This window comes from Canis lupus, chromosome 7 (assembly GCF_011100685.1).
Source record: "Canis lupus familiaris isolate Mischka breed German Shepherd chromosome 7, alternate assembly UU_Cfam_GSD_1.0, whole genome shotgun sequence".
In the NCBI taxonomy this organism is placed as follows: Eukaryota; Metazoa; Chordata; class Mammalia; order Carnivora; family Canidae; genus Canis; species Canis lupus.
The window spans coordinates 57082253-57626546 of record NC_049228.1 but is presented as its reverse complement, the minus strand read 5'-3'; the positions used below and the strand labels follow the sequence as shown (position 1 = coordinate 57626546).

At 39.0% G+C, this 544294-nt stretch overlaps 4 protein-coding genes, 1 long non-coding RNA gene, 2 other non-coding genes and 2 pseudogenes across 17 annotated transcripts; 6 read left to right on the top strand and 3 right to left on the bottom strand.

The window, feature by feature from the left end:
- The first annotated feature begins 45029 nt into the window (after nt 1-45029).
- Nucleotides 45030-81781, top strand: RNF125 (ring finger protein 125). 2 transcript variants are annotated; one of them, XM_038543591.1, is made up of 6 exons: nt 45042-45313; nt 61700-61853; nt 64279-64373; nt 66534-66624; nt 74459-74566; nt 77737-81781. In XM_038543591.1, exons 1-6 carry the CDS (start codon nt 45150-45152, stop codon nt 77821-77823), a joined length of 699 nt encoding a protein of 232 aa, XP_038399519.1. In that variant the 5' UTR covers nt 45042-45149; the 3' UTR covers nt 77824-81781. The 2 variants fall into 2 exon arrangements, with proteins under 2 accessions (XP_038399520.1, XP_038399519.1); XM_038543592.1 differs by lacking the exon at nt 74459-74566 and having other exon boundaries at nt 45030-45313.
- Nucleotides 81782-89140: 7359 nt separating this feature from the next.
- LOC119872781 lies at nt 89141-89247 on the bottom strand. The gene has a single exon (XR_005362797.1). It is a non-coding gene; the product is annotated as a U6 spliceosomal RNA (small nuclear RNA).
- A 7150-nt stretch (nt 89248-96397) lies between these two features.
- Nucleotides 96398-131469, top strand: RNF138 (ring finger protein 138). 5 transcript variants are annotated; one of them, XM_038543587.1, is made up of 8 exons: nt 96398-96555; nt 96983-97184; nt 112659-112824; nt 114005-114120; nt 124689-124745; nt 125548-125656; nt 127164-127271; nt 129107-131469. In XM_038543587.1, the coding sequence occupies exons 2-8, from the start codon at nt 97075-97077 to the stop codon at nt 129173-129175; spliced, it is 735 nt and encodes a 244-aa protein (XP_038399515.1). In that variant the 5' UTR covers nt 96398-96555; nt 96983-97074; the 3' UTR covers nt 129176-131469. The 5 variants fall into 5 exon arrangements, with proteins under 5 accessions (XP_038399515.1, XP_038399514.1, XP_038399517.1 ...); XM_038543586.1 differs by lacking the exon at nt 96398-96555 and adding an exon at nt 117368-117430; XM_038543589.1 differs by lacking the exons at nt 96398-96555; nt 96983-97184 and adding exons at nt 97770-97914; nt 117368-117430.
- A 12817-nt stretch (nt 131470-144286) lies between these two features.
- LOC111096782 lies at nt 144287-149142 on the top strand (annotated as a pseudogene).
- Nucleotides 149143-174388: 25246 nt separating this feature from the next.
- Nucleotides 174389-197499, top strand: MEP1B (meprin A subunit beta). Of its 2 annotated transcripts, XM_038541787.1 has the most exons (15): nt 174390-174518; nt 176487-176505; nt 177340-177390; nt 177480-177523; nt 178572-178650; nt 182277-182394; nt 183144-183322; nt 185190-185408; nt 186038-186190; nt 187525-187740; nt 189726-190169; nt 191670-191849; nt 193053-193179; nt 193817-194021; nt 196093-197499. In XM_038541787.1, exons 1-15 carry the CDS (start codon nt 174456-174458, stop codon nt 196105-196107), a joined length of 2112 nt encoding a protein of 703 aa, XP_038397715.1. In that variant the 5' UTR covers nt 174390-174455; the 3' UTR covers nt 196108-197499. The 2 variants fall into 2 exon arrangements, with proteins under 2 accessions (XP_038397716.1, XP_038397715.1); XM_038541788.1 differs by lacking the exon at nt 193817-194021 and having other exon boundaries at nt 174389-174518; nt 196093-196265.
- Nucleotides 197500-229216: 31717 nt separating this feature from the next.
- Nucleotides 229217-430757, bottom strand: GAREM1 (GRB2 associated regulator of MAPK1 subtype 1). 5 transcript variants are annotated; one of them, XM_038543581.1, is made up of 6 exons: nt 430574-430757; nt 357114-357254; nt 272295-272425; nt 250375-251547; nt 235987-236153; nt 229217-234509 (listed from the first exon to the last, which is right to left on the bottom strand). In XM_038543581.1, exons 1-6 carry the CDS (start codon nt 430692-430694, stop codon nt 233612-233614), a joined length of 2631 nt encoding a protein of 876 aa, XP_038399509.1. In that variant the 5' UTR covers nt 430695-430757; the 3' UTR covers nt 229217-233611. The 5 variants fall into 5 exon arrangements, with proteins under 5 accessions (XP_038399509.1, XP_038399510.1, XP_038399511.1 ...); XM_038543582.1 differs by having other exon boundaries at nt 229217-234506; nt 430574-430756; XM_038543583.1 differs by lacking the exon at nt 430574-430757 and adding an exon at nt 355914-356053 and having other exon boundaries at nt 357114-357251.
- Nucleotides 369776-370122, top strand: LOC100684889 (annotated as a pseudogene).
- A 768-nt stretch (nt 430758-431525) lies between the features above and the next one.
- LOC119872696 lies at nt 431526-432442 on the top strand. The gene is made up of 2 exons (XR_005361707.1): nt 431526-431737; nt 432142-432442. It is a non-coding gene; the product is annotated as an uncharacterized LOC119872696 (long non-coding RNA).
- Nucleotides 432443-463429: 30987 nt separating this feature from the next.
- LOC119872745 lies at nt 463430-463551 on the bottom strand. Its single transcript, XR_005362775.1, has one exon. It is a non-coding gene; the product is annotated as a U6atac minor spliceosomal RNA (small nuclear RNA).
- Nucleotides 463552-544294: the final 80743 nt, after the last annotated feature.

Genomic DNA, 544294 nt, shown 5'->3' with positions numbered 1-544294 from the left:
GCCTTAAAAAGAATAAAGTTCTGCAATATGCAACAACATAGATGGATCTTGAGGACATTTTGCAAATGAAATAACCTAACCACAGAAAAACACATATTGCATGATCTCTCTTAGATGATGTATCTAAAAACTCATGGAAGCAAAGAGTGAAGTGATGGTTGACAGGGGCTGAAGGAAGGAGGAAATGGGGAGTTACTAATAAATGGGCATAAAATTTCAGCTAAGCAGGATGAATATGCCCTAGAGATCTGCTGGACATATGGTCATTAATAATATATTGCACACTTAAACATTTGTTAAGAGGACAGATCTCAGGTTAAATATTCTTGAAATAAGATTTAATTTAATTTAAAAATCAAATAAAAATGAAATTGTTTGCCTAATAATACAACCTCAGAATATACAAAGCTAATATTTGAAGGGTTCCAGAAAAAACAAAATTTTTAAATAATTGATAAAACAAGCATAAAAGGATCAATAAGCTTATTTAATATTTGAATAAGGCAATTAACAAAATTGACCTCATTGTTACATAAAATATAGTACAATAAAATATAGTCCAACAACTGTAGAACACACATTCTTTTCAAATACACATGGAAAAATTATTCGGATAAATCATATACTAGGTCATAAATCAAGAAATCAAAGATTACAATAATAAAAAGTATGTTCTCTGACTATGAAGAAATTAAGCTAAAAATAAATAATAGAAAGCTAACTAGTGAATCCACGAATGCATGGAAATTTCATGCTTCCAAATAACTCTTGGCCAAAATCAGAATGAAGTTAGAAAAATTCTGAACGAAATGCTAATGAAAATACATCATTTCCAAGTTATGGAACTCAGCTGACGTAGCACTTAAAAGAAACTTTAAGACTTAAATATTTATGAATAAAAAGAAATGCTGGCAATCAACTATTTATGCATCCACCTGAAGAAGCTAAAAGAAAATTAGCAGTGGCGCCTGGGTGGCTCAGTGGTTGAGTGTCTGTCTTTGGCTCAGGGTGTGATCCTGGGAACAAGTCCCGCATCAGGCCCCTACCGGCCCCTGCCCTGCCCTCTCAGGGAGCCTGCTTCTCCTTCTTCCTATGTCTCTGCCTCTCTCTGTGTGTCTTTCATGAATATATAAATAAAATATATATTTTTTAAATTAGCGAATTAAATCTAAAGGAAATCATAAGGTAGATCAGAAATCAAAAATATAAAACAAATTGGGATAATTTAGGCAGCCCTGGTGGCTCAGCGGTTTAGCGCGGCCTTCAGCCCAAGGAGTGATCCTAGAGACTCAAGATCGAGTCCCGCAGTCCCGCGTCAGGCTCCCTGCGTAGAGCCTGCTTTTCCCTCTGCCTGTGTTTTCTGCGCCCCCCCCCCCCCCCACACACACATACATGAATGAATAAATAAAATCTTTTAAAAAAAGAAAACAAATTGGAATCATTCAACAAGACAAAATGTTTATCTTTAAAGTTTTTCTTAAACCCTGTGCAAAATTTAACAAGAAAAAAGGTAGAAGGTGCAAATATAGGCATGAAAAAGCAGACAAAAAAATGCAAAAGATAATAAGAGAACTAGTTATGTCAATACATTTGATTATTTAGATGAAAGTAACAAATCCCTTACAAAATAGAAACTAAAAGGAACAGAATATGTGTATAATATTATACTATTAAAGAAATTGCTGCTGTAATGGAAAAAAATTCTCAGAGCCATTAGTAAATGTAGTCATTAGTAAATTCTATCAAACATGTTTTTAAAAAATGTATCTTAAACTCTTCCAGATAAGTGAGAAAGAGAGAGCACTTCCCAACTCATTTTATCTAACCATCATAATACTGGTATCAAAACTAACAGTCAATTACAAAAAAAAAAAAAAAGACAAGGAAATTCTACTTTATTCATAAACAAGTGCAAAACTTACAAATAAAATATTAATAAATTAAATTCATATAATGACAAAGTTGGGTTTATTCCAAGGAACATATTATTTAACATTTGTAAGACTAATCATTGTAGTCTACTATAATAACAAAACAAAGGAGAGAAATCATTCAATAATTTCAATTGATCCCAAAAAACATTTGATAAAATATAATATCCCTTCATATGAAAATATCTGTTGATACTAAAAACTCTCAGCCACTAAGAAAAAAGGATACACTCCATATGATAAGAGGTATCTACAAAACTCCTACAGGAACTATATTTGATAATGAAATATTCAAAGCCTTCCTGGGAAAAACAAAGTGATGTCCACTGTCACCACCTTTATTCAACATTGTACTTGATGTAAATGCAATTAAGCAAGAAAAAACAAGTAAAATCCACAAAGAAAGGAAAAAAAGAGATAAAACTGTCATTATTCATAGATGATGTAATTGTACACTTGAAAATCAGAAAGAACTTTGCATCAACCAGTAGACGTAAGTGATTTTAGCGAGATCACTGTATATAAGGCCAGTATATATAAAAAGAACTTGTATTTCTATATACTAGAAAAAAACTATATAATACAATGCACAAAATTTGAAAATTTGTTAAAACAATGTAACTTAAAATTGCATCAAAAGACATCAAATACTTAAGGAAAAAAATTTAATGAAAGATATCCAAGCCTATACTCAGAAAATAACAAAACATCACAGAGAAAAATTAAAGAAGACCCAAATAAATCAAGGTTGTGCAATCTTCATGGATTTGAGAACACCATTTTTTTTGAGAACTCCATATTTTAAAGATGACAATTCTTTGCACATTAAAGAAGTTTTTTGCAGAAATAGAAAATTTAGTGAAACTGATTCTAAAATTTATATCAAAGGGGTGCCTGAGTGGTTCAGTCAGTTAAGCGCCTGACTTCAGCTCAGGTCATGATCTCAGGGTCCTGGAATTAAGCCCTTGTAATTAGGTTCCCCACTCAGCAGGGAGTCTACTTGTCCCTCTCTCTCTGCTGCTCCGCTGCTCATTCTCTCTCTCTCTCTCTCTCTCTCTCGCTCTCTCGCTCTCTCTCTCTCCCTGCCTCTCTCAAATAAATAAAAAAAATAAAAGCAAAAAAATTTCTGTCATCCTATTTAAAAATAATAATAAATAATAAAGTTTATATCAAAATCTAAGGGACTAAGAAAAATTCAGTATTGAAGAAAAAGGACACTTTCAGATATGAAAAACTTATCAGATATGAAAACTTATTAATAAAAACTGTAATATTGATTCAAATGTAGACAAATGGATCAGTGGATCAGAATACAAATTTCAAAAGCAGACATCAAAAATCTGTGCCAGATGTTCATACCTAAATGTCCAAGAGAAAAAAAAATTTAAATATAACATAGGAGAATATGCCCAAGACTAGGATATGCAGATTTCCTAAACATAACACAAGACATATAATGAAAGAGATGGCTAAACTGACTTAAATTTTCTATTCAACAAATATGCTATTAAAAGAGTGAAAATACAAGTCACAGAATAGGAGATGATATTCGCACTTTTTGTGACCAAAAAACCCTTGCATCCGGAGATTATTTGGCACTTCTACAAATCAGTAAGAAACACAGACAATACAAATTTTAAATAGGCAAATGATTTGCACTGGTACTTCACAAAAGAGGACATCCAAATGCCTCATAAGCAAATAAAAGGGTGTCCACATCATTTGTCGGACACCATAATGGCTAAAGTTATGCCATTGCCAGTTCATGGGTGTTCACAACAATGTGGAGTAACTAGAACTCTGATATTCTGCTATGGAGGTTTAAGTTGATTCAGCCCCATTGGCTTTCGTTGCTCTTTACATTTAGAATTCTGGAAACTAAATAAATCTACTACTGGCCCACTTATCTGGACCAGAACCCTCTTAGAAACACCTATCTCATTTACCTAATAAAGCCAAACATATTTTTACAGACCCAGCAATTCCATTCAAATACATATTTAATACATAGGCATATGTGCTCCAAAAGATTTGTGCAAGAAAGTTCATAGGAGTTTATTGATAATAGCTCTAAACTGGAAAAACTGAAAATGACTTTTGACAGTAGAATGGATAAATTAGGGTATATTCACATGATAGAATACTATACAAAAGGAATGAACTAATACTACATGTACAGAGATATACTAGATGATTCCATGTTTATGAAATAAAAAAAAATAGGCAAAATTAACTACAATGACATGCCAGAAAAGTGATACACATTGGTGAAGAAATATTGACTAGAGAGGGGCACGAGGCTTCTGGGTGTTGGTAATGTTCTTGATCTTGATGTAGGGCCTGGTTGCATAGATGTATTCATTTATAAGAGTTCAGTGATCTGTAAACTTAAAATTATATGTTTTCCTTGATATTTTATAATTTTAATTTTTTAAACTTACCCTCCAAAACATACATCAAGGTGACGGTTTTTTTCCAAGGTTTTCCCTACAAGCTTTATAGTTTTTAGCTTTTATGTTTAGATGTATGATCCATTTAAAATTAATTTTGTAAATGATTTGAGACTGAGTTAACATTAATTTTTTTCATAGGGATATCAACTTATTAGAGCATCATTTGTTTAAAGTATTTCCCTTTCCTATTGTATTCCTTTGGCACCTTTGTAGAAAATCAATTCACCATATATCTGACATTCTAATTGTTTTTTTGTTTTGTTTTTGTCTTTTTTTTTTTTTTTTGACATTCTAATTCTGGATTCTTTATTCTACTCCATTGATCTATGTCTATCCTTATACCAGTACCCGTGCCATCTTGATTACTGTAACTTTACAGTAAGTCTTGAAATCAGTTGCTTAAGTCTTCCAATTTTGTCCTTTTTGTTTTAAAATTACTTAGTTTCATAGCCCCTGTCCATAAATGTTCCTCGAATGAACATTTAAAAAATTTTACTTTGGCAGTTCTGAGTCACATTTTAGAATCAACTCATCAATTTCTGCAAAAAAAATAACTCCACTAGAATGATGATTGGGATCATGTTGCATCTATAAGTCAATTTGGGGGAACTAAGAACTTAGCAATATTGAGTGTTCTAATCCATGAACATAGTGTATTTCATCATTTATTTAGATCTTTAATTTCTCTCAGCAATGTTCTGTATTTTCCAGTGAGGAAGTCTTGCACATCTTTTGTTAAATTTATTCCTAGGTGATTAAAGTTTTGTAGTAATATTGTGAATTAAATCTTTTCAATTTCCAGTTTTTTGGTACTAACATATAAAAATATAACTGACTTCTGTATATTGACCTTTTACCTTATAACCTTGCTAAACTTATTTCTAGCAGGCGTTCTTTAGCACTTTCTAAGTAAACAATCATATCATTGGCAAACAAAAGTAGCATTATTCATCCCTTATTTTCATACTTTATATTTATTTTTCTTTCTGTATTGCAATGACTAAGACTTCCATCGCAAGGTTGAATAGAAGGGGGTAGCACCTGGGTGGCTCAGTGGTTAAGCATCTACCTTTGGCTCAGGTTGTGATCCCAGAGTACTGGGATGGATTCCCACATCAGGCTCCCTGTAGAGAGCCTGCTTCTCCTTCTGCCTGTGTCTCTGCCTCCTCTGTGTGTTTCTCATGAATAAATAAATAAAATCTTTTAAAAAACAAAACAAGGTTGAAGAGAAGTAATGAAAAGGAGTATCCTTTATTTGGTCCTGAACTTCAGAAGGAAAATATTCAATATTTCACCATTAATTATGTTCGTGATTCAGATGTTAATTGAATCATGAATGAACATGAACTCAGTCTAACACTTTTTCTGCATCTATTGAAATGATGTTATTTTTATTCTCTATTCAGTTAATATGGTGAATTATACTGATTTTCAAATGTTACACCAATTTTGTGTTCCAGGGTAAAACTCTACTCGATCATGATGTATTATCCTTTTCATATGTAATTGCCTTTTCTTGACTAATTTTTAAGAATTTTTGAGCATGTGTTCATGAAGGATGTTAGTCTTTAATTTTATTTATTTTTTATATTTGGTTTGTGGTTATTCTGGCTACATAAAACAAATTGGCAATTTTTCTTTCCTCCTCTATTTCTAAAAGAGTTTGTATAAGATTGGTGTTATTTTTTTCTTGAATGTTTGAATATTCATCATTGAAACTGGGGCTTTCTTCACGGAAATAATTTTTTAAATATTTTATTTATTTATTCATGAGAGACACAGAGAGAGAGGCAGAGACATGGGGAGAGGGAGAAGCAGGCTCCCCACAGGAGCCTAACATGGGGCTTTATCCCAGAACTCCAAGATCATGACCTGAACCAAACACACACACTCAACCACTGAGCCACCCCTTATGGAGAGCTTTTTGATGAAAAAGTCAATTTCTTTTTTAAAAAAAAGAATTTATTTATTTATTCATGAGAGACACAGATAGAGGCAGAGACACAGGCAGAAGGAGAAGCAGGATCCATGCAGGAGCCCGATGCAGGACTCAGTCCGGAGAACTGGGATCACACCCTGAGCCGAAGGGCAGACACTCAACCACTGAGCTACCCAGGCGTCCTGAAAAAGTCAATTTCTTTAATAGATATAGTAGTTCCCCCTTATCAGTGGTCTTGCTCTCCATAGTTTCAGTTACCTGCAGTCCATTGCAGTCTGGAAGCAGATGATCCTCCCTCGGTCATTAATGTTAAGTCACAATGCTTACATCATTCATCTCACTCCATCTCATCACATAGGCATTTTATCATCTTACATCGTCATAAGAAGGGTGAATACAATATGATATTTTTAGAAGGAGAAACCACATTCACATAACTTTTATTAGTATTCATATAATTCTATTTTATTAGCTATTATTGTTAATATCTTACTATGACTAATTTGTGAATTAAACTTTATCAAAGGTGTGTATAAATAGGAAAAAACATAGGATATATAGAGTTTGGTACTATCTTCAGTTTCAGGCATCCACTGAGTGTTTTGGAACATATCCCCTACCAATAAGAGGGAGGCTATTCAAATAGTATTTCATCTTTGTCAATTTTGGTAAGTTATATTTTCCTGGAACTTTTCCATTTTTATAATGTATCAAATTTATTGGTAAAATGTTTTAATAATATCTTTTTATTGTTACTTTAGAGTCTGTGGACTCTATGGTAATAATTTCTGTATCATTCTTATTATTGGTGGTATATGTTATTTCTTTTTTCTCTTGGTTACTTTTTTATTTTTATTTTTGATTACTTTTTTAAAGCTTGACTAATTATGCTAATATTTTTAGCATTACTAGTGAATAATGTAAAACCAGCTGTCACATTTATTAACTTTCTCTATTGTGTGAGGTCTCCTATTTACATTGATTTCTGCTCTTTACTGTCTTTCCTGCCTTCTACACGTTTAGGGTTTGCTTTGGTCTTCTGTTTTTAAGTTTATTAAGATGGAATCTTAGATCATTGATCTTAGACCTTTCTTCTATTTACTTTTTTTAAGTAAACTCTAAACCCAACGTGGGCCTTGAACTTACCAACTGGAGATCAAGAGTCATATGCTCTACCGACTGAGCCAACGAGGTACCCAGACCTTTCTTCTTTTAATCTAGGAATTTAAAGCTATTGAGGCGCCTGAGTGGCTCAGTTGTTAGGGCATCTGACTCTTGATTTCAAATGGAGTCATGATCTCAAGATTGTGAGATTAAGCCACATATCCAGCCTGGAATCAGGGCTCCATACTCAGTGGTGAGTCTGCTAGAGATTCTCTCTTTTCCCCTCTGCATCTTCCCTGTTTGTGTGCTCACACTCTCTCTCTTTCTCAAAAAGTAAATAAACCTTATAAAAAATAAAGAACTTAAAGCTGTAAATGTTTTGATGAGCACTGCTTTAGTTGTATCCTCCCCAGAATGAATTTCTTATATTTTCATTGTTATTCAGTTTGAAATATTTTCCAATTTCTCCTGTCATCTCTTATTTGATCTATGGATTACTTAGAAGTTTGCTGCTTAACTTCTAAATATTTGAGGTTTTCCAAATATTATGGATTGAATGTTTGTGCCCTCCCAAAATTTATACATTGAAGCCTTGACCCCCAGTATAGCTTTCTTTTAAGATGGGACTCTAAGGAAGTAATTAAGGTTAAATAAGGTTTAAAAAAAAAGTTAAATTAGGTCATAAGGGTGGGGCACTGATCCAATAGGATTAGTGTGTCCTTTTAAGAAGAGACATGAGAAAGCCCTCTCACCTGTCTCTCTCTCTCCTCATGCACCCATGTAAGAACATAGCAAGAAGTTGGCTATGCACAAGCCAAGAATAGAGGACTCAACAGAAACCAAATTTGCTGGCACCTTAATCTTTAAGCCACCTACTCTGTGGTAGTTTGTTGTAGCAGCCTGAGCAACCTAATACACCAAGATTTCTTGTTTGTGATTTCTAATTTAATACTGTTGTAAAAAAAAAAAAAATACTGTTGTAGTCAGCATATCCTAGGGGATTGTTGTTTTTTTCATTAGATATTTTTCAATGAGTCAATATTCATGACTAAACATGAATTTGAAAAGAAGTTTGAAAATTTCAAAGGTTCAATGGAAGAGAAGAACTCTACAGTTGTTAGGTGGAAAGTTCTGCCAATATCAGTTAATGTAGTTGATAGTTTAGTTCACATAAACCATGGTGACAAATATTTTAAGAGATTTCTCATATTCTTAGATAGTGGCGACTTATAATTGATTTTGCTCTAGCTTTTTTGTTTCTATGTGTTATAGCTCAGCTACTTTTATCTTGATAGGTAATTCTAGGGTTTACATTTTGGACTAAATCCAAGTCATGCATCTTGGAAAATTGGTTGCTCATGTCTAAGACCTATTCTCCTCTGAGACAGATATTTAGAAATCAATGTGCTAGCCTTGCTTTCTGCTGATGGGCAATAGTGACGCTGCACTATCAAGTTTTTGCTGATAGCAGCTTAAAGCAAACATCTTAATTATAGCCATACATTTTAAACATAAAATTTAAATAGAAATTATTCATAATAGTGAAATGACAGGATCTAGGGTCCTTATTTTGGGGTAAAACACTTTCATAGCACTTCCTATTATCTATTTTAAGGGTCAACACTGATTGTCCCTGAGTAGAAAATTGAGGCAGTTGTTTGGAAAATTCAGTTCTTTCTTCATCCAACTTTCTTGCTGATCCTCCAGTTTCCAAAATGAAGCAAACAAAACAAAACAAAACAGAAAAACAACCAAATTAGTCACAGTTATTTGGACAGTTCAGACCAAAGGGGTCATTTGGTTTGAATTATACGGTTTGCTTTCCCCAGTTAATCCTTCCTCCTTGCCTATGTATAGATAATTGTCTTAAGGTTGCTAACATGGAAAAATAAATAAGTGTATTTTCCAGAAGGTAAGATGACTCAACTCACTCATTTAAACTCACCTTGAAATAACTCATCTTGCATTTAATGCTATGTACAGGGGCACCTGGGTGGCTCAGTTGGTTAAGTCCAACTCTTGATTTTAGCTTAGGTCATGATCTCAGGGTCGTGAGATTGAGCCTCGCATCAGGCATGGAGTCTGCTTAAGATTTTCTCTCTCCCTTTGCCCTTCTACCCCATGCTTGCATTATCAATCTCTCTCTCAAAAAAAAAATTATAGTAATTTTAAAAATAATAAATAAAAGCTGTGTATGTAAAAACACCAAAGGGTACAAGTGCTAATGATATCTGTGATCCAAAGTTGGCTCTGGGGACGCCTGGGTGGCTCAGTGGTTGAGCATCTGCCTTTGGCTCAGGGCGTGATCCCAGTCCAGAGATCAAGTCCCACATCAGCTCCCCGCAGGGAGTCTGCTTCTCCCTCTGCCTGCGTCTCTGCCTCTCTCTGAGTGTCTCTCATGAATAAATAAATAAAACTTAAAAAAAAATAAAGTTGGCTCTGAATATTTATTTATTTTTGCTTTCATGTTTAAGTAATGCTCTAAAGGTTACAAGAAGAATGAATCCCTGATATAGCCTTTGTCTTTCACATTTTAGCCAAGTCCCTTAATCTACATATACCTAAATTCTCTCATTTTTTATTTTATTTTACTTTTTAAAAAGATTTTATTTATTTATTCATGAGTGACACAGAGAGAGAGGGAGAGACAAAGGCAGAGGGAGAAGCAGGCTCCATGCAGGAAGCCCTATGTGGGACTCGATCCCAGGACTCCAGGATCATGCCCTGGGCCAAAGGCAGATGCTCAACCACTGAGCCACCCAGGTGTCCCATAAATTCTCTCATTTTTTAAAATGGAATTCTTGCATTTTAAATATCTAAGCAATATTATGTTTACTTGCGTTCACTTATTTGAAATTCTGAAACAGTAAGATGCATAATTTCTTCAAATGTCTAAGATCCTCTTTTTAACAATATTTTATTTTTTAGAGCTACCCTATGACCCAGCAATTGCACTACTGGGCATTTATCCAAAGGATACAAACATAGTGATTTAAAGGGGCACATGTACCCCAATGTTTGTAGCAGCAATGTCCACAACAGTCAAAATATGGAAAGAGGCCAGATGCCTATCAACAGATGAATGGGTAAAGAAGATGTGATATATACATATATAATGGAATATTACTCAGCCATCAGAAAGAATGGAATCTTGCCATTTGCAATGATGGGGATGGAACTACAGGGTATTATGCTAAGCGAAATAAGTCAGAGAAAGACAAATACCATATGATTTCACTCACAGGTGGAATTTAAGAAACAAAACATGGGTGCCTGGGTGGCTCAGCAGTTGAGCGCCGCCTTCAGCCCAGGGCATGATCCTGGAGACCTGGGATCGAGTCCCATGTTGGGCTCCTGAATGGAGCCTGCTTCTCCCTCTGCCTGTGTCTCTGCCTCTCTCTCTCTCTCTCTCTCTCTCTCTGTGTCTCTCTCATGAATAAATAATAAAATCTTTAAAAAAAAAAAGAAAAGAAACAAAACAGATTAACATAGGGGAAGGGAAGGAAAAATAAGATGAAAACAGGGAAGCAAACTATAAGAGACTCTTTACAGTAAACAGACTGAGGGTTACTGGAGGAGCGATGGGTGGGGAACAGGGTAACTGGGTGATGGGCATTAAGCAGGGCACTTGATGTAAAGAACACTGGATGTTATATACAACTGACAAATTACTAAATTCTACCTCTGAAATAAATAATACACTATTAATTAAATTAAATTTATATTTTTTTTAAAGTTTTTTTTTTTTTTTTTTAATAATCTCTATATCCAACATGGGGCTCAAACTTACAACCCTGAGAATGAGTCATATGCTCTACTGAGTGAGCCTGTAGGGCATTCCCAAAGGTCCCAAGGTATAAAATTCTTACCCAATACATCAAAATATGTAAGATTAAGAAAACTTACACTTCACAACTGAGGAAACCAAGTCACAGAGAAACTGACTCATCCAAAGAATCCAACGTAGTAAATGGCAGAGTTAGAATCTAAACTCTGACAGACTCTGACTCCACACTCTTATCTATTATGTGCTATATCCCTTCTGCTGCCCTGACTCCTTATAATGTCATAACTTGTATTTTAAGTTTCTCCTCAGTAAATACTCAATAATTGGATCTGAATATCACTCACTTTTGAGTGAGAGAGTCCAAGTGGGGGGGAAGGACCATGGCAGAGGGAGAGAGAGAATCTCAAGCAGGCTCCACACTCAGCACAGACCCCCACGCAGGGTTGATCTCACCACCCTGAGATCATGACTTGATCTGAAATCAAGAGTCAGATGCTTAACCATCTGAGCCCCTCAGATGCCTCTAGAATTCTTAATAATATATTTGAAAAATAATAGAGTTGGCACATTTTCTAAGTAAAGCTATAAGGTATGAAGAATAATACTCAGCATTTCTCCTTTAGTCTGAGGAATCCCTGGCACAAACCTTAAAACCATATGAACAAAAGGTATATTAGAATAAATGAGAAAAAACTTGTAAAACTTGGACCAGCTGTTATGCTTTTAAAGCAACTGAGTTAATGTCCTGGCCCAATTTCCCTTCAGACAATGTTTTGCACAACAAAACTAGCTCTAGTCTTCCAAAATACCCAATGGACCAGAATATGAAGTTGGGGACATAATTTTTGTACTAGTTACTACAAAAAATAAAATGCAGAGGACATTACTGATACCCACTAAATTCACTGGCCTTACTAAGACATTTGATACCCTGCATTAATCAGGTTTGGGATTCCAAAATTTTTTTAAATTTTTAAAGTTTCTACTGTGTTATGTCTGGTCCCATTAAATGACAAAGAACTTTGAAAAAATAGTATTTTAAATACTATTTAAAATACTACACTATTCAAAATAGTATTTCAAAGGTAATATTCAGACATACAGTAGTGTTTTTAACCATCAGAATCTCCAGGCTTATTTTATTTTATTTTTTTTAATTTTACTTTATTTTATTTTATTCATGAGAGACACACAGAGAGAGGCAGAGACATAGGCAGAGAGAGAAGAATCTCCAGGCTTCTACATTCTTCAATACCAATGGCTTGAAATCTGGGAGTATACAATTCTCCTTTCATCTATCTAAGTGCCTTCTGCAAAGGAAAGGACTCTTACTCTTTTCAGTCTCCTTGCATTGATCTGTGCTTAATCTCTGTACTCTGCTGAATACTGAAACCCCTGCTTGCAAACAAACGCCCTGCCAGTTCTTCCTGTCTCCTTCTGCAGAGCTCCACCCCTCCCATCTTGGCCTCCCCCGTCTCTCCCCTCAGGTCACATGCACTGATTGGCTTTGTCCTGTCACCCACTCCCCCACCCCTCACTCAGGGCACACATCCATGAGTGACACTTTGTAGAGCCACTGTGCCCACGCACAGGATGTGATACACATGGAATGCGATTTTCATCCTACTTCTGAAAGTCAGAGAGCACTTTCCAGGGTGATTCTCCGAAAATTGGTAACAGGTTTTCCTCCAGAAAATTGCAGGGCGAGTTGAACTCAATCTATTTTAAGAAAATTCCCTTAAAAGTTTTGATTCTTAAAAAGCCAAAAGACTACATTTCTGGCTCTCCAAGTTATACATATCTTGAAATTATGTCCCTGAGGTCACAATATGAGATATTTTATACCATTTCTGCTTGGAAATACACATCAGAAATATGAATGAGATCATGCGCAACATTGCAGTCAGTTTAGAGCTGTGAGTAACACGGTTCCAAAAGAAGACCTAGGTTCTCTATCAACTGGTACCAGGTAAAGCTTTTCAAATGTGTTGTAGAATTGTGCAATGTGTCCTAATTCCTTCATCAGATTCTGGATTTCACATGCACTGATCAAAGGGCAAGAAGGGACATAAAATCTAATAGTTGAAATGGAATTAAAAGCTACAATATTCCAGCTAGGTGATAGTTTAGCCTCTGCTTGGTTGCCTCTAATGATCGAGTACCAAAGCGAAGATCTAATCCACATCTTAGCTTGAGCTGAAATATGCCTCCTCATGACTTCTACCCCTTGTTTTCTAGAGCAATATACCAAAAATACTATCTCCTTTTACATATGCAAAGAGAGCTAGCTACTATGTGCCCTTATAATCTGCTCTTCTCTAAACTAAAAATGTACATCTCTTTAACAGTTCCATTTAGGAAAAGTTTCTTTTCGATTTTCCCCTCACGTCTCTGAAAATACTCTCATTTGTCTGGGTTGCTCTAAAAATGCACTGTTAGAATTGACTAGTGCTCCAGATGTGGTCTGGTCAGTACAAAGTACAACGCAATTATCATCTTCCATCATTTGGAGGGTTTACTTTATTTTTTACATATTTATTTTTAAAGTTTATTTTTCTTTAGTAATCTCTACCATCAACATGGGTTTCAAACTCACAACCCAGAGAACAAGAGTCATGTGCTCCTCTGACTGAGTCAGCCTCACATCCCTGGAGAGTATACTTTTTATTTATTTTTATTTATTTTTTTTTATATTTTTAATTTTTTTAGAGTATACTTTTTAAATGTCATTTAACAAGTAGGAATTTTTCTAAAATTAAAATTTTACAATGACTGTCATGTATGTGCAAGCACTCCAAAAGCATTTCTGAATGTTGTTAAAAGAATAGAGAGTATATTTTGCTTATTTTGTTTTTTTTTGTTTGTGTGTGTATGTGTGTGCACACACATATGTGTTTTAAAGAAAACCTGCAGAATATATGGTTAAAGTTTATGGGACACTTAATTTTGTGTCCACTTTCTCAGTATATTTGATATTCACTTTTAACATGGTATTACACCCTTTTTAAGGAATGGCTGCATTAGCATCGGTAACCACTTTCACTTAATTTTGAGTCAGTCTATCACTGCTCAGAAGTGATTCTTGCCTGCGCAGAATTCCACTGGGCAGGACTTATTCAGAGCATGAATATAATAAAAACTGAGACCAGCTGTTGTATGGTGGCAGCACTTATAGATATTATGGGCCTTCTCCAAGAGAGCAAGGGGGATATTATTGGGGAAGCTTTCCAAATAGAAAACTAGCATGATCCATTTTCTGATGTAAATATGAGTCACAGATTTATTTATTTATTTTTGAGCAGAGCAGATGTTTCAGTAAAATGGAAAGTTTTCTGTAGTAATAATAGTGCAAATATATCCTCAGGTGCAAGAAATATCCTTCTCAAAATTCACTTGGGCCAAGATTGGACAGAGTTCAGAATCACCATTTTATCCAAGCAGGTGATTGCTGGGAAGGAGATGTAAAAATTATTTGTTCACAATCATATCTCTAGCAGCCGATATGATGCTTGGCAAAGAGCAGACTCAAAAAAATTGGAAACTAAAGCAAGAAAGTAGGATGGGGGGAAAGGTTGGAGAGAAGTTTCAGGATTACTGTGAAGATTAAGAACACCAGATGAAGACCCAAATACTGATGCAAAATGGGACCTCCAAAATCAGTGTCTAGCCTCCTTATTTTGGATATCATAACTGCAGACATAGAGGAGTTAAATCACTCATCCAAGGTTACAGGGTTACAGTGTCTCAATCTAGTTAGTTACTACATCATTCCTAGATGCTAGGACTTGGCTCTTAAGCTAGTGCTCCTTATGTAATACCAGCAAAGCTGCAGAAGAAATTATTAAGGGAAGGTCCTGGGTTCTTGCATTCTGGCCCCAGACTAGTTACTTACCATGTCTGGATTCGAGGAATCTTGAGGAGAGGTCTTAGCTCCCTTTGTAATATTCAGGGCTAGACAGAAGTAGATCAAATTCAGGGACAGGACTTAGCACTCTTAAAGAAGATAACCTCCCCGCAGAAACTAGAGGCCACGACAACACAGATGAAACTGTGCTTCTCCCCCAACCAGTACTGGAGGATGTGAATTCTACCTCTGGAATACAGAGAAAAATTTCTGCAACCAATCTTTGGGAGATGTTTACAAGCTTCACTGCAAGACTTCATATACTAATGTGAGTTTTGAATCTCCAAAAAGCAAATTGGTTCTCAGACTTTTCAAATGTATTTGGCCACAAATCTCTTTTTCTTAAAATTTAATGGACTTATTGTCCGAAGGAGTACACTTGGGGAAATGGTTTTCAATTTTTTTTCCTGTGACTTCAATGAGGGATATATTTCATGTCAGAACCCAGTACACATACACTTGTGAATGCAAAACTGAAACAAATGTTTTAGAAAACAATATTTACCTCTTCTATGATTGTACGGTGCCTATTTTCTATTCTACTTTTCTTGCATTCTGATGTATCCTGGATTTTCATGAGCTTGAAAATAAATGGGTGTCACAACCTACCTGTGGGTCACAACTTGCAGTCAAAAACTCCTGCCCTAACAGGTACTGGTGTGTGATTTAGTCATTTCTCCTCCCCTGTATCCTTTTCAGCTTCCTCTTACCTGTAAGCTGTGAAGTACTGAATCTAACCAAGATCCACCTAGGATCCAAAGGATTGATCCAAATGGGGTTAGATAATCCTCAGCCATTTCATCATGGCTATAAGGAAGCATACCTTGAAGGAAGCATAATTCAGAAAGCCTGGAAACAGAATGATCATAGTATCCAAGAGACCTCAATATCATCTTTTGACATATGAAGTGAAAAAAGAGGATCTTTACAATGAATAAAAGAAGACATAGAATTTTGTATATAGTATGCTCGCATCTATACAGAAAGGGCTTTATACATACATCTATATGCCTGAAGTGCATAGAGTACGTTGAAGAACACCCCATAAAGTGGCCACAGTGGTATGTCATTGGTGGGTGTTAATGTGTGTGTATGGGGGGCCTCTTTTTTCACCGTGTGTTCTTTTGTATTGTTTTAATTTTTTTTACCATAAACATGTATTACTTTTTCAAAACTAATAATATACTACTAGTTGGATAAATAAGTATATTTTATGAGAGATGAGAAAATCTGAAAGACCAAGAAACTTCCAGTGTTGCTTTTGTACGGCACTGCTAGCAATGGCATCTATGGGAAATAAAACGATAGCTCTAGGTTCAGATCTTAAAGGCATATGTATGTGCTGTAGTGATGGACTTTATTAACAAAAACCATCTGTGCCTAGGGTATGTGTTCTCTATTCTACTTCTTCCAAAAACATATGGCATTAAAAATATATATATAGGAAGAGGGCTTTAAATATATTTCTTCAGGACAATGCAAGTTTTCTGTTTTGCCTACAACAGAGTAGAAGCACCAGTGACAGAGAAAAACCAAGAAGCTGAAGAAGAGGACTACCCTGAGAGAGCAGGCCTCCAAGAGGAGAGGGGGCTACCCATGTTTTGGGAAATGCAAGAGGGGTAACAGCAGTGGGTTTTCAAACTTTAATATCCATGCGAATAATCAGGGGAAGTCTTTAAAAAACTTTTTTTAAAAGATTTTATTTATTTATTATTAGAGAGCGAGAAAGCAGGAGCAGACAGTAGAGGGAGAAGAAGCAGACTCCCCACTGAACGGGGCTCAATCCCAGGACCTCAGGATCATGACCTGAGCTGAAGGCACATACTTAATTGACTGAGCCACCCAGGCACCCCTAAAATTTTTAAATTGCTAAAAAAAAACCTGCATGCAGAGATTGATATAGTGAGTCTTAGGAGTCTTGGAATCAATTCCCGTTTCTGAAGACTCTGAAATAAGGCTCAAGAAAAGGGAAGCATGACAATCCCTTTGAGAAACCCCCCCACACACACACACACACACACAACCAAGACAAAACAAAAACAAAAAAACAAAAAGATCATTTCTGCTATATATATTACTGACACATGGACTGCTTATAAAAGAAAAAGGTCTATTCTTCTCCTGAAGATTGTTAACCTGGGAAAGTAGATTTTCTTAATTGAGTTAATACATGTAAAGAACAATGCCTGGCACAGAATATGAGTAAGTAAAAGGTATTATTATGATTTTTTTTTTTTAGGAAAAATAAAACAACAGTTGTTATGTAGATGAATCAACTCTATAAATGATGCACGGATGGACTACAAGATCTCATATTATGAGGAGCATATTTTCATAACTTAGATTTCTAGACCTAAGAATGCTAATTTTCCAGACAATGAACCAAGCTATACGGTGTCTGAATAGCTTCTGAGGGCACCTGGGTGGCTCTGTTGGTTAAGCAGCTGCCTTGGGCTCTGATCATGATCCCAGAATCCTGGGATGGAGCCCCACAACAGGCTCCCTGCTCAGGGGAAGTCTACTTCTCCCTCTCCTTTTGTCCCTCTCCACCGCTCCTACCCTTTCTTGTGCTTGCTCTCTCTCTCTTTCTCTATCTCTCGTAAACAAACAAACAAACAAACTTCTGATACTAATTCCATGTTGGGGCAGGGAGTGGTTCCCTACACCAACAAGCAAGTCTTGGGATACCAGCGGGATGTCAACTTGGTTCTGACCTATCTACAAGGAGATTGCATCAGACCCCACAGGTTAAAGGTTTAGTCCAACATAGACATTACCGATGAACCCAATGGCCAGTGATGATTGATTCGACCTCCAGCTTTTCTCCCCTTCTCCAAGGTTGGGAGTGGCAACCGGCTAGCTTCCTTAGGGACTTTTCCAAGTCACTTCATTAACATAACAAAAGACACTTTAATTGCCCTCATCACTTAGAAAATCTCAAGCATTTCAGGAGCTCTGTGCAAGCAAGGGAGATAAAGACCAAATATATATTTCTTATTATAAATCACAGTATTAGAGTGACCAGTTTTTTTTAAATTAATGATACAGTCCTATTTAAAACAGTTGTAAAGAAAATGTGCAATTAGTTTAAAACTTGCATCTAAATTGTCATCAATGGAGGTGCCTGGGTTAAGTGTTAAGCATCTGCCTTTGGTTAAGCATCTGCCTTGGGCTTAGGCTATGATCCCAGGGTCCTGGGATCCAGGGCCTCGCATCAGGCTTCTGCTCGGTGGGAAATACGCTTGTGCCTCTCCCTCTGCTTGTGTGCTCTCTCTCTCCCTGTCAAATAAATAAATAAAATCTTAAAAACAAAATAAAAACAAATTGTCACCAATGGCACATTACAAGCAACAACATTATTAAAAGTACATCTTCACAAACAGGCAAATGTACCTCTATGATTCTTTTCCTTAATCTCAACAGATTGTTTTCAATTTTATTTTGTTTTCATTTGCAAAGTTGATGAATACCCAGGCACTGATCCCAGTTTGGGTTTAAACTTTGTCCTAAATGCTTGAATAATGTCCCAGATTCTGTCTCTTTTTTAAAACAACAGCCTTTCTGCCCAGAGTCACTCCTCCAACAGATGTGAATTTCTAAGTTGACAAAACCTGGAATAGAGCCACCAGTAGCTTCTGAATTGACAAATTGAGCTGGAGACTCAATCAGCGATTCTAGTTTCCTTGAGAGTTTCCAAACCTGCGTAGATAATATTGACTTTTATCAAATTCTTTCCACTCCCAAGAGAAGAGGTTCATTCAGTAAATATGCCATACTCATATTTTAGAGGATGGGGAAAAAGTCGGCCTTCAAAAATGTTCAGAACGGTTCAAACTGGCCCAGCATCCTTTAGGAGTCCTTCCTTCCCTTGAGCCCTGCTCACAGATGACTTCAAAAAATATATAGGCATCTTCACCTTTATAGCACCCCTTTCAACAGGTTGTCTAGTTTAAACTTTGTTTAAAGCTAGTGAAAAGGAATTTACTACCTCACAGAACCTCTCTGTTTTTAGGAAACTTAGTAATTAGAAGAACTTCGCTAGCATTCCTTTTAAATGTGCCCAAGGGTGCTTACCCAGGTCCATATGTCTTTTGAAGAAAACTGGAGTAAGCACATCTCCTTTCAGGTTGCAGCTTTTCAGCTTTATGGAGACAGCTGTGATATTCCTTTCCACCATCTTTGTCTTTTCGCTGGTTCCTGTAGGTGAGAAGGAATTATGCATTGGCATTTACTATAAATGTGAATCTAGTTGTACTTACTCTATACAGAGACTCAACAACCAAAAAAATCTCTAGAAGACACAGAGAATTAGAATGCATTTGCCATCTAATGGGAATTTTACCTTAAAGGAGGCATGTATACGGCACCTGGGTGGCTCAGTCAGTAAAGCATCAGCCTTCGGCTCCGTTCATGATCCCAGGGTCCTGGGATGGGCCCCCAATGGGCCTCCCTGCCCAGTGGGGAGCCTGCTTCTCCCTATCTTTCTGCTGCTCTCCCTGCTTATACTTGTGCTCTCTCTCTCTCTCTCTCTGTCAAATAAATAAAATCCTAAAAAAAAAAAAAAGAAGCTTATATAATCTGTCCATTTTCAGCAGGTACCCTTGGGTGGATCATTTTTAGTGGGATTCTTTTGTTTTCTAATAATATGTGTATATAGGTGAGCATGTGCCCGTAATTTTTTTTATGTGCCTGTAATTTTTTAATGAAATAAAAACAACATGTGGTGTGGCACCTGGAGATGGCTATTGGTTGAGCACCCAACTCTTGGTTTCCATTCTTTTGATCTCAGGGTTGTGAGATGGAGCCCCATGTCAGGCTCCACACTAAGTGTGGAATCTGCTTAAGATTCTTTCTGCCCTTTCCTCACGTTCCCTCTTTCTAAAATAAATAAATCATTAAAAAAAAAAAAAAAACATGTAGGGGCTGAAGTTTTGGCTGAATGAGGGCAGATAATAAGTTTTATGGGATATGTAATTCTCACAAATGGTCCACCAGGTTTTGAGTTTCTTGAAGGCGAGGACTATGTCTTATTCCTCTTGGGATATGCTACTATATACCTATTATAATACCATGCACAAAGTTATCTTCAATAAATGCTTATTGAATTGACTTTATTTGAATTTCTAGCAGTGGAGAGATCACCAAAGAGTAATACAGACCAGGAAAAAGGGGACTGAACTTACTTCAAGGAAGATCTTTTAACTGGACTCTTCTGATCTTATCCTCCTATTTAGCAGAAATACCCTCAAGGAGATGAAACTAAACTGATAAGCCCTTTGGCAAGCATGTCTAGGGACCACCCCCACCCCCACCTTAAAAACTCTACCTTTTGAAGTATCAGTATTCTGATAACCCAAAAGCAATGACCTCCTGTGTATCATAATTGACATTCTTCCCCTTCAAGTTAATGTGTGTTTTTAATATGGCTTTTTAGGGAAAGTGCTTTTAACTCAGGGAGGAATTACAGTGACAGGCAAAGATCTCTTGGGAAGTTTTGGGGTCAAGTGGTACCTAGAAGTAGAAGTCAGAAAAACCCAAGTTCTTAACTTGGCAGAGAGATGAGGAGACCCCCAGGAGAAGAGTTGGGGTAGGTGGGAATTTGCTTAGGAATCCCAGCCAAGGCAACACTGGTTTGCTGGACCTCCCAAAAGCATTCTGACCCAATGACCTACTTCGTGCAAGGGTGGGAGTGCTGTAGATAACAGCATACGTGGAAATGGTAGAGTTCTCTAAGTGCAAAGCACCTGCGTCTATGTGCTTTTATTTGAGGACTGTTTGTACTTTGACTTGATAATTAGTTAACAGCTGCACTTGCCCTATCACATGGAAACATGGCTATTTTCTCAGACTAAAACAGGTACTAATCTTGGGTTGTGGCCAAACCCACTTCTCTGGGAAGGGGGTGGGAGATTCTGACTTCTGATAACTCTTGTTATCAAACAAGAGTCCAGCCGGAAGGACAAAGGACAGCATCCTCAGGTAAGGCAATCAATGTCTGGGATATCTGTCTTTCGATGGTGACCTCTACTCACCATCCAGCCTGGATTTCAGTGACAGACTCTTGGTCCTCAAGGAAAGAACAAACAAACAAACATAAAACAAAGTTCCAGTACCAGAAGAAGGATGGATAGTTAGCCTAGAATAGTACTGTGTGATGCCTGTTGTTTTAAGTATAAATAGCATCCTCAATAGGTTCCTACTTAGGACAATAAATCATGTCATTCTTGGCTTGGAATGCTTGGGAGGATACCAAGAAAACAACTTTTGCAACAAGAACCAAGGCAGAAGCTATCTTTAAAAATTGGGATAAAGGGGGCCTGAGGGAACCCTGGGTGGCGCAGCGGTTTAGCACCTGCCTTTGGCCCAGGGCGCGATCCTGGAGACCAGGGATCAAATCCCACGTCAGGCTCCCGGTGCATGGAGCCTGCTTCTCCCTCTGCCTATGTCTCTGCCTCTCTCTCTCTCTCTCTCTCTCTCTCTCTGTGACTATCATAAATAAATAAAAATTAAAAAAAAAGGGGGGGGGGCCTGAAATGGGAACTGTGGCCCAGGATCACCTGTGGCGCTTGAGATTACTGGGAATCTCAGAGTCAGTACTAATCACATCACATCAGAAGACCAATAGGGTCTTATTTACACAGAAGGAGCTTCTCTGCCCTCTCTGAACACAACATGCCTGCAATCCTTCAAAATGCATAGTCTTCCCATGTTGTGTTTATCTGTCAGCCTCATAGCTGAGAATGACTGGTATTTACTTAGCATATTAAAGTAATGCTAACTATGCCTAAAGAAGAGAAAGTTTTGCCTTGAGTATTTTTTCCACATCTATGGGCAAGACACTGTATGAACTTCATAATATGGATATCTCAAGTTGCTTATAATCTAATTGGAAAGTTAAGAAGTTATGAGTTTTAAATAGGAGTCTAAGACAGGAACAGAAGAGTTATCACAACACAGTGCCTGATTAATAGTCAAACCAGTTGTGCTAACTGTGGTTTTTATGACAGTTCAGAAAGAGAGCAACCACTTCAGGCTGAGATGAAAGAAAACTTATGAAGGAAGTAGGACTTCCCATTTATTAAGTACTTGTCAGGCATTTTCACATATGGAATCTAATATCTCAGAACAACCTTATGAAATGGGTGTTAGTACCCATAATCTATAGAGGAGGAAACCTAGGATTAGAAGGTTTAAGCAACTTGTCATGAGTCACTTGGCCAGGAAACTGAAGAGAGGGCTGGAACCCATGTGTCTGTAAAGGAAAAAAACAAAATAAAACATATTCCTTCTATGTCTCCCCTACTCTCAATTTTCAATGACAGTGTAACCTCACTTATGACACCAGATGCATGGGTTTTCCATATACTAAGCAATTCTGGGACATCAGCTGGTGTCCCACAATTTTACTGAATTCTGACAGTATCGACCTGGGAAGTGTCAGATCCCAAAGGTTAGGGGCTGTCAAATAACAAAAAACAATTTAGTCGCAATTTGAAGTCCAGTGCCTCCCAAACAGTGGACACTCTTCCCAAGGGCTGTTTGGGAAAGAGTGATTTTTATAAGATGTTAGAACAGGCAACATGGAAAGAGGGCATGATTGGCTAGGAGGTTGGGGATTTCCTTATAAGGCTAACAGGCCAATCAGAATAAGGAAAAAGTATTTGGCTTAAGTTGCTTGGCTGAGGTTGCATATCTGACCTTATCTAGAACAAGGCAATAATTAGTTTCTTGGCAATTGGGGATTGCCTAGGTGGATTTATCTATAATCACCATTCTAGAAGAGCAATCATCAGGGACATGAAAACTATCTAAGTTTTAGTTTGCTGGTGTGGCACCCTAGGCAGAAGCAGCTCCATCTTGGGCCTAGAGATTTATTTCAACAGGTCTCAGTTCCACAAGACTGGCCCTGACTCCCACTTCACTTGCCAATCACAAGTCCAGGTTGCTTCTATCTGACCAACTATAAATCAGAGTTTCCCACAACCCCTCCTTGGGCTTGATTCATTTGCCAGAGCAGCTCCGAGAACTCAGGAAAACAATGTGTGTATTAAATTACTAGTTTATTTCAAAAAGATAGAACTCACAAAGAGCCGGATGGTGGAGATGCATAAGGCAAGGTATGTGGGAAGGGATGCAGAGCTTCCCTGCCCTCTCTGAACACACCACTGTCTCCAATCTTCCACATGTTTACCAACCTGAAAGCTCTCCAAACCCTGTCCTTTTGGGTGGAGACTTCATGACATAGGCATGATTGATTAAATGGTTGGCCACTGGCAACTGATTCAACATACAGCCCCTCTCCCCTTCCTGGAGATTGGAGGGTGAGATTAAAAGTTCCATCCCATAACCATGATTGGTTCCCTTGGCAACCATCCTTAGAGTAACATGTCTGTGTTTATGTCACCTCAGTAACATAAACTCGTGTGTGGTTGAAAGGGTCTTGTTATGAATAACAAGATACTCCTTTCAGTTTTATGGCTCTGGACCTATTTCAGGAACCAAGAGTGAAAGACCAAGTGCTATGACAAAAGATGCTCCCAGTGCTCGTGTCATTTAGGAAATGCAAAGACTTTTGGAAGGTCTGTGAATTGGAAGCAAGGATGAAGACCAAATCTATATCTCCCATTATAAATCACAGCATCATGGCTATCTTACTTCAACATTTCTATTTTTGTCCATCAAGAGAGTCACAAAATCCAATCAGAGGCCTCCAGTCAGGTTGAACAGTGTGAACAAGTGCTAGGAGACCTAATAGTGTAAGGTGTGTTTGGAGTTACAAGCAGCTAGATTTGACATGCGTGGAGATTTCAGGAAAGTAGAAGGGTGGCATCCCAACAAAGAAGTTAAGTAAGGAGCACTTAAAAGGCCTTTAGAAAGTAAGGAATTTTTAAAAGGTTTTTTTTTCTTAAAGATTTTATTTATTTATTCATGAGAGACACACAGAGAGAGGGAGAGACACAGGCAGAGGGAGAAGTAGGCTTCATGGAGGGAGCCTGATGCAGGACTTGATCCCGGGACTCCGGGATCAAGCTCTGAGCCGAAGGCAGATACTCAACTGCTGAGCCACACAAGAGTCCCAGAATTTATAAAAGTTTTCAAGTAGCAGTCAAAGAACACTGAAGAACCTTCACATTTGAGCCTGCCCCTCCATGCCTGCAGCTGATGGTGGGGCATGGAGCTCAGGGTCTTGGGTTGTCCACGCAGGTTGCAAGTCCAGGGAAAGGTATCTGCTATTGAAAGAGGAAACAGTCCAAAATTAGAAGGAACAGATAAACTGCAAACTAGAAGAGCAAAGAAGAGACACTAGTGTCATAGAGTTTAAAGAACAAGGGCTTTAGAGTTTAAAATCTTGACTCTCCCACTCATTATATAGATGACCTTGGCTGTTCACTTAACATCTCAGACTCAGTTTCCTATTTGTTAAATGTACCTACTTTACCATATGCTTTGTGGTTGACTTCCCCCAAATTCTTTTTACCTCAGCTGATCTATCTGAGACAATCATAAGAATCCCATTCTCCTTGCTAATGATAAGCCAGGGATGATGGTGAAGGAGATATGAAAGACTGTGGACTGAAATTTTGTGGGAACAAAATTCATATGTTGAAGCCCTGCCCTACAATATTTCAAACAGCATCTAGGTAGCCCCCACTACCACCAGCACTCATTCCATGTAACCAGGGAATTTAGCTTCAGAACACAGCAGACATATAAAATTGCACAGAATTGCAGAGGAATGGAAACAGAACCCTGAACAAACCTTACCTGAAGCCAGTAGTACTTTTGCACTTTTTAAAATATGAACCAATACAATTTCTTATTGTTTCAGCAGGTTTATTTTGAGGGTAAAATCACACACCAAAAGTAAAGACCTTACTCCAGCATATGGTACATATAAATAATAGCTATTATTATTTTAGGCAGGCAACTGGTTTGTAAGTCCCCCAGTATAGTGGTCATGCCTGGGAGATCTATCTGGATATAGAGAAATTGCTACAGAAGGGTTATGGTGCACAGAACCACTATGGAAAAGGAAAGAACACTGGAATAAGAGACAGTTAACTGACCTGGGATTTGCCTCTGGCAAAGCATATTTAGATTCTGGTTGACAGTGAGGAAATCAGCAAAAGGAACAAAATAGAACTAACATAAATGGTGAGACCCGCAGTCTCTTTCCTAATTTTCATTTTTCAGCTAGTTTTCCTATTACCCTGGCAAATCAAACAGCCAGCTCTGCTTTAGAAATTTCCTGAAGCCTTTCTTTGCCGTCACTGGATTTCCCTTTATTAGTTTCTATAAACTCTGCTCTGCTGTTTAAATGTTTATACAACTTACACAGGTAAAAATGGTATAAGTAAAGGAGTTCATTTAATTCTTCTTCATTTGTACTTTCCTTTAGATTCAAATGGCTTAATTACAGATTTAAAGCAAAAACAATAAAACATCTGAAAATTATTTCAAAACCACATTGTTTACTCAATGGTAAGCAGTTTCTACCCAAAACCAAAGTAGCCAGGAAGATAGTTGCTCTAGGCCACTGGACAGCTCTTCCTTGAATTGTTGTAGCTGGTAATTAAGCTGGTATACATGATACGATTGTTAGTGTTTTCTATTTTTATCAGTTGCTCTTCTAAGTTCTGAAAATTGTTCAGTCCTTGAACTACTTATGAAACCATTTCCTTGTTTTTAAGAAGCATGTAAAACAGATTAAATTAGCTATTATAATCCTAAAACAAAAATTAAGGAAATGTACAGGTTTGACTGCAAGGATATTCATTGCAGCATTATTTATAATAGCAAAAAAGGAAGTAACCACATATCCAGTAATAGGGGATTAGTTAAATCAATTATGGTATATGCATAAAATACCATTAAAATATGCAGTAAAACTATACAAAATATCATGTGTCCATGAATAACAAGATGAGCAAATGAAAATATTCTATATAATGATATGCATTAATATAGAATCCGTGATGTAAACAACAGAGACAAGGTTTTTAATAAAAAACGTAAGTAAAGGGCACCAGAGTGACTAGTCAGTTATGCATCTGACTCTTGATTTCGACTTAGGTCATAATCTCAGGGTCATGAGACTGAGCTCAGCATCGGGCCTAGCACTGAGCATGGAGCCTGCTTGGGATTGTCTCTCTCTCTCTCTCTCCCTCTGCCCCCTACCCACATACTAGCACATGCTCTCTCTTGCTCTCTCAAATTAATTAATTAATTAATTAATTAATTAATTAATGCATGTGTAGATAAGGATACCAGACAAACAACTCTGTGTTAGAGAATTGGAGTAGCCCTGCAAGGGTATGAAGCAGCAGCCAGCAAAGGCTGGTGCAATCTGATGAACAAGGTACTGTGAAGCAATGATAGTGCCCAGTGGGGACAGATCTGCTGCAAGCATATGTGGAAACATCATGATAACCTCCAGAAGTACTGATGATCCTAGAGGAAGGGGTGGAAGAGCACTGATTGCACGGCTGAGAATCAGTGAAATTGTTAATATATTTCCATGTGCTTATAAACAGATAAGACTTTGGAAAACTTGACACCTTTTTACTTTTCCCATAAGGAATAGTTTTCACTACACAACACAGCTGACATATTTATATACCTTAAAAAGCAAACTATTTTCAATCACTTTCAAATAATTTAGAAGTCTTCATTTGCTTATAGAGTATATTGATGTTAATATTATGATTCCATTTCTCAAAAACTTACTGTATTCCTGCATTTTGTGCTAAGTATATAGATAGATGAGAGAAGAAAAAGTTGCATTTCAAGCAGAGCCCATTTTAAAAATATTATAGGGGCACCTGGGTGGTTCAGATGGTTAAGTAACTACCTCCGGCTCAGGTCTTGATCTCAGGGTCCTGGGATCAAGCTCTGCATCGAACCCCACATTGGGCTCCCTACTCAGCAGGAGCCTGCTTCTTCCTCTCCCACTCCTCCTGCTTTGTGCTCTCTCTCCCTCTCTCAAATAAATTTTCAAGATTCTAATCTTTAAAAAAATAAAAATATCAGTAAATATGGAGTACCTGTAAGTGCCTAGATACAAGGAATTTCCACTTGCTATTTAACAAACTTTCATCATGTTCTTACCATGTTTAAGACCTGCTAGATTTTAGGTCTGTAAGGTTGAATGAGATTGGGTCCCTAACTGAGAGACAGACAAGGCACTTGATAATTGTGTTTTAGCTAACCCTTGACATTAATGATTTCAAAATCAGAATTTCTGAAATGAACAATGAGCTGTCATATAATAGTCATATAAGTAAGGCCAAAGAATTAATTTGCTAATTATTCCTCTCTGCTGTTGACATAATCCCTGTTGAGCCTTACTTCAACCTTACTCAAGAATAGATCATTTCCCTTAAACAATCTTTTTAGGCTAAAAGTATAACTGTGGATTCTTGAGTGTAACTGGAGGAGATTAGCTTGCAAATTTTTCAAAATTCATTAGTGCTGTATATATTTTGCCTCTTCAACCAGTTGATCCAGTTAAATTGCTAAGGGGCAATAAGTTGGCAACTCTCCAAATTCAGTTACTTCAGCTTCCCATTGGATGGCAGTCACATGCTTGAGAAACTGACGACCTACATAAGGGTATGCCCAACCTCATAAACTCTTCCCCTTCCTCAATTATTAATTCAAGATCGAGGCCTAAGTTATTTAGACCATTCTTACTCTAAGTCTGGATGTGACTTAATTTAAACCAATAAGGGAAGTTTGTTGTAGGACTTTTGGGGAAGTGTTTTTTAATATCTTATGACCATTCAATCTCCAAGTAATTCTGTGACTTGGAAAGCCTACCATCAGGAAATAAGTGGCTTAATAGATGTAGCCCTTAGGTAAGGATATCTATGCTGATGTTCACCCCAGATATGGCCAAGGAGGACATTGGATAGAAGAGATCCTCCCAGAGGACAGAACTAGGGCTGGAAGAAGCAATAGAAAGGGCAATGCTCTTGGGGGCACAGCCACAGGCTGCCAGTGTGGTTCACCAACGATGTCACCCCCCCCCCCCACACACACACACACACACGGCAGGGAGCTTTTGCTCTTCCTGCCCAACAGGATAGGATATATGTTTAGAACTGTGTGTTGCTGCCCAGGCTTTGATTTTACAACTTTTCTTTCTTTCTTTCTTTCTTTCTTTCTTTCTTTCTTTCTTTCTTTCTTTCTTTCTCTCTTTCTTTCTTTCTTTCTTTCTTTCTTTCTTTTTTTTTACAACTTTTCTTTTTAAAGCTTTTATTTATTTATTCATGAGAGACACAAAAGCAGAGACAGGTAGAGGGAGAAGTGGGCTCCCTGCGGGAAGCCCAATGCTGGACTCAATCCCACTTTTTATTTTTTATTTTTAAAGATTTTATTATTATTCATGAAAGACACATTGAGAGAGGCAGAGACATAGGCAGAGGGAGAAGCAGGCTCCCTGCGATGTGGGACTCAATCCTCAGAACTCCAGGATCACGCCCTGAGCTGAAAGCAGACGCTCAACCGCTGAGCCACCCAGGCGTCGCTCACATCCACTTTTTAATCAGTTATCTTGTTCCTTGTATACTGGAGTGTGGGGATGATTTATCATTCAGATGTAGCCCCCCGGGGAGCTATAGCTGGAATTGATAAAGATGACAGCACAATGCCCAGATTGCTGAAGCTGGTGCTGATACCATAACTGAATGTCTTTGAGTTGACTCCTCTCTTAAGTGGGTTGCATAGAAAAGATGCATGCAGTGGGTGCTGCAGTGCCACTCAGATCTCCCCCTCTGCGACCCAAGCGCTCATTCCAGGTGTGATGTCTGCTATGGATTCACAGCCAGGTCTCACTCTAGAAATTGTCCTGCCTCCATATTACATCTGTCCTCAAGGGAAGCCTGCAACCAACATTACTTATGCCCCAGGGGTGGGCAGGGTGGGTGGTAGGGAGGTGGAGTGAGGGACAGTATAAAGGCTTCAAAGAAGGACAATTCCCCGCCCCCCTCTCCCTTTGGACTCTGTTACCACTGCATCACAATTCAACTTCTCCCTCTGCCCAATCCCGTTCTCACTTGCTTTGGTTGATCCCAAAGTACTGCCTGATAACTTTACTGTACCTAAATTCCTGTCTCAGAGTCCAGTTCCTGGGAATTCAACCTCAGATAATAAATGATAATGACAATAATGTTAGGAAATACTTAGGGCTTACTTGTACCAGTCACTCTTCAAAAAGATTCACATATATTAGCTCACTTAATTCTCACAACCCATCGTTAACCCTGTCTTATGGATGAAGAGAATGGGGCACAGAGAGGTTAAGCAGGCTGTCAAAGGTCATACAGCTGGTAAGTGTCCAAGCCGGGATCCAAGGCAAGGCATTCTGTTTTGAGTGTTCTGTTTTGCCTCTCAACCACTCGGGTAGTACTTATTACATGCCAACCATTTCCTACCCAGTACCACTGCTGAGAAATTCAGGGCCAAGAAAAAATATCAAGTTGCTACAAGAAGCAGATCACGCCCGATAAAGCTTGGCAGCAGGCTCAGCTTGCACATGGCTAAAAGGATTACCCACTCTGGGAGCTCCCTGGCTCCTCCTTGGCCTCCCTGGCTGTCTCAGAAGAGGCGGTCATCAGCTATATCAAGGTCACTCAGTGCAGACCGAAGACTCCAAGGCTTTCTTTAAGCAAAGAATGTGACAGGGGCAGCTGCTGCTGAAGACAGGAAGAAGACTCAAAGGGAAGCCAGAAATCTGAAAACTCTCGGGCAGTCTGGCTCTATAGCCAGTGCTGTTCACATCCATCGCTTCTTAGCAGGGAAGAGGAAGGCGCCTGCTTAAGGATGCTAGTGAGCCCAAGGGACCTTGAACAGACAATGGGGAAGAAACTATCATCTGTCCCACCCCTGCCCTACAGTAGCAGACATAGTCTTCATAGTCTCCTTCCTGCATCCAACATTCCAGATGTTGGTTCAGGAACTCCGTCTTCACCTGAGCACATGCCTCTGCCCTGGCCATAGGCATCAGTAGCATGACCTGAGGACCCTGAAAAAGCACGGGAGACAGTAGGAAAGCCTCCTTGAAGTCATAGGTGGCAGTTATCTTGCTATTTGCCTAAGAAGAAGATGGGCATGATGGGAGCCAGGCAAAAAGGAAAGGGTGCTGCTGCCTCTGGATTAACTCACCCCAGCAGCCCACACTTGCTCTGGGCTTGTAGCTACAGGAGCCGGCATGTCTCCTTCCCGGTTCAGGTTCAGTGGGTGTGAGTCAGATTGTCCTTGCTCACAGCAGATCACAGGGGCATCTGCACACTGCACACCCACCCGCTCCCCTCCAGACCTATTGACGTGTTCATGAGACAGACAGCTGGGGAGATGCTTGGAGCATTTATATATATATATAATATATATAAAATATTAGTTCAGACACTTGTGGCAAGCGACAAGAGCCAACCGTAGCTCCCTTAAGCAGAAGAGAGACCTTTTGGGAAAGTCGACACAGTTCACAGAACCCAGGGACAGAGAGTCACAGCTGGGCCTCAGGAATAAAATAAAGCTGGGGAGAGTCCAAGGGGCCTCAATCTCCATTTCTCTCCCATGCTTCTGCCTTTTTCTCACCACCCTGAGGCTTTCCTCTCTGTCCTGCAGCCACAATGAGGAACAGGAGTGCACATGGCTCCTGAGTCTCACATGTTCTAGCTGAAGCAGAGAGAAGTGCATTCATTTCCTCTCCTCCCTCTGTTTCTCCCTCCATCTCGAGCTTTTGAAATCTCTCTGCCCAAATTTCAAAATTCCTCGAGGGACAAGCTTCTGAGCCCAGCTTGGGTCAGGTGGCCACCCTTGAACTAATAAACAGTGGCTGGTGGCTGGAGGGAGGTGTGTTGGGTACAAGGTCACCTCTTAGGAAAGTAGTTACTCTTGCTGAACTGAAAGGAGAGGGTGGGTGGGGCAATAATAAATGGAAAAGAATTTTGCAGCGATATTCACAGGAACCACAAAGGAAGGGAATATGAGAAAATGAAAACAGCTTTACCAGGGCTATGGGATGATTTACAAAATTATTCTTCTCAATTTTGCATTTTAGGACAGAATGTATAGTGTAGCAGTTAGAAACCGGTGCCCTACAAGCACATGTCTGCACTCCACCTCCACCACTTACAGGCTGCTTGACCTCGTACCAGTTACTTAACTTAAAATGGAGAAAATAATACCTGTCCAAGGGCGAAGGATGAATGAGTTACAATAACAAGAGAATAAACAATCCAATTTTAAAAATGGGTAGAAGATTTAAATAGACATTTTTCCAGAGGAGATATCCAGATGGCGAACAGACACATGAAAAATGCTCAACATCAGTCATTGGAGGACTGCAAATGAAAACCACAATGAGATATCATCTCAGACCTGTCAGAATAGCTATTATCAAAGAGACAAGAAGTAACAAGTGTTGGTGAGGATGTAGAGGAAAAGGAACCTTTGTGCCCTGCTAGTGGGAATGCAAACTGATGCAGCCACAATGGAACAGGATGGAAGTTCCTGAAAAAATTAAAAATAGAACTACTATAAGATCTAGCAATTCCACTTCTGGGTATGTATCCAAAGAAAATTAAAACACCTATTTGAAAAGATACATGCACCTCTATGTTCATTGGTATTATTCACAGTGGCCAAGATATGGAAACAACCTCAGTGTCTGTCCATGGATAGATGAATGGATAAAGAAGGTGTCATTGGGGCACCTGGGTGGCTCAGTCAGTTAAGTGTCTGGCTCTTCAGCCCAGTCTTGATCTCAGGGTTGGGAGTTCAAGCCCTGCATTGGGCTCCACACTCGGGGTGGAGCCTACTTAAAAAAAATGTCTCACACACACACTGGTATAACTAGTTACCCATTGGGAAAAAAAAAAGAAATCTTGCCATCTGCAACAACATAAATGGACTTAGATGGTAATTTGCTAAGTGAAATAAGTCAGAGAAGACAACAACTGCATGATTTCATTTATGTGTGGCAATCTAAAATAAACAAAACAAATGAACAAACAAAACCCATAGATACAGAGAATAGATCGGTTGTTGTGGGAGAGGGGGCATGAAATGGGTGAAGGAGATCAAGAGGTATAAACTTCCAGTCATAAAATAAATAAGTCATGTATAGCATGGGGACTATAGTCAACGATAAAGTATTGCAAATTTGAAAGTTGCTAAGAGGGGCATCTGGCTGGCTCAGTCAGTAAAACATGTGACTTGTGATCTCAGGGTTGTGAATTCAACCCCATGTGGGCATTGACAGAAAAGAAGAAAGAAAGAAGAAAGAAAGAAAGAAAGAAGAAAGAAAGAAAGAAAGGAAGGAAGGAAGGAAGGAAGGAAGGAAGGAGGAAGGAAGGAAGAAAGAAAGAAAGAAAGAAAGAAAGAAAGAAAGAAAGAAAGAAAGAAAGAAAGAAAGAAAGAAAGAAAAAGGAAAGGAAGGAAGGAAAGGAGGGAGGGAGGGAGGAAAATGCTAAGAAAACAAATCCTAAAAGTTCTGTCTCAAGAAAAAAATTTTTTGAGACTGTGTATGGTGACAGAAAATGTCTATTGTGGTGATTATTCCAGAATGTATACAAATGTCAGATCATTATATCATACATCTGAAACTAATAAGTTGTTGTATGTCAATTATACTTCAATAAAAAAAAAGTAATGCACTTCGCATTTTACTGGCACAGAATAAGTGCCTCAGAAGTAGTACCTAAGGTTATTTATAAATTTTATTTAAGTGGTTAAAATACTATTCCAAAAACTAAGAAGTGAAAGGGGGAAATTTTCTGTGCTTTTTCTGAACCAAGTCATAAATCATGGGCACTGTGAGAAACGGTCTTTGCTAGGCCTGTAGGGGTGAGATCAAGTAGGATGCTTTTCTTTACTGTGGAAGTCGTGGTTCACAAGACTTGAGGCTCACAGTGCTGCATTGCTGTATTGATTAACTGTGAAGGAATTTTTTTCACAGAGGACTTGACAGTAGCAAAACCATTAGCAGCGTCTCCTTGAAAGCCATCTGGTATTGATTTTTCCACTGTCTCCTGAAAGAGGATTCTCCAGAGCCTTAAAGTAAAGAAAATAATGATTTTTTCCCCTTACCTCTGCAATTGCTGACCTACAGTTATCTGATTTTTCTGGATTCACTTTGATAACACAGAGAACAGCTAGGTACAGGGTACTGCTCTGCGGTATAAAAGGGGATTATTACTGAGTTATTAAGCCTTATATGGGCCAGGGGCATGGTGGTTCATTATAAATGTTTTGTTTAGTTTTTATTCCAACAATTTTGTGTTTAGGGTAGAGTTAATCTTGGATTAATGTTAATTTTATGTTACTCTAACAGAAACATCATTCCATTTAAAGTCCTCTTGTCCTTTGCACTACTGCTTCTCTACAGATCACTATTAATAACTTCAGGTTTTGGCCAACCTTTTGGATATTCATTCTCATTCGGCAGTGGAGCTCCAGATAATTCTCTAAAATAAATCTAATAAAGCAATATTGTCATTAAGTCTTCTGACTTTGTTAGTTTATGTATTATGGTTAGCAATTGTACATAAAGGTTAAATATAAGGCAAACTTAGAGCTGCTTATTTTTCTGTAAGTGGAATGTCTGTGATTAGACTCATATGTAAATTATATAACTTAATAACTTCAAATTTGACAGACCGTAATGATGTGTTTCTGATCATGAAATTGTTCACCATACACATGTTGACATTTTAATAGCAGCCAGTTTCATATGTTGAATGGTAGGCAGCCAGTTTTATGATGGAATCAATAGAAAAAGAAAATAGGCCAATATAATTCATTAGAGCTATATACATATATTAAAAAATAATCATGGCAAATTCTTAACATGCTGTATCCAATTGCCCAGTGCCATGAAGAAGGATTTATGGATTTAAGTTAATTCTCTTTGTATGACCTTTTCTATAATCTTGGATATTGTGCTTTTAATAAACTCTTATTACCAGTGATGACATGTTGTTTTGGTATATTGTACGGAGATTGGAGAAATTCTACTCTTTTAGTAATCCCAGTTAAAGTCGTAAAATTAATAAACTTAATCCAATGTCCATTAATTCACAACATCTGTTCCTTCAACAGCTTTTGCTCATTGTAAAGAGACAGAGTGTCTCCATCCAGCCATCACCCCACCTGACCCAGGGAGCACCAGCTCTGAGAAAGGTTTATGCACCTCTGGAGGGTTCCCTCACTGCATGTCACCATCCCGTCTGGTCCATGGGTTTGCACCTACTTTCACCTGTGGCCCCATATTCCCACGTGGACAATGTCTCTCCACCCTGCCCCACTTTTCCAACTGTTTAAACAAAAGACCAAATATAAACAGGGAGCGGGGCTGGGGGGGGGGGAAGGAACACAAACAACACACATAATGAATTTGCTTTAACACTTTCTTATAGGCAATTTGTGGTTGACGTCAACATCTGAGGACACCGTAATTCTTTCGCATGGTACAACTGATGTGGGTTTTCTTTTTTAAGTTTTTATTTATTTATTCATGAGAGACACAGAGAGAGAGGCAGAGACCTAGGCAGAAGGAGAAGCAGGCTCCCTCCTGGGAGCCTGATATGGGACTCAATCCCAGGACCCTGGAATCATGACCTGAGTCAAAGGCAGAGGCTCAACCACTGAGTCACCCAGGCGCCCGTGGATTTTGATATAATGTCAAAAAATGATGCCCATAACTCTTACCACTATGCTATTTTTAAAGAGAAGTTGATCTTTTAGTTTAAGTCACAGAAGAATAGCTCTTACCACTAAGCTTCCCAGAAATCTCTGCATAAAGTCTATACACTAATAGTCCACTCCAGATCATTGGAGTTAAACCTCTACTATAATTTCTGTATGTTTATTTTTCAAATGACCTATGTTTCCAATTTTGAGGGCATTGGCTAGAACTAAACGGTATGTTAGGCCTCTTTATATGCTTGAGTTTTCTATTTGTAAAATCAGTATCATAAGATTTGCAGCTGCTTTATTCCAGGGATATCTTCAATATTATAAGATACTTTAAGTTACCTATATTGTGCCTTAAAAAAATCAAGTCTGCCAATTTTCACCATATCCTATGTTATTTTCTGGGATTTGGGAATTCAGAATGTTAAACTTTTAACACATTTTAAAAAACAAGCAGCATAAACAGAACAGACTCAGTCCTACCTATATATCTGATCGTAGGATGGAAAAACTTGGTACCATGTTTGTATAGTGGTCAGAAGCAAAGACTTTTAGGAGGCTGAAACAACATGGTTTCAAACTCTGTTTCTCCTGTGTAAAGAGTGTTTGGCTTTGGGCAAGTTTCTCTCTGAGCTTAAATTTTGAAAAGAGGATAAGAAAAAAATGTCATAAACATTAAACTATATGCACACATATGTATAAATACGCATGTATTTATACATATATATATATGTGGTTCAATTGTTACAATATCAACACACATGTACTCGACATACACATATTCTAGCATTAAACATTGTGCACGACCCATAGTAATCAATCAAAATAGTATCTGTTATTCTTTTATTTATTATCTGTAAGCTTAAAGAAATCTTCCATGATAGAATCATATCCTACATACACTCCTATATACTGATAAAATATATTTTCACCACCTCCCTAAGTGAAAAAACATCTTTTATCTATATTATTTGCTTATAGTGGTAGCATGGGAAGCAATCACGTTTTTTGGAATAACACTGAAGCATAAACTTTCTCCTGTGATAAAAGATGGCTAGTTGTATAGGTAATAGAAGGATGTCCAATGGCAAACTATTTATATAATTATTGGTGTTGTGCAAAATCACAAAAAAGATCTTATATTTGTATGCGATTAATCACAAACTATTTTGTTATATTGCTTCTAATTTTGTTTTATTTTTATTTTTTAAAAGATTTTACTTCTATATTTTTTTGAGAGAGAGAAAAAGCGCAAGTGTGAGAGGCAGGGGGAGAAGCAGACTCCTTGCCGAGCCTGACATAGGGCTCCATCCTGGGACCCCGGGATCATGACTTGAGTCAAAGGCAGGCTTAACTGACTGTGCCACCCAGGCATCCCTCTAATTTTGTTTTAAACTGCTAGTTAGGGACACCTGGGTGGCTCAATCAGTTAAGCGTCTGCCTTCAGCTTGGGTCATGATCCCAGGATCCTGGCATGGACCCCCGCATAGGGCTCCATGCGGGGGGAGTCAGTGGGGAGTCTGCTTCTCCCTTTCTCTCTGCTGCTCTCCCTGCTTGTGCTCTCACCTGCTTTCTCCGTCAAATAAATAAAATCTTAAAAAAAAAAAACAAAAAAACCCTGCTATTTGAATAGGGGCACCTGGCTGGCTCAGTCCATAGAGCAGATGACTCTTGATCTCCAGATCATGAGTTCAAGCCCCACAATGGGTGTAGAGATTACTTTTTAAATTTTTAATAAAAATATAAACTATCGTTTAAATCATTTACTGTTATTTTTCTTTTCACCCTTTGTGATCTCATCTCCCTAAATAGCTTACATCTTTCCAAGTACTTAGTGATGTAATTTTTCTTTCAAATGTGTCCATTTGAAATGCTGAAGGATGCAATTTGAATGCTTTCACCTCGTTGGGAATGTTTACTTATCTGCAAGATGAGAGGACTAGGTCAGATGCCTACTGTGACCCTTTCCTGTTGTAAGCATGCCATGACTTTGCCGTCATTGCAGTAAATCACTCTAAATGCGGATTTGGTTCAATCATCACACAGTCATGCTGCCCACTAAAGGTCACAGAAGTATTCCCTGAGTCATTCCTGGAGTAATCCAGATGCTTGGAGGATATGCTGCGGTGGGACTGTTCATGACTCCAGGAAACTGCAATGCGAAGAATGAAATGGGGGTAGCAGACCCCCAAATGCTATCTGGGAAACCTGCAATGACTAGGAGTGAGACCAGCTAGAGAAAAACTGAGGACAATATTCAGATTTGCAAAACCAATTATACTGAAACCAAGGCAGAAGATCCAGGCACTTGACTGGTTCCTCTGATTGAACTCCTGGGTCTTATATTCAATAGGGTTTCATTTATGATGATGTCCCTCTCCCCTTAAGAAGAGACTAGTGCCTCATTTTATTATCAAACAGCAGATGGTGGACATGTGCTAAGTAAGCACTATTAGAGATCACTTCTTGGATATTTATATTTCTGTAGAACACTATGAATCTTTGTTACTCTCCATAGGTTAATGAATAGGAAGTTTTTAATGGTCTTGGTAAATTCAGAAGCATATGTGTTTCCGTGCCAGGGTATTAACCAGGGTAATAATGTCTCCAGTATTGAGGAGGCATGGTCATGATGGTGAACAGATGACATTAGGAATGAATGTGAGTAACTCTCTCCTCCTACCTGATATCTCTGCTCTTGTCAGAGTAACCCGAAGCATCTGCTGCTTGCCCATTGTGTAAAATCACATTTCTCAAAGAATGGCTCATTGACTCCGGAATCAGAATCAACTGAGAGACTGTTAAAAATGCAGCTCCTAAAAAAAAAAAAAAAAAAAAAAAAAAGGCAGCTCCTGGGCTGGATCAGTCCGTAGAGCATATGATTCTTGATCTCAGGGTTGTGAATATGAGTCCCACATGGGGCATGGAGCCTACTTTTGAAAAAAAAAATGCAGGTTCTGTAGCTTATCCCAGCCCACTGAATTAAAATATTGGAATGGGGTCATTTTAACAAGGTACTCTGGTGATTCTGATGCTAGATTAAGTTAGAGAACTCGACATAAACAGAGTGACTTGTCAGAATTGCAGACACTGCCACATCATTCTTCTAGCTAGCCCCTAATTGGCACCATCACATCACAAAGCAAGCTGAAAAAGCTTAACCTGCATACAGCTTTCATAAAAAATTGTAACCTGTATACAACTTTCGCCTCTGCTCAGGACTCTGGTTCTTTTTCTCCCCATCGCCTGCTATGTGCTTAAAACTCCAGCAACAAGGAAATGTTTGTAGGCTCTCCAAACAGAGCATACTGCTTCTTTCCTTCTTGTCTGTGTTCACTAAGTCCCCTCTTTCTAGAATGCTCTGCCTTTCTCTCCTTCATTCCCTAATCTGTAATGTTCTTTGTTTCCCCTCTTCCTTTGTTATATCTCCCCTGGGATAAGTCAGCACCATTGCTCTTTCTCTGTCTACACATGTGTTTTATCAAATTATAAATAAATGTGATGCCACTTTTCTGTCCATCTTATCTACTAGACTACGGAAGTCCTTGAGGACACAGGACAAATATGTCCTCAAGAAAAAATTATAAATTTTGAATAAGTTAATCAAGAAAAAAGGAGGTATTGGTAAGATGCTGCATAGCTTGAAGAAAAAGGACATGTGTCAACTACATTTAGGAAGGACAGACACCAGGGAAGCTGCAGATGACAGCAACAGGGACTCTCACCCGTGCCAGGGGGTGCCCATGAGGGGTAAAAAGCAGGCCCTGTGATGGGCAGCCCCATCAGGGTCATGTGGCAGGATGAAAGGAAAATTTCTCCAAAGAAAGAGTGTGTGGTGCTGTCACAGAAGAAGAGGAGAGGCTTGGCAGACAAAAAAGAACAGCTGTCCACCTCACTGAGTCTTGCGCCTGATTATGCCCCCAGTGTCTCGGGCAGAGCTTGCCACATAGCAGGCTCTCACTGAATCTGGAGAATAAATGACATCAGAGAGAGAACTAATACTACCTGCCAGGCAATGAGCAAAGGGTTTAGGTGTTATTGCAGTCAAACTCTCACCAATCTACAAGTAAACATTACCTGTGTTTTTCAACTGAAGAAACTAAAACCAAAGCAGTAACATGCCAAGGTCACTCAGTGATCCTAGAAAAAGTTAGGATCCTGAAAATATACTGTACTGCCTTCCTTCAGTGAGAAATATATCATGGTTTTTCTCCATGAGAAATACACCTTATATTAATTTTTGTTTTGTTTAATAACATCCCTTTCTTCATCAGCATCCTTTTTTTAGTGACAGTGTCTTAGAGATACCTCCATGTTATCCACAATAGAGGAAGGCCAGTACTGCACGAAGTTCAAAGACATTAAGAATCCAATTTCCTGGGTTGGACTTCCAGCTAAAATCAGGATTTTAGTTATGTATGTCCTAGGGATATTATGAGGATTAAATTAGTTAACACATATAAAGCCCTTAGACTAATATCTAATATACAGTTAAGTGCTAAAAATTTTTTACTTGTTCTTTTTGACTATTACATTGCCTTCCACAGCATGTATGTACTACAATATATTTAATCGATTATTCCTCTGTGAAAGGAAATTTTGTTGGTTGCAAATTTATGATGTTTATAGACATTGCTACAAAGAACATTCTTGATTATGCCTCCTTGTGCACTTTGTCCACTCAATGGTTTGAGGAGTAGAATTGTTGAGTTAAAGGACATAGGTACATAAAAATTACAAATTTGTATCCATTGCAAATGGCTATACACAGTACAAATGTCAAAATGCGCTAAAGATTGTATAATAAAAGTCTTTCCTCCCACTCCATGTGATATCAGAGATGTTGATCATAAGGTTTTGAAATTTCCTTTACACTAATCTATACTTCTAATGCTTTCTAGTACCTAGAATCTGGATTGTGAATTTATTTCTGGCTGATACCATCATCACCATCATCATTATTGTCACCTTCATAAGTTAAGAGTCTTATATATAATATCAGATGCTTAATTTTTACCTAGCTTCCCTTATTCCATTATCCTGTTTTATTTTATTTAATTTTGTCTTATTCTTTTCCATGATTCTTAGTACTTCCTATCTCTACACAAGCTCCTTAGTGAAAAGCACATAGGTTTTATTTACTTACTCTTTTGAAAAGATTTACTTATTTATTTTAGAGAGAGAGAGCATGAACATGCACATGCATGCGCACACTGTTGCAAGCAAGGGAGCAGAATGAGACAGAGTAGACTTCCTGCTGGGTGGGGAGCCCCGTCCCACCACCCTGAGCCACAACCTGAGCCAAAAGCAGGAGTGAGATTCTTAACTGACTGACCGACCCAGGCATTCCAAATACATGGATTTTACAATAAAAGAAGATCTAGAATTAAAATATTGTGCTACTTACTTGCTATGTGACCTTTGCTAAGTTCAATTTCCTGAGCCTTTAAAATGGGAACAATAACATATACCTTGCGAGATTAGTATTGAGTTACATATATAAATATATGTGCCACCTCCTACACATCAGGTACTTTACATCTATTATCTCTAACTCTTGAAGTAGTCACCAGCAAGATAAAGTGGAAGGCAAACGCAGCAGGTGATGAGAAAATCAAGGAAATAATATGAAATGGATGTGGTGTAGATAATCACCAAAGACCTGAACTTTGAGTTGGAGGAAGTTGAGAGTGGAGGGTATTGACAGGAAGTGTTCAAGCAAAGCAGAAAAGCCTGTGCAAAGGCCCTGAGTTCGGAGAGAACTTAGTTACTCAAGGAATTGAAAGAAGTAGAGAAATATAGGATCATGGAGAATAAAGGAGAGAGTGATAGCAGGTGAGGAAAAAATGGTTATTTTGGAAGGCCCTGTTGTCAGCCTAGCCAATCGCCTTGTCCTCATCTTTCTTGGTAAAAGAACCCCCAGGTGTCTTGTTCAGATAGCACTTCATCTTTTGCTAGTGATTGGTTTAAGGATGGTCATGGGACCCAATATGGACCAATGAGATATAAGGGGAAATCTGCAAAAAAAGGTCTCCATGTCAGGGCTCATTCCATTAAGCATCTGCCTTCTACTCAGGTCCTGATCCCAGGGTCCTGAGATGGATTCCTGCCATCGTGCTCCCTGCTCAGTGGGGAACCAGCTTCTCCCTCTCCCTCTGCCTGCTGCTCTACCTGCTTGTGCTCTATCTCTCTCTGTCAAATAAATAAATAAAATATTTTTTAAGAAGGGAAGATCTCTAGGAAACATTTGCCTCCCATAAAAAGATAGAAGGAGAAGCCCCATCTTTCCTTTCTGGTCTTGGAGATTGTTTTATATAGATGTGATTGTTGCAGCTGTTCTTGCCACAAAGGAAGACAGTGCTGACACATGGGATGGCAAGAGGCTGGACACTTGAGGATATCACTGAACTACTGAATCAACTCTGGACGTGCTCACTTCTGGACTAATTCGCGTGCTCGCTTCGGCAGCACATATACTAAAATTGGACTAATTCGCTTATTAGATAATAAATATACTTTTTTTTAATTTTGTTTATTTATTTGACAGAGAGCAAGCCAGAGAGCGGGGGAGCAGCAGAGCAAACAGGAGAAGCAGGGACCCCAAAGTGGGATTCAATCCCAAGACCTCAGGATCATGACTTTTTTTTTTTTTTTCCAATGGCACTTTATTTTTCCTGTTCTGCAGCTTCCTTGGCCCTTTTTTCCCCGGATGCCAGAGAGCCAGACATTGGCACGGGTCATGTGGAGGCTAGTGAACACGCCTTGAAGTTCTTCTCCTCTGTGATGACTCTGGCCGTCTCTTTCTTATAGATATTCCGTATGGGCATGACTGGTCCTGTCAGCTGTGTCGCCAGTTGAGCTGAACCAACTGAGCCACCCAGGTGCCCCGATAATAAATATCCTTATGATTAAGGCAGATTTAATTGAACTTCCCTATGACCGAAGGCATCCTAACTGATTATATGTATTGAAAGAGAAGGATCACACAAGACATTGTAGATCATATCAAAGATCTGGAATTTAATTCTAAGGGTTATGGGGATCCATTAAAAGCTTTAAGCATGGGGTGAATTTTGCTTTTCAAAAGATTTACAGTGTTGATAATAGATTGGACAATAGCAAGAGTGGAAGCAAGTATAGCAGATAGAAACTATTACAAGTCACAGAAAGAATGTAATGGTTTAAAATATGTGGTGACCATTGGAATAGAGAAAAATGAATCTATCCAAGAATTACTGAAAATACACTGGAGGCAGAATTGTGATTATGATTGTTTTCAATTCAATGTGAATAAGGAAGGGGAAGAAATCAAGATGGCTTCCAGGCATCTGGATTGAGCTACCAGCTAGACTGTAGCGCCATTTACTAAGAGTAGGATAAACACCTGGAGGAAGTAGAACAGGTGGGAGATTACTATAACATTCAACTATAATGTTGAAATGAAGGTGCCTGAAGCAACCAGGTGGTTATGTCAAGTAAGCAGTTGGGCATTTGAGTGGCCCAGAGTAGAGATAAAGACTTAGAAGTCTTTGGAATCAAGATGGTAACAGAATCTATATAAGTTTTCAGATTTTTAGGGAGGGAACAAGGGATGAGAAAATGTCCTAAGACAGAATCCTAGGACCTCCAGAACTTAGCTTCTCCATAACGAAGAAGAGGCCAGTGAAGGAGACAGAGAAGAATTGCCAGAAAGAAAGAGGGAATGCCAAAGAATTTTTACAAGGAGGGAGTGCTCAATACCAACAAATGCAGTTGAGAGGTCAAGGAAGAAAAAGACTTAAAAAGATTCTATCGGATTTAGCCACATGAAGGTCACTGATAAACAGGGGTGATGAAGCAACTTTTAGTCAGATGGAAGTGGATTGGTCAATTCAGAACCCAGGTTGGACTGGATAAAGAGAGCATAATTAAGAAACGGAGACATAGATGGCAGAGAAGCAGGTCAAGAAATCTGGCCTTTAAGAGGACATGGGCAGGAGCTGAGTTTGTTTTTTGTTTTCTTTTTTTAAGGATTTTATTTATTTATTTTATAGAGCAAGAGACCGCATGTGAACATGTGCACATGTGAGTGTGGGGGGAGGGGCAGAGGGAAGAGAATCTTAAGCAGGCTCCATGCCCAGCATGAAGCCCAATGCAGGGCTTGGACTCATGAGCCTGAGATCATGACCTGAGCCAACACCAAGAGTTGGACGCTTGACCGACTGAGCCACCTAGGCTCCCACCATCCCTATCTTTAAAAGAAAAACAGGGGCACCGCCGTCCCCCACTCACACATGCACTTTCCTTCTCTCTCAAATAAGTAAATAAAATCTTTAAAGATAGAGATGGCTATCTTTCCTTCACCTCTATATCCAATTCATTTGCAAAAGCCCCTTTGGGTCTTTCTCTTAAATGTATCCCAAATCTGTCCATCTCACCTTCGACCCAGATAACTCCTTGGTTTGAGCCGTCATCCTCACTTGGGCTCAGTCCTCTCCAAGTGGTTTCTCTGCTTCCATTCCTCTTTTGTTCTTGTCTTTTTGAAAACAGTGAACAGTCATAATACATGAAATCATGGTTTTGAAGTAAAATCCAAACTGGCCTATGAGATCAAATAGAATCAGGCCCTTCTCCTATTTAAGGCACCCTGTGCTACCCTGCTGGTTCCCCTTGTTCTGTCTCCAAAGAGAGTCTCTTTCTGTTCTTTGTTCCTTGCACACTCACTGGTCCCAGTGCTTAGCAAGCTTTTTCCTGCATCTTTGAATGGCTGACTCCCTTTCATTATTTATGACTGCTCAGATGTTGCCTCATCCCAAAAGTCTTCTCGGACCCTCTTACCCTCCCCACTCCTATGGTCAGTCCCTGTCTTGCCTTTTCCATGGTTCTTATCATCTGAAATGATCTTGCTCATTTACTCGTTGATTACTTACATCTTCTTATTAAAAGCAAAGTCGGGGGGAAACTGGGTTAAGTTTATGGGATTACTATGTATTACATGTATTGTTGTGTGATGGGTTGTGTGGATCATATATTACTAGGTGTTATTTATAAATAAATGATAAGCATGTTGGGGCAGCCCTGGTTGCTCAGCGGTTTTGCGCCGCCTTCAGCCCAGGGCCTGATCCTGGAGAGACCGGGGATCGAGTCCCACGTCGGGCTCCCTGCCTGGAGCCTGCTTCTCCCTCTGCCTGTGTCTCTGCCTCTCTCTCTCTGTGTGTGTCTTATGAATAAATGAATGAAATCTTAAAAAAAAAGATATTAAGAAAATGATAAGCATGTGAATCTGTAATTATCTCAACCAAAGTCAACATTTTTGGTTTTGTTTTTTTAAAATAAGTTCTGTGGGAACGGGGATTTTGTCTCCTGGTCAGAATTGTGTTCCCATCACCAGAACAAAGTCTGCTATGCAGTGGGCACTAAAGAAGTCTTATTAAATGTGTGGCTTTTTTAAAAATAATATTTTATTTATTATTTGAGAGAGAGAGAGAGAGAGAGAGAGAGAGTGCACAAGCAGAGGGGAAAGGGCAGAGGAGGCAGAGAGAGAAGCAGCAGGGAGTCCGCGGTGGGGCTTGATCCGAGGACCCGGAGATCATGGCCAAGCAGAAGGCAGATGCTTAACCGACTGGGCCTCCCAGGCGCCCAGGTATGGCTCATTAAATGATGTATTTGGTCATGGCTAAAAGAGGGAGGGGCAGGGAGTAGGGGCAACAGCGGGACACCCTGCGCCCAGGAAACTGAGGCAGTAGAATTTATAGCACTAGAACCCTTATCGTCGTGAGTTGGGATCCGAACCCGGGTCTCAGAACCTTTTGCACGCCGCGTGCTAGCCCTCCCCCCGTGGGGCGCCGACTGCGGCCCGAGCGCAGGGGGGCGCGGTCTCGGGAGCCGCTCGGTGCCAGCCCGCGGCCGGGGCGCGCTGGGGTCGCAGCCGCGCAGGGCGGACGCGAGCATCACCTCCCGCGGGGCCCCTGCGTCGCGGCCGGCGGGGCCGGCTCCACCCTCTCCGGAGCTCGCCAGAACGCGGTACGGACGCGCGCGACAGCCCGCCGGCCGCCCCGCCGCTCCGGGCCCTGCGGGGGAGGTTTCAGGTTTCAGCCCTCGCAGGAGCCGGGCCGTGGCAGCGCGCACCGTGCGGCCGCCCCCGCCTCCTTGTGTCGGCCGCGGCCGCGCGCTCGTCGGCCCTGGACGGAGGTGGGGCGCCGGGCCGCGGCCGCCGCCGGGCTGCTGTCGCCGGGCGCGCGGGGAGGCGGCGGTCGCCGCTGGGCCGGGACTTCCTTCCTCTGCCGCAGGACAGCAAAACAACCCGGCCGCGGGCGCGGAGCTGCCGGCCGCTGTCTGGGCGAGAGGCGCCGCGATGGGCTCCGTGCTGAGCAGCGACAGCGCCAAAGCCGCCCCCGCCTCGGCCGCCCCCCGGGCCCTGGAGCGCAGCGGGGACCCCGAGCTGCCCGTCACGTCCTTCGACTGCTCCGTGTGCCTCGAGGTGCTGCACCAGCCCGTCCGGACCCGCTGCGGCCACGTGTGAGTGCGGGGGGAGCTCGGCTTGCGCGCCCGCTTCTGGGGAGGGCGAGGCCGGGGGAGCCCGCGCGTGGGAACGGAGCTCCTGCGGGGGACACACCCGGACCCGGCGAGCCCGGGCCGCGGGGAAGGCGACCTGTCGGAAGGTGACACAGGCATGCAGGAGGCGAAAACAGAAACAGGCGGGCGCCGCGGCGCCTCCCCGCCAGGCCCCGAGGCGCTGCTTGCCCCAAGCCCAGGTGCGGAGCCCCAGACCGGGTGCCCAGGCGCAGGAGCCGCCGGGGGCCGGGGCCGTCAGCTGGGGAGGGTGCCCTTGGCTGGACGGCCGGCACCCGCTTGGACACAGGGCAGTGGGCTTCTGCAGAGCAATCACCCCGCCGAGCTCAATCAATCGGGAGGTGCTGCCCCCTCCCCACCCCCCGCCGCCCCGCAGGTCGGTTTTGTTTTGCTGGCCCTGCACGTGTTCCAGGACGCCCACTGGGGCAGCCTCTTGAGCAAACAAAGATCCGTGCAAACTGTCCTTCCACCTCCACCTCCCCCTCCCCATCCTAATGCACACACTCAGGCCCTTCAAAGATCAGCTCAACAGGCGGAGTGACCTCGTAGCCCTTAGACTTTAAGTGCCTGTCGGGGTGGGGCCGGGACCTGAGAACCTTAGCGCCAGGCCCTTGAGTGTAGCCCTTTAAAATCTAACCACAGAGTGACAGGAGTTTGCAGACTCCCTGCCTCACGCGGCGCTTCCCTAAAATCGATGGAAAGCAGAGATAAAAATTAGTCGTTTCTAAAAAGAGTTTGAAAACAAAATCCCTATATAAAATTGGCCCGTCCTTAATGTGTGCTGGGGCCACTAGTGATGGGAGTTGGACCTGTGGTTTCGTGTTCTGTTTCCGCAGAAGCTTGCTTTCCGTGGCTGCCTGGGTGTGTGAGTGAGTGTGTGCCTGTTGGGGGTGGGTGGGGTGCGGGGAGTTGCACAGAGTGAGAACGGAAGCCCACTTAATGTCTTCTTTGGCTGACTAGAGTTTGATGAAGCGCCAGGGCAATACCGCAATGGCTAGTAAGTGCTTCTGGCTTAGCAAGGGGGGAAAAACCCATATTATAAATGCAAGTGCACAAAATGTTTTCAAAAAGACTTAGATGGTTCTTGACACCTATAGACTAGTGACTGAGAAGCACCATGAAAACCTCGGTGGTGAGCCAAGAAGGAAAAATGCAGCCCACATAGTGTTTAAATAAAGAGTGCCCTGGGCATTATTTTGTGGCTGTGTTTTCAAGGCCTGTTGTTTCAGCGTTGTACTTTAAACTCAAGCCTAATTGGCCTCCAGACTGATTACTGATGTTGTTTCCCAGCTGTCCAGATGTAGCTCATGATATGAAATCCCAAGGCCAAGATGGAAGCCGAGATAGCATCGTGTAACAGTATAATATATTGATTAGTTGGGACAGTAATCATCCCCGGGTAGCTATGGGTAAATTTAGGCTGTGCATTAAAACTTTAAAGTTGCACCAGGAATGCGCAGCGGGCATCGAGTCTTGAAAGTTCCTTCTGTAGAACTGAATTGGATGACTTTGATATTGGAGGTTGTTATCTGATTGAGGATTGTTTTCCCTGGTTTGGATTTTTTAAAAATATTTTACTTATTTATTCACGAGAGACACAGAGAGAGGCAGAGACACAGGCAGAGGGAGAAGCAGGCTCCATGCAAGGAGCCCAGTGTGGGACTCGAAGTGGAACTGGATCCCAGACTCCAGGATCACGCCCGGGCCCAAGGGAGGCGCTAAATCACTGAGCCACCCAGGGATCCCACCTGGTTTGGATTTTGAATGCCATAACTTACTGTTTGTAGTGTTTTTGCTTCTGCTAAAGGATAATGTAAATGTGTAAAAAGTTAAATCTTTTGTTTAATCTTTTTCTTTGTTAGAGTTTGAATAGGAAACCAGCAACTGGAAAAAATAGTCATGAAGTAGCACAAGGGCTGGATGAATTGCCTTCCCTCACTTTACTGTTCTTTGTTTTGACAAATCTATGTCCATTGTTCTGGCTGTGGGCAGAATTTCCATATTCCTCCTTTTGGCAAATTTACTTGGGCCCCTTCCACTTTATAAATGTTAACTAGAGTTCCTTCTCCACTGGGAATGGTGAGTGCTGTTAACACCATTTGTGTACTTCCTAAATAAATTTACTCTCCTCCATTGACCCTAAATTGGAAAATGGAGAAATGCAAATGAAATCTCTGTATGTTATCTCCTATTGAAGCTAATTTCCAAACTTGTTGAACTCGTTGGTTTATGCTGATTTCTGCTCATAAACCTATTTCGAGTCAATCAAGTACTTAATAATGACAAAAATACATTGAATGAGTATGTATATAGCACTCTATAAATTGTAGAAACAGTGGGACTGAGAGAGAGCAGTATTTGAAATTCAGCCCTGCCACTGACTGGTTGTGTGACCACCATGGGGCTATCTCTTTGACTGCTTCTTCATTTGTACAATAGGGTGAATAATGGAATTTTTATGAGTATTTTAAAAATGTAAAAGTGGCCCATCATAAAGCCTCAACACTTAATTTCTATCTCCCTTAAAGACATTCCACAAAGCAAAAACCCAGGAATGGGTATTATTTCTTATCTGTATTTCTTTTGGAATAAAACTGGGCCACAAAAGATAGATCTATGACATTTCTAAGATGTCGCAGATTATCTTCCTTTTAGCTGAGTTCTTTTTCCTTTGGTGGCCTTTAATTTAAGATATTCTATTTTAATGTGCTGTCATTTCAAATCGACATTGCTCATACGTCTGTATCAGTTGTTAAAACAGCTTTTGGGGGAAAGGCTTCCCACCTCTGCCTTATCTTCTGTTATGGGGGTGAGGAGTAGATAAGTTGAAGCTGTGTGAATGAAACTGAAAGGGAATCAGAATCTGATTTATATTTAAAATAAGTATTTTTAAAGAAATTTGTTGACCAGTTGCGTATGACAGATAAAGGGGGGAGAAAGGGTGGAAGGCAACTCCCTAACAGGTGACAGAGATAAAGGGGGGCAGAGTTCAGCTCCAGAGGTAATGTAGTGAACTTGTAATGGGGCTTGTCAAGTATACAGTAGTCTGATAGGGAGATATCCAAAGGGAAATATCCCAAAGGTACTGGGAGAACGGGTTTGGGGAAAGGTCAGAGCCAGAGCTAAGGGAGTTATCTAAAAGAATCAAGAAGTGGAGAATAGATCTAACAGAACTAGGAGGTACAGACTGGAGCATGCTAGAAGGCACAAAGAGCTACATCTTCATCGAACTGAGTTGGGTTAAATAGTTCCAAATCACAGAATTTGCCTAATTTTGAAAATGGAACTGTTGAGGATAATTCTGAAGTGCTTTCAGGTAAGTGAATTAAAACTTTCCATTTGTGGTCAAGTATGAATGGTACAGCCTGCATCAAATTAGTGGTTCTCTGAGAGTTTCCTGATGAGTTTTAAACTGACCCAGAAATATACATCAGTGCTTTCACTTTTTTTTTAACATTTAATATATTTTATTATATTTACATTTTAAAAATTATTTAAATATTTAAATATATTTTAAATTTTTTATTAAGGTGTAATTGACATATGTTAGTTTCAGGTGTTCAACATAATGATTCAATCTTTATATAAATTGGAAAACAAACACCATGAAGAGTCTAGTTAACATCTGTCAGCGTACATAGTTACACAGCTTTTTCTTACAACTTTTTAAGATCTATTGTTTTGGGGCACCTGGGTGGCTCAGTTGGTTAAGCATCTGCCTTTGGTTCAGGTCATGGTCCTGGGATCCTGGGATCAAGGCCTGCATCTGGCTCCTTGCTCAACAGTGCCTACTTCTCCCTCTCCCTCTGCCTGCCACTCCCCCTGCTTGTGCTCTCTTTTTATCAAAAAGAAATAAAATCTTGGAAAAACAAAAAGATCTATTGTCTTAGCAACTTTTAAATATATACTACAGTACTATACATATAGTGTTAACTGTAGCCACCATGTTGTACATTAGAGCCTTGTGATTTATTTATTTTTAACTGAAAGTTCATACCTTTTGACCCCCTTTCAGCCATTTTGCTGCCCATTTCATTCCTACAGGAGTTGTGCAATCCCAAAGAATTCTTCTTTAACATAAGATTAAAGCTATTTGCCTTATTGATTATTACAGATATTTATTATCTCCTTGTATATTATCTACTAGTGAGGGTTCTTCTGAGAAACAACCAATAGTGTGTGTGTGTGTGTGTGTGTGTAAAAAGACTGATTTTAAGGAATTTCTTCACATCATTGAGGATAATCGCTTCCTTAAAGTCAACTGATTATAGATGTTAACTACTTCTGCAAAATACCTGCACAGCAACACCTAGGTAAGTGTTTGATTAGATAACTGAGTACTATAGCCTATCCAAGTTGACACATAAAACTAACCATCACACCTATCAACTGAGTTTTTAAGGGTTATTAAAATCTGGTATCAAAAACAAAAATTAGATCATTGTCAGGCTTTACTATAGACCGTTCAGCATTCTACTAAAAAATCTGGCTGTCAGGCAACCATGTACACACCTACATGCTGCTCAAGCAGACAGTAGGAATCCACACAGTTTTCTTTAAAATAAAATCATTGTTCATTTTCTTCATCATTTTTATTTTGGTTTATTATGAGTTGTTTGGTTAGATCTGCTTTTGCATGGAATGCTTTCATTTATTGATCAAGCAAATATCCCCTGTCCTGTGCTGAGCACATAGACACAGATATCTATCCTCCTGGAGCTTGCATTCTCATCTGGCAGGTGCACAATAAACAAAATACCGGCATTAAATATGTCACTTGTTTATATAGTGATGGGTGTTAAAGAGAAAAAAAAAATAAGCCAGGAAATAGGATAGGAAGTATGTGGGGGAGTTGCAATTTTAAGATATTTAGAGCAATGCTTCTCAAATTACCTGCTGTAAAGAAGCAGTGAGGTTTTGTTTTGTTGTGCTTTTAGCCCATCACTGATCAATAATCTGATAAAATTAAAAAATGAATTATTGAAAAAAATTGAATTTAAAAATACCAAAGATCTATAAAATACAAGCCTTCATTTTAAAAAGTAATAATTACATTCAACAGACATAAAATTATTCTGGCAGATATCTATACAAGACTGAGAGATGACCACTGGTTTTATTAATATGGAGGCTATTGGTGACCTCCAGAAGAGCAGTGTCAGTGGAATGCTGGGCACCAAAGCCTACCTGGAGTGGGTTCCTGAGTGATCACAGGAGTCAGAGACAGAGAGGCCCTGTCATGGAGTGGGGAGGCAAAGCAAAGGAGAGAAATTGGGACAATAGCTGGAAGGAGAAGTGGGATCAAGAGAGTTTTCTTTTAAAAAAATATTTTTGTGATGCCTGGGTGGCTCAGTGGTTGAGCATCTGCCTTCAGCTCATGTCTTGATCCCTGGGGTCCTGGGATCGAGTCTCGCATGGGGCTCTCCACGGAGAGCCTGCTTCTCCCTCTGCCTGTGTCTCTCTGCCTCTCTCTGCATGTCTCTCATGAATAAATAAATAACATCTTAAAAAAATAAAATAGAATAAAAAATTTTTTAAATATTTTTTTCTTTTAAGAGAGGAAAAGTGGAATATTCTGTATGGTTATGGAAATGAACCTGTAGTGAGGGGGGAACTGATACACAGGAGGAAAGAGAATTTTAAGAGCAATGGCCTTGAGTAGGAGAGGAGCTGGGATTTACAGTGAGTCTTGGGGCCCAGGGGAGGCGTGGCCATGGCAGGAGACTGAATGGTTCATCCATTTCATAGGATATTGGGCGTTAGATGGGCACAGATGATGGGAGTCGAAGTGGAATATTGTGGAAGTTCCCATCTGATTACCAGTTATCATTGACATATTTTTTGACCTGTGATTTGACTTTAAGACAAACTTTGAAATTTAAATATGAACATACAGGCCCCTGATGCTAAAAGAAATGTATTTAGAATGCTTCCTCCTTCCAGTGTGCTTGGGTAAGCATCACTTAAAATAGGATGGTTAGAGCCTTTGGTACCATCAAGATCCAAAAACTCTGGAGAGTCTTTGCTCTAGTAAAGAAATGCTACACTGCCACCCCTTAAGGATCTGGTGCTTAGTTGGTGTTCAATATGAGTTGAGTTAATGGATGATTCTAAAATACAATGCAGTTTGAATACTTCGGTGAATGCCCCTCAAGTGGGGACAACTACCCTGTAGTGCCAGCCAACGGCTGCTATGTAGTCAAGTAACAGGAGTCTCATGATAGTTTCTGAACTCCATTATTTTTATGGGGTTACTCATCTGTCCCTGTATTACTGAGAATTTCGGAAAGATGTAATTAAGCTGGCCTGAAATTTGCCTCCTCTGGTGTTTGGACTGCTCTGTGTTTACTTAGTAACATTAGTATTGTCACAAGCAAATTAAATATTAGTGATCTATTAAATTATGTATTCTCTAACAAACAGAACCTAAATAATGTAGCAGACTGAGTTTTATGCCCAGATTTTCCTTAGGATTTGGCTACTGGCCTGTGGACTAGCAGCACTGCAGGATCTTGGGCCCCATCTCATAGCCACTGAATCAGGATCTGCATTTTAATAGGATGTTGAGGTGATTTATATTCACTTTAAAGTGTGAAGCACAGCTTTACTAAAACCTATTTAACTGACAATAAAATACAGCAAGTTGAGGACAGTTTTGTAGGTTTTAGAAAGACACCCTGCTAAGATTTTAAGTTAAAGGAAATAACATTTTCTTTGGGGGTTAAATTTTGAATCAACAAATAACCCGGTATAGAGGTATTCAGAATCAGATTTTGGAGGCTGAATGATTCCCAGGATGAACTTGGAGTGGGACCTAATTGAATACAGAAATAACATCAAAGGAAATCTCAGGGGTAGTGAGTGGCTGGAGGGCTTTGCTCTAAGAATAGCTGTACTCCGGCCTGTCTGGCTCATCTGTGTAGGTGAGGAGGGAGTAGGGTGTGTGTGTGTGTGTGTGTGTGTGCGTGTGTTTATTACATTGAAATATTTTAGCCTGAGACTCTTATCATGATTTTGAATAACAATAACAACTCCCTTTTTTCCATTTCCATTTTCAAGCTCACCAAGCCAGCTCAAGATTTTCATTCAGCTTCGTTTCACATCCCCACAGTGAGGCAGCCTAGTGTTGAGAACAAATAGAATGTTAGATCGGCCTCATGTTGCCAATGGGTCTTACAGAGTCCTATTTGGGGACCATGTGTGAATACTTATTTTGCCTGTCTAGCCTTGGACCCCATGGAGTCCCTAATGCATCCCTTCCCTCCTTAAATCTATGATGCTTAGTGTTCAGTTTTACCTCTTTAAGATTGGGTACCTAATTTTACCCAGTGTCCTCAGCAAGCCTTTCCTCATTTTTCTACAAATGCTTTGCTGATCTCTTCATTACAAGGGTTTAATTGATAATCACTTAATTTAGGGAAACAGAAAGGGGTTAATAAAATTATCAATGGGAGCAAGGTATTTAAGTTTCCATCTGGTTTCAAGGCTCTTAGAGCCATCCAGTTCCTAATCGATGTCTTTAGGAGCTGCAGACTGCAAGTGATATCAATGAATGGGGAGGGTGAGTACTCACTCCACAGGGTAGGGGTGCCAGCCCATGTGACCATATGGGAATTGAGTCCAGAGTTGGAGGAGACCAGTTTTTCAAGAGAAGCCAGAAATTTGGGTTTAGTTGTAAAATATGATTTAAAAAAAGAAAAATTAGGGGGAGGGGCAGAGGGAGAAGGAGAGAGAGAATCTTAAGCAGGCTCCAAGGGCCAGCACAGAGCCTGACTGAACCACCGGGCACCTCCTATAAAATTGGATGTTAAAGCAAGGGCAACTCGCTCCGAATTTTTGAAAACATTGAACTGGTCTAAAAAAAATGTAATTGACTTCTATACTTAGCTTCTGCCTTTCATCTAATTTCTCATTCTGATTGTATCTTTATTGATTCATCATTCTTAACCACCTTATGAAGTGGGGATGGGGCAGACAAATAAGAATCCTTTATCTCAGGGTTTGTGTTTACATATTTATTTTTTTTTTAATTTATTTATTTGAGAGAGAGACACAAAGAGACATCGAGAGAGAGCACAAATGGAGGAAAGGGCAGAGAGAGAGAAGCAGGCTCCCCAGTGAGCAGAGAGCCTAATGCAGGGCTTGATCCCAGGGCCCCAGGATCACCACCTAAGCTGAAGGCAGCTGCTCAACTGACTGAGCCACTCAGGTGCCCTGGTTTGTGTTCATTTCTATCCCTTGGGTTCTTTCAGAAGGATCTAACACTCTGCCTTATTAATGGGAATGTTGGGCCTGGCCCAGAAAATTCTTTGTTCGGTTCCTCGTAACTAATTTTGTTATTTCAGTTTACTGAGTAACTACTACTCAGTAGTTACTGGGGTGGTGTAGGCAGGAGGCCTGCAAGATTCGGAATGTTTTATGTATTTCTGTGATCTTCTTCATGCAATGTTGTTGTTTCTGGCCTGTTGTCACTGGGGCATTTTTGTTTTGTTGTGTTGTTTTTCAGCTTTGTTGAGGTGGTACAGTGCAATTCACACAGAGTGTACAAGTTGATGAATTTTGGTGATTATAGAACTACCTCCACGAACGAGATCTAGAACAACTAATTCCATTACCCTAAAAAGGTCCGTTCCCTCCCCCAAGCCCCTGGCTCCAACAACCCCATCTGCTTTCTGTCACTAAGTTTTGGAATCATACAGAAAGTAGTCTTTTGTGTTTGACCTCTCTCACTTAGTATAACAGGGCGTATATTTGTTGTCATTTGGTATGTTGTAAGTCCCTTTGCCTCACTTCCAAAATAAATCCTAACACTGCCTCCTGTTACTTTGCTTGTCTGAGCCATCATTCTCTCTTGAACTGACTCTTGCAGTGGCTTAAACCTGAGCTTCTCGCTGCCGTGGCTCTTGTACCTCTGTAATCTATCCTTCACACATGAACCAGAGTGATCTATGTAATATAAATCAAATTGTGTTACCCTCCTGCTTAAAACCCTCCAGCACCTTCCCACCACCCTGAGTTACGGCTTGATGATCTGTCTCCTGACCTCTCTACTCCCCCGTCTCACATCTCCAGTTACTCTCCCTGGGATGCCCTGCCTTTCAAGCAGGTTGGCTTTCTATACCTCAGCAAGATGCTCCCTATCTTTTGTCCCCTTTGTTTTCAGTTTGGAAAACCATTCCCAGATCTTCCTTAGAGTGGTGACTTCAAATATCTCAGGGACCACCCATTTAAATACTCCCTCTGCCCCACTCACTCTGTTTTTATCGTCAACTGTTTGTTTCCTCTCAAAGCATTTATCATCTGACCAGCCTATTTGTTTACCTGCTTATTGCTCCCCCCCCTCCCTTTTCCAGAACTCTGAGAGCAGGGACTTTAGACACTGCCACAATTTCATCCCTGGCATGTCAAACACTAGCTGGCAATAATTAGCTATTGCTAAAAATTTCACCAGTGCATGAATGCTTATATGGATGGGTCTAGGGAGGTTTGTGCAGATTTACGCATTCTCTAATAAAGTCTTCTCTGTAACCAACTATTCTTGCTAATAGCTTCACATAATCAGTTTTAGAAGGTTTGTATTTTCTCTATTCAGCCCTTTATTATATCCCAAATTGTTCTGTGTTCTTTAAGTTTCTTTAAATAATCATAAATGCAATGTAATCTTTTCCTCATACTGAATTTGGGTGCCCTTAAAAATACATTTTTAAAAATATTTTTCTCGGAGGGAGACAGAACATAAAGACTCCTAACTCTGGGAAACGAACTAGGGGTGGTGGAAGGGGAGGAGGGAGGGGGGTGGGGGTGAATGGGTGATGGGCACTGAGGGGGGCACTTGACGGGATGAGCACTGGGTGTTATTCTATTCTGTATGTTGGCAAATTGAACACCAATAAAAAATAAATTTATTAATAAAAAATAAAATAAAATATTTAAAAAATATTTTTCTCAGGACGCCTGGGTGGCTCAACGTTTGGGCGCCTGCCTTCGGCTCAGGTCATGATCCCGGAATCTGGGATCGAGTCTCGCATCGGGCTCCCTGCATAGAGCCTGCTACTCTCTCTGCCTGTGTCTCTGTCTCAGTCAGTGTCTCTCATGAATAAATAAATAAATCTTTAAAAAATAAATAAAATAAAAATGTTTTTCTCTTCATGTTCCATTAAAAATATCAGGTCTCTTCATCCTCCAAACACTTCCTTTCCTAATTTTATGGTTAAAATTTTTCTCAGGAATAAAGAAAACTTAAGTCATAGTAAGGTGGTTAATTTTCTCTAACATTTTTTTCCCATCGTATTTTTTTTTTAAAGATTTTTGTTTATTTGACAGAGAGAGACAGAGAGAAGATGTGCAGGCACAAGCAGGAGGAGAGGCAGCAGGAGAGGGAGAAGCCCTCAGATCATGACCTGAGCCAAGGCAGACCCTTAACCGACTGAGCCACCCAGGTGCCCCTCCCGCACATACTATTTTGAAAAATTTCAACCATAGAGCTAAGTTGAAAGAAATGTATAGTGAATACCTGTATATCCACTACCTAGATTTTACAATGATTAATTTTACTATATTGCTTTTTATCTCTCATTTTATCATATACCTATCCATCATCCATCTGTCTTCTTTTTGGATGCATTTCAGAGTAGGTTACAATGATCAGCACACTCTGTTCCTTCTTATATCAAGAGGCATAGTATTAACCAGACTTTAGTATTTATGTTTTTTTTAAAGGTAAATTACACATGTAGTGAAATGAGTACATTCTAGGCATAACCCCTATTGAGATACAGAATACTTTCAGTTAGTTTCCTGGTGTCCTTTGCCAGCCAATGCTTGTCCATGTACCCCTACAGGAAACCATTATTGTGATTTTTTTTTCTCTACCATAGATCAGGTTTGCCTGTTCCAGGACTTCATATAAGCAAAATTATACAGGATGTGCTCTATTATGTCTGGCTTCTTTATTTTTTTTTTTTTAAGATTTTTATTTATTTATTCATGATAGTCACAGAGAGAGAGAGAGAGAGGCAGAGACACAGGCAGAGGGAGAAGCAGGCTCCATGCACCGGGGGCCCGATGTGGGATTCGATCCCGGGTCTCCAGGATCGCGCCCTGGGCCAAAGGCAGGCGCCAAACCGCTGCGCCACCCAGGGATCCCTGTCTGGCTTCTTTAACTCAGTATGTCATTGAGGTTCATCAATGTTGATGTGTATGTTAGTAATTTGTTATTTTTTATTGCTGTGTGGTATTCCATTGTAGGAATATGCCACAGTTGGTTTATTCATTGTCTTGGTTTTTTTTTTTTTTTAAGAGTATATTTATTAATTCATGAGACATGAGACAGAGACAGAGACACAGGCAGAAGGAGAAGCAGACTCCCTGCGGGAGCCTGATGAGAGACTCGGTCCCAGGAACCCCAGGATCATGACCTGAGCCAAAGGCATACACTCAACCACTGAGCCACACGGGTGCTACTATTCATTTTCTTGTTGAAGGACATCTGGGTAACTTCCAATTTGGGGCTGCTATGAATACATTTCTTATTAATATTCTTGTACCAATAGGTATAAATTTTCATTTCTCTTTAATAAATACATGGGCTTGTTATTGCAGGACCAAAGGTACCTATATATTTTGTTTTATAAAAATGACCAGGCCATTTATTTCAAACAGTTATAGGTGATTAACTTTTTTAAAGAATCATTTATTGTGTAGATACTATCATAAGATTCAAACTTGAAATTTGACAATGAAAATACTCACCTCTTCTTCTTAGTTCCCATTTCTCCAAAAGATAGGTAAGTGTTCTTTTTTTTTATCCTTTTAGATGTTTTTATACATCTACAAGGCTATGAATAGCCCATATTATATACATAGCCTACACTTTGGTTTCCTTTTTTTTTGGTTTTAAATTCAAGTTAGTTAACATATAGTATATTATTAATTTTGGGGTAGAATTTAGTGATTCATCAGTTGCGTATAACACCCGGTGCTCATCATATCACAAGCCCTCCTTAACACCTATCACCCAATTACCCCATCTCCCCACCCACCAAACCCTCCAGCAACCCTCAGTTTATTTCCTATAGTTAAGAGTCTCTTATGGTTTGTCTCCTTCTCTGTCTTATCCTATTTTTTTCTTCTTTTCTCCTATGTTCATCAATTTTGTTTCTTAAATTACACATATAGTGAAATCATATGGTATTTGTCTTTCTCTGACTGAATGATTTTGCTAGTTCCTCTAGCTCCATCCACGTCATTGCAAATGGCAAGATTTCATTCTTTTGATGGCTGAGTAATATTCCATTGTGTATATATGTGGTATACACACACACCCATATATATATATACATATATATGTGTATGTGTGTATGTTTATATATATAGGTATATGTATACACACACATGCATACACACCACATCTTCCACATCTTTATCCATTCATCTGTCGATGGACGTCTGGGCTCTTTCCATAGTTTGGCTATTGTGGACATTGCTTCTATAAACATTGGGGTGCAGGTGCCCCTTCCAATCACTGTTTTTGTATCCTTTGGACAAATACCTAGTAGTTCAATTATTGGCTCATAGGGTAACTCAGTTTTTAACTTTTTGAGAAACCTCCATACAGTTTTCCAGAGTAGCTGAGCCAGTTTGCATTCTCACCAACTACACTTTGCTTTCTAAGAGGTTTTATTTTTGAGTTATCTTGTTTTTGTGCCTTGTTATATAGCTTACATACACACACATACAATTACATAATTACTTAAATCTGGATTCTAATTACACAACTCGTTTAATGCTTGATCACTTACATACTTTTTATGCTAATATACTAGAGTAAAGATGTTAAATTCTCCGGTTCACAATACTTGAATTTGATAACTGTACCTATAAGGGGAGACTTTTAACTTCAGATTTTTTTTGAACTAAGCGGTTCTGCAATCTTATTTCTGCACCCCCAAAAACAAGACTTGAGGTGTGATGGCATCCATTCCTCTCCTTATTGGTAACACTTTAAAAAGTCATGGTTTTTATGAATTGATAACCAGCACGTTCGGTCTGTCCCAAAACACCTTGGTCTTGTGTTTTCTCCATTTAATAATCACTTTTGTTAAAAGGGGTACTGCTAGTTGACTGACCTATGGGATTTGCAACTAATAATCTCATAGAATGCAATAGTGTCTATCTAATCTCATTTGAGAGTTTTACGCCACATGTAACACCACTGTGTAGTCATAAAGGCTTAGAGCCTTGATTTTTAAAAATTCCTTAAGTATACTACTTTTCATGACTACTAGATATTTCTGTAGTTGTAGTGATCAGTTTTTTTTTTTCCCAGTAGTGATCAGTTTTAGTTACAAAAATATGTGCAAAAGCACTTACACAATGACAGTAGAAACGTACTCTAACAAGCCCGCTGGTTTATACGGGTACCTCCACAGTCTAACAGTTTTGCTGCTTCTGCTTGTCACTGGGAGGAATCGAGGTGACTTAAAAAGAACTACAGACCTTTCTCGACTCACAGTGGGGTTCTGTCCCGATAAACCCATCCTAAGTTAAAGTAAGTTGAAAATGCATTTAATCACCTAACCTGCCAAACATCATAGCTTAGCCTAATCTACCCTAAATATGCTTAGAACACTTACATTAGCCCACAACTGGGCAAAATCATCTAACACAAGCCTATTTCATAATAAAAGTGTTGAATATTTTGTGTAATTCATTGAATAGTGTACTGAAAGTGCAAAACAGTGCTTGTCTGGGTGTAGAATGGTTGTAAGTGTATCAGTTGTTTATCTGCATGGCGGACTGGGAGCTGCTCAGCATTGCAAGAAGAATATTTGCTGAATACCAGGAGTAGACCAAAATTCAAAATTTGAAGTACAGTTTCTACTGAATGAGTATCGCTTTTGTGTCACTGTAAAGTCAAAAAATCCTAGTGGAACCAGTTAATTTGGGGACCTTCCACACATACTTTCAAGCCCCTTTCAAAACTGAAGTTCAAAGTACTCCCGTCTTCAGGCTGTATAAACTTGGCAAGTAGTTACACCTCTGTGGTTTTTTTGTTTTGTTTTGTTTAGAGATTTTTATGTATTTATTTGACAGAGAGAGAGTGAAAGAGCTCAAGCAGGGGGAAGCAGAAGAGGAAGAGGGAGAAGCAGGTTCCTTGTTGAGCAGAGAACCCGATTTGGGGCTGGGTCCAGGACTCTGGGATCAAGCCCTGAGCCAAAGGCAGCCACTTCACTGACTGAGCCACCCATGTGGCCCTGTTGTTACACCTCTCAGAATCTCTGTTTGCCACCAGTCAAGTGATGAGAAAGCAAAGCAGCATTGTAGGATTACTCTGAGAGCTAAATGAGATTGTGTCTATGGGTGCCCACTGCAGGGCTTGACACCAATATTAGTCTTCTGTTTGTATGGGTATAAAACTCAAGTAAGTTGTGAGGATCCTGACGTGGGGCTCAATCACAAGACCCGAGATCACGACCTGAGCCGAAACCAAGAATCAGATGCCTAACCAACTGTGCCACCCAGGCACCCCTCATAGGGGTTTGTTAAAATCAAATGAATTAGGGTATGTTTTAATACTTGTTAAAAATAAAAAACAAAAAACCACAGCATACCAAGTTTGAAATCATATCAAATAAAAAGTTACTAAGACAACGGTAAAAATAAAAACACCTAGAAAAAAAATGGTAGGAATACAGGTAGATCTGGGATTCTAAATAAAGAGCAGCACATCCCATCATGTTGTTGCTGAATCAGTCCTTATGTCAGTCTGTTTTGCACTCATCATCCAGAGAGAGGGTTTACTTGGTCTGGCCCACTGCGGGACTCTTGTCTTCAGCAATTGAATGTGGGCACCTTGGTGAGGGCCCAGCAGATTGTATCTCACGTAAGACATATGGTTCCTGCAGAGCAAAATCAGGGTGCTGTTGCAAGAAAAAGAGGAAATGGATGCTGAACAAGCATAGACATCAAGCAGATGCCTCAAGAACAATGCAAATGGGGATGCCTGGGTGACTCAGCGGTTGAGCACCTGCCCCTGGCTCAGGGTGTGATCTGCGGTCTCAGGACCAAGTCCCACATCAGGCTCCCTGCCTGGAGACTGCTTCTCCCTCTGCCTACATCTCTGCTTTTCTCTCTGTGTGTCTTTCATGAATAAATAAATAAATAATCTTAAAAAAAAAGAACAATGCAAATGTCAGCATCCTCTGTGTGTGTATAAGAATTTTATAACAGATGCAGAAGAGAGTTCTTTTAGGCATCAGTCATGGCTAATACAATTGGGGGTTCAGTCTGGGAAATTTCAGTGAACTATATACCTATGATATGTGAACCTTTCAATATATATATAGTATATCTAAATTTTAAAAAAGCTTAACTTTGCCATAATATTAATACTCCCAGATAGATGGTATATGGCAAGTACTTTAGCGGTGCTTCTCAGGTCACGCTAATGTATGTAATTTATCTAAAGGTCATTTTAACTTTGGTGTGCACGTGGCCTTCAACAGCTCCTATAAATAGGGCAAGATTTTCTGTGAGTTCTGCTGATTATGTTAAGATTTTATTACGATTATCTTTAAGTAAGCCAGGGAATAAATGTCTTGACTTGGAGAACATTTCCTAGTAGTGGTAACTTTAATTAGATCATTTTCTGTACCTGGGAATAACATTAAAATCATTTTATAAGCCTGATAATGCACATGGTATTTCTCCTCCTTGACTTCTTGCTGTGTTCTTTTCTAACATACAAAAGCCCACAGAGCCAAGACCTCTTCCTGCCCTCTCCCACCCCAACCCCAATTTGGAGTAAAATAGGATTAAAGAAAAGAAAGAACACATTGGCTACCCTTTGGGTTATAGTTTTAATTCCGTTTATAGGAATGCTGTTTTCACCGCTTTGTGCTCTTCTGTCCAAATGCAAGCAGCAAATGTGGTGAGAATGTGCGACCCCCAGGCGGTCTGCCAGGAAGGTAAGGGACTCTGTGCCAAGGTATAGGCTGCAAGCACACCTTTAGCTTGGCAATACAGCTCCTGGTATGTAAGGGGTCGTGAAAACACACTTTACACAAATGAACACATAGTGGTGGCTCCCTTACACTTTTTTTTTTTTTAAAGATTTTATTTATTTATTTATTCATGAGAGACACAGAGAGAGAGAGAGGCAGAGACACAGGCAGAGGCAAAAGCAGGCTCCCCGCAGGGACCTGCTCGATCCCAGGTCTCCAGGATCATGCCCTGGCCTGAAGGCGGCGCTAAACCGCTGAGCCACCCGGGCTGCTGTCCCTTACACCTTTTAAGGGAAATGATGGATGATGTGTGCTTTGTTTCTTTCAGATTCTGTCGTTCCTGTATCGCTACCAGTCTGAAGAACAATAGGTGGACCTGTCCTTATTGCCGGGCGTATCTTCCCTCAGAAGGAGTTCCAGCCACTGATGTAGCCAAGAGAATGAAGTCAGAGTACCAGAACTGCACTGAGTGTGACACACTGGTACGTGACAAGAGCGTAAAGTATCAGATGTACCTCCCAGGTTTCTGACATGCATAGGTGTAGGTGAAGGTGCTGATAGGAGGAGCAGATTTGGAGAAAAATCCACGAAGTCTTAAATATGTCATGTTTGAACTGCCAAGGGGAAGATACTATCATAGGGAATTTTGAGATCAAAAGAGAAATCATATGCTAAGGGCCTGAATTTTTTTAGAGCACCTTTCTTGATTGTTCATCGACATTGTCGCCTGTTCTACTTTCTGAGTACCTTGTGCTTTCTCTCTGTACTATTTACCACCATTTAGAATTATGCTTTTGTGATTTTTTAAAATTTATGTCAGTTATCCCGACCAGACTTAAGCTCTGTGAGGGTAAGGACCATGTCTGTTTTATTGGTGACTGTGTGTGTACCCAGCACTTTGAAAAGTGACTGGCACATAGTTAGTGCTTCATATATTGTTTTGAATATTTATCTGAGACTCAATAACTTATTCATGGCTGTCTGACTATAGAACTTATATATGGTCTTTGGAGTCAGACTTCCTGGGATCAAATGTGAATTCTCTCACTCATTAATTGTGATTTGGGGACATTATTATTTAAGTTTTCATCTTTTTGTAAAATGAGGAAAAAGATAGCATTCATGTCATGGAATGATGCATAGTTGCAAAGGAAAATGATAAAATATATATGGCTTTCAGCACTGTCTGGAACATAGTACAATGCTCAAAATCATTAGCTTTTTCCATTCATAATAATAATTACTTATTTTTACTTTGATTTTTTTTGTCGTCACACGACAATCAACATGCGCAGAAGTATCTTCCTTCTTCCTTTGTATTCTTAAACAACAAAGATAAGCATTTTTGATACAAATGAGAAATCTTTTAAGAAAAGTAATAAAGAGATGTGAGAGATTTGATGGTCAGAATTGGAATGTGGGGATCCCTGGGTGGCGCAGCGGTTTAGCGCCTGCCTTTGGCCCAGGGCGCGATCCTGGAGACTCAGGATTGAATCCCACGTCGGGCTCCCGGTGCATGGAGCCTGCTTCTCCCTCTGCCTGTGTCTCTGCCTCTCTCTCTCTCTCTCTCTCTCTCTCTCTGTGACTATCATAAATAAATAAAAAATTTAAAAAAAAAACAAAAAAAACAAAATTGGAATGTGAAAACTTGGAAAATAGTGTGTTTTTAAGACCTCTACCTCAACGAGTCCCAGGTGGATATTTGTGAAACAAGGATTTGTTCTCACTTTTCCACTCGCTTTTATTTTTGTCTTTTGTGAAGCAATTTGTCTTTAGTGAAGCAATTATAACAGTTTCCTTGACAGGGTAGATTTCATGCTTGAGGTTTAACTTCCGGCGCTTGAGCAAAATGAAGCAAGATGGGTCGACCACCTTACCACAGCTCTACAAAGCTTCCTTTAGCACAAGATCTTATCAGAGTTTCTAATGAAACATTTAGTAGAAGATGTGTTTTTTAGCCACAGATCCCTCATGGTTAGGATCTCTGAATGTATATCTGGAGGAACAAGGGCTCTTTATTCTGTCTTGGTAAAAATGGACTTGTAAGAGCTGTCTTTTATGTTTGCTCTTAATGGGGCCATTAACTATACTGTGTATTGTGAATTCATGTAATACTGCTGGATATATTATAAAACCATGGTATTTATATCTTTCTCTGAGGCACAGGATTTCCTTTTACTTACTATGGGCATCTTTAAAATTAAAATCCATCTATTGGTTCTTTTTATCTCTCTTTGTTTTCTTTTCCCTCTGTCTCTTCTCATTTTTTTTCTTCCCTCCATCTTGCTTGCTGTCTTTCCCCTCTCTCCTTTTTCTTTCTCACTTCTTATTATCATCAGGTTAGGTAATGGTATCCAAAAAAGGAAATTTGAGTTGTTATGTCTTTCCACTTTAAAAAACATATGCTTTCTAGGGATGCCTGGGTGGCTCAGTTGGTTAAGCATCTGACTCTTGATTTTGGCTCAGGTCATGGTCTCAGGGTCCTGGGATCAAGCCCTGCATCAGACTCTGTGCTTAGTGTGGAGTCTGCTTAAGGATTCTCTCTCCCTCTCCCTTCACCCCTCCCCCTCACTTCTACAAATACACATGTGTGCACAGGTGCTCGCTCTCTCTCTCAAATAAATAAATAAATATTTTAAAAATAAGAATAAAAAAACACGTGCCTTCTAGGAGAACCAAACTCAAGAACTCAACATTTGGATCTTCTGAGTATTAGAGGTATTTTTAAAGTGTTATTCTTGGTAATGCCTTAACTTTGTTGTACTCTTGTCATGAATGCATCCTTTGAATCCACTGACCCACACCATGAACTTATTTGCAATAATGAAAGTAATAAAGCTGGATCACAGAAGACTTTACTGAGCCTCTTTTCAACAGGGATTTTATTTTGAATTTGCTTTTATATAGGTTTGCCTCAGCGAAATGAGGGCACACATAAGATCTTGTCAGAAGTATATAGATAAATACGGACCGCTGCAGGAACTTGGGGAGACGGCAACCAGGTTTGTTTCAACACAATGTAGTTGAATGTTAAATTTGATATGCCTATAAAGAAGTTCATAGGCTGGAAAGGTTAACCTTCTTATGGTGAAAATATGTATGGAGTTGTGTTTAGGCTCTGAACCCTAACACCTACTATTGGTAATCATTTGTTAATGGCAATAATTATGAAAGAGTGAATTATGAAAGAGTTTTGCTTTCTTTACTCGAAAAACTTTGCATGAAGGGAGCCAACCGAGTACTGGAGAGATTGGGAGAACTTCCTCAGACGATTGTGTATTCAGGAAGATCCAAAAATAGAATGTGGAACTGCTGAGGTTCTGCAAGGCTCTGTTTTCTAACTAATGGGTTCAAGTAGATCCTGGTTCAGAGCCTATTCGTTTTCACTCTTCCACTGCCACTGCTCAGTGCCCCAGCTCATTTCCTCTCAGTTTTGCTGGTTTGGCTTTAGAAGGTAGGAAGTGGCATCTCAGTATATAGTCTAACAAGGAAGAACAGGCCTAGGGCAGGCATCCTGAACTGAGACCTTTTTGGTGGGTAATCTTTTATGGGGCCAGAGGAAGGATGGAGGGGGTTAGTAGGCTCAATGACAAATATTGATCATTATTTGTTTTTCCTTTAAAGAGAAAGAAAAGATATAAATCTGGGCCATTACTACCCTGATGGCGAGAGTAATTACAAAGGTTGGAGTCTCTCTCTACCAACAAAATGAGGAAATGATTTATGTTTCCCTGTCTAGGCTGATAACTTGGAAGCCATTAAGTCTACTTACAAGTTCAGTTACCAATAGTGGTATTCAGTAAGAGTGTGATTTTTTTTTCTTTTTCCTGAGGAAAATGTTACTCTTATTTTAAGAAAATATACTCAAAGCTTAGATCTCCTAACCCGAAAGTCTAAATGATTACCCCCCTTCTTTTTGTTTTACTAGATATTGCTTTGCAAATGTATCCAGTATTGTAGGATTAGTCCTAAACCATGATGTTACAAATTTGAAATGAGCATTTTGGCTCAAAGCAGAGTATGAATTCTGTTAGATTGGCTGCAAGGACCAAAAGGAAGGAAGATAAGTGGATTAAGAAAATGCATGGATTTGATTGCAAGGTTTTTAGGCTTTATGAAAATTTAAAAATACATGCAAGCTAACTTAAATCCTAATTTCTTCTGCTGGTTAGAATTAAATAATAAAGAATTAAAATAACAAAATGAGGAGGGTTGTTGATTAATCAATCTTACGGGATACATTAATATTTGCATTTAAGATAGAAATCTTTGCTTTATAAAAGAACTTACTACTACATAATTCAAATTATAAAAATTCTTATACAAGGTGCTTTTGCAGAGTACAAGTGTTAGGGAACAGGAAGTTGTATCTATGATAGAAAGTGAGCAAAAAATTCCAAGCCTCCATATTGTCCCTGTGAGTTGAAGGCAGCAATGTCCACTAGAACACATAGGTAATTTTATATTTTCTGGTAGCCACATTTAAAAAAGTAAAAAGAAACAGTGAAATTAATTTTTAGTGTATTTTATTTAACTGAAGATAGCTTAAATATTATCATTTTAACATGTAATCAATATAAACATTATTGAGATATTTTACTTTTTTTTTTTAATATAAAGTCTTTGAAACTCAGTATTCATTTTGTACTTCCAGCATAACTCAATTTCAATAGCCAGGTTTAAAGTGCCAGTAGACATATATGACTAATAGTTCCTGTAGTGGACAGCATACATGTAAGGGACAAATATTCCTTATATACACCTGTAGTCACATATGCTGGTAGAGCTGGAGAACAAATAACACCCAGTTATGTTACCTGAATTAGGAACGGGAGGAAGAAAAAGAAACAAAAAGTAACCCAGGGACATCTGGGTGATGTGATCCCAGTTTTTCAGTTAATGGGCGCTCTGACAGCACTTCTCTCCCAAAGAGAAGAAAGGGCTTCATGTTCACTATAACTGTTTCTCTACTGTGCCCTTGTGAGGATACTTACTTTTTTTATGAGGAAAAAAACGTAGATATCTGACCATTATCAGGATGGAAAAATAATGTTAAATCAGGAAGAATAAGGGCTGGAAACTAGATCCACCTACATTCTATTTTTTATCTCTAGTTAAATGCCAACAATTTTAGTAATTTCTGTATTGTATGCAATTTCCAGGTGTGTATGTCCGTTTTGTCAGAGGGAATTGGATGAAGACAGTTTGCTGGATCACTGTATCACTCATCACAGATCAGAAAGGAGATCTGTGGTAAGGAATTTCGTTACTATATTTCTGCAATGTCTGAATTCAATATACACTAGAAATCCATTTAATAGGCTTCTATTTATAGATATATTATAAAAGATAGTTTATGTCAAGGTTGTGCTAATCCTGTGACTTAATATGTGAAAGTGTTAATTTGAAAGTGGTAAGAATTACTAATGCACAGTCATTCTCTCATTTATGAAATTTGACATATCTCACAGATAATTATGGGCATAATCAACTGAGAAGATAAAAAATACACACCTAAGATCCAACTTTAGTATACTGTGGTCATGTCCTAAGTAAAAAACATTTTTTAATAATGCAGAGAGGGTCATCATGGAAGTTATTCGTCTTATCCAGTCTTTTGTTTCATAGTCTTGACTATTTATCCATATGCTTGCACATTAAATATATATATTGCTCATCATTTCCCGGGTTCATTGTGATGCTTCCTTTTTTTTTTTCTTTTCAGCCTGGCATTTTTGTCCTGTGGCTTTGATAATTTTCATTTTTATATAGTTGTGAGGGAAAGCAGGGCAGTACTGGGTACGTCCTCATTTACTTAGCCATTTTACTATTTTTGTACACTTGTTAACCAATTTTAAGATTTTAATTCATACGGTACATTTGAACTTTTCCCTTTATTGGATTTTTTCCTAAGAGGAAATTCCTTAGGTTTATCTTTCTGGGACCAAGAAAGTACAAACTTTTTAATAGCTCTTGAAATAGACTTCTAAATGCATTCCAAAAAGGTTGAGTCAATTTATATTTGTGTTAGCAATTTAGAGGTAAACCACTTTCACCTTAACCTGGTTAATATTGGGTACATTTAGTTTAAAATTAAAATAAAAGGCTTTGCTGAAATAAAATGATACCTTGAAGATTATTTTGAATTTTGTTTTAGTTTAATTTTATAAATATATATGTGTATATCTGTATATATGTATGTGCATGTGTGTATCTACATACACAGGCATATAAGTGTATGTGTGTCATTTATATAGATATGAGTTTTGCTTTGTGGTTTTTTTTTTTAGTTTTAAGGGGCTTATTTTTCTGTGAAATCCTCTTGAAAAGTGATGAGATTAAACCATAGTTATATTAGAAAGAGATAATTTACAAACAAGGATAGTTCTCACAACAATCCTAGAAGATAGGTGTGCTTACCTCCATTTTACAAATGATAAGTTGAGGCTCAGGGGGGTTAACTATGTCCTGAAGGTCACATAGCTGATAAGTAGCTGAGCCACAATCTGAACATGATAGTCTAGTTCCAGAACATAGTGAACCCCTACTTGCTCTACTAGCAAGTTCACAAGAAAAGCCACACAGTACAGTCAAAGATATTTGTTATTGATCCTAATAGTTTAGAGGTTTTAGCTCTTGGAATGGCTTGGTATGTGTTGGGAGAGCAGGGGAGATTATCCTGGGCTTTTACTGCTCAAGTTGCTCTGTGGAAGGAACCCGACTATGGAGCTGTTTTATGATAGGTCCCCGGGAGCTAGAGGATGTTAGAAGAAAGTGTTAGGATGGCATAATAATAGCAACCATATACTGATTTCTAAGTGCTTCTTTGTCTTCTAGCAACCCTAAGGTGGCATTATCCACGCAACCTGAGCCCTAACCACTACAATCCAGGTGCTGCTCTGGCTGCTGCTCTGGCTGGAGGAACACCAGGTGCTTTGGACCATGGTCTTGCTCTATTACAGCAGCAATCTGGGGCAGGTCTATCCATTGGTACTGTGTGCGTGCTCCAGCAGAAATCTAGCCCCTGTGCTGCTCAGTTTGGCCATCAGATTGAAGGTGGCTCGTGGAAGCTAGGTCTTCCTTGATTCAGAGGTGATAGAAGTCATTGAGGAAAGTTGGGCAGAAATAAACCAGGAATGGTGGAATCAGATCGCCCGTAGAATTTTATAGTTAAAAGCCTAGGCTTTGGAGGAGATAGACTTTGGTGCCAATCTCAGCAAATTCCACTAATGTCTTTGCCTCTGTTTCATCATTTGTAAAATGGGGGTGATAATGATGCCCTTTTCACAGGGTAGCAGTAAAGGAGTCAGGTGATAATGGTGGGCTACTACCACTTGCGCAACTACATGAAACCAAGGCTAGTGGCGATTTCGAAGAAGCCATGTACTCTCACAGTTGGGGAACCCAAGCTGGAAGAGTGGGGGAAGTGTTAGTAAATTTCAAAAGACCAGGATGCTATTGTGACCTTGAGGCAGGAGCACATTGTTCACGAAATCTGTGGTTCTGTAATATACGAGGGCTGTCTAGAAGTGGTCACTAGAACAGAAGATGTTTAGGGTTCCTGTTAATGTTTTGTGCTTGAGTAGAAACTCAAGCTACATGTCACTCTGAAGGATCTAGAGCCCCTAGAATTCACGATATACACTTTGGTTATGAAAAGGCTGGAAGTAGATACTGTGGCATAACTGGGGTTTGCATTCACATGCCTGGGGATCCCTAATGGGGGGACATAGGTGAAAACACCCTGGGAGAAGTCCTAAGTCCAAGACTGGTTCTGGATTGGTGTGGAAGTCAGCAAGGAATTAGATCTTTGATGGGCTGGGTTGTTGAGTTTGCTTACAGATAAGATCATTGACATCATCTGACTTAATCTGATGTAAGAAGTTTCATGGCAGTTAGAGATTTGAGCAAATGATTCTGCCTTTGAGATAAAATTAGATAATTCAGACATCAAATCAGGAGCAACTAATCTTTTCTCTCTGAGTTGCTCAACACTTGGGTAGTAGGTTAAGGACATCAAGGAATTTTGACTTACGTGCAGTTTTAAGAACCAACAGCTCCCTTTTGTCACATAGTAATTATAATTCTACCATGTTTTGTTTTTTTTAAGATTTATTTATTTATTTGAAAAAAGAGATGGGGGGGAGAGAGAGAGAGAGAGAGAGAGAGAGAGAGTGTGTGTGTGTGTGTGTGTAAGCAGGAGGGAGGGGCAGACGGAGAGACAGAGAAGCAGACGTCGTCCCTGAGCTCAGAGCCAACACCAGCTCTACCCCAGGATCTCAGGGTCATGACCTGAGCTGAAACCAGGCATCTGAGGCTTAACCAACTAAGCCACCTAGGCATGCCTGCCATGCTTTATTTTTTGAAAATTTGAAAAATCTATGGAATATCAAACTGAGAGGAGGCCGATTATGTAAGCAGCATGCTTCAGATTGAATTGTGAGACCACTTTTGAGGAAAATTTGGTATTTTGTCCTGTGAAGGATAGATGTTTCAGCAGGAGCCATACTTTCTGGCTCTTCTCTCTGCCCAAAGTGCCCTTTCTTTCAGTGGTTGGCTCATAAAAGTATCCTTTAGAACTCTGCTTGCATCTCACTTCCTCAGGGAAGCCCTCCCTGACATCCAAATTACTTTCGGCTCCTGCTTCTCTCCTCTTCTTTCTTTCTTTCTTTCTTTCTTATTTATTACAATTTGTAATTGTGTTTTTGTTTCACATCTGTCTTTCCCTGTAAGTTATCAGGTTCACGAAGTCATGGAACTTGACTTCTTTGTTGCCTGCCCACCTGTTGGCAGAGAGCCTTGCGCATAGGAGGATATAGTGATTATGAAAAATAAGATGTTAAAGGAAAACATAATTCCATTCACCCAATTTCAAAGGTGCCAGTAGTCTCTTATTTTCTGCCTTGCTCCTGAGATTTATTTCTTAAGGGAAGAGATAAGATTTTTATTGGTTTGGAATATAAACTATGGTGACTAAAGCCTGAGCCACATGCCCCAACAGTGGTTTATATCTGTGGGTATTTAGAATATCTGTGACTCGACGGGGCAGTGGGAGTATGTGTGCATAAATGTTTTGGAAGAAAGAAAAATTTCTATTAAATTTGCTTATAGACTTGCTAAATTAGATGTGCAATCTGGTACCTTAATCTTGGTTACATATTTGCCTGCAATTATTTTCAGTGTACGTCTCTTTTCTCTTTTTTTGGATTCAGGAATTTTAAATTTCTTCCCCAAATGGCACTTTGCATCAGATAGTTGCTGTGGAAGTTAATCTAAACCACAGATAGAGCTGGGTGTCCCTTGTAATAGATGCTCTGAAGGATTAAAGTCGGTGGTAGCTTCTGATATGGTGGCTGTTTTTCACCCGCAGAGTTCACCATCAGATAAAGTCAATACTGAGATGAGGCCAGCATCTTTTGAATGTATACTGTGCATTGATTGATTCCTAATATGAGTATCATGGCCTCGGAGCATTGAGTTGAGGCGCATAATAAAGGATAAGCTGATGTTAGCAAATTGACAACGTTTGGGAGAGTTTAGGTGAACACCTAGGTACTTGGTGATGATTAGTCAGTCTCTTACCACTTCTTTCTCCTTCCTGTGCTTACCATCTCTTCCCTCAGGTTAGATTCCTCAATTTAAGACACAAATCTTGAGAATAGTATAGATGTTCACCTGTTCTTTTTCATTGTCCTTCTGGAAGAAATCTCTTGAGTTACACAACTAAATTTTATGTATGGCAGAAGACCAAAGTCTCCACTAGCTCCTATTAACATCAGACTAAAAACCAAAACTACTTTGCTTAAAGTTCCAGGTTTTTTGTATCTTTCTCCTTCACTAGATGTTGAAGGTCCTTAATGTTAGGCCAGCGCCTAGCATCTCTGTACCTCTGACTCTTGACACGGGGCATACAGAAACCACAATAGGTGCTCAAATATCTATTGAGCAAAACTGGTTCTAACTTAGCCTTCCAAACTCATCTTCTACTGCTTCCCCCAACATGCCTTACTTTCACCTTTCCAAAGCTTTTCCCATTCCCTAAGCAGGCCTGTCCTTTAAGGGTCTCTTGACTTTTCCCAAATTGATTTCTCTGCCTGTGATGCTCCTCACTCTGGCATCGCTGGCTCATTCTTCCAGACAAATTTCAGTTACCAGCAGCTTGGCTAAAGCCTTTCCTGATTACCGGGGCAAAATTAATGATTCCTTTTTTAGGTCTCGAACTGTCTTTCTGAGTATAACACTTGAATATATAATAATGTCATATCTTGGGTATAGCACTTGCTGTGCAGTATTGAGAAGTATCTGCTCATGAGACAACAATAGCAACCATTTAGTATTTGTGCCAGGGACCAAGCTAATATAATGACTGAGCTTCCTAATGTTAAGTGACATCTTTTAAATATACAAACAGCTCTGCAAAGCGGAAATAATTCTCATTTTGCAGGATAAGATTAATTACTTCCAAGGTTAAGTCCATGAGAGGCAGAGATGAAGTTGGAAACTATTTTCCAGGTACTGGGAATGCTGGAGTGAATAGGATACATGGAGTTTCTTCCCTCACAAAACTCCAACTCTTCAAGAACAAGGATCAAATAGTAGGAAATATATGGTGTTTCTTAAATGCCTTGTATGTACCTGGCACATTGAGCACATTATCTCTAAACACCATACCTACTCTACAAGTTAGGTGGTGGTATTTGCACTTCACAGAAGAGGGATATTCATGTGCTGAAGGTCAGTCACACAGCTAATAAGAGCTGGTGCTGGGATTTGAGGGCTCTCTGACTTCACAGGCCACACAACACAACGGTATCTTTTTTTTTTTTAAGATTTTATTTATTTATTTATTTATTTATTTATTTATTTATTTATTTATTTAATTTATTTATTTATTCATGAGAGACACAGAGAGAGAGAGGCAGAGGCAGAGACATAGGCAGAGGGAGAAGCAGGCTCCATGCAGGGAGCCTGATGTGGGACTTGATCCCAGATCTCCAGGATCATACCCCGGGGTGAAAGCGGTGCTAAACCACTGAGCCACCCGGGCTGCCCCACAACGGTATCTTTACTGGTTTCCGTATTCCAGGTGCCTAGTTCATAGTAGAGGCACAATAAAGAGTACTGAGTGAGCAAATTTCCATAATTTGTTTCCCTTCTTTCACATCACAAAAAAACTAATGTTGCTTTTTTGTTAAAATTTCTTGGTCTCAGCTGTGTTCTCATTACTACATAGGGGTCTCAGGGTAGATTAAGTGCTATCTTGGGATAGCCAGTGTTGCCAAATAACCAAAATAGCTACAGCATTAGAAAATCATGAATGACCATAAAGCAGTAATAACTTAAATGATGTCATTTTATTACAAAATATATTGATGGATTAGAGCAAAATTCAGAAGTAGCACTATGTATAGATATTGAACATACTGAAACTGAGAACCCCATAAAACAATAAGAATTACATTAAGACCTCATTTAAATTTAAAAGAAGATGTTATCAATCAAACAGATAAATTAAGCACTGTTATAATATGAAAAAAATGTTGAATGGTTTATCAGGAGGCCTCATCTCAGTTCTGATACTTATAATGGTATAAATTTAAGGTAATTTTGTTTTTCTTTCTGAAATTGAGTTCATGAAAGAAATAGGACAGTAATTAATTCATGAGGTTCTTGTGAGGATCAAATAAGAATACCACCTAATTTAATGCCTAATATGTACCTGGCATTCAGTACCATATTTTAAAAAATGAGAATGGTGAAGAAATAGAACTTAAAAAAAAAAAACCCCTAGGTTAAAATGTAATAAAGCAGTAATAAAATAGTATATGGTAAAGAAAGAGGGCGCATGGGTGGCTCAGTCCATTAAGCTTCTGACTTTGGTTCAGGTCTTGATCTCAGGGTCCTGGGATAGAACCCTACCTCCTGCTTCAGGATTCTCTCTCTCCCTTTGCCCCTTCCCTGCTCACTTGCAAGCATACTCTCTCTCTCTTTCTAAAATAAATAAATCTTATCTTCTCCCTCTGCCTCTGTCTCTGCCTCTCTCTTTGTGTCTCTCATGAATAAATAAATAAAATCTTAAAAAAAACAACCTGGATGAATCTCAGGGCCATTATGCTCAGTGAAAAAAGCCAATCTCAAAAGATCAAATATTGTATAGTTCTATTTATATAACATTTTCAAAATGTTGAAATTTTAGAGGTGGAGAACAGATCAGTGGATACCAGGGTTTAGGGAGAGAAGACAAAGAGGTAGCATAAAGGGGTTCTTTTATAGCAACACAGCAGTTCTGTACCTTGATTGTGTTTGTGGTTACATAAATCTATCATGTGGGGGGACCTGAGTGGCTCAGTAGGTTAAGCATCCAACTTGTGATTTCAGCTTAGGTCATGATCTCAGGGTTGTGAGATGGAGCTCTGCATCAGGCTCTTCCCTCAGCGTGGAGTCTGCTTAAGAGTCTTTCTCTCCCTCTGCCCTCTGCTCATACATGCTCTCTTTCTAAAATAATAAATAAAATCTTTAAATCTATACACGTAATAAAATTTCACAGAACTAGGTACATATACCCCAAAAACTGAGTTCATGGAAAAACTGGTGAAATCCAAGTAAGGTTTGTAGTCTAGTTAATTGCCAGTTTCCTGATTTTGATAATGTACTGCAGTTTATAAGATATTACTATTGGGGAAGTTGGATGATAGAATTGTAGGACCTCTTGCATTATCTTTGTAATTTCTCATGAGTTTAAGAATACTTGAAAATGAAAAAGGGTATTTTTTAAAGCCATTAAGTATTTCAAGAGGGAGGCAACTAATTAGTATATTATAATACACCTACTAACTGCAATAATAGATTGATAAATATGAAATAAATAGCTATACTGTTAAGTACAGGAAATGCATATGAAGAAAGAAATGCAATTTTATTTGGTTAGTATTGTTAATATTTATGCAGTTTTAAAACATTATGCTGAAGAATGGCCAATAGATTCATAAAGTTAAAATTCACTTTGTTGAATGGTTAGTTAATTTTTAAATTGTGAGACTGGTTATTTTAAATTCTTTCTTGAACTCTTGATTTTCTTTACTTCCAGTTCTGTCCACTTTGCCGTTTACTACCTAATGAGAATCCAGGCAGCTTTAGTGGCAGTTTAATAAGACATTTGCAAGTCAACCACACTTTGTTTTATGATGATTTCATAGTAAGTATATTTTTTTACTTTTACATTATGTTTCTGTGTGGTGTGTGTTAAGCTTATCTTTTTAAATCCAAACAAATAAAATTATAGCAGAAAAAAATGTGTACAACCCTGAAGTTAAGTATTAGCATTATGTAGAAAATTATAAAATACAGTGTTCATAAACTATATCTGCCTTAGACAAAATTATTTTCTTTTTCATCTAGATAATTAGTCATTGTATAAGGTACTATATTTCACTTTCAAATTATTTTAATTTCTACTCTAGTCCCCCCTGTAGATATCGTCTTAATTTTTATGAAGTTGAAAATTTATGTAGCTGAGATGAGATGAGAATCACATCAGTAAGGAAATGGCTCAGAATTTGTTCTGCATCTGGTTGCTAATAACAGATATGGCATCATCAGTGTAGTAAGACAAACAGGCCTCATTTTTTATTAAATTCCATTAAACACAAAACTCATGTTTATGAACTTTTGTAAACCGAAAAAAATTTATTATGAAAAGTTATAAACATATACAAAAGCAGACAAAATAGTACCATGAATCCCCATATATCAGTAACTACCCATCAATAACTACCCACTAATGGCCAATGTAAAAAATTAAGAATTTTTTCTTTCCATTTTATTGAGAAATAATTGAAATGTAGCACTATGTAGGTTTAAGGTATACAGTCTAGTGACTTGACTTACATAGTGTGACATGATCACCACAATAATTTTAGTTAACATCCATCATCTCAAATAAATACCAAAATTTTTTTTTCCTTGTGATGAGAACTTTTAGGATTTATTCTCGTATCACCTTTTTAAAAAAAATGTATTTATTTATTCATGAGAGACACAGAGAGAGAGAGAGAGAGAGGCAGAGACACAGGCAGAGGGAGAAGCAGGCTCCATGCTGGGAGCCCAACATGGGACTCGATCCCGGGTCTCCAGGATCAGGCCCTGGGCTGAAGGTGGCGCTAAACCACTGAGCCACCCGGGCTGCCGCCCCCCTTTTTTAAAATTTTAATTACTCATCAGCTTTAAAAAATTTTTATTTATTCATGAGAGACACAGAGAGAGAGGCAGAGACATAGGCAGAGGGAGAAGCAGGCTCCCTGCAGGGACCTCGATGTGGGACTCAACCCCAGGACCCCAGGATCACGACCTGAACCAAAGGCAGACGCTCAACCACTGAGCCACCCAGCTGCTCCCTCTTATCAGCTTTCAAAATACCGTACATTAGTGTTAACTATAGTCTTCATGTTGTATATTACATTCCCAGTATTTATTTATAAGTGGAAGTGTGTATCTTCTGACCCTCCCTTCCTCCAAATCCCCCTTCCCCATCCTGAGAATTTTTTTTAGAAGAAACGTTAGATGTAGTATGAATAGTTCTAACTTATGACTGTATTTCCCATGATCAGGAATGAGAATAACAAGCAAAAAGTTAATGTCGCCTTTGTTCTACTTTGCTCTGTGTTGCCATGTGAGGGTAATGTGTTATCTTCTGAGTCCGTCTCAGCAAAGGGGTGTTGCCTGTTATGGAAGGAAAATCCCTCAAACCCATGTTGTGAAATAGTGTATTTTATTATTACTACATGAAATGTTAAGGGCTAAATTTTACTTTGCATATAATTTTCACATGATTTTGATCGCTGTCTTTTCATGCAATTTCAAGATAAAATGTAGTAATTGTTGAAGATCATCCCTGCTTTCTGATCTGCCCACTGTGGTTATCCAGATGCAACACAAGGAGCTTGGGTTCTGACCTGGGTTTGAGTAACAGCTCTGTCTCTGTCACAGTTCTGTGACCACGGGCAAGGGGCAAGGTATTTCACCACTGAGCCTGTCTGTTCATTTGTTAAGTGAGGAGAGTAAAAACACTTCTTCTCGAAAGCTCTTGTGAGGATTAAAGGTGATAGTGCATGTAAAGTGATTTGCCCAGTTTGGGCAAGGCTGTTCGGCCAGCTGGATATGGGGAAGAGGGTAAACGGAAGTGCTAGGACCACTTGAAGAATTGAACTGAAACAGAGGCTCCAGTGCTCAAATTATGTCTTTCCTGGCCCTCTGAAGCACCCAGGGCCTTTGACAGAGGCTAGTTCTGGTCTACATGTTCTCATTTCTTACAACACATAGGGCTTCCTCTTTACCTTAGCTCCATGAGATGTTCTAAAACCAAATTGATTTCGTGTCTCCTCTGGCTATTCACATTCAGCCCATCCTTCTCAAGATTCTCCAAAGTATGATCCAGGGCTGGTCAGGAGGAAGCTATTTTGATGAGAGCACTTTCAACCCACTCAAAACAGTATTTTTGGATGTGGAAGTGAGGTGGAAGCAGTATTATTTGTTTTGATTTTTTGGTTTCCCAAGCTACCAGCTACTATACTACGCACTTTAAGTGTATTATCTCATGTTATTCCTTACAGCAACTTTGGTGAAGTAAATATTGTGTTACTATCCTCGCTGAGCTGTGAAACATCTGAAGCTCAAAGATTAATAAATTGCCTAGGAAAAAGCCAGGATTCAGTCCAGATCTTGTGTTCCTCTAGACTATATGGCTTTTCTTTGGATGTTGTTGATTTGCCTTTATGCTCTTATGTTTTAGAATGGATTTCCAATAGATTTTTCTTTTTCTTTTTTTTTTTTTTTTTGATTTATTGCAGAAGAAGAGATGGATTGCAGAGAATAGGGCTCTTAATAGTTTTTGTTTTATTTACAGCATGTGCTGACCTAATGTTTTGAAAGCCATTTTGACCATAGGGAGGCAAGGAAAAAGAAGAGTTTTGCACTCAACATATTTTTCAGAAATAGAGATTTAGTATTACTACTGGGATTGGTGAATTCTAGGAGAATGTCTTAACTTTACTCCATATTACATGTTTATTTGGAACATGGCACCCTGACCATGATTTATAATGTTGACTAAAAATTACTAATTTAAATTCCAAATCAAGACTGTGACAATAACTAGTTAATTACCAGGTAGTAAAATGAAGTAGAAAATGCACTAGCCCCAAACAAAAGTCCTGGGGTTTATGACAGTTTTTGTGGAAACTTGGACAGGTCACTAAATTCAGGGCTCTATTTTCCTGCAAAATGAGGCATTGCCTTGACTCTTATCCTCCAGGTGCTGAAAACTATCATCTCTGATTGTATGTTTCTAATTGTTTTTCTTTGTTGTAGGATTTTAATATAATTGAGGAAGCTCTTATCCGAAGGGTCTTAGACCGGTCACTTCTGGAATATGTGAATCACTCAAACACCACATAATTTTATTAAAAGGAAAGGGAAGGAGACCGTACAGTTGCACCATGTGTTCAGATGCTGCTTGAACAATTGGAGGGAAATCGTCAATGTTCAGTGGGCAAAAATGTACAACACAGTTATATGTTTGTCCATGTTTATCATTATATTGCATTTTAAGACTGCTTTCATTTTGATGGCTTAAATCTGTTTTACATTCTTGAGTTTTTTAGACACTTAACAACAAAAAATAGCCTCTATCAGCCATTAATATGTGGAAGAGAACATAAGGCAGGATATGTGGGTGAAGGATCTTTTTTTGCAAATTGGATGATACTGTGTGTAATGCTATATATTAGTAACTACTGTCATGATTGGGCAAGATAACTAATCTTTGTTCTATATAAAAAGATGGAGAGTGAAACAAAGTACAGATATTCGGTTCTAGTGCTTATCTAATCTCTAATAAAATAATATGAGTAGCCTTGTATTGGAGTAGGAGAGGAAAATTTTGCAGGTCAACAAAGTCCACTTAACCAAATTATAAAACATAATACTGTAACAAAATAAATTTTGTGTTAGGAATGTATACTTAATTCTTTGACTTTTTGTAACTATGCACAATAAGAATTTAATATTATATTTTTCAAATATTTGTAGCTTATCATTTAGAAATATTTCTATAATATAGGCAATTTCTTAAGAACCTTCAGCTGATATTTATAGTAGAAGTGTTCACATCTATAATTTTTAGTGGAAAACCCTAAGGGCTTTGATTTTTTTTTTTTTACTTTTATTCTTTAGAAAAAACGTAAAATATAAATACTTTAAACCAAACAAAATGTAGCTTTTTACATCATTCTAAGGAAACACTGTTTTAGAATTCTGCCAGCCATTCTGTCTTGTGTGTCCAGTTGCAGTTATCAACCATCTTCTCAAACTCCACAGAAGTAACCACTACAGTGATAGCCATTGTCACTTCCTTGCATTTCTTTATTATTACCCAAGTGTGTATCTCTACACACTATATTTCAATCTTATCCATTTAAAATTGTTTTATTGGCTATATCTTTTACATCTTTTTAATCCATAAGTTCTCCTTTTCTTTTCCTTGGAGTTTCCTGAAGAACTTGATCTTATGACCTATAGAGTTTCCCACAATCTGTATTTTGCTGATTGCATACTCATGGTACAACTCAGCATGTTCCTCTTTCCTCTGGATATTGACACATGGATCCAGATGTTTGAATACACTCAGGTTCAATCCTGTTTGGCAAGACTATAGGTCATGGTGTGTTCTTTCATCAGAGGGTACACTGTGTCTGGTTCTCTCTTTTTGTGATGTCAGCTGAAATTGATACTTATTGTCTGGATCCATTGATTTATTGTGAGTTGGAGGATATTCTATCATTTCTCTTTCATTTACTAGCTGGAACATTTTTATAAAGAAATGTTTCCTCACATCTACTACTTGGTTAACCAGTGGTTAAGTTTGTATAGGAAAAAAAAGTTTGTATAGGAAAGGGAAAGTAATTATTTGTATTTTCCCTTCATTTACTGATTTTCAAGATAATAAACTTGATTCCTGTTACCTGCCAGAGATCACTTCTTTTTTCAGTGTTACGAACTCATGGACTCAAACGTATTTGATAGGCTTCAACCAATTCAAATATTACCTTATTGGAGTTCAAATTGTCCCATCTTTGGCCATTGGGAGCCTCATCAAGTTTTCTCTGAATCATTTTGACACTACATGAGCTGTCTTTATTAGCTTCCTTGCTATCTTGGAAGACAAGATATTCCAGGCTCAACTTAGAAGCTTCATGCCCCAGACCTAGAATGAGCCATTTCTCTAGGAAGCCTGGTTACTTTCAGTGAGAAATGGTATTTCAAAACCATAATTAAGGTTCAAAGAATGCTCATTGCTATTGGATTGGCCATTGATTCTAGGAGAAAGCTAGGAAATCCCTATTTTTTCTAAGATAAAACACTTTGTGAGTTTATTGTGAAACTTCCAAATTAAATTGAGTACTAGCTTTTACTTAATCCTTTCTACTACTTAATCCTTTCTACTACTACTACTATTTCCTTTTTCTATACTGAAAATCCTGGTTTTCAAGGACATGGGGGCATGATAGAGTTAGAATATCCCACAGTTATTCATTTCCTTTATTTACCTTACACATGCAGCAGCCTCAGAATAACAATGCTAATACAACCACCACCAGTATGATAACTGAAACAATTAAAACCTTTTCAGTTGCTCTTCCCATTTTCTATTTTTAAAAGTCATACTTTGGCAGCATTTGCAGAACATATTGGTGTAACATATTATACTCTCTCCCTTCTATTCTCCATTTAGTCTTATTTCTTCAAATAACTGTATTCAGTGCTTGCCACTAGTAGTTATCTGATGGTCCTATTTTTCATATCTGGCTCTTCAATGACGAATCCAGGATGTAGAATGACGTCTCTGTATTGTAAAGCAAGCAAAGGAAGCTATGAAGAGTAGTGATAACAATTGAGGATAAACTATTTGGCTGTAGGTAGCTTTCTAATTGTCATCATTTATAAACTTTGTTCCTTACACATAAACATAGTCATAATCATGGTGCCCCCAATTTTTTTTTATAATAAATTGTCCATTCCTTCTTTAAAGGCTTGCTTACTATTCTGCTATCTACTGTGAGGTAATTAGAAAAATGTAAAAACCAGCCAAAATCTAGAGGGCCTATTCCCTCCCTTTTAGATATAGGCTTCAAGCTTGCTTTTCATGGCTGCAGACAAGTAAGAACAGATTTTTAGTTTCACAAGCTCTTGTCCTGCAATTTGGATAGATCATCCGATAAAGCAAAACCCGCTGGACAACAAATGTAAAAAGAGAGGAATTTTTCAGAGATAATCAGGCTGAAAATCTAGTCCCTAAAAAATAAAACAATATATTTCTGAGCATTAGTACCGACGGTCCAAAAAATCAATCTTCTGTCCAGAAAATAAATCTTTGTTAGTTCAGAGCAACATAAAAAGCATCTTTAAATCTGTAAAACTTGAACCTGAAAAAACTTCAAAATCTTAAAACCTAGATTTTAAGAAAGGCTTTAAAAAGTCATCTACCACCATTAACTTCAGTGCAGCAATTATACAGCCTGTTCCTGGGTTCCTCTTAGGATAATTTTGCCACCTACAGGACAAATGAGGTGCTGGCCACCTGAATTAGTTGGCTTTCTGAATTATTTTGAGTTCTTAAATGCTGAAGTGCAAATATTCGTTGTTTCACTGTGCCTTTAACCTTTTATAAAAAGGAATTTATAATTAATTGTTTTAAAAAATGAAAATAATTAATCAAACCATCATACTGTACACCTTAAACCTTATATACTGATCTATGTCAATTATTTCTTAATAAAATGGGGGGAGGGGGAGAAGGATGAAAACCAATATTTGAAGCTGTTGACTACTAACAAAAAAGTTTCATTCACTTTCTTTATAGCGCCTCCAGAGGCATTTTTTCCAAGGCCTTATAAGGAAAAAAAACTGATCGACACGTTATTCTTTAAACAACTAACATCTTCTAACCCAGCAAAAAGCTATGGAGATTTTCCTTCATATACTTTTTCACCCAAGTTTCTAAAACGTAGGTTGAAAAATTGGATTATGAATCTGTGATGAACAGAGCTTCAGATCAGAACTCCTAAGAGATCCTGTCTCCAGTGATGTTGCTTCATTTCTTTTACTGGTGCTAGGTATCTTTCATTTTGAAGTGAGCTTACTCCAGTTATTGCAAGTTTATGATATTATCATTTGTATCTTTAAACACTGAAGTTGTTTTAAAAAGTCACTAAGAGATTTGTTCTTTTATTATTCAATTGCAACAACAAATCTGTATGATGATTAGAATTTTAAATGTACAATTCTTTTCCTTCTGTAAATATGTATTATTGTTAGAAATAAAGAATGGCAGGACCATTGCTTTCATTAAAATGTCTACTGTCTACTGTGTCTGTTCTTAAATATGAATCTTGATAATTTTTTACAAATTTGATTAGCTTTTTAAATTGTTATCATTTGGCAATATCTATCACAAACATATACCTTCATTTTAGGCCAGTAGTTCTCAATTTTGCCTCCCAGAGGACATTGGCAATGTCTAGATACATTTTTGGTTGTCATAACTGGGGTGTGCTATTGGCAGGGATGTGGGTAGAGGCCATGGATGCTGTTCAACATCTATAATGCATAGGATAACTCTCCACAGCAAAGAATTACCCTGCCCAAATGTCAATAATGCTAAGGTTTAGAAACCCAGATTTAGGCCAGGGTAGTGCTAAGCATCATCGAGTTAGTACTTGTTCTGTTTCCAAGGGGCTTCATTGAAATTTAAAAGATAAGATGTAAATGGACTCTATAAATCCAACTCCTGGTTAAGTGCATATGAAATTTTGGGTGGCAATAGCTATCATATGTACCCCAGATCAGAATGTGTTCAAACATATGAAAGCTTTTTGGATTTTTCACAAGAAGAGGTACAGGCCAGAACTCCGGTGTTATGGACATGACCTCTGATGACTGTTTACTGAAAGTAAAAGAGGCAACCCAGAATGGGTTAAGAAGACTTACCTCTATCCCCTAGATTATCTTTAGTGAAGATAAGACAAAATATTGCAGAAGGACATGCATGTTTGAAATCCTTGAGGCTAAGAAATATTTATTTATTTTTAAAGATTTTATTTATTAATGAGAGACACAGAGAGAGAGGGAGAGGCAGAGACATGGGCAGAGGGAGAAGCAGGCTCCATGTAGGGAGCCCGATGTGGGACTTGATCCCGGGACTCCAGGATCACGCCCCAGGCCAAAGGCAGGCACTAAACCCCTGAGCCACCCAGGGATCCCCTAAGAAATATTTAAATTTCTACCTTATAACTAGAAAACCATCTGGTATTTTAATCATGGAGGTTTCAGAGAAGGCTACACATGGGTCTTGATTAAGGCTAATCATTGCTGCAAAGCAGCCATATGAGAGCCCAGTGAAGGTGAACCACGGGGAGAGATTGGTCAAGATAGATTAGGTCATGCTGCGATTACAAACAACCCCAAACCCCAGTGCTCACGCAAAGTCAACTGTGGATCCTGGCTATTCTCCCCCCTGTTCTCCAGCCTCAGAATCCCAGATTGTTTTGGTCTCGGGGCATTTGTATATTACCATGTGCTTCCCCAGTCACGCCATACCACAGTGGGCTGGAGATTTGGTTACACAGGGCATTTCCATTCACATTTCATTTGCCAAGGCAAGTCATGGCCATATGTAATTTCAAGGCATAGAGGGAAATGCAACCTTCTGGGTAGAAGAGAATTGGATGGTGGAATAAAATAGTAATGCCAACCATGGAAGTAGAAAGCCAGGAAGGGCTGGCAGAGACCAGGAGGTCCACAGGAAAAAGGGATTAAAAACACGTGTGGAGGGACACCTGGCTGTTTCAGTTGGTAAAGCATGATCTTGGGGGTCATGAGTTCAAGCCAGGAGAGGCAAAACGTCAAAAAGAGACTAGCTTATTAGAGACAGGAACTCATATTCATTTTGCCATTGTAATATTTTGCTTAATTTTACTCAAAGTTTGGGATCATTTTACCAAATGAAAGATCTTTGAGTTTCTCAAACATAAAACAATAATTTTGTCTTTTGAGTAGTCACTTTTTCCCTTTCATTAAAAAAAAAAAAAAAAAGCCAAGTGTGTTCTCAGTCCCTTACACATGTATTTTCTCCATAACTTACTGTGTACTTTCATCAGAACCACTTGGGTTACTTGTTACTGTGTTTTTCTGGGCCCTCCCCAGATGGACAGAATTAGAATATCTGAATTCTAATGAATATGTCAGCAAGTTGTCAAAATGTAATCAGATCCATCCATTTCTCACCATCTCTGTGATTACAGTTTTAATCAAACCCATCCTCGTTTGCTTGGATTTCTGCAGTAGACAGGCCTCCCTGTCTCTACTTGACATTAGGTCCATATAGCAGTCAGAGGGATCTTCAAAAGCATAAATCTGAATATGCCTCTTTCCTTCCTCACTACTAAAATGCTCCTAAGGCTTCCTCTTGTTACCAGAATAAAATCCAAATGCCTTCCCATTCTCTTCAAAAGACTTTCATGATCTGGCCCCTGCCTATCTCTCCAATTTCATCTCATCCCACTCTTGCCTTTGATCCATACATTTCAGCCACACTGGTCTGTAGTTTTACTAAACACACCAAGGTTGTAATGGTCCCTGTGCTTTGGTACTTTTTATTTTTTCTGTTTGAAAGCTCTTCCCCCAGAGTTTGGCATGTCTGTCCTCTTAAGTCATTCAACACTCAGTTCCATGTCATAATCTTTCCTCATAATTCTAGCCAAAGACTCTTCCCCATTTTGCCATTAGCCTATTGTAGTTTCTTCTTAACTGTTACTAGAATTTGCAATTAGCCTGCATATTTATTTTCATTTTTATTGAGTGTCTCTCCTCTCTAGAATGTAAATTCTTTGAGTGTGGGTAGACACCACTAAGTTAACCAACATCTTAATGTCCATTTTAAAACAACATCTAAAACAATGGCACATGGTAGCTACTTAGTAAATATTTCTGCTCTCTTATCAACCATTATAGTTATTGATGATATAAAGATATGTAAAAACATGTTTTGATTATATAAAGATCATAAGAATGATAAAAAAAGTATTAAAACTAGTAATCTGCTGAAAGTCTTTATGTAACAAAGCAGTATAATTAGTAAAAATATCTCAATAGGTGAGTGACTCAGCTCAGGCTGTTATAACAAAATACTATGGACTGGGTTACTTACACAACAGACATTTATTTCTCACAGCTCTGGAGGCTGGGAGGTCCAAGATCAAGCTGTCAGTGGATTTAGTTCTTGGTGAGGCCCCTATTCCTGTGCTGTAGACGGCCAGCTCTGTATAGCAGAGACAGAGCAAGCTCTGTTCTTTCCTTTTTTATTTATTTATTTATTTATTTATTTATTTATTTATTTATTTATTTATTTATTTTTGTTTTAAAAGATTTTTTTTTTTTTTATTCATTCATGAAAGACACAGGGAGAGAGAGAGAGAGAGAGGCAGGCAGAGACACAGGCAGAGGGAGAAGCAGGCTCCATGCTGGGAGCCCAATGTGGGACTCGATCTTGGGACCCCAGGATCAAGCCCTGGGCCAAAGGCAGATGCTAAATCACTGAGCAATGCTGGGATCCCCTCCTTTTTTATTTTTTTAAAGATTTTATTTATTTATTTGACAGAGAGCACACAACCTGGCGGGGACGGTGGCTGAAGGGAGAAGGAGAAGCAGACTCTCTGCTGAGCAGGGAGCCGGATGCATATATCCACCCCAGGACCCTGAGATCATGACTTGAGCCAAAGGCATGAATGAGCCAACTAGGTGCCCCTCCTTTCTTTTTTTCTTGTTTTATGAGTAGTAATCCCATCATGGGGAGATCCACTCTTATACATTCATCTAAACCTCTTTACTTCTCAAAGTAATAACTCCAAATAGTATCACATTGGGAGTTAGGACTTTGACCTGAATTCTGGGAGATAACATTCAACCATAACGATAAATATGCAATGAAGGTAAATATATAGTTAAAAATGAAGAAATATTGGAAAGCACATATATAAAAAACATGCAAATGTTACCAGTTATCTGAGATATTAACTTGAACACCATAATGATACCATTTTTTTCTGTCTTGACACAATATCTGGCATTGTGTGATCTCTCGATAAATTTTTGAATAAGTATCGGCAAAATTTCTCAACTGATAGTTTTTCACACAAGAAAGATGTAGAACTGGCACACTGTGGTGATGATAGTGGTATAATTTATACATTCCAAATCAGTTTGGTAATGGTATCTTACCTCTTGACCTAATAATTGTACTTCTGGAAATATTTCCTGGCACTCTAATCCAGAATGGAACCTCTATGCAGGATTGTAATTATTGCACTGCCATCCATACTAACAGAAAAAGAGGTCACTATTTTTTATTTTTGCTTTTTCAAAGGCCTCCTTTTTTGTTGTTTGTTTTTGTTTTTGTTTTTTTAAGTAATCTCTATGCCTGACATGGGGCTCAAACTCACAACCCAGAGATCAAGAGTCACATGATCTATTGACTGAGCCAGCCAGGTGCCCCAAGTCCAGTAATTTTTAAAACGTAGCCTTTTGATTGACACTGTCATTCAATATGTTAATACATCATTCAGTTTACTGTCAGGTCAGCCTGGGAAGAAGATTATATATAAATTATCACACTTAAACTCTGTCATCTATGGTTAGTTTTAGTTTAACTCCCAGAGAGCAATCCTATTCACTATTTTCAAGCTTTTTGGTTTTTTTTTATTTTCAAGCTCTTAAGAAATATTTTATCATTGACCTTTTACCCCCAATACATTATATTGTTTCCTGCCTCTGTGATTTTGTATACTTTTTCCTTAGCCTAAAATAAATTCCATGATTTCTCTGAAAAGACTTTTTTGAGCGATCCAAGTAGAGTCAATGACACTATCCTTTATATCATTACTATCCCTCCACCACACCTTCGTTGCTACAGCTATTCTATTTCTTTGTTTATATGCCTAATGCTCAGGAGACTGGAATTTCCTTAAGGGCAGAGAATGATACTGACTTTATCTTCACAAAGCCCCACTATAAACTCAATACAAGTGTCTTAGTCTGCTAGAGCTGTCATAATAGAATACCTTATACTGGGTGGCTTAACAGAAATTTATTCATAGTTTTGGAGGCTGGAAAGTCCAACATCACGTTCCACCAGCGTTTGGTTTCTAGTGAGAGCTCTGCTCCTGGCTTGCTGATAGCCACCTTCTTGCTGTGTCCTTACATGAGCTAGAACACTCTTATGAGGCACTAATCCCATCCTGAGGAATTTGATATACTACATATTTTTTAATATACCTCTAAGTGTATTTCACATTGTCCCTTTGATACATTCTTAATAATGTATGCAAGAAGGTCAAAATATTTTTTTAAGAATTTACTTATTTATTCGAGAGAGAGAGAGAGAGTATGAGAAAGGGAGCGGAGGCAGAGGGAGAGGGAGAAGCAGACACCCTGTGAGTGGGGAGCCCGATGTGAGGCTCAAATCCAGGACCCTGAGATCATGACCCAATTCGAAGGCAGCTGCTCAACTGACTGAGCCACCCAAGTGCCTTAAGAAGGTCAAAATTTTTTTTAGATTTATTTATTTATTTATTCATTCATTCATTCATTCATTCATGATAGACATAGAGAAAGAGAGAGGCAGAGACACAGGCAGAGGGAGAAGCAGGATCCATGCTGGGAGCCCGACGCGGGACTTGATCCCAGGACTCCAGGATCCCACCCTGGGCCAAAGGCAGGTGCCAAACCGCTGAGCCACCCAGGGATCCCCAGAAGGTCAAAATCTTATAAGTAAACTCACACTGTCCTTTGATAGTATTTCAAAAGTATGTTCTCCAAATATTCAGTTTTGAGGCATGTTGGTTTGAAAACTATCTTAGAGAAATAATAATTTTGTTATAAAAAATTTTAATCATCTAGTAAAACTATTAGAAACAAAATGGAATGGTGGTTGTCAGGTGCAAGAGAAAGGGGGTGTTATTGGTCAGTGGATATAGAGCTTCAGTTTTAAAAGATGAAAAAGTTCTGGAGACCCATTGCATAACAAGGTGCTTATGGTTAACACTAGTAAGCTATGCACTTAAAATCGTCAAAATGGTAAATTTTATGTTATATAATTTTTTACCACAACAAACAAACAAACAAACAAAATTAGTATGTGGCTAAACCAAATACCATGGTGTATATATAATTCTACACCACCCAGTTTGGAAAATTATAATTGTCAGTGAAATTTAGGAAAGAAGTATCATCTCACTGGTAAAATTCTTGAGATTTCAAAAATAAAGTATTTAAATATAGAGACCAAACAACTCTCCTCCCTGTTGCTATTTTTTCCACCCACAGGTCTCTCTCCAGACTTGGGATAAAGTTTAAGGCACACAGCTTTGTTTGATTCTTTTTTCCCCTATTTGCAGTGGTTGTACATTCTCTTAGATATTTATTGTTTTGAGTCAGCAATCTGGGTTTGTATCACTTATAGGTTTTTTGATGGAACGCTTAAGACAAGAAGGCAGTTTTTGTTTTTGTTGTTGGTTATGCTGTTAATGTTGTTTTTTAAACTGAGAATCCTAAACTCAAATAATTTCATACTTGGAGACCACTATGAGGGAAGTATGCCTGAGGCTAAAGTGAATTCAAGAAAAGCAGAGCCAAGAGGAAGTGAAAAACTCAATCCTAATGATATCTTTTGAGTCTCTGGTTTCAAACACGCCTCACCTCAGCTTTACCACTGGAATTATGTGAACTAGAAAATTTTATTTATTGCTTAAGACATTTTAATATTTGGATTTCTATCACTTGGAATGCAAAGAAACTTGATTAATATGGATTAATATGGATTCAATATTTCTGCACCCTTAAAATGCATTTCCCCCATCACCTAGTTCAAGTTGGGTTCTGTAATGTGACCACCATAGAGTTCCAAGTGATAATAGACATCAATACCAGAAGTGGGATCATTGTTTCAGATCATCAGAGAAAATGCAGAACTAGCTGAGCTGTGGCTCAGTGGGAGTTGAGGCAGTAGATTCCTGCAGGTAGAGTTAGAAATTTAAGATTGTTTAAGTTATAAAGCAATGGCCAATGCTATATCCTTAAGTTTCTTGGGCTTAAGGCATGTGGTTGTGAAGGGTAAAGCTTTAGAAAACTTAGTAGCAAAATGTCAATGGGTCAGTCTGCCAGTTATCAGTCTATTAATTCTTAAGTTCCAAATGTATTCTTTTTGCTTGTTGTGTGAAAATAGATCTGGGCCCTTAAGTACTTTTCCTTTGCCAGCTGGCACTATACTAGATTTTTCCAACAGACGGCACTAGAGAGAAATTGCAGGAGGAAAGGGGTATTGTTTCCCATTTCTGATGTGCTTGCTTCGCCATAGCGCACAGGGTCAACCCCAGCTTCTGCAGTGCGCAGTGGCCAGCAGCACCCAGCAGATAGCAGCTTGCTCCAAAGTCCCCCTGGTTGGTTTTATAACAAAATGCCTCCATGAGACACATCTCTGTAAACAGCTTTCCCTTGCATCCTAGAGGATGTATTTCCAGCAAGTTCCCCCAGCATGATACCATAGAGACTTCTCTGCCATCCAGTGAACCACGGCTGGGTCCTCTCCAGCAAGGTCAGGATCTCCATCCTACTGGTGGAAGGGCCCTTCTCTGGGTACTCAAGTCTCTTTTAATTTTTTTTTTTTAATATGGAATGCTTCGTGAATTTGCGGGTCATCCTTGTTCAGGGGCCACGCCAATCTTCTCTGTATGGTTCTAATTTTAGTACATGTGCTGCTAAAGTAAGCATTGAAGCCTATATTCTTTAGCCTCCTCTTTACTTATTATACCAATCCCTTATTAGAGTTTTAAAAACTTTATATTAAACTTGCTCTGGATGGGGCATCTGGGTGGCTGAGCTGGTTAAGCATCTGCCTTCAGCTCAGGTCATGATCTTAGGGTCCTGAGATCAAGCCCCACATGGAATGTGGCTCTCCACTCAGCAGAGAGAGTCTGCTGATCCCTCTCCCTCCGCCCCTTCCCTTTCTTGTGTGCTTGTGCTTTCTCTCTCTCTGTCAAATTAATAAATAAAATCTTTTTTTTTAACTTTCTCTAGTCAAATTACTATGTGATTTTTTTTCTCCTGATTATACTCAGACTGATAAATCAGATTATGCTGATTTTTCCTGAGTAACTTCAATAAGGTACAACAAAAAATTTGCATGCACCCATCAAGATTTTCCTGCATATGGAATGCCTGGGTAGCTCAGCGGTTGAATGTCTGCCTGCTTTTGGCTCAGGGCCTGATCCCTGATTCCCGGGATCGAGTCCCACATCAGGCTCTTTGCATGGAGCCTGCTTCTCCTCCCTCTGCCTGTCTCTGCCTCTCTTTCTGTTTCTCTCATGAATAAATAAATCTTAAAAAAAAAAAAAGTGGTTGCTTTTATCTTTAAGCAACCCCGTAAAAAAAATTAAAAAATAAAAAATAAAAGATTTTCCTGAATGTGAGCAGGAAAAAAAGAGGAGTTGGGAACTAATAATGCTGAGGTCCAAATCAAGATAGACCAAAGTGCAGAGAAGTCAAGTTCTCAGACTTGCTTCACTTTCTCTGTGTAACATTGAAGTACTGACTGAGAAAATGGGAGATCCTGTCAACTACAACAGGGAGGAATTAATGGAGGATGTGGGATACCTGATACCCTGAGCCACACCACTGGGCCTCACACTCACTCTCCTGACAAACAGGATGACACTGCCATTGCAAACTACACTGGCCTGGAATTCAGTTTGTGGGTAGGGTGCTATTCTAGAAGAGAAAGAAGAGTTCTCAGCCAGCTCAGACAGTTTCTTCACCCATACTGTCCTGAAACAAAGTTTGTCAAACAGAGAGCACTAGGTATGTGTGGTCCTCAAAGTTGCGGCTAATGAACAGAAAATTTATCAGTATAGCCCAGCCTTGGCTCTTCAACTCAAGAACCATGCTGACCTGATAAAGTTTTTGTTGTTTGATTTTAGGATGTTGCCATAAAGTGAAACTCATAGGTGACTATGGTGTTATTCGAATTGTAGCACCAGCAAAAACCAAACTATGTAACAGGCCTGTGATGCATGGAAATCAATGGGACAGAAGAACCCAATTCCTTAGATGGCTTCAGGCCATTTTTATACCCCCATACAGTTAACAAGTGAATTGCAAATGAAATATACCCTTCCTTCCCAAATGGGTTGTCTACTCTAATGTCCTTATATGTATTCCCTTGGCAATAGGAATGATTTCAGCAGGCAATATCAGAGAGCCACATTAGTCGACAATAGAATTCTCACCACTGCCAAGTCAACCAAATGATGCTCATGAGACTCAGTGATTCATTCACTACTTTGCTTCATTACCTCTGTCCAGCAGCAAATGATACATATTGCATGATTTCTTCCCCTCTCTCTGTGTTGTTCTAAATGGAAGTTTTCATTGTAGTTGTATTTGCTCTGCATTGTGGTACATAAGAGGTGGTTGATAGGGATTACATATATGATTTAGTCTAGGCTGTAGGATTACGAGATACTACAACTGGATCAGATTAAGACTCAACTAAAGGAATAAATAAATAATTTAGAGACACTGGACTGGAAAAATAGTGGTTTCATGACATTGCCTCTAGAAGCATAGCTGGAAGGTTCTTTGGATTGTGTTCTTCTGAATAAGTAGTTATGTGTATGTTTTGAGGGGGAATGGCTGGAATAATTGAACTTTCTGTATAGAAAGAAGGGTGTATATTTCTGCTGGATAGTTCTTCTATTTCTTTAAAAATTAGGCTTTGTTTGCTTTTTAAAACTGGTGTCAGGCTTCTGCCTCCACTGTTATGCTGGAACTAATCTTACTGTAGTTGCCTTTATTCAAGGTATGTGCCCAGAGGATGTCGATAAATATGTGAAGTGAAAGGGTGGAGGGGAAAGGAAAAAAAGGGCGGGGGGTGGGGGGAAGGGTGGGAGGAGAAAGAGAGGAGAGATGTTTTAGCTTTAAATTTATATATTTCTCTCAAAGATGAAAAAAAAAAACGCAGCATCAAAGCAAAGTTAAAATGTGAGTTAATTGGTTGGACTGTATTGTTATTTCTGGTCTAATCTGTGGCCCTGCTTCTTAGGACAACATAGTGTAGTCCATGAAATGATATCACCTGCATTCAAAATGTCTGTTTCATTTTTGGTTTGGTCTATCTACTGATTGGCTTTCTCTGCTTGGGCAAAGGAACAGGGTGCTTATTCCTCAGATCATGTTAATATAACTTCGAAGTTAAGGCACTAATAGAGACTGACTAGAATATGGGGATCTCAGTTCTACCTTCTGGGGAGAGAGTGTAACTGGCACATAGTGGTGCTATATCTCCTCTATTTTAATCAGTTGTAGCACGGAAGCTGGATTCTATGGGATAACTAGGGCCACTTGGGCTTCAAATAGGAATATTAGTAAAAATGACAGCTGTCCAATAGATTATAAAATACTGATGATAGGAAATTAAATGTCATTAAATAGCATGAGAAATGCATATTCATAATGACATTTATGAAAGAGCTGCAATGTAACCGTCCCAAACCGGGATGGACTATAAAAGGGTAAATTCCCTTATTTTCCATACTTAATACTAATAACCTCACTTTTGAGTTTTCATTTGTGTTAATTTGCAGAGTTATGAGGAGAGGATTTAAACTCACAATGACAAGTAACTTGGTTCCTTCTCTTTGGGGAAGAGGAACCACTTTTGCAGGATTCCATCCTCCTTTGCCTTCCTATCTCCTCCTAAAGTGTTGATTCTGTTAGGAAAATCCATCAAGGTCCAATCAGGACAGAGAACGTTCAATAAGTAGTTCAAAAGAGGATGTTTAATATGGAAAACAATTGCAAATATGTCAGAAACGCAGAAAGACATTATGGGAGAGTGAAGCAAACCCCCAAAGACGCTGAGAAAAGTCAGGGACTGCCCAGCAGGCTCTGGGACCCTAGAGGGAAAGGTGGTCTTCCAGAAGTTGAAAACATGGAAAAAAATGAAGCCACAGCCAGAAGCAGAGAGAGGGAGAAGCGCTTGGCTGCTTCTTTCTAGTCTCCCATCAGTGGCTGCCATTGACTGAATATAGACAGATGTCAGTGGGCAAGGGAAAATAGGAAACGGTCTGTAAGGGTCAGCTCCAGCAATACAAACCAGAACAGGTGACAGGTAGGGAAACAGAACTGATAATCAACCAGCAAATGTCTGGCTCAGATACTGCGAGCTACAAGTAACAAAAGAGCCAACTGAGAATGGTTTAAACTAGAAGGGCTTAACAGGAGGTCAGACAGTTTCAAAGTTAATTAGATTTTTAGAATGGCTTAACTACATTAAGGACCTGCATTCCCTTCCATCTTTCAGCTCGCCATGGTCAGCATATTGGCTTATTCTTTTCATGGTTTCATGATGGTTGCAGAGTCCCAGGGGGCACAGATGGACAAGAAAACATTCAGATATAGCATGGAAGTATTTATTCCTATTTGTTTTTTAAATCAGCAAAGAGAGGCACTTGCCCCTCAATGGAACTTCCCTCACACATCTGTGGTCATAACTGAATCACATGCCCAGGCTTAAACTGCTGGCAAGAAGAAATGACCCATTCAGATTGGTTCATCTCAATTCTGGTATTTCCCCTTGAGCTGGGAATGTCCTCTTAAAGGACACATCCAGGAAAAAAAGAGAAGATACCTAAACAAAAATCATGATTTTTTAGAGTGGCGGATGGAAACAGGATTTATAAATGTTTGTTGATGGGAACATAATGCCCTGTATGGCTTCCCTTTCACATTTTTATTCACTTGACCTCCTTCCTACTCAGCCTGAGGGATCCATCTGCCTGTATGTGTATAGGGGTGAGGTAGGGAAAAGAAGAAATTAGGATTAATTTATCAGGAATGTAAAGAATGTTGCTTTTTTTTTTTTTTTTTTAAAGAACATTTCCAAAACAGGCATAAACAATGAAATTATATGCCTTCAGCTAACAGGTTGTTTATGTCCATGGTCAGGACTAACGTGAAAAAATATTTAACAACTGGAACCAAATGGGCACTGGCCATTCAGGACAGACTATTGCCCAATCATAGTGGGCAAGGTGAAAAGCACTAGCAGAGATGTACTGGTGCAAACCAGCTGAATGTCAACACTGCACATGGTACCAATTTAAAGAGATACCAAAAGGTAGACAGTGAAATATGAGCCTCCCTCTCATTCCATTCCCCAGTTTCCCAGTTCACTTCTTCAGAGTCAAGCAACTACTTTTACTGGCAAAACAGACTTTTGAGGCTCTGTAGTAAGACAAAGCCAGGCTCTGTGAAGAAAGAAGTTAATTTTCTAGATTCACCAATCTCCTCTTTTAGTGTGTTAATTACCTGGCCAAGTGGACTTGGCTGAAAAGTTTTGAATGTGGTGGTGGGAGGCGTGGGCAGTTGGGAGTAGGAGGCAAGGTGAAAAGGTCCATTCTTTCCAGTCCAAGGGATTGTGGTTGGAAAAGAAAGGCAGAATAGAGGAAAGGTGATTAGATAGGATGAGGAAAGTGGTGAGGGCTAGGGAGCTGAGAGCACATTGCCTTCTGGGTTGTACAGAACGAAGCTGGGGGGGTCAGCACTTCATGCAAATTCAGTGATGCAGAATGTTTAGAAGGAATGACTCTCCATCCCAGAGTGAGAGAGGAGAGGGCTCCAAGGGATGCCATGGAAGGTAGCTGTGTTGAGACCAGAGCAAGAAGGGCCTTCCATGTTGAGGATCAAGGCACTGGAAGATGATTGTGGCAGAGACTGAGAGGGTTCTATAGTGCTAGTGAGGCTGACTCAACACAGGGCCTTGACTCAGCTGAGACAGGCAGGAGTAGTCTTTACCAGCAGGTATGAGCAGCAGAATGTCCAGCACTCATTGCATTTCAGAAAGGAGCCAAAATTAGCCTCCCTGCAGCATAGTCCAGCAAGAATTCAAAGGAGACCTTGTAGGTACCAAGACTGACATTCTCAAGTTCATGTCAGCTACCCCTGGTCTTCCCTCTTTTCCTTCCAGATGTTATTTTGAGAGGAGCAGAATGAGAGAGATGGAATATTAAAAGCTTAATGCTTTAGCCTAAATGTAAAGGAACTGATTAAATTATTGCAACAGACTAAGTTTATCAAGTTGGTGTAATATTTAGGGTTTTCCCCCTATTGCCCAAAGGATGAGGATATTTTGAGTAAATCTGTGACATTGCCATAAAAATATCAACTAATTTTTCACATGAAATGCTGCCAAGACAGCAGATTGTCTTCTGGCCATTATGGTTTATTTGTCTTAGTTAACACTCAGAGAGTAACCACATTTTTTATGGATTTCCACATAGTAACAACTATATGCTTACATTTACCCCACAAATGACTTCTTAGCATATATGATGAAGTAATGCAAACATGTTTCCATTACAGCATCAGTAAAGCTGCCAGAGGAAAATGAAGCAAATAAAATTAAAGTCACAAAATTAATGTTCTGGTTAAAGATTCCCAGTGAGTAAAGGGAAATACTTTATTCAACAGAAAATACACTTTACTTCTTAAAGCGGTCAAAAAGAGTGGGATATGATTGGAAATATATTAGCAAAAAGGTGAAGTTTGAAATCCAAGAACCATTTTATAAATAAATTTGAAAAGTACCTGTACTATGCTATTTGGTGTCCCTCTTGTCAAGTGCTCTTTCTCGTCCCAGGAAATCTGAAGCTAAAATTAGCTTTCCTGCTCTGCTTCCACTATTCTTCCTAGGGAAGAAAGGGCACAAAAATACAAAATGTATTTTGGTAAAGGGAATTAACCTGTTCATTGAACAAACAATTCAGTATTTTTCTAGGAATTGTTATTTTAAGATGTACATTAAGACCCATCTCCTCAATCAGATTTTTCTCTAAACCTATACGAATCCAATCATTCCACTTCCTATCCTCATTAGAGCCTCTGTTTATGAAAAATGATACTTTGGCAGATATCCTTTTTTTTTTTTTTTTTGGCCTTTTGTTAGACACCCAAGAGTGTAAACTAGTTGAGAACAAAGTTCATGACACCAGTGTAACATCTAACAGTTTCAAGGGCAATGTAGACAATGAATGACAGGCCTGCATTGACTATTCAATGGCTCCTGCGTAGGATTCACTGAGACTGTGGTGGAGAGCTTTAAGCAAGCACGGTAATGAAATCTTTTTTTTTTTTTTTTTTTTCCTTTCTGAAGCTAATTGAGGATGCTTTATGAGGTTCCCGATTTTCCTTAGCTCCTTTCATGTGGTTGTGACCCCATCTTCTGATTCATCAATTGTGTGGCTATATCTGGGAACTAAGGGCTCATTAAAAAAAAAAAAAAAAGCAAAACATTTAAATAGTGAATAACGTTGATGAAATGCTTAGATCCATGCTTCTACCTCACTTTTCTTCAAAGCTAGCAAAAAAAAGTATTGATGGCGGAAGACTGCCATCTGCGACTGTAGCGACTGTAACTCGTCAGACTCGTGTCGAGGGCGAAAGTTCAAACCCTCTCCAGGGAGCTTATTTTTAATTCTCCCTCCCCAAAGGATCAAAACCCCGCAAAGGCGTATTACTTGCTTCCTAACACGCCTTGACATACATGCTGTCAAAGGCAAATGGCAAGGACCATGCCTTTAACGTTAGACAGTATTTTATGAGGAAAACAAATTCCTGAAAAACCCAGTATCCTCGACAGCCGCGGTGAGACGGGGGGGGGGGGGGGGGGGGGGGGTCGCCGCTGGAGGGAGGCTGCGGGGCGGGGCTTCGGGAGGACGCCCGGCTGCTGAGGTCACAACCTGCGGCGCGAGCCACGCGCCGGTTGCTATGGAGGCCGCCCTCCCCGCCCCGCCCCGCCCCGCCCTCGCCCCACTCCTCGGTGCCCCCGCCCCTCCCCGACCCCGGGCGGTGCGGGCGGCGCAATGCCCCGGAGAGCGGCTGCAGGGGGCGGTGGGATCCCGGCGCACCAGGAGCCTCGGGCCCGGCCCCCTTCGGGCCGCTGAACCCGAGGAGGCGCAGCGCCGCTTCACCCCCGCGCGCCGGGAGAGCCGCTCCCTCAGCGGCGCGCTCGGGGGCTCCTAGGTGAGCCGCTAGGCCCGCGGAGGGGCGGGGAGGGGAGGGGCGGGGCGGGGCAGGCAGCCGCCGACCTGGGAGGGCAGCCGCCGGCGGCGGGGTTGCGGCGCGGGCGGGGGCGAGGGGGCGGCCCGGCGCCGGAGGCCGTCGGCCGGTGGCGGCGGCCAGGGCCCGGGTCGCCTTCCTTCCCGGGCGGAGGGGCGCGGCGTCCCGCGTGCGCGCGAGCCCGCGTGGAAGCGAAAGCGAAGGCGCCGCTCCCGGCCGGCCTCCCGCCAGGCCCCGCCCCCGGGGGAGGAGCAGCCCCGGGGCCGGCCCCCGCCCGGCGCGTGCGGCCCCCGCGTCCCGGCGTTCGGCCCCGCCCCCCCGCCCCGCCCCCCCTTCCTGGCGCGAGCCGCTTCCTGACGCGATTCCCCTCCCCCCCGCCGGGTTCGCGCAGGGAGTCGGGCCCCGGGCCGCCACCGCCAGCTTGGCCGCTGTCGCCGCCGCTGCTGCCGCCGCCGCCATCGCCTCGATCCCCCATCCCCCGCCATGGCCGAGGAGCTCTCCGCGGCCACGTCCTACACCGAAGATGATTTCTACTGCCCTGTCTGTCAGGAGGTGCTCAAAACGCCCGTGAGGACCGCGGCCTGTCAGCACGTGTGAGTAGACGCGTCCTCCCCCGCGCGGAGCCGGGTGGGCGCTGAGGCCGGGCGTCCAGCTCCGGACCCTCGGCCGCGGCCTGGCGGGAGCAGGGCCCACCGCGACTTGCCCCGGCGCCCCTGGGCGCGGCCCGCCCTCCTCCCGAGCTCGCGGCCGGCTTCCTGCGCCCTCACCCCCCCCACCCCCCGGCCCTCGGGTATCCATCCCTTGCTTGCGCGCCCCCGGGGCTGTGGCCGGGCTCCTCCCGGTCGTGGCTTCAGCCCCCGGAGGCCCCCCTCTCCTCCGGGCCCGGGAGGAATGGCAGGGAACGTGGAGCCTTTTTGTTTCCTAGCAACCTGAGTGAAGGCTGGGGTGTCGAGTGTCAAAACCGGCCGAAGGTGCCGGCACGGGCCCGCTCCCCCCACCACCCTCTGTCTGTGACCTGCCCTGCTTTCAACTTTTCTTTCAGAACCTGGGGCCCTTCTTTCCAGATCCTTCGGGAAGTCTTCTCTAACTTACCTTTTCAGCCCTGCTTCCCAGGCCACCCTGGAAAATGTTCCCTTTCCTTTAAAATTCGGTACATGTTGGAATGATCTAGAATGGGGTGTCTTCTCTCCTGTGTGAGAACTGACAGGATTTCCGGGTATTGAAGTGATAGTTTCCCTTTGTTTTACCCTTCTGCTTATTACTTGGTTGCTACCAAGGTAGAGATAGAAAAGGAAGATTGCTGTTCCATGGAATGAACCGAAGGCAAGGCAGTGACTCCAGGGGTGGGACACAAAGGGATTGGGTGAGATGGCACAGTGCTCTGATTTGGCATATTTCTAGGAAGAACTTCGATAATTTTACAGACGGCTTGAGTGTCAGTCAGGGTTGGAAGGAGCCCTTCTTGTAAAGATACATAGCACATCTGACAAACCTGGCTGCTGATCAGAGTCCTTGGGGAACTTTTTAAGTAAACATACCAATACCCAGGCTCCATTCCAGATTTACAGAAGAATTTCTGGCAGGTGAAGCCTGGAAATCTTTATTTGAAAAAATACACTCAAATTTGAAAGTTCTGTGTGCTTGCAAGTAGCTGAAAAGAGTGGCACAAGTTTATATTTCTTTCTCCACCTTTTTTTTTTTCTTTTTGAGTGTATTCTATAATTTTGTAAAGAATGGATTGAATTTTGGGGTTCTTAATCAGATGTTTTATTATTGTTTGATACCCATTTTTCTGACTCTGATCCCCACCTTCTTCCTATTCTGCAGTCATGTAAGCCAGGAGTATGTAACTTTTCATTATAGGAGTTGTGCCAGTTATGTTTTGCTGTTATGGGAGATGAATGACAGTCCAAAATTGCTTTGTGATTTGGTTCAAGAAATGCAGATTGCTAAGGGAAATATTTTGAGATGTTCACAGCACAATGTATAACTTTTTGGCCTTTAACTTGTCCCTATTCGTTATTATAACTTGATGCCTTTCCTGTGCTTGTGCTGGCAGTGAGTGGACAAAGGGGAAGGTAGGAAGTCAGATTGAGAGGAAGTAGGTGTTTCTGGACAGAATCGTTTCAGTTACCCTTTGGGTCATTGACCTCATAGAACTCATTGTAATCTTCAGCTCTCCTCAAAGTTCCATGCAGTTTGCTCTAGTTCATTTCCCATGTGGGACATTTTAAATCAGACTAATTTGGCCTGACATCAACGGTATGGAAAACAGAGTGGAGATGATTTTTGAGGACCTTTTTCTAATCATCTCATTGGACTTGGATATGACAAGACTAGATGTGGAAATGAAATGTAGAGTAGATATTGTTGATAGGAAGAATGGACACTTAACTGCTTTATCACTGTCCTCCTCAACCCATTTTTCTTTCCACCTCCACAAACACACAGTTGCTCTGAGGTTCAATGAATTAAAAGAAGGCAGAGGGAGGGAAAAGTTTTATTTGGAAAGGATGGTAATGGTGGAACAGGGTCTTGACTGACTGGAAAGAGTTTGTGGGGAAATAGAAGAATTGTTAATCTCGTTTACCATGTCATTTGCTCCTCCTTTTTCACAAAGGACAAACCTGTGCCTTTAAAAATACTTCCATTTAGCTACAGAATCAGTTTTTGACTCATAGGTAGTAGGAAATGAGGTGGTAAGGGCTTTGGGTCACTATGAATATGTTAGAAAATAAAAAAAAATTTCATCTCCATTTCAATGACTGCAAAGGATTTGCCCACTGACTATTCAAATGAAAGGAACAAGTTCATTATCATTAGAATAACTTCATCATAATATAAATTTCTATATAATTCTTATTTATTTTTTCAAACAGTAATTGTTGAATGTCTTCTGTATGTCAGGTAGAAAGAATACAAGGTGCTCTTTCCTTGGGGAAAAGTTAAGACTGTGTTAATAGTCTAATGGAGAAGACCTAAGTATGGATGTGATTGATATGGAAGTGATTTAGGAGGAAAATTTTATGTGAGCATTAAGAGCAGCATCTAAATCAGCCTATGACTAAAGGAGAGATTTCCTGGATGAAGTAATACTTTAGATCAGAATTGGTTATTCAGGGTTTGTTGGGGAATACCCTGATTAGATTTACGGCTTATGTAGAGGCAAGGAGGGGTTAAGAGGATGACAGTTTCCAGGCCGAAGCCAAAGGATGAATATAGTAGAGATAGAGTTTAGAGATGTTGGCAGGAACTTTCTGTGTAAGCCAATTTGAACTTTTTCCTGAAAGCCATGGAGACCTACTCAATAATTTTTGGCAGAGGAGAAGCATGATCACATTTCAATTTTAGAAAGTTTACTTTAGTAACAGGATTCAACTTCTTGGTGTAGTGGTGAGACTAGTGAAGAGGTCATTCATTGCTGTGTCAGAGAGAGAAATGGTTAGAACCTGAATCAAGGTAATGATAGTGGGAATGGAGAGAAGAGATTCCTGACATTTTAAGGAGATGCATGTAAGATTTGATGATGCCCAGTAGTTAAAGAGTATCTATGTGGATCTGGAATACTAAAGCTGTGAGTTTGAGTGTAGCGGCTGAGGGAGGTCTGTAAGTTGGAAGATAGCAGAGGGGCTAGATAAGACAAAGTGCTGGAGAATATATACTTAAATCTGAAATGAAGAAAAGTGCAGCCCGAGAAGGAATGGACAGGATAGGAAGAAATCCAGGATAGAGTGTGACAGGGGAAACTGAGAAGAATTTTAAGGAAACAGTAGTTAGCAGTGTTAGGTAGCTAGCTGCCTTGCAGTGGTCAGATGTAGTATTTTAAAAAGCAAGTAAGTATGAATTAAGAATATTAAAGTTGACAAGGTATTCAAAGTAGGGTTTCAGAAGAATGCACAGACTGGCATAGTTTTAAGGTATTTCTTTTGGTGTTTTCAGTTGTAATCTTCAAAGGCTCTTTGAACCAAACCTCCTCTTCCCTGTTTTGAGTGGTTAGGGGAATAACTTTTGTACATGGTTAAAAGAAAACTCCATCACAATGAAAATTACATGTAGCAAGATACCTTGCCAAACTCTTAAAGACGGAATCTTTTAAAAAAAAAAACAAACAAACAATTCATTTACTTGAGAGAGTAAGAGAGAGAGAGAGAGAGAGCATGAGGGGAGGAGGGGCGGGGAAGCATGTTCCCAGCTGAACAGGGAGCCCAAGACCCTGGGATCATGACTTGAGCCAAAGGCGGATGCTTAACCAGCTAAGCCACTTGAGTACCACTTAAAGATGGAATCTAATTTGTTTGTTTTGGGGCATCTCTGTAAGGAGTCATCTTTAACAATGAGCTAATCTAAATCAGTTTTCATTTCTTATTAGGCACATACTAATATGATTCTCTCTCGACCTGCTTTAGGTTCTCTAGTTCCTGAATTTTCAATTTATATTTCTTATTTTATTATATTTATTTTTAAAGATTTTACTTATTTATTTGAGCACACATGCACACAAAAGTGGGGAGGGGGAAGGGGAGGGAGAAGCCGACTCTCCACTGAGCAGGGAGGCTGACACAGGTCTCTACTCCAGGACCCTGAGATCACAACCTGAGCTGATGGCAGACGCTTAACCAACTGAGCCACCCAGGCGCCTCACATTTCTTATCATTTTAACAACTTTATGGGTACCTTATCCTTTGAGCAGTCATGCTCTAAATATATACTTTTAAAATTTCTACTTTCCTATAGACTTGTTACAATCCTTAAAGCCAGACAAATAGGTTCTTGCTGATTTAATAAATGCTTTTCTAGACCATTTTTTTTCTTAAGGATGTTAAGACTACCAAATTCTCTTGACAAATATTAAATGACACGATTAGAAAGCAATTATGCTATTTACTTATATAACAGAAGGTCGACTTAGTTTTAAGTCCTGAAGACTATTTAAAATCTCTGATTTTTTTTTTTAAGTTTGTTGTTTTGGAGTATGATTTTGACTATAGACTAGAAGATAAAGAGTGCTAGATTTTAAAGTAAGATGTGTGTATATGGGATCCCTGGGTGGCGCAGCGGTTTGGCGCCTGCCTTTGGCCCAGGGCGCGATCCTGGAGACCCGGGATCGAATCCCACATCGGGCTCCCGGTGCATGGAGCCTGCTTCTCCCTCTGCCTATGTCTCTGCCTCTCTCTCTTTCTCTCTCTGTGACTATCATAAATAATAAATAAAAATTAAAAAAAATAAATGTTAGCTAAAAAAAAAAAAAAGATGTGTGTATATATGTATGTGAAGGCATGTGTGTATGAACATAAAAAATACACACACATGAAATATTACTTGGCCATAATAAAGGATGAGATCTTTCATTTGTGACAACAGGGATGAACAACATGGAGGGTATTATGTTAAGTGAAATAAGTCAGGCAAAGAAAGACAAATACCATATGATTTCAGTTACATGTAGAATCTAAAAAACAAATGAACAAATAGACCCATAAATAAGAGAACAAACTCATGGTTGCCATTGGGGGATGACATGTATAAGTGAAGGGGAGATTAAGAGGTACAAACTTTCAGTTATAAAATGAGACATGGGAATGAAAAGTACAGCATAGGGAATAGAGTCAGTAGTACTGTAATAATATTGTGTGGGGACAGATGGTGACTATACTTATTGTGGTAGGCATTGAATAATATATCCAATCACTATGTTGTACACCTGAAACTAATATAACATTTTATGTCAACTATGCTTCAGAAGTATAAGAAACTAAAAAACCCATTCTCAGAAATACTGCAAACTTACTTGACAATTGCAACTTTTTTCTTTCCAAAATTAAAATAGTTTTATTTTTCTATTTATAAAAGTGATATAATGTAGAGTGCAAAAAGATGTAAGGAATGAAATGAAACTCACATAGTACCTGATTGTAGTTGTAAGCAGTATGAAGTATTCTTTCCAAAGACTGGCTGGCTGACTGATGGGTTTAACTGATTTATATATCTTTACCTTTCTGTCATCTATCTATTAATATTTGATCAGTTAGGTGGAGTGATATTACATGTGCTGTTTTATAACCTTTTTCTTTTCTTTTCTTTTCTTTTCTTTTCTTTTCTTTTCTTTTCTTTTCTCTTCTCTTCTCTTCTCTTCTCTTCTCTTCTCTTCTCTTTTTTATTTTTTTTTTAATTTATTTATGATAGTCTCACAGAGAGAGAGAGAGAGAGGCAGAGACACAGGCAGAGGGAGAAGCAGGCTCCATGCACCGGGAGCCCGATGTGGGATTCGATCCCGGGTCTCCAGGATCGCGCCCTGGGCCAAAGGCAGGCGCCAAACTGCTGCGCCACCCAGGGATCCCTCTTTTCTCTTCTCCTCTCTTCTCTTCTCTTCTCTTCTTTCTCTTCTCTTCTCTTCTCTTCTCTTCTCTTCTCTTCTCTTCTCTTCTCTTCTCTTCTCTTCTTTTCTTTTCTTTCTTTTCTTCTTTAGAGAGAGAGCATGTGCATGAGAGAGTCGGGGTGGGGGGTAGGTGCACAGAGGGAGAGAAAGAACCCTAAGCAGGCTCCCTGCTTAGTGCAAGTTCACTGGGTGCAGTCTCACAATCTTGATATCATGACCTGAGTGGAAATCAAGAATTGAACACTTAACTGACTGAGCCACCTATGCGCCTGTGACCTTTTTCTTTTGGTAGTTTGTTTTGGACATTTATCTTTATAATTTTAACTATTAAAAAAATGCTAGATTTTTAATTAATTAATACTAAAATCAGGAGCATGATGAGTGGGACAGTTTTCCTCTCCCAGTGTCTATTGATCAGACTTTTGGTAGGAGAATGGGTAAGAACAGAAATGCATCTGGCATGTGCTAGTTTAAAATTGTGGGAAACTTAAAAATAACCTTTTAAAGTGCTTTTGGGTAATGAACTGTCCTTAAAGATGTAAGCTCCTTTGACACATCAAAACAGTTTTAGTAATTTTGATCTGCATATTTTCCTTACCCCCCTACTTTGTTTTGAAATAGGTTCTGTTTAGCAAATTCAAATAGTTCAGCCAAAGGGAGATGAGGAATAAGCCAGTTTTATATCTGAGGAAACTTGGTGTTTGGTGGTATAGAGGAAGGAACAGTAGAATTGGAGATAAAAGACCTTAATAATTTTCTTTGCACTTTTCACAGTTTATAATCTTAATGTTTTTGGATTCAGATGATTTGACTAATATCCTTCTCACTATAAGCTCTATAAAGGCAGCAACCTAAGTCTCCTTTTACCTACTGGAGTCTACTATACACATTCAGTATTGAATAAAGGACTGAATGGGTTTGTGTTGGCGGCCATAGCTTATTGGGTATATAACTTTCTCAAGTCATTTAACTTCTTTTCACCCTGTTTCTTGTCTATAAAATGGGTAGAAACACATTCTTCTACCAGGGTGGGTGTAAGGACCAAATTAAGTAATGTTTGTGAATAATAATAATATTATTTGTTTCACAGTTTTCAAAAGCTATACAAGTATTAAATTATTGTTAGTTTGATAACTGTAGCATCTAACACAAAAAGCTAGATTATTATCAAAATGGAAAGGAATCTATTTCAAGTTTCTTGGTCCAGATATTTAATACCAAAGGAATTGTTGTGAATGGAGAATATTGTAATTTACAATTTTAAAGTTACAAAAGGTAATATGTCTGTTTCCCACGATCACTGTTAACCTTACATATCTTTCCAGAGATGTGTATATAAAAAAGGTTATAAATATTATTTTTTTTTGTTTTTCACAAAAGGAACAGCATTCTATATACATTATTTTGTACCATACTATTTTCATGTTACTTTGGAGATCATTCTGTATCAGTACATATATACATGTTTTGGTTGTAGTTTTCTCCATTTATTCAACCAACACTGAGTAGCCATTATGTGCTAGTAGTATTGTAGATACTAGGGCTAGAATATTCAACAAACCAGATAAAAATCCCTGACTTCATGGAACATATTTAGTGTTCTAATATTCCATTGTTTGATGTATCATCAAACAAATCATCATCCATTGTTTGATGATTTATTTATACAGTTTCATATTGATGAACATTTAGGTTATGTCTAGTCTTTTGCAGTTACAAGTAATGCTGCAATGATTAAACTTGTATGAATGCCATTTCACGTGTGAGAGTTTTTCCTGTAAGGTAAATTCTCAAGTGAAATTGCTGGGTCAAAGGGTGAATACAAGGGAATTTGTCAGCTCTGTCACACAAGGACAATTGCAGCTCTAGGGGAGTGTTTACACATGGAAGATGCTTATGGTTTTAACATGAAAACTAGATTCTTTCTTTGAGTTAAACAATTTAACAGTTTGGAGATTAAGGTAAATTAACATTCATTGCTTTAACAAATATGAATGAATGCCTCCTAAGTGCTCAGCTCTGTGTTACAGTGCCGGGCATAGGGTAGTGAGCAGGTAAATGTGATACCTGCCCTTGAAGCTGGCATTGGTAAGATATTTTAATTCAAATAAACACTCAGATAAACTTGTAGTTACTAACTCACAGGTTCTGAGATAGAGAGCATAAGAAGGAAACCAGATCTAGGGTGGTTGATGGGTAGGTGGGTAGGTAATCAAAGATCCTTTCAGAGATCTAAATGGTGTGTAGATGTTAATCTGTGGAGGGCTGTTTGTGTATAGAATATTCTGGGGAGAGGGAACATTCTAGGCAAAGACCCTGAGGTAGAGGGAACATGCAGGGCCTTGTATTTTAATGAAGAAGCATCTTTTAGCCTTCAGCCTCTTACAGGTTTCTTAACTTTTCATTTTTTAAGTCTTCATTTCCTTGACTAAAATAAAGGACCATTTAAAATATTTACAGTATTATTTTTAAAGGATTCAAGATAATGAATATGAGATGTCCGGAACTTTGCCTACCACATTTTAAATACTCAACAAATAGTTACTACTATTTGTATAAATGTTCTGATCCTTGACACAAAATTTGGGTAGCTTACAAAATAGTACTATAAAAGTATATCTGTATTCCAACATCTTTGCCAACCATGGTTTTGTTTTTGTTTTTGTTTTTGTTTTTTTTTAGCATTTTTTTCCTAGTTTAATAAAGTTCAAAATGGGGGCTCTAGGATGGCTCAGTTGGTTAAGTATCTGCTTTGGCTCAGGTTGTGATTTCAGGGTCCTGGGATTGAGCCCCAGGCCCCAGGTTTTCAGGCTCCCTGCTCAGCAGGGAGTCTGCTTCTCCCTCTCCCTCTGCTCCTTCTTCCCACTTGTGCACATGCTTTCTCTCTCCCCCAAATAAAGAAATAAAATCTTAAGAAAAAATAAAGTTCAAAATGCCTTCTAGAAAATGATCTTCCTTTCCTTTCCTTTCCTTTCCTTTCCTTTCCTTTCCTTTCCTTTCCTTTCCTTTCCTTTCCTTTCCTTTCCTTTCCTTTCCTTTCCTTCTCTCTCTCTCTCTCTCTCTCTCTCTCTTTCTTTCTTTCTTTCTTTCTTTCTTTTATTTATTTGATAGAGCACAAGCAGGGGGAGCAACAGGCAGAAGGAGAGAGAGAAGCAGGCTCCCCACCGAGCAGGGAGCCCCATGCAGGGCTCAACCCCAGGACTCTGGGATCATGACCTGAGCTGAAGGCAGATGCTTAACCGACTGAGCCACTCAGGTGCCCTAGAAGTCACTTTAAAATGTTTTTTTAGTTAGGTTGTGTGTGTTTTTCCATATTAAATTTTTATATTTTTACTGCTCACAGAGTGCTATAGGTATATTGTGATCATTTCTATGGCTATATTTTAATGATTACTATAATTTATTACTTAAGCTTACATTTTTTTCTATTTAATGCTTTCCTTTTGTGTATTATTACATCTTCCACAGTCAGATTTGAGATATTTGATTCTCTTTATCTAAAGTTATGATGATACTCAATTTTATTTGTTGAGTCTCTTGAAAACTTTTTCAAGTTTTTGGACACATTGGAAATCTACTGAAATATATAATGTGTGCCTTTGAATCTTAATTTGCCATTCTTATTCATTTGATCTCACTATTTCTTCGAGGGCATTCTTTTTCCATTGTTTTAAAAACCTTTTTAGTATATTTGAATTCTTTTTTAAAATTTTATTTATGTATTTTTTAAGTTTTTATTTAAATTATTTAAATTAGGTAACAAACAGTATAATATTAGTTTCGGGTGTACAGTAAGTGATTCAACACTTCCATACAGTATCCGGCACTCACCACAACCAGTGCACTCCTTAATTCCCATCACCTATTTAACCCATCCCCCCACCAACTTCCCCTCTATTAATTGTCAGTTCTCTATAGTTAAGAGTCTGTTTCTTGGTTTGCCCCCACCTTTTTCCCTATGCTCATTTGTTTCTTAAGTTCCTCATGTGACTGAAGTCATATGGTACTTGTCTTTAGTGTATTTGAATTCTTAGAATAATTTGATTCTTTGGAGATCCTTCCCTTTCAATAATCTTCCTGTTTTTAATATTACTTATTAAATGTTTTTTGGGGATATAGTGTATACACAAAAACCTGCCACAAGTACCTACATGCATATAATGCGGTAAGTCCCATCAGGATAGGGATTTTGTCATTTCTGTTGTCTATTGTAAACCTAGTGTCTGTTGTGTAGTAAATTTATATAGATTTTTATCAAGTTAGTATGTATTATAGTATGTGGACATAATTTTTAGAAGTCTGGTAAACTAGATTTATTATTTTTGCTTTTTTTTATATAGCTTTTAAGTTAAATTTATTTGAGATCATTGTAGATTCACATTTAGTTGTAAGAAATAATACAGAAATCCTATGTACTGTGACCCAGTTTCTCCCAATGGTAACATCTTCTAAATAAAACTAGGATATCTGGGCAGCCCTGGTGGCTTAGCGGTCTAGGGCTGCCTTCAGCCCAGGGCCTGATCTGGAGACCTGGGATCGAGTCCCACCTTGGGCTCTCTGCATGGGAGAGATACTGGCTATTCTAGATGTCCTTTGGTGGGTAAATGGTTAATCAGAAGGTGACATCCTACCATGCATGGATTGTACTCAGCAATAAAGGAACAACTGATACATATAGCAACCTGAATCTCCAGAGAATTATGCTGAGTGGAAAGAGAAATCCCCAAAGGTTACATAGTGTTTGATTCTACTTACATGGCATTGTACAGCACCTAACATTCTTTTTTTGATGATGACTCTATTGAGATATAATTCACATACCATATACTTCACCCATTTGAAGTGTACAATTAAATTGTTTTTACTCTATTTACAGAGTTCAATATATAAGAATCTTGAAGTGACAAAATTATAGAAATAGAGAACTCAAGAATGTTAGTGCTTTCCAAAGGTTAAAGAGGGGCAGATGGAGAGAAAAGCGGGCATGGCTATAAAAGGGCTTTATGAAGGATCTTTGTGGTGATGGAAATATTCTCTTAACGTTATTCCATTGGTGTAGATATCCTAGTTTTTTAAACTAGATTTTATTTATTAATGAGAGAGAGAGAGAGAGAGAGAGAGGCAGAGACACAGGCAGAGGGAGAAGCAGGCTCCATGCAGGGAGCCTGACGTGGGACTCGATTTTGGGTCTCCAGGATCACACCCTGGGCTGAAGGCAGGCGCTAAACCGCTGAGCCACCCAGGGATCCCCAAGACTTCTTTATGTATTCTGGATACTGGACCTTTGTTAGATATGTGATTTACAAATGTTTCCTTCCAGTCTGTAGTTTGTCTTTTTATCTTTTTAATAGCAGATGTTTTTTAATTTTTATGAAATCCATTTTAATTTTTTCTATTTGGAATGTGCTTTTAACACTAAATCTAACTGTGTAGCTCTGTATTGTGAATATTTTCTTTTTGTAGTTTAATGTTTTACATTTAACTCTGTATTGGTTCTGAGGGCTATTGTAACAAATTATCTTGATGGATTATAATAACAAATTTATTTTCTCATAGTTCTGGAGGGTAGAAATCTGAAACTAATTTATTGGGCCCAAATCAAGGTGTTGGCAGAGGCCTGAAGTCCTGGGGGCACACCATTCCCAATCTCTGCCTTCATCTGAACATGGCTTTCTCCTGTGTGTCTGTGTCATATCTCCTTTTGCCTGTCTTACAAAGACACTTGTGATGGCACTTCTAGATAATCCTAGCTAGTTTCTCCACCCCCAAATCCTTAGCTTTAGTCTAGGCTATTGCAATATAACGTAATATTCACTTGTTCTGGGCATTAGAAAGTGAATATATCTTTGTATGGCAATTTCCCAGTTTACTACAGTCTGTGACCTGTTTCAAGTTAATTTTTGTAAAGTTGGTAGACTTAGATTGAGGTACATTTTTGTGCCTATGGACATCTAACTGCTCTAGCATCATTTATTGAAGTCTAACTCTCCTCCATTAAGTCACTTTTTGCATCTTTGTTAGTCATTTTTGCCTTTAAAATGATTTAAAAATTTAAGTAAATTCTTTGCCACACATAGGATTTGAACTCACAACCTGAGATCTAAAGTCACGTGCTCTACTGACTGATCAGCAGGCCCCCCTATCATTTTTGCTTTTTAAGATATATTTTTGCCATTCTTTAAGATGTTTCAATATCTATTAATAAAGCCCTGTTTTGTCTTTATTACTTTATTATGTGTATTTCCATTAGAAATCTTTGTTTCTTCATTTATGTCTACATTTTGAATAAAACCCTAAATTAATTTTAAACCTGATTACCTTTTTTTTTTAGTTTTTTATGTGAATATTTTTCATTGTTTTTGATTCTGTTAATGATCTTTAATAATGCAATTACTATTGGAGAGTTTGTATTGTACAGTTGCTACGTATTGTAATATTGGGGGTTAATTGAAGATTTTCTAACAAAAACAGTTTTGTCTTCTAAAGTGATTTTTATTTCTTGCTTTTCTGTATCTTATGCCTTTAAATCTTGTTTTCAAAACCATTGCCAATATTTTGGCTAGTGGTAAATAGAAATTAATGTATTTATTTTACTTTTTTAGTAAAAATTCATTCAACATTTAAGCATGTTTTGTACTTTATAAAAGAATCATATAGTCGTACTCTTTTACATCTGGCTTTCTTCAGCTCAATATAATATCCATATTCTCATTACAATATCTTATAGTTTTCATTTTATGAATATGCTACAATTTATTCATTTTTCTGTAATGAACATTTATATAATTTTCAGTTGGCTATTACTGGTAGTGTGGCTGTGAACTTTCTAGAAATTTCTTCTAATTGTATATACTGTTCTGTTGTGTATAAACTTTGGGATGGAATTACTGGGTTATAGTGGATACTGTCAGTTTTCTAAATGATTGTATTAATTTTCCAAATGATTGTATTAGTTTGCATTCTCCTAGATCAAATGGGAGTTTAAGTTGGCTCACATCCCCCTCAACACTTTGTATTTTCTACCTTTTTCATTTTAGTCATTCTGGTTGGTATGTGGTGTTACCACATTTTTACTATTTTAGTTATTTAATCAGTGAGTGAGTTTTGAAATTTTGCTTTATTTTAGCCGCTTCCTTTAACTACAGCATTTGTTTATCTTGGTTTTTCAAGATCTTTTAATAGTCTATGTTTATGTTTTATTTATAAGTAATTGTTAAATTAGCCAGCATATTGACTAATTTACCTTCTAATAGTTACTGTTCTACTTCATTTCTTTCACTCAAGCATCATCATTTTTATGCATGATTATCTCTTTGTAATGAATTTCGCTGGTATGAACTTTGTGGACAGTTTTCAAGTCCTTATTTAAAGAGGAAAGTTTAACTTAATTATCTGGTGACAGTTTTACTTTCATCTTTTTATTATTTCTCTTTGACAGCTTATTAAACTTGGCTTCTCTAATATTACTTAGTCTTCTTTTTCTCTGAGTCTTCTCTCTGAACTCTCCTATAAATGTTTATATTTCTCTAGATTTTTTAGTGCTCTTTGCACTTTATCAGCCCTCCATATTTTTCTCCATAACTCCAAGATCCGTATTTCTAGTTGTTAACTGAATATCATGCATTGAGGTTTTTGTAGGTACTTTGAACTTGCATCTATCTTTCCTCTGTCAAACCAGCTCTTCCACTATTTCTTAATTTGGTTAATACAATTGCCTTTTACTTACTCTTCTAGGTTAGAAATGCTTATCTTTCTCATCCTCCCACAAGTAATTGTCAAACAATTCTGTTGATTTTATTTGTTAACATAGGAAGCTCCCTATATACACAATCAGAAACTGAGAAATGTGTCTCTGAAGTAGAGATCCTCTGTTTCTCCTATCCCTGCCTTAATGTAGACCTTTCCATGGTCTAGACCATTGCTCCGGTTAGTCTTCCTTTTTTTTTCTGACTCATCCTCCCTTCTTTTTTTCCCCTCTTTGATTACAGAATGCAAACAGTGACTGAAACAAAGAATTTAAGTTAAAAATTTATTATTCAAAATCTACAAGATATATAGACAATTAAATTTCAGTTTTTAACAGTTGAACTTACAAATGATGATTTTTGTAGCTTTCTAGTTTTCATACTTTCCAAAATTATTAAAGCTCAGAATGGCACTAAGACTTTTAGGATGCCCTCTTTAATAAAGACTTTGATAAGTACTGACAAATTGTTACCCAGAAATATAGATTACTCCTTTCTTTTATATCTCTTCTAACACTGGTTATTATTTTTAAAGCCAGTTTTTAGTTTGACAGCTGAAAGATGGTATCTCAGTCATGTTTACTTTGCATTTTTTTGACTCTAGGTTATGATGAATTTTTTTCTTATGATAAATATTTTTAATATTTTAATTTGTGGCCTTAGTACTCATATCAAATTCTATGTTAGTGATATTAGTTACTATGAGGACTTTATAACTGTCAAAAATACTGTGATAAGCATTTTACTGTATTACCTCTTCTAATCCTCTGAACAGTTGTTTCAACTGTAAGTATTTTATGGGTGAGGAAACTGCAGAGGAAAAAGTGACTTGTTCAATGCTACATAGTTAGGAAACTCATTTTCTATGATCACTTATTACCTGTTTGTTCTCAACTTTTATTAGAGGAGAAAGATTGAATATTTGCATGTATAGGTGATTGGATTAAATTTATATGTACTTCTGGACTCCAGATGCAGATGGCTGTCATTTATCTATTTTTTTTAAAGATTTTATTTATTTATTCATGATAGATATAGAGAGAGAGCAAAGAGAGAGAGAGACAGAGACACAGGCAGAGGGAGAAGGAGACTCCACGCTGGGAGCCCGACGTGGGACTCCATCCCAGTACTCCAGGATCGCGCCCTGGGCCAAAGGCACCAGACCGCTGAGCCACCCAGGGATCCCCTATTTATTTATTTATTTATTTTTAAAGCTAAATGATCAAGTTTGTTATTTGTGTTAGGAGAGAAGAAATAAAGATTTTTAGTGAGTTTGGTTCTAATTAGAACATTTAGAGATGTTTAGAGCTGGAAGGGTCTTTAAATATTTCTCAAATTGTGTTCCATTGCACATTGTTGTGGGAAATTTTCATATTTCCTGGCAATATAAGTTTGAGTAATACTTAACATTTTTCCTAGCAGAGAAACTTGAATGTTATCCTAGAATTTCCCAAATCAATTTATGCACCATTTGGTGGTAGACCTATTAATATCTTGTGGAATATCTTGAAGTTTATCAGTTTGAGACAAAAGCTGATGTGGTCTATTCTTTCATTTTATAAGGGGAGGGAATGGAGATCTAGTATCACTGAATGTGTTGCATAAGGTAACAGTTACTAAATGATACAGGAGAAGCCAATCAGTCATTGCTTTGTACCATCCTTCCTCTGATAATGTTATGTAGTGTTAATACTTATTTTTCATATATTATGTTAAAAAGTTTAAAGCATAATTGAGTGCAATATCTTTTATATTCCCATTTAGTTTAATTATTAGTCTTAGACTCTGAGAAATATGTGTACAATTTTTAAAATTCTATGAGTACATTTGAATAGCCTAACTCATTTAACATGAATACATATCCATAACCACATGATTGTGTTTAATCATAGAAATGAAAAGAGTCTTTTTTTTCTGTAGTTGACATGTCATAATGTTTGGTTTAGTTTCTGTAGAAAATGTTTCCTGACTGCAATGAGAGAAAGCGGAATACATTGTCCTCTCTGTCGTGGAAATGTGACTAGAAGAGAGAGAGCATGTCCTGAACGGGCCTTAGACCTTGAAAATATCATGAGGAAGTTTTCTGGTAGCTGCAGATGCTGTGCAAAACAGGTAGAGTAAATTTGACATAGCTCTTCTTTGAAAATGAAGGTTCTGTTCTGCTTCGAAAGTCAAATTCCTGTTGGAATTTTCTTGGTAGGTGCTGGTTTGATGAGAAAGAAATTAACTTAAATTGGGTAGAAAGGCCAAACAAACTGATGGTAGATCTTAATAGATTATAAACTTGTTGAGAACAGAGACTGAAAGATATAACTTGTGAATTTGTCATAATTTTTAACAGGGCATTTTTCTCAAAGTAATTGTTCACAGATTACCTATTAATTGAGCAAACTGGCATTTAACTCATTTAAACCTTATTCTGGTACAAATTGTGATGGTAGCAGCATCATTATTGTAATTTTGTATATAGAAATGGGCCAAATGGATTTATGTAGTCAAGGAACTCTTTAGCTGCCTGCTTTACCTTGTATTCATGTGTTTAAGAAATCACAAAATATTTTGCAGAAGGCTAATTTTTAAGGAACGGGTAAGAAAACCAGGTGTTGGCAAATAACTGGCATTAACTCTCTAGTCTGGATTTTATTCTATCAGTTGAAGAGGGAGTGAAATAGTGAGGGGTGATTAGGCTTTGAGTATATCCATATGTTTATGGATTTATTGCAGCCACTTTTTCAAACAGCTAATAAAGTCAGTGAGCAAAACCAGTTGTTATTTCATGCATTCACACAAGTCAGATCTGCTTTTCCATCTCTTTGAAGGAAGTGTTAACTGACAGGGCAATGAAGTGAAACTGGAAAATACACTTGAGAGATTCAGGCCCTGCTCCTCAGTGAGAAACTGAAAAATGTTCCAGATGTTAACCTGGGAACCTAATTTTTTTTAAAGCACTTTCTAACTCTACCTGGACGCAATAAAGAATAAAGAAATGCCCAATAACATAAGGCAATCTATTACTGCTTATTTAAAGTCTATTATCGGTAGTGTAGTTTCAAATGTAAATTTATTTGTTAATATTTTTTGCAGTGAGTTTATATCTGTATCTAAAGGACAAATACTTAATACTTATTTTCAGCTTCCACTTAAGAATTAAATCATTTACATGAAAAAACTCTTGTTTAAATGGAATATTTAGTTACGTTTATCTTGTTTTTCTCCTGTTGACAATATCTCAAATCTTATGAATTCTATTTGAAATTAAAAATCACATTATATTTTGATCAATAATTTACAGATTAAATTCTATCGCATGAGACATCATTACAAATCTTGTAAGAAGTATCAAGATGAATATGGTGTTTCCTCTATCATTCCAAACTTTCAGATCTCTCAAGATTCAGTAGGGAACAGGTAAGCAATATTTATTCTTAAAAAGAGAATTTTTATAGTTGAAATGGAATTGTTTGGGGAATTATATAATAAGGTGTTTTTTATTTTGAGTATGTGTGTGTGTTTAAAGTAAATTGCCAAGTAACAGATCTGTAAGATTTGTCTTCAAGTTTGTTTAACTCCTGTAAGATTGCATCTGGGAGAGTATCTTCATGATATACTTTTCTTTTTTTCTTCTTCATGATATACTTAAGCTTATGTTATTTGAAAATAATTCTAAAAAAAAAACAATCTACATTTTGAATAAAAAACAAACGTGAGAATTGAAGGCTGTTTTCTTTTGCAACTGAAATTAACTTGAAAACTAAAGAAAATTCCTTTCAACTAAAATCTTTATTTGCTATCTGAGAAAGAGTTGTTTGAAATTTTAATTCTCATGAAAAAAATGTCATATAAAAATGAGACTTAGTATATTGAATTCTTAGTTCTATTTTAGTTCCCCCTTTTTTTAAGCTAGATTTTGGTTTGATATATCTTATTGTCTCTGATGTTTGTATATTAAACATTTTTATGGAATGTATACTTTACACAGAGTAATGACCAAAATACACATGTATGATTTTTTTAAGTAGTGATAAAATGAATATCCAGTTACCCACTATAAACCAGATTGAGAAATAGGACATTCTTCAGGGTATTAGAATCTCCTTGTGAGCCCATGTCCTTTTGAACCACATACTCCCAGAGGTAACCACTCTTCTCTTTTAGGTTATCCATTCCCTTGCTTTTCTTTGTAATATTACCACCTATGCAGGTATCCTAGATGATAAAGTGCTTAGATTTTAAACAATAGCAAGCACACACATAGTTGTGTAAGGAAAGGCAGTATTGGCAGTATTATAGAAAGGCTTTCAGGAGAGAGTGTGTTAAGCAGAGTCTTTTAAGATTTTGTTTCAGTGGCATTTCATGTGCTGCTAATTTTCAGTAATGAACCACTTTTAAGCACTCATACTATAGGTTCATACTCTATTCCTCATTTGAAACTGTTCTAGTCTTGAGTAATTTTCTGATTGCCTAGTCTGCAAAATTCTTTTAGATTCTCATTTTACTTGGCTTAGTGTCATTGGATGAAATGGGTCACTCCTATTTTGTAATTAAAAAAAAAAATCTCCTCAGATTTCTTCATCCCTGTGCTTTATTATTGTGCTTCTACTGTACTGAAATTACTCAGCAATTTGTTATTGGCCTCGTAGATTATTCTTAAGTGTTAGGTGGTGTTTGTCTTGTTTAACATTGTACCTCTGGTTCTTAGCAAAGTTCCTAGTGTATGTATGATTTGTGCAATCACTGCTTGTTAAAGGACTGGAGTTTCTTCTCAGGAGTCTTGCTGCCTTCTCTCTTAATTCTCAGATCCAGTTTGATTTCTGATAGCAGTATTTCTCATCTATGCTTTTCTTCTAATACTGTTGTCACTTCTCTAGTTCGAGCCTTCATCATCTCTCACTTGAACTATTACAATAGTCTTTTGGTGGTCCTCCTCTAACCCGTCCTGTTCACTGTTGCCAAAGTGATATTTCACAAGTGCTATTCTGATCTCTTTCATCCTGTCCTTATTCCTTTCTCCTTGTACATTGTCAGTGAATTAACATGGCCCCATACCAGTGTTTCTTATCCTGGACTCCATGGGCCAGTAAAGACTCTGTGAACTACCTGAACTGCCAAATTTTTCTGGGGAAAGAATGCTGAGATTCTTAAGAGATTCCATGATCTAAAATCCAGCAACTGTTTTATCCAACAAAATTCTCTATTCTAAGGTGCTTTCTGATCTGGCACTTTCCCATGCCTTTTTTAGTCTTTCTTTTTCTTGGCTAACCATCATTGCATCATATGCCTTAACCATATTGAATTATTTGTACTATTTCCTTGAGAAGCAGTATAAGTTAGTGATTTTTAAAAAATGAACTCTTGGAGTCAGACTGCCTGGGTCCCAGGCTCTGTCACTTACTAATTGTATGATTTTGACAAGAAACAGCACCTCAGTTTATTATTTTTTTAATCTGTTTTAAAAAGGAGGATAGTAGTGATACTATTAGTACCTCATTGGGTTGGGAGACAATAAATAGGTTAATAAAGATAAAGCATATTGAAGAGTCCCTTGCTTGGAAATGTTAGTTTTTAATTATCACCTTCATCATTCCCTCACCTCCATACTTTTACCGGTAGTAGTACCTTTTCCCACCACCCAACCCATACTTAGCCAGTCAGTGGACTTTTTTTTCTCTTGAAGATTTAGACCAAGTATTACTCAGTAAAATCTTTCCTGACCTCTAGAATTTCTTCCTTTTGGTAGAACTGTTCTTTATTCTCCAACTAGACCCTCTATCACTTTATTATATTTCTTTGTTTACTGTCTGTCTTTTTAAAATCTAGAAATCTAGAAAGGGCTTCTTGGTCTTAATTTTAAGTCCTATACAAAATTCTAATTGTAATGGAAAAATTGGGTTTATTTATGAATAATTAGTAAGGAAATTGGTGAAGGAAGGAAAATAAGGGTTTTTTTTGTCTGTTTTTGCTTTTGTTTTTGTTTTTTTAATGGTAGGAAATAGAAGATGTGAAGCCAGAATATATAGTAAAGGTCTTGGGAGGAAAGAGATAGTATGCTCAAATTAAGTAGTTTGAGGAGAATGTAGCCTTTAAAGGGACTATTTTCAAAGAGTAGAGTGTTGGATATACTATGTGAGCAGCTAGAAATCACAAGTAGTGAGTGATGTACTGGGTCTGCTGAAAGCAGGGGAGGGGAAGAAGTAGATACTTTCTTGGAAGAAAGTAAGCTGTATAAAGAGAGCAGTTGGGAGGTATGCAGCCAGCTAAGGCACTTTTGCTGGGAAAGAGTCTGGGAAATAAATATCCTAACTCTCCTCTTGTTTTACCCTTCCAATTGCCAGCTGGGCTGAACCCAACTGGGAAGCAGAGAGGGGAGCCTGTTGATGCAGGTTAGTCTGTCAGTACACAAAGCATGGTGAAAAATGGAGGAGAGAAGATCGGGGGAGGCAAAAGATACCAAATATATAAGGATTTCAGTTAGTAACCAAATATATTGTAATATCTTATAAACTATGTTTCACAGCTTCCAAGTAGCTAGTACAAAGAATAAAATATCCATTAAGTTATTAACAGTCTGTGATATTGTAAACAAAATAGTTTCTAATGAGAAACATAGGTATTTCTGATACTAAAAGAAATGATACTGAAATGATTTTGCCCATAGCATCCTGAAAAGGAGAAACCATACAGTTAAACGTCATCTTTCCTGTGGTAAATACAAAACAAGGTACATAGGGCTGTAATTTAAAGGCCTCCTTCACTGTAGCATATGATAAAAACTTTTCTTCTAGAGACTTTTCTCTGATATTTCTGGCTTAATCTAGGTGTGGTGGTAGGATGGAGAGAATCTGTATATTCATGTAGTTTTCCTTGAAGATTATTGCCAGAAGCTAAGCTTTTGATAAACAGCTCAATTTGGAAAATTTAAGGTCTTACTCTTTGTCAAGTAACTAGAGAACAGATACATTTTATATTGCTGATTAAGAACAGAGCCATATAATTAATAGCTGAGCAGGATTTAGTGGCATTTTATGAATATTCATTGCTTTAATAAAGACCTCTCTGTGGCAAAGTCAAAAGACTACCTAAGAGTAGAGCATGTGTTTTCTCAGAATATGGTTTATAGTATTCCCTCATATGTACAAATGGATGATTTAAACTCTGAACTCCATGGCTGTAGAAATTCTTAAAGTGGTATTTGCATGTACCTATCTCAGCAGTAAAAAATATTTCAAAATAAATCCATTAGATCATTTGATTAATTCAATGTAGATTTATCATACTTTTAAATACTGGGCACACTCTACATGTTCTAGAATATACAGGGATGAGTAAAACAGATGCAGTCCCCTTTTCTGTATATATAAACAGTTTAACTACCAGTTGAGCAGTCCAAGATAAACTAGCCCACTAGTTTCAGTCAAATCATTCAAGGTAGAACTGTTTACTATAAAGTAATAAATGTTAGAGGATATTTAACAAAATTATTGCATTAGTAAGGGGTAGCTTGTCGTAATTATATAGCAGGGCTAGTTGTTTAAGGCCATTTCTAGTTCATAACAATAAAATTCTGGTTTTAATCTATAAGACTATGCTTCCTGATTTCTTTAGCCTCTATAGAAGTGAGGAAGAGGAGGAGAGGGAGGGAAGATGCATATAATCATTAAGATACCAGACATATTTTATTTATCTTCCAGACCAAATTGTTTGGTCTGTTTGTAGGCTTTTCCTACTAATTTTAACCCTTTGTAAACATTAATAAGTAGGTATCAGTAGGTTTACATATTTAGTCCAAATATAGCTCTTCACAAAGACTAAGAGAATGAAAGTTGCAAGCAGTCTTATGTTGTTCCTAACAAATTTCTCTCCAAGATGTTGAACATTTTAAGTGGCTAAAAAACCTTTTTTTTTTTTTTTTTTGAGCAAGTGCAGGAGAGAGCACGCAGGTACAGGGCATGGGCGTGGGGGGTACAGAGTGAGAGAGGGAGAGAGAGAATCTTAAGCAGGCGCCATATCCACATCCAGTGAGGAGCCCATGTGGGGCTTGATCTCATGACCCTGAGATCATGACCTGAGCTGAAATCAAGAGTCAGATGCTTAACCGTTGAGCCACCTAGATGCCCTGCTAAATAACTGTTAAGGAATCTGGTACAAGTATTAGATAAAATTTTTCTTATTTATAAGCATTCATTATATATTGTGGATGCTAATCCTTTATTCCACGTATTTGTGTGTGTGTGTGTGGTGTGCTTGTGTCTGTATATATATATATATATATATATATATATATATATATATATATAATTCAGAATTAAATGTGTTTTTTTGGCCATTTTGTAAAACACATAAACATAGACTTTGAAAAAAAACAGACTTTGAGATTTTTCTTCATATTTTTACATATTTTTAAAAAACTAGAAATACTTTAGTAGTTTGAAAGCTTTGCTTTAAGAACTATTGCGATTTGGGATCCCTGGGTGGCGCAGCGGTTTGGCGCCTGTCTTTGGCCCAGGGCGCGATCCTGGAGACCCGGGATCGAACCCCACGTCGGGCTCCCGGTGCATGGAGCCTGCTTCTCCCTCTGCCTGTGTCTCTGCCTCTCTCTCTCTCTCTCTCTCTCTCTCTCTCTGTGACTATCATGAATAAATAAAAATTAAAAAAAAAATTAAAAAAAAAAAAGAACTATTGCGATTTATAGTGTTTAATTTGGCATAGTCCTACATAATTTTAATTCTTTTTTCTTTCTTTTTTTAAAGATTTTATTTATTCATAAGAGACAGAGAGAGGCAGAAACATAGAGTGAGAAGCAGGCTCCCCTGCAAGGAGCCTGATGTGGGACTTGATCCCAGGACCCCAGGATCACAACCTAAGCCAAAGGCAGATAGATGCTTAACTACTGAGCCACCCAGGCCCCCCTCTTCCTTTTTTTTTTTTTTTTTTAAGTTTTATTTATTTAAGTAATCTTTACGCACAACCTGGGGCTGAAACTCACAACCCAGAGATCAAGAATTGCACTCTTCGAACTGAGCCAGCCAAAGGCCTCTTTTCTTTTCTTTTCTTTTCTTTTTTTCTTTTTTTTCTTTTTTTTTTTTTTAATTTTGGGAAGGATACTTAACATGAGCTGGCTAGCTAACTTATTTAATAGATTTTTAAGTGTGTCATATACTATTCTTACTTATAGTATAGGCACAGTGTTGTACAGCAAATCTCTAGAACCTACCTTGCATAAGTGATATTTTATACATGTTGGTTAGTAACTCCCCATTTCACCCTCTCCTAGGCTCTGGCAGCTACCATTCTATTCTTTGCTTCTCTGAGTTTGACTATTTTGCATACTTCATATAAGTGAAATCATGCAGTATTTGTGCTGTGACTGGCTTATTTAACTTAGAACATTCTCAAGGTTCATTCATGTTGTCATTTGCAGGATTCATTCATTTGTAGGATTTCCTTTTAAGGCTGAATGGTAAATATATACCACATTTTCTTTATCCATTCATATCTTTGTATATTTATGCATTCACAAGATTGTTTCTGCCTCTTGGCTTTTATGAATAGCACCACAGTGAACATGGGAATGCTAATATTTCTTCACAATCCTGATTTCAGTTGTTTTGGATAAATACCCACAGGTAACATTGCTGGATCATATGATAGTTTTGGTTTTTTTTGGGGGGGGGAGGGGAATCCTCCCTACTGTTTTCCACAGTGGCTGCACCATTTTTGCATTTCCACCACAGTGTACAAAGGTTTTAATTTCTCTATACCCTCACTCACACTTGTTTTATGTTCTTTTGATAGTAGCTATCATAACAGGTATGAGGTGAATATAACTCGTTGTGGTTTTGATTTGCATTTCTCAATTGTTTAATGACCTTGAGCATCTTTCCATATATCTCTTGGCCATTTGTATATCATTTGAGAATTATTTATTCAAGCTTTTAGCCTATTTTATAATTGGGTTGGTAGTTTCTTTGCTGTTAAGTTGTAGGAGTTCCTTAGATATTTTGGAGATTAACCCTTTATTGGAGACATAGTTTACAAATATTTTCTTCCATTCCATAGGTCATCTTTTCACTCTATTGATTGTTTCCTTAGCTATGCAGAAGCTTTTTAATTAAGGTAGTCCTAACTTGTCTATTCTGGCTTTTGTTTCCTGATGACAAATGTCTTTGCTCAGTTTTTGTCTAGTTTTGTTGTGGTGTCTTTTGATGTACAAAAGTGTGTGTGTGTGTGTGTGTGTAATTATTTATGATTTTTGCTTTTTGTGTCATGCTTGAGAAATTTTTTCCTCTATCAAGGTTATAAGATCTTTTCTTCTTTAACGTTTTAAATCTTTGCTTTTCACATTTATTTTGGATGTGTAATGTGTGGTAGGAAAAATTTTACCCATATCATTAGTCATTTGTCCCAGTACTATTTGTTGGGTCAGTTTTTTCTCACTGATTTACAATGCCATTTCAGTCCTATACATCTCTTTATTCTGTTCTGTTGGTTCACTTGTTTATTTCTCTGATATCAGGCTATCTTAATTACCATGGCTTTAACAATAAATCTTAATGTCAGGTAAAGAAAGTTTCCTTTCTTGGTTTACTTATAAACTTGTCTCTGCTGTTCTTGGCCCTTTGATAATTTCATATGAATTTTAGGATCAGACTTTTGAGTCTCCTGAAAATCTCTGAAGAGATTTTGATCAGAAGCATTATAGAGGCTGAATATTGAAATCATGTATTTGGAGGGAATTGACATCCTATGATACTGATTATTCCCTCCTAGAAATACAGCCTATCTCTACCTTTTTTTCCTAAAGACTTCATTTATTCATTTGAGAGAGAGAGAGCACAAGTAGGGAGGGGAAGAGGGAGTGGGGAGAGCCCACCATGGGGCTCCATTTCAGGACCCTGGGATCATGACCTGAGCCAAAGGCAGAGACTTAACTGACTGAGCCACCAAGGTGACCCATCTCTTTTTTAAAAGAGTATTTTTTAAAAATGTACTAAAAGAATTCCATTTAGAGCATGTATGTTTTGTTATATCTTTTCCTAGTAAAACTTTATAGTTTTTGTTGCTATACAAATAGATCTTTTTTCCTGTTTCGTAATCTAAGTGGTTATTACTAGTGAGTAGGAATAGTACAGATTTTTACATTAAGGTTGTATTTAGCAACTGTTGACTTACTAGTTCTGATAGCACCAAATAATTTACCTGTAGATTCTTTTAGATTTATTATATGGAAAATTATTTTGTTTTTTTTAATATGATTTTATCTCTTAGTGCTTCATGTCAATTTATTGCCTAACTAGGATCTCTATTCAATATTATATAGCAAGCACCTTTTTCTTGTTTTTAATTTTAAGTGAGAATGCATCTAAAATTTTACTATTAAGTATTATGTTTACTGTAATTTTCTAACATAGGTATTCTTTATCTGTGTAATGATGCTATCACTCTGAATTTAAGATTTCCCCATTAAATGAGTCTGTTCCAATCAGAATATTTTATGAAATTAAAAAATTATGTATATTAGGCACCATTCCCAGGTATTCTGATAGAGTCTAGGCATTTGTATTTTTAAAAGCATTGTGATCAGGGTTTTTGGTTTTGTTTCCATTACGGAGGTTGAATTTTATTGAATGCTTTTTCTGCATCAAATGAAATTATCTTTTTAAAATTTTACTTGATAATAGGGTTCCAGTTGTTGAACTCATTCATGCTTTTTTGGAATAAATGAGTAGGCTACCAGTAGCCCAGATGTGGTAAAGGATGATTAGAATGGGCCGGAATGATGAATTATCATCAGTTCTATTGAATTATCATTAGTTCTATTGGAAAATAGAGGACTGTAATGAGAGAGGGAAGGGAGAAAGCATTTGAAAAGGGCATTAAATTTGATATTAAAATGTTTTTTTTTAAATTTTATTTATTCATGAGAGACACAGAGAGAGAGAGAGAGGCAGAAACACAGGCAGAGGGAGAAGCAGGCTCCATGCAGGGAGCCCTGACGTGGGACTCGATCCCAGGTCTCCAGAATCAGGCCCTGGGCTGAAGGTGGCACTAAACCACTGGGCCACCTGGCCTGCCCTTAAAATGTTTTAAATCACTTTTGTGATTGTATACCCCATCAGTGAAAAAAAATCAAGTATGCATATGTTTATTTAAAAACTGTATGTGGGGCACCAAGGTGTCTCAGTTGGTTAAGTGTCTGACTCTTGGTTTTGGCTTAGGTCATGGTCTCAGCGTTGTGAGATTGAGCCCTGCGTCAGGTTCTGCACTCAGCACGGAGTCTGCTTCTCTCCCTCTGTCTCTCCCTCTGCTCCCTCTCTTTCTCTAAAATAAATAAATCTTTAAAATATGAAATATTAAAAACTGTTCATGTATTTTACAGTACTGGTACTTTACCTACATTATACATGTAAAATTTAAGTGAGATAAAGATGAAATCATTACTTTAAAAATTTTACTTTACCTAATGTTATAAGAAATTTTTGTTAAAGTCGCAGAAATACTTTTACTAAAACCAGTATTGTTGACTATACTTTCTAGATTTTTTTTTTTTTTTTAAGATTTACTTATTTTAGAGAGCGCTTGCACAGGTGTATGAGTTGGGGAGCTAGAGGGAGAGGGAAAGGTCTCCATAGTTTGAGTTTATTTTAAAAAGGTGTTTATTCTTCACATTGTTAAAATGCCACCTTTACCTGAAGAGGCAGATTAGTATCTGCTGGAAAGATACAGAAAATAGTGGTTTACTAGTCTCCTCTTTGGAAGTGAAAACTAGGAGGCTTGCTTGCTGGCTCAGCATAGGATAGATGCATGTGGGGAGATAGCATGGTTATCTTCATAGAAGGGACTGTCATTGGGAGAGTGCCTACATCAAATACAGCCTTGTTGCATGTAGTTTTATTATGAAAAATCAAAAAAAGAAAGTTCAAAAAGAAAAGGATATGTTAGGCAGCTGATATAGTACTGCTTGTTTTTTTTATAAAAGAAAAATGAATAAGCAGTTTTCTAGGTTTAAAAACTCTTTTAACTCTGCCATTGAGATATAAGAACAGATATCTATATGATAGTTTTTTGCCCACTGCCTAATTTCTGTTAATGTGTCTGCTGTTGAAAGATCTTATTTCTATAAAATTGACCACTTTGATGAAATTCTGTAAGGCATAAGTGACAGTCTCCATCTGGGATATATGCACCCTTCCCTCTGAATTTCTCTGAGACTGCATATAACATATGGCTCTGGCATAGGGTCCCATTGAGGATGTCATATTGTTCTGTATAATAAATGTTGGAAAGCCTATTTCCTTTTTGAGAAATATGAACATAATGAACATTTAAATGTTTTCTTAGACCTACTCTACTTTGGAGGCCGCAGCTTTAAACCATATTCTGTGACAAGTCAAAAAGTTCACAAATTCTTGCTTCTGTCCCACCCTTCAAAAACCTAGTAGGCTAGGTAGAAGAGTCTCTTTGAAAGTCTGAAGAACCTGGGGAAATACCATGCTAGGGATTTAAGATAATTCTGCAAAATTCTATATTCTCTACCTATTTGTAACTACATCAATTAATTTTAAAGGATGTGAATAAGGATTTAATAAGCAATTTTCTAACCAGAATTTATTTAAAAACTAATTAAGGCCACAATTATTTCATAGTTTAGAACTATTTGAAGTTGCCTTTTTCTTTTTTTTAGAGAGAGGGCATGTATGTGCAGGGGAGGAGCAGAGGGAGAGGGAGAGAGAGTACCTCAAGCAGGGTCCACACCCAGCATGGAGCCTACATGTTTCTGTATCTCACAAACCTGAGATGATGACCTGAGCCGAAATCAAGAGTCGGACACTTAACTGACTGAGCCACCCAGGCATCCTGAAGTTCAGGCTTTTAAAACAAATTCAGACTAGTAATTTTCATTAGTGATTCAACTTAATGAGTCTGTAATGTACTTTATTACTTGAGGTATTAACTTTTCCCCCCTCTATGCTTCTTAGTAATAGGAGTGAAACATCTACATCTGATAACACAGAAACTTATCAAGAGAATACAAGGTAAGCTTTTGAAAATTCTGCTACTTTAGTAAATATCTGTTACTTTATAATAGATTTTTTTAAATAAAAGTTTTTTATTCAATGAAATCATCAGACATAATGCTAGGTTAGCAGTTTAGAAATAAATGCCACAGATGCTTTTACAGATCACGTTAAATTAGAATAGTCTAGCTCTCCTTTTTCACTGTGGTCTGGTTTCTTCCATGAATAATTTAGGTAGAGTTGTCGTTTGCTGAAATTCTGAGGTATTAAACTTCAGTGATGCATGATCCTCAAAATGTTTTGAAATGTTGATCATTCTGATGATTGATGCTTTTGTTTTTCACTTTTCCTATGAATTTTGTACGTTAGATTCCTAGACACTGGGATAGACTAAAGATCTGACTTTGATGGGAGTCTTTTTAAAAGTTTTGAGTTCTTAGATATGGGTTTTCCAAACTGGGACACCACAGGATATTTACAACTTTCAAGGGAGTTACAGTGACATCTGTTGGCCTTATCTGAATGACTAAACTTAACTTTTTTAGGACGTAACAGCTAGGTTTGTTTTTGTTTAGGCCAAAAGCACCTCACCACAAAAAAAATGTACTGAGATATTTTAAGGGTACTGTAAACTGAGATTGTTTGGAAACATCTGTTGTAGATCATTTACTGAAAATAGTTTTTTCAAAATGAGGGAATCTTTGAATAATCTAATAAGTATAACTTAAAAAAAAGACAATAATTGTCCAAAGAATGGGAAAGCATCATTTTTATGTTTTGATTTCAAAGTAAGTACATTTCATTTAAAATTATTTTATAGTTCTGGGCATCCTACCTTTAAGTGTCCCTTGTGTCAAGAATCAAATTTTACCAGACAACGTTTACTGGATCACTGTAACAGTAATCACCTATTTCAAATAGTTCCTGTGGTAAGTACCCATATTTAAGACAGTCTTCTGCTTAAATATGTTGTTGCATTTATTTCACTTCATGTGTACAAGGGAAAGTAGTTGATTTAAATTTCAATGGGGCATTATCATTAAGGTAGGTTTTTGTCAACAAAAACATTAATGCCTGTGAAGCAGAATGAGATATTTAAAATTCCAGTAACTCACTTATAAAAAGGGAGATGCTTACTGTACGGGTAATATAGGAGAACAGCCTGGAGGAAAGTAAAATCGTGAAAGGTGAACTGGAGATTTTCATTTGAGGAGTGGCAGAACCAGACTCTGTTGGAGCTTCTTGATTTCTTAGTCTATAGGATGCAGGCAACTGGATCTGGTCTGATGGCTCTGCTGCAGGTAAATACACTTACAAATACACTTACAGAATCTAGTATATGAATGCATAAAGCACGGAAGGAAAAGAAACATACTTTTTGATGCATACATATCTTTTTGATGCCATTTTGAGGCTGTGTAAGAAAGGGGTGAGATCTTTTTGATGAATGAGGGAGACAGAGTGGAGTGCAGGATTCCAGCATTGTGTTAATGGTCCTACAAGTCCTCTTTTGGAACATGAGTCACACAGGTAAGTGATTTCAACTGTGAATGGAACAGGAGAAACTGAGCTGGAAGAGAGATTTCTTTTTAGCTGTACATTTTGATATATAAGTATTTTCTTCAGACATGAGTAGTAGGAAAATTTTATAAATAAAAAGGATTATAGGTATTTCTAAGTGGTTTTATTTGCTTATACTAGAAAAAGTTTTGAAAGAATATGCTTCAGTATCTATTGAGGCTGCCTTAAACTCTTACATAGCACTAAGGGAAACACACCACCTACTTTGCTCATTAGGGGAGGGTCAGTTACTGTTCAGTAAACAAATACAATTGCCAAAGATGTCTCCAGGAAAAAAATCTCACGTTTAAGATATTTCATTTGTTTTATATTACATTGGCAAATTTTTGTTTCTGCATTATTTTCAGCACAGCATGAACTTTGGCTAGAAAGTTGTAAAAGTTCCCAAAAGTTTCTTCTAATTTCATTTGAACGTACCATCCATTTACTTTTTAGTGTGTCCTTCGTTGGAAACCTTAAGGATATAATTTAAAGTTTACTTCACTTTCATTACTTATAAATAAAATTAAGCTAATAATTATAGTTTTGTAGCTCAGATGAGATTACATACTGGTTAATGATAGCAGCTATGATTGGTATTATTAAGCTTGGGTGTGATGTTTCTGTTCAAACAGTTGTGTAGTTGGCAATTTAAGTAACAATATATAAGATCTGTATTTTTATTGTGTTGTGTTAATATAATTTATCTGAGGTAATTTGATTAGGAAATGATTTTATCCTGAAATTTGGATCTCAGAAATGGTTTTCATGTAAATATTTTCAGTAACATAAGCCTGTGTTGTTTTAATACTTTAAATAATTAGTATGTTTGATTATTTTTCATTATTTTTTACTTAAACATTCTGTTTCTCATAGACATGTCCTATTTGTGTGTCTCTTCCTTGGGGAGATCCTAGCCAGATTACTAGAAATTTCGTTAGTCATCTAAATCAAAGACATCAGTTTGATTATGGAGAATTTGTGGTAAGTGAAATTCTTTAAGCTTAAGAAAGTACCCTATAAATATTCAAGTTAAATTAACTTTTTCGATCTAGACTTGAGTTTTGAGACAAGTTGCTCTATCATACTGGATGGTTATAGAGCAAGTTCTGTTGTTTTTACAATAATATAGGTGTTTTTATAATAATAATTTGGCTTGTGAGAAGTGGTGAAAATTGAATTTACTGTTCACCTCCTATACTAGAGGGATAATTAACATAAGAAGAGCAAACCCCTAGATTGACAAAATGATGATTTATATGAAAACTGTCTAGATTTAAGGGATAGTTGTACCAAGTGCTTATAGAAGTAAAATTGGTACAACAGATGAAGGAGAGTGTATTTCTCATGTAGTAGAAGTTGCTTATTATAACAGAGTTCTCATATCTACATGTGAGACACATTCTTTTTAAAAATGAGGAAACTTAATTATTAAATAAAGCCAAGTTGAGTAGAGTCTGGTCTTAGATGATGGCTTTAACACAGGGCATGAGGGAAGTTATATAATATAAAAACAAATCCCTAAATTAAAACATGGGTTACTTTATACCTCCCAAATGTGTCATGATTTTTTAAAAAAAATTAGATGACTTTTTTTTTTTTTGAAATTACATTTTATTCAACTTGAATGAATTAAAACCATACCAATTCAGTATTAATCCTGACAAAGAATGGCTGACACTTGTTTTCCAGTTTAAGTAAGCACGGGCAATGTGCAATTCTGACAGTGGCATGGACAGAATTTACATTTTTCTCTTTTCTAATTTTCCATTGTTAAAATTATATCAGGCTTGATAAATGCTTTTCTATTTTGTGGAATTTACATGTTTATTAGTCATACTGTTTTAAAATAACAAACGTAAAATTCAAGTGTACTTTTATAATTTTAGCATTTTTATGAAATACTTGTAGATTCTTAAATTCTCACTTTAAGAAAGTTTACTGTGGAGAACTATGATTTGGAAAAACAAAAATATATTTTATGAACCACTTTTGACCTAATTGTCCAGTTATATTATGCCACAAAAGAGTTTGTAATTTTAATTATTTGAGATTGTCAAGTGGAAGCCTATTTTAAAGCAAACCCATAGGACATAACTGATAGCAAGTAGAATTAAGTGAAGAATGGGAGTATAACTAAGATTGATAAGCTATAGTTTTTAGCTTCATGTTATGAATAAGCTGCTATTCAGTTCTCTTCATTCAACAAATGCTTATTTTCTTTAAAATGAATTTGTTGGGATCCCTGGGTGGCCCAGTGGCTTAGCGCCGCCTTCAGCCCAGGGCATGATCCTGGAGACCCAGGATCGAGTCCTGCATCGGGCTCCCTGCGTTGAGCCTGCTTCTCCAGAGGGAAGCTTCTCCCTGTGTCTCTGCCTCTCTCTCTCTCTCTCTTTCTCTCTCTGTGTGTGTGTGTGTGTCTCTCATGAATAAATAAATAAAATCTTTAAAAAAAATAAAATGAATTTGTTTTTAGACACTTGACACTCTTTTCTAGCGATGACAGAATTTATTATCATTTATAATTGTAGGTTACCTTTACCTATACTTTTAATTAATAACCTCATCATAAGGTACTGTAACTCTCAAATTTCATTCTCTGCTGATCCCATTTGAGAATAATTAATAAAAATTATTCTTGATTAATTACAACTGAACTTAATTACTAAAGTTCAAGTATTTAAGTCATATTTTAAAGGATAGTGTATATATTGTAACGTAAATATAAACCATTTCAAGTGTGTGTAATGTATTGGGCAAAGTATTGAGTAGTTGAGTATGTTTTTTTCATATTGACATGTTGACGTTGTTGTTTTTAGAATCTTCAGCTAGATGAGGAAACCCAGTATCAAACTGCTGTTGAAGAATCTTTTCAAGTAAACATCTGAAGGCTATAGACATCTCTGCATCTTTGTACCTGCAAGTGCCATCTTTAAGGGGAAAACTACATGAAGTCACCGTTTCAGTAACTTGATGTGTATATTAATAAAAGTAATTCAGTCTATTGGTTTAGGTTTTTAATTAAAAAATAAAGATGGGCTGTCTAAAAGCTTCATCTTATTGATAAGTTAAAAATTGAAAGTTAGGACATATCTTTAAAAATACCGAAAGGATTATATTTCATTAATGTAATGAAAAAAAGGGATTCCCTGTTGTACTTAGCTTTTTTATATTACACATTCTTGAATTTTTCCTTATGTTGCTTTTGAAATTTGGTGCAGTTCTTCCCATTGATGTTCTTGTACACAGGTAACACACAGTAGATGTGATTGATACAAACCTACCAAATCTGAGCCAGTTATCAGAGTTGCAGAATGGAGACTTGAAGTGCTAAATGAAACAATCCAAAGGAAATTTTTTAATACAGATTCTAGCTGAAGAATTCAACTATAAGAAAATTGTATTTATATAATGTTTAGTATTTTTGAAGACTAGTGAGATTTCTTTAATAATTATAACTTTAAAAAAATGAAAGTTCATTGTAAAGACACTCCCTTTTTGCTTTAGAAGGAAATACTAAGAAAAAAATTTATTTCTTAAGTGGACTGTTGGTAATTTCAAATTCTGTTTGGCTAATTTGTAAGCCTAAAGTATATTAAGCTGAATTACAGCTCTTTGGCCTCAGAATTTTCAATAGCCAGTATTTCTCTTTAGCTAAGATGAAACTTTTATTAGAAACTTTCAGTTGGTGATATCATAGTCTACATGTATATTTAAATGAGAGGTTTGGCTTCATCTCAGTTTAGAAATTCATCCAAAGCTAAAGATGTATATGTATATATGCATACACTTTTGTATGTGTATATACACACACATGTATGCATGCAATTTGTCAGGTTATATATACAGAATTTCTATTAAAATTTTAAAAATGGACAAGCAATATGGAATTGAAGTATTTATCTGATTTGATTAAAATTTTATATATCACCAAATTTTTAGAAAGTAATAATAAAATGCTAAGTGGTCTAGTTGGCTACTATTACACCTTAAAAGTTGAATTTACACACACACATAATTACCTTGTTTATATGGTGCTCATTTGTTACTCTCAAAGGTAATGCATGACTATGAAGTAATGAGAATGGGTGCTATCAGCCACTCTTTTTCACTACTCCTTAGTCAAAACTGGGTTTGTTCTTAGTATTTATTAATGAAAATCACAAAATAACTTGTACTAGAAGGCTTAAATCACAGAAAAGAGGAAGAGTATATTAGCTGACATTCCATACTAATATTCATTGTTTACGCTTTCTTTAAAATAACTAAAAGAACATAAAAGAAAATCTCAAAAGTAGTTTGCTGCTAATATATACATATATTGTACGAAAGGGTATATTTTGGTTTTGTTAAAGCCCTTGTTGACTTTTCTACAGTGAACATTTTTTTTAACTTGATTTAATAAAAATGTTAATTTTGGAAGTGGAGTTTTGTAAAAATGTTTTTCAGTCAAACAGTAATAACTATGGGTAGAAATAACAATCACCAAAAAAGCCATACATCTTGATGAACATATGCCTTTGTTCTGTCATTCGAAAGAGTGATGTTTACTATGTGCTTGAACATTTTCTCTGCAGTTACATGAGTGTAATTGTAAGAATAGCTGTTTAATGAACTCTTTTTTAAAAGATTTTTGACCATAGGTTTTTCCAGTTTAAAGCAATAACTTTACTACTTTCTTTCAAAGTTAATACTTCGAGTATATCAAGTTTTAAACCATTCTGAGATTTGAGAGTTTCTTTAAAGCAAAATTGTAGTAGAGATCATCTTGATGAAATTGTGTTTTGAAGTTTGTGGATTAGTTAAATATCAATAATAGTCTTGTGTGTCTTTCCTATAAACGTTTTCATAAGGAAAATATTGACTATTTGCTATTATCTGGGAATTCCTCAGTATGGAAATGTTTGTTTAAAATCTCACCTTTTGTCAGTGGATTAGGAATAGGGACAGGCTTTACAGATTTACAGTTTAAATTCATGAAAAGTGAATTTATTCTTATTTTTAATATGCTTATAGCTGAGTCAGAATAAAGGAGGGAAACTATTGATTTCTGATAACCTAAATTTCACAATACCACTTATAGGAAAGCTATTTCCCTCAGCAAATTACAGTTTATGTTGTTAAACAGAGTCTTATTTGAGATGTATTGCTTTATTTTTCAATTAAAAGTGGTTTTCTCCTACTTGTGTGTCTAATTAAAATTTTGTCTAGAGGCAAACATGATAACATTTAATTCTCATAACTCACCCTGGAAGACATGTAGGAGATAACCCGTTATTTTGCACTTCAAAAAGTAGATAGGGGAAAGCTACCACATGCTGATGCTATATGTTGGATTTAACTTTATAAACCTATTTTATCTTTATTTTAAGTGTTAATCAACTCATAAGGCTATTTTGTCAAGTGTTTATGCAACAAGATTTTCAAGTCCTATTAGCAACGAGGCAGAAAAGTAGTTAAGTGGTTAATAAACACTTTTATATGGAGAAGTTACCCTTAAGTAAGATATCAGAGTTGTAAGAACATATTGCTAAATACAATGTCATATACCTTTTGGGCTACTTAATAAGTACTAATTATGACCTTCATTGAATCCTAACTTTTATAGAAATCCATTAAGGCTGCTACTCAAAAGAATAAACCTTTTGAGGAGGTGATGACATTTTAGCCTTTGTGACCCAGAAAACATGTAAATACATGTAGAATAAAATTCATGATAGAAATATGAATAAAGTAATCATTCCATGATTCGACTTACTGTCAATATAATTTTCTGATTATGCAATACAATTTTGAAAAAAAATTCTGGAATAGAAAGGAGTTACATTAAGAAATTAAAAGAATATAGGAGCCTCAAGAAAATGAGTATTACCACTTCCATTCCCCCCAAATATGACAGCAATTGTCCAAATCTGGGATTGAGGTGACAGTCACCACACACACATACACACATCCCAAAATAAGAAAGATAATGTGTGTATTCCATTATGTACTTAACTGACAAACTTGCATTAAACTAGACCACAGTTTATTGTGTTTATTTATTTATTTTTAGTTTACTGTATTTAATAGAAGTTCTTGAGAGTGTAATGGTGAAGGATATACCATTACAGAATTCAAAATGAGCAGGGCACGAAACTGAATGTGGAGGAGACTAGTCATCTGAATTACAGCCATTCTATATATATAGAGAGAAGGAACACATAAAATGTGAATGAAGAAATTTCATACTTGTCAATGTGGCAAAATAATGCATGATCATGTGCACAAAGTGAATGATAGCCCTTAGATCAAGACAAAACATTACTAGAATCCCATAAATACCCTTATTTTGGCTTGCAGTCAAACTCGTCACCACCACTAATTTTTAATACCACAGGTAGTTTTGCCTACTTTTATACTTGATAGAAAAGGAAGCACACAATAAAAATTCTATCTGGCTGTTTTTGCTCAACATTATTATTTTTTAAGATTTTATCTATTCATGAGAGACACAGAGAAAGAGGCAGAGACACAGGCAGAGGGAGAAGCAGGCTCCATGCAGGGAACTCGATGTGGGACTCGAGCCCGAGACTCCAGGATCACACCCTGGGCCGAAGGCAGGCGTTAAACCACTGAGGCACTTCAGGGATCCCCCTGCTCAACATTATTTTAAGGTATTTATATGCAGGTTTTAATTTATATGTAGGTTTAATTTAATTAATATATAGGTTTTTTTTTTAATATATAGGTTTTAATATGTGACTTGTCTTTTGTGCAGAACAGAAAAGCTAAAATAAAAAGCCTTTATGAATGTTAGATCTATTCCAAGTGACTGATGTATGTTGTTGGCACTCACAGGTACCAGATATAGGTGAAAACTAAGAACTGGCTGGCCTTCCCTCCTCAGTAACTGGGAAAGATGGATGAAGAGAGTAGCCCCTGACCTTTCTCCTCAGCTGCATGGAGGAGGTTCTTTCCAGGACATTTTGCAGGCAGCAGATTTTACTAAAAGTAAGGACTCTATTTCCTGGAAATTGAGTCTAATGTCACCAGTAGAAACTTAAAGAGGAGTTACACTGAATACAAAAGAAGGGAAACCGAAAATGTTTAAAACAACCAAGCCTAGTTTCTTGGGTTAGAATGGTTTTGATGATTCTGTGGGTTGATACTTAACATAGTTTTAGACAAATTACTCAGCCTCTCACCTCTATGAGTTGTGAAGATTGAGTAAGCTAATATACAAAGTGCTTGTTACCTTTACTCTTCCCATGTGTTCAGTCCATATATACCAGTTGTTTATATCTGGCAAGTCTCTCGATAAGTCCTGCCAGGAAAGCCTGGGGTAATGTATTTTTCCTTTCAGAATATAGATCCTAATGGGTTATTAGTTTTTATTATCCTAAACTTTTGCACGAAAATCTGATACATTTTTTTTTTGTCTCCAAGAAGTACAAATGCTCCAGATAAGGAGGAATTCTAAATAAAATAATATATCTTTTAGAATAATCCTTATAAAGAATAATCAGTTGATACTCATACTAAGTAATCAAATGTAGGCCCAGGATTTATTGATGAGAAATTTATTTAGCCTGTTCTCTCCCTGGCCCGGTTTTATTGAGATTTAATTGATATACAGCACTGTAGAAGTTTAAAGTGTATAACATAATGGCTGATTGGCCAATTGTGAAATGATTACCACAGTAAGTTTAGTTAACACCTATCTATACATACAAAAAAAAAAAAAGAGGGTTTTTTTCCTTGTAATGAAAACTCTTGTGATTTACTCTTTCAAAGACCATACAGCAATGTTAACTATAGTCCTCATGTTGTGCATTATGACCGACTTTATTTTAAACATGCCTAGTTCTTAGCCAATAACTAACATGAAGAAACTTGCTGTCTAGGAAAAAACTTACTTTGCAATATTAACAAATCACTTGAATAGTTTATATATCATCACTTGAATAGCTTATATAGATAGGTTTATCTAGGTTATTCAGTAGTCTTAAAGGGTTTATTTTTTAAAAGATTTTATTTATTCATGAGAGACACAGAAAGAGAGGCAGAGACACAGGCAGAGGGAGGAGAAGCAGGCTCCATGCAAGGAGCCTGATGTGGGACTCGATCCTGGGACTCCAGGATCACACGCTGAGCCAAAGGCAAACCACTCAACCACTGAGCCACCCATGTGTCCCTCTTAAAGGGTTTACATAGTTTTTCTGAACTTTTTGAAATATTCCTGAGTGTTGAGAATATTGCTTTATGTTAACTTTGTTTTTCCATTTCTAGATAGAATTGATGCATTGCATCTTAAAAGCATTTTATTTCATGGTTAAAAAGTCATTTTAGGCTCATTAGACCAACAATTCTTAACCGTCTTGGTCTCAAGACACCATGACACTCAAATGATTGATGTAAAAAAAATTCTGCTGTAGCATATGATCTAAGTGTAAAAAAAAGGTAATTTTCTAAACATTTACATAGTTGGGGTGTATTATTATTATTATTTTTTAGTTGGGGTGTATTAACAAAAAGTTCCTAGAAAATGCTCTTTTAGAATTGACACACTCCCAACCGATGGTTGTCTGTTCCTCCACTTAGGATTTAATCAAGCAAGATGTTTCCTAACATAAATTTATTCCTTAAAAACAAAAAAGAACCAAGAAAATGTCCTAACAAACATCTTATTATGGCAACATCCTTAACATTGTATGCAGTTTCTTTTTAAAACTTTGCAGTTCAAGTAGAAGTTTTTTAATTACCAATCCAAGCATGCTTCCATACTCTACCTATGTGTTGTGGGAAACTTCATTTTTGTGTACTAGCTGATGCTTTTTGTAATTTGGGTACTTTAAGAAGGTATTTTAGGGATTCCACAGAAAAACAAGTATTTTATACCAGATTAGGCAGATGTTAATTACCAAGAAAAAAACATTTTTTTTTTTTTTGTTTTTGGCTTTTTTTGCATTCTGCCTTTTGAAATTTAAGCTATGTCTTTAGTTGGTAAGCTGCAGAACTCCGGCAGTTTATGGGGAAGACTGAGTTGAACAGAGGTGATGGCCTAGCAAACAAAAATAGTAATCAAGTCTGTGAAGTTAGTGCTGTATTGCTGAGAGGAGCACTTGCTGAGCTACTGAGATTTTCCAGAATATTTTCAGGCTGTAGCCTGATGACATCCCATCTAAGCAATCTCCACAAAACAACTTCATAATTCTATATTTTATCCATTTTAAAGATTTTATTTATTTATTCATGAGAAACAGAGAGGCAGAGGCATAGGCAGAGGGAGAAGCAGGCTTCCTGTGGGGAGGCCGATGCAGGACTCAATCTTGGGACCCTGGGATCATGACCTGAGCTGAAGGCAGACGCTCAACCACTGAGCCATGCAGATGCACCATCATCATTCTATATTTTAGTCTGATTAACAGTATTACCACCTCTGATTTTGTGTTTGTTTTTAATTGAGATAAGATTGACTTAAGTTTCTGGTGTGCAGCAGATCACCACAATAAGTCTGGTTAACATCCATCACACAGAGCTGCAAATTTTTTTCTTTTGATGAGAACTTTTAAGGTTTACTGTCTTAGCAACTTTCAAATACACAATACAGTGTCATTAACAATAGTCACCATGCTGTACATTATATCCCCATGTCTTAACTCATTTTATAACTGGAAGTTTGTACTGTTTGATCACCTTCACCCATTTTTCCCATCTGCCTCCTCTCCTGGCAACCACCACTCTGTTCTCAATTTATGAGTGTGTGGTTTTTGTTTTGTAGATTCCACAAAGAAATGAGATCATGCATAATTTGTCTTTCTCTGACCTATTTCACTTAGCTTAATGCCCTCAAATTCTATCATATTACAAATGGCAAAATTTCCTTATTTGTGGCTGAATGTGTATGTGTGTGTGTGTAGACAGGTTTTTCTGTGTCTTGGCTATTATAAATGCAATAAACATGAGAGTGCAAATATATCTTTGCGAGCTTGATTTTGTTTCCTTTGGATATATACTCAGGTGGAATTGCTGGATCATATGACAGTTCTATTTTTAATTTTTTGAGAAAACTCCATGATGTTTTTCATAGTGGCTTTACCAACCTGCATTCCCACCAACAGTGCACAAGGGTTCCCTTTTCTCCACATCCTTGCCAACACTTTCTTGTCTTTGATTTTTTTTAATTGAAATATAGTTGGCATACAATATTAGTTTCAGGTATACAACATAAGGATTTGATAATTATATACATTATGAAATGCTCACTGTAAGTTTAGTTACCATCAGTCACCATACACTTGTTATTTGTCTTTTTGATCATAGCCATCCTAACAGATAAGAGGTGACATCTCATTGTGGCTGTGGTTTGCATCTTCCTGGTGATTGGAGATGTTGAGCATCTTTTCATGTACCATTGGCCATTTTTATGTCTTCTTTGAAAAAAACATCCATTCAGATCTGCCAATTCTTTAACTGGATTTTTTTTTTTTGCTATTGAGCTGTCAGAGTTCTTCATATATTTTGGATATTAAACTCTTATCAGATAAATGGTTTGCAAATACTTTTTCCTAGTAGGTTAGCTTTTCATTTTATTGATCATTTGATTTGCTGTATGAAAGCTTTTTGTTTCTTGCAATCCCACTTATTTTTGCCTTTGCTTTGGTGTCAAGTCAAAAAATTATCACCAAAGAGCTTTCCATTTATTATTTTTTCTAGGATTTTTATGGTTTCAGGTCTTATGTTCAAGTGCTTTAAGTTTTGAGTTAATGTTTGTGTATGGTGTAGGATAGTGGTGTCCAGTTCCCCCAACACCTATTGAAAAGGCTGTCCTTTCCCCACTGTATATTCTTGGCTCCTTTGTTGTAAATTAATTGACCATATGTCTGGGTTTATTTCTGGTTCTATTCTGTTTCATTGTTCAATGTGTCTATTTTTATGCCAATACTATATTATTTTGATTATTGTTGCTTTGTAATATAGTTTGAAATTGGAGTGTGATGACTCCAGCTTTGTTCTTTCTCAAGATCGTTTTGGCTGTTCAGGGTCTTTTGTGATTCCATATGGACTTTAGCATTATTTCTGTTTTTGTGAAAGAATACCGTTGGAATTTTAATAAGGATTGTATTGAATCTGTAGGTGCTTCTTCTTTTGAATGCATAAAGTAAGAAACTCTTGCAATATCAGGAATATATTTACTCCATTTCAGACTAGACTTTTTCATTTTCTTCAGTCATTCCTCATGGCCTGGTTTTAGTATCACTTACCTTTTTGATCTTCATTAGCTGGTCCCAGTTCAGTTTTTAATGGTCTGAATTGTTGGCTCCTTGACTGCAATACAGTGCTTTACTTTTTTTTTTTTTTTTTTTCTGATTGATGTAGAATGCTTTGGTACTATTACGTGCATTAAAATTTTTTTTAAGATTTTTTTTTTTTTTAATTTGAGAGAAAGAGCATGAGTGGTCGGGGGAGGGAGAGGCAGATTCCCCACTGAGCAGGGAGCCCAACGCAGGCTCTATTCCTTGATCCTGAGATCGTGACCTGAGCCAAAGGCAGACACTTAACTGACTGAGCCACCCAGGGGCACCCCCATTTTGTGCATTGTATTAGAAACCATATTTTCATCAAAATTGTTCAAGAATATATGGGCATTAATAGCAATTTATATCAGTTACAGCCTCTAAAATGTTTTTCATAATTTAGGACCTTCCATTTGTGACTAGTGAATTTTCTTTTTTAGTTTTGGCTCATTGTTGCTACATACATATTTTTTAAATTTTTATTTATTTATTCATGAGAGACACAAAAAGAGAGAGGCAGAGACACAGGCAGAATGAGAAGCAGGCTCCATGCAGGGAGCCCGATGTGGGACTCGATCCCAGGTCTCCAGGATCACACCCCGGGCTGAAGGAGGTGCTAAACCACTGAGCCACCGGGGCTGCCCTACATACATATTTTGATTTTTAATTTTGGCATTCAACACATTAGCTATCACTCCAAGATTCATTTGCACATTGGGTAAATGAGGCCTTGACCTTGTTGCACATGACCAAACCAGCCCAGGAGCAAATCATTAAAGCCTGCTTTAGTCAGGTTTCATCTATTAATATTTGAGTATAGTTATCAAGCCCCACTTATGAATATGCTTAAATATTCTAGTCTCCAGCTCTTTAATAATGTTCACAAGACTAACAATTCTTCATCTAGTCGTCCATTAAATGTGTTAAAATATAAAATATATTTAGTTCAGTTTGACTTAGTGAATATACAGTGGGTTATTTAATTACTATTTTCTTTTCTAATTGCTTACAAGCCAACTACTCTAGAATTTTGCCAAGCAACATAATTCTCACTGGTAATTTCTCTTTGGAAAATTAGCTCTTTCAGGAATGCTTAAAGGAGACTATATGTAGGCCATTGTATGGTCTTCAGTAGTGATGGGTGTATTATTTCAATAGAGCTGGAAATCTACGTTTCTTCAATTTGTTATTTAGGTCTTGAATATTAGGGAGGACATTATGATTCTGAAGAATTATTTCTTGCACAAAGTTTGGGAGCAGTTTGATCCAGATAGTCTGTCTTTCTTTCTTTCTTTCTTTCTTTCTTTCTTTCTTTCTTTTTCTTTTTTTCTGATAGAGTTTCTTAGGTACTGAGTGGTGCTTATTAAAGGCCTACAATATCATGAGTATAACACTTTTCCATGCAAACACGTCTAAATAGAAGAGAAGGTTCTATGTGCAGGCATATTCCCTTCATATTCCTGATAAATGACCCTACTGCTTATTATGTGATGTGGCCAAATATGATGTTAAGGAGGCAAGTTGATTTGAAGTTTGTGAAAGCTATAATACAGCAAAGGTTATATTTACTTTATAGCACTTTGAGTTGGGTTTATGACATCAGGTCATTTAATACAGGGGTAGAAATGTACACATGAAATCAATGAAGTCTGTGTCTTTGTTAACCTGGGATTTACTGGGGGCACCTGGTTGGCTCAGTCAGTGGAGCATGCTGCTCTTGATCTTGGGCTTGTGAGTTCGAACCCCATGTTGGGCATAGAGATTACTATGAAAAATAAAATAAGGCTAGGGATTATGAGTTTACTTGTCTTTTGTCTTGCCTTTATCATTGCTCAAGGATTATTTGTGATAGTTCTATGATATCACAAGTTTAAAAGCAATTAACATCATAACCACTATAGATTGGTATTCAACCCACCTTGAGAATATGACAGGACTGCCTGCCCTGGGCTGTATGTCTTAGGTTATCTGTGGACCCAGGTCCAAAAATCAAAATCTTGAGATGAAGCCAGAGGTCTATTCATGCATGTCCAGATGAAAAGCACTGAGTCAAGAAGGAAGAGGTAAACTACAATGAACTGGTTGGGGAAAGGAGATGCTTCTAGTCACAGAAGCAGACCCAGAGCAAGGAAAGAAGGAATGAAGCATGAGTATGCTGTGGTGTGGGTTAGATTCAGGTGAACCTTAGCAGAAGGAGATCCTCTGAACAGAGGCACTCCTTCCACTCTTTACATGCTCTCTGGAGATTGGATGTGAAGCTTTCATGTGGGAGGCTCTCAGCAAACAGCTATCATTGTCACCATTATCGTGAGATTGTCACTCTTACAGTGAGACACAGTTTATCTGGAACTAGAGATATGAACTCACACGAGGTAGCTATTTACTTGTATTCAGGTATCTCCAGCTTCGATTCTCTGTTAACTATGTTTATGGTATATATTATTTTCCTTAGTAGAAAAGATGGGAGGCAGGGTTTGTATTCTGAGAACCTTAATATTGAAAAGTCCCTTATTTCCTGGATGGCAGTCTCAGGGCTAGTTAGTACTGGTTTTATTTTACTGTGCTGAAATACTGCTTTCTCTTGGCATAGGTAGCACTCTACTCTCCTTGGTTCTCCTTAGATCCCTCTCTTGCTCCCTCTCTGCTGGCTCACCTTAAATGCTAGAATTCTGGGGCATCTGTTGGCTCAGTTGGTTGAGCATCTGCTTTCTGCTCAAGTCGTGATCCCACGGTCCTGGGATCAAGCCCCGCATGGGGCTCCTTGCTCAGTGGGGAGTCTGCTTCTCCCTCTGCCTCCTTGCTCTCTCTCAAATAAATAAATCTTTAAAAAAAAGTTAAGAGTTCTTCAAGGCTCAGTCCTATCCCTCTTTTTCTCACTGCACACTTAATCCCTCTTCAAGCATCTCATTTTTGCACATCAGTGATCATATTTGTACAGGTTTCAGGTACCATCTATGTTAACCAATCTCAAATTTTCTTCCACACCCGTCCTCTGAGCACTAGATAGGTACATCCGATATCTGCTCAGTATCTCTGGTTTTTTTTTGCAAGTACCTCAAGCTCATGCTAGCTATCTTCTCATGCCCAGGCCTCTGTATTCCAGAACTCAGAATCATGGTACCTCCCAGCACTTACTTAAGTCAAAAAAACCTGAGAGTCATCCTTGGAACTTGTATTTTCCCTTACCTCACATATCAAATTCAAATCCTGTTTAGTTTATCTCCTATCTCTTAAATATCTCTGCTTTTCTTCCTATTGACTAACATTCCATCACTCAGAGAGATCATTCCTACTCGTAGATTGCTACCAGTCTTCCTGAATCTACTTTGCTCCCTTTAGTAGATATCATCCTCAATTTTCTCATTTTCTAGATGAAATCATCCAATGTTCTCATGAGAAAAAGAAACAAAACAGAAGTTCATAGGGCAGCTACAAACCTCCCTGGTTTGCTTCTTGTTACACCTTCACAGTCACATCTATCACTGCTCTCCCGACTAGAGACCAGAGCAGGTTGGCCAGGTTCCCATCCCCCCAGCGTGGTCAAATGCATTCCTCCCACAGACTCTTCACACGTGCTGTTTCCTCAGCGGAGGATACCTCCACCCGTATGCCCTTCCTCATCTAGCTAGCTGTATATGATCTATTCATCTGAAAACACTTCTTACCTCATGTGATGGCCATATACTGGCCATAGGCTTCCAGAGCACTTGCTTCCCACCTCCACTACGGGTGTTTACTGAGCTCCCCAAATAAACCACTTACACTTGAATCCTTGTCTTAGTGTCTACTTCTTGTGGAACCCAAACCAAGCTATGCCATAAATCTGAGTATGGTACCTGGACTAGAGCAGCATCAACATTACTCAGAAATTGGTTTCTGGAACAAAAGTTTTTTTTTGTTGTTTTTTGTTGTTTTTTTTTAAAGTAGGCTCTATGCCCAGTGTGGAGCCCAACGTGGCACTTGAATGGATTACCTTGAGATCAAGACCTGAGCTGAGATCGAGAGTCAGATGCTTAATTGACTAAACCACCCAGGAACTACCAAAATGCAAAGTCTTAATCCAGACCTCTCATACAGTAACTTTGAAGTTGGGAGTCAGCAATCTGTGTTTTCACAAGGCCTCACAGGGCGCCTGGGTGGCTCAATCAGTGAAGCATCTGCCTTCAGCTCAGGTCATGATCTCGGGCTCCCTGCTCAGGGGAAAGTCTGCTTCTCTCTCTTCCCTCTGCCCCTCTCGCTGCCCCCCTCCCTGGCTTGTGCTCTCTCTCTCAACTAAATAAAATTTTCAAAAGAAAACCAAAAACAAGGTCTTGAGATGATTCCTATGCATCCCAAAATGTGAGAAGCATTGGAATAAGTCATACCTGCTTCCTCAAACAGAAAACCTAGCTCTTTTCCCCCTTGTTCCAAATATATCTCTAAAAAGTTAAAAAATAAAATCTAAGAATTTTTTTTCAATCTTCAAAATTTTATAAGAATCTTAGCTATTGGGATGCCTGAGTGGCTCAGTGGTTGAGCGTCTGCCTTTGGCTCAGGGAGTGATCCTGGATTCCGGGTTCGAGTCCCACATCAGGCTCCTTGCATGCAGCCTGCTTCTTCCTCTGCCTGTGTCTCTGCCTCTCTGCCTCTCATGACTAAATAAATAAAATCTTAAAAAAAAAATCTTAGCTATTTGGGGACTAAGCTTCTTAAAACAATTTAAGAGTTTTAGACCATCACAGCTACTTATTCTTGTATATACTTATTCCTGTATATACCCATTTACCAGACTGATCCCATTAAAAAAATTGATGTTAATCAGACATGCTGTTACTTTGATTTCCTTAACTATTTCTCCCTTTACTTCCTCACTGACATCAATTTATCATAACATTATTAGAATACTTTTTCTAATACTTTTTTCTTTTTAAAAAAGTCTTTTTTAATGAATGTCTCTGGGGATCAAGGTACCTTTGTCTAAACCATTGAAATCTGAGGTTTTTTTCCCTCCACTGATTCATGAGTCTTCCTCCAGAAAATTTTCCCTTAAAGAATTTTTTTTACAATCTACTAAAATATTCCATTTTTTAATATTTTATTTATTTAGGATAGTCACAGAGAGAGAGAGAGAGAGAGAGAGAGAGAGAGAGGCAGAGACACAGGCAGAGGGAGAAGCAGGCTCCATGCACCGGGAGCCTGACGTGGGATTCGATCCCGGGTCTCCAGGATCACGCCCTGGGCCAAAGGCAGGCGCCAAACCGCTGCACCACCCAGGGATCCCCTACTAAAATATTCCATTCAGAATTATTTTCGGTTGTACTTTGATAATCTGCTTTATTTTAGGTGATATTTAGTCCCAACAATATTATAGATTTTCACTGTCTTCCAGTATTGAATCTTTAACTGAATCTCTGTTCCTGTCTTGTGCTTCTGTAATGAAGCCAGGCGCTTGCCAGTTTAGCTTCTTTGGTCCAACTATTACTGGAGTTTTGAACACAGGAAGATTAACTTCATCAACTTTTTTCCATTCTAAAAGTGGAGGCAGTCAGTGGTCTTGTTCATACGAACACATATCCAGAAAGAGAAATATTTGATGACCTTAGCACTTGAGTGTTATTTTTGAAAACTATCAGTTGTGTACTGTTTTGTTCTTTGATCTTTACTAATTTCTGCACACTATAGAACAAATCCTCTAGCATGAAAATCAGTGTAGTTTTCCACTAGTTTCCATTACACAATCTATAATCTGGTTTTAGTTAACTATTTGAAATTCTTCTCAAACACTCTTCACTTACTCTCATTTCATTTTTTTCTTTATAGTATCTCTGCTTTGAATGCTTTTCCCATACCTCATCTTGCTGAAATTTGATTTATTCACTCTCAAAGCTACAGCTCGACAATATAAATGGCTAGCTTAGATATGTTTTAGTACTTAAGATACATCAGTAAACAAAACAAAGATCTCTGTCTTCCTGAAGCTTATATTCTCCTTGATCTTCAGGCAGAATTTAGAACTTTGATAGCAATTTGTTTATACCCCTAACAGAACATTACAATTAATTTGTTTTAAGTCTTTTTCCTAACTAGACCAGTTTTCAACAGTGCCTGCTCCATAGGATCACTTGGGAAACTTTGGAAAAGCACTCATATTCAGGTTCCATCTCTAGGGATTTTGACTTTTTTTTTGGTTTGGGGGAAGGCCCACATGATTCTAGTGTACAGCCAAGGGTTAAGAATCACTGCACCAGGGGCACCTGGGTGGGGCAGTCAGCTAAGCACCTGGCTCTTGGTTTTGGCTCAGGCCCTGATCTCAGGTAGTAAGACTGAGCCCAGCCCCAGGCTCTGAGTGAGGTGGCTTAAAACTCTTTGCTCCCCTCCACCCCCTGCTCAACTCTTGCATGTGTATATGTGCTCTCTCTCTCTCTATCTTTCAAATAAATAAATAAATCTTAAAAACAAAACAGACCAGACTATGAAATTTTTGAGGGTGTGATTATGGCGCTCATTTGGTACTACCCAACACCTAGCACTGAGTGAGCAATCAGTACGTGTTTGTTGAACTGTTTTGGCAGTAAGGAAAAATGGTTTGGGTTCTCCTTTTACTGCCGGACTAAGATGTTGAGATGGATGGGCACTTTAAGAAATTGGATTAATTTAAATAATTATTAAGATGCATAATCAATAAAAATTAACAGACAATAACCAGCTTTTCCCATAAGTGGCCTGAGGTGATCTCCGAAAATGGTTTGCTTTTCATTTGCCCCAGAAAATCCTATGAAATCTTGCAAACAAGAGGTTCAAATTTTCATGTGAGCTGTAAGAACCCACGTTAAGCTGCTCAGGCCATCAAGAATATGCATATCTGAAAAGCCACCAAGTATCTGACAGCTGTCACTTTGCAGAAACAATGTGTGCCATGGTTTGCTACTGTGGTAGAGCTCGTAGGTGTGCCCAGGGCCAAACATTGGGGCTGGACACAGGGCTGGTGGCCCAAAAAGAGTGCAGAATTTTGACAGTACATGGTTAAAAATGCAGAGAGTAATGCTGAACCGAAGGGTTTAGATGTAGATTCTCTGGTTATTGAGCACATCCAGGTAAACAAAGCCCCCCAAATGCAGTATTGAATTTACAGGGCTTGTAGATTAACCCCTACGTGAGCTCTCCCTGCCACATTGACATGATCCTTACTGAATGAAAAAGGGCAGATTGTTCCTAAACCAGAGGAGGAGGTTGCACAGAAGAAAAAGATATCCAGAAGAAACGGAAGAAACAAAAATTTACGACCTGGAAGTAAATTTTGCATAAAATAAATGCAAATAAATTTTTTTTAAAAACCAGATAATATCCAGAAAAACAATAGAAAGCATTTCATAGAGAAACTTGAGAAAGACCCTGAGGGTTTAAAAAAGGAAAGATAAGGAATAAATTATGTATTAGGAGACACTAAGGAGGAGAATCATGAAAGAAAAATAGTTTGAAAATACCATCCCTCTGTTTACTTTTTTACTTTTTGATTTTTTTAAGATTATATATTTATTCATGAGAGACACAGAGTAAGAGGCAGAGTGATAGGCAGAGGGAGAAGTAGGCTCCCCGCAGGGAGTCCAATGTGGGACTCGATCCTAGGACCCCGGGATCACCCCCGGGGCTGAAGGCAGACACTCAACCACTGAGCTAGCCAGGCATCCCCAGACTCTTTTTTTTTTTTTTTAAATTTTTTTTATTGGAGTTCAATTTGCCAACATATAGCATATCACCCAGTGCTCATCCCATCAAGTGCCCCCCTCAAGTGCCCGTCACTGAGTCACCCCAGCTCCCCACCCACCTCCCCTTCCACTACCCCTTGTTTGTTTCCCAGAGTTAGGAGTCTCTCATACGCTGTCACCCTCTCTGATATTTCCCACTCATTTTCTCTCCTTTCCTCTTTATTCCCTTTCACTATTTTTTATATTCCCCAAATGAATGAGACCATACACTGTTTGACCTTTTCCGATTGACTTACTTCACTCAGCATAATACCCTCCAGTTCCATCCACGTCGAAGCAAATGGTGGGTATTTGTCGTTTCTAATGGCTGAGTAATATTCCATTGTATACGTAAACTACATCTTCTTTATCCATTCATCTTTCGATGGGCACCGAGGCTCCTTCCACAGTTTGGCTATTGTGGACATTGCTGCTATGAACATTGGGGTGCAGGTGTCCCGGCGTTTCATTGCATCTGTATCTTTGGGGTAAATCCCCAACAGTGCAATTGCTGGGTCGTAGGGCAGGTCTATTTTTAACACTTTGAGGAACCTCCACACAGTTTTCCAGAGTGGCTGCACCAGTTCACATTCCCACCAACAGTGTAAGAGGGTTCCCTTTTCTCCGCATCCTCTCCAACATTTGTGGTTTCCTGCCTTGTTAATTTTCCCCATTCTCACTGGTGTGAGGTGGTATCTCATTGTGGTTTTGATTTGTATTTCCCTGATGGCAAGTGATGCAGAGCATTTTCTCATGTGCGTGTTGGCCATGTCTATGTCTTCCTCTGTGAGATTTCTCTTCATGTCTTTTGCCCATTTCATGATTGGATTGTTTCTTTGCTGCTGAGTTTAATAAGTTCTTTATAGGTCTTGGAAACTAGCCCTTTATCTGATATGTCATTTGCAAATATCTTCTCCCATTCTGTAGGTTGTCTTTTAGTTTTGTTGACTGTTTCTTTTGCTGTGCAGAAGCTTTTTATCTTAAGTCCCAATAATTCATTTTTGTGTTTGTTTCCCTTGCCTTCATGGATGTTTCTTGCGAGAAGTTTCAGTGGCCAAGTTCTAAAAAGGTGTTGCCTGTGTTCTCCTCTAGGATTTTGATGGAATCTTGTCTCACATAGATCCTTTACCTCTTTTAGGTTTATTCCTAGGTATCTTATGCTTTTCGGTGCAATTGTAAATGGGATTGACTCCTTAATTTCTCTTTCTTCAGTCTCATTGTTAGGGTGTAGAAATACCACTGATTTCTGGGTATTGATTTTGTATCCTGCCACACTGCCAAATTGCTGTATGAGTTCTAGCAATCTTGGCATCCCTCTGTTTATTAAATACTCTATAATTTTAATGTACTTTGGGGCCCCTTGTTTTGCTTGAGTTTCACTATGATGGTGTACAGGGCAAATATCATTCCCATTTTACAGATGGGGACTCCGAGTCGTGGTAGATGAGGTTAGGTGATGGTCCAGGGTTATATTCCAGCTTGATAGTAGGTAGAGCTAGGACAAGAACCTAGTCCCTGGTTTTAATCCAATGCTCTTTCCACACACTGGCTACCCACCAAGGATGAATCGTCCTTGAGTTTGATTGTCTAGCAGAAGACATTCATGAATCCACATTCCCTTTCTTCTACATGTCTGGGTCTCCCCTCCAAGGAGATCTTCTTCTGGACCTAGGTCTCTGGAGTTATTTATAGTCACTAAGGCCCCAAATGATATATTTTTACATGCTTTCCCTATAATTATTTCCCAGAACCGAGACTCAGGACTTTAAAACTTGTTCTACTTACTTGTTTAGTGACTGATTTTTATTTCATGAGTGATTAGTGTATGCCAGGAACTGTGCTGCACGCTAGCAGACAATATGGAACAGAAAGACACAGTCCCTGCCCTTATGACATTTTATAGCAGTGGGTGAGACACAAACATTAAATATTTGTACACACAAGTCCCCAACTGCAACTGTGATAAGTTCTACAGAGAAGAAGCACATGATGCTATGAGGGCTCAGACTCACAGGATTTTATTATGTCTGAGAGGTCCTAGAAAAGATCCCTACTGAAAACCAGTTCTGAAGAAGTAGGTGTGAACTAGATAAAAACAGGGTCGAGAACTAAACTAGTTCTTCCAGTCTCTTCCAGCATTACAAACTCCTTTCAAACTTCAAAAAGTTTCTCAGACCTCCCCACATGATGAGTGGCTGATTTTTATGGTTGACAAAATATTCAGTGTGATTAATGCAGCCAGGACACTAAATGAATTTATGATTCAAACATTTACATAAGTTTGAACCACATTTCTTATTTTTGTGGAATATTAACTACTGACCATATAGACAACACTTGCTACAACCTGTGGCCTCCTTATCTTCTCCAAGGCTTTCAGGATTGGTACCCGTGGGTTGTCCTTCCCTGAGCAAATCTGTGGGCATCTGCTACTGGAAAAAAAGAGAGCAAGACCTTTTTCTTCTCTCTTTTACCCTCCACTACCACATACCAGAAGTGTATTTTCCAGTGGCTTCTTGCAGACACCGATCTCAGCCAGTTTCCAATCCAGTTTTAGGGGATGGATGGTTTTTGCTTTAGACTCAATAATTTTGAAATGGGGAAATTATATTAAGGAAAGAGAAAATACACATTGGGTAACACAGTGGTTGGTCAAATTGTACATGTATCAGGAATCCACCATGGGTCAGTGTAAGATTTTGTTAGAAAAAAAAGGTGTCAGAAGGGAAAGAGTTCTCCTAAGAATATTTAAACCAGCCTGTTAAAAAGGCAAGATTCTGGAGTGCTACTTGGGCTGCCAGAACTCTGGAAATGAAGTCCCAGAGTGGTGCTGTGTGAGCTCCTTCAGCAAAACACCAGCTTTTCCTTCTCTTGGCCTGGACCCCTCCCAACCTTGGCCCCTTGACCTCCTGGCTTTTCCCTCAGTCTAGGTTCTTCTGTGAAGACATCACTGACCCCTTTGGAGAGATTCCAGTGCTCTTCCCCAGCCCCAGCTCTCAGTGTAGGGGGATCCCCAGAGCAAGCAGATTGCCTCCAGCGATTGTCCCGCAGACCCTCATGTCTCTTCTCAAGGCTGCGGCTCCCAGGAGCTCAGTAAACGCCCACGAAGGAAATTTGCCATTGCTTGTGGGATACCGCTATTTTAAAATAAAGATTACATGGCAATTGGGGACAGGAGTAAACTATAATTATGCGTAGACTGCAAAGTGATGCTCAACCCTGCCATGATTTTAAGCTCTTGGGCCAGTTGTTATCCTGAAGGATATAGTGTTAATCCATTTTCATGATTCTGTGGTAGGAAAACTGGCAGCTCCAGAGGAAGGAAGCACGTATTTTGACTTTTTTTTTTTTTTTTTTAAATCTGTCATGTAGGTAATGCATTGCTCTTACATGCCAGTGGAGTTCGCTGTAGTGATGAAAATGCAGAAGGTTGAGGAGGCCTGGCATCAAATTACGAGTGCTGGTGAGGGCCGGCTGACGCAGGTACATGGAACAGCCACAAGGTGGCAGCTTAGAACTAGGACATTCTGGATCAAATGTCCGCAGCCCGAGTACCTTGCAACACTCTCCAGAGTGGAGAAGGGACGACAGGTACAGTGGGACAATTTAAAAGGAGAATAAATAAATAAATAAATAAATAAATAAATAAATAAATAAATAAATAAATAAATAAATAAATGGAGAAAGAGATGGTAGTGCTTGCTGCATACATTTTCATACTTTTGTTTCCCCTAGAATAAAAGTCCAGCACACATGTCCACACCCAGACCCCAGAAAGTCTCATCGAATGCACCCCGAACCTGCCTCACTCTCAAGAAGCCCCACCGTGAGTCTGAGATGTTCCATGCCTGACCTGGCTGTCCTCAGGTGGCCCTCACTTCCTCTGTACCACTTACTGCATGCTTTCATAGACTCTTTAAGGACTTCCTGAGGGTAATTGTGCTTTTATTTGATTTTCACCTAACATGCTTACTTTGAACTTCATCCTCGTACAATATGTTCCTCTACCCTGCTTATGAAAATATACTTTTATAAATGTGTGTATAGATCATACATAAACACACTGTATGTGTTATAAAAATATATGACATACGCTGATACATCAGGGAACCAGTGCTTTCCATCATTCCTTGCATGCAGTAGGTACTCAATGTATGTTTACTGAAGGGAAACAGAGATAAAGTGTCCAGAAAAGGAAGGTGCAGACTTGGCAGCAGAGCAAAAATTCAACACGGTGTAGAGGTCGTAAAGAGTCAGTGTAGAGGGTCATAGAGGGTCATAGTGTCGAGGGTCATAGCGTAGAGGGTCATACACTATTCAACATAGTGTAGAGGGATAAGAAAACAAGTGAAAAAGAGAATGCCCACTTCTCTGCCTCTTCTCCGAGCAAACCTACCACTTCCAGGAGTCCTTGAGACCCACGATATCTTCCTCAGTTTTGATCCAAGCTGACACCATGTTCACATGTTCCTTCTAGTGATTTGAACACCAGTTTTTCTAAGATGAGAATGAAACTTTAGTAAAAATAAGACTTTAGTAAAAAAAAAAACAAACCTGATTACTAGAGGGCAAAGTTTTGAGGGCACATGCAGTCTGAACTATTCCCAGTACTGTGCTCAGAGTAAGTACTGGATAAAGCCCGATTACAAACCCAACCTGCCCAAAAAGAAGTTCAAAAGGTAAGCACCGAAACACATGAATATAGGGAATGACTGGAGTCATTAAAAGGAAATGCTATTTCTACTAAACCATTTGTGTATTACTTAAAACATAACTCTTGTTAAGTATCTACCAAATCGAAATTACATTTTAGTAAAATCATCTTTCCCCAGACACACACACTAGGCTCAAAACAATGCCTATAGGTAGGGCAAAGGTCACTATTTCATTCTGCCTTCGAGGAACTTGTAATGGTGGGAAAAAGTGACATGTCTATACAAACATATTGAATAATGAAGGCAAAATAAATGCTGTAGAAGCCCAGAGGAGGGAGAGATCCCTTTTCTGACGTTGAAGCATTCATGGAGGAGACTGCCACTGTCCTCGACTTTGGTACATGAATCACATCTAGATAATTCTAGGATGGAGGGGGGTGGGGGAAGGGGCATTCTTGGAGCAGAGGACCAAGAAACAGGCTCAGGAAGGTGTGCTCGGAAGATGGTAAAAAAAGCAGGGTGGACAGAACAGAAGTTCATGGAGGGTGTGGCAGGAGATAAGGCTGAGATACCTTCAGGGCGCCAGAGCTGAGGACTCCCCAGGAGCCAAGCCAGCAGTCTGTTCTTTACCAGCCACACTACAGGTCTCTGATGAGGCTAGTGACTTGGTGGAGGCTGAATTGCTGACAGATTGATTATGCCATGTATGTTGGTTTGGGTATGATGAGAGATGTAGATGATGTTTTATTTATTTATTTATTTATTTATTTATTTATTTATTTACTTCTTTATTTAATTATTGTTTCAGAGAGAGAGAGAGAGAGAGAGTGGCTGTGGGGAGCGGCAGAGGAAGAGGGGGAGAGAATCTCAAGCAGATTCTACCTTGAGTGCAGAGCCTGACAGGAGGCTCCATCCCAGGACCCTGAGATCATGACCTGAGCCACAACCAAGAGTGTGACACTTAATCGACTGGGCCACCCAGTTGCCCCTTATTTTGTTTTTTTAGAAGTTATCCAAACAATCTGTAGCTACTATGTGTATATAAATGTTCAAATGCATTACAGCCAGTAGATTTATCGCACAATTATAACTGGATCACAAAATAAATACAAGAAGCACATGCTATTTTAAACGCAGTAATTTTTAAAATAGATTTACAGATTTACATTCTTTATTAGAGAGGTTGAGCTTGCATACTAGTGGGAGTGGGGGGCAAGGGAGAAGCAGACACCTTGCTGAGCAGAGAGCCCCACACAGGGCTTTATCTCAGGACCCCAGGATCATGGCCTGAGCCAAAGGCAGATGCTCAACCGACTGAGCCACCCAGGTGCCCTAAACACAGTATTTTAAGTTCTGATGTTACTGGGGAGTGGATGATGAATGAAGAGGAACAATGGCCATGGCTTTATTTGGAAGTCATGATCCAAACCCAACCTAGAGGTTGGGTTTTTATTCAGAGCAGGATCTCAGTTTTGAAAGGGGTTTTCTGTGGCCAACATAACGGTAGTTTGCTATACCCCGTGGGGTGTCAAAGGGCCAGCTAACCTGAATCCAAAATTCTTATTCAAGACCTCCAGCCAACCTTCTGTAAAGGTTGCAGCACAAACCTTCTGTAAAGACAAATGGTATCCACATTTTCACTTGTGTAATGGGAAAATACACCTGCTGTAGTTTGGCAGTTCATCAAAAGATTAAATATAGAGTTGCCATATGAACCCAGCAATTCCACACCTATGCCCAAAAGAAATGAAAATATAGGCCACATTAAAAACTTGTGCAAGAATGCCCATAGCAGCATTATTCATAGTAAACAAAAACTGGAAACAATCCACATGTTTATCAAGTGATGAATGGATAAATAAAATGTGGCATATTCATACAGTGAAATGTTATTTGGTGATAAAAATTGAAACATTGATACGTCATATAATATGGATGGATTTTGAAAATGTTATGTTAATTGAAAGAAGCCAGACACAAAAGATCACATATTGTAACATTCCATTTATATGGAATGTCTGAAATAAGCAAAGCTACAGAGACAGAAAGATGACTAGCATTGCCAAGGCTTGAGTAGGTTGTGTGGAAATGGAGAGGTACACCTAAAAGGTATAGGGTTTATTCTTGGGTAAAATGTTGTAAAATTGATTGTGGAGCTTGTTACACAACTATGAATATGTTAAAAGCCACTGAATTCTACACATCAAAAAGGTGAATGGGGCAGCCCCTGGTGGCGCAGCGGTTTAGCACCACCTGCAGCCCAGGGCGTGATCCTGGAGACCCTGGATCGAGTCCTACGTCGGGCTCTCTGCATGGAGCCTGCTTCTCCCTCTGCCTGTGTCTCTGCCTCTCTGTGTGTGTGTGTGTGTCTCTATGAATACATAAATAAAATCTTTTTTTTAAAAAAAAGGTGAATTGTGTGGCATGTGAATTATACCTCAATTAGACTGTGATCAAAAGAGCCAACGGACACATGAAAAGATACTCAACATCACTCATCATCAAGGAAATGAAAATCAAAACTACAATGAGGTATCATCTCACACCTGTCAGAAGGGCTAAAATCAAAAACACAAGAAACAATAGCTGTTGGGGATGTGGAGAAAAAGGAGCCCTTGTGCAGTGTTGGTGGGAATGCAAACTGGTGCAGCAACTGTGGAGGACAGTTGGAGGTTCCTTAGAAAAATTAAAAATAGAATTACTATATGATCCTCTAATTCCGCTGCTGGGTGTTTACTTAATAAAGAAACATTAATTTGAAAAGATATATGCACCCCTAGGTTTATTTACAATAGCCAAGAAGCAGAAGTAACTCAAGGGCCCGTCAATAGATGAGTAGATAAAGAAGATACAATGGAATACTAGTCAGCCATAAAAAAGAATGAGTTCTTGCCATTTGCAACAACATGGGTGGATCTAGAGGGTATCATGCCAAGTGAAATCAGTCAGAGAAAGAAAACACTGAACGAACTCACTCATATGTGGAATTTAAGAAACTAAACAAACAGAGACAAACCAAGAAACAGATTTTTAACTCTAGACAACACACTGATGGTTACCAAAGGGGAGGTGGGTGGGAGTGGGTGAAATAGATGAAGGGGGTTAAGAATACACTTATTGTGATGATCACTGAGTAATGTATAGAATTGTCGAATCTATTATATACATTAAATGAATATAGCACTTATGTTAATTATACTGGAATTAAAAAAAAAAAAGAATGACCTAATGGGGTGCCTGGGTGGCTTAGTCCGTGAAGCATCCAACTCTTGGTTTCGGCTAAGGTCAGGATCTCAGGGTTGTGAGATTGAGTTCCACATTGGGTTCTGCTCTCAGCTCAGAGTTGGCTTGAGATTCTTTCATCTTCCCTCTCTGCTCCCCTCCTCTTCCCCCTACTTATGCACTCTCTTTATCTCAAATAGTCTTTAAAAAATGACCAAAAGAAAAATACCTGCTGCTGTGTCCATAGTACTAGAAAGGATTTCAAGATATTATCTTATGTAGTTTGATCAATTAGATGTAGTTCATCTAATATAATGTCAACCAATTTATTGAGCACGTGTAATGTGCCAGGTGTTTGGATTTGATATTGTGAAAGCCCTGAGGAATGGCACTTGGCTTAAGCTGGATCAGAGATAGCTCCTTGGAGGAAATGATGCCAAAGCTGAGAGTTGAAAGGTAATCAGACATCAGGATGGAGGTACTCAACAGTTTAGGGGGTGTAGTTTTGGGGAGTGTTGTGCAGGGAAGCCATTAATGCTTAGTCTAATTGGTATATAAAGTACCAGGTTGGAAGGAGCAGGAGATGTAGCTAAAGAAGTAAATGTAGCGTGAGAGGCATTGAGCACCATTAAGTATAAACTGGACCACCGAAATGTTTACTCCAGGAAGTGGCACAGTATTTGTGTTTTGGACAGATCACTCTGCATATGTGGAAGAGAGAGTCATCAGGGGGCCACATTGACAGAAATGATCAGTTAGGAGGTCAAAGTCTAGAAAAAAAATGCCTGAGAGGGTGAAAGGTTACAGTAGGAAGGATGATGATAGAGGAGAGAAGGGAGGAGAGAAATGCTTTCCAAAATGTTAAAGAGGGAGTATGAGAACCAGCATTCTGGTTGATGTGCCCAAGTGCAAGGAGCCTGTGACAAGCTTGCAGAAGATGGAGCTGCCCAGAGACCAAAGTGAGTTGAGTTCTAGACCTGTTGATTTTGAGAGATGTGCCAGCAGGAGTTGGATCTTGAATCTGCAGCTTATGGATAGGAAGGCCAGTGAAACCGTGGGAACAGTTTAGACCACCCAGACTGACCGGTAATATTTAATACCTGTTACATTCATTACCCGCTTTCTGGGAGTTTGTATGTTATTAACGTATTTAATTCTCCCAACAATCCATTCAATTGATATTTTTACCCCATTTATTAGAAATGAGAGATTAGGAATAATAATGAGGACTTCTATAACTTCCCCCAGAATCTGCCTACCTGCATCATGTACTTGGTCTGCTGGCCTCAAGTATCTGGTCCACCGTGGACAAAAATCACTCTTCTCCAGAGTGCGATCCCTCCACTTAAGTACTAGAGCTCATCCTTTACTCACTGTGGATAGTTTCAACAATTATCCCCTCTCTCCATCCATCACAAAAACTTCCCTCTCTACTGGACCATTCTTGCCAGCCTACAAGCATACAATGATTTCTCCTAGTTCAAAGAAAGACCAAAACTCTCTCTTGACCTCTATTCTGTTTTCTTGCTCACGTTCCATTCTTATTCTTCCTTTTACACCTCAGAAGAGTTGCCTCTATGCCTTGTCTCTAAGTTCTCTATTTCATCTTATTTGAACTCACTCCATATAGCTTAATTGCTTCCAGTCTGCCAAAAGTGTTCTTAGCAAGTGGCCAGGGAACCTCCATTTGGCTAAACCCAAGGATCGGCTCTCAGTTCTCATCTTCCGTGATCTATCTGCAGCATCTGACTCAACTGACCACTCCCCCTCTCTTCTTGCTACTTGCTTTGGAGGCTATGACATTCTCTTGGATTGTCTCTTACCTCTCTGGTCACTTTCTTAGCATCTTTTGTTTATTCCTCACCTCTCTGAGCATTTAGCGAGTAGGGTCTCAGCAAGCTGTCCTTGCAGCTCTTTTCTCCTCTACTTTACATCTTTGTGGTCTCATCCAGTCTCATGGTGTTCAGCACTCTCTATACGTTGCTAATCCCAGATTTATGCCTTTAGCCTACACCCGTTCCCTACATTCTATGTTCATAGATCCAACTGTCATCTTCATTTTGATGTCTAAAGGAAAATGCAAACTCAACTTGTCCCAACTGAACTCTTGATCTTCCCCTTCCTTTCTAAGTGTTGTTGTCTTTCAGTTTTCGCAATTTTAGTTAATAGCACCTCGAATGTTCTGGTTGCTTAACCCAAGACTCATCCTTGATTTTTCCTTTTCTCCCATATCCCACACCCACTCCAAATCTCTTGACTCTATCTTCAAATGATGTCCAGATCCCACCTCTTCCTTCCATCCCCACTGGTACTTCCCTGGTCTAAGCCATCATCTGCTTCTCTGTTGATTTTTTCAGTAACCTTTTAATAATCCACATTTGCTGACCTTTCAGGCTACTCTCAATATAGCAGCCAGAATGATCCTGCTGAGACTGATTTGATCTTCTTATTCCCTTGCTCAAAATCATCCATGAATGCTTGAACGATACAGAGTAGAACCCGAGGTCTTGGCAAAATCTTCAAGCCCTCCCCTCACCTCACACACACACACACACACACACACACACACACACAAATTCGCTATCCTCTTTGCCTGGAACTCTCTTCCTATAACAATTCCCAAAGCTTGCTCCACTTATTTCAGATTAAGAAAGTAAATATCCCCTTCTTAGTAAATCTTTCCACAAAAATTCTATTGAAAATTACCCCCAACAGTATTTATTCTCTTTTGCTAACCATGGTGAATTTGTATCATCAATGGGGCTGGGCTGGAACTGTTACCTAGGGTGTCTTCCCTACAGAGTTCTCAGGCTTCATGGGCCACAAAAACAGTGTGCATGACATTTAGAAGGCAGAAGATAAGGAATGACCACACTGATTTTGCACGTAGAGGCACAGTACAGTGTGCAAAGTGCTGGTGTCGCTCACCTGCTGGCTTACCTGGTTGGAACATCGCTGTGGCTGGAGCCACAACTCCTACAGCTCTCCCTGTAGCCTTCTCTAGTGTCTCAGACTCCAGGGTCAAGGATGTGTTTAGTTCCATGATGAAGGGTGCGGCTTCTCCTGTAGCACTTCCCCACATCACTGAAAACAGAGGCTTGGAAATGAAGCGACATCAATGAAAATTCTCATCCACCCTCCTGGTTTCATCTGGCTTCCCTTACTTCACACTCCTCTTCCCTTGCTGGCTGCCTGCCCTGCTGACCTCAGGCACCAGCACCAGACATGAGAGCCACAAAAGTTCCCACAACTGCACAAAGTCAAATTCCTATAATAAATCCATGTGTGCATGTGTGCGCGTGCATGCGTGTGTGTGTTTTTATGCTGGGAAATGTTGAACAACTAGCTTTCCAGGAGAAAAAGCCCCAATTAGTAGCATTTGCCAATTTCCTTTGTATAAATATTCCCACTCTGGCCATTTTGAGCTCCTGGTGTGATACCGCTAAATGAGGACTGGGGAGGAGATGCTAGTAATTGGCTTTCTCAGGCCAGTGCTAAGCAACTCCTGCACACCAGTGGGAGTTTGTCCTAGTGGCTTTGCTTCTCCACTGCACCTTATCTCATAGACCTATTTAAATTTTTTCCATAGGTCTCAGCACCATCTACCCTGCTACATATTTTAGTTATTTGTCTCCTACCTTGGAATGTAAACTCCATCAGGGCCGGGATTTTTGTTGTTTTTGTTCTCTGCTGTATCTCTGGCTCTCAGAACAGGTGCTGCCCTCTGTATTTACTTACTGTATATATTGATTGGAGAGAGGAGGGAATGAATGAAGGAATGTAGTGTGGGAGGATGGCCAGTGCAGCGACAGAACCGGATGTGTAGCAGAAGAAAAACTTGAGTAGGAACTTTGTCAAGGTGTCACCTGGTTTGAGTCAGTTCAACAGGTATTTGCAGATGCCTGCCATCTGCCGGATATTTTGCTATTGGGGCACATAAGAAGAAAAAGGCATGGTTGCTACTCTGGTGGAATCTTGAGGGGCTGGAAAAGAAGGAGAGAAATCATTATCAGGGGACCTGGAGACATGGAGGTTTTAAAAATAAGGAAGTATTCAATAGTGCCAAAGGCAGAACAGTGGCCAGGAAGAAAGGGATGGAAAAGGATCCTCTGAATGGGGCAAGTAGGAAAGTGATTTAAGGGCTTTTCTCTGAGAAGCACCCCCAGTCCCTCCTTCCTCTGGAGGTCACACTCCCAAGCTCTCTAGCCATGCTTCGAAGCAGCCACGTGATGGAATTGACGTTGCCAGCCAGCCTACCCTTCTGGCAGCGGACTCTGAAGACAGGACTGTTCTTCAAAACCTGTACCCCCCCAAAAAAAACCCCCAAAAACCTGTACCCCTGGTGCCCAGGTCAGTGTTTGGCACTTGTAAGTGCACAGTGCACAGTAGATGAAAAACCAAATTTCAAGGAGAAGTTTAAAAATTTAGACATCTCAGCTACTTATCTTGGGCTTTTCTTAGAGTTATTTTCTCTTAGCATTTTCTGTGGAAACTTAACAGAAATTGGACCATTGCGATACTAATTTTGTCCTTTGGTGCTCTAAAATGTAGGCCTGTTTGGGGGATCAGAAGTAAATAGTAAGTGGTATTTTATAATGAGACAAGACACACGTAGGATTAATAGAAAATGGATTTGCAGCCCGAATTTTTTGTCAGGAAATACTACTGACTTTTCTTTATTATGTTCCCAAAAGGTATTATTTCATAGGGTCTCGAATTTTGAAACTTTGACTTCCAATATCCATTGGTCACTAAATTCTGTCCTGTTGGTTTCAGAAAAATGTCATCTGGCCAGAGATTCCTCCCTTGACCATCTTGTATGAATAGTGCCCCGGGGCCTCTCTAGATACCTTCTTCCTTTCAGTTACATGCTTCTTGAGGACACGTACCACTTCCTCACATGGTGTCCTATAGCAACACCTGAGACAATTGCCTTATCTCCCATGAGAACATAAGTGCCATGAGGGCAGGACTTCATCTGTTTTTTATTTTTTTAAAGATTTTATTTATTTATTCATGATAGACATAGAGAGAGAGGCAGAGACACAGGCAGAGGGAGAAGCAGGCTCCCTGCGGGGAGCCCGATGTGGGACTCGATCCCCAGACTCCATCATGACTTAAGCCAAAGGCAGACGCTCAACCACTGAGCCACCCAGCTGCCCCAGGACTTCATCTGTTTAGCTCATTGCTTGATGCCCAGCCCTGAGAATAACACTGGCATAAAATAGAGACAGGAAATCTATGGACTAGATGGTAATGAGCCTTCTGGAGCAGTAAGTAGATCTCATTTTCATGGGCTTTTATTTATTTTTTTAAGAAAGAATTTCTAGAAACTGATAAAGTTGAGAACATGAGAGCTGATGCTGGGACTGTGTGGTACACGCCACAGGAGCCTCATCCTTTTCTACAGAGATGGGCAGATGGCTCTCCCATGGCTCCCCTGACCCTTCCCTTCCAGCTCTTTCCCATTTGCCCCTCTTCCCACTGTTACTCCAGCCTTGCTGCCGACATGCCAGAGTCTTCTCTCTCCTTAAGACCTTGGTTACGACCTGCTGCTCCCTTAAGTCACTCCTTACCTTTCTCCTTTTTCTCACATTCCAAATTCTCAAATGTGAGAATTGTGCTGACAACTTCCATGTCTTTTCCATCTATTCCTCTCTTAAACGTTGATCATCTGGCTCCCATTCCTAAATATTTCTGGAAACTTCTCCTTGTGCAACTATATCCAAAACAGTTTTTCTTAACCTTTTTGAATCTCTCCTCCAAATAGAGAGCAATCCATCTAAAATGAAAACCTGATCATAACAATTTCTTGCTTAAATCTGGCTAGGCCTTCCATCCACCTGAAGACCAAGTTCAAGCCTGTTTTTCATGGAACCTTCACCCTGCCATGGCTGTTTCCCACCGCTCTGCTCTGCTCAGCTCACCACTCTCTGTTGGGCATTAAGCTTTCCATCTGGATCCCCTGTTTTATCCTTGCTTGCACTATAATTCCTGCTCTGGCTGCCTTCTGTCTAAAATACCAGAGCTCTTTCCCCTATCCCCAACTAGCTAAATCCAGCTGATGCTTTAATAATTTAAAAACAATTTTTTTCAGTCTGTGGAGCATGTGACTCTTGATCACGGGGTTGTGGGTTCAAGCCCCATGTTGGGTGTAGACATTACTTAAAAATACAATCTTTTTTTTAAAATTTTATTTATTTATTTGAGAGAGAGTGTGAGCGAGGGAGCACAAGCAGGAGGAAGGGCAGAGGTAGAGGGAGAAGCAGACTCCCTGCTGAGCAGGGACCTCATGTGGGGCTCAGTCCCAAGATGCTGGATCATGACCTGAGCTGAAGGCAGATGCTTAACCAACTGAGCCACCCAGGTGCCCCTAAAAATACAATCTTAAAAAAATAATAAATTTTTTGAGCAACGGTGTATCAAGTTGTCTCAGTATTGATAACCATCATTTGTCCACTCATTTTAAATGTCACATCCAACATATACTTCTTTTTTTTTTTAAGATTTTATTTATTTATTCATGAGAGACACACAGAGAGAGGCAGAGACACAGGCAGAGGGAGAAGCAGACTCCCTGCAGGGAGCCCGATGGGAATTCAATCCCAGGACCCTGGGATTATGACCTGAGCCAAAGGCAGATGCTTAACCACTGAGCCACAAAGGCATCCCTGTCCAGTATATTCTTAAACTTGAATCTGGTTTAGGGGTTTAGATTGTTTTATTAATCTATTCTTGTTTTTAGTATTATAAATTTCAAGTGGTTTTAAATATCTAACATCAAGAAAAGCAAGCCTCTCCACTTTCTTCCTGCATAATCCCTGACACTGATCCCCTTCTCCCAATTCATTTTCAAAATTTTCTTGATGGAGCAGCTGGGTGGCTCAGGTCATGATCTCAGGTTCCTGGGATCAAGCCCCTTGTGGACATCCTGCTCAGCAGAAAGTCATCTTCTCCCTCTCCCTCTGCCCCTCCTTCCTGCTCACGCTATCTCTCTCTCACTTTTTCTCTCAAATAATAAAATCTTCTTTAAAAAAAGTATTTTTTCTTGGCTATTTTCAGATACTTATCTTCCCGGGTGAGCTTAAGGATCACTTTTTTCAGTTTCTCCCTCTTCAAAGAAATGGGACTTAGATTGAAATTGTACTGTAATTATCAATCATTTTAGAAAGTATTATTTTGTTGTTAATGTAAAGTCGGGAAGAGGAAAAAGCAAAGGAGCTAGCAAATGTTCAGCTATAATTCTCATAGTTCCCAGCTGTCACTAATTTCTTCTATACTTTGGTTTCTGATAGGGTGCAATCGTTGATAAAATGGTTTCTTGTCCAGAAAAATGATCTAAGACTTGGGAATTGGCTAAAGAAATTACAGAGTCATCTTTTGGTGGAGCACTGGGCAGTCAGGAGAACAACTGATTTTGTAGGGGTGCACACCTTTGATTGTCTCCTATTGACTAAGACAAGATTGAAATAGCAGAAAACTGTTAGTCATGCAAATGATTCTTGGCAAGAGATATGCAAATATTTTTGTTCAGTAGAGTTACAAGTGACTTCTGCCCGGTAGAAAGAGAACCCCAATATTCTACATCTTTTTCCCATGTAATGTTAGTCAGTTTCCCAACTACTAGCATATCTATTTCAGCATTCCTGATTGCCTCTATAAATGACCATTCCTTAACTTCTTCTTGAAACTGGTTCTTACACCCTCTACTGGTTGTAATTAATTGTATAAAATCTCATACATGTGTGCATTTGTATTTTCATGACAGTCATAATTTTACCTTTTTGAAAATTATGCTTTAGCAGTTTTGTACCTTAACAGACTATGTGGGAAATGTAATTAAAGCAGAATTCTTTTTTAAAAAAATTCAATTATCCGACATATAGTAAGTACATCATCAGTTTCAGATGTAGTGCTCAATGATTCGTCAATTGGGTATAACACCCAGTGCTCATCACATCATGTGCCCTCCCCAATGCCCATCACCCAGTTACTCCATCCCCCCCAGCCACCTTCCCTTCAGCAACCCTCAGCTTGTTTCCCAGAGTTAAGAGTCTCTTATGGTTTGTCTCTCTCTTTGGTTTCTTCCTATTCAGTTTTCCCTCCCTTCCCCTATGATCCTCTGCACTATTTTTAATATTCTACATATGAGTGAAACCATATGATAATTGTCTTTCTTCCAACTGACTTACTTCACTTTGTGTAATACCTTCCAGTTCCATCCACGTCAGTCTAAGTGGTAGATATTCATCCTTTCTGATGGCTGAGTAATATTCCATTGTGTTTATATACACTGCATCTTCTTTATCCATTCATCTATCGAAGGACATCTCAGCTCTTTCCACAGTTTGAAAGCAGAATTCTTTTGCCTACAATCTTCAGAGGAATTAATCTATATATGTTGTATATGACTATAAAGCAATTCAACTCTACAGAAGCCAGCAATCTCCATTATCTTAAACCCAGGAAAGATCATAAGCCCAATCCCTTATTTTAAAATAAAAACAATACTGTTAAAGACAGATTTTCAAGCAACTTAGTCATGAGCAGATATCAAAGTTTTATGGTATTCTCGAAGGCAAAGGCAGTGGTGTTTAGAACGCTGACAAGGATTTATTCTCGGTAGGGGCATTTCATAGAAAAAGAGAACATTTTTATGTTCACGATAAGATCAGATACATCAATAAAAAAAAGTTTGGTAAAGGTACCTGACATTCCAACGGGTGGGTGAAGAACTCCAGATTCCCCAGACAAACCTTAGTCCCACTAACCTTCATCAGCAAATGGCCTGTGCATTTTATCAGGAGAGCTAACTTCTTCCTGGGAGGAAGTTGTTCCCAAGTCCAGCTTCGAGACAATTTTTGGTTTACACTAATCTTACAATTAAGCGTAAGAAAGTACATTAAAATTCTGATTTTTCCTTGACTTCTTTAGTGCTTTCAAATAAATACAGCAAATTTTCAATACTTTCCGAATGTTTTTCTTCTTTTTTATGGCCTCAAGCAAATAGTCCAGCTGACTACAAAATCCACAGTTAAACACAAAAGGCCCTTTCTAGCTCCCAGCTTTCGATTCCTTTCTTCAGAGTTGAATCTTACTGGCATCTTCTTGTTTATTTCTTACAGATGTGCTGGGCACGGACAAGCAGACCTGTCTAAAACCTCTATTATCTTTCTCCTTCTCATCTCTAGAGATGGGCCTTCCAGCCCTGCCACCTACACAGCTGAATGCGCAATGACATCCTGATGGAGGAAGAAAAGCTGGAACAATCTCTCCTACTCGTGACTTATCTCCACACAGGGTGGCAGAGGACTTGTCCTCTTTTCAGGAAACCAGACAGAGCATTTCTGATGGAAAGAGGAAAAGTCAAGAGACAGGACCCAGGAAGGACTCCTGGATGGCTCAGTGGTTGAGCGCCTGCCTTCGGCTCAGAGTGTGATCCCGGGGTCCTGGGATCGAGTCCTGCCTCAGGCTCGTTCCTCCCTCTGCCTGTGTCTCTGCCTCTCTCTCTGTGTCTCTCATGAATAAATAAAGAAAATCTTTGAGAGAGAGAGAGAGAGAGAGAGAGAGATGACCCAGGGGAATTCCGAGGCACTCCCTGTTAGAGGGCCAGAGAGCTGGGCAGAGGAAGCCCCAGCCTAGATTCCAGTGAACCTGAGACGGCTGTCTGCAAAACTCTGAAGGACTTCAGGAGTGCTGGGACCCATTTGCAGGAGGCCCTGCATTTGATTCCCAGGCCATCTCCACCAGAACAAATACAAATGGCTGGAACTCTCTGACCTTTCCGAGAAGGTGAAGTGCCAGGGCAGGGGAGTGAGGCTGACAGTGAGGGGTGAGGAAGGGTGGTGGAAGGACTGGGAAACCTTGCGAGTGTGTGTGTCTGAGGGATGAGGACGGTAGGCCTCTTCCAGAGGCCCGAACTCTGAGGCTCTGCTCCCCTTGAGGGCCAAGAGGAACAACTTTACAGTTTCAAGCCAGCATGGTTATGAGACATTTGAAAGCCTGGGCCTATTCTCTGAAGCCCCACCACACATCCTTTCAAACATACTAACATGTATTAAATGTACTGACATTTCACATTACCCAAGTACAGTTTTTTTTTCCCTATAAAATATTGGGTGTATTTATATAATTCTACTTTAGAAAATATTTGGCTGTAACTTTAATTTTTGATTGTGTTTCTACATAATCGTGTTTACTCGAGATTTCATACAAAGTAAGAAAATCTAATCTGTAAATTTTTTCAAATGCAAAAATATTTATGAATATTAAATGCAACGACAGATGAATTCGACATATGAGATTTGGTACATTTAATTAGGCATTTATTAATTTCACATCTGTAGTTTTATTTTTAGTTTAGAGCAAAAAATGTTCCCCCCAGGTCTGTCTTGAGCGTTTTTGTAGACAGCATTGTTCAAGCTCATTGGCCCTAGGCCCCGTTTCTATGGTGTCTAATGGATAAAACAGCTTGCTTACGGTCCTCGGGCTTGATGCTTTGAGTTGCTTCCTGGAAATGTCATGAAAAAAACTGCCTATCCCTTCATGAGAATTCAGCGGGATGTCCATCCAGAGAAGATCATGTACAAGGGAAAGAGGCACTCTCACCTTAGCACTTTTTTTCATTTTTATTGTTTCTAATTTTAATCCCAACATAATTAACATACAGTGTTATATTCTTTTAGGCTTACAATATATTATAATATAATATATAGTGATTCAAAATCCCATACGTCACCTGTGCTCATTGCAACAAGTGCCCTCCTTCATCCCCATCACCTGTTTCACCCCCCGCCCCTTCATCCCCTCTGGTGACCAGCCGTTTGTCTCTAAAGTTGACAGTCTGTTTCTTGGTTTGTCTTTCTCTCCTTTTTTTTTTTTCTTTAACCTCTTTTGTTCGTTTGTTTTTGTTTCTTAAATTCCACATATGAGTGAGATCATATGGTATTTGTCTTTCTCTCACTGATTTATTTAGCTTAGCATGGTGCTCTCTAGCTCCTGTCACATTGTCACCCCGACCTTTTTGGGCCATGGCCCCCTTTGTTAGTCTGGAGAAGCTCAGGGATCCCTTCTCAGAATAATGTTTTAATGCATAAAATAAAATACATAAGATAACAAAAATGCAATGATACTGAAATTTAGTTACCAAAGAGAACGTTCGTGATATCATAATACATGTGTTTATTCATGTAGTAAATGACAAGACCTCCCTGTGGGCCGAACGGCTACCATCATTCAAAGCAGCAATGAGTATACACAATATTTCGAGATAGCAACACTTGTCATGACCCGATATGAAAGTATTTATTATTGTTATTAGTGACAGTCATGGGTACTGATACTACTACTTGGGTTTGTGGCTTATTTTGCAATGGAGGAAAATGTTACATTTTAATGAAAGATTAATGAAATTGAGATGTAATTGTTTTATGTAATTATTTTTTGCATCAAATTCACAGATATCCTGAATTCTACCCATAACTGTGGACCTCAGATTAGGATCAATGGAGGGTGAAGGGTGCTCCACTTCATGAATTATGTGGAAGGATTACAGACACCTAATGACTCTCAAGCCTGGCAGATTCTGGGGCTGAGTCTCTAAGCTTCTCTTAGCCCCCAGAACCACTGCCCACAACTTTCCTGATGTCTCAGACAAAAAAAATAAGTGCCTTTGAATATTTGAGATGCGATTTCCCATCTCTAGTTCAAGGCCAGAGCTAGGACTCTGACTCATACTCTCTATTCTTTGGGTACATGATCCCCAGACAGCTTTCCTTAGGTGTCCTACCTTAGAAGTTTTTAATTTCTTCCTAAAATTTATTTCATCTTTAGGTCTAAAGTTCACATTTCACACCAAACTACCACTAACCCACTTTCCCATTCATCCATTCATCCATCCATCCAAACATTTAACTATACATTTTTTAACCATACATGCTGTAAAGATATGAATGTATACCTTATCTCCCTCATATCAGGAAAAATCTACATTAGTGCAAAGGATTATCTATAATAGAGCCATCCTCTAGGATTATTAAAGCAAATCAAGTCACTTCACTATGCAGGACTAGTTTTAGAGCCAATTTGTGAAATATGGTTGTTTTTGGCTCCCGGTCCTCAGACCAGAAATGTCTAATGCTTGGCTATAAAATCCCCCAGCCCACATGTAAGATGACACTCATTTCCAAGATTGCTCATTATCTCTCTTTTTTCTCTCTCTTCTCTCAGATGAAGATGGAACAGCAGCCCGTACTTCCTGTTTGCTTTGTCAGAAAGCAGCCATTACTTAATCTGCTGTCTGTGAGGCTTTGTTCTTTCATGTTCTAGGCTGAGGCTTAACCCTTCAGAACTCTCATCTGGAGAGCCAACTCCATGGAAACACTGACAAGTGGCTTCAATTATGACACTTGAATTATGACTCTTGAAGCAACGTTTTTCTTTCCCATTTACTCTTACCCGAACTGCAATGAATCACATATCACCTACTCCATACACGCTTTGCCCTTCTGGCCTCACAGAGCAAAGTCAATAGTTTGAGGGACCAGAACATGGCAGCACCTGTCAAAGCACAAGTCCCTGGTCATAGAACAGCTGAGCACTATTTATCTACATCCAAAGGTGTGAGGGTGTGAGGAGTCAGCTGCTTCTGTGTCTCACCACCATGGTGGTGAAAATCCAGTGCTCACAACATTATTGCTATGACTGTCTTCCCCATCCAAGGGCATGGTCTGTAGTTCAGAAGGATGGGGCTCTCTCTCTCCCTGTTAGTTTATTAGGTACCTTGGTGACCAGTAAACCTGCCAAAAACCAGCTGTCTGCCATCTTCTCCCCATGACTGGCCCTAGAGTCCATCTTCCCTTTTCAATTGGCTTCCTATATCCACATATAGACCATGAGCAAGTACTTCCCTGCTTGACCTTGGTACTTGGCAAGTACTTTTCTTTATAACACTGAGCAAGTTGAGTCCCTATCCCAGATTTAAATGCCAAGTTGATTTAAAGGCCCCTGTAAACTATTCTATAACAGGGACTATGTGACTTGTTTCTTTATCTTCACCTAGCACAGTGCCTGGTTGTGGCTCTCTATAAATATCTTGAAATGAATCTGTTAATAAAGGTATACTTTAGTTTTCTCTAATAATTTCCTTTGTTTATGTATTCCCATCTCTGGTCCATATTATAGTTTGCCCTATATTCTAGGCACTAACTTTTTATATATAATTTTTAATGCACTTATTGGAACTATTTTTTTAATTAAAAGCTCTGTTATGCATAAGAAAGTTGAGACCCAGAGACTTTAACTTTCCCATGTTCAGGTAGCTATTAAATTGTTGAACCATTTTTAAAGTTTGTTTGTTTATTTGTAATCTCTACACCTAACCTGGGTCTGAAGCTCATGACCCCAAGATCAAGAGTTGCAAGCTCTTCTGACTGAGCCAGCCAGGTGTCCCTAAATTGGTGAACTTCATATCTAAGGGCTCAGACTCCAGTCTTTCTTTTCTGAGTCTTGTTTTACCTTCCCCTCAATGTAGGGCAATAGTTCTCCAAGTATGGTCCACAGACTCTTGAAATGCCCCTGAGACTCTTGTAGAGATCCACAGGTTAAAATTATTTTCATAATAATACTGACATTTTGGGCCTTTTTTTTTTTTTTCTTTTTTACTGCGTTGACAATTGTACCTTGATGCAAAAGCAGTGGCAAGAGTAGCCATTGTGTACTTCAGTGCCATGCTTTGGCAGGAAAAACAACCACTGGCTCACTTTAAAATGTCCTCTTGGGGGACTCCTGGGTAGCTCAGCAATTGAGCATTTGCCTTTGGTTCAGGACGTGATCCCCAGGTTTGGGGATCGAATCCCACATCAGATTCCCTGCGGGGAGCCTGTTTCTCCCTCTGCCTGTGTCTCTGCCTCTCTCTGTGTGTTTCTCATGAATAAATAAATAAAATCTTTTTAAAAATGTACTGATGAAGGTATAAAAATTAATTTTATTAAATCTAGGCCCTGGAGTACACATCTTTTTAATATTCTGTGTGACAAAATGGGAAGTACACACAAAGCACTTCTGCTGCATTCCAAAATATGATCTTTGTCTTGAGGAAAGCATTTGTGTCATTGCTTGAGACATGAGCTGTGCCTGCTGCTTTTTTCATAGAATATCGTTCACTTGAAGAACAGCTGATAGACAAGCTATGATTATGAAGTATTTCACACGAATTTTCTTGAAAATGAATGGAGTAAGCTTAAACTATCAAGGAAATCAACTAAGTATTTATTGTCAATGATAAAAATTGAGCTTTCAAGAGAAAGAATTTTTGGAAAACCTGTGTCTACCACTGCAACTCTGGTAGTTTCCCAAACATTTACAAACTTTTCTGATGAGATTGGTGGTGACATTAACCAGAAGATTTATCTGATAAGAGATATGAAATGCATTAACATTTGGAAGATCTAGATTTTCTTTTTTTTTTTTTTAAAGATTTTATCTATTTATTCATGAGAGACACACAGAGAGAGAAGCAGAGACACAGGCAGAGGGAGAAGCAGGCTCCATGCAGGAAGCCCAATGTGGGACTCGATCCTGGGACTCCTGGATCATGCCCTGAGCCAAAGGCAGATGCTCAACCACAGAGCCACCCAGGTGTCCCAAGATCTAGATTTTCTAAAAGACAAGCACTGTTACAATTCATATATAGGTAAAGGAACCATCATAAGGCAAGACTAGACCAATGGATTTTAATATAATAGAGTATGAAAGGTTCATCAATGTGATTTTTTAAAAAGATTTTATTTATTTAGAGAGCACAGGCCAGTGGAGGGGCAGAGGGAGAAAGAACCTCAAGCAGACTCTTTGATGAGCACAGAACCTGACATGGGGCTCCATCTCATGACCCTGAAATCATGACCTGAGCTGAAGTCAAGAGTTGGACCCCAACTGATGCTCCCATTGATGCAATTTAAGAAACAACAGCTTGTAGAATTTGGGTGTAGAATTTAAGAACAGCCACAGTTATCTAAAAAGGCTATTAAAATACTCCTTTTCAACTACTTTTCTGTTTGAGGCTGAATTTTCTTCATATGCTTTCATCGTGACAACATATTGCAATGGGTTGAAAGAAGCAGAACTGAGAATCCAGCTGTCTTCTAGTAAGCCAGGCATTAAGAGATTTGTCCAAAATGTAAAGCAGTGACACTTCCTACTATTTTTTTGAATATGTACTTACTTTCATTAAAATATATTATGTTTACATATAATAGGGTTAAAATTGTTATTTTAAGGAATCAAGAAATATTTCAAAATTTTTTGCATGTTAATTTCTAATAAGGTCAATATTGATGGATAAAATAAAATCTCTTTGTGGATCCTCAATCATTTTTCATAATAAAAAGGGATTTCAAGGGAAACAATTTGAGGATTCTGTGGAGGAATGCACACATGACAGGAAGGGACAGGAGCTAAAACACATACAGCAGAACACATGGAGGTCTTCCCCAGTCACAGGAGACTACGATTAAATCAATCATACATTTGATCTTTTCTTTCTTAATAATTTTTGTGGTTAAATTGGCCTAGGCTGAATGTTACTGCAGGTTAAAAGCCTGGAGCTCAAAAAACAGAAGGAAGAAAGAAGACCATCTTTCAAATTGTTTTGCCCTGTCCAGCAACTCTCCTACCACATGCAGCAAATGCTTCCTGCCACTGACCACACCCCCTCCCCTTCAATGTAGGGACGGGTGAGTTCATTCCCCCAGGACCCCAGCGTGTGCTCTGAGGGTGACCCAGTTTACCCTTTGCTTTTTCTGTTGCGCTGCAGGTAGCGTCATTTATACATTCTTCAGAAAATATCTATTGTTTTAGCACATGTCTGGGTGGCTTTTCTCAGCTGGCATACACAGTAAAATAAAACAAAAAGCCATTTCAGTGGAAACAAGTTAGATGGTGTGTAGTTTTAGGCACAAGTTACAACTGGCTAGTTTTTAAAGCAGATTGATTGAATTTTGGTGATTGTATATAAGAGGCCTATAACGATATCACCTTAGCTGACCCAAAATATCCACTGCTATGCTCAATTTACATGTTTTTGAGGAAAAGCACTGGGATTAACATAGTTGAACTAGCTGCTTTTTTTCATCGACACCATGTTTTACTTAAAGAACAATTGACAGGCAAACTATAGTTTTTAGGTATTTAGTAGACATTTTCTTGAAAATAAATGGAGCATAGGGTGCCTGGGTGGCTCAGTTGGTTAAGTGTCTGCCTTCGGCTCAGGTTGTGATCTCGGGGTCCTGGGATGGAGGCCCTCATTGGGCTCCCTACTCAGCAGGGAGTCTGCTTCTGCCTCTCCCCGTCCCCCTGCTCAAGCTCTTTCTCTCTCAAATAAAAAAATAAAAATATTTTAAAAAATATTTTTTTAAAAAGAAAATAAATGGAGCCAGTCTGCACTGAATGCATTCATACGGATGGATTTTTTAAACCATGCTTGTTTTGGTCACACATAATCCCACCCTCTGGAAGTATTCCTTTGTCATTTTTTTTTTAAGATTTTCTTTATTTATTCATGAGAGACACAGGGAGTAGAGAGAGAAAGAGAGGTAGAGACACAGTCAGAGGGAGAAGCAGGCTCCATGCAGGGAGCCCGACGTGGAACTCGATCCAGGGTCTCCAGGATCACGGCCCGGGCTGAAGGCAGGCGCTAAACCGCTGAGCCACCCAGGGATCCCCTCCTTTGTCACTTTGTATACAGTGTGATTTGGCCCAACTAAATCATGAAGCAGTGATATGTACATAGGCAACTCATAAAAATGCATCACAACAAAGCCTTGCATCACTTCCTGGGAGAAATACAGGTGTCCTCCCTACCTGAATGTAGAGCATTCCCATGAAATCTCTGATAAACCAAACTGATGTAAAGAAGTGATTACCGTTCACTTAGATGGAAAAGGTTTTGAGTAGTCCTAGACCCCAAAAATGACCTCTCTTGGGCTTTTCTGATACCTTAGGCTTATCTTGCTAATGGATACACAAAATAAACAAAACAAAGCACAGATGCTCACAGACAACAAGTCAAAGCTTTGGCTACTGGATGCTAAGAAGCTGAGTGCAGTTCCGCTGGAAGGTGCTTGGCGGCTGCTCTCGCTCTCCTGGTGCACGCTGCCTCTAAAAGGTTCACTGCAAGGCAAACGCTAAGTGCTACTGGCACTTTTCACCTCTTTTCATAAAAGCAAAGATCTTGGGATTTCTTTTAGTTAGTAAAAACAGGTACTAATGTAGGTCTTTTGAGTAAATGAAATGGTATAAAGTGAACTTTCAAAAAGTGAGGGATGCCTGTATTCTTGTTGGGCAAAAATATGCAGGATGAAAACATGTGATTTCATTGGCCTCTCTGCCAGTGAAAAAAATTTTTTTGTGCCTAGTAGTTATGAGGTAGGCTAAACAAGCAATTCATAGGTGGACACTGATTTTCAATAGTCTGGTCTGTTTCTTTCCATGAACGTTTACCAAGAGCCTATTGAGTGTGAGTAGCAGAGTTGCACATTTCAGTGAGACTGCTTCTAGTTAGTCACTTAGAGGAGAGGCAGATTTGTAAGTAAAGAACCACAATCCTGGGCAATGAATGCCATGTATAAGTACAACCGAAGCACAGAAAAAGTGATGAATCCCTTTTTCATTTGCAGTATTTGCAGTCCTGAGCTATGGACAGAAAACTGGACTTGAGTTCAGATGGTTAAAATTCTTGAACAGTCCAGTGAAGTAGATATACAGGTGTGAGTTTAGGAGCAATCTCACATGTCACTGTTTGCATTGTGGAGCCAATGGATGCCCATTTTAGACCTGTGCTAGCTTGGGGCGAATTTTTAATGGCCTCAAGCCAGCTGAGCTAGAGTAGGGTTGCCAAACTTTTTGGGCCACCTGGTGATCCTTTTGTAGTGGTGAGAGGAAGCTGTTAGCTCACCATCCTGCTGCAATTTCTGCCCTCTCCACCCCCACCACTATTTCTTGGTGGACTAGCTCCCAGCATAAGAGCTCCCTGTATTAAGCCAGTCCAGAGTAAATGAGTAGAGCAGGTAATTCTTGATCAAGCCCCATGATGGTATACAAATTACTTAAAACAGACAAAACCCCCTATCCAGTCTAGAGATTTAAAGTAGAATCATGCTGTGTAGGGATAGAATTGTTCCTCACTGCCTCAGTGAACTGACTTTGTGAAGTTGAAGGGTAACTCTTGGTCCTTTGATATTTTCCTAGTATTACAGATGTGACTGTATTGTTATTCATGCTCACCAGGAACTACAATATAGCATCTTTGTCTTCAGCCACGGGTGTGGTTGACAGATGAACCAATTGGATTAAATGGCAATAATAGCCACCTTTAGTATAACCAATAGCTATCCAATAAACAAGTGATCCAGAAGAGTCTGGCAAATAAAAGAAGGGAAGCAAAAAGGGTAACTGTTGGCTCATTTTATGTGTCAACTTGGCTAGGCCACAGTATCCAGATATTTGGTCAAATACCAGTCTAAATGTCACTGTGAAGATATTTTCTAGATGATACTAACATTTATCTCAGTAGACTTTGAGAAAGCAGATTTCCTATCTTTATGTGGGTGGGCCTCATCTAATCATTTGAAGGCCTTAAGAGACAAAAGACCAAGGTTTCTAGAAGAAGAGATAATTCTGCCAGCAGACTGCCTTTGGACTCAAGCTACAACATCACCTTTTCTCTAGGTCTCCAGACCGCCAGCCTGCCCTGCAGATTTTGGACTTGCCAGCCTCCAAAATAATGTGAGCCAATTTCTTAAATAAATTTCTCTATCTATATGCAGATCCTATTGGTTCTGCTTCTCTGGAGAGCCCTAACTAATACAATAACATACACAATTTTGAAAAATGGGGTAAGAGTTGATGGTTGGGGAGGGGCTTATAAGAATATGATTTATTCTGCTCAATATCAGGGAATTAGATGTCTTATGAGCTTTTCTGCCCTTTAATTGTCTGGGCTGCCAATGAATTTGTGTTCTCCTGGCTGCCCGGGGACTGATTTGGTCATCATACTTCCCATTCTCTTCCTTTTTCCTAGATCCATTTCATTTAAATTCAAATATATGCTCCTCCATAATATGTTATAGATGTATTGATAAGATTTCATAAAAAGCTACCCTTGGAGAATGCATGAAATAACTTACAAAAACTTTGTTGTTTTTGGAAGAAGAACTGGGTAGAAGAAATGGGCATTTTAAGAGGAGAAATAGGAAGTCTTTTGGATCTTGTGTTACAATCTCTGTACTATTTCCTGTTAGAATGCTTTTTTTACATTCAGGATATGCTCCCCTCAAGTTTAGAATGTTCTCATACTCCGTGAGGATTTTGAGGAGTCACATTCCTGAGAGAAATATACTTTCCTGATGGTTCCAGGAGCTCTCAGAGCAATCTGTAAGCCTAAAATCTCATGCACTGTTTGTGATACTCCCTGGGAAAAATGAAGACCAGAAGAGGACCAACAACCAGAGGCAGACACAGTTTCCTGGGATACAGTGAGCAGAGCTAGAGGTATGTTAGATCAATTAAGTGTAGCTTCTGCATTAAAGAGGTTTATTGACAATCCCAGAAAGAATGAAATGTAAAAGATATCCATTAATTGTAGTCAAAACACATTTCCAGAGTTGGATTTCAGCCATAACCCCATGACTGTCCGTGAAATTCCTAGTGAGGCCATCCATATGCTGTATTAGGTAGAGTTCAAGACAGACCACAGCAGTCCTAGGAATGATTGCCTCCTATCTCCCTCCTTTCAATTTCCTAACTTCAAATGTGAGCTGTCTGTTCCAACACATAGCTTGTAATCCGGTATCTCAGTTACACATAGTTCACAAAAGCAGATGTACATTATACATATCTTTATTTTTCTGTAATGTAATTATTATTTTGGGTCCTCATCCACGTAAGTGGGAGAAATTTAATTGCTGTCAATTGAGGATTCCCATCTTTTACCCTTAGGCTTGTGCCCAAGCTTAATAGCCTAAGGCCCCATCTGATCCCGATGACTTCTGTGCTCACAGACATCCTCTGAAATATCCATCCCTCTGTCCAGTCCTTGGTTGTCCTTCTATGCAGCCCGCTATGGAGACGTTCTTATTCCTCTCCCTATGGCCCTTTAAGTCTGGTGGCTTTCTCTGATATTTCCATGCCCCTCTTGTCTCAAAGGAGTTATTCTCTTCCTCTGAAGACATGCTTTCTTTTGTAGAGAGTGTTCTTGTCTCCTTGTAGCACTAGATGGGATACAGGCCTATTTGATTTTGGATCCCACAACCTGTCTGCAGGATCCCAGAGAGCAACTGATTGCTCAGTTGATTCCAACTGATTGGAATTGATTCTACCTACCATTTTTAACTTTTCCCTTGAACACTTAATCATACCCTCAAAGGGTGGGAATGACTTGCTTGAATTCACAAAGAGCATCCTCCCGTGTGTCTCTACCACATGTCTTTCCATGTCCTTTCTATGAGAGCAAAGTGGGGCAAAGACCAATCCTGAGTGGGGAAAACTGGTGTCTCAAAAACATAACGACTGCATCACACTTAAGTTGAGAGTGGAATCACAGGAACACAGAAAGTTGTCTTTAAAGAGAAGTTATCCTGAGAAAAGAAGGACAAAGAGAAAGAATTGAGAGTTGGGTCAAGAGCATGAGTTTATCAAAAAACCAATGACCATTCCTAGACTTTTTACCCTCCATCTTGAGTTTGCTTGATGAGAATTTTCAAGAATGAGATATGTTGCTATTTTGCTATTTTACATCTAATTATCAAATATGTCAGATTTCTAGTATATAAGGGGATTTTGTAACTCCATGAATTTTTTATTAACTGAAGGAATGATAAAAAGCCATGGACATAATGAATATATGAAAGCAGCACAGGGTTAGATGGGCAGGAGGAGCTTCACAGATGTTACTGTTTGGAAGACTGAGATTAAAAATTAATTTGAAATTTTCTTTTAGTCTAGTGTCCATTAATAATCCTGGGGGCAAGGATGTATATATTATAACAGGTTTCAGCTAGGCACTTGGATACTGAACGTTGACATGAAAAAAAAAAAAAAGCCAACCAATTACTCTGCAGAGCCGTGTTCAGGATATTGGACTTTAACTCTTTGATTGTAGGTATTACTACTGTAGCGAGCTGACCTGCACAATGGATCATTGAGATCAAAGGCTAGAAGTTATGATGTTTGCCCTTAAAAAGTAAATGCTACTCTGACTTTCATAGTTTGCAACTTTCAACTGGAAGTGATAACATGGATTCATGGTATCTGCCTTGGTTTCTGTTCTCTGCTGTTCTCCACATGGTTCCTGGCTTGGTAAGGAAAACAATGTTCAGAAAATGATTGGAAAGATTGGGGGCTGATTGCCTATCTGTTCATTTCTTGTTTTTTTAGGAATTTGAAAATGTTAATGAAATAAGGTTTCTTTTGGGCCAGCAGGGGCAGGCAGGGGAATACGGAGTGAGAAGAAGCCCGCTCAGGGAAAGAGTCAGGGACATTGACATAAAGTTATATATTTTTTTCAGTTTCATTTTTGTGTAATGAGTTTTCTTTTGGTAACATGGAAAATGTGAAATTTGACAGCCATTCCATTTTTACTGCTGAGTAAAATGCATATTGCTGTTATGGTGACATAAGACATGAATGGAGTGAATGATGAATGTCATAGGCGAAGCAAACACAGTTTGGTAGCGTGGGATTTCTCATCCGCTTCTTTGTCAGTTTGGACCAATCTTGCTACAGTGACAGGTAGTTTGTACCATAGGGCAACTCAGAGTTTTAAGTGAAGTTTCAAATACCCAGGGGAAAAACTTTAGTTGCCATTTTATTTTATTTTAGTTGCCATTTTAAAGTAAGTTATTATATTGAGTTGATATTCTGTAAGTGGTAGCTACAGCACTGAGAACAAGGGATACCATTTAAGACACATCAAAATTGGGCAGCCTGGGGGGCTCAGTGGTTTAGTGCCACCTTTAGCTCAGGGTGTGATTCTGGGGACCCAGGATCAAGTCACACATTGGGTTCCCTGCATGGTGCCTGCTTCTTCCTCTGCCTGTGTCTCTGCCCCTCTCTCTCTGTGTCTCTCATGAATAAATAAATAAAATTTTAAAAAGACACATTAAAATTGCATTTATGCACAAATACTTTTCCAGTAGGAAATGCATTAGCATTTCTCTGTGAACGTGCCTTATGTATGGCTAATGTGTGAGACAAATAAGGCACTTCTTAATATCAAAAAGAAGGGTAAATTCTCCAACCAGTTCATTCCTACCACTTGCCAAACAATCCATATGGTTCTGGATTTAGATATGTAAACCATATTAACCTATTTTACAGATAATCTGAGTTCAGAAAGGTGAACTGATTTCCTGTGAGTTGATGGAACCAAGGATATAACCCAGACCTACTGCCTGTCAGTCCCATGAGCTTTCTCACTTGGACTTCACTAAGACATTTCTCAGGCTTACTCATGTTTCTCTCTGTTGGGCATATATTCTGGGTTTTTCATTTGGTCCCTTGTAGAGACCCTTAGAACTCAGAAGTTTGTTGTTTTCTTTTCTTTTTTTTTAAGATTGTATTTATTTATTCATGAGAGACACAGAGAGAGGGGCAGAGACACAGGCAGAGGAGAAGCAGGATCCCTGTGGGGAGCTCAATGCAGGACTCGATCCCAGGACCCAGGGATAATGCTCTGAGTCCAAGGCAGATGCTCAACCACTGAGCCACCCAAGGCATCCCAGATATTTGTTGTTTTCCTTAAATTCTTTAATTGCAAAGTATATCTATTGATTTTTTTCTTAAACATTTGGTATCATTGTTGAAAGCAGAGTCTTGAGAAAAATGTGAAAGTAAAATATGATTAATGAGGTCTTCGATAAAACTTCTTTAGAAGGGGTTGTGATAAATCACAATAATATTTCAACTATGGGGATAAATTATTAGGTTTTCCAAACATCGCTCCATGAATCCTTTAGAGAATTATGCTTAAAGTGAATGCTTATCTGAGGGCTGATTGAAAAGAAGACAATTGGTTTCTTGTTTCTTTCACCTTCACATTCATATCACGGCCAATTTCATTTTTTTTTTTTTTATATATGAAGTAAAAGACCCTTTGGTCAAAAGTTATTTTAGACTCCAAATTAGCTCTCTTGGATGTAAGCCAGAAAGTAATCCATAATATTAATTTTAAAAAACCTCATAAATTGCTAGATATAAATTGTAATGAAGAAGATCATTTATGTCACGGACATCATAATAATGCCGTTTTTTCTGTTTGTTTCTCAGCCAGCTCGAGAAAACTTTGGTGAGTCTATTTTGAGTTTTTGTTCTAAGTTATAGTAGGAGAAAGTTATGTGGATAATAAAACAACAAAACAGAAGCACTTAGGACACCTTTAATGTAATCACAATGCATAATTGCATATGCATAATTCTATAACTGCTTTGAGTTTTAATCAAGCACTGCCTTTTTTTGACTTATTGAGAAATGTTTCATTGTTTCTGTCCCAGGATTACAAATACCCAGCAAAAAATAAATGGTAATAGAGGAAAGTCTAAACAGTAACAGACACAAGACAACCCATCAATGCTTTCTATTATCACTTTTGCTATTTTGTATCAACTCAGATAGACCTGATATCCCTCCTATTATGTTGTACACTTAGAGATTTGGCCATATTTTCTACTCCTTTGCAACTTAAAAGAGTAATTCAAATTTAAATTAGGAGTTTTGCTTGAGAGTTCCAAGGTATTATGTTACTAGTAAGAGATATATTGGACAGATTGGACTGGGCTGACCAAATTTAAACATTTGCTTCCCATTTAATTTAATCATCTAGTCTAGTCTTTAAAATTAAGTTTAATATTATGCACAACAACCAATTTCTTATTCCTGAAGTCATTTGACATTCAAGAGACATGGATAGGACAAGAGCATATAAGTAGAGGCCCCTTAGCTCCAAGACTGGCTCATGAGAGGTTTTCGATCAATCAATCAATCAACCAATGAATATTGAATCAGAAACTGGTGGTCACTTACCAGAAACAAAAGAACCTTACTTACTTTTAATTTGGTAATTGATGAAGATTGTTTTCTTTCATAAACATAATGTTTAATGTGTTTTTCTTTGTTCCTTTAGTTAAAGATGTAGATGGTGGAATTGATCAAGATATATTTGATATTAATGAAGGTTTGTGGATTTTTTTTTTTTACATTTTTTTTATTAAGTGGAGAGTTTGAATCCAGTTTGCTAATATGGATTTTTATCTTCCCTCTTAGATTTGGGACTGGATCTTTTTGAAGGAGACATCAGACTTGATGGAGTGAGTTGAAACAAAACAAAGAAGAATCTTCTGTTAATTAGTGCAAATCAAAATAGAGAGTATCTGATTGGACAGCATGAGCTTTGTTAAGCCCAACTGTTTGTAGGGGAGAAGAGTCATGGTGACAGATTTATTCAATAAATACATTATGCTCTGGGGGACTCCCATAATAGTGTTTCATCGTCCATTCCTCAGATTTTTGTGTGGTTAAAGCCACCATCATTCACCATGTATGCTATGGTCTTATTGACCTGATTGATTTTCATTGTTGGAACAATAAGATGTTTTCATTTTTAAATAGAACCTCATGGATTTAATCTAGTTGAAGCAAAATTCAACTGAATTTGTAAACATCATCAATGAATCAGACTTTTTGCCATAAAAGATAGATTTTGTGACTTCTAGCCTGACAGCTAAAAATAGTGTTGCCAAGTAAAGACACACATAGCAAAATGGTCTTCTAAACAGGTAATGATACCATTTTGCTTCCTGGCTTGAAAACCTTCAACAGGACGGCTCAGTTGGTTGAATGTCTTCTTTCTGCTCAGGTCATGATTTTGGGGTCCTGGAATTGAGCCCTGTGTCAGGCTCCCTGTTCAGCGGGGAGTCTGCTTTTCCTTCTCCCTCTGTTCCCTGTATCTTGCTCTCTTTCTATCAAATAAATAGATGAAATCTTAAAAAAAAAAAAAAAAGGAAGAAAGAAACTCTTCAACAGCTTTCTAGTGCCTGTAGCATAATATGCAAATTTATCCACAGCTTTCAAGACCTTATGTCATCTAACTCCTGCCTATCTGTCCTCCTCTCTTATAATTTTTCTCCTGATTCATTAGGCTACTGGCCTCAAAACAGATTTAGAACATACCAAGGCAAGTGTTATTCCCATCTCAGAATCAGAGCAACCTTCCTCCACTACTATTAAATATATCCTGCTTAAATTTATTCATTTGCTTACATTTTAAATTTCATTTATTTCTAGATTAACTATTCATTGTTTTGTAAGTTTTTGCCTGATTCATTTAATTGACCCTTCATATTTATTTTTTGACAGGCACAAGATAGAAATTCTATCATTGGAGAAGAATACAGATGGCCTCATACCATTCCGTATGTCCTAGAAGATAGCTTGGGTTAGTATATACCTCGGAGTATCTATAACTGATGTATGTTCCTGACGGAATATAATCACAATATTTTCAAGGGTAGGCTCATAAGGTCCTTAAGGGTTTGTTTGTTGCTTTATGGGGCCATGAACATTTACTTATAAACAAAATGAACAATGAAGAGGACCAAAATGATTTTTTTCTGAAATATTTGCTGAATTCTGACCAAGAACTAGATTAATGCAGCCAGCATTTATGGAGAGCCTATTCTGTATTGGATGCTGGCTACATAAAGTCAGGGAACTAACCTTTATTTAAAAGCAGTGGTTTCCCATATCAAATTTTACATATGAGTTAAAAACATGAGACAAAGCTTTAGGAACTGGCATTGTTTTATCAACATTTTATTTTGCCAAGTCAGGAACTTATCTAACGACAAGAACCCACTATCTTTATCATCATCTTTTCATAATATAAAGAATGTTTCAATACTAAAAAGTCAGATGAATCCAATACAAAACAAAGGACAGCTTTTCTATAGAAGATATTTATGTGTAACTGGAAACTGTAAACATTTTATTTGAGAGTTCTCATTTTATTTACCAGTTACCAGAATTACTTTGGGAATTGTTGTTTGGAAAACTTTTCTTAAAGTTCATACATTTCAGTGGAGATTCAGATATACCAAAGGATAATTATAATAGAATGGAGTAAACATTTTGCTTAATGATATATTCAAAAGCTAAGGGAGCACATTGGAGGGGCATTGAACTCAACCTAGAAATAAAGGCATATGCATCAAGAAGTCCATGGCACTGTGCAGCAGGGCTGCCATGAAAGTTATGCAAGTTGTACACAATATATAGGTACCTGGGAGTTGGGGGGAGGGAAGTGGGACTGGAATCAAGTTTGAATTTTGTTCACCAAGAGGCATTTTGTTACTTTGCATGAAGTGCTATTTACCTATATGCCACATCAACACTTGTAGTATCTGCCCAGATAAGGTGCTTCTTTGTAATTCACAGAAAGGCCTCAAATGGGCCAGTACAGCCTCTGATGGCAAGGGAAGGGTATGCTCTAGGAAGGGTGCTCTTGGAAGATGCAAAGGCATGGGTAAAGGAGAAAACCCTTAACTGTGATTCAGACTGGAAGTGGAGAGTTAATGAGGTTGAACAGGTAGGCAGGATCTAGATTGGGAAGACTTGGGTGTTTCCCATGTTAAAGAACTTGGTGTTCTTTAATGGTGATGTGGAACTTGCAGCAGTTTTAATGTGGATGTGAGATTGTGATCATGCTATTTGCAGTGTAGAAGATGTATCATTAGTGGGGCAAAAAGAAAGTAAGGAATTCCATTGGGAGCCTACAGAAGAAGTTAAGGAAAAGACTGAGAGTTTCTGAGCCAGGACTCTCTCAGTGAGGATAGATGAGAATGGACAATTCTGAGGGAGACTTAGGAGACAGTTGTTAGATTTGGCGATAGACTACAAGAGGTCAAGTTGTTAGATTTGGCAATAGACCTCCAAAAAGTCTAGGTAAAGAGATGCTGGTGCCCAGAATTCAGTCTCAGGCAACTGGGTGGATGGTAGTGCCTATAACAAGAATAGGGAATGTCTTCAAGAGGGTGGGATAGAAAAGTGTGGTGCAAATCAGCATTTGGCATGCAGAGTTTGAAATGTATTAGGCCCAATGTGGTGGAGAGATCATATAAAGTGTTGGTGTATGGTCTAGTCATTCAAGATAGAGAGATATTTGGGTGTTATTAGGCTGTGGGAGATAGTTGAAGCTACAGGTAGAGATAAGCACCTCACACAATGCCCTGCATATAACGGGTACTCCTTAGATAGTTGGGTCTTACTGAGTGGCCCAAGAAGATTGTATTGAGGGAAAAGATCACCAAGATTAGAATTCAGCTTGGGAGAACAATTTTTTGGAATTGATATAGATGGAAGATCTGATAGAAGTTATTGAGGAGGGAGACCTGACCAGAAACAGTTAAAAAACCAAGAGTACACAGAAAAAGCCAAGAAAAAATTAAAAAATAAAAATGAAAAAATTAATTGATAAACATATATGAATCAAACATGTTAGGTAAAAAATTCAACCCAAATCTTACCATCCAGACTGTGTACATTTTTACATGAGCTTAACTATAGTATTTTAAATTTTTTTAAGTTGTTTTGTTTTATTTTTTTATTTTATTTATTTATTTTAAAGTAAGCTCTACACCCAATGTGGTGCTGAACTCATGACCCTGAGATTAAGAGCCACACGCTCTACCAACTGAGACATTCAGGCAACCCTGTTTAAATTTTTTGACCGCCTTTTTCATTTAATATTACAGCTTATTATTTTGTGTTAGTTTTACAATGTAATTAAACTTCAAATCTTTATAGGTCATTTTTTTTATTCCTCTGATTTTGATTCTTTTTTACTTAGAAAATAATCCCTCTGTTTAATATTGTAGCATTGAACTTCCTCTCTATGCTCAAAGTGAGAAGAGTATTTCCTCACATTTTTGATATTTAGATCATCTTCAAATAACTCCAAAGAAATCACTAAGCAAGGCCACTCCTACAGGTCGCAAAAGGAAATACCTATGAAGGGTTAGTACATAGCTATAAAGAGTTCATTGGGAGTGATTTCTGGCTTTCCAGAAATATGTTAACCATTTTAAATTACCAACATACTAAATTCTGCTTTAGTCTTTTCACTTACACTTCAAGTGTTATCTGCAGTTTGATGCAGCTCCCCTGAAAGGGGTAACACTTCAGCTGCTTTCCTTTTCCTGGATGTCTTTGTTGCTTTCATGCCTCTGCCTTATTTGAGTTCTGCATCTATCCAGCCTGTTAGCATCACTCTTAATTCTGAAGCAGTGGTTCTTAACTCTAATTTAGGCCCTGAACTAGGCTCAAGAAGCTCATGAACAGTATCCCCAGGAAATGCACTTTGCAGATACAGGTATAGGCAGATATAGATATAGATATAGATAGATTATATAGATGATATAAATACAGATATAGATACTTCACATACAATTTCACCATATTCATGACTCTCCCGTCTCGAGGTCCTCAAATTAAAAGCTCTGCTGTGGGGCTTTTAATCCATACTATAGTTTCTCAGATGAAGCATGTGACAGTGAGTGTTCATTTTGGCTGCCTGAGATCTGAGGTATATGTTCTTTGAGTTAAAGAAATGTCTTTTCTGTTGTTCTATAATGTACTCTGTAAAGGTCCTGGAGAAATAAAAATGGGGCAGAATCAGGGATTTTTTAAAAAGATTTTATTTATTTATTCATTAGAGACACAGAAAGAGAGGCAGAGACATAGACGGAGGCAGAAGCAAGCTCCTTGCAGGGAGCCTGATGTGGGACTTGATTCCCCCGACCCTGGGATCACGCCCTGAGCAGAAGGCAGATGCTCAACGGCTGAGCCACCCAGGTGTCCCAGAATCAGGGATCTGAAGAATAACAAAATACTTACATATGATACTGAATTTGTACTGAATACTAAATTTGGTAAAACTAAAACACTACATATTCATGAAGGGATTGATTCATGATAAATAATATATTGCATAGCCTGTTCCCATGGTGAATCATTCAATGGTGACAATTTTAATAAGTGTATTTTTTGTTGGTTTTCTTCCTTCAGAAATGAATGCCAGGGGAGTTATCCTTAATGCATTTGAACGCTATCGCCTAAAAACATGCATTGACTTCAAGCCTTGGACTGGAGAAGCTAACTATATATCAGTGTTCAAGGGCAGTGGGTAAGGTGGAGAGTTTGTCTTCTAGGGTTTCAAAAGAGAACCTTGTGGCTGTGGCCTATCATAGCAATTGCCCTAGGCCTTGACCTTGAGGTGGGTGGGGTCTTCCTTAGCTGTTTGTTGGAGAGTAAAAGACAAACTGTGTTTAGTTCCTCTAGCCATAAAGATCATATTTTCAGACATGCAACCAGACCACCCATATTAAAACAAGGTGGGTGGGATTCATGCCATCCATCCCATGCCTTAGTGAACTTCAGCCATTTGTAGCTTACATACCCCTTATTTCCCTGTTTCAGTAAAACATGTGTGTGCATGCGTGTGTGTTTGTGTATATGCATGTGTATTTCAAGTGACTACACTTACTACCTGAGTTAAACTGGCAGTGTTATTTACCTGGAGCTCAGCAATTCTGCATGGTTGCTCAACCTATAAAACCGTATTATTGGTCATCAACATATCAAGGACAATGTGGAAAAACTTAGAAATTTCCAGAAAAAAATCACAAGTAGGTTGATTGAGGGATGACTTGCTCCTGTGTGATATTTGATGCCAGGGCCAGATCTCCAAAAGTCGTCTGGTCTGTGAGGTTTTTCATCCCTCGCCAGGGTTGTGAGAGAAATGCAGTGTCCTGATATGAGTGAAGGATCTAAGTGGGTAACCGAGTGGGGCGGGCACTGGGCATTTTTGCCCTAAGACCTCAGCCTGCATCATGAGAACCCCTCAATCCCTGTCTCTCTAAACTCTCCTGTAAGCTGCTGGTCTTCAGTGGGAAACAGGCACATGGGGAAGCAAGAACTTTCCATCGGGACCAACTGTGACAGAATAGCAACGGTTCAACACGAGTTCCTCCACGCACTGGGATTCTGGCATGAGCAGTCTCGTTCTGATCGGGATGACTATGTCAGGATAATGTGGGACAGAATTCAGTCAGGTATATTTCTTTTGTTCTGCTTTGGTTAAAAATGGAATTTCTGGGCAGCCCGGGTGGCTCAGCCATTTAGCGCCGCCTTCAGCCCAGGGCCTGATCCTGGAGACCCAGGATCGAGTCCCACGTCCGGCTCCCTGCATGGAGCCTGCTTCTCCCTCTGCCTGTGTCTCTGCCTCTCTCTCTCTCTCTCTCTCTCTCTCTCTCTCCTTCTTGTAAATAAATAAAATCTTAAAAAAAAACAACAACTGAATTTCTAAGCACATGCCCCCTTCTGATGACTGTTCATAATGGAAAAGCTGATGTCTTGATGTTTTACCTCACTCAGCCCTGACTCAATATGGGTTGAGATGCCTGAAGGTTGTGGGGCACTCGTGTCCTAGAGCCCTGGTATGTTGGAGCCGGTTGGGATCTAAGAAAGTAATATTTCCCAAAGTACTTTTTATAGGATGTTGTCCCATGATATGTTCCCAGAGAGATCTGTAGTCCAATTAGTTTGGGAAATCCTAGGTTCCAGTAAATTCAACTTGAGTTATTGACACTGCTTTACTGTTCAGTCTTTTTAAAAAATATTTTATTTAAATTCAATTTGCCAACATATAGTATAACACCCAGTTCTCATCCCATCAAGTGCCCTCCTTAGTGCCCATCACCTAGTTACTCCATTCACCCACCCACTGTCCAGAGTCTTTATTAGATTAACATACATTTACAGATTTTATTTCCTAAAGTGACTTGATCATGGTCTTTTTTGGGGGACAGGAGGTATTTGTGTTTGTTACTCCATGGGAAACACTGTGGTAGTTGAACAGCTCAAACTTTTTGGAACTTTGTGTTCCAAGCCAGAAAAGCCTTAACATAGTACGACTAAGGCTCATGTTGCCCGCAGAGACACTTAGTTTCCCATCGGGCCTGCCTACAAAGGGTATAGTGGAGGGAGTGGCACTGCTGTCATATGAGGCATTATGGGGTCTGTTCTGTAGTTAGACCCCTGATATCACAACTTTTACAATCACAGCTCAGTGATATTGATTGTCTGGTGATCCCAACTCGGGTAAGGCCCAGCAGTGGACTAAGAGATTTCTAGGGCAAGAGAAGTGTTTAGTTTTCATTTATCATCTCACTCTTTAAGGTTCCCCAGGTCTTATCTGAGTAGAAACCCTCTCCCTGGATTTGATAACGCATCTGTAAGCTTTGGAAATCTGATCCACCTTACTGTTTCCACAAAGTCATCCCACTTTGGGTTGCAATCAGTTGCTCATTAATATGATGCCGAGCAACTAGATATCTTCTCTAAATCTATTTACATAGGGGTGCCTGGGTTGCTCAGTCAGTTAGGCGTCTGCCTTTGGCTCAGGTCATGATTCTGGAGTCCTGGGATTGAGCCCCGTATCGGGCTCCCTGCTCAGTGAGGAGTCTGCTTCTCCGTATACTCTTCCCTCTGCTCATGTTCTCTCTCTCTTTCACTCACTCTCTCTCTCAAATAAGTAAATAAAGTCTTAAAAAAATAAACGTACTTGCATATTGTATTGCATACATATTCCAGTAACCATGAAATCCCTGACTATGTCAGTTCCTTCTGGCGATTTCTGTCTGTGATATCAATCCCAGGTCACCTTCCCATCACATCTCTCAAAGTCCTCCTCCCTCCATCTTCATCTGCTTTGGGTGCTCTCACTTTCCCATTAACACCTGCTAATAACCCTGGCTGTCTTCATAACATCTTTTAGAATCTACCTTTCTATTACCAGTTCTTGGAGCCTCACACTGTGTGCTAATGTCCAGCCTTGGGTGGTAATGGAAACTTAGAATAAGGTAAGCTAAATTTTGTCAACATCAAGTAATTAAAAATCTTTTCACATTTATCGTGTAGGCAGAGAACACAATTTTAACACTTACGATGACCAAGTATCAGACTCCTTGAATGTTCCCTATGATTATACTTCAGTGATGCACTACAGTAAGACTGCCTTCCAAAATGGAACGGAACCAACGATCGTAACAAGAATCTCAGACTTCATGGATGTGATCGGCCAACGAATGGATTTCAGTGACTATGATCTCTTAAAGCTGAATCGACTGTATAACTGCAGTATGTGACAGGTTCTTTGATATGCCTTCTGTGTCTCTGCCATGTAGGAAAAAATTATTCACTGTGCCATTTTGCTGTGCATTGCTGGCTTTTCTGAAACTATGGTTTGATAAATGTTTGATAACTGTTTGATAATTATGGTTTTATAGTTGAAGTTTGATATTTAAAAAAAAAAAATCTCACAAGTGCACCCAAATCTCAATCCACAACTTGGAAGCAGTATTTTTCTTCTCAGAAGTTTTGATCTTCATATTAAAAATAAATTGGGCCCTATAGTGACATGCCCCATGTAGATTTTTAAGTGAGGAGCCATCATACAAATGGGATCAAATAATCTGTGTTGCAGTTGAATAATCTGGATAACTAGAGGAGTGTAGACTTCAGTTCCTATAAATTAGATGATTAAAGAAAGGCATCTTGGGGGCAGACAGCTTGTTCAAATACAGAGTTAATTAATCTTTTGGTTTTGCAGATATCAAGAGGTCTTCAAGCCACTATGCCCCAGAATCAGCAGGGTGTCCCTTTTAAAGCCATCCTGGCATTCCTAGTACTTCTGTGACAAATCAGTTTTTATTACTTAGATTATCATATTGTAGGAGTGTCAATAATTTTTTTTTTTGCTTTTATAGCCACTTCCCTGAGCTTTATGGACTCATGCAATTTTGAACTGGAAAATGTGTGTGGTATGATTCAAAGTTCAGGTGATAATACTGATTGGCAGTGGGTTTCCCGGGTTCCCAGGGGCCCAGAGAGCGATCACTCCAACATGGGCCAGTGCAAAGGTAACAAGAGTGAGATGCTTCGATTTTATACTTGGTGACTCCAGCATTTTCCTTTGCTATGAAAGATGGGATTTTATCTCTAATTTTTATCAGAATTATTGATGGTAACCCATGTGGTAGCTACTGAGGAAACAGTTCTGTGCCTTCGAAGGACATGGTTCATTTCTCTGCTTTTACTCTCTGACTTTTCTCATCTTTCTATGAGTCAGAGCTGGGCTCTGGGAAGCCTCTTCCTGCGTGTGCCCACAGCAGGAAGGTACTGAATCTCCTGGAAGGATTCTTATCCACAGGGTAGTGGGGTTGTTTTCTGAGAGCTTACAAGATACAAGAGATTTTCTAGGGAACACCACAAGGCTGTGAATTCATCAGATTCGGAATTTCAGCTGGTTGTGATTACACGCTCCTGTTATAAAAATCCTGAAAATAAAGGGACAAAGTACAATTTATTTAATTTTATTCACATGACTATCCTTTTCCATCATCATTTTGTGTTAAATTAAGTAGTCATTTATTTGGCTACAAGTACTCCATTTTTATTTATTTGCTCATTCCTGGCATCAAAGATGTAAAACTAGACTTCAGAACTCAGGGTCACTGCATGCCAGCTCAGCTGGTGTAGGCAGTGTTTGAGGTCCCTAACAGCAAAGAGTGCTTTTCCTTTTCTTTTTTCTTTCCTGGAGCCTGGGGGTTTGGGGGAAGATAGGTGTTAAGGGTACAGACTTGCAACGAGTAGTAAATAAGTCCCGGAGATCTGATGCACAGTGTAGTGAACACAGACAGCGATAATTGTATTCTAACCGCTAAACTCACTGAGAGATGAGAATTTAATCATTCCTACCACAAAAAAGAAGTGATAACTATGTGACATGCTAGAGGTTGCTAATTATTGCTACAGGGCGATCGTATTACAATACATAAATGTAATCAAAGTGATATGTTGCACACCTTAGATTTACACAATGCTATAGATCAAATATGTGTCAATAAAATGCCATTTTCTTTACAAAGGCAGATTTGGGTAGTGGATAGTGGTCCTCCATAGGCCAGAAGGAAGGAGGAATGAAAGGAGGGAGGGAGAACATGAGAGACAGACAGAGAGAGACACAGAGAGAGACTAGACCAAAAAGGTGATACTTTTTCTGATTTTGAAAGCTAGAGTAAGGAAAAGTGACTGAGAGTCTCTTTTATAAACAGCCTGTTCCTGGAACTGGACTCAACCGTCCAACCCAGTGCTGTCTATACAGTGTGTACTAAGTGGAACTCTTGTGCCCACAAGACATGCGTTCCTAGGGCTGGTGTCTGTTTTGTCAATTTTGCTTTTGTTTTCTTGACAGGTTCTGGCTTCTTCATGCATTTTGACAGTAGCTCTGTAAGTGTGGGGGCCACGGCCATGCTGGAAAGTAGAACGTTATACCCTAAAAGAGGATTTCAGTGCTTGCAGTTTTATTTATATAACAGTGGAAGTGAAAATGACCAACTGAACATCTACACCAGGGAGTACACTGCAGACCACGTGAATGGTACTTTGACACTCGTGGAAGAAATAAAAGGTACAATATCAACATTCTCATTGCCTCGGTTCAGAGTGAGGCAACCTTAACTCTTTTAAGTCTCTGGCACTGAGGAGATCAGTTCTTGGCAAGGGATAAAAATACCAGCGAGGAGTGGTGGTGCAGGTGGGTTGAGCATCTGGCTCTGGGTTTTTGGTTCAGGTCATGGTTTCATGGGTGGGGGGATGGAGCCTACACTGGGCTCCACGCTCCACGAGGAGTCTGCCTGCCGGAGAGTCTCTCTCTGCCCCTCCCCTCCCTCTCTCCCTCTCCCTCAAATAAATCAATCTTTAAAAAATACAAGGAAAACTAGTTTAGGCAAAATGGGAAGTTACTGGTTCAATGTGAAGAGATTGTGGAATGGACGAAGGAGGACCTGGCGTCAGGCAGGACGGGGCCTGTCCCTGAACATGGCTGGGGACCTCCCGCGTTGGCTCAGATGGGCTTTGTCCACAAAACTGGACCTTTGGATATTTCACTTCCCAGCTGACATTTCTGACAAATGTGCCATCTGACTGGAAAAGGGAGTCTTCCTCTAATTTTTAGCTTAAAAAAAAAAAAGTCCCAGTGAAGAATTCTAATTGTTAGGATTTGGATTAAGTGCAACTTCGAGAGCAATTCTGAGTGGAGAGAGGGCAACAGTCCATCCCTCTCATGTGTCGGAGAGGTGGGGCATGTTGATCGACTATAAAAGAAGGTGGTTAAGACACTTCCCTCGGGAAGGGAGGGGCTGTGGGCCGACTATGTTACTGTCTGCTCCATGTATTGACCCCTTGGTTTGAATGAATTGAGTAAAATCGATCTACATTATGCTATATGTCATACCATTTTCTTCCCATAAACAATAGTACAAAAGGTATATAAGAGACTTGCTTAGGGGTCCAGAATTTAAACGGATAGTAGTGACAATAATGAAGTGGAAGTTCTCATGAAAGATTTTTGTTCAATCCAGAGTTTATCCATGTATAATAGTATTTTTTCCATGATTTGGATATTTCTAACTTATTTTCACATAATTGTGTTTCACATTAAGTGCCAGTGTATTGAAGTTTTAAGTCGTTGTTTTAACTACTCGTTTGACATGAATTCCTAAGCTGCTCTCTACCTGGGGGATTCTGATATTTTTAAAATGCATTGCTTCTTATTTGAGTATGTGATATAAGAAAATAAGACAGGATAACAGAGCCTGCACTGCTAGCTAGGAACAGGGCATGTTGGTGAAAGAGGGAGTATGGGATGGGGAGAAAGATGATGGTATCAAATATTAGATAAATATGTATAATGTTGAGTCACTAGTAAATGATCTAAGGAGTAAGTTGTAAATGTGGGCTTTCTGGGGTTTGGTGGATTCCTGTTTAATACTATCAAAACTTTGATTGAAAATTTTGCATGTGAAGAGAGTATTTTTTTTTAAAGATTTTATTTATTTATTCATGAGAGACACACACAGAGAGGTGGAGACACAGGCAGAGGGAGAAGCAGGCTTCCTGCATAGAGCCCAATGCAGGACCCCATCCCAGAATTCCAGGATCACACCTTGAACCAAAGGCAGATGCTCAACTGCTGAGCCATCCAGGCGTCCCAGTGAAGGAAGTATTTCAATCAAACTATAAATGAGGCTTTGGCTGAGTATCACAGGAATCTGATATTTAACTAACATAGAATGGGAGGTAACTCATATACAGGGCATGCAGTACTCATAAGTTAGATGTTGTCATTTGGTCACCCTTCACTGGGAAAGGATGACCTATCTGAGGAACAAGTAAATAAGCATCCAAATATTCCAGATAGCATTTTGACACCACAGAGATTCCTTGAAGGTAATGGGTCTGGGCTGGAGAAATGAGAAAGTTACTCTGCGGACCTGTAGGAATCAATAGCTCTAGGATTATCATTTGTCCTATGAAGGTTAAAAACTCTAATGTTGATTTGCACTTGATTCCTGGTCCTTTGTTTGAGTTGAAATAATAATGTCTCTTTTGCAGATATACCCATTGGGAGCTGGCAACTTTACCATGTAACATTGAAAGTGACCAACAAATTTAGAGTGGTGTTTGGAGGAGTCAGAGGCGCTGGTGCATCATTGGGTGGCCTGTCTATTGATGACATCAATCTCTCAGAGACACAGTGCCCTCATCATATCTGGCATATAAAGAATTTTACACAGTATATTGGCAGCTCAAGTGGAACTTTATATAGCCCACCATTTTATTCTTCTAAAGGTTATGCCTTTCAGATTCACTTGAATCTAAGCCATTCGACTAATGCAGGAATATATTTCCACTTGATCTCTGGAGCCAATGATGATCAATTACAATGGCCATGTCCTTGGCAACAAGCCACGATGACACTCTTGGATCAAAATCCTGACATTCGACAGCGTATGTCCAACCAGCGGAGTGTAACTACAGACCCATTTATGACCACTGGTTCGTGACTCATTTTCTTTATTGCTAATACATGATCATTGCTCTAGGGGGAGAAGGATGATTTGGGAATGAGAGACTGCATGGGCAGGTACCTTTAGGGAATATTGAACCCCAAATTTTAGGAATAGAAGATATGGAGGGGAAGGGCTTCAGCAATTGTGGACAGAGTCCCCCAGGCAGGACACTGTCAGGAATGTGAGTTAGGACTGTCTCTGAAAAATAGAGGAGATACTGTTTATTCCTGGCAATTGACCATATCTGAATTCCCAGTTGTTCAAGGAGTATTGGTTTTAGAGTCTGGCATGCCTGGGTTCAAATCCAAGATTTGCTTCTCATTAGCTATGTTGAGCAAATAGTCTTTTGGGACCCCAGTGTCCCCAGCCATAAAACTGAGGCAGTAATAATAACCAGCTCCTTGCCACCAGGGCTGTAAAACACACTTCAGCTCTTGTAGAAGGGGATGGTTCCTGATGAGAAGGAAGACATTGAGCAGGTGCTCTGGAGTGTTGGGAAGGCTCTGAGAAGGAATTAATACTTTTTATTAAAGAGTTCTGGAGAACTCACCAATGGTGACATCACTCCTCATATTCCCAGTCTCAAAAAAGGAACACCCCCCCCCGCCACCAAAACTATCACGTTTCTAATTTTAATAATCCTTTGCCCTCTAGTAACCTAATAAAAATGAAATTATGGCAAGGTGAATATCATTGCCAAATTTGAATTCTACATATGAAAAAAATGGACCTTGACACAGGAAAATAAAAATTACTAATCTGATAGAAAAAAGAAATATTCACAAACAGGATTGTAGGGATTTGATGTACAGAATTTTTTCACTTTTTCCCCTGAAACATATTTCCGTGAATGACATTGAAAATGGCCCAAAGTTGAGTGGGTCATCACCTTTTCCCAGAAGCAGTGCTTCTCGCTGTCTTCTATTCCTGAAGGACTTTGCTCTGGCAGGTGAACAATTCAGCTAATGAGATGAACTGCTCTATGTTTTTAAAAAAACTCTGTTAGGGCACCCAGCTGGCTCAGTCATTAGAGCATGTGACTCTTGATCTCAGAATCGTGAGTTTGATCCCCATGTTGTAGAGATTACTTTAAAAATAAAAGAAAGTCTCAGAAACGTATTGATTTAACTTAGTTAAAAGGACTATATATGACTCAAGGCAACTAAAAAATGATTTTAAGGAGCAGGGGAGTTTCTATACTGACTAGACTAGTCCCTGTTGGTGTGATACCCCACCTAAGCAACTTTTGATATCTCTCCACACAAAGCCCAGAATGTAGTCTTCCTTGCCAGGCAATCTCATTTTCTTTAGGACAGTATAAATGAACAAGCTTCAGTGACTTGCCAGAGAATACATCACAGGTCAATAGCATCATTTAATTATTTTGAGCTCTATCCTAATTGTGTTTCACATTGCCTGTTCTTTCCTACCACCAAAAGCTATGATGATGCTAAACACAATCCATTAATATAAATTGCTTTTTCAGATAATGGAAACTATTTTTGGGACAGACCTTCCAAAGTGGGAGAAGTGGCTTTTTTCCCTAATGGTACTCAGTTTAGAAGAGGTAGAGGCTATGGAACCAGTGCCTTTATAACCCACACGAGGCTGAAAAGCAGAGACTTTATAAAAGGAGGTGATGTATATATCCTACTGACAGTGGAAGGTATGTCAGTAAAAATAGTTTTATACCAGATATTTTTGTTGTTGTGGCCATTGATTATTTACTGTGTTCTTCTGGGTTCTGTTTTTAGGTATAGGAGCAAATAGGCACGAGGTTTTTTTTGTTTTTTTTTTTTCTTTTTGGTATGAATCATTAACAATATGGAAATAACTTAAATAAAAACAGTGACCATTCTAGGATGCATAACTAAATTACCACCACATGGAGCCATGGAAAATTTAGGCCAGAATCTTCTTCAGAAACAAGTGGAAGTATAGTTATCATACCCGAGGATTCTACTTAGGATTCCAGAAATAGAAATATCACACAAGCACATGAAATTAAACTGGACAGGGACTGTATTTATTGTGTTTTTCAAATATATATACATATGAGCACACAAGCACGCATAGATATATTTTTATGTATCATATATAAGCACACACACATATGTTTTGTCAGTAGTAGCATTAATCTCTTGCCTTTTAAAATTTCTTACCCATGGCAGCTAATAAATACATTTTCCAAGAATACTGGTACTTTCTATGTTTTACGTGGCATAATTTTAACTCATTTACTATGAAAGACCCACTTACATCTCAGTAAATCAGAATCTTGTTTGTGATGAAAGGGGTGCAATTAAAACCTGTGACATTTTTATGTCAGTGTCAATTAGAGTAAATCTAGATAATATTTCTTGGAAAAAATTATTCGAGAATAACTTTGTCGAGGGAAAAATCATTTTCTGTAGCAGAGAAAAAGTCATATATTCATCAATTCAGTTCAACTCTGTTTAGAAGAGAAGCAACAGAAAACACTGCAGAGAATAGAGCCCTGGTTGTTATGGGGACCTGGTAGCTTGTGTCAAATATCCACTGACTTGCTCCCTCCCCGGCAAGAGACCTGTGACCTTGGGCAAACCTATCAGCTTCCTTGCATTTCTGTGCCTTGGTATCCAAGTGTCCATCCCTTCAGGGTGGTTATAAGGGTTTGGGCCCCTTGTAGCTCAGGCAACGCAGGCCCAGGCAAGCCTGTGGCTCAGTTGACAGCCCCACAAGCTGGTCTTGTTTCCATTTGCATCTAGATTTTGACTTATTAATTATTTTACTGCCTGTGAAACTTAAGCATCTATATTAAAATTTAAAGATCAAATGCTTATTAACATCAAACTGATTTCCATCCATGTTCTCCCTCTGTCCTCCTTAGACATATCCCACCTTAATTCCACACAAGTTCAGCCAACCCCAACCTCTAACACCATTGACCTTTGCACTAACTTCAAATGTGAAAATGACGGCATCTGCATTGTCCAAAATGGCAAACCCGAGTGCAGGTAAGGGGTCACTTGGACGAGATCTCCCCATTCTCTTGTTAGAATTTTTACCATTTCTGCAATGTAGGATAAAACACTGATACCTTCTATGATTGAAATTAGTTGGTTCTCATCTCAAAGCCATTCTTGGGATACTTATTTTTTGCTCGCCATTTGGGGCTTTGGACAGCCACAGGAACAATAAATATATTTATGAAGAAATAGTACATTATATTGTAATTGCCTGAAAAAATCGTCATCAGTTATACGCCTTATTAAGTCCTCACATGAGTCTGGTTGTGATGATGTGTCACTGTCCCCATTTTCTAGATGGAGCTAGTTCTTAGAAGTTCTGAGATGAGCTTAGCCAAAGGGGTTCAGGGGGGAGGTAGAGGGGCTGAGACGTGAGAACTGTATGTTCTCTGTTACCTATACTATCTTCTTTATCCATCTTGGACCACAGTGGAAAGCACCAGATGAGCGGTGATTCCATTTCTTTTCCACGGGGACTTGCCTGGCCTCCTGGAGCTAGTCTAACTGCTCTCCTCTGGTTGAATTCCATATGTCAATGACCCAAATGTTGAACCACACCTTTGGTGGTGAAGATTTTCAGACTGAAATTTCAACTTGTAACCCTGGGTCACATTCTGATGTGCAGGTGTCTGTCAGGAGAAGACTGGTGGTACATGGGAGAGAGGTGTGAGAGGAGGGGCTCCACCCAGGACACCATTGTCATTGCCGCATCTTCTACTGCGGCTGTGTTTGCCGTGATGCTGATAGTCACCCTCGTCAGTGTCTATTGTGTCAGAAAGAGATATCGTAGTAGAACAAGTTCAAATACAGCAGATATGACTCTGGAAAATGTAAGTTGAGTCTGATATTTGGTTATTCAAAAGCTATGGATATGGATTAAATCATATGAAGAAGAATTAGGACTTTCTTCTGTACTTAAAAAAGACTCTCTATTTTCTCTGCTGGATAGCAGCTTTAAACCATGAGTTCCTGTTGCCTTCACCATAGGTCAGCAGTTCGTAAATTGGAGTCCACAAAGGCTTTGGGGAGGGAGTTTATATCCTCCTGGAATTGTATGGTTGTACATTTTTTTCTGGGGTGAGGGTCTGTGACCCTTCTGAAAGGCAAAGCTGATTTTGCCTTGAAGTCCTAACTTTCCTAGAAGAGGGGACCGGTGAGCTATGTTTTTGCTCTCAAGGTCCTGTGGGGGTGTTTGAGCTCAGGCTTGTAGGAAGGGGGTGCCGGGCTGTTGGAGGCTTTTCCATTAAAAAAGGTTCCAATCCATTCTGGCTTCATGTGCAGTAACTAACTCTAAGGGAAGATGTTCAAGTAGAGGGTTTAAAGTCTTGCCTCAGAAGGCCCCTAAAATGGCAATAGATTCTAGAGAGTCTTAGATTGGCTTCCTGGAAGAAAGGGCTCCTGGGAGCACAGAGAACAGAGTAAGGGAAGTTGAACAGGGCAGAGGGTGAGGGTACATGGCACACAGGGCTGCTCTGCGGAGCTGGGATGGTGACCTGAATTTAGGCCAGGGGGCCAGACCAATGTACTCCCCACATCAATAGCCATTGGATTAGGGTTGCCCCCTGGGAGGGAGTGGACAGTTGGGCAAGGCAGCACCTTCGAGGCAGGGGCATGTCCTGCACAAAAGCCTTCATTCTGAGGGGCAGGAGAAAACAGGGCACCCCAGCACCCACTACGTATGCAGTAGTGGAGCACACGGGCTCACATTCTCACACACAAAAGAGCCCAAGGAAAATGACATAAAATCTGAACATTGTTTAAAAGTAAAGTTATAAAATTCTTCTAGTTCTATTTCATTCAAAATAGAGTATCTGAAAATTACTAACAAAACTGAAGAAAAAAACGTGCACAATGAGGATATCTCTAAAACAAGAAATACTGCAATTAGCTAAATCAAGAGCATATTTTCTCTTAAGAGAAATGGTTAAGACATACTATATTTTACAATTAAGATTGTTTGAAGTGGACAAATTGGTATTGAGACACGAAATATGTTTATGAAGTTAGTCAAAAGGTGGACAATGCTAATGAACAAAACACTGGTATCACATTTCCTCAACAACACAAAGTGTATACAGCTCATGATAAAGCAATGGCTCAGTTACTTCACAAGCTTATCGGAAAAGTACTTAAAATGTATACAGGTGTTTTGTTGTTTGTTTAAAAAAAAACAACACAGGTATTTCCAGCTTATTTTATGACTCAAAACAAAAGGGACAGATCAGCCAATGACCTAGTAGGGCACCCTGATGGAAGCTGTACCTGCAGGCATGGGACTCTGGGCCAGTAGAGATGCACTTGAGGGTTGGAGTCATGATTAGGGAAGAGAGGACACATTAGCTGGTAAACAGGACTGCCAGATTATTCTTCCGGAAACTGAAAATATAAGCGCTATTAAGAAAAGGGCTGACTTATGAGGCAAATATTGGGAGGAGTTAAAAAAAAAGAAGAGAGGGAAAGAAGGAAGTTAAATCAAGAAAAGGGGAGAATTTTCAGAGTATCTGAGACATAGTAGGGCCATTAAGTACACACACACACACACCCCTAACCACCATATTCCCAATAACAAGAAAACTTATATTTTCCTCAGTCTAGACATTTCTACAGTTAATTCACTGATCACAGAACCTGTAGATCTAGTTTAGGTCTTAAATCAGAATGCCCTTCTTTCTGAGGCTGCAATGTGTGCTTGTCTTAATGTTTTAGCATCTGAATTACGCTAGCCAGACAGGCCAGTGCATCTTCCTGGGGACCTGGCTGGGGCAGCCCACCAGCTGGGAGGGATGCCAGGAGCCTGTTGATGACACTTCATTTAAAAATTAGACTGCTTCATTGTGATTCATTTAAATGATAGTTTTTAAATTTAGAAATTAAATCATCAATTGTTCTTTCCCCTTTTAGGAGCACGCATTTTGAAGATGAACTCAACAATATGGCAAGCAGATGAAATTAAAAAGGATTCTTCATCATGGATTTCACCTAAAATATATTACAACGTCCTTGTTCTTCTATAAATGGATCTTCTCTGCAAATAGCTGGATATACTATAAATCATTATTTTGGTAAAAGTCTAATGGTGAAATGTTTGTGCTTTTGTTTTTTGGGAGGGGAAGCAATTCAGGCTCCTTGAGAAGTATAATTGTCCTATAAAAAGGAGCACAACAACTAGAGAGGGCTTAGGGGGGCCAAGTGCAGTGGCCTCACAAGTGATTGCCTAGGAACCCACCGGAAATACCCAGTGGACTGATCTACACGCAAGCTCACCATTTCCATGTTGTCCTGTCCCATTCGAGGGACAGGCAGCAGGACAGCTCCCTTTCCCTCCGGGAACGTGTGCCCCTCCTGCCAAAGCTGGCCACTTCCTTGTTTTCTTACATAGACTCTTCAGAACGTGAGCTTGACTTAGAATTTGTTTCAACATGCAACTGTGATCAACAAGAAAACTTTTATCTTCTAGAACAGTGGTTCTCCAAGTTCTGGGTCACAGGAGTCTTTACATTCTTTATGTAATTTATTAATCATTCTTTATGTATTCATCAATCATTAGTACATAATAAGCCCAATGTTTACAAGCATAAATCATACTCGTATGAAAAAAATAACTCTGTTTTTCAAAACAAGAAAATTTAGCAAAAGGAAGGGTAGTGTTTTACACTTTTTTTGCAAATCTCCAGTGCCTGGCTTAATAGAAAAACAGCTGAATTCTCACATATGTACCTACATTCAGTCTGTTGCAATATGTTATTTTCATTGAAGGATATAAAGCAATTCTAGCCTCACACAGGTATGTAGTTGGAAAACAGAGGTGTATTTAAATAGCTTTGCAGGTAATTGTGGATATTCTTTTTGAATACTTTGCTAAAAGTTGACACATGGTAATTTTTTAAAGGTTAGTTGTAACCGAAACATGAGACAGTATGAGTGGACTTCTGTACTTGGCCTAGTGTTATCCACCAGTCTGTCTTGTATTTCGGATGGATCTTTCATCTATGTGTAATTTTGTAAGATTGTATATTAATCATTTAGAAAACACCCTACTGGTTCACTGAGTTATGCAGCGTTTACAGTTTGTGGCACATTTCATTATACAGTAACAAACATGACATTAGTTAATATCACTACTGATATAATAAAAAAAAGTCTTTCAGTCCTGGGAAGTTGACGCTCATGGTGGCAAAAGCAAATTTTCCAAAATTCGGATTTTTGCTTGAAAGTTTAAATCTTATCATTGGCAATAACTACTCTCCTTCTTGTAGTGACAAGCTCAGTTCAGTCAATTTTTTTAATTCAAATTTTGTTTTAAGGGACACCTGGGTGGCTCAGAGGCTGAGTCTACCTTTGGCTCAGGGCATGATCCTGGAGTCCCAGGATCGAGTCCCACATCGGGCTTCCTGCATGGAGCCTGCTTCTCTCTCTGCCTGTGTCTCTGCCTCTCTCTCTCTCTTTCAGTGTGTGTGTGTGTGTGTGTGTGTGTGTGTGTGTGTTCGTCATGAATAAATAAATAAAATCTTTAAAAAAAAACCCCAAATTTTGTTTTAAGATAATTATAGACTCACATGCGTTGTTTAAAAAAAAAAAAAAAGCTAAAAACAATAGGGAGAGATCCCTGTATCCTTCTCTGTTTCCTTCAATGGGCACCTCGTGCAGTGCTGTAGTACAGTGTCACAGCCAGGTTATTGACATGTTACAGCCAAAATACAGAACATTTCATTACCACAAAAATGCCTCAAGTTGTCTTCAGATAGCCGCTCCATTTGTCAATCGTTCCCCCCTGCTGTTTAACTTTTGGTGACCAGTAACCTGTTCTCTATTTCTATAATTTTGTCATTTAAAAAATGTTATATTAACAGAACTACACAGTATAGAACCTTTGGGCATTGCTTTTTTTTTTTTTTTAACTCAGCATAATTCTCCGTAGATTCATCCAATTGTGTGTACACCAGTTTGTTCCTTTTTATTGCCAAGTAGTGTTCATGGTATGGATTTACCACAGTGTAACTATACACTTGCTGAAGAACATTTGGGTTGTTTCCAGTTTGGGGCTATAAACATTCATGTACAGGTTTTATAAAGATATAAGTCTTCATTTCCCTGGGATATATGCTCAGGATAGCAATTTCTGGCTCATATGGTAATTGCATGTTCAGTTTTTTTAAGACACTGCCAAGCTGATTTGCAGAGGGGCTGTACTATTTTATATTCCCACCGGCAGCATATGAGCCCTCCAGTTTCTCTGCATCTTCACCAGCTTTTGGTGTTGTCATTATCTTTTTTTTCTTTTTAAGTAGATTATTCTTTTAGAGTACTTTTATTTAGATTCACAGCAAAATTGAGCAGAAAGTATGGAGTTCCCATACACCTCTTTTCCACTATCAGCATCACCAGAATGGTAAATCCATTGTGGTCAATGAAACTACATTGGTCAAAGTATGGATCAAAGTCCGTACTTTACATTAGGATTCACTGGTGGTGGTGTATGTTCTATGGGTTTGCACAAATGGATAATGACATGTATTCACCGACTATAATGTCCTACAGAACAATTTCACCACCTGAAAAATCCCTCTGTGCACTGCGTTATTCATCCCTCCCTCCACTTAACTCCTGGCAACCATTAATCTTTTTTACTGCCTCCAGAGTTTTGGCTTTTTGAGAATGTCATTGAGTTGAAATCTTACAGCATGCAGCCTTTTCAGATTGGTTTCTTTCACTTGTCACTATTTTATTTTAGTCATTCTGATTAAGTGTGTAGTGATCTCTCTCTCGTTGTGGTTTTAATTTGTAGTACCCTAATGACTAATGACATTGAATGTCTATGTATATCTATCTATCCATTTATCTATAGTCTTTGTGAGTGTATCTCTTTGGATAGCTTTTATAGTGCTTCCTCTGGGTATTAAGATTTTCATATATAATAATCTATATAGAAGTATATAAAAATATATGGTTATAATTATATATTAAGTATAACATGCATATGTTATAGGTAATAAATATTTACATATAAATATGTATATACAACTATAGAGAAATTTAATACATAAATTCTATTACATATTATTATATATCAATTATGTATAAGTATATATAATATATAACTTATATTTTTAAAATTTATATTGACATACAAAAAAGATGTATACTCAATGGTTAAGATTTCATAAAGTTAACAATGTTTACCGCGGTGGGCACCTGGGTGGTTCAGTTGGTTAAATGTCTGCCTTTGGCTCAGGTCACGATCCCAGGGTCCTGGGACTGAGCCCCACATCAGGCTCTCTACTGAGCGGGGAGTCTGCTTCTCCCTCTTCCTCTGTGCTCTTTCCCTGTCTCTCAAGTAAATAAAATCTCTAAAAAAAAAATAACGTTTACTGCTTCATTAGGGACATTCTTAAGTAAAACTGGCTTTAAAATTATGTATTTATTTATCACAAGTGTACAACAGTGAAAATTACAATGACTTCCAATGACAGTTTGGTACCTCTGTCTTTATTTGTGCTAAGACACCAGCAGTTTTATCCGTCATTACTTTTTTCTCCCAATTCTTTTTATTGTGGGAAAAATTTGTAAACTACAAAATTCTCAAGATGCCTGGTTGGCTCAGTCCCTAGAACATTCGACTCTTAATCTCAGGGTTGTCAGTTCAAGCCCCATGTCAGGAGGAGGTAATCTAGCAAGTGAAATGTTGGAGTTCTGTAAGCCGCTCTAGCAAATTAAACTTCAGGAGGGGGTCATTGGAACATCTGATCTCTAGCCAGGTAGACAGTGTCAGAATTGAGTTGAATTGTAGGACACCCACTAGTATCAGATAATTGCTGGGTGGCAGTGGGGACACCCTCCCCCCCCACTATATAGCCAAACTTGGGAGCAAAATCATTAGTTTGGAAACCTGAGGTTAAAAATCTGACTCGAAATTTGACCAAGACCACAGAGAGGTTCCTCAGAGGGAGGAATTTGCTTTATCAATGAATGTATTCGACTTGCCAATCCAAGTTCGAGGCCTCAGACCTAATGCCTTTGTCATCTCTGCTTCTAATTGCTCTTGACCTCTTTAAGACTTAAGGCCTGGGTTCCAGGTTCTGAAGGTTAGTAAGCCCTTTGTCCCAGAGCTGATGACCATAGCAGTTTCTAAAATAATATCTTGAGATCTCCTCCCTTCAGCCACACCATGTACACAGCACAAACACGTCTCCCAGAGGATTAGGAGAAGCATCCATGGGCAGGAGCAGGAGAAAGACAGAGAAGTACAATATTTCCTTTCTAATTTTTTTTTTTTAAAGTAAACTCTACACCCAGCCTGATGCTTGAACTCACAACCCTGAGATCAAGAGTCTTGCATTCTACTGACTGAGCCAGCCAGGCATCCCTCCTTTTTAGTTTTTAAGTGATGAGATTCTTTACGTTTGTTCTAGTAACTACGTTAGGATGTCTAAACTGCAAGGAGAAGCTTTAAAAAAGGAATCTTGTGCATCTTTCATGTAACTACCTCAGGTGTGTACAGTTTAGTGTTGAGTTAGCTATGTGGGGTTTTGAAATTTTTCTTTTTAAGTATTTTCAAATATTATGTGATCTTTTGGGGTTTATTTGCAAATGATCACAATTGAAAGATTTGATTTTTTGTCATCATCCCCAATTGCATAAAAAACACAACGAAAGTCATCCCCAAGTCCTCAAGAACTTACCGTTCCTGAGCAATGTCCCCTCTCTGGGCAATGACTCAGTCACCATAAACCTTAATGACAATGACCTGGTACACCCCAAAGCGGCTAGGATTATGAAACACGTCCTTTTTAGAATGAGCCTTGGAAAGCTATCTCGTGGAACAAACAAGGGGAATGGCAGAATGGCACTGATAGCACATTAATTAGCTGGACTGTCAGCAATGTCCACCGAACACTTCTTATCTGTCAACCTTATCATAGACACGCCCTCCTCATGAGGGAGTTCTTGGCTTCTGCAGTCTGGCTGTAGTTCATTAATGAATTTTCAATCTCTCTGAAAGCTTCAGAACCAGCATTTGGATACTATAAAAAATGAAGTTAATATAAGCAAAGGGCCGAATACGTTTCTCTCCTTGGAAGCTCCGACAGTTCCAGGAAACTTATCTATTTTCTACTCTTAATCTTCTCTCCAATTTCTGTCTTCTTTGGCTGCCATTGCCTCTGTGTCTGTCTTTCTGCGGATTATAGCTTCTTGGACCATTTATAATGACAAGAAGAGAAGGAACAGGGTAAAGGAAAGCAAAAGAATTATGGCTCTGAGTGACAGTGATGGGGGAACAGGGCTAGCTGAGGACAGAGCACAGCTGAGATCCCACAAACAACCACCATCCCCACCCCCCACCAGCGTGGGATGTGTGTATGACATTCTTCAGGAAGTTTCCAATTGTCTTAATGTTAACGCCTTGCTAGAGAGAAAATCTTTCACTTGACAATGGCAAGGCTTCCAGTATCTTGTAGGTCCTCTTTAGTATGAAAATTCTTTTGAAAGCTCCCTTTTCCTTACCTTCTTCAAGTCCCAGATACATAATCAGCAATCAGCCTCCTCTCACAAGCCTGGGGCAGCAGTTCTTCCTGCCCACTGGTCCTGTCCCTGGGCTTTAGTAAAACCATCATTTTGCACCAAAGACGTCCAAAGAATTCCTTCTTGGTTGTTGGCTCCAGACCTCACCTATATTCCAAAACTTCATCAACCGAATGGGAGTATTTTCTGAAGATAAAGCTACGAGAGCCCACTGACTCACAGCCATGTGATATGCCAACCTTCAAGTGGCCTACAGAAAGGCCTCCTTATTGAAGAGAACCCGATTACACAGGCCACTTTCTCGAGGTGTCACCACAGGACTTGGATCTCCCAGTAGTAAAATGTTTGCTCAAGCGGAGATTTGACCATCCAGTTCTTTCTTTTCTTTAAAAGATTTTATTTATTTGAGAGAGAGAGAGCATGAGCAGTGGGGAGGGGTGGAAAAAGGAGACTCCCCACTGAGCAGGAAAAGCACAACTCAGGATCCCATCCCAGGACCCTAGGATCATGACTTGAGCTGAAGGCAGATGCTTAACCGACTGAGCCTCCCAGGCACCCTGACCGTCATGTTCTGACCCAAGAGCCCATCCATTTAGCCAGTGCTATCTTGGCAGAGCCTATGAGAAGTGAGAAAGTGTAGTTATCGTTAAAGATAATACGATCCATGCTGGTTAGTCATGAACATCCCAGTGAGACGTGAGAAAGAGAAACTCCAGAAAGAGCTAAGTTGAAACTTGACGTTTGGTTGTATTATTTAGGACTCCTTAGGTTATATGTGAAAAAGTTACAAATTTGCCTAAACAGATGGGGACTTGATTGGCTTGACATTCTGGCCTTGGGAAGGCTGGAGCTCAAGCTGGCCCCAGAAATGGCAGGAATCAGAAACATGCATTGGGAGGGTGACTTCTTCTTTCCAGCCACATACTATTCTGCTGCACAATTAACTCTGGCCATGAGAATCCTCACTATGACCATTCCCTCCCCCCACTGCATTCATTCATAGGCTGCATTATTCATGAAGACTTCAGGTAGAGAAAGTAGTTAATGGCCCCTCCAAATTTGGTGATTCTAGAGGTAAGTTCCAAATAATTATTCTTTAGAGATCTTTTTCTAATTTATTGAAAGGAATTAAATTCTCTGATTAGCATTTGCATTTCTGATAGTTAATCTCATATTGTTCTTTCCATTTGATCTTAAAAAGGGTAGAAATGATAAAAATCTTAAATTTAAGAGTAGAGATAGACTTAATTTATTTTTTTATTTTTTTTAGGTAAACGCTACACCCAGTGTGGGGCTTGAGCTCTCAACTCCAAGATCAAGAGTTACATGTTCTAATGACTGAGCCAGCCAGGCACCCCAGAGATTGTCTTATTAAAAAGAAAACAAGGGACTCCTGGCTGGTTCAGTCAGAAGAGCACATGATCTTGGGGTTGCCAGTTTAAGCCCCACACTGGGTGTAGAGGCTACTAAAAAAAACTTAAAAAAACAAACCCATAAAATGTGCCTTTAAAAAAAAAAGAGAGAGAGAAGTTCCTGACTGGCTCAGTCAGTGGAGCATGTGATTCTTGACATCTGGGTTGTGAGTTCAAGCCCCGTGTTGAGTGTAGAGATTACTTAAAAATAAAATCTTAAAAAAAAAACTTTTTTAAAAGAAAGAAAACAAGCCTCAGTTACCATTCAAAAATTCTGATGAGAGATTTTTTTAAAGATTTTATTTATTTATTTATTTATTTATTTATTTATTTATGAGAACGAGAGAGAGAGCGAGAGAGAGCGTGAGCATAAGCTATGGGGAGGGGCAGAGGGAAAGAGAGAAGCAGACTCCTCACCAAGCAGGGATCCTATGTGGGGCTCAACCCTGTGATCATGACCTGAGCTGAAGGCAGACAACCAGCTGAGCCACCCAGGCACCTGGGACTTCTGATGATGGTTGAGAAGGAAAAGCAAACTATAAAGGAAATAAAGAAATAAGCATTTTAGTTTTGTAGGTTTTATGAGTCTATTGTTGGAAAATTCAAAGGAGTCTATAAAAAATCTTGGAGGTAATGAGTTTGTATCATAAAATAAGTATGTAAGATTATTTGTACATGTGAATGCCATAATGCTAAAATATATAATGATAATGAAATGACAAGTTGGGTTTTGTACCCAATTCCAACGTGTGTGTGTGTGTGTGTGTGTGTGTGTGTGTACAGGGACGGGGGACTGCACACACAAATAAGCAATTCTTAAGACATGAACTGGTGTCCTAGAATTCAACTTGGTTTAAACTACCCAGCAATAACATCCTTAGGTGCTTTCCAAAAGTCACCTCAGTAACATAAACCCAGTTGTGGTGTAAAGGGACTTCTTATAACTAAGACATCTATTTCACCATGATGGCTCTAAAGCAATTCCAAGAACTGAGGACAAAGACCAAATATTATGACAAAAATCACTCCTGTTCCTCTTATTAACTCAGGAAATTCCAGGGGTTTTGGGTGCTCTGAGTCATGAACCGTAGACAAAGACCAAATATAATAAGAAATATATTTTGGTCATTCAGACGATTTCTTATGAATCATAATATCACTGATTCCTTTTTTTATTTGTGCAAATATTGAATTACTGAAATTAACTCAAGACACACAAGATGTATAAAATCCTAAGACTATAACATGAAAAATAAAAGGACAAGAATAAATGGACAGATATATAATATTCCCACTTGAGAATTTTAAATAAGAAGACAATTCCTAACTGAATGTAATACATAGGTTTATGCATCATTGATGCATTATCAATGGAAGTTAGAATAGAAAATAGAATTTGACAATTTGATAGTCACCTAGAGGACTAAAGAACTCAATATGAATTTATAAATATGTATATATTTACATAAAATTGTTCTGTCATATTTGAAACATTTTAGAAAGTAATAAAAACCAAAACATTATAATACTGGGTTAAAAGAAGATAAATTGCCCTGGGGATTCTATTCTATTGTTCTTATATTATAAAATTAATGTATGGTGAAACAGAAGCAATATGACAACTGGGGGGAGAGGCAGGGTGGGGGGGTGGCGCGGGAGGTTGGTAATTCTGCTTCAGTTTTCCTCTCTGCCTCCCTGTCTCCAGACCTGAGCTCCTGCCATTCACTTGGCTAAGTGGGTTCAGGACCTGCCAGGTCTCTCTCTTCTCTTTTACATCATTGTGTTGCCATCTCTGGTATCTGGCCAGAAAGTGGCATTATCTCAGGTTTTGGGGATGGCTTTATTTGGGAGATCCAAGCTGCATGCTCTAGCTCAGTTTCATCACATTGAGACACTGAGAGTTTTGGACACTAACTCAGTTCTATCAAAGCAGTACTTCCTTACCTGCAAATTTCTTGGAGCAGGTTCCCAAGTTCCTAAGTTCTTTTTTTTTTTTTTTAAGATTTTATTTATTTATTCATGAGAAACACAGAGAGGAGAGTGAGAGAGGCAGAGACACAGGCAGAGGGAGAAGCAGGCTCCATGCAGGGAGCTCGACATGGGACTCGATCCGGGGTCTCCAGGATCACACCCTGGGCTGAAGGCGGTGCTAAACCGCTGAGCCACCTGGGCTGCCCCCAAGTTCTTAAGTTTTTGTCCCAAGTTCCTTGGGAGCCTGTGGTAGGAGGGAAGGTTTGGATGGGTATGGCTGATAAAGATGGATTGAGAATTTCTGATTCTCTGACTATAATACAATATAAACTCACTGCAAATTCTTCCCAAATCATTGCTAAATAAAGATTATTGTCATAACTAGATATCAAGATAGCAAAAAATTAATTTAGATTTATTCTTATTCTATATTGTGGTAACTGGATATCAAGACAGGGAAAAATTAATTTAGACTTATACATATTCTATACACTTCAATGAACTTGAAACCATTCAGAGGCCTAAATATTAAAAAAAAATATGAAAAACTAGAAGAAAACAGAATAGTGTATGAAACATGTCCCATGCTGTAGGCTGTGTAGTAAAAATGAGGTCAAATTATGAGTAACCTCAACATAATAAAGGCCATATATGACAAACCCACAGCTAACATCATACTAAATGATGAATATTGAAAGTTTTTCCTATAAGATCAGGAACAAGACAAGGGTGCCCACTCTTACCACTCCTATTCAACATAATACTTACTGGAAGTCCTAGCCTAAGCAATCATGCAAAAGAAAGAACTAAAAGGTATTCACATCAGAAAGGAAGAAGTAAAATTGTCTCTGTTTGGAGATGGTATGATCCTATTTATAGAAAATCCTAAGGACTCCACAAAAAAAAAAAACCTGTTAGAACTAATAAATGAATTTGGGAAAGTTGCAGGATACAAAATTAACATACAGAAATCAGGTGGGTTTCTATACATTAACAACAAAACATCTGGAAAAAAAAAACCAACAAAGAAAGTAATCCTATTTGTAATAGCATCAAAAACAATAAAGTACTTGGGAGTAAATTTAACCAGACTGGTAAAAGATTTGTATACTGGAAACAATAAGACTTGGATTAAAAAAATGGAAGAAGACACAGATAAATGGAAAGATATTTAGTGTTCAGGGATCAGAAGAATTAAAATTGTTCAAATGTGCATAGTATCCAAAGCCATCCATAGATCCATAATCCCTGTCAAAAGTCCAGTCACATATTTTAGAGAAATAGAAATTCATATAGAATCACAAAAGACTACAAATTGCCAAAGCAAGCATGGGAAAGAAGAACAAAATTGGAAGTATCACACTTCCTCTTTCCAATTACATGATAAAGCTATAGTAATCGAAACAGCAGACATAGACAAATGGGAGAGAGAGCCCAGAGAAACATAGACAGTCAGCTAATATTCGACATGGTGGTAGTCAAAAATACTCAATGGAGAAAGAACAGTCTCATCAATAAATGGTGCTGGGAAAACTGGATAATCACATGCAAAATCATGAAATGAAACTCCTGTTTTTATACCACTCACAAATGTTAACTCAAAATGGATTAAAGACTTAAATGTAAAACCTGAAGCTGTAAAACTCCTAGTAGAAAAAACATGGGGAAAAGGGTTCTTTACAGTGGTTGCAACAAGTTTTTGGATCTGAAACCAAAAACACAGTCAACAAACGCAAAAATAAATGAGTGGCATCATATCAAACTAAAAAGCTTTTGCACAGTAAAAGAAACCCTTGGTGAAAAACAAAGGTAATCTAGGAAATGGGAGAAAATATTTGCAAACTGTCAGGTAAGGGGCTAATATCCAAAATATATAGGGAACTCACTCAACCCAATAGCAAAAAAAATTAGATTAAATAATGGGCAGAGGACCTGAATAGACATTTTTCTAAAGAAGATATGCAAATGACCAACAGGTACACAAAAATGATGTTCAACGTCACCCATCATCGGGGAAATGCTAATCAAAGCCAAATGAAATACCGCCTCACACCTGTTAGAGTAGCTATTATCAGGAAGACAAGGGATAAGGTTTGGTGAGGATGTGGAGAAAAAGGAATGTGCGGTGTTGGTGGGAACAAAAGTCGGTGCAGTCGCTATAAAAAACAGTATGGAGGTTCCTCAAAGATTAAAATAAGAACTACCATGTGATCTAACAATCCCACTTCTGGATGTATATCCGAAGGCGATGAAATCAGGCTCTCAAAAATATATCAGCACTCCCATGTTTATGGCAGCATTATTCATAATAGCCAACACCTGAAAACAACCAAAATATGGAAGACATGGCAGAGATAAACAATGGATTATTCAGTAACGAGAAGGAAAGCAATCCTGCCATTTTCAACATCATGGATAGACCTTGTGGGCGTAAAGCTAAGTGAAATAGAGAAAGACAAACACTATATGATCTTATTTATATATGGAATCTAAAAATGTCAAGCTTGGGGCATTGGCTGGCTCAGTCGGTAGAGCATGTGAATCTTAATCTCAGGGTTGTGAGTTCGAGCCCCACGTTGGGTGTAGAGATTACTGAAAAATAATGTCTTTCAAATAAAAATAAAAAGGCCAAACTCATAGAAACAAAGAGTTGAATGGTGGTTATCAGAGCCTGGGGGTTTGGGGGGCAAAAGGGGAGATATTGGTCAAAGGATACAAACCTCTAGTTACAAGATGAATAAGTTTTGGGGATATAATGTACCATATAGTGACTATAGTTAACAATACCATATTCTAATACTTCAAGGTTGCTAAGAGAGTAGATCTTAAATGTTCCCATCACATACACACAAATCATATTTATGTGAAGTGATGGAGGTGTTAACTAACTTTATTGTGGTAAACATTTTGCAGTATTTTACATGCATCAAATCAAAATCAATTTTTTTTTGAATGCACCATTTTTATTTTCCCTAAAAATTTAGGTAAAGGGAAGTTTGCAGGAAGAAACCATCAATGTGATTGAGAATGAGAAGGCCCAAATTTACTCAATTTTATGTCAATTAAATCTCAATAAAGCTAAAAAATTTTTTTTTTTGTAATGCAAAACCTATTTATTTCCATGTACGACAATGAAGATTGGGATACTATTAAAAGTAAAGCAGTCTTCTGTCAAATAGAGATCCAGATTTTTAAGTAGCTGCTTTTGGGAACTACTACGATGGAAGACTTGCTGTGTTGCCTTCAGATGTTAAGCCTGTCTGCCTGATGCTTCACCAAACTGTTCCGAGATGCCTTCCTTCGAAGTCATCTGCTTTTTTTTTTTTTTTTTAGTGATTTACTTATTTTTATTGAAAACACAAATATTAAAGAAAAACATTTAAATAAATTAAAAGTCATTCCACATCCCCCTACACTAACACAATGGATTTCAGCTTTGCATATTACCTTCCACATGCAAGAAGATTTTACAAAATCACAATCATAGTGCACATACTCCTTTATATTGTGCTTATTTTACTTACCATATCACAGACACGTCCATGATTTTACAATCTTCCAAATAATTATTTTAATGGCAGGATAGCACTTCACTATTTTATTAGTCCACTTTCTTCTTTGACGTGTAGACTATTTCCAATTTTTTTGCTATTACAAATAATGCAGACATAAACATCCTCATGCATTTAGCTTTGTTTTGTTTTTATATTATTCTCTAGGTTAGAAATCTAGTAGGATTTGTGGGGCAAAGATATGGTCATTTGGGGGGTTCCTTCTGTGTAGTACCATTTTGCATTTCCAAAGGGCTGTGTCTATTTAAAATGCCATATGAAATGAATGCATTAAACAGTTTCTTTCTAAAAAAAAAAAAAATCAAAAGGATTAGGTAGTTTTCAACTTCCATATTTAAAGTTAAAAATAATTACTATTTCTTAAAAAATGAAGAGTGTGGCTAGCTGGTCTAACAGATCACTAAAAGTTCAGCTAGCTTAAATAATGCTTCCCAACTTAAGTTTTGGCACACACACAAAGTAATACTGCAGGCACACTGGGGAAAGTGGACAAAGGTGTTTCTGCCCAGAAGCACCAGTCGCTCAGGCTACCTCTGGCTCCCCCAGGGGTGATGGAGACCCACATGTAGGCACATCGATGACCCAAAGCAGTCCGCAGAGAGCCAGCCTGGGGACTCGGGGGGTTCACGGGACACAGGGAAACACTTGATCTTAAGTGCAATTATCTTTAATAAAAGGCACATTGCAAGCAAGCTTCTGCTGGTCCTTCTGGAGGTGCCCAAGGGCCATGGGACGCTGCCACCCCACCCTCCCCGGGCCCCTGGACGCCGGGGTGGGGCACGCAAGTGGTGGGTGAGCTCTGACTGCAGCATGTCCCCAAGCCACCTTCCAGCGCGCCTCACCCTTCTCCCCGGGACTGGAGAACGTCCCATGGGCGTGGGGTCCGAGGTGTGCCCCCACGCCCCATCCCAGTCAGCACGGGGCTAACACTCGGCCTGATTCCCGCTTCCCTGCCGAACACGCCCCATCGTGTGGATGTGCTGGTTTGTTCAGTGGGCCTTAGGGCTGGTTTCGATTTCCCGCTAGTTTGAATAAAGCTGCGTTGAGCAATCATGGAAAAAAAAAAAAAAGGGTTATGAGGCTGGAGGATGTGCTTGCAGGAGCCTGAGGAGGGGGTGGGGGAGCAGGCAGGGGCTTTGTCAGTTCTGTGGGATTAGAGCCCAGGCTGAACGGAGTCCCCCTCTGTGCCCAGCTGTCTCCCACCCTGCTATGTTGAGTCTGCGAGCCTGGGGTATGCTAACTTGGGGTGATACAACCTGGAAGAAGAATCTTCTTCTTTAGGTTGACCTTCTTTAAGGTCGTATACCTTAAATTTACACAGTGTGATAGGTCGATCATATCTCAATAAAACTGGAAAAAGGTAAAAGGAAAAAGGTAATAAATTGTGTTTTCAGTCTTTTGGATCCATTTGCTTCTGTAAGTCCTCCCACCACTTCTAAGGCCTCTTTGGTAGCTTTTGAGAATTTCCAGAGGTTTCCTCACACAAGCTCAGCTATATATGGCATCCTTCATGTGCCCTTTCCTGCTCCAGCTCCCAGCAGCACTTTTTTCTGCTCTTATGGGTTGGATTATGTCCCCCAACATTCATTTGTTGATGTCCTAACATCCGGTCCCCCAGGACGTGACCATATTTGGAAACAGAGTGCTTGTAGATGTGATTCTTTCAGCTGAGGTCATCCTGGCATAAGGTGGGCCCCTAATCCAATATGACTGGTGTCTTTGTAAAAGAGGACATTTGGACACAGAAGTGCACATGGGGAGAATATCACGTGAAGACAAAAGCACAGATCAGGGTGCTGCTTGTACACGCCAAGGAACCACCTTCGGGAGAGGCCTGGAACAGATTCTTTCTCATGACCCTCAGAAGGAAACAACCCTGCTGGAACCTCACTCCTGGAAGTCTAGCCTCTAGACCTGTGAGATGATATATTGCTGCTATTTTAACAGTTCAGTTTGAAGAACTTTATTAGATCAGTTCTAGGAAAGTGATACACTTGACAGGTGCTTTCTGGAATATAAGCCCTATCAAGGTAGACACCCAAAAATGTGCCCTGTTTGTCATTGTGCTCCCAGGGTTTAGCCCAGAATCCGACCACTGTGCACATTCTTCATTGAGTGAAAGCCTAAATCCCCACTAGAGCTGCCAGCACCCACAGGCCCTGGCAGGGTGGGGTGGGGTGGCCGTGTCCTGGCCTGTCCTGTGCGGGGGGGTGGGGGACATGGCTGCTGGGAGGGTGTCCTTCCCTGGAGGCTTGCTGCCGCTCTATACTGTAACTTCCCCATGTTCTCTGAACCCACACTAGCCTGCTGGGCAGCACAACCAGCGCTGCGCAGAGATCTTATTAGGGATCATTCTCTGGGTTTGTCCTCTGCATTTCAGTTTTCCTAAGGTTTTGCAATGAATCCATGAGAGTGTCCCAAAGAAAAAAATATTGGACTTACGATGTGCAGAACTCAAAATACCACCTCGCTTCCAAGAAACCTGGTATTGCTTCTTTTTTAACCAATCGTGGAGGCTGATTGCTTCTCCCTTCTGGTGCTCTCTCAGAGGTGCCTCGGTGGCCGTGAGTGACAGTCCCTTGGTTGGCCCATCCCACCTGCCATCTCGACTTGCTCTATTATATCTGATTCTACCCATGAGGACTGTCTCAGTGAAGCTGTGGTCTCAACTCACATTCCAGCTCCTGGGGGTGTCCATGTGTGATGGTACGACACCGTAACTTATGTTTTTATGTTCACCAAGAACCTGTTTTCAATGTCTACTACTGGATGCACCTGCGCAATCCATTTCACCCATCCACCCATTCATTCAACAAACAGTTTCAAATAGAAAAGCGTTGGTTCTTAAAATGGCAAGCTTCGTCACCTAGATAGCTCATTTCCAGCTGGCAGTAAACATATAGTACTTTCGGACCTCAGTGTACTAGAAATAGGCTATGTTAACTGATTGACTAATTTCATCCGCCTGTGTCTGAATTTAGAGCCTTACAAACTGCCTATGTAACGCAGCATGCGACGTGACGCAGTGCTTGCTGCGATTTATGGACAGCATCCAGTATTCTTACCCATGGAGCTCTTGTCTGTATCATTTTACCAGCATCTCCTGTCTGTCTTTTTTTTGACAGCAAATTAAAAGAGGTCTTAGAAATCTGAAAGAAAAGGTGTACATCTGTAGAAATACGGGTTATTACTATCTTTTGAGAAACTCAACCTAAAAATTCGATTTTTCTCCATCTGTTCAAATCCGATTGTCCATCTGCTCTGCATTTCTTGCTTCCCTGTGGCTCACTTTGCACCTTTTCCAGGGCTCATTCACACTTGTCATTCAGTCATCTGTCCCTCCAAATCAGCAGCAGCCACAGTCTAATTTAACAGCGAGATGACAGGCTGCTCCTCTGGCTTTAATGTAGGCTAATTTGAACAATCTGCAGTCCTCTGTTTATTTTATTTTAATTTTCAGCCTTCTGCGGATGTTATCTCCTAGCACAGCAGAGGACGTTTTTGTTTCTAAGCTCAGTGCAACAGATGCTCTGTTGATTTTCCCATAGAGAAGGCAACCAGGAAAGCTAGAAGCATGACAGTTCTGGGGGGCTGGGCGAGCCTGCACCAGTAGAGCGTCCTTCTGTGACAGTGGGGCTGCTTTCTCTGACCTTGTTTCGATTTTGATACTGAAAGCACGAGTGAAGAGAGGCACGATCTTTTAAAATGTGGGATGTTTGCCTAAAAATGTTGTGGAACACATGGCAGGATGCTGGGTTTTAGATCCTTGAGGCTCCCATTCAGCTTTACATTCCTAGCCTTCCCCTCGTATCCCTCCCCTCATCCCACTGCAAGTTCGTGGGACTACCCAGTAAATATTTGTGGAATTGAATCGAATAGATTAGCACAATCAAAGACATGGTAAAAGGCAACAACACATTTCAAAGAATTATTTTTTAGAAAGAAGCTTTAAAGTAGAGACAATAACCTCATTTGGATCATTGTTATTAGCTTTTTAGGCCTCAATAATATTTAGGGTACATTTTTCCCTTGCCAATCACATATAATTGTGTCGTTTTGCATCTTCTCAGATTGACAGTCCTCCTGTCTTAAAATGTTAGGAAATGAGAAAAACACATCCTAGATTTTAATTTTTCATAACATTTGAGCAAAAATCCATAAACTTACAGCAAAAAGACAACACTCATCTAGAACCCAGAATGTGCTTTATTTTCTTACGTTGTATTATTTATTGTTTAAAAATCATATTTGTAGAATTTGTGCAGACTTAGCTCGAGTTTCATAGATGTCATGGGCTTTGGTTCTGCCTATGACCCTTGTCTGAGGCAACAGAGCCTGCTGAGAGGGGATTGGTGAGGACGTAATGAGCATTCTGTAAAATTTATTGCCTTATGGAACAATACTGGCTATTGATTAAGGGCTAATATGGGTGCAGGAAAAGTGGGTAGAATGCGAAGTTTCGAGAAAGCAAAAGGGGCCTGGCCTCAAGGCTGACTTGAGATAATTCTGTGAATTTACCACTCATCCATTCAAAAACATTTTTGAGCACACTATTCTCCACTGGGGATACAACAAGCAATAACACAAAGTTCAGGCTTTCTCTGAGCTTACAGGCAATGCATACAACGAGAAAAAAATTTTTGACAAATGTTAGGCAAAATTTATGGAAAAGAGAGTGACCCACTGGGTGGTTACACTATTTAGGATAGCTGGTTAAATCTCTTGAGGGTGACAATTAAGTGGAAATCTGAATATGTCACAGCACCAAGTGTGGGAGCTAGTAAGGAATCCTCGGAAGCAAGTATTCTTCAGGAATACTTTGAAATGAGTCCTTGAAATGACTATCAAGGAAAGTGTTGAAAGCTAAAGTCATGCTCTCAAAAGCTTCACCAGCATTTGCTCCTGTGTGATATCTTTCTTTTCTGAATCTCCTTTCTGGTACTTTCTGCAGATACCTTCTCAACATTCTACGCAGATGTCCGTCAGAGAGCCTAGAGCACATTGATGCACTGATTTCTTTACATGTCTGTCCTCTTATTTTTCCCTGTAAGCCTCTTGAGGACCAGAGTTGTGACCAGAGACGACGTCTTGTGTCGTCCACTTTTCATCTGTGGCTGGCAATCCCTGGCAAGGAGTAAGCATTTAACAATTGCATATTCAATCACTATATTTGTCTCATCTCCACACCTAGACAGAAACGTAGACTCTGAATCACATGCATTTTTTTATATATGAAGTTTTATTTATTTAAGTAATCTCTATACCCAACAGGGGGCTCAAATTCACCACCCGGAGGTCAAGAGTTGCATGCTGTACTGAGCCAGCCAGGCGCCCTCACATGTTTTTTTTTTTTTTTTTCTCACATATGTGTTTGCATCCCCAGGTGTCCAGCTGCCGGAGACATGTCATAAGAGGTGGGTCAAAATTTGGCAATTGGGGTCCTTAAATGCAAGCACTCAAAAGCCTTGCTTACACCCCACTTGGCTTTTGAGTGTTTGCTCAAAGGGTAAAGTGGAAAGAGGGGGAACAATATAAGCAAGTGGGAGATTTAGACAATAGTCCACTTTTTTAGGGTGTTTGTTGGATTTCTGACTAGATCTACATTGGGCTAGACAAAAGGGGGAAGGGTTAGGAGATAAATGGGGAGTTGGGGGAAGGGGACTGATATATTGGACACAGGATATTTGTTAAAAAGGTCAAATGATACTCTCAAGGCTAAAAAATGTTTCTAATAAAAGGCAAGCACATTTTTATACAAGAAAATGATGACACCGTAATTGTGCTAGTTTGGCTTTTTGTTTTCTTGCTAATATTACATCACCGAGTCACACAAGCGTGGTGAGGAGGGGACAATAAAAATAAGTTATCAATGCACTATTAACTCAGCGTGCTCTTACCTATTAATAAGACATTGATGTCTCCTCTTATGCGTGTCCCATCGAGAAGCACTTTCTCATTACCTCCAAGCGGCATACACAAAATGGCTTTTCTAATATACTCATGCCTGTGGATGCTTGGTGCTAAAGACTTGTTTAAATGGTCAAAGATATCCTATTTAAGAAACAGGAAACACTTACATTGCACATTATCAACATTAGAATAGGATCTCATTATCCATTAGCTGGTATTTGTGCGATTTATAACTCACTTTAGATTGAGTTTTGCAGAATTTCATGATCTTTGCCACATCATCAGCTGAAAACGTAGGTGCTATGTCTTTGCTCATCAGTTTGATATTATTAGCTGGGATTATGGCCTTGTGTTTTCTAGGCTGCAGAGATCTTTTAAGAGATGCTGCTAATTAACTATTAAATAAACGCTTGGATGAAGTTATCTTCATAACAGATAAGCTACTTGGAAATTGCTTTCAATAAAATGGAATGAGTTAAATTTTTTTCTTTCTATTTTTGTTAACCTTTGCTTGTCTTCTCTAAATCTCAGACAAAACACTATACTGTGTATTTTTTTTTTTTAAAGACTTGTGTTCTTAAAACTTTTGAAAGAAGGAACTAGTAAAGAGATCTTCCCTGAAATGGCCTATGGGAAATCAAGATGCTTCCAATGACTACTGGTGCTCTTGCTGCTTTGAGACAAATCTGGCACAATGCACCTGGGTTTTCACATAAGGGAAGAAGGAAACCTAATAGAGGCAAATGTTTCAAACCATAAAAAGTAAATCACATTATAATTTAGAGAGAATTATATATTCATTAAGTTGCAGATTTATTTTATTTATTTTATTTTATTTTATTTTACCATTTTCAATGAGAAAAGGTAAAGAGAAGTAAAAATCTAGGGAATTTGGGTGCCTGGCTGGCTCAGCATGCGACGCGATCTCCGGGTCATGAGTTCCAGCCTCACGTTGCATGTAGAGATTACTAAAACAAAACAAAACAAAAAACCCCAAAAACTTTTTAAAAATTGGGCAACTTGTACTTTTTTAGAGCTATGTCAGATTACTTCATTGGACTGAAAACTACATTCAGGCTTCAACTTTAAAAACAAATAAAGATTAATAGGTAAACACAGGTATCTTGAGACATTTAATATTTTTGACAAACATTGATCTTCCTTAAAAATGAATTTGTTGGCAAAAGCAAAATGGAAATGGTTAATTTGCTTCCATTCACTGATCCAACAACAAATAGTTATTGCATCTGACCAGGGAGGGGTAGTGGGCAGGCTGAGAGGCAGGCAGGTGGGCCAGTTTTGGGGGGGCCAGGACTAAGATAAATAAGACATGGGAGCCTACAATCCAGTGGCAAAACAGGAAGGGTTTAGACCTCAATTCACTTTCTTTTTTTTTTTTTAATAAATTTATTTTTTATTGGTGTTCAATTCACCAACATACAGAATAACCCAGTGCTCAACCCGTCAAGTGCCCCCCTCAGTGCCCGTCACCCATTCACCCCTACCCCCCGCCCTCCTCCCCTTCCACCACCCCTAGTTCGTTTCCCAGAGTTAGGAGTCTTTACGTTCTGTCTCCCTTTCTGATATTTCCCACACATTTCTTCTCCCTTCCCTTATATTCCCTTTCACTATTATTTATATTCCCCAAATGAATGAGAACATATAATGTTTGTCCTTCTCTGATTGACTTTCTTCACTCAGCATAATACCCTTCAGCTCCATCCACGTTGAAGCAAATGGTGGGTATTTGTCGTTTCTAATAGCTGAGTAATATTCCATTGTATACATAAACCACATCTTCTTTATCCATTCATCTTTCGATGGACACCGAGGCTCCTTCCACAGTTTGGCTATTGTGGCCATTGCTGCTATAAACATCGGGGTGCAGGTGTCCCGGCGTTTCATTGCATCTGTATCTTTGGGGTAAATCCCCAGCAGTGCAATTGCTGGGTCGTAGGGCAGGTCTATTTTTAACTCTTTGAGGAACCTCCACACAGTTTTCCAGAGTGGCTGCACCAGTGCACATTCCCACACAGTGTAAGAGGGTTCCCTTTTCTCCGCATCCTCTCCAACATTTGTGGTTTCCTGCCTTGTTAATTTTCCCCATTCTCACTGGTGTGAGGTGGTATCTCATTGTGGTTTTGATTTGTATTTCCCTGATGGCAAGTGATGCAGAGCATTTTCTCATGTGCATGTTGGCCATGTCTATGTCTTCCTCTGTGAGATTTCTCTTCATGTCTTTTGCCCATTTCATGATTGGATTGTTTGTTTCTTTGGTGTTGAGTTTAATAAGTTCTTTATAGGGATCCCTGGGTGGCACAGCGGTTTGGCGCCTGCCTTTGGCCCAGGGTGCGATCCTGGAGACCCCGGATCGAATCCCACATCGGGCTCCCAGTACATGGAGCCTGCTTCTCCCTCTGCCTGTGTCTCTGCCTCTCTCTCTCTCTGTGACTATCATAAAAAAAAAAAAAAGTTCTTTATAGATCTTGGAAACTAGCCCTTTATCTGATAGTCATTGCCAAATATCTTCTCCCATTCTGTAGGTTGTCTTTTAGTTTTGTTGACTGTATCCTTTGCTGTGCAAAAGCTTCTTATCTTGGTGAAGTCCCAATAGTTCATTTTTGCTTTTGTTTCTTTTGCCTTCGTGGATGTATCTTGCAAGAAGTTACTGCGGCCGAGTTCAAGAAGGGTGTTGCCTGTGTTCTCCTCTAGGATTTTGATGGACTCTTGTCTCACATTTAGATCTTTCATCCATTTTGAGTTTATCTTTGTGTATGGTGCAAGAGAGTGGTCTAGTTTCATTCTTCTGCATGTGGATGTCCAATTTTCCCAGCACCATTTATTGAAGAGACTGTCTTTCTTCCAATGGATAGTCTTTCCTCCTTTATCGAATATTAGTTGACCATAAAGTTGAGGGTCCACTTCTGGGTTCTCTATTCTGTTCCATTGATCTATGTGTCTGTTTTTGTGCCAGTACCACACTGTCTTGATGACCACAGCTTTGTAGTACAACCTGAAATCTGGCATTGTGATGCCCCCAGATATGGTTTTCTTTTTTAAAATTCACCTGGCTATTCGGGGTCTTTTCTGATTCCACACAAATCTTAAAATAATTTGTTCTAACTCTCTGAAGAAAGTCCATGGTATTTTGATAGGGATTGCATTAAACGTGTAAATTGCCCTGGGTAACATTGACATTTTCACTATATTAATTCTGCCAATCCATGAGCATGGAATATTTTTCCATCTCTTTGTGTCTTCCTCAATTTCTTTCAGAAGTGTTCTATAGGTTTTAGGGTATAGATCCTTAACCTCTTTGGTTAGGTTTATTCCTAGGTATCTTATGCTTTTGGGTGCAATTGTAAATGGGATTGACTCCTTAGTTTCTCTTTCTTCAGTCTCATTGTTAGTGTATAGAAATGCCACTGATTTCTGGCCATTGATTTTGTATCCTGCCACGCTACCGAATTGCTATATGAGTTCTAGCAATCTTGGGGTGGAGGCTTTTGGGTTTTCTATGTAGAGTATCATGTCATCGGCGAAGAGGGAGAGTTTGACTTCTTCTTTGCCAATTTGAATGCCTTTAATGTCTTTTTGTTGTCTGATTGCTGAGGCTAGGACTTCCAGTACTGTGTTGAATAGCAGTGGTGAGAGTGGACATCCCTGTCTTGTTCCTGATCTTAGGGGAAAGGCTCCCAGTGCTTCCCCATTGAGAATTATATTTGCTGTGGTCTTTTTGTAGATGGCTTTGAAGATGTTGAGGAATGTTCCCTCTCTCCCTATGCTCTGAAAAGTTTTGATCAGGAATGGATGCTGTATTTTGTCAAATGCTTTCTCTGCATCTAATGAGAGGATCATATGGTTCTTGGTTTTTCTCTTGCTGATATGATGAATCACATTGATTGTTTTACGAGTGTTGAACCAGCCTTGTGTCCCGGGGATAAATCCTACTTGGTCATGGTCTCAATTCACTTTCTAGAGAATGGCCCTATGGTACTAATGTGAGGATATGTGTGCTAATTCAAATGGTATTGAGGACAGGGCTGTGGGAAGGCATCAGGGGGCAGAGACCAGGAGAAAGAAACTGCTAGAACAGTGGAGAAGAAGAATTTGCTGAATTTAAAACCACCAATCAACTCATGTATTCACCCATCCACTCACCCATGAAATAACCAACAGATATTACCAAACACCCACTACCAACAAATCGCTGTGGTGGTTGCTGTAGGGAGGAGTAAAGACATAGAAGACCCAGTCCCTGACTCAGAAGAAGTCTAAATGCCACCTCTTTCCTTCCAGTGAAAAGGTCAATCCCTGTTGGGTCATTATCTTGCCAATTTTACACAACAAATAATGACAAAGAATCACCTTTCCTTTTCTGCTAATATATAAGCCTTGCTGCTTTTTTGGTTTTTCCTTTGGGCTTAACTTTTCTCATTTCAAGAAATGAAAGTCAGGCTCTTGCTTCCTAAAGGCAATTTTATTTCTTCAATACTGTTGCCAAGACCTCTGTTTAGGCTTTTTGAATTCAGATAAAGTTAGACGTTAATTATCCTATTCAGAGGGGCAGGGCAGACTGATTCATAAACTATCCTTTGTGGAAGATACAACTTACTTTTCTCCTCTGTAATGCCTTATTGCATTCCATTCATGGGGACCTGGTGATAGGGGTTGTTGGAATAAATACATTTTAAGCTGGAAGTGGAAGAACAGGACAAAAATAAATGAAAAACTGCAGATTTGCCTGGAGCTAAGTCTAAAGAAATCAGCTTCTTTATTATTTTTGTTTCTTGTTTAGACTTGCAGGTAAGTCTTTTTATATCATTATATGATTCTTGTCAACATCCAGAGATTTCAAAAGAAATTTCTCTTTTTTACAACCTCTCAACCCCTAGATCAAGAGGTCGAATGCTACCTCTTGATCTACCGACTGTGCCCAGTTGTCTTAGTGTTAAAAAGAGTTTGTTTTAGGGCAGCCCTGGTGGCCCAGTGGTTTAGTGCTGCCTTCAGCCCAGGGTGTGATCCTAGAGACCCGGGATCAAGTCCCATATCGAGCTCCCTACATGGAGCCTGCTTCTCCCTCTGCCTATGTCTCTGTTTTTCTCTCTCTCTGTGTCTCTGATGAATAAATGAATAAAAATTAAACCTTTAAAAAAATTTGTTTTAAGTTCATCTTCATATCCATTTATGATAACAGAATGAGTCTAATTTATTTTTTTTACTATGTTTGATATAAACTTGACATATCCTTGACAGGAGTCAGGGAAGGGTGTGAACAGTAATGAGAGAACTCTTCTAATGTTTTAGCATTTACACATATGTTTATGTATGTCACTAAGAAGGGCAAACGTACTTACACTAGCAGGCAGCTGCTTCTTCTAAAATAGGAAAAAGCTAAAAATACAAATCGTATGTATATGATTTTTATCCTGTTTGCCTGAGATCAGCTACATAGCTTTCCGAGCTCTGTACAAAATGAAATGAGAAGCCCCTTGTTCAAACATTAATTTCAAGACATCAATGGAAGAGCATTAGTCCGAGTGAGGGGCATTTCGAAGCATGAGGCCCTGTGCGATTGCACAGGTTGCATGCTCAGGAAACTGGCATTGGACTTACGACCTTATGGGATGGAAATCCCATGTATTAAGAAATATGCTGTCAACAGCTTAATTATAAGTGAATCACATAGCCAAGAAGAATTAAACTAGATGCTCTCAAGGTACTGGCCTAGACCATCATTTCCAAAGCATGGTCTGGAGAATTTTAGAGAAATGTGTTAAATATAGTCAACAAGTTGTTATTGGAAATTTCCCAGAGCCTTTAATATGCCAATATGCATTATGCATTTCTAGGAATTGAAATATAATGTGCAGCATTGTTCAAAAAAAATTTTGTTGGGTTTGGGACAATTGCAAATATTGGAAAATAGGAAGGTGATCCCAGAGAGTTAATGGTCTAACTTGTTCTAGAGCTGAGCTCTGTTTTCAACTTCTGACTCATGTATCAAAAATCTCTCCAGCAGGATGGCCTGCATTCCTACAGCCAGCACTGGGGCAATGAATATGCATTGCACAAGGGCCTATACAGATGCCACAGGTTGTTTATCCAACATCTGAGCTCTTCGCCCTTGCTCAGAGAGCCTTAATTAGTTCAGGGTTAGAAATACTCATCTATGTGACTCTTGCAGTTAGCATGGTCCCATGACCTGGTTTTAGCCAAGTGGAAATCTATAGAGTAGAGCTTCTGGGAAATGTTTCCTGATTAAAAAGAGACAGAGTCAGCTGGCATGTGTGTTTTACTCTTCACACTTCTGAGCTTTCTTTCTTCTTAGAAGTCAGGAAAAATGCTTGTTGGGACAGGATCCAAGTTATAATCTCGAGGATGACAACTACAAGTGAGGGCAGTGGAGCAGGGGCAGGAAGGATCCTAATTCCTAGATGACCTCCTTGGGCAGCTGCACAAGAACTAAGCTGCCTTCTTTGGGCTTCTTGTTACTGGAGAAAAATAACCCTCTACTCAACTAAGCTGATATAGTTGGGTTTTAGCTCTACGCAGCCAAACACAACAGGGTGACTGTCTGAAGTGCACACACCTGAAGCTGACACAGCATCTCCTTCCCATCCTACTCCTCAGTTTCTTTCTTATCCACTTGCCCAAGTGGGTAACATGAATGCCATCTACAATCCACATCTCCTTCACTCCCCATAAGCTGTGATTTCTGTCCCACTGCTACTGCTGAAGGAGCTCTGGGCACAACTTCTGTTCCAAGCTCTGGACAGCAAGTGCAGTCTCTAATGCCCCTGGGGAACCCTCTCAGGTTCACTGTGGATGAGGAGGCCCATGTGACTGGTGGACAGACAGAGGGGCATCCCTGCCCAGCTTGTCTACAGAGGGACACTGCACTCCTGTTTCGTCATTCCAAGCAGAAGAAGGCCCAGTAAAGATTCTAGCTTGAGCATGGCCGTTAGTCATAAAACTAATATTCTATTTATTTATTCTATGACTCAGACACTGAGTCAAGACACACTGATGATCTTCCTTATTTGCTCCCAGAGCACCTTCCATACATCTCCTCCATAAGAGCGTGGGCATCAGGTCAGAAAGACATGGGTTTAAGCCCAGGACTTGCTATGTAGTGGATGTCTTGGATGAGTTACCCTTTTAGACTCTGTTTCCTCATCTATAAAAATGAGAATGATAGTAGTAGCTGCCTCTTGTTGCTTCTGTGTAAATTAAATGAGTTAATGCATGTGATTTCCTAATTTCCAATGAATGGAACACATTAAGTACTCAATTAAAGATTTTATAACTGTGCTAACTGTAAACTATCAGCTTGTAGACAGAGAATGTGTCTTATTCACTAGAGCAGCTTTCACACTCAGCTCTGTACTGAAAATTTAAAATATGTTAGTCAAAGCACTTGCTAAGTGAAAGGATGGCCAGAAGAAAAATATATGTTTTTCCTATCACCTTCTTTCTCATTGCTAAAGGAGTTTAGTTCTATTTCAAAACAGAATTAAGTCTTTGAACTAAGTGGTATCGCATACATCAACTCATTTAATTTCCATAACTGCTCTAAGACATAGCTGTCCCCATCCCCATTTTGTAGGTAAGAAAATGAGGCCAATAAGTCACATTGATAATAAGGAGCAAAGCTCTGATCCAAATTCATGATTGGTTGACTCCCAAGGTGTAAAAATTATCCTCACTAGAGGGGCGCCTGGGTGTTTTAGTTGTTTAAATGTCTGACTCTTGATCTCAGCTCAGGTCATGATCTCAGGGTCATGAGTTCAAGCCCTGCATTGGGCTCCACACTAGGCATGGAGCCTTCTTTAAAAAAATAAATAAAAATAAATAGAAAAATAAACCCTCCTTCAGGATACAGGATGGAAGCATGTGTGAGAGTATAATCATGCCTCTATGGGTGGTATTTCAAAGCTTTTGCAGGGCCTTTGCATAGCTAAGGGTGCAGTTATGAAGAGGTCTTTGTGGGTCATTATTGGGTCTATTTCCTTATGGATTTAGACTGTGAGTCTTTGAGAGCTCCTTTGTCTATAGCATGTGTGGGTGTATGTGTTTGTGTATATACCTCCTGGACACCTGGGATTATAAGAAAGCACATCTGTAATTCATGCTGATGAAGTAGCCTGTACACTGAACATTTATGATGCTGCCGGGGACAGGAAAGGACAGAGGAGGACAGGAAACACCTATTATATGCATGTCTCAAGTGACAGCTATCTGCAACCAGAGGTGGTGACCAGGAGCTCCAGGTGGTGTTGAGTGGCAGGAAGTGATTCTGTGGCCTTGGCAGGGAAGAGTGTAGTGGCCAGGGCTGAGAATCAGAGAATGACTGAGTGTTGGTCAACCTAGGAGCAAATGAGACACGTCTTCCCCTAAACACTCTGGGCATGTCTCTCAGGGGCATGCCAAAGGGTCAGGAGCTGGCTGATAAGCATAGTTTTTATTACTAAACGGAATTTCAAACCTGACTTTAGCATTCATACATCAAGTATTTAAAAGCTAAATTTTTATTGCTTGGGAATTATGGTAGGCGCTTCCCCCAAATTGCTTCAGTTAATGAACCCATACGATGCCACGCCAGTCGTCCTTCGTTCTTCCATTTGCCTGTGAGCTCCATCCAATCTCCCCAGTGTTGTTTGTCTGGTGGAGCTCTTTGGCTGTGATAAGAACATGTTTTTGAAGTCAGGTTATGGAGTGTTTTAAAGCATCCTAATGAGAGGGCACAAAAAGAATTCAGGGAAATGTGAAATTTGTGTTAAGTCTGGGTAAAGATCTAAGAAGGTCCAGGGAAAGAGATGTGAGAAGAAATTCGGAATGTAGGAAGACAGAATAGGTGGGGTCCTTTATTTCAGTGAACCTGCAGTGGTCAGTGAGAAGAGCAGCTGAGCTAGGTGAGGAGATAAACAAGTCTGCTAGTGGGATAATCCGCAGCTTGGAACATGGCTTCTGGAATTGAGCATGGGTATCAAATCCTCATCCCCAGCAACCACTGCCCACTTGTCCTGGTTACTCCTCCCGTACCAGAATCAAGCCCTGACAGTCAGGAAGAGACAAAAACCTATGGATGAAAGGTGAATGCTCTAAAAATGGCCAATGCTGGCAACATGGTAAGACAAATAATATAAAGAAACAACACATCTCTCAAAGATGACAGCAAGAGTTAAATAATGGCATTTTTTTTCATCAAGCATTAATTCTGGTGAGATATACCTAATAGCTAACTGAATAAGGAGAACATGTACTTCATTTTCCCATTCTATATTTCAAACTGTTCTTCTTTAGTTAGTTACCTATGTAAGATAAATGAGTTATCGCAACTGTCCAATAAAAACCTATCAATGATTAACTAATTCATGGATCCCAGTACTTTATGTTACGCTAATAGTGGTATCTCTACAGGTTGTCTTTTTCTTTTTTCCAGCACAAATGATTTCCACATCTTTCTATCATCCAAGATAATTAATATAGAGAAATCTCACTTCTTCAAAATGTGCCCCAGATAACTAGCGTACAGTAGCACTGAAGCCTTGGTAACAAGTCAAGTGCTGTTCTTATCATGGGAAAACTCGGAAGGAAATGAACAGTCTTGGGCCTAAGAAAGAATGTAATAGAAAACTGCCCAGTTCACAATTAAATATGGAGGAATAGGTAAAGCTTTATGCACGTGTGTATGTATGAATGATATAATTTACCTATCATAAAATCTAGTGGACAAGTTGCAAAATAAGACAGAAATGGAAGAATCCAGGGTACAATGTAGAAACAGAAACTTCTACTCTGGAGATATCTACGTATATGAGTAAATCATGACTGTTTGAGGGTCTTTGAAGTCCCTCAAAGTCCCCTTTGAAGTCCCCGTGTGTGTGTGTGTGTGTGTGTGTGTATATATTTATACATTTATTTTACTTTTTTTTTTTAAGATTTTTATTTATTTATTCATGAGAGAGAGAGACAGAGACAGAAACACAGGCAGAGAGAGAAGCAGGCTCCATGCAGGGAGCCCGGTGCAGGACTCAATCCTGGGTCTCTAGGATCACGCCCCGAGCAGAAGGCAGATGCTCAACTGCTGAGCCACCCAGACATCCCTATACATTTATTTTTATCCGTTTATCTATCAATGGACACTTGGGCTGCTTCCATAACTTGGCTATTGTGAGTAATGCTGCAATAAGCATAGGGGTGCATGTGCCTTTTTGAATTGGTGTTTTTGTTTTCTTTGGATACAAAACTAAAATATTGGGAATTTACTAAATTTGTAAATTCATCTCCTTAAAAGTTGAATTGAGAGATTTCCTTTACCTTGTCAAAACTGCGCTACTGAAAGTAGTAAAATGCACAGAGAATGAAGTATAAACGTATTTATGCAAGAGCTGAAGTTTGATGTGTTCTTTATTAAAGTTGATCATTTCTTTGTTCTTCCTTCCAGAACCAAATATGTAGGTTCATGGTTTGATTAAGGTGAAGGAGGATAGTAGGAGATTTACTTTTCCAATCTTATCTTAGAAGTCAGCTTTGATAGACTTTTGTTTTGGGTTGAGGATTTTGTTGCTCAAGACCAACCACAGAATTAAAAAAAAAAAAAAAATGAAGTACAGCTTTTTTTACTCATGAGCAACCATTTACTTTCAAAATTCCAGAGACTCAGAACCAAGAAGGGGCAAAGTATCTGACAGGTCAGTTTTGCACTTTGAAAATTCCTCTTCCCCAGTGGATGTATGTCTAGGAGCCACGGGTGGGCCACCCCAAAATGTGCCATTTTAGCATACTGATTATTCTAAATATTTAAAAAACAGATGGTGCAAGAAGGACACTCAGATCCTCCTCCGTCCCCTGAAAGCAAGAAATATGTCTTCCATGTGAAAAGTTATCTTCTCTGTGCCAGGAGATCAAGAGACACCTTTATCACCAGAGATGGGAAATTTAGAGACAGTTGTTTAAATAGCCTTTGTTACTCTTTACTAATTTACTGTCCTGGTCCAAATTCTGTTCAGAATTCCCTAATAATTGAAGCTCCCAAGGTTAATTGATTCCTTACAGATCTATTGTCTCTTTGTCTAAAAAGTATAAAAAACTGCCAGTCTTGGTCATTTCTTTAGGTCTCAATTTTATTATTGTCCTCTATGTGCACATAATAAAAGTTTGGTTCTTTCCTTTGTTAATCTGTTAAATTTAATTCTTAGTACAGCTGAACGATTTTGAAGGGTGGAGGAAGAATTTTTCCTTCCCTACATATGGCTTGGAAAAAACTACAGTGCTCCACTTTCAAATTCCTTATCTTTTTGGAGCTACTTCTTTCTGTTTCCATGATTTCAGGATTCCAATGTGTTTGGCTATGGAAAGTGGAAAACTGAATGAGGGGAAGATGGAGAGGAGCCAGACTGAAGTTTTACTCTGTAGGAATCCTTGCCTCCCAGTTGTACTCCATCTGAGTTGAATGGAGTAAACCTTATGTAGTCCCTGGCTGGTTGGAAAAGCCCGACACCCTGCGGCCATGTTTAGTACTACAGTTGCTTCTCCACCTTGGTGTCCCAGTTTGTAAATCCTTCCTAGGGGCTGGGCTGCCTGGATACAGTGGGATGAAAGGTGTATGTACTATGTGTAAGTTGCTGTTTTCTGGGCGTTTTTGTGTTTTTTTTTTGTGTTTGTTTACATTTTTTCATTTTATACCTGTCTCACTATCTCTATGGAGTCATCCCTTTTGATCAAGAAGCAGACTTGTTCAGAGCCTCCATTTTATAAGCAGGAGTGGTTTCTGTTGATTTCCAGGTAGCACTGACTGGGTAGCATCAGTTCAAGATCTCAGGAGACAGAGAAGTTGGAGGACCAGGATAGGAAATTCTATGCACTAAAAAATTAATTTTTAAAAAAGTAATCTTTATGCCCAACGTGGAGCTCAAACTCATGACCCTGAGTTCAAGAGTTGTATGCTCTACCAACTGAGCAGGTCAGGTGCCCCCTAAGAAAAAATTAAATGTTATTTTAAAAAGACAAAAGTTGAGAGGTGCCTGGGTAGCTCAGTTGGTTGGGCACCTGCCTTTGGCTTGGGTCATGATCTCGGGCTCTTGGGATTGAGCCCCACATGGGGCTCCAGTTCCACATTGGGCTCCCTGCTCTGCAGGGAGTCTGCTCTTCTCCCTTTCCCTCTGTCTGCTCTTTTCCATGTTCTCTTTCACTCACTCTCTCAAATAAGTAAAACCCTTAAAATTTTTTTTTTTTTAAGTCGGGCAAATTGGGAGACAATGTTGGAATGAATACAGAATGGGGAAACAAGACTTCATTTCTAGTTCTGATTTTGTCACAAAGCATATGTGGTCTTGAGGAAATCATTTACCCTCCATGTGCTTCATTCCTACTAAGTTAAGAGGTTGGGAGCATCTGGCTGGCTCAGTCAGTAAAGCCTGTAACTCTTGATCTTGAGGTCATGAGTTTCAGCCCCATATTGGGTGTAGAGATTACTTAGTAAATAAAGAGGATGGACCAGAATACTTTCAACGTTCCCCTTGGCTCTAAACTGTGATCTGCCTATGGATGGTATTTTCTATGCCCTGCACAGCTGTGCTTCTGAGCACACAGAAATTGCTTGTTTTCTTCCTTCCTCCCTTTTTTCCCCTCCCTCCCTTCCTTTTTTTTAGATTCTATCTTTAAGTAATTTCTACACCCAATGTGGGACTTGAACCTATAACACCGAGATCAAGAGTCAAACACTCCACTGACTGAGCCAGCCAGGCACCTGACTCTTTTTTTTTTTTTTTAATATATATTTTTTAATTTTTATTTATTTATGATAGTCACAGAGAGAGAAGGAGAAGCAGAGACACAGGCAGAGGGAGAAGCAGGCTCCATGCACCGGGAGCCGGACGTGGGAATCGATCCTGGGTCTCCAGGATCGCGCCCTAGGCCAAAGGCAGGCGCCAAACCGCTGCGCCACCCAGGGATCCCTATTTTCATCCATTACTGACTGAGTCCTAAGGTCAACTGTAGCTTAGGTCTAGGTCACTGTACCATATCTCCTACTCAATTGCCTGTGTCTTTTAGAACCAATATTTGACTCAATCTATGGGCGCACATCGATCTTTTTTAGTTCATTTTATATTCATTAAAAGATTGAAGTCATTGGCTTGATTAAACTGTTAGAAAAAAACTAATTCATTGGCAAATGATGCAAACTCTATCTGGGACCTCTAAACAACTTCGTATCTTGCTCTCCTTTAAAAAGTCTACTCAGAAGTCTTATGATCAATACAGTTTCATTTGTGTCATTTTTTTTCTTTCTTTTTTTTTTTTTTTATTACTTTATTGTTATCTTGATCATGGTGGCACAAAGCCTGGCTGCCAGCAGGAATGTGATGGTATTCATGGTGTCACTCAATAGAACCCCAAGTAGCATCTACTTTTGAAGACACAACAATGGAGACAAGCCCTGATAGAAGAGCTTACAGCTTACAAAGGGGCAGAGACAAGCACAGGAAGCTATGTCAGCACAGATTGAAACCTAATGGGCTTTGGGGGATGGTACTGGTAGGAAGTAAATGAGTCAGCTAAGCAAGGATGAGCTGGAGGGGGCTTCTTAAGGGAACATTCATTTCGATGTAATGAGAATTTATCCAGGACCTAATCATTCTTTCCTAGGATTTGGTTTTTTCTAACCTCAGGATATTTGACTCTAACACAACTTAATTCTAAACTCCAATTTACTTTGCTATGTGCAGTTTGCAGAGAGTCATATGTCCTAGTGTGTATCTGATGTAAGTACTCCTAGGACATTGAGATAGATCTTTGTGTTTTAGCCAACCCCATCCTATAGGGTCTTCCAGTGCATGTCCCTGAAATCCAGGAAAATGGCCACCTTGGATATAGTCACAAGTTTTGTCTCTGTGAAATAGGATAGAGGCTTGAAGGCTTAAATATAAGATGATTTGAGAAGGTTTTTGTCTGGGAAACGAAGTCAGGAAGACTTTGCGGGGGCTGTGAAGCTGGAGAAGACCTGTCAGGCCCAGGATGTGGGTTCCTTTTGTCCTCTTAGCCCCTCGACCCTTCCCAAAGCCTCTCAATAAAATGATTTGAAGGTCATGCTATTTTGAGTAAAACAGAAGCTCTCTGAAGCAACCTCCACTTGCCATTCACCAGCTTCTCTGTATAACTCACTGGTGGATGTCACAGCAAGCTGAATACTCAGGACTTTCTCTAGTACCCCTAGCCATTTCTCTCACTGCTCATGCTGGTTGTAATTATATAAATTCAGCCGAGTATAAGCTAAAAAGATAGGAATGCATATTATTTTTTTTCCCCACACAAACATGGCTTTTTTTTTTTTTTTTAAAGCTCACCAGTTCATCTGTATTTGTCTTTTGTTTTAACTCCTGTCCACACAGGTACTGCATTTTCTTTTCTTTTTCTTTTTTTTTTTTTTTTTGCATTTTCTTTAAATGCCATCAGGTGACCTGGTTTCCAGCTTCTCCTCTGTACAACAGCCATTGCCTTCAATCTCTTAGTACTGAATGGGCTTGTGGCATTAAGAATCCCTTCAGATGTGTTCTCATCTCCTTCATGAAGATGGGGAAGAGAGTGCTAGAAAATTATGTACTAGGTCGACTCACTGAGGAACTGCAAGAGGAGTAACTTTTAAATTTTCTTTATTTATAGACATTTCGGAACCATTTAAATCAACAATGAATTTTTTTAGACATAACATACCATGTTTATCTTGAGGTACACATTGGGCCCATTAGGTAATGCTCTGGAAAGTAATGCAACTGTTAACTGGCAGTTAACAAACACCCCCAGTTTTCTAAGCAAAGAAACTATAAAGATGGTTACAAAATTCTTTGAAAAGAATATATCATTTCCATTTAAATCAAGGAAAACTCCCCCGATTTTTAATTGAGTTCGATTTTTAGGCTGAGCTTAAACAATATTTTAAACGGAACTTAATATGAAAATGGGAGACGAGGTTGATAGCTAAGAAATTATCTGAGCCCTACTACATGAGATTGTAAACAAAAGAAATTTGTAATCTGATAAGCTCATTACAAAATTCATAGCCTAAAAATTAGACAGAGCAGCAAAATTACAGGAAGGTATTTGTACACAGTTTTAAGTAAAATCACGTTTACCCCTTGTTTCTGGTTTTCACAATGAGATAAATTTTTTAAAACACCAAGTTTTAAAGACTAAACTGCAATGTGACTTGACAAGAAGTGGCCATGAGAATTCCACAATATTACAACCCCACAGCACAAAAATCCTACTTTCCATCATTTGCACTCTGGGCATTTTACTTTTCTTGCCCTAGCAGCCCATTGCCTTTATATTACTAGGAAAAGAGTGGTAATTGACAGAACAGTCATAGCTTCTGTAAGTCCCGTGTGTCCAACAGCAGATTTAACTTTTCTGGGGGACTGATGTTGAAATTTCCTTTGAATGGTTCACGAGGTGCTTTGGAGAACTATTTTGTTTTCCAGTTTGTCATTCAAAATGTTGATTTTATACCCTCTAGGCATGGTGAGTAGTGACTTGTTACACAAAGTGTTTGGAAAATGAAGGACCCTCTATCCATCCACACCCACCCCCTGAACTTCCCAAGGAGCTGTATGGATGATGTGCAGGTGGTTCTGGAATGTGAGCAGAGGGTGTTTATGCATGTGTCTGAAAACATTTGGAATGGATTGTCATAACAGTTTCCCGTAAGATTGTTTTATTTCTACAAGAGACAAGAATAAACACAGCAATTTAGTTGAATGGGCAGCTTGCTGCAACTTCATAAACTTGAATGGTATATGTGGGTTGAAAGAGTATAAATGTAAATTTCACAGTTCATAAAGTTGAGCAGCTCAACTTCAAGGAGAACGTGCTGGCACTTACAAGATTCCGAGAAAGAATCAGTCTGGGAGTGTGTGAGCTCTCCCTTCCAGCGTGAGTCAGGTCCGTATTTTACACTTTAGCTGCTTGATTTGGCTTATTGCTGATTTTCTTTTCCGATGGGGCCATGAATTTAAACCCCAAGAAGGGTCCTGTTTAGACAGACACTTTCCCCCAAGCCCATGGTCACTGCAGGGCACCTGCCAGAAGACGTGCTCGGTCTTGGCCTGGTTGGCTAGAACAGGTTCTGCTTCTGGGGATCTCTACAGGTCGTTTCCCACCGCGACACTGCAGCTCTGGGAAGAAGGCCGGTTCCTCCCTACCCCTCACACCGTGTTTCTTGCCATGATTCCCTCTGGCGACGCCTGCTTTGTCTAGTGAGGGTGCCAAGGTCCTCTACAGACAAGTGTTCAGCTCAGCAACGGCAACTACACTTATCGGTGCTGTTAGAGATGCCAGAAGATAGTTATCACAGTTAAAAACATTCCCAATCAGTAAAAGAGAACACTTAGCTAGTGGGAGTCCGAGATCCTTTCTGCCTCCAACATATTCCAAGTTTTAACGGTCACGTGGTGTTTATTTTTTTTTTTACTCCTTTTAATAGAGGCTGCCATTTCCTCCATCTGTATTCTTTAAAGACCCAACACACTTAACTCTCCATACATCCAACTGCCCAGAAGATTTCATGTCTCTCTTACTCACACATATGCAGTCTCAGCAACTGTGATTTTAAATATAAACATTATGAGCTCCAAGAGGATTTTTTTCCCCCAGCATTGTTGAGTCATACCAGCATAGTGCCTGGCAATGAAAGATGCTCAACAAATTTGAATACATGACCCAAAGGCCATATATAGTGCCTGTCCCCAGGAAGTCTCTACATTGCCACCAATACAAACTGGATATAAACACGCCAGGACAAAAATCAGAAACTATTTGTGTCAAGATTTTGCAAAAGAAAAAACAAAAAGAAAAGAGAAACATACAAGGAATCAGCTGTTTATGTGGGGCAACCTTCATAGTAAACCCAAACCCACTCCATCCCTCCTGCCTGAATTTGAGACTTGTGACCAAGGGTCAGGTGCCTAAAAGCAGACTCAGCAAGGATTTGCTAAAGGAAAACGTACAGCTTCTCAACTGCCTCCTGTCTGTTTTTATTTTAAAAGAAAGTGCTGAGAGGTTAATGTTGCTATGGAAGTGGTTGCTCACACAGAAAGATGTTTTCTAAACATGAAAGTCACTGAGGGGGGGTGTCTCATGTCATGTGAGTGCAGTACTGGAAAGTTCTACATAGATTTTTCAGTTATTTCTGAAGGGGTGCTCCAGTTTGACAAATTTGATAGGATATTGTCCTTATGGGATACATTTTACCTAGAATATTTACATTTTGGGAGATGTGTGAAGGGAAAAAAAATGCCTTATTTTTTTAAAAGGAAGATTTAAGATGGAAAATGAGAAGAGGTGTCAATTCACCTCAATTCTAAACCATGAGATGGATTAAGAACATCTATAACGCCAAGAAATAAAGTCATATTGCATATCGCATGCTGCATTATCGTGGGTCTTGTCTTTGTAGTTATTTATTCAGGTCAGCGGGAAGAGTGGATAATAAGATAGAAGCCAATCCTGCAAGTCATCTTGGCACCTGGTTGGCTGACCTATCACAGATGTCTGCACATCCAGAATCAGACCGGGCGGAGGTAGGGCTATGCTGACGACTTGCTCAGAACTTTTCTAGAACTATGCTAGAACTTTTCTAGGATTTACATTCGTTCAAAAAGTCAAAAATAATGATGAGGCCATTATATTTTGGAATATTTAATCACATTTGGCAAAAATGCTCAGAATAACATCCTGGAATTCTTGGAATATAAGTACGGTAATTATGTATTTTCTTTGGAAGAGAGGAAAGAAGAGGTTATGAACTAACCAAGTGTATTTACTGATACTTTTAAAAATTACTCAAAAGATGAAGCTCGTAAGCCTGATTTCTGAGCTCTCTTGAAGCACAAGCATGTGGAGAATACCTAAGCCCTTCAGACCTGTCACTGTTAGACACCGGGAAAATAAGACCCTTAAATTGGAGATGAATTCTCCTTTGACAAGAAACAATCATTTTCCCCAGACATCGGCATGAGAGTATTATATGCAAACCACCGCCCATGGCTTACAATCAAATTTAATTCTTCAATATAGACTCTACTGATTTCTTCCAAGCTTTCAGTGATGAGGCCAAGTAAAGACCGAGTTTTGAGGGAAAGGGTTGAGAATCTTTGGAATCATTCTGTTCACTCCTCCTAAGAGAGTCAACTTAGTTAACGGCCCCAAACCTCAATGGATCTTTCAAAGTGAACAGATGTTATCTAAAATATCAGACTAATAATTATGTTTAAAACCTATGTTTGTATTGTGTATATATATACACACATATATGTAGATGTTCTGGGCTTTTTTTTTTTTTCTTTCCACTGCTCAATAAAATTAGCAGCAGTTACAGACAAATTATTGTGGTCATGATTTGTATTATTTTGTATACCCTCTATCAACCTATGACTCATGGAAAATGCCTTTTGATGAAAAGATCCCCACCAAGCACATAACAAACAGTAAAGTGTCATTTCATATCACTAACATTTTCAGGCACAAGAATAAAACAATTAGCACTGAGCAATCCAAACGACAGAGCACAGAATAGTTAATTGTCTAAAGTTGATTCCCCCAAAGGAGAGAACTGTTGTTCAAAAAGTTTTTTTGTTTTTTTGTTTTGTTTTGTTGTTGTTGTTTTGTTTTGTTTTGTTTTTTTTTTGATTCTTAGGGTTTTCAGCTTTGGCTATTTTGTAATAAATATCATACCTTCTCACATAAACCTACTTGGGTAAGAATTATTTCTCTGAACATGCCTTTTGTCTTTTAGCAGCTGTTGAGTGTTGAGTGATGTACAAGGCACACCTCTAAGTGTTCTGTACAGCATTTTTATTGATGTACAAAATAGCCTGTTCACCATTCAAAAACGTTATCTGCATAGTAAGAGTTTCTCTTATCCCTATTTACAGAGAAGGTTTTTAGTGCAAAAAACATGGAATTGTGTCCCAGCCCACCCTTCCTAGCACACCAATCTGTCAGTTTTGTTCACTGCTAGCTGGGGTTATTTGGCTATATCTTGGGCCTCCAGCCATTAATGAATTGCATGATTTTCTTCACCTGCAGTTTGCTCAATTTGAAATCCTCGGAGAGGATTTCTTCGGTCAGCTGAACGAGCAAATTCCCATCAATCTTTTCAGTAACGAAGAACGATATGACATCTTCAGACAAACCAATAAACCGTAACGACTTGGACACTTCTTCTATGGAGAGTCCCGACAGGTCAGCGGGCGGCTGCCATGGGGAGCCATCGCCACAGGACCTGGGGGCCAGCTGGAGGTGGAGCGGAGATGAGAAAGGGTAGGGGACGGAGAAGATGTCCTGCATGCCCTTTTTAACAAAGTACTGGTCCTCAGAGAGGTCTGGTGACCCAGACTTGGGGTCTTCCTCAGCACCATCAATTTTCAGAGGCAAAGGAGAAGTGTCCGAGGCGGCTTTCTCTTCCACTGGTTTTGGAGCCCTGGGGGGTAAGGCAGGGCACGAAATACTCTGCTTCGTTGTGTCAGCTGCCAGAGTTTTCTCATCTGTGCTCTCCACAGAGTAGCTGGCTGACTTGGGACAGGCGGAGACGCTGCCACCGAATTCCAAAGTGGCGGAGCCGGGGGGACTGGCCGAGAGCTCGTGGCCGTCCAAATCAAAGGGGACTGGACAGTTTCTCTTTGGTGTGCCTGGCGTCTTCTGTCTGGGGTAACTGTAACTCCTGCTTGGACCTAGCAGGAAGTCGCTCCTGGTCTGGCTCTCTGACGCTCCCGAATAATGGTTGGGCCACGAGAGCCTGGACGAGAGAGTTTCAGCCGAAGGACTTCCCATCGGGGACTTCAGGTCCACAGCATCCGTTTTCCCTCGGTTACAGGGATAGCAGGACACAGGAGCACTTTCAGAAGGACTAGTGTCACTTTTAGGAACGCTGCTTAAAAGCAAACACAGAGAGGGAGGTGAGTAAAAAGTGAAAGCCAACTATCAAGCCTTTCTTTATTCCACAGATGTCACTTCTGAGTAGAAAAAGATGGTTAGGAAGAAAAAGGCAGTATTTCTTATCGTGAATTCCATAAAATACCTGTTAACTCCACTGGTTTTTTTTAAAAAAAATCTTTAAGTTACTAAAATACATTGGTAATGACAGATATGAATTATAACGATTTAAAATATTCTAGGAGAGGTGGCAAATATATCATTTTTTTTTTTTTTTTAATGGATAAGAAAATCACTGTCAGTGGGTGCCTGGATCTTTACGATGAGAAAAATTCTTAAGCCATGTCTAGGGTCCTTACTCCCCAGGTAGTGTGAATGATAAGTAGCGTCTGCAGTGGGAAAGGGTGGCTCAAGAGCTGCCAAGGGGTGGTGCCTCATGCCTGTCATCCTTATGCTATGTGACAAGACCACAGTACCATCACCTATGACTCGTTCCATCCAAAAGTCTGAGGTGCTAAGAAATGCTTCAGACAGGATGCTTGCCTTGGTTTCTATACAACTGAGTAAAACTAACATGAGGATTTAAATGTCCAGAGAACACAAGATATGCGTAAAAGAGAGCTATTTTAAATGGTGAAGACCATAGGCGGAGCAGTGCATTCAGCCGGAGGCTGGGGGGTGGGGGGGAAGGGGACTATGTTAAGAGTGACGGTGAAGCCAGAGTGTGCTCAGAGGTGGGAGACCAGGCTGATGAGGGATCAGGCAGCGGTGCCAGGAGAAACAGCTGGCACAGCTGAGGCAGTCTCTTTGGAGAAGAGAAGACTCACATCTTAGCTGACTTCAAATTTTTCACAGGCTGACAAAGAGAAGCAGGGAGGATCTATTTTTTGTTTCTCTAGATGTAAGAAACAGTGGAAAGTTACATGGAGACAGATACACCAAAAAACAAAAAACAACCAAAAAAAAAAATCAGTGGCATTTGCCAATGATAGAATGAGCTGCACTGTGAAAGATGGAGCTCACAGCACTGGAAGGATCCAGACAGAAGCGAACGGCTACCAGACTGCCGTGGTCAAGAAGCGATTCCCTACGGGGTGGAGCAGAGCCGACAGGACCTTTCCAACCCTAGGCCCTGGCTGAAGGTGGTATCTCTCTGCTGAGGTCGGGGTGGAAAGAACTAGATGCGGGTGGCCCTCCGTGGCTCGCTCCTACGAGAGTCCAGTGGGCCTTTCTCGCTGGTCCGGGAGCCTCTCCCACAGGCTGCGGTTGCTGGTCTTCCTAGGGTCCTGGCTCTTCCCCCCGAACTTGAAACCAACAGGGGCCCCGTCCTGCATTTCCGGGGACGTTCTTTTGCTTCTAGGGCACATCTCCTCTCCCGCCTCCTGCCTAGGCGACGGCTACCCTGAACCCGTTGGCAAGGGGTGAGCTGGCGGCCGAGGTGACCGGGCCGAGGGGGCCCTGGCGTTAAGACTTACATGTCGTGCAGCCCTGAAGAATAGTAGGACAAGGTGGGGCTGGGAGAGCGAGTCTGCGGCCGCGCTGGCTTGGCTGTGCGAGGAGGGACCGAGGGGCTTGTGGACAAAGGCTTTGCGCTTCGGGGTGGAACAGGAGGGGCGTTCAGGAGCCGGCACTCTTCCCTGACCTGGCGCGGAAAAGAACACTCTGGGTTAGCAACACACTGACAATGCCGCCGGGAGGGGGGATCTGCAGGGTCGGGGGGCTCCCCCTAAACAGCCACCACAGGGGCGGAGGGAGAAGACGGCAGCGAACCAGGAGGACAGACAGACAGATGCTGCCGGACAGCAGGCTCGACTACTCGCCAGGACAGACAGATTTTCAGGGAGACCGCTTGGCAGATGCCCGCTGCCGCCAATCGACCGCCAGTAACATGAGCTACAGCAAGTTAGAGGGCTAGCGAGGTGCGAGCTGCCTAGGACGGGAAGGATTAAGAGAATAAGGGCGTAAGGCACTCGCAGTCTAAACAGAGGATCCAGAGGATCTGACTCTTCTGCTGGATTGTTTATTCCCTGTTCAAACTGAACTCGGTTTGATTCAAACCTTAGGGACTGGAGGCTCTCCTCCAGGGTTGAAGCACCTTCTGGAGTTACACGCAGGGATTCTCACTCAGAAGTGTGTATCCTGTCGACGTGCAAGTCTGACTCAGTAGAACTAGGGTGGGGAGGGGGGAGCAGAACCTGCATTTCTAACAAGCTCGCAGGTGCCACCGATGTTGCTGGACTACAGGCCACACTCTGTGGAGCGAGGCTGCAGGCCCCAAACGCAGTACTTTTCATGAGAGCAGAGTCTAACTTCCTTCAGCTTCACCTTGGAGAGGATCAGGGGACCTGTGATGTCCATGGCTTGCATGAGTCTGTGGGCTGGTACCCATCCCGTTTGTCCTCCATTCACAGAGGCATTCAAGAATAGGATTCTTTTTAATGAAGTGGACATTTCAAAATGTACTTCTCCACGTCAGGCAGCAGGGGGCAGTTTATACCTGGTTCTGCTAGTCTACCCTAAACCACACAGGTAAAAATAGCCAATTTGGATGTCATCAAAAAGGTCCTTGCCTGCTTTTAGGCCATGTTCCCAACACTTTTCTCACCTTTGCCTTCAACTTCCTTCTGACCCAGCAGCTCTGGGGTAATGAAGACAATGAAACAGCCAGCTTCCATTAGCTTTGGTATTGGGTTTGCTTAAGAGCCAATAAAATAGGTTCACGTGACATTGCATCCTCTACCACCTACATGGCACACTGGGCCTCTAACTGGCTTCTCAGATCCAAGTCATTTGCCAGAAAAAACCAGATGTTAGGAAAAGTCACATGACCATGCAAACCTCAACTCTAAGTGAGATGATGGAAGCAATTTAAAAAGTCTCATCTGTTGCATTTCTTCTTAGCACCGAGGATCATTGCTCCCACCCAGAGGATCCACAGACCCACAGACCGGTTACTGGGATCCACAGGCAATAGTGTTTCATTTGGAAAAGCTCTTAAGGCTAAACCAAAGTATTCTGAGCAGCAGATTTTCTTCTCTAATAGCTGTAAGCTTTCTCCTTTTGAGCTTTTAAAAAGGAAGTAGTAGATGACTACAGCAAGAAAATCTGGGGGATGCCTGGGTGGCTCAGTGGTTCAGAGTCTGCCTTCAGCCCAGGGCATGATCCTGGGGTCCTGGGATAGAGTCCCACATCGGGCTCCCTGGAGGGAGCCTGCTTCTCCCTCTGCCTCTGCCTGTCTCTCTCTGTGTCTCTCATGGATAAATAAATAAAATTAAAAAATAAATTAAAAAAAAAAAGAAAAATCTGGGAGGACATGGGTTTGGATAAGGAAGAGAGAGAGAGGAGGATCATTCAGCTGGGCCACAGGGACTCCTGCACCACTGCGGGGGGGGGGGGGTCTTCTTTTCTTAAGGAGCTGATAACCAGTTAGGACCCTGAAAAGCTCTGGCCTGGTCACCCCCACTGGCTGGCTTTCTGGAGTATATACTGGTTACAAAATAAGTAACCAAAATAGTGAGTCAGCTTCCCTTTTGTTAGTGATCTGTACAGTAGCCAACTATGTTTCTTTTCTTCCTGAGGGAATATCTATAGAATCTAGGATGGATGGGGGCCACTTTATTATGCACGGGCCTGATTCTGTTTATGGTAACAGGAACCATGGAAAACATAAGGCAAGAAGCCTGTTGTATAACTTTTTAATTTTTAAAATGAACAGTCCCTTTTCACTACTGGGTTATAGAAGAGGACAGGGAAAACATGGTTAATGCTGAATTTGATTTAGAAATCCCTAAGTTCTGGAAGTAGTCATTAACTGTGACGTTTCATTAGGGCTCACTTACCTAGATGTCAATTATGATATGTGGAGACGTCAATGACAATACACATCCTAATTTAAAAGAACTGACATTAGGCCTTAGAACGCAGAAAAGCAGCCACCTGTACTTGAATTTGACCTATGGGAAGTAGCTTCTTGTTCTTATAACTAACCCCAGGCACTCAAGATCAGTTAGAGCTGGTTCTGGCACCTACTTCCATAACTGGGCAGTCCTAAACAGCTCTCCAACAGGTTTTCCACATGAGAGGAGTGCAGAGGAAGTGGCAAAAAGAAGTATTGTAGGGTACAGGGCCCCAGGAGGTGAGCTGAGGCTAACTAGAGCATTTATAGCTAAACTCCAAACTGTGTCTGAGATACATACATAAAGTGTTTGGGGTGGCCACACGACTCATGAAAGGAGTAAGTGTGCAAATGCGTGAGCATGAGCTTGTGTTATATGTGTGTGTGTGTGCGTGTGTGTGTGTGGTTCTTGTTCCTAGGAGATGGGGTGTACTCAGTGAAGAGATGCTAACAGAAGGCCTGAGGAAGGTTCTTTTTCATTGTGATGAGAGGGCTGTTCGGGTGTCATTGTGAGTTCAGTGGGAAAGAACGAGGCTGATTTGAAATCCATTTTGGAGGAAAGGTAGTTGAAAACAAAAACCAAAAAATGACTTTTAAAGTACCTGGTCCACGAGAAGAATTCAGGTGTAATTTTGTGGAGGTATAAAAGGAATGGCTTGTGCTCCCCCAAGCAGGTGTGTTAGGGCTGCTTGGAGCCGAGCACAGCAGACTACCTGTTCTCAATATGTTACTTTCAACTTGTTACGTCCTTTACTTTCTTTCTTTTAAAAAATATTTTATTTTTAAAAAAGTAATCACTACACCCAACGTGGGGCTTGAACTCACAACCCTGAGATCATGAGGTGCATGCTCTATTGACTGAGCCAGCCGGGCGCCCCTCAGCTCGTTGCTGCAGATTCTCCAAAGAACTCACATGCAGTTTATGGGAAAAACTATATGCTTTGGTGAAATATATACACTTTGGGATCTAGAAGTGACAGGGAGAGTTTATTGTGCCATCTTACTTTCTACCTCCTACACCCTTATAATAGTAATTGTTCGACTTTTCTTTGCTTTTTGATTGGATTCAACATGGGACATGTATATCCAAGAGGAGTGTAGTTATATTTGAAATGAATTTTATCTGACAATATAAGGCAATTTCCAAGACTTGATGGCCAGTCACTCTATTTCCAGTCTCCCTTATATTCCATTTCACTTGTAAGCACTACATTTTCAACAGATTCCTTCTAAAAGTCTCAGCATGTGGCTTTCATCATGTTACTTCCCATCTCCAGTGGCGCCCTCTGATTGCTGGATAAAGTCCAGCCTCTCCTGCTTCCCGCTGAAGCCTTCTACAGTCTTTGCAGCTATTTCTAGTAGCCGCAAGAAATTATCCCATCTTAGTCCATCTTTCCAGTTATTTCTCCCACCACTCCTGTCTGTGAACACACAGGCCCATCCCAAGAGGCAGATTCCGTGTCACCCAAACCCACCTGTCCTTGTCTGCTCCTCCCTGCTCTGGTTCTTACTGTCTCTTCCTAAATGCCACTTCCTAAGCCCCAGTCCCAAACATTACATGCTGGCCCTGGGACCACTGCACGTGGCCACCAGTGCATGTCACTGCTCTGAACTCAGCTTCACACGGTTTATATTTACTTACTTTCCATGAATAGTCAATTAGCCTGAAGGGGAAAATGGTAGGGACTGCCATCATTGTTATTGGTGCCCTGTGGATGCCAGAATTTGGGGATTTATCATCTTTGGTGCAAGTATGTCCCACAGAATGCTAGGTAGAGGTTAGGAGATATCACAGAAAAATACAACAGAAAGGCACTTTTATTTTAAAATACATAAGAATGCCTTTTATATGTTTATGTGGAAATTGTTATGGATAAGCCATTTGGGCTGCATATTAATTTTTTTGTGTCCTCATATTAGTGTCAATCTAGAGAAAAATGCACCAGCAGACGTGGCACATATAACCACCATCAACTCTACCACCACCACCCTGACATAGCTGGAGTGTGAAAATGACAAGGACGGTATTTCTAAGTTGGGAAATGTCAACCCCCCCCCCCCCCACATAATTACTATTCTGAATGAGGATATTATAGAGTACACCATGGCTGGCAGACTAGAGTCCTTCTCTTCCTCTTCAATGCAGCTCAGGGAGGGTGAGGTACCTGCATTATCAGCAGTAAACCTTCAGTGTTGGACTGGTCCTAAGTGAGGGGCTGGTGTTGTTTTGGGGCAGGTGTTACTGTGGGTCGCAGATTAGGCATGACTTCTGTGACTGGCTGATAATTTCTGGTTATGAGTAGTTTGGGTGTTTGTGGAGAAGCTCCTGGTCAATAAACAGGATGTGGACTCAGGTGGTAGCTGGGAGAGCTGACTCTGCTGTTCCCAGAGCCTTGCTTCATGAATTCTCTGGTCTAAAGACCATTCTTTCTGAGGTGCCTGGGTGGGCTTAGTCGGTTGAGCGTCCAACTCTTGATTTCAGTTCGGGTCGAGATCTCAGGGTCAGGGATCGGGTCCTGAGGTGGGCTCTGCCCTTAACGGGGAACCTGCTTGAGATTCTCTCTCTCTCCCTCTGCCCATCCCCCTCCACCGCCCCCCCCCCCCCCACTTGCATGCTTTATTTAAAAGCAAGCAAGCAAGCAAGCTTTTCTTTCCAGCAGTTACACCTCCAGTACAATTCTCTCATCTTTGCTCCTTCACAGCAGGGCCCTTTAATAAAAGCTTCAATAATTAAATTCTTATCAAATGTAAGATACCACTACTCAAGACTAAGACAACTCTCCTTAGTGTTCATGCAGCAGATTGCTATCCCAGGGCTAAATATAAAGCTAATTGATGGAAAGGTGGAAATGGTGAGTTCTGCTCTTTCTAGAACACTTTCTAGTCACTTTTCTTTAGTCTACAAGGTATATTCAAGGGATTGCCATCTAACACACTGACTTAATTTAATAATCAGGGTTCAAGGTAAGCTGTGAAAGGTGTCTGGGGGCTAAGAGCTGAGATTGGAGCCACTGTCTACTTCCACTGACTGAAGAACATGGCCATCCTTTTTTGTTTCCTACACACTACATTGACTCCATTTTACTAATGATTGTTCAAATATATATTGAGCACCTATCACACGCTCATTGAGCTAGTGTTGAGTATACAAAAGTGAGTAGCTCATGGAATTAGTTGGGAAGAAGGGAGACAAAAAATATAATCAAGATATAAACTGGCCCTGTAATAATGGAAGTAAGAGCAAAGGTTAGTAGAACCATTAATTTATTCAAGGTGACAGGAGAAGAACAAAGTCATAGGAAATCTTACTGAGAAAATCTTCAGGAAAAAGGGATTACGAGTGTGCAAAAGGTACAGAGGCATGAAAAACCCCCCATCAAAGTGATGCTTGGGTCTGGGGATTTCAACCACGAGGCAAGTACTGGTGCCATTACCAGACAGAAACTTAGAAGGAAGAGCAGAGTTTGGGAGAAACCAAGTTCAGTTTTGAAAATACTGAGTTTGCGTCTGATGTTCTATCGACAGAATCTGCATGATGGTGGCACTGGGACCTCAGATGAGAAGTGAAGAAGGCGGAACCCCTAAGGAATAGGCAGGAGAGGAGACAAAGAAGGAGAAAACAAGTGACTATATCTTACCACTCAGCAGAACCCTGCACGAATGGTGTCAAAGAAGTGCAGGGAGTAGAGGACAGCAGGAGAATGGCAGTGTAGGGATGGTAGGATGTCAGGAAGCCAGGAAAGGTCTGGGAAGATAGGTGAGAGTTAGCAGGTCATTGGGAATCTCAACAAAAGAAATCAGAATGAAAAAAAAATCTTGGAAGACAGATTCTAGTGAGTCAAAGGTAGAACAAAGAGGTGAGGGTGGGGTTAGGAGGGTGGACCACTCTTTTCACAGATACTGACTAGAAGGGAAGGGAAGGGGCAGTTAATAGAAAGGGAGAGTGGATTGAAGAAGGCATGTTTTTTTTTCCTCCTAAGCTTGGAAGAAATTTTAAAAATGTGCCCAGATATGTACATGCATATTCGCAACCTGATGGCCGGGTGCTTACTGACTCCCAGGACCTGCGCATTCCTTTCATTTAAGAAGATGGAGAAGAGAACAGACGTTTTTCTATTGCTTTCTGCCTTGGCCACTCCATCACTGGCCACTGTGAAGCTAGAAAAGAAATTAGTGGTCAGTTATTGTCTAACAGCTAGCACAAAGATGGAGCACACACCCAACACAATGAATGACTTTGGAAAGCTTCGTGTTTCTAAGTGAAGGTGGTCAACAAAGTCAAAACCCAACCGCAATCTTTGGTCAAAATCCAACACATCATAGAATGGATTGTTTTATTTATTTTCAGAATACTGCCCACAAGGTATAACTTGCTTTCCTGACTCCAGGAACAGCACTTAAGTCTCCTTTCCCCTCTCACTCCCTTCAGCTCTAACTCTGTTTGGCTGGGGTGGGACTGAGCACAGTGTAAAGGACCAATAATCCGTGAAAAATGGACAAGAAGGTCTTCTCCCTAAATAGCCACATGTTAAAAAGTAATGCGTGAGAATTTGTTCAGAGTACAAAGTTCATTATTGCATGGCTGGAAAACAAGGTTACACATACTTGTTTAGAGGACAAAATTCAAATGCTACATACAACTGGAGCATTTTATATACATTATCTATGATCAAATTTCTTTCTCCTGTGACATTAACTTTCTCTGACACTTCTTAGGGATTCAAAGAATACAAGAAACCAAGGGCACACCAAGTGTTTATGAAACAGCGCAGGGTAGGAATGGGAGGGAGGGTTGGCATGATATTTCTTGGAAAGTTTTCATTTCTTGGAACTCTCTACTTGTCTTCTATGGAAGAAATAACACTTTTTATATTCTTTCACTAACTGGACCAAAGGGACTGCTTAAGAAAAGTAAATGGAACACTTTACTGTGACACTTTTTGTGTAGCCGTGTTTTTTGGGAGGAAAAAAAATCAATTTTATCACAGTGTACTCAGTTTTTAAATAGATGGCAATGGATCTGGAGACACCTGCTGACAAAGCATACACTTCCCTAGTCTTTGGCTTAAAATGTATCATCACATGCCTGTGGGTAAAAATCTTCTGTCTCAAAGATCAGCTGCTTGGAATTGTGGGCAGTCACCAAAGAGATTTTGGTATACTTAGGCGGGGTAAGAATCATTTTCTTTCATTGTCGACAATGATTCAGAAAATATATAGCTACTGTTAGTGGGTTTATCTACAATTGGACTCACCTGTACTGTGAGTTTTCTTCTCTAAAAAGCCAACTTCAGGATAATGTCAAGCAATTGAAAGAAAGGAGTTTTGTAACCACGCTTCCTTGAACTTTGCAACTTTGCCTTCACTGCATGCCCTCTGCCCTGTATTTTACATTGCTTCCCACACTCCCTCTCCCAGATAACAAAATCATTACAGCCTTAAGAAATCTTATTTATAAAGAGGCTTTTATACAAAGAGTTCATAACCCTGTCACATACCCATCAGGATATTTTCAGCCAAACAGAAATTAAAGTTTATAATGACAAAATAGCAATAAATGAAACTCTATGTGATTAATTACACAAGGGCAGATGTGATTTACAGTCAAAATCCTGATTCTTAGATGAATACTTTTTTTTTGTTGTTGTTTTTTCCAGTTTTATATACTGACGATAGGACCTAAAGACAGACCTGGGTTTGAAATGACCTCCAATCTCTAAGCCTCGGGCGAGGGAGGCAAAGCAGAGGCCACTCACTGGGAGGCTAGAAGGGCAAGTGGTTCTGAAAAGAATACTTGTTTAAATTCTAGGGTGCTTCTATGGGCTCAGAAGAAGGAATATACTATCGGGGCAGAGAATAAAGCCCTTCTCTGAGCAAGGAGTATAATACATGATAGATATATTTAAATAGTATATAACCTTCACATTAATGTGATTTTGTGCAAATGGTACCCAAGAGTGCAGATCTGAAACAACAGCTATCCACAGAATATTATCATTATTAACATTCTAATCACTGAGACTCTCAAATGACACTGGAGAAAAAACATTTCTTGTTTAGAAAAAACATTTCTCGGTTTCATTTAAAAACAAATAACCTACATGAAACCGAGGCAATTAGTTTCAAAATTACCAAAACACAATAATAATTTAGTTATTTCAATTAACAAATGGGAACATAGGTATGGCTTGCTTTCAGAGTACTCCTCAAAAGTCGTAATTAAAATTAATTAAATGTCAAATGCCTTAGGAGACCTCATTAATTAGTGGAATCCTGAGTGAATCTTTTTGTAGAGCAATTACTTTGAAAAAATAAAGTCACTTCCTGAGTAACCTTTTTAGTACCTAAACCTGAATATTAATATGTCAGATTTATTTAAGAAAATCTGTCCTTTAATTCCTTTTCTAATGTTAACATTTGATACAGGGCAAAAGCCCAAAGACAAAATAAAATTAAAATTCCGAGTCCAAGCGGTTCTCACAGCCACTTCTCTTAGTTTTTTACAAACAAACATCTTTATGTAGCTTTTTCCTAACTTTGGTAGTCATGTGAGGTCCCGAATTCTGTAGGGTGGACCCCTCCAGGTGGTGACACCTGGTCACACCATGACCTAGCCTAGCCATGCTGAGGAACAGAATTTGCCGAGGTAACTTCTCAGCCTTAGTATTTCTATACAGGCTTGTCTGGGAATTCCAGTTTCTTGACATGGGTCTGAAGCCTTAGAGCCAGATGTGCTTTTCCACGGGTACTCTATCGTTCCTCAAAATCCCCAATTTAAGGATTATACATTATTGGGGTCCAGGACACTGAACATTTCTGCACCTCTTCGATGAGTAAAAATCCAGCTAGCTATTACAGAACTCTTAGCTTATCAAATGGATATTTTAAAAGTCACATGAAAAGAATACTTTGTTATTTTTAAATCCAATAGAGTTTTTGTAATATCTCACAGACCACCAAAATTAAACCATCACACGTGCTTTTGGAAGATGGGGACAAATGGCCCCTGCCTGGGTGCTGGGCTGTGGAGGGAGATGTGCCTGTTTCCATTGGTCTCCTCGACTCTTTGAAGAGGCCTTATACCCTCATTAAGAAAAGGACTGAGGGAAAAGCCTCCCAAAAATCTTTTTCCATCTGACCCTAAATTGGAGTCTGTCCCATATTAAGTTATGGCTACTATTTATTGAACTTTTACCAAGTGCCAGGGAAGAGTGCCAAGTACTTTGTACAGTACAACAACGCAATGAAGAAGCTCCCACAGGAATTGACTCAGGGACGTGAAGTATTTTGCCAAAGGTATGAAGCTACTATGCAGTAGAGTGAGGAGGATTCATATCCATGGCTCCTTTTCTTTCTTTCTTTTTGGTAAAGCAGGCTCCACGCCCAGCATGGCACCCAACTTGGGCTTGAACTCATGTCCTTGAAGTCAAGACCTGAGGTGAGTTCAAGAGTTGGATGCTTACCCAACTGAACCACCCAGGGGTCCCTCATATCCACGGCTCTTAACGTGATGTTATATGCCTCTAATTACCTATCACACAGGGAGGCAGATCACTTCTCTCCCTGCTACAAGTTAAGTTCCACCGAGAAGGGGAATTGAAGACTCCTGGGATACTTGGCATTTCCTCCCATTGTCTCGCCAATTGTTCAGCCTGAGACAGATTCAGATACTCCAACTCACTTCTGTATAGCTCAGTCCATTTTTTTTTCAAGCATCTAGTGGACTAGGTCCATTCAAATGTGGCATTAAATTCACCCTGCAAGTGTTATTTTTCCCAAACACCAACCAACACAGAATGTTCCACTACAGGAGCTTTATTTATGATGGACTTTCAGCCTTATATAATGAATATGCTACCAATCCATCTTATAGCAAATCTCTGCACCTAGTTTCTTGGGGGCTATGGGGCATCTCTATCACCATGGTTAACAAATCCTTCATCAATATGGCAGTAATACTTGGTTTAAACCAGTGGCTCACAATCTAGTTCCTTTTATGATTTTCTTTTCATCAACCTCAGGAATTGCTGTAATGTCAACAATGAAGCATGAGTGAATATACTTTTTTTTTCTGTTCCTGAAGATAAAGGAGAATATTAATCCCTGGGTTCTGGAGTCCCCAGGTTGGCTACTGATGCACAAATGGTTTTAGAAGAGTCGTGATCCTGCAGTTTTGATAATGACTTGTAATTCACTGTTTATACCAGGCCAGTCTGGGACTCCAAACACTCTACTATAGAATTTTATGAAATATAAAGTCTTCCATTATCGCTCTCCAAAATGGCATCTTCTAGAGGGGTTGGGGGATGGGGTGGGAAAGACAGCTCTTTAAGACTGTCACCTGTTGAGTGTATCTGGGAATTATTTTTGATGGATCAACCACTACCCAGAAAATTAAGATTATGGATAGAGGTCCATAATGTTACAAAGCAGAGGATATGTTTAGAGTAAACATATGAACCAAAAGGATAATCAGCTTGAGAAGGACTGTCTGGTCAATATGATTTGAGAGCACCTCGCACAATTTTAAAAAGTGAAAATATCACCATTCAGTGAGCTGGGCATGCTCCCCCAGTTCAGGGTCACCTGCAACAATTCTGAGGGACACAAGTGGCTGCCTCCCTCTTCTGCTTGGAACTATGCCTGCTTTCTCTTGGGAGATTCCTATTGGGAAGGGAATAGCTTCTCCTATTGTGGTGAAATAAGTGGCAGAGTGTTTTTTTAAACAAAACTTTAAGAAACAATCTTTACAAAAATGCACAAAGACTGGAGCAGAATTCTGAAGAGCCACCTGAAATACAAAGGATAACAGGGTTACACGGATTACTCCTCCACTGAGGATTTTCTATTTGGCCTTATCACTTAGTTTTCCACTTTAAGACACGGAGAGGAAGTGCTGAACAGCACAACCCAGATGACGCCAGACCTGTGGACAACACAGAAACACAGTAAGTGTTACCGCTGAAGAGGCAAGACTGACTCTCATGGTTATAGAAAGAAACAAAGACCACCAAAATTTGCTGGAGATGGAGCACAAGTATGTGTTAGAACTTAGGACACTGAAGTAGGAAGTGAAGGAGGAAGAGAAGAATTAGAAGAAATGGGACAGGTGGACATGCAATGGCACCACTGTACCCCTGGAGGTTAACACGACTGGGTCATGGATGGCCCATTACCAGCTCTGCTTCCTTACTATGAATGACATGCTTGCTTTGACTCAATTTCATTCCTCCAGCACCTTCTATCCCTGAAGACCTGATGGGAGCTATCACCTTCCCAGAGGAGGTCTCCCTTGAAAGCTTATCATCATCTTTAATTACCAGGCGGGGTAGTTTGTCAGATACATGGCATGTCTTTCTCCCAGGACTCACTCCAGTATAACTTTCCAAAGAAGTTTTATTTAATTCTGTGGGAGCGCTTGAATTTATGCCCCATTAAAGTTCCCTTTTGAAAATTACAAGCTGAAGCCACATCTAACAATTATGACGTTCTCTGGATCCCACATACTTCCTAAAAATGGAAAACTCATTTCATAGTCACAGAGCCAAATAAAAAATATGACTTCATTTGAAATGCCTAATTTTTTAAAGTAAATTAAGTGATTTCAGGTGGTTTAAATTTTTTTTTTTTAAAGATTATGGCATTCTATAAACACTGGACATGCTCTGAAAAGACTCTCTTATAAGACATTACATCTGAGACTGGAAACCAAAATCTTTTCTTCTCCTGTGAGGTTTGCTTCTGCACTCAAATTTAACTCTCAGATTTTTTTTTTTAGAACCAAGGTCAAGAATAGAGCCTCTTAATATTTATGTTCTTACTCATCTTTTATTACGCCACAGAAAAAACAAGTGGCGTTAGCTTCCTATTTCTAGACTTAGTTACATAATGACTTTGGGTATGACTATCATGGATGAGTCAATCAATCATCTAACAAACATGAGTTCCCACTATGTGCCAAATAGGATCAAAGTTCTACAGAAACAGGTCATGTGGTCACAGTTCTATTGAAGATCAGGGTTCCAAGCTTCCAGTCACATCAAATACATAGCTGAGTTGAGACACCCTGAACACTGCTTACTTTTGAAGAGAAGTGTCCCCTACTTTTTATCTGTTTTTTGCAGAGTAGGGGTGGGGGAAATACCCTCTGACATGAATAAAAATACCAACCCTGAAATTTTCCACAGTTCCTACTGGGTACTGGGATCTCTGGGCTTATGCTTTGAGGTCTGTGGAAGATCCTCCAAGGAGCAAGGTAAAATCTAGGACTGCAGTCTTTGGGGGCGGTTCTTGTGTTCTAGAGCAAACACGCAGTGGGGGTGGGGAGGAGTGGGGGTGGGTTGGGGAGGAGTGGGGGTGGGTTGTCCCCTCTCAGAAAATTCTGCAGCAACGAGGGCCCTGTATGGACAGCTAAGCGTGATGGCTGCCAGAAAGTGCTGCCTGACATTCAGAGCTATCCATGACCTGGCTCTGGCCTTTACAGCCATCACTGCTCTTCAGACATTCTAGTCATCTGATTCTACTGACTCAACAGAACTTCCTGTTTTCCCTTACCTGTCATAGCTTCTTTCCACACCTTTGCTCATGCTATTGTGTCTGGAATGCCCTTCTTCTTCATCTCCATGAAGACTTCTCTCATACATCACCCAACTAGAAGTTTCTTTCTCTTCTGAATTCCCACACATATTGTGCCTCTCTTCTATTGTTCATCACATTTTAACTTATATGACAGTAATCTCATTTCAGCTGTTAACTTCCCTATAAAGCTGAAAGATACCAGAGTCCAGAGTGCAGGTATTATTGATGGTCATGTTTCTTGCATCCTACCCAGTTTCCCATGGTTTTGAAACTGGATTCTCCACAGCTGCAGGGTTCCACAGAGAACAGGGGCACATGGAGACATCCTTCCCCTAAATGTGAGTGAGACTGGTTCTGAATTCTATTTATTGTGATTTGTGTCCTTTTTTTTTTTTTTTAAAGATTCTGCTAGAGATAGAAAGAAAAACAAAAACAAAACCACCACAGCAGTAGACTGCCAAATAAATGAAAAGAACTATACCCAGTGTCTCTAACACTTTTTCAATTCAGATACAATGAAATGCAATGATTAAAAACAAGGAGCAAAGGTTCAGAGTCCCTGTCAATCAAAGAACATGGTCAAAACAAAGGGCCCTTTCTCCTGTCCTATACTGACCTTTTTACATTAAGATTTGAAGCCCCTGGAGCTTGGATTGAGTTATGTTTAAGGTGTTAAACAGAACCACTGTGGCTCGGATTCTGCTCTGGTGTGTGTCCAGGTACACAGGCACACCTACTATGCTTTGATCCCAACATAACTTCAGGGAAGTAGGAAAGGGTTAAGAAAGATGCTGATGTTTCTTGATGCCTCCCTCTCCCCACCGCAACCCCCAAATAAATCTATTCTTCCTTCAGTCTGCACTCCCCCTCCCCCTGCCATAGCTGCACTAATATCCGCTCTGTTGCTCAGGATAAAAGTCTAGGAGTCTTCCTTGATTTCCCTCTTTCCTTCCCTACCCACACCCAATTTATCAGTAAGTACTGTTGGGTCGTTCTGAAGCAGCTCATTTCTCCCTGCCAACCACTGCCACAAATTGCTGCGGTTCAGGGCATCATCATTTTATGCCTCCCTTACTGCGGTGTCTCTTCTCTGGTCCCCCACTGTCTGCCCTCTTCTCCCTATTGTACACTGTTCTCTAGGCAGCAGCAAAAGGCAGGTTTTAACCTCTCGTATTAAAAACTCTCAAGGTCTAAAAACTCGAACTCCTAACTGATAAAAAAAAAAATCTAGCCAGCATTTCTATTTCACTCCAAAGTAAGCAAATCTGCTCATCCTGATAATTTGCCACTGGGGAGTCTACCTTTCATTAGGAAAGAAGATAAATTAGTAGACGACCCAGCAGAGAGATGGAAGGATCGAGAACATCACTCGAGAACAAAAATGACTTACGGCTTCGGATTTGGGAGGCACTGGAGGTGGAGGTAGGGCGATCTCTGAAGACTTCACTGCTGCTCCCAGAGTTCCGGGGACAGGAAGAGGAGAGGTTGCACATTTGGACCGGACCGAACCTCTAGACGGATCGCATCTGCTCTTCTCGCTCAGGGAACGAGTGAGAGGCTGATGGCTGGGCCTGCCGTCCTCCAGCCAGAGCTCTTCATAAGGAAGTTCTGACTTCCCCGGGATGCCTGCTGATTCCTCACTGGCTTCCGGGAAAAGGTAGTCGCTCCCACTATCACCCAGGTCCTGATAGGGCAGGATGTCGTGGGGAAAGGGGGCCCACTCTCCCCCCAGGTCCCTGCAGCCATGGAGGTTCACTTCACTGTTGCCATGGAGATTGTTGCCATACACACAGACGGAGAGCCGGTGGAAGGACTGGGTGAGCTCATCTCGGGCATAGCTAAGAGAATTGGGCACGTGGTTGTGGCCAGAGCACCGGCCCTTCTTGGGGCTCTTGCAGTCCTCATTCCAGTCAGTCTTCACGTCTCGGACAGCCCGGGAATACTCATCGATGTCGAACTGCTCTTGGCAGATACCCAGCCAGTGATGGACCAGCGTTTCGGGCCACATTTCCCCCTTTACCAAGTGTTCCGGGAGGCTGAACTTGGGGACAGTCAAGTGCAAAGGGAAGTGCATGGGGAGGATCTTGTTGTTCCGCAGCACACAGCAAACCACCACTGTCTTGGTCTGGATGTTGACAAACTTGTAGCGATGCCCCTCGCGGATAAAGTGGAGGTCGTATGGGTTCCTGGGTGGAGGGCTGGGCACAGTCACGTTCACAGGGAGCCTGGTTTTCTCCACGATGTTGCGGATGGTGTGTTCGCCCTCCTGCATCTGAAGTTCCAGGGGACTCCTGGTGCTAAATCGGCCCTTGCACTGGAATGGCAGGCTAATGCTTTCATTGGTCCGGTGATTCATGCAAATGAGGCATGGCATTTTGCCTTTTCCCAGCTTGCTGATGGAATTGAGTTTCCCGATCTTTTTGAAGATTGTGTTGAGGCGTGACTTTTCCTTGAAAGTCTTTGCATACAGGATTTCTGCTTGCCCCATCAGAGTGAGCTCATCCCCAGTACAGAGGGTGATGTTATACACTTCGGTGTCCTCGTTGCATTCACCTGAAGCAACCTGCAATAGGATAAATCAAGTTTTAGGTTAGTTTCCCTTAGTCCATTCCCACAGAAAAGTAGACAACTTGCCATTAAGATACACAAGCACAAATACAAAGGAAAATACTGTTCTCATACTAAATTTAGCCACTCCATTTTTTTAAAAATTCTATTTACATGGCTAACAGTAACAAGGAGATATTCGTTTAGACTTTTAAAAACACACTTTTTCCTGATGAAATAAGCAGTCTGCTCATTAGTAGAAATTTGAGAAATATGGAGAAAAGACACAAAAAGAAAATAACACCCACGGGCCTGATTCAGAAATAGCAATGGTTAATGGTTTGATAAACATCCTTCCAGTTTCTTTGTCTATGTAGAGTAGCCTATTACATGGATGATTATTTTGGGACATTAATATTATCATTCTATCTCTCCCAGTTATAAAAAAAAATGTTTCCATGAACACCACTATAGAAAATTCCTTATTTTTTTTACTATTAAAGTTTTATGAAATTTCCTAAAATTAGAATTGGGACAGAGGATGTAAAAATGTTTTATTTCTCCCCATTCTTTAATTTTATTATACAAATTATTCATGTGCATTGGCAGAAATATCAGAAAATACAGATGTGAAAATGAACAAATTCTATAGTCTTATCACTATCAATAACACTTTTATATAAATATAAAGAGAAAAAAATGAGATGTGTCATCTATCTCAGAAATATATAAATATAGACACACAATTTTGTGGCTTTATTTCTCACTTTATTCATTTTCTTGTGTTTCTACATTGTCAGTTGCAATACTGACCTCATGTATTTGATTATCTGGGCATATGCCTTAATTTATCTGACTAGTTCCTTATTATTAGACAGATGAGTTTTCCCAATATTTAGCAGTTATAAATAGTACTGTTACGAATTTTTTTTTTTTAAAGTTCAACTATTTCCTTAGGATAAAGGTCCAGAAGTAGAATTGCATGGACAAGGCTATATATATTTATTTGAAAGGTCTAATATGTATTTCCTATTGTATTTCATCAATGTTATGCTTATTTACACTTCTACTTTATGAAATTATCTGTCTCTCCATACCCATTTTAGTAAGTTTAATATTTACCAGTATTAAAGGCAAAGTTCACATCCTGCACTTATTTATTCACATGTATTTTGATTTATAACTTTTTTTAAAAAAAGATTTTATTTATTCATGAGAGACAAGGAGAGAGAGAGGCTGAGACACAGGCAGAGGCAGAAGCAGACTCCCTGCAGGGAGCCCAACATGGGACTCGATCCCAAGACCCAGGATGATGACCTGAGCCGAAGGCAGATGCTCAACTGCTGAGCCACCCAGGCATCCCTGATTTACAACTTCTTTAAGTGCTCAAGTTTTTTTTCCCTATGTAGCAAACATTTTCGAAATTTTCCTTTGTAATTTCATTCTTGGGCGGTATGCTTCTACTAGTTGAGATGATATAAATCAGTGGTTCTGAGTTAGGGGTGATTTTGCCCCCACTCCCCAGCCCCTGGGAACACTTGACAATGTAGGAGACATTTACTTATTGTCATGGTTGGTAGAGGCCAGGTATGTTGCTAAACATGTAATAATCAACAGAATAGCCCCTCACAGCAAAGAATTATTTAGTCCAGATGTCAGTAGTGCTGAGGTTGAGAAAAATTTAGGTAAATAACCAATATTCTCTTCTAATATTTTGATGGCTTCATTTATTAACTATTTAACTGACTTAATTAAAATTTCTTTGATGGACTACTAAAGGTAGAGATCTAATTTTAGTTGTTTTTTTTTTTCTTTTTTAAGATTTTATTTATTTATGCATGAGTGACCTACAGACAGGCAGAGACATAGGCAGAGGGAGAAGCAGGCTCCCCGTGGGAAGCCCAATGTGGGACTTGCTCCCAGGACCCGGGATCACGACCTGAGCCAAAGGTAGACTCTCTCAACCACCAGGTTCCCCAGTTGTTTGGTTATTTTTTTAAAGATTTATTTACTTATTTGAGGGGAGGAGAGGCAGAGAAAACAGAGACTCTTAAGCAGAATCTTCTGAGCGCAAAGTGCAATGTGGACCTTGATCTCACAACACTGAGATCACCACCTGAGATGGAGCCAAAAGTAGGATGCTACGCTTATACCACCTATGCACCCCAACTTTCATTTCTGAAACAGTTAACTGACTGTCCAGTATACTTCTTAAATAACTGTATCTTTTCATCACCAATTTGAAGTGCTACTTTGATCATGTACTAAATTTATAAAACACATACACTCATTTGTATACTTACATTTGTATCTACTTTGACGTCATTTATCCAAATGACCTTTCTATTTTCTCATAACTATGCTATTTCAGTTTCTACATCTTTATCTTCCATTTTCAGATCTGATAACAAAAACCCTCATTTGTGGTTATACTGACTCAAAAAGTCTTTGGATGGCAAGAAACAAGTAAAGTCAAAAGTCAAGTAATAGTCCAAAAATATTTCCACAACAGTGAACCTCCTTAATACACATACATACTCAACTTAAAAAAAAAATGACCAAAAATCCCGCAGAAAAACAGATGAAGTCATGAAAAGACCAATTCATAAATAAAGGTGCACAAGACTTCAAATCTATGAAAGGATGTTCAACTTCTTTTATAATTAGAGAAAAGTAAATGAAAATTACACCAAGATACCACTTTTCATCTACAACACTGATAAGTATTTAAAAGCCTCACTCAGTTGGTGGGGCTATGGGGAAACATACATTCTTTTTCATAGCTTACCAGCAAAATGCAATGCAAAATGATACAAGCCCTACGGTGGGGAATTTGGCAATACCTAACCAAACTATGCATGAGTTTATCTCTCATCCATTAAGCAATCCTACTTCTAGGAAATTACCCAAAGACATTCCTCCAACAGTGTGAAAATATAAATGCATAAGGTTATTCACTGTAGCATTATTTGTATTTGCAAAGTCTTAGAATCAAATCTAACTCTTGCAAAGTCTTAAAATCTAAATGCTGAAACATGAGAGACTGAATAAACTATGACAGAAACACAAAATGTATTATGCAAAAAAAAGAACAAGAATGATGCATTCAATGAATTAACAGGAAAAGGACTTCCAGGATATATTAAGAAAAAAAAAAAAGGCAAAGTGCACGATAGCTTATACAGTATACTACCTATTAATTTAAAATATTTTATTTATTTATTCATGAGAGACACAGAGAGAGAGGCACAGACATAGGCAGAGGGAGAAGCAGGCTCCCTGTGGGGGGCCTGATGTGGAACTCGATCCCAGTACCCCTGGGATCACGCCCTGAGCCAAGGGCAGATGCTCAACCACTGAGCCACCCAGACATCCCTACCTTTTTATTTAAGAAGGGAAAATCTGGGCAGCCCCGGTGGTTCAGCGGTTTAGTGCTGCCTTCAGCCCAGGGCCTGATCCTGGAGACCTGGGATTGAGTCCCACCCACATCAGGCTCCCTAAATGGAGCCTGCTTCTCCCTCTGCCTGTGTCTGTGCCTCTCTCTGTGTGTCTCTCATGAATAAATAAATAAATAAAATCTTTAAAAAAAGAAAGAAGGGGGGATCCCTGGATGGCGCAGCAGTTTGGCGCCTGCCTTTGGCCCAGGGCGCGATCCTGGAGATCTGGGATCGAATCCCACGTTGGGCTCCCGGTGCATGGAGCCTGCTTCTCCCTCTGCCTGTGTCTCTGCCTCTCTCTCTCTCTCTCTCTCTCTCTGTGTGTGTGACTATCATAAATAAATAAAAATTAAAAAAAAAAAAAAAGAAAGAAAGAAGGGAAAATCTGTATGTATTTTATAAAAAGAAAAAAAAGGACTAGAAGAAAAACAAACCAGAAAACAATGAAATTGGTACTTAAGGCAGGGAGGAACCTAGTGGGAGGGAGGAATCAGTACCATTTTGAGTGTACCTAGCTTCAGAGTTTTGATGTTTAGGAGGTAAGCTAATGTTCTAACATACTCAAAAAATAAAATTAAGTCAACAAAAAGTTACAAGAAACTGAAGGCTAAATGCAAATGTAAACAGATGAATCCAAGCTTACTTCAAATGAATAAACTAATCACACAGGGGACAGAGACAGAGAAATCATCCAAGTAACTCTAAAATGCTTTGACTAAAAAAAATAAAAAAAATAAAAATAAAATAAAATAAAATAAAATAAAATGCTTTGACTACAAATTGCTAGAAGGGAAAAAAAAACAACAAATACTACTATGTCCTTTTGGTTCTTTTGAAAAAATATTTTATTCATTTATTTGAGAGAGAGTGAGAGCATGAGTAGGGGCAAAGGGAGAAACAGACTTCCTAGTGAGCAGGGAGCCCAATGTGGGGCTCGATCCCAGGACTCTAGGATCATGACCTGAGCTGAAGGCAGACACTTAACCACCTGAGCCATCCAGGTACCCCAAATACTGTGCTCTTTTTGATAGATTCATTTTGCATATGAGAGTGGTACAGGGATTCTGAAACAACTTTTACGCATATTGTAGAAATAAACCAATGAGTAAATGTATTCTTTTGAGAATCAGAATTTTCACTGTGGAGGGAAGACAGAAACATGGAATTAGGAAAGCTAAGAGAAAACTCCATTGGGCTGACTGAAATTGGAGATACTGGCATTAACTCATAATTTTAGGAAACTATACATGCACACATCTATTTCTTAGCTTTGTTCTTTCTAAGGGGTTAGAAGCAAAGACTCCCACTATTACTGAATATATCTAGAGCCCCAAACCATCTTCTATGAAAAGGCTCCTTGGAGAAATGCCTGATTCCAGGACTAGGGCAGGAAAGGTACAAGATGAGTTTGGAACATTTTGTTGTGCCAGAAAATAAAGAAGTGCTCTTAAGATGACAGGAACATGTCAAAAGGACACTGGAGCCGGCCTGAACTGGCCTCCACTGGCCAAATCTAGGACAATCTGAGCACCACAATACATAAAGACTGCAATGAATCTGCTGAACAAAGTAGGAATGTCTAAGTCCATACTGTTAACAAAAATATGAAAAAATATGAATGAGTGAAAACAATGGGGGAACAGCTGACAAATGTAGACAAGCGGTGGGATTCAAGATTGGTACATTCAAGAAACATCAATGAATGCTAAATTTATAGGACTAGTGTGACTCAAGAGTAGGTTATGTTGCATGGTCTTAAAAGTGTCTTCTCTCAGAATACTTATTGATTGCAAAGGGAGGAAAAAGTGACTACACAGTGGAGAAAGTCGACAATACCTTGACCAGGTGATCAGATTTATTATAACCAGACAGATATCCCCATGTGCGTACCTCTGTGTGATTCCCTGGGAAGGTCAGGACCTCAGTTACAGAACATTCCACCTAAAAATGCATGACTAGAACTTAATTGCCTACTCATGAAGAAATATCAAACAAACTCAAATTGAGAAACACTGTTTAAAATACCAGTACATATTCTTTTTTTTTTTTTCCTGGTACATATTCTTTAAAAACATCCACGTGATGAAAGACAAGAAAGGCTGAAGAACTGCTCCAGATTAAAGTGAGTTAAAAACAAAATGCAACATAAATGCAATATGCAATCCTGGAAGGGAAAAAAAATGTTATAAAGTACACTTTGATGGACTGTAAAGGAGTATCACATCATTGCTAACTTTCCTGAATGTACTATTTTTACATAAGAAAATATCCTTATTCTTAGGAAATATACACTGACGTATTAAGGGGTAAAGGGTACAATGTATGTAATTCACTCTGAAACGATTCGGAAAAATGTAAGTTGTCTGTCTGCATGTGTATGGGGGGGTGGAGGACGATAGAACAAATGTGGCAAAATGTTAAACGTTAGTGAATTTGGTATAGTATTTAGAGAGATCTATTATTTTTGCAACAATTTTTTAAGACTGAAAGTCTTTCAAAATAAAAGATCAAAACATGACAAAAGGAAAATTTTAGATATTTTTGCCTATTTTTCCAGAGGAACTTCACAATCATTTTGTCTATGGTTTGCATTAATAATTTTATTGAAAGTGCATTTACCTGCTGTTTTGGCAAGGAGTGACATCATCAAAATATTTCTAAATAGGCACATGGTGATTCTCATCATTTCTTGAGATCTTTTATTTCCTGTATTAGTAATTAAGTTTGCCTTCATTATCAATCCCTGAACATTGCTGCTCATTCACAGGTGTTGCATATGGTTTGTTGCTATTACCTATGACCAGTAACCTACCTCACTGTAAGAGTTTTTTCCAGTTGATTATCTTGGGACTCTTAAGTGATTAAATCTTATGTAACCAATGCAAAATTCATCTTCATCTTTTTGTTTTCATCCCTTCCCTCTGACAACACTGTGGTGGTGAGAATGTTATTCCATATCTTAATGTGAATTATGATCAGTGTTTTAATATCAAATATGAGAAATTCATTGGTCTGAGATGGATTTTTAAATCATATTAGTAATGTGTCTTACCAATTCTAGTTTTCTAAAGGTTAATATGAAGAAATTTTTTAAATTTTTTATTTTTTAAAAAGATTCCATTTATTTATTTTAAAGAGAGAGAGTGCGAGCAGGGGAAGGAGCAGAGGGAGGAGAGAGAGGGAGAGATAATCTCAAGCAGAATCAGTGCTGAGTGCAGAGCCTGACACAGGCTTGATCCCACGACCCTGAGATCAGGACCAGAGCCGAAACCAAGAGTCAGACATGTAACCAACTGAGCCACCCAGTCATCCTAAAAAAATGTTTTTAATCAGATGCCATTTCTCCATCCAATAAAATAGTCATATATTTATTAACTTTGATGTCCTGGTTTTATATTATAATAGTAGATTCCCAAATATTAAAACAACCCTACATGCCTGAAATAATCTCTATATGATCATTGTGTGCTTAAAATTATATTGCATGATTCCCTTTGATACTATTTTATCTATGACTTATGTATCTTAGTCATAGGTGAAATTAGTCTATAGTTCTATTATGTTATCTTTACCAGGTTTTATTTATTTTATTTTATTTTATTTTATTTTATTTTATTTTATTTTATTTTATTTTATTTTTATTTTTATTTTTATTTTTATTTTTTTTACCAGGTTTTAGTACCAGGCTTATATTAAGGCTGAGATCAATTTTTTTTAAGATTTTATTTATTCATTTGAGAGTGAGAGAGAGAGACCAAGCATGAGTAGGGAAAAGAGGGAGAGGAAGAAGAAGATTCCTTGCTAAGCAGGGAGCCCAATATGGGGCTCCATCCCAGAACCCTGGGATGACCTAAGCTGAAGGCAGATGCCTACCAGACTGAGCCACCAGGTGCCCCAATTTTTTCTTTTATGTTAAGGAAAAAGTATCTGGATAAAGTGGCCATGTTCATGTTATTTACTGAGCAGTGATCATCAGTATGTGTTTAGAAGATGTGGCAGTGAGAATCATTGTAAATAATTTCTCATGCACTATTCTCGGTCATTTCTATATAATTTTAAACTCTGGAACAAGCAATTTGTCAATCCACATTAGTGCTCTAAAAACAAACAAACAAACAAATAACTCTGCTGTTTCCATAGTGGAGTGCACTTCTCCGTAGCAGGCATTATCAGTACATAAATGGCAGCACAGTATTATTTTAATGGCACTTCAGGCTCCTATGGTTTAAAGTCCATTTTAGGTGACTCAGATTAAGTGTTATTAATATTATTTTTAACGAGACCTCAACTTAACTGTATTTACCTTCAGACTCAGTATTCACTGGGGCTTCTATATTAGAGTTAAGTTTAGGAATCTATATAAATAATTTAATAATAAATAAAGACAATTTAATTTTTTATTTGGAATAATTCCAGACTTGCAGAAAAGTTGCAAAGCTATATACCTTTATCTAACTTCTATTAACATTCCACACAACCATGGCACATTATCATAGCTAAGAAATGAACAATAATACAAAACTATTAGCCACAACGTATTATTTGGATTTCATTATTTTTTTCCCACTAATGTCCCTTTTCTGTTCCAGGATCAAACTAGGATACCACACTACATGCAGTCCTTGATTTTGTGAGATTCTGGGTTTTTTTCTTGTTTTTATGACCTTGACAGTTTTAAAGATTTTTTTTTTAAGATTTTTTTTAACCTAATAAATCATTTATAAATTACAGTCATTGGAACATATGAGGGCTGACTTTCTTTTCCTACAGGACCTGTAACTTCAAGGTTTCAGTTACTTTATTCCTGCTATTCTTGTTGACTTTGGTCACCAAGAGTCCTTAAAAAGACTCATTTGCATTGGAGGACAATCATTATATGGTTTCATTCATATGTAAAATATAAGAAATAGTGAAAGGGATAATAAGGGAAAGGAGGGAAACTGAGTGGGATAAAATTAGAGAGGAAGACAAACCATGAGACTCCTAACTCAGAAACAAAGAAAAGGTTGAGGAAGGGGAGGTGGGTGGGGGGATGGGTGTCTGGGTGATGGGCACTAAGGAGGACACTTAATGGGCACTGGGTATTATACTATAGGTTGGCAAATTGAATTTAAATAGAAAAGTTTTAAAAAGACTCACTTGCTATTACTTCTAATTTTAGTTTAACCCTAAGGATAAGCTTCTATTTTTAGCTAGCATCTAGCTATGTTCACAACAATACAAATCAGAGGTCAGTAAGCTATTATGTATAGTCCAAATCAGACCTACCATCTGACATTGTAAATAAAGATTTATTAGGACACTCCTGTGTCCACTCATTTATGCATAACTTATTTCACTTGAAAATGATAATGTTGAGAGTAGCTGCAACAGTAACTGTATGGAGCACAAACTAACATATTTATTCTTTGGTCCCTTTATAGAAAAGTTTGCTGAACCCAGGTATAGATGAATGAAAAGAACGATAGCCTTTGGAAGCGAATTGGGCCAATACGATTCAGTTAATTACAAGTGAAGTTTGAATCTGCTTTCACAATTGGGTGACCTAAGGAAAAGCATTTTGCTTTCTTGAGCCTCATTGTCCTCATCCATAAAATGAAAACACCACTTTGTATTTCACAAGCTTAGTCAATATATGTAAACCAACTTCCCACAGTGGTAAGCTCTCAATAAATGGAGGCCATTCTTGTTATTATTACTTTTATAAACAATAAAAACATTTTAATTCTTTTTAATTTTTTTAATTTTAATTTTTTTAAAGATTTTATTTATTTATTCACGAGAGACAGAGAGAGATAGAGGCAGAGACACAGGCAGAGGGAAAAGGAGGCTTCATGCAGGGAGCCTGACGTGGGACTTGATCCCAGGTCTCCAGGATCACACCCTGGGCTGAAGGTGGTGCTAAACCACTGAGCCACCAGGGCTGCCCTAAATTCTTTTTTTAAAAAATCAGCTCTACACTCCCCAACATGGAGCTTGAGCCCATGACCCTGAGATCAAGAGTTGCATGCTATACTGAGTCAGACAAGTGCCCCCAAAACATTTAAATTCTTTAAGTAGGCGCCATGCCCAATGTGGAGCCCAACATGGGGCTTCAACTCACGACCCTGAAATTTAGACCTGAGCTGAGATCAAGAGTTGGACACTTAACTGACTGAGGCACACTGGTACCCCAATATTTAAATTCTTAATAATTGTTTCATATTACCTTTCACATCTCTGTATGTATGTTGGTTTCTATTTCTATCCACTACTGTTTTTAAGCCCAAACCACTACCTTAAGCATTATCCTTTCTTCTGTACTGAAGAATTGCTCAAGTTTTTATTCACTGTGTTATCCCAGAATAAAACTTAATGTCAGAATAGGGCTTGAAATAACCTTACAGTTATGTCCCAAAGGAAGTGAACATATTGAAATGATTCAAAAAAATATACTGTTTTAAGATAGACTAGTCTCCAAAACGCTCAGATGCTCTGCTGTACTTCCTTTCTGGTGAAACTCTGCAAACAACTTGGCAGTTCATCCATTTGGATCAGGATGGAGACAGAGATGTTGAGAGAAAAGGTTCTCATGAGACTTGAGAAACACACACACACACTCACTCATACAACAAACTACTTCCAATTAACATACAGGGAGCCAACCCTACTTCTCAAATATGAAGGAATAACAAGGCATATGTTTTTTACTAGCTCTTTTAAATCAATACTTAATATACTTTTCCTAATTTACTTTTATAAACATACACCTTATAGAATGAAGAGATCATACGGTCTAGTGAGTCCCACACACCAGATGAGCTGAAAGAGAATATCTATGCTGCTCGGGAGACACTAATCAGACACTATGTGCACAGATGAAACAGATCAAAATTATCCTTACTAAATGTTACTCTCTGGGCACATTCAATAGTTTTGTCTATGTTATTGTGTATGTGTGTACTTCTAAAGGAAGTTACTCCTACTCCTATACATAAAAATGCATAACATATGTGAGTACAATCTGTAATTCCATGTTCCCAAACCTGATGTCATCATTAAGGCTGGCAATTAGTTCTGCATAAATTATGAGACTAATGTCCCGACCGATCTTGTGGTCACTGTCAGTGACAGAGGAAGAATCTCATAAATAAATGCTCTTCCTTTGGCAGTTGAGCCAAACAGTCTCCTCTGGTTTCCACAGATGTGATTTATTTGCATAATTTCTTTCCTTTTTTTATTTTTTTAATAGCAAAAGAAACAATGCGTTCTGCCTAAGTGCTTCGGTATGCGTGCCTGGTTAACATTTCCAGTTTCAAGGTTTCCTGAGAGGAAGTAATTCAAAGTGTGTTATCTAAACAACTCTAATAGGTCTAATCCAGGAAACTATCAGGATTTGACTGTTCATAATACCATTCAGAATTAATACCCCATGGTCAAGCAACATTTTAAAACACATATAAAATTTTATACACACGCACACCCACAGATGGCTTTGACAATAGATAATCTGTTTCCTAAGAACACTTGTTCTAAAGATCAAACATGTAATAGAGGTTAAAATTCCAACTCTTGAAAAAAAAATCAGGATTGTTTTGACAGCTAGATTAAATAACTAATATTTGATTAATATTAATCATTTCCTCCAAAGCTTTAATTTCTGCAACTCTCTCCTTTGGGAAAATGGCAGAAAAGGAGAAAAAAAAGGGGCATGAAGAGTTAAGAAAAATGTCAATCCCGAGTATCTCCCTCTCTCTTTTTAAGCAGGAAATAGGGCAAAGATGACAAATACAATGACAGTGATTTAATTTGTGATGGTACAGCAGAGGGCTTGCAAACTGATAGTTTTTCAGACAAGGTCTCAAAACCTTAGATGACGAAAAAAAAAAAAAAAGACAACCCCCCCCCCCCCCAAACACCGTCAAAAACAAAAACCCACTGGCTATCTTCAAACACTAAAATAATTAGCCTCACAATTGTATACAATTTATCATTCTCAATGAATCCTGAAAATAAAGGACATCTGACTCATGGTAAAGAAAACATGCAATTTTAAACAACTGGAAAATAAAAATAAAAATTGACTACCTCCAAATCCATTCAATCTTCATTTAAAAAATTTGTTCTTACATCTGACAAAATTCAGGTTGCACAGTAATCGATAATTTCTGATCTCTCTGGAATATAGCCAAGAACAAGGCAGTGAGTTAAAGGTCTCTGAGCAGGCAAAAAGATGGGATGTTGATATTAGGGCTTATAGAAAAGCCTTTTAGGGCCATAAGTCTGCACACTCACTCCCCTATAATCAAAATTCCATCCAACCTGGTTATCAGCCCACAGCATAATAGAAGTGGAAATTAAAACTGGAAAACAGGGGTGGTTAATTAAGGCAGGTATTCTAACCAATATAAGAGGCAACAAACAACTGGAATGGAACCATAAAACACCCAGTTCTCAGGGTGTATGGTCTCTCCATATAAAGACAAAAGTCCTACACATCTCAGGAGATGGAGAGAAGTTTCACTTTTGTTTAAATGCTTTTCTTTAAGACAGCAGTAAAGTATTATACATTTTAGGAAACTGAGATGAAATTATAGTTCTTTGGACAGAACTTTTGATAAAATTCACAGCTCTCCCAAAAGCTGGCTAACTAGAATTACTTGTGCTCTAAATGTGCCAGCAAGGAGGTAGAAAATGCCAGAGCAAATGATCCCTATTCATTTTGAAACCTCATAAGAAAAACTCACCTCTCTGATTATTATAATCTTACAACACGCAGAGGAGATGCTTTTTCAGAACTGTCATGACAAACACTAGGAATGGTATTTTAAATTAGGAATGGTGGTTATGCCTGAACTACACTCTTAAAACCACACACACATGCACAGACACACAGACACTTCCCCAAAGAACTCTAATGTTTCAGCACCACTATTTTCTATTACTTTACAGGATGACCATAGGATGGCCGACAGATGCAGAACAAAGTCTAGGGGGCACATTGTTTTCGCCTAAAAGATAAAATGATCAGAAAGATGTCAGAGAATAAAATAATTATGACAAGAGGAGAACCACAAGCAGCCCCAAACCTATTAATGTATTTTCTTTTCTTTTTTCTTTTCTTTTCCTTTTTTAAAAAATATTTTATTTATTTATTCATTCATGAGAAACAGAGAGAGAGAGAGAGAGAGGCAGAGACACAGGCACAGAGAGAAGCAGGGTCCATGCAGGGAGCCTGACGTGGGACTCGATCCCAGGTCTCCAGGATCACGCCCTGGGCTGAAGGCAGATGCTCAACCGCTGAGTCACCCAGGTGTCCCTATTAATGTATTTTCAAGGCCCTGTCGGTAGTTGTTAAAAGGAGTAAAGAAAATAACATATGTTTAATTTGTTAACTACTTTATGCATGGAAATAAGATGCAGTCTAACTAGTCGGTAGAAGGGGAAGAGCTTTATTTCTTCTTTTTCTGATGGTAACTTTAAAAGAGGTAACTAATAGGTTAAGATAAAAGGCACATGAATTGCCTCAAATCTGTGACTTGTGGTGGTGGTGGTGGGGAACCAGCTGATTCTCAATAACTTGGAAGCTTTGGGAAAAAAAAATTCCAAAGTTCAGTATTAAGTTGCACAGACCACTCACCTTAAAATTTAGAACTCTTGCTTATTTATTCAATGGTGCATTATTACCATTTTGGTGCATCTTTACCACCTCTTCATGCAACAATGCAAGAGCCCAACTGTATGTAGCCTGGTTTCTCTGATAATACTAGTTAATACTTAAAAAATTCTGGGTTATTATTTTACAGAGGTATTTTTGTTGTTTTCAAAAGGGCTTGTTTTGATACATGCTACACTGATATTTATAGTAAGTTAACTTGTAGGATTTTCTTTTTTAAATACTTGGCAGCAGGAAAAATCTAAAAATCTGTAAGTTAACATTCATAAAAGCTTCCAAGTCCTGTGTATAAGAATATAGCTGCTTCCAAAGTACAAAAGACAGAAGGATTTGATTGGGTAATAATTACTGAACACATTTATTTAGATTTTTAAATAAGAAAATGAATTAACTGTGCAAGCTATTGTGTCAATGTTAAAGGATATTCTGATCACAATCGTGAGTCTTATCTCACCCACAAATAGCATTCAGGGGAGCACAAAGATGACCTGACTGAATCAGGAGACCTGGCTTTGCTGCTAAGTAGTTTCGTGGCTTCGTGTGAATCAATGAAGTCAGCTAACATCTGTTTCTTAGTTTTCTATTTGTCAAAAGAAGAAGTAGGGCTCAGCAGTGTGTAAGGGCCTTTCCAGATCTAAATATGATGATTATAAAAAATCTTGTCTGTAAACTTCCTTAGCCGTGCTGGATTATTTATAATATTTTATTTTATTCTTGGTCATGTTTTGCAGTATTGAGAAGCTCAGCATCATTTGAGTTCTCTGAATCTTACAGGATTTTTTTTCCCTGTTAAAAAAAAAGACAACACTGCAATCCTTCTCCCATTAGGACAGCTCTGCCGCTAGACACTGCCACCCCTGCCAAAAACAGGTGCCAAACCCAGTAATCACGAGCTGATATGCAGGTGACAGGAATGTGGGCTCAGCTCTTGCCCCAGACCACATGGTTAAGAGGTTGGTGTAGGCAGAAGCAGTGACTATGTTCCAGGTCCGCCTGAAATCTCACTATTCCCCAGTGAGGCATTTCCCCCAGTTGAGACAATGCAAACTTGTTATTTTGCCTCTGGGGAAAATCTATGCTGGAACAGCTGAAACCTTGGACCTCACTAGCTGGAATGAAAATAGCAACATTATAGCATCCAGATTAGGGTATTTGGACTCTCTCTGACTTGAGAGCACTAATTTTAATGCAGAAAGCTTTTGAGTGAGAGCCGTGAAGTCAGAATACGTCTTATGCACTTTGAGAGACTGGCAAGTTACCCAATGCCAAATTGAAGGCCATCTTTTCTTCCCTCTGCTCACATCTCGGTAAAGACAGAAGTGAAATTAAGACGTAATTTGTTAGTCATTATTTTGATGGCAGAAAGTATATGTGTGGGAAAATTTCTCATTATTGGGCTTTAGTTCAAAAGGCTGGCAGACATCTGAAATAATTCACTGGGTACCAGTATAATAAGTTTCCAAAAAAGTATTTGAGGTTAAGGGGTATTTTGAAACAACAACAACAGTTACTATGTACTGAGTTTTTAATATTAAGTCCAGGGTACAAAGTACTAAATAAAGAGTAAGTGAAATAATCTGTGGTGGGAACTTTTTTTTTTTTTTTTTTTAAAAGCAAAACTTAGTATGATTTTATGTTCTGAATCAGGGGTTGGCATACTTTTTCTTATAGGGCCAGACAGTAATGATATTAGGCTTGTGTGCCATATGGTCTCTGCTGCAACTACTCAATTCTGTTGTGTTGTGGAAGCAGCCACAGACTCTGCACACATATGTGCATGGGACAGCTGTATCCCAATAAAACTTTATTTGCAAAATAGGCACCTAACCTAAGGCTATAGTTTGCCAACTCCTATACTAGCAACTTGCAAATCACTTTAGTGCATTACTTCATTTAACTCTCATTAAAAGTGTCTGAGGAGGGTAGAATCACCCCTGTTTTGTAGGTGATGACACCTTAGACTCAACGGGTCAAGTGACCTTTCTGTGGTCATAGTCCAATGCCTGGACCTGGGGTCTGAACTCAGCTCCAGATGCAGAGCCTGAGCTACACTACACAGTCCAATCTGCTCTCTAGTTCACGGCAGCTTATTTAAAAAATGGTGCATGCCTAAAAATTGTTTGTGCGGCTATTTTTCTTATTAAAATGTAGAGGAATGGGGTAGCCAGCTGAAATAGGACATCTTCTGACTCTGGAAGTAAACATAATGATAGAGATGGTTGATGAAAAACTAAAAGAAATAATTAAGAAAGAAAGAAAATGCCTATTACAGTTAAAAACAAATATGCAGGGGATCCTGGGTGGCTCAGTTGTGGGTGTCCCACTTTTGATTTTAGCACAGGTCATGATCTCAGGATTGTCAGGTCAAGCCCCAAGTTGGTCTCCATACTCAGCAGGGAGTCTGCCTGAGATTCTCTCTCTTTCTCCCTCTGTGCCTCCCCCATGCTCATGTGCTCTCTCTCTCTAAAATAAATAAACAAGTCTTAAAAAAAAAAAAAAAACAACAAATATGCAGTAAAGCAAGTAAATAAAAACAGAACTCTCACCATGGGAACCAAAAACTGGATGATAAACGAGACTATGAAAGAGGCAAGTGACTGTGTTTTAAAAATATTGAATCCCATTTGCTTAGGAGGAATTGGAACCAATGTACACAAATGATGAGCAAGAGGCTACCTGTCCACATATTCTTTCATCTCCTTGACCATCTCATCTACCATTTTCTGTTTCTACCACCTTAGTTACCCACTCAAATGGACATACTTAGATTTACTTTTGTCTGTTTTTAGAAGTTTATTTATTTAAATAATCTTCACATCTAACATGGGGCCGAAATTCACAACCCCAAGATCAAGAGTCACACACTTGTGAACCAGCCAGGCAGCCTGGACATATTTAGGCAAAGCAAGAAAGAGGCTACTCACTGGGAGCCCGATGAGAGACTCAATCCCAGGACCCTGGGATCACAACCTGAGCCAAAGGCAGACATTCAACCACTGAGCCCCCCAGGTGCCCTGCACTGTAGAGTTTGTAGCAGCAACCTTGTCCTCTGCCCACTGAAGCCAGTAGCACTCACCATTCCCCAAGCTGTAGCAATCAAAATTTTATCTTGACATTGTCAAATGTCCTTGGGAGGAAAATAAAAAATCACTCCTGATTGAGAACCACTGATGTAGATGAACTCAGCCAGTTCTATGCCTTCAAATGCCATCTAGGAGCTGATGAGCTCCAAACATATACCCCAAGTCCATTCCCTGCCCCAAGCTCCAAACTTATACACCCAATTGCTCCTTGATCTCCTTATTTGGAGGTAGTATTTGTACTTGTATATTTATTGTCTGCCACTTCAATTGATGATAATCTCCAGGGTTTGCATATTCACTATTCATTTCCAGTGCCTAGACATACAGAAGGTGCTTAAAATATATTTGCTGGTTAAAGAATTAAACATTTAACATATATTAATTCACTTCATGCATTAAATCAATGATGGGGCAATCAGGCAGATTATTTCAAACACATCAAGGCATCTTTTAGAGACATATTTAACTTCAAGATAAAAGGAATGATTTGTTTTTAATTTAAAAAAAAAATAATCTCTATGCCCAACTGGGGCTTGAACTCTTGACCCCAAGATCAAGAGTCACACACTCCACCAACTGAGCCAGCCAAGTGCCCCAAGAATGGCTTATTTTTAAATAAATTTATGAACAGTACTAATCCTATTTATCAAAATTTTAGTTAAAATTCTGCAACAGTCTTAAAATTCACAACATTATAGAGTTCCCAATCTTTCAACATCTCTGTTCTACTCCATATTGTTACTATGCTTCATTTCTATTTGTTATTATTATAAGCTTATATAACTACATATATATACCTATCTCTTTCTTTCAAATAATAATTGTGCCTTTTGACTCCCAAGATGCCAGTTAGCTGCCAATTCTTAACTGCAAGTCATTTCTTTAGTTGTTTATCCTCTCGGTCTAATTTATGCCCTAATTTGAAGTGGAGAGTAAAAGGTGAAATTTTGCAAGGAAGTCTGAATTCTGCTATCACTTAAAAAATTGCTTTCTGGATAATATCTATACTTACATAATATTTAACACTACCTATTTAATACTATTTATAATAGCTGTACTTATGAATATGTTTTTATGTTTTTTTAAGTAAGCTTTATGTCCAACATGGGTCTTGAACTGTCATATGCTTTATCAACTGAGCTGGCCACGTACCCCTGTTGTACTACTTTTTATTATTTTTCTCCCTTTCCAGGCAAAGCAGTAACCAAAATAGCACTTAGCTCTCCCATTAAGCACTGCACACATGCACATGCATATTATGATCAATTCTTTTTTTTTTAAGAGTCTATTTATTTATTCATGAGAGACACAAAAAAAACAGGCAGAGACACAGGCAGAGGGAGAGGCAGGCTCCCTGTGGGGAGCCTGATGCGGGACTCGATCCCAGGACCCTGAGATCACAACCCAAGTCAAAGGCAGATGCTTAACCATTGAGCCACCCAGGCACCCCCATTATGATCAATTCTGAAAGACCATGACTGCCAATGTTGTTTTTTTGTGGGGGAGGGGAGGTCCAGGTAGTACTCAAACATCTTTCCATAAATCTTCTTGGTTTATTTGTTTTCTTGGGTGTTTATTCACTAAGCACACAGACTTCTGTGTATTTCTTTGTACAAATATCCTGAGGTTCATTGATCAATTCTTTGAATATAATTGAACGATGTCTTAATGATTAATGCTGGATGGATGTGATAGCATATTAAAACTTTATAAGTAATAGACTAGAGGTATTAAATATTTATGTATGCATAGCATAGGAAGTCAATCCAAGTCCAGTCAGCTTTATGGATGCTGTAAACTTGTATTCCATACACTTACCCATTTGTCTGTGCCTTTGAACCTTTCTTTGGCTTTTTTCTTTTTTTTAGAAAAACTGTGGTAATATATATATAAAATATATTACTTTAACCATTTTTAAGTATATAGGTCAGTAGTGCTAATTAAATACATTCACATTGCTATGATGATTCTTTTAAAAAATATTTATTTATTCGAGAGAGAGAGAGAGAGAGACAGGTAGAAGGAGAAGCAGACTCCCTGTGGAGAGCCTGATACAGGACTCAATCCCAGGACCCTGGGATCATGACCTGAGCTGAAGGCAGACACTCAACCACTTAGCCACCCAGGTTCCCACGTGTGCTGAATTTTTAAATGGCATCTCTATTGTGTATGTTTGAATAAATAGTCAATCATAGTATTTTGTAAAAAAAACAAACTGTATTGATTTCAGTATTCTTTCAATCATTGTTGATTTCATACAAATTCACACACACAAAACAGCTGTTTGAGGTATTTAAAAAAATCTTTTACAAATACAATATGCCACAAAAGACAATATTAAATTTTAATACTTGATAAAATCTTTAAAAAATCATAAAAAATTTTTATGCTTCATTTATTAGCAAATGCAAAGTTTTCTCTCAGGAGAGTTTAAAAGTATTAACTTCAGGGATCCCTGGGTGGCGCAGTGGTTTGGCGCCTGCCTTTGGCCCAGGGCGCGATCCTGGAGACCCGGGATCGAATCCCACATCGGGCTCCTGGTGCATGGAGCCTGCTTCTCCCTCTGTCTGTGTCTCTGCCTCTCTCTCTCTCTGTGACTATCATAAATAAATAAAAAAATTAAAAAAAAAATAAAAGTATTAACTTCAGCTCAGTTCACAATCTCAAGGTCCTGGGATTGAGGCCCACCACGGGCTCCCTGCTCCATGGGGTGTTTGCTTTCTCTCTCTCCCTCTGCCCCTCCCCACCACTTATGCTCTCTCTTGCTCTCTCTCTCTCTCAAATAAATAAAATCTTTTTTTTTAAAGATTAACTTTCCTTTCTAAACAATTTTTTTCCATTTAGCTAATTTTACATAGAAGTTTTAAGGAAAGATTTAAATCCTATCAAGACAAGAATCAAATAGGATTTGATTAACTTCTGACCAATGAATCTTGGTATGTTTATTTTAGTTTTTAAAGATTTTATTTATTTGTCCATGAGAGACACAAAGAGAGGCAGAGACACAGGCAGAGGGAGAGAGGTAGGCTCCTCACAGGAAGCGTGATGTGGAACTTGATCCTAGGACACCAGTCGGGATCATGCCCTGAGCTGAAGGCAACCGCTCAACCACTGAGCCACCCAGGCGTCCCAAATCTTGGTATGTTTAAAAATGAACATGTTTTCACAAATTTTCAAGATAAGTTCAAGTTGTCTTGAGGACTCTTAGACTAAGCTATTGAAGGGCTTAGAAGTTCTAAATATTTTTGAATACAAGCATAATTTAGATAGTAAAGAATGTAACAGGGCACAAAATTTACCCATTTTACCAATAAAAGCAAAGAAAGTGGACTATAGCAGCTGTATTCTAGAACTGGAAGGATGACTTGGCTTCGCCGATCAAATGGGCAGAACTGTTGCTCCAATAAAGAGGCTGTCTTAGGCATTTCCCCCTTTCCTGAGGAGTGTGGGTGGAGTGACTCATCCACAAAGACACTGTTGCATTCTTGGACCAAGATACCCAGCAGTCTGTTTTTCACATAGAGTGGATTTCTAACAAGCAGGCATCTTGCCCCCAAAATATTGAAATGTTTACAGAATATGACTTAGTTGGACTTCCTGCCGAAATGAGGTTAATGCTTTCAATGTGAACACTTTCTAGAATGTTGTAGCATAATTGTGCATGTTGCTGAAGAAAACACAGCAGATTCATAGGCAAAAAGCTTGAGCCTCGGTGACACTACTTCTCTGGTAAATCCCTCTTCCATAGCAAGTCTAGCCAAAGGAGCTCACTCACTCTGGAGCTGGGATACAACTGACCCATTAAGAATGTAAAACAAAAACAGCACAATAAACATTACTGAGCTTTCCTCTGAGGAACAAAGATCGATAAATACCTATGGGCAACATTCTACCCATCAATTTTCCCTGCATGTACTGATAGAGATAGTCTGCAAAGGATGAAATCCGTCTGAGTTGATGTCAGGGCATACTCTGGAAGTTTCTATTTTTCTTTAAATGTGCGGTATTTGGGACACCTGGATGGCTCAGGTGGTTGAGCATCTGCCTTTGGCCTAGGGCGTGAATCTGGAGACCCGGGATCGAGTCCCACATCGGGCTCCCTGCATGGAGCCTGCTTCTCCCTCTGCCTGTGTCTCTGCCTGTGTCTCTGCCTCTCTCTCTCTTTCTCTGTCTCTGTCTTTCATGAATGAATAAATAAAATCTTTAAAAATAAATAAATAAATGTGCAGTATTAGTGGTGTCCAGTGCCTTCTGCTTGTTCTCACAAGTGGAGCATTCAGCCTCACAGAAGAGGGGCCAAACAACTGTTACATATTAGAGAATAAACTGCAAATTAAAAAAGAAAATCTTTAGATCTGCCTTGACAGTTGTTCTAGCACAAGATAATGTTAACATGGTAACCTGTTGGAGAGTCAGGTCAACTACAGCACATGTAGTTCTCAAAAAGACCAGTTTTGGTCTCTTGACACTAACCCATTAGGGGGATGGAACTCTCCTATGAGGCACAAAGGGAAACTTGCTGTATACATAATGACCTGAGAGTTATATGATTTCAGTGAGGATAAATATTTGGTTCTTCTAGAACTACCTTCACGTTGAACGTTATTTCCTCCATGACGTATACGCGTTCCGGAAATGCTTTAGCCACCTCCTCCACACTGTTGAAATATTGCACTGGTTCCTTTATATCTCGGTCTTGTTCCAGCAGCTTGAATTGCCCTAAAACACATGATAAACAGAAGAGATATGAGATGTTTATGCTGGACAGCTGTCATCGTGGCGACAGCATCCCCTTTCCTCACTCCCACTCTTACTTGTTGAAGGCTTCTGATCATTATCATTGGATGAAAAAGTTACCAGGGCACAAGGTTTTCTTCAACTAGAATATATATCGAAAAATCAGTTTAAAAACGAAAAACAAACATATATTTTTTCTTTTTCATCTTTTGTTCACATCAAGAGTTTATTGCCAGCTAACCAAAATCAAACTGAATGGATGAGTATTTGTAATTTGTTCTCAGAGTGGAAACTTACTCTGTGACAAATGATTGCTTATTTTGTTCTTCAAAGTAATCACCTTGTTGTTTAGTTATTATAAACGCCCACATGTGTGATATTCTAAAATGAAGGCTGAGCGACCTGGAGGAGCTAATTTTTTAAAAAATTAGTATCTAAAAGTTTTGCAGGTAGGATCAAATAAGAGTGGACCTTTGGCTCTCACAGAATTGATATTCTTGCTTTCAACAATATGTGGGCAATGCTGAGGGCTTGTGAGCTGCTATAATTTGTGGTGTTGTTGCCGCGCAACTGTGAAGCCTGAGCAGAGCTAGACTGGGCCAGGGGATGAGCCTCCTCCCAATGAGTGAGCCTGGAGATGAGCCAGTTGGCATCTGGAGCAACATGTGGCTTCGTTCTTTCTTTTTTATTGCTCTGTATGAAGTTCATGAAAGAATATACCATCATGGTAGCCATAATTTGGGAGATCTGAATGTACTCCTAAAAATTCCAAGGATCTATTATTGTTAATATATTCTCAATATTTATGACACTTCTGCTCCATTCCAAAGGAGTTATTTTCAGTTTAGAATAAAAGACCCTATGTAATCAAGCCAAAGATGTAGTGTTTCTTGGTGGGCTTTTTTTGAACATTGTTTACAATATAACACTGGAGAAGGACTTAAAAGCTACAATGAGGTAGACCTCTCAGCATGTGTCTCTGGGGCATCAGGCAGAAATAGGGAAACTTTCATTCATATTCTCAGGATATTTATTTATTTATTTATTTATTATTTATTTATTTATTTATTTATTTATTTATTTATTTTTAGCATCTATTAGGGGGAGACATTACCCTAGATGCTGGTGAGAAGTCAATAAATAGGCCAGATAAAAACCTCTACCTTCCTGAATCTTACATTGTAGCGGGAGACAATGATAAATACAATAAATGGCTAGGTATATAATAGGTCAGGAGAAGAGAAATATTATTAATAGAGCTAGTGAAGGGATAGAGAATGTAGGGTAGTAGGGCCAGAGTAGTATGGCCGAGAAGGTGACCTTTCATGTCACTGGGAGGTGTGTTCTCAGAATTCTAATCACAGGCAATAATAGTCCAGGCAAAAACCTGCAGGTGGACACAGGTGGCTGCCCACTTGGCATGCTACCAGTGTGGCTGGAGTAGGGTGAGTGAAAGGTTAAGAGGGAAGAGAAAGTCTGAGAAATAACCCACGGTCAGATTTTGTATAGCTTTGAAGACTTGTAGCTCTTTATCTGAGTGGGATGGAGAGCTGCCAGGAGGTATGTGTGAAGAGGTGACCTAACCAATGTTATAGAAGGACCACCCTGGCTGCTCTTTCGAGAACACACTGTGACAGTGCAAGGTACAGAGGCAGACAACAGTTACGAGGCTCCTATAGCAGTCCAGGTGTGAGATGGCAAGGGTTTGGAAAAGGTGAGAAAGTGTTATGAATTTGGACCAAGCAGCTGAAGGAAGCAGATTTGGACAGATGAGGGTAAGATCAGGGGTTCAGTCTGAGATATCTACTAGGCATACAGAGATATCCCAAAAGCTCTTAGATGAACATGTGTGTGGAGCTGAGAGAGATGTCTGGCTAAGAGAGTAAGTCTAGGAGTCATCAGCACACAGATGATCTTTAAAGCCATGGCACTTTAATGATGATGAGCATGGGCTTAAGTGTAGACAAAGAAGAAGGCTAAGGTTTGAGTCCCAAGAGACTAAGAAAGAATGGCTGGGGGAGTAAGATGCAAGTCCAGAAGGGGTGCATTCAAGAAGCCAGTGATTCAAGATTCAAGCACTTCAAGGAGCAAGAGTAATGTCACATGCTGCTTACAGGACTCTGAAATGAGCTGGCAACTGTCAGGTTTAGCAACTTGTATATTTAACTGAGGACTTCAACAGAAGCAATGGAACAGTTGGGGTTGAGCCTGACAGAGCTGGATTTAAGAGAGACTGAGAAGGGAGAAGTGGGAATAACAGGAATGGACAGCAGGTGACGTCTGGGGAGTTTTGCTCTGAACGGGTAGAGACACAAAGTGGTAACTGAAGAGAGCACGATCAAGGGAGTGTTTTTGTCTTCCTTAATACGATGGCTACTGATGGGAGTGACCAACGGGGGATGTTTGTGGGCAGCAGAGGGGACACAGAAGTGGAGGGGCTGGCCCTCAGTGGGAGCTCACCTGTGAGAGCTCAGTGGAAGCTGGTGGAAGCTCTCCTTTATTGCTTCAATATTTCCAGCAAAAGTTGGAAGGAAAGCATCACTTATAAGATTGAGAGACAAGGTGTAGGAGGGCTAAGGGAAGAGGAGAAGACTAGAAAAATCCACTGGGAGTAGATGACACACCATGACTGCTGGACAGTGGCCAGTTTCCACTTGAGGATCATGGTCATGAATTAAGAGTGAAACCCAATGTGTAACAGACAGGGGCTGGCACAGAGTGGGCGAGATTTGGATCCTACCAGGACTGTAAAACTGCCAAGTGAGTATGAGGCCTGAAGGAGGGGCAGAGGAGGCAGGATGTATGCAAGAAAGCAAATATAATGACTGTCCGTGGAACCTGAGTTGGACCCAACATCTTGGTAGGGAGGAATAAGGGTGAAAAGTAGTGGAATCAATGGATAGTGGGTTCTGGTGGAGTTGAATTTCTGGAGCGAGTGACCTCAAGAGTCAGGCAGAAGAGAGGTCAGAGTGGCAGGCATGCAATTTGAGATAATGGAAATACATGGTGGCTGGTGATGATGCCATCTAGGAGGCAACCATGGGGGTAAAGGTTGAAGTAACGAGTAGCTAGAGAAACTAAGAGGCCAGGGGTATTAGAAGCATCATATGTGTATGCACTGAAATCCCCAAGAATGAAGAGAGAAGGAATGCTAGAGGGGAAGGCAATGAAGCAGGAGTGAAAATTATGGAGAAATGAGGAGGGATCCTAAGTGCAGTAGATGCGGTAACAGGTGAGAGTCTGAGGATGAGAGATTAAAGCTGAGAGTTTCTAGGGAGGGGAGAGATGGAAGGGTCAAGGGAGCAGTGAGGAACACAGAGAACACTTACATCCCTTCTACTTCGGAGGAACAAATGGAGCTGCCACCTGAGAGGGCTTCAGGGAAGTGGTGTTTTCAGGGCATACCCAGCTTAGGATTTAACAAGGTAAATGTAATTTCAGAGAAGAGTCTAAGGACATAGGGATTTTGCTGGTGGTGGACCTTGAAGGGAGAGTTTTCAGCAGTTAAGGGATGGGCGACGAGGACAATGTAGAGGATGCACCTAGATATGATGGAACAGGTCATACACCTTTTAGAAATATGGAGGAGTATGAGCGAAACATTTAAAAATACAGCCAATATGTCAGATTATACCTTTCACAAAAAATAACACAATTATTAAAAATTTAAGAAATTAAAGCAATATCAGTACTACTTACTTAAACAGATTCTGCCTCCATAACAAATTAAACTTCTCATTTGTCTCTAATCTACTTGGTCCTTGTACAAATTCTTCATAATTATGGAGTATCTCCAGTTTCATCTCCCTGTATTTTCCGACATTCCCCCACGCGACTACACTTAGAATGTTTGCATCGCATTTCATAATGGATTTAACTATTTTTCTATTCTTGCAAAATGAGGCTGAGTTAGGCTAAGGCTAACTTAGGGCAAACTCTGCTGCTGACAGGTTTCAGAATACAGACAAATGACTAATCCACCTGAGCTTTGTTTCCTCACCTGTAAAATGGAGACAGTTCAAAAGGCTGCAGAGGCTGCAGTGAGGAGTGACTGAGAGGATTTTCAATACTTAGCACAACTAACCATTTAGCAACCCTCGGCTCCCTTTCTGGAAGTTTTCAAGAGGCACAGAGATTTTTCTTTTCTCCTTTCTGGCTTGCTCTTGTGGGATACATTTTCTAGCGCAGGATGACTAAAGCAAAGGACATCACACAATCCTTTGTGTTTAACATGCCTGACTATCCTGCTTTCCAAAATATCTAAACCAATTTATATTTCTATCGGTAGTCAATTTATATTTTTTCTATGTGCAGAATGGAAGAAGGTCCTAGTTGGACTACAATCTTGCCAGCAGTGAGTATTCTTTTTTTTCCTTAGAGATTTATTTATTTATTTTAGAGATAATAAGAGAGAGGGAGCATGAAAACACGAGCAAGCGTGGGGAGGGGCCGGGGGAGAGGGAGAGAGAAACTTTAGCAGTCTCCTCTCTGAGCTTGGAGCCAGACATGGGGCTTGATCTCATGACCCTGATATTTATACTTTCGAGTTTCATTAGCACCAAATTCAACATGTCTGAACTCAGGGAAACATAATACCTTGCATGCAATAGGCATTTAATAAATGTTCATTGAACAAAAGACAGAAAATTACTTTAGTCCCAAGACTAAAGCAACATATTAGTAACTACAGGTTTTCAAAGTTATAAATAAAAGGTGAACTACACGACTATATGCAAGGTTTGTCTGTTTCTGAACATTAGCGGAATGTTTTCACTCATCAGGGAAAGAAAGCTATGTTGTGTTGCTGGTCTACTTAAAAAATATTTTCGGAAAAGTGCACAGACCCTCAGGTAATACTTTTTAGGAACCAATTCAACCAAAGAATAGATTAGATAAACAGTTGAGGTTATCTTCCAGGATGAAACAGACAATGTTTGAGCATTAGAATGTAATATACAGGAGCACAAAAGTCATTTTCAGTGAGAACTCAAATTTATAGGTCCATTTGGTTAGAATGCCCAGAACCATCTGACAAAGATACCAATTTCTGCCAACATTTCCAGTTTCTGTAATAATCTGTTAGAAGAATAGGAAAATAAATTGTAGATTTGTAATCTGAATACAATTCAAACTATCATTAAACCAGGTAAATAGTTTATGAAAACCTACAAATGATACCATCTTTCCATGAGTTCATAATACTTTAGTTTAAATTTGTGATCAGTATTTTAGAAAACTTTTCCTAATGTGATAGGAGGATCTGCATGTATGCCAAACAGTCATTAAGTGGTCCGCAGATGTTCAATCTCTGAGCTAAGATATGACCTGAAAGCACACATGCCTATACTAAATTCCATTCCATCCCTTCAGAAATGCATTCAGAGGCCAAGGGTATGCCACTGCACCCTCACTCTTCTGAATCAAATGAGATATCAGCCTTTAGAATTAGTGCTGCCTAACGGAAATATAGTATGAGTGACACATGCAACCATGTATTTTCTAGTAGCCATATAAAAAAAGTAAAAAGGAGGTGACATTAATTTTAATTTTAATGTTTTATTTAAACCAATACATCTAAATAAGAGAACTGCTAATGAGATATTTGTCTTCTTTATTTGTATTATTATTATTATTATTATTATTATTATTATTTTTATCCCTTGTATTAGGTCTTTAAAATCCTGTATCTGTTTTACACCGGGGCACATCTCCATTCACACTAGCCACACTGTAAGCATTCAACAGGCACACGTGGCTAGTAGTAGCTGTGTCAGTGTAGGTCCAGAACATCTCTGCATTCCCTTAAAATTGTGGACATTGTTCAAGTCCTATATTGGGTGACAGGGTCTTCTCAAGGGAAAAAAAAAAGTGTCTCCTGACAAAATAGAATGTTTCCTCTCATGAAATAAGAGCTTTCGAATTCCTATCCTTTGTTGTCCTTGCCCTGTTTATCATGATTGCTGATAATCTGGTTCATATAATAGAGCCTGAGATTACTGATAGAACTACCTCTGTCCCTTTTAATATTATTTTTCTGCTCTCCCAAATTAGGGGCTTGACCTTTAAGCAATTCTTCTGTTCTTTTTCTATGGTCTCTGTGATCTTATACTAGCAGTTGCCTCAGATATATTCTGGCTTATGAACCAAATGAATAATCATCTTTGGTATGGTGGTTGTGTCAATATTTAGTTGAATAATTTTTTCTTAAAGATTTTATTTCAGAGGGAGAGCGCGAGTGAGCATGAGCAAGGGGAGAGGCAGAGAGCAAAAATCTCAAGTAGCCTCTCACTGAGGACAGAGCCCCACTTGGGGCTCGATCTCACCACCCTGAGATCATGACCCAAGTGGAAAGCAAGAGGTGGATGCTCAACCAATTGAGCCCAAGGTGCCTCTAGCAAACATGACCTCTAGCAAAAATGACCACCAGCAAACATGAGTGGCTACATTCTTTCACTGTATTTTACAAGACCAATTTTCTACGAATTTTTACTAAGCTCCTCTTCTTTTACAAAAGAATATGATGCTCGCAGATGAGTCAACTTTAAGTACTCTGGGAAAGATGCTGAGCTCTTGCGTTACCATATTCTCTGAGACTCTGCTATGGCCTGTCAGAGTCAAAGCCTGGAGACAATCTAAAGAGTGAAGAGCCAGCTCCCTGCCAAAATGTGAAATCGATTTACATAGCACATATTCCCACAACCCCCACACGAAGGAACTAATTTTTTAACAGACCATTTCATGAATAACAGAGTCTTTGTGCCACCAAATAAAAACATTTGGAGATCATCGAAACATCTGTTCTGAGATGTTACTGTCAAACTCTGGTCCCGGAGAGGGAGGAAACTGCATTGTTTTTCAACAGCTTTGATGATTTCATAAAATGTCTCCATTTTGAGAATTGTTCTATCTGCAGAACCCAGAAACTCGCAGGAACTAACTCAACACCAATGGCACGCACATCTTAACTAAATTTACGATAGTATTTAAGAGCAAGGATTGGTATTAACTGTACTGCTTTCATGGTATAGTTTCTAAAACTACATTGCATAATTAGTATATGTTGACAAGAAGTAACCGTTATCCAGAAAACATCCATTTTGGTGGGTGTGTCTTTCAAGATAATCAGTGATTGACCTCAGAATGGATGAAGTATTAAGCATATAGTTAAGAAGGCTCTGAGTCCTGGAGGCATTTAAGTTTCTGGTACCCATAGGATGCTATCGAGGCTATGACACATTCTTCTTTACTTGGAGGGAAAAGGTCATTTGTCAGAAATGAAAATGGACGCTAATTAAGAAGAGACAGCAATAATGCTGAGATGCATAGAAACAACAGGTAGAGTTAGAGGTGGTCAAATTCAGGTCCATCATGTTTGTTACTGGCTGAGAAGTTATGGTCAAGGATGAGTGGAAAATAAGTTCCATGCCACTGGTGAAGATGGGGGTCCCTGTGATTCATGCTTCCCGGGTCCTCATCATTGCTGCTAATGAGCACGGCCTGTGGTAAATCTTCCATAGCTCAGGTTTTACTGTTCACCACCCCTTCAGCACAGTGGTCAACTTTATGTGTGTAAATAAAAAGAAATGGAATGAGAGCTGAGGCCTCTCTAGTATCCATCTGTGGGCTCATAACTCATGAGAACAACAACATGCTACTGGCATTTCCTTCATTCTGGGAGCAGAAAAACACTGTACAAATTGATGCAAAGTGATAAAACAGAAAAGAAAGCAAAAGCAACAAAAATGGCATCAGAACACCAAAGCAACCTTAGAATAACTAAAATGAGCAGAAATGGCTATGAAAAAGGAAATGTGGAATGTTGAAATGCCATGACCATGTGTATGTTATTCAGTGTGGCACCCCCAGCACAGCACCACACATGGCATACAGTAGGTGCTTATTAAATAGTGAATGAATGAATACATATATTCCCCTCTTATCTCTTTCAGAAACAGGCCACCAACATTAAGTTAAAAGCTTTAAGGTTAGTTGTGCAAATGGAATACCATCTAAATGATTCAAATAACTGGATTTTAAAACCAATGGGCCATTTCCAAATATTAAGAAATGAACAATTATCAAGTCGTAGAAATAATAAACTAGTTGCCATTTTTCAGGCAGCAAATAAACCTGGGCAGGAATCTGCACTTATACTCAAGCTTTAACTGTCCACCTACTCTTCTATTTTTATCTTTACGTATGCATGCTGGCTAGAGTTTCTATAGGACTGAAATGTAAAAGAAGGATTGCCACATCTTGTTATTTTCAACTGCATCAACCAATATAATGCCCTTTAACCACTTTATGTAAAAGTTCACTTCCACCAACAATGCATAAAAACTCATTTACCTAAACTTTTCACCAAAACTGTTAGTGTTAGGGACGCCTGGGTGGCTCAGCAGTTGAGTGGCTGCCTTAGGTTCAGGGCCTATCCCTGGGTCTGGTCTGGGATCCATTTCTGCATCAGGCTCCCTATAGGGAGCCTGCTTCTCCCTCTACCTATGTCTCTGCCTCTCTCTGTGTCTCTCATGAATAAATAAATAAATCTTAAAAAACTGTTAGTGTTAGTGAATGACTTAGCTTCCCTTTTCCTGAGTAGGTGGAGAGTTTTAAGATTACTTAAATGCAATTGCCAAAAAATTCACATAGTACCAGAGGGTAGAGGATGAAAGGGAGTCTCCTTCCCAATATTATTCTCAGATCTCTGCAGAGGCAGGGCTGTCATGCTTTTGTACATCCATCCAGAGATAGTATCTGATACAATCCCTCTATACACATGGTACTACACTCTTTCAAAACAAATGGAAGCATTCTGCAGAGTTATTTCATTATTCCATAAAAATCTGTCTCATTCTAAGAGCTGGACCCCATGCAAATAACATAGCTAATTTAACCAGTCCCCTATTGTTGGATATTCAGATTTATTTCAATCTTTTGCACCCAGGGATGCTAAAGTTAATATCCTTGTACCAAAGGCATTGCATGCTTAATTCAAGTATACTGGTGGGAAAATGCCTAATGTGGAATCGTTGGGCCAAAGGGTAAGTGCATTTTTATTTTTACAGATACTGCGGAAAAACCTTCATAGAGATTATGCTCACTTATATTCCCACCAACAATGTGGTTCTCATACCTTTCCTAAGACTTTATTGCCAACTTTTTTTATCATTGCCAACTTGATAGATGAAAAATAGTTATCTTAGTGGAATTTTAATTGCATTTTTCTATCATAAACATGGATCTCATTTTTAATTAATTTATATTTCACATTCTGTGAATTTTCTATTATCAATTTTAGAAATTTCCCTTAATATTGCACATAATTAAAAAAATAACACAAACTTGAAATCCTACAACACAGCATTTCCTATTTTGAGATCCAATTCCTACATCGTTTCTACTTAGTTCCTAAAATTATGATGGTTCAGGGAGGTGGGAGTAGAAATGGAACTGGGGCAAAAGGAAGGTAAAAAACAAACATCAACCCAAAGCCTCAAAATATATAACCACAGAGAATAGGAATTAAAGCCAAAGAACAGAAAGAAATATTAACTGAAATGTGGTGAGTCTCACCATAAATTATCTGTGGCCATTTGTATTTTATTTCTCCATCTAATTATACAACACAAAATAGACCAGTAGTTTCAATTCTGAAACTCCATTCTTGAATTTAACTAGACCTGGATCAAAATGGCATCATTGTATTTCACAGCATGCAAGTGGTTCCCTATATTTTTGAAGATGGAAAAGTTGCATTTTTCATTGTATCTGATTGGCCAGTTGCCTCTTCAGAATTATCAGAAATTTTCTGGGGCACAATTATCATAAACACGATGGAACCTGTAGATTTGAACATGACTGCTGACAAGTTAATGTGGAAATCTTGGGGTCATCTTCATCTTTCTTTTCCTCTACTCATTTTCCCCTAAGTCTTGCCCTTTGGACCTCTGCAATCACTCTGCCCTCAGCACTCCTGGCTACTCTTCTAGCTTCAATTCTCATCACTTCATACTGGTATTATAGCTTCAGGTGTTAAGCCCATTCTCATTTTTGTCCTTCCAGTATCATTTTGCTCATCTTAAAACAAAACCTGAATGGGTTTCATCTCACTCAAGTGTTCACTGCTCCCTTGTAGAGTAAGTAAACGTATAATAAGCCTTCAATTTCTCGCCCTAATCAGGCTCCCCTGCCTTAGTTTTCAAGTCTCTCCATAAACACTCCACTCTGCTTCTGCAAGCATTTCCCCCACCACCTGTGCGACCAATACTCATTTTCTCCCTCGCTGCCCTTGCTTTTTTTCTCAGTCTGTGCAAAACTATGGATCCTTTGAGTGCCACTGGAAGTTCTGTGCATGACCATCTTCCTTCCTTATTCAAATTCTCCTACTCTCTCAGCTCTCCCAAGGGAACCTCTCTATCATCCTGGCTCCAAGGACCGCCTAAAGGCTGACAACACACTAACCTTCCCTCCAGCCAGACCTCACCTGAATTCCACATCACTGCTACCCCATACCTGCTGTGTATCTTCAACAGCTCTCCCACAAAGATCTCAAAATTGACACACACAAGACTGAACTCATCTTTGTATTTCTTGAGCCAAGCACCCATCCAAATGAGAACTCTGGGTGGTCATCCTCGACTCCTCTTTTTTCCTAATCTCTTACATCTAACTGCTATTAATCCAACTCCTCCCCCCTTCCTTTTTTTTTTTTTTTAAAGATTTTATTTATTTATTCATGAGAGACACACACACAGAGAGACAGAGACAGAGACAGAGACACAAGGCAGAGGGAGAAGCAGGCTCCATGCAGGGAGCCCGATGTAGGACTCGATCCCAGGTCTCCAGGATCACACCCTGGGATGAAGGTAGTGCTAAACCATTGAGCCACCTGGGCTGCCCTCCTTCCTCTTTCCTGTTATCAATCAATTCCTTTCTATTTCCACCATGACTGTAAGTTCCCAAATGCATTATCTCTCACTTTGGCCAATTTTCTAGTGGATTGCTTTGCCCCCTGACTCCCATTCTAGGAAACTATTCCTTACACTACTGCTTAAAATTAAAATCTAATCATATTTTAAGCGAGGATGATTTGCAAAGTATTTATTTACAATGCGACTCTTGCTAAGGGTGTGTGTGGGGGGGGGGCTGCAGGAGAGGCACAGTGATAACGTGGAAATCGTATCAGAGAAATACCACCCTGGGTGTGCAGGGACAAGGAGAGGTACTAGTTACTGGAAGGAGAAAGTGATGTAAATAAGGTTGCCTTGAAAAGGGGAGATGCAGCTGTTCCTTGGTGATCCTTTAAGGGAGGAAGCCAGAAAATTAAAGACCTTGACCTCACTCTCTTCCTGTCCATCTCCTGCTGGGGCTATCTGTCCACTGGCTGAACTTATCTGGAAATCAAAGAGCAGGAGGGGCTGGTGATTCAGCCCTACAGGTCAGCTCTGGAATGGAGGCCGTAGAGAATGGATTGGGATGTGTGCCCCTCCATCCTCTCACTCTCCATCTACTTTAACTTCTTAATGAATACAGAGGCCCTCCAAGATCTGGCCCTCACTTTCTTCTCATCATCTAGATCCATCCATTGTGAACCATGACTCTTCTCATACTGAATTCAGTATATGGACTGCCTCTCCTCTATTCCCTGGCTCAGCCACTCTATTTATCCAAAATCAATTCGCTCATCACCTACTCTATAAAAAATCTTATCTCAAGTATATAATTGACCATAGTCTTTAGTGATCTCATACCTGTCAATAGGTTTTTATCCAAGCATGTACAATAGTTTGTTGTCCTTATTTGCTCACATGTCTGTTTGTACAGTAAATGACAACAGAAATTATGTCTTCCACTTCTCTGACAGAGACACTTGAAACACTTAATAAATACTTGCTCTGAAGAGGTGTTTAGAAGCAGGAGAAATATATGTTTTTTAGAGTCTCAAAATCAAGTACTAGCATGACCAGAAAAGTCCTGTAAATTGGTAATACTGATAAAAAGGTGGAGATGGTAATCTGATAGCTCTAGCACCTGCTGATTTCCAGAGGCAGGAAATCTGGATTTTTATGGAAACATGTCCAATTTTTAATGGTTTTTAATGGTTGGCTCAAATAAAAATCTCATCTAACGCAGAGACTACTCCACATTTTTGAGAGAAGGGCATGGCTGTGTTTTGAGCAAGGGCTTATAACATCACTGATCTGGTGATACCATAAGTAAGTGGGTGAATATTGGTCAGGAAAGGTTCAAGAAAGTTAGGTGGAAAGTCTAGGCTTTTAGAATGCTTCATTTCTTTCTTAACCGGAAACATTGACCTTCACAGTGGGAGGCCTCTGTTTACAGCCTTTCACATGAGGGTTTTGAGCAAACTCATGGAAGACCTATACTATTGTAGCCTTCTGTCAGGACTATCTTGAGTCCCTACTCCTATCCTGACAAACACATTCACTCTGAAAATGTAATAAAGGATGGTAGTTCCTACCTGCTCCTGAATGCCAGGGTATGGTAAGTGTCAGGATTGGTGACAATTAGAAGAGATAGTCACAAACTAAATGACCAGCTTTTTCATTTTTTTTTTAAAGATTTTATTTATTTATGTGTTTGTTTAGGGCGTAAAGGGGGGATGGGCAGAGGGAGAGAGGGAATCTCCAGCAGACTTCCTGCTGAGTGGGAAGCCCGAGGTAGGCCTACTGTGGGGCTCAATCCCAGGACCCTGATATCATGACCTGAGCTAAAACGAAGAGCCAGATACTCAACAGACTGAGCCCCTCAGGTAACCTTTAAATGATCAGCTTCTTAAGAAAGAGACTCAACACAGGATGTAGAAAGACAAAATATTAAAGAAAGAAGAGGTCTGATCCTGTGGACCTGAGCCATCTCAGGATGCCTCTTCCCAGTCAGTCTATCTCTCTCGTTCTTTCAAACACACACACACACACACACACACACACACACACACACACACACACACGTTATCTCACTCAACAATCCATGAGGGAGTGGGGCTTACTGGAGACTTGACCTATGAGGAAACGGAAACTGGCAGAGACTATGGACTATGCCTTTGGTCATAGCAAGTCAATAGCAAACCCAGGATGGTAACTCACCCAAAGCCCAACTTTATTTTGCAGTTTCCCCAAACTACCAATACCTCTCTCTTCAGGATGAGGTCAACAGGGTATGGAGCTGGCTCTGCCTCGTGTGTTACTGAAACAATATCCTAAAGATAGCAGGAAGAAGGATTGCCTACTATTTATATACACAATGAATTTTTTGATTGTTTGGAGGGCTATTCAGATTGTTTTGTTTAATCGCTAAAATGACACTGTCAATTGGTTAAATGATAAAATAGGTCTTCGCTTAAGTGTAACTTAAAGTTATGGAAGGTATACAGTGTCACTGATAATTCACCCCATTTTGTGGAATGAGAACCCAGCCACTCCTTTTAATCTCTAGCATTGTACTCATCAATAGTATGAAGCAGTTGCTTCTATTAAGGATCAAAAATCTATGTTTTAAAAAAATTAAGCTTCTAATAAGTAAAAAGTAACTTTATTTGAGGTAGGTTCCTTTTGGAAGAAACATAAAATTATCTACATTAAAAATTAAGAATAGCAAAATAGAGCTTTATTTTTTTTTAAAAAAAGCCCCAACATGGGGCTTGAAATCATGACCCCAAGATCAAGAGTTGCATGCTCCTCTGACTGAGCCAGCCAGCTGCCCAGGCTTTAATTTTTACTTGTAGAATTTGAAATCCTATAGTATAAAAAATGAGGAAGAATAGGTCAATAGAAAAGGGGAAGCAGGAAATAGAAAAGAAAAAGGGAGATAGGGAAACAGATTTTTAAAAATAGATTTTATTTATTTATTCATGAGAGAGACACACACAGAGAGAGGCAGAGACAAAGGCAGAGGGAGAAGCAGGCTCCATGCAGGGAGCCTGACGTGGGACTCGATCCCGGGTCTCCAGGATCATGCCCTGGGCTGAAGGCAGCGCTAAACCACTGAGCCACCGGGCTGCCCAGGGAAACAGATTTTTTTTTTTATAAATTTTTATTTGGGATCCCTGGGTGGTGCAGCGGTTTGGCGCCTGCCTTTGGCCCAGGGCGTGATCCTGGAGACCCGGGATCGAATCCCATGTTGGGCTCCCGGTGCATGGAGCCTGCTTCTCCCTCTGCCTGTGTCTCTGCCTCTCTCTCTCTCTCTCTGTGACTATCATAAATAAATAAAAATAAAAAAAATAAAAGCTCATTTCTTTAAAAAAAAAAAATTTTTATTTATTTATGATAGTCATAGAGAGAGAGAGAGAGAGAGAGAGAGAGAGGGGAGAGAGAGGCAGAGACACAGGCAGAGGGAGAAGCAGGCTCCATGCACCGGGAGCCCGACGTGGGATCCGATCCCGGGTCTCCAGGATCGCGCCCTGGGCCAAAGGCAGGCGCCAAACCGCTGCGCCACCCAGGGATCCCGGGAAACAGATTTTTAAAAGAAAATGGGACACACAGAAAATGACACAAGAAAAAAAAAAAAAAAACAGTTTACACAGATAAACACAATCTCAACCCAGACAAGGCAAAGAAAAAGCACACCAATGCAAATGGGCAGAGTATGGCTGCACACAACACAGGCAGACTTTAAAGTTATGTTGTCAGTTTACACCTACAGGCAAATAGGAAGCACACTGTATAGAATGAAAGCTGAGGTCTAGAAGTTTTTGATGCTATACTTCTTATGATATTTGCTTCTTTCCCATGCCTTATGGAAGTATTTAAAAAGGAAAAAAGAGAGCCAAACTACATGTCCAAAGTGTGTGTGGAGGGGGAACACTCAAGGATTTTAACATTCCACCATTATTTCTCTATTGAAACATGACCCCATTCTTGGCTTCTTATTTGCTCCCTTCCACAGCCTCACAGTAAACTCCCACACACCAGTGGGACCACAGAGGAGAACAGTAATACAAGCAGCTGCTCAAGCTGTGGTTTCCATTAGGAAAAAAAAAGTGCCTTGATTATAAGGGATTTAGTTTTTAACCTTTTGGCCAGAACTGAAGTGATTAAAACTCCATGTACAGAAACACGAATGGTTTCTTAAAAGAATGATGTGGAGCATACTCAGCATTATCAAAGCAGAGTGGGGAGGGCAGTCCGAATTTGGACACCCACCTTGGCTTAGTGCATGGACTTGGATATGGGAAGGCTAGCAAGGACACGAAATCAAAACATATCATATAGGTCCTAAATTTCATTGTTATAAAGGTCAGGGATACATTTTCACCAAATTCTTTAGCTACAAAAAGCAAAATAATCAAGCCATAAAGCAACATGGAAGCATCTTAAAGACACATTACATAAGGGAAAGAAGCCAATCTGTAAAGATTATGTGTTGTACGATTCCAACTACAGGACATCCTGAAAAAGGCAAAACTATGGAGACAGTAAAAAGACCAAACTATGGAGACAGTAAAAAGACCAACGGCTTCCAGGGGTCAGTGGAGAGGGAAGGATGGAAAGGTAGAGCAGAGAGGACTAGTAGGGCAGTGAAAATATCACTCTGTATGATATTATAGTTGTGGCAACACGTCGAACACATGGAATGTACAATACCAAGAGTAAACCTATAGACTTGGGCTAATTAGGATGTGTCAATGTACATTCATCATTTGTAACCACTTTGGTGGGGGCATGGTATGGGGTTAATCTCTGTACGTTCTTCCCAATTTTGCTGTGGACCTAAATCTCTCTAAAAAATTCAATATTAAAAAAAAAAAAAAAAAGACAAGGCAACTTCTGAATGGCTTGCTTTTGATTCCAGAAAAGAGCTAAGGTATGACAACTCACAAACCTAGGCATGTTCTGTTTTCAAGGCTCAGCACATGGGTTGTGACTTCTGATCTGACATGTAACTCACTGGCTGTCCTTTTGCCTCCATATCTTCCTTTGCACAGGAGTGACGTGTGAGAACTTCTAGAATTGAAATCCTGGCTTTCCTCCCTACTGTGCAACTTTGGTTAAATCATAATCTTTTACACCTCCATTTGTCGCCTGGTTCTACAAGGGCAATTAAACCAGTATCAGTTATTGGGATAAAACACATATAAAGGGCTTAACACAATAAGTGGCACATGATAAGGGCTCAATGAACATCAGATGTGACAAAGATTTACTTGTCATGAACAGAAAGGAGTGTAATCCTGCTATTACTTTGAATTCCTTTCTGTTTAGGAGAAGAGTGTTAGCTCCTGGAAAAACTCCTCCAGAGATGAGCCATTATAAAATATTCTAAGGGGTAGCTGGGTGGCTCAGTCAGTTAAGCAGTCGACTCTTGATCTCAAATCAGGTCTTGATCTTAGGATCATGAGTTTGAGACCCTCACTGAGCTCTGTGCTGGGCATGGAACCTGTTTAAGAAAAAAAAAAAAGAGTATTCTAAACTGGATACTGTTAAAGAAGTGGCACAACTGGCCATCAGAGAGAAAGAAACATAGAGGACTGGGATTTGAGGTGGTGTACTGCTACCTGGTAAGAGACTCCTAAGCGGAGAAAGACAGAGAGACAGAGATAATAAATGCTACCTTTTCTGTGGCCAGCTGCCTCTGGAACCCTCTGCTTAACAAAGAACAACTCCAATGGAAATGTCTGTGCTCAAGATATAATTACTCTTATATATTTGTGACCACCACCATGACTGTGGATGGAGTCCTATGCTTACCAGGAATCAGTCAAAACAAAGCAAAGAACAGAAACTCCAGCAAAATGAAAAGGCCCTATGAAACAGAGAAGCCCTTGTCCAATCTTTTTCTTTTACTTAAAAAATGAAGAAGCAATAGTCATGCTGGTGCTCTGAGACTGGGGGCTCCGCTTTTTGTTGAAGTGTTTAATGAATGAGCATGCTTTCCAACAGTAATACATACCTTTGTCTTATGTTTCCAGAACAAGTGAATGGTTTTTCCTCCACCCCCTCGTGTCAGTATCACTCTCTCTTCTGTTTTCACTAGACTTTGCTGACAAAATGCCACGGTCCTGCTCCGCTCCCTTCTTCTAATACTTCCTTTTCATCCAAATGCCTCCACTTTTAATCCCCACAGATCTAGCTTACTGAGCATTCTCTAGTGCCTTTCAGGTTTTGTCCAGATTCCATGCCATACAGGCTGTGGTGCAAGTATAGGACTGTGCTCAGTAAAATAGTTCATCCCACAAGGGCAGTTATGTAAACAGGCTGCTTCTGGCAGGAATGTCCTATGGGATAAACAAGGCTGGAGAGAAGAAATACTCCAAGAGCAGTTACTTTGTTAGGGCACTGAAACATATTTCAAATGAAGAAATCTTGTTTTTAATATAAGACCTGGCTGTTAATAAACCTAAATTACTGGGGAAAATTAAAACACACACACACACGCGCACACACACACACACACACACACACCCCAAAAAACCCAGTAAGGACTGAGCCAAGCAACCATGATTTTTGGAAATTGTATTACAGAGATTGACTTTCATTTTCTGGTTTTAGAATTTTATTTTTTCAAAAATAGAAAGTAAAAACATTTAAACTGCCAGGTAAATTAGAAGGCTACTTTAAGAATTTATAACACTTAAGAGCCTATATTTAAAAAAAAGAAGGAAAAAAATAAAAAATAAAAAGAAGAAATGCCTGGGTGGCCCAGTGGTTGCGCATCTGCCTTCAGCTCAGGGCATGATTCTGGGGTCCTGGGATTGAGTTCCACAATAGGCTCCCTGCAAGGAGCCTACTTCTCCTTCTGCCTATGTCTCTGCCTCTCTCTCTCTGTGTCTCTCATGAATGAATGAATGAATAAATAAATAAATAAATAAATAAATAAAATTTTTTTAAAAAAAGAACCTATATATATGCTGAATGGAAATGATGGTTGATAATCTACCAATTAAACAAGATGTGTAATCATCAGAAAATTAGTAGTTTGTATCCATGTTGATGTGTTGATACAGAGGCATATAACTGTCTTAATACTTGATCCACAGGAACAGTGATGAAAATGCCGTATTAGCTTTGCAAACAGGAGCACATGCAAACAATTTATCATATCAAAGTGACAAGAGCTCATAACACAGAAAACAGGTATCACTAAAACAAACAGGTCTTGTAATACTGAAACTGGACACCAGATAACACGCGTGGCAAGGAAAGAATGACTAGAAAGTTTATGGGTTTTGTTTACAAATTTACTATAAAACATACAGTGTGACAGATATTACATGTCTGAACTGGAGTGGTTGGTATGAAATGCACACCGTGCTAGTCAAATATTTTTGCGGAAGTATAAATGCATGTTCATTCAGCACAATATTACTTAGGCTTCATTTACATTAGTGGTAGGCAATGTAAGTAGTGGACAAGAGCCCAGCCCAGGAGCAAGCAGGTCTGGATTGGAATCTCAGCCTTGTCCCATAGGAGATCTGTGACTTTCGGGAAAGACGTATCTCTGGGCTTCAGTTTCCTCACCTATAAAACTGGGATGATAATACCTACCTCATGGGATTATTGCAAAGACCCTTTGAGACCAAGCATTTATAATACTTGCAAAGAGCAGCATGCACTTGATGAAAAGTAAGATGGTTAATGCCATTTCATAGTATCAAGATTCAATAACAGAACTAAAAATAAGAGCTGAATTAATTTTTCCTCTTTGTCTTAACTATTAGTCAAAATAATCTAATAATTCCAAGCATATTTATTTACTTACTACTCTGTTCAAGGCAGTGTTGTGTGCAAAGTGCTACAGACATTTCTGAGAGATTCCTGGGCAGAAAAATACTTAGAAATCTATGGCTTTTTTTCTTTTCGTTTACATGCAAGTATGAATTTTCTAATGCCTATCCAATTTTTAAGATGTGAATGATGTAGGGTGGCAGGTTTTATTTTGCATGCCCTGCAACTAATTCATAAATCCAAAATAATGGGACAGTTCATACACTCAGTAACTGAAAGATAGAGTGAAATGGGACCTTAATTTATGCTGGCTGCTATGGCTGACATTCTGTAGGTGAAACAGACAATGTCAACAAATAAAGGTTTTATTCTGTAATCATGCTGTATTTCCACCTCGAGTCCAGCTGAAACTTTCCGAGGCTGGGATAGAGTGTATTGACATTGTTTTCATGAATGTTATTCTTACTAGTCATAGAGTGGAAGCTTATTCCTCCAGCCCTTCTGAGTCATTTCAACTTATACAAACATTTGTGTGCAATGAATGAAGTTGGAGAGGGTTAGAGAAATGGAAAAAATCTTTATATTATATGACAAAGACTGGAAAAGACTATGTAGCCTTTGGTGTCAGGAAAACTGGATTGCTATACAGAGAAAAACTAAAAATGAATCCCTATCTGACACTATCTCTGGGTAAGGAAGGATATTAACAATTACATTAAAATTAAGGATTTCTGTTCAGTGAAGGATATTATGGGAAAAGTTGACAGGTGGTAGAACAGATGATGCCTGCAAAGCTTAAAACTGAAAAGAGAGGATATCTAAACTATTCAATGAAATCCTGCAGATCTCTCTCTCTCTCTCTCTCTCTCAATCTCTCTCTCTCTCTCTCTCTCTCACACACACACACACACACACACACACCAGTGTAAGCATGGACCAATATGAGCAGGCAATTTACTAAGGAGGTAGTCTAAAGACTAGGAAGCATATGAAGAGAGCTGTATAGTCAAGTAAATGCAAATCAAGAGCTATTACTTCACACCTATTAGACTGCAAATTGTAAGTTCCTGACGGGTGTCACGAATCTTGCTGGACTGTGGTGGGAGTGAGGTTGGGCAGCCACTCTGGCACCATTTAGTCAAATTAACTCTACTTATTTCCAAGACCCAGCAGCAGCTCCATTCCTGTGTCTGTATCCCAAAGAAATGCTCACCCAAGGCCATAAGGGGAATGTATAAGGATGCTCAGTGCAGCATGATTTTGGTTGTCCACCCTTAGAAAATCACACAAATATGCAGCAGTTAAGAATGGATTTTTTTAAAACACAGACCATCTCTAAAATACAGTGCTGTATGAGAAAAAAATATGAGATCTAAAACACAGTACAATTTATGTAAGTTTAAAATATTTGCACACAAACCCTTGGACTTTTCTAAGAACACACCCAAAGTGAAAAGGTACAATAAAACACATTTAAATGGTTGCATATAGGAAGGTGGGAGGGTAATGTACTACCAAGATGAAAGAGAATAAAATCAAATCTTCCCCCCCCACCACATTTATTTCTAAAGAGAAAATTCTTATCACTAATATTTTTAACATTTACTTAATATATCAGGAAGGGAAGAAAAACGAGTGAAGGAACATAAGAGGTAGGCAGGAAGAAGGGAAAGATTTGAATTTTCTTATAGGCCAAGCATTGAGTTTGACCAACAAATTAAAATATTCTTTCTTGAGACAACAGCTGCCTTCCGGCTCTGTCTTCAAAACTTCCATACAAGCCACCACACAGATACTCTCTGACATGACTATATCCTTACTTTTGCAGAGAATGGAAAATACCTCTCAACCCAACCAAAGTCACAAAAAGTCTGTTCTTTTATCATTTCTACAAGATTGATGTCATATAGGAAACTTTGGTCCTCCCCTCTCATTTCTATTCCATTCATTTTGTGAGTAGCAAAAATCTAATGATCTCAAGTACATTTCTTCCTCACATTTGGAGTTATAACCTTTCCTGTATTATACTGCTTTCCACATCAATAGGAGCTTCTCAACTGCCTTCAGAGGTTGTGAAGAATTTAACATTGCTTTACATATACCATGGATTCCTAATCAAAATGAGATGATTAGTCTTATGGAGGTAGGTGAAAATTGATTGGAACAGCTTTTAGGGATGCATCCAAATGCATTTAAACTGTCACATATAACAGTGTAAAAATACAATTGTGGGTAAAACCATGGATTTCTAATTTTATTATAGAAGCAACACATGAATATACAAAATAGAGCAACACATCATTAAATTCTCAAGGAGTCACATAAATGACTGCCCCCTTAAACAGGTGTGCATCAAAATCACCTGGAAGGCTCGTTAAAACACAGACTGCCAGGCCCCACCCCATTCTCTGATCCAGTAGACCTGCAGTGGGGAGGAAGACTCAGTTTCTAACAAGTTTCCAGGTGATGCTGCTATGGCTGGTGCCCACTCTGAGGACTCCATAACAACTCATGCTAGAACTGGAGTTAACTATGACAATAGATCACAATGGCATTGTTGAGACAGAAGAGAAACTGGGACATTAGGGATACCCTGAAAGTGGGCTGCACTTTGGACAACTAGAGAATATGGAGGTGGTGAGAGTACCAGAAAGCAGGTAGAGGCAGGGGAGGAGATGACAAGCAGGAGGGACAGCCTGATGGGCCTGGGGACAGACAGGAAGGCAGGTGGGTGAACTCAATCCACTGAAATGTTGTGAGCAGGACTGACACAAACTGTTGCCCTGGAGAGCCCTCCTACCCACTGGGTATGCACCTCGTCCTGCTACTACCTCAGGTATGAAGGTGAGAGACAGGACAGCTAAGAGCCCTTACCAGTGGCCCATAATGCTTTTGTAGCACTTACCACAATTCTAATTAAATAATTATATAAAGTGTATTTCTCCCAGTCATATATGAGAGATGGGGTGATATTTCTGGGATATTACCCTGCACAGCTCTGCACTGTAAATACATGATGAATGAATGAGGACCCATGAAGGGCCTAAGACCCAAGATGGCTCCTTCTATGGCTCTCCTTTAGAACTCAGTGCCAAAACCTATGCCAAGCCTTGTATCTCTTCACCCTACTTCAGGCAGAGCCAAAGGTATATGGTGCAGGGGAAGGCCCACCAGAACCAAGTCTTACCATTCCAAAAAAAAGAGAATAAAAGAGGAAGGGAAGGTACTTGAGTCCTCAGTCACAAAATCCCCATGGGAGCTGTCCCCTACTGTGTAACCTAGATTGATAATCCTTTCCTCCTGAAGTCTGAAGTCAGTCCTGTGATGTCTGGAGAGGAGATGGGGAAAGAGTGATGATGCCTGTTCCCATCTCTGGATAGAATATAGTTCTTCCTATTGGCCACCTGACAGGAAGCTGTGAGGATTAAATGGAATGAGCCTCATAGAGTTGAGTGCAGTGCTCAGCACTCAGTGTGTCACACATGGAAACTAGCAATTCTAAGTTCTTGATGCTGTTTCCTTATACGTGCACCCCGGAGGGCTGCTTGGGCCCTTCTCTGAGAATCCTGGAATCAAAGAGTATGAGTCACCAACCTGATGGTCTAGGACATGGACTGAAATGACAATGATGAAAACAGACACAACAGAAGTAGGATCCAGTTTAGGGGTAAACATTTTTTTTCTTTGAAGAATCTGAGGCTAGGATGACAATAAGAAAGTAGAAGAGCATTCAGCAGGCAGCTGAACTTTGCAATGGGAGTAAGTCATGAAGTCAAACCTCTAAGGCCAGCCCCTGCAGTGCTCAGTACCAGTGGAGGCTGTGAGAGTTGGGTTTTCTGCAGAGATGAGGAGAGAGAAGACAGGCACTGACTGAGTCTAATGGTCTTATGCAGTAGCCTCCATGATGGAAAAAGTATTTTCTCCATACTATCAAAGAAACTTGATCATCCACTTCCAGGCATTATTCTTTAGCAAGGACTCACAAGATGACTTGAAGAAAATGATTCTGGGTGATACAAATATTACCAAAAATATACTGTAACTTACATAAACAGTAATATAAATGATAATGTAATAACTTCCATATAAGTAATATAAAGAAATAGGAGATTTTAGAGGAGGTGAAGATAGTTTGTGGCATGAGAAATCTCAGGATTGTAGTTTTTGTTGTTGTTTTTATGAAAGAAGTTTGATCCTGATATTAAAAACAAGATATTAACAAGTGAAGACATTGGAGATGATTTCATTAGTAAAAATGGCTACAGTCAGTACAGAGGAATCATATAACTGAATATATTTTTTAATTTTAAATTTAATTTTAGAGAGTGTGTGACCAAAGGCACAGGGAGTAAATCTCAAGCTGACTCCCCACTAAGTGTAGATTCAGACATGGAGCTGAATCTCACTACCCTGAAATTATGACCTGAGCTGAAACCAAGAGTCAGCTGCTTAACCAACTGAGCCACCCAGGTGCCCCAACTGAATATTTTTTAAGACATTTCCTCCTGCTCAAGATGTGATGGTGATATAACACTTTTTTTCCCCTTAAACACATAAAATGTAGAAAATATGGAAAAAATAAAAATACAAATTTAAAAATGAGGTAAACATGTCCTTTCCTCAGAAATAAAACATAAATTTGAAGTGGTTATAAAGGCTATAGCTGTGAACCTCACAGGATCTGGTTCACAGAGGAAGGCAAAAGCAACCAAAATCCTTCATTTGTGACAAATGAAATGGAAATGTCCTACATAAGACAGAGCAGTTGGTGTAGAATTTTATTTGCTTAATATGAAGGCTAAATTATCTTTTTATTTAATCTTTTAATTTAGTTTTGATTTTAATTTTAGTTAAAATTATAGTTATAATTATAACTATAATTATAGTTAAAATTATATGTAGTTAACATATAGTGTTAGTGTTGAGTACATAATGTAGTGACTTCACAGTTCCATATATTACTCAGTATTCATCAAGACAAATGTACTCTTAAACTCCTTCACCTATTTCACTCATGCTCCACTGACTTCCCCTCGGGTAATGATCAGTTTGTCCTCTAGTTAAGAGTCTGGTTTACATATTGTCTTTCTCTCTTTCTTTCCTTTGTTTATTTGTTTCTTAAAATCTTCATATGAGTAAAAGCATATGGTATTTGTCTTTCTCTGATTGGCTTATTTTGCTTAGAATAATCTTTAGATCCATCGATGTCATTGCAAGTGACAAGATTTCACTATTTATGGTTGAGTATACACACACACACACACACACACACACACACCCCAAATCTTCTTCAATGATTCATCTATCAGTGGACACTTGGGCTGTTTCTATAGTTTGGCTATTGTAAATAATACTGCAATAAAAATAAGGGTACATATATCCCTTCAAATTAGTGTTATTGTACATTTCCTGAATCATAGGCTAGTTCTACTTTTAACTTTTTGAGGAACCTCCATAACTGTCTTCCACAGTGGCTGCACTAGTTTGCTTTCCCACCAGTAGTGCATGAGGGTGCCTTTTTCTTCACATCCTTTCCAACAGTTGTTTGAGTTTTCTATTTTAGCCATTCAGGCAGGTGTGAAGTGATATCTCATTGTGGTTTTGATTTGCATTTCCCTGGTGATAAGTGATGTTGAGCATCTTTTCATGTATCTGTTAGCCATCTGGATGTCTTCTTTAGAGAAATGTTTGTTCATGTCTTCTCATTTTTAAGTAGATTATTTTTGGGAGGGTGTTGAGTTGTATAAGTTATTTAGATATTTTGGTTACTCTTTATCAGATGGGCCATTTGCAAATATATTCTCTCATTTAGTAGGTTATCTTTTACTTTTGTTGCTTCCTTTGCTGTACAGAAGCTTTTCATTTTGATGTAGTACCAGTGGTTTATTTTTGCTTTTGTTTCCCTTACCTCAGTAGACATATGTAGAAGAATGTTGCTATGGCCAGTGTCAGAGACATTACTGCATTTGCTCTTATCAAGTATTTTTATGGCTTCAGGTCTCACATTTATGTTTTCGACCCATTTTGTATCAACAGACTAGAAATGAACCAAGGCCGACAGAGAAGGAATTGAGAAGATGGAGGGAAATAGACCACGAGGAAGAGTGGCAAGGAGAGTTTCGAGGACTAGGGTCTGCTGTTGCAGTCAAGAAGCAGAAATGGGAAAGGCCATGGGTCTGACAACTGTAAGTCACTGTGGCTTCAAGAGCCAGGTTTTAAGGGGCAAGTACCGACTGAGATGACCAAGGCCCACAGAATGGCTGTGATCCATTCTCTAAGTCAGAACTTCAAGATTCTTGTGTAACTTACATTACTTCTCAGGCTAGGTATACAAACACCAATAAAGTGGAAATCTAGCCTACCCTTTTTCATTCAAAGAGCCCCCAATACTCACGTCTATGTGATTTCCTGTGAAGAGGCAGCTGGATCATGGCATTAAAGCTCATCCTCTGCATCATTAACTGCTCCAAATACTCTTCCTGGCTGATAAGGACACTTAACCTGGTGTTGATTTTTTTTTTTTTTTTAATTTTAGAAATTACCTCTAGGTGCTCATCATTGGTGTAAATAATGTGGGGGCAGGTACGTGGGGAGCAGCGGTGACTAGTTTGGAAAAAAGACTCAGCTCTCTACGCAGGCTAGTGTGTGATGTGCAGAGAGAAGAGTGAAGTCTATTTCCATTCCACATGAGCATGAAGCCATAAGCACATAGGCCAGCCCCTGCAGTGCTCAGGAGCATGATTCAGGACAGGCTTCATCTAGGATGCTCAGGGCCATATTGTGCACTGAGCAGTTAAGAATGAGGTGAAATTACAGATAGAAAGAAGCAGGTGTCTTTCCAGAGGAAGAGAGAGCAAAAACCTACATAAACTGTAATCAAGCCAAATACTTCAATTCCCAATCTAATTTAGCCACTTTCCCAACAGAAAAATCTATAAGAGAAGAGAGAGCTTTATAGAAGGCTTAGTCAATCAGACCCCAAGGGGTGCAAATTTCCGAGGCAGTTCTGATGAGTGATGAGAAAGCCCAGTGGTATATTTAGACTCCACTGGGAATAGCTTTGAGACAGATGACACCCTGAGATGTCAAAATTGTTATTTTTGTGGAAATAAAATCTGCTGCCAGGTTTTTATTTGCCAAAACTTCTCACCTTAAAGGGCAAATAAATAGAAAATTGCAGATACACTAAAACAGTCCCATTTTGGCGGAAGAATGAAAAAGTGAAAGCAAGGATGGCTTTGATATTTTTCCAATTAACATATGCAGAGGGAAGCTCTGACTTCATGAGGCAGAAGACAGTATCCCTCTAAGTGAGGTTCCACTTGAGAAGATGGAGACAAAGGAGGTAGGAAAATAGCGAATATGGTAAAAATGGAGTTGTTTCAAAGGGCACAGGCTGTTTGGACATTGTGTAACCTATTACCGGTATTTTGGCTGGTGTTTTGGTCTCTCATCAATGTTAATTTTGACAAAAACTCAGGATATCCCAGTCACGCCTTCTTCCCTTAGAACATCTCTCTTGGGCTACCCAGGGGATTATCATGTCCATTACTCTCACTTCTCTGTTCTTTCTCAGTGAAAACCCTGTGATATTTCTCTCCTCTTGGTACAAGTGGGAAACAGGTTTGGGTAGGAAATGTGTGGGAACCAACAGGAGAATGACAGAAATGCTGGAAACACTTGCATCAGGAAGGGGTGGCCAACAGCACCCTATCTTTGCCACTAATTCCCACTCTGACAGGGGAGCTTTTAGGGACACCTTCTTCGCCCACTCCTTCCTCCCTCCTCAAATATAGCCACCTCCCCCCACTGCCAATTTTCAAATTGGCACAATGATTAATGACCCAGGCAAGAACTTAATTTCCTGTCCAGTAGTACAAGGCTGATTTCCAATAAAAGAACTCACTCAAGACAACTATTTCCTCTCCACAGCTTCTAATCTTTTATTCAATTGTGGGCATTCTTCCCTCTCAGTGTGAAAGCAGAATCAATTTTTGAACTTCCATTTGCTGAATATTCCAAAGAATCACAGAATGCTAAAGCTGGAAGGGACCTTAAAGGCGATGTAATTCGACCTCCTCTTTTCTCGCAATTCAAGCAGGACTTAAGATGAAGGCTTTAACTCACATCTTCTGTGTGCACATGGTCAAGCTGCAAGCAGAGAGGGAATTACTATCATTAAAGCACACAGCTTGGGTCCTCATTGGTCTCATTATGGAGTTACCTTTAATGAAACAGTCTATTTTAAATTGGGAACTAATCACCATGGGAGAATATTTCTGCAATTACGGGCTCAGGCAAAACACAAACAAAACAAGTGTCAGTGAAACCCTTCAGATACAGCAACACAATTACCATGTTCAATTACCTCAGGACTCCTTAAATACCCATTGCAGATGTAATGAGTTGTCCTGATTTGAACTACATGTATCCATCTCTTGTCTTTATTTCTCAGAAATGCTTGATAGATAACTCCATCGCTTTCTGTGAAATTAATTCTGAAAAACAGAGGTTCCTAAACTAGATGCTAATGACTGCATAATATAGTACCTTCTTTAGATGCATGATTTCCCATAGACAATTCTAGTTACAATTCAGGAAATGCTCTCTGGTTTGCTGCCTAAATTATCTGAAATTCACAAGTGAGGGGGTATGCAAATGGCAAGGAATGGGCTGGGCTGATGGTGGCGTGAGGAATGGCAGAGGGACCACGGTAGTGACAGAGCGTGTTATAAGCAGTACGCATTAATGCTGGAGAGCCAGTAATGGACAGGAAGCTAAGAGATCTACTTATTAGCTGTGTATACTTCTCTAAGTATAGTATTCTTTTTGAGGCCCAGTTTCCTTATCTGTAAGCAAACTATAATTGAAGCCTGCTGGAATATTATAAAGATCATATTAAATAGTCTGACTGAAAGCACTAATCACAGCACCTAGCAAATACTGATACTCTAAAAATACGTGTTGAATTTAAATATCTTAACCTCCTCATGTTATATTTTCTTCTTGGCTGAAACATCCTGATTGCCATAAAAAATGCATGCACAGAGATTTATTGCATTTCATTACTACAGTTAGCATATAGTAACCACAGGATTCCAACAGGTCAAATCTGCATTGGCTCTGATCTATTTCCCACTCAAATGCTCTGATGAACTAAAAATCAAATATGGGTCATACATGGTCACAGAACTTAATGACATCAATCTGAACCATGTAATGAGGCAAAGCCTGAAGACTAGAAAAAGCATGGGTTTCAACCAGATGAGCTCCACTTACCAGCAGTAAGATCGTGGATAGGTTATTTAGCTTCCCTGAAACTTGCCTTCCTCATCTATAAAGTGAGAACCCTACCAGTGATTTCATAAGTAGTTATGAGGATTAAATCATACTACAGCAGATGTATGCAACACAGCCAGCTGGAATCAGTTCCTGGACTCAACACAGGTGACTAAAATTGGCAAATGCTAAAAGTATACAGTCCAGGGGGTCTTCATGTGAATGCCATTCCTCTGTTTCCACTTATTTTATAAAACTGTGATGACACCAGCTGTTCTCCCTACTGCACAAATTTGTCATGACAACCCAATGAGACAATCTAGATTCAAAGCAAAAATTATTATATTTTGGTATTGCCTTTGGGCAATCAATCCCTGGAAACCATTTTTAATGGCCTGTTTTTTAAGCTCCAAAAACTTCAAAAAGGTGTCAAAATTGGGACTGACAAAGCCCTAAGCAAGGATCAAGTGGAGTATTGGCTACCAACTTAAACTTCATCCATACAAACCAAAGCAGATGATGTGCACAAGGCAAGTTTCTGAACATTTATATAATATGAATGCAACTATGACCAATTAATCCACGTTTTGTACTACAACTCAGTACTTGGTACACAAGCTTGAAAGTGGGAACTCAGGAAAATTTTGTAATCTTGTGTGCTGCTACTCAGCTTATCCACTTACGGGTGAGATGGTTGCCTGAGGCTCATTGCTTCCCATCTACATTAGTCATAGGAAAGAAGGAAGACTTCGCTTTCATAACCTTTGAGATCCAGATGATCTAAGGCAGAAAGCTACAGTTTCAAAACTAAAGTCTCAACCACATTTAATATGATAATGAGTGAGGATATGACCCTTTAAAATGGCCAAGAGCTAGAGAGCCAGAAGATATTTCCAAGGGTTATAGAATGTCTTAGCAGGATGTTATTTTCTATTGAAAAATCAATCTGTGCTCCAAGCTTTCCCAGCCTAAAATTAGTGGGTGGCTCAATCATCACCCAGAGAACTCAGCCAGTCTGCCACTCTTAAGTTGGACAGCACTTCTACCCTAGCTGGCTCTCTCAAAGGCAGTATTTTGAACTTCCTTGGTTGAATGCAAAACACATTAGCTAACTAACCAAACAAACTGGAAGGAGGTAGAACACAAGACCCATATCTGGCAGACTCGAGGACTGTGAAACATGCTCCAATGCTATGGGGCAGTGGGAAGGGGGACCCAGAGAGTGAAATAGATGGTTTCTTATAGTTTCAATCCTTGTGCGTCCACTAATATAGTCACCAAAAATGCAGAATTAGAAAGGAATGAACTGCATACCTAAATTCTTCTAACTTGAAATACCCACAACCTCAATGGGACCAAATAAGGCCTATCATGTGGCAAAAAATTTTCCCCTCCTATCCTGAATTCTGGTAGGAGTTCTGTAATTATCCATTCTCATATTCATTCATGTTCTCTGTGCTCGCCTTTTCTTCTCCCTTAGAAATAAGGGGTGTTTTTTGGGGGGTAGGGGGGACAGGGGGGAGGAAAGACTCAATTTAAAGTGAAAGGACCTAGGTTCAATTCAGCCATTAAATGGCCACCAATTTGCATGGAATCTAATGTTACCAGTCTCAGTTTTCTTATCTGTAAAACAGAAAAACACATGAACTGCTGATTTCAGGGTGTGAGTGTGTGTGTGTTCTGCTTTTGAAAGGCAATGCAAACTGCAAAAGAGAACACGGAAACTATGATGCTGAAATACCACTAAAGCAACAGCAAAGCTCCTGAACTAGGAAAAGTAACAAGGGCGTCTGGTTCTTTAAGGCAAAATTTTGGATGTTTTGGGTTATTTCACATTTAAGCTCTAGATGATCATGCTAAAGTTTGAACCTCCCACAGAGGCTGTCTTTTATAGACCTGTAGTACTCCAGAGCTTTCCTGCAGCAGGCTAATGGCACAGGCAAGGACAGCTTAATAGGTGTGCTGATTAACTTTGTGTCAATTTGGTTCAAACATGGTACCCAGTTATTTGGTCAAAGACTATTCTAGGTATTTCTGTATAAGTATTTTTTAACACGTACATCAGCAGACTGGAAGTAAAGCAGATTGCTCCCCAAAATGCGGCAGGCCTCATCTAATCAGTTGAAGGCCTTAAGAAAATGACTGAGATTCCTTGAGGAGGAGATTCTCCTAACAGACCTGGTTTCAAAATGCCACTCTTCTCTGTATCTTCAGTCCACTGGCCGACGTTGAAGGACTTGCCAGCCCCCACAAATGTATGAGCCAGTTCTTTGAAATCAATCTATCTCCTCTCCCTTTCTACACACACACACACACACACACCCTACTACTATTTTTCTGGAGAAGGCTAATATATCAAGTTTCACCCTTCTTAGTTTTCTTTAACACTAAACCACAAAAATTTATTTCATACTGTCCTTTGCTTCTACTCCAGTTGTTGATGTGAATGCTAGCCCTGTGGCCCATGATGACCGGCTGACGCATATCTACTATAATTCCTGTTCATCTATTACATGAAAGCATCGTCCGGGGACTGCATGGAGATCTCTGGGTGTAGATACGGACTCACTCTATAGAATGCCTTCCCAGCAGGCCTTTAAGAAAAGCTTCTGAAATGAAAAAGTGCTTGAGGAGCTAGCTTTGGGGACAAATAAAACTTAAGAAGTATCTACAGCCCATTAGTATTTTCTATGCCAACACATTTTAGGCCAAACAGGCAGAAGAACTGGAGACCCTGGAGACAGAAGTTTCTTCACAGAAGATGCTGGGCTTGGGCTGAGCCTGAGGGGAGGGCTGCTGCCTAACCTCCCCCTCGCCCCCCATACCTTCAGCCTCCATCTTTTACAGACCTGTATCTCCTAAATCCTCTCCAGCCCAATCTGCCTGAGCCTCTACTGGAAAACTCCTTGAGGATGCCTCGCAGAAAAGTGAAGATCTACACATCTCGTTTCCTAGTACTTCTCTATATCTGACCTTTCCCCTCTGCTTCTGCACATCCCAAACGAAAGTCAAAATCCATAAAGTGACACAAAACCAGGAATGCAGATTGTCACCTCATCATCCCCATATGGCCCAACATCTATTCCATCACATAGCGGTATTGGTCGTTCCACAGGAATAGTTCTCGAAGCTTCTCCCTCTGGTCCATCCTGCTGCCTAAGTTCTGGCTCTCAATAATTTTCCTCTCTGCTGACTCTGAACTCCACCCACCCATCCATCCATCACACTGGTGTTGACTGAGCACTCTAACATGCAGGCTAATGCTGTGGTCACGGCCCTGGCGAAAATCCTTCACCAGCTCCTCAAAGATAGCTGCACACAATTCAAAATCCTTGGTGGAAATCACACTATCCTTCAAAATATGAGAGGTCCCTCCTCCAGCATAACTTCTGCCAAGTCTTTGTAGAGCCCAGAGTCTCTCCACACCTCCCTGCACGTAGTTCTGTGGGATACTCTTTTCCTTCTTGGTTTGGCAAAATGTTGTATTGGGCACTGGGGGTAGAATGGTGAGTCACACACACTGTGTTGGCCCTTCAGAGGTTGCAGTCAAGTGAGAGGGGTGGACAGGGTGTCGGTTATTAAACAAACAATGACCCAAGCACATATGTCATCACCATTGGGATAAATGCTGTAAGGAAAACGTGCTCTGAGGTCAGGGGCAGCTGGCCTTATTTCAGGGGCCCCAAAAAAGGGCACAGAAGTAGTAGAAGAAGAAAAGCAGTACAAGATGAAGTTACGGAACACCTGGGCCTTGCAGGCAGCAATGAGAATTTCCCCTAAATATTCTTGGACCTCTTTGTTTCCCTTTTCTCTAACACTTTCTTATACATTTTTAAATGTTAGGGCACCTGGGTGGCTCAGTCAGTTGAACATCTGAGTCTTGGCTTTGGCTCAGGTCATGATCTCAGGGTTGTGAGACTGAGCCCTGCACTGGGCTCCATATTCAGCATGGAGTCTACTTGAGGTTCTCACTCTCCCTTCCCCTCTGGCTCTCCCCACTCTCAAATTAAATCTAGAAACAGATTGTTTCCCTCTCCCTCTGCCCCTTCCTGACTACTCACACTCCCCTTTCTCTCTCTCTCTCTCTCTCAAAAAAAAAAAAAAAAAAAAAAAAAAAAATTAAGTGCACTGTAAAGGCAATGCATATTTATTTGAACAACTCAATAATAGGAAAATAAGTAATAGCAGCAAATACATAATACTTACTAGCTTTTGGGCACTTTCCAAGTGCCTTCCTGCTCTTATTATCATCAGCAACAAGGTACAAAGAGGTTAAGTTTAAGTAACCTGCCCAAGGTCATACAGTTAGCAAGTGAGTGCTAAGCAAGGACTCAAGCTATACAGACCTAGGGTCTGGCTCTTGGCCACAACGTTAAGGCCACCACTTGGCCCGTCTGTAACCCTACTCCCTGAAAGGACTGATGTAAAGTGTTTTTCGTTTTTAGCATATGCTTGTGTACATTTTTTGGTGCTCAAATACATAAGACCAAATAGATTAAACAGAATCAACATACATTTTTTTTCCTTACAAAAAGGAAATTTTGATAATTTGTCAAGACCAAAGCCACTTGAGTTTGTTTTTTATATCATGGCTGGAAGACTCTCAGATTTGCGTTTTAAAGATTCTCACACTTGACTCCCAAACAGAGAATGGGTGGGGTGGGGTGGGGCAGGGAGAGGTGGAGGTGATGTCTTGGCAGCTTAATGCAGTCCTCTGGGCATACTGTTGCATATTACAGGATTCCCTTTATCCATTCATCCTTTGTCCATTCATCAGTGGACACTGAGGTTGTTTCCACATCTTGCTTGTTGTGAAGAGCACCGAGTGCTAGTATCTCTCCTCACTTCAATTCTTTTGAATTGTTGGAGCAAGTGGTAATGCTATTTTTAATGTTTTGAGGAATCTCCACACTGTTTTCCATCGTGGCTGCACCACTCTGTATTCCTACCAACAGTGTACAAGGGTTCCAATTTCTCCTTGCACCTCAAAAATACATACTGCACTTTTAAGAGGTCATGGGGCTCTGTGTCTGCAACTTGTTCTCAAATGGTTTCAGAAATGATCAGTTAGAGAATCTGTTAATCCATAATAACACTTGTTTGTCTACTCAAATCCTTTGCTCAATTTTTTAACAACTGGTAATCAACTTATTAAAAAGGTTGATGTAAGTATCTGCAGTGGTGACTTCAACCTCAACTCCCAGCTTGAAACTGATGGAAGTAATCTGCTTACCAGTCTCCGAAGGACTGTGCAAATCAATGAGTCTGCTTGTGGATCCTCACCTGAAAAAGATCCCAAGTCTTAGAACCTTCAACAAGAAGTTTTTCTTGTAGTTGTTCTCAGAGTCTCAGTAGGCATCTGAACTGGCCCTTTCACTTTCAGATTCTTGTCCTTTGCACCTCTGATCAAGTCAGCAAATACCTTTTCCAAGTGAGATTAACTCAAATTCGGTGCCACCTCTGGTTCCATAGGTGTCTTCCTGATGTCCTTAAAAGTCATGGCTGCAGTGCAGCTTCCTGCTCAACTTATTCTCCAGTGAGAGTGAAGAGCGGTGAGCCAGGAGCAGGAGCAGGAGTGGGGCACCCAAGCCACTATAGTGGCTTCCTCAAAGAGCTTTAATTGATTTAAAAAAATTTTTTTCTATTGAATTGTAGGGGTTCCTTATATACTTTGGAAAGGAACCTTTTATTTGAGAAATGGTTTGCAAATATTTTCTCCTATTCTGTAGATTGCCATTTCATTTTGTTGGCTTCCTCTGCCATGCAGAAGCTTATAATTTGATAGAGTCCCACTTACATATTTCTGCACCTCTAGTCTATGCTTTTGGTGTCATGTCCATGAAATCACGGCTAAGATCAACGTCCAGAAGCAATGCCTCTATGTTTCTTTCAAGAGTTTTACAGTTCCAGGTCTTATGTTTAAATTAAGTCTTCAATCCATTTTGAATGTTTTGTGTATGGTGTAATATAAGGCTATAATTTCATTCTTTTGCTGGTATATCTAGCTTTCCCAGCACTATTTGTTGAAGAGACCATTCTTTCCCCATTGTGATTCTTGGCACCCCTGCATGGCTTTATTTCTGGGCTCTCTATTCTGTTCCACTGGTCTATATGTCTGCCCTTATGCCAATACCAAACTATTTTAATTATTGTGGTTATTTAATAAACTTTGAAATCAGGAAGTGTGATACACCTCCAGCTTTGTTCTTCCTTCTCAAGACTGATTTGGCTATTCACTGTCCTTTGTGGTTCCATATGAATTTTAAATTTTTTCACAAGAGTACTTTTAAACCATGCTTAGTTAAAAGAAAACAAAACCTGCACTTCATATAATCAATCTCATAGGTTCCAGATTATTATATATTTTAGTATAACGTATTACCATTTGCCTAACATGCATTTACATTATCTTCATAGGAAACAGTAGTTGCCAACTTTAGCACTGTCTAGATCCATTTCAACTTAGAAAGACATCCGGTGTTATTAGCAAGCCACCTACCCCCTAGTAGCCTGCTGAGGGCAGCAGTCCAGGATAATCACAGGTACCTCCCACTCCCAGCTCTTCCACTCAAAGCCTGCATACAGAGAGCTGCTGCCTAGTTCCCTCCCATCCCAAGCACTGGGCCAGGGGGGTTCTCCAAATCCTTCCTGGGCACACAGGCAGTCTTTGGATCATCTCCTGCTCTGTTTCTGGCAAGGTCAGGTCTCTAGGGGCCGGTGTGCATCCTGTTCTGGTCTTCTCACATCCTACCCTGGAGGAAGTCTTGGAAATGCCTTCTGGTAACTGGTATTAATATCACCTCTGTATTATATTCACACGACTGTGCTGCCTCCCCCGTCCCACCTCCAGACCCCATCTGTCAGGCTTTGTTTCTTTTGGATTTGATCTCTTTTTGGATCCAGATATCTAACTAGACTTAGACTGGAAAGGCTACATTCTTGTTAAAACCTGGGCTTGGGGATGCCTGGGTGGCTCAGCGGTTGAGCACCTACCCCTGGCTCAGGTGTGATCCTTGGTCTCGGGATTGAGTCCCACATCAGGCTCCCTGCCTGGAGCCTGCTTCTCCCTCTGCCTTTCTCTCTCTGGGTCTTTCATGAATAAATTAAAAAATCTTAAAAAAAAAAAAAACCTGGGCTTGCACTGCTGGCTTCTTTCCAGAAATTATCAATAATTATGTCTAATCATGCTAAATGGCAAAGAAAAAAAAATAGTAACCACTTACCATGCTGAATAAACAGCAATTTACTATATCTAGAAATGCCTAATTACTTGAATAATTTTTGGGAAATTAAATTGAGTAAAAAATTAAGCTTGAAGATTTCCAATACAAAATCATTTTGAAAATAAAACACTACCAGGGGTGCCTAGGTGCTTGAGTTGGTTAAGCATCCAACTCTTGCTTTCAGCTCAGATCATGATCTTTTGTGTTGTGAGCTCAAGCCCCACATTGGGCTCCGCACTCAGAGAAAAGTCTGCTTGAAGATTCTTTCCCTCTGTCCCTACCCCACTTGTGTGTGTGCTCTTTCTCAAATAAATAAATCTTTAAAAATAAAACACTACCAAATGATAAAATACATGCATATACTTAAGCATAAACTTGTAGTAATACAGTGACAGGTGAGAGAGCTAGTAAATAATCTATAACGAAATAAGTCTATAAGCAAACCAACAAGTAAAATGTATAAGCAAATCAAATATATACACAGAGTACAACTAACTCTTCATTATCCAGGGACAAATAAATTACAGAGTCATGGCATTTGTGAAAAGGTTAAAATGACAAGTCAGTAAAATGTCTATGTACTAGAAGACCACTGTTGGGAATCCAGTATTAATGCCAAAGCATGGAGAGTCTTTTCCACCAGCCATATTTTATCTAATTAAATTGTTAAAATCTGAACCCACATTAAAATCTGGCAAGTTTTTAAACTGATAATTAGAAATATCATTTAATGACAAATCAGTAAAACAAAAAAATCATGATATAAAAAAGATAAAGGATAAATAATTTCATTTTAATCTATGCCTAGTTCTAAGAGACTGAAAAACAGGGAAACCTTTAAGAAGTATCTCATTACAACCTGGATAAGGTAATGCTTATTTGATTAAACCGGCAATGAGTAGAGGAAATAGTTTATGGTTAAATTTGATCGAAAAAACCAAAGGCTTATTTAGTTCTCAAGATGAAAAGTAGCTGATGAATTTCTGGCTGGGATTTACTCGCCAAGCTGATGAAAATGACACTGGGGGCAATGTGACCTGGGTCTCAGATTCAGGTGATCATGGCACTGCTGACTTAGGTAGTCAGAAGAAGGGTCCATCCAGCCAAAAGCAGATCATGTGGTCTAGCGGTTCACCTTCTTAAGAGTCTAAACATTGAATGTACTTCCCACTAAGATTATATTAGGTCAACATTATACTGCACTCGAGGCTGGTTTTATTTTAATTCTGACTTGGGTTAAAGTCTGGGAGTCCCCACATGAATTGTCATGTTTATCAAAGATTGACAGTATCAACATCAACATATTGCTTAATTATAAACATAACTGAAAAAGAAGCAAAGTCAAGCAAGTATACAATTTTGAATGTAACATGAGATATAAACATTTGGGGGTCCTTTCACACAAAATAGAATGACTGGCCTTAACTGGCTTAGATCTATCAAGACAAATTCGCAATACCATTCTTTTATGAGAATTGCTTTAAGTATTCTGCAACACTTCATCAATATAAAGCAAATTCTCTTATAAAGTGATGGATATTATTAGAGGTAACTTGCTATATAAAGAATGTGTCCAAGCCCTGGTTGACAGTTCTTTTGTTTCAGACCACAGATAGCAATAAAATTCCAATAAAATAAAAGGATTTGGGGGTCTCCTTTGGTGGCAGGAAAACACATGGTTTATTATTTTGCTTTTTTTGTTGTTGTTGCATTAATGTTCTGGGAATCAGAAAAATGATCAACTTACTACTCCTGATTATGTTTCAGACACTGAAAAGTGAAGGGACATGGCATCACATTTGATTTTGGAGAACTTCATAGCATCTGATTCAAGAACTTTTAAGAAGGTTCCCAAAACACAAACTTAACATCAGAAGAATATTTATAAAGCAGAGTTGAGCTGCAGGGTGGAAAAAGCCTCATGGAAGGCAGCAGATCTGAAAACTTCCCACAACAGGGGAAGGAGGTTGTTACCAGTGTTAAAGAGAAGGGAGGAGACAACACAGTGTGGGCAGCGTCTCGGTTCAATTGGATCTCAGTCTCCGTTTTGTTTAAGCTACACTGCTGTTTGGAAACCAGGTTTGGAGAAGTCTGAATATAAACTCACCTTGATAGAGCCAGGTCTGAAGCCTTTAATTATGCATACATACGGAAACATGCATACATTGTGTCCCCAGCTGCTAGCAATGTACATACAATAATAAAAAAAGAAGTGATTTTTAGAGGATTAGGATAAAAAGAACAGGATAGTTGAGAGAATGTTAAGATTAACGTTTAGTAACAAGAACATTGTAACAAACACACATGGTTGCAACTCTGGTCTCCCAAAAGCACTGCTCTGCAACTGAGGGAAGCCTCCTCTCCTTGCTGAACAAGGAGGATCTCCATCCCCCACCTGGCAGCTTGTGAACAAGAACAAAAAGGAGCTCAAACTGGAAGAAAGGAAACGAGAACTATTAAATAGTACCAAATTCAGAAAAACAATCTTTTCGAAAGTGAACTGAGGGAACTATATCAACTGGATAATAGAGAATGAGTTTGTGTCAACTGGGGAAGACTTCTTGAGGAAGAAAAGATTCTTTCTTCTTTTAGGAAGTGGCATGAGATGCACAAAATAAACAACCTGAACTTAAAATCACAGACAAACCAAATCGAGTCAATTAAAAAAAATTTCATTTACCTTATGGAACATGTAAAATTGGGGAAAAGAAGTATAACAGGTTTATTTTTATTTATTTATTTTAAGATTTTATTTATTGATTCATGAGAGACAGACATGACAGAGAGTCAGAGACATAGGCAGAGGGAGAAGCAGGCTCCCTGCAGGGAGCCTGATACAGGACTTGATCCCAGGACACCAGGATCATGACCTGAGCCAAAGCGAGATGCTCAACCACTGAGATGCCCGTATAATAGGTTTATAAGACAGTTTTTGTCTACAGACAACAGTAGTATCAAGCAAACAACAAACTGTGCACCTTAGTAGGGACTTATTTCACCCAACCTTTCATGCCATTAACTATCTCATTTGCTTAAAGACCTCTATGGTATTACATTATATAAATATACCTTAAGCACTCACTAATTTTGAGCTGTCACTGTCTTGAGTTAATGTCAGGGAAGGTAAGATCTGGAAGTCTGACATGGCTGAGCTTCAGGTCCCTTTCCAGCTCTGCAAATTCACTCTTGAAATTCCAAAGACCATGATTCTAAGACAGGAAGGAATGAAATGTTGGTCATGGCCTCCTTGCTAATTTGAAAACTACTTTTGGAATCTGCAATTATTTCTTAAAATAGAGATTTAAAAATCTCTGAATTCAAAGTAGATTTTAATTTATCTAGTTTAAACCTGTTTTAAAACTTTTATAAAAAGCCACAAGGGGAATGCTGTACAAATTATCAAAAGGATATATTATGTCGCTCAATAAGAACAAAGGGCAGAGAGCCAGGCTTGTAACTATGATTAACACTTGTCCTAGTTTTGGCTAGTAAATATGTCTCAAGAAGTTCCATTATTTTGAATGAATCAAAATTTGGTGATTGAAAGAAAACTATGTATACCTCACATTACGGTAACAGAAATAGAGTAGTTAATATCCAACATCAGCCTAGAAAGTCAACCAAAACTCAATTTAAACATTAATATTAAAGGACATCTCCTTTTCCTACCTTTTAAACATGTAATTTAGCAACTCAAATGAGAGGATATGATATCAATAACAACTGGTATTTTGCTTTTCAGGTTAATTATGTCATAATGTACATTAACTGTAAGAAAGCCACATAAATATCATCTGTTTGGTATTTACAAAGAATCATGTCTGAAGACAAATAATTTTCACAGAATTATCATATTTATCCCAATTGTGCTACCATGTAGTTACACTGTCCAGAATTATTCAGTTATCCAGACCTTACCTGTAAAATTTTAGCCAAACTATATGTTCTTCAAAGATCATTTCAGAACTAAAATTCTACACACTGCTTTGGATTACATAGTAACTAGATCAAATGTGGTAGATATAAAATAAAACAGGTTTTATTTTAAACCTTGGCTCTCTGAAATTCCATAAACTTGAATTTACACACATTTTAAAAGTTGGAGGGACTGAACTCTTCATGGTCCTCATAATTTGTCTATAAATGGAAAGTCCATTAAGTTTACTAGGACTGGTATGTACAAAGTCAAACTACTCCCCCTTCAACTGTAGCCATTTCTCTAAATAGTCTTCAAAAGCTGTGAGGGTTTTCTAATGCTTATTGGCTTACAGGCCGAAATTATATATTAAACAATTAGACATAAGTACCTGTAGCACAATGGTTTTTAATCAGCTAACCAATAACCAAGAAGTATTGCAAGATACCTGAAAATTGTGTTCACTGAGTAACTTCTACATATAAGCATCTCTTTCCAAAAATAGGTAGAAGCCACTGTTATTGGTAAAAATTTAAAAGTCAATAAGTAATATTAAAAAATATAAATATTGATATAAAATATATGCTGAATGAAGGAGTACTTAATTCATAAAATTTTAATTTATTAGATTAGCAAGTCTTACGGGTTTTACTACCTGATAAACTTTTGGTCATTCTCTATTTCCTTAAACTACAAATACAAAATGTACCGTGTGGGTCTATACACTGTCATGCTGTTAAAAATGGATCCTTGACTTTGTAAAGGTAGCAAAAAGTACTGAAAACAATGCAAGCTTTTTAAATCCAACCCTAAAACTTCAATGAGCTCAAAAAGGACATTTGCTCGAGTCCAGGGAATGTGAACACAGCATGAGAAATGTGAACATTCTTGGTAAGCTGACATCATCATGACAACCTTGGCAGGGCTCCAAGTGTCTGAAGCAGAACCGACCAAGTCTTGTTTATGAAGTGGGAGAAAGAAACTTGGACTTTCTGATTTACACCTTGGCAACAAGGAGAGATAGTTAAAAGAAAGGGAACACTTTTTACGGACAGTATCTGGCAACATTCAGTGAAGAAATGAAAAGTGGAGAAAACTATCTGAAGTTAAAAACCGCTCCCCCCCCCCCCTTTTTCGGAATGAGTCATTCTGAGTCTCTCTCCTCCCTAAATATATATACACATGGAGACATAAAAAAGTCTATTTATGAAAGTAATATAACCACTTTACAGTTTGGAAAGTAAGAAATAAAATAACCCATAACAGTTCAGCCTCAATAGAACTACTATTATACTATACTGATGAAGATTTTTAGCTAATATTAGAACATTCTTGCCCCAAGTCCTTTAAAAATAGAGCCAGGGTCTTTAAAGATCTTTAAAAAATGGACCCAAAGACATTAAAATGAGGTTTAAGGAAGGATAAACATTTCTACTCAAACTTGTGGATGTCCCTATTTCTGACTATAGATGTGGTCTAGCTGATACTGCTTCAAACTAAACACAAAACCCCTTTGCTCTAGGAAATTTAAAAACAGTATTTAAATGCAGTTTTAAAAATAGCCCTACATGCTAACTCTCGTAGGTTATAGATCACATTTTAAAGTTCTTATTTGGACATTTGTCCTTCATTATTTAGCAAACTATAAACTGAAAAGCTTTCATTTCTATTTTATGCAATAAAAAGATAACAGGAGTTATAAAAACATCAAAATTCATACTGTAGAAACAAACCAAGCAATGGCCTACTGGTTTCAAAATACACATGAAATCCAACTGCTCAAGGTTTTATATTTCTGTTCCACATTAAGTTTTATGGCACATCAGGAATGTAAAGCATAATGTTTTAATAAAATTACAATTTATTAGATAAGTTCCTACTTTTTGATAAATGTACTCTGTTTTTGAATGGTATGCCTATTTTTCACAGCAAAGAGAACAAACATTAGCAAAATAGTTTGTGAGGAAATTGACACAAACATTTACCTAGAGATCTGTATCTTAAATTAACTTCTTTGTCTTTGGGCTAAACGTCTGCTACTTCGGTCTTTTCAACTTTTAATTTTTATGATGCACTGTTGTATCTCCTTACCTCATTAAAAAACGTTGAAAATAATCAATGATGCTATTTTAATGTAACTAGGAAGTAATTTTCATTCAACTGCGTTAAACCAGTAAGAAGCAACCAAGCACCATTTGAGTGCCTTAGTCACATATCCTTTTTAATCACAATTATATATTCACTTTCTAAGCTCTCCAATGGTTTTTAAAGGCTATCTTTAGGTTTATTACTCATTAAATCTGACTCAAATTTATCAGTAGAAAAAACTTAAGTTTAACTATTAATGCAAGCAGGAGAACAACAATTACAGTTCTTGGCCTTAATTTAACTCAGATATAAATAATAATAAAGGTTCAGATATTTTCCATGAAAAGCTTTACAGTGTGGATTAAAGGCCCCATATGACACAAGTTTCATATAATTCAACCAAGTTTATGAGTCACAATTCATTTAGTGAAATTTAACCAAGAAAAGTGTGGATATCATTAGTTCAAGGATGACTTTAAACATTCAACGTCCTAGAAACTTGGAAAACAAATATTCTAATTAATACTTGAACTCCAAAATTTAAGTATTTCTGAAGCAATGCTTTCCTCTTATCAGGCCTCTTATTTAAACAGAAAATATCACTAACACAAAACCCCCAAAATTTGCTCGGCATGGTTCAACAGACACACAGTTTAAATCTGACCAGCTACCCCCTGTTAAAACTCTCAGTACATTCTTTGAAAAGATGGATTAAAATATTAGTTTCCAAGCCATAAAGAAATGCCTGTGAAAAGGAATCTTTTCCTCAGTGGAGGTACACAGCTGTTGATATGTCGATTTATGGAATTATCTGAAGTACATGTTTTTTGGTGCAAATGCATTATGTCTAAAATGCCCAAAGTTAAATGGAGAAATAACATAAATGAAGATGGTTCGAAAGTGCTTCTAGAGCTAAGTATTCTCAATGTAAAAACAAAACCAACAACACCCTCTTCCCTCTCAACCCCCACCCCAAACAAAGCCCTTTCAAGCAGCTGCAGGATACATCTTATCAGAAACCAGGCAGGCACCAATTTCCAAACTTAGGGTGTTGCAAAAGTTCACTTATTAGGCAGTTCTTCAAAACTTTATCATTTTCCCAGGCAAACAAGATTACCACTGGGGATTAAGTCGCCAGATCAGCACACAAAACCTGATTTAAGCGATGATAATGCTAAGGCAGGGCCCAGAGTTCTACAGGACACTGGGAAAATGCATCCCAGGCCAATCCCATGTGGGGTGGAAGAAACCAATCTTCTTGTGCTGCCACACTGGCTTGTCAATGGGAATCCTGTCCTCCTTGCTACCAGTCACTGTTGGAGGATTCTGGGATGTAGGCTCCGTAAGGCAGCGCTGGAGAGCAGCCTCTAAGAGTGCCAAAGTTTCAGGAAATGAGGGGCAGAACTGGAAGTCTGGGATGACAAGTTAAATGAGAACATGAAGGGATGTGGATTGGCATAAGGAGGTGAGGATGGAAAATGGAACAGAAAAAGGAGTAGGACTGGGTCTCAGGGTAGGTTAGTGAGGACAGATGTGAGTCAAAGTTTACCCCCTTCCTTCTTTCTGTGGATCTACTTCCTCTTTCCCCAGGATCAGATTTAAAAGACCAGACTTATTGAATATCTGTGATTATGAGAGAAGGCAAGAATCTCCATGGAAGAAGGGTTTGGAAGGATGAGGTAAGAGAGAAATCCAGGCTGATCTGGGGTCTCTAGAAGACAAAAACTCCCCAGCTGTGACCGTGGGATAGAGGAGTTCCCAACGACCTCCCTTCTGGAGCTGCTACTAATATAAACTGGTATAAACTGAGAACACAAAGGGAATTAGAATATAAATAACAAAACAAAGCAGTTCAATGAATTTTTTATTAATAACAGACCAACTCATACTAAATCTTTCAACCATACATTTCCACACGCCAACTAGATCATCTGTTGTTTTTGATAGAGTATGGAGTTCTTAGAAGAGGCAGATGTTAATATGGAAATAAAAGTTACATTCATTTTCTATTTAGGATGAGAACCTATATGTACAACTTTCTTCGCTGAGTTTGATTCCACTTACGCTGAATTAATATTTTTAAATATCGTCACATAAAGAAATTGACAAAATAGTTCTAACCAGATGCTGATAAAAGAAGAGTCTGTTTTTTCAACATGACTTTTGAGGGCCTACCATGTGCCAGGTATTTTCTCAGGGTAAGGGATACAGCAGTGCTGGATCAGAGAAGTTCTGAGTGCTACTTTTCTTTCTTAGCATAATACTGCGACAAAGGAAGTATCTCAACTTGTAACTGGTCTTTGTGAGCCACTATTGATCTACATAATAGCTATTTCATTCATGTATGGCCAACGTTTTTAACCTTGGCCCAACTATAAGGGTTGAAAGAATCTGTCACACTTTGTTAAGTTCTCAAGTCACTGGTGTAGTTTATTGAATTTCTTGCTTTGTTTACATCAGGATCTTCTTTAACTCTACACTTGAACTTTTGAGTTACATTAGATAAAAGTATATTAGAAAGAACACAAGGTTTACCAACAGATATCTGATTACTGTACACTGCAATCACACCTTTGCCAGGTGGAATCTGAAGGGCTTTCTGATAGTGAATCAATTAATTCTATGCTGTTCTGAGTGTGTGAAAATACTGGCCAGTGGAACCTGGACCTTTAGGATTTAGAACTGTTAGAGGGTTGGGGAGGGCTTAACAGAGGGGTGAAAGGGAAGAGGCTAAAACGGGAGAGCTAAAAGTCTCCAAAAAAGTCAAGAAAACAAAGTTCTATCCTTAGAAAGATTATACAATTTTTATTTTTTTATTTTTAAAGGTTTTATTTATTTACTCATGAGAGACACACAGAGAGAGAGGCAGAGAGAAAGGCAGAGGGAGAAGCAAGCTCCCTGCAAGGAGCCTGGTGCGAACTCAATCCCAGAACTCTGGGATCATGACCTGAGTCAAAGGGAGACATTCAACCACTGAGCGACCCAAGTATCCCCAATTTTTATTTTTTAAATTATTTTTATTTTAGATTTTATTTATTTGTTGGTTGGTTGGTTGGTTTGAGGGGGAGGGTGCAGGGGGAGGGTGCAGGGGGAGGGAGAGAGAGAGAGAATCCTAAGCAGGCTCCACGCCCCTCATGGAGCCCAATGCGAGGCTCCATCTCACAACTCTGAGATCATGACCTGAGCTGAAATCAGAAGTTGGATGCTTAACCAATGGAGCCATCCAGGCACCCCTATATAATTTTTATTAATAAACTGATGAGTGGGATCTCTGGGTGGCGCAGCAGTTTGGCGCCTGCCTTTGGCCCAGGGCGCGATCCTGGAGACCCGGGATCAAATCCCACGTCGGGCTCCCGGTGCATGGAGCCTGCTTCTCCCTTGCCTGTGTCTCTGCCTCTCTCTCTCTCTCTCTCTCTGTGTGACTATCATAAATAAATAAAAATTAAAAAAAAATAAATAAATAAACTGATGAGTTAGAAATGAATGATTACAAATAAAAGATGTCCTATATAGGTCTATGTTAAGAAACTGGTAAATATTGGTGAAGCCAAAGAAACCACAGATAACATATGTGAGGTATAAACCATCTTATAATCTAAACTGGCAAATTCATTAGCATTATAAGGTTGCAATAAAATGAAAGAATCCTATAAAGAACTTATTAAACTCAACACCAAAGAAACAAACAATCCAATCATGAAATGGGCAAAAGACATGAAGAGAAATCTCACAGAGGAAGACAGACATGGCCAACAAGCACATGAGAAAATGCTCTGCATCACTTGCCATCAGGAAAATACAAATCAAAACCACAATGAGATACCACCTCACACCAGTGAGAATGGGGAAAATTAACAAGGCAGGAAACCACAAATGTTGGAGAGGATGCGGAGAAAAGGGAACCCTCTTACACTGTTGGTGGGAATGTGAACTGGTGCAGCCACTCTGGAAAACTGTGTGGAGGTTCCTCAAACAGTTAAAAATAGATCTGCCCTACGACCCAGCAATTGCACTGTTGGGGATTTACCCCAAAGATACAGATGCAATGAAACGCCGGGACACCTGCACCCCAAGGTTTATAGCAGCAATGTCCATAATAGCCAAACTGTGGAAGGAGCCTCGGTGTCCATCGAAAGATGAATGGATAAAGAAGATGTGGTTTATGTATACAATGGAATATTACTCAGGCATTAGAAACAACAAATACCCACCATTTGCTTTGACGTGGATGGAACTGGAGGGTATTATGCTGAGTGAAGTAAGTCAATCGGAAAAGGACAAACATTATATGTTTTCATTCATTTGGGGAATATAAATAATAGTGAAAGGGAATATAAGGGAAGGGAGAAGAAATGTGTGGGAAATATCAGAAAGGGAGACAGAACATAAAGACTCCTAACTCTGGGAAACGAACTAGGGGTGGTGAAAGGGGAGGAGGGCAGGGGTGGGGGTGGATGGGTGACGGGCACTGAGGGGGGCACTTGACAGGATGAGCACTGGGTGTTATTGTGTATGTTGGTAAAGTGAACACCAATAAAAAATAAATTTATTAAAAAAAAGATATTTCACCTATTTAAAAAAAAAAAGAATCCTTTAGTGCCAGAGGTCATTCCTTTTTCCCCTCCACATTTATATTTTGTGTTCTCTATATTGAAATTCCTATTAGTGATGAAAATACTATTTAACAATGTAAGCAAAACAAAATTAGCAAAAGATTATCTGAGTTTCACAGATTTTGTGAAATATGAATAGCATAGCATGAAAAAAATCTTTAAAATACATAGATTTCCCATGTTTAAAACGGGTGTATTATATATAATACATTCTGTTTCAGTGCCTAAAAGAGTGCCTGGCACATTAGGTCAATAAATATTTATTACATGATAATGAACAAAGGCAAGATCACTATGGCTAGAAAAATTGCGATTTTCATCAGGGAGAGTTCAAAATTAACTCAAATTGCCATCAGCACTACCTTCACTGTGAAAATTTGTTTCTTTTCTACCTACAATGAAAATTTAAGACTTTAATGACACATTGTAGCTAAGAGAAAAACAAGCTGTATTTCTCTCCAAACCTCCACAAAATCAGGATGGCATTCTAATCATACCAGAATGCGCTCTGAAGAGACCTCAGAGATAGCAGAGTTAAATTCTCTCAATTCATTGCTCAAACTTGGCCTAGAGAGATTAAATGATTTGCCTGAAATCTCACAGCACAGTAGTAATTAGAATTCTATTCCTTAGGACCTCCCTCCAGTGTTTTTGTTCTTTACTGTATTTAAATAAGTGTTTTGTGAGAAACCAAAAGTCATAGGCAAGATAAAAGGGAGTAATAAGAATCAACTGTATTTGCCTGATGATAAATTTAACACAGAGATCACTATCTGAACAGACTCTGTTCAAGAAAACTCCACAAACAAAATTGCTTTTATAGGCCTTTAAAAGAATGAAAATTTGGAATCAGAGATGGAAGAAAAAAATTTTAAGAAAAGATAGTCTCAGGATCTTTATCTATGTTGAATGGCTCAGGTCTAATTATGGTATTCTAAGTGTTTTCCAAAACAATTGATCAGTTATATGATTTTACAGATCTATATCTAATTCCTTTAAAAAAAAAATCTCGAAACAAGAAGCCTATGATGAAAGAAAAAATAGTGAAATATAAAACTGTATCTTTGGATAAATAAATAAATAAATAAAGATTTCTTACTTTGCCTCTTTGGAATAGATATATTTTAGATACGGCTGTTTTATCTGGATTTCTGTTTTTAATCACTATTTATAAACCTTACTTTAAGAAATCAAGAACAGAGAGAAAGTTGTTAAAATGACGGGGCTTTCCTTTCATGTTTCGAAGCTTTCCACCCAACATTTTAGTCACTAGCAATAGTTTGATGGAATAAATCCAACCAACATACAAACATATTAGAAATTTCTTATTTCATGTTTATCTTTTTAAATAATGACAGCTAAAAAAAAAAATCACTGATTTCATCCTGCTATTTATAAAGATGAGGGAACTAAGGACTTCTTTCTTAGTATCCTGTCACCCTTAAGTGCAATTTAAATTCACAGAAAGAAAAAGAGGGTGTTAACAGGTAAAAACCATTCTATAAAAGAAATGGAGAGTTTTGAAGCAAACAAAAGCATTTAAAAGGTTATAAGCCTACCGAACGGAGTACAACTTAGGTCCATACAATAGTTGAAAAAAAAAAAGAACATTCTGTACAGTGAAGCAAAATTCCATACACATTTATTATTAGAGAAGGCTTTTTTTTTTTTTCCAAAATGAATATATCTAGAAGTATTCTTTGTTGCTAGGAGCAACATTCTTACAACCACATTCTATTGCCTGAATCAGGTCATGATTACCTTTAAACAGACCCTGCCATTCTAGAGAAGCACTTTTTCTTTCATTCAGGATTTCTAAGGAAATGGCTTTCATCTTAGGCAACTAAACATCTGGCTTCTTGGTTTGTTTTAAGGAGCAAAATGGGAAAAGAATGAATCACCATGAAGCAGGTCAGGTTAGCAATTTTTTCCTATTTCAAAAAAAGTTATAGTCTCCAAAAGTTTTTCCTTGAGAAAATGAGTAATTCAAAATGCACTGGTAATTATAGATCAGGGATTTTCAAATACGTCTAACGATCATTCACACTAATCTCCCCTGTCTGCTTTCTAAACTCTTACATACAAGCTGTTTAACTGTGATTCCACAGAGTCAAAATGCCACGAGGTAAAAGAGTGAAATTATTCCAGTTTTACTGGGCTTTCTGAGTTTTCCCATCACAAAGACAATTAAAATTAGTGTAATTTTGGTGTACTTTTCTTTGATTCTTGGAACAGATTCTTCTATTTATCCCTTTCCTACTTGATGGCTGGATAGTTCAATCATTTATTCCTCTGCCCACTTACACTTGTTTCAATTCCTAAAATATATAATAATAATAACACCAATAAAGAAGACTGCTATTGTCCTTATTACCACTAGATACTGAGATTTTATTAGATGTCAGGTACTGTATATGTGCCTTATAGATGTCTTTCAATCTTTACTATGGTATTTGGTATTATCATACCCATTTTATAAGAAACTGAGACCACAGAGCTAGCAAAGGGCACAACCAGGATTTGAACCCAGGTTTATCTGACAATGCCTAAAATCTCCAGTAAGGTGTGAAAATTACCCTCTATGTACCCCTTGCATACATGATGATCCAGTTTTGCCTATTCCCCATGTATTAGTGGCTTCATTGTATCTATAATTTTATTTTTTAAAGGATTTTACTTATTTATTCATGAGAGACACAAAGAGAGGTAGAGACATAGGCAGAGGGAGAAGCAGGCTCCCTGCAGGGAGCCCAATGTGGGACTTGATCCCAGGACCCCAGGATCACAACCTGAGCCAAAGGGAGATGCTCAACCACTGGAGCCACCCAGGGCCCCTGTTATCTATAATTTTAAAATGATAACCTTAATGAGTTTTTGGTCCTGTGTGGCCCCTCCCTGCCTTTGTAGTTGATTCCTGTGCCACTCTACTCCTTCCTTTTTGACTCTAAGGACTCTGACCTCCTTTGGATGCCTTTCATACAAAGGGCGTGTTCTTGCTTAAGTCCTTGCACACTCTGTTCCTTGCGTTGGCAATACTTTCTAACTCATCCTTGACCTATCAGCTTACAAGTCATTTCCTGAACTCAACCTAAATTAGCTCTTCCTTTTCAGCTCTCAAGACATCTTGAACTTTTCATTCATAGGCTTTATCTCCATGTGTAATGATTAGCATCTTTCCCTCCCGGGACTGCGAACACCCCCATGACAGAGACTGACTTTATCCTGTCCAACTTGCATCTCCAACAGCTAGCACAGTGTCAGGCATGTAACCTAAACAGATATCCAGAAAAGGCCACTGTAGACTGGGAAAAAGGAAGGCCTCCGATTGTTTTGTTAGCTTCACCTAGTATTCTAAGGCATGTCTGAGTTAACGTAACCTACATGGGAGCTGTCATCCTTTACAAAACTCTTTTATCCAAAATATAAAGAGAGAGACAGAGAATTTCATCTAAGCCACGAGTCACAAACATTTCTTTATCCTAAATAGAGCTATCCCTAGAACATTACAATTTTAAATAATTTTAATAACAAGTAAGCATTACTACAAATAAATTATTTTAAGGAATACAGCAGGACACATGTATCTAAATTAGTTGTCTTTGAAATGCATCATTCTGGGGACGGTGCAATGACTGCCATGACACTATTATTGTTCTAGACATTTCTAAAGCTTCTCTTTGGTAACTGCCTTTAAAATCAATTTGCTAAATAAACACGAAAACCTGCCTCCTCACTTCATGGTGATAAGTCACTATTCCTTAGTTGGCACTGTCTGCTCCCTCCTTCCATTCACAGGTGACACATTCAGCTTAGCCCCCACCACTAAGCTTGAGGGATTCTCATCCCCTGATGCATGGGCCTTTGGCCAGAAGCATTAAGATTTACAGCAGAATCGGCAGGTTCAGTCAGCCCATGGAGGCATGGGACAGAGGAGACCCTTTCAGAGACAGCACCAGACTTGTGTGGTTCCCCATACTGGCATCCTCATTAACACAGGTGAGACAGGCAAACTGCCATGTTGTGACCAGCCAGGAAATGAGACCCGCCTGCAGAGGGCATTGCTCATTACGGGAAGTCAAGTGAGGTCTTGGTGAGATTTCAGTACTCTTTGCTTGGCGGGGGTCCTTTCACACCTCAGAGTCCCCATAAACTTTCTCCCAAAGTGGTGTAAGCATAGCTTTTCATTCCTCTGCTGCACAATGCTGATTTTCTTTCCTATGAAAACCACTGCACTCAGTATGGAGTTCAGAATTAAAAATAACTAGGGCTGGGGGCAGGAAGGAATGAATAGGGAAAGCATAGAGGATTCTTAGGGCACTGAAACTACTCTGTATGATTTATAATGATGGATATATGTCATTATAAAGTTGTCTAAACCCAAGAAATGTACAAACTGCTATAGACTGAATGTTTATTCCCCCAAAATCCCTATGTTGAGTTTTTTTTTAATAAAGATTTTATTTATTTGAGAGAGTGAATCTGACGCACACTCCAAGCTTAGCTTAAAGCTGGATGCAGAGCTTGATCCCATGACCACAAAATCATGACCTGAGCTGAAACCAAAAGTCAGATGCTTAACTGACTGAACCACCCAGGTGCGCCCCTATGTTAAGGCTGAATCTCCAATATGATGGTATTTGGAGAGATTCCTGGGTGGCTCAGTGGTTGAGTGTTTGCCTTTGGCTCAGGTTGTGATCCTGGGGTACTAGGAACAAGTGCTGCATCGGGCTCCCCACAGGGAGCCTTCTTCTCCCTCTGCCCATGTCTCTGCCTCTCTCTGTCTCTCATGAATAAATAAATAAAATCTTTTTTAAAAAATGGTGGTATTAGGATGTAGAAGCTTTGGGAAGTGATTAAGTCATAATCCCTCGTGAATGGGATTAATGCCCATAGAAAAAAGACCACAGAGAGCTCCCTTACCCTTTTAGACATTTGAGGACACGGGTCAACGCCTTCATCTTCGACTTCCCACCCTCCAGAACTGTGAGCAATACATTTCTGTTGTTTATAAGCCATTCAGTCTATGGTATTCTGTTATAATAACCAGAATCAACTAATAGAAAAACCAAAAGAATGCCAGATTGTATGGACTTATGGACTCCAGGTCATACTGATGCATCACTGTAGGTTTATCATAAGGACCACTCTGGTGGGGGATGTGGATAGTTGGGGAAGCTATGCATGTGCTGGGGCAGCAAGTATATGGGAAATTTCTATATGTCCCTCTCAATTTCGCAATCCTAAAAAAGTTCTAAAAAATAAAGAAAACGCTGTGTCGAATGTCTTTCTTAAGAGAACAAAGAATTAACTAATAAAAGAGGACAGGGCAGTTTTCTAGGATGTCATGTAATACACAACTTTCAAATTCCCTTGTGAGGAATGTTCATTTACTCCATTCCCTGTGGCCACAGTCATTTCTGGGTGGTGAAAACAACAGGCCACTGGAAGGTCAGGGTCAAAGGAAGTAGTAGCAACCTCAGGCCAGAATTAAACAATGTATCTATCAGAAGCAGGTCTGGCTACACAATTTGCAAGGCACAGTGCAAAAGGACAACGTGGGGCCCCTAGTCCCTAAAATTACTGAGAATTTCGAAACAGGGAGGGCAGCACATTAAACCAAATGTGGGGCTTCTGTGACTGTACAGGATGCAAGCCCATGAAGCCAGACCTGAGAAGAAGCAGATAAGCGTCCCCAAACTCCCCCTGGTGCATTCAGTTATCATTCTTCCTACTGAGACACATATATGCCTCAAAACCATATGTGGGAGGCTTTGCAAAAACAATAAAATGAACAAAAAGCCCTTCGCCTTCTGCTTTAATTTTTTAAGCAAAGTTAAGATGTGCCCGTAATTTTAATAGTCAGATGCTACTGAGTGTCGTATAACGGAAAATGAAAAACAGAAGCTCCTGCCCCATATCTCCCAACTGGATTCTTCCTCCCCACCAGAGCTGTACATTTTTAACTGAGCTGTTTCTTTTGACATTTGCCTCTAAATATTTATCACTTATTGATTATGTAGGGGGCTTATTATCCCACCTCTACTTACACCATACTCTCTCCCCAATCCTCTTCATTTGGTTCTGTGTCAATTTGGGGATTATAATCAATATTCAATGTTTATATGATTCAGTTCACAGTGGAGCCAATATGATTACATCTTTTCCCATGCCACATTTCATATTTTTCCCCCAGAGGGATAACTTCATTTCTACAGTTGCTTTGCTTTTTAAGTGACTATCACTAATTCTTGTTGATCCAAAGTATAAAACTCTTGTTGATCCAAAGTATAAAAACTCTCTGTAGGGGCACCTGGTGGCTCAGTCAGTTAAGTGCCTGCTTTTGACTCAGGTCATGATCCCAACATACTGGGATGGCAACCTCCATTGGGCTCCCTGCTCATTGGGGAGCTTGCTTCTCCCTTTCCCTCTTCTCTCCCCACTACTCCTGCTCTCTCTCTCTCTAATAAATAAATAAAATCTTAAGAAAAAAAAATTTCTCTCTATATGGTCAAAAACACAAGGGAATCAATCAATTCTCTCTTCAAAAAAAAAAAAAAAAAAAAAAAAAAAGAATGCTGGGGCACCTGGGTGGCTCAGTGGTTGAGTGTCTGCCTTCAGCTCAGGTCATGATCCTGGGTCCTGGGATCGAGTCCTGCATCAGGCTCCTGCTTCTCCCTCTGCCTGTGTCTCTGCCTCTCCCTCTGTGTCTCTCATGAATAAATAAATAAATTCTTAAAAAAAAAAATGCTGAAGACCATTTCCACCCTTTGCTTTTCTGGAACATCTAGAGTTCAAATGTTGAGCCTTCTGGAGACGTTCTCTAATTTCTTTTCTATACTACACTTCTCTCCTTTTTTTTTTTTTTTAATTTTTATTTATTTATGATAGTCACAGAGAGAGAAAGAGAGAGAGGCAGAGACATAGGCAGAGGGAGAAGCAGGCTCCATGCACCGGAAGCCCGATGTGGGATTCGATCCCGGGTCTCCAGGATCGCGCCCTGGGCCAAAGGCAGGCGCCAAACCGCTGCGCCACCCAGGGATCCCTACACTTCTCTCCTTTAGGAAATTTTACTTTCTGGGAAAATTCTTCATATTTAGCTATCCAGTCATTCCACTACATTTCTTTATTTAGGGAATATTTTCACTTTATTTATTTTAAGTCAGCTCTATGCCCAACCTGGAGGCTGAACTCATGACCCTTAGATCAAAGTTGCATGCTCTACTGATGGAGCCAACCAGGTGCCCCTATTTGGGGGATACTTTTAATTTCCAAAAGAAGAATTTGCTTATTCTGCTTCTTAAAAGAAAAAAATATATATATCCTAGGGCACCTGGCTGGCTCAGCCAGTTAAGTGTCTGTCTTTGGGTCAGGTCACGATCTTGGGGTCCTAGGATCAAGCCCTGCTTTGGGATCCCTGCTCACAGCAGGGAGTCTGTTTCTCCCTCTCCCTCTGCCCCTCCCCCCAACTCATATGTATATACTCTCTCTCAAATAAATAAAATCTTTATATATATTTTAATATTTATATATTATATAATATTTATATATTATTAATATATTTAATTAATATATAATTAAGTATAGAGTATCTCAAAGAAATAAAATCTTTATATATATTTTAATATTTGTATTAAATATATATAATGTTTTTGCTTAATAAATACCCTCTACCTGCCCATCTCTTTCAGGCAGTTAAGGAGTTTTTCTTCTGATTTCTGGAAGGCATTTTTTACAAGATTCTTTTTTCTTGTGACTGTCATGTTAGTCTTCACAGGTCTGATGCTCCTGTTTGCCAGTTTTGATTTAAGAGGGAGCACTAAAACTCAAATGGGAAGTTTTGTGTGCAGGAAAGGGCTTTGCTGACTAGTGATCAGCTGAGGAGTCTACATTTTATTAAGGGACCTCCAAATGTTAATATCCACAGACCCTTTTTTGAGGATCATTCTTCAAAAAAAAAAAGCCCACAAACAAAACAACGCCACCCCCTGCCTGAAGGAATTATACTCAATAGCAAACTCCAAAGCCAAGTGGCAGAGGGGTATGGGAGTCACAGAGAGTGTTCTGACTTCCACAGATCTGTTTTCAGTACAGGTATGTATCTTTACTATGACTTTACTCCACTGAAGATGTGGTCAATTATGGGTGAAAATCCCATAATTTATTCTAGAGATTTATTAATGTCTTTCATTCTGTTACTTCCTCTCCTCTTCTGCTTGTTCCTAAGGGCCTATATGTGCTCCTTTATTTGTTTTCCTGTGCCTGGGAAGAGAGCAAATACTAAATATCCAGGCTGACTCTGCACCTTTAAACAAGCTCTTTATGTTTTTCATTTAATTTTTTAAGATTTTATTTATTTTATTTATTTATTTATTTATTCATTCATTCATTCATTCATTCATTCATGAGAGACACACAGAGAGAGGCAGAGACAGAGGGAGAAGCAGGCTCCCTGCAGGGAGCCCGTTGTGGGACTCAATCCCAGGACTTTGGATCACGCCCTGGGCTGAAGGCAGGAGCTAAACCGCTGAGCCACCCAGGCATCCCTTTAAACAGCCCTTTATAGAGAGTTCTCCCTTTGCTTCAGACTTTACTCTTTGTTTCAGAAATACTGTTATTATGCCAGCATTTCCAGGTAAGGGGAACTATATTTCTATTTAATAGTCTTTTAAAAATACTAAAGTGCTCACAGATGACAGGTTTCTGATTTTGTAAATCCAATTCCCTGATCCTGCCATACAGCCGTAAGGAAAAAGGACACAGCCCTCAGAGGTCTTCTTGAGCAGAAGAGGGTTTTTTTTTCCTCCCTGTTGTCACTACCACCACTTTCATTACCTCACACAGCAATGTGTTCATACACAGATGACCTACTTCAAGGATCACCTACAGTTAATTCCCAAATCTCAGACTGGCTCCTTACCTCCTGATCTCTCCATAACCACATACACCTGGCCTACTTCCTCATTTATTTTTCATTGACTCTGGCTATTTTTCATGTTAGAACCATCCAACCACGATGAGAGAGGCAAATCTGTATAAAAATCAATCAAAAGTATAATACTATTCCAAAATTAAATGGTTTCTGGATATTTGTTTTCCTTCAATAAAATTAAGAAAGAAGAATCAACTAAAATACTACCTCTGAACAATCAGATCTTGCTACTTTAATAGTATGATTAACCATAAATTCATTTGGGTGTATAGGCCCACTCTATTTTAAGTTCTGATTTTAGACAGAAAATTATTTTCACAAGTGTTTGAAAATTTGACTCTCTCCTACCTTCAACAAATGGGAAATGGAATCAAAAGACATTCTATGAAAGACTTTACATCTGTATTTTATAATTTGCAATACCTTGTTTAAGTCAACTCATTTAAAAAATTCATAAACAATTTTTATTTTCTAGTAGAATTTATAAAATGTACTATGTTTACCTCCTATAAAATCAACATCAAGAAGGTAAATCAATAGGTAGAAAATGGAATGAAATCTCTTCTTTGAATCCTTTCATTCGTCTTCTGAAGGCATATGTGCTAGGGTAATAATTAAGATGTTGTTGAGTACAGTACAAATATCTCCATTTTTAAGTGTGATCATCTATGTGCATTGCTTAATAATGACTACTTTCAAGCAATGGTACAAAAATAAAAGTTTATAAGCCATTTCTGCCACCCTCAACAGCTACTAAAAATGACCACAGTTAGTCTGGCAAGGGTAGGGGGAAAAGGCAGAGATAAAAAGATACAAGAATCATGCAAATCCTCAATATTTGGACTAAGTAGCTATAATCTTCAGTATCTCCCACACCAGATGTTGTGGCTCTAAGAATTCCTATTCCAGGACACAGTCTCTCATTCATTCATCTTGGCATCAGTATTCACTATTCACACTTTCTTTCCATTCTGGTACATTTACCCTTAGGGTACTCAAAAGATCTCTCTGGAACCTGTCACTTTCTAAGTTAAGACATTTTCATGCCCTTTACAAAAACCTTTTGAAGAATTTTAGTGGGTTAATGATCTAACATCCACTGTAATTTACTTTAAATTACCAATAATATTTGAAATTATAATATTTCTCCAGTTATAATAGAAATCTGTAATATGAATATATGCAGCTAATCAGTGATGGAAAAACTGGAATGTGTGATTTTCTCAGTTCTTCATAATCAGTTGTAAAGGCCAATTACAGAATAGAAAAATTACTGGGGAACATGAAACACTCAAATATAAAACAGCTGAAGGAGACTAATTTACATGGTTTGACCAAATGATGGCAAGCTAGTGTTTACTGGAATAAAACACACTGTGCAAGACATCAAAGGGATAACCTAACTATTTATACTTCTTCCAGTTTCAATTTCAAAAGAACAAAATTCAAGATATTTTAACTATCAAAACTAGACTGTATTCTAATGAGAAGAGATTTCTCAGCAGAGATTGCATTTTTAAAGCAGTAATATCCCACTAATTATACAGCTGCCTGTTTGTGTACCTCTTTAAAGCTATTAAATCTATATCTATATATCGAATCACTTTTATACTGACTAGCCAAAATTGACTGCTCTTCCAAAGAATCGTATGGCAAATGTGTCAAGTACATAATCAATCAATCAATCAATTAATTTTGGGGGGGCAGGGCAGAGGGATAAGGAGAGAGAATCTTTTTTTTTTTTGTAAGATTTCATTTCTTTATTCTCGAAAGACACACAGAGAGAGGCAGAGACATAGGCAGAGGGAGAAGCAAGCTCCCTGTGGGGAACCTGATGTGGGACTCGATCCCAGAACCCCGGGATCACGTCCTGAGCTGAAAGTAGATGCTCAACCATTGAACTGTCCAGGTGCCTAGGAGAGAGAATCATAAGCAAACTCCTTGCTGAGTGCAGAGACTGAGGTGAGGCTTAATCGTAGGATCCTGAGATCATGACCTGAGCCCAAATCAAGAGCCTGACACTTAACCAACTGAACCACCCAGGGTCCCATATAATCATAATTTAAACACCTCTGGATCTGGATTCATATGTCAAATTTGCTTAAATTGTGGAGGCAAACTGGAATTATAGCTTGTTAGTATTCAGCTTTTTCAATAAAGTATATGAGGGGTTTGGTTTTGAATCAAAATTGATGGGCCTGTCTTAATAAAATAGAAATAATCCTGAAGGGATCCCTGGGTGGCGCAGCGGTTTGGCGCCTGCCTTTGGCCCAGGGCGCGATCCTGGAGACGCGGGATCGAATCCCACGTCAGGCTCCCGGTGCATGGAGCCTGCTTCTCCCTCTGCCTGTGTCTCTGCCTCTCTCTCTCTCTCTCTGTGACTATCATAAATAAATAAAATCTTTAAAAAAAAAAAAAAAAAAAGAAATAATCCTGAAAAATTGGATATGCCACAATTTCCCTCATAATTATTACAAAAGTATACCTATGCTTCTTAGGGAAAAAAATATTTTCCTGTCTCTAGGAAAAACAATCTTACTTGAGGACACAATATGCCTTTAAAACACCAATTATTTTAAGGGTTTTTTTTTATTTTTTTATTTTAAGGTTATTAAAAACAATTGCCTAGGGCAGCCTGGGTGGCTCAGTGGTTTAGCGCCGTCTTTAGCCCAGGACCTAATCCTGGAGAGGTGGGATCGAGACCCACATCGGGTTCCCTGCAATGGAGGCTGCTTCTCCCTCTGCCTGTGTCTCTGCTTCTCTCTCTCTCTCTCTCTATCTCATGAATAAATAAGTAAAATATTTTTAAAAAATTGCCTAGCCACTAACTTTAATTCATGGATCCATTCTGTGTTTTGGACATTACCTTCTTCACCATTGTTTCTTTATAAAATGAATATGGTGTCATATCTGTATAGTTAGCCATCTTGGTCAGAAGTATCAATAATCATCTATGTATTATTTGTGGCAGGTAAAAGTGAAATAAAGAATTTTTTTTTTTTTTTTTAGAATATCCTTGATTTGGGATGCCTAGGTGGCTCAGCGGTTGAATGTCTGCCTTTGGCTCAGAGTGTGATCCTCGAGTCCCAGGATCGAGTCCTACGTCCGGCTCCCTGCATGGAGCCTGCTTCTCCCTCTGCCTATGTCTCTGCCTCTCTCTCACTCTCTGTGTCTCTCATGAATAAATAAATAAAATCTTTTAAAAAAAATAGAATTTCCTTGATTTAGTAAGATTTTCAATCTTTGGTGGGAGATCCCTTTTGATCCAGGCACTGAAAGCCTAGGTCTCAGTTTTCATTCTTAACAAATCAGGCTTCAATAAAAGATTTGAGAAAGTGTAAGAAAAAGCTTAAATGAGCTAACTCAATGCCCTAACCTCAGTCTAGGAATCCTGGAACATACCGAACTTTCTTTCTTTCTTTTTTTTTTTTTTTTTTTTTTAAAGATTTTATTTGAGAGAGAACAAACCATCAAGGGGAAGAGACAGAGGGAGAAGCAGACTCCCACTGGGCAAGGAGCCCCACGTAGGGCTCAATCTCAGGACCTTGAGATCATGACCTGGGCCCAAACAGACACTTAACCAAGCTGCCCAGGTGACCCCATCCTGAACTTCCAAAAGAGACAAAGTCTTATAGTTGGTAGATTTTCAGTCATCAATATGTAGAAGGGAGGGTTGTTTTGAAGAGGCTCAGGTATTCTTCCTGGAACTTTCTGAAATAACCAAAGGAGAAGCCTTTGCCAGATCTGACTTTAAGGTGTACTCTGGTCAAAGTTATCATTCTGGTATCATGAAAAGAGTAATATTTCAACATTTCACTTCCATAAACACTTACCCTATACCTTCCCTTCCCAACACAGACTGTGCAACACAGAAACAGTACATGTGACAGAAAAACAAAATCTAAAAGTATATTTACTGATTATTTTTAAAGTCCGGTATGCTACTATTACCAAACATTCTATCTCACGAATACATTAATGTTAGTAAAATACATTTATAAAATTGTCTAATTTAGCTCATGGGACTGATGTACAGAAAAGTATTTTATAAACATAAAGAAGGGACACCTGGGTGGCTCAGCGGTTGAGCATCTGCCTTTGGCTCAGGGCGTGGTCCTGGAGTTCCCAGATGGAGTCCCACATCGGGCTCCCTGCATGGAGCCTGCTTCTCCTCTGCCTGTGTCTCTGCCTTTCTCTCTGTGTCTCTCATGAATAAATAAAATCTTTTTTAAAAAAATAAAAAATAAACATAAAGGAAATACTAACAGCAGAAAAACATAAGAAAAGTACATGAGGAAAAGAGGATAATCAGATCAAAATTTTAAAATAAGAGAATATACCATGTGCCAGACACAGATAGAAGCACAAGAAAACATCAAGCCTTTTACATTCTTTTTTTTCATTCTTTTTAAAGTAAATTAAAAAGGAAACTGATTTCCAGAGCATGAACTTAATGAAATTACAGATTAGTGAATGATAAAGCAAAAACTCAAACCCAAAACTACTTCAAACCTGTGTCCTTAGTCATTTATAAGAATTTTTAAAAATAGGCAAAGGGCAGTGAGATGGAATTGTTTTTATGTCCCAACCTTCAGGAAGAATGTTGGTTCAAAACAGTAATTTCAAATATAAACAGAACCTTTATATATACAAAATTAATTTTATTTTTATTGGGAAACAATAAACATCATTTCAGTTGGCTTTAACTTTGATGTTCTACTACTCTGGCAACAATAGATATTTTAGTTTATTCAACTGGAAAAAAATACTAGCCATTCACATCATCATGAAATACTGTCATTCCACACCCATAGTTACACTAAAGCAACAGAAACTACCTTGAAGTATCCTGGTCACTGTACAAACATATCATGGAGATTTCTTATAAATCCAATAGTTAAGAGTTCAAATATCTTATGGAAAGTGGCACAAAAATCTTTTATAAGATCATGGTTTCAATTTTTAGTTCAAAAACTACAGACACTATACATAAATGTTATATAGGTAAATGTCGTTTGTATACTATGATGGGGAAATGGGAAGTAGAAATGAGGAGGCAAGGTTATCCAAAGCCTACCCAAATCTCATTTCAGGATGCCCCCTCTTCACACTCCAATTGCCTGTGCCACCAAGCCCCTCATCCAAAGGCCTTCTTCTCAACACTAATCCTGAGTATTTCAGGCTCATTTTGGAAGGAAAGCAACACCATTAAAATAATGCAAAAGAGGAGTGGATTTTTTTTCAATATGAGTTAAACTTATGGATATAATGCATATAATAAATAAAAGTTAAAAGACAAATTCCAATGTAAGGGAGGAGAGGATTTATGGAGGTGGCTGAAGATTTCCAGAACCCCTTCAAATAGTATTCCTTAGGGCAGCCCTGGTGGCTCAGTGGTTTAGCACCACCTTCAGCCTAGGGCCTGATCCTGCAGACCTGGAATCAAGTCCCACATCAGGCTCCCTGCATGGAGCCTGCTTTTCCCTCTGCCTGTGTCTCTGCCTCTCTCTCTCTCTCTCTCTCTGTATCTCTCATTAATAAATAAATTTTTAAAAAACCGTATTCCTTAGATGTTGCTGAAAGTCTTTGTAAATCATATATGGTCCTCCAGATTAGACACCTATTCACCAATTCCGTTCCATCTACCCCTTTCCTTCTTCAAATTGTTGGCTCCAGTAGTTTCAAATGTACAACTTTATTTCATTGAAATAGACTGCTGTCTCTCCCTGTCTGTAACAATCCTCCTCTCCCCACCCTGTGACCCAGCAGGAATACCACCCTGTAGTACCACCAATTCTACTCTCGGTGAGTTAGGAGCCTTTTTTAGATAGTCGTGTAGCACCGTGTGTTTGCCCCTCTAGTGCTACTTATTACCTTACTCATAATAGTATTTTAGGCAGGCTTAGATTTCCTTGCACTTCAGTGACTAGCACAATGTTTGACATAAGAGTCCTCAACAAATACTGGCTGCATGGATGAACTTATAAATAAAGTTAGACAAGGGCTACTCAAATAGAAGACAAGAAAGAGAAACATCTTCAAATAGACTACAGTTTATATATTTATAGGAAGAGACTTGCATATAAAAGAGAAACATTCTTTTTCATGGAGATCCACCAATTAAAAACCTAAAGGGTTGGTAGCCCAGAAAGTTGTGACATTGAAGCTTTTAATCATCTTCCTGATCCATTTTTACAAGAAACTCTAACTAACACATCATAAATATGAGATAAACTTTGGTTAAAATTATTAACTAAAACTAAGTACCAGAGCCAACTGGCAGTTATGCAACAAAGAAGAGTGATGTAAATTATATTTTGCTTCCGGCTGGCTGGGAGGTCTACATACCAAAACTGGGTTGGCAGCTTTTAGTTGTTGAGAAAGTCCTACAAATATTCTGGAAAAACCAGTAGATGGAATTTAGGTCCTCAGTAATACAGCTTTTTACTGTCAACAGGTGAAATGCAAAGTTGAGAAACCAAGTAACATCATATTAGGGTCATGTGTTTCACCCTCAACACCCTGAATTTAAAAAAAAAAAAACACACTGAATAGCTCTGTTTAAATTTTTTAAAAAGAAAAATGGAGAAGTTATCGACGTCATTTAGGCTACTTGGAAAGGACAAGGTGGGAATCTACTTAAACATCTTCATTTCCTCTAAGCCTTCCTTACTCATATGGCTATCTAGCAGTGCTAATTTTTTTTAATATTTTATTTATTTATTTGAGAGAGAGAGAATGGGAGAGAAGGAGCATGGGCAGGGGAAGGGGCAGAGGGAGTGGGAGAAGGAGACTCACTGCTGAAAGGGAACCTGATGTGAAAGTCAATCCCAGGACCCTGGGATCACTACCTGAGCAAAAAGGCAGATGCTGAACCAACTGAGCCACCCAAGCGCCCCTAGCAGTGCTAATGTTCTTAATTTATACATCTGCATTTCAGGTTTTCAAATGGATCCATGTCAAACAAAACCAATACCAAGAAAAAAAGCTGACACAGAATAAAAGCACTAAACACTTCATTTTCTTTTATAACGCACTAATGTAAATCCCTTCACTTTCTGCAAAGCAGAAAGAAGTCTCTATTTAAGTGAAACTGAGACAAACCATGAGAGACTCTTAAATCTGAGAAACAAACTGAGGGTTGCTGGAAGGGAGGTGGGTGGAGTAACCAGGTGATGAGCCTTAAGGAGGGCACATGATGTGATGAGCACTGGGTATGATATGTAACTGATGAATTACTCAACCCTACATCTGAAACTAATGTTATACTATATGTTATCCAATTGAATTTAAATTAAAAAAAATAAATGAAACTGATCAACTACTGTTTTCAAGTAGTATTTAAAAGATCCTACCATTGAATGAGTAGCAGAAACATCAGATGCTGGTTTCTGACTAGTAGAATCCTGCTTAGTAGATTTGCATATGCATAGAAAACAGCGGATACAGGTAAAAGCATGCTTTTTCTTACTATAACTTACTATACTATAACTTCAGAGGCAATCAACTGGTTGTCCAAGGCTAACTTGGACTGTAACTTTGAGCTTAAGACTTAGACATGCCTTTTTCTTCTCCTGACAATTTTATAATACCTAGCATTAACCCAAATTCCATTGATTTACAGAAAACATACTCCTCTTTCTTGTATTTCATCTAGTTTTAAGATCACCTCCCAGAAAAGACAAACATAGAAAGAACAATCTATCAATAAGGTCCTCATTGTCAAAGTCCAAATTTTGTTTTGTTTTATCAAGCATTTGCAAGCTGAGCACTCGTCTAGGTTTCAGGGATACAAGGATGATGTACAGGGTCCAGTCCCAAACCTGAGCAAGCCAGGGAGACAAACATGAAATGTAATAACTATATGAAGTAAAAGGCTACATGGCAGTAAGAAGAGTGAATTTACTTACAGAAGGGATGACTAATTGCTTGGGGAGCCAGATAACAATCTCCATGGAAAGCAACATTAGTTGGGGCTCAAGGATGCACAGCGAGGACATTCCTGTCAGTCACAAAGACTATGACATGTTTGAGGCATTCACTTCGATGCTCATCTATTCCAGGCAAATCACATATACTTACCTTTTTTTTTTAAGACTATTTTTTTTTAGAGCAGTGTGAAGTTCATAGCAAAATTGAGAAATACAGACAGTTCCCATATACCTCCTGCCCCCACACAAGCATAGCCTCTCCCATTATCAACATCTCCCACCAGAATGGGACATCCAATATAATTCAATGAACCTACAATGACCCATCATAATCAACCAAAGCCCATAGTTTACATTAAGGTTCACCCTTGGTGTTGTACACTCTATGAGTCTGGATAAATGAAGGATGACATGTATGTACCACTGTATGTATATATGTATGTACAGGGCAGTTTCATGCCTGTCATCCTCTTCCTATCACCACTGCTTGGCCCTCCACAAGAAAACACCGCTTAATAAATGTCTGCAGCCAGGGTCCCTGGGTGGCTCAGCTGAGTGACTGACTCTTGAGTTCAGTTCATGTCATGGTTTTGAGGTTGTGGGGCTGAGCCCCACATCAGGCTCTGAACTTGGCGTAGTGTCTGCTTGGGATTCTCCCTCCCTCCTTCCTCCCCTCCCCTGGGTCGTGCTCTTGTTCTCTCTAAATAAGTAAATAACATCTTTAAAAAAATAAATGTCTGTAGCCAATGAGGATCACTGATCAAAACGGAGCTATTTATTATTTCAAAGTTTGACCAAACTTCTATGAACCTCTGGATCTTCCTATCTGTCAGCAGTGTGTCACAGCTGGTCAAGTAATATTCATGGAATATCAGTCAAAAAAGCTACAGAGAGGTCTCAATATTTCTTCAGTTAGTAAAAATACCATTTTCCTTTTACACTCTGAGTCATTGTTCCCACTGCCTCACTAATAATGTCTAGATTACAGGAACTCTATTTTTTATATATTAAGATCATAAAGTCTCTCTAGATCCTGATACTAAGTACAGAGTGATTAAATTATTCATTTTAATGAATGGAAGTAGATCCATAAACACCCTTCACAGCCCAGCCCTAGTTACTTTCCTGCCCACTCCTGGCTACTCTTTCTCATTCTTGCACACACTCCTCTCTTCATTCCCTTCTCTTTCCTCTTCTTTCCCCTTTCCTCCCTCTCTCCCACCTATGCACACACAATATGAATGTGGCTTTTCAAAAACAGGCTCTGCATTTTGATCAGGAATCTGAGAAACATGATTCCCCAGTAATAATAATTAATAGTGAAATTAAACAAACAAAAAGCATTGCTCAGCACTTTAATTTAAATATAGCTAACCAAGAAACATTGGCTTTGGGACTCAACATAAAATGTAGTAATTATCTTTACAGAAGGTGGACAAAGAGTCTGCATTTGATCTGAATGGTACACCTACACCACTGTTCCCAGTGAAGACAGAGCAGCACAAGCATCTGAATGTTATTTTATTGTATTGCCTTTCCAACAAATAAGCCTTAAGGAGTAGTATATTCCAGCAAAGCTTCAAGTTATCAGACATTCTGAGAATGAGTGAGAAAAAGGCATAACTAATTCCAATAGTCACATTGTAGAGCCCACATGCTTCTTTACAAGATGTAGCATGGCTTTCACATCATGAATTTGGACAATGAGCCAAATTACTTGAAGTACGCATATGTTGAGCATATATATGTATAATACATATATACGTTTTAAATATTTTTATACTTTAGAGAAAAGATAGTTAAAAATTGGCCTTGTAGAGAGTTTTTTTTAGGGCTTACAGATTTGAAACTCTTTCCTTCTACTTTCAGGCACTAACAAAGAGAAAGATACTCTGTTGACAATATTATTTGCTGCAGGCCACACACACACACACACACACACACACACACACAAACATACACATATACACCAAGCTAAATGTCATATATAAATAATAAATACATATATATATAAATAAATATATTTGAAGCCCACATAGTCTTTTAAAATCAGAATGGTTAAGCGTATGGTTGTGAATAAACAAAACTTTCAGTTGAAAACACACACACAAAAAAATGGGGATGGGGTGGGGGTTGGGTCAGGTACCATTCAAAATAAAGACTTCTTACTTAATATCTTCATGATTAACTAAACCACATCATGGGGCACCTTGTATGTTTTAAATACCAAGGACCTTTCTGGCTACTGTGTGGGTAGCAAATTTGAGTGGAACAACACTGGAGGCAGTTCAAAGGCCACTGTAAATCAAAAAGGAAGAGGGTCTGAATTAGGGCAGCAGGAATAGGTTTCTTCCAAAAGGACACAGTTGATATGCAGAGTAGATAGAATCAGTAGACTTTTAATCACAGGATGTGGGGGATGAAGTCGTGGGCAGACTACCAAATTTCTGGCTTGGGTGGTGATGCCACCAAACAGGATACAGGAAGAAGAGCAGGCTGAAAGGCGAGTTGACTGAGATGCTCCTAAGGACAAATGTCAGGGAGAGGCGTGGGCCAGGGATGGCACTCTGGGCAACATCAAGTACCAGGTGTAGTGGCACTGACAGTGAGAGCTTGGAGACGAGCCAACAGCAGGCGGTGATGTCCCACTGGCCTGGAGGTCCAGAATTCCAAGGAGCAAAACAAACAATTGTCTCGAATGTGGTAGAAAGGTCCAGCAAGGAAAACATCCAGTAAGTAGAAAGTAGGATGCGCTACAGATCTTAGTAAAAGCATTTCAGTAAAGTTATAAGAATAAAAGTCAGAGCACAGCGAGTCAGGAGGCAAAGGAGAGGTGAGGAGGGAGATGTTTGAGGAACTGTTAGACACAGACATAGGATTAAAGGCCGGCTTTAGGTTGGTTTGTTTTTTCAAATCAGTTGATATCTCATCACCTAGAGATGGCCAATGTTGACATCTTGGTGACCATCCTTTCATACGTTCCTTTATGCGTGTCTGTATGCGTATATATGTTGATGTAAAATACATATATAAGTACATACATACATACACATATACGCACAATAATGCAGACACAAAGAACATTGATTGTGGATAAGATTATTAGATACTAATAAAGCAAATTATATTTTTACAATTAACCCACCCTTTAAGTGATGAGAATCACAAATATCCACATAAAAGCAGAGTCTCTATTCTAAATCAAAACCCAAGAGCTCGATGTGACACACTCTACCCTTTGATAAAACTAATGTTTCTTATTTCTGAGAAACATAGGAAACAGACACACCCAATTTTTTGAAGACTGAGAGCCATTACCCACTTGGAAGATTTCCAGGGGTTTAAAGATATAATCTTAGGAGTAGAGCCCTAGGAGCTATACCTTTGTGGGCAAACAACCTCCCAGCAAGGGGGTACTGATAATATACACCCATGGAGTGACACCCAGTGAGTCATCAGGAAGGGGCAAGTTCCACCCTGTGGAAGCTTCCACACCTGTCTGTCTCACCATGATGAAAAAGAACAACACACAGAGCTCTCTACTGTGGTGTTGCAATGTCAACAAAGCTGGGAATACTGGTTAAACTGGCCTTGTCAGCTGAATAGCTACTGGATTTGGCTTGGGTTTGCTCTACCAGGAAATGGGGCAAGAGGTCAGATTTGTAACATTAAAAGGGTAACCCCCAAGGACTCCAGAGAAGAAAGCAGGACATGGGTCGTTGCTGTAGAAAGCTGAGTGCAGTGCTGTGTTTTAGTATAGGATACAGCCTCATTTCGGTTATAGCCCTCCCCCCTCCCTCTCCCTCCTACGCTCACCCCTGGTATGCCAATTTCCCTCCCATAGAAGTTCTCCTAGTAGTTATCAGAAGGAACATGTCTGATAAAGCATTCTGTATTAACCACTCTCCCTAGGCTGTACACAGTAGAAAGATTTAAAAGCATGAATCGTCGATCTCTGTCAAGAGTAGATAAATATCTGAATTTTTGTTTTTAATTAGAGAATGAAAAACTAAACAGTCAAATTGCCTACCTGGAGGAGACATGCAAAACTGCTATTATCCACTTGGAAGATATCACGGTTTCTTATTTATAATGTCAAAACTCAACTCTTTCTGGACATGTTTTAACAAAAGGAAATTGTATCTACTTAGGTAAAACTAGGTTCCATTTGTGGGGAGAGGGGATTTCTTTCTACTGCCATGGAATAGACACAGGTATAAATAATGTCAATGGTAGTACCTTGTGATATAGCAGACAAGACTGTGTAGAATTAAAAACCCAAAGCAACATGTTGTTGGGGGAAGGGAGGGTGATAAATCGAAGGGGACAATGGTTAACAGGCACTTCCTGCTGGGCATGTCACTTCCTATTCTCTCTGGCTTAGTTTTCCAGCGAACAACAGAACACACAGGTGCTCATGTCCCTCACCTACCTTCACTCACAGACAAAAGTGGAAAATAGTGCAAAACAAAAAAGTAAGCTTTCTCTCCTAGGGTAACAACTCCTTGATATCACCTTCTGGTTTGGTCAATTTATAAAAAGAAAAAAGACCTTTATTTTTCCCTTCCTGCACATTTTCCCAAGAAGCCCTGACAAGAAACTGTGAAAACATGAATTTTCAGGTCTTCAGGGTAATATCTTTACATGTAAACCACCTGAGAGTAAGACATGTGGAAGATGTCACATAAACAGATGCCCACCAGTATTTCCAGATCACTAAGGTTGGGCACAACGTGCAATCCTCTTTTTCAACCTTCAGAGATACAGGAACCTGGTAATTTTCTATCATCGACTTTAAAACTGATCAGATTTGCCTGTCAGTGGTATCCATTTATGGGAAGTCTCTTATATACTTACTTTTGTAAATTAGTTTTCAAGGTCTTATAAAACTGCAGGTTAGGATTTCTAGAAAAATGAACCTGAAAATGATACCCCTGGGATTCACCCTAAATCAACTATGAAAACACTACATTCACGATTGATGGAGAACGTGTTCACAGATTTCATTTTTCTAATACACGGATCTGCTTAAACCCAGTATGTGATTTCAGCTGCTTTCATCAATAACAGAGGTAAGAATGGCCAGTGTTCTCATACATGAAACGCTCCAGCTTCCACTGAAGAATTTGAAGCCAGTGTTCACACTACATATTTCCTCTCAAATGTTTTCAAACATAGTCCTAAGAGACGTAAGACCCATTCAAGTAGATGTTAGAAAGGTGGCCCTCTGCTGACGGTAAAGTGAGGTCACATGGTCATCACTTCCTTTTCTGTGCAGTTGGCCAATTTCGTACAGTGTGTTCAATTATTATGTGCCACTCCGCTTCTTGCTCTGTACAATAATTCAAACACTTCCTTTAATTTGCAGGTTGGCTTTCTAAATATTAATTTGTATATTCCTGGATCGGGGTACCTGGGGGACTCCGTGGTTGAGCATCAGCCTTTGGCTCAGGTCATGATCCTACATCAGGCTCCCCACGGAAAGCCTGCTTCTCCCTCTGCCTCTCTGTGTCTCTCATGAATAAATAAATAAGATCTTTGAAAAAAAAATATGTTCTTAGATCAATGACTTAACTCTCCTCCTCCCCTGCAGGTGGTATTTTCCTTGTTTGCATATGCCTATATGATAATGTCCCACCCTCCAGCTTAAACCGAACTGATTAATATAATACTGACCTTATGCTAGGCCCTTTCTTACATTCAAGCAAAACAATATAGCTCCAACAAAAGTAAACTAACATTAGTTTTAAGCAATACCTCTAGAAATATATATAGATGTATATATGTAGATGTATGTAAGGGAAGATGGAAAATGATGAAAGGCATAAGGAAAATGAATGATTCTAAAAATAAGAATGTTTGTAAAATATGTGCCTTTGAGAACAAGTCTAAATGGTAAATAAGACATGTGAAAATCTAATACTCATTTATGTACTCATTTATTCAACCAGTTAAACGTTTACTATGTACCTGGTGCACCGCGAGGGGCTACAAGGAATGCAAAGATAAATGAACTATATGCAAGAGTTTATAATAAGGCAGCAGATAACTGTAAAGGGCGTTTTACATACTTAGGTCCCAGACATGGTTTCAATAAAGTGCTCCAAGGCTTAGAAGGAGAAAAAGCCCTTCCAACAATGGCATTTGAGGTGAGGCATTTAGAATGGCTTTAAGATCAGGATCATTTATTCCTAGCCCAAAAGACATCCACTTTTCCTAAAGAAGGAGCTAATAAGCTTAAGAAAAAAACAGGAAAATCTAGATCTACTAAAAGTAATGCTTTGCAAAAGGATAGTTTATTACAGTTCCCCAACTCTAAAACCCATGGCACATCACATTTCCCCCTGAGTCTGCATACTTGAAAGAACAATGCTTAAGGCTAGTGGGATTGCAAATCCTAAACTATATGGGTTTTTTCCACAGGGTTGTCTAAGTTTGGGGAGGCTTCCTAATCTTACTCATTCGGGCCAGTTATACTGAGTCAGGAATCACTTGAGAAACCCAATCCATTCAAAAGCTGCCAAGTGGAGTAATCTTTTCCTTCTCATGTAGGTACAGTATTATCATGTTACATACCTTGCCTATCCTTATAGGCAGTCAAACTGGAAATCATTTCATTAAAGACAATGGTTAGATCCAGTGATTTGGAATTGATTCTAACATCGAATAGACTTTAAAAAGACAATGGTACATGCCTGGCTCTTCAATCCAATGTTTAATGTACTTTGTTCGGAAAATGAGCAAATAGGGCCATCCCAGAATAAGAACTGCCACAATCACCACTGTGTAGCCATACGTGGATTGCCAGGAACCTTAATTTCTAACAGGGGTCTATATGTGCTTCATGGAATTTGAAAAAAACCCTGGAAAATGATCTTAAGAAACTATCTCATCATACCTCACCAGGTTTAGACAAATGGCTGAATTAAATATACGGTACAAAATAATCAGGGTATCTCAAAACAGGTATTTGGAGGAAATCTATAAATAAGATTCTTCACATAAAGGTGGGAGGGACATTTTAAGTACTAAAACAGTCTGGGCAGCCCCAGTGGCTCAGCAGTTTAGAGCCACCTTCAGCCTAGGGCCTGATCCTGGAGACCTGGGATCGAGTCTCATGTCAGGCTCCCTGCATGGAGCCTGCTTCTCCCTCTACCTGTGTCTCTCATGAAAAAATAAAAATCTTTAAAAAAAAAACAAATAAATATTAAAACAGTCTATACGTAACATTTTAACATGTTTTCACATGCCAACAAAGAATCACTGTCTTACTGAATAATGGACGTGTTGACATTTCCAGGCTTAACCATCTTCATTTGGATCAAGCAAAGATCTTGTGCAATGGAAACAACAATGTGTTCAGGATGCTTCCATGTACTATTTTGCAAAAATTACATTTTCCACTTGGTTATTTCTAGCATATTAGAAACTATGTATTATTATAACTTAATCTTATACTTGACCACTAAATTCTGGCATTAATTATAATCTTTGGTTCAGTTGATTTACTTGAATTTTCTAGGGGTCAATCTTAAGATACTTTCCTTTCCTTTCCAAAATTTGTTATCTTACTTTTTTGTCTAACTATATCAACCACAAAGTAACAGCAACAGCAGCAGAGACTAATTACTGAGAGACAACACTCAGGATATGCTAGATGCTCTTCTAAACTTGTTAGCTACATATATGCTCATTTCAGCCTAGTAGTAAGTAAATGAGATAGGTATTATTATCCCTATTTTATAAATGAGGCACAGAAAGGTTAGGTAACCTATATAAAAGACCACAAAGCCTCTAAGCAGTTGAGTCAGGTCAACAAATCATCTCTCTACATGGTCATTTTGGTATAGTATGCATTCTAGTTGGGGGGGAAATTCAAGTTGTCAGGCCACTGCTATGAACTGAACACACGCCCCCTGCCAAATCCATACACTGAAATCCTAAAGCCCAACGTGATGGTATCAGAAAGTAGGGCCTTTGGCAGGTGCTTAGGTCATGAGGGTGGGGCCCTCACGAATGGCATTAGTGCTCTTCCAAGAGATCCCACAGAGCTCCCTAGTCCCCCATGTGCAGACACAGCGACCAAGATGGCACAAGGATCTCAGACTTCTCAGCCTCCAGACTGTGAGAAACAAATTTCCATTGTCGATAAGCCACACAGTGTGTGCTATTTTGTTACAGCAGCCTCGAGCGACTTAGACAGCCACAAAAGAGTAAATGCGAAAGTGAAAATCGTCTTATCCCTGATTCCAGTTGCTATTGTTTGCCACAAGGAAGGAGGTGATAAGCTTGAGTCGGCCAGGAATCACGGAGCTGAGCCAGGGTGGTTCCTGCCACCTCGACATCTTGGAGCCCATGTCATTCAAGGTCTAGTGTTACTACTGAGTCATATTGTGGCACTATCTGGCTGGTCAAGCATGAAGACAGGTGTCCAGGGACGACTGGACATCAGCAGCAAGAGTGGGTACCTTTCTGCCACATAGTAACATGCTCCGAGGGGATGACAAAACTCACCAGGAACAAAGAGAAGATAATTCCTTAATAGTTCCAGCAACGGGTAAAATGCATCATCTGACTTTCCCTGTATCACTTTACAAAAGGGACTACTCACTCACTATAGAACAATGTGTGTATGTGTGTTAATTCAGGAGACGGCAGGACTAAAGTGAAGTCATATATGCCAGAAATTCTGTGGTTCAGTTTAAATGTCTTTATTCTTTCAGTTTCCAGTTGTCTGCCCTACTAATCCAGCCAGACATGGGTTCTGCTCAAATAAAAAGATTGCCCTTTCCCTAGCCAGTTTATACCTTGGAAAACACAGACCATTCCGCATGATGCTCCAACGGGAGAGAGGAGGAACAAAAAGCCCTTGGACTTGTGAGCTTTTTCTGCTAGACAAGCAGAAGAATGAGACTAGATAAGTAGAAGAATAGCAGGTAGGTCGTATGGCTGACAAGCAGCTTTGTTAAATGTAAAGGAAAGATAAAAACACCAAAAGAACAATTACAGCCTTAATCAAAATGCTTTCTCATACCTGAGATTATATCCTCTTCATGATTCACCCAGCCTGCCCCTGAGAGACTTCAGAGCAGTCCCAAAGAACAATGGAATGTATTATTTGCTATTTTCCGCCTTCCTTATGCAATTTGCTAGTCACAAAGGGCCACCCCCACTTGCTGCCAAAGAGTTATCTCTAAAACACAAATATAATATCATGGGAGTGAGCTCACTGCTGACAAGACACAATCCAAACCCAGAAGGTTCATAAGAACTTTGTGATCTGGCTGCTGTGGCAGGATGTAGGTTGAGTACTTAGGCTTTACAGTTTGATGACTTTGGTTTTGAATCTCGACTTCATCTACTGATTGTAGGACTTTGGCTAAGATCCCAAAGACATGGTTTCCTTATCTAGAAGGGTATAGTTTCTATGATTAAACAGGACAATGTGCTGGCCTGGTGACCACACAGTAGGTGCCTCTGAGAGCTCACTGTTGTGGGTCTTAAATGCCACAACACGTAACACTCCCTCCTTCCAGTTGTCTCTCCATTCTCTGCCCCATTGCCCAGCGTCTAGTAGGTATTGAGTTATTCAGTCAATATCCAAAAGTTTCCACAGACCTTCCTAGATTTGAACTGCCTCTTTGTGGCCAGAACTTAAAAAAAAAAAAAAAATGCTTCTGTTAAAATGTTGAGAAGGGAAAAGATCTAGCAGTAAAAGATAAATGGTGATACGTTTCCATTTAGTAGGTTCTGGGAGGGGGCCCCCCAGATCCCCAGATCTTGACCCCATACAGCTACACTATGTTAAATTCTTATTTTCAACAGCATTTTAAGCACCATACATTCTGTGGATGTATACTGCAATCTGAAGCAGGAAGACCAGGTTTTACAATGTTGTTTTAATTCTTCTGAAATCTGTTCATGCTAGGCATTTACAGATATGCCCCTTTTTAATATAAAGCCAGAAGGAAAGAGCCAGGGTAGTGGTGGAGGATAAACAAAGCTTTGCAACTCAAGGGATTGCTCTTTTGCTGCCCCCTGAATTTTTCTGCCATGACACACATGGTTGCTGTCGGTCTCATGCACTGTGTGCAGAAAGTCATGTCTATTCACAAACTGTTTAACATGTTTTGTTTTGTTTTGTTTTTTTTTTTTTAAAGTCTGGGCAACAGCTTGTTATGTTTTAGAAATTAACTCTGACACTGGCTTTCTAGACGATGTCCGTCTGGCAGCCTCTATATAAAAAGTGAGAATTTTTGATAATGAAGCATAAAACTGATTACTAGTAATAATATTAATTTCTGGGTTTCTCCATGTTGACACCACGGATACTTTGGGCTAGAGAGCTTTGTTGTGGCAGCTGTCCTGTGCATTGCAGGAGGCTCAGCAGCATCCTCAGTTTCTGCCCACAGATTACAGAAGCTTCCCTGCTCTCATTATGACAACCAAACGTGTCTTTAGACATTGCCAAATGTCCTGGGGATGGAGAGGTGGGTGCAAACTCCCAACTTGGTTGAGCAACTTACTTGCTCAAACTTGGTTGAGAACCACTGGTCTATGTTAAAGAAGGAAAACAATCTTTTGTTTTCTTAAAGAAGTAATAGAGTTATTAAGAACTGTGATAAATTCCGGGGCTTCTGGGTGGTGCAGTCAGCTAAGCACCTGAATCTTGGTTTCAGCTCAGATCCTGATTTCAGGGTTGTGAGACTGAGTCTGCATCAGGCTCGATGCTTAGTACAGAGCCTGCTTCAAATTCTCTCTCTCTGCCCCTCTGGCTCATGCTTTCTCTCTCTGTCTCTCTCTCAAATAAATAAAATAAATCTTTTTTAAAAATGTGATAAATTCCATAATAGATGTTTTGATCTTAACAATTCCTTTTGAATGAAGGAAATAATTGCCAAAGATAGGCAAAACTATTATATCTTTACAGCATCAATCTTTCCAGGCTGAGATTTTTGTACATCTTTTTTTTTTTTTTTCCTATCTGACCTCTTACTCCAAACATACTTTTCTGTGGAATTATCTCTGATGTGCCTGGCATCATAACCAAATCAGGGGCACCTGGGTGGCTCAGTTAGCTAACCGTCTGCCTTCAGCTAGTGTTATGATCTCAGGGTCCTGGGACCAAGCCCTGCATTGGGCTCCCTGCTCAGTGGGGAGCCTGTTTGTCCTTCCCTCTGCCTCTCCCCTGCTTGTGAGTGCTCTTTCTCTTTCTCAAATAAATAAAACCTTAAAAAAAAAAAAAAAAACTAAACTGAAAACTGTAAGGATAAGAACATTCTTCCCAATCTGGAAGCCCAGCACCTGAGATGATGAGAAACTTCTTTTAGAAGGGCCCTAAATCTTTACTTTCCAACTTTATTTAGTTTGAGGAAGGACTTGAAAGACTTTTTGTTGTTGCTGCCAACATTTATTTTAAGGGAAAAGAGTGGTTTTAGCAAAAAAACAAAAAAAAAAAAAAAGAGAAATAAATTAAAACCATTAGGAAAAAGTGTGCATGACCACTTTAAACTAGGAGGTTAAAAAAAAAAGTCTATTTCCTTAGAGATTGGACCAAAAAAAAAAAAAATCTCAGAATTATGTTTTTCCTTTTCATCTTGTTCCCTACATCTAGGTATCAACTTTTAGCTCATCAGCATTTCCCCCAGCCTAGCTCAGGGCTTCATTATCTTTCATCAGGTCTATTTCAACAACTTCCTTATCTGGTTTCTCTCACCTTCTCATCCTTCCTTCTGAATCAGTGGGGAAGGTGACAGAGCATGGGGGGAGGCAACCTCAGGTAATTGTCTAGAAACAGATTCTGTGAGTGCTCTCCAGGCAAAGAGATGACAGCTCCCAATATCCACCCTAGAACTCAAACTCCTTCACCATTTGTTCTAACTTTGTTTCCTAAATGCCCCTTTCCCTTCTTCCCACAAAGCACTGATACTACTTTCACTATTGCCTACAATCCAAACCTTCATCCAGGCTGGTACTGTTGAGAGTGCCCTTTCCTCCCACGTTCACTTAAGGCCCTCACCTAACACTCTCAGCATGGATCCCCCCCTTATCCATTTGTCTGCATCTCTCTTAGCAATTATTTACTGGCTTCTTATGGCCATATAGGGGTTTAGCGCTACTTCTGCCTATTCCAAGGTACTATGACACTGGACCAGTTCTCTGGCATTTTCTGTCAACCTGCTGAAAAAAAATCTGTCCTTTAAAGATGAATCAATTTCAGTTAGGTCAAAAATATTTAGTCGAGCCCTTAAGTTTTTTCAGGCTTATGATATAACAGGACTACCCTCAAGGAGCCTTCAGCAGAGGGAAGAAGAGCAAGATGAAAACACTCAGGCACAAACTATTATAGGGATTCCAAAGTATAAGGAAGAGGAAGATCCTTGTCTATATACATGGTGTGGAAAATTAGGAAAAGCTTCTTGAGGAAGGTGGTTTTTGAGGTAGGATTTCATAGTTGGGTGGTGACTCTAATGTATGAGCCATCCAAATACTACAAATAGTAGAGGGTAAGGCCACGCAGGCGGGGTCTGAGGAACAACAAACAGCCCAGGGGAGTTGGGGGTCTACTGGACAGCGACGCCCTTAGTCCAATGGACACCAGGCCTCAGAAAGGCTCTGCATCAGACAAGAGTCTGCACTCATGTGGAGACAGGTCTGGAAAGTCCTGGCCAGTGGTCAAGTAACAGAGCCATAATGGGGGGAAAATAACCTGATGGTAGCACCAAGATTGACAGGAGGAGAAGAGGCTCTTGGATCTTCAGAGCAGGTGAGACCCAGTGAGGGTAGCTGGGAAAGGCCAGCAGCTTTGACAGGGACTGTGGAGACAGCATCAACAAGACGTGGCACACAATTACTTTAGGGGTAAAGAGGTGGATGAGAGCTAAAACTCCCACCCAAGGTGACTAGCTTTATTGCTAAAAGTAAGAAAGCTAAGATGATGAAATGGAATGAGGAATTGCAAGGAAGAACATAATTGCCACTGAGTATTAAACTCACAGAGTGCCAAGACAGGAGAGGAGACACAGAGTATTTCAAAAGTCTATGTGCCCACAGCATTTCAGTCACCTACGATGATTTCTAACATCTAGAAAATAAAAGCTTTGTGTTTATTTTGCTTGTCTCACACGCTCTCATTGGCTTGACTCACTCTTGGGGACAAACCCGAGGATGTTCTGTAAACCAGTCCTAACAAGCTGGAGGCCCCCATAATGTATACTTCACTGAAAACACATATCGATGTGTCTGAATCATCTCTCCTCTAGCCCTAAATATCAGAAAAGTCGGCCTGGTCCATGTGGTTCATTGTTTTTCTGTGTAGAGTACACCTGACAACTTCCCAGATGGGGAAGCAGTCTAACAGAAGGCCAGCACACAACTTCATGGAGAGTGAGTCACAAAGGTAAGTGGTTCTAGTTCTAAGCAGCAGAGTGGAGTGACTTCAGGAAGTTTTACCAGAATTACAATCAGTTTGGGAACACAGGATTAAGTCTGTTTTCTGCAAAGGAAAAAAACAAAAAAACAAAAACAAACAAAAAAACCTCAAACCAATTCCTAAAAGCTGACAAGGAATCTTTCAAAAGGTCACCTTTTAAAAAAAATTTGCACTCATTTAGAGGTACAAATCCAACATGGAAATCAAATTATGAAGTGAGACAAGCCCATCCCCGCCCATGCTATAAACACTCCATTAACAGTGTGGTTTCAGGCAGCTTGTTCAAACTTTCCACCTGATGTTAATCGCATTATCTCATAGGTTAAATTATACTTGAACTGGAGCTATCCCATTCAAGTACCAACTTTCCATTCAGTACCAACATACAAGAAGAAAAGATCTAGGAAAGAGCAGCCCGAGAGGTTTTTTTTTTTTTTCTTTTAAAAAGATTAAATAAAGACAGCAAGAACAAGTTGGGGGGCAGGAGGCAGAAGCAGACTTCCTATTGAACAGGGACCTGGACGCCAGACTCAGGGCTCTATCCCAGGACCCTGAGATCATGACTTGAGCCAAAGTCAGATACTTAACCGACTGAACCATCCAGGCATCCCCCAGTGCCCCCCCACCCCCACCCTCCGGCTGCCCAGGAATTTCTAAAACACCATCCCTGTTTTGTGCCTGAGTTCTTATATTTTTGATCCTAGATTTTCTACTTGTAGAGTCCGTATAGATTTACAAAAAGAGTTAAACAGGCTGAAATGTGAAAATGGCAATCGAGGGATTCTCAAGGTTTTACTAAAGTCATTTACTAGCATTAATAGATCAAGAGAAGCCACATGGTATGACACCAAATACCTCTCTGCTGAATTTGCTCACACATTCCCCGTTTCCCTATCTCCCGTAGGCTCTTATTTTAAGGAGAAACTAAGAAAAAAAATGTTTCCTTTCTTCCTCAAATCTTACACACACCCCGTTAACCCTTTTACTTAAATCACTACCACCAACTTGGACACCCCCTGGAAACTGGCCCCTGTCAAGAGCAATCAAGTCTCCTTAGGAAGCCACTAGCTGGATGGCGCTACATGCTGTGAAAATGGAATCCTTTCTTCCCAAGTTCACCTTTCATGGGGCTGTTTCCACAAACACTCAACACCAGAACAAAACCACCCAGTGAAGGGTGAACTTTCACCCCTACAGAAATTATCCAGGACTATAAATAAAACTCAAGGATGGAGGCAGAGTGGTTTGGTGAGAATACCACTTAAGAGTTTTATATGACAATTAACTTTGCTACTGGTTGGTTGGTCACAGTCCTTTGTATTACAAAAATTTTTAAACACAGAAAGTTAGGGTAATGAACACTCCATTCACTCTTCCCCAAAATTGAACAGCTTCAACAGCTTGTCTTATATTCATCTATTTTTATGTTTGTTTTAGCTGAAGTGTTTTATAAATTATAATCACATTTTCCCCTAAGTAATTCAGTATGTACCTCTAAAACACAAAGCCATCTTCCTCATATCTATAAAACTAGCATCACCTCTAACAAAATCGAAATAATTTCCTAATATCATCTCATCATGAGAGTCATTCCTATATTTCCTGAGGTTATTGTTCTTAAGCACTGAGAACTGAGACTAGAAAGCTACACCAAAGGTTGATGACAACCCTTGAGTCATCCTTTCTCTCGCAGGTAGGTGATTATCATTGCTTGGAATTCAAGTGGAAGGGTAAATGCCCAAATGTAGAAGATACATCCACCCAAGCTCCGACTATAAACCTATGTCATTAACAGCTACAACAATAACTTCATGAAGTAAAGAAGTGGAATGAAAGACAGAACAAATGCCTTTCAAGGGAAAAAAAAATGACAAGGACAATTTCCCAGACCCTAGGCTATTACATTACTTAAATAGTCTCCCCCTCTTTTCTCTTCTGAATCACTCCCCCTAGCCTAGAAAGATTCTTCAGACTCCGTTATTCTTAAAAGTGAGTATTAAAAACTTTTGACTCTTATATCCTTTCTCTTGGATTCTCTTTAATATCCTCTCTTGGATTCTTTTTAATATGTCTTAACAAGAGTCATTGTCCTTTGCTTGCTCTTACCTTCCACTTATTTTTATACTACCCCTTCTGTTATCTACTTGCCTTGCTTTTATTCACTGACCACCCACCCACACACACATCCCTACACACCCCCACACCCCCCATGGAGACTGACAATTTCCTTATCCACACTCACAACATGCTTCCCCCAGGCCTCACCCTCCCCGCTCCCAGCAGGCTCTCATACATTGCCCTCTCCAAGTCCACAGGGCTCCTGGGAAAGCTCTTCTGCCTTTGCTTCTTCCTGCAAATTTATTCAGAGATGGAAATGTTACCTGTTTGCAGATGACTTATAAATCTGGAAAAGGTCAAGATAAACATATATTTACTTAATTTTCCCCTAGAGTCAGAATACAAGTGGGGAGTTGCGTGTGAAAGGGGAGGAAAATGAAAGAGCGTTCTTTGCCTTACTGGTAATTTCTAATGGATCTTTCTTCTGTACAATGGTTAGAAAGCCTTATGTGTGGACAGTGCTTTCTAGCACTTTCCAGGCAATGGCAGTGAGGGAAGCAGGTGTATCTTGGGTTCAAATCACACTTCCTAGCTGTGTAATATTACAAGATACTTAACATCTTTCAACCTCAATTTTTGCTTGTGAAAAATGGGATGAGAATAGAACCATTTCCTGGGTTTGTTGTGAAAGTTACACAAAGAAATAAAATGCTGAGCTAACAAAGTGCTAGATAATAATTAGCACTAAGTAAATTTTAGTGATTGCTGTGACCTAAAGGTTCAATTACAAAAAATGGTTATTTCTTAAGTATCTCACATTTATCACTGGCAAAATTGGCTGGCTTATGTTCCTTGGCATATTCTGTTAGTCCATAGGGCTTTTTGAAAGAAAGTTTGGTCACTGCCATTTTAACACATAAACTTTATCTCACATAACATGGAAAGTACACAAAGTGTTGTTCAATGCTAGTGCTTACTTTTGTAAACAGATGATTCATGCTAATTAAACTTGCAACCCAAGAGAACAAAATTAGCTTGTTTCGACATTTCCTTTTGTTCAGTAATTATACTTCAAGGTTAAGTAGATACCACATTACGAGAATTTTGCCTGAGAGACAGAATGCACACCCACATTTTTAAAACCAGGCGCTGCTGACAGAAATCCAGTGTTTGCTGAACAAGAGCCCTGTAGACTTCATAAGCAAATCTTCCACTAACCTTGTGCTCTTATTTCTGTACATATTGTAGCTAGTAGGGAAGTATTAAGATCAGTTTTGCTTGTTATAGATTCACCAGATTTGCAGGAGGATGAGAATTTAAAAATAGAAGCCAAACGTGGCAGCAGTTTCTCTCTGATGCTTACGTTCAAGAACCAATCTGTTCACCCATGATGACAGGGGAGCGTTCCATCAAATGATTTAAATTTTCATAAACCCAGAATTCTCCTACTTCTCAAATGGGTGTGGACCTAAGACATACATCACATTCTGATCCATTTGGTTTCTCCAAGTTTTGTCTTTACAGACTACTATTTGGGGCTGGCTTTCATGAGAGAAGTGGTAACGAGGAGGTACCACTGATTAGTGCTCATTATGTGCCAGGCAAGGTGTTGAATCACTGACACAAGTTAGGTCACAAGGAATCTTCATGACATTTCCTAAGTAAATCTCCTTTGCATAGATTGGAAATGCAGAGCTTTGGGAGGTAAATGAAATTCCAGAGGCAATGGCATATCCAGGTTTTTGTGGAACCTAACATGTACAATAGTTTTAAAGGCAAAAAAAAAAGTCAGATTGTGAGTACTAAATTTAGTTTAATGTTCTAGGAGAGGTCAGCATAAATAAGGAATCCTAAGGTACAGTTTCAGCAGTAACCACCTAGTGTCTGCCTGACAGACCAGTCAAGCTGCAGAGACAAAGGAATCTGAAGAAGAGAAACGTGATTTGTAAAGTGAAAATCATCTTTACAAAATCTTGGCTATAATGAAGTTGCACTCGGCTTTAAAAAAAAAATTTAGGGATCCCTGGGTGGCTCAGCGGTTTAGCACCTGCCTTTGGCCCAGGGAATGATCCTGGAGACCCAGGATGGTGTCCCGCGTTGGGATCCCTACGTGGAGCCTGCTTCTCCCTCTGCCTGTGTCTCTGCCTCTCTCTCTCTCTCTCTCTCTCTCTGTGTCTCTCATGAATAAATAAAATCTTTAAAAAAATAATTTTTAAAAATTTATTTTAAAAATTATATTTATTTATTTATTTGACTAAAAAAACTTTTTAAATAAACTTGTTTTTTGGTTTACTATGTCAGGAGAGATAAGGAGTGGGGAAGGAGGAAACACATGCAGGGTGAATGAGAAGTTTTTGTTTTTGTTTTTGAAGTGCTAAGCAGTAATTTACATGGTCTGAGTATGCAGAATGCAAAAAAATTCTGAGTTCTGCATTGTATGTTCCTTAGGAAATCTTTGCCCTTTTGGACACAGTGAGAAGTCAGAAAGTTTAGATACAATTTATTTGTGATGTCCTTTGAATAAAATTTGTATGAAAGCAGCAATCACTTTTCTAAACACTATGCCAATTTTTTTTTTGAGTGGTTTCTCTGCTGTTAGCAAAATATGTGATGCTGACTGAACACATTCTCTCCCTTAGAATCAATTGTTTGTTACACCAAGAAAACTCTTTCTTATCCAAAATGAAAAAGTGATTTTGCCAGAATGAGGGAGATTTTTATTTTTTTTCCAAAGCACATCTAGTAATTTTAGAATTCAGAATTGAGGCAACTCTTATTACCATTGTGTCAGAACACAGCTCTGATAAGTTCAAAGCATATTTTTCTTTTCTCAAAATTTTATGCCATTATTTCTTTTCATATGAGGAATTTCATGAAATTTTATGAAAATTTCTGATGAAGGGCACTCTGAATTATGAGTTCCTAAAAATGCAGAGTTTTATTATATGCCAGAATGTGTGTGAACAGAGCTGCATCTGGCTGCCCAGGCTGTGCACTGCCCAACTCTAAGGGACACTATTTACACAAAGTGAGGAGCGTTGCCTGTAGCAAGACAGTGCAGGGACCCCCAGCTGCAAGAGTAAACTGACAGAGAGAATGGTTGCTACCTTGGCCAGAAAAGAAGGACAACGTGCTTGGAAAATGAAGGGGGTATGTCACAGAGATACATGGGCCAGCTAGGACCCAAATGGCTAAATGTGGGGCAATGAAAACATCAAAATATATAAGGGACAGGAATATATTATGACCGACTGAATGAAATAGGAATCCGTAATTCAGTAACAGGTAAATAAATAAATAAATAAATAAATAAATAAATAAATAAATAAATAAGAAAAGCTCTGCTTCCAGTAGAAAGACAACAAATAGAAGCAGCAATAGTGGGGTTTGGTTAGAAATGGGTCGTTCTGTCACTTTCATGGTAAAAACCCAATCAGATAGAAATCAAGAACTACACAAGGATGGAGGTGGGGAGATTTAGAGAAGGATTATTCCTACTCTGAAATGTCCTACTCTTCACAAATGGGATTTGTGCCCTTAGAAGAGAGAGAGAGACAGTGGAATTCTCACTCCACCAAGTGAGCACACAACGAGACGACCACCACCTGGAAACCTGGCAGCCATCATCACCAGACACCGGATTGTTCCTGCCTCCAGAACTCTGAGAAATGAACTGTTTATCACCTCCTCCATCCACGGTATTTGTTACAGCAGCGTGAAAATAAGACAGTCCTCTATTTCAAGGGTTTTTTTTCCCCTTTAAGATATTTTCTTTCCTTTCATGAAGTGGTTGGTCTAATCTAAAAGTTCATGTTTTCTTTTTAGTCTTGAGACCTCAACTTGTCATTTAAAATAAGTATCATCTTTTAAAAATTTTTAAAAATTTTAATTCCAGAGTAGTTAACATACAATGTTATATTAGTTTCAGGTGTACAATACAGTGATTCACCACTTCCATACAACACCCAGTGCTCATCATGACAAGTGCACTCCTTAATCCCCCTCACCTGCTTAACCCATCCCCTCACTCATCTCCCCTCTGGTGCCCTATTTCCCAGTTAAGTGTACCATCATCTTCCTTACAAAGAGTAAGCCGTTGAACATCCCACTTCTTTCTTCCTAGTGGAAGTTGAATGGCTGTTAGTAAGAAATGTTCAAAATAATAAAATATGTACAAATACCTGGGGAAATCTTTTCTTCTGACAATGTGTATGCCCATCCCAGGAAAGTGGGTCCCACCCCTGGCTGCATAATTTAACTACATAATTTAACATCCTTATTAGCCCATCCTTAAGCTGACACTCAAGACCAATTAGAGCAGAATCTCTGGAGATGGGATCTGGGGACTAGTTATTTTTAAAGCTCTCTAGGAGATTCTAGTGTGTAGCTAAGATTGAGATTCCTAGATCAAGAATCTATGGCAATAAAGAATTATATCTTTTGTCTACAGATCTAAAGGATTCACAAGGGTTTTTTAGAATTGGTCTCACTGCCTTAACTATAGAGAACAAACAGATTTTTAACTACAGAGAACACAGATGGTTATCAGAAGGGAGGCGGGGAGGGGGGTGGGGTGAAGTAGGTGAAGAGGATTAAGAGGACACTTACCATGATGAGCACTGAGTAATGTATGGAATTGCTGAATAACTATATTGTACACTTGGAACTAACATAACACTGTATATTAGCTATGTTGCAATTAAAATTTTTTAAAAAGTTAAAAACGAATTGGTCTCACTTGTTGAGGAATGTACAGTCCCAACTGGTGAGTGGATGTGTATCTCCAGGAAAAGGTAACTGAACAAAGACTGGGGCCTGTACCAAAGGAATGTGAGACACAATAAATACGTGCAGAGACCACACAGGGACAGCAGGGATGCAAGGATAGGCCCTGATAACAGCAAGGCTGAGGAAGGCCACTCTAGCTGGGGAATGGCGTAAATGGAAAAGTATCCAGTATGTCCAGGAAACAGCGAGGCGACCAATCTAGAACAGCAAGGCGACCAATCTAGCTAGATGGAAGGTTCACTCTTCAGAGTGGAAAAGGTAAGTTTGGAGAAGCAGACTAGAACTTTAAGAAACAAGCCAAGGAGTCTGGTGGCAGTGTGGAGACTCCAAGGAGATTTAAGTAAAGGACCAAATGAAACCATTTTGCTGGGAAGACTGCATTGATTAAAAAATTCAATGTGCTACAAGAATACGGCACAATAGGTAAAACTGCCTGTGTGATGAAGCACAGTTTTATACTTTTCTCATCAGTTTTCCACAAGAAACAGGGACTGGGAGTTTGGGCCTCATAAAAATAGCACGGATCTCACCTGTCATGGGACCCTTGGCAGGAGAGACTGGACAGGCCAGAAGGTCTCTGTCCCTTTGGCCTGACTCCCAACCTCACATTCAGCAGCTTTCATTCCTCGTTTTTCCATGAAGGCTACTCCTATGGTCAGCAAATGTAATCCTAGGGGACAAAGTTTCAGGCTAGAGAAATTCTTTCTTACAATTTTTTTTAAGTAAGAATTTTTGAGAAGCTGAGTGATCTTGAGGACATACTGGCAATTGAAGGCTGTCCTACAAATCAAAAAGCGGGCTAAACTATTCATTTATTCAAAAAATATTGAACCTTACCATTTGCTGCCATTCTAGCCAGTGGGACCACAGCAAGGTCCCTTTTCCTGATAGGCAACTCTCTAGGTGTTATAAAGGTTTCACTGAGAAACATAATGGCAGTTGAGGGCTGTAAAACTTATAAGTAATTGGTTAAAGCATTCTCCTACAGAATTAGAAAAACTGACCAATTATGGAGAAAAAAAATCAAGATCCTTTACATAATGATATAAGTATAGGATAACATGGTTGGGTTTTTTTTTTTTTTTAATTGCATTTATAAGACAGCACAATTGAAAATGTATTCAAACCACTAGAAGTATCCTGAACTCCCAGACAGTGCAGGCACCCAGAACATACTCAGTAAAAGTCAGTTTCACTGAATGGCATTCAAAGTTGAGGCAAAACGGCTGCTCTCACCCTGATTTAACTAAAGCAGTGAGAGCACCTCAGCTGCCTGTATTCCAAATGCATTGTGGCAAAGGGGGACACGGCCAGGAATCTGAGCTTCCAATACAATATTTTTAAAGCCAGACCACAGCGCTCATATGTGAAATGGCACCTTGTAAAACCATTCACAAAAGCAAAATCCAAGTTATGTCCAGGATTATTTGGAGACTGTAGCTCAGATATCAACTGCCGTCCCAAGACTACAGAGACTTTCTTTGTATTTGTTAAATATTCATTTTATTAATATCTGGTAAGAATCTACATGTAACTACATGCATTAATTAAAAATACCTATGACAAAACAAAACTTTCACTGATAGATAAAATAACTACAAAAAAAGTGTTTGGTTCTTTTTCTAAGTCATCGTACTCTGGTTTATAGACAAGTCCTATTTTCTCACCATGGAGAAAAAGATTTGCATTTTTGCTCCTCTGCCTCTCTTGCCCCTTGAGGGGAGTTTTACCTGCATAATGTACTGGAATCTCTATCTTTGGTCCAATGACATAGTGCCCCTCCTCCAGGCTGTGGGCAGTGATGGTGGTCCACTGACGGCACGAGTGAATCAGAAGGTACTCGTTTTCCCGCAGCCCTTCTATGCATTCTCCTAGAAAAGATAATTTTGCATAAGAAACTTAGAATCAGCATCTGCTTGCTCCATATTCTGCAATAAAAATTTCGTTAGTTAAAATGTCCCTAATGCAGAAACTGATAGTTCATCCCAAGAGGACACAAGCTTGCTTCTGAATTAGCACTAGAAAGGCATTCTACAAGTTGACAGTTGCACACAGGATTCCATAAAAGTGTTTCCCACTTATCCGCAAAGATATTTTCAAAACCTCTTTTAATCCAAATGAATATACTCCAGGATAACAAAACATTTATTAAGTGCCAACAGTATGTTAGGCACTAATCAGAGGCTTTGCGTCTGTTACTTCATGTGACGCAATAATATGAGGCACTTATTGTTGCTTCTTACAGGTGGGAAAAACCAAGGTCAAGAATGTTAAGTGATATGTCTGAGCCCACAGATTTAATAAGCAGGAAAGTGAGGATTCAGGCCTAAGTCAGACAGATTCTAAGGCTTACGCTTTTAATCACTAAAATGCAACTACCAAAAATATATAATAAACCTCTCTGTTGAAACAGTACTTGAAATTAAATGCCAGTATCTCCTTTTAAATTTTGTATATTTTGCCAGTTTTTTCTGGCCCCCTATCAAGCTTCCCAATCAATTAAAAATAATGAAACTTTATAGCATGCAGAGGAAATTATTTTTTTATTTTGCTATTTTCTGAGATACATTTTTAGCATCTGAACCAATGACAAATATATTATTCAAAAGAGAAATTCATCCCCTGAAACTTACAAAAATATATTTTTTAGATGCTGAAACGATCCATCTCATTAGTCCTGGTTTAGTCGTTTTAAATGCTCAAATAATACCTGAATAGGCTAATTTCTTTATACAGAATATAATTAGCCTTTCTTATTTCTGATGTTTATTATATTGCAATAACCAAAAGAGTCAGTGTGTAACAGTGTGTTTTAAAAGGGAATTTATAGTTCACTTAAAAAAAATTCAGTACTTTTGCAATACAAAAAAGCAGAGGAGGCTGTAATGATCAATTTGGTTAACACAATCCATAAGCCATCAAATCTGTTTCCAATCCAGTATGCCCATAATCTTCAAAACAGTATTAAATGCAAGAATATTTTATTTTTGTTGCAGACGATACAACTGGGGAGTGAAGATGAAGGTGGGATGGGAGATCTGGAAGTAGAGGTACCCTAGCAGAAATGAGAGGTCCAATTAACCAGGGGGGGCTTGCCAAACCAGACTCCCCACCCTTCACACTTTGGGAGACCAGGTTCACAAAATCCTCCCAAGGAAGCTTCTGGTACTTATGAGCGCTCCGCATCTCCCTCAAGCATGCAGGAGCAAGAAAGAAAGATCTGGAAAGGCTCCTCCAAAGGAGAAATCATATAGCCTACCCTGAGGCTCCTGACCAGGAGGCAGGAGGGTGGGAAGGGCACATAAACAGCAGGCAGGAGTTATATGCACGGCCCTTGAAGTCAACAGATCTAGTCTAGTCAAAGCTCTGCCTCCCACCACTGTATGATCTCGGGCAGAAACCCCTTCTTTTCATCTGTGAGATGGAATAACAACAGTACCTGCTCCACAGGGTAGTTGTGAAGATACATAGTGACAGTGATGAGAAATGTCATATGATGTTAAGAGGTATCAGGAAACATCAGCTATAAATTTATTAACTCTAAGTTTTTTCTCCCTAGAATTCCATCCTCATATAAACATTGTAATATAGGTCTTATTACCCTCTTAGAGATGAGGAAGTGATCTTTAGGCAGTTACAAAACTTGTCTAACGCTGCAGAGCAGAAACTGACTTTGGGATCCCTCTACGTCTCTTCCTGTTCTTTCAATACCACACTGACTTCTGCCTTGTAAACTGCCAACAATAATCCAAGTAACAAGGAGAAAATGACCCTCAGCAATAAGTCTCACTAAAGGAAGGAGGAAACAGTATCAGAAACAAAAATGAATAAATTATGAATTCATTAGAAAATGAAAGGTGCTATGGGAAAAAGAAAAAAGTAAAGGGTTAAGAGGATCAGGAGTAGTGTACATGAGAAAGAAGAGTAGTCTGCAAGATTGTCCTTTTAAGATATTTTTCATTCATTTATCTCACAAACATTTATCTACTTACTTGTTTAGCTTTTTCTAAAAACAGCTTTATTGATGGAGAACTAGCATACAAAGAACTGCACATACTTAACATGTACATTGAGGAGTGGGCAAAAATGAAAAGAGAGCTTGGTCCCTGCATTCAAGAAGCTGGCATCCTCTTGGTGAGAGATGTTCACATGTAATCTTATGTAAGGTAGGGCATGATGAGTGCTATGCAAGAGGAATAAGGAATCTGGAGTGGAGACGGGAACTTTAGCAGAGAAGATCAAGAAAACCTCAGGAGGAATATATAGCTTTTGGGCTGTTCCTAAATTCATGGATGAGCTGGGCTCTGAAAGGAGGGAGGCAATGGGGAAGGAGAAAAGGGTTTGGCATGAGAGAATGGCCAAAGCTCTGCTTTAGGAAAATTAACCTGGCAATATTATTATAAAAGCTGGATCAGAGAAGGGAGAAATCAGACCCATGGGGTGTATGTAGAAACCTTCTAGGGAAAACACACCACCATTCAGGGAAAAAGAAAAATGTCGTTTTCTGCAACTAAATTGCTATATCATAAACTGTTTTAATTTTATTCCGCAGTGAGCTCTACAGAGACAGCCAAGAAACAATTGCAGTCAAGTTAATCAAAATGAAAATTTAATGTTAAATCCTACTGCTAGCTGATGTAGTAAACACTCTGTCAAGAGGATCCAGAATGATTTTCGAAGCTATGAAATAGTAAGAAACCAGTGACTGTTTTTGAGCTTATGTCTTTTTTATTTTTTTAAACAAATGAACCATGTGCCTACTTGAGGCAAAAGAAGTTTCACAAAAATTGTCTAGAAATAAAACTTAATATAATCACTTAAAATGTCCTAGGGTAGGCCACTAATAGAGACACTACATTAAATGAATTCCTAAAGTAAACATTTTTGTGATATAATTATCCCGTTGCTTAACTACTACACATATATAACTACACACATATACATAAAATGCTAAAACTTGCATATTTAGCTCAAAGATGTAGTAACAAGAAGCCTAAAAGAAATGTGTGTTAAATTCCAAAATATGTTAATATCATCCTGAAATTTCCCCAGATCCAGCATGCTTCTGGGATATAGTTTACTTGCCTGGTTTGACCCTGACCCCCTCAACATTAAGTCTTATACACTCATTAAAATCATTTTTAAAACTAGGAAAACTAGAGTCCATGAATTCTTCAAAGTAAGTCTGCTTAAAAAAAATCAAATTCAAAATTTAAAATAAAAATTTATTAGGCAGACATGCACAAATTCTGCTCCTTTGGCTGCTGGGTCACTATCATCTCTTGATATACCTTTCTGATCTCTCCTTGTTACCTTCACAGATTTTTCCCCCTTTTACAATTAGCTGTAACACCAGGAGTTGCTCAAGTTTCCACCTTTAACCTGTTCACCGTTTCTCTCTCCTTTATCATCTTACACACCCCTTAGGGATTCAATTAGTTATGGACAACTCGCATATCCATGCTCTCAGCTACCAACTTGTACTCTGAGCTCCTCATCCAGACTTTATCTTCTACACTTTTCTACCTGGATGTCCCCATACTATTCATTCAGGCATTCCACATTCATCTAACAAACACGGAGGACCAGCTATGATCTAGAACCTGGTGATATAGTATTGAACCAAGTATCTGCTCTCATGGAGCTAACCTCTTGGCTGGGTTTTCAATCTCTTGTTCTTCACTCTGTCAATTTATTTAAATACTGCTGCAGATAAAACTTCCAAGAACACAGCATAGCTCATCTTATTCTTCTACTCACATCTGCTTTCAGTGGTTCTCATTCATACAGAATAAGTAAGTCTTTGGGTCAATATTCAAGGCCCTCAAGATCTATCCACAGAATATAAAACCAATACCCTCCAACACCATACACTGGAGCCCAAAAGACCTGTTTTCTGTGGCACACTCTTCTGGGTCTCTCACTTTCTTTCCTTTGCCTGAGTCTTATCTCCCAATCCTTATTTATTCACTATTGACATATCCATTCTTGAAAGACTAGCTCAAATGTCACCTTCATGAATGTCTTCCTGATATGAATATTTTTCATTTGAACTGTAGCTATTTTGTACTTTTGCTAATATTCCATGCTAAATTTATAAATTTCTTTAGGAGCACAGAGCAGGAGGAACCTGGACTGATATTTTAATATTTATGTATAGTTAAATGACACTAAAAATAATTTAATAATGTGGGAATTACAGGCATTTTTTTTCCTTTTGAAATTGGTCTATACATTCGTCAATTTTGAGGATCATGGTTATAAAGTTTAAGGAACAAAGATAATTCAGGACCATAAATGCTGTTAGATAAGATCCTCTCTAAACTACCTTGTCTTACTAACATCCACAGCAATGCAATGACGTAGCCCAGACTCAATGCCTCATAGTTTTGTTTTGCTTTTTTAATATCCAAATATAAAAATGTTTATATTTATTTATTTTCCCCCATTGAATCTTTTATTTTTATGCTGCCTGTAATTATTTTTAGCTTTGCTTAAATTGTAATAGAATTCATTACATTTGAATATACTGAATTAGTGCATAATTATACTGTCTTTATATATGGATTACTTAGGGTATGTTCAGAAACTTGTATGTCTGTCATAGTAGAATCCAAATCTCTATTAAATTTGTTTTTATTTTTAAATATGAAGTATGATGTACTTGGATGACATCTATAATGTTTTGCAATTAAACCTGTTAACTCACTGCTGATGAGTCTTCTATTAAGGTTGGGCTGAATCCAGAGAACACAGACACACACCCACGTTGGTTTGTTTTTCTGCTACCTTCATGTAACAAAGAACAAATATATGATTTTACAAAATTCCCTAAGTTGTGCTATGATTTTGGCAATTAATAAATTACAGTGTTTTTGATTTTCCACTTCTGTGTCTCTTTGTTCTTACCTGTTGGCATTTCACACCAGAGTAACAGACTTGGTCAACAATTTGGGTTCTATCTCTACAGAACGTGTGCAATTTTAATCCTTTCAAATTCCAGAATACCTGATTTTCCAATTTGCATAGCAAATATACAAACTCATATTGCTGATTATCTTTCTTTTTAAAGTATGCCTTTATCCCCATTTAGCTTGGTCTCTTCTCAGCATGTCAGGAGAACCGTGTCCGTGGTGGATATTCATGTATTTGCTGACTGATTAATGAGGCCTCATTGAAATAATCTGATTTGTTAATACATGTGTAACGAGAATCAGATTTACTAAACCTGGCATTGTTTTTATCTGTTACGGATATAAACTGCTTTTTATGTTGAAGCTAAATCTATCAATGAGTAAATTAATAGGTTTTATGGTATCTGTTACTACTTGCTACAAATCTAATTTAACAATTGTGCATTGTTTTATCTTACTAATGTTAAAAGGAAAGCCAGTCAAGTGGACAACACTGTATTTTACCTCCTCATTGTTAATAGAGTTGTTTCATTTTAATTATGTGTTGACTTGATCTTACAACCCTCTTCATGTAGATTGAAACCCTATTGAGTCAGTTACATAACTCAAACCACTTCATTTCTCTTACAACTTAAACTTTTTTTCAGAAAACTATTTTCAGAAAAATAATCGACATAAATCACTGTATGATGGTCTGACATACACACATAGTGAAATGACTATACACTAGGTTTTAGTTAATATCCATCATCTCATGTAGAAACAATAAAAAGAAAAAACATTTCTTCTTGTGATGAGAACCCTCAGGAAAAAAAAATCTTTTTTTTTTAAGATTTGATTTATTTATTCATGAGAGAGAGAGAGTTAGAGAAAGAGAGAGAGAGAGAGAGAGAGAGGCAGAGACATAGGCAGAGGGAGAAGTAGGCTCCATGCAGGGAGCCCGATGTGGGACTCGATCCTGGGACCCTGGGATCACACCCCTAGCCGAAGGCGGATGCTTAACCACTGAGCCACCCAAGTGTCCCAGGATCTACTGTCTTAACAACTTCCCTGTCCATCACACAAGTTTTAACGTAGTCCTCATGTTGTACACTACATCCCTAGTACTTATTTATCTTATAATTGGAAGTTTGTGTACCTTTTGATCACCTTTTTGCAATTCCCTCTCCCCTCTCCATTAAAAAAAAAAAAAAAAATACCTTAAGTGACAGGGGCTGATAACCAGACAGGTTCCTCTTCTTCTGACTCCCCTTGCAGTTAAGTGGTGCCATGTCACTGAGTTTTAGACAGTCGGGTATGAGCAGAAACACCTCCCACTTCCTGTCCTTATCCATGAAAGATGCCCACAACCCATCCTCTCTGCTCTTTTCTCGGGCAAAGGCTGAATATGGATTCCCAGGAAGACCTTGGAACAACCTGAAGATAGCATGGCTGCCAACAGTCTGGGTTCCTTAATCAATACACAGCGGTACAAACCACCTGCCTGCATCCTCACTACGTACGGAGCTGGGATATGAGAAATACACTTCTAGGTGATACTATGCCAGTGATGTTATAGTTTTTCTTTTTTTGTTTCAGTATTAGACTCTGTTACCTAAAACATCAATATGCATGATCTGCAATGCCAGCAAAGCCTTCTGATTATAGTGATCACAAAGGTTATATTACAGAGGCTTTTCCTTCTAAGTATTCTTCATAAATGCAAGCTTGAATTTGCCAGGGTAGCTTAGACTAAAAATTCCTTTCCTCATTCTTTTAGTTACATTTTATCCCATAAGCTGAGGGGTATAATTAAATGCTACTTAGTGAGCATCCTCAAACATTATCAGTGTGTAAGGTTCTAGTTACTCTATTGTCTTCCAAATAAACAATATTTACTGTGACAAGAGAACATGGCACTGCCATACTGTCCCAAAGAACTACAATCCAAATGACATGGCAAATAAAGAAAAGCTAAGGGCAGTAGGGAGGTAAAGGAGAGCAAGAAATGATGTCATAGTAAATTGCTATGACATCAGTTAAAAAGCAATCATGAAACCATGAAATTACAATGTTGTCTGCAATGAAAAAGCACTAAGGTATTCTAAAAAGGAAGTAATAGAAGAGGAGGAAAATCCTAAAAGAATTAACTAATTAGCAACTAATTAAGATAGAGAAATTATAAAGTAATCAGGGAGGATGTGGTTATGGGAAACCACTAGAGCACAGGTAGTAATTTTGAAATCAATGGAAACTGAAAAACAAAACAAAATTTTGCCAGTGGAAAAGAAAACTCTAGGAAGAAGCGAAGAAACTGCTTTTAGCCTAATGGTTGAAGTATTAGAAGAAAATGAAGGACCGGAGAGGAAGGATTGGACATAGGTATCAATCAAATAAAGGCATCTAAAACCACCTGATAAGAGAGATTCTCAAAAAGTGTAGTAAGGAGTAAAGAAGATAAAGCTTCTGGCACAGACATCATGAAAGCAAAAGGAAAAATCAATGTCCTAGTTCTGGGCAGACACAATGAATACTGTTAGCAACCTAAGAGTCACCCCAATAGCATCCCCCTACTCCAAATATTGAACACTAGCATGATCCTCCAATGATATGCATGCACCTGCATCTCAACATTCATCCGCTTTAACAGGACAGTCCATTTCTAAGCAACAACATTTTGTGACACTAAAGTGTATCTTGTGGAACAGAGAAAAGCCTCGGCGGGTGGATGGGGGTAGGAACAGTAGACAACGCCACTACCTGAGCTTAGCTGCCATCTAGCTCTAACCCCTTCTAAAATGAGACCATATCTGCTGTCTCGGGTCCTGCTCTATTTTTAGGGGCTGATCATCTCTCGTGTGTAAGGAGAGGAACCTGCAGCCCTAAGGAAAACAGTGGTTCCAACTCTGAGCTGAAGAGTCACTGTAATCCTCTAGGGACTTGTAAAAACAACTCCAATGGCAGGGAGGGTGAGAGCACACACCAGATTGCTGAAATCCGAATCTCTGAGACTGGGGTCCAGAAACCTTCAGTGTCCTGAAATCTCGGGCATCCTATTGGGCAGCCTGGGTTCAGAGCACAACTGAGGCAGGCAGTTTAGTGCACAAGCCCTGGAGAGACATCACCTACCGGGTGACCCTGGTCTTTCGCTTATTGTGAGAAGGGAGCAAGATAAGACTTATCAGGTGCTTACAAAGTGTCAGCCACCTAGTAAGCTCTCCAAAAGTATCATTACTCTTACATTACTCTTATTGTCCTCAGATACTTCGGTTTACAGGGTTTTCTCAGACTATCAAACTTGCATAGCTTTTATTGTCTGATTTTTTGCATTTTGTAGGAAATATAAATTATCCTGTGTCATTTAACATTTTAGGCATATACATTATTTTTCTTCAATTAGACTGTGGCATTCTCGGGTGCCAGGGACTTTTCTTGTCTTCTTACCAGACCAGGGTCATAGACCCAGCTGGTATCAATAAAGCATCACTCATGATTATTTGACATAGTCATTTTTCACTACTGAGTCCCTACAAATTGACACACTGAGCTATCAGATCAAATGAAAAGGTTTTTTTCTTCTTCTTTTTTTATCTTCTATTTTACAACAAAGAATAAGGGCAATTCTATTTTCTCAACCCTCTCTTACTATTTAAACCTTTTTTAAAAACCAGATTATTGGGACGCCTGGGTGGCTCAGTGGTTGAGCGTATGCCTTCGGCTCAGGGCATGATCCTGGAGTCTCAGGATCGAGTCCCACATCAGGCTTCCTGTGTGGAACCTGCTTCTCCCTCTGCCTGTGTCTCTGCCTCTCTCTGTGTGTCTTTCATGAATAAATAAATAAAATCTTTTAAAAAAATTATTTCAGGTTAATAGGAAGCTCTTCATCAAGAATGACTATCAACTTAATGACAACAACTTGTAGCAGTTTTTGTTATGATTCACCTTTAACAAGAAGGTGGCAGAAATTACTAGATGTCCACCAATATCTCACTCATAGTCCCCTTCTGTCAGCTGGGCACATGGCTGCCCAGAATACAGAGCACTGTTTCCACCTTCAATATCCCTACTCCCATATAGGTACAATAGTGTAACCAAGTTTTGGCCAACAGAAAATAGTGGAAACAATATGTGCCACTTCTAAGATTTACTTTTTAAAAATGTCTTTCCTATACCAGAAAATTCACTGATCAAAATTTACAATTCAATAATGTTAGTATATTCAGAGAGTTGTGCAAACACTACAACCTAATTATAGAACATTTCTATCATCCCAAAAGAAATCTCATAACCATTAATAGTCCTCACCCTACTTCTCACCCCAGCCTGAGGCAACCACTAATTTATTCTCTGTGTCTATACATTTGCCATTCTGGACATTTTATATAAATGGAATTATAAAGTATGTGACTTTTTGAGTCCAGCTTCTTAGCATAATGTTTTCAAGGTTCATCTATCTTGTAGCATGGATCAGCACTTCATTCCTTTTTGGCCAAATGATATTTGAGTATATGGATATACCATGTTTTATTCATCCATTCATCAGATGATGGACATTTGGACTATTTACAGTTTTGGTATTATAGCCTGCTGCTGATATGGACATGTGTGAACAAGTTTTTGTGTGTGTGTGTGTACATACGTTGTGGACATACTTCTCTTGGAAATATACCTAGGGGTGAAACTGCTAAGTCACATGGTAATTTTTCCACATTCCTCTCCAACACTTGTCATTATCCGTGTTTTTAATTATAGTCATCTTGGTGGGGGTGAAGTATGCCTCACTGTGGTTTTGATTTGTATTTACTGAATGATGAGTGATGTTGAGCCTCTTTTCACGTGCTTACTGGCTATTCCTATATCTTTTTGGAGAAATGTTTATTCAGATCCTTTGCCCAATTTTAAATTTGGTTATTTGTCTTTATTGTTAAGTTCTAAGAGTTGTCTGTATATTTTGGATACAAGCTCCCTATCAGACAGATGATTTGCAAACACTTTTTGTCATTACAGAGACTGTCCTTTCACTTTCTTGATAGTGTCCTTTAAACCACAAAATATCTAAATTTTGAAGTCAAATTTATTTTTTCTTTTGTCATTTGTTTTTGGTGTCATATGTGAAAAATTGTTGCTTAACCTAGCATCATGAAGATTTACGTCTATATTTTATAGTTTTTAGTTCTTACATTTAGGTTTGTGACCCATTTTGAGTTATTCTTTGTGCATGCTGTGAGTAGGGTCCAGCCCTTTGAATGTGGATCTCCAGTTGCCTGAGCACCAGTTGAATGGTCTTGCCTCCTTGTAACAGTAAGTATAAGGGTTTATTTCAAATGTGTTTATTTCATCTTAAATGTATGGAGATTTCTACCCTTATGCGAGTACCACAATGTCTTAACTGTAGCTTTGTAATAAGTTTTAAAATTAGGAATGTGAGTCTTCCAACTTTGTTCTTCAAGATTGTTGTGGTTTTTCTGGGCCCCCTGCATTTCCATATGAGCTCTATAGATTAGCTTGTTTATTTCTGCCCCCTAAAAAGCAAGCTAGGATATTTCGATAGTGACTATGTCCAATCTATGTATCATTTTGGGAACTGTCATCTTAATAACCTTAACTCTTCTGATCCATGGAATATCTTTGCATTTATTTAGATCTTTATTTCAATGAAGTTTTGTAGTTTTCAGTATGCAAGGCTTGCACTTCTTTCATTAAATTTATTCCTAAGCATTTTATTCCTTTTGATGGTATTACAAATAGAACTGTTTTTAAATTCATTTTTGGAGTGTTCATTGCTAGTGTAGAGAAGCACAAATGATTTCTATATATTAATCTTTCATAACCTGAAATGTTACTGAACTTGTTCATTAATTTAATAGTTTTGGTTTGTTTATTGCAGATTCCTTAGGGTTTTCTATAAAAGTTAATATCATCTGCAAATAGAAATAGTTTTATTTCTCCCTTTCCAGTCTAGATGCTATATTTTTTTGTTTGCTTATTTTTCTGTCCTTAATGCCCCTGGCTAGTCTCCAGCACACTGCTGAACATAAATGGTAAACAAGATGCATGTTTAGAGAGGATTCTTTTCCATCTTTTTTCTTCCTGATAGTTGGAATGTCAATGTGATTATTGGAACAGGAATGGTAGTGATCATTTTGGACTTTGATGGGTACTTACTACCAGAACTGAGTCCATTACATAGCAACAACTGAAGAGAAACCTGGTCTCCTTGGGCAACATGCCAATCTGTAGTTTTGTCTTTGGGTCTCTGTGACTTCAAGCCAACTCAAGGCTAAAGTGATACAGGAATATTAAAATAATGTAAGAATTATGGTACCTTCATTATACAACCAAAATATATGAACTAGATTCAAAAAGGAAAAGAATCTTTTATTAAAAATAATAGTATTAAAGGTGCCTATGTAAGGAAGTACTGTCTAAGCCTAGTTCCTGGTTGTAAAATCTGAGCAATGTCTGGCATTTTTTTTTTTTTTTAACTTCAGAACAATGCCACAGAGTTCAGAGGAATAGAACTCCTCAATATTATGCTTCTGATCATTTCTTTCAAACTTCCCAACTAGTCTGTGATTGTAGAGGCTATATTACCAATTCAGGTTTACTTCATAAAGACAAGACTATTTAAAAAAAAAAAAAAAGACAAGACTATTATTCAAAAATCACTAAAGACATTATCATGCATTTAATAGAACTTTTAATTTTTATCTAATTACAGATAGGAGTTATATGTTAGCTCACATTTGGATGGTTAAATTAACATATATGATGAGCTTTGGCTCTCAGTTATTTATGAAACCATATTAGGGGCATGGCTCTAGATGGGGTGGTATCAAGTATCCCTAAATGCATAGAGAAACATAATGTTTTTAGATTAATGACAAAAAAACATTACGAAGAATACAGATGAAACAACTTTCCTAAAATTTACCATCAATAGGAGAATTAACATCAGCATCAAGTACCTCAGTGATAGCACACGAAAGGTACCACAGAAAGGAGGTTACTCCACATCCCGCCAGGTATGCATCCATTTGACCATGACTGAGAATAAAGATCCAGAACTCTCAACTCTTCCCCTTGCATCTCACTCTGGCTATGAGCCTGCAGTACAGAAACTCTAGCATCCATGTTAGTAGCTGCCTGTATTCTGAAAATGCGTAAGAATGTAAAAGAAAGCAACTTAATTTTTTAAAGCAGAATCTGTAATATGCCAACTCCATCAGGGAGGTTTTCTTTCCTTGAAAGCCTCCAGGATATTTTTATTTTTGGAAAATATTATGATTAAGTTAAAACAAATATGTGCTGTCATAGCATATTTACTAATTGAAAAGTGGTGTCCAGTTCCTTTACTGTCTTAAAGTATCAAAAGTTTAGAAAGATAAAGCAAATGCTAAGGGAGGACTTAAATCTCCATAGCAGCTCTTTTCTCTCCTGCTCCCAGCCACCTTGGAAGCTGCTCTCAGTTGGCGCCTTCCTGAACCTAAGACAGGAAGATGGTGGCCACAAAGAAGATTAAAAGGTCGCTGGAGTCGATCAACTCAGGCTCTGACATGTTACGAAAAATGGAAAGAACAGGCTGGGATACAAGCAGACTCTGAAAATGATCGGACACAGCAAAGCAAAACTGGTCATCCTTGTCAACAACTGTCCAGCCTTTAGGAAATCTGAAAAAGAATACTACACCATGTTAACCAAAACTGATGACCATTACTACAGTGGCAATAATATTGAATTGGGCACAGCATGTGGGAAATACTACAGTGTATGCGTACCAGCTATCGCTGATCCAGGTGATTCTGCTGCCATTAGAAGCATGCCAGAACAGACTGGTGGAAAATAAACCATACAAAATTTTTCTTGAATAAAACTGGCCAGAGCTTTTTTTTTTTTTTTTTAATAAATAAATAAATCCCCATAGCACCTATCTTCACCTGAGTGCTATATACTGAATGACTAGGAACCTTCTTATCTCCTCAACTAGATCATATTTGCATTCCAGAAGACTTCTGGGCATAGACCAGGTGTATAATAAATGCTTTATGAATGAACAATCCTGGGTAGAAATTGGTTGAGTATTCACATCAAATACCTCTAAGTATAAATCAAGCACTTATATCTTAGTTAACATTTAAACACTTCGATGAAAGAGTATTTAGAAAAGGTTATTTTTTCGGTATCTCCTATTGATCACTTCCTACCCTAAACAAACATCCAGAAATCTACATTGCCTAAAATCCCTTCTTTAGATGAATAATCTATTCAAAGACCCAAAGACTGTAGTCTTGGCTTCTAAGCAAATGAAAGAATTGTTGTATTTTTACATTTTATGGTTTACTGTGAAATCCCAACAAGAAGAAAAGGAACTAGAGATTAATTTAGACAAAGTACTAAGTGGTAAAGATGTCAAAGAACTTCACAGTGAAATCTAAGCAAAAAGAAATGTGTGAAACAAAAGAGAAAGATGTTTAAAATGAGAGAGAGATTAGGGATATATCATTACCTCTTTTCAAATGAACCTTTGGACAAAAGACTCCTTTTCAACAGATTGGCCAGGAATAATAGATACCTGCTGTATGAAACAGAAGTATGCCTACTTAAGTCAAATCTGAAATGTTATGCTCTGAAATAGTGAACTGAACTTAATATTTAAAAGATAAGAAATCTATGCCAAGTGATTTTTGGAAAAACAGGTGAGCAATTGTAATACCGGTATTTCTACAAACATTTAAAATATATGAAATCTAGCACAGTGCTTGGCAAATACCATGGAATCACATTTCTAGCAGGTGAGCAAGGAGACTCAGATTTATATCAGAGAGCTGACACAGGCAAATGATTCTTTGGCATTCCATAAAGGACAGTATTGGACATTCTTCTCTCAGTAAGTCTGACATACCGGTGTATCCTCCAGTGCTGCGGAGTGAATATAAGATGATGAATTTGGTTGGTGTGAGGTAGGTACTTATCACACTGTGTGAGATGTTCACACCAAAAAAAAAAAAAAAAAAAAAAAAGAATCACTCAGAGACCAGGAACAACTGAGAGAACCAGAGAAGCAAGCAGGCCTTGTTTCAGGATCTTCCCAGACATCAAACTACCTGAGAGAGGGCAAAAGCCAAATCACCAGACACATTTCCAGGCTCTTGCCACTCCTGCCCCCATATTCTTTGTTTCCACTTATTTAAATGAATATATGATGACTCCGTAAGTTACGTGGGAGACTGTGAACTCTCAGAAATAGCCTACAGTTTGAAGCCAGATTTAGGTAAATGCAGTTCTAGTACTTATTAACTATATGACCGTGAGCAAATTAATTTCTTTGAACCAGGGTGTTCTCACATTTACAATGAGAGTAATAAAACTGTAAGCAAGTTGAAATAACTAAATGAGAATAAATAAAAGAACTCAGGATAGTAACCTGTGGATAAAAAGCTCATGAAACATAGGACTTTAGTTTTATTTACTTCTTCAGTTAGTGTCCTCTCCCTATCAGCCTGACTCAGGTACATAATGCAGTTTTTTTGTTCAATGAGAAAATATAATGTGCAAAGCTTTGTACATTATGCTTCACTTCTACTCCAATAAAACGGAGGGGTGATATTTATCAGGTGTAAATGTTATGTTAAAGCCAACAATTTATTTCAAGAGGATAAACTGAGCCACAGGTCACCTTGTGGGATTTTCATTGTCATTTTTGGTTTCAAATTTGATCTAGATCCCCTTGAACTTTATTACGTGACAGATAAAGCAAACATAAAATACTAAAGAATCAAATTTAATAATGATTAAATTATTAAATGCCATTAAAGTTATACCAGGAGATATATTCTTAAGAAAAATATCTGAATTACATATTTGACAATTTTTAGAATTTTCTCATATTAAGCAGATTTCCAAAAATATTGCATATAGTCTTAAAAAAGCAAAACCAAACAAGATTTTGAAAAAAAGAAAGATTTAAACATATGCCACTGCTGAAAATCTCATGATCTAGTACCAATGCACAAAAACAGTGAATTCAAATATTCTCTGTACACATAAAAGTAGGTTAATGAGAAAAATGCAAACACCAAAATTAAGACTTGGGTTAATTTTTCCAGGTAGGTTGCCCTGAAGGCAAAAGGTAGACAACACTTTGCCTCTATAACTTCAAAATACATAAAATAAAAACACTTTATATGAAAGATCATGTGATAAAATACTAGACACAAAGACTTAAGAAAAATAAGATCATCAAATTTTATTGACCAGATTATACAGATATATAGTAGCCCTAAAAGAAATGCAAAGCATGTGTTATAAGTAAGGTGCAACTTCTCAAAACAGAACTGGAAAACAAAATAAAAAACCATCTGTTCTTTCCAAAAATCTAAAAAAAACCCCAAAACCCAAAATACCAGTAGTTTAGAGACTAGAGACTGGAAAATATCAGGAATGAAATTGGTATTGTGGTTACTTACATCCCCTAATCAACTATGTTCCTTACATATAAATTATTAATACAATTTTCCAAGGCAAATATAATAAAGAAAACCACCTTGACACAGAGTCCTTTGTACACAGTACCATCTCCTAAATGCATAATCTGAGACCTGGATTTATTAACTAGTTTAAGAAGAGGCAATATACAGTTGCAAGGGTTCTCAAGTATATTATGTGTACATATACTTTGCAAGGGTTCTCAAGTGTATTATGTGTACATATACTTTTTAAAATAAAAAAATCTATTTTAGTGGATCAAAATTACTTTGACAATTATAGATAAAAGGTCTATATTTGCAAATTTAAAATAGGTTAAATTTTATAAGATTTAAAAAGTCTTCACAATGTTAACAAATAAGGGGTAGCACAGCTCAACTTAATAAATGTGGGGAGTTCCCCGACCAAGGTCTAATAGTGAATCACTTTGTGAATGTAACCAAATGACTCAAAGTATTCTAAAGCTTGCCCAGACAGACTGATAAGTAGAATCTAATGTAAGCATATATAAGTATACTAGATTTTTCTCAAAGGCAAACCCAGTTAAAGAAGTTTACCTGAATAATGTGGATACATTAAAAATGAATATAAAAAGCTTGCTATGCCATCCCCTTCTGCCTTCCAGATCTAAGAAATAGTTTTACAGATTATTCAGTGGACCATCCAGTGTCCAGGATATTTCACTACTTAATAAAAAGAATATTTCCTTCTATTTCAGTGTTTTTTTCTATATCCAAAGGAAATACTAGGTAGAGGGTCCAAATAAAACCAAGGAGACTAAAATAGAACAATCACACATATAATGTGCTCTTTTCCCCTGAAGTAAGACAGTCACACGGAGATACTTTCTTCACTAGTGGGACTTCAATGTTCATGATCACTCAACTGTTCCTTGTTGCTGGGTACTATAAACACCCACCAGCACATCCCACACATCTCCTTCTGTTCTAGGTCCCCATCCCACCTCTGCTATGGGATAGTCACATATTGCTCTTTTGCTTGTTTTTCTACATATGAAATGGGAACAGCAAACTCCATTCAATGAATAACGTGAGAAACATCTACAGTATGATGTAACATCACCAAGAATTAAACCACGAAGTGAAAAGGAACAGAAGCTTCAAGCATGTCACTTCAACAATATAAATATGGAAAGATTAAGGCCTTCCCTACCTTCCCCCACAGGATGAAACCTATACCGAGAATCATAAGATAGAACCCAAAATTGGGCTCTGGGTTTCATTTTATTTTAATTTTTTAAGATTTATTTATTTTTATTTTAATTTTTTTTAAAGATTTTATTTATTCATGAGAGACAGAGACGGGGGGGGGGGGGGGGGGCAAAGACACAGGCAGAGGGAGAAGCAGGCTCCATGCAGGGAGCCCGACGTGGGACTCGATCCTGGGCCTCCAGGATCAGGCCCTGGGCTGAACTGCTGTTCAGCGGTGGTGAACTGCTGAGCCACCCAGGGATCCCCCAAGATTTATTTATTTATTTGAGAGAGACAGCACTGAGTGCATGCACATAACTGAGGGGAGGGGCAAAGAGGGAGGGAGAGAAGCAGACTCCCTGTTTAGCATGGAGCCTGATGCAGGGCTTTATCCCACAACCTTGAGATGAAACTATGGCTCTATCCCATAACTATGGCTCTATCCCATAACCCTGAGATGAAACCTGAGCTGAAACTAAGAGTCTGATGCTTAACCAACTGCGCCACACAGGTGCCCGCCAGCTCAGGGTTTTATTTATTTTTTTTTATTTATTTTTTTTAATTTTTTTTTTATTTATTTATGATAGTCCCAGAGAGAGAGAGAGAGAGAGAGAGAGGCAGAGACACAGGCAGAGGGAGAAGCAGGCTCCATGCACTGGGAGCCCGATGTGGGATTTGATCCCGGGTCTCCAGGATCGGGCCCTGGGCCAAAGGCAGGCGCCAAACCGCTGAGCCACCCAGGGATCCCCAGCTCAGGGTTTTAAAAGACAAGAGTTTGAGAAAAGAAATTGGAGTCTACTTAATTCAATGCAATAGTGACCATTAAGGCAACAAATGGAAAACATTACTGCCAGCTTGAGAGATGCTAACACTGCAACTCTGAAGACCAATGATCAGCATTATCAGAGAGAAACGGAGTAAGGGACAGTATATTAGTTTTCTATTGCTACGTGACAGATTACCACAAATTTAGCAGCTTAAAAATAGCACGGAAATCTGGCACGCATGGCTGGGTTCTCTGTGGAGGTTGAAATCCAGCCATTGGCTGTCCAGGTTCTCCTCTGGAGCTCAAGGTCCTCTAAGCTCACTCATGTTGCTGGTAGAATCCAACTGCAGTTGTAAAACTCAAGTCATTTTCTTGCTGGTTATTGACTGGAGATTGACTTCAATTCCTAAAGGGTGCTCGCAGGTCCTTGCTGCATAGCCCTCTCCTTTTCTGAGCAATGCAGAACTTGTCTCATGTTGAATCTCTTTCCTGCTTTGGATTATCTCTGACTTTGCTTCTTAACTGGCCAGAGGAAACTGTTTTGAAGGGCTTGTCTGATTAGGTTGGGTTCACCAAGGATAATCTCTCTATCTTAAAGTTAACTGATTGGGGACCTTAATTACATCTGCAAAATGCCCTTTGCCACAGAACATGACATAATCTGATCGAACACCAGGGGATGGAGATCAAGGGGCCATTTTAGAATCCTGTCTACCGAAGAAGATAATACAGAAAAGAAGCCAGTTATTCCAGTAGAGGGCAGATACAGAATTTAAGTCAAGAGTTTCATGAATAGACTTTGTATTTAAACAGTAACTTCCAAAGAGATTTTATGGCCAAAAACAATCAAAATCAACTTATACTTTGAGATATTAGAATATGAAAACAGTTGTTACCCTGACCAAGGTGAGTGGAAGGGCCAAATGATGGTGTGATTCTGCTTTACTTTTAATATCTCAAGGAGGCCAAAAGAAAAGAATATAGTTAACTTAGACTCGAGATAAGTAGAATCTTATAATCAGATAAATTTCATTAAAAAATGAATGTAGCAAAAACTTATTTGTCTAGACTTAAGAATTTAAGTAATTTCCAACAATTTCACTAGGCTTTTTAAAGTTAACTGAATATAATTGTCAGAGCTTTAAATCCTTTCAAAATTATTACTCTATATACTATGCTTAGGTTTCAATATTTCTTTGCTACATTCCTTTGATTGTATTTTTAAACCCTAGATTAGAGAGGGAAAGGAGAGGTAGTTCTTTTTTCTGAAAAGAAAGTGCTTGCCACTGACATGAGAGGAAATGTGTACTTCCATTTAAACTTGTGAGCACCTCTACCTCCAAGGATGATGCATCCTACTACCAGTGGGCACTTGGCCCCCCTGATCCCTCTGCTCTTTGGATTCCATGTTCCTGATCCTGTCACCCTGGCTGGGATCAAACCCACCATTTTACTAATGCATTCAAAGGACCACCAACAAACCACATACTCTTGGAAAAGGTCTGTAAAGAACATTTCTATTTTAATTGTAAAGATGGAATCCAAAACTGGATGCAAGAGAGCTGCTAGTTTTTCATCACCCTGGTTTCATACACATGAATGTTAGAAGTGGAGCTGTCTTCATTACAGAAAGCCTGGTAGCCCTTGAGTTCCTTAGACGATCCCACTCAAATGACCCGAGAGTTTCCTCCCTGGCATTTGCGCTGCATGTACCTATGCAGAGATACAGCAAGGGCAGAAAGTTCCATCCAGTCCTTCAGATAGAGGGTGATTAGGATTAGCTTGTCCTGATATCAGCTGTTCTACATCACTGTCAAGCACAGAACCATCCTGAGCTCCAGGTCTGTATGTTGACCATTGAACAACATGGGTTTGAACTGTGCAGGTCCACACACAGAGAAACATTTTTACCATACTATAAATGTATTTTCCTTAGGATTTTCTTAATAACGTTTGCTTTTCTTTAGGTTACTTTATTATTAAAAACACAGTAAGTAATGCACATGACATATAAAACATGTGTTAGTCAACTCTTTAGGTCACTGGTAAGGTTTCCAGTCAATAGTGGGTTTTTAGTAGTTAAGTTTTTGAGGAGTCAGATGTTATAGGAGGTGTTCTGACTGCACCAGGGATTGGTACCCTTGGTTCAAGGGTCAGTGGTATATCCAATTGCATTCCATATGTTACCAGCTGAATGACCCACAAGAACCTGGAAACTTGACATTATCCCCAAATTATTGTAATTCCTCCAAAAGTCCTCCCTGCTCCTCCTATCTCTGTAAGTGGTATCTCTATCCTCTGTGTCAACAAAGCAGTCAACATCAACGACTCTTCCCCCATAGTCACCTACATCTAATTCCTCACCACATCTTAGAGATGCTTATTGATTCAGAGGTGGCATCAGAGGTGGCAGGATATAGTAATTCAAAGTATGGACTTGAGACATGGATTGCCTTGGCTCCCATTCCTTAACTGCCATTTACCAGCTCTGTAACTCACCAAGTTATTTAATGTCTTTGTGCTTCAGTTCTCTCATCTGTAAAATGTAGATAGTAGTAATACTAGTGCCTACTTCATAGGGCTGTTGTGAAGATTAAATGAATCAGTAACTAGCAAGAACTTACATGAGACATCTGGTATACTCAGCAAATCTCAGCTAGTACTACTATCATCATTCCTAGAACTCAGTCTCTCCCAGCTCTTCCCTTTCTATCTACATCCCTATTGCCCTTGGCTTAACATACGCTCCCACAGCTCTCAGTAGGGATATTGTGAGGGTCTCTGTCAAGATTCTGAGCCTGCTAATCTAGCTTACATTTACTGCCATTAGAGTCCTCCAAAAGCAAATCTGCTGTCATTATTACTCTGCCTGGAAACCCTCATGGCTCTTCATTATTCAGAGAAAAAAATCCAAACTCCATGGAGTGCAGTATGAAACCTTTCCTGAGCTTCCACAGCAATTACATTGGGAAAGTCTGAGGTATGGAAGGGCCACATAATGGCCGACTGATGAAGAATAGCATAATCCCATGTGCTACCCACCTTGGGTCTCCATGATCACTTTTCCTGTTGCCTAGAATGCCCTTCCCCCACAATGTTCAAATTAGAAATTTCAGAGACTTATATTGCCTCCTCTGCCACCTTTGCAAGAAATTCACTCCTCGCTTTCTTAAAACGTCTCCTTAATGCCTAGGATAATCTCAAATCCATAGAAGACTTTCCCAAGCTCGCCAAGATTACCTGTCCAGTATGACAACCTCCTCTAACATATGACACAAACAGAACTATTTGAGATTCTCTGCAACAGTCTCCTTAAGGCTTCTTCTCCTCAGAACATGCCTCCTTTTACCTAAAATGGGCCTATAATTCTTTCCGGTAAAACCTCTTTCTTGGTGAAGTCTTCCCTGGTGCATCTCTTCTATTTTCCACTCCACAGATGCCATTGTTTCTTCTCTCTCTTGGCACTCTGTATACATCTTTCCCAGGGTCCTTCTAATTACAATGCCATTTCACATTTGTGTATCTGCCTCCCTGCTAAGCTGGGAGCTTAAGGTCTCAAGCAACCCAAGTACTTAATACTGATGCTCAATTTACATTTGCGGAATGAACTCCTCTGCAACTGGGATTTTGTTGTAATTTTTCACTCTTCAAATTCAGGATGAGTGTTCTCACCATGTGACACTACTTCTTACAGAACAGAATCTGGTACACGAAATACTTCCTCAGGGTCACTACAAAGGGATTCTGTTGCTACACTATCTAAAACTGTTTATCAATTACTGGCATAGGCTGTTAGGAGAAGCGTAATGCAAAAATGTGGGCTACTCCTTTGAGACAAATATTAAAAAAAAAACAAAACAGTAATTCTGAATGGAAGAATAATAATTAAATTTGGAATCAGAGAATTTTAGAACCAGAAGGGAGTCTGGAGAACCTAATGGCCAACTGCCTTCTCTTTCTATTTGAGGAAATGTACACAAGGTCCCAAATCAGGAGGTGGCTACAGAAGACTGGCAGCCCACTTAGTGATTTAGTCTTCAACCACTCTATCCCAGAATGCCAGATGTGAAGAACTATACTGCCAATTTCACAAATGCGATGCTCAAATTTCACACAAGCACATACGCAGTTCACCTATGTTGTATATCTCAATGTAGTTCTAAAGCAAATCCAGCTTAGATGAACTCTGTGAAACAAAAGAAAAACAACTGGTCTTGAAGCCTAAAAGCAGAGTTTGAATCCTGGCACACTAGCTGTGTGATCCTAGTTAACTCACAATAATCTTGAAGGTAAGTGTTCATACCGAAATACAAAGAATGGTGTGTGTTTCATAAATTGTTGTGAGGATGAAATTAGAGCATCGATGAATGCATTCTGTGAATCATAAATGCCACAAAACTGCCAATATATTAATAAAAAATGAAAGGTAAAGCATTAGTTTACAGTGCATTTTTTTTTAGCATTGAAAACTCACCACTAGTTAATTATTGTTTATCTTCATACCTTATAACCTCTTTTTATTCCCTTTTACTCTGGCACTTGCCCTGCTCATTAGAACTACACTAACTCCTACTGTAAGGAAAAGAAAGGAAAAGCAGGTATTACTTGACTATGCAAAAAATTCAAGTTTTTCCTTAGGCTCTACTACCAAGGACAAAATACAAATATCTCTTTAAAATAAGATCACAAATGGGGCGCCTGGGTAGCTCACTCAGTTGACCATCTGATTTTGACATAGGTCATGACCCTAGGGTCTGGAAACTGAACCCCGAGTCAAGCCCCATGCAGTGGAGAGCCTCCTTGTTCCCTCTGCTCCTCCCCTGCTTGTGCACTCTCTTTTAATAAATAAATAAAGTCTTTAAAAAATAAAATAAAATAAGGTCATAAGTATATAATCAGCCAAAACTGTCTAACACAAATTGCTACTTACCCATATATTCATATAGACTATAGGTCTCACACATCAGAAAAAACTAGAATCTTCAAGGCTTCAATGAAAGGGGCATTAGGGAATCAGCTAAACCCTATCTTTCCTATTCTTTCTTTCTTTTTTTTTTTTTTTTGACAGAATTTTTTTTTAAGATTTTATTTATTTATTTGAGAGACAGTACAAGCAGAGGGAGGGGCAAAGAGAGGGGGAGTAGCAGACTTCCCAGCTTTGGCTTGACCTGAGTCGAAGGCAGACACTTAACTAACTGACCCAGGTGCCCTTAAACCCTATCTTTTCTTTAAAGCATATTTAGGAGCACCTGGGTGGCTCAGGGGTTAAGCATCTGCTTTTAGCTCAGGGCATGCTGGGATCGAGTCCCACATCAGGCTCCTCACAGGGGACTATGTCTCTGCCTCTCTCTCTCTCTGTGGGTCTCATGAATAAATAAATAAAATTCTTTTTTAAAAATGTATTTAAGTGAAAAGCCTAACTAGAAAAAAAACCCCCACAAATTATACTATTTTACGTTTCAACATAGGTTAATGATTTCATAGATTATACCGGACTATAGATGTCTATTTGTAAGTAGAATGATGTTTGAATGTCCCATAGAAGTACTTTCATATGCTAAAATCTGTAATAAATTAAATTTGAGATAAATACTTAGCTTGTGACACTGAAATATAAATACAGGTACTCTAAAAACTTTTGACACTTATTTTTCCCTTATGATATTAAATCTCACTGACCTTTATTATATTTATCTACTCATGGATATGTAAACCTATAAACACAGTATAATTTCCACTGGGGATTCCATTTTTAGAGAAAAAAAAAACATAGTTACTGAAGATTATAAACTAAGATAAGATACTAGGATAAGATCAAAGTCAAATTTGAGAAAAGGAAATAATCGTGAATGTGTCCCATGTTACAAATCAGTATTGCATGAATTTGGTTAATATAAATCAAATTACCAGGGCCTGATACATTTCAGACCAACAAGTCAAAAAATTGGATTCTGAAATAGCATTGACTATATATATCAAGATATGGTATATATTTGGAACCAGATATCATCAGTTTCTCTGAGCATACATATTCATAGGTATTGAATAAAATTTTAAAAATAAAGTTTTAGGTATGGCTTTATACTCTTATCAAGTTACATATAAATAGAACTTGTAAACATCAGATGTTTTACCCATTTTCCTTTGTGAAACATCCTTATAACATTCCCTTAATTCAGCATGTTGTCAAATAGTACTTATTAAGCACTATTCTCAGTAAATGAAACAGAACAGTTCCTTGTTTTGTGTTGTAATTTGGCACCGACACCATCCACACAGGCCAGCCTTCCAGAGGGTATATCAGAACTGTTCTAAAGAAAGATCACAACAGTAAGGCCCAAGAAAAAGGCACTTAAAATTCTGTACCAGTCCCAAATTTAGTGTTTGTGATTGAGTCAAGTGTCAACCAAATGATCACAGCTCCTCCCTTCCACTATTTTTACCCCACAGGGTTGGCATATGTTAATTAGTTACAACTCATATATTCTACTATAAATGTGTTCAAGATTTTCTATTTCACTTTTAAACTCTATCAACTCAGCAGCTCCTACCTTTTAAAAAAAGAACCTTTCCCATATTTCGTGATAGAAAAACATAGCTACTTAACCAATTTATTATATGGTGACACAAAATTTTATTTGGAGACTTTTCCCATTAACAACTGTGAACATTTCCCTACGAAAAGAATCTCCACTGTTAAATGGAATAATCTTCTGCTGGAGGTGATGGTGATTCCAAGTATACTGATTAACATTGCAGAGGAACATCTGCCTCTGTCGTCTGCTAATTGCTCAAGGGCTAAGAGTCTCCTTTAGTGGCTATGAGGATTCATTTTGTGTTCTATATTACCTTATGACTTGGAGAAGAAAAGGAGGAGGTTGGGGAAACAAAAGAGAGAGACTAACATCCATGAAAGAACCAAGAAATACAAAAGAGTATCACACAAAGTGCTACTTTTAGGGTTGAGATTTTAAGTCAATAGATGTTCAATGAAGGCATGTAGCCAACTTCACAAGGACACAGCCAGCCAAAGATCCAGGGCTGTCTTGTCCAGTCAAATATGTGTGGAACTGCAAGTGTGACCACAGATTTCATGCCTCACTCTACCCTTTGCAAGAAGTACTTCTTTTGGGAGCAGCCCAGGTGGCTCAGCGGTTTAGCACCGCCTTCAGCCCAGGGCCTGACCCTGGAGACCAGGGATCAAGTCCTGCTTTGGGTTCCCTGCATGGAGCCTGCTTCTTCCTCTGCCTGTGTCTCTGCCTCTCCCTCTCTCTCTCTGTGTGTCTCTGATGAATAAATAAATAAGTAAAATCTTTAAAAAAAAAAAAAAAGTATTTCTTTTGATATAACCTGTCTCTGTGAACCATTTCCCTTTAGTTCTTAGTGAGAAAGGAAACAACTACTCAGCACCCTCCTCATGACAACCCTTCACATATCTGAAGACAGTTACTAAGTGGCCTCTTGAACTTCTCTTCAAACTCAAGATTCACAACTCCTTTACCCTTTCCTCATGGGCCTTATTTTTTAAATAATCCTTTGGTTCCTTCTACTGCTCTTCTCTGGACCCTCCCTAGCTTTCTTTCTTTAATTATAGAGTCCAAAAGAGAAAATTAAATGTTCTACTGATGGCCTGGCCAGCAAGAGGCAAAGCAGGATTATTTTACTATTCTTAAAAATCATTAAAAAAGTATTCTTTTATTGATATTAAAATGTGAGTCCCAGGATCTAAGGTAAAATACACATGACAACAATTCTCACTTCAACCTATATTTCACTTTATTGCATGCAGCTTTGTTCTCTCATAGCTTCCTTTTTCTACTTCATGTGAGCTTGAATCTAAATGCATTACCACCATTTTCTTTATTTTAGAGAATTTATCTTTTAATTCTTAGAACTTTCACAATTTAATCAACTCAACTGATTCCATATTACTCAAATAGCTACTCATCTTTGCCATATATTCCATCAGTTCTTTCCTAGGTCTGCATTATACTCACTGCCCCAACTTCCCATGACAGCTTTAAGTTTTAGGAGAGCCATATACAAATGCCTGTGCAGCAACAAAGTAGATATCAAATAAAGTACGACAGGAGCTTTTCATTGGTAAAGTTACATTTTGCAAGAAACGCATAATTTACTAAAAATTAACCACAATTACCATGTTGTGAACAATGATTATTTTCCAGGAACTGTGTTAAGTATTGTTTTTAAAGACCAGGAGCTCCATAAGCTCTTTTCTCCCAATGTGTAGATGAGAAAACTAGCTCGAATAAGTGAAACAATTAGCCCAGGGTCACCCTGTTCATAAATGAGACAGCTGGAGAGAGAACCAATAGTGCCTACTTTCCATAATTAGATGTAGAAATCAAAAGCTCAGTCCTCAATTGGTGACAATGGTGATATATGCAAGGTGGCTGTGGTCTGGGTAGAATACCACTACCACCAGAAGAATAAACAGAAAAGCTGATAGAAGCAAGATACTTACCACCCACAACCACACATGAAAATTTCTACTCCAGAGGACTGTATTATTATACTCCGTCATGTTGCAAAAATTAAAGTCAGGCATGTGGAGGTAAGTGATACTCTGCATTTAAATTAAGCATCTAACTTTACAGAAAAACTGGCATTAAACTCAGACAACTAAAATGACTCACAAATATTTCCAAGTTTCCTTCCAACCATAAAAAATGTGACCCTTCAAAAATGCCACATCATTTACCAATACATTAAAGCTATATTTTCTAAACTTGAAAGTTAAATTTCTTAGGTACTAAAAAAAAAAAAAGAAAAGAAAAGAAAAAAAATTCCAACACAGCAGCATAAAGAGAAGAAAAAGAGTCCAGTACAATTTAAGTGTATTATAGAGTTCTAAAAATAGTGATGGATTCTGTAAGAGAAAAGGGAAATCATCCCTTTAAAACATATACCACTTGGAGCGCCTGGATGGAGCACTCGGTTGAGTGATCAACTCTTGGTTTTGGCTCAGGTCATGATCTCAGGGTGGTGGGATCAAGCCCTGCATCCAGCTCTGTGCTCAACGCGGAGTCTGGTTAGGATTCTCTCTCCCTTTCCCTCTACCCCTAAGCCCCTGTGTGTGTGTTTTCTCTCTCTCAAGTAAATAAATAAATCTTTAAAAATAAAATTAAAAATATATAATACCATTAGAAATGCATTGATCTTTGAGATATAGAGCAGTTACCAGGAAGAAAACCGTTAGACAGTATGACAGCTTGTGAATGAAAATTACTCAAAACTTATTATATTTGCAAGTTTGATAAATTTTGTAACATTCCTAAAAGGCCACACACCATTAGAGGCTTTAATTATAATAAGCTGGCAAATTTAAACATGGTTTTGTAAGAGATCACGTTGGGGGGTTGTCTAGTTTAACCCTCGACCTATAATGTCACTCTTCCTACACATAGGAAGAAGCCCAGATGGCAACATTTGGACTCCATGCCCAACTTCTCAGATTCAGCTAATTGGCTTAAGGGTAGACACATCACCCAAGATAAGCCAATTAGACCATTTCCCATCCTTTAAGTCCTTTGCTCCATTCTTACCCTTGGATCCCATGAGGCTCTTGTATTCTCTTCTGATCAAGCAACTTGAATTTGTTTTTATCCTTTACAAAGCCCTGGCAAAAGTTTCCATTTTCAAAAGCATTTATATAATGACTTTTGTCTCTTTTTGTACTGCCCCCTCCCCTGAATAAAAGAACTCTCAAAAAAATGAAGACTGCAATGATCATTTCCTTTTATTAGTGGGGAAAAACAGGACAAGTCAAGTTTGGGGATCTCGAATCCAGTGTCCATATTACCATTTACAATCTCTATGAAAGAATAAATGGAAATGCCCCAGTTCAAATTTGTATTCACCATTAAGCTTTACGTACATCAGTAACAACTGAGTTAATTAAAACTATGTATCATTCTATACTAGCTATTAGAAATGTATTCCTTTTAGACCTCCCCAGTGATATTTTAAATCCTTTAGTGACTTTAACACCAATGATCTGCCACCTAGGGCTATTTCTATCATGAGAATCATCATATAAATAATCAACTTCGGCATTCTGGATAATAATGTTCACCTCCCAGAATCACTGTTATCAGCACTCAATAATCAAGCCTAAGTCTTTCTTCATAACAAAACAAATCCTTTTCATCAAAAGTAGCTGTAGTCACCTCCAAAGGAGAGGCTGCTTGTCATTCTGAATTCCGGGACTGCCATGTTATGTTTGAACCTCACAACACAGTACTGTCAATTCTAAAAGTAAATTCAAGCTGTAAAGATAGGAGTTGAGAGAAGCCAGAGAGGGCTTCAGCTTGCCAGCCTTGTTTCCGGCCTGGGTTCTTGATAACATTTTAATCTATGCTGATAAAGGACACATTACATCTTTAATGAAAAGCACTGATCCAACCAGAGGTCAACTTTAATGCTAAATGAACAGCCTTTCCAGTTCATCCTTTCCCGGTGCATGGGAAGAAGGGCATTCTTTAATGTTTATTTCCGTTGGCCTGGCATATCAAATAAAAAACCAAGATAAAAAAAAAAAACATAAATATTTGGCCACTTACTGAAAACAAGGATTGGTTAACATATTTTAAAAAAAAGACCCAGACTCATGCTTTGTCATGGATAATCCAGTAACATCAAACTGAGGAACAGGATATCCCAAGAATTTCATTTCAGACACCATGTCATAGTCTATCTTCATTTGAACTCTGAAACACAATGGATGCCATATGAATTTTTTAAAAGCCTGGTCCTCTTCTGTTGGAAGAAACATTCTAGGTCATATGTCATGGCACAATCACCAATCAAGTCCTAGAATAACTTTTATGTATCAGTGCTACAGTACTGCCATGAGAATGGACAACAGTTGCTGCTGAGGAAGGTCAAAAGTCAGAGGAGGGTAGTAACGGAAGAAACAAGTAACACAGAGGTCCAACTTTACAGGAATCACACCCAGGAATCAGACCAAAGAGTCATGTTGGAGTATGCTCGTGTTTCTGGGTGGCTTAAAAATGGGAAATCCAACCTTTAAAATGTTGTCTTACCAAATGAATCTGACTATATTACAAATGAATGGTGTATGTAAATACACTGCAAGGAAACAAGGAGCTCACCCTAGTAGCTTTGGAGGTAGTGTTTTTGACTTGCTAACGTTAAATTAAAAAAGATCTATACACAAGTATTGTACTCTAACTGCAAAATTTGTTTCTCATAGGAATGTGGATTTAGAAACTCCTCTTTTCTCTCTACACACACACACACACACAGAGGTTGAACAAGAAAGCAAATATATTGACAGCCTAGCTGGGACTCTCAGAAGAACCACAGCCTTCCTAGATTCTTTCAAGATTCCAGATAAGATAGAGTAAGAAATGCCATTCTGTCTCTCCACTGAATGCAATTACAAACCCTGGACAGAATGCACACAACAGGATTCTGAGGACTTTGAAAAATAAGTGATCAATAGGCAGATTAGAGAAGGGGACAAGAATGTGGCATAATGAAACATCAGAGGCTTCAAGCAGTCATAGTGGCAGTGGTGGCAAGAGCTGGGCAGGTCCCTGAAACTCTGAGGGTTATCCTCTCTGACCAAATTGCCCATCCAAGAGGATGGGCAAATCATTTTACTTTTTCCTTACTCCACCCTCTCGCAACATGGCCCTGGACACAAATACAACCCTGAGAAGTGCAGGGCAGACAGGAAAAACTAGAGCTTATACTTTTTTGGCTAGAGGACTGGGAAAAGTACATCAAGGAGCCAGAACATGGCAGTGGCATGACAGGGAAGGGAGCTCAAGAGAACAATTCCATAAAGTCGTTAAAGAACTTGTGGGCTCACCTCCAAGCTGCACATGATCTGAACTTCAACAAACTACCAACGCCTTGAGAAATGAACTACAAACTGGCTAAAGGGTGGGGCATAAGAAGTCAGGTCCAATTATCACAGTAAAGGCAGTGAAAACTGAACTAACTTTGGAATCACAGCCATAAAAGCATGTTGAAACCTGAACCTAACCTGTTGAATGCCTGCTACCACAGAGCAAAACAAAAATCAATTTTCTGCTTAAAATTTAAACAAGACCCAGAGTTTCATAACAGAACGTTCAACATGTCCAGATTAAAACCAAAATTACTTGGTATAAAAACAATAAAAAAAAATCAACTTGCAAGGGAGAAGACAGTGACCTAAACATTGGAATTATAAGATAAAGACTTTAAATCAGCTGTTATAACTATAGTTTAAAAAATAACAGTGAACACTCATGAAATAAATAGATAAAAAGTCTCTGCCCCTCCCCTAAAAATATATTAAAAAGGAGCAAATGGAAACGTTGGAACTGAAAAACACAGTTAACTAAAAATATTAACTGATAGATTCTATAGCAGAATGGAGACAACAGAGGAAAAGATCCAGTAAGTTTATAGATAAATCAGTAGAAATTATCCAACAGAAAAGGAAAAAAAAAGTTTGTTCAAAAGAAAAACAACACGTTGTACATACCAAAGTGTCTAATAATTTGTGCCATCAGAGTCTCAGAAAGAGAAGAGAAAGAGCATGGTGCTGAAAAAATGTCCCAATAATGGCTAACAACTTTTAAAAAAAACTTGTAGATATAAATTTACAGATTCTGAAATTTCAGCAAATATTGCACAGAATAAGCTCAAGGAAATCCATGCCCTAACACAAACTGCTGAACACTACAGACAAAGGCAGAAATCCTGAAAGCAGAGCAATTATAATGACACACTACCTAAAAAAAGAATGGCTGAAATAATTACTGATTTTTCGTCAGAAGTCATGGAGACCAGAAAAAAGTAAAGCAACATTTTTCAAGTCCTGAAAGAAAAGAATTTTTAGAATTCATCCTGTGAATTCTAAATCCAGTGAAAAAATTGTTGATAAATAAAGATAAAATAAAGACACTCTCAGAGAAGGAAAAACTAAGAGAAAATTCATTGCCAGCAGATTTACTCTACAAAATCTGGTAAAAGAAGTTCTTCGAACAGAGGGAAATGGTACCAGAAGGAAACCTGCAACACCAGGAATGAAGAACAAAAGTAAAAAAGTAAATATCTAGGTAATTATAAGATACTACTGTTCTCCTCATAATTTCTATAAAATGTTAAATAAGCAAAAATTATAACAATGTTTTGAAATTTTTAGTGTATATGGGCTGCTACTATAGTAATGATTATAAAGGTAATTAAAAAGCAGAGTCAGATAGGGGTGACTGGGTAGCTCAGTTGATTAAGCATCTGACTCTTGATTTTGGCTCAGGTCATGATCTCAGGATCTGAGATCCAGACCCTTGTTGGGCTCCACACCGAGCATGGAGCCTGCTTAAGATTCTCTCTCTCCCTTCCCATGCATACACATGCTCTTTCTCTCTCTCATTCTCTCCCTCAAAAAAACTAAACTAAACTAAACAAAAACTAGAGTGAAATAAACCCAAAGCAAACAGAAGGAAGGAACTAAGAACAGAAATTTTTAAAATGTTAAAAAGTGGAAGGAAATGAGAGCAGAAATCAATGGAATTACAAACAGAAAAATGAGAGGGAAAGGGGAATCAATCAAACCTAAACCTAGTTCTCTTAAAAGATCAATAAAATTGATAAATCTCTAGCCAGACTGACTAGAGAAGAGAGAGATAAAATTTATTGGTATCATAAGGGGGGGATAGCAGTAAGATCCAGCAGGCATGAAAAGGAAAAAGTAACACTTAAGAACAATTATACAGGGCAGCCCCAGGGGCGCAGCGGTTTAGCGCCGCCTGCAGCCCAGGGGGTGATCCTGGAGACCCTGGATCTAGTCCCAGGTCAGGCTCTCCATGGAGCCTGCTTCTCCCTCTGCCTGTGTCTTTGCCCCTCTCTCTCTCTCTCTCTCTGCATCTCTATGAATAAATACATAAAATCTTTAAAAAAAAAAAACAATTATACACATGTAAATTCAACAATTTATATGAAATGGATGAATTTCTCAAAAATCACAAACTATCAAAACTCACTATAGGAAAAACCTGATTAGTCTTCTATTAAAGAAAGTAAATTTGTATTTAGAAAAAACTTAAAAAAAAAAAAATCCCAAAGCCTGGATAGTTTCATTAGCAAATTCTATCAAACATTTAATGAAGACATATAATCCCTCTGAGGTAACATAAGAGAAGGCATATTTCCTAACTCATTCTATGGAGCCAGAATTACCATGATGAAGATGGTACAGGACCAGATGAAGATAGTACAGGAAAAGAGAATTACACCAATATCCTTTATCAACCTACAATTAATAATCCTCAATAAAATATTAACATTATAAAAATATAATTCTAATGAGTTTATGCTGGGAATTCATGGCTAGATTAATATTGAAGTCAACTAATATAATTCAGCACATGAAGAGACTGTAAAAAACACAATCCACACAGGATCATTTCAATTGATACAGAAAAAGCATTTTAAAAAGTTCAACACTCATTCACGATAAAAACTTTCAACAAACTAACCAGATAAAGGGTATCTAATAAGAAAATCCAGAGCTAATATCATACATCATGGTAAAACAAGGAGTGTTTTCCCTTTAAGATCCACTGAGAGCAAGGAGAGGACATTCATTCTCCCCCCTTTTATTCAACATAAAGTTTTGTAGTTTTCAACATAATACTGGAAATCCTAGCCACTGCAATTATGGGGAAAAAACGTATATGTGTTTTATTTCTTCCTTTCCAATATGTATGCTTTTTTATTTCTTTTTGCAGAGAACATGAATATCTACACATAAAAAGAATCCACAAAAGCTCTTTGAATAAGAAAGTTTGAAGAATATTAACTCACAAAAGTCAATCACATTTCTGTATTGTAGCAATAGATATATTGGAAACAGAAATTTTAAAATATAATCTATCACTTACAATAGCTCCCCCCCCAAAAAAAACCACGTATTAATCCAACTTACATATTAATCTAATAAAACATGTACAAAATATCTACTTTTGAAGGAAATAAAAAGATGTAAATAAATGGAGGAACATAGCAGGATCCATGGATTGGGATTCATTATAGTTAAAAATATGAATTCTCCTCAAAATGATTTAGATTTAATCACAGATACAAAGTCCCGGCAAGAGTTTGTTTGTTTGTTTGGGTTTTGTTTTGTTCTTGGTAAATACAGACAAGCTGATTCTAATATTTATAGGGAAAGGCAAGTGAACTAAAACAGACAAAACAGTTTTGAGTAAAAAAAACATTGAAATTCATACTGCCTGATAAAAGACTTACTATAAATCAGGATTTTGGTATTGGTGAAAGGACAGACACAAAGATTACTAGAACAGAACAGAAAAACCAAAAATAGATCCAAACAGATGCAGTCAATTCGGGTTTTTTTCTATTTTTTTTATTTAAATTCAATTAATTAACATGTAATGTATTACTGGTTTCAGAGGTAGAGATCAGTGATTCATCAGTCTTATATAACACCCAGTGCTCATTACATCATGTGCTTTCCTTAATGCGCATCACCCATCCCCCCACACCACCCCCCTCCAGCAACCCTCAGTCTTAAATTCCACATATGAGTGAGATCATATGATAACTGTCTTTCTCTGACTTATTTCATTTAGTGTAATATCCTCTTGTTACATCTATGTCATTGCAAATGGCAAGATTTCTTTTTTTTATGATGGCTGAGTAATATTTCACTGTATATATACACCATATCTTCTTTATCCATTCATCTGTCGATGGACATCTGGGCTCTTTCCATAGTTTGGCTATTGTGGACATGGATAAGAGCTAATTTCTGATTGTTAGAAAAAGAAATCATGAATAGGAAATAGGGATACCTGGGTGGCTCAGCAGTTGAACGTCTGCCTTCAGCTCAGGCCATGATGCTGTGGTCCCAGGATTGAGTCCCACATCTGGCTCCCCACAGAGAGCCTGCTTCTCTCTCTGCCTATGTCTCTGCCTCTCTCTGTGTGTCTCTCATGAATAAATAAACAAAATCTTTAAAAAAGAAAAAAGAAGTCACAAATAAGCAAAGAAGGTTAAAATGAACCTTGTGTTAGATTATCAATTGGAGGTTATACATATGGACCCACCAGGTCATATACAGATAGATATGGAAACATGTAGATATGCATGTGTGCACATATTTGTTAGTTTACATACACATACTTCCTAACTCAAATCTGCTGAGAGGCAGTGACACTTCCAATAGCAATAAATATATCTTCATTAAAAGGAACTAAGGCTGGAGCAGAGAAAATAGAAACAGAAAGTGAGCCTGGAATTTCTCGTAGAATCAGAAAGTAAGAAAGTGATTTAAAACGTAAAAGAAAAAAAAAAAAAAGGAAGCATATTGAAGATACAGAAGCCAACATGAGAACTCCTAATGGCCAAACCTGGAACAATTTGAGCAACAAAGTAAATAGCAGTAATATTGGGTTGTAACACAAAGGATAAAATAAATATCCCTAAAAAAAATAAATATCACGGAGTACATGCCAAAATAAATTAATTATAATATATAAATGAATAAATATGAGAGAAGACAAATCTTGCTTACAGAAGAATTCCAATTCATAAATGTAGAAGTGATGAGGGAAATAAGAAACTACCATTAAATCATCACTATAACATTGCTCCAGGTTAGATCCACAGATCTAAAATGAGTGAGCAATGTGCAGAAAAGGGAACCCTCTTGCACTATTGATGAGACTGTAAATTGGTGCAACCACTGTGGAAAACAATAGGGAGATTCCTCAAAATATTAAAAATAAAAATGTCCTATAACCCAGTAATTCCAATAATGGATATTTACCCAAACCAAATGAAAACAGTAATTCAAAAGATATATGCACCCCTATGCTCATAGCAGTATTATTTATACAATAGCCATGATATGGAAGAAACCCAAGTATCCATCAACAGATGAGCTGATAAAAAAAGTGTGGGGCAGGGATCCCTGGATGGCTCAGCAGTTTAGCACCTGCCTTCAGCCCAGAGCGTGATCTTGGAGACCCGGGATCGAGTCCCACGTCAGGCTCGCTGCATGGAGCCTGCTTCTCCCTCTGCCTGTGTCTCTGCCTCTCTCTCTGTCTCTCTCATGAATGAATGAATGAAACCTTAAAAAAATAAAGTGTGATATGTACATATATATGTACATATGTATATATGTATATATAAATACACACACACACACACACACACACACACACATACATATACACTGTGGACTATTACTCAACCATTAAAACAGAATGAAAGGTTTCCATTTGCAAAAGCATGGATGGACCTAAAGGGTATTATGCTAAATGAAATGTCAGACAGAAAAAGATTGCACTTAGATTTGACAGATGGTAACTAACTAACTGCAGTGAGCACTTGAGTAATACACAGAATTGTTGAATCACTATGTTGTATGCCTGTAACTAATATAACAATGTATATGAACTATATACTTCAACTAAAAAATATGAGTGGGCAAAAAGAGAAGATACATGTACAGTCTCAAAGTGTCTCCCCCTAAAGATTTTTTCATTACCCAGGGAATAATAGTAAATTTACAATGGAGAATTCTGGGGGAGACCACCTTACCCAAGTGATCAAGGTCAGCATCACTTGTAATAAGTTGTATTAACATCATTGAGCTCAGAAGAGAACATCAGCTCTGGGGTACACACAATCTCAATCTAATCAAGAGAAAACATGAGACAAACCCAAATTGAGAAGCATGTTACAAAATAAATGACCAGTCGTCTTTAAAAATGTTAAGATCAAGAAAAACAAGGAGAGACCAAGAAACTGTCACAAATTAAAGAAGCCCAAGAGGCCAGAACAACTGAACATAATATGGGATCCTAGATTAAATCTTGGAATAGACAAAGAACAAAGGTGGGGGGAAAAACGGGTGAAATTCAAATGAAGCCTATAGTTTAATTAATAGTATCAGACCAATGTTAATTTGGCAGTTTTGATCACTGTACTATGATTATCAGGGGAAGAAGGATTAGGGGTATCTGAAAACCTGCTATACAATTTTTGTAATTTTTGTGAGTCTAAAATTCTTTCAAAATACAAAGTTAAAAAGCAAAGCAAATATTTTCTAATTTTTATTATTACACTGGCTGTCTGAATACTGGATCGTTTTTGTCTGTGGAAACATTATCCTTGGTGGTCAGGCTTACAGGATATCCCACAAAGTCTATTGAACCAATAATGGAATTTTTTTTAATATACTAGGAGAAATCAATGTAGTTATAATGCTAGTAATGGAAGGTAATAGTGACGCAGAATGAAAAGCTGTTTAACATGTTGCTACATGAAGAAAAGCAGGACATTTAAGGAGACAGATGTTGCCATAGATGTAAAATTTCGTGAAATCACCCAAGAGTTAATGTGTCCAACTTCACAGTGACATCTGGAAGGGGACAAAGGATAAGGGTGAGGAGTGCTCACGCCTGAATTCCAAGAGGGTGCCAAGCACAGTTTTAGATGTTTTCATGCATGATCTTAGCTCATCTTTACTATTACCTTGTGAGGGACGGATTGTAAGCCTTGTTTCACACATTTAAAAAAAAAAAAGTCGCTGAGGTCTCATGGCTAATTAATAGGAAGACCAAATTTCAGTCCCAGGTCTGACTCATTTCAATGCCTCTTTCTTTGTAGGGACTGCATCGAATGAAAACTGAGAGTTAAGTCTCCTTAGATAAAGGGCACATCTTCAGGGGTTGAGAAGGAAAGGCGCCAAAGGGACTGAGGATCATAAGAGAATCAGTAAGATAGAACTAGGTAAGTGTTAAAAGATAAAAGAAAGGTGCTGATAGAAGAGGTTTTAGATTAGTGTTATGTACACAAAAGCTGCAGGGTTGGGGGGATGGGAAGGGATGTTACAGATGCAGGAGGGAAAAAGCCTGCAGAAGAGCTGTTCTCCAGAGAACCTCTGAAGGTCAAGGAAGTAAAGGAACACAGAACAGAGAGCCGTGACAGCTCTACACTCTTGCAATTCCTGTTGCTCTGCTTGACTATTCATTTAGGATGTGTGCTTGTGTGTGTGTGCATGTGTGCATGTGTGTGTAACTTTCAATGTTTTAAATCACAATTAGAAGAGGACATATTTATTTACATCTTTCTAACCTCACACTACAAATTAACAGCTGGAACACAAATTCTGGGTAAAGGTTTATGAAGTTAAAACAAGGTCTCTCTTTTTAAACCAAATATTGATGTCATTTCTTATCTAACTAATTAGCCCCGATGAAGCAACTAAAGTCAGATGTCATTTCTGTAGCTTCGAACAGCTTCATTATTAGGACTGTTTAAATGCATCACCTTACTCATTCCAAGGGTTTCCTTTGAATTTTATTTTTAAATTAAAGCAAAGCAGGAAGGTAACAGTTTAAGAAAAACCCATTGTTCTGACTAGATATTTTCAGATTTAAAATTGATAAAATCTCAAGTGTGAGGGTTATTATTATTCTGAGAATATAACTAGGGTACTGAAAGGGCAGACATTTTGCAGACAGAGAAACAGTTTCAAATCCGAGCTCCCTCAAAGACAAGCTGTGGGCCCTTCAGCAAAACCTCTTCTGAGCCAACAGCAGAGAAAACCTACTTTCGAGGTTATCATGGAATTAACTGGGAAATACCTTGTCTCTCTCTTTCTCTCCACCCTGCATCTGCATGCAGCAAACCTTTAATTCATGAGTTGAAAGAAAGTAACCGTATCACAGGGTTCTTCATTTCACACATGGGCTTTAAACCATTATAATGATATGTAATCATTCAAATGACAAAAGTGACAGCTGGGCAACAAACAAATCCAACCGACCAAAGCAATCTGTTCTGGTTAAAATAGCACCAGACAGAGCCCGGAGACATGGGCTTTAGCTATGTTTCGACTGTTGCTCAGCTGGTGACCTCAAGGCGAGTACGCAACCTCTTGCACTTGCCTCCTCTGGTTGCCTCTTCCATCTTATGAAGAGGACTGGGTGGGACTGTCCTGGTGCTTCCTTCTAGCACCAGAGTCCTGACAGCCCACCAAGCTATACTGCACTGGGGGCCTTGCAAGAGAGCTGAGTGAGAAAAACCATAAAGGGATAAAAAGTGACAGACAAGGAGCTCTATAAGGAAAGGAAGGAGAAGGAAGCAACTTGCCGGTCTGTAAGTATTCCTCAGGTTATCCCAAGCAGTTTGGATCTAAAAATGAACAATCGGAGATGCTGATGGAAACAGACTTTCCAGTGGTTATGAGCCAAAGAAAGAGTGAGTGTCAGGGATAATGAATGTCAAGGATGATGATCACATGTTGAAAAAGGCTACCACGCAGAATGTTCCTGAAGAGTCGAGGCCATCCCACCTTTGTGAGGACATAGGGACATATTTACCTACAGACAGACCTCACACTAGGAGGGGGTGTTTTGCATACGAATATGGGAAAAAGAATAATACTTTAGTTGATGTATCTGCTTCCATCTTAAAAATCAATACAAATAAATCAAACAGATGTCATAAAGAACGTTTCAGTTTTAAATTTGGAAACGCACTTTTATTCAGTTCCCATGCTCTTCACATTCTTAAACTAGGCAAACTGAGCTTACTTTTATGCAGTGTTTATTACTGCCATGTTTCATCCAAAAGCTGGATTGGTGTCTTTAAAATAGTAAACTGGGGGCACCTGGGTGGCTCAGTCAGTTGAGTGTCCGACTCTTGGTTTCAGCTCAGGTCATGATCTCAGGGTCATGAGACACAGCCCAGCGCTGAGCTCCAAGCTCAGTATGGAGTCAGCTTCAGATTCTCTCCCTCTGCTTCTGCCCCTCCCACTCGTTCTCTCTTTTTCTCTAAAATAAATAAATCTTTAAAAAACAAATAAAATATAATAGGAAACTAAGGTCCAATAGATCAAAACAAACACAATCCAGCATTCTTAAAGCCTAGAATAAAAACACTTTATTGACCAGACTACTGCTCCTACCAAAAATGTACAGACTCCTCCCATCCCCCCATTTCTATATTCTTTCTTTCTTACTTGGAAAGGAATGAACTTCAGCTGCCATTTCTACTCTCAGGAAAAAATAAGGGAGAAGGCCTATAATATACAACTAAATAAATAAGAGACAAAAATAAACACGCTTTATCTGGCAGAGAAAGTCTGTTTGCTCTGGTATAAACCTAGGCTCACAGGCAAGCCAGCAGTCTTGAGATGGCCACCAGCTCTTTGAATTTAAGGCCTCCATCTGCGAACTTCCCAGCCACAGGTCTGGCTAAGCCCTCACTTGTTCCTCACATAGGCCCCCTGCCTGGCTCCCTGATGATGGCGAGTGCTCCATCCTGTGGCCCTATCAGCCATCAGCAGCTGAACAGCTTCACAGGCTCCTGGGGAGCTGTGTACATCACACCGACCTGGCCCTCAGCTGAGAAAGAGGGTTAGAAAACATAAAAGCCTCCCATTCTTTACTGATCCTGGAACAAGAGTGTCAATAACAAAAGGTGTCAGATCATCATCATGATAAACGACACTGGAACATGACAACAGGGAACTGACTCTGGGGGATTTGTAAGTTTATAATGGAACTTAATTTTTATCTTTGAGCAATTACCGAAGTGCTGAATCTCAGTTCTCCTGCCTATAAAATGAAAAACCTAAGATCACCACCTTCCAAGGTTGCTTTCAAGATCTACATGGCTACCAATAAGAATTCTAAAGTAACTGGCACTGAGAGTTAAGCTTCTCAAAATAACTCATCTGGAGGCTTGTTGTACCCCCAGCTGGAGCTTCATGGTAGGAGGATGGAAAGAGAAGGAGCAAGGCTCCCACTTTCGTCCCCCACCCTCCGTGTGCCCATGGGTAAGAGTGGCTCATTACAGTAGGGATTCTTGAAGGGGTGGGGACGATGAAGATATATTGTTTAGAAAAGGCCCTCAGCTGACCCCCAGTCCTATCCTTACCCCTGCTTTAGACAAAGGTAGGATATCTAAGAATGACAGAGTTTTAGCAACTCAATGGAATAAGCATGAGTATTTACAATACTCAAGAGAGTAAGCTATAGGCTGCAGAGGATCCTCCCATAGCTCTCTGGAGTAAACAGCAGTATTTCTTCCTGAGAGACAACAAAACAGGCTTTGAAAGATTGCCAGGCACTGAAAGTCAGGTCTAGAGAATTGTAAAGCCCACTGGTTTTGCACCATAGCGACAACTCCTATTACTGAACATGAGGAGGTGCGGAGAAGTGAAAGTTAGTTTGTCTCCCAAAAGAACACAAAAGGAGAAAATAGAATGATATGAAATAAGAGCCTCAGTTCTGCTCTAGGCTTATGTCCGATAAACCTGGAATTGGCTCCCAGATCAAGAAGCCAAGGTAGGAAAAACTGTGGCTGAAAGGAGAAATCCATGACCATGCAGGTAAATTTACTTCTGATGAGGTAATGCTTCATATTCCTCCTGAAGAAGACTCTGTAGATTTACAAACCTGTTGGTTGGCCCTCATCCTGGGTCATTTCTGGACGAAAAGATATTGAAGAAGCAGTTGCAATGCTTTGCAAAGTCACAGAATGACCAGTCTCTCTCTAACCAAAAAACAAAACAAAACTTTAATAAGTGGGTTTTGCACATCTGCTCCATTCTCCTCTCTGTTGGCTGGCCTCAGTTTATAACTGGTTCCCTACTTCCTGATGGTATCATTTGTTTATTTGTTCACCAATTTATTTAACACAAATAGCACTTAGCAACATATAAAGTGATGTTCTAAGGGCACTACAGAAATCAACTTCTTAAATAAAAAAAAAAATTCTGAGGTGGAAACTATCATCCTTATGGGTTTTTAGATGAAAAAAAAAAAAATGGGGCACAGAGAAGTTAAGTAACTTCATTAAGGACCCACTACTTCAGCTTGGCTATAATGGGCTTCTCTCACCTCTCCAAATCACGATATTTTAGTTTCAGATCCCAGTTCAAATTCCCAGCCAGCATGCTTAATACTTGCCTTTAATACTTAACATTTATACTTACTTAATACTTAGCATGTTGCCTTTATTCTTGAAATCATCACAAATAACTAAATTAGCACAAGTACATTAATGAGCCCCATTAAAGGTGATGAAGTTATGAAATCTGAGCTTTTGATTTTGTACCTTCCTCTAATATTGTACTGCATTTTGATTTTACAATGAATCTCCACAGCCGGATTACATCTCACAGTCACTGCTGGCCAGCTAGTGGCTGTGATACATCTTTTCCTGTGCATACCTATTAGAACTTGCAGTTTGGAAGAAAAGCCCGGAGATAATGGTAGAGGATTCCTAAGAAATGCTATCTCAATCCTCAACAATGCTCTTGCTGGCACAGAGGGCCATGTCACATGGAACAACATGGACATCTATGTATGGTTAAGTGGAAAAATAATGCAGAAGAGTTCAAGTTAAGAGGTAAAGAAGACTTAGCAACACCTTAATTTATTTCAATGTATTTTCTTGTTTTTATGGCCCAAAAGTTTTCATCTACATGTAAGTTAATGTAGTTAAAGAGCTAATTATTTAACAAGTATAAAATAGAATTTTTAGGGGATAAGAAGCACTGCTGGGAGTTTATTGGGGATCTGTTTTCTTTCTTTCTTAGCTATATATATAATAACAGTTACTCTTACAACTGATGCTTTTGTAAGATTGAAGAAAATAAAGAACTCTAATCATAACTAGCAGGAGTCTTAAAGTTGTAAGGAACATCAGGATGCCAGCTCCTATACTTTAAGAGGGAAAAGGATCCTCTGAGGAAGCCCGGAGGTGCAGATACAAGTTCTCAGATGATACGAGTCAATATATAGAAAGCAGTATCTATTATAAGTAGGAATACTGAAAAATTTTTTTCCAGAGTTCACCAAAGAATTTGGGCTCTGGCAGCCCAACTGCATGGACAACCTTCCTTCTCCATTCTCCTCTGGAAGACAGGGATGGCAGTACTTTGGTGCTGTTGCTGTGAGGATCAAATACACCTCCCAAGGAAAGCACACCACTTGATACAGATTAAACACTCAATCAATGTTAGCTACTCCTACTAGCTACCAATCAAGAAAATACAGCATTCCAAAAATTAATTAATTAATTAATTAATTAATTTTAAAAAATGGAAGGAACAGATAAGGAAAGCTACTACCTGTTACACCCAAGCACATGACTTTGACTTTTTCTGTGATCATGTTCTCTACTTAACCACTACTTACCCAGATGCAAGCAACTCTTAGAGCTTTCCCTTATATCCAGAAACAAAAGCAGCCCCCACTGCAGTTTAATTTCTCTGTTTCTGTAATCACATACAGATCTGAAAGGGTTCTTCTTCGGACACAAGCCAACCCACATGACAAATCTCTCCATGCACAGCCCACCCTCTCAACCCCATACAGAAAGAAAAGTGCTCTTAAAGTCATCTGGAGAGACAATGTGACAATATTTTTGCTTGCATTCCAAAATACAGCAAACTTCCTGTCCCTGCTACAGCCACCAAGTTCCTTAGAAAGGTCACTGTAATAGCACTGGAAGCAATTCACAACAAGCCCCAGAGCACAACCCCGCAGGGCTGAACACTGCTTCCACCCATTCTCTAGGCAGGTGCAAACTGCAAGAGATCCCTCTGAAGTGGCTCCAGCATTCTGCAAATAGTAAACTAAATTACTGAACTGCTACTGAAAATCATTACTGATCACTGAAAAATAAAAATCAGTATTGAAAATCTGTTGTTCTATGTCATACTGCTAAGTAAGCCATTTTATGGTTTTGTACTGTATGATTACCCTTTATATCACAAGTATGATAGTAGCAGATCACTTTCAATTTTTATATTCATGGCCATAAAGTATGAGACTAAGCTATGTATAACACATAATTTTTTAACAACTTGAAAAGCTATGTATATAAAATAATAAGAATACAAACCAATTAATGTGAATTCCCTGCAAAAATTCCATCTCAGCTTTTTATTCAGTGTGTGACATTTCAGGGAAGCTGAAGCTCTTTGAAATATAAAGTACATTTTAAGAGATAGTGACACCCTGAAATTTAAAACATGTTCTTTACAAAAAGAGCAGTGCCACTGAATGCTATTAAAGAACTAAAAAAAAAAAATCCTAGTTTAATGAAAAATAAAAATAATGGATGACTTTATAAGAAAATGTTGTAGCATATTATTTGAGGAGCAGAATAGACAGTGAAGTTTCCCAAACGCAACTTGGGGATGGATGTAAATTTTCCTCACTTAGAGCATATGGGATATGGCAGTTTCCAAGTCACCTGCATGTCTTAAGCTTTTGGCCTCTACTCAGTAGCTTTGTTCATTGTGCAGATAAGAGGCTGATGGGAAGAGAGATGCTTTCATTAAAAGATCCCAAACAAATGTTCTCAGAAAATGAAGATATTGTTCTAGAACAGAGACCAACTGTTCAGGTTAACAGAGCGAGAGTCTTCAGTACTACACTGTCTTGTATTTGCTACTGTAAAAGAGAACATGTGTATTCTTCAGCTCACAATAGCATTAGGCTAAAAAAAAAATGGAAATGAATGACTGTATGCCAGTGATTTGATTCCCCCAAATAACCAACGTAAGACACAGAAGAGTAGAAAATGGAGTTTTTCTTAAAATATTTCCTGTAATTTTATGTGGACTAAAACACCAGAAATATTTTAAAGATAAAACAGTTGGAAAACACAAGTAAGCCATCATTTAAAAGTAATCCATACAAAAATCCACTCAATATGGAAAGACCCAAACAGAAGTTAAAACTATAAAACTCTTAGAAGAACACAAAGAAGTAATCATTGAGACTCTGGAGTAAGCAATAGTTGTTTTATATGCAACACCAAAAGTGTAAGTGACAAAATAAAAAACAGATAAACTAGAAATCATCAAAACTTAAAACTTTTGTGTTTCAAAGGACAGCATCAAGAAACTGAAAAGATAACTCACAAAATGGGAGAAAATATTTTTTCTGATAAAACATATCTGAAAGGCCATATATATATGTGTGTATATATATATATATATATCCACCATACACCAGGAAATTTCACAATTCAACAACAAAAAAGGCAATTATAACCCAATTAAAAATGAGCGAATAAAAACATTTCTCCAAAAAATATACACAAATGGCCAACAAGCACATGAAAAACTGCTCAACATCATTAGTGATGAGGGAAATGCAAATCGAAACACCAATGAGATATCACTTCACACTCTAGGCTATGGCTATAAACAAAAAGCCAGACAATAAGAATGTGCAGATATTCGAACCTTCATATATTATTGGTGGGGATGTAAAATGGTACAGACATTTGGGGGAAGAGTCTGGTAATTCCTTAAATGATTAAACACAAAATTACCACATGACCGAAAAATTCTAGTCCTGGGCATGTCTCTAAGAGAAATGAAAGCATGAACACAAAAAGTTGTACACGAGTGTTCATATCAGCAGTATTTATAAGAGCCAAAAATAGAAACAACACAAATGTCTATCGCTTGATGGATGTATATATGCAATGAGATAGATCCACACAGTGGATGGTTATTTAGGCACGAAAAGGAACAAAGTATTAACACATGTTCCAGGGCAGCCCAGGTGGCTCAGCAGTTTAGCGCCGCCTTCAGCCCAAGGTATGATCCTGGAGACTCGGGATTGAGTCCCACATCGGGCTCCCTGCGTGCAGCCTGCTTCTCCCTCTGCCTGTATCCCTGCCTCTCTCTTTCTTTCTCTCTCTCTCTCTCTCTCATAAATAAATAAAATCTTAAAAAAAATAATAACACATGCTCCAACATGAATATGAAAGAAACCAGTCACAAAAGACCACATACTGTATGACTCCATTAACACAAAAAGTCTAGAACAGCTAGACTTGGTGTCTGAATGGACAAATCCATTCAGACACAAAGAAGACAGGTCGTTCCCAGGGGCTGGGGAGAGGAAGATGAGAAGTGACTGCTAATGGGCACAAGTTTCTTCAGGTAGCAATAAAAATGTTCTGGAATTAGACAGTGGTGATGTTAAAACTCCATGAGTCTACTAAAAACCACTGAATTGTACTTTTTTTTTTTTGAATTGTACTTTTAAAGGAGTTTTATGGTTTGTGAATTATTCTTCAATAAAGCTCTTAGTAATTTTTTTTTAAATCATCCACTCTGTGCAAATAGCATGGGGTTAGAGGTAGGGGATCTCAAGTCCTATTCCATTTGTTTCCTCAGGCTTGATACATGCTAGTGGGTCTTCGAGCCTTAGTTTCTGGATGTGTCAAAAGCTTGACCTGTGCTCTAGGATAGAATGCTTCAATGAGGTGATTCTTTGATCACGCCAGATCTCAAAACACAGCAGCAATCCTGCTGCCTATTTGGGAGTCACTAGAGATTTCACATTCTATCCTAATTAAGGTACGGTCATCACATGAGGCATAACTGTCAAGAGAATTAATGCTTCCAAAAATGAAAAACATCAAAAAGGAAATGGTAAAACATGCTGAACCACGACACCCCTGGAAAGCCCACCCCTCCAGTGCCAGATAATACCCCAGTTCTTTCCAACCTGCCCTGATAAATTAACTCAGCCCTGGCAAGGGAAAAAATTCTCTATATTCCTTTCCCTAGATGGACTGGTTCAAAAAAATCTATATCGTATATGTCCTTATGGCACAAGCATTTAAAAGAGTAGAAGTTTCAAAGATTAACATAAGGCCACATCCAAGTAAAAGGTGTTCAAGAGATAGAGGAACACAGACCAGCCCTCTTCAGATGGCTAAATCCTATCTGTCTTTCAAGACTCAGCACAGGGAACAATCCCCCTGGAAGCATACCCTGAGCCTCCTTCCTAATTCCAGCCTTTATGCCATCCCAGAACACCATGGATGGGAGCAAGCATCATCTTGGAAGACATCTCCACCTGGACATCCCACCAGTAAGTAATTCAGGCTTAGCATATCCAACCCCTGACCTCATCATCTGGTCTCTCCAATACCTACCCCATGGTCATTTTCTTTTTTTAGTATATTTAGTATATGTTATGCTGCCAAAAGGAATACTCAAGCCTGTTTTCTTATTTTTCATTTGGGAGAATGGCATCACCACCTATACAGACTAATGGATGCAAGTATAAAAATCTACACACATTAGTAAAAAGAATGCATTACAGAATTTTTTGAAAAGATATATAGCTTTCATTCAGGATCGCACACACGAAAAGGCTAAGAACTATTACAGATTTTCCTGAGAATCTTTCAGGAACCAAAGAAAGTATGTTAAAATACAGCATACCTATTACTTACGTGTAAAACAGTTCATCAGAAATACTTAACAGCTGTCTGCTCCTCAAATGGAGTTACAGTTGGTCCTGGAACAACACAGGGGGTTAAGGGCACTGACCCCCGCTATAGCAGAAAATCTGCATATAACTTCTGACTCCCCCAAAACTTAACTACTAATAGCTGAAAACATAGTCAATTAACACATATTTTCTATGTTATATGTCTTACTGTATCCTAACAATAAAGTAAGCTATAGAAATGTTACTAGAAACTCTTAAGGAAGAGAAAATACATTTATGGTACTGTATTGTATTTGTAAAAAAAAAACCAAAAAACAAAAACCCACATATAAGTGGACCCGAGCAGTTCAAACCTGTGTTGTTCCAGGGCAAATAGTCTATCTTCCCCTAGTGCACCACTCACATTGTTACTTGAAAAACAAGAAAGAAAAGAAAAAAGAATGTAGAAATAAAAAGTTCTGTCAAAATTACTGCATATGGTAATATTTGGAATTCATGAATCAATAATATCTTGCTCTTTCAATATAAACCAGAAATCTTCTGACAACATGTGACTAAGTCAAGATGAATGGCTGAAGCTAGACTCCTAGTTAAAATCACTGAAGTTCTATGTGTAAATATAATTCAGTTTATTTCATAGGATTTAATGCAGTCATCTTACTATAGCATAACAAATGATTTCCACCTCCTCGACATGTTTAAAATCTCTATAGTATATCTCAAACATTTAACTAGCATATAAAATAATCCCAGAATCAAATCATTTAGACTGAACTAGATTCATTTTTCTAGCAAAAAATAAGTTAAGACCATAGTCGCATGACAGAAATTACTCTCACAAATTATCATTTCAATAGCAAAACCATGTTATCCCAGGAAACATACTGTTGAAGTAGAATATATGGTACTCATCAAAAGAACTGCTCTAGATTTTAAATGACGCTTTGTCACAGGATAGCACAGCCTTCAAATTAATTCTGTAACAGACAGGGATACTGAAACAATAATACACAGAGCTGTGCAGTAGAAATTTCTAATGACATAAATACAGAATGATTCCTTTCGAAATACCAGATGATCACTTGAAACAAAGCAAGTGATTACCCAAATATTCTCTCCATTTCTCAGACAGCGACTTCCCCACAGGATGTATGTATAACATATACATGTAAAATAAAATCCATCACCTTTATTATAGAATCCATGGTTATCTACTGTAACAAAAGTTTTATCTTTAGAAACCAAAAGAATCATGCTCTTCATTTTCACTTCATTTCATATACTCATCACACATTACAAGACTAAGAAGGGAGGTCATCTATCACTTCAACTATGAACTGTTTGTCCCTATAATGTCCTGTCCAAACAAGACAATTAGAACAGTAAAAGCAACATTATCAAGAGTTATGCTGGGGGAGGGGGGTGCAGGGATGGCACCTGGGTGGCTCAGTTGGTTGGGCGTCTGCCTTTGGCTAAGGTCATGATTCCAGGGTCCTAGGTCCAAGCCCCAACGTCAGGCTCCCTGCTCAGCAAGGAGTCTGCTTCTCCCTCTCCTTCTGCCCCCCCCCATTCGTTCTCTCTCTCTCTCTCTTCTCTCTCTCTTCTGTCTCTCTCTCTCTCTCTCCCTGAAATAAATGAATAAAATATTTTTTTTAAATGCTAGGGCAGGAGGAACAAAGGGGGACTACCCCCAGACAACCAAGATCGTCCATACAACGAAACCAATTCAGAAAAGTTCTTTAATTTCCCAAATTTACACACAGGACCCAGGGGGAGTTGGGGTTGAAACCCACATCTGACTGGGGTCCAAAACTATAACCATTTCCAAAACAGATCAAAACAAAAACCAGGAGGAAGTCAACTCATGTAGTATCAGTACTTGTGTTTCATTCATTGCTGTAATTGTGCATTCATCAATATGACTTCAACGGGCTTCCTGAGTTATTATTGCTTCTACTAACACTTGCTCAAATCCCCCTTGCAATTCCTATAATTACGCTGTCGGTCTACGTGAGACTTAAATTTTCAAGACACTAGGAGGAAGAAACAACACAAAGTGCAAAATGAGAAAAGAAAAAAATCTAACGTTGGTGAATGTTACCAAGCACAATCTTCCAACAGTTACAGGGCAGCAGTATCTTATTAAGGGACGTTAACTATATACATCATCCCAGGACGCTCAACTGCCATAAGACATCAATGGTTCTAATTGTCCTGTATACACAGAAAACACTAAGTACATGCAACTTCGCTGCTTTTACAATTATATAGGCTGTTCCAACCACAAGCATGAACAAACAGCACTCACAACTGCTTCACACAGATTAACAGTATCTGTTACCATCTAATTTACATTCAGTAGGAAGCTGTGAGTGGGATTCTGATAATTCATTTACATTTGCTGCACAAATTATTCCTCCATGTTTTAAGCCAAAGAACCCCTGAGTATGTACTACCAATTTTAAGACAATTTTTTTTTTCTGGTTGGAATCTGCCAACATAGAGCTCTAATAAGAAATAGATTAATTTAGGTATATCAAAACATTCACCTAATTCTCTATTTTCAAATTTTAGTTTTGCATACTTAAGTTTAATTACACAAAAATTCCGATCATTTGTGATCATCATTTCCGATCATTGTGATCATCAAATCACATAAATTTCTAAGTCACAGTCCTACTGATATTATGACATACCCTCCTCTCTATGTTATAAAAATCTTTTCTTGGCTTTATAGAAAAGTAAACTTTCTAGAACATTTTTGAGATTTTATTAATTTGAAAGACAGCAAGTGAGAGAGCATGCACAAGCTGGGGGGCGGTAGGGGGGGGGGGCAGCAGGCAGAGGGAGAGGGACGGACAGAGTCCCTGCTGAGCCAGAAGCCACCTAGCCTTGGCTGGATACCAGGACCCAGAGATCACAGCCTGAGCCACAGCCAGACCCTTAACCAACTGAGCCAGATGCCCCCAAAAGGAAACTTTTTAAAAAAGGAAATATACACACATTAATGCAACTCTTCCTTTTTTATCTATCAGTATAGTAGTGAAATTGTTCTACAGGAATCAATAAATGCTTTAATTACTTCTCAGGATTGGCAAAGGATTCAGTTCCCTTTCTTTTTTTTTTTTTTTTTTTAATTTTTATTTATTCATGATAGTCACAGAGAGAGAGAGAGAGAGAGGCAGAGACACAGGCAGAGGGAGAAGCAGGCTCCATGCACCAGGAGCCCGACATGGGATTCGATCCCGGGTCTCCAGGATCGCGCCCTGGGCCAAAGGCAGGCGCCAAACCGCTGCGCCACCCAGGGATCCCTCAGTTCCCTTTCTTCAGTCTTCCAAATCTACTGGACTAGCTGAAAAAGAAAAAAAAGATACAAGGCTAGCACTAAAAGATAAAGTACTAAATTTTAAATTTCTTACAGAAGAGGACTTATGTTCATGCCTCCCATCTGCTTTACACATCGCAGGCATGTTCCCAAGACTGCAATCTTTACTTCTAGACAGTTCTTAGCAATGTTAATGAAAAGAGGTACTATGGATAATCCAGGAAACCATATAATTTAGAATTTATGTGCTGAATATGCGTAATGGACCGAAGTGATTCTGCTTCCCTGATTCTATGCTATGTAGTGTCATACTAAATAATTTCGTTTGTATTGACAAAGTATATACTCTGAGAGGGCACTGGAGAACCTGGTCTAGGATAAAAATTCTGCCATTTCACAAACAGGTCAGGATACAACCAATAAAGGATTGTATACTGTGTTGCTAAAGGTGTTTATTTTGGGATCTCTTCCTGCCCTATTTTCAAAGAGTTATCTACCATTTAGTAAATCCACTGTTAAATGTGTACAAGAAACTGGTCAATGCCCACATCGGTTTCTCCATATGTACAGACATCTACCTTCAACTATGTGAATGAGTAATACTAATATCAAAGAAAACTGAGTAAGAGCAGATGGCTTAGGACTAAAGTTGGCAAATTTTTTTTTCTGTCAATTGCCAGGGAGTAAAAATTTTTAGCCTTTGTGAGCTATACAATCTGTGTCATAACCACTCAACTCTACCGTTGACATGCAGAAGCAACCACAGACAATATATGATGACAGGGGTGTGGCTGTCTTCTAGTAAAACCTCATTTACTTAAACAGGCAGTGGGCCAGATCTGGCTGTCCCTTAGGTAAACTCACTGGTATTTGGTGAGGGGAAGGGGAGGGTGGATGGGGACTCAAGTAGAGCAAAATCAGATTTGCGTAGTTTGTGTGCATGGTGCATGTTTCCATCTGTGAGATGCCTTGCCAACTACTTCCCATTCCGGGCACTAGCCCACCCCTGCCACCCCGATAAAACCCCATCCTGAAAGCTATCTAGTAAACTGAAGGTTTTTTTTTTAAACGGAAGGTTTTAAGATAAAATAATAAAATACTATGATGGGATATGGCTCTCCATTCCCTTTTTTTTTTTTTTAAGAATTTATTCATTTATTCCTGAGAGACACACACACAAAGAGAGAGAGAAAGAGAGAGAGAGAGAGGCAGAGACACAGGCAGAGGGAGAAGCAGGCTCCATGCAGGGAGCCTGACGTGGGACTCGATCCCGGGTCTCCCGAACCAGGCCCTGGGCCAAAAGCAGCGCTAAACCGCTGAGCCACCCAGGGATACCCTGCCTCTCCATTCCTAATGTCATCAGCAACTGTCCTGGGCTGCATGCCTATCTGTCCCACGGCAAGATGGTAACCACCTACTGTTCAGTCACAGAACACCTCAGCCCAGGGTTCTGAGTCCTTGGCTTCGGAAAGAGGTGGGGTGGGCAAAAAATACTTTGAAATTATGTGGAAACACTTTGTGCTTATATACAAGTCTATCTGCAGCTTTATCAGGTCTCCAAAGAATTAGGCAATAATCACTGCTACAGTTGTTCTAATGAACACACAACATAAAAATACTGTCCAGTAGAGAGGAGTACTGGGGGAGAAGGTGATCAATGGCTGGTGTTGGAGCCTAAGTGTGACCACACATCCTGATCACATCTCTTGTGTTCTCATCACTTCAGATGGCACCGGCCTGTCTTGGTTTCCATAGTATTTGCTTGGATTTCATAGCATATGCTTTTTCACTTTGTAATTGTAAAATACACTGTTCTTCAGTTTAAGGACAAGGACTTGACTACAAATGTGGGCTTTATGACTGATGTACACCAGAAGCTGAGCCTCTCTGAGAAGAATGCTAGAGTTCTGCCAAGTCTCACCCCAGGGTATGTGAAGGATATTACTATACCTATGGGTTTATGTATACAAATATCACATCTATAAATGTACAAATAAAGGCAATTAGAGCACACATCTGACCTGTCATATTCCACCCCAAGTCTTTCTTGTTGGGGACAAGACTCCTTTCATAGAAGAGGAAGACAACAAACATTTAAAATAAAAAAAACATACCTCAGTAATTCTCAGTGCCCAGTTTAGTTCCCATCTTCTATTAACAGTGGGGGGTACCTGGGTGGCTCAGCCAGTTAAGCATCTGCCTTCAGCTCAGGTCATGATCCGAGGGTCCTGGGATAGAGCCCTGCATCAGGCTCCCTGCTCCCTCTCCCACTGCCCCTCTCCCTGCTCATGCTCCCTGCACACCCCCTCAAATGAATAAATAAAATCTTAAAAAAAAAAAAAAACAGTTCTGTGGGTGCCTCCGTGGCTCTTGCTACTTCAATTAGTGTGACCAGGCCTATCCTTGGTACCCTGCCTATTAGTGGTTCAATTCTAATAAAGATGATTGACAAAAGGGTTTCTCATTCTATAATGTGCAATATGAGTGGGAAAAGACTCCTGTTGGTCTGAGAATTGGGAGAGGCAGGCTAGAAGAACCGTGAAAAGTTCAAACTGGCTGCTGGCTTCACATTCCAGCTGGAGCTAATTATTGTCTTTCTCCCAGTCTCTGTTCCTTGTAGGTAGGCTTATGTCAGAGTACCTGTGAAAATTAAATGAGATAGTGTGTGTATATATAATGTGTTGTACAATAGTTAGCACTATAATTAGTTCACAATAAATGTTAACTTATAATTATCTTCCAGGAGTAAACACCAATGGCTTTGCTTATTTGAACAGTTACTTGTAATAGTTTTATGTGTCTATGTCAGGAAGGTAAAGGCTATAGCTTGCTTCTTCTTTTTTAAATCCTTTGCAGGTTAGTGCTGTCAAAAAGTAGTTCTATGAACACCTGTTCACCTTGCACGTGAAGACCAGAATTATCAGTTTACCATCACTGCTATTGCAATTCTGCAAAACTTCCTTCAAAGAAATAACAGTGACATGCATTAAACCAGATTTGTTTTCTCATTTTCCTAAGAAGTGCAAAATCTTGAAGGAAGGGAAGTTTATTTCGGATAATCACATATGTCTACATAAAAGGTTTAAAGAATGAGTAATGCAGGTATAGATCCCTGTGGAGGTTGGGCAGGCAAAGGCACAGAACCTTTTAAGAGAATGAAGAGCAGAAAAAGCATGTCTCTTTGTGTAGATACACTGGCCAATGGGGAAAAGTGCTATTTAACTACCTCCCTTTGCCAGTAATTGGAGCTATAAAAAGAGTATCATTACAGCAAGAGTAAGCCCCTATCTTGCTGTCTGAGGCACAACCAGTCAGAAATTTTATAAGGATTCTAATTTTCTGAATACTCAGCAATCTTAGTATCAATCAACTTATAACTGTTCTTCAGATCAAACTACAATAACTATCCTCTGCAATACTTTTCCTTCCCTGCTGGGTCAGAAAATTGGCTGAAATCCTACTGCAAAATCTAAGGGCACCTTTTAAATTACTAAATGCAAGTCAGCAATTCTGGAGTCTGAGAAAGCTAAATTCCGTTTAAGTGATTAATTCAACTCCAATGCCAACAATTACTTAAAATTATTTAAAAGTACAACAAACTACTAAAAAAAATACCGCTTAGGGTTGCAATATTTATAACCATAAGCTTATTACCCTTGATCTTTTACCATCATTAGCTCAGCTTCTATTCCCCTCCTGATCAATGTCATTCACTCCTGTGGCTTGTTCTATGACCTTTACATTGAAATCTTCCAATACTATTATTTCTCTTGCCTTGAACTCTGTCAAGATGCAAACCCAGATTTCCAATTCCTTCTGAACTAAATTCCCCTGAAATAAATACCTCAAGTTTAACATTTCCACAAATTAGCATGCTGCCTATCACAATGATCACTGGAGTCACTTTCCCAGGAGAGGGAAAGACTGAACATCTCTACCCTCTTGAAAGTTAGGTGTGGTCATAAGATTTGCCACTAACAATGAAGTGTGAGAGGGACGTGAGGCACATCACTCCTGGATAAAAGGGTTAAGAGATCAACACATGATCTGCCATATTCTCTTCTCTCTCCTGCCTCAACAAGTGTGGAAGCATCAACAAAAGCCTTCTAGGCTGGGTCCTGCAGTGAGGTGAGGGCATAGGGCAGAGCCTCCAGCCAAATCGGCATAAACACACAAGAGAGAAATAAACCTGTGCTGTTTTTCTTCTGTGCTGTTTATAAGCCTGTGCTGTTTTGAACTACTACCATCTCAGCACTGTTAGCACAGCCTAACCTGGCCTACCCTGACTAACGTACCTGCAGTCTGCTGTTCTGATATCTGGTAAGGGCATCAGCACCCAAACCGGTAAACTCAGGACTCCTGAATGCTTCCTTCTTCCTCATAGCCCATATCCAAACATTAAGTCCTAGAAATCTCACCTTTGAAATAGTTCCAATTTACCCCCTCCTCTATATTCCCACTTAACTAGTTTTGGCTAGAGGCCACCTTTCTCCTTGATTATAACCCTAGAGCTCCCAAATATTGTCATTCTAGTATTCTAAACTTTTCCTGCTCCAAATGATCTTCCAAAATGGCACCACAATGATCCTTTTAGAAATTAAATGTTATGGGGTGCTCCCCATACTGAAAGTCCTTCGACATTTTCCCACTGCTCATATTAACAAACACTTGAGGAGCACTTTTATAAACAAGCACTGTGCTTGGTACTCTGGGAACAACGATGAGTCATTTGCCTAACAATGATCTTCAGACTGAGATACGATGACATAGCTAGTTGTAGAATGTGTTGTTCAATATTAGTATTTAATAAAATATTAAAGTTCTTTAGATAACTTATTCTTTTTTAAAGATTTATTTATTTGAGAGAGAGAGAGAGAGTGTGGGCACATGAGTAGGGAGAGGGCCAGAAGAAGGGGAAGAGGAGAAGCAGACTCCCCACTGAGTGCATGGGGGCGACTCGATCCGAGGACCCTGAGATCATGACCTGACCTGAAACCAAGAGTTGGATGCTTAACCTACTGAACCAACCAGGCACCCCTAATTTATTTTTTTTAAGATTATTTATTTATTTATTCATGAGAGACACAGAGAGAGGCAGAGACATAGGAAGAGGGAGAAGCAAGCTCCCTGCGGGGGGGTGGTCAGATGTGGGACTTGATCCCAGGATCACACCCTGAGCCCAAGGCAGATGCTCAACTACAGAGCTACCCAGGCATCTCACCTCTAATCTATTCTTAAAATAAAAACTAGGGTGCACTCAAGTTACTCTGTGAAAACTTGACTCAATTTTAAAATTTTTTTTTAAAGACAGAGACACAGTGTGGGGGTGGACAGAGGGAGAGGGAGAGAGAGTCCCAAGCAAACTCATGGGCCATGCCCAGTGTGGAGCCAGATGTGGGGCTCCATCTCACAACCCTAAGATCATGATCTGAACTAAAATCAAGAGTTAGACACTCAATAGACTGAGCCACCCAGGAGCCCTGACTCACTCGAATTCTAAAAAATTTTCTTGAGAGAAAGAAAAAGGGATGGAGTTGAGGAGGCAAGGAAGTGCACAAAGCCCACAATTCTACATTGAGTCTCCCTAGAGACTGCTAATGACATTAGTAGCTTACATGTTATTAGAATACATATTATTGTAGTTCATTATTTACTAATTTTTATGTTGGAGTTCATCAAAATTTGGGACTCGAATGGATTTTGTGGCAGTCTACAGGCAAAGCTAGTTTTATTGCACTTTGGGTTATTATGCTTTGCAGATACTCCTTTTTTTTTTTTTTTTTTTACAAATTGAAAGTTTGTGGTTAAGTCTGCATTGAACATGTCTACTGGCACTATTTTTCCAAAAGCATAGGCGCACTTTGTGTCTCTGTGTCATAGTTTGGTAATTTCCACAATATTTAATCTTTTCATTGTTATATTTGTTATGGTTATCTGTGATCAATGATATGACTCTTTCAAAGCTCAGATGATGGTTAGCATTTTTTTTGAAAAAAGCACTTTGTAATTAAGGTATGTACATTGTCTAGACATAATGCTATTACACACTTAAAAGACTACAGTGTAGCATAAATAATAACTTTTATTTATACTGGGAAAGCAAAAAATTCATTTGCCTTGCTTTATGGTGATACTCACTTTATTGTGGTGCTCTGGAACCAAACCTGCTGTATCTCCAAGCTATGCCTGTATTCTGTCCTAACACCTTCTGTTATCTGTGTCCTGGAAGGGGGGCAAAAGGCTAAGAGCCACCAGTTTAGCCACAAGATAAAGGTCCAACTTCAACATGTTGCAGCTCTTCAAAATCTGCTTCCAACTTGCCTTTGGGGCCTCATCTCCTATCACCCTCCATCAGCTGCTTCTGTCCAGGACGTTCCTAACCTCTGTTAGAAACAGCATTCCAGGGCAGCCCGGGTGGCCCAGCGCTTTAGCACCGCCTTCAGCCCAGGACGTGACCCTGGAGACCTGGGATCGAGTCCCACGTCGGGCTCCCTGCATGGAGCCTGCTTCTCCCTCTGCCTGTGTCTGTCTCTGTGTGTGTCTCTCATGAATAAATAAATAAAATATTAAAAAAAAAAAAAAACCAGCATTCCCCCTCTTCCAAACCCATCAAAACTCTACTCACTCTTCAGGGACTAGCTCTGTAGTCAACATTTTCTGTGAAACTTTCCTCAAGAGCTCTTGGCAATATTAAGCTGACCTCACAGAATGAAGCATTTCTATGCTTACTACATGTTAATAGTTGTCTAAGAATAGACAATACCCTAAGTCAAATAATAGTCAATAAATATGCTCCCAGTGAGCCTCTGAACTCCATTATCAGGACTACATTTATTCACCTGTGTGTTCCCAGCACTTAGAAGGATGCTTGTAAGACAGCAGGCATGGGATCCACAGTTGTTAAATGAATACCATTGTAAAAACCACATTCCATAGTCCCATAGTATGCAGCAGCCTTCTGATGGGGGCTAGGGTGAATTCTGTTATTTTGAAAATTTAGAAAAAAAGGTTATATATTTATAACTTCTAATTTTAAAAGATTATCTGTCACTTTTTAAAACTACAGGTCAGTAAAAATTGTGTGTATTTATATATGTGTGTCTTTTCGTGCATGTGTGTGTGTATGTATGTGTAGTAGTTTCTTATGGTTGCCATAATAAATTTTCAGAAATTGAGTGGCTTAAAACAACAGAAATTTATACTCTCACAGTTCTGGAGGCCTAGAGTCCAAAATCAAACTATTGGCAGGTCTACACTTCCTTGAAAGGCCCTAGGGGAGATTCTATTCCCTGCCTCTTTCAGCTTCTTATAGGTTCAGGCAATCTTGGTTTGTGGCTATATCACTCCAGCCTCTGCCTCCTCCTCTTCTGTCTCAAGTCTCCCTCTATCTTTCTCCTCTTGGAATGGCACTTGTCACTGGAGCCCACTCAGGTAATTCTGGATGATCTCAAGACTCGAATTACATCTGCAAAGACTCCTTTTCCAAATAAGACAACAAATAACTTACAATTATTTGGACACGGACACATCTTTTTGGAAGCCACCACACAACCCACTATACTGTGGATATCTGAGTGTGTATGTGTGTGTGTTGAAGATTGTGCCAAAGAACAGCCCTTAAACCAGGCTCTACTGAACATGTACATGTTGCCAAGGCGACAGTTTGGAAACTGCTGGGAACACCATGATGAATACAAAAGGCAGTCCCTGCCCTCACAGAGTATACAGTATGGTAGGGTATATAAAAATCAAGATATTTTGGGGGTGCCTGGGTGGCTCAGTCAGTTAAGCATCTGCCTTTGGCTCAGGTCATGATCTCAGGGTCCTGGGATTGAGCCTCACATTGGGCCCCCTGTTGGGAGTTGGCTTCTCCCTCTCCCTCTCTCCACTCATGCCTTCCCTCTTGCAAATAAATAAATAAATAAATAAATAAATAAATAAATAAATAAAATTGTTTTATAAAGGAAATCAAGTTTTTTTTTTTTAATTTAAATTCAATTTGCCAACATATAACACCCAGTGCTCACTCTCAGGTTATTGTAACTGAAAAATGTAGTATGAGGGAAAATCATACCATGGTTGTATAGAACAGGGAACCTTGCCTTATCCATTGTTAAATGTTAAATGTAGCCCTGATATTTTCTTAATTAGAGATGGACAGTTCAGAGAACATTCCTTGATTCTCAGTTTACATTATCTCCCACACCCACTAAAAGTCTTTGTTTCACATGTGTCTTCTGCACTTTAAATTATCTGACTCAAAGATACTCCATGGAACTACCATAGTTCGCAAAAGTAAGGACGCCATCACTTATAATACAGTCATTACTTCACAACAATCAAGAAAGAATAAACATGGCTGATTAAACTATGACATGCTATTAATTATAAGATGCATCCCAATTTCAGGGCTATTAAAATACACACTTTAGCATTAGTGAAATATGTCCATTTCCATTTTCAAATACATTCTCACAACACATCAGAAGAAATTAAACAGCCTTTGACTAAATAATATTACCAAATCTCAAGGTTCTTCTAGCAAAATTTTAATGCTGAGCTGGCTTCACGCAGACTCAAGAATATTTTTCTCCTTCTTTCCATGAGGTTAATATATGTAAATATAATTCAGTAAGCCCTAAAATAAGACATATCTTCACATGTTGAGTCTCTTCTAAGCTTAGAGATAATTTGAGAAGTCAGAGATTGGGAAAGAACTCTAAAACCCTTGAACTGAAGTAGAAAGGAGTGGCTGCTGGAATTATCATTCCTCCCTTGCCCAGAACTTGCTAAAAGGTCAGAAGGTGAAGAACAGAGTGGAGGTACCTGTGTGTGTAGTGGCAGGGCTTGAAATTCTTTAGGGATAAGCTGGGGTATCCCAAAAACTCTGTGTCAGAATCCTACTACACCCTGTGAAATGTACAATGGGAAGAAAAGACAAGACGCCTATTCTCAGATGGCTTAGAAAGACATATCTAAAAAGAGAAGTGATAAAAGTTCTACACATACCTGACTCCAACCTATTAGAGTTTCTCATGGAATGCAGGATTGAGATTGTTGTAGTTTTATGCAGAGATCATGTAGGAGAAAAGGTTTCAGAGAATCATATGTTGTGAGTCTCTTGTCACTCTACTTATTTCTCCTATTAATTAATGTCTGGATTTTGACATTGAGATATAAGGTCTAAGCTGCCCTTTGTTTTTCCTAAAAAAAATTTAATGTTGGTCCTTGCATGTGAAATTGAGAGGACTCAGGAAGACAATGCCACAAAGTTTTGTAGGTAAGGAATATGTAAGAGAAAATTTAAGTTTTTAAAAATGAACAGATGTGGGTCCTTATGAAATTTTTAAGCAATAAACACACATATACATTAAGAATGGTGTGTGAAAGGGGCACCTGGCTAACTCAGTCAGTGGAGCATGCGACTCTTAACTCTCAGGGTTGTGGGTTCAAGCCCCATGCTGGGTGTAGAGATTACTTAAAAATAAAATCTTAAAAATAAAATAAAAATAATAAAAGAACGGTGTGTGAAAGTGTGCCCCTCATCCAAAAAATAATGGAGGGAATACACTTCCTATTAATTAAGTAGTCTGAAGTTGAGTGCAACTTACAAATGCTTAAGTTCTGAAAGGTACATTCTCTGCCTCTCTCTCCAATCTCTCTCTCTCTCTCACACACACACACACACACACACAAACACACACACACACACAAACAGCAGCTTAGTAAAGTATCATTTTAAAACAGATTCTTCCCCGGAGAAAACTTATTGCCAAAGCATCTGGACTATATTCCAGAAGGCATTTAACAAGTTACTATCATTTCCCAGCCTCATCAGGGTAGTGCTAGCTTTAAAAGGAATTAAAATTTTCTTTAGAAAAACAAATCTTAGGCCTCCCACAGCCTCTGGAAAAGAAGGGTAAGTCAAGACTGGGGTGGCCCTAGCCACTTCTCTTCTTTGAGGAATAAAGGACTGCTTGCAGATTTCATTAACTGCAAGTATTCTTAGATCACAGCCCAATGCATTCCCTGAAAGACAGGTGCAGTTGAAATGTATTTTTTCTACTTTTAAAGAGCAAAATAAATTTGACAAAGATAGTTCAATTCAGTAGCTAAGCAAACTTTTGAGTAAATAGGCTGGCATAACAAGTCTGGAAAAAAAATAAAAATCTTACCTCATATGCAAAAATTAATTCCAGACAGATTAAAGACTTAAATAAAAAAATTGTAAACCTTCCTAGAATATCTAAGAGACTACATTCTAGGGGTCAGGAAGATCTTTCTTAGCTAAGAAATTAGCCAAGAGCAAATCACAAGAAAAAGGCTTGTCTGTCTTTAAACTCTGAAATGGATAAAATTAGAAAATTTTAGAAAACTCTGAAATGGATAAATACAAGATTATTGTATTTATAATATTAGAAAAATTAGAAACTCTGAAATGGATAAATACAAGATTAAAAAAGTCAATACATAAATGTAAATATGGAAAATATTACTATAATATACAAATTAGCATCTAGAAATTGCCAAGAATGAGTCAACAACAGAAAATCCAGCAAAAAGTATGACTTCAATTTGCAAAAGAGCATTCTAAGTATTACCCAATCATATAAAAAGGGTACAAAATCACTAATAGGGAAATACAAATTAACATAGCAATAAGATCTCATTTTGTATCCATTAGGCTGGCAAATATTTTTTTAAAACTTTACAATACTAATGTTGACATACATTTGGAGAACTGGTATTCTCATACATCAGTGACGGAAATGCAAATTATTCCAGCCTTTCTGGATAGCTTTTTGGCAACATCTATTAAATCAACTCCACTTCTGTGAACTGTGATATTGGAATGGAAGACCCATTTTCCCCTATATTTTTCCTAAAAAAAATTAATTTTGATCTTTGCATATATAATTAAGAGAATCAGTAAGACAGTGCCATCAAAGATGTTTTGGGGAAAAGAAATAAAAGATAGGAGACAGATATCACAGACTTCTATATTAACAATGAGCAAATTGGGCAGCCCTGGTGGCTTAGCGGTTTAGCGCCACCTTCAGCCCAGGGCGTGATCCTGGAGACCTGGGATCGAGTCCCACGTCAGGCTCCCTGCATGGAGCCTGCCTCTCCCTCTGCCTCTCTCTCTCTCTCTCTCTCTCTCTCTCCCCGTGTGTCTCTAATAAATAAATAAAATCTTTAAAAAAAAAAAAAAACAATGAACAAAATGACTTACATATATGGAGGTTTAGTGAAGTATACTTCAAAGGAGGCTAATACTTAGAAACAAATTGAATGAACACCAATCAATAGAAAAAGGAGTAGTTCCATGCTGTGGAATAGTATGCAACTGTGAAAAAAGAATAAATTTGTTTTACACCTGATGATTCAGAAAAATTCGCATGAGAGATATAAGCAAAAGGCCAAAAATCTGTATAATATAAAACCATTTTTATAAAGCAATGACAGATTTCTGTTTCAGTATGTATCTTTGTATGTGCATCTGGGTCAATGTGGCATTATGTGAGTAGAGAGAAAACAGGAAAGATATACACTGATTAAAGTGGGTTGAGTGAGTAGGCAGGGTTGGGTTGGAGGAATGGGAATTGATGTGAAGGGAAAAATCAAACAACACCTAAAATGTCTTGTTCATGTAAAATTTAAGAGTATGTATATGTATGTGTATGTATGTCTAGAGGATACATGAGAAAGACAGTCACCAAAATGTTGACAGTGGTTATCTCAAGGTGGAAGGACTTCAGATTATCTTCAGTTTTTAAATATTTTTATGTATTCAAATTCTTTATAATGGATGTATTATGTTAATTGTCAAGGGAAATGAAGTTTTGTTTCACTGTGACAATTTAGAAACTAGATATTTATACTTAGTTCGTGTATTTCCCCCCTTCCTTTCTTTCTGGTCTCCACTTATTAGCATAAAACTCCTATAGATAGTATCTATCACACAGTATTCAATTATATAGAGTCTACTCAAATTGATATCTTCCCAACTGACTCAAGAAAAAGAGTGAGTGGGGCACCTGGGTGGCTCAGTGGGTTAAGCACCCAACTCTTGGTTTCATCTCAAGTCATCATCTCAGGGTCGTGAGATTCAACCCCCCACTGTCCCTGTGGGGCTCTGCACTCAGTGGGGACTCTGCTTGGGATTCCCTCTCTCCCTCTGCCCCTCCTCCCACGTTCTCTCTGTCTCTCTCTCTCAAATAAATAAATCTTTAAAGAAGAGAGAGTGAGTGAGTGGGGGGGGGGAGAGAGAGAGAGAAAGAAAGAGAGAGAGAAAAGACTAGGGGAAGGGGTGAAAACAATTCATAAACCACTTGATCTACTGTAAAGTTAATCTGAGGCTTCTTCTTTGACAGTAAAATATAATCTTCAAGTCATCTTATACTTCACTTTTAGCAACTGTCACCTCAACCCACTGATAAACAGAACTATTCAGAGAATCCTCTGTGCCAAGTTGGTAAAGAGATACACATTTTATTCCCCCCATCAATCATTGCCTATACGTAGAGAATTAAACTGAGCTTTTTCTCTTATCTGTGGTTCCCGCTTCTTAGACATCACACTGAAGTTGACATTGACACAGATATTCAACAGAAGAAATGAAATGGCATTCAAGCCATCACATCTGCTTTTCGCCTTAGTGTCTGGAAATTGTCTGTGAATCTCTATTATTGATTCTCTCACATTAGCACTCAGGTTCTAAGCTTCAACAGGCTCTCACGTTGCTGTGGTCAACCTTTTGTAAAACAGAGAATAGAAAACTCCAATTGCCCCAAATGTAGTAAACCTGTCAACTTATTCTTAGCCCTGAAAACCCAACAGTGATGAACCTTATCTGTCAGCTTAGTTTCATGCAATGCATAGAAATTTTACCAACAACAAAGTATCTGTGGGGTCCCCTCTCCATGACTTAAATTCACATCATGAATACACAGCGTGGTTAAAACTTTCATGAGATTATTTTATTTTATGCAATAAAAGAGTATTCCTTCCTTCAGAGGACTGGCCACAATGCAACAATGAACCTAACACTTAAAACCAATAGTCAGGTAAAGAAAAGTAATCACAATTATCCAGTTGCAGGAAGAGGTAATTATCTATTTACGAACATCAAGAAAAATAGAAGGGAGGTTTTAAAAAGTAATTAAACCCACATGAAACCTGGAGATTATTTATATAAACACTCTGCTGAAAACCAAGAAAAGAATGCTAGGATTTTGATTTTTATTACAGCTTTGAAAAACCTAGCAAAAAAAAAAAAAAAAAAAAAAAGAACAAAGAGCTCCTAAAGTTCACAAAAGCAATATGATAAAATTACCGGTGATATTCTACTAGTAATCAAAGAAACATAAATTAGAAAAAGTGCCAATTTTTAAATTATCTAAATTGGCAAAGGCTAAGAAATAATTATGATATTCAGTGACATGCAAAGTGATAAGCTTACCCATTCAGCAATAATGGTACAAACTTTTCCTGGATACAATTTAGCAACACATATCAACCATCTAAAAATAATAAATTCTGAATAATAATTCCATTTCCAGGAACCCAAAATAATAAAATGATATAAAACTGACCAACTCAGTTACAAAGATACCCTTAAAAACATGACACTCAAAACAACCAAATGTTTAACAACTAAGACATGGTCAGGTAAATATAATGATTTATTGCTAATAACAGAATCCCATTCAGTCATAACAATTTTATTTTCAAGAGATACTAAGAAAGAAGGAAAATGCTCATGAGCTAATGTGAAATTGAAAATGTAGTTTTAGGACGCCCAGGTGGCCCAGCGGTTTAGCGCCTGCCTTCAGCCCAGGGCATGATCCTGGGATCGAGTCCCACCTCAGGCTCCCTGCATAGAGCCTGCTTCTCCCTCTGCCTGTGTCTCTGCCTCTCTCTCTGTCTCCCATGAATAAATTAATAAAATCTTAAAAAAAAAAAAAAAAAGAAAATGCAGTTTTATACAGGTGTGGCCCCACATTTTTCCCCCACCTTTATAGTCTACATGCCTGCATAATAGGAAAATGTTAATAATGGTTATATAATAAGTTACATACTTCTGGAATTAAAAGTGATATTCATTTTTGTCATTTTCTGATCTCTATTTTCCAAATTCTCAATAATGATATCTGAAAGAAAAGAGTACATATCTTTTTAAAACATAACCACCAAGCCTTTCTGGCAAAAGGAATAAAGTAGTGGAGGGGGAGGGAGAAAGCATCTTTAAAAAACTGGACAACTAACTATTCCATTGGGTGCATAAGATCAGAGAAAAAGTCTGAAAAGCATACAAGTCAAAAAAGAATGTGAGGAGTGTCTTGTAACAATAATTTTTTATAAGTACACAACTTTTCATGATATACTTATACAGTACTTTCACATCTAATAGAGGGCCTTTAAATGGAACTACTTTAAGGTTTTAGTTCATGCTCAAGGATGAAGAGAAAAGCTGGAGCAAGAGATTCATACTATCTGAGCTAAGAAAAACCTGAACAAGAAGATGTAAAGAAGGGACACCTGGGTGGCCCAGCGGTTGGGCATCTGCCTTTGGCTCAGGGCATGATCCCGGGGTCCCGGATAGAGTCCCACATCAGGCTCCTTGCAGGGAGCCTGCTTCTCCTCTGCCTATGTCTCTGCCTCTCTCTCTCTGTGTCTCTCAAGAATAAATAAAATCTTTTTAAAAAGAAGAAGAAGATGTTAAGGAATTAGGGCCAAATGTATAGTTATTTGGTAAGTTCTGTGTAGGAAAAAAGGTGAAGAAAAAGCATCTAAGCACAAATCCAAGTGGTAGAGACTGCTAAACAGCTCCCAATCCCCAATGCTCCCCTCTCCTGTAGCGAGAACCACCGGGTATTGTGTCAAGACTTCAGCTCCTTACTTTCCTGCCTATCAAGGGGGAAGTCCTGACAGTGAGAGGCCAGTGAAGTGCTGTGTTAGGACTGGTGGTAAGGCATACCCTTTTTTTTTTTTTTTTTTTTTTTTAAGATTTCATTTATTTACTCATAGAGACACAGATAGAGAGAGGCAGAGAGCCCAACGTGGGACTCAATCCAGGGTCTCCAGGATCACACTCCGGGCTGTAGGCGGCGCTAAACCGCTGCACCACAGGGGCTGCCCAGGCATACCCTTTTATCCTTCCTGCTGTATGAGATGCAGACATGATGGCTAGAGCTTCAGCAGCCACTGAGGACCAGGAAGTAAAAACCATCTCCTAAGGATGAAGAGCAGGAAGACGCGAGGAGCCTGGATCCTTGACTCTGGATCTGCTCTACCTATCCTGGAATATGCACCTTCAGACTCCTCTTATATGAAAAGAAAGAAATCTCCATGTTGTATAAAAATATCTATTTTTTTTCCTGTTATACATGACTAAAATTAACCCTAACTGATGTACCTGGCCATGATGAGCTTGGGAAAATTTCTTCTGATCTTGTCTATTCTCAGCAGCTCTCCTTTCTCCCAAAAGATGGAATCAAAATAAACAGGAGGGAGGAAAAAAACCCAGCAGAGTATCTGTATAAAGCCTCACATTACTTACTTATTTTTAAGTAGATAATCTGTATCTTCTAGAACTCTCTCTTTAGACACAACTAATTAAACTGTTTTTAACTTGGGTCTGGTGCTTGATTGATTTTGTGGGTCAGTGGTTCCAGGTAAAAATGGACCTTGCATTAATTCAACTGTTAACCTGAAACAGACTAAAAGATCTCAAGCATAAGCTTTCTGAGGACCAGCAAGGACAATGGAATGAATGCTTTGCTTCCGGAGAATGGAGTTCTTGGATTCCAACCACCTTTTGCTCGCTTGTTGCTGCTAAAGGAAGAAAGAGGCAATTCAAAGTGAGTATCAGTCATGAGTATAACACCTGCAGGGATGGAGGTCCTGAAGTTACACAAGGGGTTTCCTGAAGCATTTCACTAATCCATTTTTGAATGGATGACAAAATCTGCTATAACCAGAGCTTCCTAATTACCAACAAGGTAACAGAATATTAAAATAGAAAAGTAAAAATTTGTTACTTTTAGATATTTGAGTCTAGTTCCCTGCAAAGAGGAAAACACTGTCAATGTGAACTAATTATCTGAACTAATTAACAAGAACAAATGTTCATTTCTAACATCATATAGTCTGGTATTGAGAAAACTGTCATATTTGAAAAAGAAAATATCTGACCAAGGAAGTTTTCCTCTACTAGTGGAGAGAAACAAACAGAACATAACTTCTTTTAAACCTTCACAGGGATACAACTTTAAACGCTATTCACATTCCCTTTTAAGCTATAACCAGGCCTACTTATAATAACTTACTGAAGATGTCAAATATTAACCTAAATAACAAATATTTTCATAACTATAAGACTTCGCATTGCATTTTAAATTCAATGTGATATTTAAATACTTCAAACTAAGTTTAAGAATTAGCAGAATCAATTAAAATAACTTGCCCTTAAATTACAAAGTAATTCATCCACAAAACTGGAAAAAGGCTTGGGAACATTGTTTTTTCCTTCTTTTACCACCATGTAATACTCCCACAAGAGCATAAAAGGAAACTCATTGTCTGGGATTAAGACACTAAAGTTTCAAGTCAATCTTGGGGCTATTCTAGGAAGATGACAACTGTACCAAATTAGCAGTTGTAGTTTTGTAACACTATTTAAACCAAATGGCTTACTTTGCTTAGAAGTAAAATCCCTGGTACCCTGAGAAGATAAAACATTGGAGAATTAAATGGTTAGCTGACTATCCATCAGTCCTATTCTTCATTATAGTGTAAGAGTTGACTAATTCCCAAGATTTATGGTATTCTAGTCCAAACAAGATTAAAATTTCAATGATATAGCTAGAAGTAATATATACCGCAGGCATCTTAATTACAGAACAAAAGAACTATCAAGAGAGCAAAAAATCTAAAAAGGAGTTATAATTTCTAGAAATAAATTTTTAAAATATTAATAACTAATGATCCTAAGAATCATTATTTCAAGGGCACCCAGGTGGCTCAGTTGGTTAGGCGTCTGCCTTTGCCTCAGATCATGATCCTGGGGTCCTGCTCAGTGAGGGAGTCTGCTTCTCCCTCTCCCTCTCCCTCTCCCCCCGCTTGTGCCCTCTGTTGCTCACTCTCTCTCTCTCTCTCAAATAAATAAATAAAATCTTTAAAAAAAATCATTATTTCATGATGATCAACCAAGTCTTTATTTTACCTATTGCTAATTTTAGGACAGACTACCTCAGTTCTAATTTCTGTATTTATGAATATGTCTATTACAGTGGAAACAAAATAAAATTCTATCTCAAATGTGCAGAGGTCATAGATGCTTTAGTATATAGATATTTTGGACCCGAAAATTTTTAATCCTGAGATTTGCTGATTCATTTATTAACTGCTTATGAAATACCTCTTATATGCCAGGCATTAAGCTAAGAACTGGGAGATAGTAAAAAAAAAAAAAAAAAAACCTGAAACCTTAAGTAAAATTTTAACCTGAAATTCAAGTAAACATTTTTATTCCACTAACGAGCAGGGGTGGGAAGTAGCTGAGATGTAGGGGAGCATCTTCTTATGGAAATGTCTTCTAAACAGCTTAAGTCCCATGAGATTTAAAATATTTTAGCTGGTCTTTTCTATGTTGTCTAATATGACAAAATAATACATAAACCAGGAATAAAAGTTATTTTTCAAGTGACATCAAATAGCTGGTGTTCTCAAGATTGATAGTCCTGCTAAAGACCAGAGGGAGTTTATGAGTCTTCCTAGAACTGCAGCTCAGGAAGTGAAAAGACAGATACCTTAGGAATCTTGAAAATAAACGAGTTTACAAGCTGGCCTACTAGGACTTCTATTTCAATAAGGAAGCCAAATGAGCAAAAGAGACTCCAATATGCTCTTCAAACTATGATATAGTTAATCGCAATGGTCAAACCAGTTTTCCTTTTACAGACAACCGATTATCTTATGGCTTTCAAGACAGCCACCTTTCTTGAAAAGCAAGAGCACTGAAATAGCTATGTCCACATCTTGTCTTATGGGTCTGAATGCTTATACATCACTGTGTATTGTCCTCCAAAGGTCCTTTCCCAGTCTTTTGTCATTAATTTATAGGCATGGCCAATTAGAATAGGTGGCAACCAGAAGAAAGTAAAAGAATATGGCATATAAAAGAATACTGAAGAGGCTTTCTTCATCACCCACTTGGTATATAACATGATACAAGGCACTCCTTTCCTAACAGTTACGTAAGTGCTTAGAAAATCATCATCAATCCAGTAAAAGTAGCAACACTAGACAAAGATTCCAGTATCTTGGTAGCATTTATTTGGTCGGACTTGCATGTGATTCTGGATTGTTAAAAGTTTCTTTCCTGAGATCCCTGGATGACGCAGCGGTTTAGTGCTTGCCTTTGGCCCAGGGCGCGATCCTGGAGACCCAGGATCAAATCCCACGTCGGGCTCCCGGTGCATGGAGCCTGCTTCTCCCTCTGCCTATGTCTCTGCCTCTCTCTCTCTCTCTCTCTCTCTCTGTGACTATCATAAATAAATTTTAAAAAAATTTAAAAAGTTTCTTTCCTAACTTCCTTCCCAATCTTGGGTTAGTTCATAACACATTCTCTCTGATAAAGACCTTACACCACCTTTTTTATAACCTGTGGATTATCGGATCTGGAACGCTCAAAAGGAAAAAGACTCAACTTACCCAGAGCACTTACCTCAGTATCTTTAACCACACAAAAAATAAAAAAGTATTATTCAATGCACTTCTGATACACTCTGAAGCATCCCTCTCAACCGGTCTGCAACTCCACTACTTCAATCTTATGTATGTGTGCTATTTTGCAATACACATGTATTTCACATATATTACTGCATTTAATTCTCAAAGTGGGCAGATATACAAAAATGCAGACTGCATGGGGACAGAGATTCCTGACTTCTTCAGTTTTATTTTCCCCATACTTACAACAGGCCTTGACACATAGCAGGGGCTTACTAAATATTAGCTGACTGAATAAACAAATATATCAATAACTAGGAGATACATGGACCAGTATAATGTACATCTTTTTCTGCATGAGAGAACTACAAATCAAGGGGGTTATTAAGACACCTGACCAAGATCATGTAACTATGAAATGGCAGCTCCTAAACCTGAACAGAGGTCTCTAGGCTTCAAACCCAGCATCCTTTAAACTACTGTCTCTCCCACCTGGGGCATATATACCCTCTTACAACATAGAATGTCAGAGGAAATGAAGCCATGGAAAAGCATATCTTCTGGGAATAATATTTACACTAGGTTAATTTAGAAAAAAAAAAATTATATACACATCAATCATGGAGATTCTGAGAACCTAATTTCAAAAATAAGACACAGATCTAGAACACCTGTGACATCTGCCAACAACCACATGGAGCCTCTCTGTGTTCAGAGTGTTCATGTCTCTATTATTCCAGCCTTTGAGGCATTTACATGGTTGTCAGAGAGGCACTTCAGCACAAAACAAGGACCAAGTTTCCACAGTGCCAACACACCTGGGCCTCAGCATCAGCTCGGATTCCTCTGCACAGTTGGAAAGGAGAGGTTGCTGCCAATCCATCATTGCAGCTGCCTCCAACTGCTACCATCATTTTCTCCCTCCTGGTCATTCCATGCAGGCTTGGTATTCCTCTTACTTTCAGCAAACAGGGCCAATAACTAACGCATCTTTCACTGATGTAGGCCAGCACTCTTCGAACAGGGGTACATGTCTGATGCAAAGCCAGTATTTCCCATCAGAGCTGTAAGGGAGTCCATTTCTAGAGCTCCAACTCCTCAATATTCTCTTGTCTAAAAACTGATCTGGGGATCACAGCTATGATGGAGGGACATCCATCCCATGATGAAAGGAAGCTGTCCTCCACCACCTCCCCCTCACAAAGACCCTTCACCCACTTTACGGAAACAATGCATCTTTAGCTCTTTCTAAACTGCATTACCCCAGGGTGTAAAGACCTCCAGGCAACTAACAAAGAAACAAACAAAAAACACTAATGCCAGTAAAGGAGTGAGTCTTCAGCATCCCATAGCAATTTCTTTTCTAAATCAGGTAATTTCTAATTTTTCATTTCAGACAACCCGAAATATTCAAATACCAAGAGCCTTAAAGTCAAAAGAAATACAAAATGCTTGGTTTCAATTCAGAAAGAATGCCAGTGATCAAACAAGACACTGTCAAACATAAAAATATATTAGATGGGATAGAATTCTGTAGGGGAAGGAAAACCTATTCAAGGAAATATGAATTTAAGGGAAAAAAAGGTATAAAAGATTTTAACTGTTTAAGAACTTATTCGTTCTTAAAATGAATGATGATTAAATGAATGATGCTGGGAATCAATTATAGACCTCGTATTTTCAATGACGTAACAATTTAAAAGGTCAAGATTTATAATACGCTGAAAAATGACATCCTTTACAACTGTTTAAACTCAAGATGAAAAGTTTTAGCAACTGGCTTAAAAATGTGCTTAGGATACAGACTTCTACAGGATTTCCTAGGAGTTACAAGAACAAAAAAGGTGGAAAAAAGCTGCTATAGACTAAACCACTGGAACCTTTCCAAGGCAAAATAACTGAAGAGATAAAGAATGAGCAATTTCCCACCAACCTACTTTTGAGTTAGGACAGGGTGGAGATGGGGTTGGGATTAGCATTTGCTCCACCCTCTTCTTGGTCTAAAACACATTTGTTGAACCCGATTCTACACCCAACAGTTTCTAAGACTGATGACCAGGTTAAATATCTGATTTCAGCTGCATTGTTCATGGGGTTAGCCCCTGGCTGATGAGCTTGTATCTCACTCCCTAAGGAGAACTGCTACTTCTTGGGTACTTTTCTTTGTGTTTTCCACAAAAATTCATGAGGCAGTACCATGAAGGCTCACCATTTTGTATTTCCCTTATCATCCGATGACAAATTTCACCACTGGGAATGCAATATTAAATGTGTCTATCTGACTGGCATTTCATGAGTAACATGCATTATGCAAAGAACTGAAGAGTTCTTTACTGCGTAGTTAGTATTTTAAGTATGGCAAATGTAAGGAAGAATAATCTCAACAGGCACATCTACGTACGTAAACCCTCAGATACCATGTTTTTCCTTCTTTTTCTGATTTTGTACTCTCTTCTTCCCCACTGCCCCTTTCGTCTTGTCAGCCACTCCTTTGGGAAGCAGAAAGTAGCTAAATATGATGGATGAGGCCAGCACTTAATTCGGTGTCTACACTGTTTGAAAAATATTGACTTTCCGGTCCTCAAGCTCTCAGAGAGACAGTGGGGCTATTTAGAGTAGACATTAGACCTACTTTAAACCTACTCCCATTTAGTATGAGGAGGTAAAGTTTGAGATAAAAGGTCTTTCTTTAGAGTCAGAAAGTTGGCTGAAAATCCCACTCCACACATTTACCAAGTATGTCACTCAATTTCTCTGAATCTTAGGCTCTCAAAGTTCTTAAAATGGTGTGCCAAGGATTTGAGGCAACATGCACCAAGCACCTAGAAATATACAGCACATAGTAGGCATTTAATAATCAACAGGTATGAAATTAGGTGTTTAATGGTCTTCAATGGCTACTTAAAATTAGCCAATAGTTCTCTCTTGGCATAATGTCAACTAGTGGCATGTTTTTCAGTTTCTTTCCAGTCTCTTTTAAAATAAGTGATTTGGAAAATGACTACCTTTCATGTCTAAGTACGGTGTGTGTGTGTGTGTGTGTGTGTGTGTGTGTAAAATGTACCTGGTAATACTAAAACTAGCCAAAAGACACAAAATGAGGAGAGCACAAAACTTGAGATTTCACCTACAGCTTTTATAAATATGGCCACGTGTCCTTAACATGTCCTAAACATTGCTGTGAATTCAATGATTGACTCTTTGAAAGGCTATACTAATTTAATTAGTAAGCTAACACTTCCCCTCACTGAATCAGCCAAGTTTTGTTTTGTTTTTTAAAAAGAATACCTAATATTGTCAGGCTGTGGGGAGAGTGGTACTCCTACAGTTCTCATGGTAGTTGAAATGAGTATCACCTTTAGACTCTGAAGCAATCTGACAATGTATATGAAGGACTCAAAAAAGATTCACATACTTATTCAGAAAGGCAGGAATACACACCAACTCAAACAAACAGATTTATGGTAAGGGTCTTCATTACATCACCAACTAGTAATAGTAAAAAATGAAACAGCTGATGTCCACCACAAGGATCAAGATTATACAGGATAGGCATCCCCTGGAATATTATGCAGCTATTAAAAACAACAACAAAAAAATTAAGATGGGATTGTTAAATGAAAGAAACAGAGTATCAAGCAGTATTTGACTAAGATTCCAAATTTGTGTGTGCCACTGTTGATTCTCAAGTGGTAATAAGTGAAAATTTACAATAAAGAACTACACAGTGATCAAAATCCACTCCACAGCTTTGAAAGGACACAGTGTTAAGACTTGCTACCCACGTCCTAATTTTAAAAAGAAGTGTGGGATGAGTACACTGCTGATTCAGATCCTTCTTATGAATGACAGGGATAGGAAAGCAGATAATAAAGCTAAAAGTTATATCTGCAACTGACATTCAGCCTCTTTAAACTTTCAATTTAATGAAGCGTTTGGGTGACTTTTATACCACATGCATCAATGCTCTCTGCCTAGGTAAGAAGTTTTGGCAGCGTGCAGTGATGAGAGAAGGTCGGAAAAGGTGAGGACTCAAAACCTTCCAACATACACAATTTTGCACAGCGGAAGAGGAAATGAAACACTGAATACACACACACACACATTCAGACCTGCAGAAACACAATTAAAGCCAGGAACACTTAACCACCTCCACTATATGCAGAAATGTCTCAACACACTACCTGTCACTCCTGGGTTCGTCTGCATTTCAATACTAGTTTGAAAACTCCTTGTTTATTCCCACCACTACCAAGACCAACCAAACACGCCAAGATTGCTTTCATGAACTTTCTTGCATTTATTTCTCACATCAGTACTTCAAACATCTAATCTGACCCCACAGATAAGAAACAGAATAAAAATGCCTTTGGACGTTTATACATCTCATATTACACACTCTTGTACTCCAGTAAAGGAGTAACCCAAATCCTTGTGACTTGAAATGACATCTTTCTGCTCAGTGCTCTTCTGACTTGGCCTGTGTGACCACAGTTCTATCTGCTTGCCTGCCAGCCTGGGCCCAAGTGCCTCCCATGGCAGAGCAAGCATGTTTCTGGAGACAGTATGAAATTACAAGAAGCCCAAAGCAACTGATGTTATTGTGAAAAAACACAAAACACAGCTAAATTGCCACCGAACATGTTACGATTCAAACTGAAAGGGGTCTACTTGCTGGACAGTTATGCACTTGTTTGCAGATGTCACGCCGCAGAACCAACAGCTGGGGGATGTTTGGTTGGTTTCTGGTGGTCAGTTTCAGGAAATACAGGGATTTCTTAGTTGAGAGCTCAGGTTCCAAATCAATACAGGTTTTGGAGCCTCAAATTTTTTTTTTCCAGCCTTGAAATGTGCTAAGCTAATAATTAACCTGAAGCATACCATCACTTCTGCTAAAAAACATTTTCTACGCTCAGCCCCAAATTACTTTCAGTTCAGTTAAACAAAACAGACAAGCTGTAATAAAAGGTCTCTGGGAAATGTGATCCCTTTCACTGGTCACCCAGGAGCTTTTCCTCTTAAATCTGCTGTTCTCCTGGGGCGGGGGGGGGGGGGGGGGGGGGGAGGGGAAGGAGAGCATCCAAAATAAAGATGCCACCCGAAGCACAATGATTTTGTAAGAAAGTTGCCTAAGATAACTCTTCAGGGTTTCTTTTCCCAGGTTGAGTAATTCTTGCAGGCGGGTGGGGAGGGACAGCTCGCCTCCAAAATTACGATCCGCAGAGGTTTCCCCAATGTTGATTTTTTTTTTTTTTCTTAAGGCGTCCTTTTTAATTACACTGCAAGGGCTCTGATTTTCACATCTCTAGCTGCTGCGGGGGGCGGGGGGGCAGCTGGGAGCAAGGCGCCGGGGGGCGTGCAGCCCACTCCCCGCCCGCTCCCCCCACCCCAGCACCCGCGCGCACACCCGCGCCGAGACTGCGGTCCCCGCCGGTGCGCCCTGCGCCGGCGGCCGGGCCGGGACTCACCGCTGTCCAGCCGCGCGATCTGGGGCAGCCGGTAAGTGCTGACCAGCAGGTCGAGCGGAACGGCCACCGAGCTCCACTTCACATCCTTGAGGCTGCAGCCCAGGGAGGGCGCCGGGTCCATCTTCCCCGCCTCCTCCTGCCCCGCGCTCCCGCCGCCGCCGCCGCCGCCGGCACCACCCGCGCCTCGGCGGCCGCGACTGCTCGCGCTCGCGGTCAGGGGCGCGCGGGAGGCGCCGGGCACTCCGGCCGCGGGCAGCGCGGGGCACGGCGCAGAGGCGGCCGGAGGGAGGGGGCCCGCGCCCGGCTCAGCCGCGGCCGCGGGGCATGGCCGGGCGCCCCGCGTGCCCTCAAGCCCGGGCAGGACTCGCAGCGGCCCCGCGCCTGCGGGGGGGGGCGGCGGCGGCGGCGGCGGCGGCGGCGGCGGCGGCGGCGGCCGGGGTGGCTGCGGCGGCTCGCGCTCCGCCTCCCTCGCCGGCCCCGGGTCTGCAGCTGCGGCGGCCGCCCGCTCGCCGCCTCCTCCCCTCACCCCTCCTCCCCGCCGCCTCGAGCGTGTGAGGAGGAGCCGCGGGGCTGAGAAACGCCATAGCAGCGCTCCCAGCACTGACCAACAAGGTGCGAGCAACGCCTGCGCAGCGCGGGGAGACGCCGCCCCCGCCCCCGCCCCCGCGCCCGCGCCCGCCTCCCGGGCGCCGCCCGCCCCGCCTCCCGCGCGACCTCCGCCTCCCGCGGCCCCGCCGGCTCCCCGGGGCGTGCGCCTCCCGGCCGCGGCCGCAGCCTCCGCCTCCGCCGCCTGCGGCTCGGCGCGCTCCGCGAGCTTGGCTCTCGCTCCCCCGTCCGACCGCTCCGGCGCCCTGCACCCTCCCGCGCGGCTGCTTCCCGGAGCCCAGCGCCGGCGCAGCGAGCTCGGCGAGCTTCCTCCGGGCGGTGGCGTCGGGCCCCCGCCTCGCTGCCGCCCGCCCTGCCCGCGGGGGACCCCTCGGCGCCCCCTCCTGAGCGGGCCCCGACGCGCCCGGAGCGCAGAGGCAGGCGTGGGGCGCCCCTGGCCGCTCCTCCCCGCGACCCCGCAACTCTGCAGACGCGGTGGGAGTTGATCCTGCCAGGCTAGACTTTGCAGGGCAGCCCGGCCCGGAAAACACCCAGGCGCCGAGACGGAGAAGGGCGACGGTGGGTGATTAGTGCCCCCCAGAAGGGGAGGTGACCGTTCGGGTCAGTCCCTTCGTTGTCCGGACGCGACGCTGCAGACCGCGGGCTGGGAGGTCACCAGCCCCCATAAGCTCGCCAAGGGGGTCCCCGGAGCCTAGCGGGGCCACTGTCGTCACACGCTTTTCCCGGTTGTCCTCTTCCAGGCTGTAAGGTCGGGATGGCCCCCCTCTTGCGGACATGCATACCGAGGTAGTTCGGCCTGTACACAGCAGTGCTGGGACTCCAATCCCGGGTTTGCTTCCCATGATAAACCGTTGTTGCCTCCAGTGTGGCGCACGCATGGCCTGCTCGCTGCGGGCGCCGCTCAGGGGGTGAAGGGGGCTGTAGAATTCCTCTTTATCTAAGTGTACCCTAATCTTTTGCAGGCTTTATTTTACACTACCAGAAGTGAGTGGTTGCCGGGCGAGAGGGTTGCGTATCAGCTCTTCGTTCTCAACACCAACAAGCACCTGCTTGGCCCACCCAAGGGGTCTTGAATTCCCCCGCTCCCCTCCCCCCGCTGCCTTTCAGCGGGCTGCCTTGGGTCTGTGCCGAGGAATAAGCCCCAACATTAGCAACTGAAGAAGAACACGGAGATTCTTCTACGCTCGCCTTCCTTGTCCTCTCACTTTGAAGCATTGGCAACAATTTTCACAAAGTTGTTTTTGCAGAAAATGTTGACCTTTATGTCATGCGCATCAAGATTTTCTTTTTTAAAGTCCTGGGGGGGGGGGGAAAGTCAGAAATATTTTAATATGTTATTATACTCAGGATCACAGGCCCATTACAGTTCTAAGATTTTGCTCACCTAAAGAAGAATTTTGAAAAAGTGTAAGGAGCTAGAGCTGCCTGGCTGGCTCAGGGGGTAGAGCATGCCACCCTTGATCTAGGTGTCCTGAGTTCCAACCCCACGTTGGTCATAGAATTTACTTAATAATAACAATAATAAACCACTGGGCCACCGGGACTGCCCTCTTTTTAAGTTTTTAATTCCAGTTGGTTAACATACAGTGCAAATATTAGTTTCAGGTGTACAATATAGTGATTCACTGATTCCATACATCACCTGGTGCTCCTCACAATTTAAATAATTTTTTTTGCAGAGATAAAATCTAGACTCCGAAAATGACATAGAAAACCTTTTTTTTTCTGTGCCTCTCTGTGTGTGTCTCTCATGAATAAATAAATAAAATCTTTAAAAAAAGAGAGATTTTATTTACTCTTGACAGACACACAGAGAGAGAGAGGCAGAGACATAGACAGAAGGAGGAGCAGGCTCCATGCAGGGAGCCCCATGCAGGACTGGATCCCAGGACCCAGGGATCATGAGCTGAGCCAAAGGCAGATGCTCAACCACTGAGCCACTCAGGTGCCCTGACATAGGAAATGTTTAAGAATGGGCAGGGTGGAGGTCCTTCCACCAGTAAGTAGATTCTAAAACCTTATATGATAGAATGATTTCTTTTTAAAAAAATAATTTTCTGCTGTTATGATATCCTCTTTGAAAGTGTCAGGGAGGGGATGCATGGTGGCTCAGTGGTTTAGCGCATACCTCGGGCCCAAGGTGTGATCCCCAAGTTCCGGGATGGAGTCCCACTTCGGGCTCCTTGAATGAAGCCTGCTTCTGCCTCTGCCTATGTCTCTGCCTCTCTCTCTGTCTGTCATGAATAAATAAATTAAACATTTGGAAAAAAAAAAGTGTCAGGGAACAGGGGTGCCTGGGTGGCTCAGTCTGGTAAGCCTCTGCCTTCTGCTCAGGTCATGATTCTGGAGTCCCAAGATTGAATCCCATGTTGGGCTTCCCACTCAGCAGGAAGCCTGCTTCTTCCTCTCTCTCTACCCCTCCCCCTGCTCATGCTCTCTCACTCTCAAATAAATAAGTAAAATCTAAAAAAATAAAAGTTTCAGGGAACAAAATTCCTATAATTCCCTCTCCTGCAAGAATTGGTGACTTATGACCCAAAGACAAGAAAAAAAGTAAAAAGATTAATGCAGTTAAGTTTTTTTTTTAATCAATAAAAGACTTACATTAGATTTGCTCTTATTGCAGACCTTGCAGAAAAGGCTTCATTTTAATCTTGAGTATTAAAAAGAAGACACTTTAACGAGCTACAAATTCTTATGTAAGTCTCATGTCCTAGGAGAATGCTTACAGAAAGATCTTATCTGTGATAACGGAGAGGGTTCTGGTTAAGCTGTAAGGAAAATCAACTAAGAAAGTAATCTTTCCATCTGGCTGAACTGCACTTCCAAACATAGTATGAGGAATTATGTTTAAGATTGTTGGACCAATGCAAATCATGTAGTTAAAGGCATAACAACTGGGTACAGGAATAAAGTTTTCTATAAAGCAAAATTCCATGTACTGGTCCCTTATTTCCTACTAGGTACCTTATAAAATTGAGATTTGTGAGAGGCAACATATTATGGTGATTACAAATATCAACTCTAGAGCCTGATGGCATGGATATGATTAGTGCCTCTGTTACTATGTGGGATCTTGGGCAACTTCCTATTTCCTCAATGAAAAATGAGGATCATTGCTATAGAACTGTGTGTGTCCCCCCCCAAAATTCTTATGTTAAAACTTAATCCCCAAAGCGATGGTATTTGGAGGTGGGGCCTTTGGGAGGGGATTAGGGATATGAACCAGGAAGCGGCTCTCTTTAGATGTGGAATCTGCCAGCACCTTGATCTTAAACTAACAAGCCTCCAGAACTATGAGAAATACATTTCTATTGCTTATAAGCCAACCTTTCTTTGGTAATCTGTTATATAGCAGCTTGAATAGGGTAAGACAATAATAATAGTTATTGTGTCATTGGGTTTTTGTCTCATCTCATTTAATATATGTAGAGCATTTAGAATAGTGCCTGACACATAGGAAGTGCTATGAAAGTACCTACTGTTATTATTAAAAGAAGTATTGGCTCTGATTGAGGCAAATTCTAGAGAAAAGATGAAGAGACAAATGGAGCTGTGAGGTAATGATTAGATTTTGGAAGCGCAGTTTACTTTAACAAGGAGCAGAGAGGAACATTCCTCAAATGGGAAACCCAGGAGCCTACTCCCATTTGTGAGACCTCACTTCCCAAATCTAGAGTCTGTGGGGTTAACTTCTTCCACAGTGAGCCAGCCCTGCCACACAGCAGATTCAGGCAGTGACTTTGATGGCTCTTCAGATGATCTAATAATGTTGATAAACCAAAGAGGGAATCTGGCACATGATACTATAGAACTCATCTGAGGGATGCTTCACAGCTTCCTAACTGTGAAACTACTGTTTATACGTACATAACTTGTTAATTCCCTGCATTATCAGCTTTGAAAGATAAAAATATTACATGTTGGTTTTCCTCATATCAGCATGTCCTGGGTCACATAATGTGCTAGCAGTTCAGTGTGATATCAAAGTTCACAGCCCCACTGGTTTTCTAGGTCTCCAAATTCTTTTCCCTTTCAATTAATTTCCATGCCACTGTCAGAGTTGACTTAAAAGTTACTCTCTGACTAAAACCTTGTATAGTTATCTGTATCCTCCTTATCTGTGGAATATAATGCATGATATAAAAAGTTTTTCCTGATGTGGCTGAGTCTGCCTCCCCAGCCTCATTTCTGTTGACCACATTCTGACACCCTAGGATAACAGTAGTATCTTCCTGTAGTTGCCCAAGTGTACCAGGCTAACACACACCCTTGAAGACATCGTTTTGTCAGCACAGAATGCCTTTCTCCCTTTCTCTTCCTGTGAATCTCCTATTCCACCTCCGCCTGCAGTAGTTCCCCCTTTATCCACAGTTTTGCTTTCCATGATTTCAGTGTCCCCATTAACCGCAGTCCGGAAGCAGGTGATCTTCCTTCCGACCAATGGTCAGAAGGTCTGAGGTAGCCTGTCCCCGTGTCTCAAGCCTGCATCACTCACTTCATCTACTCTCACTTCACCTCCTCTGGCAGCATTTTATTGTCTCAAGTCATCACAAGAAGAAAGATGAGTACAGTACAATAAGAGATACTTTGAGAGAGAGAGATGAAATTTACATAACTTACTATGGTACATCGTTATAATTGTTCTATTTTATTAATAGCTATTGTTGTTAATCTCTTACTGTGCCTAATTTATAAACTAAACTTTATCATAGACATGTATGTATAGGAAAAAACATACCCCACAGTGATCAAAGTTTCAGACATCCACTGGGGTCTTGGAAGTATCCTCTGTATAGGGACTACTGTATTTGCATTTTGTGAAATGCTGTGTCTTCTCCTCCACGATACTGATCACCTATTTTCCTGTATCACCACTGTACCTGAAAATACCCCTTCGTAACTGTGCTAATTGCACTGTGACTTATTTTCTGTTTTTACGTTATCTTTCCTTACTAGACAGCAATTAACCATGGGCACTGAACATGTATTTTATTCACCTTTGTTTGTCTGGCTCCTGCTACCATGCCTGGCACATGGAAAGTACTCAATTAATGTTTGTCAAATGGAATAACAAGCTGAGTCATGAGTCATCTTCTTGCTCTAGATTACTTCATAGGTCACTACATCTTTGGATTATAAACAATTATTATTCATCAAGTCTAGAAAAGAACAATGCTTCCTATCAGATTGGCTCCCAATTTTTTTCATTCACTTGAAAATTTGAATTTCACTGAAATCAAGATCTGCACTTTTGCCACTGAACTGGAGATATACCTCTAGACTATCAGTTACAACATTTACTAAAACCATTAGCATATTGTTAGCTTATTGTTTATTAATTTGTGGTCTCCCTTACTAGGATTTTACCCTCAGAGGGGCTTGTTCTATTTCTTTGCATCCCTGGCACCTGGCATTTAGTAGGCACACTCTCTCAATAGATGATAGAGAGATAGATAAATTGATCTTTCTTTCATTTCTCTATTTATCTAATCTATCTTATTGATAAAATGGATATGCGAAGTCCCATAAAGAAACATATCCCATATGGATACTTTCAGGAAGGATTTAAAAGCATATTCAGAAATTTACTTTGTCATCTCTTTCTTTCTTACTTTTGATATAGTATATGCCTTTCTTAAATAGATAATCAAATAATACAGATATTATATATAGGAGCCAATATAGGTGCCAATATAGGAGCATTAAGGAAAACTATTCCAAAAATATCCTTAGCTACAAATTGTATATCCTGGGGCATGTTTGCTTTTCAAAACAATACACAACATATTGTATCCCCATTTAAACACATATCACATTGTAAGCCAGTATACACATGCATACATAACTGAAACAAGTTTTACGAAATAATGCTTTTTTGTGTACTCCTGATGTGTATTGCATCCTGATCTTGTAATCTATTCTTTTATATTTAATTTTTTAAAAATTAGTCATGACCCACTAATTTTATTTCACAGCCTATAATGTAACCTATGGTGTTAAAACCACTATTTTAAATAATAGTTCTTTTTTGTTCATTAGGTGTCTACAGTTCATCATAACAGGGAACATTATGGCTGAAGTAGTAGGGACTTGTGAAATTCTAGAATAATCAGAAATGAAAGGCAAATGATAATTTAATGATTGAATTTACCAAAATTATCATGGGTCTGAATGTGTAGTGTAGAGCTTTACAGGTTATAAGTTTGGGTTTAGAGAAGCAGATAGCTCTTTGTAAATGGTGTTTTTCCTCCCAATCAAGTACAAGACCTCAGTTTGAGGAGCTGCTGGTAATGAGTAGTAAGTAGTCCTGGGTCTGGTGTGGTTTTGTAAATTTTGAGCAAGGCTTTCCAAAGGAATGGTCAAGTGATCCATAGGTTAGCTATATAATTCTAGCTATATAATTCTATATAGCTATATATAATTAGCTATATAATCCATAGGTTAGCTATATAATCCTTGACTAAAATAAAACACAATTACTAATTACTAATTTATTCATTTCAAATATATTAATAAGTTGTTTTTAATGATATGTTTAAAGAATTGGTTAAAGAAATAGTTTAATTGGCTATTATGAAGTAGACAAGCTAAGGTTCCTTTCATTTAGTAGAGTCTGTATCATGACATAATTTAGATTTTTCTTAATATATGTATTTAATGTGGCAAAGCACGGGTAGAAAAACTTTCATTTTATTAGTGCCAAAGTAATAGTTAATATTATCAAATATTTTCTTGTGCCAAAATCTTTGCAGGATATGTCTGATGAGTTTGCTGTTGGCATTCAGTAATTTGAAGCTTCAGATGAGTTTTAATGTCAGAGGCAGTTATAGATAGCTTCTGTTTCTCAGCCTTTCTCTAGAAAAATAATGAGATTTTAGATCCCTGCTGACCAGTCCTCTAAAGAAAGACCATCATAAAGGTTTCCACTCCTCTTTTGTAGTAAGCAGTGAAAAAAAGAGAAAGACGGGAAGACTGTTATTGTGCCAGACACTTCTCCTACGATCTGACTACCTTGATCCAAACTGGATGTGCTTTTCCTCCTTAACTGTTCATTATTCAGGTTCCTGGTCTATGAAGGCTAGACCCCTTAATTTATTTAGAATTGCTTAAGATCACACTTCACTATTTTCTATTCACTCTAAAACCTACTTCTTAAGGAGTTTGTCTTTTCCCCACCTCAGAAACAAATTTTAAAACTCCCCAAAATGCCATTTAAAAATGTTTATTTTATAAAATGTTTTAAATATAGAAAGATCCAGTGAAGAAAAAATATGACCTATAATCTCACCATTCTGAGTTAACTATTTACCACTCCTCATATTTGGTGTATATTCTTCTACTTATAGTATACATGTATGTGTGTGTGTGTTTTAATTTGGATCAACCTATAATTTTGTAGTCTACCATTCTCATTTGACAATGTATTGTGAATATTTTCCCATGTCAGTAAGTATTCCAAAATGTGATTTTTAAATGACTGGATAGTTTCCCATTATATGAACATACTGTAATTTATCCAACTCTTCATGAATTGGCATGTTTATTATTTATATACTTTTTCTATTTTTAATAATGCCTTCATGACTATCTTTGTAAGTAAATCTTTGGATATATCCACGATTTTCTCTCTTAATATGATATGATTCCCATAGGGGAATTGCTGTATTAAAAAGTATGAACTTTTTAAAAAATATTTTATTTATTTATTTGAGGGAATGAATGAGTAAGAGAGCATGGGGGGAGAGGGAGCAGAGGGAGAGGGAGAAGCAGACTCCCCACTGAGTAAGGAGCCTCAGGCAGGGCTTGATCCCAGGACTCTAGGATCATGATCTGAGCTTAAGGCAGATGCTTAATTGACTGAGCCACCCAGGTGCCCCCAAAGATTGATTTATTTATTTGAAAGAGAGAGCGCACATGTGCAGGCACATGCAGGGTGGAGGGGGAGAGGCAGAGGGAGAGGAAGAGTCTCAAGCAGACCCCAAGCTGAGGGTGGAGCCAGAGGTGGGGGTTGATCACATGATCCTGAGATCAGGACCTGAGCTGAAACAAAGACTTGGACGCTTAATGGACTGCACTGCTCAGGCACCCATTATATGTATTTTGATTAAGATGCTATATAAAGGTTATGCTTCTGTTCCAAATCTACATTTGTAGATTAGCAATATAGAAAGATAAAACATATCTAGCTCAAGTTGATCCACCCTCAGAATCACATATTTAAATAAGTGCCAGGGAGTCATAGAGAAGAGGAAGACCAAGTTCCACTTTGATCTAAATTATTCAAACTAATGTAGAAGAAAATACCTTTAGAAGAATTGTGGAAACTCTAGGTCTCATCAAAGGTTCTGATTCAGGTGAAAAATATATCTGCTTTCCTTCCCAAACTCCCCTCCCATTCTATTTTGAGATACATTTATCCTGTACTATTGTTTATCTCAGATGATTAAAATATAGTTTATTGTTTATTGTTTTCACTACTTGCAGTCCTATATACTATTGGACTTGAAGTCTATATACTATTTTCCAAATACTTTATCACTATATATCATCTATACTTCATACTTTGTTTTTCCTTCCCTATCACATACTTCATAGTCCCATCTGAACTAAGTACCATCAGTCTTTTCCAAGGACACAAATCATTTATTACATTTTTTGAATTGATGTAAATGGGAATGAATTCACTAAGGAGAAAGAGAAAGAGAGCAATGTATACAATATTAATATAAACCTCTCTCGTGGGCAGCCCTGGTAGCTCAGCGGTTTAGCGCTGCCTGCAGCCCAGGGTCTGATCCTGGAGACCCGGGATCGAGTCTCATATCAGGCTCCCTGCATGGAGCCTTCTTCTTCCTCTGCCTGTTTCTCTGCTTCTCTCTCTCCTCTCTGTGTATTCTCATGAATAAGTAAATAAAATCTTAAAAAAAAAAAAAACTCTCTCGTTATATACTTTAGTGTTATGCTTTACATTTACCATTTAAAAAGAGGTGAAAGATACCAATTTGAAAATAATGACCAGGGCAGCCCTGGTGGCGCAGCGGTTTAGTGCCGCCTGCAGCGCGGGGTGTGATCCTGGAGACCCGGGATCGAGTCCCACATCGGGCTCCCTGCATGGAGCCTGCTTCTCCCTCTGCCTGTGTCTCTGCCTCTCTCTCGCTCTCTCTGAATGAATAAATAAATAAATCTTAAAAAAAAAAAAAAAAAAAAAAGAGTCAGATGCTTAACTGACTGAGCCACTCAGGCACCCCTAAAATTAAAAAAAAAAAAGAAAGAAAGAAAGAAAATAATGACCATATTCCACTTTATCCATTATATGTCTAATTTATCAGGGGCTTAGAGTCCCTGGCTGACTCAGTTGATAGAATATATGACTCTTAATCTCCTGGTTCTGATTCCAAGCCACGCATTGGGGGGGAGAGTTTACCTTAAAAAAAGAAAAACAAAGATTAACAGCAAAAAAAAGAAAATATTTATAACAATTATTGGAACAGCAGCCAGATCTATCCTATCGTTGCTACGTTTATCATAGTAACTAATGTCTTTTCAGTAGAGCACCATACTGTAGTCTGTCCGTTTTTCCCTTCATTAAAGTTTTAAATGTACTTTGATTAAATTTCTATATCAATATTCATAGCTCATTTCCCACTCTTCATTCATCCATCCATTCATCTATGTATACATTCATTCAATAAATATTTATTGAATATTTATGTGCCAGATATCATTCAAGCCAATAAGAAGAGAAAGATGAGTTCTTGCTCTGAAGTATCTTACTCTAGTGGAGGAGCCAGAAACAGAATAAATACAGGGAATTATAGTCCAGCATGTTAAGGGTTAGAGATAAGTAGTGATATTTTGAGAGTGCAAGCAGCGTCCTCTTAGATGGGAAGGAATTGTATGAGAACACCATGGATTTCTTTGATGAGATGACCAACTAGAGAAACATGCAATTGAACGAGTTTGCCAAGTCAAGACAGAGCAGGGAGAGGACTAGGAAGTGAACACTAGGGAAAAGGAACAGTATGAGAAATGCCATGAAGGAGGTGAGAAGAATGGGCAGTCCCAGTGGTGCAGCGGTTTGGTGCCACCTGCAGCCTGGGGTGTGATCCTGGAGACCTGGGATCGAGTCCCACATCGGGCCCCCCGCATGGAGCCTGCTTCTCCCTCTGCCTGTGTCTCTGCCTCTCTCTCTGTGTCTATGAATGAATAAATAAAATCTTTAAAAAAAAAAATAAAGGCGGCGAGAAGAAGCACATTGTGTAGGAGGAACTTAATCAGTTTGATTTTGCTGTAGCTTGATGATTAAAGTAGGAAGTGGCCAAGATGAGGCTGGAGAGTTAGACAGGATTCAGATCATGGAGAGGTTTGTCTATCCTATGAAGATACTTGAACTTTCCTTTAAAAGACCTATAATAAATTATCTGCATTATAGTCATGGGAGCTACTGGTATGGGGGAGTGCTTAAGCAGAGAATGTGTTAGTCAGACTTGAATTTTGAAAAGAAAGTATACAATCTAGATTTGGGGAGAATACTGAAGGGGACAAGCAGAAAGCAGTAGAAGCTGGTAGTAGGTGTCAAAGGGTAAAACCAAGATAATGTATTTCCAGAGATGGAAATAAGGGAACAGATAGGATATATTTATTAAGGAGGCAAAATTCTCAGGACTTGTTTATTAATTCACTTTATGGGATGATGAAAATCTCCAAAAGTGATTCCCTTAAACACCAAGGTGATCTGTTTAGAATCCAGTTTGAGTAGGCATAGAGTTAGTGCACAGAGACAATTAAGAAAAGCCAACAAGAACTTTGAAATAAGAATAACAATGTTGAACTCTCAAGTTGACCAATAATACATTGGAGTGGAGATAAAGCAGTTGCTTTGGAGGGACAAGACAACTCCCAAGTCGAAAGTATTGACAGTGTCAACACATAACAGGCTTCAACAGCATAGTTTATTTCAGGCTGATACTGTTAAACTGACTTTTCTTTGCTCTAATGACATGCCTACTTAGCAATGAAAATTTTTTCTGGGTTTCTTGCCTGAGGCCCTGGGAATGATTATTCCATTAACAGTTATGGGGATGGGGAAAAAGAGACAATTGAGTACATCAGGGAGAGAAAGAATGGGTTCAATTTTGGACATGTTAAGTTTGAGTCACCTGTTAAATATCCAGATGTGAAGTAGGCAATTGGAAACAGGGAGCTGGAGCTTGGAAAGAAATTAGAGACAGACATGCATATTTCGTAGCTGAACTCCTATAAATGGATAGAATTTCCCGAGAAAGAATATACATTGCAAAGAGAAGTGGGACAATGACAGAATCTTGGGTGACTCCAACAGAGGAGGAATGGTCAGAGGGGCACCTGGGTGGCTCGGTGGTTTAGCATCTGCCTTTGGCTTGGGGCATGATCCTAGGGTCCTGGGGTCAAGTCCTGCTTTGGGCTCACGTGGGGAGCCTGCTTCTCCCTCTGCCTGTGTCTCTACCTCTCTCTGTGTGTCTCTCATGAATAAATAAATAAAATCTTGAAAAAAAAAAAAGAATGGTCAGAGAAATAGGACTAGAAAGACAATTAATGCTCTCCTTTTCCTATGTGAGTTCCTTCTCTTAACTTCCTACCTGAACCTGTCTCTTGGATAGAATCAATTTTGTTTTTTTTTTCTATAGTATTTTGGGTAACTATTACCACAATGATTATGGTTATCTATGTGCTTTTCTTAAGTCTTCATTAAATAGTAAATTTTTTGGTGGCATTGTCAAGAACTGCAAAGTTTTAAGAATTTGCCTATTTGCAGGCTAACAAGTTAGTCTGCTGCAGCTTCATGTATGTTGGCAGTAGAAGGGAGACTCCTGAATCAGAGGTAAAGAATTATTCTTAGTCTATCAATGCAGCATGAACTTCAGTTCTCCTTGTTCCAAGTCCCATGTGGTGACTCAGAGTGGCCCAGGTGGATGCTACATATACAGTGGGTTTATGCAATAGCAAAGAAACCCTGAGATTAAGGAAGCAAATCTTTGACAAGCAAACCTGGCCTTCCTTTTCCCCAGAGGAAGATGTTCTTTTTTATTATGCTAGACATTACAGAAACTGCCTTCTGCTCTGAAGGAAGATATTATCTTTACCTTCTAGACTGTTCACTGTATAAACATCCTTGAAAAGATGACCCAAAACAAAATCCGTAAATGCCTCTGCTCACAAGACATGCTGAAAACATTGAAGACCCAAGGAGATTTGTCTCCCTGTAGGCACACTTAATGTCTTGTATATTTTTATATAGCCCTTGAATCTTGAAGTTAGTGCCTTGCATATGACTAGGGCTAATAAACATTTGTTTGAAATGGTGATTTAGAAATAACATCAACAATAGAAATAGTGTAAAAGATGTTTCCGAAGAATTATTTACACTAGGCTAAGGCAAAGGTTGCTTTTACCTTCTGCCATATACCATTTAGATAAACACTACATTTATGACTATGACGTTCTTGAGAACAACAATGCGTAGTGTTTTTTGCTTCCTAGAGTCTAAAACAGAGCTTAGAACATAGTAATAGAGAAACAAAGATTTGTTAAATGAACTGAAGTATGTGGCCGATCACACAGATGCAAGTGATGCAGAATTCAAGGTGGGCTTTTTGGCCTTCTTCGGCTCTTCTGCTACTCCTTGGAGACAACACTGGCAGTCTTTACAGTTTCCAAACCATCTGAAGAAAGGAAGATAAAAACACCAGGACTTAGTAGAATACTTCCATGAAAAACTTTTATTTATTTATTTATTTATTTATTTATTTATTTATTTATTTATTTATTTAACCTCAGGAGCAATCTGGATGTCCAGGATATGATGAAATGGACTTTCTCATATCTTCTTGGTAGAAATGTGAATTGGTGTTTATTTATGCATTTGGCTTTTTAATGAGGCTTTAAATACCTATCCATCAATTTAATTTTCAGAAAAAGATCCTACTTAACTACAAAAAGTAAGTTTTATGTACAAATAGATCAAACCCAAAACTTTATTTGTAACAGCATAAAATTTGGAGATTCTTATTCAGCTCAAGAAGGAGTTCTATTCTGAAGTGGTGAATCTCTATATACCATGAAAAGACAATAGCAAGTTTTCCTCCTTGGAGACCTTTAAAAAGAATAAATGATCACCATTCCTAGACAATTTAAATATTGATGTCTTTCCCAAGGTCTTTTCCATCTCATTTAGTCTAGGTTTTATAAACTATACTTCTCTATAAGGGAAGGTAATGCAGTTTCCAATTGCTTCTTGTATTTGGGGGTTGATCTTTTAATACAGTGATACTCAGCTAGAAGAATGGAATTGAACTCTCTGGGGATGTATATTCAATATTAAACATTTTACATTTCTAATAGCGGGAAAGGTATTGACTTCAAAATTGTTTCAGTCTAGAAAGTTGTTTTTAAACTTTGTTTTAATTTAGAATCATCCTAGGGTGCAAGGGAATCAATTTTGGCTCACCAGGTAGAGAATACCACTCTTGATCTGAGGATTATGAGTTTGAACCCCATGTCGAGGGTATAATTTAGTTTAAAAAATGTAGAATCATCCAATATTATTTGTATTTACTCAAAGACATTGAGGAGATCAAATGGGATCTTGTCAATTTGTATCCTATTATTCCGCCAAAAAAAGTGTCACCAGTTCATATCAAGCCAGAAAACAGTAGGTAGAAGATAAGAATATTTATTTAAGATTTTTTTCATGCAAAAATATAAATTTTGATGAAGTCTATTTAGTACTTTGAGGATTTCATTAAATTAAGTGTTGGTATTAGGTTCGTGCAATGTCAAAAAGCAAATCCCACATCTGGAGAGAATATGGAAGTAATTTAATAAAGCATTTGACCTTTTCATATTAGTCATAATTCCATCCAGAAAAAGAGTTAATAGAGTTCTTTTTATTAGTAAATCTCATTGATGCCAAGATATTCATTGGCATAGTTAACTTGCTTTTATTTGAAGTATGCATTCTTGGATCTCATTGATATAAATGTGAGATTTGGTGTCTTTCATTTTTAGGGAACTCCCTGAAACCCCCTGAAACATACACAGACTCGCTGAGCAGTTTACATCACGTTTCTCTGGAGTTTTTAAAAATGATTTTTATTTTTAAGTAATCTCTATACCCAAGGTGAGAATTGAACTCCACCAACTGAAAAGATTCTACACCACCTTTCTCAGGATTAAAGAAACACAAAAGACTGAAGTTGGCCAATATGGGTTTTTCTACTCTCTACATTTCTGTGGTCAATCTATAAAATGAAAATGATAGGATTACTATCTTCTGGGATGAATCCAGCTCAGGCTCTGTAGAAAAGAAAGAACAATGTCCTATTACTTTTCACAAAAGTGATAGAGAAGGTAAAAGATAGGGTAAGAGTTGAGAGAAAACCTGAAAATGGAAACATGGAGAGGGAAGGATAAGGTGGAACAAAGGAGATAGAAAACTGCGGGGTGCCTGAGTAAGAAAGCCTATTGGAGATGACTGAGTTATGACTGGGAAAGAACTGTGTCATTGGGGGTTATGGCAACAGTGAAGAATAAGTAGATACCCTTGAGGGAGATGATGAGGAAGGGAGGTTTGTGAGAGTGAGCAATGGGGGGAAGAAAGAGGGAAGGGTAACCGTAAGATAAAATCAAATTTGTGCTAATAAGTTTTCTTCTCTTTTCCTGGCATGAAATTGGGTACAGGAATGCAAAATTTTCCTATGTCTTGAGAAATCCATTATTGGTTTCTGACACCCCCCTCCCAAATTTATTTCAATCGCCCATAATGTATACCAGTGGCAATATTGCTTCAAACATATAGAGAAGCTAATTTAAGCCAACAAATATTCCATGTTACTTACTTAAATACAAACATTTCACATTTTTCCTTTGATATCAAATGAAAACGTTTACTGGTCCAACAATATAGCTGTATTATATACTATCTGACAATACTGAGAAAGATCGGGTTAGTATTTCATTATGAAATATTATTGAGATTTTCCTGGATTACTGTAAAAGTCTTTTTAAAAATAGTTGGTCTTCTAGCTCTTTTTTTTAACATGTGAAATTCCAGAAATATTTAGATATTGATAAAGTAACATGCAAAACAGCCGCCATTTTGATCCCCTTTAGCCTCTTTAGTCCTTTTGATTCCAGTTAATATTCCTACTCACCAATCTACAGGTACCTTTGGATCTCTGTTGTGCCTTTTTTTTTCTGTTGTGCCTTAAAGAGACACCATACTATTGCCTTAAAATAGTTATAAAAAGCAAGCTTTTTTATAGTAGCTTAAGGATAGAACCTTCAGTCATTTTTTGCTTTGTTTTATGTTTCAGCATAGATTCAAGAAAGGAATGAAAGGTAGTCGGTGATTAATATAGTAAAGGTATTGTCATTAACTGTATATATATAGCTGTTAAGTACCTTAGTTTAAGTCAGCATAAAGTAGCTTTAATTCTCACCATGAACAATTTACGACCATTGTAAGAAGTATGAGAATTTTATTTGAAGTACTTGCAAATAATTATTTCGCACTAGATTTTGTCATATTTTAGATGACTTGCTTCCAGTTGGATTGAAGACAAATCCACATTTATCTCAGAAGAGAAACCTGTTTCACATGGGCTATGGGGGGCAAGAGCATCATCTACCTTTCTCACTTACCTACAGGCTGAGTTGGGTGTGTGTTGGGCTGGGGAGCTACAGGCTTGTGGGTCGGTGTGGGTCAGAGAGCAGGCTAAATGGAAGCAGAAGCAATGGCAACGATCCCAGGGGAATTTGCTTGTATTATGCCTTCTGTAGGGTGGGTTAAGGGAACCAGGAGTTTACCCATTGGATGGTAACTGAAGTGAAAGATACCTGTGATCATCATTTTACTCATTACAATCTGAAATTATTTCCCACCTAAATTGGCTTTGGGGCTTTCTGGTCAACTTCCTTTTGTTACCTTATATAGCTGGGTGTTCTAATAGCCTCCCTCAAAAGGCTTGTGATGATGACTTGAATAAAGGAGGCAAAATATCTCTGGGAATTTCCTGAGAAACCTGAAGAAGATTTGAGGTTTTTCAGATATTCATGTAGGGGTGAAATCTATTGATATTTGTGGAACTTCATGGGTACATAAGCTGGTGAACCTGGGACCTCTATGTTCCAGCTGTGGGATAGGAGAGGAGAAAGATAGGAGAGGGGATATAAAAGGAACAAAAGATTAAATAGTTGAACTGATTTTTTATTTAAAAATTTTTATTTTAAAAATTTAAAAATTTTATTATGAAATGTTTCAAATAATAAGAGCATAAGGAGAGTAATATGACTACCTGTATGCCCGCAAACAAATATTAACTTTTTGCTTTATTTACTTCAGATGTGTTTAAAGAAAAAATACTACTGTTACAAAGCCTTCCTCCCTGTTTCCATTTACTATCACTGGTTCCCTCTTTTCCTTGTGGTAATATTTACCCTGTTTTTGATTTCTGTAATCCCCATGAATGTTTCCATATTTTTACTACATGTGTATGTGCGCCTAAGTAATATCGTAATATCATCCTGCTTTGCATATTTTTAACATTTATATAAGTGATGTGTTTATACATATTCTGCAGCTTGCCTTTTTTGACTAACCATGTTTTAGGATTTATCCATGGTGATCATTAATCTTTAATCTTTTTGTTGTATCTTTCATCGCATGACGAGTCCAGAATTCTCCATTGCTAGACATTTTAGGCTGTTTCACATTTTATGGTGACCATTGTTATTTGTATCCATTATTGTCTCCTTGTATTAAATATATATTCTATCTAGACTTTTGTCCTCTTTCTGATTGCTAACATAGGTCAGTCATCTTTTTTCTCTTTTGTTCTTGGTAAATCTTCCTAAGAATTATGAATTTGTAAGTTGCTGATGTTATTTTGAGAGTACCAGTTTCTTTGGTTTGGTTGAACTAATTTTTTTTTCTATTTTATAGATCTCTGATATTTGCTTTACCTTTTACTCTCTTCAGATTTACTCCATTCTTTTTCTAATCTTTTGAGTTGATTTTTTAACACATCTGTTTTCAATCCTTTTTTTTTTTTAATGAATATATCTATAGACTCGAAATTTCACACTAAGATCCACTTTGGCTTCATCCCACTCATTTTAACATATGGTACTTAGTTGTTATTTGTTTCTAAGTATTTTGTAAATTATATTGTGAGTCTCTAACTGATGGTTTATTAGGATTATATTTAAAGTTTTCTAATTATCTGGAGTTTGCTATTTTAATTTTTTAAAGATGTTATTATTTTTTAATTTTTAAAATTAATCTCTACCCCTAACATGGGGCTCAAACTCAGGACCTCAAAATCAAGAGTTGTATTCTCTACCAACTGAGCCAGTCAGGTGCCCCAAGGAGAGTCCGGTTCTTGATTTCAGCTCAGGCTGTAATCTCAGGGTCATGAGATCAAGCCCCATGTGTTGCTCTGTGCTAGATATGGAGCCTGCTTAAGATTCTCTCTCTCCCTCTCTCTCCATCTCTCCCCCTTTTGCCACCGCCCAACACTGTCACTGTGGTTCACAAACATGAACTTTCTCTCTTAAAAACAACCAAAAAAAGCATCTTAAAAAATTTATTGGACTTCTTTTGTGACCCACTTGTGATTAATTCATTGGATGTTTCATGTATACTTGAAAATGTATATATTCTATTTGTTTAATGCAGAATACCATACTCATTTATTTGTGCAAGCTTATGAATTCATTGTTGAAGTATTTTCTATTCTCACTTTTTTTTTTGTTCGATGAGACTTTCTGATAGAGATTTGTTCAAATTGTATACTATGATTTTGGATTTATCAATTCTTACTTGCAATTGCATTTTTTGTTTTTGTTGTGTTGTTAGACTCATAAAAAATTATTATTGTCATATCTTTGGGGTGGCTTGTTCCTTTTACTATCCTGTTGCCCATCTTTATCTCTATCTGTCTTATTCTCTATTTTCTTTGATATATATATCCTTCACCAGATTTCTTTTGGGCAGTATTTGGCTAATATATCTTTTCTACCATTTTTCTTTATATATTTCTGTGCTATCATGTTTTAGGGGTATTCTTAAAAACAATGTATAGCTGGATTTTCAGAAATACAATCTGATCTGAGAAACAGGAGAGACATCTTACTGTGGAAAAGTGCTAGGTTTACTTAAGCCATTTTAATTTGTTTATAGCCTTAATCTCCATTGTCTCTTCAGTATAAAATTTCTTAGTGAGAAATACAAGATGCTCTGTCCAATAGTTCCTAGGAAACAGAGACTTAAGTTTATACAGTAGTACATCAAGATGCCCAAAGCAGGCAATAAATCCAACACTTAATTTGGTTTTCTTGTGTGCCTGCAGAAATTAGGGGAGAAATGATTCTGCAGGTACACTAAAAGAACAATTTAATAAATTCTACTTTGCTTTCTATTATTTTCCCCTTTAGTTTTCATAGACAATAAATCTTGGGAAGGAGTTTTGCCATAATCTACACAGATAGATGATTTCATACCATCAGTAAATTGTAAACTCTTCAAAGGCATACATATCTTATACATGTTTGTCTGTCTAGTGCATACAATTGAAGCTCAAGAGTTGACCTCAACTGAACTCTTAATTTTACGGAGGGATAAAGAAAAAAAAAAAACCCAACAATGGAAATGTACAAGGCATTTTTTTCTTCGAGACATAAATTATTGTGAAAGAATGGGAACGTTGCTAGCATTTTTGTTGTACTTTGTTACTGATCTGAGTTATGGCCTCAATGACCATTTTTACAAATATGCCCAAGTATATTATTAACACTTTACAGAAGAATAAGTGATAGGAAATTTTAGAATATATAGAGTATCCCCCTGTATTAATCACTACACTGTTAGCTCCTCAAAGGATGTACCGTGTCTTCTCATTTTTGTGACCCTAGTATGTTGTAACAGTGCCTGGCACATAGTAGCCTTTCAGTAAATGTTTGAATGAAGAGATGGATGGATGTCATGCAAATCAACATTGCATAATTTTATCTGTACTGAAAAATTTGTAAATTCATGACATTTCTTTTTTTTACCTTCAAATGCAGGTTAAAATTCTTTTCATTTCTGCACAAGATTTCTGACATCCCAACAAAAGAATTAACTGATCTTTGTGTTCCCACTTTGTCCATTATTTTGAGACAGCACTTTTTGTAGCACATTGCAGGTAGCTATTTACACATCTGTGCCCATTCTAGTTTATGGAGAATTGTTTCTTAATCACTTTAAAAATCTGCTGTATAGTTGTTGCATGATATATAATAGAAGTCAGCAAATCTTTCTTGAATTGGATTTTAAAAGAGTAAAAATTAAGTGCCAGTACTTGTTGAACATCTACTAAGTTTTAGATCTGTGCAAGAAAGGGATCCCTGGGTGGCGCAGCGGTTTGGCGCCTGCCTTTGACCCAGGGCGCGATCCTGGAGACCCGGGATCGAATCCCACATCGGGCTCCCGGTGCATGGAGCCTGCTTCTCCCTCTGCCTGTGTCTCTGCCTCTCTCTCTCTCACTGTGTGCCTATCATAAATAAATTTAAAAAAAAAAAATAAAAAAAAAAAAAAAAAAAAAAAATGTTTAGATCTGTGCAAGAAAATTTAAAGACATTTTTCCTTTTATTCTCATAATAATCATATGAGTATATATTAATAATCCCTTTCAGTGTATGAGAAAAATAAGGACAGAGTGGTTAAGACAGTCATTGAGTTAAGGCCTAGGCCTCAATCCTTGGCCAGGCATTCAGTAAGTGAGGAAGATAGAACAACCCACATGCTCCTTCTATCTGACCATGCTACTACTCCCAGCTTACTCCCAGAACAATTCTGAGCTCATAATGAAGCCTATACCTGGAGACTTTGTCACTGGAATCTTTTTTGGATTATAGTATTTACCCCAGAATGTACAGTATTATTTTTAGTTGAGGCATGTTTACGTCTAAAAACAAGTATTCCTCCCAGGATCCAAACACCTGGAAAGGAGGAAATATGCCTTGTTATATTGAACAATCACCCAGTCAGTTGTCTAGAGCATTCCTTGATGATTACATCGATCTGTCCTCTAGTTGCTTACAATCTAGGAGTGAATTAGAGGAAATTTCTTTTTTTTTTTTTCTTTTGGGGTGAATTAAAGGAAATTTCAAGCCTGATAGTGAACACTGATGCACTTGGTGATTTTTTTTTTTTTTTACATTTTTATTTATTTATTTATGATAGTCACAGAGAGAGAGAGAGGCAGAGACACAGGCAGAGGGAGAAGCAGGCTCCATGTACCGGGAGCCCGATGTGGGATTCGATCCCGGATCTCCAGGATCGCGCCCTGGGCCAAAGGCAGGCGCCAAACCGCTGCGCCACCCAGGGATCCCGCACTTGGTGATTATGATAAAAAATTTTCTCCACATTTTTTGGCTTTGTAGTCAGATATGCCTGTGCTTGAATCTTCTTTCTAATTCCTTACTAGCTGAATGCTCTTGGGCAAGTTACTTAAGCTATCTAGGCCATAATTTCCTCCACTGTAAAATAAGGATGAAGATACCTTCCTCGGGGGTTAAATAAGATCATGCCCATCTTATAAATGGTATCAGACATTGTTGTTATTATTAACTACCCCCCCCCCAAAGCAGGTTATCCAAAACAATGAGCAAGTTAGATTTGTCTATATGGTTTAAATGTCTAGCTGTTATCTATTTATTTAATATCGTCTAGTGGTCTCAGGGCTACTCCCAAACCAATGCAGAGACGAATGAGTAGAGAAGTTGTCCAGACAGAGGCTAATGCCCCAGACAGGTATTGAAGATAACATAAGTATCATTTCCTTCTATTCCTGTACAGCAGTTTATAGGGGCATTAGAGTAGGATGTGACATAAATTTTATAAAGATATTGTACATTAAATATACATACTATTACACCCCATCTAGAATTATAGCAACATCAATTACAAGCATTACTTGTCAGTCACTCGTGCTGGTGTTCTCTCTATAAACAAGCTCAAAAGTCCTGTGGTGACCTATTAGAGGTTTTCTGTATCCTTCCTCCACCCCCTTCTGATCCTTTTAGGCTCTTATGAGCAAACTGTTGATGGTGACTAAAAGCAGCTAAGTGCTTTCTTTCTTGGTGCTTAGCAGTTTCTCTGGAAGTCAGCAGACAATAATGCAGCCCTTAATACAGACTCAGACCAAATTTAGTGAGTGGGGGAAAGAGCATGATAGAGAGTTAAGGAAACATGGTCTTTTAAGAAGACAAATGAAGACAAATATTTTCAAGGTAACCTTTAAGTCACATGGCTGGGAACATTTTCCTTTGCAAATTTCCTTTGTAAATTACTTCTGAACCTTTAGTCCTGTAGGAAAAAGCACTAAAAGAAATGGAATGGGCTAGTTGTTTAAATGACAGAAGTAGAAATTTGAAAGTTTCACATATCAGCTATCAGTTTGTAAAATGGCGGGACAAAGCCTTTAAGTTTTAGGATAAAAATAAGAGTATATTCTGAATTAGCATCCTCCCTGTTCATTGTAGAAGAAAGATCTCTTCAGTAGAGAGGAACCTTGTCTTTTGCAGGTACCCTGTCAAACAGGAACTGCCCAAGCAGTTTTCTTTTCTCTTGATCATCTACTCTGATATCATAGTCACCAGTGAAATTTAAGGTAAATTCAAGAGATACCTTAGCTCTCTTCCTGGATCAGAGTCAAACGTTTCTCCCCCTGCCACCCAGTGCAATGGTATTGCCATTCTACCAATAATTTAGCTTTGCATGTAGAATTATACAATTAGGAACACAAAGGATATATCATACCAGTGTTAATATTTTTGGAGTAAACATTATAGAGATGATTTGTTTTATCAATAATATATATTAGGAAAAGAAAAATTACAGTAAGTCCTCAAATGATGAATTTGCTTTGTAGAGAGGCTGTTGTACCTTTTATCACTCATGCTTTGTGATCCTCTGTGTTTTTGAGGCAACGTAAACCACAATTAAGCATGCTGTAGCAAGCCATTTCCTGGATAGCCCCACAGGCTGCATTTTTAGTGGGACCTGAAATAGGAAAGAGCACTGAAATAGTTCAGCCTGTAGTTCAGGCAGTCTTGCCATGTGGACCCTGTAGCCAAGCAAAACCAATGGTCTGCTCTATCTGCTGGTGGCAGATAGAGCTGCTATATGGCATCTGGCAAGCCCCACCAGCAGAATCACAACAGATACCCTAGAGCTTTGGAATAAGGCTATGTTCTATTCTGCCAACAACTATTCATTAGAAAAGAAGATCCTTGACTGGCTGCTGGTCTTGGAACAGATTGAATACTTGACCATAGGATATCCAAATTGCCAAACTTGTGCTTTCTAATTCACTGAACCATAAAATTGGATGTGCACAGTGCATTCTATTATAAAATAGAAGTAGCATATATCAGGGGTCAGCAAATTTTATCTATAAAGGGCCAGATAGTAAATATTTTAGGCTTTGCAGGCCATATGGTTTCTGTTGTGACTGTTCAATTCTGCTACTATAGCTCAAAAGTGGCCATAAGCAATATGTAAATGAATGGCTGTGGATGTGTTCCAATAAAACTTTATTTATTGACACTGGGATTTGAATTTCACATCATTTTAAGTGTCATGAGACATTATTCTTATTTTGGTTTTTGCCCAACCATTTGAAAGTGTAAGAACCATTCTTAGCTTGCAAGATCTATGCTACAAAACAAATGGTGGGCTGGATTTGGATCATGGTCAGTGGTTTGCCAATGCCTGGTATATATGAAACTAGACCTAGGTAGGTCCAGAAGGCACAACAAACTGCCCAAGTGGAACCAGTGGTCCAGACTCTCTTGGTGCCTGATTACTGGTTTTCCTTTTCTCCTTCAGTCCTTTCTATAATGCATTAATGGGAAAGAAGATGAGGGCTCAGCGTATGAATAGGTCTATATGGTATCTGACATCAGGAAGACGTGGATGGCTACTATATCAGAATCCCACTGCTAACCAGCTCAACTCTGAGCAGTACCTATGTTTTCCACTTTGTATGGAAGGAAAAATGGCCTGAGAAGTAGTTCTATGTTAACTCAAGAGCAGTTGAGAATAGATTTTTATACTCAAGAACTTGGAGAGAACCCTACTGGAATATTGTACCATATGTGAAAGTGAGGAAAAATATGTAGATGAATTTCTTGGAATGGAAAGAGCATGAAAATATTTGTGTCCTGTCACATGCCAGGAAGAGTGGTCAGGCTGAGAGGAGAAGCCAAATCTAAAAAAAAAAAAATTGTGTCCCATGTAAATGCTCATCAGAGGCCATTCATAGTGGAAGAGGCTCTTAAAAATCAGGTAGACAAGATGATTCATTCTGTCAATGTCAGTTAGTGTCTTTCTCCAGGCAACCAACCCAGTGTGTGCTTAAAGGGGAGGAGCAGTAGGGACAGTAGCTGTAGGCTCACCAACTTTGTCTAACTCTTATCAAAATTGATCTGACTAGCACTATTTGCAGAGCAGTGCAAGCTTATCAGATTGTGGTTACTGTATTTGTCTATTAATAGTTAAAAATGGACAGGGGAATAGCAGGAGATGCCACAGTGGATCACTTGAGTGACAAACATACTCTTCCCTGCCAGATTATATAGTAGCAACCTTATGTCCTTATAATGATTAGAGTCAGTTATCTCTTCTAGTAGGTTCACTCTTTTTGTGCCTATCAATCTACTGGCACAAAGATCCTAAAGAGTATCCATGTGCCAGTGGTAGCTTTAAATTTAATTGGACTCTTACTGTGTGAAAGCACACTCCCTTTGAGAATCAAACCTGTAGGGTGATCTGGGTGGCTCAGCGGTATAGCCCCACCTTCAGCCCAGGGTGTGATCCTGGAGACCCAGGATCAAGTCCCACGAGTCCCATGTCGGGCTCCCTGCATGGGGCCTGCTGCCTCTGCCTATGTCTCTGCCTCTCTCTCTGTGTTTCTCATGAATAAATAAATAAAATATTTTAATTAATTAATTAATTAATTAATTAATTAAAAAACGAGAATCAGACCTGTAGACACATAGGTCTTTCTTAATCTGTATGTGCTGCTATAATAAAATGTGCTGCTATAACTCACAGACTGAGTTATAAACAACAGAGATTTATTTTTCACAGTTCTAGAAGATGGAAGTCTAAGATCATGGTGCCATGTTTGGGTGAGAACCCATTCCAGGATGACAGAAAACAGGAAAGAAAGCCCTCTGGAGTCTCTCTCTTTTTTTTTTTTTTAATTTTTATTTATTTATGATAGTCACAGAGAGAGAGAGAGAGAGAGAGAGGCAGAGACATAGGCAGAGGGAGAAGCAGGCTCCATGCACCGGGAGCCCGACGTGGGATTCGATCCCAGGTCTCGAGGATCGCGCCCTGGGCCAAAGGCAGGCGCTAAACCGCTGTGCCACCCAGGGATCCCTGGAGTCTCTTTTATAAAAGCATAGATCTCGTTCATGGGGTTCTCTCATGACTTAATCACCTCTGAAAGGTCTCACTATCACATTGGGCATAAGGATTTGAACATATGAATTGGGTGGGGGGAGGGTGTATGCAAACATTCAGACCATAGCAGGGCCTAACATTGCAGAGGTAGAAAGCACGCATTCTCCAAGTGAGTCATTAGGAGTAATGGTAGACAGGACCACTCCTGTTTTTATTCCCTGATTCTCTGACCCATATATTTTACTGGAGACAGAATATTATAATGGCATTAGTTTAAGATACATAGTATATCCCAAAGAACATTGTATCCTGAAAGAATGTCATCTCTAAGCTGGTACCATAGCTTCACCTTTGAGAGACCACTCTAATGTTTAATCAGGCTGGCAGGTTCTTGATAATGATGTATGTGATAAGAGCAATGGAGTCCATGATCATATGCTCACTGACCTACCTCCTTTACCAAAAAGTGTCCCTTGATACAAAGTAATCAAACAGAAACAGGACAGGAGGAGATGGATGTCTCCGCTCTTAGCAGACAGAGCAAATTTGCTCTTCCTTCACTTTTTGTTCTTTTTGCCTCTAATGGATTACATGATGCCAACCAACATTGGGGACAGCCATCTGCTTTACTTAGTTCACCAATTTAAATGCTAATCCCTTACAGAAACTCCCTCATAGACACACCCAGAAATAATGTTTTATTGGCTACCTGGGCATCCTTTAGTCTAGTCAAGCAGACATGTAAAATTACCTATTACACAAGGTCTTCCAGAGTCCTTATAGCTTCTTGTTTATCAGGTCGGATTAACATGGTATCAACAATATAGGGGACCAACATGACATCCTATGGAATGTTCAGGTGATCCAGGTCCCCTTAGGTCATATCATGATAAAAGGGCAGGAGAGCTTTTGGACAAGACCATGAATATAATTGGTTCTCCATCTCAGTTAAATTTTAACTGCTTCTGATTCTTCTTTTATGGATATTAAAAGAGATGAATTCATTAGTGTATTCAATACCAGAAGCTGACACAGGAGTTCCCCCTTGGTTAAGTTTGTAGTGGTCCATTATTATTTTTCATGATCTATCCATTTTCTCCAAGAGCCAAACTGGTAAAATAAATGGGAGTAAAACAGTTGAACTAATTTCCTCGTCCTCTGCAGGCTGTGTCATGATTTTTAGGTTACTGTGTTGGCAGAAGCTAGGAAATAAATTGGACACAGAGACTTTCTTCTGATATTTTTAGCTTCCTCATGCCACAGAATTGATAGGGGAGGGGGTTGTTATTGTCAGAGAGAGAGGGCTGGCTGCCAGATGTCAAGCTAGTCAATTAAGACAATGAGCTAAACTGAAAACAATTAAGACTTTATTCACTTACTGTGATAGTAGAAGCAAGAGTCAAAACAGGAAAGGTTGACAATTCCCCAGTGTTCCATTTTCCCCATGGAGGGGCACCTGGCAAGTGTCAGATGTATCAGTGCAGAAGTTGGCTGTGTGTGGGGGGGACACACCATGTCACTGCTGAGGAGCTGGAACCAAAAGCTCTTACATCTGGAGGGGGTGTAGTGCGGAAGAGAGCGGGAGAGGCTCAGAATGGGAAAGGATTGAATACTGAGTCAGAGGGGAGAAAGGTGTTCAGGGCCCCCTAATAAAGAGGTCTTGGCAGTGGCCCCTAAACAATCTCTTAACTGAGACCTGTCCCAGTAAAGAGGAGTCCAGCTGAAGGCTCCTATATGCAGAAGAGCATGGCTGGCCTGCAGAGGGGTGGGTGTGGAGGTGGGGGGTGGGCTCTGAGTCCTGACTACAGCTACCTCCAGAGGCTTCAGTGCCCTGCTATGCACCTTCTCTGGTGTGGGAGAGTAGTTCTTCTGCCCACAGGCCTGCCAGAGAACATTGTTGTAATTGTCCATGGTCGGGCCTGAAAGATGACACATAGGATTTTAACCCTGTACTTTCTGGGGAACTGATTACTGGAGAACATTAGTTGCTATTGCATCATGGAACAGGACTATGTCTGGAATCCAGAGCATTTACTTTTAGGGGGTGCACATACCTTTTGGCTTAAATGGCTTAATATTCCATTTTCCAGTAGCCTTATAATGGAAAATTGAGATAATTGACTAAAGACAAGACCACCAAAGGCTCATTCATATGCTACAGAAATGAAGGTGTGGGTCACCCTACCTGGTTAAGATGCCCATCAGACTGATGTGCTGGCAGAGAGCAGGGAATACAGAGTGGGTAGTGGAAGAAGGTAATTACTGTTACCAGCTTAGACTTTAGGCACACACACACAATAGCAGCAATTATACTCAAGTTATATACTTGGCTTTCTCCCTGCTACTTTTCTTGAAAGCCACTCGTGGAGGCCACCGTTTTAAGTTCAGGTGGCAGTATGCTATCATTTAGCAGCTGACAGTACTCCATAGATACTGTTGCTTGAGGGCACAGATTTTTCAAAGGGATGAGGGAGAAAAGGAGATACTGAGGGGCAAAAAAGGTATATTTTGCTGGATATCTTCCATTTGTTTTTTAGCATCCACTTTCCACATCTTTCTACCCTACTCTGTGCTCCTGGAGGCAATTCTCTATGATCTATATGAAAATTTCCTCTTGCCTTCTGGCTTATGATTGGGTTTGGCAAATGAGAAAACCAGGCAGGAGATGAGATAAGAGGAGAGGAGAGTAAGGTGAAGGGATATCCTTTCAGCTTTTTTCCCTGCAGGTTTGCTTAAGTTGGTGGTGACCCTTGACCTCAAGTCATTGCTCCTATCAAGGTCCTGGCTTCTCTCAAGGTGCTGGCTTCTCTCAAGATGGTCACTTTCCCACAATACTCCCTTTGGCTTTCCAGTGGCTGCTATCTCCCCCTCATCCTTCGATCATACCACTGGTAACAACTACACTGTTACTTGTCCCTTGGTACGGACCTACCTGTTATATTTTCCAATACTCTGCCCGCGACTTTGTAAATAGTCCTTCTGTTAAACCTTCTTTGAAATATCCTAAGTAGTGTGAGCCTTCTGTTTTGTGTTGCGACTCTAATTTATAAAATCCACCCCCACCTCTCCCTTTAAAAATTATTTTGAGCCTGATGTTCTCAAGTCATAAACTTTGGAGTTATCCGTTAATAGTGATTAATTAATTGTGACTATCCCAAGTTGATTCACTTATGACTCTAGTGCATCATTTACTAAGATATTTCCTTGCTCCTTCCCTTTAATTAAGTGACCACATGGCTCCAGGGGATATTTCCAAAAGGCAAATTGTAGCAAATCCCTATGCTCCCTAAAATCCCTAGTGGGGATTTCACATATGAAATGATATTCACATTCCTTGGCATTCTTCATCCAGACCATTCTCCAGTCTTTCTGACATGGTTTTCCCCACCCACTCTACCTTCCCATCACACTCAACTCACAGATCCCCCACTGGAAATTCTTAACACAAGTAACTGGCTCTTCTCTCTGCTTTGGAAGCCACTTCCCCTCTTTCATTGCTCAACTCAAGAATCGTCTCTCCCTGTAAATTTCCTTCCAGCATTCTAGCACACTCCTCTTTGCTCCCACAGTATGAGTAAAATTTTATTTTAAAATTTTACGCTTCATTTTAAAACTATTTGACTTCTCTCAATAAACTTAATAGTCTTCAAGGGATAGAAATATCCCTCTGTCTAAAATGTAATTAAGTATTTGGTAACTGTTGGTTTAAATACTTTAATATTTAAAAAATGAGCTATGTGAGGCGCCTGAGTGGCTCAGTCAGTTAACCGTCTGCCTTCAGCTCAGGTCGTGATCCTGGGATCCTGGGATGGAGTCCTGCAGGAGACTCTCTGCTCAGCAGGGACCCTGCTTCTTCCTCTCCCTCTGCCCTCCACCCCTCCACCCCACCACATGTGCATATTCTTTCTCTCTCTCTCTCAAATGAATAAATAAATCTTTAAAAATAAATAAATAAATGAGCTATTTAGTGTCTGTGGTCTGCTTCTTTCTTAGGCTTCAGAGAAGCTGGTCTTTTTCTAAATCATCTTCCTTTTGAAGTAAAATCTTCCCTTTCCCCCTCTGATGCAGTTATTTCCTCTGAGTTGTAATTCTTAGTTCTTTTCCCTACAGAAAATCTCCCTCATGAGAGGGAGCAAATCTTCCTCTGAAATTGTCATTATACGCTAGAGACTTGTAGTAACTTAATTATTTCTGATTCCTGCCAAACTCTCAAGAAATCTTTGAGTAGATAAATTACTAGGTTGGAGTTTTAAGCCACATGCTTATTTTAATATGCAAAAAATTAATTAAAATATCATTTTATTCAATTCCAGAATCTATATAAGGTAAAAGGATTTTTGTATACCATCGCATATTTCCTATGAATTAACCTAGTCTGCTGCCTTTAAAACCTTATAAAGTAATAATTGACTTAGTCCAAAATAAAGTCAGGTAGTCGGTTTTAATTTGGTAATCTCTTAAATTACAATGTTCAACATACTTACAGAAACATCCAGAAATCAGTTTGAGTTTTAGTTCAAGTTTCAGTAGCCAGTGGAACTAGAGTTAAGAGTTAAATATTGCTCTGTGGCCCCAGAATTTCAGTTCCAACTATAAACAAAAATATTAAGAGAATCTGTTGCAAATTATAATACGTGTATTTGGATGCAAAGAAAATTAGTGTATTTTTTCCATCTCTCTCTCTCTTTTTTTAAAAGATCTTATTTATTTATTCATAAACACAGAGAGAGAGAGAGAGAGAGAGGCAGAGGGAGAAGCAGGCTCCATGCAGGGAGCCCCATGTGGGGCTTGATCCTGGGTCTCCCCGGGCCACAGGCAGCACTAAACCACTGTGCCACTGGGGCTGCCCTTCATCTCTCTTTTTACACAAAAGACATAAGCAAGATTTAAGAAAAGCAATAGGTACAGTGTATAAGAGCTCTTTTGAGAAATTTTTCAATTTGCTCTTCGAACAAGCTTCTCAGTACTTCTCTTGTATTTCCATGGACAAGATTAGGAAAGAAGCAAAACAGATGATTCATTATATGTGATTTGGAGTTTGTAGGCTTCACCATAAGATTAATTTGGCTTTTAGTCTGAACAGCTAATGCAAGGGCAACTCTAAATAAGGAAATATACTTACATTAGCATCTTTTCTTTCCATGTGATTTGGAGAAAGTGAAGGAGACTGAATTACTTGTTGGAATTTGGGGTGGAGGAGGGAATGTCAATTTAACTTGGTGCAATCATTCAACACGAATTCTGTATTGAGAAAACAACATATCCTATCCTACCATTCTATTTCAAATGATATTTAATTGCTTTCTGAATCTCTTCCAACTTCACTTAGTGTTAATTTAGTATGTAACTAAATATATTACCCTAAAATAATTAGGAATGGTACTGTGTCCTCCATAACATATACGGTTTGTATTAGCAGCCTTGATTCTCAAGAATCTTAAGCAGGAAATTAGACAAAAAAATCTATTTTCTCAGTATGATCTGTTCTCAGCCATATACACAAATATACATGCACACACATACATGGACTTAATTAGCAATAGATTCCTTTTGTCATTTGGGAGACACAGGCTGTTATTTGTTATATAGAATATGGTCCAAGTGCCTTGCCGTGATATACCAGGCCCTCTATGATTTGACTTCTACTTCTCTGGCCTTGCATCCCACACTCCAATTTCACTCATGTGACATGTTTTGTTTTGTTTTCTCACACTAATGTGTTTTTGTTTTTGTTGTGCTACATGCTAAAGTACCCTCCTAACTGAGCCACACTTACTCACATTCTCCGGCTCATCAATTATTAGCGTGCTGGTTATTTTCTATCTACTTATTCAGTTCTGCTTCTCGTCCTTTCTCACCCCATTTGTACCCCAGAGGTTGATGTGGGAAGTCTCCTCCATCACCTTGCTCCTCTGAGCTTCAGCTTACAATTAAAGTGGGCCAATTGGAGACACCATTGACTGGAAGAGTAGAGGGAAGGAGGAAGGAGAGGTCTGGATATTTATTTCCTCCACTTCTGCATGGTTTCATCTCTGCTGGTCTGTGGTTGGGTAGTGGCTTTACTCTTCTAACCAATGCCGTAGTTCCCACAGCTGCATCTGTCGCTGGATACTGGAAACAAAACTGGTCTATGGGTTTACTACATCTTCTCACTCTTGCTCATCCTTGGGGACTTCATCATCCTTGTTGGTTCTTTTAACCCTGCCCATGCCTCTGTAAATGGTCTTTACAGTAAACTCTTCTCATTTATACCTTTGAGTGTGCCATCTCTCCCTTGCTGGGACTTTAATACAGTTAGCCTCTTCATGACTCCACCTCCTGGGACAGAATTGAATTTCTGGTTCTCATTGAACCCATGGCAGACTTATATAATACAACCTGACATACTTGATTGCACTATTTCCTTAAAAGTTTATTTTCTTCTACAGTCAGGGGTATCTCTGTTGGTATATGTTCCTTGCACATATTTGTTCCTTCTTAAATATTTTTTGAATAAACTGATAAATATTATGAGTAGTCAGTGTGATTATTAATAATAACATGTTCTTTGAACACATATTATCTCATTTAACCATTACACTAATTCTATGAAGTGGGATTAATGTCTTCCTTTCACAGATGAGTAGAGACTATAAATAATTGGTTCAAGTAACAGTAAATTAAAATGTAAACCGAGGTCTTTCTTTATTCCAAAGCTTATTCTTGTAACCATTATGCTATAATACCTGAATAGTGATGAGTTCCTATAGAAACCCACAGAGTTTAGCCAAAGCATTAGAAATATTTTTGAGTGGCTTCCTTATATTTTCTAAAATGTCCCAATCTGCATCTTGACCCTTGCTCAGGGACAAACATCTGAGTGTTAACTACATTAACATGATTGTTCAGCAACTGTGAAATGTTAATTTGTGGTATTATGTGTGAGTATGAATTTTGAAAGACTTAATGGAAAAAGTTCCATACAATTTATACATTTAACTTCCAATTTTTCAGATTTATTATTTAATTTTACCTGGAAATGCATAATTCCTTTGCCATCATCGGTGAAGTGAAATTGCATCCATTAAGAACTAGCAAGGATCCGGGAAGAGTCATAATCCAGTTGGAATAAATTTCAATCATGAAATCAGAGTAGAAAACCACACCTTTTTTTTTTCTTTTTTTTTTTTTTTTGAAAACCACACATTTAAACCCATGCCAATCTAACGAGAAGAGATCAATGCAAGGTTATTCCTTGACCATTTGATAGCTGATACATGGTTTCTGGGGTTCAGACTATATACTAATTTCTTTTGTTACTATTTAAATAAAAATTCTTAAGCCTTTTTACTATAAGCCAGCTGTATATCTGGTTTGTGTCCGACAATGTTTATACACTCTATCAAATAAATCAGCTCAATGTTTAGAATGGCAAGAATAGAAAAGTGTCATGGATGGCTTAGTAGAGGATCATTTCTAGTGCAGTTTTTTTTGTTTTTTGTTTTGTTCTTTTTTTTTGTTTTTTAGTTCTTATTTAAGTTCTAGTTAACACACAGTCTAGTATTAGTTTCAGGTGTACAATACAGTAATTCAATACTTCCATGTAATACCTGGTGCTTATAACAAGTGCACTCCTGAATGCCCATCACCTATTTCCCCCATCTCCTCCCTCTCCTCCCCTCTGGTAACCATCAGTTTGTTCTCTACAGTTAAGAGTCTGTTTCTTTGTTTGCTTGTCTCTTTCTTTTTCCCTCCTTTGCTTGTTTGTTTTGTTTCTTAAAAAATGATGGTTAGATGCCAAAAAGTATGTGGCAATGCCTTAACTGTGTGTTGTCAGGCCTGAGGGCTTCTTCTCTCTTTGTCTAGGGGAGTGTTAATTTTTTCTCCTTTCATGCAACATGCTAGTGCAGATTTTTAAAGAAGAAGAAGAAAAATTAGACATATTTCCTGACTTTCAGGACTTGTTTTTTAAATGTCTTGATTATGACAATGAAAGCCTTTATTTAGGATTGAATGTAATTATCATGATTCACAATCAATAATGATTAATGATATAATTACAAACGAGAATCATTCTAAGTACATCTATTTGTTCTTTAACATGTGAGACAATTGGACATTTTAATTTATTTATTCAATGCATATTTATTGAGTATCTACTATAGGCTGGATATTTCTAATGCTTGGGAATCATCAGTGAATAAATAAAAGGTTGCCCTACCCTTGTGGATCTTGTGCATTTTCATGAAAATATGCTCTGTGCATATGGACAACTGAAGAGTGAGTGCACTTTTCAGAATGAAAACCTACCCTAAATTTTATTCTTTATTTCTTTTTTTTTTTTAAAATATATATATATATATTTTTTTTTAATTTTTATTTATTTATGATAGTCACAGAGAGAGAGAGAGGCAGAGACACAGGCAGAGGGAGAAGCAGGCTCCATGCACCGGGAGCCTGACGTGGGATTCGATCCCGGGTCTCCAGGATCGCGCCCTGGGGCAAAGGCAGGCGCTAAACCGCTGCGCCACCCAGGGATCCCTATTCTTTATTTCTAAAAAATTCAAAATAACAGAGAGGAGATCCCTATGAAATTTTTGAAATAGGTGACACATAATGCATCTGAGTTGTCAGGCATAGTTTACACATATTAACTAATTTAGCCTTCACAAAAGCCCTATGACACTACTTTCATCTCCAATTTATAGATGAGGGGAATGAGGCAGGGAGAGGTAAAAAAACAAAAACAAAAACCTTGCCAACATCACACAATTTTGCCCCTAGTACAGTTGGGACCTAACTCAGGTCCTTTATCCTCCTGGTCATTGTTCTAACCCACCACATGATTCTGTTTTGCTGGGTCAGACCTTTAGCCAAAGCCTCCCACAGGTTTTGATGTGGATTCAGATTTATAAACTCAGTAAAATATCTTGTTCATTTCAAGAATCCTCCAAATAAGTACTTTCAGAAGGTAATAAGTTACAGTTTCTAAAAGAGCCTGAGTAGAAGTATGTTTCTGGTAGCTTAGTCTGTCAGATCCTGGTTCTATCTTGAAAGCTCTATGGAATCATATCATTCCTCCCTCAAGTGACAAACCCCTTCAATTACTGGGAGGTGGCCATCATTGCCCATCACGTACCCCAACCCCAGCACTTTTGATGACTTCTTTTTTTAGGTCAAATAACTTCTCCTTCCACAATTATCTAGAAGTAAAAATTAAAACAAACGGAATGATGAAAACTTTAGGTCATTTCTTTCAAAGTCATTTCCAGTGCTGCATTAAAAAGAGGGGGGAAAAAGCAATCCACAAGCACAACAATAAATGAGGTATGCGATTTAATTCTGGATATTACAGGGAGGTTTAATGAAGCAGAGAAGTGGATTTCTGGAGAAGGAGACATTAAAGTCTGGAAAAGAAGTATACCTGTCTGTGGATTAAAAAACAAACAACTTTAAAAGGTCAAGGAATTTAGAAAGGAAGCTCATAAAGGTAACATTTGGACTCCTAAAGTAACTGAAGTTGAGAACATTTGTCTGAGAATGGACTTACTGAAATCAAATGCTACCGTAGGAAATAATTTTCATTGAAAAAAATAATTTTCATACTGAGGAGCCAAGGGCTAATTATTAGGGAAGTTGCAGCAGAACTAGATGTGGTTTATATTTCAGATCTTCTAGACAGTAGTTACTTCTTATAAAATAATAGGTATAAAAACACATTAAAAAGTTAAGAATAACTATAGCGATTTTATTTTTTTGTGTAAAATTTTAATTTAGGTAGACCAAAAATTGTTATCTTTTGTAGCTCATGATAAGACTAAGAAATACTAAATAAAATCTTTTGTTTCAAACTCACCTTAGTAAGGGCTTGAAAAATTACGTGGATAAACCTGAAATCATGGGTGAAAATGGGGCAGAGCTGTGTGTTTAAATATTTTTCAACTATTAAAGAAAAAAAAAAAACCCTCAATAGCACAAGAAACCCCAAGGAGAAGATGGGGCAATCTAATGGTCATCTTCTTCTTCCAAACCTAACCTTAAAAAGTATGTTGTGTCTGAAATGAACTATGGCTCCATAGAATAAGGTGTGAAGCTTTGACTAGATATTGAAAAATGATTGCAATTTAATAAATAATTACTATAATGGATCATTTATTCACAGGCATAGAGACGAATAAAGAAACAAAGAGTCTCTTCAGGTCTGGTTTGTTTTGCTAACATGTGTGTCTCTGAAATGAGAATCAACAAAATTAGCTCATATGGGATGAGTAAAGAGGGAATGGTGTCAGCAAAGTGCTGAGGTCTCCATGGTTTATGGCTTTTCGGAGCACATTAATGCTTTGTACCCCCAATTAACAGCAGCTAAACATGAAGTATGAGAGTTGAAAGGCGAAAGCCATGGGGGAACCCAGTTTTGCAATTTCATACCAAGTTTTCCTCTTGCTCATTTGGCTGTGCGCTCTTAGAAGTACTCATTAAGAGTGATTCTTTCCAGTCTGTGCAATTTACCTTGTCTCTAAGATGTATATCATCCTCAAGCCTTTCACATACCCATGTCCATCAAGCTACTATCACTTTTTCTTAAGGTAACGTTCTACATATTCTACAGCATTATTTTGTTTATTAAAAACTTGGCATGTCTTTTCAATTGAGCAATGTTTGTAAAAGATTGTTATTGATACCATTGGTGTCCAGACTACCATGTTTTAAGTTTTCTGCTCTTAATGCCATTTCCCCCTATACACCTTGTTACATTAAGTATGGGGTTTTGTGGGGATCCCTGGATGGCTCAGTGGTTTAGTGCCTGCCTTCAGCCCAGGGCATGGTCTTGGAGTCCTGGGATCGAGTCCCACGTCGGGCTCCCTGCATGGAGCCTGCTTCTCCCTCTGCCTGTGTCTCTGCCTCGCTCTCTGTCTCTGTGTCTCTCATGAATAAATAAATAAAATCTTAAAAAAAAAAAAAGTATGGGGTTTTGTTACTGGTAGGAGAGTCTGCGTTGTGTGAACGGCCGTCTTAGGCCTTGGATTTCCCATGAGAAGGTTTACTTGGGGATCCACGCTTGAATAAAGACCTTAGAAGGAAAGTAGCAAGCACAAAGCAGTGCATTAAAGCAAAAGTACACTCTCAAGGTGGGAGAGCAAGCAGTCCACAAGGTGGAACGGCCCCTTCCCCCCCGTTTGTTTTGGGATTGGATATTACAGATTTTCTCTGGGCTGGGTGGTCTCTAATGGAGGCTGCTTTCAAGTGTGAGGAAATTCCTCCCACATGTTGGGAGGGGGAGTAGTTTTTTACCCTACAAGCTTGTGCTGGAATCCTCAGGAGCAACCTTTCTCCGTGGGATGAGGGGATGAGGGGGAATCGGAAAGGGTATACCCCCAAGGCAAATGAATTCAGGAATTTTAATGAATTCAGGAGTTACCCTGGAGCAGAAGTGGAAGAGGAAAACACAAGCTCTGCACCAGTGGCCCTTGATCACTCAACTCCGAGGTCTTGGAAGCCACAAGGTCAAGATGTCTTGCCCCCTGAGGGGGTTGAGGGGGCTTTTAATGTGTAGCTTATTCATCATCCTTGCCTCCAGCTCAGGTCTCTATTATTCCCCTTCAGGGATTTGGAGCTTTGCCCCTGGGCTTTCCTTCCACTGCTATTGTCTAACTTCTATCTAACAGTTTTAAAGGATGTGAGGTTTTTCAGGAAATGCCTTTTAATATTGTGTCTTCACAAGGTCTCCCTCTTTATATGTCTGTCCTAATCTTCTCTTGTAAGAACACCAGTCTTGGTTTAGGTCCCACCCATAATGACCTCACTTTACCTTACCTATCTCTTTAAAGGCTCCATCCCCAAATACAGTCACATTCTGAGGTATTAAGGATGATGATTTCAACATGCGAATTTTGGAAGGACATAATCAGCCCATAACCATACACACATCTATAGATATTTTTTATGTAGGCATTTCTATCTATCCTAAACTGTTAAACAAACAAACATGAGTTCATACTGATGTCTCCAACTTAAGGAACTTTTAAAGAAAAATTTTAATAGTAAAATAATTATAAATTCACAGGTAATTGCAGAAATAGTGTGGAGGGTCTAGTTTCTGATTTCATCCAGTTTCTCCTGATGGTTATATTTTAGATAACTATAGTATAATATCAAAATTTAAAAATGGACATTGGTAAAATGGGTTTTGTAGCTGGACACCATTTTGCCTCATGTGTTGTTCATGTAACCACCACCCAATCAAGACACAGAACCATTCTATCAACACAAAGCTCTCCCTCCTGCTACCCTTTATAGTTACACCCCTTACCTTGCGCCTTCCTCATGTGACCCCTAATCACTGGCAACCACTAACTGCTTTTCTATCTTTATAATTATGTTGTTTGGGGAATGTTAGATAAATGGAATCAAATATCACTCGACCTTTTGAAACTTGATTTTTTTTTCCTTCAGAGATCCATCTAAGTTTTTGGGTGTATCAATAGTTCATCCTTTTTTATTCCTATGTAATATTCCATGATGTGGATGGGCCACTCTTTGTTTAACCATTCAGGATTGAGGGACATTTTGGTTGTTTCCAGTTTTGAAAAATTACAAATAAAGCTGCTATGAACATCAGTGTACAGAATTTTGTATGGACATAAATTTTCATTTCTCTGGGATAATTTCCAAGGAATGTGATATTATTTCAAATATAAGGCATGGAGAGAAATGGTATCATACAACACTGCAATGAATAGAGTGATTGTCATATTCATGAATCTGCTATTACTCCAAATGGCATTTACTCTGTATGCTTCTGATATTTGATTCTACCCACCAAAATTTCTTTATTTTTTCTTTTTGTGAAATTCACGTTGTTGTCTTCCATCACTCTTTCAAAGCTATGTCTGATGATTAATATGCTTGCATGCTTACACCAGAGATTCTCAGGGCAGAGTCTAGGGACTCAACGAGAGTTTCAACAATCCTTTCAGGGAGTCTGTGAGATCAAACAATTTTTATAATAATTTGAAGATTTATTGGTCTTTTCATTCTCATTCTTTCTGGAAGCTACATGATATGTGGTGATATTATTATTAATGGAATGAGTGCTTGTGTGGTAAAATTTTCTGTTTTAATTATTATATTAGATAGATAGATGATACAGATATAGATATAACCTACATAAACAAAAGCTTTTGGAGATCCTTAGTAATGTTAATGGTGTAAAGTGGTTCTGAGACCAAATAGTTTGAGACTCGTTAGTTTCCATTATTTGTGTTATTTCTGGTTATTCTGTATACCTTATTAGACCATAAGCTCTTCAATGGCCGAAAGTATATTTTTGAATTCTTTATAACTGTCAGTAGTGCCTAGAACAGTGATATGGGAACACAGTAAGTGGTGATAAATTGATGATCAAATGGAGATATGAGAACCAGGCAATTATCTTGCTTTTTCTGGGACACATTTATGAAATACAGTTTAAGAAAGAAATGCCTACATAAGCCATGAGACAACTTTCATCCATAGTTTTCAGAGAGAGACTTTATGGTTCTATTTGAAACAGGGCCTTGGCACACCTCTGAGATGGGTCACAAGTAGATTTATTTGGGTGGTGGGAGAGAATTGAGGTGGTTTATCATTAATCATTTGCCAAAATATCATCCTCTGTGGAGGATTAATAATAGTGTAATTTTGAATAGTTTCCTACCCAGCTATCCTTGCCACATACCCATTCACCAGGAAGAAGCCATTTTTCATAAAAATAGTAGATTAAAGGTTTTTGCTGTGCTTTCAAAGAGTAGAATAACACCTTTTCCTTCTCAAGACTCCTATAGACTGTCCTTTTAATATGAAAAGACACAAATAGAATCACTATATTGTACACCTGAAACTAATGTAACACTGTATGATAACTATACCAGAATTAAAATTAAGAAAGACACCATTAAATATACAGTAATTTAGCTCTTATTTTGCACCAGGTATTGTACTTTTTAAAAAAATATGAAAATGAAAGCCATGATTCTTATCATAAATTGATTCACAGTTTAATACTGATTTAATTTTTGAGTCCCCAAATGAAATTTTAAGCTCCTTCATATGCTCTGGTCCTACCCTCAAAGGAAAGTGTTTAGTGTTTACCCTGGGACACTCACTTTTTTCCTAATCTGACTAAAAAGTAGGCTCCAGTCCTCTTATCCTCCCAAACAATCTAATTTGTAAATAACAAAATGGCAGAACAATTCTAAATAAGAGCATTTGGACAAGCCTATTCTAGGTACTAAGATAATGTTTCTACCAACCAAAGATACATGAACTAATAAGACATTTATGGTCTTGGCCTATTTGAAAGTTACAATTTGACAAAGCAGTCTGTTTTTCATTATTTAAAATGTTTTCTTTTTGTTGTTGTTTTTTACAAAGAAAATAATATATTTATGTATGGTTTTTAAAATGCTGTATTTCCAATTCTGCAACTGGGGGCCCAAGTGGAAAGGCTAGTCTGACAATCTTCACTTGACCTCTATAATATAGAATGTCTCATCTTTATTGTATGACTTAGTTCTTTTCATTTCTTTGCAATCCATGTATGGCCCATCTCCTTTCTCCTGCTACAGTTCTTGCTTTTTAATTAGGTCAGTGCATGCTAATGCACAGCTGATTGTAGGGGAATATTTGAGGTTTTATTTTAACTGCAATACAATAGTCTTGTGCTAAATATTTGCAAAGGTCAAAATTTTTACCTGGAAAAGGCACGTCTATGGAGAATGAAGGATATGTTGAGTAGCTTTTCATATACCTAGCACTTGGTAGGTACTTGATAAATATGTGTCTGGTGATTGGAATGGGAACATACTTTGAAGTTCTCTTATGATACTGTTGTCAATTCATTCAGTTATATATGTATTGTGTACATTTTTTGTGTCAGGAACAGTGTATGGGATTAAAAAATTAGTGGAATGTGTTTGCCTTCCAATATTCCAGAGTCCAGAAGAGGAGACCTAGTTCTTCTAAGCAGATATTTTCAATATACTATGATACTAAATGAGAGTGATATGCATAAATACTCTGGGAACAAAAATTGGAGGCTACCTAACCCAAATTCAAGGGGTCAAGGATGGCTTCAAAGATGAATTAATCCCCATCTGAGTAACGAAGGAATTCATATCAGCTATTGAGGGGAATAGGGAGGAGGGGCAGTGTAGGTGTAAAGAAAGCAGGAGTAAAGGCACAGACAGGTGGGCAGTAGAAGCATCAGTGAGGACTGGGAAGGGACTACCTAGAGATGTGAGGGCCAGTGAGGATCCTTAGGAGGCTGAAAGTCCATTTCATTGGTCCAGGATAGGAATGTAAGGGTAATGACAAGAAAGGGACAGACAAGACTTACTTTCTTCTCTGCTATTCTTCACCCTTGAGAGGGATGGCAGCACTTGTAGTTGACCTTAGGGATGGCTATTAATCCCCTGGGGTCATGGAAAAAGAACAGTATTCATAGGAAGTGTTAAGTGACACACTTGAACCCCTTGGGGCATGGGGCTGTGCTCCTAATGTAGAAGCCATAGTTACATCAAAATCAAAGATCCCACTGAAATGCTCCTCTTCCATGCGGGGGGATCTCCCTTTTTGGACTGCTTTCCTTTTGGATTGTCTTCTTCTGGTGGTTGCTTTCTGCTGTTTCCTGCCATGTTATTCTATCCTGCCTGTTACTCTATCATGCTTCTAGGATAGTAAGGAGTACTCCGGCAAAACATCTATCCCAACGTGGCAACTTGTGTGGAGCTTAGGGAAGAGGGGGTGGAATAATCTGCTTAAACTTTTTAGGGGTGCCTGGCTGGCTCATTAGTGGAACATGCAAATCTTGGTCTTGGAGTTGTGAGTTTGAACTCCATGTTGAATGTAGATTACTAAAAAGAAAAATCTTTTTAAAAAACTTCCTTTTAATCTACTCCTAAATATAGATGGACAAACTGATCCTCCAATATGGTTTGGCCAAAATCACCATGTAAGGGAGTCAATGAATGTTTGGGACCTTGCTAGTAATAATGAGTGTATAACAAGGTCTTATTTCCCCATCCTATGTTCCAGACACTCTTGAAAGAAATAAGCAAATTTTCCCTCCTTTACCCATAGGAGGATTATCCAGGCCTTTGTTCATTTGGGGAGCCAGAAAGATGGTAAAAGAGGTCTTGCAATTTGCACAGTAACAAGGTCTAAGGAGTGGATATGTGATTATATGATTTAAGTGAGGGAGAAGTAAAGGTCATGGAGCTGAGAAGGTCAGGAAGCTCTATCATATCAGGATGCTGAATGGGTTTCCCTTATGTAGGAGCGAGGGCGGAGATGAAATCTAAGTTCTAATTCCTGGAGTCCTCAATAGATTTGTTAGAATAACCTTGTTAGAGTGCTGAGAAATGTTAGGGGGCGCCTGGGTGGCTCAGTTGGTTAAGCATATGCCCTCGTCAGAGGTCATGACCTTGGGGTCCTAGGATTGAGCCCTGAGACGGGCTCTCTGCTCAGAGAGGAGTTTGCTTCTCCCTCTCCTGTCACTCTTCCTGATCGTGCTTTCTCTCTTTCTTGCTGTCTCTCAATAAATAAATAAAATCTTTTTTTAAAAAAAGAAATGTTAGAGAACAGTGAAATGCAAAGTGTGAACTCTAGAAGAAAAAGTTTTTCTTAAGGCATGAATGTGGAAGAAGAATATCTGAATGTAGCGAGTATACATTTGTTTGCTAACACTACCATCACAAAGTACCACAAACTGAGTGGCTTGAAGAAGGAAACTACTATCTCACGGTTCTGGAGGCTAGAAGTCCAAGATCAAGGTGTCAATAGAGCAGTTCCTTTTGAGGGCTGTGAAGAAGGTTCTGTATCATGCCTCTTTAGCTTCCAAGGGTTTACTGGCAATCTTTGGTATTCCTTGGCTTGTAGAAGCATCACTCTGATCGCTCCCTAGACCTTCATGTGGCATTCTAGGTGTGTGTGTGTGTGTGTCCAAATTCCCCCCTTTTCTTTTTAATTATTTATTTATATATTTGAAAGAGAGAGAGAGAGAGAGAGCGCACATGCAAGCAGGGGGAGGGGCAGAGGGAGGAATAGAGAGACTCCTCAAGCAGACTCCATGCTGAGGGCAGAGCCCAATGCAGGGCTAGATCCCAGGAACCTGAGATCATGACCTGAGCCAAAGAAATCAAGAGTTGGCCCCTTAACCGACAAAGCCACTCAGGCAGCCCTCCATTTCCCCTTTTTATAAGGATATTGGTCATATTGAATTAATGCTCACCTTAATGACCTCATCTTAACTAATTATATCTGCAATGACTCCATTTCCAAGTAAGGTCACATTCTGAGGTACTAGGAGTTAAGACTTCAATATATCTCTTTGGAGTGACACAGTTCAACCATAAAACCATCTTGATGTATTTAAAAACTTAACTATGACAGTAAAAATACTGTCATTGGCAATTGTTAGAATTAATGACTTTTTTTTCAGAGACATGACCATAAACTCAATTATTTGAACATTGACTTGCAGGCTGAACTAGCATCATTCATCTGTAATCTATCCATACACCCACCTCTGTGTTCAGCCCATGTATTTTGTCCACCTACAATGTGAGCTTGTGATAAATAAGACATGGTTCAAATTCCTGAGAAATGCACAATCATAAGGAGGAAACAGATATGTAAATAATCACAGGATACCTTGTAACAAGTGCTGTGATAGAAGCTATTTCCTCATCAATACATTATCTTTTTTTTAAGGATTTTATTTATTTATTTGGGAGAGAGAGAGCATGAGTAAGGAAGAGAGGGAGAGAGAGAAGCAGATTCCTGACATGGGGCTCCATCGCAGGACCCTGGGATCATGACCTCAGGGGAAGGCAGATGCTTAACCAACTGAGCCACATAGGCATCCCACTATGTTCATCTTCTAAGAAACTAGTTAAACCTGCAGTGTGAAACTTACTGATGGAAGTTGTAGCTCAGTTAGAGCATGGGCCATGGAGGCATTTCTACAAGGCTATTCAAATTCTGTGTAGCTAAATTTTCCTTTGTGTTATTTTAAAACTGGAGAATCTGTTAAAGAGCATATTCACTGTGTCTGAATGCATGACTATTTTGTTGATGCAACATTATTCAGATTTAGATATGATTACAAGCTGCCATGAATGTATGTATATTTAGGGTTTCTCAACTTTGGCATTATTGACTCTTTGGGCTGAATATATATTTTTTAATTGTAGAGGGCTCTCCTGTGCATTTGTAGGCTATTTTAGCAGCATCTCTATAGGATATAGAGCATATATGAAGCCAGAGGCATCCCTGGCCTCTATACACTAGAAGCCAGTAGTATCTCCCTCAACCCTGTTTGTGACAACTGCCCCCACTGTTTGTGACAACTGTACAATATTGCTGCAGTTGAGAACCACTAATGTATACTTGAATGTCATGAGCCCATCACAACTTACCTATTTTAATGTGTGCAATATTGATCAGGTTTCCTAGTCAATCCCACATCTCAAGTTTAAGGAAGTAGATCTACTTCAGTCACTTATTAGTTTTTTGGAGGGGGGGGGGGTTGGGAGGTGAATAGCTTACTCTAAAAGCTTAAGAAATTGTACTAGTACCTAGCAAATTGGGCTAGTAACTCTAAGCTGGCTAACTCTCTGTGTGATGGACTAACATTTAGTACAGGGAACCAAGCAATGAAAGAAAGCAAGAAAGGAAGGAGACAAATTAGACCAGAATGGTTTCAGTGCTTGTCATCTTAACTGTAGGGACAGTTGTTGGAGCTTGTAGGGGTTGAATGAATTGAGTAGGAAGAGCTCAGTCCATTGGCCATTCCCTCCTCAGGGGCCAATTTCCTCCCCCTTGCACCACTGCCAATATTCTATCAGCTTAATATTGAGTTCTTAAAAGGGTGTTCTTGTACTCTTGATGCCTCAGGTCTTTCTACTTCCCACCATGAATTACTGAAGTCAGGGATATGAACATTAGACTATCAACCCTCCCCAGTCCCACTTGTGCATTCCTATAAAAATATTAGGCATTGAGGTATCTGGTCGGCTCAGTTAGTAGAGCATGCAACTCTTGATCTCAAGGGTTATGAATTCAAGCCCCACATTGAGTGTAGAGCTCACTAAAAATAAAAAATAAGGAAAAGAAAAGAAAGAAAAGAGAAGGAAAAGAAAGAGAAAAAAAAAAAGAAAGATGTGAGGCATCTCTAGCTTTAGAATTGAGAAGATCTAGCTTGACCATCAGAACTTGACTGATTTGCTGACAACAGCCCTGGCACAAATAGTTTTCAGCAGCAGTTATTTTACTGAGCTGAACTTTCTTAACATATCAGATCATTACTCTTAAGTACAAATACGTAGTCTTAGTGAAGTAACGGGGCATAGCCTGTATTGGATTTTGATAGTTCTGGCATTTGGTTCAGCAGTAGCTTGACCCTGAGTTAATTAGACTGACAATTCCTGCTGGCTGTTTAATCAAAATACTGCAACTTTCAACTTCATCAGTAATTTAGTTCATTTGTCTTTATTATGATTCCATGATTATCTCTGGTTGGAAGGCTAGTATTTTTATCATTGTAATATTAGTCATGAATGGCAATAATAATGTCTGTGTAAAGAAATAGGCATTTGTATATCTACAATAACATGATGGGCTTTAAAAATAATTTTTTTGAAGTAAAAAAGATAGCAATTGTTTCTCTAACACTCCAACTATCTTTCCTATGTTTTGATCATTTATTTATTTTTAAAATATTTTATTTATTTACTTGAGAGAAAGAGAGCGAGCACGAGTAGGGAGTAGAGGCAGAGAGAGAGGGAGAAACAGAATCCCCAATGAACAGGAAGCCCAAAGCGGGACTTGATCTCAGGACCCTAAGGTCACGACCTGAGCCAAAGGCAGACACTTAACTGCCTGAGCCACCCAGGTGTCCCTGTTTTGATAATCTAAATTTATACCTGTGTTAGTCCATCACACAGATAGTTAACCATCAATAATAAGAAAACATTCAATCCAAGAGAAGAAAACACAGTTTCTTCCCCAAAATAATTTTAATATTTAAAAATATTTTAGAGATAACATCACAAGAAGTCTAAGAATAGGGGTGCCTGGATGGCTCAGTTGGTAGATCATGTGACTCTTGATCTCAGGGTCATGAGTTCAAGCCCCATCCTGGGCATAGAACTTATTTAAAAGAAAAAGTACAGGAAGTTTTTAAAAAGGTACTCCTCTGATCTACTTCCTTAACAAATCACTTATATTTTCCATGGTTTTTTCCAACCTTGTTTGCATGCATAACCAATTTTATACAGTTGCAATTACAGTGTAGATTCAATTTTGTATTCTGCCTTTTTCACTTAGCATTATTCTTCCATAATAATTTAAAGAGAGTTTTATTTACGGTTATTTCAAATGTAGAGAATATAATTTTCTAAACTGTACTTAAGTGCTCGATTTAAATATTTTAATGGCCAACCCAAATCATCAAATGTATTCTAGATAGGGGTGCATTATAGTTAATGCTTAATATTGCAAGAAGCAACTTGCATATACATTAGATTAAAGTCAAATGTTATATGCAAGTGGAAATGAGGACATTAAAGGCTGGTCGTCTTTATGTATTTGGACAGTTTTCTACAGTCAGATGTACTTCTAGAATTGGATAGTCTGGCTGCTAAATTTTCATGCCCTGAACTAATTCAGCCAGTTGTAAAATTGTACCTTTCTGCAGATGACTTAACATGTGCACCTCATTTATACTTGAACTTGGTATGATTCAGATAGCATTATCCTAAATGATGTTAAGAAATTGTTCATTTTCTGTGTCAGCGAAAAATGAGGAAAGGCCAACTACATTTCGCCTGAAGAGAGTCATGTCAGAACTGACATCTTGGCAGATACAAAAATGCAAGTAAGATATTTTAACAGGGCATACTAAAACTAATGAACTGAAGACCAATATACACTTCTACATTTTATTAAAGTGGTATTACTGAATTTACAAATGTTAAAAGACATGCTTTATTAGTTGCTATAGGAGTCACGTTTCATTTTAGTTTATCAGTTAAATAATAAATTTGCTTTTCTTTTGTGCAATTTTTAACCCTTATTCTAAAATGTGGTTTGAGAAGATGGATTTTAATAGTTAATTGTCCTAATATAAAATAGTACAGGGAAAATTGACTATATATTACAGAAACAAAATCTGAACAATACATTTTTTGCTTGACAAAGTAAAATAAAAGTAAAAGTAAAAGTAGTGAGGTCTTTCCTAAGCCAAATTGTGCTTTAATTTAAAAAGCTAATATGATACTTGGATCTTTTAAAATTAGTGAATTATTTGCAAGAGCTGAAGAAGATTATTTCCACTTAATTCACTTTCTGTTAGGCCCTTATTAACATATGGTGTCCAATTTTAATTTCTATATTTTCAGGGTGTTTTTTATTTTTTTTATCCAGAGAATTTAGGGAAGAGCAGCACAACTGATAAAAAGTATGTCAAGTGAAAGATTACATTTTATTGGGCTTTTCCTGGTCTCATTCCTATCCACTCTAGGTCCTACTGCATTTTATTCACTTGTAGGATGGACGTATCTGTTACAGTGGTAGTTCTCTCTTATATCAAAGCACTACCCAGCCAAGACTAGAATAGTGCTTCTTGAGCTGTATAGTCCCCAGACCAGCAGCATGAAGAAATGTTAGAAATATATTTCAGATCTCATCCTAGAACAGCAAAATTAGAAACTCTGGGGGTAGGACTCAATCTGTGTTTCCTCAAAACTTCTAGGTGATTTGATACACTCAAGTTTTGGGAATAGCTTATAAAGGACTGAATTCTAAGGCTATTAGGTGAGTACTTTTGAGAAAGAAATTGGAGGCTACTGATACACTGATGGATCAACTGTTCAATTCACTTTATGTGGCTTACAGCATTTCTAGGAACAAGGTATCAAGAATGGGAAAAGAATAAATGGTATTTAAATTAATTTCCCATTACTGTCATATCAAATTACCACAAATTTATTATCTTACAGTTCTGGAGGTCAGAGTACCAAATATGCTTCACTGGGCCAAAATCAAGAGGTCGGCAGAGTTGTGTTCCTACAGGAGGCTCAAGGGAGCCTTGACTCTTCCACGCTATAGAAATTGTCTGCATTTCTTGGCTTGCATCCCTTTCCTTCATTTTCAAAGCTAGCAGTTCTCTGACTCTTATTCTCTTGCTTCCTTCTTTCAGTTCTAAAGACCCTTGTGGCCATATTGGGCCCCACCCAGCTAATCCAGGATCATGTCCCCACCTCAAAATCCTTAGTGTAATCATATCTACAAAGTCCCTTTTGCTATGAGAGGTACCATATTCACATATTCTAAAAATTAGGATGTGTGTGTCTTTGGGGGACCATTATTCTACCTACTATAACATTCATCAGGTGGAATAAAACACCAAGCAACTCATGTCTTAAAAATGATGACTTCAGAATGTCAAAGCAATTGCTTGAGGAGTAACAAAAAGCAGCAATTACAGAGAGCTAGACAAAAGGAAAGTCTTTAAGACCTATTAAAAATCCATTAGAAATGAAACATTTTATGTGGTCAGTGATAAAAGAGATAGATACTTATACCTATTATATTTATGATGACTGAAACTACAGAGTAAGGCTCAGTTCTATGGGTAGAAGGGATGGACAGTCCCACTTCTGGGCGACACTAGCTGGGATTATTTGAGGGGTGTGGGAAGACCCCTCTAATGTAAAATACCTCTATAACAACATTATTGAGCTCTAGATCCAGACATGTTTATCTTTAAAGTAGAGAAACATCTAGAAAGGGCCATTTCTAATTAAGACCTGAGCCAGTTCTTTGCTTCAACATAATTTTTATGTGAAATTCAGTTAAAATGGACTTGATTGATTGCCTGGAAGAACGATAGCCACAAACAGGAAAGTTTGAAGCACTATTTACTAACAATATGAGGCTTAGTTTTCTTTTCTGTAAGATCCAGTTAATTATTCTTACATCATAAAATTATCATGTGAGCTAAAAGATAGAAAACATCTGAAAACATCTGAAACACTTATCCCAAAGCTTGGAACACAGTGAATTGTTCAGTAAGTGTTAGCTGTATTTATTAGTGCATTATCTTCATTATTATTATTTTTATAAATCTAATCCTGTTTGAGGATGATAGAAGGAAATGCTATTGCCTTCCTTTGCTTTGTTGTTGGTGATGGATTTCAGAGGCTGGATGTATGCAAAAGTTTACATTTAGCAGTACCTTGGACAGCTATATTTTTCTCCTCCAACCTACTTCCTGAATCTCAATGAGTATTGAAGAGGGAGGGAGAAGAGCTCCAAGAATAAGGAAGACAGAAGATTCAGAAATAGAGGTAGGGTTGGATACTCTTGAGTTACAGTTTTCCTCCACAGTTTTGCCAAGGGTCAAAGTAGAATATCCACTAGCATGCGAAGGCATTCATCTCAGGCATTGTCTTTGCACAGTGTCTGCCATACACTTAAGTGCTCAATAAATGGTTTTTTGAGTGAATCAATTCTGTCCCTTCCTCAGGAGCCTCACTGTATTCTCAGGTCTTAGGTTCCTTATGGCTACACTGAAAAATGAGGTGACCCCAACTTCTGCCTTCAAGTCCCTGGGACTAAATATCAAGGCTTATGCCACTTTCTTAGTGAAGTGTCCAAAGATCTCCTTGGTTTACACACTTCCTTTAGATTATTGGCATCTCTTTTTACCACTTTAAACATGACTCTCTTTGTATGCTCTACTGTAAGCTCATTGAAAACAAGCGCCATATTTTATTCATCTTCTTCTTTTTTTTTTTATTCATCTTCTTATTTCTAAATCTTAGCCCAAAGCCTGGACCAGAGTATGTGTTTAATTAATATTTGAACAATTTCAGTACAGTTTTAGTGTTAGACTACAGTGATGAAACAACCATTATTATGGATTATAAAGTCCACAGAACTGGGGCTGTGTGTTGATTAGCGGTGGTGACAAAGGTAACAAGTAGAGAGAAGGGGTTTTAAAAGAAAAGAGGCAGAGAAAAAATTTGTATATGAATATGGAATGATTTTTCCTTTCCTATGGAATGTCACAGAACATACACTGGAAGGAGAGTAATGGAGGGGTCATGAGAAAGACTGTTCAAGGCTGTCTGTCTTCTCAAAACCAGAATTTCTTTATTTTTACTCCTCTTCCTTTCCTTCCTTCTTGTATTACATGTGCTGCTCTTTCAAGAAAGATTTCTCCACATGTGGTATCATCTTGGTCTCTCCTGTCTTCTTGTCCCATTGATTACATACTTCTTTTTTCCATGTCAATCTTCTTTTCTTCTTGATCTTTCTGCTTTCAACAAATATACCCAAGGCTTCCTTACTCTACAATTAGCCCTTCCTTTGTCCTTGTTACCTCCTTTGAGCTTTGTTCTTATTTTATTTTATTTTTTTTTGTAAGCTCCATGCCCAATGTGGGGCTTGAACACATGACCCTGAGATTGAGAGTTGCATGCTCTACTGACTGAGCCAGCCAGGCACCCTCGGACTTTGCTCTTAATTTTTGTTTCTCCTTCATTGTTAATCAGGTCATCTACATTCTTGCCTCTGTTTCTTCCCTACTTAATGTGTCCAGTTTGGTGGCATTGCTGTGCTAAAACTGCTCACTGATCACCATCAGTGATCTCCTAGTCACAAAGCACATTATAATTTCTTAGTCTTCAATCCATTAAACCTCTCTGAAGCATTTCATGCTTTTTGCCAAAGTATGACAATCAGCATTTCTATCTAGAAATGCTCTCTATATTAATTAGCTGATTCATTAAACAAACATCTGAGTGGCTCCTCTATACCAGCACTATCCCCGAGCAAAAAACAGATTAGGTCCTTTACCCTGGTGGAGGTTAAAGTTTAACTGGGGAGTGAGACAGTTAATTGATCAATAGGTGACATAACATCGCAGTTATAAAACGGGCTACCAAGGAATTCTCCAAAAGGAAGATGTGATGTCGTCAGGGAGGGCAGGAAAAGCTGCTCTGGTGGAAGGTTGTTTAAGTTGGGACTTGGGGATTGTGCAGGAACTGACCAGCCTAAGGGAATAATGGAAGAGTGTTTATGCAAGGGGGTGCAGCATGTTTCACTGAGTATTGTAGGACGAGATGTGAAGTTTTGGAGAGATTGGAAAAAAAAAAAAAAAAAAGCTTGTTGGTTAGAGTGGAGAGTGCCAGGAGGTGCCTATGTGGGTTTTGTGAGGGAGATGTCATAGGAGCTGGGTCCCTATGTTAAGGAGTGAAGCAATAGGAAGCTACTGAAGAGTTTTAAGGAGATAGATGACAAAATCAGATGCATGTTTTGAAAAGGTTGTTCTGGTTGTAGCGTAAGACCCTGGGGTGGGGCAGAATAGATGAGGCTTAACAGTGAGGAGGCTGCTGCACAGTACAGGCAAGAGATGACGGTAGCTAGTACTGAAGAAGCAGTGGTGATGGATGCAGAAAAGTAATTGATTTAACAGATCTTGGTATACAAAGGCAATCAAGAAAAATTAATGTTCCTTCTATTTATTGGTAAATATCTTCAATAGTCAGACTACCCTGTGGCGTTATTTGTGCACAACTACATTCCCCTCCTTGACATTTCACCCTGATCTGATTTGCTCACTTCAGTGTGCTCCCCTGTCCTTATCTCTCTCACAGCATTTATCACACTGCACTACCTTTCTTGGTTTGCTTGTCTGTCTCCTCCAATAAAATGTGGGCTCCTGAAATATGAATGGTGTGTTACACCAGTTGTTCTCAAACTTGATGTACATAAGAATCACATGGGGATTTTGTTAAAATGCATATTTGATTCATTAGGTGTGGAGTGGGGCCTGAAATGATTAATTTCTAAGAAAACCTCAGATGATGCCAATGCTGCTGGCCTGGAGGGACCACTTTGGGTAGAAAACTCTTTATACAAAATTTTATCCCCGTATGTAGTAGAGTTCCTGGTACATAACAGATTTTTGGCAAACGCTGATTGAATGAACAGTCTACTCTACTTTTCCAAACTCCTCTGCTAATATTTTCCTTCCTGTACCTAAATCTCAAAGCACTGCCAGAGCATAACCCCATATTCCCAGTTTCCAGATCGTTTTCCTCATTTACTTGGAGAGACAGCTCACCTTTAGCTCAAGTTGAAAACAATTTCACAAATCCATCTCAACTACCATATGCTCTAAAGGTTTTTTCACTTATCCCCATTTCTCCTTCTCCACCCGATTTCACTTCCCTATAAAGATACAAAACAGGCATATCTGTTTTTCTATCTTTCTTACGTACTGTCATGTTACGTTTGCCTTGTTCAAATCTTGTTTTAATTGCCATCTTAACCCAGCTCCTCCAGGCTACATATGCCTCAGGCGGGAGAGAGTCTAAAGCTTTTATCCTCTAATTAACTATGTTTGCAATAGTGTCCAGTAAGTATTCATAGGACAAAGGAATCAGTGAATGTGGCCGAATGAGTCAAGGCATAACTTTGTGGAAAGAGATAGGACCTCAGCTTCCCTTCTTGAATTCTTATATAGGGGAAAGCTTGGGGGAATTTTTAACTAGCACATGTATCTTTCAGAATCTAGGTAGGTCAGTGCGTAACGAGGCAATTTAGATAAATTTAGATAAAGAAGAGTAAGCGACAAGTTTTATCAATAATATGGAGGATTTTTGCTCTTTGGATATTTAAGGGGTGAGGATGGAGTAAGTATGTCATAGTGTCAAACTTGTGTTTTGTTGGCTGTTCCTCCTGCTACTCAGGGGATATAATCACCCTGAATCATCTTGACACCTGTTTTTGTGAAAGTATTTCATGTGAATGTAAAAACTAGTGTTCCAGAGGCTGGTTAAGTCTTTTGATCTGCAGTCATCTAACTGAAGGTCAGGGGATTTGAGAGTCCCCTGAATAAAGTGACTTTGTTCTTTAGGAAATAAGTAGGAGCTAAATACAAATTTAATCTCAGAACATAGCAACATACATGTTGTATATAAATTGAGAGTATGCTTTTAAAATAACAAATAATTTTATCTACACTGACTTTTATTTTGCTTTATATAAATAAAAGATAGATGGTCCAAATTTTAAAAAAGAAAAATAGTCTACCACTGACTTATTTCATGACTGTGTTCATGAAAAATAGGCTACCTTTTGCCCATTTGAAACTTAGACATGCACAGTTGTTGATACCTGAGCAAGGTGAGGTATTGTTTGCTTCGGTAGATCAAACAGTGTCTCTTCAACCCTTTTTTTACATTGTTAATTTGACTGCCATTTAAACAAATAAATGAAAGGAAAATTTTCTTAAGGTTAGATTTATCACAATTTCTGAATTAGTGGGATCTAATTTAAAGGGTTTTCCACCTTTGTCTACCACCTACCTCTTCCAGTTTGGTTTTCCATGCTCGTATCACTAACCAGATAAGCTAGATGAGATCAGATCTGTACACAAGTAATATAATTTATAAACACTTAATATGACTCTTTCACCTTTGTCTCCAGAGACAGTATTCAAAGAAAAATTGAGAGTGGATAAATAATCAGATCATTTATTTATTTTATTTGAAATAGAAGAGAGTATTTACTTCATCCTCTCCATTAAGACAAAAAAAAAAAAGTTGAGTCATAGCAATCAAGACTTGCCAATGTTTTGAAAAATGCATCTATCAAAACATTAAACTGAGTAGGGTTCAAAGCATTGAGAAATGCTCGGAGGCAGGCAGGCAGGCAGGCAGGAGGCTGGCTAGATGGCAAGAGGATGGAGATTTATGCTGTGTTAAACCAAACAGGGTACTTTGGGCAGAGTTTCTTCTGAGAGAATTATTTTAGGATTCCAGGTAAATCAATCTTTGCTATTGCTCTCTCTCCAGTTCACCACGTCCTCCTTCCCAAGTGTCCTTAATTTTTATGAGGTGCCATTTAATAAATTGTCGTCATAAGGATCTTCGCTGTCTCCCGGCACATGTAGGCTTGTGGGTTTGTTTGCTCTCTGCAGCTGTCCTGCACTATTCCCTCCTGCTTCCCCGCCCACCACTTCCTGCCCTCCCTTCTCTGCTGGAAATCTCCCACTTTCCAACTCTCTTCCCACCCACTTTCGTCTCCCACAGCCTGGCTCTGCTCTCCACGATGGCCTCATGAGTGGGTAGAACCTTGAGCACTCATCGATATGACAGGTGCTGCTGTGTACATGACATCGGACCTCATGTGTTCCCCCCACCCCACATCTCATAAAGGAACTGTTCTTTCAGAGTTTGGGCATTTTTAAACATATCATCAAAATGCTGCTATTACCAGCAAGGGAAAATTGCTTAATTCTTCTTTTTTTTTAAAGATTTATTTATTTATTTTAAAAGGAGAGCATGATCATGCTCATAAGTGCTGGGGGTGGTGTGGGGGGAAGGGCAGAGGGGGAGAGAGAGAAAGAGAATCTCAAGCAGACTCCCCGCTGAGCATGGACCCTGACCAGGGGCTCGATCTCAGGACCCTGAGATCATGACTTGAGCTGAAATCAAGAGTCAGAGGCTTAGCCGACTAAGCCACCTAGGCACCCCAAATGCCTTAATGCTTTTTTTTTTTTCATTTATTTATTCATGAGAGAGAAGAGAGAGGCAGAGACACAGGCAGAGGGAGAAGCAGGCTCCATGCAGGGAGCCCAACATGGGACTCAATCCCGGGAATCCAGGACCACACCCTGAGCTGAAGGTGGTGCTAAACCCCTGAGCCACCCAGGCTGCCCCAAGTGCCTTAATTCTTATACAATTTTAGGAGTGTTTATCTCAGAGAAAACAGTTTTTTAAAAAAATCAATCTATTGTTTGATCTCTTCTTTATTCTTCTCACTGCAACATCTCTGCTTGCCCTTTATAGATGTTTTTAGCGTCTTTTACCCACTTCTTACAAACTTTGTGATTTGACTTTCAAAGTCTAGTTTTCAACAAGGGAAATAAATAAATAAGAAGCTTGTTTATTATTCTGTCATTATTGCTTTATCATCATGGCATGAAATACTGAATAATGAGGATGCAAACACCCATTTTATGGGCCTATTGCAATCTTCCCTGTATAATTAATATCTATCATTAGATGAAAGTCATATCATTTGCAATTTGATGCAGCTTTCTTTAGAATTTCTTGATGACTCTAAGGTAGTTTATATGCTAGTGCACCTGTTGCTTGTAATCAGCTTTTATTAGATAAATAGGCATCCAGGCCTTTGCATGCTCTCCTTCGCTACTCATCTTCTCAGAGGGCCACTTGCAGTGGTGAAAAGCAGCCTTTATTATAGCTCCTTTGCATAATAAGGCTGCTCTCCCCTCCTTTGCCTCCTTGCCTCCCACCAGAAGGAAATATTGCATCTGTCTCACTATAAGGGCATTCAGCCTGGATGGCCTTGTTATAAAGCACAGAAGTTGCAGGCATATAAATCTAACACATATCCATAAAAAAGAACTTGTCTCAGACTAGACTCAGGGCACTCTGCTTGAGCTCTCTGTTTTATCCTATTCCTGGAAACAAGAGCTGTTGCTGACATTAAAAACGCAGCGTCTTATAATCGTTTCTTATCTCTTCCCTTAATTGCCCAGACAAAGCCTGAGAGAAATTGGGTCATACATTCGCAGGGTTTAAGATTACATGGGAGCTTGCTCTATTTCTTTTTCTTAGGCTTCTAGGTAGCTAAGATTGTTGCTAATCTATGTCACAACAATGCCACCCCTTGAATCCTGATACCCTCAGAAGTACTTGCCATGGCTCACACAGGGCCAGCGGGGCCCATGAGTGCACACAGAAATGAGTGCAAATCCATCACCACTACTGAACTGGCAATTCCAGGGTCATGCCATCCTGATGGAGGTGGGTCAATGGCTCTGACCTCGAGTATGAAGGATGGCTCATTCCGTCATTTGACATAGCTCTTTCTTGACCCAGAACACTGAGGATGAGTAAGCTCATCCCAAGATTCAGAATGCCTGGATACTTAAAAGCCTTAGCACCACCCACACGGTTCATTGCACAATTTCCTGATTTATACAACTCCAGAACCCTCCTCCTTTTCCTCTGAAGCCACAAGATTTCACTAGTGCAACAGACAAGAGGGATACAATGGTATGTGCTTAATACTTCTGCAAGTATCAACCAATAAAGTGTACATTGTATTTGTAGAGGAGCCAGAGGTTCCAGTAACCAATCCCAGTTTAGCAGATAATCTCTTTTCCCTTTCTCTCTTTTTAAAAAGTACTTTTTAAAAAAAACCTTTATACTTAAAAAAAAAAAATTCTGCCTCGTTTTTATTAGAACAGAGAGTCTTTATAAGTGTTTCTGGGGAGACAATTCATTAAGTGGTTAAAAGGACAGTCAGGCTGCCTGGGTGTTGAACTTAACTTCTCCGAACTAGATTTTTTCTCATCTGTAAAATGGGAATGATCACGGTACTCACCTCATAAAGTCGTTCATATGAGTAACTGTGTGTAACAGTACATTTAATGCCATAAAAAAGCAGGAGCTGGGACCCCTGGGTGGCTCAGTGGTTAAGCACTCCTGCCTTCGGCTCAGGGAGTGATCCTGGGGTCCCAGGATCGAGTCCCACATCGGGCTCCCTGAATAGAGTCGGCTTCTCCCTCTTTCTGTGTCTCTGCCTCTCTCTGTGTGTCTCTCATGAATAAATAAATAAAATCTTTATAAACAACAACAACAAAACCTCCCCCCATAAAGCAGGAGCTTGGGAGCCAGATGGATTTGGGGTTGAATCCTGGGTCTCCAGAACCCCATGTGATGTTAGGCAAATATTTAACCTTTCTGAGCCTCAGTTTTTTCCTAAGCGTAGGTATAACTATTCATCCTGGAACAGATTTTGGTTAAGAATTATGTGAGTTAATATCTACAGTACATCTGACATATTACAGGTGCTTAATAAATATTAGCTTTCTTTCATATTAAATTGCCGGAAACAACACGGCAGAACTGAACAGCATAAACTTTGGATAGAAATGTATTTGAAACTTGACTGTACGATTTAACAGCATCATGGCTTCAAGTTGGACAAATTACCTCTTTTTTTTTTTTTGAGCTTCAGTTTCTCATCTATAACATTATCAGTTTGCTATGAAAATTAAATGAAAAACAAAACATACTCTATTTATAGATAGCTCATGACTTATAGTCAATATAATGTCTCCCCTCTTCCTTCCTTTGGGCTACTAGGAGTCAAGTATTTAAACAAATAAAGCAATGCAAGGTGCCTGCCTGGGTAGCTCAGTGGGTTAAGCATCTACCTTCAGCTCAGGTCCTGATCCCAGAGTCCTGGGATGGAGCCCTGTGGGGCTCACTGTTCCGCGGGGGTCTGCTTCTGTCCCCATCCTCCTCGTGCATGCGAGTGTGCGCTGTTTCTCTCTCTCAAATGAATAGATAAAAATCTTTAAAAGCAAAGCAAAACAAACAGCAGTAACAACATTTTGTTTTTGTTTTTTTAATTGCTTTTTTTTTTTTTTAAAGATTTTATTTATTTATTCCTGAGAGACACAGAGAGAGAGAGGCAGAGACACAGGCAGAGGGAGAAGCAGGGTCCACGCAGGGAGCCCGACGTGGGACTCGATCCCAGGACTCCAGGATCACCCCCTGAGCTGAAGGAAGACGCTCAACCGCTGAGCCACCCGACAATCCCCAACAACATCATTTTGAACTCTGATACCAGTGGGGGAAAGTTTAATAAAAGAGACTAGTACTTCTTATCTCAGATAAGAACATCAACCAAACCATATAACCATTGGTCTTCAGGTCTACGGTATGAAGAGAGGATTGTTTATAAAATGCAGTGAGTGAATATTCAAAGACACAATTAGGAACTGAAAATCCCATTCTGATCATTTTTTGTGAGGAAGAATCTAGGAACAGCTGCTGGCTTGACTCATGCAGATTTCAAGATAGAAAACAACTAGCCCATCTTCTCTTGGGTGTGTGACAGTTTCAGGGAAACCTGACTTACAAGGACAGAATGACATCTTTCCAGGCTTATAAATGGTCCAAGGGAGTCAAGCAGCCCCACCCTTTCTTGGCATGCCTCAGTACTGAAAATTTTCCATTATATGTGGAACTTGAGACCTTATAGTGAAACCTTGCATTTGAGGCCCTATTCTTTGAAAAAAAAGTTACGAGAAATTATAGAGGGAGCTTGCACAGCTGGTGACTGTTAACAAACAAAGCAAACCGAGGAAAGCAGGCCAACATAAATTCTCACCAGAAAACAGAGGGTGTGAGTGCCGTCTGGCCAAAAGGAGTTCAGTAAAACAATGGGTTTGAGGGGTTGGGTTTAATTTTGGTAAACTCTTAGAGTTCCTCACTTTGACTTTATGAATAAAATGTAAACAACAAAGACCCTTACATTGTGCCCTGGGTTCTCTCCCTGAGGTTCAGAATACAGCCAATCCCTGAACACAGGTTTGAACTGCATAAGTCCACTTACAGATTTTTCTTCCCAATAAATACAGTAAGGTACTGTAAATGTATTTTCTTTCTTATAATTTTCTTATTAACCTTTTCTTTTCTCTAGCTTATTTTCACATATAACATATGAAATATATAAATATATATTAGTTAGCTGTTTATGGTATTGGTAAGGCTTCCAGTGGGCTATTAGTAGTTACATTTGGGGAGAGTCAAAGGTTATTTGCAGATTTTCGACTGCACAGGGGCTCAGCACCCCTAACTCCTGCATTGTTTGAGGGTCAGTTGTACTTTTAATGAACATTATATAGTATCTTTCCGTGTCACAGACCAAGCAGCCCATTGATATTCACTTCCCTATACTGTGTTCCTTTAAAAAATAATGGAACCTCCAAGTTGCACTAATACAAACAGAAGGGAAGTCTCCAAACTTGATGGGCTTCTCGGAATCAAGACACACAGGCTTCGAACATGATGTAGAATGAGACACACCTGTGCTTTGTGCTATGCTCTGTACTTGTGGGGGTATTATGGGGAGGAGGGCAAAATGTTAAAGTGATAGGCATATCATTTTTTGTGTGAGTAAAGCAATAGAAGTTTATTTATTTTTTAATAAATTTATTTTTTATTGGTGCTCAATTTGCCAACATATAGAATAACACCCAGTGCTCATCTCATCAAGTGCCCCCCTCAGTGTTATAGGCATATCTTAAATAAAAGTGTGATTGTTGTGTGATAAAGGTAATCAGATCATTTTCAAAAATGTAGAATGTGAGGAAATTAAACATCTGAAGTCTTACCATCCAGTCTATCTTTGTTAACATTTTGGTTTATGTTCCTCCAGGATCCTTTTGGAGGCCAAAAGGGGGAAGCCATTTACATATAAAATTTTTTATTTTCTAGTGATGATCATACTGATTATACATCTTTGAGTTCCATATTTTTATTATATACATTTTACCATGTTATATAAATTTTTCAAAACATAATCTGATGACTACTTTTTATTTGGACAAGTCAGTCCTTAATTTACTCTTGTATCCCCTATCTCTTTCTGTGCATTCCCTTCTGTGTTTCCATCTCTGTGGTCCCCAGACACTTACTTTTACAGAGCCAAGTATAGGGAAAGAAAAGGAGCTCTGAAAAGGACAGGGTTGTTTCAAATCAAACAGTATAAACCATTATAAAACAATGTGATATTAAGGATGAGTCTATTATTATTATTATCCTGTTCTGTAGCAACTAAAATATAAAAAATTACTTTATTAAATTTTCCCTCCTTAATAATACATGCTTATTATAGGCAATAGTCAATCTAAGTGAAAATATGTCCTCTAGAGAAAGAAGGCTTCTTACTTCAAAATTTGCTCCTTAGGAGCAACTTCCCTTAGTCATCTTCACAGCCTTCCAGACTTTTAAAAATCCACTTAAAAATACCTGTCTGAATATTTTATTCTTAAATACTATGAGATTGTTCTAGACATAGTGCTTTGCAACTTATGGTTTTTACTTTGTATATCAGAGACTTCTTTCCACTCAGTTTATGTAGTTCCACCTCATGCTCTTTGACGAGTGCATAGTACTACACTCTATGGATGAGCCAGAATTTATATGACCATCCTTTGATTAATTGACATTTGGGTTATCAATTGCTTTTTGTTATATTCAATAGCACCAAAATTGACATCCTTATGGATATTTTTGCCCAGGTGCATTTCTAAAGGAAACATTCTTGAGGTAGAGTGGCTTGATCAAAAGATATGGATAATTTTGTTTTGTTGGAAGGTGGCAGATGTCTCTCTGAAAAGGTCCTATCAGTGTATCTGCCACTAGCAAAGCACACAAGTGCTCATTTTCCCACACCCCTGTCTTCTCAAAAGGTGGGGATTTCTGAGTCTCATGCAAACCATGTCAAGATACGATTTCTATCATTTGGTATATCTCTGCATGTTCACTTTTTCTCTGTCACACACTAAGTGAAAAAATTATTTGGGGAGAGGCAAAGACAAATAGAGGAGAAAGATGAAGAAAGGATCTGGTCACCTTCTGCCTGGTTTTGCAGTTTGCCATTACTAGGTAAGTAGATTAGAAGCTTGAGGGCAGCTAAAGGAGGTTGTAATGTCTTGCCATCTGGATGCCCTTTTTTTTTTCCAAAAATTTTTTATTATGGTAAAATACACATTAATGTGAAATTTACTCTACTAACTAGTTTTAAATGTACATCTCAGAGGTTTAAGTCTATTAATATTATAAAACCATCACCACCATCCAACTCTAGAACTTTTGTTCTGATAAAACTAAACCCTACACATATTACACTGATAGATCCCCCACTTCCCCCTCTCCCCAACTCTTGACAGCTACCATTCTTTTTTCTGTCTCTATGAACCTGACTATTCTAGATACCTCAGATGAATGGGATCATATAGTATTTGGGGTGTGTGTGTGTGTGTGTGTGTGTATGTGTGTGTGTAACTGGCTTCTTTCACTTAACAGTGTCCTTAGTACTTATCCATGCAGCAGCATATATCAGCACTTCCCTCCTTTTTAAGGTTGAATAATATTCCATTTTGTGTATATACCACATTTTGTTTATCCATTCATCTATTGATGGGTACTCAGATTGCTTCCGCATTTTAGCTATCCTGAATAATGCAGCTGTGAACATGGGTTACAAATATCTCTTTGAGATCCATTTTCAATTCTTTCAGGTGTATACCCTGAAATGGAATTGCTGGAGTGTCTGGTAAATCTATTTCTTTCTTTCTTTTTTTTTTTTTTGAGGAACTTCCATCTTCTTTTCCATTCCCACCAACAGTACTCAAGGGGTCTAATTTCTTTACATCCTTGATAATACCTGTAACATTCTATTTTTTTTAGAATAGTCATCCCAACAGGTGTGAGGTGGTTTGGGAAGCTTTTCGAACTGCAACACTTTCTCAGAGTGGCCCAGCTGAGGTCAGCACAAGTGTGATGATGATGCTTCACACCATCACAGTAGTAATGGGATGCTCACAGTAGTAACGCTTCAACTCTCTGTGGCTTGAAGGCCTACCTTGAACGTGGTTGAGGAGTAAGTGGAGGAGGGGGTGAGGAGCTGATGCCACTCTGCTAACTCACCTACTCAACTTCACTACTCACCACTTGGCACGCTGATGCTGAAGAAGGAATGAAAATTAATGTTAAGGGCAGACAAATAGCCCTTCCCAGTTGCCACCTGGAACACCCTCTCATGGCACTTTCTTTGCATTTGCCTCAATGAAATTAAGTAGTTAGGTGACTTAGTTTAGTTTTTTTCCTTTCCTTCCAACCGCAGGATTCTCGGGTCTGTCTGGTTCACCTATGTTTCCCTAGGACCATCACCAGCACAGAATAAGTGCTTAATCATGACCTGATTAGCATATGCAAAAGAGGACACCTCCTGTTGCTTTCTTCATGGATGCCTAAGGACTGACATTACAGAGTAGACACTGTTATAACAATGACATTAAAAAAAAAAACAGACTTTACTTTTTAGAGCAGGTTTAGGTTGAGAGCAAAAATAAGTGGAAAGTACAGTGGTCCCATATCCCCCTTGTCTGCACACATTCAAACCTCTCTCACTATGGACACCCTACACCAGAGTGGTACATTTTTACGGTTGATGAACCTTTGCTGACACATCATTATCATCCAAAGTTCGTGTTTACTTTAGGGTTCCCTCTGTGGGTTGGACAAATGTATAGCATGCATGTACCATTATAGTATCATGTAGAGCAGTTTCACTGCCCTAAAAACAATGATTCCATTAAAAAAGGTTTTTTTTTTTTTTTTTTTTTTTTTAGCATTCTTGTATTTGGTATTCAAAATTGTTTAAAGGTAAAAAGAAGATGTTTGCCATCTATAAAAAGAAGGCTTACGTGGGCACTAGATGCCAGACACTGCAGGACACATAGCACCCTGAGCCAGACCCGATGTGAGCCCTCACCAGGCAGCAGAGGACTCTTGTAGAGCAGCCTTGGTAGCGAGTATAGAGAGTCAGGGAGCCTGTGCAGAAGCCAGGGTAACGCTGGTAACCGGGTTTTGATTAGACGTCAAGGGTCACGGGGCTTGGGGAACCCAGCAAGTATTCTCTAGTTCATTGTGGACAAAGACAGGCAGCAGGAAGAGGGCCAAGCTCTGAAACAGCATCTAGAGGCCAAGATTTTCTTGTAAGTACTGGCTGAAGTGCTTGCCTAAGCCTCTTAATTAGGGGATTTAATCCCCCAGCAGGTGAAAAGGACTGAGGGCTTTTTCCATGGAGCGCTTTGCCAAATTCTACGGTTAAGCACAGTCCAGAGGCTATTAGCCTTTGCCAACATAAGTATGGATCGAAATTAATGTGAGGGAATAAAACCAAGGTTAGATTAAGTTAAGAAATGATTAAAAACAGTTTAAGGGAATCAGGAAGTTATGTGATGTGTACCTAAGTAGTTCTTTTTCATTAAGACTTGTTTCAAATAATATATGTTATATATATGCTTATATATAATATATACTTATAAAAATATGTAATATATATTATTTGAAACAGGACTTAATAAGTATATACATATAATATGTATTATCATTGTTAAATGCACACTTGGAGGCATTTCTGTTTACTCTGTAGAGATTGTTATTTTAGTAAGGGTAGAATGCTATGGAAAGTAGCATAAAGGAAACAGAACTTGATGCTTAGCACTGAGCAGTTAATTGTCTTCCCTGATGTGAAGAACCCCTGATCTAGGGTCCCCTAAGAGGCACCACCACCACCTGGTGGCCTTTGATGACGTTGCAGGTTTACCAGGCTCAGAGGAGGCCTTGAACTTTTGGAGATCACTTCTTGCAAATACGAATTCTCATGGTGAAAATGATTGCCAGGGTTGTAATACTACCAAAGATTTAATATTTCCTGAGCCTCTATTTTATGACAGCAAATACTGGAGGGGCTCTAGGTAACTGATCCTACCCAGCAGCCCTATATGCTGCATAATATCATAATCACCATTTCTTCAGAGAGGAAACTGAGGCATAGTAAGATTAAGTGACTTGCCCAGGGTCAGAGAGCGAGGCCTGCTGGACCTGTGGGTTGAAATCAGCTTTGCCTGATTGCAGGGAATATGCTTTTCTAATATTTTCTGTCTGAATTTTGAGTTACAAAGGGTAGTGAGATGCTTTGTGATTTTTTTTTTTTTTTTAAAGGAGTGATCTAGAATTTAGACCTACAGTTTTAATGTGTTCATTTGGGGAACATTTAACAATGAGTGTTTTAGCAAACCAGATAACGATATTCTTGGTCTTCTCTTTTGGAAAACTGGATGAAATCTTTTGCCAAGGTGGTCTGGGTACACAAGAGAAATAAGAGAAAGTTAAGTCTATTAGAACACCAGTGTTTACAAATTAAGATTAATTTACCAAGTATTAACTGAGGTTAATTGTATTATACCAGGCATAATGAAACACACATGAATTGGATATGATTCCTGCCTACAAAGGACTAGTTATAGACAGGTAGCATCACACTTTTATACCTGTATTTTAGCACATATTTCCAAATAATCTCTTGGAAACAAAAACCGGGTATTGATTAAAAAGTGGTACCACTCTTATTTGGCCTTCCTCCTACCTAAGAGACCCTCTCATCTCCTATTTTTTTTTCTTCCTCTTGCCAACATTCAGATTCTGATTTTTAGCTCTTTCCTCTTTCTATCCATTTTTTTCCCCTGTTGACCCTCCTTATTCCCATTGCTTTAACCACCATCCACTGTGGTTGGGAATTAATAATTCTCAAACCGATAGCCAAACTTTCTTCCTGAGTTCCACACCCTACATTTCCATGTGCCTCTATATTTCTTACTCGGCATGCTCAAAAGCTTCCATTCTCAATTTTATTTTTTTAAAGGTTTTATTTATTCATTCATGAGAGACACACAGAGAGAGGCAGAGACACAGGCAGAGGGAGAAGCAGGCTCCATGCAGGAAGCCCAATGTGGGACTCCATCCCGGGTCTCCAGGATCACGCCCTGGGCTGAAGGCGGCGCTAAACCCCTGGGCCAGTGGGGCTGCGCATTCTCAATTTTAGTTAAAGTCACTATCATCTACTCTCTAAGCCATCCATTTGTCTAAGCCAGAAGTCTGGGCATCATTTTGAATTTCTCTGGCTCTTTTACTTTGACATGGAGCTGGTCACTGGGTCTAGAAAAGATACTTGTTAAATATCTCAAATCTCTCCCTGTTCAAAATTCCCACTCTTTCACCTTTTACCTGGAATACTGCAACAGCATTTCTTCCTCCAATGTCTCTCCCGCACCCTGCCTCCAATTCAGCCTTTTTGCCTCCATGCCGGACCTTTCTGAAGTGCAAGTTTTGATGCCATTATTTCCAGTTGAATAGTTTGGTTGACTCACCCCTCTTATGGCATAAGGCACAGTTAAGAGTTGGGAGGCAGTGTGCCTCATCGGGAACCCCAGCTCCATCCCTGACAGGCTTAAGCTTCTACAAGGGCTAATTAATGTCTGTGTCAATTTCCTCATTGTAAAATGGGGGATGGGGTGATGATAACATTTATTGCATAGGGTTTTGTGCAAAGATTAAATGAGTTAATATTCGTAATGCACTTAACACCGTACCTGGTACACATCAATCTCTAAAGGTGTGTTTGTTAACCAAGGTTCAAACATATAACTCTAGTATATAAGACCTGCAGTCAGTTCTCTGGTGTGTGTTTCCTTTTCCATTGCATTCATTTCCTTCCATGCACTTATATTTCAGCCTTATGGGACCAAAACCCAGGGCTCTCACATACCTCCAGACATTTGCACATTCTGTATCATCTGCATAAGATTCCTTCCACTATGATCTCTTGAAGACTCTTACTTATGCTATAAAGTTATTCCAGAATCAAGTTCTTCATGAAGACTAGAAAGCAGTTAGCTTCTGCTTTGTGCTTCCATAGCAGAATGTACATCCATTATAGCACTTGCCATGTTGCTATGACTATTAATTTACAAGTATATCTAACACCTAGAGTGGTAGGCCTGCAAGGACAGGGACTGACTTGGTTTTTTTTTTTTAATCTCCATCCCAGATTTGGGCTGTGTACATGGTTGTTATTATTATTGTCTTTTGCTGTAATGTTACAGTTGGAAGGGATTTAAAACACCGAGCCTAACTTCCTTAAATTGCATATGTAGGAACTGAGGATAGAGAGATAAAGATTTACCTGAGGTCTTTTTACTAGAGAGTCAAAAAAGTGGACTAGAACCTAATTTCCTTTCTTCTCTATCAATGCTTTCTTGCCTGCATTATAACATGGAACTCCTCTTCCTTCACTGTCTACAGGTCTGGAAAGAGTCCTGAGCCAAATGACCTATGTACACCCTACTTGAAGTTTGCCAGCTTAGTACACCTGCAGGAATTTCGTGTTCTAAGAAGAGACCACACTCCACCTGGTGGCAATTTACCTAAACTGCAAGTACTTCTTTCTCCCTTGGTGTGGTGTTTCTGTTTTTAATGATTCCTCTTTCTTGATTTTTTTCGTGGGTTTCTCTTCTTTTGCCTATTCAGTAAATATATAGGATTCTTTGGTGATTGGTCCTCTTTTGTTGTTGTTGTTGGGATTCATCTATTCCTAAGCTTCAAATACTATCTACATGCTGATAGCCCTAAAGTCTTCATCTTCAATGAGAGTCTCTCTCCTGAGCCCCAGCCAGGGCCACCATATACATTTGGACAGTTTCAGGCACTGCTCTTCCATGGGAGGTCATTCTCATTGTAGTCCATGTGACTGGCATCCTCTGGTGTTGGTAGTACACGCAGCAGTATTCCCTAGGCTTTCTTTAGGAATCCCCAAAATAACATGACCCAAACTCACCTCATTATCACCCCTCTGAAAATGATTTCTTCTCCTGTATTCTCATATTAAGAGGGGTTATTTCCTACATTTCCTTTGTCATTGTTTGCTCTTCTCTTCCTGACCACCAGCTCATCTGCTTAATTACCAAGTACTGTGGATCCTTGTGACCATTTACTTATCCACCCCGGCTTAGCTCGGACCTTCGGTTACTGGACTGCATTCTGCTACAACCTTCTAACTGGCCTCCCTGAATCCAATTTTGCCCATCTTTAATCTTATCTCCACATTGTGGCCAGAATGGACTTTCTAGAATATAGATTTGATTATGTCAGTTTTCTGTTGAAGCCACTAGAGTTCTTTCCCATTGCCTCTGGGTTAAATTTACATTCTTCCCCCCCTCAAAGATTTATTTTTTTTTTTTTGAGAGAGAGAGAGAGAGAGAGAGAGTACATGTGCGCATGCCAGTGCATGGTGGGCAGGGGTTGGGTAGAGGGAGAGAGTCTCAAGCAGACTCCCCAATGAGTGTGGAGCTGATGCTGGGTTTGATTGCATAAGCCTGAGATCATGACCTGGGCTGAAACCAAGAGTCAGGCACAACTCACTGAGCCACCCAGGTGCCCCTACATTTTTTACTGTGGCTTACAAAGCACTCCAGGACTTGCGCCTTCATTTTACTCTTAGTTCCCTTTTCCTTTTGCTCCACTGCTCACTCTCTGGTTTGGAAGTTGTTTTCTTCCTGTCTTTGTTTCTTTGTTTCTTATTTATTTATGTGAGAGAGAGAGAGAGAGAGCGCCAGAGCGAGTGAGCACAAGCAGGGAAGGGATAAGCAGACTCTCCCTGAGCAGAGATCCTGATGTGGGGCTTGATCCCAGTACCCCAGGATTATGACCTGAACCAAAGACAGATGCCCAGGTGCCCTGGAAATAGTTTTCTGAGTGAACATGATCACTTGCGACCTCATAGCCTTTACTTGGCCACTCTTCTCAATATATTATTCTTCCTCTATTTGTCTGGCTAATCTTAACTGGTCTTTGGGGGCTCAGCTGATCTATAACCTCCTTCAGGAAGCCCTCCTTGACCTCCCAAAGTTGGGTTAGGTGCTCTTCTGTGCTCCCAGGGGATACTGTTGTCTCCTCAACAAAGCCTTTATCTTATCCTATTGCAATTTAGCCATTCATTTCCCCACCTTCCACATTGAATTCATCTTCTTTAAAGGCTACTTCTTGTTCATAGTTGTACTGATAGCACTTAGTGTCTATCCAAGCACACAGTGGGTGGTCAGTAAATTTCTTTTGGAGTGAACAAATGAATGACAAGAAAAGCAAGCCTCTTGCATAAGCCCTTTGCAATTCCAAATCTTCAAGTGATGGCAAATGCCAGCAGTTTTATCAGAAAACATGAGGTTTGGTTAGGATGCAAGAATGTCCTGCCCCCTCAAGGTCCTTTTAGTTGGACTAAGAATCAAATTGACATGGGATAGAATAACAAGAGAAAGTCATGTTTAATGTCTTGCGCACAGGTAATCCACACAGACATGGAAACTCCAGAGATAGGCAAAAGGAGGTGTATTTGTTATTTAACTAAGGAGAGGGGGATGGGCACCTGGTACTTCAAAGGCAAAGAATGTGATTCACAGGAAAATGAAAAAGTAAATGTTTGGGAAACAAATGTTTGCTGGGCCACTGGGAAACAATGGGGCATAGAGGGCTTCGGTCAAACAGGCCTTGCTAGGTTCCTCCTTATCTGCTAGACCTAGTCCATAGTATAACGTAGTTCTCTGTGGGGATAGCTCTCTTCCTGGAGCAGGTCCTCTATCTAAATTCCTTTCAGGCAGTTGTGGGGGAGGTAGAGAGCTTTTCCTGAATCTTCTGGGTTTTGATAGCTTTTTAACTCAAAATAATCTTCATGCAAAAGTGACCCATCTTAAGGCAAACCTACAGTTTACAGACTGGAATCTTCTTCCAGAGAAGTGGCAGACAGGACTAACCTGCACCGTGGCTAATGGCCTAGGAAACGTAGGTTGACTTTAACAATGGGAAAGTATTCCTATGTCAAAACATCTTTGTCCACATGCACACATGAAATTCTTTTTTTTTTTTCACACATGAAATTCTTATGTAGAAAATCCAATCCGTTAGCTTAAAAACTTCCAGTTCAATGGGGACAGCTCCCGCCCCCATGTCCCCACCTTGAAAGCAATTAACAGGGAATGAGCACGAACTTAGGGGGCATTGACAGGGGAAAGAGGGATAATTTTAAAGTTAGATGAAATGTCCAAAAATAAGAGGCTAAAGTAATCGAGATGAAGTTTGAATATTTCATAATTTTACTGAATGGCCTTTGTGTATGCATCCTTGAAAATCCATCAATTCTATTGAATGTCCTTGGCTTCTAGACAAATCAATTCTCCTAGTCCCCAAAGAGAAACAAATAGAATGAGTTAGCAAGAGTGTTTAAGATGGTATGATTCTTACTGTAAAAAATAATATGGGAATAGAGAATAAATTGAATCCTTTCAAAAACTGTCACAGTTAAAATGATTTATTACAATGACATGTTAAGGAACACATTTACAATTTTATAATTAAAATTAACTTGTAATATAAATTAAAATGACCCCATTTTTTTTCTTTGCCAAAAGCTAAATTCAGATTATTGTTTTCAGTAATCTCCACAGATGTCACTTTTGAAGTCATGGTTTTTAAAAACAATATTTAAGTCAGCTGTGTCTGTGAATAATGGAGTTTCAGATATTGCAGCTCGACAGCTTCCACATCCCTAAAAAAATTCTGAAACCTCAAGAAACCCTTTTGTAGTGTTGGCAAAGCCATGCAAAGCTTTATTCTTTATATATAGAACTTCAGCATACTCTCGACCTCATGAAAGATGGACTTGCTTAGGGTAAAAGTAATAATTTTTAATACCACCTTTCTATTAGTTCTAGTCTAATGCACAGGAAAGCATAACTCACGTCTGTAACAATAAGAAAGAGAGAAATATGTGTATGGGTGGATGTCATCAGTAAATGCCTTTGGCTAAATAAGGCACAATTGATTTGAAGGGCATACATCTGAATGGGCCTTTGAGCGGCCCAAGGATGGAGAGGAATTCATAATTGTCAGTGTTCATTGTAAATGGCCCCCCTCTTTTTCTCCCCCCTCTCCCTCTTTCTCTTTCTCTTCCTCTCTGTCCTCCTTTCTCTCTTCCTCTTCCCTTCTGTGTCTATGTTCCCATCCTCTCCGTCCTCCTCTTCTTCCTCCCCTCCTTGACTCCTTCTCTCCTTGAGGTGGGTAAGTGATAAGTGAAAATATACATGGTAGTTGGAGAGGAATGAAGTCTCACTAGATGTTAGAAGAAATGTAGGTGGAGATTCAATTAACTAAATTAATTAAATGGAATAAATATGTCAAAGCACAGCATGATCAGAGAGCATGTGAGAGAAAAATATTTGAGATAATAACAAAGGATAAAAGATTTGTTTTTCTGAGGAATTTAAAAGAGAAAAGCAAAAATGATCTTTTTTTTTCTTTTTAAAAGATTTTATTTATTTATTTGACAGAGAGAGTACAAGCAGGGGGAACAGCAGAGGGAGAGGGAGAAGCAGACTCCCCTCTGAGCAAGAAGCCCAGTATGGGCTCAATCTGAGGACCTTGGGATCATGATCTGAGTCAAAGGCAGATGCTTAACTTACTAACCCACCCAGGTTCCTCAATGATCTTTCTTTCTAGTTGTCATGTGCTTAAAGAATTGGAGGATTTGGAGTTTGTAGATGCAGAGGTTAGCACAATTTTGTTGGTCAATGTCAAATGATTCATACAACAAAACCAGTAAACAATTCTGACTTTACCTACTGTCAAGCAGACAGATTTGTGAAGCAGAACTTGCAACGTGGAAAAGTCGACTATTAAGAGTAGGTGAAAATATGACCATTACAAGTTCCATGAGATGTAGTTTTTTTCCTAAAAACAACAGCAGCAACACAAAACTATAGTGGCTGAAGTCACCATTGTACCAGCCCTATTTTAACTTTAACATACCTTTTTGGAGTAAAATCAAAATGCAGTTGCGTCACTTAAAAACAAACAACAAGAAAACAATGTTTACAAGTTGGTTGTAAGCAGATGTCACTGGGAATAAGAAAAAAATGCATCATAAACTTCTGAGTCATGTAGTCTACCATTATCCAGAGAAATGTACACATCTATGAAAAAATATATTTTGAAAAGCATTACATTTTATATAAAGCATCAACCTCGCAGGTCTGGAGTTGAAGAATGAGTCACTGCTGAAAGCAGGGAAGTGCTTGTGACTTAGCATTTTAACTCTTGGAGAAGGGCTTTACTCAAAATAGCCACACAGATTTAGCAAAATTGGCACCTTCTCTTTAGAGGAGTGAAGCTGCAAGATTCCTGGGAAAACTGGGCTTAGATGACACGTATGCTTTAAGTCAATGAGTGCTGTGAAAGGCAAGAATAAAATCATAATGAACTTTCAAATTAAAATGACGTCAAGGCTATTAATAATCCAAATGTAGAGATGGCTATGATGTATAGACAGAGCCTAGCTGCTAGGCTGGTTCAAGACTGCTTAAGTGTTTGAGAAAGAATGGAAAAGACCAGGTGGTATGAAGCTCATCCATGCCCTGCCTTAACTCCTTCACTATCAACTCCCTCCTCATCCTTAAGACTGGGTGGAACACTCACTAGGCTTTTATTCTTTTTTAAAGATTTTATTTTTAAGTAACCTCTACACCCAACATGGGGCTTCAACTCACAACCCGGAGATCAAGAGTTGCATGCTAACGCTCACTAGTCTTGACCTTCCTTACAAGATTAGCTCCCAAAAGTGGTGGCCTAACAATGATTATGTCACCCAAATAACTTTTCCTCCAGGTACCAGACTCAAAATTTCAGTCTTTTTTAACATCTCCTCGATCTCATCTCTCATGTCTTGTAAATTGTTGTGCCTTCAGGTTCTTTTCAGAAATATCTGAGCTTTGTCTCCTCTTTCCTAAGTCTAAAACCACACCAGTATGACACCTAATTATCTCGTGCCTGGAACACTAAAATCACTTCCTGGGGGCACTCTGCTAGGACAATAAAAGTATGCCCATAAATTTAAAGTGCTTTCATTACCCTTGATGATAACTCTGTAGATGCTATTTTTCATGAATTAAATCTTTTATCAAATTATTAATTGTGTTAAATTGATCAAAGGCATACAAATATATTATAAAATTTGGTATTTATTAAATATAAAATGCAGGAATGCCCAGGTGGCTCAGTGGTTGAGCTTCTGCCTTCTGCTCAGGGTGTGATCCCAGGGTCCTGGGATGGAGTTCTGCATCAGGTTCCCTGCAGGGAGCCTGCTTCTCCCTCTGCCAGTGTCTCTGCCTCTCTGTCTGTGTCTCTCATGAATAAATAAATAAAATCTCTTTAAAAATATATAAATAAATATAAAATGCATTGAAAATGCATCTTCTATTGAGATGGACAGAGCTGGCTTTTTGCCTCTTTATGAATCTATGGATGAATGTTATCACTAGAATGTGACAGAGTTCTTTTTTTTTGTGACAGAGTTCTTTTTTTTTTTTTAAAGATTTTTTAAAATTTATTTATTCATAGAGACAGAGAGAGGCAGAGACACAGGCAGAGGGAGAAGCAGGCATCATACAGAGAGCCTGACGTGGGACTCGATCCACGGTCTCCAGGATCATGCCCTGGGCTGCAGGTGGCGCTAAACCGCTGCACCACCAGGGCTGCCCTAGTGACAGAGTTCTACCTCAAGTTCCTTTCTCTCTGGTTATCTCTCTTTCCTTCCCTTCTTCTCCACCCACTTCCTCCCTCTCCCCTCCCTTATTTTCCTTTCTTTTTTTAAAAAATATTTTTTATTTTAGGGACACCTGGGTGGCTCAGTTGGTTAAGTATCTGCCTTCAGCCAAGGTCATGATCTCCCTGGGATCAGGTCCCACATTAGGCTCCTTGCTCAGCTTGGAGCCTACTTCTCTCTCTGTTTGCCACTCTCCCTGCTTGTGCTCTCTTTTTCTCTCTGACAAATAATTAAATAAAATCTACAAAAAAGAGATTTATTTATTTATTTGAGAGAGAGTATGCAAGTGGGGGTGGATGGGTGAGAGGGAGAGAGAGAAGCTCAAGCTGACTCCCCACTGAGCATGGAGCCTGATGCAGGGCTGGACACAGGGCTGGACTCAGGGCTGGATGTGAATTTGATCCCACAACACCGAAATCATGACCTGAGCTGAAATCAAGAGCCCCTCACTCAAAACACTGAACCACTTAGGTGCCATCTTTCTTTCTCTTTTTAATCAGATGTAGGTACTGAGGAAACTTGCCAGCAAAAGTTGGCTGGGATGGAAAGTGTTTTGACATAGGAATATCATTTAGTTATTTGAAGTTTTTTGAGACGCATGCCAAAAGAATGCAATAACCTATAATAAAACGTATTTTTTTATTATTTAGCAGCTGATGACTTCATAATGACCATTTAATTTGGTAAAGGTCAGAATTGGAAATCATCTGGTTTGCAAAAGGATTTGTTATCCAGCCATTAAAATCATTTAATTTCTCAATATCTGTGAAGTATATTAAAAAGACTATAATATAATTTATTAGCTATTATTTTATTAGTCTTTAACTTAGAGGTCCTTTGCTTGTGGAGCTAAAACTGGGGTAAAAAGTAACCCTGTAAAATTGGACTTTCATACTTTAAGAATTCACCCATTACTTTTTTTTTTTTTTAAAGATTTTGTTCATTTACTCATGAGAGACACACAGAGAGAGGCAGAGACACAGACACAGAGAGAGAAGCAGGCTCCCTACAGGGAACCCAATGCAGGATTCAATCCTAAGACCCCACGATCATGTCCTGAGCCAAAGACGCTCAACCGCTGAGCCACAAGCCACTCAGGTGTCCTTACCCATTACTTTTGAACACAGGTCTATATATTAATGCTAAGTTTAAGTTACCAAGGAAGTCATCTCAAAGTCTTTAAAAGCCATAATACTTGACAATTATTACACATAAATAGATTCTAATTTTATTTCATGATGAAAAATGATTTTTTATGATTATATATTTGACAGAATTAGTACAGATTTGAATCTGCAAAAGAGGAACCAATTCTAATTAAATGATGCTGGTTTTTCTAGAATTTAAGATATTATATTCTAGGATACACCTTATTATTATTTTTAAAGATTTTATTTATTTATTCATGAGAGACACACAGAGAGAGGCCGAGACACAGGCAGAGGAAGAAGCAGGCTCCATGCAGGGAGCCCGACGTGGGTCGCAATCCCGGGTTTCCAGGATCACACCCTGGGCCGAAGGCGACGCTAAACCGCTGAGCCACCCAGGCTGCCCTATTATTATTTTTTAAAGATTTTATTTTTTCATTCAAGAAAGATACAGAGAGAAGCAGAGAAATAGGCAGAGAGAGAAGCAGTCCCTCCGCCCCCCGCCCCGCAGGGAGCCTGATGCAACACTTGACCTAGGACCCCGGGGATCACACCCTGAGCTGAAGGCAGATGCTCAGCCGCTAAGCCACCCAGGTGCCCCTAGGATATATTTTAGAAACATTTTTTTTTCTCAAATCTGCATACAAGAGGGCAGTCTGTTTTTAGGATTGCAAGTTTATATTTTTTTTAAAAATTGATACTAAAAACTCTATGGCCACTATTAATTCTAGGGCATATAAATGATGTATTAAATTAAAAGATGCATCAAGTTAAGAGATTAAATATCACTGCTAAGTGTATGAGTTATGCTAGAAAGCTCTAACATAATCTCTTTAATAGTAAGCCCCAAAGTACATGGAATAAGTGAACACAGAATTAGTTAATAAATGCAGGGTGTGAGAAAATTGTGCCCACATTGAAAATGAATATCTATGTACAGTAGTGTTTCGGCAAAAGTTAATAAAAATGTTTCTTCTATGTAATTGTATAAGAAAATATAAAACATTAATTTACCTAGTACCCATAAACACGTTCACTTAAAGATATATTCTACAGAAGTAATCATGGAAATTTTTATCTCTTCTGGAATCATAATGGTCGCAAAATATGCAGTGGAGACACTCTGGCCTGAGACAAGGGCTTGCAGGCCAGTGGCTCATTTTAAGGCATAATCCCAAGGAATGGAAGGACAGAAGATAGGAAAGACTGAAAGAGGGAAGGAGGAAAAGCCAATCCAAGGATGTGTTGTTGAGCTGAGTCATCACTGTGGACAACTGCAGCTTAATCCTATTAAGGACTTTGAAGTATCACATGAAAGGCCTGAAAATTGTCCACCCAGGAGAAGTAGTCACCCTCTGGCTCTTGTTCTCTTGGTCAAGGGTCACCTATGGTATATTAACTATCTCCCTTCCAGATTTGGGCAGTTGCCAGATGTAGGTGTCCTGTGTGGCAGCAGCAGAGGGGCTGGGGTAGAGAGCGAGAGACAGGAGATACCGAGGCTACACCAGTGTGCACAACTTGTTGGCTAGAGTGTGTGGCTGGGCCTGGAGGAGGGCAAGTGGGGCACGAGAAGTGTCTGATGGACGTCTAACAGGACACCAACTCCTGTTATTACTAAGAATGGTGAAGATACAGAGAATCTGGATTTGCAGCAGGTTGGTTTCCCAGCACTCTCTTTGATTTGCTTGATTTGCTTTTACAGACACTATTCTAAGATACTCAGATAAGACTGGGAATCTTGCTGTGTGTTGTCACCCGGGTGGAATAGGTGGCACTCTTTCAGTTTTCACCCACACCCTTTTCTTTGCTTTTCCATCACCCTCCCTCAGAAGTGGCGCATCCTTTGACACCAATTCAGGGAGCAGAAGAGGTGAGACTATTAGAAGAACCTTGTCTTACTTCTGGCTTCCCATTCTACCATATAATTAGAATTACAATCGAAGGAGGCCTTGCTTATACCAATATTTAGAATTTCCCTGTTCTTTGGCATTCTGGACATTGTTACACCATAGTTCCATTCACAGTGGGTGAGAGGTGAATCTTTGATCCTTGATGTGGGGTCCTGTCGAATGTCTGTGAAAGTGGGGAAGTGGGAAAGGAAAAGCAGGATAATCCTTTTACAGGTTCTCAGGCAGGTCAGACTTAGGAAAAAACAAATGGAAGTTGAGGATGTGGAAATTGAGCTATCCACGTCTGTGTACCACCTCAGGAAGTCTGTCTTTTCCAAGGCTTCTCTCACCTTAGTGGATATCTGAGGTATATGATGTTATTGTCTGCTTTGCTGTTGCTTCTTACAACCTGGATAAAATCCTCTGGCCAATACCTAGAGGGATTTATTGCGTTGCCAGCATGAGCTTTCACGGGGAGCTGGGCTGAGGAGAAGATCTGTGAAGTGTGGAGGTTATTTTCTTTACAAACCTCTGTGTTTTGGAATTGGTGAGAATATAAGCAGACATCCCTGTCTTCATGCTCAACAGTATGGCATTTGAATGCTTGTTCAGATTCTTTCTTAGAACTTGTTTCTCAAACAATCACAGGAGGTTATTCACCAAAGTCAATGAAACTGAAATGTTCTTTGTCAGCAGGAGAATATAACTAGATGTGCTCTCATTATATCCATTGGAAGCGTTTCCTCTGATCCTCAAAATATATTATTACATTTTGGATGACATTAAGAGATAAGTCTTTAGTCACGGAGTTCTAGTAGGAGGGAAAAAAAGTAGTTTTGGTTATTTTCTTTATTATTGTTGTTAAAATGTGAATCATGCCCTTCAGTTGATGAATTCTCATTGAAGCTTCAATGGAAGGGGAAGATGAAATAACATAAATGATAGCTATAATTAATTTTATACTAAGCTTCCTTGATGAAATTAATATTGTCAGATGGAAATGTAATTTAAGCAAAATATGCTTATATGCTCATGTAAGCTGAGTTACACATTTGGACTTTAAGAAAAAAATCACTCTTGCATTTCATAGAACCGCTTACAAAATGATTTAGCTTAATTGTTTGTACAGCTTTCTAGACATTATAGCTCTTTAAAGGAAATAAGGGCACATGAGATGAAGGAGGGAAAGACAAAGGGTCATTTTAAATATGCTTCTATTATTTTGAAAAGATAAAAACCAACCTATAATAATGTGAGACACTTCTGATCCCCAAGGAAACTTTTTTTTAAAACATACATGTTAATATATTCTGGCAATAGTTTTGTATTTGTAAAAAAGGAAAAGGAAAAGCCCTGGCAATTTAAAGCAATTTAAATTAAATTGAAATAAGTTACATTGGCTTGTTAAGTAAATTTCAAAACATATTGACCCAAAAGGTCAGCAAATGTTAGTGAAAAATATACAAGTCAATATCTATTGCATGCCTGAATTCTTTGTCTTTATATGACATTTCAAGCAATTTTTGTAACTGGTCAGGAAAAAGTAAAAAACAAGAAACATCAAGACAGCTCACTGATTTCAGATAAAATCTTCTACTTTCTCAAAAAAAAAAAAAACCCATAAGCATCATAAATTGACATTGATTACTATTCGAAAAAAAAAAAAAAAAACCTAACATCTGCAACCTGTTTCTTGATATGAAACCAAACATAATGTAACATAATGAAAATTCAAACTATTAGTCAATTTGTTAATATTTCTTCCCTAAAGAATCTACTCCCGGTAGAGAGTCAATACAATACTTATTAAATTAGCTAATTGCAAGAGTTAAGAGTTCATTCATGGGACTACAGAAACTCAAGTTGATGTGCCACAAGAGAGGGTGGTTTACCAGTAAAGTCAGTGTTCTCTACACTCAAATATGGGGATACATGACTACTCTCTACCTTTTTTCCTTCAGAATATATTGAATCCATACAGCTGTGCCAAGGATATGCTATATTTATGAGAATGTAAAGACCTCATAGGTGAGATTAGACAGCTGGGCTGTAGGCCTTCCTCTTGATCACTACACTGTACTTTACCCCCAGATATAGCAGACAGTAGATGTGTCGAGTAACACTGGGTCCTTGTGTTCTTCCTGTGGCCAGAGAGGGAGGGGGTTGTAAAATCTCAGGTAACAAGAGCCAATAGGAGGAAGCAGAGGACCTAGTATTTATCTAGCGCCCACCCCAGGGGGGCATGCACTGTGGCTCCCATCCATGAGTGGTCTCATATTGTTCTTTCAACCACCTGAGAAGGGGATATTATTTCTATTTCACACATGAGGAAAATAAAGCTCACACAGAGGACACAGTTCAAATGTAGTGCTATTAAGATTTTTCACTCGGGTTTTATGTTATCTCAGTAATTATTTCTTGCATCTGTGATTGTTATGAACCCATCTTTTTTTAAGTTACTGATCTTTGACTTCTGGATTCGCTGGATTTCTGATACCTCCAATTCTTGATGTCCCAGATATCATTCATGACTTTCCTTTTCCAACTGGCTCCTCTCTTGCACCCAGCCTCCTGAGAAAGAAATTTTAACTGCATCCTAACCCCCATCCTTTTGGTCCCCATGTTTGTCCTCCATCCTTCCTGGGTAAATTCTCTTTAGATCCATCACCTCAAATCAAGTCCCTTCGCATCCTGGATGAAACATCTAGGCTACAACTTTTTGCAGTCTTTCCCACAAAGTATGTTAAGCAATTCTCTGTTGACATCTGTCCTGTAAACTCCGAGCTCTAACATAGCTATTGGAGGCCCCGTTACACAGTAGGGGCATCTTTGTTGCTAAGCCTTTAGGTAGAAGCCTAAGTCCTTGAGATGTTTAGGAAAAGATAACCCAATTTTGTCACAGATACTATTTGGGTGACTGGAGGCAAGCAGTCACTTCCGAGAGCATTGCTTCTCAAAATGGAAATTGGCTTGAAGCACCACATCCATTGATCTCCTAGTGTCCTTCACTGATCCCACTGTTCTTACCTATAGGTGCAGGAAACAGAAACCTCTGAAAGCATTTTCAACATGAGAAATTTAATTCAGGGAGTTAAGTGCTTACAAATCATTGAAAGAGGAACCAGAATAAGCTATAGGCTGGGCCCCAGAATGGTACAGAATGGAGCCACTAGGGGAGGGCCACCTTTGAGGCCGCCATGGGAGATAGGAGTCAACAACTCATTGCTGTAGGTGTGAGCCAAGTTCAAGAAATTACTGCTGCTGCCGGGGTCACTGCTATAAAGGACTCTGACATGCAGCATGCTGGAAAGTGGACACGTATAGCTGGGAGCCATGGATCAGAGAGCCAGAATCAAGAATCCACTACTGTCCCAGCCACCATCACAATGACATATTGGGGATCCCTGGGTGGTGCAGCGGTTTAGCGCCTGCCTTTGGCCCAGGGCGCGATCCTGGAGACTCAGGATTGAATCCCACGTCGGGCTCCCGGTGAATGGAGCCTGCTTCTCCCTCTGCCTGTGTCTCTGCCTCTCTCTCTCTCTCTCTGTGACTATCATAAATAAATAAAAATGTTTAAAAAAAAAAAAAAAACAATGACATATTGACACCAGGAAGTGGGCATGTCGCTACGGAAAAGCTGTTTCTACAACCTTGTTTGCCAAAAGAAACAGCCAAAAAAGACAGAGAAATTGCCTCTGTTTCACTTGCACTCCCAAATCCCATATGAGTCCTTCTAATAGGCTGAGCCTTGTTCCTATGCGGAACACTAGTGGTTTTTATCCTTCCAGTCTCTCCTATTAGAAGGAGGCAAGGAGGGCAGTTGAGAAGGCCAGTCTGCAGTACCTTCCACACTGTGGTTAACAGTTTGAGGGGTCTCCTTACATGATATTCCCTACCTTATATTGTAGCATGTAATTTATATATAAAAGTATGTTTAAGCATATTGTACTCTGACTTGTTCCCCCCCACCCCCCCCAATATGTCTCAAGGCTCTTTCTTCATCAGTATGCTTGGATGTAACTCATTATTTTGTTAAACAGTACCTGGCGTGTGCACATAAATTGTTTCTAGTTTTTGTTGGAACTAGAACAGCTGCAGTAACACACTTGGACCTACATCTTGGTGCACATGTGTGAGCGATTTTATAGTGGAGATTCCTAGAAATAAAAATTTTGTAAGATATAGTCAAATTGCAAGAATAAAAATATTGAAGTATTTTCCTATGAATAGTTCAGGAGGTTCTTGTTTTGCTCATACCCTTGTCAGTACTGGACATTTATTTTCTGCTACTCTGAAGATAGGAGAATAATATTTCGTTGAAAAAATTATCAAGTGTGGCCAGAGGGGCCCACCATGAGTAACAAGACCACTCCGATCACTGGGAAAATTCTAAGAGTCTAGAGGTTACCTACCAGGAGTTGAGGCAAAGACCAGATCTCTCTCTCAGTAAAGTTTATTCTTTACTACAGAGTACGTCATAATTTTTTAAAAAAATTTAGGCTTCTAATATTTTTGAAATTATATTTTTATGGCTGATACAATATATAAATTTCAATTTCCAAATGCGTAGCTATTTGCTTCAAGATCACTTGAGTATTATATCCTTTCCCATTATTTTGAAATGCCATATTTATCATATATTAAATGTTCATATATATGTGGTCATGTTTCTGGTTCTCTATTTGTCTTTTTAATACATCTGCTTTGTTATCACACTGTTTGTATTACTAGAACTTTATACTATTTTTTTCATAGTAAGCTCTGACAACTAGTAGGTCAAATTCCACTTAATTGTTCTTTTTTTCACTTCATTATTTTTTCCCCAAAATATTTTGATCCTTGTGTATTTTCTTTTCCAGATAAACTTTATAATTTGGTCAGATACCTCAACAAATCTCAATGGGATTTTAGTTGGGATTTTACTGACTTAATTGCTTTCAGGAAGTTGGCATCATTAGAATAGGAAAATTTTTTCACTCAGGATGATGGCATGCTACTCTATTTGCTCAATCAATTCCTTTAAAAAATGTCCACCAACAAAGTATTATTTCCTGTCCTTATTTCTTATTCGCTTTAAGGATAATTTCTAGACATGTTGTTTCTTTGTATGCAATTGTGAATGGAAATTTTTTTTGTGTGTTCCTGTTTCTGATTATTGCCTTCATATAGGAAAGCTATGGATTTATGTCTTAAATCTAGTACATTATTAAAATATATGTTAGTTCTAATAGTTGCTCAGTTATTTTAGATATTTTTAGATAGATAATTATATCATCTACATAATGATACTATTGTCTCCTTATGAATAAATATTAGAATATGAAGATACAGTAAATAGTGTGGAATGTAAGTCTTATTAGTATTATTCAACTCATAATTTTAATGTGAATAGTTCTATTTCACTTTTAAGTAAGGCATTTGTGACATATATTTATACTGTCTCCTTTGTCAATTTTAGTAAGTTGCTCCTATTTCCAGCATTAAGTAAGTTTTAATTAGAATAAGAGCCTTAATTTACAAAGTGCTTTGGGATTTAGCAAGATCACTTTATATTATTTCGTGTTTTAAAAATATTTTATTTATTTATTTTAGAGAGAGAGTGCAAATGGGGGGAGCAGACTCTGTGCTGAGCATGGAGCTCATGTGGAGCTTGATCCCATGACTCTGAGATCATGACCTGAGCTGAAACCAAGTGTCAGATGCCCAACCGACTGAGCCACCCAGATGCCCCTATGTTATTTCATTTGTAATACATTATTTTAGTGAATTATATGACATTTTGTAATATAATTTTTCTATTCTTTAACTAAACATAGTTGAATCATATCTTCTTTAATATACCGTAAAAGTTAATTTGCTAGTTTTTATTAGGATTTTCATACGTTGTTTTGATCAATAGGATTTTTAGTATTCTCTTCACCTGGAATTGGCATCAGAATTACGTTTCAGGTTTGGGGCACTGCCAGTTTTTGTAAATAAAGTTTTATTAGAACACAGTCATGCTCATTAGTTGATGTATTATTTTGGCTACTTTCACATTATGCTGGCAACGTTCAGTAATTGCAATGGAGACCATATGACCCACAGAGCCTAAAGTATTTACTATTTGGCCCTTTACAGAAAAATATTTGCTGACCCTGAACTTAGTTCAGCATACATCTTACTTCCTCTGAGACTAAAGTGGTCATTCTTCTGAATTCTTGTGGTATTTTTTTTCTGATACACTCATCTGATTCTTGTATTTTTTTTTTCCTTGCTCAGCATAGAGCCCAATGTGGGTCTTGAACTCATGACCCTGAGATCAAGACCTGAGCTGAGATCAAGAGTCAGATGCTTAACTGACACCTGCCCCGTGACTCTTCTAATTCATTAGCATGTGTTGTTATTTTTTAAGTGAATCTTGCTTTCCAATTAAATTAAAACCTCTTCAAAGGCAGAAACTCTGTGCTATTTTTGTTTGCATTACAATGTTATGCACACACACACACACACACACACAAAGAGATGTAAAATAACTATTAACTTATTTATGTTATATAGCTGCATATTTCATTGCTTGCTCTGCCCAGAACTTTTAGAAAACTTGCCCCACCTGGAAAAGTCAAGGCTAAGTGCCATGTGATTATTGTCCTGGTCAACAAACATTCAGATTCTTTCTTGAAAGTTTGAACTAAGACGCTGAGTGAATGCTGTTGACATCTATCAGAGAATTGCTTTAGATAAGAACTGACTCTTCTGGGGTCTATACACTAACTTCCCTCACATTAGTCCTTGCCCTTCTCCTGAGAGTGTTCCCTCAATAAATCCCTTGAGTGAGAATTCCACATTTCTGACTTTGCTTGTAGGGAATCTCATTTAAGAGCTAAGACAAGGGCCTTCCACTCAGACTAAGACTTCAGGGAGGATCATGTCTCAAGCAATTTCCAAGTCTGAATCAAATCTCCAGAATATATTATATGTCTTTATAGATATAATATATCCCCACTTCTCCAACACAGTAGCAGTGGGGATCCTTGCCAGTGTGCTTCTCATTGGAACCTGGGGAAGGGAAATCCTCCCCATGGCAGTCTTTCTCTTATATCAAACAAAATAGTTCACTAGCTTGCTAAGGAAGTATCCGTAAGTTGATGTAGTTGCAGTTTTCTGAACAAGTCCTATAACTTACCTTAATGTGGTCATCTCACCTTCAAAATTGGTAAGGATGTGTATACAAGTTTATGGTGGGTAGGACAATGAGGCAGGGTTACTATTACTTCCCCGACCTATATACTTGAACTTGGTATTGTCTTGTAGACATTTTTCTCTTTCCCCTCTAATTTTTTCTAAGTCCTGTATTTCCTCTTAATATGTATTTGGAGATGGTGACTATCATTTATTCTATAAGTTGCAAGATTGTGAGATGGAGCTAGAGAGAAAGAGTTTTCACTTGGAGAAAATATCTCCATGACATCACCTCAAGACACAATGGCTAGATATAACTTTGGATTGTTCCTGTTGGGTGGAGGTAAATGTGATTATGGCTTTAATAGGGATACTCAGAACATACAGAGATGCACACACACTTTTAGGATTACATATGCTAGGGCAAGGGAATGTGTCACATATGTGTGATTGATGACCTTGCTTTGGTCCTTGCTTTGGTCCTAGTGAAACTACTGTTCTTATAGCTGCAGGTTGGGGCAGCCCCCCTAAAACATGTCACTTTCCTCATCCATTCCCCATGTGGCTAGCTAAACCAGGGATGAGTTCTCAGCCGAGGCCCATTGAATCAATCCTATGGCTTACCAGTCACCATTCAGATTCCCTCCTGAGACCTGGAATTAATAAAAAGAGAGACTGTTGTTGTTGATTCCTTCTGAACCCTGGAGCTTTGAGTTAACATAGACTTGGACACTGAGATAGGAAGATAGGAAACCTGCTTGGAGAGAGAAAATTAAGATGCTGAAAAGAGATGACGAGACCATAATGGTACAAAGAGATGGGATAGAAGGTACAGAAAAACCATGGGAGAAAGAGACAGAAGTGAAAAAAGACCAGAGAGAGGCACCTGGGTGGTTCAGTGGTTTAGCATCTGCCTTTGGCTCAGGTCGTGATCTCGGGGTTCCTGGATTGAGCCTCACATTGGGCTCTCCTCAGGGAGCCTGCTTCTCCCTCTGTCTATGTCTCTGCCTCTCTGTGTCTCTCATGAATACATAAATAAAATCTTTTTAAAAAAGAAAAAAGACCAGAGAGAAGAAAAGACTTCTCAGACTCAACTCTGTGCCTCACATTTCAATTCCGATCTTTTGTCCCCATGAGACACGTACTTGACTTTGGCACTCATCTCAAATAACAAATATCACCTCTGCTCTCTAGAAGCTTATAAGATAAAAGAAACAGCACTCAGATGAACTGTCTTATACAGAAGACTGAGTCGTTAAATGCACAAGGATAAGTACAGATAAAGCATAATAAGATGTTAGAAATAATATCTTATTTTACTCGCTGTCCTCACAGAGTGTGAGATTTCCTCACATTCTCTGAATAAGCTCCTCTTACTTTCTTGATCCAGCATGAGAGAATTTATGTTCCATGTAACGAAAAGAGCCTTGACTAAAATACGTCAACTAATGAGAGACACTTTCGAAAGCTTGGCATAACAGACTCATCAGGATTCTAGATCCTTGGAGAGTAGAATCAGAATCCACAGTGACCCTATTAATTTTGAGGAGAGATTGGAAATGTGGACAATGAAGGGCAGTGTTAATATTCAGGGGGAAAAAAACCCCAACCTTTCAAAAAACTTCAGGAAGGCAAATGGCAGGCTATTTGAAATATGGGAGAAGAGAGGAAATGGAATGAAGCCTGGAGCTGGGCCAGCCATGAGCTAGGGTTTCAAAGTACAGTTATTTCAGCGATAAACACAAGCAGAACATATTAACAGTGAAGAAAATGTTCCTTTTTTACTTAATATTGTCAAATTCAAACCAGTAAAATGTAGCCAGTGCCTATTGGCCTGTGGCACCCTTCTACGAAACACGATGTCTTGCTTTCCAACATCTTACAGGCTAAAGGAGACAATGTTCAGGTAGGCTTCCGCATACAGAAGAGTGGAAACATTTCATGCAGAAGCTTAATTACAAATAAAGCATTGGAATACTTCAGGAAAAGCTGTTCTGTTAACTTTTAAAAACACTTTCAATATCACCTGTGTTTTATTTATTTATTTATTTATTTACTTATTTTTAAAATATTTTATTTATTCATGCGCGCGAGAGAGAGAGGCAGAGACATAGGCAGAGGGAGAAGCAGGCTCCATGCAGGGAGCCCGATGGGACTGGATCCCGGGTCTCCAGGATCACGCCCTGGGCCAAAGGCAGGTGCCAAACCGCTGGGTCACCTGGGCTGCCCTCATCTATGTTTTTAATGACAAGCAGCACAGACTTTGGACACCGAGCTGGATTCAGAATCTGGCTGTGCTGCTCACCAGGCCAAAAGCTTTCAGACAAGCCATTCTAGCCACTTTGATTCTAGTTCCTTTTTCCTTTTTTTTTTTTTTTTTTTGACTCTTAGTATCTTGATTTGAAAACTGGGGATGATAATGACCACCCAGCAGGGGTGCCACGTTGAGGCTGGCATTTCAGCTCGCCACAGCAATGGCTGCCAGGCCCTGTTCATTGGCTCACTTTGGTCGTAACTGGGAGCCTCTTTGTGCATCAGGGTTTGCCATCCCCTGGGTAAAGGTTGTTGCTTAGAAGAGAGCTTCAGAGTTGATTTGTAATTGAAAAATAGAGGAAGAAATGTTAGAGGAACCAAGGAAATATGCGGTGTGGTGGTAAAACTTAATTAACTTACTGTGTGTCCTTGGGCAAGTCACCTCATCGCTGTGGGGTTCTGTTCCTTCCTATTTTAAGTTGCCGTGTTGAGGACAGGGTGTGACAATGGGAAAGTAGTGCTTGAGATGGTTTCTAATATCACATCCAACTATACATTTGATGATTCTCTAAAAGACAGGAACAAATTTAATTTTTCTTTGACACTGAGGCTCTTAAACAAAAGACAATGGCCAGCTTTAATATAGCTTCCCTGAGGATAGAATTATAGGAAGTAAACTGGAAAAAAAATCCCAAACCTCTCTTGATTTAGGTTAGAGATAAGACAGACTTTTTTTTAGGCTGTGAGAATTATTTATTGGTGTGAATTAACAAGACAGAATGGGACATTCTGGCAGGAGAGATTTCTATCTCTTTCCGACAGAGTTGGATCCCGAAGACCAGGTTTCCAGGGAGCGAGGGAGCACTGGGGACTGTGGGTGGGGAGAGGTGTGAAGAGCTTACTACTCTGGCCCAGTGCTCTGTGTGTAATTTGCTGACTTGTCGTTTCAGGTTTCATGGAGTGAATGCGCCTAGGAATGCATAGCAAGCTTGGTGACTGGCAGCGAGTTACAACCATCAGTGTGCTTTGCATTTGGGCCCCACAGGACCATGAAAGAAGGTGTTAACTAGCACACAGAACAGGTTCAAGTATCACAATTTCCAATTAGATTTTAGTGTTGTGATTGAAAAGATAGATAGTAAAGTTCCTGGAGACGGTAATGGTCTAAAAGTGGTCAATCAGGAGGCCAATAAAACAAAACAAGCACTGCCCCCACCCCCACCCCGGTTCCAGAATTGAGCAAGCAAAGCATCTGGTGGGGTGACACCACAGGGAAAAAAATTGTGCTGACTGGAAGGACCTGGCAAGGCTGTGACCCTCTCAGCATTACAGGCTGCCACTAGCCCTTTGGGAAGGACCTGCATTCCCTGGTTATGATGGCAGTTTTGTCAGCTATATTTACTTTTTTATTTATTTATTTTTAAGATTTTATTTGTTTATTTGACAGAGAGAGAGAGAGAGGGCACAAGAGGGGTGTGGGGGCAGCATGCAGAGGGAGAGGGAGAAGCAGACTCCCCACTGAGCAGGGAGCCAGATCTGGGGGCTCCATCCCAGAACCCTGGGATCACGACCTGAGCCGAAGGCAAACACCTAACCAGCAGAGCCACCCAGGTGCCCCTCTTGTCAGCTATATTTAGACCAGATGACCACTTTGATGTTGTTCTTATAATCTTTCTTTTGTGTTGTATTTAATTTCCATTTAATTTTATTGCCTACTGTCTCCACATTCAATTTCTCTGTATCCAGCTTCATTGTCTGAGCTTCAGTTTTTGTTGTTGTTTGTATGTTTTCTGTGTGATGGACTTTTTATAGGAAATATTTCATTGCATCTCAAGACATTCTTATTTTCACCTACTATGGTTTATTATTTTGTCTGCATTTGGTCTCAGCCAATGCAAGTTGGAACTACTGTCGCCCCACTAGAGGGCCCCGAGTGCCGTAGTCTGAGCCACTGCAGGCTGCTCACCCCGCAGTTCGAGAAAGTTAAGACTGACGCACACTTGAGAAAAGACAAAGTGTGGCCGTGACCATGTTGAGCTGTAGACAGATCCTTTTGTTCTGGTGCTGCAGCCAATGATAATAGTCAGAAAAAGAGAAGACATTAAAAAAAACCCCACAGAAGAGGTTTGCTATTTTAAATGATGCTGGGTATTGGGAGTATTGTTTTCTTTGAGAAGCAGAGAGGAAATTTCAGAAAAAGACACTATGTCTCAGCAATGTGTGGCCTTGTGAGATGCTTGAGAAAAGTTGGTCAAGGCTTCAGGGGTTGACTTGTAGGAATCTCTCCTGCCTGTTCTCTCATCGTTTCAATTCACCTCCTCCACTACTGGCAGATTAATCTTTCCAAATCTCTGGAGTCATCACATTATTGCCTATCTCAGGAATCAGCAGTGATGCCACATTATCTAGACCCAAACTTCCAATCTTTCAGAGTAATCAAGATTCCTTTTAATGTTAAAAAAGAAAGAAAGAGAGAAAGAACAGCCACATGGTATTTTTGGAATCATTTCAATACCCTTTCAAGTGAATTTGTATTTAAGTATTTATGACGACATCTCTGGGCTTAAAAAAAGGATACAGGTGGGAGACGGTATTTATTCAGTCAGCTTACCTAACTTCTGGATTTCTGGACCCCCTGAAATGACCCCAGGCTTCTGTGAACCTTGGGCCAGAAGTATCAGCCTAGCATTGCCAGGACGTGTCACCAGGCAGCATTCTTTCTTTCTTTCTTTTTTTTTTTTTTAATAAATGTTTATTTATTTATTTATTTATTTATTTATTTATTTATTTATTTATGAGAGGCACAGAGAGAGAGGCAGAGACACAGGCAGAAGGAGAAGCAGGCTCCATGCAGGGAGCCCGATGTGGGACTCGATCCTGGGTCTCCAGGATCACACCCTGGGCTGCAGGCAGGCGCTAAACCGCTGTGCCACCAGGGCTCAGGCAGCATTCTTGATTCCATTGACTTTCTGAGTGTAGATGGCTATTTGGGTGTGTCCTCCTTCCTGTCGCATAACCCTTGGGACATCCTCCAGCCATTCTCTCCCCTCTGTATTTTCTATCATTCTCTTTTAATCAACATTTTTCTTTGCAGCCGTAAATATGCTCAGGTATCAAGTAATTTAAAATACTCCTTCCCCATCCTTAATATTCTCTCTCATTCCCAGTTGGTTGGTGCTCTGTTTTCTTCCGTGGGCAGTAAGCACCCATTCACAAGCCATCCTCACAGCCTCTGCCTTGCTTTAGTCACTCATCATTTTATACTTATTGTCTCTAATTATCCAAGATTTAGATGGGGCCTAAGCAATCCTCATAATATCCTTATAATAGATGTAACACATAGGAACTACTGTTAATGACAGAAGCTGGAAATAAGGAGGCTTAAACAAACAAACAAAAGCTTTAATGGTGACATCATTTGCAAGAATAAAAAAAGACACTGAGCTCACTTGATTTGTGGCTCCTCTCTGTTCTCTACCTGGTGTTTGTGGGTAGACTTGCTTGCATGGGGTTGCTGCACCTTATTTTAATCTATATTTTCCAAATCAGTTTGCCTTCAGCATTCCAAAGATGACCATCTTGGGAGAGCTGAAGCCACTTACTATCTACTAACTGTTAAAAAACAGCATTTTTGATTATCAAAGCATATTTATTATCATGCCATTTTATTTGAGTCAAAGAAAAATAGCAAAAACATGATTATCCTCATTGTCCTTTAAATAGTGAATTCACTATTTCAATAGGTTGTAATTGTTCCTGGCCTATAGTAGATGGTCTATATGTAGTTATAGATGGCAGAGTGGCAATTGATCAATGACTATTCTTTCAGTTCCTATTTCTTCATTTGTTTATTTGGTTATTCAGGCAATGAATATTGTGTTCACTGTGTGACACCTGTTGTACCAGGCATTTAGGGGATAATAATAAATATAGTTATGACCCTCAGGGATCAGATACATTATTAGGTGAGACAGATGAGTGGTAGACAATTTTCATATGGTGAGGTGAAAGCTATGGAAAGAGGAAGGACAGATACTGTACATACACTTGGGAAAGTTTCTTAATTGAGGTGGGAGCAGGAGGGAACTCAAAGAAGGCTTTCTGGAAGAAGTGATATCAAAGCTCAAACAGGAAGGAATAGAAAATTCAATTCAATTTAATTCAGAATGGCATTCTCCAAAGAGTTATTATGGCCTTGAGTCCTAAGGCTACCTATTGAAAGCTCTAGAGATGTTGCTAGCTGTAGGAGAAAAATGGTATTACAAATGACCTAGAATTGCATGTGATGAGGAATATTGATTCTGATTTTGGTACTTTGGGAACACAGGTAAACTTATAAACTGTAATTTAAAAGTTTAATTGCTGAGAATACTAAGAAAAAAAAATTCACTTTCTTACAAACATCCCTGAGAAAGGTACCTTCTTTCTCCCTTATTCATGTAATTTGTGTATTAAAAGAAGTTTCATGGAGCACCTGAGTGGCTCATTGGTTAATCATCTGCCTTCAACTCAGGTCACAATCCGGGAGTCCTGGGATGGAGCCCTGCCTTAGGCTCCCTGCTGGGCAGAGAGTCTGCTTCTCCTTCTGCCCCTGCTCATGCTCTCTCTCTTTCTCTTTCTCACTCACTGACTCTTTCAGATAAATAAACAAAATATTTTCTTTTAATAAAATCTTTAAAATTTTTTTTCATCATTTTAATTTAAGAAGTTTAATAAATCTTGTTGAATGAGCAAGTCTTGTTTTTTCTATTTCAGTATTTCTCAAATATTTAAATCTTGTCTCTATGTCATCCTTTAAAATTTTTCTTTAGAACACTCCAGAGTTTACTAGGAGGCACTGTCAAGTGGTCACATGTGAGAGGAGCATAAACAATCATCATGACAGGGCCCCACCAGATTTTTGTCTCACTGCTCCATGCTCCCATCTCACATACTGGTTGGGCTCCAAAGATTCCATGTTCTTTCTTGTCTCAGGACTTTGTATCTACTCCCTCTGTCTGTAATACTCCAGCCCAGGCCTCAGAAATCTTTTACTGTACACTCCCCATCTCTTCAAGATGGGTTAGAACTCCATGCAATTCCTACACTATAGCTTTTAATCCACTGCATTGCCACAAGCCGTTTGTGTCTTTCCCTTATTAGACTGAAAGCTCATTAAAGTAGGGACTATGCCTTATTTACATTGATCTCCCAGTGGACAACATACTGCCCGGCAGACAGTAGGTGCTCAATGCATATTTAATGACTAAATAATAATTGCACAACAAGTTACATTTTCATGGGGCTTTATTTATATATATCACCACAATGGCTTCTCAGTACAACTCTAGTGCCTAAGTATTATTATTATCCCTATTTCACAGTGGGAACCTGGGCACAAATAGGTTAAGAGACTTAGCCAAATTTCATAGTTACTTTATCTATAGCTTTATTCAGAAGTATGTGATTATCATGAGTAATTTAAGAAGTGGTTGCTTTTGGATATCTGGCTGTTTGACTATGGCATCTTCCAGAAATCAAGTGTCACTTCCTTACCTGATTATTCTAAAAATGTCAAGAATATTATGATTTTAATTCCCTCGGGAATATTCTTAACTATATCTACTGTCAAAGGGGGGAAAGATGGGAAAATATTCTACAGTAAAAGTATATCTCTAGAGGCTTGTTTAAACCAAATAATGGTTTACTTGCCAGGGCAAGTAAAATAAAATGGTGACTAGATTTTGCTAGAAGTTGAGTGTTCCCTTATCTGTGCACCACTGGCTATGCGTATTGTTGAAAGGTAAAGCAACACCCACCTATTAAAGTAAATGAGTGGTCTAAATAGTAATAAGACAAAAAAATCTGGAAAAAAATTATATATAGTTAGCCAATCTTATATTGGGCCCTTGATATATCTCACTAAACCAGAAAAATTTGTCCATGCTGTAGCTAAACATATTTTGTGTCAGAGGTAGATCTTTAGATGATGACAATTTACATAAAGAAAACAGGATTTAAAATTTGTCTTCAGAATTTGCCATTTTTCCTTCATATTCCCTTTGCTATTATTTACTATCCTCCAGCCCCTTCCTAAGGACTATGGACAATTGATATTCTCAGGTAGGTATGGGACATTCTATTTCTGAGGGTGATGCTGTGGTTTATTTGTTTATTGTGAGTGTAAATGACCCAATCTATTTTATTTTTTTGAGATATTTTATTTATTTATTTTTTATTTTTAAAGATTTTATTTATTCATGACAGACAGAGACAGAGAGGCAGAGACACAGGCAGAGGGAGAGGCAGGCTCCATGCAGGGAGCCCGATGTGGGGCTCAATCCCGGGTCTCCAGGATCATACCTCAAGCTGAAGGGTGAGCTAAACCGCTGAGCCACGGGGGCTTCCCTTTTTGAGATATTTTAAAGATGATTGCATAGAAAGGCCAGTGCTTAGCCCAGAGGAATTAAAATCTCACAGACGTAGAAAGTAGATTTTCAAGCACTTGCTTTGATAGGCAATTATGTTTTGGGGTCAGGAAACTTTTTGTTGCCTTTGAATTTATAACACATAAGTGACAGTCTGTCCTGAGTATACATAAGACAAGCCGTTTCTAGAGATATAAACACTCTTCACAAAAATCAGGGCTAAGCCAAGGTGGGTCATAAACTCTGGAGCTTCCTGAAAGGTGGGATGCTTGGGAACTACATAGAATTGACTATATTGAGATTGATTCCAGTGTGACTCAGGAGGTCTTAGATTAAATTGGTCAAGACAGAATCATGTAAGTGGTCGTTGAATATGATAAGCTTTCCAGCAACTCAAATCAACTTGAATGGGTTGGGGGGACTACCCAGGCCTTTCATTCCAGTACCATTGAGTCCCGTTGAGCTGGGATTTACTTGTAGCAAGTACATGGTTAAGCAGCAAGTTTGTAATCCATTCTCTTAAGTTGCAGGGGAGATGGCCTTGGGAAGAAATAAGGTGGCTTGGTCTAAGGCAGACTTCCTGTAAATAAAATAGTGGTATTTACTAGCAGGAGAGCCCTTAACTATGAAATGCTTTTTGCAGAGTGAACCTGGTTGTCTGGGATTCCTTATGGCAAACCAACCTAGAATCTGTGGATCTGGGGGCATAGTTCCTGGAAAATGACATAAAAACAAGGTGACTGAGGATTTTTTTTAAAAAAGATTTCATTTATTTATTCATAGAAACAGAGAGAGAGGCAGAGACACAGGCAGAGGGAGAAGCAGGCTCCATGCAGGGAGCCAGACATGGGACTCGATCCTGGGCCCCCAGGATCACACCTCAGGCTGCAGGCAGCGCCAAACCGCTGTGCCACCAGGGCTGCCCCTAATTGAGGATTATACAGAAATGCTTTGAGATCAAAACGACTCCTTCCAGGGGGATGGGGGACAGGGGGCACCTGGCTGACTCAGTCTTGGAGCATGTCATTTTTGATCTCGGTTGTGAGTTTGAGCCCCATGGTGGGTGTAGAGATTATTAAAATTTTTTTAAATGTTAAAAAAAAAAGAGACTCTTTCTAGTTAAGTGATGTGATCATATACATAGCTTAGAGACATCACTCGGTAGATCTGAGACTAGAGGTCACCCAGTGTGGCAAAAAACATAATCTGGGGACCTGAACTGGTGTGCTGAACCTGTCCCTGCTTCACTTCTGTCTTACTTGTATCCTTGAGATTGTTAGGAAAGTTTAGTATTGTGGGCTAGATATATTTCTGCAATGTGAGCTTGATTTAATAATCTGATTCTTTTGTGTTATCTCACCTTGTCACTTCTGCTGGTGTGTTACCAGTTGGTGATTTTTGGATTAATTTTAGCTCCATTAACTGATTGAGCTTGTTATATCAATTTAGCATACAACTTAAACTCTGTCTTAGTTTCTCTTTTTGTGAAATGGGATTGATACATACCTGTATTGGATTCTTCTGTCTTCCCCAGGAAAAATATGTGAAAATTGATCAAATAATTATTCTGACAGTGTTGTTTTGGGGTGGATCCTTGAAAGGAAGGAGTAATATAAAATAAATTGAGTCATATTTTACTAGTGTCTAAGGATATCCCCAAGAGGAAGTTGTACCCTGAGAACTCGATCTGACTCCATTTCATCTTTAATCTTCCATGCCAGAGCTCCATTTTGGGAAATTCATAAAAACTGCCTCTTATAGAATAATTTATTTCTAAGAATTAGATGTCCTTAAACATTTCCAATACCATTTTCCTAGAAAAGTAAGACAATAGAATTAAAGAACTTTAGTGGGACAATGATAGCAGAAGTAGTTTACTGTAGTTCAAATACTCATCCCTTCTTGATGTTGGAGCTAAAATTCTGGGAAGTTCTGGCACTTTCCCAAGCTTACATAGTTATGAAAGTTATAGCTGGGTCTTGAACTCTCTTTCTGATTATAGAACTCACCATCCTTTTTCCTTGTGGGAACAACTCACTTCCCATTCTCACTTCATGTGCTTCTGATGGGTTCCAAAGGTGGGTATATGTCCAAAATCTAGCCAGTCAGAGTGTTTTATCTTCTAATGGGTTCAGGAACAGACTCATGATCAATGAGAGGCATATTGGGACTTCTTCTGGAGCTGGTGGGGAAGAGGACTTCTCTTTATGCTAGGACTACTCGATAGAGTGAATGCAAGCCTGGAGGTTCCTGATGCCAGCCCATGCGAAGGATGGGCTTGACTGTGAATAAAGAAGGAGCCTCTTAGGGAGAAAGAGAGAGATGTTGATCTTGTTAAGGCAGCTGAACTCTTCAATTTCTCAGTTACATAAGGCAATTGGTCCTCTTTTTGATTTGAATTTGAGTTTCTTTTCCATGTAAAAGAAGAGTTGTAACTTATACATCATGTATTATGATCTCAAGTTCTATTATAAAAATTTCTACCCTTTCTACTGGTGTGAAAATATTTCAGTTTTGCAAAAAGACCCAATGAAACAGCATATATTTTAGCTGTGGATTCAGATATAACTTTGGAAGAACAAAATAGCTTCAGTTTCTCCAGCTGATCCTGGCAAGTGAAGGATTCATCTCTACTCCATGCTTGTATAGCTTTCTATGGTAAGAATCACGTGATTGATTTCTTCTGTTCACATATCCTCCTCACATTAGATTGTAAGCTTCTTCTTCTTCTTCTTCTTCTTTTATTTATTTATTTTTTTTTTAGATTGTAAGCTTCTTAAGGACAGCGGCGCGGCTGTATATTTTTGTCTTATATTTCTAGTAACCAGTAAAAACAATATTGTTACAGCCTATCACTGGTTGAGCGCTTACTGTGTGTGCCAGGCACAGATTCATGTTTGACTCGTTTAATCCTCACAACAAACTAAGGCGGTGGGTACCATTTTATAGATGGAGAAATGTGCTCACGTTCACAACGCGGAAGTGGTGGAGCTGGGATTCAAACCTATACACAGTCTGTCTCTTAACCAGTGCCCTGCCCTGCTTCTCCTTATTTACAGTTGTAATCAGTAAATACTTGTTAAATGAAAGAATATAAAGCTGTGACATTAGGATGAAAAACTTTTATGGTGCCCATTTTACATTTGGACACACTGAGTCAGTTTTGAGAGGAACGAGAGCCTACAACTCTTGGCTCCTACTGGAGCACTGTTTCCATCATCCAGTGTTTACTTATGGATCTTCAAAAAGATATGCAAGAGCTTTAATTGGAAGTTCCAAATAAAATTTGGGGGCCATTTGCATAACTTACATTTTCACAAAAGACTGTCTTCCACATTAAAACACTTAAAAGAATGATCTTCTTATTTAATAAATAACACAAAAATAATTGGGAAAATCAACTAAAATACAAAAAATTTCGAAGCTTCCTCCCAAAGAATGTAGAGAAAAATTAATGTGGTTGAGGGGCGATCAGTTCTCCATAAATATAGCAGGTGGCATTACTTGCGTTGTTATACATCACGTTAATAACCTGAAGATAAGCTAAACTGAATATAAACTATTTCTTTTATTTGTAATTTCAAAAGCCTAGAAAAAAGGACTCTAAGACAAAGATAGGCCATGTTCTCCATGAAAGATTCCTGGAAACTGAAAAATAAGGTCTTTTAACATTTTGTGATATAACTGTTTTTCTTGGCTTAAGCGTAGGTTTTAAAAAATGGTGCTCATTGTTTTGCTTCTAGTTCTTTTATGCATGGACAACCGTGCTGATGATGCATTCAGTTTAGGAGAATTTTCCAATTGAAAAAGTGCTCTGGAGAAGTTTAAGCGCCATGAATCACCCAAACCTCATCTAAGTCTCGTGAAGGCAAAGGCTGTGAAAGGCAGTCACAGAGAGAAGACATATTGTAGTTGTGCTGCCTGATTCAACTAAATAGAAAAATATTTTGTAAAGACATGAGAATTTCAGGCATCTGACAGAGTGGTAAGGATAAATGTCACATTCTGTTAGAAAGGCAAGAACGAGTGACCTGGTACTCACCCTCCCGCCTCTTCTTTTTCCCCTCGCGAGGGGCAGACCTTGAATCCCAGTCTTACTCCTATGTAACATACAAAACTAAAGTCTCTTGGTCACACTTAGGAAAGCATTGTGAATGCAATGGGGGCATTTCTCCCTAATTATTTCCTAATGGCTTTCAGACATCCAAAATGGTTTTGTTGGTTTTTTTTGGGTTAAAGATTTTATTTATCTATTTGAGAGAGAGAGAGCATGCATGGGAGGAGGACAGGAAGAGGGAGAAGGAGAGAGAGAGAGAGAGAGAGAGAGGCAGATTTCCCACTGAGCAGGGAGCCCAATGTGGGGCTTGATTCCAGGACCCTGGGATCACAACCTTAGCTGAAGACAGATGTTTAAGTGACTGAGCCACCCAGTTGCCCCTCTTTCAGACACCCAAAATGATTTTGATCAGGTGAGTGAGCCAATACATTTTTCCAGTGTGAAGGACATAGATTGCTCATAATAGTAATAATTATAGCAGCAGCAACAGAAAACATCTTCTGTTCAGAGAGATTGGCTCTCTCTCTCCTCATTTGCTCAGGTAAGATTAGGAGTACAGAGGGCCAGAGCTGTTCTCTTGGCCTGCTCTTTAAACTGGCATTAAATTATGACTAGAATACGTATCTCATTATTTCTCAATTATTAAAACATGTAAAAATGCCTGATGTTTGAGCCCTTTTCTTCCCAACTTTACTCTCACTCAATTTTTCCTTAAAAATATTCTCCTTTAGGGCTTTGAAGCCTTTCCTGTCTCATGCCTCTGAGTCCTACCTCTGTCAGAGGGGAATTTTTAGCTCATACAAATATCTAACTGCTGGAGGTGCCTCTTGAGTCTGCAGCTTTCAGTGGAGAATTATGTAGTAAAGGGCTTTACTTGTCTGTCTGCCCAACTTTCTGTGTCCACTGTGCTTCCAGTTTAAAGAAGGAAAATGTGGACAATGTGATCTGTTATGCAGGTGACCCAAGGACAGATTTGGGATCTTTTTTTTTTTTTTTTTTACATTTTTCTTAGACAATGCATCCCCTGTCCTAGCAAGCAAAAAATGTATCCTCAGGGATATTTTTCCAAAGTGTCCAATGAATTCCCCAGAATTTGAAATTTGAAATGTACTACTTTGAAGAGGTGTATGTATTATAGGGCATTTGGAGCAGTAGATCACTGGGCAGGCTGAACTCTGGGCTCTTTAAATTCTGATGTACAGTAAAGCCTTATCTCCTTGGAGCCACCACATTTGGTGGCTGAAGAGCCAATGGAGCGGCTAACGAGTGGAGGCCATCACAATTTGCCTTCTTCAGTTTGATAAGCACTAGCTCATGTGGGCTCTCATTTGCTATTAACAGCTATTTTCATATTTTCATCTCTTAATTCAGAGCAAACAATTTGATGGTTTCACAAAGGATAAATAAAAATGGTGTTGCTTTAAATAAAGCTAAAGTAGGGATTGCAGATCCAAATGCAAGTTTAACTGGCTGTAGGTAATCACTGGGCAGGCAAATGTGGTCTTGAGTCTACTCAAGGTACCTTGGCTCCCTGGGCCTTGGTTGAGTAGTGATTGTAGGCTGTGGTCAGCGGCAACAGAAATGATTGGATAAGCTGAGAGGCCTGATCCATCTGCTTCCCCTCAAAGGCTCTCAATTCCTTATTGGGAATAGGGATAATCCCACTCCTTATCTCACAGTGGGGCTGTAAGTGCAAAGCAAATGAAATAATGCCCATGGAAATACTTTATAAAATGTAAAGTGCACCAAAGGCAAGGTGATCGTTAAGACAATTATTATTGGAATACTCCTAATTATTCACTGACTCTCATCATGTCCTGAGGGGAATACTCTATATTCCTAATAAGAACTTGGAAAAATTCAACAGTGATTTACAACCATAACTTCCCCCCATTTCTCCTCACTAATATCTATTCCTTTCCCCTTCTATCCCATCTCTAGAGAAGTGAAACCCACATGAGCCATTTTCTCTGAAAGCAAGTGAAGTATTGGCTAGCATGAAGAAGAACAGTTGATTCCCGTTATTCATAATAGGTATGTTCTGTAAAGTTGCCAAGAATACTGAATTAATGAATACTGAACCATTGCTCCTGGGGGAAATACAAGGTTAGGCTTCTAGTAGCTTCTGGTCACAACATATTTATCAACCAATCAACACATAACCTCATTTTATGTGTTTTTGTTAATGTTGGTCTATTAACATTGAATTCATGGCCAATAGTGCTGTAATTCATTCCTGAACAAAGCTTCTCTAACACACACATTTTCTCTGTAGGTCATATGACAGCCTTCTTGCATTTAGGAACTCTGAACAGCAGTATGCTCAGGGGTCATTTTAAGCAGTGAATTCACCAACAAAAAGCACATAAAAAAAGCAAAATGTGGCATTAATGGATTGCACAAAGAACACTTGCATGTAATGTGACAGCTGAAACAGAAAAGCAGAGTGTCCCCTTGTTTGACCTTAGTTGGGAATGTGTGTGTTGGGTTCCTCAAATGTTCATGCCTCTGCACAAGTCTGCAAATGACTACAAAAGCATTGGGAGTACTGATTTTTGGGATACAAGTATATTTTAGCTTGTAGGTGAATTTGCAAATATGCATCCGCAAATTATAAGGATGTGCTGTATCTCTAGGGGCAGAGTTAGTACTACCTATGGAAATTGTAGGAGAACAGTTTTCAGATCACTTCCAGACCAGATTTCCTGATAATTATAATTGTCCAGCAAGAGAGCAGACTTGCCAGTGAGCATCTATCATTGAAGGTTCTAGAGGAGGGGCCACGATTTAGACTAACTTGGGAAAAGAATACAGGTCCTGAGAGGAGACCACAGCTCTGAGCTGAGCAATGATTGATGAAGGAATAGAATAAAAGCCAAATACAGGTACCATCGTTACTGACATTCCCTAAAACCAGTCTTCATTCTCTCATACTCAAAATGGGATTTCAATCAGGCCAATATCTAGTGCTTTAGGAAAAGTAAGAAGCAACTCTTAATTTCAGGGTTGTGAGTTCAAGCCCCACGATGGGCATGGAGCCTACTTAAAAAAGAAAAAGAAATATAAAATGTAAAAAGTAGTGCTGTTTTAAGTGGAGATGTGTGTATAAGTATCCTTCATTCTTGCAAGCTGTCACATGTTAGGAGCTAGAAGCAGCACTTAGTACATTACAGAACAGTGATGAGGAAAATGCTAAGAGATAAGGAAAGGTCATTGAACTGGAAGCATATGTTCTTCAGTAAATCATCAGAACATAAAAAACAGGTCTGGGGGAAGAAGTCACTTTCAGAAATGCTAAACCCAAGCAGGAAGAGAAGGTGCAGTGCATCTCCATGAAGAATTGAAAGATCCCCAGATCTACACAAACAGGAAGCAAGCTGTGTCCCTTTGTTTGTAAATAAAAAGCAAAATGACGTTGCCCCTTCCAAATAAAACGGATTGTTTAATAATCAGGAACTCTAGGGCCATGCAGAAAAATTTGATGCTTGGGGTTAAAAATGTATTTTCAGAGCTAGGTTAGGGAGGAGAGGCCACAACCACCCTCACATATCTTCTCCCCTCTCAGGCCTGCAAAGAGGCAAAAGAAATTCTAGGAACATTCAGCCGGGAGCTGAGAGTTGTGGTTTGTTTGTTTGTTTGTTTAAAGCAGAGCCAAATAACATAGTAATAAATTCCCTTATTTCTGCCTTAGCCTGGCTTGTATTCTTGTATTGGATGGTGAAGGTGCTCCTGTGGGGCTCCTTTCCATTCCTTTTTTTGCTGGGATTTTATAGATTCTGGACTAGTGGGGACGTGGCTCCTTTCCACTCATGGGGCTGGGCTGGGTTTCTGATTTCTTCCCCTTTTTTCCCACTCACATCTCTAGACAGATAGCTAGCTGGCAGCCATGAAGACTCTGGGAGGGTGAAGTGCTCTTCTTTTTTTTAAATTAAAAAAAAATTCCACCTTCCTGGGTCACAGAAAGTTAGTCCAACTGCTCCCTTCACAGGAGGGGAGGTGGGGGGACTCATTCTCTTCAGTCTCCAACATCCATTCATGGTCTGGATGTACTTGGGCTATTGTTTAGTTCAGCTTCTATTCAAAAATTTGCCTTTCACTTCTGTTCATTTCTGGAACTTGAGCCTTCTTTTTCTTACTTTCAAGCCTAACCATGTATTAAGGAAAAAAACATTTATCCAGAATTTTTATATATTTAGAGTAGGGACTGGAAGGGCTCCCTGCTCCTGCTCCTGTTCCATTGGCCATAATGAACAAAAGTCAGCAAATAGTATTTCTCAACCCAAATTGTTAATTTTGAAAAATCAGGCTTTCAAGACAGTGGAACAGGTGGGTTGAATGACTACCCATCTGCCCTTTACCTACAGTCACCAATTACTAACATGCTGCCACATTTCTTCTTTCTCTGCCTATATTTGTATTTCACTGAACTGTCTGAAAGTAAGTTGTAGATAACACACCACAGTTCATAACTACTTCAGCATACACCTGCTTCATAACCACAATACTATTACCACAAAGCTGACATAATTCTATGTATTCCTATATATAACAGATCTTCTAATGTCCCTGATTATCACCAATATCTTTCATTGCTTTTTAAGGATTTTTTAAAATATATTTTATGTATTTATTTGACAGAGAGAGAGAGAGAGAGAGAACAAGCAGAGGGAGCAGCATAGGGAGAGGGAGAAGCAGACTCCCCACTAAGCAGGGACCCCGACATGGGCTCTATCCCAGGACCCTGAGATCATGACCTGAGTTGAAAGCACTTAACCAACTAACCCATCCAGGAGCCCCTCTTTTATAGCTTTTTTAAAAGAAATTTAGGATTCAATTAAAGTTCATGCTCTGTGCCACTGATCTAAGTCTGCACAAAAATCCTTCCATCTTTTCATATTTTTCATGACACTGCTTTTTTTGAATAGTTCAAGTCCATTGTGTTATAAAATATTCCATATTCTGAAATTTCCTGATTATTTCTTCATGATGAGTTCTTTTCTTTTTTTAAAGATTTTATTTATTTATTCATGAGAGACACACAGAGAGAGGGAGAGGCAGAGACACTGGCAGAGGGAGAAGCAGGCCCATACAGGCTGCTTCTCCATCCTGGGACTCCAGGAGCATGACCCCGGGGCCAAAGGCAGGCGCTAAACCTCTGATCCACCCAGGGATCCCCAATGACGAGATTTTAAAAACCGTCATAGAATGTATATGTAAGTTAAAAGCATTTTAGTCACTTGTGAGTTTACCGTTGTGACTTTAGTGCATTAAGCACATTTGCATCATTGTGCAACCATCACCACTTACTCCAGAAAGAGATGTATATATACTGTTCACTCATTAATTTTTACATTTATTAATGATTCTTACCAGAATTAGGTATTATATTGGTGATTATAAATCACCAATTATTAACTGGTGATTTTAAAAAATTCAGTCATTCCTTTTACATTTATTATTGGAATTTTTCTGTAGGGGGAAATAATTTGAATAAGCGCACTTCTCCTCTACGTCTATAGAGGCCAGGAAAAAAGGTGGCATTTTCAAGTGCTGAAACAAAAGAACTATCAACCTAGATAAAAGGAAACTAAGATAATTTATCACCAGCAGACCTACCTTAAAAGAATGGCTTAAAGGAAATTCTCTAAGCAAAAGGAAATGTAAAAGCAAAAATTCTGGAACATTAGAAAGTAGGAAAGAATAGCTGAAAGAAGAAAAAGGGGGCAGTAAAACAAACTTCAACAAATTTAAAATAACCCAAATCATACAGGTGATCTATTCTCCAATAATAATAGAATCAATCTGGAAATCACTGGCAGAAAGATAGCAAAAAGCTTTCCAAACACTTGAAAACTAAACAACTCACTTTTAAATAACTCATGGGTCAAAGAGGACATCTGTAGGTAAATAGAAAAATAATTTAACGAAATGAAAATGAAAATACAGCATGCCAAAATTTGTGGAACACAGGTAAAGTAATGCTAAAATGGAAATTAAATGAATTAAATGCATGCCTTGGGAAAAAGGAAAAGACTCAAGCCAGTAATCTCACTTCCAGTTTAAGAATTCAGAAAAAGAGAGCAGAATAATCTCAAAGCAAGTAGAAAGAAGGAAGTAATAGAGATAGGAGTAGAAAAATCCGTGGAATGGAAAACAGAAAGTGATAGAGAAAATCAATGGAACACAATTCTAGTTTTCTGAAAGGTCAGTAAGATCAAAATCTGTAACAAGATGGACCAAAAACAGAAACAAAACCAATCAAGAGAAAAGACACATATTATTAATATCAGGAACAAAACAGTGGATACCACTACAGACCCAGAACATATTAAAAGGATAGTAGGGGAATATCACAAACAGCACAACACACATAAACTTAACAGCTCAAGTGAAGTGGACCAGTTCCTTGAAAGCACAAACTACCACAACTCACCTAGAATGAAATAGATCATTTGAGTATCCCTATTAACTATTGAATAAGTTGATTTGTGATTTAAAAACTCTGAAAACAGGGCACCTGGGTGGCTCGGTGGTTAAGCACCTGCCTTTGGCTCAGGTTGTGATCCTGGGGTCTTGGGATCTAGTCCCGCATTGGGCTCCCCACAGGGAGCCTGCTTCTCCCTCTGCCTATATCTCTGCCTCTCTCTGTGTGTCTCTCATGCATAAATAAAATCTTCAAAAAAACAAAAACAAAAAATCCCCAAAAACTCCTGAAAAAGAAATCTATTGGCCCAGACAGTTTCACTGGAGAATTTTATAAAATATTAAAGAAGTTTAACAATTCTACAAAATCTCTCTGTACAATCTCTCTCTACACAATCTTCTCTTCATTTTAAGAAGCTAGTCTTAACTGACACCAAATTAAGGACAATACAAAAAAAATAGAGAACAATATTGCTCATGAATATAGACACAAAAATCCTTAAAATATTAGCAAACAAATTCTACAGCATAAAATAGATTGTACACCATGACCAAATGGAGTTTACTTCAGGGATACGAAGCTGGTTTAATATTCAAAAATCAATCAGTGTAATACACTATATTAGTGAGCGAAGGAATAAAAACCACACAATCATACATGGATGCAGAAAAAAGCACTTGACAAAATTCAATACCCATTCATGATAAAAACTCTCAGAAAAATAGGAATAATGGGAACTTTTTCAATGTGGTACAGAGCATCGACAAAAAACCTACAGGTAATACAACTTAATGGTGAAAGGTTAAATGTTTTCTCCTTAACTTTGGAAAGAAAGCAAGGATGTTTGCTTTTACCATCCTTACTCAATGTAACACTGAGCATTCTATTCAATTCAATAAGTTGAGAAAAGGAAATAAAAGATATTTAGGTCAAAAAGGAAGATATATAACTGGTTTTATTTGCATATTACATAATTGTATCAGTAGAAAATCCCAAGGAATCAAAACTAGCTATAAATAATATAGCTGTTAGCAAAGTCACAGGACACAAGATAAACATATAAAAGTCAGTTGTACTTCTAAATATTAGCAATGGACATACAGACACTTAAATTAAATAACAATACCATTACAATCACTCAAAAAAACCCCATGAAAGACTTAGGTGTAACTCTTAAAACATGTACAGGATTTATTTCCTGAAAACTGCAAAATGCTAATTTAAAAATGTCAAAGTAGATCTAAATAAATGGAGAAATAGATTATTATGTTCATAGATTGGAAGACTCAACATAGTAAAGATGTCAATTTTCCCTAAACTGTTATACATGTTTGATGTAATTCATATTAAAAGGCTTGCAAGATTTTTTTAATAGATGTGAACAAGATTCTCATTCTTACATGGAAAGCTAAAACAGTTTTGAAAAAGAGTGAAGTGGGAGGGATCATTCTATCTAATTTCAAGACTTATGATAGGGTTTTAGTAATAAAGACTATATTGGTAGAAGGAGAGACACTTAGACCAATGGAACAGAAGAGAAGATCTAGAAATAGACCCACACAAATATGCTTATCTGACAAAAACTAGTATCTGGAGTGTATAAAGAACTCTCAAACTCAACAGCTAAGTGAAAAATTATTTTTTTTAAAAAACATTACCATAAAATGGGGAGAATATATGAAGAGATATTTCACTGAGGAGGATATATAGATGGTAAGTAGTACATGAAAAGATATTCAACATCATTAGCCATTAAGGATTACAAATTAAAACCATAAGGACAGCTTACTGCTCACCTATTACCAAGTCCTCTCAAGGAGAGGAGAAACTGGATCATGTACATCGTTGGTGGGAACATAAAGTGGTATAGACTCTTTGGAAAACAGTTTCAATATTTCTTTTCTTTTTTTTTTTTTTCACTAAACATGCAACTACTATATGACCCAGCAATTGCACTCCTGGGCATTTACTGCAAACAATGAAAACTTATGTCCCCACCAAAGCCTGTACATCAATGTTTAGTAGCTTTATTCATAGAGGCCTGAAACTGAAGACAACCCAGATGTCCTTCAATCGGTGAATGTTTAAACACACTTAAATAGGGATGCCTGGGTGGCTCAGCAGTTGAACATCTGCCTTTGGCTCAGGACTTGATCCCAGGCCCCAGTATTGAGTCCCACATCAGGATCCTTGCAGGGAAACTGCTTCTTCCTCTGCCCATGCTTTTGCCTCTCTGTCTCTGTGTCTCTCATGAATAAATAAATAAAATCTTGGGCAGCCCAGGTGGCTCAGCAGTTTAGCACCACTTTCAGCCCAGGGCATGATCTGGAGACCTGGGATCGAGTCCCACGTTGGGCTCCCTGCATGGAGCCTACTTCTCCCTCTGCCTGTGTCTCTGCCTCTCTCTCTCTGTGTCTCTCATGAATAAATAAATAAAATCTTTAAAATAAATAAGTAAATAAATAAATAAATAAATAAATAAAATCTTTAAAAATAAATAAACACACTTAAACATACTTTGTACTACCATGCCATAGAATACTATTTAACAATGAAAAGGAATGAACTATTGGTACACTTAGATAAATCTCCAAAGATTTAGGCTAAGTGGGAAAAGCCCATTCCAAAAGGTTATAATATTGTATGAATTTGTTTATATGACGTTCTCAGAATAACAAAAATTTATACTCAGAATACTATGTTTAAAAGTTATTTGAGGGGTGCCTGGGTGACTCAGATGGTTAAGCATCTGTCTTTGGCTTGGGTCATGATCTTAGGATCCTGGGATCGAGCCCTGTGTCAAGCATCCCACTTAATGGAGAGTCAGCCTATCCTTCTGTCCCTCTCTCCCAGCCTCAGGGTTGTGTGTGCACATGCACACACACACCCTCTCTCTCTCAAGTAAATAAATAAAATCTTTGAAAAAAATTATTTGAATTGATTCTTTTCTCTGTGAGGTTATTTTATTATTCAATCAATTTGATAAACATTTAGCTTCCTTTGTTTTTGTCTGTTTTCCAATTTAGCTTGTAATTTTTCATCCTCTTTTGTTTTTGTTTAATTTTAGTTTTTGAATATGTAAAATACTTACATAATTGAAAATTCTAAATAATATAAAAAAGGTATACTCAGTGAAATCTCATTCCCGTACTTTCCTCTCACATATGTTCCCCCCAACCCCACTTATTATAGATCATAAAATATATTAGAGTCTGGTCTATAATTTCTGTATTTCTTTTAGGCAAAAAAATTATATATTCTTATTTTTCTCTTTTTTATCACATAAAAAGTAACATACTGTATACAAGATACATTTTCTTTCTTGCTTTTAAACTTAAAAATATATACTGAAAAATCACTCTGTATCAGCTCATAGAAAAGATACATTCTTTCTTTTTAAGATCTATTCTTTCCTCTTTTAAAGATTTATTTATGTATTTATTTTGGAAAGAGAGAGAGAGCATGCTTGAGCACAGGGAAAGGACAAGAAAGGAAGGGGGAGGAAGAGGAACAGAATCCCAAACAGACTCCAAGCTGAGCATGGGGCCTGATGTGGGGCTCAATCTCAGGACCCTGAGAATATCACCTGAGCTGAAACCAAGAGTTGGTGGCTCAACCAGCTGAGCTATCGAGGCACCCCTGGAAAGATATATTCTTAATAAATATTTGATGATTGAAATCTGATCGAATATTATCACTCAGGAACTTAAGCCAATAATAATAATACAGAAGTATGAAATCTAAAAATCTTTCATTGGAACTCTGAGGTACATTGCTTATATTCTGCTCTATTTCATAAATATTTTAAGGCAGTTAACACTATGGGATAAATTTTAAGGAAAGGATAATGTCTTCTAAGCTATGGGGCATCCTTTGCTGGTAAAAGCTTTCATTTTAAAGTAAATGAGTTTTACACAATTTGAGTTTCATTACTTTTAAAGATTCTAGGTTTTTTTTCCTTCAAAACATTCAGGCAAATTCTTGAAAATAACTTTCAGCCTATTATGGATAGTTTTTGGTTTGTGTTTAACTTGCATCTTTGGGAGTATCTATTCCTGAGCAGTGAAATCTTGCCTCTCATCGTGAACTCCAGGCTGATCTCAACACACTTTCTATGGCTGGCTTGTCTACTCTGGGGACTCTGCAGGCAGAGAATTGCTTCACGACAGCCTCTCTACATAGCAGATCTCCAGGGAAAACTGGATACCACTCACAGTGGGGGTGCTTAAAAAAGTAGTGAGTAAAACTTGTATAGCATCAGTTTTGGATACGCTTGCTTTGCTTCAGCTTTTAAAGCATAAGAGCCAGATCCTAGTAGTTGGATATAAAATATGTGTCAATCAGTAGGAGTATACTAATCACAGTTGCTCTCAAAAACCCTGTACATAACAAGAAAATGTACCAAAATTCTAAAATTACATCTTTAATTAAATGTAGCCAGATAAACACACACATTTCTATTTTTTAAATTAAAAAAAAGATTTATTTATTTATTTATTTGACAAAAAGAGAGAGACAGAGAGTGAGAGAGTACAAGCAGAGGGAGCAGCAGAGGGAGAGGGAGAAACAAACTCCCCACTGAGCAGTGGGACGTCGATATCATGAACTGAGCTGAAGGCAAATACTTAACTGGCTGAACCACCCAGGTGGCCCTAAACACAAACATTTTTAAAGATATTAAAAGTCAAGAAGTTTCTCTGTCTTGAACATTACTTGGTGAAGCACAGGACCTTGCTACTTATATAACATGAGGATTCCATTATGCTTGCGTAGTCCAAATACAATGCTGAAAACTTCGAGTAGATGTTCGTAAACAAATACGTGTAGTAGTTTAATAATTGTAATCAGGAACAATTTTGTTAATAGTTATTTTACATTGATGGTTAATACAAACTTCTATTTGGTTCATATATGTTCTCTAGGATTTTACATTTTGATCCATATCTTGGTTAGTATATTTTGACTTTGCATACATTTTGTAGCTAAAATCTATAGTACTACATTTAAGTTGTGCAAATTTGTCCAACTGCAGTCAGAATAAAGATATTTGGGGCACATGGGTGGTTTGGTGGTTGAGTGTCTATCTGCCTTTGGCTTGGGTCATGATCCCAGGGTCCTGGGACTGAGTCCCGCATTGGGCTCCCACAGGGAACCTGTTTCTCCCTCTATGTCTCTGCCTCTCTCTCTGTCTCTCATGAATAAATAAATAAAATCTTTAAAAAAAAGAAGATATTTATTTGATAGGCATTTACATCAACCTATATTGTAGGTGTGTGTGTGTGTGTGTGTGTGTGTGCACGTGCATGTGTGTGGTTAGCCAAGAGCATAAATGTTAATACTAATAACATCAACATTTATTAAACTCTGCATTGAGTGCTTTATATTCATCTTATTTAATTGCAAGTTTATCCTCAGATGAGCTAAGAGGCTCAGACAGGTGAAATAACATGTCCAAGAGGTTGAACACATATTAACACAGCTTGTAAGAGGCTGTACTGAGATTTCAAATGCCTGATGAAAAACTCCCTGAGAGTCCCAGACAGCTGAAGTTGAGATATTCTTTAGAAAGGCCGTTCTCTACTCTGCATGCTCATTACCATTATACAGTTCAAAGGAAAATTGTTTCTCTCTTTTTTTTTCTTTTTGGAAAATTGTTTCTCAAAAAGGTTTCTTTGTAAAGATTTTATTTATTTATTCATGAGAGAGAGAGAGAGGCAGAGACACAGGCAGAGGGAGAAGCAGGCTCCATGCAGGGAGCCCGATGTGGGACTCAATCCCAGGACCCTGGGATCACACCCTGAGCAGAAGGCAGAAGCTCAACCACTGAGCCACCCAGGCATCCCTCAAAAATGTTTTAATGTAAAGAGAGCTGGTTCCAAGGAGCAAGTTGAGGGAGACTTGATCTCAATCAATATTCCATTTAGCTCAATTTGCTGACCAAGAATGAGAGAAGGGTCCAATAAAATGACCAAGTTTATGAAAAAACCCATAGATAAAAAGCAGAGATGATTCTCTTCCATCTTCTTTTAACTAGAAAACTTTTCCAAAGTGAAAAACGAATATATTCTAGCCAGGATGGAGTCATTTCCCCCATTATTGTTACACTTGTTCCTATTATAGTCACATTACAATAACTACTACCACAAATTATTCTGGTAGTTGTTCAAGTCATCTCTTCCTCTTATATTGTGACATTATTTGCTGTGAATAATGAATGGATAGAAAACAGCACTTAGTATAGTGTCTGAGATACACACCTAAAAAGACGTCTTCATCAGGCTACAGCTTGTGCTTAGGGAAAGGAAAAAATGGATTCAGTAGTTGAAAGCAGAAATCCTGGCAGATGATAAAGTTATTCAAGGAATATGATGGGAAGCAGGTACCAGTTCTAGAAGTTGGTATCTGTCAGAGTGGTTCAGAAAGGGGTCATAAGTAAGCTGAACAGAGCATGACATTTGCGAGTTTTGAAACAGGAGGCATCAGACCTAGAATCATTTATTTACTCATTCATTAAACATTAATTAAGTGCCTTTTATGGGACAACACTATACTATGTGTTATGAATATAAATGAATAAAACTGGCCTCTTCCTCACAATCCAGTGATGGAAGCAAAAAATTTAAACAATTACAATACAATGAGTTATATTAGAATATAGGAAAAGAAAAGGTTTTATGAATCCAGCAGGGAAAAATGACTAAATCATATTGGGAAGGCATAACAAGTAAGGTAAATGAGGTAAAAGTTGCCTATTCTTTGAAAGCTTTTTGAAAGCTTCTTCAGCTTAAGAAGAAGGCAAAGCATTACAGAGACAGGAACAGCTTGTAAAAAAATATTGAAGGATAAAAAGTTATCTTGTATTTAGAAAATGGTAACACTTTTAGGGAATTGGAACGCAGGTATGTTAGGGAAAGTGAAAAGATAATACAACTTATAGTGATAACCAGATAAGTGTTTACAAAATACTTTGGATACCATCCCTCAGCTGGTGGGGGGGCCACTGAATGTTTTTATCATAGGATTGGCATTTGCTGGAGATTCATTTACCATGAAAGTAATAATGTTAACTTTTCAGAGCTCCTCATCTGCATGGAACTTTCCAAGACAATGGGAAGATCCTGAGCAATGTGCCCAAGCCCAATTGTTTTTGCCATGTTTGAAAAAGAAATTATTTTATGGAGGGAGCTCTAAATTGGATAATCTTCAGCCTTCACAAAAGCCTGGATTTTCTCCTGGCATGACCTATGACTTATGACCCTGGCAATGAGATAGAGGATAGGATGGAGGGGAAGGAAGAGGCTGGTAGGAGCCATAGAGAACTGGATTAAGGCAATGACAGAGATGATCAAGAGAAGGGGCAGGCCCTTAGGAGGTAAAATCAATGGGATTTGTAACAGGTTAATATGGGAATGGAGTGGATGGAAAGAATTTTTGGAAGACTCAGATTTTTAATGGGTGCTGAAGAAGATGGTGTCACTATAATTGCAAAATGAAGTATATATTTGGGAGCTGGAAAGACAGTGAATTTATCTTTGGTAGGAAAGAGAATCGTGAAAGAGAGGTGTTCAACAATGTTAGTGCGAGATACTGGAAAAGAATGGAGGGAAATGAGAACTAAGGACTTTCTATTGAGTTTGGTAATTAGGAAGTCACTGGATTACCTTAGGAGAAAACAAAGGATGGAACCACTGGGTGGCGTGATAAACTCCAAGGACAGCAGCAAGCAAATTATAGCCCTCCCTATACCTCTCATGACTTTCATGAGTTCAAAGTAGAAGAGCAGTGGCTTTTGGGGAGCAGGTAAGAGCTGAGCTCATCGAATAAAAGACAGTCCTAGTCAAGAGGGACCAAGGAGGTGGTCATGCTGTGGGGAAAGGGATTCAGACACAGGGGAACCAAACAGACTCTAGCAGAGTTTGGGATTTTTGGAATCAGAAGCCGAGTGACTGGGGCAATAGGCTTTGGGAAGACTAGGAGTTAGGCTGCATTGATGCTGAAGAATTTCAGGATGGCCATAAAATGCCCCAAAACCCCAGGAAGAAGATAAGGTTGTCTCCAGAGTCCAGGGCATATCTGAACCAGTAATTACCAGGCAAGAGAGCTCAATGATACAGCAGGCAAGATGTGGGGGATCAGGGAATCAGGGAGAGCATACCCAGAAGGGAAAATTTATGGTTGGGGAAGGGATGCAAGGCAGCTCCTCTTGCCTCCAGGCTCTGGAATCTGAAGTCAGCACTTCCTAAACTCAGAGGGGAGATTCAGGCCCATTGCCTTTTGTATTTCTAACAATAGCACTATAGTCTTTTGAATTTATCACGTGATCACTCTGAAGTTTCAGAGAGGAAAAACTGGAGATTTTGCTACAAAGATTCCTAAGGGGAATCAAGAAAGACATGGGACTGTTCACTAAAATACTCCTAGCATCAAAAACCAAAAGAAACACAGCTGGAATCATTTTATGAATTGCAGGGAAATTGTAAGATTGAATTCAGTCGAGATAATTGGTTTTTAAGTATGTCCTTTTCTCTCTCTCCTATTTGATATTATTAACATGAAGTCTTTTTAAATGTCAATAATTTAAATGTAATTTAATTTCTTTAATGAAATTGTTTAATAATTGGAGAATGTAAGAATAGCTTTTGAGCAGCAGCAGCAGGGGAGGATGATGAGAGCAAGAGGGAGCGCTCAGCTTCAGAGGGTAAGGAAGGTGCCTTCCATCTCTCCAGAGTAAGTGGTTGATGCCAGTGGAGTCCCTTTGAAAGGCCTTCTGTTTCAAGTTCCCTCATCTGAATGCAATGGGACTACATGCCAAATGCCACTCTGGAAATGTAAAGTGTATTAAAATAGGCAGCAATCCAATAGTATTAGATATGGTTCCTCTGCACACAAAAATCTAGGATTTAAGTCAAGTTGGAATCTGGAAAACAGATTGGACTGTCACAGCCCCATAGCTTGATATTTAAAGACCTTTACAATTTACTTTTTGCAAAAACACTGAATCATATTCAACTCTGAATCATATTCTAAACTCCCCTCTTTTTGAACGCAGGTCTGAGTTTATCTATCCTGTAATTTGTAAAGTTAAGCTTTTGGAAACTGGAACCAAGTAGAGGACTTTATATTTATCTCTATTTAATGTTATCTTGTGATTTTGAAATAGGCCATATTTCTAAAGCTGTCCAGAGTTCTGGAATACTATTTTAAACCATCCAGTATATTAGCTTTTTCTCCCAGCTTTGTGCCACTGACACCTTCATCCACGTAATTGATTGGAAATGTGGAGAAGACGGGGTTGAAGACAAGCTCTTGAGCCTTAAAGAATTTCCTGTGGGTTGACATGGATCACTTAACAGGGGGAACAGAAGGAACATCGACCAGGTACCTGCCATTAAAATGATTCTTTGCATGTTTTGCCACATTTAACTTTTAATAATGGTAACCCAGCTAGCAAGTGCTGGACTTGGTTTTTGACTCTATATCTGTGTAACTCCAGCAGGAATCAAATTCTTCTAATTACTTAAAGTTCTTTACTTGCAAATCTACCAACCTGCCTTTACTTCTAGCTCTTAGACAAGATTTCTACATTTTGTCCATAAGGGCCCCAGGACAGGGCCCTTAAATATTTGGCTGAAATTCAAATACACTATGTGAGCTTCTCTCAGTCTTATTGAGACTAGGGTGGTATTGATGTGGTGGCAAAGAAGGAGAAAGAGGATAGTCTGATGTGATAGGGTTTGATTTTCCCACAAGATGGGACTTATTTGTTTGTGGTGCCTTTTTGATACGAAATATATTATATATGACCCTTAAATGTTACAATAAATAGAAATGTGTTTTTTAAAAAAGATTTTATTTATCTGAGAGGGGGGGAGGGGGCAGAGGGAGAGGGAAAAAGAATCCCAAGCTGGCTCTATGCTCAGTGTGGAGCTCGAGGCTGGGCTCGAGCTCATGACCCTGAGATCATGACTTGAGCCAAAATCAAGAGTGGATGGTTAACTGACTGAGCCACCCAGGTACCCCAAGAAATTTAGTTTTTCATAATTCATGTAGTATCATGTATCATGTTCTATAATTTTTTTCTATAGTTGCATTTTTTTTTTTTAGGGTTTGGAAATTTTAGGGGCCTACTCTAATGGGGAATTCTGTGACAGCTGAGAATATTCCTTTTAATACTCCTGGCTATGGTAATAACAGAAAGGTAATAATAACATTTAAATGCTTATTCTGAATCAGACGTTGTATAAAATGCTTTACATGTATTAGGTATTATCTCACTTATTTTGCCCAACAGTCTCCTGAAATGCTTCCTATAATTACCTCCATTTTATGGATTAAGAAACAGGTGGAGGGATGCCTGGGTGGCTCAGCGGTTGAGCATCTGCCTTTGGCTCTGGGCGTGATCCTGGAGTTCTGGGATCCAGTCCCACATCGGGCTCTCTGTAGGGAGCCAGCTTCTCCCTCTGCCTATGTCTCTGCCTCTCCCTCTGTATGTCTTATGAATGAATAAATAAAATCTTAAAAAAAAAAAGAAATAGATGGAAAAGTTAAGTAATGTACCTAAGAGCTGTGGTTTGAACCCAGGAAGATGGTCTTTTCCATTGCCTGAGTCTCTCATTGTTGGGAGAGAATCCTCCAGGGAATCTCTTGAATTTGTCTTGTGAGCAGAGCAACTGACTGCTTTGTTCTGAATTATCTTTTCAAGAAGTTTATATAATGAATAGTCTTAGAAGATGTGGTGTATTTCTGTTAGACAGCAAATAAAATGTGTAAACGAGAATTTGACTCTTCTACACAGGCTAGAAATGTAACGTAGTTCTGATTAAGAACATCCTGAAGCAGGGCTTCCAATTTAAGTTTGCAAAATAGAAAGACACTTTGCTGGGTTGCCTTGGTTGGTGCCCTTAAGGGATGTGAACTCATTTTAATGGATAAAATAAACACAGGGGAAGATCACTCCATCTGGGTTTGCTGTTATTTTAGAACTTGACATACATCTTTCAACAGAAGAACCTACCAAGTGTCAAGAGGTACAGGATTTTAGAAGAAGAGCTATTCTGGAATAAATGACACTTATTTGGGAAAATTGTAGCAGTTTATTGAAGAAACTATGCTCTTAGTTTATTCAGAAAAAGGGATTATTGGAGAATGTACAAATGACAATAATTTTACTTAAATAAAATGATCCTGATTACTATGCATTTTCAGATTTTGGGGAGAAAGAATTTGGGTTTTCCAGAAGGAGATTTTAGGAATGTTTACCTAAATTGCATGCAAGAGGCATATACTTGAAAGTTTGAACCCAGAGGTTTTATTCAAGCTATTTAAAATTTCAGGCACATATCTCATCTCTCCCTAAATTTTCTGCTTAGCAGCTCAGGCACGGGGCTTACTCAGGACACTGTGTGAAAAAGTAGCCAAAATATGCAGGCTCCCAGGCAGGGTTTGGTCAGTGGCGCATCAGAGCACAGATTTCAAATATGGGTGCATGGATTTCCTTCTTTTTAATTTTGCAATTGGATTAATGGTAACAGATCCAGAGAACGATAGTTGGTTTCAAATAGGAACAATATTGGCTGCAGCTGGGCCAGTCCTGGTGCATTGACTCTAGACTTCAATAGACCAGTGGTCCTCAGACTTTGGTGAACATCTGAACCCCCTGAAGGGCTTGTTCTTTTAATCTCAGGAGCCACCCAGACAGTGTCAGATTCATTTGGTCTGGGGTGGGGCTGAGAATCTGCATTTCTAAGAAGTTTCCAAATAACACTGATCCTGCTGGTCTGAGGACCAGGCTTCAAGATCCACTGCATTGGTCTGTTCTATGAGATTAAACAGAGCCTCTGGTCTGGGAGGGAGAGGTTGTTAGAAAGGTAAATATTTAGGCTATTTTCCACATTTACCTTAGGGAAGATAAGAACTTTTGCTTCCCAGAGGACCCTCCTTCCACTTCGTACTGATTTTTGTTTTCTATTGTATTCCAATTTTCCATAAGTTAAAATGAAGTCCTGTCTTAGCCTGTAGTGAACTCAGGTGCAGCCCCTTCTCCCTTCCTTTCTGTTTTTCTTGCATCTGTTTTTTTCCTTCTAATGTGAAGCAACATCCTCTAATTTTTAGGTGATTTTTCCGGACAAAATAATGCATATTATGCAGCCCTCTCCTAAACTGCAACAAATGACCATTAAACCCCTTCCAGAGTGGGAGGGAGTGAGTTTCCTTTTGCTCTTAGATTTTACCTATTGAATTTCTGAGTGTTGTACATCAACAAATTGCATAACCTTTAAGGCTAATACCCTGAGACAGGGACACTGTAGAGACTCCATGAGAGAAAAAGCTGTTTTTTTTTTTTTTTCCCTTTTTTCTTATCTGGTTTCTATTCTTGCTAGGACCTGCACCCCCGTTCCATTCTACACAAACCTCAGAATGCAAATAGTGTATGTCCTTATAAGAGACAAGGTGCTAATGATTTCTCTAGAATAGATAACATCTAAGGAAGGACCATGTAAGAATGACCGGATGAAGCTCTCATAGGCATATTCCAGACTACCAGTGCTAGACATGGGGGTACCAAGACCCCTGCTGTTGAGTAATAAGTGATTAGACCTTGTCCTCATTCTGACCAGTTCCTGGATGCTTCACAGGGCATGTGCACCAGACCTCAGTGGTCTAAAAACCCCCAGGCCCTGAACGAAGAGGAGACTCCCTCTTGGCCTTTCCAAGCCTCCCACACACTTCATCTGTATCTCTTTCTACATCTTCAATAAATTGCTAGCTCACATTTGATTTCCATCCTGCATGAAGCCAAGGACCCTCTCAGATGGTCCTCTGGGATCCCCCTCTCTGGGTCCTTAGACCCAGTCTGCCTGCATCAACCTCACCTGGACTTAAACTTTTAGTAAGTGCTTGCTTTTCATATAATAATGGTCTTTCATTTGGCTGTTGCCATTTTTTTCTTTTTTAGATCCTTTCCAGTGTATTCATCCCACATTAACTGTATTCATCACATTTGAGATTTATCATATGCATTTTAGAATATTATTAATAGAAATAGATTAGTGACCATTGTTGGTCACTAGAAAGACAAACTGTGTTTATTCTTTTGGCCAATTGATAGGTATACAGTGGCTGCCTAGAGTCCTAGGTTGAGATGAA

Excerpts from the sequence above, each read along its gene's own strand:
- RNF138 (XM_038543586.1), top strand. The coding sequence starts at position 97,075 with ATGGCCGAGGAGCTCTCCGCGGCCACGTCCTACACCGAAGATGATTTC. Across the intron at positions 97,185-112,658 it reads ACCGCGGCCTGTCAGCACGT|TTTCTGTAGAAAATGTTTCC; the intron begins GTGAGTAGACGC and ends TGTTTGGTTTAG. Across the intron at positions 114,121-117,367 it reads CAAGATTCAGTAGGGAACAG|CATCCTGAAAAGGAGAAACC; the intron begins GTAAGCAATATT and ends TTTTGCCCATAG.
- RNF125 (XM_038543591.1), top strand. The coding sequence starts at position 45,150 with ATGGGCTCCGTGCTGAGCAGCGACAGCGCCAAAGCCGCCCCCGCCTCG. Across the intron at positions 64,374-66,533 it reads CTTGGGGAGACGGCAACCAG|GTGTGTATGTCCGTTTTGTC; the intron begins GTTTGTTTCAAC and ends TGCAATTTCCAG. Across the intron at positions 74,567-77,736 it reads TGTTTTATGATGATTTCATA|GATTTTAATATAATTGAGGA; the intron begins GTAAGTATATTT and ends TCTTTGTTGTAG.
- MEP1B (XM_038541787.1), top strand. The coding sequence starts at position 174,456 with ATGGATTCATGGTATCTGCCTTGGTTTCTGTTCTCTGCTGTTCTCCAC. Across the intron at positions 186,191-187,524 it reads CAACATGGGCCAGTGCAAAG|GTTCTGGCTTCTTCATGCAT; the intron begins GTAACAAGAGTG and ends TTTTCTTGACAG. Across the intron at positions 193,180-193,816 it reads AATGGCAAACCCGAGTGCAG|GTGTCTGTCAGGAGAAGACT; the intron begins GTAAGGGGTCAC and ends TCTGATGTGCAG.
- GAREM1 (XM_038543581.1), bottom strand. The coding sequence starts at position 430,694 with ATGGACCCGGCGCCCTCCCTGGGCTGCAGCCTCAAGGATGTGAAGTGG. Across the intron at positions 272,426-357,113 it reads GATTCCAGTACATTATGCAG|GGCAATTCAAGCTGCTGGAA; the intron begins GTAAAACTCCCC and ends CATGTGTTTTAG. Across the intron at positions 234,510-235,986 it reads TCTTCAGGGCTGCACGACAT|CAGCGTTCCTAAAAGTGACA; the intron begins GTAAGTCTTAAC and ends TTTGCTTTTAAG.